Source organism: Schistocerca nitens, chromosome 3, assembly GCF_023898315.1.
Source record: "Schistocerca nitens isolate TAMUIC-IGC-003100 chromosome 3, iqSchNite1.1, whole genome shotgun sequence".
Taxonomy (NCBI): Eukaryota; Metazoa; Arthropoda; class Insecta; order Orthoptera; family Acrididae; genus Schistocerca; species Schistocerca nitens.
This window is the reverse complement of record NC_064616.1, coordinates 46,890,336-47,467,051: the sequence shown is the minus strand read 5'-3', so window position 1 is coordinate 47,467,051 and position 576,716 is coordinate 46,890,336. Positions and strand designations below refer to the sequence as shown.

At 44.2% G+C, this 576,716-nt stretch overlaps 1 non-coding gene across 1 annotated transcript; it reads left to right on the top strand.

Moving 5' to 3' along the window:
• Positions 1-3,062: 3,062 nt before the first annotated feature.
• Trnas-cga (transfer RNA serine (anticodon CGA)) lies at positions 3,063-3,137 on the top strand. Its single transcript has one exon. It is a non-coding gene; the product is annotated as a tRNA-Ser (tRNA).
• The last annotated feature ends 573,579 nt before the right edge of the window (positions 3,138-576,716 follow it).

The window sequence follows — 576,716 nt, the reverse complement described above, 5'->3', positions numbered from 1 at the left end:
AACTAACTTAAACTAACTCATGTTAAGAACAACACGCATACCCATGCCCGAGGGAGGACTCGAACCTCCGGCGGGAAGGGCCGCTCAGTCAGTGACATGGCGCCTCTAACCGCGCGGCCACTCCGCGCGGATGTGCACCAAGACGTACGCAAAAACAAAAACTTAGAGTAATTTGCTAACCACTATTCTACACAGTAAAATAAACAGGTATAGTTCACTTCTTTGCAGAAGCACGTGAAAAAAAAATCGCCCAAGTGATGTAGGGATACCACATGAGAGCTCCGTTAGGAAGAACGAATGGGTATTTGTAGTCAGCTCTCTCAGGTAGGTATTTCAGTATTCTGACTCACTGCATCGGAGAACTTCTATTTTGTAGACGTATAAATTCTTCTTATATCTCATTGTTATTAATGTGACAAGTATTGTCGTAATTATCATTACCGCCATTAGTGGCAGCAGCTGCAGCAGTACAAGTACTGCCAGTATGGACTTTGTTAATTCTTAGCCAGTAATTCACTCACACTGCCTCTTCAGACACTCATATCATTTTAATACTTGTTGTCATATTAAAATTGTTATTTCTTAGGTATCTATGATGTAATAGATACTGTTTGTGTGAACTCTGGTCCGACGGAAGAGAAAGTCTGAAGGCCCTAATCAGATCAGGTTAAATAAATAAATAACTACTCCGCAGCCTCCCTGGATGCACAGTGAGCCATGAAATGAAGATCCGTTGACCCCGCTGTTACAAGGGAGGTTCAAATGGTTCAAATGGCTCTGAGCACTATGGGACTCAACTGCTTTGGTCATAAGTCCCCTAGAACTTAGAACTACTTAAACCTAACTAACCTAAGGACATCACACACATCCATGCCCGAGGCAGGATTCGAACCTGCGACCGTAGTGGTCGTGCGGTTCCAGACTGTAGCGCCTTTAACCGCTCGGCCACTCCGGCCGGCTGTTACAAGGGAGCATTGTTCAAGTCGTGAAGGCGCTAAAAGAGAACTGCAAGATGATTAATTTGTCAAAGGCCAGATTCGAATTCTTTCATCTTTCTGTTTGAATATAAGTAGTGCCAGTTGTCAACTGATAGCACTGTTGACGGTAGGTGAAAGGATTTGTTAAATTTTGCATAGGTCTGACGCTGGTCTTGCGACCCATAATGCTATTGAAACCCTATAGTATAGCCATTACGGATAAGGCGCAACCAGCTGAAAAGTTAGTATTACGTATTTATAATTTCTGGTAAAAATGCCGACGCAGTGGCACACGTGTCACTTACGAGCCTGCTACGTCTGACCGCCACAAGGGAGGTCTGCCGTATTGTGCTGAAGCACATCGTACCCCTTCAAATATGCACCTGCCATCCGAGAACAAGTAATGGAATCCTCGAAACAATCTGTCATCCTGCACCATTGGTCGTGGGCCAGCAGCAGTTGGACTAGGGAATTATCGTCCCACGCGTAGGCTGCCTGTAGCACCGCAACATAAGCGGCTGCGTTTGGGGTGGTGCTGTCATCGCAAAGCACGAATGGCGTCGCATTGTGTTCAGCGGTTCTGCTCTACACCAGAAGAGCGAATATAGCAGTGACCTGGGGAGAGATTGCTTCCTTCCAGTGCTATGGAGAAGCACAGCGGTGTACTTTCCGTGTCATGGTGCGGGTTGCCATCGATAACGATTGATAGTGACTGAGGCAACTATGACAGCAAAACGGAACGTCACGAACATCCTGAATCCTCATAAAACACTGAAGCACCAAAGAAATTGGTGTAGGCATACGTATTCAAACGCAGAGATATGTAATCAAGCAAAATACGGCATTGCGGTCGGCGACGCCTATAAAAGACAAGTGTCGGGCGCAGTTGTTAGATCGGTTACTGCTGCTACAGTAGCATGTTATCGAGATTTAAATGAGTTGGAACATGATGTTACAGTCGCCGCGTAAGCGATAGTACACAGAATCTCCGAGGTAGCGATGTTGAGGGGATTTTGCCGTACGACCATTTCACGAGTTTATCATTAATATCAGGCATCCGGTAAAACATAAAATCTCCGACATTGCTGCGACCGGAAGAAGATCCTGCAAGAACGGGACCAACGACGACTGAAGAAAATCGTTCAAAGTGACAGAAGTGCCACCCTTGCGCAAATTTCTGCAGATTTCAATGCTGGGCCATCAACAAGAGTCAGCGTGCGAACCATTCAACGAAACATCATCGATATGGGCTTTCGGTGCCGAAGACCTACTGGTGTACCCTTGATGACTGCACGACACAAAGCTCTATGCCACGCCTGGGCCTGTCAAGACCAACATTGGACTGTTGATGACTGGAAACATGTTGCCTGGTCGAACGAGTCTCGTTTCAAATTGTACCGAGCGGATGCATGTGTACGAGTATGGAGACAGCCTCGTGAATCCATGGACCCTGCATGTTAGCAGGGGACTGTTCAAGTTGGCGGAGGCTCTGTAATGGTGTGGGGCGTGTGCAGTTGATGTGTTATGGGACCCCTGATATGTCTAGATACGACTCTGACAGGTGACATACGTAAACATCCTGTCTGATCACCTGCGTCCATTCATGTCCATTGTGCATCGGGCAATTCCAGTTGGACAATACGACACCCCAGAGGTCCGGAATTGCTACAGAGTGGTTCCAGGAACACTACTCTCTGTTTAAACACTTCCGCTGGCCACAAAACTCCCAGACATGAACATTATTGAGCATGAATGAGATTTTCACTCTGCAGCGGAGTGTGCGCTGATATGAAACTTCCTGGCAGGTTAAAACTGTGTGCCCGACCGAGACTCGAGCCTTTCGCGGGCTCTCGGTCGGGCACACAGTTTTAATCTGCCAGGAAGTATCATATCAGCTCACACTCCGCTGCAGAGTGAAAATCTCATTCTGGAAACATCCCCCAGGCTGTGGCTAAGCCATGTCTCCGCAATATCCTTTCTTTCAGGAGTGCTAGTTCTGCAAGGTTCGCAGGAGAGCTGTAAAGTTTGGAAGGTAGGAGACGAGGTACTGGCAGAAGTAAAGCTGTGGGTACCGGGCGTGAGTCGTGCTTCGGTAGCTCAGTTGGTAGAGCAGTTGCCCGCGAAAGGCAAAGGTCCCGAGTTCGAGTCTCGGTCGGGCACACAGTTTTAATCTGCCAGGAAGTTTCATTATTGAACATATCTGGAATGCCTTGTAACGTGCTATTTCTAAGAGATCTCCACCCCCTCGTACTCTTACGGATTTATGGACAGCCCTTCAGGATTCATGGTATGAGTTCCCTCCAGCACTGCTTCGGACATTAGTCGAGTGCATGCCACGTCGTGTTGCTGCACTTCCGTGTGCTCGCGGGGGCACAACACGATTTAGGCAGGTGTACCAGTTTCTTTGGCTCTTCATTGTATGATTCCTGTCTTTCCACAGTATCGTGGTGAATTTTTTAAACAGGACAATGCTCGTCCACACATGGAACGTTTCTCTATGAACTGTCTATGTGATGTCGAGGCACTCCTGTTGCCACCTAGGTATTCAAATGTGTTCCCGACAGTAAGTGTGGGTTCATCTCAGACATCAACTCCGTGCCACTGCTACTATCGTGAATATCAAAGAGCAGTTACACCAGTTGTGGACCAGTCTGCCTCAAGAGAGGATAAAAAGGCTTTACGACAGCCTTCTCAACGAAATTTGGGCCAGGTCAGAAGGAGTGCAACATCATACTGATTAGCAGGCTAGTACTGCAAAGATTTTTGTAAAGTTGGGACGATTTTATAAGCACTGAAATAATATTACGTATCCTATCAACTCGTTAAGTTTCATTTCGTTTCCTCCTTCCTTCCTGAGTGCTTCACACGTTTGGTCAGGCAGTGTATGTAGGCCGTTAAGGCCATGGGGAGTGGAAGTCGGCCACCCTGCACCGTTTTCGCACTGTGTTGTCCAGTGGTCACTGTGGCCACAGTGTATATGCCATCTCTCTGGAACCTTAATCGCTTATTGCTGGCGTGCTGTTCTCCATATAACTTGAGTTTGAATTCACTTCTGTCGACCATCCCGTATGTTGCAATTTTCGCAAATGTTAGTATAGTATACACAATTATTCTTAATATGCTGATTTTGCATCACTAATAGAAAATACACAAGAAACTTTGTACGAGTAAGTGTTCCATTTTCTCAGATTCCCAAGTACCTTAATTCGGCATACGTAAACTGAAACACGCCCCTGAAAGCAGTAAGTTCGAGACCTCATTCTAGTTCACATCTATTTGTTTTGCCACCCGCATGAATAAAAATGTACATCGTATTCTTTGCTACAACGATTTATAATCTACATGTGGCTGGGAGAAATAAGCAACAGTTAACTAGGCAATACTGACCCTACGACTTATCTTAGAAGCTAGATTAAGGAAAGGCAAACCTACGTTTCTAGCATTTGTAGACTTAGAGAAAGCTTTTGACAATGTTGAATGGAATACTCTCTTTCAAATTCTGAAGGTGGCAGGGGTAAAACACAGGGAGCGAAAGGCTATTTACAATTTTTACAGAAACCAGATGGCAGTTATAAGAGTCGAGGGGCATGAAAGGGAAGCAGTGGTTGGGAAAGGAGTGAGACAGGGTTGTAGCCTGTCCCTGATGGTATTCAATCTGTATATTGAGCAAGCAGTGAAGGAAACAAAAGAAAAATTCGGAGTAGGAATTAAAATCCATGGAGAAGAAATAAAAACTTTGAGGTTTGCCGATGACATTGTAATTCTGTCAGAGACAGCAAAGGACTTGGAAGAGCAGTTGAATGGAATGGACAGTGTCTTGAAAGGAGGATATAAGATGAACATCAACAAAAGGAAAACGAGGATAATGGAATGTAGTCGAATTTAAGTCGGGTGATGCTGAGGGAATTAGATTAGGAAATGAGACACTTAAAGTAGTAAAGGAGTTTTGCTATTTGGGGAGCAAAATAACTGATGATGGTCGAAGTAGAGAGGATATAAAATGTAGACTGGCAATGGCAAGGAAAGCGTTTCTGAAGAAGAGAAATTTGTTAACATCGAGTATAGATTTGTCAGGAAGTCATTTCTGAAAGTATTTGTATGGAGTGTAGCCATGTATGGAAGTGAAACATGGACGATAAATAGTTTAGACAAGAAGAGAATAGAAGCTTTCGAAATGTGGTGCTACAGAAGAATGCTGAAGATTAGATGGGTAGATCACATAACTAATGAGGAGGTATTGAATAGGCTTGGTGAGAAGAGAAGTTTGTGGCACAACTTGACTAGAAGAAGGGATCGGTTAGTAGGACATGTTCTGAGGCATCAAGGGATCACCAATTTAGAATTGGAGGGCAGCGTGGAGGGTAAAAATCGTAGAGGGAGACCAAGAGAGGAATACACCAAGCAGATTCAGAACGATGTAGGTTGCAGTAGGTACTGGGAGATGAAGAAGCTTGCACAAGATAGAGTAGCATGGAGAGCTGCATCAAACCAGTCTCTGGACTGAAGACCACAACAACAACAACAACAACTCAAACTCATTTTCCCTAGAGAAATCTTAACACACCAGCTGTACACTGCGCAACAATATTAAAGGGTCAGTTTTATGAAGCCTATAATTGTCTCCCACTGCGATGCACAAGTTTGAAGTTTGACTCAAAGGTGCTCTGTAATGGTGCAAAACCATACCTGCCTGTGACGTCACCCTCAGGCTCAGCGACATTTCAACCAGCAAGGTGTTCACACATGCAAAAGAAGGTTGAATTCAAAAGTTCCTGCATGAGTTCGGTTACCGATGTCACATTGGCACCAAATTTCACCACAATTCTGCCCATGCACAGTGGACGTGTTTCACAAAGGGAAAGATTGTCACAATCCCTCTTACCCACATTGCACACCTACTTTAGACGATTCTGCAGTGAAGGTAATGCTCGCAGGCTTGCAGAATGGAAGGGGTGTCGAAGGGGTTGTCTGTACTCTGGCGCTGCAGCTGTAGCTGAACACTCCTCAGCTGAATGGGTGTTAAAGTGTCTGTACAGGTACATTTTTACGGTGCTCATCAAAGCAGCACAAGTGGCATAATGAAGAACGTTGTCAGACTGGGGGCTCTTCAAGGGACCCTAGCCATTTTATTCTCATACATGTCAATGTTCCCCCCTCCCATGATTATGCCTCAGGAGGGTGTGGAACAGGAGGGCTGTAAAAGTATAACACATTTTACTGATTCGCATCACGTTCAAATTTCATCGAATAGTTTCGAATCGTCACTCGTGGTTCCATCCTGTGTACTTGAGCAATAACTGATGTCGCAGTACAGTCCAACTGGTAAGGGCATTTTCAATGGGCCTGCAGCTCCACGATGCCCTTAGAGAAGGCGTGAATCGTTCGGGTGGGGGGGGGGGGGCAGGAGGGGGTGTCAGAAGTGTCTAACATTCTCAAGAGCATCATTCTGTTGCTCACCGCACTGCGAACTGTCGTTTTCCATCGCGAAATGTGTGGCAATCAACGCCTCAAGGGAAGGGATAGTTTCATCGACGACCTTTACGCTAACTCCTGAGACCTTTCGTTCGATTCTGTGAGGCGGTGTGTCCGAAATTTTCCTCGGCCACCCATAAGAAAACCGCGTGGTTTCAGCGCAGGGCGTCGCGGTTTTGACCTTGGTTAGAGGCGTCAAGAGAAGGAATGAAATGTGCGCAAGAGGGGTGATATCGCAGAGCGCCGTGATTTTTCTCCGTTACAGAGGAAGGTTGTAGGCACCTTTGAACCAAATTTCAAACTTTCTCGTTGCAAAGGGGGACAGTTATGGGGTTTCAAAGAAGTGACGCTGTAATTGTGATCCACAATGTATTTGACTGTAAAAAGAAAAGAAAAATGTAAGAAGATTTTGTACTTAATGTTATAGGGTGTGAGATATATATATATATATATATATATATATATATATATATATATATATATAAGACCAGACAACTTCTGAACAGAAAAGGAAATAGAAATCCCTTACAGGAGTGATTAGAACTTCTTTTTCTTGTTTCGATGAGTACTACCACCTCTCAAAGAATTCGACACCTGTATAATATGTCCTAGCCACACATGTGTTACTAACTGTTTAATGTAACCTTTATCATATCTCTGTCCGCGGGTCGTGGTCTCGCGATAGCGTTCTCGCTTCCCGAGCACGGGATCTCGGGTTCGATTCCCGGCGGGGTCAGGGGTTTTCAACTGCCTCGAGATGACTGGGTGTTGTTGTGTCGTCCACATTACGGTCGGAGGAAGGCAATGGCAAACCACCTCAGGACTAGTACAGCGGTGCGGGTCTCGCGCATAGTCCCCTACGCTCTGTCGAGGAATGTGGGCTTCATCATCATTATCATTTCTATACAGAGTGATTTTTTCCACCGTACAAACTCTAGAGATAGATCGACGAGAGGATACGGAACAAAAAAGGTCTAATGAACTTATGTCCGGAAACGCATGGTTTCCATGCTGCAGACCATTTATTCAATCACACTTTGTTACGAGACTGCTGCCTAGTACATACTGTACCATGCAGTCACGGTTACAACAAGCATGGTTTCCTCCTAGAATGTGGTACTGTTCCTCGTACCGCGTGTCCTAGTGCCCTCTCCTGCCATAATAATTGGTAATGTTGTGTCCCGACTCACCGAAACACTTCCTTGCTGACTCACCTTGTAGTGGGTGTGATAAAGCATTTTACACAATAGTTCCGTATTCCAATCAAGAGCTCACCGACATGGAGTTTACTTACGGAAAGGGAAATGGTAACGGGCGGTAGGCAGCAAGGTTCTATAAAGAGATTTATCCCCGCCGACAACGACCACAGCATTCAATGTTTGCAACAGTGTTTCTCCGTTTGTCTCAGACACGGTCGTCTCAGGGCGAAGGAAACTATGAAGGACGTACCCGAAGTGTTCGGACACCAGACTTGGAGGAAAATGTGATGAACACTGTGGAAAGCGACTGCCGTGTCAGTACCGGGCAGTTGGCCCGCCAGTACAGGTTAAGCCGGATGACCGTGTGGAACATTCTCCAAGACAATTGATACTACCCTTATTACTTAGAGCGTGTGCGGGGCTCACTAGTGACAGACGTTTCACATCGGGAGCAGTTTTATCACTGGTTTCTTCACAAGGCAACCACGATTTGTGTCATCCATCCTATTCACAGATGAGCTCACCTTTACGCGGAGTGGTATCTTCAACTTTCCTAACAGTCACCTGTGGGATAGGATGCAGAACACACATGGTATGATGACAGCGAATTATTATCATCGGTGCAGCCGGAATGTGTGGGCCGGGATGATTGGCGACCACAGGCCGGAACTATCGGCGTTTCTTGCGGCTGGCTTGGCATCCCCTGCTGGAAGAAGTGCCTGATGATTCGAAGGGCTACGTGGGTGCTACATGATGGTGCTCCAGCCCATTTCGCTGTTAACGTCCGGAAGCATCTCAATCTTGTCTCTCCTGGTCAATGAATCGGACGACGGGGTCTAGTTGCATGGCCTGCTCGTTCACCGGATCCCTACCAGTGCGATTTCCGGTTATGAGGTCGTCTCAAAAGTATCGTGTATGCAGAGCCCATGCCAGCTGTGGAGACACTGGAGTAGCATATTCGTGCTGCTCTTGACACAGTTCGGATGCAGCCTGGCCGATGTGAACGTGTGAGATAGAACATGCTACGGCGCTTACACGCCCATGGCAACCATTTTCATCACATACTGTAACTGTGGCTGCAGGGTGCAACGCGTATTAGACTGCAACCTCTGTAACATTGTATAATTGAATATACGGTCTGTAGCATAAAATCCATGTATTCCTGGCCATAAGTTCATTAAAACTTTTTTGTTCCATATCCTCTCATTGATCAATTCCAAGAGTTTGTACACGGTGGAAAAAATCACCCTATATGTGCTGTGCAGTTGGCTAATCTGTCTGAAGAACTGTCAGAATATATTCAAATTATTTCAGAACCTGTAAAACGTTATTCTAAAACTCGCCCAGCTGCTTATGTAGGTAGCACTTTCAGCTATGATCTGCTGCAGTGCGGACAGTGATGGGAGCATGTCAACCATCGAAAAGTGAGTCAAGGATATAAATCTCTTGTCGTGTTACGGTTAGGCACCAACGAACATTTAATCACACCACACAACTTTTAATTTACAGTACGTCATGTATCAATACAGGCTACACTATTGAATATTCTAACAAAACGGCACTCATATCACCATACAGACATTGTTATGGGGTTTAAGAATGTGCTTTTGGAAAATGTCAGTCCACATGCAGCAAGTGGACGTTAGTCTGAATTACTTACATAGAGGCGTAACAGCTTGCATTAAGCCAACACTTCTCGAAGTCTTGTATAAAGCAGGTTGCTCAGTGCCCACGGGGAGACGGAAGTAAGCTGAAGAAATGAAAACGTCCTTTCACGAGAGTCACTCATGTTTTGGAGCTGAGTAACCCATGGGAACCATTGGCATTAGGAATAGTTTTCTCTAAGATGTCAAAATTAAATATTCATAATAATATCCACATAACCAAAGCTGACCTAAGAGAACTGTAGAGCTCGACTTACATAGTGAAAAAACTGTTGTTAACCTGATCTCTAGATGCCGCTTTCACTGCATGAATTTTGAAAAAAAAAGAAGAAAAAACCTCACTTCCGTAAACTGTCGCATTTGATTCGTGACTGATTCACGACTGTTCTACCACAGCCCTTTATTCAAAAAAATGGTTCAAATGCCTCTGAGCACTATGGGACTTAACATCTGAGGTCATCAGTCCCCTAGAACTTAGAACTACTTAAACCTAACTAACCTAAGGACATCACAAACATCCATGCCCGAGGCAGGATTCGAACCTGCGACCGTAGCGGTCACGCGGTTCCTGACTGAAGCGCCTAGAACCGCTCGGCCACATCGGCTGGCGCCCTTCATTCACCATCACTTTTGTGCTGCTGCCTTCACAGCATACTTCAGCAGACACCTCGGACAAGTCGCCAGTCAAACGGCATTGGGTTACATTCACAAAAAATGATTCAAATAGCTCTGAGCACTATGGGACTTATCATCTGAGGTCATCAGTCCCCTCGACTTAAAACTACATAAACATAACTAACCTAAGGACAACACAGACATCCATGCCCGATACAGGATTCGAACCAGCGACCGTAGCAGTCGCGCGGTTCCGGACTGAAGCACCTAGAACCGCTCGGCCATCGCGGCCGACTTTACATTCATAGATCCTATTACTTCAACAGAACACATGTAGCTGAGATGGCGACACATGTTCGCTGTGGCTTAGCCTTGCCGTTTGGTTAACCATACTACTCGTCAGACAGCAGAAATTCTCATCTATAAGCATAATACAAATAACGGATAACGTCATGTTTCATTTTAGTTGCATCATAAGGCATTTTTTTGTCATATGGTGTCTACTGCACACAAAATTGACTTCATTATTCAAAGGCTCTCCAGTTTGCCAGTATGTACAGCGCTTTACAGGAAATAAAATTGTTGATATCATGCATTAAACGAGAAGATAACTTTCTGAAGTTAAGTGAATGGTGGGTAACATACCAGGCATTGTGAATCTTTATTACTTTCACGCGTAGCTTCAAAACAAAGATATCAGATTTTAGGTAACAAATATAGATGGCACGTAGCTGAACTCAGTACACATCATGGTGAACGCACTTAGCTCATTTCTATTTTTCGAAAGGATTTTAATAGCCTTCTCCAGTTTGTTTAGTAATATTTATGAATTTAAAATAGATTAAATACGAATAGCAGAAACATTTTCAGCTTCATAACTGAATAAGAATTTTCGTGTTTTGCTGCAAACACAGAAACATTTTGTCTTTCTTTGATGATAAAACAGGAAAGGGGCTTTTGCATGTTTATTTTCTTACCGTCTAAACTTTGAACATAACGTATTTCTCGAGTTGTTCCATAAAATAAATCATCAACAATATGAATGGTAATATTGATTGTGGTTATTAACAAAGCCAGTGCCATCCACCTCTCAATATGTCCTCAACAAGCCACTATACGGTGTGTTGTGTGGTGGAAACGACCTTTGCTGCTGAGTAGTAGATATAAAAATAATGGAAATGCCTTATAAAACGTAATTAACGCCGCGTTTTAATATGTCAAAAGAGACAAGCAATGTGGCTCCTGCGTATACCTACATGGAGTTTACACCTGCTGCCTGGTCTAAACCCAATTCACAATCAGTACTGCCGGAGGAGGAGCACAGAGTGAAGACGAGAAAACAGAGGAAGAGAGAAGATTCCTAAAATTACAGTAATCGATAGGAGAGTTTACGTGCGTTGAGTATAGCAAACAAAACAAGGACAGTGTTAATTGATAGGCTGATAAAAGGATAACAGGAGTTTCGTCGAATATTGTCTATCGTTATAGCTCTTGGAAAGTAATGAAGTACGCGCTGTTCAGCTCGCGGCTTTTGTGGATGCTGCAGAAGAGGAACAAATAACAGTTAATGAGAGAGCGCTTCCAGGAATTTTTCGAAAGACACAGGTTCCTTTGTGTATTATTTCAGTATAGGATCATTAGTGTGTCAGCTTTTCCTAGCTCGTCTACATTGCCCTTTACGAAAACAGTATCTCATTATATTTTCATTGTTTTTTCGTTTCTGAAAACAACTGATTGGGGAGTCACTCTAGTAGACGCCGTTCTTCAAGCTATTATGTGGAAGAAGAAATCTGAAGAAACTAAATTTAAACACCACAGGCTGAAATACATATTAGAGCCCCTGTTTTTTATGCCGAAGGAACAGTTGTACTGTGACGTTCAATGGAAGGTGATGATTCCTGTATCTGCTTCCCTTTTTAGGGTTCCGTAACTCAGTCAGTAAATCGGAGTCGTGCCGGCCGCGGTGGTCTCGCGGTTCTAGGCGCGCAGTCAGGAACCGTGCGACTGCTACGGTCGCAGGTTCGAATCCTGCCTCGGGCATGGCTGTGTGTGATGTCCTTAGGTTAGTTAGGTTTAAGTAGTTCTAAGTTCTAGGGGACTGATGACCACAGCAGTTGAGTCCCATAGTGCTCAGAGCCATTTGAACCATTTGAATCGGAGTCGTTATAGAATCACGTTGCTGTCCGACTGTGAAGACACCATTTTCTCAGGAATGGGTACAGGTATCAAATTTACATTTATATCAAATACTAAGGTCCACGGTCCAATGGCGATGTGAAAAGTTGAGCCTCTAAATCAATGCACTAAAAAGATACTGAGATACGGCCATTGATGTCATATGTTTCGACACTCGCAAACTCACACATCAAAAATTAAAGCGTACTTCTCGTTGTCCTAAAATCATGAGATGTGGCAAGAATCAGGGTTTCGCAGTGCAAGTACAGCAAAAAATCCTAAAATTGTCAATTTGTAATTACCACATAAAAATAGATTTTTGCTATTTGTTGTCCGCCTGTCAGTATGTACGTCTGCTAAGACCAGTTTTTCATCGGAACAGGTAGAGGAATCAGGTTGATATTTAGGCCAAATACTGAGGTCTAAGGTTCCTCGGTAGCGTAAAAAATTGAAGCTTCTCAGTCAATGCAATCAGAAGATCCGGCCATTTATCTCCCATATATTTAAACTCGCAAACTTACTCCTCAAAACCTATAGATGAAGTACCTGTATACAATTAAGTTTGTCTGGACCTTCATAGCGCGAGTCCTACTCGAACTTTTCTGGTTTTTCATTGTCATCTGAAACAGTTTCAAATCCTGAAACTGACAGCGTTATTCCACCTTATATCTGAAGTATGACACGCAAAGCTAAATGCTTCTTTGGTATGAGCGGTAGATAGAAATTTTCGTCTCTTTCGCTGTAGAAAGTGCATTATTAGACAGTGAATGACTGAAAAAAAAAATGATTTCAATATCGAAAACAAGTAAACAAGATGGGCAGCTACGGCAACGTGAACATAGACTCTTCTTTGGTCTAATATATTCAAGGTTTTAAATGTCTGTGAGGAGACTGAGGAACAATGAAGACTCCAGCTTCGATTAGGAGCACGCCATCTGTCTATATATGCCGCAAAATGCACTGAAATTCGAGGTGGTGTTTTTGAACATGAAGCGTGAAGAGAAATTATCGTGAAGTTATAAAAGCCATCACTGTGTCAACGTACTGCCAAGTTCACCGTCTTCATTTCTGATTGTTTCTCTCAGTTGTCTGGGAAAGAGTTAATAACAGATAATGTGATCTTATAACATCTCGTCTCAGGAAGATTACCACACGTCTGTTCCAGTCGCGAAAGGCATTCACACAGTTATTTCAGAGGCAGTGGGTAGAATCGCCTGTACCATAGCTGAAGGAAACGCCAGCGAATTTTAGACTGACTAGACAGCATTATACCTGTCTTCGAAAAACAGCCATAATAAAATCATTGTCTGCAAATAATCCTTCTTCGTTACCAGTCCTTCCCCATGTTTTCTAGAGCTGACGACATTGTGCTCCATGTCTTGTACTTTTACTACTTGATTTAAGGAGCAACTATCAGGACCTCCAACACTGAGAGAGATTACCACTGTGAATAAAATAATGTATCCTGGGAGCGTCAGCAAATACGAGATTGCTGTTACTATTCTCACTATTCTAGATTGGGTCGTTATGTAAGAATTTCCTGTTTGTAATAATTTCTATGATTTTGGCATGGGTGACAATACGAAATATATGTACTTAGCAGTCACGTTATACACCTAATGGTCACTTTAATTTCTTTGGCTCATTCTTTAACGACTTATTTAATTTACTGGCTCACATAAGACCTGACTATGGTGATGGTTCTCATAAAATGCAACATATAACATTATTTCGTTTGACTCATATGTACAATCAAAGATTAGAATATCACACCAAATTTTACTTGTATAAATTATTACTTCATGAATACATTAAGCTCTTTTAAACATTCTATCTCAATGACTTATTGATGAAACAAGTTAGATACGGACCAAATATGCACAATGAGAGTGCGCTCATAAACACACTATACAAGCATGATCCTACTTCACAGTAAACTTGAATTAAATTTATCAGCATACTGTCACTGAGTAGTGATAGGCGATAGCCGATATATGTTCATAAAAGGACACAAGATTTAGGATGGAATCTCATTATCACACACTCATTCATGTATCGAGAAATGGAGATGAAAGTATTTTACCACTCCCAATAGCCACTAAAAAACCTACGGAGTAATGAACAGAGGAGTCTAAGCTCAACCCCGAGCACGTACCAAACAATGGAGTATCTATTAAATTGAACACTCCAAAAACAGCGAAAAAAAAATCCCTGGATGTAGATATTCATTCTAAACCGTGAAATTAGATCTATCCAATGATTAGAAAGAAATGAATTTGGATGTTCCCTGAGGGTGGAACTCACTGGTATACATACAAAGGGACATCGTGTCTTCCACAAGAAAATTCAACTTCAGATTAGAAAACCGCACACATATCATATGACCACTGAAGGTGCATGCACTTTACCAAAGAACTAGTGGAGGATTGCACATAAGCTGAACAAGTCCACAAACCACAAAAATAATGAAAAATAATCCACAAATGTAGGTATTTACTCTACTCTGTTAATTTATATCTACACAATGATCAACCAAGAATTGAGTTTTGTTGTACTTTGAGTAACTCGTGATTGAGCACATCATGGTTCATACAAAGAAAACTGATCTATGTCCAGAGAAAATCAGCTTAAATTTGGAAAAGGTCACACACACACACACACACTAAGAACTCAATACCAAAACCACAAAAATTATGATAAATCCACATCCAAAATTCTTCTACCATAACGAACATAATTCTCCCTAATATTCAAAATGCTGGAATAAAGATTGTTAAGTGAAACTAGTCCCAGTGGCAGAGTACTATACCAGCGAACAGTAACCTCTTTCCGCTTTCCAGTTTCTACACGGTAGCCAGAGATGACCATGGTCCTCATTAAGAACTCATATATGTATCTGCTCAGGTACCTGACCTATAGTAAAGCTAAACCTCTATGGCTATCCGCTGAAGCTACCACTATTGGCACAGCTGCACCACAAACTCTTAGAAAAATGCACATTCACTCACTCCAGTCATGCACGGTGGACTAAATAATTGGACAAGAATATGGGTAAGACACATGTGTGCAAATACCGAAGTTAATATTTAGATAAAATTGACTGACTTCGTTCTTCATAAACAAATAGCGAGTGGCAATAAAAGTCGGAAATGATTTCAAATAGCAGAAAAATACATCAGATAGATCTGACAGATCCGCCTCATCACACCACACTGGAGAAAAGAAAAAAGCTGGAACCAGCTCTGCAGTGGAAGGTTTGTTTCAAACATTTTAGAAAAAAAAATTATGTTTCTTTCACAATGCCTCTAAAATAATGCAAATGTTACGAATCTTAACAGTATATCAAATAGAGCTGTGAATGTAGGCTCCAACCGTTAACTCTTTTACATCAGTCATACATAAAATACATAAAATATAAGACAGATAAAAAGAACATTTCATACATTGAGAATTATCAACAATATAAAAAACACATAATCACACATCATCTCAAACAAATTGTAAATGAAAAATTTCCAAAAAACGACATTCTTTCACCAAGTACAACAAAATGAATTCAAAATTATCGGAACATCACCTTGATGCTGAAGAAAATCGCTATACTTATTCATGAAATGAATTAATGGAATCAAAAACATATAAGTTACTTGATACTATTGTAATGAATTGTAGTGCATTAAGCATATAAGAAAATTTGAACTCATGAAAGCAAAAGTGAACAGAATCCACAACAATACAATGGTACATATAATTCACTAATGTACATGGAAAGCAGTCGAAACCATATATCACAGTGTAACAGTATAAATTTCTTCGAAAGATTAGTGGATGAAATAAAGACTGCATAAAAGAGCAGATGAATTAGTAATCAAAATTCAAAAAAATCTACATGAATAAATAAGTCACTGTATATAAGAAGAAAGAAAAAACCAGATACGTTTCATAGCGTAAATATAACAAGAAATTTCGGTCACGCAAGTGTAGTCAATAACACATACAAAACTAATATATAAAATAACGACTGTTATATATTTATTGTGGGTGTATATTATTTGGTCACCCCACTGGTGGATAACAAGCAGTTGGTGAGTTCCGTGAAAGAGAGAAAAATAATAAGATGCACACGTAGTGTTTAATAAATTTTGTTTGGACCGAATCCACAATAGTAACGGAGGCTGTGTGTCGAGACAAAGTGATTAGACTAGACAGACAGAACTGAACTGACTGAAATGAACTCACAGATACGATGTGCGGTGTCCTTAAATTCAGCTCTGTGGTGGCGCTGGCCACGCAGGCTGAGGAGGGTGTGCCTCACATCCAGCCGCAAATTGACGGTGCAGTTACATGGTGGCTGCCAACTACTAAACATGGACTGGCAGGGCGCAGTGTCGATCACGAACGATCCCACAACCCTCCAGATAAACCTCCTCACCATGAGTGGCGCTGATGGAAACGACAGCAGGGGGAAGGTGGGGGAGGGGGAGGGGAGGGCGTAGAGGTCTGGGTGCAGGTACCGCTGAGGAGGCAGGAGCTCGAACTTCAGTTGATGACAAGCTCCTGCCCACAACCCGACAATCGTCTTGCGAATGACTGCGAACATCAGCTGAAAAACCAGCCATAGTGTGTGCACCCAAGCCTGTGGATGGAGCACGTTTTTCCATTGGCGGTGGCCAAATGGCGACCTGGGGAGGGGGGGATTGTTCTACGACAGGCCACTGGCAGGCAGTATGACGAAAGGGGACCAAGTGCAACGTCAGGGGCTGCTGGTGCTGCAGTGACAGCGATGGTACTACATTGATGTCCATAGGCTCCATGACCAGCTCCATCGGCGTGGGACCTGAGGGAGATGAAGGCAGCTAAGGCTGGGGGTCCTCATGGTCACAACAAAAATGAAGATTTTGATTGCACTTTAGCAGCCCACTGGGGCCCTCTACAACATGTAGTGAACAAACAAAACCCCTGGCGATAACGGTCCATTCCCAGCACCTGTGTCTGCCAAGAACTCTGAAAAATACCAAATCATGCACACTAAACTTAGAGCGCAATGGAGGAAGGGCCGATCACTGTGGAGAATGGACCAGCTGAAGCAGTTCATGTGGCAGTGACTGTGCAAGAGCTCTGGCGGTGATTTGCCGTTACCTAGCTGGCAACGACAGAATGAGATGAACATCAATACGGTTGATCCCAAGGGAGGAACGTAACTTGTTCATCTGTAGCCTGAAAGTTTTGATGAAGTGTTCTGCTTCCTATTGGATGTACGATGGAACAGTGTGGTTGTAACAGGCTTCATGCCATAGGCGTCACAAAACTGCAAAAATTTCACTGATGTGATCTGAGCTGCATTGTCCAAAAGCAGCACTTATGGTAAAACATCTACGCAACGTCAGATTTTGAAAGCAGTGGCGGAGTGCATGGGTACACGAAGAGAAACTTGCTAAAGGCACTGACAACAATGAGCCAACGGAAGTTCCAGCAGGCAACCAGAAAGTCAATATGCAGTATTTGTCAAGAGGCACTGCGCTTGAACCGATCGAAAAATCTTTGTGGTGGAGCAGCCTCACATCCCGGACGTTATGAGGTTAATTGTCCATGCTGACCCAAGCGCAATGACGTACGGCAAGCTGCTTAGCGCATACTGCTCCCCAGTGGGCTTTATTGAAAAGGCAAGGAACTTTCTTCTGAATCAACCGTAGCACGACCACATGGTACTGATTATTGTCTGTATGTAAGAGGATAAAATACTGCTGGACCGATAAGCTGTGCTGAAGCGCCAGTTAATGGCGTACTAATGGATCGCTAATCTGCTTAACTGTATGTGGCCAACTGGTGCGAAGGAACTACAACACGATCTTGAGATTGGGATCCGCAGCTGTCGCCTGAGCAATCCATCGGTGGTTAGTGGGAAAACCATAATGTGTTTCATTATCTTCAACATCAATACGAAAGCAAGAACCTTCTGAGGTGTGAATGCCAAATCAGTTCCGACTGGTAGGCGAGAAAGAGTGTCCATTTTCTAATGCTTAGCCATTGACCTGTACGCAATTTCATACTGATACGTGGAGAGGAGCAGAGACCAAAGCTGCAGCTTTTGCACTGTGCGTGGAGCGATGGCTATCAAGGGGTCAACAGGAGGGTGAGACGCTTGCGGTTTGTCACCAATATGAGGGCTTGTCGAAAAGTAATACACTTTTTAAATACGCAAACAACAATAATTTTTGCATCAACTTGGTTCCGAGAGTTCCGGAATCTGTACAGAAAATTGGAATAGATACCAACATAAACATCATGTACACCCTTTTTATTGCTCATGAAAACCATACAGCGAGACCTTCAGAGATGGTGGTCCAGATTGCTGTACACACCGGTACCTCTAATAGACAGTAGTACGCCCTCTTGCATTGATGCATGCCTGTATTCGTCGTGGCATACTATCCACCAGATCACCAAGGCCCTGTTAGTCCAGATTGTTCCACTACTCAACGGCGATTAAGCGTACATCCCCCAGAGTGGTCCGTGGGTCACGTTGTCCATAAACAGCCCAATTCATTCTATCCCAGGGATGTTCGATAGGGTTAATGTCTGGAGACCATGCTGGCCACTCTAGTCGAGCGATGTCGTTAGCCTGAAGTCATTCACAAGATGTGAACGATGGGGGCGCGAATTTTTGTCCATGAAGACGAATGCCTCGCCAATATGCTGCCGATATGGTTACACTATCGGTCGAAGGACACGTATCGTACAGCTGTTATGACGCCTTCCTTGACCAGCAGCGGCCAATTGCGCACAGTTTGTCGTAACACGATGCCCTGTGGCTGCACGAAAAGCGTTATGCAAGATGGTGGCGTTGCTCTCAGGGTTCCTCCGACCCATAATCCGTAGGGAGCGGTCATCCATTGCAGTAGTAGCCCTTGGGCGGCCTGAGCGAGGCATGTCATCGACAGTTCCTGTCTCTCTGTATCTGCTCCATGTGTGAACAACATCGCTTTGGTCCACTCTGAGATCGCCTGGGCGCTTCCCTTGTTCAGAGCCCTTCCTGGCACCAAGTAACAAGGCGGACGCGATCGAACCGCGGTATTCACCGTCTAGGCATGGTTGAACCACAGACAACACGAGCTGTGTACCTCCTTCCTGGTGGAATGACGGGAACTGATCGGCTGTCGGACCCCCTCCGTGTAATAGGCGCTGCTCATGCATGGGTGTTTACATCTTTGGGCGGGTTTAGTGACATCTCTAAACAGTCAAAAGGATTGTGTGTGTAATACAATATCCACAGTCAACGTCTGTCTTCAGGAGTTCTGGGAACTGGTGTGATGAAAAACTTTTTTTGATGTGTGTAAAAGTCTTTATTCGTGTCCAGATATTTGCAGCCCTCTGCCGCAAGACAGCTCCGAATTGTAGCATGTAGCATGACGATGTGCAACGATGATTCATGAGAAACAGCGTTCTGTAATCAAGCTTTGAATTAGAAGTGTTCGTCCACACATGGAGCACTCTCTCCTTCAGAAATATGATGCCAGACCACGCATAAACGCTGCGACATCAGCAACTGTCTGATGCCTTGACTTCACTGTCATCGATAATCCTCCATACAGTCCCGATCTGGCCCCATCCGACTTCCATCTATTTCTAAAACTTAAATAACGCCTTCGGACATCTCACTTTGATAGAGATGAAGGGGTGAAAGCAGAGGTGAGGTTGTGGCTTCGCCAACAAAGTGTAGTGGCGTTGCAGCAATTCTAGATTTACTTCTGGTGGAGGCCAACCAGATGTTACAACACACACAAAATATTATATCTCTTTATTATAACTTGAACAAGGTAGAGTAATTAACTTCGAAACAACCCAAGTCCACAGGAAACTCGTTAGGTACATGTTACTATAGCTGAGCAGTAAAACTTATCACTTTGTTTGATACAGAATTGTAGTCATATCTCAATGTACAATTGACTATCAACTTTGAGAGACAGTTCTGGCTTCTAACACACCTCACACTGCTGGATTTGAAGTAAAATGATGCTGCCATTGTAAACGATGATTAACGATTGCGGCGAGTGGCACTGTGCTCTGACGCCGGCTGGTGTGGCCTAGCGGTTCTAGGCGCTACAGTCTGGAACCGCGCGACCGCTACGGTCGCAGGTTCGAATCCTGCCTCGGCCATGGATGTGTGTGATATCCTTAGGTTAGTTAGGTGTACTTAGTTCTAAGTTCTAGGGGACTGATGACCTTAGAAGTTAAGTCCCATAGTGCTCAGAGTCATTTTTTGCTCTGTCATTAATAAGAGTGCAGCAGCAGTGGCATTTGGAGCGCGTATATGCTGACGTCCTCCATTCGTTTCTCCGTCAGGCAACGATTGTCCTTAGCTGTGGTTTCGTTGTAAGGTAGCAATTTTGACATGGGACCTCGTTCTGTGGCGACATCACATTTCTCCTCCCCAAACCTGCGCACACTAATCGTGTAGCGCTGTGAAATGTGACATTGGCTGGGGAGCGGGAGGTCTAAATTGGACGTAGATGAGGAAACAGGGACAGTAGCGACAGTAGATGGCATTTCCTTGTCCACACCTCGGTATACACCTTGCGAGTGACTGGTAACACTGGCCAAAAAACCATCCTCAGCGTGCACGCCTGCATCTTGTGATGCAGACACTGTGGTCAGAGTGACTCCTACTGGCACTTCCAGGGTTTCGTGACAGCTGTCCAGGGGCAGCGCCTCCACAGACATCGGCTCTGACAGCCAGACCGACAGCGGTGGCAGCGATGGCCATAGAGCCGCGACGTCTGTCTCCATTCTGAATGGCGCCAACCACGATGGGCGGAGATGTCTGCTGTTGTGGAGCCCAGCATCGTGCTGGGTATGTAGATAAAATTTCTGAAGCAGGATCACTGATATAAGAGGACCACAGCTGGTTCTGGTGACGCCATGCACCCAGAGGAACCTTCATTGACGTCCCAATTCTCGTATGGTGACTCCGTGCTCCCATATCTGTTTCACGCCAAAAAACTTTAAAGGAAACTTAATTCTAAAGCTGAAACTTTGTCTGATAAGGTGGAACGAACTGTTCCTGTGGCACCTGTGGAAAATGTAGTCGGGTACGGTGATTATGGCCATGTAATAATTCTGCTGGTGACATCCCATCACATGGCAAGGACCAGTAGGGTGAAAGAAAAATCTTTAACAATTTCCCCCGCGTGTGAGAGGAACGGAGTTTCTTCATGGCCGTGGTGGCCGAGCTGTTCTAGGCGCTACAGTCTGGAACTGGGTGTGACCGCTACGGTCGCAGGTTCGAATCCTGCCTCGGGCATGGATGTGTGTGATGTCTTTAGGTTGGTTTGGTTTAAGTAGTTCTAAGTTCTAGGGGACTGATGACCTCAGAAGTTAAGTCCCATAGTGCTCAGAGCCATTTGAACCATTTCTTGAAAAGGTGCAGTGGTCACATGTGTATGCCGTTGTTCGCACAAAACTATTGAAAATGGGCTGACATGAAATGCGTTCCACTGTCTGAGATAAGGACCTCAGGAAGACCTTCGAGATAGAAACTAGAAGACAAAGCCAAATGAGTGTGAGCAGTATTTGTGGACGTCATGGGGACTATAAAATTAAACTTACAGTATGTGTCTTCCACCAACAACCATATCATGTCCCAGAACAGACCCACAAAATCAATATCGATTCGTTGCCAAGGTCCAGATGGTTTGACAACTGAAAAAACCGTTGTGGCGGAGTGAACATGATGCTCGGCACACACATTACGATGAGATGTCATTTGCTGAATCTGCGTCCCCGCCAAGTACAATGAAGTCAGGTGAGTTGCTTTGTGCCAACAAAGCCCCAATGACCTTGATGCGACAATGACGATTCTTCACACTGGAGGGAGTGAGGAATCACAACCTGTGCATTGTCATTCTCTGAAAGCAACAGCAGAACACGTGACTGCGAATAGCGAATGACGATGCGAAAAATAGCGATGTGCTACTGGGTGGGGAATTTCTTTCAAAGCATGTCGTCACTCATGGTGCACATATTGCAAAATTAGCCATAGGGCTGGGTCTGAAGCAGTTGTTCCAGCAATACAGCAGAACTTGGGAGGAAAATTTAAAAGAATTTCAAAATCCTGAGTATTATTTTGATAACATGATCTCTCAAACAAAGTAAACACTCTTTTGGTACCGAATGTTGTCCAGTGGGCCTGTACAATCTCTCACATTGATAATTAGACAACAGAAGAGCCCAGCAGAGCATTTTTTGTTCTGCCCTTGATGGGAAAGACTTGGAAATGAGTGCATCCTTTAACCACTGAAATGCATCCAGACCATTCCTGGGGCCACACAAGAGGAACACCTTTCTGGCACAGGTGGTTCAGCGGAGCAACAATTTGCGCAGTGTTGCAATAAACTTAATGTAATCTGTTAATTTCCATGTGACAGCCTGTAACTCCTTGATGTTAAGGGCACCAGAAAATTTTTAGTGGGTAACAAGTGCGAATTAGCATGATGAATACTCTGTGCTTTTACATGTCCTAAATATTCAAGTTCTTTGTGGAAGGACATTTGTTACACTTTAAGCCAAGTTCAGAGAGCACTTTAAAGAACCACTCCATATTTGCCTAACATTCGACATGCTTATGATCAACGACAACAATATCTTTCAGACAGTTTGCATAGGAATGGACTTTGGCTATTAATTGTTCCAAGAAATGTTCAAAATTAACGGGAGTGGGGCACTTCTGAATGGTAGTCTTTGAAGCTGGAACAAACCCTTGAACCCACAATGACAATTTGCACAGCATGTGGGATGAACCAAATGTAATAAGTGAGCTTACCAAACACAGCCTGGAGGTCACTGACATTCTGAGGATCTCGGAGGTCTCAGATGGCAGTGTGACTGCAAAGGGTGGATACCTGGCTGTTCATAACGCTTCTCAAATATTCGTCACAGTCTGGAAGAACGAGCATATGGCATATGCACTCTAACTCTGCATCTGAGAGCACTTCAAACAATTATCTGAGATTAGAAAGACGTTTGTCAGGAGTACGACCCAAAGATACACTGTTGTCCAAGTAGATCGAGCAAGGAAAAACGATGACAGCAAACAGTTCTCAGTAACATTGAAAAGTTTCAGGTGGGGACGCATTACCAAAGGGAAACTGCAAAAACTTAAATAACTGCATGTGAGTGTTAATCACAAAAACTCATTCGGGCTGTTCATCCAAGGAACTCTGCAAATAAGCGTCGCAGACATCAGTCTTGGTATAGAAGCGACGTGCATCAATCTTGTCCATGAATTCCTCAGGCCGTGGCAAAGGAAAAGAGTCAGTTGCAGTCTATGGATTTACCACTGTATTGAAATCTGCAAAGAAACGTAATTTTCGTAAAGGTTTGTTTGTAATATCCGAAGAGGACACCCACTGACTTGCTGCTACCAGGGAAAATACACCATTGTCCTGTGCCATGCGATCTTAGATACAGTGAGGGATGGGCTGTACTTGGGAAAATCCTGGTTGAACATTTCATTTCATGATAATGTGAGTCTCGAAATTATTAGCTTTGCCTACAATATATTAAAAAATGCTACTAAATTCAGCACATAGTTGAGCTACGCTTTCTGTAAGCACAGCAGAGTTCGCAGAGAGGACGTTGCCTTGAATATGTAAACCAAACAGATGAAAAGAGCCAATTCTAAAAACCTTTTCACTTTTACGTGAGCACAAAATCGACAAAGAGACCTTTTTTGTAACGATACGAAATGTGGAAGGTAGACTACAAGTACCCAGAACAGGAATGTTATGTCCACCGTAAACAGAAATCTCAGTATGTCCATCTTTATACAAATCGTTGCGGGACCTCAGCCGTTCGGTACAGAACGTCGAATCAAAACACTTTTCACACGTCTAAACTTCCAAATCGTTATTTTATTGAGCAACCAGTTTCGCCCATATATTACGCCATCTTCAGGCCCCCTGACCGACGTGTAGCAACATTTTCATCTCCGGTCCAGTAAAAATAGGGGCCAGCATTCAATGACTGGTATCCGTAGATTTTTGTCACAACAATCCCTTCAATCATCACTTGCAGCTTGAGTCGGAAAATGATGATCGAAGGGATCGCTGTGTCAAAACTCTACACGACCCAGTAGCCGACGGCCTTCTCTTGGCGACAGAGAGAAGCGGCTTTTGAGTAGAGTTTCCGGTGCTAACAGACAGGCGACAGTGCGTGAAAGAACAGCAGAAATCAATGTGAGACGTACGACGAACGTATCCGTTAGGACAGTGTGTCGAATTTCGCCATTAATGGGTTATGGCACAGACGATCGGCGCGAGTGCCTTTATTAACAGCGTGACATCGCCTGCAGGCCCTCTCCTGGGCTAGTGACATATCGGTTGGACCCTAGACGAATGGAAAACCTTGGCCTGTCAGATGAGTCCCGATTTCAGTTGGTATGAGCTGATGGTCGGGTTGGATTGTGGCGCAGATCCCACGAAGCCATGAAACCAAGTTGTCAACAAGGCACTGTGCAAGATGGTGGTGGCTCCATAATGATATTGACTGTGTTTAAACGGGGTGGACAGAGTACTCCGGTCAAACTGAACCGATCATTGAGTGGAAATGGTTATGTTCGACTACTTGGGGACCATTTGCCGCCATTCACGGACTTCATGTTCTCAAGCTATGATGTAATTTTTATGTATGACAATGCATCATGTCACTGGGCCACAATTGTTTGCAATTTGTTTGAAGAACATCTGGAAAATTCGAGTGAATGGTTTAGCTACCAAGATCGCCCGACATGAATCCCGTCGAAGATTTATGGGACACAATCAAGAGGTCAGTTTGTGCACAAAATACTGAACTGGCAACACTTTCGCAATTATGGACAGCTATAGCGGCAGCATCGCTCAGTATTTCTGCTGGAGACTTCCAACGACTTGTAGAGTCCATGCCACGTCGAACTGCTGCACTATGCCGGGCCAAAGGGGATCTGACACGACATTAGGAGGTATCCCGTGATTTTTGTGAACTCAGTGTACACTTAGCGGGAAGTGAAATACCCGATAAATCGATGTCGCCATTGTTCTATACTGACGAGAAGTTGAACCAAGTACCAACCAAACGAAGTTCAGTTGTGTGGTCATCCCACTCGCGGATCCCAAGGAGTTGGTGTGTTCTATGACAGAGAGCAAAATAATATACTACTGGCCATTAAAATTGCTACACCACGAAGATGACGTGCTACAGACGCGAAATTTATCCGACAGGAAGAAGGTGCTGTGATATGCAAATGATTAGCTTTTCAGAGCATTTACACAAGGTTGGCGCCGGTGGCTACACCTACAACGTGCTGACATCGGGAAAGTTTCCAACCGATTTCTCATACACAAACAGCAGTTGACCGGCGTTACCTGGTGAAACGTTGTTGTGATGCATCGTGTAAGGAGGAGAAATGCGTACCATCAAGTTTCCGACTTTAATAAAGGTCGGATTGTAGCCTATCACGATTGCGGTTTATCGTATCGCGACGTTGCTGCTCGCGTTGGTCGAGATCCAATGACTGTTAGCAGAATATGGAATCGGTGGGTTCAGGAGGGTAATACGGAACGCCGTGCTGCATCCCAACGGCCTCGTACCACTAGCAGTCGAGATGAGAGGCATCTTATCCGCATGGCTGTAACGGATCGTGCAGCCACGTCTCGATCCCTGAGTCAACAGATGGGGACGCTTGCAAGACAACAACCATCTGCACGAACAGTTCGACGACGTTTGCAGCAGCATGGACCGTCAGCTCGGAGACCGTGGCTGCGGTTACCCTTGACGCTGCTTCACAGACAGGAGCGCCTGTGATGGTGTACTCAACGACGAACCTGGGTGCACGAATAGCAAAACGTTATTTTTTTGGGTGAATTCAGGTTCTGTTTACAGCATCGTGATGGCGCATCCGTGTTTGGCGACATCGCGGTGAACGCACATTGGAAGCGTGTATTCGTCATCGCCATACTGGCGTATCACCCGGCGTGATGGTATGCGGTGCCATTTGTTACACGTCTCGGTCACCTCTTGTTCGCACTGACGGCACTTTGAACAGTGGACGTTAAATTTCAGATGTGTTACGACCTGTGGCTCTATCCTTCATTCGGTCCCTGCGGAACCCTACATTTCTGCAGGATAATGCACGACCGCATGTTGCAAGTCCTGTACGGGCCTTTCTGGATACGGAGAATGTTCGACTGCTGCCGTAGCCAGCACGTTCTCCAGATCTCTCACCAATTGAAAACTTCTGGTCAATGGTGGCCGAGTAACTGGCTCGTCACAATACGCCAGTCACTACTCTTGATGATCTGTGGTATCGTGTTGAAGCTGCATGGGCAGCTGTACCTGTACACGCCATCCAAGCTCTGTTTGACTCAATGCACAGGAGTATCAAGGCCGTTATTACGGCCAGAGGTGGTTGTTATGGGTACTTATTTCTCATGATCTATCCACCGAAATTGCGTGAAAATGTAATCACATGTCAGTTCTAGTATAATATATTTATCCACTGAATACCCGTTTATCATCTGCATTTCTTCTTGGTGTAGCAATTTTAATGGCCAGTAGTGTAGGATGCGTACGTAGTGTCTGATAAACTTCTTTTACCTAACTTAAATTCCAGTAGCAAAATATAGATCAATACTCAGTGTAAGAGCACGAAACAGACCGAGTCCATACATCGACAATATTCACAGAGGCTTTGTCGAGGCACAACGATTAGACTAGACGGGCAGAAATGAACTGACTGAATTGAACTGATCTGTGGTGGCGAAGGTCGCGCGGGTTGTGGAGTGTGTTTCTCAGAGCCGGCCACAGATTGGCGGTGCAGTTACGTCGTTGCTGCGAACTTCGAAACGTGGACTGGCTTGGTGTGGTATTGATAGCGTATGATGCCACATAAGCGTCGAAGGCTTGGGATTTTTATTCCAAATTTAGCGCGGCAAGTTACTGAGAACTTTTTAATCGAGGACTCCCTCACGAAAGACTTCTTAGCCTTTTGTGGATGTGACCAACAGTTGCGACGTAGTGAGGTACTAAGGAGGCTTGCGAGAAATGACATTCGTCGGTTGCTTCATCAGTGACAACTGAGAAAAGATTCGCTTTACTTATTTCCATCATGATTTGCTTCATGATCATGATCAAAATAGAAGCAGTAAGGTCATTCTCTAGTAGATTTGACACTCCTGTAAACACAGGAGTATGCTGTAAATGATGTTTCGGATTTTAGTCACTGAGAAGAAGTACAAGTTCAACATAACTCAGTTTAGCTTTTGCATATTAAGTCATAGGAACAGCCACTCGTTGCTATTCTATAGCTACGCATTGAAATGCCGTATGCAAGGATTCAGCTCAGAATGGTGCATGATTCAGTTGTAGTTCTACCCAGTTGTATTATGTTCTTCTCCACTGGAAACTGTGGGTAGTAAAGTTGTGCAGCATGGTCCCGCATTCACAAAATATTTGGCCCTATTTGTGATTTTCGGCCACTCTGTCAACACCAAGCGGCGTTGTTTTGAATGAGAGCCCCCCGCTATTTTGCAAGCATTTCGGAAGCGATGACATACGATTCTACCGAACCGAGACGTTATTGTCAGTTCTCCTCGCACCAACCAATCAAAAGCAATCTGCCGGAGGTCCGCGCATGCGCATTGCAGCGCGCACAGCTGCAAGAACCCGAAGCGTCTAGCAGCCGACACAGGCACACTATTCTTCGCAGCACCAAAACGTGCGTTTAGCGTACGTAGTACTGTTCAAATTTCGCTGATCACATGTTTCCATTCATGCATCATAACGATAGGATATTTGACTGTGTTCTGGAAACTATGATAAATACCATATTATGTCATTCACATCGACGCCTTGTTTTGGATTTTACGTTTCGGAATATGAGTTAGGAATGGTGTGTAGTACCACATGGTACAAATACATCTATAAAAACACCCGAAAAATTCGTCATTTTTTCTGTTTTCTGTCGTTCCTCAGTTGCTTCAGAATTCAAGGAGGTATGTCCCATCTATGCAACTAATTGACGGCTGTTTGTTTATTCAAAATGGTTCAAATGGCTCTGAGCACTGGGACTTAACATCTGAGGTCATCAGTCCCCTAGAACTTAGAACTACTTAAACCTAACTAACCTAAGGACATCACTCACATCCATGCCCGAGGCAGGATTCGAACCTGCGACCATAGCAATCACGCGTTTCCAGAGTGCAGCGCCTAGAACAGCTCGGCCACACCGGCCGGCTGTTTGTTTATTGCCATACGCGTTTCACTTATTTTATTTGTGAAGCATCTTCAGAAATAAAAGAAGGGAAATGTGTATGTCAACAAACAAACTGACTTCAATTAGTTGCATAGACGCAACATACCTCCACAAATCCGAAAAATTGTTTAAGAGAGTGTCAAGGAATAAGATGCTGCATAGAATTTGATTGGAACTCGCTCCTAGAGACCCAAATGATGATATAGCCTACTACCCTACATGATACATCAACGATTTGGCTCTTAAAAACAAAATTTAAGGGGAGATGGAAGGCAAGTGGGCTTCAAAAATTCGATTTTTAGATTTTAGCATAACTGCAATGCCTGGTCTTTTCTGCTTGAAACAGTTTTTGTTTTATATAAATACGGCAATTTTTTCGTAAGATATGATAGTTTTCCTGACGCTCTGTGCAATCTGACATTTAAATGCCACTCCTTCCTTTTTGCGCCGTGCAGCGATAATGCACAGCATTCTTTTACTGCTTGTATATTATTTCATGCTTCTATTGTTTTAACGCTTCAATGTTTCCTACCCTGTATCTACTATCGATACTCGTTTTTCCGATCGTGTTTGTTATTGTTTTCGACTGTTAATGGTTGTGAGTGATGTACGTGTTGATTTGTATTTTCTTTGGTTCCGCGTGTTTTCATAAAAATGCCACGAATAAAGAAATTCTAGCCTAAATTAAAATTCAGAGGAAATAAATACGTAAAGGTAAATGAGGTTAGTTTCTCAAAGGACGCAAGAATGTTAGACATAAAAAAAAATCTGCACATCAAGAAAGAAACTACAGTGTCTTCAAGGCATTTCCTGGCAGTCAGCTTGTGGAGATGAACAATCGTTTGGAAATATTGCGGTGAAACTTAGCATGCTATGTGATTTCATTTTCAAAAATAATGTGTGCAGAATATGTGGTAGTGACGTATCTTTGGGTGAGAATCAGCGTCTTCGTAAAGGGATTGTGTCAAACCTGACATTGAGTTGTACAAAATGTGGTGCAGTTGCTACAACAATGACATAAAATGGCAAATAATAATTTATGTGAGAACAACATAAGGCTAATTTATGGTTTCAGATCTATTGGTAAAGGGATGGAGGCAGGCAAACTCTTATGTGCATTACTTGCATTCCATATCCTCCTGCAAAATTTATGACTTACAATAATGTTATTGGTAATGCTGTTGCTGGAGTTTGTAACATCTCAATGAAGAAAGCAGCTGAAGAAGCACTCAAGGAAAGTAATGACAGTGGAAGTGGTGGTATTTGTGCATGTTTGGATGGCAGCTGGCAGAAACGTGGACACACTTCACTAAATGGTGTCGTATCAGCTACATCATTTGATACCAGCAAGGTAACTGATGTAGAGATTCTGAGCAAGTACTGTAAAACTTGTGGCAGTGGAACTGAGAAAGAGCATGAACATAACTGTCAGAAGAATTATACTGGTCCAAGTGGTGCGATGGAAGAACAAGAGTTCCCAGGATTTTTAATCGTTCAGTGGCAAACAGAGGTGTCAGATACACACAGTATTTAGGGGACAGTGACAGCAAGGCTTATGACTGCGTATGTGCAACAAGCCTATGGTCCTAATGTCACAATTTCTAAATTAGAGTGCATTGGGCATGTCAAGAAGAGAATGGGGTCCAGGTTGAGAAGATTATTGAAAGAAAAGTAAAAAACAGTACTGGCAGATTGTAAGAAGATAGGTGGTAAAGGTCGCCTGACAAATGTTGAAATAGATAGATTACAGAATTATTAGGCCATAAGAAGAAATGTAGGGAATTTAGAAACCAAACATGAAAAAAGCCGTATGGGCTATCTTTTTCCATAAGCTTTCCAAAAATGAAACTCCAGTGCACGGTCTTTGCCTGAATGATCCTGACACTTGGTGCAAGTACAGGAGAAGTGCCAGATATTACCACAAATATTCTGTACCTGCATCATAATGAATGAAATTAAACCCATATTTAGAGACCTTAGTAAAGATACCTTGTTGAAGAAATGTCTTCATGGGGAAACCCAAAATTTAAATGAATGTGTGAATTCTGTCATTTGGAACCTGTTACCAAAAACTGTATTTGTGCAGCTTATAACCCTCAAATTTGGTGTTTATGATGCTATTTTATGCTTCAATGATGGTGTAATTATAAAACTGGATGTTTTGGAATTATTGGGCATAGAAACTAGTGGAAATACTACAAAATCCTTGGTGAAAATAGATAAAGAGAGAATCTGCAAAGCAGATATTGCTAATTTAAAATGCGTAAAAGAAGCCAGATAGAAAAGAAAAGGGACCAAGAGAAGGAAAGAAGATCAGTATGATTCAGATGATGCTCAGTATGGTGCAGGAAAATATTAGTGGTCGTAATTCTTTCAATAACTATACTAGAAATGCAATATTAAACTTTAAATGGATTTTTCTCAAAACTACATTTCTTTACTTTCAGGTTTATTTAATAAACTAATGGGGTTAAAAACATGAAATTTGGTCTATTTGTACTGGAGATGGTAATAAGTTATTACAAGTAAATTCAGAACCACCAAAAAATCTGAAACTGTTTTATAATAATTAATGTACAAAAAATAAGTTAAATTTTACTAGTGAAAGAATAATTTTTTCCTTCAAAACCATAAGAGGTATTATGTTCATTTTACTTGTAAATTGAGGCATATATGTTATATATATGCAGTAAAAATTTCATTGTTTTATCACTTATAGTTCTTTTGAAAAGTGTACCTATGCAAAGGATAAAATAGCATTGGCAGAATAGGAATAAAAATTGCCTTCCGTCTCCCTTTAAAAAACGCCTTTTCGAGAGCGGGTGGGAAGTGTAGCTATTGAAGATCGTCGCAGTTTATACCATGCATATGATAAATCAAAATGTTTCGTATATGGTGGTATAGTCGAAAAATATTTTGGCGAAGATCTTTCAGCTCTCTCTACTGTTGTTAAGGATTCGATTGCAGATAAATACTTGTGACAAACAAAGGTGTAACGATGATTATTGCTAGTTTCATTCCCAGTTATTTAAGTTGTGTTCTTAGATTCCTGTCTGACTACACACTCGGAAATCGCTACGTAATCGGAAAAGAATGTTGAATTATTTGTGAAAAGAAAAAATATAAATGTCACTGCCACTTGTTTCACGCAAAACAATTTCATCTTTAATTTCTTAAACATATGACAGTCACGAAATCGAAGATACTCATTACTGAGAAAGCGCTCTCTTCCATGTAAATAACAACGAATATTTCAGAAAAATACTTAACTTTCTCATATAATGAAGTCTCAGAATGTGTTACAAACACGAAGAGGAAAAAAAATTTTTTTTTCATACTCAGCGGCATCGAACCTACGTCCTTTAGCACTGCTACTACTTGGCCACTACAACTCCAAGGCAGCTAGCGCTTTCTTCCTGCTATTCTAGTCGACAGAGACACAGGCTGACCTCATTGCCGAATGATGCGGGCGTAAGCGGTAAATGCATGAAAATTTGGAAAATTTCCGCTACCAGGCTTCGCAAAATTCCTTTCCATTGTTACTTAAAAGTTTTAAACGCATTTCGATAGTTAATAAGTAAACCATTTGCGGGAAAATGTATGCGAAGTCAGTAGCAATTTCAGCTGAGACCCATGTAATATACGTAATCAGAGCCGACCGTTTGAAATTTACTGATTTTATAAACTCTTAAGTGCGTAAAATAACAGGTATTTTGTGAGAATATTGACCGAAAATGTTTTTTTTTGATGTTATAATCATTCACAGTAACAACAATTCAAGCCATATTTCTATCAATGGGAAACAGTTTATTATGAACTCACTTTCCACTCGGACGCGTCCTGGTTTTCAGTAAAACATAATCGCTAAATCCGAAGCTAAAACCGCTCAATAATTTCAAAATAACAAATTCTAGCTGTAAAGAAATCACACAGAATCCAACGAGTGGCCATACTGAAACCTAGCCACTGCTCGGTACCGTTGTCGGAAAATCGGCGGCAGGATCGTTTGGTACCAGGCTCTAGAAGCTTGAAGAATAGCAACTTTGGAAAACGAACCGAAAATGACGTCACTACCGAGGCTAATCTACCGCACCGATCGATGTAAACGATACAGAATAGGGCCCCTGGTGCTACACACAACAAAACAATGACAATATAGTCATGGGTTCCGAATGTGGTTCGTCAGTATCTGATCCTCAATGAGATGTGCGCCATTGGCGAAAGATATCCATAAAGATTACCTCATGTCTTCAAAAAATTCAAGCCTTTTTGAAAGCAACAAGGAATCAGGATATAATACTTCCGACTGCAAAACAGTACACTAAAGATTTTGTTGCTTTGCAACGATTCAGTGTTAAACAACCTATAAAACCAAAGAAATAGACGAGCGCCGTCACTTATAGCGATTGTTAAGTGCGATTAAAAAAGAAACTGCCGTTAAATAAGATAGGTGTTCGTTACCTCTGTGTTCGGGCAAGAACAATGCAGTAGCGTGGATACGGCCGAAGTAAATAGTACACAACTCAAACAGAACACTGATTAATGGCAACAGCAAATAGAAGCCACTGCATGGGGTAGTCGTGCGGTCTCAGGCGTCTTGTCACGGTTCGCGCGGCTCCCCTCGTCCGAGGTTCGAGTCCTCCGTCGGGCATGGGTGTGTGTGTGTCGTCCTTAGCGTAAATTAGTTTAAGTTAGATTAAGTAGTGTGTAAGTCTTGGGACTGATGACCTTGGCGCTTTGGTCCCATAGAAGATTACAACGAAATTCAAATTTCCAAATACAAGCCAAACAACTTGGTCTCTTCAAATACAAATCAAGTGCAAACTAATCAATTTACAGAGCTACGGACCTGAAACAGCTTATCTAATGCAGGCTAACCTAATTGTGCAGTATTAGATCGAAATTGCTTTCATATGAGAACCATATTGTCATCATCAAAACATAGGTGGAGTCACTACAGGCTACAAAATATTTAGCACAGGTGACATAAGAAAAAGGGCAGCAATACAGATAACCAATAAAGATATTCATTCCGTAGTGATCGACCACTTGTCGAACGAAAATCCTGTATTTGTAGAAATAGTGAAAGAAAATTTGCGATTTTTCTTATCTGGTGTAATTAGATATCACAAAACCCATCAAAGATGACCTGAGAAAAATTGACGAAATGATAACCAACAATAAAAGAGTTGGTTTAGTAATTTCTAGGGATAGTAATGCAAGAACTAGCGTGTGGCATGATATGATAACAAACACCAGAGAAAAGCAAATGGAAGAATTTCTGGCTTCCACTAATCTGTACCTACTGAACGAGGGGAATCATGGTCTACGTAAAGGATAGAGCAATGATGATATAACTATGGCCGCCTCTGATCTACTGCTGATGCTAAGCCAATGGACGTGTGGTGAAGAAGAGAGCTGGTCTGACCACAAGATTATTACTTTTAGCATAGGAGTGCGCCCAACATTATATACTGGAAGTATAATTCAAACTAAAAAATTTATTGTTAGAGATGAGACCTGAGAGACTTTAATGTGTACTCGTTGGAATAACTTAAGCACAAATATTTACCAAACACGGACTTACACAACTTAAAACAAATAGACCAGAATTTCGCTGTAAAAGTTCAAGCAGAAACAAGTACTGAAATTCTTATCACAGAATTTGAAGAAGTTCTAGGTACCTCATGCTATAATATGTTCAAGATACTAAACCTGCTGAAGTACAGAACTGGAAGAAAACCTGTCCGCTGGTGAACATCTGAGTTAAATGCAATGCGGAAAAAAACGCATTAAGGTGAATTTATCATAGGCCAACGGACAGTGAACAACTGAGGGAACTACGAAGGCAACAATATTGTAAAGAGAAGAAGGAATATAGCACAGCAATACACAAAGCAAAAACACAGTCTCGGAAGCAATACTGCGGTTTGACCCAAACAAATAACCCTTGGAATGCAGTCTATCGAAACGCGTCAGCGAAATCAGAAATGACAACTCTAAGGAAAAGTGATAACACAACAATAACGGATTTAACCGAAAGTACCTCCTATATGCTCAAATATTTTATGCCTGAGGACTATCAGACCTAAGACGCGGAATATCATAAACTTATCTCTAACACTACGATCCAACGGCACGTTTGGTGATGTAGCTTTTACACAGACAGAAATAGAGGAAATAATAATGAACATGCCTGCAGACAAGACTCCTGGAGAAAATGGGGTTATTAGTAAGTTACGTCGTGATTCTATAGCGTTTTCCCAACTATCTTACCGCTTTGTACACTGAAGCGCCAAAGAAACTGGTACAGGCACTCGTATTCAAATGCAGAGATATGTAAACAGGCAGACTACAGCGCTGCGGTCGGCAACGCCTATAATACGACAAAATGTGTCTGCCACGGGTGTTAGATAGATTACTGCTGCTACAATGGCATGTTATCAAGATTTAACTGAGTTTGAACATGGCGTTAAAGTCGGCGCACGAGCGATGGGACACAGCATTTCCGAGGTTTCGATGAAGTGGGGTCGTATGGGAAAATCCCCACTGTTTCCTATATTGAAATATTTACAGCGTTGCATTCCATGAACTAATACAGGTCGGAAGCTAAAGCGATCTAACATTATAGCCTGCTTTAAGTCCAGAAACGTGTAGCCTTAGCGGTGCATGTGTTTACGTTCTCTCCAAGCAATACTCTCCTGGTACTGATCCCAGAAACTAGAAGAATACTTTAAAAACTGATAGCGTGGTGAATTTACGTAAAATGCCTCGATCTCCATCCATCTGGAGCTCCATCATGCATGAAAACCACCCGCTTCTTATTCTTCCTAACTGTCTGCTATTACATCACAACACTTTCAAATCTACATCTACATCTACATCTATACTCCGCGAGCCACCTTACGGTGTGTGGCGGAGGGTACTTATTGTACCACTATCTGATCCCCCCTTCCCTGTTCCATTCACGAATTGTGCGTGGGAAGAACGACTGCTTGTAAGTCTCCGTATTTGCTCTAATTTCTCGGATCTTTTCGTTGTGATCATTACGCGAGATATATGTGGGCGGTAGTAATATGTTGCCCATCTCTTCCCGGAATGTGCTCTCTCGTAATTTCGATAATAAACCTCTCCGTATTGCGTAACGCCTTTCTTGAAGTGTCTGCCACTGGAGCTTGTTCAGCATCTCCGTAACGCTCTCGCGCTGACTAAATGTCCCCATGACGAATCGCGCTGCTTTTCGCTGGATCATGTCTATCTCTTCTATTAATCCAACCTGGTAAGGGTCCCATACTGATGAGCAATACTCAAGAATCGGACGAACAAGCGTTTTGTAAGCTACTTCTTTCGTCGATGAGTCACATTTTCTTAGAATTCTTCCTATGAATCTCAACCTGGCGCCTGCTTTTCCCACTATTTGTTTTATGTGATCATTCCACTTCAGATCGCTCCGGATAGTAACTCCTAAGTATTTTACGGTCGTTACCGCTTCCAATGATTTACCACCTATGGCATAATCGTACTGGAATGGATTTCTGCCCCTATGTATGCGCATTATATTACATTTATCTACATTTAGGGAAAGCTGCCAGCTGTCGCACCATTCATTAATCCTCTGCAGGTCTTCCTGGAGTACGTACGAGTCTTCTGATGTTGCTACTTTCTTGTAGACAACCGTGTCATCTGCAAATAGCCTCACGGAGCTACCGATGTTGTCAACTAAGTCATTTATGTATATTGTAAACAATAAAGGTCCTATCACGCTTCCTTGCGGTACTCCCGAAATTACCTCTACATCTGCAGATTTTGAACCGTTAAGAATGACATGTTGTGTTCTTTCTTCTAGGAAATCCTGAATCCAATCACAAACCTGGTCCGATATTCCGTAAGCACGTATTTTTTTTCACTAAACGTAAGTGCGGAACCGTATCAAATGCCTTCCTGAAGTCCAGGAATACGGCATCAATCTGCTCGCCAGTGTCTACGGCACTGTGAATTTCTTGGGCAAATAGGGCGAGCTGGGTTTCACATGATCTCTGTTTGCGGAATCCATGTTGGTTATGATGAAGGAGATTTGTATTATCTAAGAACGTCATAATACGAGAACACAAAACATGTTCCATTATTCTACAACAGATTGACGTAAGTGAAATAGGCCTATAATTATTCGCATCTGATTTATGACCCTTCTTGAAAATGGGAACGACCTGTGCTTTCTTCCAGTCGCTAGGTACTTTACGTTCTTCCAGAGATCTACGATAAATTGCTGATAGAAAGGGGGCAAGTTCTTTAGCATAATCACTGTAGAATCTTAAGGGTATCTCGTCTGGTCCGGATGCTTTTCCGCTACTAAGTGATAGCAGTTGTTTTTCAATTCCGATATCGTTTATTTCAATATTTTCCATTTTGGCGTCCGTGCGACGGCTGAAGTCAGGGACCGTGTTACGATTTTCCGCAGTGAAACAGTTTCGGAACACTGAATTCAGTATTTCTGCCTTTCTTCGGTCGTCCTCTGTTTCGGTGCCATCGTGGTCAACGAGTGACTGAATAGGGGATTTAGATCCGCTTACCGATTTTACATATGACCAAAACTTTTTAGGGTTCTTGTTTAGATTGTTTGCCAATGTTTTATGTTCGAATTCGTTGAATGCTTCTCTCATTGCCCTCTTTACGCTCTTTTTCGCTTCGTTCAGCTTTTCCTTATCAGCTATGATTCGACTACTCTTAAACCTATGGTGAAACTTTCTTTGTTTCCGTAGTACCTTTCGTACATGATTGTTATACCACGGTGGATCTTTCCCCTCGCTTTGGACCTTAGTCGGTACGAACTTATCTAAGGCGTACTGGACGATGTTTCTGAATTTTTTCCATTTTTGTTCCACATCCTCTTCCTCAGAAATGAACGTTTGATGGTGGTCACTCAGATATTCTGCGATTTGTGCCCTATCACTCTTGTTAAGCAAATAGATTTTCCTTCCTTTCTTGGCATTTCTTATTACACTTGTAGTCATTGATGCAACCACTGACTTATGATCACTGATACCCTCTTCTACATTCACGGAGTCGAAAAGTTCCGGTCTATTTGTTGCTATGAGGTCTAAAACGTTAGCTTCACGAGTTGGTTCTCTAACTATCTGCTCGAAGTAATTCTCGGACAAGGCAGTCAGGATAATGTCACAAGAGTCTCTGTCCCTGGCTCCAGTTCTGATTGTGTGACTATCCCATTCTATAGCTGGTAGATTGAAGTCTCCCCCTATTACAATAGTATGATCACGAAACTTCTTCACGACGTTCTGCAGGTTCTCTCTGAGGCGCTCAACTACTACGGTTGCTGATGCAGGTGGCCTATAGAAGCATCCGACTATCATATCTGACCCACCTTTGATACTTAACTTAACCCAGATTATTTCACATTCGCATTCGCTAATAACTTCACTGGATATTATTGAATTCTTTACTGCTATAAATACTCCTCCACCATTGGCGTTTATCCTATCCTTGCGGTATATATTCCATTCTGTGTCTAGGATTTCGTTACTGTTCACTTCCGGTTTTAACCAACTTTCCGTTCCTAATACTATATGCGCACTATTTCCTTCAATAAGAGATACTAATTCAGGAACCTTGCCCTGGATACTCCTGCAGTTTACCAATATTACGTTAACTTTTCCTGTTTTTGGTCTCTGAGGACGGACGTTCTTTATCAACGATGATAATGTTCTCTCTGGTAAGCCGTCAGGTATTTTATCGTTTCGCCCAAGGGGGGGTCCCTCTAACCTAAAAAACCCCCGTGTGCACGCCACACGTACTCTGCTACCCTAGTAGCTGCTTCCGGTGTGTAGTGCACGCCTGACCTGTCTAGGGGGGCCCTACAGTTCTCCACCCAATAACGGAGGTCGATGAATTTGCAACCATTATAGTCGCAGAGTCGTCTGAGCCTCTGGTTTAGACCCTCCACACGGCTCCAAACCAGAGGACCGCGATCGACTCTGGGCACTATGCTGCAGATATTAAGCTCAGCTTGCACTCCGCGTGCGATGCTGGTTGTCTTCACCAAATCAGCCAGCCGCCGGAAGGAACCAAGGATGGCCTCAGAACCCAAGCGGCAGGCGTCATTCGTTCCGACATGTGCTACTATCTGCAGCCGGTCACACCCAGTGCGTTCAATAGCTGCCGGAAGGGCCTCCTCCACATTACGGACGAGACCCCCCGGCAAGCACACCGAGTGCACACTGGCATTCTTCCCCGACCTACCCGCTATTTTCCTGAGGGGCTCCATAACCCGCCTAACGTTGGAGCTCCCTATAACTAATAGGCCCGCCCTCTGTGACTGTCGGGACCTTGCCGGAGAATCGGCCACTGGCCCAACAGGCGAGGCATCCTGTGGTGGCTCGGAAACGATGTCATCACCACTAGGAAGCACCCCGTACCTGTTGGAAAGGGGTAAGGCAGCCGCCACGCGGCCAGATCCCACCTTCGCCTTTCGGCCAGGCACGCGCGAGCCCACCACTGTCCGCCATTCACCCTGGAGTGATGGCTGACCGGTAAGATGCTCACTGCCGGAAGACGCAGCGACATCAGGGGTTCCATGTGATTCCAAGGCCACCGAAGTAGGCATAGGTCTCACCACAGTTGCCCCAACGCCACTACGAGCCGACGCCTGCGCCTCGAGCTCGATGAGCCTAACAGACAAAGCCTCCACCTGTCCCCGAAGAGTGGCCAATTCTCCTTGCGTCCGCTCACAACAACCACAGTCCCTACACATGACTATGTTTACCCTACTCTATACGGTGACAAATTCCCAAGATAATCTTCTGATGAGCTACTCTGATAATCAAGAAACACTCACTGAAATACGAGACGCGAAAACTACGCTAGGTTTTCCCAGAAAAACTATTTAAAAGCTAAGCGCAGCAAATAAGTACAAAAACACTGTTATTGAAATAAAAGGTTCTACCTAGTAAGCACTCGAACACGCAAGAAATTACAAAAATAAACTAGTAATTACACAGATAACTGAAAATAAGTCGCTGCTGTTTGTAAAATATGTAAGAAGCAAACGGTGTACTCGCCTTAGTAGTAGCAGGAGCTAGCGATGCGCTCTCGCTGACGGTCTAACTGACTATACAGCGATAAGGGGTACTAACCTCCTCGACATGGACGCATCTGGAGAAATATTGTGCACTTGGATGGGCGCGGACTCGGCAAGCTCCATTCATTCACGAGACGCGGAATCTAGCGGTCTACTTCTGGTCAGCTGCAGGTTAAAACGGCAACAGTGATGCAGGACAGGTTGGTCAAAGACATTGCGAGGGAATCTTTCAGTCTCTAACTTTATCGTAAGACTGCGAGAATGCCCTGTGACTCCCACCTGCATAGGGACAGATAATAAATTATGAACTATGCATGAGGTGCTAGAAATATGTGGCCGTGCGGTTAAAGGCGCTGCAGTCTGGAACCGCAAGACCGCTACGGTCGCAGGTTCGAATCCTGCCTCGGGCATGGATGTTTGTGATGTCCTTAGGTTAGTTAGGTTTAACTAGTTCTAAGTTCTAGGGGACTAATGACCTCAGCAGTTGAGTCCCATAGTGCTCAGAGCCATTTGAACCATTTTGCTAGAAATATGTAGATCGCTGTCTGGCATACTTTGATGATGTATATGTATGACAATTAACAATGAATGGACATCCTGCGCAGTCATCCATCTACATTCGCAATCATATTCGCAAAGTAAAGAAGGAGCAGTTGAGCGATGATACTGAAATTGGGAAGCATGCTCTCTTGTCATTGGTCGGTGTTCAAGTTACTGTAAAATTGGTAAAATTGTTCGCACTATCAACTGTGATGTTTATTATTACAGTACATTGATGATGTCTTTTCCATCCCAACCGTCCACTGGTACAATGTTGGTTACCACATAATGACTGACTGACATAGCTTGTTCGAGATGGAGAAGGAGTTTTGGTGGAGGGGCAACACCTTGTGGGGATGGCTAGCAGAGAAACAGTGATCGTGTACATGACTGCAATATGAGGAATCACTCGAAATGGAACCCAGAGCCATCAGCTATTCCATCCTTGTGACAGATGAGTTTAAATGTACAGGTTGTCAATCAGCTTCGGACAGCAGTTTGGAAACGCTCCACAACGCGGCCAAACTCATCCATTTTCTTTATGTTGTAAATGTCTTTTACTTAAAATCATCCAGTGTGTGTGGTGTGTTATGGTAGCAGCAGCAACAACATGATTTACACTGTATGATGTCTAGTTTTCTGTGAGAGGCAATGGATTAGAATATATTAATGTCAGTTTAGAACTTGACACAGACCTCGAAGTCGTGGTGGAAGAAACAAAATGTACGGCAGTGTACAAAGCGTGTTACAGCAGAAAAAAGTCAATGTTTCAAACAATGACAAAGGGTTACAAGGAGCGTCTCTTGCGACTTATAGCATAGTTTGTGGGATACGGTCATCCTCCTAGAGCGCAGGCGACGCAACTTTACACTGGTCTGCGCAATGGGTCAATATCTGTATATTTAATAGGATCGTCACATGTGCTTGATGCCGGTATGCAGACGGTATTTGTTTCTGATATACGAGAGGAGAGAGATGCAGTAAAAATCTTATCGAGTTCTCTTTCGGATGAAGTTAGTGCAGCTTTTATAGTTCGTAATTTTTCTCTGTTGGTTGGTACAGAGTAAAAATGATAGCATGTCTGGATGAGAGACGTGAATGGGCCATGAGGGATGCGGATCCGCTTTGGACAGCAGTACCTATATGTACACTCCTGGAAATGGAAAAAAGAACACATTGACACCGGTGTGTCAGACCCACCATACTTGCTCCGGACACTGCGAGAGGGCTGTACAAGCAATGATCACACGCACGGCACAGCGGACACACCAGGAACCGCGGTGTTGGCCGTCGAATGGCGCTAGCTGCGCAGCATTTGTGCACCGCCGCCGTCAGTGTCAGCCAGTTTGCCGTGGCATACGGAGCTCCATCGCAGTCTTTAACACTGGTAGCATGCCGCGACAGCGTGGACGTCAACCGTATGTGCAGTTGACGGACTTTGAGCGAGGGCGTATAGTGGGCATGCGGGAGGCCGGGTGGACGTACCGCCGAATTGCTCAACACGTGGGGCGTGAGGTCTCCACAGTACATCGATGTTGTCGCCAGTGGTCGGCGGAAGGTGCACGTGCCCGTCGACCTGGGACCGGACCGCAGCGACGCGCGGATGCACGCCAAGACCGTAGGATCCTACGCAGTGCCGTAGGGGACCGCACCGCCACTTCCCAGCAAATTAGGGACACTGTTGCTCCTGGGGTATCGGCGAGGACCATTCGCAACCGTCTCCATGAAGCTGGGCTACGGTCCCGCACACCGTTAGGCCGTCTTCCGCTCACGCCCCAACATCGTGCAGCCCGCCTCCAGTGGTGTCGCGACAGGCGCGAATGGAGGGACGAATGGAGACGTGTCGTCTTCAGCGATGAGAGTCGCTTCTGCCTTGGTGCCAATGATGGTCGTATGCGTGTTTGGCGCCGTGCAGGTGAGCGCCACAATCAGGACTGCATACGACCGAGGCACACAGGGCCAACACCCGGCATCATGGTGTGGGGAGCGATCTCCTACACTGGCCGTACACCACTGGTGATCGTCGAGGGGACACTGAATAGTGCACGGTACATCCAAACCGTCATCGAACCCATCGTTCTACCATTCCTAGACCGGCAAGGGAACTTGCTGTTCCAACAGGACAATGCACGTCCGCATGTATCCCGTGCCACCCAACGTGCTCTAGAAGGTGTAAGTCAACTACCCTGGCCAGCAAGATCTCCGGATCTGTCCCCCATTGAGCATGTTTGGGACTGGATGAAGCGTCGTCTCACGCGCTCTGCACGTCCAGCACGAACGCTGGTCCAACTGAGGCGCCAGGTGGAAATGGCATGGCAAGCCGTTCCACAGGACTACATCCAGCATCTCTACGATCGTCGCCATGGGAGAATAGCAGCCTGCATTGCTGCGAAAGGTGGATATACACTGTACTAGTGCCGACATTGTGCATGCTCTGTTGCCTGTGTCTATGTGCCTGTGGTTCTGTCAGTGTGTTCATGTGATGTATCTGACCCCAGGAATGTGTCAATAAAGTTTCCCCTTCCTGGGACAATGAATTCACGGTGTTCTTATTTCAATTTCCAGGAGTGTAGTTTGGGGACACACCACAATGCAGTAGCAAAATCCTCGTCCTTCTCCCAGTTCCCGTACTGTCTTTTATACTACCTCATGTTGCAGTAGCAGGCTTCGTTTGCCACTGACCTTACACATCGTACAACTTGTTGCCATTTCCACCGAATGGTCAAAACACAGTCCCGTCGCACTAAATCAGGTCACTCTGTATCTGCACAGGTTGCAGAAGGTGACAGATATACACTCCTGGAAATGGAAAAAAGAACACATTGACACCGGTGTGTCAGACCCACCATACTTGCTACGGACACTGCGAGAGGGCTGTACAAGCAATGATCACACGCACGGCACAGCGGACACACCAGGAACCGCGGTGTTGGCAGTCGAATGGCGCTAGCTGCGCAGCATTTGTGCACCGCCGCCGTCAGTGTCAGCCAGTTTGCCGTGGCATACGGAGCTCCATCGCAGTCTTTAACACTGGTAGCATGCCGCGACAGCGTGGACGTGAACCGTATGTGCAGTTGACGGACTTTGAGCGAGGGCGTATAGTGGGCATGCGGGAGGCCGGGTGGACGTACCGCCGAATTGCTCAACACGTGGGGCGTGAGGTCTCCACAGTACATCGATGTTGTCGCCAGTGGTCGGCGGAAGGTGCACGTGCCCGTCGACCTGGGACCGGACCGCAGCGACGCACGGATGCACGCCAAGACCGTAGGATCCTACGCAGTGCCGTAGGGGACCGCACCGCCACTTCCCAGCAAATTAGGGACACTGTTGCCCCTGGGGTATCGGCGAGGACCATTCGCAACCGTCTCCATGAAGCTGGGCTACGGTCCCGCACACCGTTAGGCCGTCTTCCGCCCACGCCCCAACATCGTGCAGCCCGCCTCCAGTGGTGTCGCGACAGGCGTGAATGGAGGGACGAATGGAGACGTGTCGTCTTCAGCGATGAGAGTCGCTTCTGCCTTGGTGCCAATGATGGTGGTATGCGTGTTTGGCGCCGTGCAGGTGAGCGCCACATTCAGGACTGCATACGACCGAGGCACACAGGGCCAACACCCGGCATCATGGTGTGGGGAGCGATCTCCTACACTGGCCGTACACCACTGGTGATCGTCGAGGGGACACTGAATAGTGCACGGTACATCCAAACCGTCATCGAACCCATCGTTCTACCATTCCTAGACCGGCAAGGGAACTTGCTGTTGCAACAGGACAATGCACGTCCGCATGTATCCCGTGCCACCCAACGTGCTCTAGAAGGTGTAAGTCAACTACCCTGGCCAGCAAGATCTCCGGATCTGTCCCCCATTGAGCATGTTTGGGACTGGATGAAGCGTCGTCTCACGCGGTCTGCACGTCCAGCACGAACGCTGGTCCAACTGAGGCGCCAGGTGGAAATGGCATGGCAAGCCGTTCCACAGGACTACATCCAGCATCTCTACGATCGTCTCCATGGGAGAATAGCAGCCTGCATTGCTGCGAAAGGTGGATATACACTGTACTAGTGCCGACATTGTGCATGCTCTGTTGCCTGTGTCTATGTGCCTGTGGTTCTGTCAGTGTGATCATGTGATGTATCTGACCCCAGGAATGTGTCAGTAAAGTTTCCCCTACCTGGGACAATGAATTCACGGTGTTCTTATTTCAATTTCCAGGAGTGTAGCTCTCTCCGACTTCTACTCAGTTTCGACTTAAACTGGAACGATCACATGCCCAAATCGGCAGAAATAGCAGCAGTTGCAAGAGGCATAGGGACTGCCTAAAATTTTACTGTAGCAGGTAAGCCCGGAAAGGGTGACTCGTTTCGAGATATGAGAGTGCCAGAAATATGATTCACTAGTGGTTGTAATCATTAAAAGACTTCTTCATAGGCCCCAACGCAGGTATGTAGTTGAATGGAAAGACTAGATTCTAAACTGCAAACAGCATTTCTACTGGAAAGCGCAACACTAGCGAACTGAAAAGCCTGTATACATTTCTTACGACCTCAATTAGCACACCGTCTGCTGTTTATGACCATTCTCAATGAACCACTGCCCATAACCGTCGATATATCGCAGAAAGCTCTGATATGGCATCGAGGCAGAATACGTTACAAATACTAGAGGAATATCTAGCGGCGGCATGAGGGAGCTGCAAATACTGGCATCATACCGCGTTCCTTAGCCGAATCACTTTCAAAATTCGGTGACTTTATTACGCGCTTACACCGTCGGCAACGTGTAACTGCACTTTGGGTCTGTTAATATACACTCTGGCGATCACCGTCTATATTCAGTGTCGAGGTATTTGTCTGGGAAAACCACTTCATTCGGAGGTAATGCAATACCTCGATTTATAAAGCTTTTTAACATGGATACTTGTGAGCACCTGTAGAATCAAGACCGCTTGTGACAGTAACATGGCCGTTGCTATCGTGTTTTTTTTTTTAACATCTGGCGGCTTGTAAGAGGATTACGCTACTCTTTTTAAGACACAGTGGTGCCACTCGTAGGAAAAACTTATGAGACATGTCCACCCATCGCTGATTTTCGCTCGGTATTGTTTCGTAATGCCAGCAATCAGTTATTGGGGAAGTATTATACTCAGTGGTAGGGGATGCGTGGTAGGTTCGCCTTGAACATCAGGCTTATGAAGTACGTATGTGTGTGTGTGTTCCGACATGTGCAAAGGAGATGATTATGTCCAATCGTAAGGAAGGTATGGATCTGACACGGAGTACTGTGATAGGAAAGGGAAAAGTACGACAAGTCACAAAAATAGCGCAGATATTTGGCCGGCCGGTGTGGCCGTGTGGTTCTAGGCGCTTCAGTCTGGAACCGCGAGACCGCCACGGTCGCAGGTTCGAATCCTACCTCGGGCATGGATGTGTGTGATGTCCTTAGGTTAGTTCTAGGGGACTTATGACCTCAGATGTTAAGTCCCATAGTGCTCAGAGCTATTTGAACCATTTGGCGCAGATATTTCTTTTTCCACAGCCACAGCAGTCAGCAAGGTGTATTAACGATACTTCACTCACTGTCGAATGTTGTCCAATTGAGACCGTCATCGTAATATTTAATTGTAAGTACAGTGATAAAATATATATGTAGCCAGTTTCCTAGGACGATTCTGTCTAGGGGTGCGTGGCGCGCGGCGGCGGTGGCCTGTGGGGGGGATGATTCACGTTTCCCGCTAACGGCAGGAGCCGTCCTAGTGGAAACATTGGTTGGGGTACAGGAACGTAGCCGACCTAACCGTGTCGTCCTGTAGCCGGCTGAATACTGAACTAATAGTCAGTATGTATTACACCGCCTTCGTGATGCGTGTGTTCTCGGTGGAAATTTGAAAAATTCAATTATAGACATGTGACTGCATTGGACATTTATTACCCTGAAAATTGTCCGGTTGGCAGCTTCTGCACATTGCCCGTCTTTATTTCGTTGAGAGAACACCGATTGTGATGTGTGTTGTGTGCTTGTAGCAGGTGAAGGACGGGTGGAAGACACGTTCGCTGATTCTCTAGACATGAGACACACCTTAGCCGGTTTTTTTAAATTTATAAGGATGATTTGGAATCTGTTATATCACCGACGTCGGTACTCGAGAGGGAAAATATTAGTTTCCTCTATTTATTTGAGGTTTCATGTAAAGGTCTTTGCAGACGATATCAGTTTCTAGTTACTCAGTGGTTTACAGCACGCTCCACCTCACTAAACTTTCGAGTTTCTAGAGAAATAATATCCGGTCTGTATCTTCAAAATTATACTGCGCAAGCGATACTGCTATGCAAGCGATATTGCTATGTGCTTCATATCAAGAAGTATCGCGAAAATGGTATGATATTCTCGCAAACCATGTGAAATTACATATGTTCTTGTTATCCCAAAGTCTGCAGATGGGTGCAGAAAGCAAGAAAGGAAGCAGGCCGGGACCGGAAACCGTAACACGTTTGTGCCGAGGGGAACAGACCCCGACTATGTACAACAGTTGGAAGAGTGACTTCGGTCCGCTGAGGGCGCTCTGGGCACGTATTGCGCGCGGATGACTTGTAACCGTCGGTTGCGCTGGATGACTGCCCGACCTCACAGTAAATATGTAGTGCTGCGAGGAATATATACGGTGCATGTGCTTATGCTGTCTGTCTTCGCGGTATATGTACGAGTGTCCGGCAGTCGATAGCTATATGCATGATGCAAAATGGGCGATTTACTATGCCGCAGGATACGAATTGAATGTTTACTACATCGACACGGTATGTGGTGATATATTGCTGGGTTGGAGATCAGTTTCAAGCTGTAATATTGAAGCTTCCGTCCTCAGTGGCAGAGCAATGTAACTGAGCAAGGGTCTTTCCATATTTGACGATCTGTAGACCACTTTTGTAGGGTTCAACTGTCAGTGCAATATGGCGATGTGTACAAAATAGTTTTGTTGCTGAAAGTCTCGCCTGCAGAAAAAAATGGCGGACAGTGTTCCTGCACTGGCAGCAGCCGGCAAGAGCCAATTAGTGTGCTTCATTCGTTCACAAGATATCCTTTGTGCTGGGATGTAGGAGCCTCTATATAGCGGCGAGAACGTTAACCGTTTCTGAGACGTATGTTGAAAGCAGGACACTACGATTTCCTGGAAGCGTAGCCCGGAATATCTCGTTAGCACCATTAGGAAACCATTCGGCGTTATTCTGAGCTATTTTCATAAAAAGCTCATGTTAGAGCAAGAATTTCCATGCACAGAAGCTGAGACATCACGGAAGCTCCTACAACAATAACAAAAGCGACCGTTAACTGTTTCCGCGAAATTTACGATTTCTGTGAGGGGCTGATATGTGATGGACAGGCTCTGCCGTTGGGAGCATCTGAGACGTATGTTGAATGTAGGACATTGCGATTTCCTGGAAGGGTAGCCCGGAATGTCTCGTTAGCACCATTAGGAAAACATTCGGTGTTATTCTGAGCTATTTTCGTAAACAGCTCCTGTTAGGGCAAGAAATTCCATACAGACAAATTGGGACATCACGAAAGCTCTTACATAAACAACAAAAGCGACCGTTAACCATTTCTGCAACACTTAACGATTTCTGTGAGGGTCTGATATATAGTGTTACTTAAACACCGATAAACTATCGATTAATCGATAGTATCTTCACTGTTGTCACTATCGGTAGTCTGGTTTACCTATCGATAGTCCTATCGTTTATAATGTAATTCTTTTTGAATTGGCGCCTGAAAAATTGTCAGTTCCTATTACCTCCATAGAGTTTGGAGTGCAGAGGGAAAGTAGATGGTGTGGAGGTAAGTATCTAATCAACAACAAATATGGTGGAGCCTTAACCAGTCTAAGTTACTTATAACCTATGTTGTTAATAGATTAGTGTGGGAGGACTCATGAAAGAGGGCATTTTCTTGTTTGTCTTCCAGTGATGACAACTCACGGTCGTGCTCATCTCGTACCGATCAGATGCTTATGGTAAAAACTACACGCATAAATAACATAGATTTGTGAATGTGCATTATACTAATTTTAATTTTCAAATATGTGAGCTTACTTAGTTGTAGCAAAGAATAGAAATGTAAATAAGGCTGTTGTAATACAACATGACATTTAAAAAATTTGTTAAGTGTTTCTGATTGAACGGTATAATGCATTTTAAAATAAATACAATTATTGTCATTATTAATTAAACACACCTGCTACTATCCTCTTTTGTTTCCGAGTCCTTATTGTATGAGGGTTGGAACTTTAATAGTGGCAACTATTTATATACAGCTCGTACAAAATAGATATGTGTTTCAAAGTCTTACTGACCTTCAAAGTAGTCACCAGCATTGTGTATAACCAGTTGCCAGCGATGTGGAAGTCGTAGGATGCTCTGAGCAGTGACAGTTGTGTTGACAGTTCGAGCGGCGCGGTCTAGTGCCCGACGAATTTGAAGCGGTTCTGAAGCGAATGCCGTGAAGTGTTTCCTTCAGTTTAGAAATCGAGTTGAACTTAAGAGGGCTTAAGTCAGGGGAGTACAGTGCGTGGAACAGCACTTAGCAGCTCCATCAGTCAAATACATGAGTAACAGCTTGCATTGTAGGTGCTTCAGCATTGTCCTGCAAAATGATGGTCAGGTCCTGCAGAAAGTGTCATCACTTCTGTCTCTTAGCTGGTCGTATATTTTGTTACTGATCTGTTTGACTGATGGGGCTGCTAAGTGCTGTACCACGTACTGCACTCCCCTGACTTAAGCCCTCGTGAGTTCAACTCGATTTCTAAACTGAAGCAAACACTTCACGGCATTCGCTTCAGAACTGATACAGATTCGTCGGGCAATAGACCTCGCCGCTCGAACTGTCAACACAACTGGCACTGCTAAGAGTATCTTACGACTTCCACATCGCTGCCAACGCTTTATACACAATTCTGGTGACTACTTTGAAGGTCAGTAAAACTTTGAAACACGAATTATTTTGTACTAGCTGTAAATAAATAGTTGCCACTACTACAGTTGCAACCCTGGTACTTACAGGTGTTTTCAGTTGTACATATTAATGTGTAAAGTGATTCGAAACCACAAACCACTGACGCAATCGTAATGCCCCTGCGACACTTCTGCTTTTGCAGAAGCACAAATATCACTCATATGTTGGTTGCCCATGTTGCAGTCAATTAGTGGAGCTTTTTCCTTCAAGGACACACCAGCTCCTGCAAAACTGAATATAGTAAAAGCAAAGCACAACCCGTCGAGTGTCAATTTTTTTTATTTGTATGGTGGATGGACAAAATCTTCAAAATATACAGCTGTATTTACATGCTATCTGCTTTCACAGAATTGCAGTGCATACTCATAAGTAAGTCGAGCGAGATGTGAACGATTCAATAGATGTGAAACAAAACTAATGTCTTCTTGCCAAGAGTTGACTATGAATGTCCAGGAGTGTTTCTGCAAAACTCCAAATCCTGTAGATATTTTTTAAGCTCTTGCCCATTAATGCTGAAACTCCTCGTTTGAAACTTGTGCAGCGAGTGAATAAGCTTACCAGTTTCATTTTCTTTCATTTTTTCGCGTTTACGTCATTCTGCAACCTGATTAATAATTTTTGGAACGTCACGAGGAAGAATCCTGCCTCTACAGCTTCTGGCACTATGGGGTATCGTAGAATGTAACCCCAATGAGAAAACAATGGCTTCTTCGTCACTAATTTGTTTATTTAAACGCCACATAACAGCAGGATCATTCTTCATCACGCAACTGTAGTGCAACAACTGTTGAATCGCTGTCGTTGGCAACAGTGAGACAAAGAGCAGTGTAGTGAAGAAGTGTTCCGAGTGCTGCCGACATGAAACTATCAGTACTTTCCGCACGCCACCAATAGTCTCTGTTGGCTGAGGAAATTCCGCGCTTCCAAGATTTGTTTATTTATGCAAGAGGTGCGTAAATAGAGTTTTTTTGGTATTGTTTTAAAAATGAACCGTAAAAATCAATCATCTGTGTGAATTTTTTTCAAGAAAGTCAATCTGTAAAGTGTACCATCGACATTAAAGATTATAAGCATGAATAGGGTACAGGACTAATTTAAGAGACCACTAAAGGAAACCATGGTGAAAAACTAGGAACCACGAATTAGCAATAGAATTGAAATGTGAGGGATCAACTTGTGAGTTACATCAAGTGCAAGAGGTGCAACCAAAAGAACTGAGAAGCTCTATAAAAATTATTTTAGGAGAAGTCAGTTGTACGCTTCCATTTCAAAAGTAAAAAAAGTGCTTGATTCTCTTCATGCACAAATAATTGCTTATCGATATGCTGCGGTTCAGAACTTCCGACCATCAAGGTTTGAAAAACTTGTTTATGCCTTAGACAGCAGATATGAGTTGCCAGATAAACCACACTTAAACGTTTACTGATCTGAAAACTATAGGAAGACACAAAAAATAAATCAGGGGAAGCTCTTACAAAATGTATTTTTTTTAGTGTTACAAACGTCATATGCAAGAGCAACGTGAATGAAGGTATACTGCCATTGACTTGCCACTTTATTATACACGACGAATTAGTTTCATCCATATTAAAAGTTTCTTTCTTTAACTCGTCAATGTCATGCTGAGTTTCGTTTCATTCTTGTGATCGGTACATGTCAGTGTAAATCAAGTGGCGTAACCTGTAAGGTGTTTCTTGGCAGTTTCACTCCTTCCCTCCCCGCCCCCACTCCCCTTCACTCCTCTTGTCGATAGAAATCTGAAGCCGTCGAGTCATTTGTGTTCTGTTTACAGACACCGCCAGCCGTAACAAATCATTGAATAATTGCGTTACACCAGGCTTAAAACATTTTCTTATTCATTACTATAAATTAGCTACACATTTGAACATAGATGTCTCTATAACGCTCTTTCTCAAAACATTGTTACTTCCGCACCCATAGTTTTCACTTAAGAGTTTTACGATACCAGACTAACATATAAGAAACGAACGCGAACCCCAACACCTTCTGAACCAAAATAAATACAGCATAGCAAAATCAGCTGGCATTGGCGTTACAATTACTGTGTTGCTGCCTACCGAGAATATAAAGAACTTTCTTTTGTGGCGATTTATGAGGAAGTGCTTCCATTGTGTTCGTGAATCAGAAGAGAATTAAAACTTTCGGTGCTTATTAAAGAGCTTCAATATAAATGCATATATTTGCCAAAAAAGACTAACGATAGCAAGTTGTAAATACAAGGTGTTACAAAAATGTACAGCCAAACTTTCAGGAAACATTCCTCACACACAAAGAAAGAAAATATGTTATGTGGACATGTGTCCGGAAACGCTTACTTTCCATCTTAGAGCTCATTTTATTACTTCTTTTCAAAAAATGGTTCAAATGGCTCTGAGCACTATGGGACTTAACATCTATGGTCATCAGTCCTATAGAACTTAGAACTACTTAAACCTAACTAACCTAAGGACATCACACAACACCCAGTCATCACGAGGCAGAGAAAATCCCTGACCCCGCCGGGAATCGAACCAGGGAACCCGGGCGCGGGAAGCGAGAACGCTACCGCACGACCACGAGCTGCGGACGTTGCTTCTCTTCAAATCACATTAATCATGGATTGGAAACACACAGCAACAGAACGTACCAGCGTTACATCAAACACTTTGTTACAGGAAATGCTCAAAATGCCCTCCGTTAGCGAGGATACATGCATCCACCCTCCGTCGCATGGAATCCCTGATGCGCTGATGCAGCCCTGGAGAATGGCATTTTGTATCACAGCCGTCCACAATACGAGCACGAAGAGTCTCTACATTTGGTACCGGGGTTGCGTAGACAAGAGCTTTCAAATGCTCTCATAAATGAAAGTCGAGAGGGTTGAGGTCAGGAGAGGGTGGAGGCCATGGAATTGGTCCACCTCTACCAATCCATCGGTCACCGAATCTGTTGTTGAGAAGTGTACGAACACTTCGACTGAAATGTGCAGGAGCTCCATCGTGCACGAACCACATGTTGTGTCGTACTTGTAAAGGCACATGTTCTAGCAGCACAGATAGAGTATCCCGTATGAAATCATGATAACGTACTCCATTGAGCGTAGGTGGAAGAATGAAACTAAAATGAGCTCTAACATGGAAATTAAGCGTTTCCGGACACATGTCCACATAACATATTTTCTTTATTTGTGTGTGAGGAATGTTTGCTGAATGTTTGGCCGTACCTTTTTGTAACACCCTGTATAGGCCTTGCTAACCGAATCTGAACTTCCCAGTGGTAATGGAAAACTCTCAGCTACTGTATTATGGAACCTGTCATATCGCCAACGAAAAGCTATCTATCAGGTTCTGTCAAGTGCAAACTTTGAGCGGGGCGGATATTTTATAGGAATACATCGGCATGATGGGTGAAGATGTCAGCACTGCTGTCTCTCACCGCAGCTTTCCTTATCCTTCATTAATACCGTACTGCGGTCTTTACACCGCTCCGTGCGCTTCCTCTGACGAAAGGCGAAACACCCAACAAAACTTCTACAAGTTACACACTTTATGTCGACTGCACTCACAAGTGCAGCCGATCTCATTGATGTAGCAGCTGTAGCACTACTGTAGTGTGATGGCCCATTTGTTTTGTACTGCGTGTCAACTGATCTCAAAAAAGCCATAATGAATGAAAAAGCCACCCTTGATCTCTTCAACGCAGTTTCAATGTTCTTATTTCCATGTACAGTTTATACGGTATCTACTGTAGTTCATCAGCAAGCAGTGCGTGGCAGACCAATAACACTTCCCTTCTCACATCCCTATCCCTTATGGTGACTTCCTCTTCTTCTTCCTCTTATATATTGGCCCAGTTTTTACGAGATTTTTTAATATATATATATATATATATATATATATATATATATATATATATATATATATATATATATATATATAGGAAAGTATTTTCAGATAATAAGACATTGAAATACAGAAATTATTTGACAATATTATGCAAAATTTCGGGGGAGACTTGGCTGTTATTTACATAGACATGTGATGTCAGTATAACTTTGAGGACTTTCTAGCTACGTCTGCGATGGTGAGCTATTATGCAAACATTTCTCTCGGTGCTGGACCTGCAGCTGTGCATCAGCCATGGTGGCTAGGTGAACACGTGCGCACCCAGGGGGAGACTTGGCTCTTATTTACATAGACATGTGACGTCAGTATAACACTTGAAGAATTCTAACTGTATACCTGAAAACAGAGGCGACTTTCACCTGCTTGCTGCAGGCAGTATCCGCATCCTAGCGATAGCTTGCGCCCCAGCGTTCGTCTTGCCGGCGCTGGCTCTTGTCCAGCTGGTTCTGCAAAGCTTGTGTGCGGGGTCGGCGTGAGCGCGCGTTGGAGCCTCTGTAGGGAACAGTCGCGGTCGAATTTCTTAACGATAGTTCGAAACCGATTTTACGTGCAATAAGTGTTTGTTCACTGCATTATTTTCAGCTGTTTAAGCATTGGGGGTGTGTTGTCAGATTGTTATAATGGGTTCAAATGGCTCTGAGCACTATGGGACTTAACTGCTGAGGTCATCAGTCCCCTAGAACTTAGAACTACTTAAACCTAACTAACCTAAGGACATCACACACATCCATGCTCGAGGCAGGATTCGAACCTGCGACCGTAGCGGTCGCTCGGCTCCAGACTGTAGCGCCTAGAACCGCTCCGGCCGACTCAGATTGTTATATACGCATTATTTTGACAATTTGTGTCTGTTGCATTATTTTGTGAACAGGTCTATAGGCTGTGCTATGCATTATTTCGGTAATTTGCGAGTTGTTTGCGTGTCTGTACATCAGTGTACCGCATTATTTCGGTAAGTTAAGAGTAGTTTGCAGGTCTGTAGGCTGTGCATTGTGACCCCAAGCACGTAAAAGCGAGTGTTTTCTATCAGTGTAATAAATAAACTGCATGAAATCCGTCCCTAAATAAACTGTTCCAAAATGAATGAAGTACACCCCTTCCTCTCTCCAGCAGCCCAGTATAGGCTGAGTCCTTTTCTTGCCATTTTCCCCAGACTGTCATGGGATGATAGCGCCCTCTGATGGCAGTACTGTGTATTAGGTGAGTTGGACTCCAGACCTGATTGTGAACACACTGGATGGAGCTACTGCCTATGACAGTTCAAATTGTTTAAAGAAACACTGCATGCAAAATAAAGACTTCCGTCGATCCTATCCAGCAGCAAGCACAGGTCGAGTCCTTTCCCCGCCAATTCCAAGGAAGAGGTGATGGTCAGACCACTTAGGTTAGTGGAGGTGGCCCAAGCGCCCTTTTTTCCCTGCCAAAATTTCAACTTCCCACCATTTTCAGGGGGAGAGGAATTTTAGGGGGGGAAGGGAAGGAGATTATGTTAGTGGAGGTAGGCCAATTGACCTATTTTCCTGCCAAAATTTGAGCTTCTCACCATGACGCCATTGCGACATTGCCACATCTATCGCTGCCATCTTGGATGCCCCATTTTAATAAATTTGGCAACAATGCAGAGTGGGGCCATAACCCTGTTGTCCCACTACTAGCACTGTGAATTCTGCCAGGCCCTACGCCAATAAAATCACAGAATCACAAAATTTTAACACGTGGCCTATTCTATAGATACTCCATTAGATTACAAACAGCAGCCCCATCCAGCAAGTGCTGTAATTGTAGAAGAAGACTACAAATTTAAGGAATATCCTATAGAGGTTAATACCGATGGGAGTTATTCAGAGAATGAAACAGGTTCAGGAGTGGTAATAATCATTAATGGCACACATGCCTATCATTTAAAGCAAGAATGGCACCATTAACCAAGCAGAACAATTAGTAGTCTTGTGAGCCTTAGAGAAACTAGAGAACTTACAAGAAAAAAATGTTAGAATGGCAGCTGTAATATGCACAATAGTCGAATTACGCTAGATTCATTAAAAAGTGCATGAATCATAAATATTAAGCAGAAGACATCAGAGAAAAAGATTAGGGAATTGCATCAGAGGAAATGCCGTATTATTTCGAATGGACGAAAGCACATGCAGGAACTGCTGCGCGTGAACTAAAAAATACATGAACGAATTTCACAAATTTTGCAGTTTAATAGCGTTTCCCAGCATATGAATATTTATGTTACTGAAAGTTTAAAAAAATCATGTTCTACCTGAAAACCTTATATCGATCATATAGAAGTTTGCTGTTGTGAATATAATTATTAGTATACATTTTATCATGTTCTAATTGGAAACCTATCGATCATACTGTGAATACTGTTCATCCATACTGTTGTCACTCTTTATAATTAAACTTCTTCTTTATGTACCTAAACATGTAGTGTTACACACATTGTAATGGGGCATATTGAATAAATAAAATGAATGAAAAATATAAAAAATACACTATTTGTGAGTAAACAAATATGGATACACGGAAATAATGAGAAGAATTGAAAACCTGATGAAATTTGCGTTCAAGTGCGTGTGTAACATATACAGGGTGTCCGGGTGTCCCACGAAGGGGCCCCCGGGTCGTGCAGCGCGCTTGCTGGATGTTGCCGCTGCGTCTGCGGCTTGTCGCTCTGCGTACTTCTGAAACACCAACATTTTGTGCGTGCCCACTACATTCTGCGACTGGGTGTACTGTTTTTTTCTTCTGAGTTTTTTGCCAAGTTTAATCGCTACAAATATTGTTGCTAGGCATCATTATTGCAACTGCGCTAAGTCCGGGACTTTACCTGCCCGCACGTTGCTGGGCCTGGTTCTCAGACAGAAACACAGTGAGCGTGTCTTCTATACTGTGCGACGGAGTGTTCGGTTGTTTTGTTTTGAGTTTCCTGTTCAGTTTCTATTCGATATGGTATACACGAAGGATCAGTGAGTGTTTCTTGTGCTGAACTGCGCAAAAAAAAGCTTGAATTCGTACGAAAATTTACCGGTGTGTATATTCCCAATGATTCGACAATACGCAGATTATTGAAGAAATTTCAAGAGATAGGATCTGTGTTACACAAACGAAGTCCGAGAGAACCTAGTGTTTTAACCGAAAATAAATTAGGCGAGACAGGGGAAGTCTTGGAAAGAAGTCCGCGGAAATGCCTGTGCCATTTGGCACTTCAGACTATTGTGTTAAGAGTATGTACTCACAGATCTGTGAACAAACTGAAATTGAAACCATACAAAATAAAGGTAGAGCTTCAACTGAGGAACTCAAATCCTACTGCTCGACGTCGCTATTGGAACTGGCTGTTACATTCTGTGCACGATGGAGAAGTAGATCCTGAGATGCTTTTTTTTTCTGATGAAGCATGGCTGCATTTGTCAGAGTACATAAATTTTCAGAACAATCGACGATGGAACTCCGAAAATCCTCATTAATTACATCAACAACCTCAGCATGATTTGAAAACAGCAGTGTGGTGTGCAATTCCTGCAAGACGAATTATTGGATCAATCTTTTTCCACGAGGCAATACGTTCTGACAAGTATGTGAACAATATACTGCGTCCTTTTGTTTCGAGAGCTAACACTTAGGGAAAAGATGTACAGTTACTTTATGCAGGACAATGCAAGACCACACATCGCCAATGCTTCTACACCGTAGAGCCAAAGAAACTGGTGCACCCGCCTAATATCGTTTAGTCCCCTCGAGCACGCAGAAGTGCCGCAACACGACGTGGTAGGGACTCGACTAATGTCTGAAGTAGTGCTGGACGGAATTGAAGCCATGAATCTTGCAAAAAAAAATGGTTCAAATGGCTCTGAGCACTATGGGACTTAAACCTAACTAACCTAAGGACATCACACACATCCATGCCCGAGGCAGGATTCCAACCTGCGACCGTAGCAGTCGCGCGGTTCCGAACTGAAGCGCCCAGAACCGCTCGGCCACCCCGGCCGGCTGAATCTTGCAGGGCTGTTCATTAGTCCGTAAGAAAACGGGGGCGTGGAGACCTCTTCTAAACAGCACTCTGCAAAGCATCCCAGATGTGCTCAATAACGTTTATGTCTGGTGGCCAGCGGAAGTGTTTAAATTCAGGAGAGCCGCGCGGAGTGGCCGCGCGGTTTGAGGCGTCATGTCACGGACTGTACGGCCCCTCCCGCCGGAGGTTCGAGTCCTCCCTCGGGCATGGGTGTGTGCGTTGTCCTTAGCATAAGTGAATTTAAGTTAGTTTAAGCAGTGCGTAAGTCTAGGGACCGATGACCTCAGCAGTTTGGTCCCTTGAAAAAAAAAAAACCCTCAGAAGAGTATCCCCGGAGCCGATCTGTAGCAATTCTGGACGTGTGGGGTATCACATTGTCCTGTTGGAATTGTCCAAGTCCGTCGGAATTCACAATGGACACGAATGGATGCACGTGATCAGACAGGATGCTTACGTTCCTATCACCTGTCAGAGTCGTATGTAGACGTATTAGGGGTCTCATATCACTCCAACCGCACGCGCCCCACACCATTACAGAGCCTCCACCAGCTTGTACAGTTCTCTGCTGACTTGCAGAGTCAATGGATTCATGAGGTTGTCTCGATTAACGTACACGTCCATCCGCTCGATACACTTTGAAACTAGACTCGTCCGACCAGGCAAAATGTTTCCAGTCATCAACAGTCCAATGTCGTCGTTGACGAGCCCAGGCGAGGCGTAAGGCTTTGTGTCGAGCAGTCATCAAAAGTACACGAGTGGGCCTTCGGCTCCGGAAGCCCATATCGATAATGTTTTGAAGAATGGTTCAAATGGCTCTGAGCACTATGGGACTCAACTTCTGAGGTCATTAGTCCCCTAGAACTTAGAACTAGTTAAACCTAACCAACCTAAGGACATCACAAACATCCATGCCCGAGGCAGGATTCGAACCTGCGACCGTAGCGGTCTTGCGGTTCCAGACTGCAGCGCCTTTAACCGCACGGCCACTTCGGCTGGCTCTGTTGTATGGTTCGCACGCAGACACTCGTTGATGGCCCAGCATTGAAATTTGCAGCAATTTGCAGAAGTGTTGCACTTCTGTCACGTTGAAAGAGTCTCTTCAGTAGTCGTTGGTCCCGTTCTTGCAGGATCTTTTTCCGGGCGCACCGATGTCGGAGATTTGATGTTTTACCGGAATCTTGATATTCACGGTACTCTCGTGAAATGGTCGTACGGGAAAATCCCCACTTCATCGCTACCTCGGAAATGCTATGTCCCATTGTTCGGGCGCCGACTATAACACCATGTTCAAACTCACTTAAATCTTGATAACCTGCCATTGTAGCAGCAGTAACCGATCTAACAACTGCGCCCGACACATGTTGTCTTACATAGGCGTTGCCGACCACAGCTCCGTATTCTGCCTGTTTACGTATCTCTGTATTTTAATACGCATGCCTATACCAGTTTCTTTGGCGTTTCAGTGTATGACAGCAGTACGAAGTATTTTTGATGAGAGAACAGTTGACTGGCCTCCTCGTTTTCAAGATCTAAATCCGTGTAATTTTTATCTTAGGGGAATATTAAAAGACGAGGTGTATGCAACCAATCCCTACACGCTCGAGGAGTTGGAAGACATGGTTCGGCTAGTCATTTCCCACATTTCGGCAGTAAACGAAATTCGTCGAGTGTTTGCTAATGTTTTAAGGAGTTGTGAGGCTGCTCTTACCACAGAGGGACTTCATTCTGAGCTCCTACTACAAATAAAGGTAAGCTTAAGTTAATCAGATGACAACGTTGTTTATGCGCGCGCCCAGCCGACCACCGGCAGACTAATGTCCGACAGTAGGGAGCGGCGGCGGCCGACTGAAGCGGTCGGTGGCCGTGGGCGTCTTTCGTGAGATAGCCTTCAGTTAAATTTTTTGCTGGGATACGTTTTCACTGGAGGCGACGATTTTCGAATTACTCAAGAAAAAAACGTATGAAGTGACCTTCAAACGCATCACCACCTCCACATTCATCCTTCACCAGTCAGGATTTCTAGTATGTTGAACTTGGCACTCTTTCCTACTACTGAACAAAAATTTCCGACCACACGAACTATTCCCTATATTCGAACTTTTTGTATCCCTATTGATTTGCACAACAGCATAGTTGGCTGTTTCGTAAAAATTATTAATTTGAACGTGCACATGAGGGTAATGAAAGAAAAACGACTTTCCTAAATGTTACGCTAAAACTAATTAGTTGACAGTTCGATAAGAATTTAATCCTTACAAGCACGGAAGTATCCTAGTCAGATGGCTATACGAATGCTACGATACAATTACTTTTTTTTTGTTGCTAAAATTCACGGAATTGTTAGATGAAAGTTACACAAACGTCAGTTTGACTTGACTAAGCCGGTAGTGTAATAAGTCCAGTCAATGAAGACCAAAAAAAGTCGAATGGGCGAAATAATTCGTGCAATAGCAAATATTTGTACAGTAGTAGGAAGGAGTGCCACGAGGAACATACTAGAAAAGCTGACAGGTGGTGGCTGAGAGTGGCAGTGGGGATACGTTTGAAAGTCGCTTTTCTTGAATAACTCTGAAACTATGGCCTCCAGCGAAAACGTATCCCAATACAAAATTTAATTACATTACATTTCCTGCAAATAATGTCCAGCTTATTTTTGTCTGTGGGCTAATTGTTCGTGTGTAGCGAGCAAGAGAATATGAAAATCTCATGCGTAGTTTTTGAAAGCGGTAAGTAACATTGAGGCCTTCTTAAAACGACATCGATGGAAGCAGCTGAATCCGTTATGGATGCCTTTAGAAGTCAGAAATACGTAAGCTTGATCACGTCAGGGTGAGGGTATAAATAACGGCAGCCATTTTCACTCGGGAACTTGAATTTCGGCAGCTGTTGGAGCGGAATTCGCAGACCGATAGGATGCCTGAGTGGTTGGACATCACCTCGTGTCTGCACCAGAAATATTTGTCGTAAACTTGTAAAAATTTTGCATGTGATAATGCAGAGGAACTCTTAAATGATTTTTGCTTGTATGTACTTAAAAAATTCGCGTCACGTGAGCTGGTTGATTGGAACTTGTAAATATTTCGCATGTGTCAGACACAAAGACTCTGTAACATTTTTCAACGTGAGGACTCTGAACAGTTTCAGGCTAGGCGAAATAGTCTAAACATCTATGAACTGTTCTGCAGTTAACTTCTGTCGTGATCTCCAGTCAAAATATTGTTAGTTCGCGATCACAGAAAGTCAATTTAGAAGTGCACTGAAACACTGTAAATAATTTTCGTGCATTTTCAGAAAGCTTCTTACACTGACAAATATTATGTTAATGATAACCTATTGTGAAAAGTGTGAAAGGATGTTTTATTGTTTTTTCTGCAATAAACTCAGTTTGTGTAGAGAGTAAATCAATGTGAGAAGTGAGCATTATTTCAGAACAAATTCCTGCGTGCGCATATATTAAATAATGGATGCGTTGGTTGTCCCACGATCAGTGTCGTAGCCAATATTATGAAATTCAATCACGCATTAGGAGACCCTACGAACAGTGTTTTTCTTGCTTTATTTAAGTTTTATTCGTGCTGATGCATGTGGGGGCTTACGAGTAGACCTCTGGTGGAAGCAACAGTGGTTCAAAAATGGTTCAAATGGCTCTGAGCACTATGGGACTCAACATCTTAGGTCATAAGTCCCCTAGAACTTAGAACTACTTAAACCTAACTAACCTAAGGACATCACACACACACCCATGCCCGAGGCAGGATTGGAACCTGCGACCGTAGCAGTCCCGCAGTTCCGGACTGCAGCGCCAGAACAACAGTGGTTAACGTTACCAGTAGTTGTGTATGTTTCCGATAGCAAGCAGCAGGAAGAGCAGTGTGAATATTATAATTTAACATTCACAAATATTTCCCTACTACATCGTACACTGTTAGAGGTATCAGAACGTTTTTCGCATGTAACTTTCCTCTCGGTCGTTTTTTACCAGGGTCCCCTACCTTAAATTTACGTGTTTGCCTTACTTCATCGTGCCTGAAAGTTTGTAAAATCATCATGAAATCACCCTGTATCTTTCAAATATCAACTATTAAGGCTGTTTACGACGTTAAACATGAAGCTATAATTAACATGTGCCTTAATTACTTGCTTCAACCATGACTACATTTTACATAGCAGCAAATAGAAATTTCAGCTTGTAGTTCTTCTAACTTGGCACCGTGACCCACAGTCGTGTTACTGCGTGACATGACGGTGGAGGGTAGCAGGTAGCCATGCTTCCCAGAGCTCCAGCCGGCACTATACACGCCTTTCGGAGAACGTCGATCTTTGCCTGCAATGTAAAACATAGTGAACGTGAACTTACTAAATTGGCTGACAGTCATGAGAAATATTGTATAATATCATATTCGTCAACCCATGTAAGGAATGGTTTTTAAACCTAAATGTTTTCATTAGTTTAGCACTTGTTTCTAGCTTATGTTGAGTGAGCAGTGCTTATCTTGCGTCCATTTAATACATGTCACTGTAATATCCTATCTATATGAGCATGTCAGGTACACTACCTGCAGAAAAGAATCCAAACAGCCCTATGCAATGCAAAAATGATCATTAGATGTCAGGAAAGGCGGAACCACTAGTGTAAGAGGAGGTGGATAGTATTACGCTGTCAGCAGAGAAGCAGTATGGGTCAGTCAGGAGCGCTCACTGACTTCGGACGTGGACTAGTCATTGTATGTCACCTGAGAAACAAATCCATCAGGGACATCTCCAACATTCTAAAGCTGGCCAAGTCGACTGGTGGTTATGTCACAGTGAAACTAAACGCGACGGAACAACCACAGCTACACCCAGACCAGACAGACCTCATGTAGCCTACTGAAGGACATATACCGTCATGGACAGCGGAGAGTGCTTTATAAAGAGTCGTATGAAATCAGCGGAAGGACTCTCTCGTGCGTTCCAAAGTGCTACTGTGGTGTCGTCCGTGGAGTGAGTCCCACGTTACAGTGGGTACCTCACTACAACGCCACAAGCTAAAGACGGTCGCTGCCAGACGCAGTCACTGGTAAGAGACATCGGTGAAGACACGACCTCAAGACGTTCCACACGCCGCAGATGCTGGATATCTACAGGGTGTCCGAAAAGTCTTTCCCTGATTACATAAATAGATAACTCAGGCTAGAAGTAAGATACAAATATGAAACTAGTGTCTAATTGTTTACAAACTATCAAAGTTTTTTTCACACATCAGTTAACTTCCACATGAGCACCCTTGGTAGCACGTAGCACATCTAGGCGATGTTCAATTTCCGTCCACACATTAGCCAACATCACTGGAGGTATCGATTCAACGACTGTGGTTATCCGTTGCTGCAGGGTTTCAAGATCTGGTACACGTGTTCGGTAGACCTCGTCCTTGACATAACCCCATAAAAAGAAGTCTAATGGGGTTATTTCAGGAGAGCGTGGAGGACAAACTGTTGGCCCATCACGACCAGTCTATCGCCCAGGAAAGGTCATATCGAGATAGGCACGGAAGTCCAAACCCTAATGAGGCGGTGCACCGTCTTGCAGAAACAAGACATCGGGGTGATACTGAAGCAGCTGAGGAACAGCATACAGTTTCAACATGTCCAGATACACTGCAGATGTGATGGTAGCCTCAGCGAAGAAGAACGGCCCGATAATTCGATCGTGCAATAGCGCGCACCAAACATTCACCTCTGAACTGCCTCTGGTGCACTCCATGACCTCGCCAGGGGGTTGTGAACCCCAAATGCGCACATTATGTCGATTCACTACTCCACTAACAAAAAAGGTCGCTTCGTCGGAAAAGGCAATTCGTCTGAGATAACCATCATCGTCCTCAATACGTGATAGCGTTTCGACCGCAAAGTCATATCCACGTGTACTGTCATTGGGTAACAAGGCCTCAACGATTTGCACTTTGTATGCACGAAACAATAAACGTTTGTGTAAAATGTCATTCAGAGAGCTTTTTGGCATCTGTAATTCACGTGAGGCCCTGCACACCGATTTCTTCAGACTTCGCAGAAAAGACTGCCCTGTCTGCTGAGGTTCCTGGTCGACCAGACCTCGGAAGGTCAGCAACCGATCCTGTGTTCTTGAACTTCTCATACCAGGCTTTAATGCTCTTGACATCAGGCGGATTCCTTCCAAATGTTGTCTGGGAGTGTCTCTGCACTGTGGTTGGTGATCGTGTCTCATGGTGCCACAGGACACACTGTGCCTTCTCCTGATTGGTTAACATGGCTTCTTGGGCACTGCACCTCATCCACTACTTACGTACTGCGAAACTAAAACAGAAAAAACTTTGATAGTTGTAAACAACTCAACACAAGTCTCATATTTGTATCTTACTTCTAGCCTGAGTTATCAATTTATGTAATCAGGAAAAGTCTTTTCGGACAACCTGTACTTACGTCAGAGTGCAGCGCCGATAGCCCCACCATGTGATCGCCGATTAGGAGAGCAGTATCAGATCCAGCAGCGCTAGTATTATTTGTCAGAACTGTGTACCAGAGTACGAGTACATTGATACGCGATTGTCTTTCACTACTATGCAAGTATAAACAGTATTTCTGTACTCAGCGACAGCAATAAATGATATATACTATCATTCAAGTGGACATGGAATGCATCTAAGTTACATGTCCTATATTAAAGACTTATAGTAAAATGAACTAATATTTCATGTGGGTTGTAGTAACCGCTAGACCTCCTCCTGAAGTAAATCTAGGCTTGCTGCGACACCCAACAATTGCCAATGAGGCTGCCTCAAGTGAGTTTTTCGTCAACCACAACAGCTGCCTGCACTCTAGCTACATCAATGACTCGAGTTAACAAGAAGGGGTTACGATGGTCGAGTAGTTCCTCATAAGCCACACATTTCTGTAGACAGTCCTAAACGATGCTTGCGGTGACGCAAGAAGCGACGCTGTTGGATAGAGATGAATGTAAGCAAGTGTTTTTGGGGTGATGAGTCACGCTGTACCCTGTGGCAAACCCATGGAATGTTTGGGTTTGGCGAATGCCTGGCGAAGGTTACCTGCCATCACGTGTAGTGCCAAACGCGACGTTCGGCAGAGAAGCAGTGTGGGTCAGTCAGGAGCGCTCACTGACTTCGGACGTGGACTAGTCATTGGATGTCACCTGAGAAGCAAATCCATCAGGGACATTTCAAACATTCTAAAGCTGGCCAAGTCGACTGGTGGTTATGACACAGTGAAACTAAACACGATGGAACAAGAGGGTGTGACCCTCTTACTGCGCTTAAGGAAGCGCTAAATGCGGGACACCGAGCGAGGTGGCGCAGTGGTTAGCACACTGGACTCACATTCGGGAGGACAACGGTTCAAACCCCACGTCCGGCCATGCTGATTTACGTTTTCCATGATTTCCCTAAAACGCTTCAGCCAAATGGCAGAACGGTTCCTTTGAAAGGGCACAGCCGACTTCCTCCCCCAACCTTCCCTAATGAACCGATGACCTCGATATTTGGTCCCCTCCCCCAAATCAACCAACCAAGGAAGGCTAAAAACATTTCGCTGTCTTGCGTGCTGCGTACAATAGAGGAACAGCTCTGAGGCGATGATTATTCGTATCTACATGAAGTGCACCCTGCATGAAGCAGCATCTGTGGGCAGTAACATTCCTGAAACGGACTAGCCTGCCCGGAGTCCAGACCTGACACAAACGAAACACTTCTGGAATGAATTCGAACGTTGACTTTATCCACACCGCAACGTCCAACATTACTTCCTTCTCTGCTTTCAGCTCTTCAGGAAAAATAGGGTTCCATTCCTCAACAGACAAGTATCACAATGAAAGTGTCCATAGCTGAGTTCAAGTTGTCATAGCGACGAAAGGTGGACACACCCCATATTAACGTCCACTAATAGATGTCCGGATACTTTTGATGAAATAATGGACGATGTATGGTTGAAAAGTAACGGGAAAATTATTTTTTTCTTAAAGAATTTTTATTTGTTCATCAACATCAACTTTGTTCCCTTCAAAGTAATCTCCCTCACAAGGGAAACTCCCCATCACACCACCCTCAGATTTAGTGGTCAGATGGCTCATTGGATAGCTCGTCAAAACCTCAACACAGGTAAAGTACGAAAACAGGAAGAAGGTGTTCTGAACTGTGAAAAGCAGAAGCAAAATGAAACCATTGAACGGTCCAACATCAACATGTACAGCACTTAGCGACTTTGAATCACGGTGGCGTCATGGTGTTGGCATACGAAGGGGGAGATCCTGATTCAAATTTTTTCGTGTCCCACATTTTGTTACAAAGTTCTGAGTTTTCCGTCCTGTCATAGACGTGTCTGTCCGCTGTATTCAAATTTGTCTGTATCGTGGTGTAACGTCCGTTTGCAACAGCGACGTGTAACGAAGGGAACTCCAAACGTACGTACCTTCTATTTTGTTCTACCCGGATACCACATGTTATGACTCTTCCGTTTCGTTTTGAAAGTTTCGAGTCTTGAATTCCTTTGTTGTAACATAGTTCACACCTGTTTATTTGTTGTTTTTATTTCTTTGAGAGGTCTATGTAGTATATCGCCTGCTCCGACTACTCATCACGTTTACTTGTCACGGTAATATATTCTTACCACATGACTCATATTCTATAACCAATGTATAGTATAACAACAGCCAAGGCAGCAGAAGGAGAACAGACGGAAGGAAATTCATCAATTAGTGAGAGAAAAAAAGGGGGCACGAGGGAGGTTTGAACAAGGATCTTCCTCTTTGCAGTCCATCACCGTCAGCGAAGAACCACGACGCCGTGGTTCTTGCGAGTTGCTCGACGTTGCACATCTTGAACTTGGACCGTTCACTGTTTATATTTTGCTTCTTTTTTCACAGTTTATTACACATTCTTCTTTTTTCCATGCTCGACTGTGTTCAGTTTCTGACGAGCTATCCACTGAGCTACTTTACCACTAAATCTGAGGGTGGGTGCGATGGGGAGTTTCCACTGTCAGATATAATACACTTGCGCCATGGCTTTTTCTAATCTTGCAAGCACTTCTGGAACTCACTTTTCGTTATGGTGTTCAGCTCCTTCAACGATTTTCCTTTTATCTCACCAATGGTGGCAAAACGATGGCCTTTCATGGTTGTCTTCAGCCTCGGGAATAGAAAGAAGTCACAGGGGAATACGGTGGTTGTGGCAACATAATGTATGTGTTTTGTTTTTTTTCAAAAAATCACGAACAAGCATTGAGGTGTGAGTTGGAGCATTATGTTGAAATAATTGTTGTGTTTTTTGCCAGCGAACAAGCATTGAGGTGTGAGCGGGAGCATTATCTTGACGGAAATTCCCCAGTGGTTCTGCCACAATTCGGGTCGTTTTCTTCGGACTGCTTCACGCAAAAAGCGCCTAATTTCCAGATAGTATTCCTTATTAACCGTACGATCATAAGGCAGCAACTAATGACATAGTATCCGATTATAATGGTAGAAAACAGTGAGAAAAACATACACATGTGACCGAACTAGTCGAAATTTTTTGGTCTAGGCTCTTGAGGCAGTTTCCATTGGGACGACTGGGTCTTGGTTTCGACCTCATACCCGTATACCCATGTTTCGTCATCTGTATACCTTCTTTAAAAGTGGTAGATCCCTGTCGAATGACGTGACGTCATTTTGGCCGAAATTAACAATTTGGGAACGAACTTTGCTGCTACAGTTTTATACCCAAAACAATCGAAAAACTTGCTTGTCATGAGCCAAAGTATATGCCAACATCATCAGCAATCTCTCTGATGATGATTTGATGATTTTCGCCGGCCGCGGTGGTCTCGCGGTTCTAGGCGCTTCAGTCCGGAACCGTGCGACTGCTACGGTCGCAGGTTCGAATCCTGCCTCGGGCATGGATGTGTGTGATGTCCTTAGGTTAGTTAGGTTTAAGTAGTTCTAGGGGACTAATGACCATAGCAGTTGAGTCCCATAGTGCTCAGAGCCATTTGAATCATTTTTTGACGATTTTCCAGAACCATTTTGTTTACGTCTTCTACATCGTCGTCAGTAATTGGTGTCGTCGTCTTCAACACATTCTCGACCCTCTTTGAAACGTTTATATCACTCCTACATAAACGCTTGTCTTATTCATAGGAGGTTCGCCAAAAGCCCCAGTTTCGAATGCGGTGTTGCACTTTATTTTATTTTTTAAGCAAAATTTAATGCAGTTTCTTTGATCCATCTTTTTCGAAAGTAGTAACTCGCCGAGTACTCGAAAACATCTATAATCTTTCCGACTGTCAACAATAAACTCTATATTCAAAACTGCTGAAAACGCCAACATGTGTATCAACAAGGTAATTTTTTTTTTAAAATCGGATGTATAATACCCGTGAAATAAAAAAAAATCCGTTACTTTTTTACCACATTTCGTATATGAAAAGAACTGAGACGATTGGAAAGTAATGAGAATACACACTGACATAACCGACAAAAGGGAGATATGTCACGGTGCCTGGAAATGAGCATCTCAGAAACGTCGAGGCTGATCAGCTGCTCGGGTTCTATTGTCGTTAGTATCTATGGAATGCGGGTGAAAGTCGGTGAACCCATGAATAGGAGACATTGTGCTGAATCTCCAGCCTTATCACAAAACTTGGTTTTCGGAGGAGTTCCCATTCTGCAAAGCATGATAAGACAAGATCTGTGACAGATATGACGGCATGGCTGAATGCTGGTGCAAGTACAAGTACTTCGAGGCACACCGTTCAGCGCACGAAGGGCTCCGCACCAGACGACACCTACGTGTTCCCGTGTTGATCGAACGCCATCAACAGTCGCACTTGCTGTGGGCACTGGATCATCGAGACTGGGACAGTAGATCAATTGCCTGGTCGGATAAATCACGTTTCTTATTACACTAGGTCAATGGTCGTGTCAAGCACGTCCTCGTGTAAGCGAATGGCTGATTGAAAAATGCACTGCGCCACGGACAGAGGTCGTTCCATGGGACCTGTGGTAGTAATCGAAAGCACCATGACAGTTGCGGGCATTGTGAGCTTTATTGTGTACCATCTCCATCCCCCCATAATTGAAATCCACCACAGCGGCGATGACATCTTCCTATAGAACAGCTGTGTCACAAGACCAGAACCGTGCTACAAGGCTATGAGAAACATGATAATGAATTCACGTTGATGACTTGTCCAACAAATTCGCCTAATCTGAACCAGATAGAACACATCTGGGACGCTATCGAACATACCATCGGTCTGTACTACACGGGAACTGGGTGATCTGTATATAGGCATTTCGTGCTATGTGCCCCTGGAAACCTACGAAGGAACTGTCGTATTCATGCAATGGAGAACCACGGCTATATTGCGTTCTAAGGTGGATAAATACCATATTAAGCATGTGGTCGTAATATTTTGCCTCATCAATATACACTACTGGCCATTAAAATTGCTACACCACGAAGATGACGTGCTACAGACGCGAAATTTAACCGATAGGAAGTACATGCTGTGATATGCAAATGATTAACTTTCAGATGTGTTACGACCCGTGGCTCCACCCTTCATTCGATCCCTGCGAAACCCTACATTTCAGCAGGATAATGCACGACCGCATGTTGCAGGTCCTGTGGGGGCCTTTCTGGATACAGAAAATTTTCGAGTGCTGCCCTGGCCAGCACATTCTCCAGATCTCTCACCAATTGAAAACGTCTGGTCAATGGTGGCCGAGCAAGTGGCTCGTCACAACACGCCAGTCACTACTCTTGATGAACTGTGGTACCGTGTTGAAGCTGCATGGGCAGCTGCAGCTGTACACGCCATCCAAGCTCTGTTTGACTCAATGCCCAGGCGTATCAAGGCCGTTATTACGACCAGAGGTGGTTGTTCTGGGTATTGATTTCTCAGGATCTTTGCACCCAAATTGCGTGAAAATATAATTACATGTCAGTTCTAGTATAACATATTTGTCCAATGAATACCCTTTTATCATCTGCATTACTTCTTGGTGTAGCAATTTTAATGGCCAGTAGTGTACATATATCCGCCAGATGGCCCATTTTACTATCGCGTTCTATGCGTCCCCTGCACCACACATGCCACCACAACGTCTTCCGGTGGCGGGTGACCGTTTCTATACAAATACTTCTACATTTCACTAGGGGGTGTCCATTAATTGAGCTCAAATGTTGGGAAGGGAGAGGGGTCTGACAAAATCTCACCAAATCTCATTTAAGAGGAGAGGGAGCGGGGCAACGAAAATATCACGTCAACGTTTTTGTTCAGAGAATATAAATTATTATAATTAAAAAGATATTCTGTGACAAAGTGACCACCTAGCTTGATGGTCTCTCTAAACTGTGTGCTTCACTAGTGTGTATGCCCGGGATGCCTCCGATTTGAAAGAAGTGTTGTACAGTTCATACGGGTAGTTCTCTGCCGCGCTGATCCAAATCACTCCGTATCAGTGTCCGCCTGCTTATCTGAGTGGTAACGTGTTTGCCCACCGTGCAGCGAGCCCAGGTTTAATTCTCCGCTCGTGAACTGGGTGTTGTCCTCATCATCACCATTTCATCATCACCGACGCCCAAGTCGCCCAGTGTGGCGTCACCTGCAATTAGAGTTGCAACCCGGCGGCCGAATTTCGCCGGATGGGGCCTTCCGGCCAACAATACCCCACGATCATTTCATTTTCTTTTCACTGCATATCAGTCAGTGAATCAGTTGTGACATTCTGCGGAGCTTGTAAATCCGATGTTATTGTGTTCAAAATCAATTTGTAGCAGAACTTTTACAGTGCGTATGTTAAGCAGCATGCCGATAAATCGAAAGAAACGCACCAGCAAGAGGTTACTCGCTTGTCGAAGGTAGCTAAGATGAAGTTCACAGACAAGAATTCTCTTATGGCTGAGTGCACCAGCATCCATTGGAAGTTAATCGCGAAGAAGTCGGCATTTAAGCCTGTTGAACGCAAAATTCTGGTGCAACTAACTCGATCGAAGTTAAACCAGGGAGTTGACTGCGGTTAAATTTGGCTGTGGCTCACGCACAGTTTGCACGAGGTGACCAGGGTACAATGTTCAGTAGATGGCTTCACATTTCGATCTACTGAGGCAAACTCAAGCCATCATACGTTTTTTTCGAGTAACAGTCTGGCTCTGTGGTAACATGCTTGCTCGCTGCATGGGGACCTGGTTTCAATTCCTGGTGGATTGAAATTTTTAAACAAAGGTAAATGTTCTGTGAATATTTACGTGAAAAGTGAAATACAAAATAAAAAAAATAGAAAAAATAAATTTGTAGTTTTTAATTATACAATCCTGACTAAGAATTTTTTATAAAAGATGTGAAAACTGGATTTTTTGTGCACTAGAAACAAGGAAACGTGCATTTTCATGAAAATTACTATTAGATGTTAACATTAGCACATATTAGATTAATTTTATGTTTAAATGATACACTCATTCGAATTGAATGAAGAAAACGGAAACAAACAATGAGCCTGTATAGAGTTTTTATTTTATACTACAGTTCTTTTATTTTCAAAAGCTGGTCCCGCTATGTCTATCCCGTACGACGAAAAATTTGGTGTTCTTGTTTTGTTTCTCATTTCGCCAACCACACACGAATGGACTAGTAGTGATATTTATAAATGCAGAAACTTCAACAGTATTGTTATTTAACCGCAATATTGTAAACTTTTCTTTTATCTAGTAAATGAGGACGACATAATCCCAGAACACCACATTTTATAAGAATGCTTTAAATTCTCTTTTATTTTTTTTACCTTTGTAACTGAAAAGATGTTTTCGTTGAGGTTTCTTAGTCACCGGTACACTTTGCTGTGTGTAAAATGTGTGATATTTCTGGATAGCTGGGTCAAGTGTCAACAGGTCTTGGTTACCATTATTTACAGTACAGACTCGCAAAGTTGTTTTTCCTGTTTTCTGTATGTAAAATTCTCCTTACCTTATGTCTAGCAGTGGAAACTATTCCTGTAGACAAGAGGGGCTGTTAATTGAAAGTATTCAAAAGTCAAGTCATCGTCGAAATAGGGTTATTCCGATCAGTAGGAAATTCTAGCCTATCGTTAATTTGGTTTAACAACCACCACACTGTTTCTTTCTCTTCACACTTTCCGTCGCCATAATCTTCAAAAGCGATCTCCCTTTCCGCAATCGCTCTAGTATGTTTTCTTTCACAATTTAAATGGTGAAGTTATAACAGTTCTTTCTCAGTGTCATCTATAACATCAGACGCACTTCCTTCTTAATACCGCACACTTGTAAAACTGTGGTCATCTCGATAAAAACCGGGCGTGAGCCACAGTCAAACTCAACTGCGTTCAGTTCCCTCATCTGACTCTGATCGAGGTCAGTGCACCATAATTTTGCGTTGAGCAGCGTTAAATGCCGGCCTAACCGCAGTTAACTTTTAATCGAAGTTGGTACACTTTGCCTTTAATGTACTAGGGACTTCCAAAAAGTAATGCAACACATTCTTTTTCCAACAGCTGGTTGGTTTTATTCAGGATTCCAGTGCAGCGCATTATTTCCCACTCTTTTGGCTGCAGAACCCTATTTTGTCTCCGTTCAACGCAACGAGCTCACACCACCAGGCTGGGAGGGCCCGTATGCCCGCATTGTTACACTCTGCTGGTCGACGTCGGAGCCCACGTCTTGCTGCATCAACAACCTCCCCGTCATCCTCGTACTGCTTCCAGTGGAGTGCATCCTTCATTTGGTCGAGCAAATGGACTTCGAAAGGTGAGAGATCCGGGCTGTAGGGTGGATGAGGAAGAACAGTCCAATGAAGTCCTCTCTGGTGCGCAGACTTGTGTGTCAGCATTAGCAATAGATACATCCAGTTGAGCAACGAGATGTTTGACTGTGATCCGTCGATAATCTCAAATGAGAGTGTCTGCACTTTCCAGCATTGCAGGAGTCACAGCTGTGAAAAATCAGATTGGTTTGCGCGACCTTTTTGCGGCGATGACAAGACGCCTCACCCGACTCGCTGTGCTTTTGTTCACTGGCAGGTCTCCGTAGACATTCTGTAAACGCCTACGAATATCTGCTATGCTCTAGTTTTCCACCAAAAGAAACTCAATGACAGATCTCTGCTTGGAACGCACCTTCGTTGCAGACGCCCTTTTCAAGTGTATGTATAGGGCCGCCACGTATCGGAATTTTATGAAACTACAAGAGTTGAAGGGGGAATACTGCATGATATCCCACCATTTATTCAGATTTTCTCAAACGAAATTGGCCTAGGAAAAAAGTGTTGCATTACTTATTGAACGCTCCTCGCATGTAATATATCCATATAAGCTCAATTTCTTAGGAACCCGTAGAAAAGGCTCGTATTATTTTCGCGAAGCCTTTTTGTCTGCCTGGCTGCCTGTGTCTCTGTCTGTCCGAATGCTACTTAGGATTGGCATGTAAAACACTGTTTTTAATCACGAATGTAAAAGCACTGTTTAATTCACTTTCTACATCTAGGTGCATTTCTTCTGTAAAACTGTAAGTGAAATGACAACCACTTTAAGGTGTACTATAATGAATTTAATCAAATTAATTGGCTCGATTGCTGCCAAATGGCAGCGAATATTGAGAGAATATCCATTAGTAGAACGCATAACGTTTTGTTTTATAAAATTAATTCCGAGTAACCAAATAGGATTTTTGAGTGGAACGGAGCAAAATCACGAACGTATCGAATATGTGCAATTATTTAGAAATTGTAGGGTTCAAATGGCTCTGAGCACTATGGGACTCAACTGCTGAGGTCATTAGTCCCCTAGAACTTAGAACTAGTTAAACCTAACTAACCTAAGGACATCACAAACATCCATGCCCGAGGCAGGATTCGAACCTGCGACCGTAGCGGTCTTGCGGTTCCAGACTGCAGCGCCTTTAACCGCACGGCCACTTCGGCCGGCAGAAATTGTAGGGAGAGGTCCCACAACATCTCACCAAATCTCAGTAAGGGGAGACGCAGGGATCAAATTTAAAAAAAGGCCTCACGTAATTAATGGACGTTCCGTGAATCCTCTAGAGGCGCAGCAGTTGAGTGCGGCAGGGCTGTGTGGAGTGATGCGCCGGGATTTGGTGCGTCCCAGACGGGCGCGGGCCGGCCCGTGCGGGTCGATCGCTGCGCCTCTGCCGTGTTGGCAGCTGGCCGCCGCTCACACGGCCACAGGGCCACGCGTTCCTCCACTGGCGCAACGCATTGTCGTCCCAGTCGCTTGCGAGTAGCTTATCGAGATATCTGATGGAAATGTACGACATAATGGTGAAAAGTGGAGGACATTTGACAAAAATGTAGGACATTACCGGTCAGTGCAGAAATAATGTAAATTTATACATTGAAGAGCCAAAGAAACGGATACAGCTGCCTCATATCGTGTAGGGCCCATCGCAACACGACGTGGTATGGACTCGACTAATGTCTGAAGGGAACTGACATCATGAATCCTACAGGGCTGTCCGCAAATCCGTAAGAGTACGAGGGGGTGGAGATCTCTTCTGAACAGCAAGGCACCCCAGATATGCTCAATGATTTTCGTGTTTGTGGAGTTAGGTGGCCAGCGGAAGTGTTTAATCTCAGAAGAGTGTTCCTGGAACTACTCTGTAGCAATTCTGGATGTGTGGGATGTCGCATTGTCCTGCTGGAATTGCCCAATGCACAATGGACATGGCCGGCCGTGGTGGCCGAGCGATTCTAGTTGCTTCAGTCCGGAACCGCGCGACTGCTACGGTCGCAGGTTCGAATCCTGCCTCGGGCATGGAGGTGTAAGATGTCCTCACGTTAGTTAGGTTTAAGTAGTTCTAAGTTCTAGGGAAATGATAACCTCAGATGTTAAGTCCTATAGTACTCACAAGGGAACCTTCCCATCGCACCCCCCTCAGATGTAGTTATAAGTTGGCACACTTGATAGGCCTTGAAAAACTGAACACAGATCAATCGAGAAAACAGGAAGAAGTTGTGTGGAACTATGAAAAAAAATAAGCAAAATATATGAACTGAGAAGTTCATGCACATCAAGGAGAAAGTGATCTCACGAGTGCCGTGGTCCCGTGGTTGGCGTGAGCAGCTGCGGTATGAGAGGTCTTTGGTTCAAGTCTCCCTCAAGTGAAAATTTTAATTTTTTATTTTCAGACAATTATTATCTGTCCGTCCGATGCGAGGTAAGTGCGCCGTAGTATGGGGACGCTATACCTAAACAAACTTCGAAACACACGACGTCAGTCGACTACAACGCACGGAAGAGAGAGTATTCCTCCTGACGAGGCTCCCTGGCTGGCAGTTGACTGTTCGCTACTTTGGACGAGAGTGCATTAAATACGTGAGATGTATTCCGTGGGCAATATGAATCCAGCAAATATAGCGGACGGACGGACAGATAATAATTGTCTGAAAATAAAAAATTAAAATTTTCATCTGAGGGAAGGCTTGAACCACGGACCTATTGCTCCGCAGCTGCTCACGCTAACCACGGGACCACGGGGATCTTGAGCACATGTTATCCTTGATGTTGATATGCTGCGCATGGACTACTCAGTTTGTATATTTTGCTTATTTTTTTCATAGTTCCACATAACTTCTTCCTGTTTTCTTGACTGATCTGTGTTCAGTTTTTCAAGGCCTATCCACTTTGCTAACTTATAACTAAATCTGAGGGGGGTGCGACGGGGAGGTTCCCTTGTTAGAGCCATCTGAACAATGGACATCAGTGAATGCAGGTGATCAGACAGATGCTTACGTACGTGTCAGCTCTCAGAGTCGTATGTAGACGTGTGAGGGGTCCCATATCACTCCAGCTGTACGAGACCCACACCATAACAGAGCCTCTACCAGCTTGAACAGTTCCCCCGCTGACGTGCGCCGGCCGCGGTGGTCTTGCGGTTCTAGGCGCTGCAGTCCGGAACCGCGGGACTGCTACGGTCGCAGGTTCGAATCCTCCCTCGGGAATGGATGTGTGTGATGTCCTTAGGTTAGTTAGGTTTAAGTAGTTCTAAGTTCAAGGGGACTGATGACCTAAGATGTTAAGTCCCATAGTTCTCAGAGCCATTTGAACCATTTTTAGCCCGCTGACGTGCAGAGTCCATGGATTCACGAGGTTGTCTCCATACTCGTAAACGTCCATCCGTTCGATACAATTTGAAACGAGATTTTCCGATCACGCAACATGTTTCCAGTCGTCAACAGTCCAATGTCGACGTTGCGTAAAGCTTTGAGTCGTGCAGTCATCAAGGGTACACGAGTGTCCTCGGCTCCGAAAGCCCATATCGATGATGTTTCGTTGAATGGTTCGCACGCTGACACTTGTTGATGGGCCAGAATTGAAATCTGCAGCATTTTGCAGAAGGGTTACACTTCTGTCACGTTGAACAATTCTCTTCAATCGTCGTTGGTCCCGTTCTTGCAGGATCTCTTTCCAGCCGCAGCGATGTCGAGGATCTGATGTTTTACCGGATTACTGATATTCATGGTATATTCGTGAAATGGTCGTACGGGAAAATCCCCATTTCATCGCTACCTCACATATCCTGTGTCCCATTCTCGTGCTCCGACTATAAACTTACCTAAATCTTGATAACCTGCGATTGTAGCAGCAGTAACCGATCTAACAACCGCGCCAGACTCTTGTTGTCTTGCAGGCAGGGGTGGCCGAGACGTTCTAGGCGCTACAGTCTGGAACCGCGAGACCGCTACGGTCGCAGATTCGAATCCTGCTTAGTCCCCCTTAAACATCCCAACACCCACCACCACCTCGAATCCTGCCTAGAGCATGGATGTGTGCGATGTCCTTAGGTTAGTTAGGTTTAGGTAGTTCTAAGTTCTAGGGGACTGATGAAGTCAGAAGTTAAGTCTCATAGTGCTCATAGACATTTGAACCATTTGAATTCTTGTTGTCTTACAAAGGCGTTGCCAACTGCAGCGCCGTATTCTGCCTGTTTACATATATCTGTATTTAAAAACCCATGCCTATACGTTTCTTTGGCGTTTCAGTGTAATTTAAATGCTGCTTATAGGGTAAATGTACCAAAGGTTTGCGCAGTCCCAAAGAGAGCGGAGCTTGTGTCCCCGACAGGTGACTACATTGATCTGCTCGCCAGTGACGTAGCTGTGTTCAGAGTGATATCAGAAATACCTCGCAGAAGTTGTGTGAAGAAATCCTGTGTTTCCGAAGTGAAACAGGTAATAATCCTTTTCAGCTTTCTTGGTGTAGTTCTGCTACTCTCTTGCCTAAGTTATGCCCAGAATACACGAGCAATAGCCTTTAATTCTTCATTGGATTTATAAAGGCTGACTTGCAATGTATCAGACAGCATCCAGATATTTTGCGAATGTGATGTGCGCTGTCATCTGTTGACTTCGCTTGGAATCATAGTTTCTGTACGCAAGAACCTGCATATAACGCCCCAAAGAGTACGTGCGGTCTCCTTAGGGTTGCTGCGTTGATTTGGGGGAGGGGACCAAACAGTGAGGTTATCAGTCACATCGGATTAGGGATGAATGGGGAAGGAAGTTGACCGTGCCCTTGCAAAAGAACCATCCCGGCATTTGCCTGAAACGGGAAATCGAAATGAGATGGCCTGACGTGGGTTTGAACTGTTGTGCTACCAAATGCGAGTCCAGTGTGCTAACCACTGCGCCACCTCGCTCGGTCTCTCTTTAAGGCACAGCTGAAAATTTGTACTTCTTGAGTGCGTTGTGGAGTCCGAAAGACAGGTTTTGTTACTGAATGACTTCAAACTAAATACGAAAATCGTACAGGACGCTCACCTAAACTTAGGAGCTGTTCAATGGGGCAGACAACGAACTGAAAATGGATAAAGCAAGCAAAAGTTGCCGCTGCTCTGGATTCGAAGGAGTCTGCTTTAAGGAAAAGACTGAAAGCTGTGAGCAGAAAACATAGATTTTGGCGTTTCCAGAGGACTGGATCCAGTGCGTTAAGTGTGAGAGACGGTGGCACGAATTGTGTTCTTCTTTTGAGGGTGATACTGCGTTAATTTGTGATATTTGCTAAATACGTACTCTTTGGGCATGTTTTGCATACTGTTAACCGCAGAAAGAGTATGCATTTCCCTTTTATTTTCTATTTCTGAGTTCGATAAAAGTGTTAGCTTTCTGCTGCTGTAGGTTTCTGAGCATGTAGATTTTGCGTTAATAATTATAAACGTACAATGATTTTGTTTTCCTATTGATAATAACACAGATATTTACGGTTATTCCTAACTGCGCACTCTTAGGTATGGTTTCGTTATATTCCCACAGACGTATACATTTATATTTTCTTGAAATCGTGACACACACAATGTTAAGTGTGATCATCAACAGTAGTCAGTATTATTTCTCTGAAGAACTAACCTTCCACAAAACATTTAATTTGTCTGAAATATAATCAAGAAATTCCACACAGCTCAAGTTTTTGAAATGTTTCTATACAAAAACAACATCTTTGACTGAATCAATAAATAATCTGTTCCTTTCATCTGTCCACTGCACTCTTATTAGTGAAAATACTCTTTCTTATTAGTATTGTATCCAGGAACAGGAAAAAAAATATTGAACTAGTTTCAGAAGTTCAGAATGGCAGTCCCCTTACTTTCTACCACTAAAATATTTGACCCACCTATCATTACAGGGCACTTTCTCTGGTTCAGAGCTATGCTTCTGCAAAAACTAGTTCACATTTACATACTTCGTCATAGCACTTAACATAACCTATTAGAATTCCTTTATCGCTCAAGAACTGTACTCAATTTTGCACATCATCCATGTATACTTTATTATTTAAGTTTAACTAGCTAAGACATTTGAGTTCTGAAAATGGAACACACCATTTATCTAAATAATCCAGATATTCACCATGCAACGATACAACCTCTTGCGTAAAACTGAACTTCTGTACCAAGGCCCTCCTCCCCAGAATTTTTCAATGTTTTTTCATCTTTAGTGACAGGAATTTAATCTCCAATCCGTTCTTAAGAAAAGAACACACATCAGTTAATATTGCAGTCATCTCTACAATGGATATTTGTTCACTTTCAAGCTGTTTTATGCCATGATCAAACACAGACGTCAATGAATGTTCATGATATAAATAAGCCCTACTCAAACGTTTTCAAATAACATCTTTAGAAAATTAGGAGCATTGGATATTGTCAAAAAGCTAGACTGCATTGTACACTTCATTTATTCCGTCAAGTACAGGGAGCAGATGTAACCATCGGGGTTTGTTGTGCTTAAGAAGGTGTCTGTCAATAATTTCTACAAATTCACACTAATGCTTGACTTCTTCAGTCCTTACTGTATATGTAGAAAAGTGATTGTACATCCCTAAAACAACACACTATAAATTCGAAATTTAACTATCTGCCCGCGCTTAATGGCATTGTTAAGAATGTGAACTGGGCAACCCACTCCAACTAAAATTTCATTAATATACAACTTCAATTTGATGAATACATTTTTAGCCTCTGGTCGACTTATGCTACCAAAATTTGTGTTCGTATTCCTAACCCTACTAAAGTACGTATCTCGAACATGATATGATACTGTTTCATCACTTCCTTCTGAAATAGTTTCAATTTCGACTGCCTTTGTCTGCATACTGCCACCTCTAAGGTCAAAATATTGTATTAAAATAGGTATTACTTTCTGGTAACCATGATTATTGCTGTCCGTACTAGCCTCAAAACTAGAAATTTCTTCAAGACATTGTATCGTCACGTCAGCAGGATGTAGTTGAAGCACATTGTTAACGATGACTTCGATCTTTGTTATCCAGCACAAAACTTTCTTCGCAATATCAAAATCGTTGTATACTTTTCTATTTTGTTTAGACATACAGTCCATGGATTTCTATGATGCGTGGAGAGAACTTAAAATGAAGCGATGATTCTGCAGCGCCAACTCGATATTCTGACTGTGTGGATTGAGCAAAGGAATCTTTAATATGTGAAGCATCGGCAGAATTTTGGGAAGTTTTATGTTTCTTAGAAGACAGGTGTACTTCCAAATCTTGCGCACCACAAGAGAAACGTTCCTCTTATGAACATAATGCCAATGAACCAAAAACATCCAGTATAAACTGAAACTCTTTAAATAATAAACGTAGCAATATGCCGGTCCAAATCAAACACACGAATGATGAAAAAGAAAAATAACCTATTATACAGGGTGTCCCAGCTATCTTGCCCACCCAAAATATCTCTGGAACAATAACAGCTGTTGGAAAACGACTTTCACCGGTATCAATGTAGAACTAGGGCCCATGAATGTACATATTTGGAAACATTCTAAAACGAAAGCTTATGTGTTTTTTAACACAAACTTATGATTTTTTAAATGGACCTCCTATATTTTTTCTTCAGCAATCCATAGCATGATACAGCACATACACAATGGCGTTGATTGCATCGCAATATTCCCATTACATCCCGAGATATTGAGACGCGAAGTTGACGCTTGAAACACCCGACATGCGCTGCTAGCGCACGTACTGAGGCTCAGGAGTGAACCCCATGCTGCCCGTAATCGCGATGTGATTGACATGTGTAATCACACCTCCATGCTTATCAAGAGGTCCGATGGAAGTGTGGGACATGAAAGGGAAGCAGTTGTTGGGAAGGGAGTAAGACAGGGTTGTAGCCTCTCCCCGATGTTATTCAGTCTGTATATTGAGCAAGCAGTAAAGGAAACAAAATAAAAATTCGGAGTAGGTATTAAAATCCATGGAGAAGAAATAAAAACTTTGAGGTTCGCCGATGACATTGTAATTCTGTCAGAGACAGCAAAGGACTTGGAAGAGCAGTTGAATGGAATGGATAGCGTCTTGAAAGGAGGATATAAGATGAACATCAACAAAAGCAAAACGAGGATAATGGAATGTAGTCGAATTAAGTCGGGTGATGCTGAGGGAATTAGATTAGGAAATGAGACACTTAAAGTAGTAAAGGAGTTCAGCTATTTGGGGAGCAAAATAACTGATGATGGTCGAAGTAGAGAGGATATAAAATGTAGACTGGCAATGGCAAGGAAAGCGTTTCTGAAGAAGAGAAATTTGTTAACATCGAGTATAGATTTAAGTGTCAGGAAGTCATTTCTGAAAGTATTTGTATGGAGTGTAGCCATGTATGGAAGTGAAACATGGACGATCAATAGTTCGGACAAGAAGAGAATAGAAGCTTTCGAAATGTGGTGCTGCAGAAGAATGCTGAAGATTAGATGGGTAGATCACATAACTAATGAGGAGATATTGAATAGGATTGGGGAGAAGAGAAGTTTGTGGCACAACTTGATCAGAAGAAGGGATCGTTTGGTAGGACATGTTCTGAGGCATCAAGGGATCACCAATTTAGTACTGGAGGGCAGCGTGAAGGGTAAAAATCGTAGAGGGAGACAAGGAGATGAATACACTAAGCAGATTCAGAAGGATGTAGGTTGCAGTAAGTACTGGGAGATGAAGAAGCTTGCACAGGATAGTGTAGCATGGAGAGCTGCATCAAACCAGTATCTGGACTGAAGACCACAACAACAAGATAGCTGGGACACCCTGTGGGTGTTACAAAAAGGTTCAGCCAAACTTTCAGGAAACATTCCTCGCACACAAATAAAGAAAAGATGTTATGTGAACATATGTCCGGAAACGCTTAATTTCCATGTTAGAGCTCATTTTAGTTTCGTTGTCCACCTGCGCTCAATGGAGCACGTTATCATGATTTCATATGGGATACTCTACCTGTGCTGCTAGAACATGTGCCTTTACAAGTACGACATAGCATGTGGTTCATGCACGATGGAGCTCCTGCACATTTCAGTCGAAGTGCTCATACGCTTCTCAACAACAGATTCGGTGACCGATGGATTGGTAGAGGTGGACCAATTCCACGGCCTCCACGCTCTCCTGACCTCAGCCCTCTTGACTTTCATTTATGAGAGCATTTGAAAGCTCTTGTCTACGCAACCCCGGTACCAAATGTAGAAACTCTTCGTGCTCGTATTGTGGACGGCTGTGATACAATACGCCATTCTCCAGGGCTGCATCAGCGCATCAGGGATTCCATGCGACGGAGGGTGGATGCATGTATCCTCGCTAAGTGAGGACATTTTAAACATTTCCTGTAATCAAGTGTTTGAAGTCACGCTGGTACGTTCTGTTGCTGTGTGTTTCCATTCCATGATTAATGTGATTTGAAGAGAAGTAATAAAATGAGCTCTAGATGGAAAGTAAGCGTTTCCGGGCACATGTCCACATAACATATTTTTGTGTGTGAGGAACGTTTCCTGAAAGTTTGGCCGTACCTTTTTGTAACACCCTATATATATATATATATATATATATATATATATATATATATATATATATATATATATATAAGAAGTCAAGTCACTGTGTGTAAGAAGTCACTGTGTGTTGGGGAGGCAGAGCGGCCTGAGCTGGCGCCGCGAGCGCATCGCTGCCGTTGCGCGCTTCGCTTACTCGGCCGTTGAGAGCTCGTAAAGAGGTTTTCTGTGCTGTGGGCGCTGCGGAGAGCAAATTGTCGTGCGTTGTTGTCACAACGCGTGCAAATTGTCGTGTTCCGCGCCTCGCAGCATGGGAAAGAAGGGTGCGCAGAGGAAACCTGCCGCTACGAAGGGTCCTTCGGTTGTGCGACTCACTGAGTCTGCCGACCGTGCAAGGAACTCCCGAGAGGACGAGTCGCGGCCTGTCCCCCCTTTGTACGTCAAGTGCAAAGGCGGGTGGACAGCGCTGTTCGACACCGTGACGAATTGCGCTCGGAACGAGGTGGTCTACGAGTCTGTCGATACAGACTCGCTGATCTGCGTTCGAGCCGCAAACGCGGCCGACCACAGGGCGATCGATGTCGCAGTGGCCGACCACATCGTCGACGCGCCGCCGCCGCGTGAGAAGGCACCTTCCTTAGGAAGGATGAAGACGACCGAGGCACTCCTCAGGGGGTTACCTCGGTGCTGTGATGAGGCAGCGGTCCGGGAAGGGCTGCTGCGAGCCGGGTTTGGTAGTGCAGCCGCTAGGTTGCACAACCGGACCGACAGGAAGAGGGCGCCGCTCTATGCCGTGACCGTGCAAAGGGTCGACGGCGGGAGCGACATCTTCGACTTGCGGAAGTTGCTGGGCTTCCCGGTTACGACAGAGGCTCTCCCGACCGCCATGGACCCTCAGCCCCAGTGCTTCAGGTGCCAGGGCGAGGGCCATGTTACGAAGTATTGCCGCAACGCGGCGCGGTGCGTCGAGTGCTCAGGTGAGCACGACAGCCGCGCCTGCGACCGCGGCAGCAACGCTCTGCCGACTTGTGTCCGGTGTGGCGGCCCGCACGTCGCCCGTTGGCGCGGTTGCGCAGCTTTCTCGAGCCGCAACCGTGCCGGGGGCGGCGAAGCGGCCGCGGCCGCACCGACGCAGCAGCAGAAGAGAAGACGACGTCGGAAACGGCGTAGGGCGCAGAACAGCCCGGCGCAGCTGAGGGACGGCGCAGCAGCAGATCCACCTGCCAGGGGCGGGGACGGCCGCTCGGAAACGGGCAGCCAGGACGCAGCTCGCTCTCCCGTGAAGAGATGTGACCTCGAACTCGGCACCGCCGTGAAGGAGGCCACAGCAGCCCTCAAAGCCGTCATGGCGGCGGAGAGGGCTGCCTTCGCAGCCGCCGTGGCTGCAGAGAAGGAAGAGGCCTCGAGGCAACTGCGTGCAGTCTTCGCCCGAGGCCTCAGCGCAGTCGTACCTGCGAACACTCCTGCGACCTCGCAGAAGGACGTTCGCGCGCCTATCCCAGCGGTTGTCCCAGCAGCACCGCAGGTGAGAGGCGCAAAGAAGACAACCGCCGCCCCAGCGGAACCGGTGGCGACGCCGACGACTGCGGGAGCGACCCTCATCGCGACAGCGAGAGCGAACGGCCTGCATTTCTCCGACGCTGAAGCGGCGCAGCTCACTGAACAAGCGGAGGTGCTCGAAGCTGCAGTGCAGAAGTCCTGCGCCGTGCAGTAGAGGAGGACGCTGAACGGTAGCCGATCGCCGCCGTTCTGCACCAGCCTGATGAAGCTGCACCAAGTCACCGACGACAAGGCGCAGCAGAGGGCCTAACAGCAACGCATGCGTTGCCGCGCCGGACTCTTATGTTACAGGGAAGAAGCCACTGCGGCCGGCCCAGGAGACAAGCGAGCCCAGCCGCAGCACCCGGACAGACCCAGCTAACGACCACGCAGCACATAGGTAACGATGCACGATACCTCACGCTAACCTTCCCTCACCTTGCATGCTCTGTCGCAGCTAGCAAGCCGCTACTGCCCTTACTACCCGTCCTACTGTCGCAGAGGTTTTTTTTTCCCTTGGCGCTGGCCTTGGCACTTTTTTTTCCTCTGCCCTTACAACCGCTACCCTTCAATCGTTTTCGACCACTTCTATCTCCTGATGGACCATGTTAATGAGTAATCTTACCCAGACGCATGGATAACATCACAGCCCGCATCCCGTGACGCCTGATTGAGAAACTAACATGTTTACGGAGGTGACAGTAGAACTTTTGGTTTGGTCACCACGTTGGTGTGGGTGTGGAGGGGCCCCATCCTTTGTGTGACTGTGTGTTGGCTGGAGCCGGCCGCTGTGGCCGAGCGGTTCTAGGCGCTTCAGTCCGGAAGTGCGCTGCTGCTACAGTTGCAGGTTTGAATCCTGCCTCGGGCATGGATGTGTATGATGGCTTTAGGATAGTTAGGTTTAAGTAGTTCTAAGTCTAGGGGACTGATGACCTCAGATGTTAAGTCCCAAAGTGCTTAGAGCCATAGTGCTAGGAGCCTGTCCTTAATAACACTTGTTTGAGAGAATCTTGGCAGGATGCAGCAACTTCCAGAAACACTGATTCGAAGACATTGTAGACAATATCCTAGGACTAAGTAGAATGGAGTCATATAGCCAGTGTGAGTGTAGGCATACCATAATTTATTTATGTACTGTACATATATAAAAGATAACTGCACTATTTGTGTAAAATGTGCATATATTGCAGTGTAACATTACTGTGGCTTATGTTGTGGCATGACCAGAGAAAATGACTGTGTGTCCTATCGTGGGGGATGTATAGATTCAGCACATCGATAACAGTGAGGATATGAGAGAGATCTTTGCATGGAAAATTATGTGCACTATAGATACTGAGATTCGTACCAGAACCACGGCGATCAAGAGGAGACATTACCTGTACATCGATTGGTGTCAGACTGCAGCAGCAATCGTAATATTTAATTGCAGTTACACTGGTAAATATGTTCCTCGTTCCCAATATTCTTGTGAGTTTTGTATGTATTTGATGATCTGTATACAACTTTTGTGGGGTTTAACTGTCAGTGCAATGTGGCGATCTGTACAAAATAGTTTTGCTGTGGAAAGTCTCATCTGCGGAAAACAATGGCGCATGGTGCCCCCATACCAGCAGCAGCAGCAGTTTCACGGGTAAATTCAGTGACGAACGGGCTGTCCCATTAGGATAGCTAGGAACAGTGCACCCTATGCTATTCTGGGAAGCACTGGAACAGATTTCTACAGTGCAACCTATGACATCAGAATCCACAGGTAGAGAGGTATCGCACCAGCAATAGTGCCTAGGTGAACATATATTTGGACAGGAATTTCTCAGGAGTCAAGTATGAAAGGGATACTGCCGCCTCATGCTTGCGGGACCCGAATGGACAACTGTGCGTGGTTCAGCAGCTGACAGCCGAAACGTCACTTCGCGGGCGTCGACGGTGCACCCCGACTTCTGGGTGTGTGTGCGGAGTCGGCGGCGTTGGCGTTGGGCGCCCATTGGCGAGATGTGTTTTTTATTAACAATATTTAGTTTAAACTATATTCTGTCGATTTCACCTACCAATACGGTGCTGTGAATTAAAGAAGACTACCCCATACATTTGAAGAATATCGATTTCATTAATTTGCATGAATTTTTTATATCAATGTGGTGTTAGTGGTACAATAGTTAAGGGGAGGGTGTGCATGAGTGGGTGATATGGAGCAGAACATGAGGTTAAATGCAGAACAGTACGTTACTTTCCATAATTTTTATGTAAAATACAGCACCATGTTTTAAGGGGATAAGTGACAAAGAGAAATGTGCCGGAAATGGCGTTCAAAAGCATGTTACATTCGAAAAATGTACGGGAAAATGGTGGGAGGACTTAACTAATTACCTAATTTGGTATCAAAGGCGGTACAATAGTTTAAGGAAATGGGGTGACATGGGAAACCAATTAACAGAACAATAGGTTGAGTGCCACCAAAGGGGCGAACATTAGGTTAAGGTACCCCGAGTACAGTGCCAAACATTAGGCTATGCTACATGTTTGCCCCATGTAATTACTTCTTACAAGACCTATATGTTTCCAAACAGCAGAGAATGATGAGCAAGAGAAATCCAATCCACACAAACAGATATTTTTTTATAAATAAACAATATACCCCTGAATTTCTTGTTATGAGTGCCTTCCTCTCCACCAAAGAGCGACCAGTTTCTATATATGCCATACACTGCCTTGAATCTCCTAAACTGTTTAAATAAACAATATTCCAAACATTGTCTAAATTGTTTAAGCAATATTCCATACACAAAAATCGATTTCTGGACAAATTCTTTACCTAAATAAATAACTATAGTCCATACACTGCCATAAATAATTAAATAATATTCTATACATCGTCTAAAGTGTTTAAACAATATTCCACACACAGCAACCGAATTCCCTCCAAATGACTGCCCCACTGACCCTTTTTCCTGCCAATTTCAGGGAGGGAGGTTGGGAGGCTAGTGAGTTTACCAGAGAGGAGAGGTTAATTAATTGATCAATTTAGTTAATGAATCAAACTGATAAGAGTGAGAGCGGTTATTCTAAAAACTCAGACCTGAAAGTCTACCTGTTGCAGCGAGGGGGCAGGTTTCCAGTGGAGTGGGGGGTGGGGGTGGGGGAGCAATAGGTTAAGTGCCTGTCAATCAAAAGGAAGGATCCTTTTAGCAAAACAATAGATTACATACCTGTCAATCAAAGGAGAACAGTAAGTTAAGTACCTGTCAATCAAAGGAGAACTATAGGTTTGCTCCTGAGTGCATCCCTTGCCCTGATGTAGCAACCTGCACTTACAAATTGCACCACAAGCGGCTCTGGTCCACTATTAAAGTGTTGTACCTTGTAGGTTTTGGCACTGTTTATTTCAAATTGAGTGGCTTCGTGGAAGGGCCGATAGGTATAGCTCTTGCACACAGCCAACCAATTTGAAATAAATGGTGCCAAATCAGAATGAAGAACGCCATGCTGATAAGGAATCAATAGCCTCAGACATCTGTCACCACCACATACAGCTGTGTAATTTAAAAAAAAATAGTGTAACTAAGAACACGTGATGTTTCCTGGTCGGCGTTTCAATCCATTGCCTGATTTTAGAATCACGAGAAGTACTGCGCCGTAGATACAGCCATAAGCAGTTTCCGACATTTTCTACTGTTTTTGATGTTGTGAGATATGATGATGTGTTTTGTCCAGCGTTCGAATATGTTACGAGTTCTACATATTAAAGTGCTGGATAAAACATTAAAGCAAGATATTGATAATTCTTCTGTTAAAGAGTTTTCTCGTGAGTAAAATTCTATATATTTTAACAGTAGTTACATGGCGGGTGGAAGGTTGTTAAAGCTGTACTTCATCAGTCTTGCATCGTCTTGTACCTTGAAACAGAAAGATTTTTTCTAACATGGAACAGATTATGTCTACAAATGAACTGAGTTTCTTTAATGTCCAAACAATTTTCCCTGTCTTAAAAATGTAAATTTGTGTTAGTTGTCAATAGTTTCTATTTCAAAATATTTGTAAATTGTAACAGGTTTTTGACAATACTCCTTCTTAATTATATTTCACATACTTATTCTGGTGTGTAGTAGAGTAATAATAGACTATTAGATACAGTACTGACAAGATTTTTCTCGATTGCAACCATTTTAAATTTGAATAAACAAAGTCCCATCCTATATCCTCATAGTGTCTCTTGAAACAGTATTTGACTAGTTTTTATTGTTATTGGCGCATCTGTGTGTTTTGTCTTTCTTAACAACGAGATATCTTCTGTATACACTATAAAGTAAATGCGGGAGGTGGCTCAGTGGTAAAACACTGTTTTGGCATTGAAAATGATGGCGGTTGAACTCCCTGTCTTTCTGTCTGTTTTCACTTACGTTTAGTTTTTCTTCGATGTCACTAAACTGCTGATTCCCGTCCCTGTTCTTCCCCAACATGTGCTTGTTTTCCGTCTCCAACGACCTCGAGATCGACGATACAAACTCTAATCTTCATTCCTTCCTTCGATAACGAAATTGTCCATATCTCTAAAAATACGTTTGTTCGTGTTTCTTACGTTTTTATGCATTAATTGGTATACAATTTTGAGTTCCCAATTCCTCTGATGTCCTGACTCTAAATATAAACTGTTTGTTAAAAGCAGGTACGTGGAATGTACAATAACAGCAAAACAATAACAACGATTACTAATGCTGAAACTGCTCTAATAATTTCTCCGCAGTATCCTTTCTACTAGGAGGTACGAGAGAGTTACTGTCACAGTTGCTGTCCTTGAAAGCGCCTGGATATAAGGCAGTAAAAGCACTGCCTGTGAAAGCCAAGCTCCCGGAATCGATTCCCAGTCCGCCACATAGTTTCAATTCGCCATGTTTTAATAATAACAGTAATGAATACTAGAGCAAGGAAATAATAGTTTTGTAACATCTGCTTCACCCAGTTCATATACAACGGAACTAGTGTCAGATGTGAGGTCATCCATAACGTCGTGTCGAGAAACTGTAGTTCCCTTTGTGAAACAGGATGCTTGTTAGTGGCGCCCACGTTGTGCTGCAGTTTTCCAGACAGTCGCGCTACGCGGTTTCCTGCCGTGTTCGCTCGGCCCGAGCGAAGCTACCGCGTTAACGACTTCGTGGGAAGCAACTGGGGATGAGCCTTCGTACTGACCTTCTACGTCCGCTTGCGTTTCAATTCTTTTGTTTTCGCTACCGCTGCGGTTCAACACCGTGTCTATAACTGAAGGGTTATCATTCTAATGGGGTTAAGCGCCAGTTTTGCGTAAACTGTATTTTCCACTTCGTTAGGTGGTATGTGAACAGGGCTTTCACATACTGAAAGGACTATCCCCAAGGAAGGCTGATGTGGGTGCTACGAATGCCAGTAGATAGTGTGAGAGATAACTCTTGTATGCTGTTTTGTCGAAAACTGATATTCTGAGCCAGTGACTGTGTACAAAATATCGGTTGACTCTTACAGAGAAGATAACACCAACCAGCCACATTTTATAATGCTATTTACTTATATAAATAGCACCGTTACCGGTTTCGAACCGATAGGTTCATTGTGAGACGGATAGTTCACGTTAAGATATATTTTACATTAGCTTTCACTTGTTGTTCCTCCAAATGATGAAATTTCCTTGGGGTGGTGGCGCCGTACAACCAGTTGGTTGTGGAGCACCACTTTCCCAAGGAAACTTCATCATTTGGGAAAACAAAAAGTGAAAGCTAATGTAAAATGTTTCTTATCGTCAACAAGCCGTCTGATGATGAACCTGTCGGTTCGAAACCGGTAACGGCGCTATTTAAATAAATAAATAGCATTATAAAACGTGGCTGGTTGCTGTTATCTTCTCCGTAATAATCATCCTACAACTTGTTCAAGCTAAATGGGGTCAGTACAGAATATGTTACACGAGCTGACTGTAATGGAAATAGAGATGACGCACTTTCGCTTGCTCTTGCCTTTTTGTAGACTGTCTCTTGTGGGCTTCATTGGCGGCACAATGGACAGTGAAAAAAACTGGTAACTCTAAAACGTCGTGTGAGCAAAGGCGAGGAGGCATTTTGTTCCTGATTGTGTTGCAAGGTTTTTAACTTATTTTTGGTGTTCGATGAGAGTGATGTGAGTTCTCTTTTCATACGATAAGTCATACTTCACTCTTGTTCACTAGGTATTTTTTCAGATAGATGTCTTGAACAGTCGATATGTTACGAGAGTGTCTTGCTCCAGTAAAACGCCTAGCTGCTCTGGCGTTTTGGACTGGAAATTGAATTCATGTGACCATACCCACCTGGCTTCAGAGACAATCTGACTGCGCGTGTTCTACCATTCTGAAAGTAGCTGTAGCTACTAAGACGAGTATTACGAATACTTACTTCCATATCGATTGCTTATACTCACTTTGCTTGCCTTCTTTGATATTTATTTGTTGTTTTAAATTTGCTGCTGGGATTTACTTATTTTTTGTATAGTTTATGCTATTGAAGAGATGAATACAGTAAGAGGGTTAAAGTGATACAGGTTGCAGAAGTTATTCGGAGACAAAGAGGCTCGCACCGGATAGAATAGTGTGGAAACTATTCTTCGGACTGAAGATCACGTGAACAATAACAACAACGACAACAACACCGGAATGGTCATTATTCTGCCGCGCGGGTTAGCCGTGCGGTCTAATGCGCCTTGCCACGGTTCTCGCGGCTCACTCCCCCAGTCGGAGGTTCGAGTCCTCCCTCGTGCATGGCTGTGTGTGTTGTCCTTAGCGTAAGTTCGTTTAAGTTAGCTTAAGTAGCATGTAAGCCTGGGGAACGAGGACCTCAGCAGTTTGTTCCCATAGGAATTCACCACAAATTTTCAAAATTTCCAAATTGCCATGATTTTCACTGTTAAATTCTATACTGTTCCTAGCCCACTACGTTAGTTTTAAGAAACGAGAGTTTCCGTAAGGCAAATACGCGGTAAAATGTAGAATACCTAAACAGGGGTAACTGCTGCCCAATCACCCCTGAATATGAGCCCATATTTAAGGTGCGAAAGAAAGTAGGCATAATAAGACTCTTAATTGTTTTCTCACGTGGCATCCATATTTTAACTAACATAGAAGCTGGCGCTATTTACATTTTCCATAACAAACTCAGTGACAGAGTTAATAAGGAAGCTCAGTCAGACGTCTAGTCATGCAACTAGATCTCAGATTGGCGTTATATAGCAAGCTACTAAAAGTGAATTCATCCTTTGTAAATTAGGAACCACTGTAAATGGAAAACAGTAGTTTACATGCTACACTTTCTTCTGTTAAATTTTTTTTATTTGTATTACTCTCTGTGGACACTATAGTGTACTGTGGCAAAAGGAAACAACCAGTATTATCAAAGGAATACTGAATACGTGACTAAGTCATACAGGCCATTCTTTTAATTGTATTATCGTTGTACGCTAAAAAGATGCCTTATTCCAACAGAAAACAAAAGTTAGGTGACTCACTATCGCAAAGACGTGATCAATATAGACATGTGCCACATACGATAGACTTCGCTTTTAGCCTGAATAACTCATAATAGCTCTTGTTATGGCGTAAAGTGAAGCGCCGGCACGCCAGTCGGGAACGTTAGGGCAGAGAGAGCCGAGAAGTCGTCTGCCAATTGCACTCTGACCGATCTCTCTCCAGGACAACGCGACAGCAGCGGCCTCTACGCGAAGAGACTGATCACATCCCAGTCGAACAGCAGCCTGAAGACTAGCGAGTTGAAGAGCAACTTCAGGATCAGGCACTTGTATAGCAGCGACTCAGGAATCGTTTATACTGAAGAAGCTTCATTATTTTGTATGTCGCCCTTTGCTTGCGACACTTCTGTGTACTAGTCAAAGTTAAGTATTGTCGTTCAGTTTTTTGTAATAAAACTCATTAATAGGATTTGTCTGAATTTTGTCGAGAAAGCAGATTTCCTAGACATCCCACATTCGACGACTAGGCAGGATTTAACAGTTTTAACTTAGTTGGGACGAAGATGTCAATTAACTACCTTTACCACTGATACAGACACATTGAAAAATATGGGAGTTTCGTTCACACACCAAGCGCTGACAGAAAAGGGTTTATGAAGTGTGAAGAATGTTTACTTGGTTAAGGTAAACAATTATGTGGTGTAACCGCCAGACACCACACTTGCTAGGTGGTAGCTTTAAATCGGCCGCGGTCCATTAGTACATGTCGGACCCGCGTGTCGCCACTGTCAGTGATCGCAGACCGAGCGCCACCACACGGCAGGTCTCGAGAGACGGACTAGCACTCGCCCCAGTTGTACGGACGACGTAGCTAGCGATGCACACTGACGAAGCCTCGCTCATTTGCAGAGCAGATAGTTAGAATAGCCTTCAGCTAAGTCAATGGCTACGACCTAGCAAGGCGCCATTAGCATTACATAGCTTGTATCTAAAGAGTCTCACTTGTATCGTCAAGAGCGATGTACCACAATGATGGATTAAAGTTAAGTATTCCAGGAGCTACGTACATTTCTTTATAGCATTCATTACGTATCCTGTTTCAGACCTATCTACTAGCCTGCGTGAGTTAACGCGTGCCTTTCGGCTACTTCCAAGTGGCGTGGTTGTCTTACTACGCCACAACAAATTATACAACATTAACGTAATTTATCAGCATAGAGTAATAATTACACTTAAAATATTAAAAACGGTGGCTCCTTTTTTTGCAGGTTACTATCCCTTGCTGTAGGGGCTGTAATTTTGATATTTTTTCTAAACCAGCAAGGTAAAACAGAGGCCACTACTCCCGCCACATCAAGTGGATTCAGTGCTTACGTACTCACACTGAACCGTGAACACTTCCCAGTTTATCAATGGGGGATAATTGAAAATTATTATTACTATTATCGGTACCATGCGTGCAATGGTCGTGCCAGGCGCGATATTGAATCTTCATCCTATCATTGAAGGCGAGATATCTGCACGACCTTATAGCAACCGTTATCGTGAGAATACTTCTGCATTATTCTACTGTGACACTAAGGGTGGTTTCACGTAATGAAAGGGAGAATGTAAAGATTAAAGATTTATTTAACAGTTGAATATTGATCAATTATACAATCCAATGGGGGTGGGGGAAGAAAGAATTGAGTTCAGCAGCCTGCCCCAACGTGCGTTCATAATAAGCCACGATGGCAGTAGAAAAGGAATTTTAGGAACCATCACCGTATTATCAAATGGAGTTCAATTTACTAAAGGAAGGGTTGCCGGCATGCAACGACCACCACCATGAATCAGCAAAAGACTAAGAAAGTTGCTACTGGGGCTGAATCGCTAGGTAGCCTCCTGTACTAAAGGAATAAAACCAGCAAGACACGAAACTATTCGTACAGGCGATACTAGATAACTTTGGCTCGCGGTCCGACAACGTTAACGAAACATGAAGGGGCGCCAGACACTCACCACGTGGCATAGGGCACAAGTTTTCAAACTAGACCTAAATTCTGAGTCATATTTTGCACAGGAGAACTGAAAGAGCTACTGCCAGACGAAGCGGAAAAGTGAGCATGAAAGTATACACTTTAGTGCCGAACTGCAAGCTACTGTGACTAACCAGCACATCGCGCACATTATGCCCAACTGTAAACGGAAAATCTACAGTCTTATAATCCGGAAAAATAGCGTAAACCATAATTTAAGGAACGCACATGAGTAAAATGACCTACAAGGTTCCCTCTAGGCCGCAGCTACAGTGCACGTCGGCACTCATGCTTGCCGAAACTTCATCTTCTGGAAGCAGCACCTCCAGCCTCAGGCACGGTCACACTAGAACTGACCACTGCCCTTTTGTCCACTATCCACCTGCGGTGGGCGCGCACCTCAACTGGCCAATCAGAGGGCCGGAATCTCACAGGGAGGCGACCTCGCGACGTTAAAATCGAGCAGAAATAGCAGTTACAAGGTTGCTAAGCCAAGTTGGAGAACTGAGAACAGGAGAAACTTTGGCCACTACTGAACGTTCAAACGACACCACGTGCTATATTGGCGATCGGAAAAAGGATGGGAAACTGGAAGCCATCAAGGCTGCTAGGAAGACTGCTGCCCTCGCCCATAAATAAAGAAAATTCCTAGCGCCAAGCTCCTCTCACAGATCAGTGTGAGACAAACTGTAAACATCGTCAAATAAATTAGGCAACCCATAGAAATTATTAACAGGGCCTGAATTGTTATATTACCGAATACCAGAATGATGGGATTAGAAAAATGAAATACGAGCACTGAATGGTGAATGAAGTGCACGTCCTCAGTATCTCTAATAAAGTAATTAAAGTAATCCCCTGGAGTGCCAGCAGCGTTCTTATGGTCTTGAATTAATTTTGCGAGAAGTTTCAGTAACGTAATACATTTCTCAGTATTCAGTGCACAGTAACCAATAACGATAACTTGGCCACATACGTTACAGCAAATGTTGACAACGGTTTAAACTTGCATCTGCTTCTACGATGGGGTCGAAAAGTTCTGCTACAAGACTGGCAATCACACTCTTTCTTTCTACCAGGTGAAAGTTCTTAAACACAACTGAACTGTAATTAGCACCATATTTTTCGCTTTAATAGCAGCCAGCCATCTTCCACGGGAAACTCCCCGTTGCAAAATAGCTCTGAGCTCTATGGGACTCAACTTCTGAGGTCATCAATCCCCTAGAACTTAGAAATACTTAAACCTAACTAACCTAAGGACACCACACACATCCACTCCCGAGGCAGGATTAGAACCTGCGACCGTAGCGGTTACGCGGTTCCAGACTGTAGCGCCTAGAACCGCTCGGCCACCACGGCCGGCACCCCCCGTTGCACCCCTCTCATATTTAGTGGTAAAATGGTCCAGTATAGCCCGTCAAAAACTCAACACAAATCAAACATGAAAACAGGAAGAAGGTGTAATAAACTGTTAAAAAATGAGCAAAAGAGAAACTGTGGTATTTTTTTCAGAAAATTATGAAATTTCCTTCCGGTCATTGACGTGTCTGTCCTCATACTCCAGTCTTGTCAATTTGTCATACCCTGCGCTGATTATAGAATGAATCTACATCTACATCTACGTCTACATGAATACTCTGCAAATCACATTTAAGTGCCTGACAGAGCGTTCATCGAAACACCTCTCAGATTTACTGGTAAAATGGTCCAGTATAGACCGTCAAAAACTCAACACAAATCAAACATGAAAACAGGAAGAAGGTGTAATAAACTGCCTAAAAATAAGCAAAAGAAAAAATGTGTTTTTTTTTCAGAAAATTATGAAATTTCCGTCCGGTCATTAACGTGTCTGTCCTCATTCTCTAATCTTGTCCATTGTCATACTCTGCACTGATTATAGACTGAATCTACATTTACATCTACATGGATACTCTGCAAATCACATTTAAGTGCCTGACAGAGCATTCATCGAACTACCTTTACAATTCTCAATTATTCCAATCTCGTATAGCGCGCGGAAAGAATGAACACCTATATCTTTCCGTGCGAGCTTTGATTTCCGTTATTTTATCGTGGTGATCGTTCCTTCCTATGTAGGTCGGTGTCAACAAAATATTTTCGCATTCGGAGGAGAAAGTTGGTGATTGGAATTCCGTCGCAACGAAAAACGCCTTTCTTTTAACGATTTCCAGGCCAAATCCTATATCATTTCTGTGACACCCTCTCCCATATTTCGCAATAATACAAAACGAGCTGCCTTTCTTTGAACTTTTTCGATGTACTCCGTCAGTCCTATCTGGTAAGGATCCCACAACGCGCAGCAGTATTCTAAAATAGGACGGACAAGCGTAGTGTAGGCAGTCTCCTTAGTAGGTCTGTTACATTTTCTAAGTGTCCTGCCAATAAAACTCAGTCTTTGGTTAGCCTTCTCCACAACATTTTCTATGTGTTACTTCCAATGCAAGTTGTTCGTAATTGTAATACTAAGGTATTTAGTTGAATTTACGGCGTTTAGATTAGACTGATTTATCGTGTAACCGAAGTTTAACGAGTTCCTTTTAGCACTCATGTGGATAACCTCACACTTTTCGTTATTTAGGGTCAACTGCCACTTTTCGCACCATTCAAATATTTTTTCTAAATCGTTTTGCAGTTTGTTTTGATCTTCTGACGACTTTATAAGTCGATAAACGACAGCGTCATCTGCAAACAACCGAAGACGGCTGCTCAGATTGTCTCCCAAATCGTTTATATAGATAAGGAACAGCAAAGGGCCTATAACACTACCTTGGGGAACGCCAGAAATCACTTCTGTTTTACTCGATGACTTTCTGTCAGTTACTACGAACTGTGACCTCTCTGACAGGAAATCACAAATCCAGTCACATAACTGAGATGATATTCCATAAGCACGCAATTTAACTTCGAGTCGCTTGTGTGGTACAGTGTCAAAAGCCTTCCGGGAATCCAGAAATACGATGGTTCAAATGGCTCTGAGCACTATGGGACTCAATATCTTAGGTCATAAGTCCCCTAGAACTTAGAACTACTTAAACCTAACTAAGGACATCACACACACCCATGCCCGAGGCAGGATTCGAACCTGCGACCGTAGCAGTCCCGCGGTTCCGGACTGCAGCGCCAGAACCGCTAGACCACCGTCCAGAAATACGGAATCGATCTGAAATCCCTTGTCAATAGCACTCAACACTTCATGTGAATAAAGAGCTAGTTGTGTTTCACAGGAACGACGTTTTCTAAACCCATGTTGACTGTGTGTCAATAGACAGTTTTGTTCGAGGTAATTCATTGTGTTCGAACACAATATATGTTCTAAAATCCTGCTACGTTAACGATATGGGTCTGTAATTTAGTGGATTACTCATAGTACCTTTCTTGAATATTGGTGTGACGATGCGGCGTGATGACGCGATATGAATATATTACCGTCGCAAGTAAGTGTGGTGAATAGTGAGAGCAGGCGAGATGCCGCATAGACCTCTCACAGAAATGAAAACAACAAATAATCGGGCGTGAACTACGTTACAACAAAGGAATTCAAGAATTAAAACTTAAAAGACGGAGCAGAAGAGTCTTAAGATGTAATACTTGTGTAGAAGAAATAGAAGGTACGTACGTCTGGAGGTCTCTTCGTTATACCTCGCTGTTTCAAACGGACGTTACACTATCACCACACAGACACAAATTTGAATACAGCGAACGGCCACGTCAGTGCCCGGAAAGAAAGTTCATAATTTTGTGAATATATGTGGGGCACGAAGAAAGTTTGAACAGGGATCCCCTTTCTCGCAGTCCAACAACGTGACCACATAACCACGAAGCCACGGCTACAGTGGATCGCTCGATGTTGCACTTCTCGAGCTTGGACCGTTCACTGTTTTTATTTTGCTTCTTATTTTCACAGTTCAGCTCACCTTCTTGTTTTCATGCTTGATCTGTGTACAGTTGCGGACTATCCACTGGGCTGTCATACCACTAAACCGGAGGGACGGGGGTGCGATGAGGAGTTTCCCTCGTTAGTATACTCACTAATTTGTTTAGTGCATGTGGATACCTGAGAGACGAAAATAAAGAAAAAAACGCATTTTATAGCTACCAATATACAGCCGCATTCCGCTCGAGCATGGGGTTCGACGTCAGCTGTTCACCTGTCGTTGCAACCAGGCTTTTACAGCAGCTAGTCACGCGATGCCAGTCTCTGGTCCGAAACGTCAACGCATCCAGGCGTTTTACTGGCGCGAGACACCTCCGATCTGTTACACCATGGAGGTTCTGAGTCCAAGCAGTGCGATCTTTGGTTGTCGGTAGTACTGTCGTTGCCTGTGTAGCATTAGAGGGCTTAGCATTTAAGAGGGCTTGGAGATGGTCACACTGCTGAGCGGTCTGGGGATACTTAGCAGGACACAGAGATGCAAACGCGGAAGATGTTTATTTTTGGAAATATGGTGTTATAAGACTGATTTTAGAAGTGTTCAGATATTCAAGTAGTGTTGTCGCTGCACTGCTTGCTCGCACGTAACTTGTGACGAGTTTGAGAAATGTAAATGTTCAGTGTGACTTTTTCCTTTATTGATTCCGGTCGGTTAGTTTGATTGTTGAGACGAGATCAGACAAAATTATCTGCTAACATGGCTTGGACGCAGAGTTGTAGATCCACCTCGCCTTTACCATTTCGTTAGCGAATTGCATGAAAGAATTATATTTTTTTATATATGAAGTGAATTTTGTAAAGACTGTTGTAATTGATAAAAGTCAGTTTCATGAAACAGTTTTTAACGGTTAGTCTCTTCTATATCATTCATTAAGTTCAGTTTCTCCCACGGTTTAGATACTAAAATTTTATTTTCTAATCGTGTGTTACTGCGTTGCACATAGTGGAACATAGTTGTTCGAAGCATAAAGTATGATGTGCTTAAATTAGCTGCTATTCCTTGCGTTGCCGTTGGGCGAAGTTTCCTGCTGTGCAGCATTTTAACATTCACCACTTTCGAGCGGTACCGAGTTTTCGTTGCCACAAGGTAAATCACGAAAGTTTGTTTGAGTCAGTTTAAAATCACTGTTAGGACATAAGATCATTTACAGTCAAGTACTGGATTTCAAAATTATCGCGTCGATCAATACAGTTAAAGTTCAGTTCACATCTCATTTCTTTTGTCCATCATTCTTACTGTTACAGTGCAGTGTTACATTTGGAGCGTGGATCATTCAAAGCTTGGAGTTTTACTTAGTCAGTTTGGATACTAGTCAGTTTGGATGTGTAAATTTTGCATGCCGTTTTAACATAAGTATTTTGGTCATTTATTCTTTCGAAATTCGGTTTTTAATTTTATGGAGGATTTTTATTCTGGCATTTTTGTGTGTCGGAAGTGCAAGACAGGTACTGTGAGTTAACACATTGTAGCACTGGTACTGCACTGCACAGTACAGACCTTCACGTGAGATCTCCTTTAGTATGTAGTTTCAAGTTTTATAATTAATTTTGGTAAGACTTAATTGGGATACAGCTACAATGTTATCGATGGATTTGGCGACTCATTTCATCAGATAGCGTTTATGTAAGCATACGACTTGCATTCTGCAGTTAATACGACGTTGTCAGTGCAATACATACACACACGAAAGTAAAGAATGGAGACCAGTATACAAAACAAAACAAGCAAAACAGTTACATTGTAATGAACACTTGCCGCGCGCGATTAGCCGAGCTGTCTAAGGCGCTGCAATCATGGACTGTGCGGCTGGTCCCGGCGGAGGTTCGAGTCCTCCCTCGACCATGGGTGTGTGTGTGTTTGTTCTAAGGATAATTTACGTTGAGTAGTGTGTAAGATTAGGGACTGATGACCTTAGCAGTTAAGTTCCATAGGATTTCACACACACTTTTAATGAACACTATAGCAACAGCTCGCAGTAAGCAACCATTTAAAGTTGTTCAGATAAGAGACAGTTATTTTATACACCTTCGGCAAGCAGCTGATATGATCATTAACACAACTAAGGTTAATATAAGGTCTGCCTCATGGATTAAAACTACCGAGTCTGGGGTGATTCAGGTAAAAAGGACATTTGGTGAAGTAGAAGGATGGGAAATGATGAATTGATAATAGTTTTGAAAAAGTGTGGTGATGTGACGATATCAGAACGATAGCAGTCGGTAAAATGGAAATGGGCGTTTGGCGTCATTGGCCGGGAGGCCCCTTGCGGGGCAGGTCCGGCCGCCTTGGTGCAGGTCTTATTACATTCGACGCCACATTGGGCGACCTGCGCGCCGGATGGGAATGAAATGATGATGAAGAATATAAGGTAGCAGATTTTGCACCTTACATGATGCTAAATCAGTACTAATTCACCGAATACACAGAGATAGCCATTTAACAAAACAAGATGATTGGCCCACCTGTAGGAGAGAATGGACACGGAAAAGGAAGTTGTGTGTGTCATGTCAAACTAACGAGATGGCCGCAGAGGCTGGAACACGGCCGGACCCCTTTGTCGGCTGGCACTTCAGGTCACCAAAGACGTTGGGAGCGGCTGGGCCATCACAACAAGAAGTGAGAAGGAGGTGTATGCGAAAGAGAGAAAGACGATTTCGTGCCACTGTGGAAAATTTTGCGGAAGACTGACTGGATTGGCGCAGAGCGCGTAGAGTTTGGCGGCAACAGTAACCACGGCAGAATTCTGTGTCGTGGTTGGGTACAAACGCGCACTGATACATGGAAGTCTGTGTCGTGATTGGCTACCAACGCGCACGGATCCATGAGGCGAAGAACGGCCAGGTTTGCAAAAATCTGATTGAGGACTCTGGGATCGGCACTGGACCGGAACAGTCGCGGTGTCTGCCTGCCCTGCTTGGAGAGCGTGCAGAGAAGTAGGTTGGAGAAATTACCGGCACTGAGTCCAGTGGTTACTCTCCAAGTCAGAATAGTGTAGGGCATATGACTCCACACTGTTCCTCTGAGAAGAGAAACAGGTTTGTACTAACTTGTGGTGTTCATATGCAATTTGAAGTGTACCTTTGCTGCCGCGCACTTGAGTCGACCAACTACTGTTGGCATATGTGCAAGTAGCTTGAGTATTGACTCGTGACGGACTCCGCAATTGAACACTTACGTACAGGAGTTTACGGACGCAAATCACGTCTACCTTTGAGATTAAAGCCAAGTTCGCTCACGGGAAAGGCGGCATCACGATTCTGGCTGGGCCGACCGTCGTAATCATCACGGAGAATTACAGTGATATTAGCAGCCAAAGTAGGGCACTGTAATTCTAAATGAGTTCGTATTCCACTAGCTCTTTGACTGGCGCTCTCTGATTCTGCGTCCGTTCATGCAGAACTTCACTAGAGTCACTTGCGGGTTCAGTGTTGACTTAAGGAGTTAGGAAAAGGGCATACATTGTGCCAATGATAGGCTAGTTAGGTTAGCGAGGGTATTGAATTGTCATGTTAGGCTAGAAATATTGCTCAACCTGTTTTACGAATAAATCTTAATTTGGTATCATATGCTAATCACCGTGTTATTGATTTCGTAGCTAGCAATCACCATAGTTTTGTTTAATAATTAGAGTGTAATGATAATTTCGATGCAAACAATACTGGGGCATAACCGCGCGTTTAAACAGAGCCAAGTTAAGTCAGCTAGCAGCTCAAGGTCGACTACCAGTAGATATTTTTCAATATATCGATAACTGTACGTTGCAAGGCAGCACAACACCCAGTCCCTGAGCCGAGAAAATCCCCGACCCAGTCGGGAAGCGAACCCGGGCCCTTAGGATGGCAATCCGTCACGCTAACCACTCAGCTATCGGGGCGGACATAGCATTCGGTGAGGTCGCTGGAGCACAAGGATTGTGTTCATAGCAGAAAGAGAGCTCAAAAGTTTGATGGACTACCTACCTGGGTTGCAAAAACAGTCTTACTATGAAGCGTGCCAAGACTGAACAGTACAAATATTACTAGATGTAGAAATATTACAAATCTTCAGTGGTGGACTTAGTCTATTCATCATTTCAGTGTGAATTTATTTTGAAAACTCAGTATTTCTTTTTTCCTTTGGGATCATGCCAAGTGATAACTTGTTTTCCTAAAGTCAATAACCAAATGTTAATGTGGAGTCAGTGAATATTTATGTTCTTGTTATTAAAGTTTACTCTGAACAACCTATGAAGTAAGGTGTGTTGCTTAGCCCCTTTAGCATGATAATCCTTCAGTTAGGTAGCCACAAGAGGATAATTCTGACACTCCTTCTGGATGGAATAGTTCGTTCTATACTCTCCCCAAAACGATGATTTCAGTGACAATAAATCACATGACGACCTGTTGTCTTTTATTCTGGTGTTTCTCCTATTCGGTATGATATCTATCCTCTTTCCCTCGGCATGTTTCTGGAAACTAGTTATCCTTTCCGTATTTCTAAATACTTTGTCTTATTGAAACTTCACAGATCTCACAGTGAACAGCTGACATATACGAAGAGATATTGTGCCTAGCTAATTACGCAGCCAGTCCCGCTGCTACATGCCTTTATTTCATTCGAAATACCACTGCGCCGACGCTTCTATTGGGCTTTATCACAGAGCCATATGTAGCTCTGTAGCTGGTAGTATTTGGTTTTTATTTGAAATTCACTCTGTTCGAATTCTTTCCTTTTTAATGCTTTACTTTTTCACAATACATTGAAAGATAAAACTGACCTCAACTCGGAGATTAGTTCAAAGCCCACATTGCTTAAAAACTCTAATGCTATGGGAAGTGGTATAGTATACCCTCGCCCTGTTCTGACCTGTCGACTGACTTACACAAGCCAGTTACAAGGTATCCAACAGTGACATCCTTGGCAAAATGATTCAAATGGCTCTCAGGACTATGGGACTTAACATCTGAGGTCTCAGTCCCGTAGACCTAGAACTACTTAAACCTAACTAACCTAAGGACAACACATACATCCATGCCCGAGGCAGGATTCGAACCTGCGACCGCAGCAGCAGCGCGGTTCCGGACTGAAGCGCCTAGAACCGCTCGGCCACAGCGGCCGGCCTTCCTTGGCACTTTTGACATGTTACACTCACTTCTAAAGCGATAAATAAACGTAGGATTAATGTAGAAATACTAAATAAATGTAGAATATTTCAAAGTCAATATTATCTATATTTAAAGTTCTTCTATCGATGCATTTATGTACTTGTACTGACACCAATTTGTCTTATGAATATCATAAATCTAGGTTTAATGTTCATAAAAACACGTGCTGAAATACACATACAGTACAGAGCTAAAAATATGATATCATAAAAAACCAAACACCGTCATGATTACAACTTGGTATTACCGACTACCGGTTTCAGTCTGATTAAGATTTGAACAGAAAAAAATGCAACAAAAATTTAAAAAAAATTACAAAAGAGTGGCATTACATACACTACACTGAAAGGCTGTACAAATAACAAAACATGTCATCTTCAACTTTTGTTAGACGTCCCAAAGTAATAATTATCAACAAAAAGTGTTGTAGACCCACACATATCTGGCACCGCAAAGTGCAGTTCGTGCATAGTTGTGTAAAAATAACGTAAAGTTCATGAATGTGATGAGGAAAAAATTTCGTATAGTCACTTGAAATGGGCATAAGTCACAGATAAGTACATTAAAACTGTATAAAAGAGAATCCTCCATCATAAAAAAAATCAAATAATTAACAAAAATTAAAAATTGGAAGACACGTTAATGTAATACATTTTAGAGTGTATTATGCGTCAAACAATATAAAAAAAGAAAAAAATGTTATAAGCAGTCTCACAGTAAATTGTGAATCATAGTTTTTCGTTCTTGATTATGTATTTTAAAAGACAATGAAAAATTAATAGACACGTCTCATTTGCATAGCTTGGGTCCTCCATCTGTTAAACTAAAACTTTAAGAGTTTGATTGAATTTCAATAAGTGAAAATAAAAGTACACTTAGAATTCTTACAGTCGCGTAAACAATGGGAGAAAAAGGAAGAAAAGAAAAAGGAATATAGCTACAAAAACAGCAATACGTATTAACGACGATATTAGGTGACAGAAGTTAGAAAAATAGAGTGGCCACTTGAGTGAGTGAAGAGGGATGCATTAGTGGGTTCAGGCAAGTCACAGGCTGCAGTCTGAGCCAACCAGCTTCCACCACGGCCAACGAACATGATATACACATTCATGTTCGCGGAACGAGGAGGGACATCAACCATTGTACTCCAGAGGAACACGTCATCGTAAACATTAAAGTAAGCGTTACAGAAAAATTCATTCTGTTCGTTAAAATTGTCGACAGGTTCCTTCCTTTGGCAGTATAAATTTCAAATTCTTCAAGCACGTCAAGATACAGACCGCTATTTGCTTTATGCAGTGTCCATGCTATTGTCAGCACTAGAGATTTGATGGTTATGTGTTGTTAAATGTGCACATAGTGCAGTTTTACTTTGGGTAAGCGTGTGTTCATTGAAGCAAATTACAAATGTTCGGCCCTTACGTCCAATATAGTTCTTTTGGCAGTCACCACATGTTATATTATAGGCCGGCCGCGGTGGTCTCGCGGTTCTAGGCGCGCAGTCAGGAACCGTGCGACTGCTACGGTCGCAGGTTCGAATCCTGCCTCGGGCATGGATGTGTGTGATGTCCTTAGGTTAGTTAGGTTTAAATAGTTCTAAGTTCTAGGGGACTGATGACCACAGCAGTTGAGTCCCATAGTGCTCAGAGCCATTTGAACCATGTTATATTATAAACACCAGTGTTATGACGAGCCCTGTGTCCCAACGTATTTCGGTTCTTAAGGCAACTTTTAGGTTACGTTTACACAGGGAATTTCCTGTTTATAAGAGGTTCGCCACGGTACGTCATGCTGAGAACAACACATTTCTTTCTTAATTAAGGTCCGTGTTGTTTGCGCTTTAATGCGTACACGTGCAACGGTAGAGCAGCGATAGCCAATTTGCTTCTGAAGTTTGCTTAAAGCTTTCAATTTAGTTATCTATTTCGTCTCGTAATAAATGCAGTCGCGTCACTTCTACACGATAGTGAGTGAAAACATACTTTCTTGTATCGTTTAGGAGGCCATCATTTCGCATGGTTAATAGTATCAGTGCACGACTGCTACCATTAGCTTCTGAAATGGTTAAGTAAAGGAATAGAGGATACTATGTTTCGCTGTTTCTATAGTAAATTGAATTTATGATGCATGGTACACCTTTCCTTAGCTAGCTGCTTGATGTTTTCCTCACTCCCATGAATTAAAATTATTGCGTCATCGACATATCTCTTACAGTAAAGCACGTGATTTTCAACCAACGGTTGTTTTCGGAAACAAACCAAATCCTCAACAGGCAGGTGTATCGTGCAATTAAACACTAAAAAAATGAAAGGAAAGTGTCAGCTCCAGAAATTCTTCATTTTTACTTTCTGTACATACTGTAGCATTTGTACGCGTGGTCCAAGTTTCATAGAGCCATGTTACTTGACAGTGACACATCATGCAAAAGATACATTCGCCCTAACGTTTTGCACACCAGTGAAGAGCAATGAGATCTGAAACCTGACTGAGTGAAAATATACATCAAGGGGTCAACCGTTACAATTTTATTAGATAAAATAGCGGAGATGGGTACGAAGGAATCACAGTAGTCGTAGGTAAAAAGTTAGTATACAGGGTGACAGTTACTGAACTATATGAAATAAAATCGCCGTAACGTCTGTACAGTTTGCGTTAGGACTTTCAAACTGCTCGGTTGGCCGCGAGGCATAATGGGAATTGTATGGTTTGAGCGATGAAGCCCACTTTCATTCGTATGGGTTCGACAATAAGCAAAATTGGGCATTTGGGGGACTGAGAATCCGCGTTTCGCGATTGAGAAGTATCTTCACCCTCGACGGGTGACTTCGCAGCGTTCAGTCACGGAATAATCAGTGCGATATTCCTTTATGGCACAGTGACTACTGAATGGTACGTGAAGGTTTTGGAAGATGATTTCATCCCCATTATCCAAACTGACTCTGATTTCTACAAGATTTGGTACATGCAAGACGGAGCTCGACCCAGTCCTTGCAGAAGAGTGTTTGATGTTCAGGAGGAGCACTTTGGGGACCCCATTCTGGCTCTTGGGTACCAAGAGGCCAGTGGCATAGGCCTCGATTGGCCGCCACATTCTCCGGATCTGAACACATGTGACTCCTATATTAAAGACAAGGTGTACAGCAATAACCGCAAAACCATTGCTGAGGTGAAAACAGCCCTTCAGGAGGTCATCGACAGCTTCGATGTTCCGGCGCTTCAGCAGGTCGTGAAGAATTTCGATACTCGCCTGCGCCACAAGCACACCGAACATGTCATAACCTAAATCTGAACTATCTGCATTTCTGTAGTGACGTTTACATGTTGAATAAATTGTGTCCACTCCGTTGTTTGCAACTAATTTACGTTTTTTCATACAGTTTAATAATTGTCACCCTATACATTCCTCATAATGTACAGGGAAATAATAAATGCATAAACACTGGGATGCCTACCTTCTATAAGGCTCTCTCAAATACTTGGTGGTCCCGTGTGAGTATCCCTCCCATCGGTACGTACAGATTCACGTAACTGTCTGTAGCCAGGAATAGTCGTTACATTCGCTACAATTATTGCCCCGATAAAATTGCTTATTGGTTCTAACGTGAAACTTTCTTTCAAGGCTCTGGCAGAATCAGGAGCAAACCTGTTACTCTACTTAACTGGTGAATTATCCTTGGATTCTTGGATTATACAATTTGGTGTGTCCATCCGAGTAACCAAATTTGATTAAATCAGTTTTAAATTAAAGTTTTCTTTAGTATTCCCTTTTTGAAACTAGACCCAGCAGTGTGAAGCTGGAGCGCCTCATCAGCCCTGTCAGCCCAGTTTCTCGTAACAGCACAAACTTCTGCATAAGATAGCAATCGGTTTCATTTTCAGAACAGATAAATCATAAGTTCTAAATACTGTAATTACTCCTAAATTACTTGCCAGATCTTGAAGAGTGAAACGGTATTGTATTCGAATTTATCAGAACTACGGTAGCAACAGTGCAAATTACTATACTCCTATTTGAAAAACCGATATTTCAGTAATTACTGTAGTTATGAGAAAAGATTATACGTCATTTACTGGTGACTTTTTCACAATTAATTTGAGTCGAAACAGATTTACGATATCTTAAAAGTCTAGGAAACAATTAAGGTGAACTGTGTAGCTGAATCAGCCTGTTTGTAGGAGTAGAATGTAGATGGGAGGCACCGGTTATTATACACTGACGATACAACTCCTGCGAGGACAGTGTAAGAACGCGCGTTTCAGTGGTGACATACTCTATGCTAGTGTTTTCGTGTGTTCATTTCAATTAACTGACAAACAGTTTACGCATTAAGAGCTTTATTTTTACCTTTTGTGTAGTTATAATCTGTACATAATTTGGTAGTGTCATTTTACTTCGTTAATCTAACACTTCATCTCTGAAGGTTTCGATGCCGACGATACATTTACGTTTCACATCCGACTCACAAAGATACAATATTTATGCTTTGGGAAATAAAATTTTCGCCTCCCTAGATTGAAACGCAAGTTTCGTTTGAAGATTAATTTGTCTCGGATTATTGTGGTTTCCAAACAACAGCCAACCACAGATTAGTAAGCGCTACACACAAATTCCGAAATTCCTTCGGAGATACGAATTGTATTTGTTAAAAGCACGACTCGAATTAGGGAGTTCATTTGTGAGGATGCTTCTGAGAGCTTTGTGAACTTTCTGATCCTTCAGTGGTCACCTCTTTCTACTTCATTGGAAGTATATTCAGAGACATTCTTAAAATTAATGTCTTAGGTGATTTTAATTTTAACACCATCACTGTGATGCAATAATTTAGAGTAATATGTTTAACGAAAATTTTCGTCTCGATTACATTCCACTTCCTGGAGACCCATGTGATAGGGGGAAAGTATTTAACGATCCGTAATTGCCCGCTACGCTGAATTGTTGCTCGGCGTTTGAGTTACGCGTCCATTGCGAGACCGTGGCGGAGCAGCGATCCACGTGTAGCCTCGCTATTGTGGGATCACGCCTACAGCCCGCGGCGGATGCCAAGAGCAGCGTGGCCGCGGCCAATTACTCAGCAGCAGGCGCCGTCGTCGTAGAATAGCCGTAGCCGCCCTGTCTGAACCTAGTCGAACTAGACAACTAGCCGTGAAAAGAATTTTACTAACTACGACGTGAAATGCATCTTTGCAATACGAAAAAGCATACTTGATTCCAAAAAAAAAAATTAATTAATTAAGTGGCTCTGAGCACTATGGGACTTAACATCTATGGTCATCAGTCCCCTAGAACTTAGAACTACTTAAACCTAACTAACCTAAGGACATCACACGACACCCAGTTATCACGAGGCAGAGAAAATCCATGACCCCGCCGGGAATCGAACCCGGGAACCCGGGCGCGGGATGCGAGAACGCTACCGCACGACCACGAGCTGCGGACACTTGATTCCATTTCATAAGAAAGGCTAAAAAGCGATTGCAACAGATATAAGGCCGTTAGCATTACTACATCAGTGGGAAGGTTGTACGGTCGAATGTCTAGAGAATGAAACTGACAGGCGAAGACGAGAATGGCTGCACCGCAGGCCCTTCCTCTGTAGATAACATATTTACTATAAAAGAGGCGATTGAGAAAAGAAGAACCAGGGAGGAAACAGACATATGATTACCATAGATTTACAAAAAGCATATGACACCGTATCGATAAATGATATACACCGCTCTGCAAAACGTTGTAAGAGATACACAAAGTAACGAACATGTTAACTGCTAGCTGCAGATGAATGATAGTGTGGAAGCGTGTTGTCGAAAATCTACCAGTTGTCCACGGCAAGATAGACGTCACACGGCATGTGGACAAGGAGAGTTGGCTGCTTTCCGTAAACAGCTGGAAGCTGCTTTGGCTACCGTCGACAAGCTTCTAGCTAATGCTCAAAGTTGCGGCGCCAGCGACGAGAACTGCGACACGTTTGGTGACACTAGAATCCCCTGGTGACCCGGACATCGCTGCGACTTCTGATACGCAATATCTGACCGGTCCAACCTCACTCCAGAGTGGGTGGCAGACAATGGTGGGTTCACGTGTCACTCGGCGGAAGGCGAAAGAGGGAGCAGGCCGGGAGGCTTCCTCCCTACATCTTACCAACAAGTACAAGGTGTTACACAGTGTTGATGGTAAATCTGGGCCAGCACGGGATGTCTCTCCTATTAGGCCAGCGGTCGATTTTCCTGCCCAGTCCGGACAAGTAGAGAGGGTGAGTATGCTTGTAATTGGGAGGTCCAATGTTAGGCGGGTGATGGAGCCCCTCACGGAGACAGCAGGCAAGGCGGTAAAGAATTCCAGTGTGCATTCAATATGTTTGCCGGGAGTCCTCATCCTTGATGTGGAGGAGGCCCTGCCGGCGGCTATCGACCGCACTAGGTGCAGCCGGTTGAATGTAGTGGCACATGTCGGCACGAATGACGCCTGTCACTTGGGTTCTGAGGCCATCCTCGGCTCCTTTCGGTGACTGACTGATTTGATGAAGGCAACTACCAACACACGCGGGGTGCAGGCTAAGCTGTCTATTTGTAGCATAGTACCCAGGGTTGATCGCGGTCCTTTGGTTTGGAGCAGAGAGGAAGGTCTAAACCAGAGGCCCAGACGACTCTGCGACGGTATCGGATGCGAATTTCTCGTCCTCCGCTATCAGGTGCAGAATTATAGGGTTCCCCTTAATAGGTCAGGCGTGCACTACCCGCATGAAGCGGCTACTAGGGTAGCGGAGTACGTGTGGCGTGTACGTGGGGCATTTTTAGGTTAGAGAACCCCTCCCTTGGGATCAAAGACGATTTGCCTGTTAAATCAGCCACAGTGACCTCAGAGAATCTTGGTGCTCGCAGATCAGAGATAGAAAAGATTAATATGATTTTAGTAAACTGGAGGAGCATCCAAGGAAAAGTCCCAGAATTAGAATCGCTTGCTGAAGTTTATAATGCACCGATAATATTGGGAACAGAAAGCTGGTTGAAACCAGACGTCAATGAAAACGAAATCCTAAGTTCAGATTGGGATGTTTATCGTGAGGATAGGTTAGCCACCAATGGTGGTGGTGTGTTTATTGCAGTAAAAATTCGATAAAATCTAGCGAGGTTATAAAGGATTCCGAAATTGAATTAATCTGGGTGAAACTGAGTATCAAAGAACGGTAAAAAATGGTGATCGGATGCTTTTATAGACCACTGGAGTCAGGCTCTGTAGTTGTAGAGCGCTTCAGACAGAACTTGTAGAATATCATTAGTAATTTTCCTTATCATTCTGGAGTAATAGGGGGTGACTTCAACTTGCCAGATATAGATTGTGAGTGTTATGCCATCAAAACTGGTGCCAGCAACAGGGATTCGTGTGGCATTGTTCTGGATATCTTGTCCGAAAAGTACGTTGAGCAGATAGTTAGAGAACAAACTCTTGAGGGTAACGTCTTAGACCTCCTGGCAACAAACAGACCTGAACTTATCGAATCAGTTAACATAGAGGAAGGTATCAGTGATCATAAGGCTATCACAGCATCTATGACGACGGGTCCTACAAGGAACGTTAAGAAAGGCAGGAAGATATATTTGTTCAGCAAGCGTGACAGGATACAAATTTCACAATATCTCAGCAGTCAGCATCAAATATTCGGTAATGAAGACGAAGATGTGGAGAACAAACGGAAAAAATTCAAAGGCATCGTTCAATATGCCCTAGATAAGTATGTTCCGAGTAAGGTTTTAAGCGATGTGAAAGATCCACCGTGGTTTAATAGCCGTGCTAGAAAAGCGCTACGTAAACACAGAGCTCTTCATCCCAGATTCAAGACAAGTAAAAACCTAGCTTACCAACAAAAGCTGAACAGGCGTAGGGAGAGCAATGAGAGAAGCATTCAATGATTTTGAAAGTAAGACGCTGTCAACCGACCTGAGTAAAAACCCTAAGAGAGTTTGGTCGTACGTAAAATCAATAAGTGGTTCAAAATCATCTATTCATTCTCTCAGCGATCACAACGGCACCGAAACAGAAGATAACAGAGGGAAGGCCGAAATTCTGAATTCGGTCTTCCGCAGTTGTATCACCGCGGAAGGTCGTAACACTGACTCTCCTTTCAATCATAGCACGAACGTCGAAATGGCAGATATTGAGATCACCGATTGCGGAACTGAAAAGCAGCTACAGTCGCTTAGTAGTGAAAAGGCGTCAGAACCAAATGAGATACATATAAGATTCTATAAAGATTGTAAGAAAGAACTTGCTCTTCTTCCAGCAGTAATCTGTCGTAGACCGCTTGAGCAACGAAAGGTACCTAATGACTGGAAAAAAGAGCAGGTCATTCCCGTTTGTAAGAAAGGCTGTAAGACAGATTCACGCAGTTATAGACCTATATCATTGACGTCAATCTGTTGTAGAATTATGAAACATGTTTCATGCTCAAGAATTATGACGATTTTGGAAAATTAACATCTCCTCTAGAAAAATCGACATAGATTTCGCAAACAGAGATCCTGCGAAACTCAGCTCGCTCTGTTCCTCCATGAGATCCACAGCGCAGTGGACAACAGCGCTCAGGTTGATGCTGTGTTCCTTGATTTCATAAAGGCATTTGCTATCGTTCCGCATTGCCGTTTAATGAAAAAAATACGAGCTTACGGAATATCGGAGCAGACTTGCGATTGGATTCAAGACTTTCTTGCAGATAGAACTCAACACGTCGCTCTTAACGCAACAAAATCGACAAATGTAAAGGTAATGTCCGGAGCACCACAGGGAAGTATGATAGGACCGTTCCTGTTTACAATATACGAGAGTTGGAACTTAAACAGTGGCAACTATTTATGCACAACCGACACAAAAGAGTTACATGTTTGCACCTGTTACTGTACTTCAAAGTAGTCACCAGCGTTGTGTAGAACCCGTTGCCAGCGATGTGGAAGGCGTAGTATGCCGTTAGCAGAGCCTGTTCTGTTAATGGTTCGCATGGAGCGGTCTACTGCCTATCGAATCTCTGGAACAGTTCAGAAGAGAATGCCACGAAGTGATTCCTTCATCTCCGGAATCAAATCAAAGTCACAAGGGCTTAAGTCCGGGGAGTACTGTGGATGGTACAGTACTTCCCAGTCCCATCGACCGTACAGAGCAGCCACAGCTTGCGCTGTATGCGCCCGCGCATTGTCGTGCGGAATGATGGGTGGGTGGCACAGAATGTGTCAGGCTTCTTTCGCAAAGCTGGTGGCACGTGATGCTCCAAAAACAACAGTAATACTGTGCATTGACGATCTGCCGTGGAGGAACGTAATGCGTTAGGATAACACCATCACAGTCGTACACAATCACCATAACTTTAGACCACTGATTCGCACTGTCAACAGAACAGGCGCTGCTAACGGTATACTACAGCTTCCACATCGCTGGCAACGGGTTCTACACAGCGCTGGTACTTTGAAGGACAGTAATAGGTGCAAACATGTAACTCTTTTGTATCGTCAGGTTGCCCTCCATTCAGAGGCTGTTGCACGCAGCGACTGTTATTGACTTGTAAATAATAGATTTCAGCTATCAGTCGTCCTTTCGAAATTTTATTGGTAGATCTAGATTTCAGGTAGAAACTAGCCATTCTCAATGCACTATCATTCTTTATCAATGCATGTAATGCCTGTTGGTCGGGCTTCATTCACAGTTCTTTGATTACTCAGTTCAATTCAGTATTCAATTCAATTCAGTATTCAATGAACTGTGAATGAAGCCCGACCAACAAGCATTACATGCATTGATAAAAAATGATAGTGCATTGAGAATGGCTAGTTTCTAGCTGAAATCTAGATTTGCCAATAAAATTTCAAATGGACGACTGATAGCTGAAATCTATTATTTACAAGTCTTTTGTATCGGTTGTGAATAAATAGTTGCCACTATTTAAGTTCCAACACTCGTATATAAATGATCTAGTAGAAATCGACGGATGCTCTTTAAGGCTATTCGCAGATGATGCAGTTGTCTATACCAATGTAGCAACGCCCGAAGATTGTAAGAATTTACAGAACGACCTGCAGAGAATTGATGAATGGTGCAGGCTCTGGCAGTTGATCCCGAACGTAAATAAATGTAACATACTGCGCATACATAGGAAAAGAAATCCACTTCTGTAAATGGCTACATAAATCAGATAGTGGGATAAGCAGATACCAGACTCAGATTCATCGAAAGAATCTTAAGGAAATGTAACTCATCAACGAAAGAAGTGGCTTATAAGGCGCTTGTTTGCCAGATTCTTGAGTATTGTTCATCTATCTGTGATCCCTACTAGGTAGGACTGATAGAGGAGATAGAGAAGATCCAACGAAGAGGGGCTCGTTTCGTCATGCTTTCGTTTAGCTGGCGAGAGAGCGTCACAGAGATGCTAAACAAACTCCAGTGGCAGACGTTACAAGGGAGGCGTTGTGCATCACGGAGAGATTTACTATTGAAATTTCGGGACAGCACTTTTCAGGAGGAGTCGGACAACATATTACTTCCCCCACATACATCTCGCGTATTGACAAGGAGGTGAAAATTCGAGAAATTAGAGCCAACACAGAGGCTTACCGACAATCATTCTTCCCACGCACTATTCTCGAGTGGAACAGGGTTGGAGGGGATCAGATAGTGGTACCGAAAGAACCCTCCGCCAAACACCATTAGGTGGCTTGCGGAGTATGATGTAGATGGACAGCGTGACCGAAGCGCCAAATGTGGCTTATACCTCAACACGAGGCAGTTGAAGGAACGGGTTCAAAAATGGCTCTGAGCACTATGGGACTTGATATCTGAGATCATCAGTCCCCTAGGACTTAGAACTACTTAAACCTAACTAACCTAAGGACATCACACACATCCATGCCCGAGGCAGGATTCGAACCTGCGACCGTAGCGGTCGCGCGGTTCCAGACTGAAGCGCCTAGAGCCGCTCGGTCACAGCGGCCGTCCGAAAGAACGAAAAAGAAAACTGTTTATGCCAATCAGCGAGCAGATACGATGCACGGTGGCGGTGATCTGTATTACAATATGACGCGGAGACAACATATGGATGACTTCAAACGGGGAAGAACCGTGGGAAAAGTGGAAGAAGGAAGAAGTGTGACGAGTGTAGACCAGGCGTTTAGAATTGCTCACAGCATTATCTTACGTGGAGGGAAGTGTTCCGAATGGCAGGCACTGCAGCCCGAAGGACAGGAGATGGTCGACCACAGCCAGTTACAAAAGCAGATTAGTTGCTTCGGGGGAGGGGACCAAACAGCGAGGTAATCAGTCACATTACATTTGGGAAGGAAGTCGGCCGTACCCTTTCAAAGAAAACATCCCGGCATTTGCCTGAAGCGATTTAGGGAAATCACGGAAAACCTAAATCAGGATGGCCGGACGTGGGTTTGAACCGTCGTCCTCCCGAATGCGAGTCCAGTGTGCTAACCACTGTCGCATCTCGGCAAAAGCAGATGATCGCTACAGTATGCAACAGGCAAGAAGGGACCCATGTCAAACGACGGATGCTGTTGCAACCACATTTAACAGAAGTGCAACACACGCAATTCTCACGATCCACAATGACACGGCGTCTGCTTGGGGTTGTCTCTTTGACCGACGGCTAATGCGGTGTTGTGTTCCGTTGACACCTGCAGATCGGCGGCACCATTTGTGATGGTGCCAGGAGGATAGGATCTGGACCAGCGAAGTGTTCTTCTCGGATTAGGGCAGATTAGGTCTGAATAAACGGGTGGGAACACTTAATGCACCAGGAAAGTTGTCGAATATGATCGGCTGGTGGTCCAGCTCCTATGCTGTGGAGATCCATACTGTTGCATGGGCGTACTGACCTACAAATCTTTGGACACTGCGGCGCTATCGTGGTAAAAATTAATTACGTTAATTTAATTTAAACCTCGGCTCTTTTTCTTTTCGTCTATAGGCAGTATTTATTACCTAAAATGCGTAACTTCAATTTAAAATAAAACTGTCGAATGGATACTGACAGGTAGTCAGAATTCCAGTAACTGCTAGACCGAAACATAGGCGCGGGTTTTAAGCTACTAACGCCACTACAAGTGATTTAAGTTTTCCCAGATCAAATTTATTGTCCACTCAACACACGTTATAGTTTTTTGATGATCAACGGAAAGTACTGTGCACCGGTAAATGATATGACTCGAGCGCTCTGTGGTGGATAACAACGCAACATAATTTTAATAAATTAATAAACTAGCTGGAGAACACCAGACTGTGCTCACATATACAAATTACAAAGAAATGTCCTGTCTCAAAGCTATCTAACAGACACAACGATCTATTGTCCTGTGGGTCTATTAGATATGGAGTTCAAATAACGTTTTCTAGAAACTGCTGTGGCCCACAGCAAAATTATCAGAGTCCAAACTGAGCCCAAATACTTCTAAGTACTGGGATTGTGCCAGAAATTAAGTCGAGATATTGCGCAAAATTTGTCGGAGTCGACACGGAAATCGAAATATTTTCAAACACGTATCACCCCCTCCAAAAACGAATTGCTTCTCTAACTCTCGGCGTCTCCCACCCACAAAAAATGCACCCAGTGATGTCAAAAAAGTTCCTCGTGTGATCACCAGTATGAATTCCAATTTTATACGTACGTTTAACTAAATTTCATATTGCGCCATTAGATGCGCTCTAAAGCTCTGCTTCAGGAAATATATCATAGTAATTTCTAATTACGATAGTTTGTCCATAAATTAGAGTTTAATTATTCACAATTTGAGCTTTCATGCCCCTGGTGTCTTTGTTATTCCGTTTACAATTACAAATGGCATATCATTTGCATCAGATTTTGTCCCCTTTTTCCATTTCTGTACTCAGAATTTATATATCTTTGATGAAATTCAAACTATGGGCAAAACTAGATAAATTTAACTTTAAACAGTCAAAATGGTTAATAAAATAATAATATTTTAATCTAAATGGTGTATGTAGTTAATAGTATTCGTTGCCAACACATACTGCCATGTTATCAGTGTATCTGCCCTCGCATATAAGTTATGTTGAATTTAATTGACTTCCAATTAAACTGATTCTCTAATGTTGTTAGAGTTACGGATCATATTAATATCACAATTAATGCAGCTCATCAAAAGCAGTACTTTGACTGCCCAACCTTTTTAGTGGCTTGATTACATTAAAAGTTATAAGTTATCAAGTGCATACGTTATAAGTAAACCAATTTGTCTCTGTAACCTCTTTGATATAAAACACTCGTATGACGTCTTTATAACATTAGAGGTGTATTTAAACCCTCTATCACATGACACCTCTTTAGTCTCTGTACATAGTACGGTTTGCAAACGCGAACAATATGTTTATACTACGTAACCGTGGCTTCCATGCGGCCTCGCATTCATAGCGGCTTCCGGCAGAGCAGAAAACGCCCTCTGCCAGCGGCCAGAGGCAGCGTACGTGGCCCCTTCCCTCGCATGCCACGTGAGTGTGTGATTCGAACGCCGCGCCCGACCAAATTGCATTCCAATAGGTCTACACAGAGGTGCCTTGTTTTCTTACAACACGGTACACTCACCGGTCAATGTAAATGTAACACTCTACTCCTTCTCCATGTGAGTCTTTTCAGTGGTGCATTCGGCCCTGATTACATTTTTATCCTTTTTTGAAAGAATAAACCGCCATTTGACTGTGAATTACTGTATTTATCTTATGTACTATCTAGATTTCGGCTTTTATGCCATTATCGAGTACAATGCTAAACGCTGGAATATACAAATAGTAAGGCACGTAGGAAAAAGAAAACAGTAGATTTTAAAATAGTATTGGATGCTCACTGACATAAAATTACAAGATATTCACTCACTTACTTTTCGCACTGCACTCGATAACGGTATAAAAGCGGAAATCTAGATAGTACAGAAGATAAATACAGTAATACACAATCAAATGGCGGTTTATTCTTTAAAAAATACTGCGTGACTGCACTTTTATCGCCAACAGTGTGCGACCACATTCAACAGTAGAGGCGGAGGAGCTTTTGGAACGAGAGGATATTCGGCCAATGGACTGACCTACTCGTTCCCTCGACTTAAATCCAATGGAACACGTGTGGGGTGCGGTGGGGAGCTGTATCGCAGCACGTCCACACGCACCAACGCCCATGCACCAGTTGTCAACTGCGCTGTTGGAGGAATGGGAGACTCCTTACCAATCTCGTGACCAGCATGAGAGCACGTCCTACCTTTTGTAATGTCTAGGGGACCGTTGTGACTTGAGTGTAATTCTTGTATTAGAATAAAAGTGTCATTTCTGTTCGTCTCACTGCATATTTCTTTCAGTTGCTTTGTGTACTTTATGTAGCAGTTCTTTCTGTGTATGGTTCAAGTTTCATTGAGCTGCGTTACTTGGCTGTGACACATCACGTGAAATTTACTTTCATCCTTACGTTCTGCACACCAGTGCACATCAATATCATTATAAATCAGATATATGTTACTGGAAGTAAAAAAAAAAAGAAAGATACGAGGGATTAGACAAGAAAATCAAAGTAGTAAAAGAAACCTTCCGAGTGAGACGAACAATCAAAGGCATTAAATACCGGTGATGTATAGCACCTACTATGTTTAAATATTATCTGAACGAAGTTCTTGAAGAATGGTTAAAACGTGTGGGTATTATCTGTCTGGTTTACTATTCGCCGATGATCAAATAATATTACATATAGATAACTATGATATATAGTACGTGATGAAGAAAAATTTGAGACATTATACAAGGCCGAAGTAGGAATAATTTTTCTGAAACAAAATATCTCTATAGGAAGCAAACATGACATTATCGTGGAAGGAAAAACTATCGAGGCATGTCAAAAGTATACATATCTGGGAGTTACAATCTCATATCAGTGTTCCAGTAAACAAGAAATAACGCAACATGAGCTAAACGAGCAATCAATAAGCTGAATTCCTTGCTTTGGGCATATAAAATTATGAAAAAGACAAAAAGGCTATACAAATCAATAATAGAAAGAATTTATTTATGCACAGCGGAATCGTGGGAAATGAAAAAATAAAATGTAAGAAGATTTGTGTCTTTGGTAATGGATTTTATGATAAAAAGCCGTAGAGTTACAAGACGAGAGAACATACTACATGAAAAAATCAGGAAGCGAATCAAAACTCCCATGTATATAACCGAAGAAATGAGAAAACGGCGTTTCAGATGGAATGGGCATGTGATGACGTTAGGGGATGAACGATGGCTCAGAAAAATACAACGTTGGCCACCTCAATACAAGAGGAAAAAGAGGATAACCCTGTCCAGGATGGAAAAATCGAGTGGACGAGAATATGCCACGAAGAAATTTGAAAGACGTTTTCTAGAAGAATCGAGAATCTTGGATACAAGGTTGCGAGAAACGGTCTAAAGAGCCAGAAACAACATAAAAAACGAAAATTATTTGGATCAAAAAGGAATGGGACGCCTTTTGATACGAAAATATTGTAGTTTTTTAAGTGATACACATGTTATTGTAAATGCGTAAATATTGTAAATACCTACTCTATAATGCCTCAACACAAAAGGTTTCCAAACTTCTCTTTCTCGTACATCAGGTGCCATTTTTTTCAGTTTTGGATAGATCATTTTCCTTTCATATATCGACGTTATACAAATTCATTAACTTCAAATGTATTTTTGATAGCTGATATACTGCCACACACATTGATACGTTTAACTTTAAGCGTAGAGTGAAAAATTTAGAAAAAAAATCATTTTAAGCTTTCAATTATTTATTATTATCAACGACACAAAATGCAAATCTAGTAAAACAAATACACAATGTGAGAGATGAACCAGAAGCTTTATTAGCAGTTTTTAAATAGCTGGGTTCAGTTTTTTTTTAAGAAGTCTGGCAACGGCAGTGGACGAAGAATGGAGGTGGAAAAGGTATCAAAAACTCTCCCACAATAGTCCATAATACAAAACAATTAACAGGTCTGTCTCTCTGAACATCTTCGTTACTGTTTATTCCGAGCAGTTCTTCTTGTAATATGACATCCCTTTCTTCAATATCGCCATACTCGATGATAAACCACTGTGGTATTTCCATAGTCAAAACATCCCCAAACCTAGTTTCAAAGTCTGTGTGACAGACATTTAGATGTTGGACGTAGGTAGAAACGTAATCATCCTGGCAGTTTGTCTGTGACAAACGGAGAAACTGGGAAAATTCACACAATCCAGTGTTTTGCCTCACTGGTTTAATTCTGGCAAGAAAAGCTGAAGCAATGGTGTTTGTTTTTATCAAATTTAGACTGTTACCTTGTAACTGAAAACTAATGTAATTAAATCTAATATACAAATCTGTTAAATGAGCAACATCTGGTTTTCAGTTGATTAAATTTTCTTTTGAAATTGAATCTTTAGAATCCAAAAACTCCAAACCAGTCATAAAAAGCGAAAAACGTCTTTTCAGACATGAGCATTTTGACAACCGGCGTACTTCAGTGTGAAGAAGAAATCGATCATGCATTGTTGTTGTGGTCTTCAGTCCAGAGACTGGTTTGATGCAGTACCTACTGCAACCTACATCCTTCTGAATCTGCTTAGTGGCTCAGTGTATTCATTTCTTGGTCTCCCTCTACGATTTTTACCCTCCGCGCTGCACTCCAATACTAAGCTGGTGATCCCTTGATGCCTCAGAACATGTCCTACCGACCGATCTCTTCTTCTAGTAACGTTGTGCCACATATTCTTCTTCTCCCCAGTCCTATTCAGTACCTCCTCATTAGTTACGTGATCTATCCATCTAATCTTCAGCACTCTTCTGTAGCACCACATTTCGAAAGCCTCTATTCTCTCCGTTTCTAAATTATTTATCGTCCATGTTTCACTTCTATACAATCAATAGAAATATTTTCAGAAAAAACTTCCTGACACACAAATCTATACTCGATGTTAAAAAATTTCTCTTCTTCAGGAACGCTTTCTTTGCCATTGCCAGTCTATATGTTATATCCTCTCTACTTCGACCATCATCAGTTATTTTGCTCCCCAAACAGCAAAACTCATCGACTACTTTAAGCGTCTCATTTCCTAATCTAATTCCCTCTGCGTCACTAGATTTAATCCGACTACATTCCATTATCCTCGTTTTGCTTTTTTTGATGTTCATCTTATATTCTCCTTTCAATACACTGTCAATTCCGTTCAACTGCTCTTCCAGGTCCTTTACTGTCTCTAACAGAATTACAATGTCAACGGCAAACCTCAAAGTTTTTATTTCTTCTCCATGGATTTTAATTCCTACTCCAAATTTTCTTTTGTTTCCTTTACTGCTTGCTCAATATACAGATCGAATAACATCGGGGATTGGCTACAGCCCTGCCTCATTCCCTTCTCAACCACTGCTTCCCTTTCATGCCGCCGGCCGCGGTGGCCGTGCGGTTCTAGGCGCTTCAGTCCGGAACCGCGAGACTGCTACGGTTGCAGGTTCGAATCCTGCCTCGGGCATGGATGTGTGTGATGTCCTTAGGTTAGTTAGGTTTCAGTAGTTCTAAGTTCTAGGGGACTAATGACCTCAGATGTTAAGTCCCATAGTGCTCAGAGCCATTTGAACCATTATAACTGCCATCTGGTTTCTGTACAAGTTGTAAATAGCCTTTCGTTCCCCGTATTAGACCCGTACCACCTTCAGAATTTGAAAGAGAATATTCCAGTCAACATATTCAAAAGCTTTCTCTATGTCTACAAATGCTAGAAACTGGGGTTTGCCTTTCTTTAATCTGTCTTCTAAGACATGTTGTAGGGTCAGTATTGCCTCACGTGTCCTATCTTCTCTACGGAATCCAAACTGATCTTCCCCAAGATCGGCTTCTACCAGTTTTTCCATTCGTCTGTAAAGAATTCATGCCAGTATTTTGCAGCCGTGACTTATTAAACTGATAGTTCGGTAATTTTCACACCTGTAACACATGCTTTATTTGGGATTGGAATTACTATGTTCTTCTTGAAGTCTGAGGGTATTTCGCCTGTCTCATACTGTAGTGTCGGCAGACTTGCCAACACTACGCACACTAATTGAAAGAGGCGGCCAAGATGTACGTGCTAACTCACGAAGGATGGAGTGAGGTCTGAAACAGGATACGTAATGAATGCTATAAAGAAAAGTAAGTAGCTTCGGGAATACTTAACTTTAATCCATCCTTTGTATACATCGTTCTTGATGAGACATCTGGAGATTGTGGCGATACAAGTGAGACTCTTTAGATACAAGCTATCTAAGGCTAATGGCGCCTTGCTAGGTCGTAGCCATGGACTTAGCTGAAGGCTATTCTAACTGTCTCTCGGCAAATGAGAGAAAGGCTTCGTCAGTGTAGTCGCTATCAAAGTCGTCGTACAACTGGGGCGAGTGCTAGTACGTCTCTCGAGACCTGCCGTGTGGTGGCGCTCGGTCTGCGATCCTGACAGTGGCGACACGCGGGTCCGACATGTACTAATGGACCGCGGCCGATTTAAGCTACCACCTAGCAAGTGTGGTGTCTGGCGTTGACACCACACATACATCTTGCTTACCAGATGGTAGAGGTTTTTCAGGGCTGGCTTTCCCAAGGCCATCAGTAGTTCTAGTGGAATGTTGTCTACTCGCGGGGCCTTGTTTCGACTCAGGTCTTTCAGTGCTCTGTCTCGCAGTATCATATCTCCCATTTCATCTTCATCTATGTCCTCTTACATTTCCATACTATTGTCCTCCGGTACATCGCCCTTGTATAGACCCTCTATGTACTCCTTCCACCTTTCTGCTTTGCCTTCTTTGCTTGGAACTGGTTTTCCACCTGAGCTCTTGATATTCATGCAAGTGGATCTCTTTTCCTCAAAGGTCTCTTTAATTTTCCTGTAGGCAGTATCTATTTTACCCCTAATTATATATGCCCCTACATCCATACATTACTCCTCTAGCCATCCCTGCTCAGCCGTTTTGCGCTTCCAGTCGATCTTATGTTCGAGACGTTTGTATTCCTTTGCGCCCGCTTCATTTACTGCATTTTTATATTTCCTCTGGCAGTCGTGTGGTCTGGGGCGCCTTGCCACGGTTCGAGCGGCTCCCCCCGTCGGACGTTCGGGCCCTCCCTTGGGCATGTGTGTGTGTGTGTGTGTGTGTGTGTGTGTGTGTGTGTGTGTGTGTGTGTGTGTGTTTGTTTGTTTGTTTTGACTTTCTACCAACTTGATCCTCTGCTGCCTTCACTATTTCATCTCTCAAAGCTACCCATTCTTCTTCTACTGTATTTCTTTCCTCCGTTCTTGTCAATCGTTCCCTAATGCACTCTCTGAAACTCTCTACAACCTCTTTCAGTTTATCCAGGTTCCATCTTGTTAAATTCCTACCTGTTTGCAGTTTCTTCAGTTTTAGTCTACAGTTCATAACCAATAAATTGCTGTCAGAGTCCACATCTGCCCGTAGAAATGTCTTACAATTTAAAACCTGGTTCCTAAATCTCTGTCTTACCATTATATAATCTACCTGAAACCTTCCAGTGTCTCCAGGCCCCTTCCACGTATACAATCTTCTTTCATGATTCTTAAACCAAGTGTTAGCTATGATTAAGTTATACTCAGTGCAAAATTCTAGCAGTCGGCTTCCTCTTTCATTCCTTACCCCCATTCTATATTCACCTGATACTTTTCCTTCTCTTCCTTTTCGTACTATCGAATTCCAGTCCCCCGTGACTATTAAATTTTCGTCTCCCCTCACTATCTGAATGATTTCTTTTACCTCATCATACATTTCTTCAATCTCTTAATCTCTTAGACATCTCCGGAGCCAGTTGGCATATAAACTTGTACTACTGTGGTAGGCTGGGCTTCGTGTCTATCTTAGCTACAATACTGCGTTCACTATGCTGTTCGTAGTAGCTTACCCTCGCTCCTATTTTTTAATTCATTTTAAATCTACTCCTGCAGTACCCCTATTTGATTTTGTATTTATAGCCCTGTATTCACCTGACGAAAAGTCTTGTTCCACCTGCCACCGAACTTCACTAATTTCCACTATATCTAACTTTAAATTTTTTAAATTTTCTAACCTCTCTGCCCGATTAAGGGATGTGACATTCCACGCTCCGATCCGTAGAACGCCAGTTTTCTTTCTCCTGATAACGACGTCCTGCTGAGTAGACTCCGCCCGGATATCCGAATGGGCGACTATTTTACCTCCCTTATATTTTACCAAAGAGTCATTTAACCATACAGCAAAGCTGTATGCCCTCGGGAAAAATTACGGCTGTAGTTTCCCCTTGCTTTCAGCCGTCCGCAGCACCAGCACAGCAAGGCTGTTTTGGTTAATGTTACAAGGCCAGATGAGTCAGTCATTCAGACTGTTGCCCCTGCAACTACTGAAAAGGCTCCTGCCCCTCTTCAGGAACCACACGTTTGTCTGGCCTCTCTAGATACCCCTCCGTTGTGGTTGCACCTACGGTACGGCTATCTGTATCAGTGAGGCACGCAAGCTTCCCCACCAAGGGCAAGGTCCATGGTTCATAAGGGAGGGGGGGGGGAGGATCGATCACAGTTCTCTAGGTTATCTGCGCAGTTATGTGGAAGAATCACGAAATCGATCATAGTTCTTGTGATTTTTCACATAACTGCGCAAATAACCTAAAATTCAATGCGTTACTCAGGTTTTTGGCAAGTTCATGTTGTCGATGGGTGACGCAGTGTATTGTAAATCCCCTCACCCCTCCGCTTCGCACCCCCCCACCCCCCTCGCTGGAGGACTTTTCTTTTAAATAACTTATAAATCCACGATAGCCACTGATATTGTATTTGATAGAGGGATCGTTTTTCCACGAAATAGTGTTTGATTCATGTTAGTGTCTGTTACAGTTCTCGCAAAGAGTGGTCCTTCATGGACTACTTGGCCCGTACTAAAACGAACATATGGCAATAATAAAGCTTTACTGCCACGTAAAGTTGACTCATCCAGTTGTATGGAGAAGTTGGTCGTTTGCAGATAATTACACAACATGCTTTCAGTATCTTTACTCATTTTAGCAACATGTCTTTTAACTCCGTTATTTCTCAAAGTAATTCTTTTGCGTACATCATAAACAGGTTTATGTAGAACCATTTTTAAAACCCCTTCAGTGGCTGCCAAAATTTACTGCTGCCCGGTAGTACGCAGTTTTCTAGATTTTGATTGCAACAAGCCCACAAACCATCATCATCTCTTTGTGACGTAGAAGCGAACATACTGTCAGTGGTGGGTATATCTAGAAGTTTTCTTGAAGTGTTCGAAAGTATTTCAAATCTGTGCTTGTTTTGTCAGGATGATACCTTCTCAGATGATCCTCCGGCTAGGATGGTTTCATAGCGTCATTGCTTAAGACTGTGTTGCATAAAATGGCACACAGGTAATCGTTTGTCCGACAATGATCGAATGAAGCCAGACTTCAAATAATCACCACTGTACTTCCTACATTTCTATTTAAAGTCGGTCATGCTTAGTATCATTTATCCGTGGACAAAAGGTATTTAGGTAAATATGAGAAGACATCGCAGTCAGAATTAAGCCTCTCAACCTCATATCATGAGGACAGAACTTTACACAATGAAAGGAACTACAAAAAGAAAATTTGATAAAAAATAATACAATTACCTACTTTTCTCTGGGACTCCCAAATAATATGAGACTGATTCACTTTAACTTGTATAGTTCCTAACTATAGACGTCAACAGAAGTGTTGCATCACCATGATATGTCGTACAGGTGTGTTGCTACTGTGAGTGTTCCTGTACTGTTCGTAAACGAACGCCCAATTACCATGAGCGCTACGTGTGGATAGAACGCCACACCAAAATGGCTTGCAGCATTCCAGTTGGCAGTAAAGCACAAGCAGAGACGCATTCGAGACGTCTGTGGAACAGTAGAATGAACATCCGTTACGTCACGAAGGACAATCGCGACCATCTATTGGGTGCGCGTCATCACGTTATGCGCAGACGGCTTGTCGTCCAGCAAAGTTGCTAGACGTGTGCACTAGAGTCAAAGAATGTGGTGTACACGAAGATCGATCCAGACGATTCTTGAGTCAAAGGAACCGTGGACTGAGTGCTGCTGAAGTGAATTTGGCGTTCGAAGAGGCTACAGGACGTCATGTGTCGGATCAGACTGTCAGTGACGACTGCATGGTACGAATCTCCATTTCCGACGATCATGGCGAACACCACGTCATATACCACAACGCCACAGACTCTGTTACAGATGGGCAAGGAATCAAGCAGAATGGACGTCTCAGGATGGCAGCTAGGTGTTGTTTATAGTTTGAACTCTGATGTGTTTGTATTCTGATAATCACAGGCAATGAGTCTGGAGACAACCCGATAATATCCAACGCCTCCAACACATTGTCCCACATGTGCAAAACGCTGGTCGTGCTGCCTTATTTGTAATGAGTCTTCATACAGCCGGAAAAATAAAAGTTAAGTACATCTTCGGTTTATTGCATTAACTTCTTCGCTAATCATTTCTGCTCCTGTCCACATTTCGTACAACGACAGTTGCTGCACCACTATGTAGCCCATCTCTCCTTACTATTGTGTACGAAATCATACACAACAATTTCCACTTGCAATGAGAGACAGATTTGCAAAGTATTATGTTAAACACGATCCCCTTAAGTGGCACAGTCCTTATGTTCACTAAATTGTGGCGAAGAACAGTAAAATGTTTGTCAAACAATTACACAGGTATTCCTCGACTTCCAGAGTTGATGCTTTCTCTACAAAAATTTCGACAAAGCTTTGTATTTAAACAACCCATAGCCCACATAAAAACTAGAAGAAACTGCACATGGGTGAGCAACACACAGTGTGTGGCAGCTCTGGCACTAGTGTGGGAATGGCCATAATATGCCGTGTTTCCAACTGTGAGAGATGCTAGTTTGGCAGGGCTGCCAGGAGAACATTGTGGCGGCAGGCCTACTGCCAGCACTGAAAAACTCAGGTTGATGCCAGGTGCGGAGGCTCCATTGTATCCTACGCATTGTGTCTGGTGGCTCCGCCAGCAAACCTGCCGTAGCATCCCAGTGCGGCATGGCCCATAGCCAGCCTTTGGGTACACCTGCAGGTATGCAGTATGTATACATATTCGAACCCCTACCGTTAAAGATCCGCCAGCAGCTGCTCAAGGTCACTCCCACTCCTCCCCTCCCTCTCTCCCCCTTCTATCCCTTCCCCCTCTCCACCTCCCTCTCCTCCCCATCACCCTAGATCAATAAGGTTCAACCACATCTCACTTTCCTGCTTTTACAACTGGAGCACTTTAGTGGGTGGCTTCTCTCTTGACTTGTGTACCATAGGGAGAGATCAGAGTGTATCTATTTGTCACTAAGAAATTAGTTTTATTGTAAACACATAGAGTCATATCACTTGACATGTAGAGTGGGGATATCTATTAATAACGGATTAAATTAAATATTATGCGATTTTCGTCATTCTGGGCACCAATAGAGGCCACACCAGGGATGAAGTACTCTCATCTTCCAACATTTTTCATATTTTTCCTTATTTTCCCTAATTTCGGTGAGACAGAACTCCCAGGCAGAATAAAAACGCATGTCACCTACCACAAAATGATATAAAATATGAGCAGTAAGAGTGGCACATTTCTGGAAGACTAGTAAATATCTGGTTGGTGAATACATTCGCAGTGTTTTTGTTTTGCATGTTGGTACTCCAATTGCTATGGCTTTATTTATCGACTGTCATTTTTTATTTGTAGATCACTGTTGCTATTGGAGTTTACATATTATCATTTTGTCATTTGGAGATAGTGAGTGGATCTGTGGACCCCAGAGGGTGGAGTGCCATGTGGAGAAATCGGAACATTTCCAACACATTCTTCCGTTTCAGTTCAATAGAGATGTGGCAGCCGCTGATTCTGCTACAAAAATCTACGCCATGTATGGGGATAATGCCACTGGACACATCACAGCAGCAAAATTTTATGGAGGATCGCTTTGACATTAGTGATTGTCCACATTCAGGAAGACCTTTGAGGTTTGATGAAGATCGTGTAAATGCATTAATCAACAATGATCCACATCAGTGTACTCGAAAATAGGCAGTTGTTATGAACTGTGATCATTTCACCATAGCGCTACATTTGCATGCAATGGGGAAGGTTAAAAATATCAGATATAACGGTGCTGCATGCTCTAACACAAAATCACAGAAATCAGCGGGTGGCCAGACCTGCATTTCTGATTGCCATCACCAATTGTCTCATGAAAACACCGAACATTCCTATCCTGTCTTGTTACTGGTTATGACAAATGGTGTCTTTATGGTAACGCAAGGAATAGCAAGGAATGGTTGAGCCAAAACAAAGCAACAACTTCCCATCTGTGTGCATCTACAAAAGATAATGTTAAGTATGTGGTGGAACAGCGACAGCGTGGTATACAACTAATTGTTTCCCTGAGGTGTAGCCATCACTGCACATTTATTGTCAACAACTCAAACCAGATGCAACCAAGAACAACAACCAGGAAGACTGTATGAAGTGATGCTACTCCACGATAACGCCCTCTCGCATTCTGATAGACTGACAAAAAACATTACACAGGAACCGAGTTGGGAAGTCATTCCGCACCCAACTTATTCATTTTATCTGGCGCCCACAGATTTTCACCTTTTCGACTCTCTATCGAACAGCTTTCAAGGAACTTCCTTTCTGGATGAAAATGCGCTCTCAACATGGCTCGACAAGTTCTTCACCTCAAAACCACATTATTTCTTCTGTAGCGAAATAGGCAAGTTAACCCAGTATTGGCAGAAATTTGTAAATAGTGAAGGAGAATATACCATTAACGACTAAAGTCTCTATTATGTGTATCTGTTGTGTTTATTAACTTAAGGAAAAATGCTACAAACTTATGCACCAAGACAATAAAAATGTTCAAATGGGGCTTAACTGCTAAGGTCATCAGTCCCTAAGCCTACACACTACTTAACCCAAACTTAGGACAAACACACACACCCATGCACTAGGGAGGACGCGAACCTCCGCCGGGACCAGCCGCACAGTCCATGACTGCAGCGCCTCAGACCGCTCGGCTAATCACGTGCGGCTACCAAGACAATACCTTTAGTTTATTAATGAGATGGGCATTAAGTCGCAAGAGATTGCATCGCCAGACGAAATTTCAAGTGGGTCACCATCTTGAATGAAGCACTAATTACTGTAGAGACGGTCAAGGTTTCAGTGCAGTTCACGAAGCATGTCTGTATAGGTATATGTCTTCTGGAGCTCTCCACACTCTTCATGTACCGATGCCAAACTTCATCGATCCCAAGTCACGTATTATGGATATAGACAGTTTCATTTGCTGCGTAAAGACTCCATTCCACACGAAGTAATATGGAAAAATCACAAAGAGTTCGACGTGTCTAAACATGATGCCGATAATCCTTTAGTAATAACACCACAAAGTAAGATGGTTATTGGCCTGACAAAAGTCTAGGCGAATGGTTTGCAGATTGTTGAGTTTGTGGAGCTCAGATCAAAAATGTATACATACTGCAGAGATGCAAGTGCCACCCACAGGCAAGCAAAGGATATGCATCATGCGGGAGAGGCTGCCAGGTACATATTGCATTACAGCTCGAAGTAGAGCTATCACGTCATGATGAGAAACGGTTCATCTGTGGGGATGGGATCGACACCCTCCCCTACTCACATTATTCACAGAGTGATTGAGTGTGTGGCTGTGTATTAATATACTTGTAAATTGTTGATGTCTGTGCAGAATAGTGGGTTGAAATGCTTGTCATAGTTGTGTGTGTGTGAGAATGCATGTCTGATTCCACACTGGTACGTGTATATACCGTGTGCACACTATGTGTGTATGTAAATGTTGTATACAGTTGTGTGTATGATTTTTCTTCACCTGCTACTGTTAATCCTCGTTTCCCATATATATTTTCCACAAATAAACGATCAGAAAGAAATGATTGAATGTAAATATTGTACATTGAATGATCAGAAAGGAAACGTAAATATTGTATATAGAAAGAAAATGGGAAACACAGTACTTAACAGGGTCTTCTCTATACTAGTTTTAGTGTAAATAAATGTACCTGATAATGTTAGTAATGTATATAAGAATTCAGAAAAAATAATAACTTCATAAATAAAATCACCCTATTTATGAATAAAAAAAATAGCTGTGTAAATACACCAGGAACAAAATTGTACAAAAATTAGCATTACAAATTATTGTATATAAGAAAAAGAATTACTACTTGTACATAATCAGAAACAAGTACCTTTGTAAATAAAAGAAATAAACTGTTGATAAACAAGAAAACATTATTCTACAAAATTCATTGGAAGAATAAAGAAATGTTAATAATAAAGCATTAAATAAATTATTATATCATCATTGTTACCTCCAAATCCCTCCACTATAGAATAACTGTTAATAATAATTTTGTATTACGAATCTGAACGTGTTACCATGATGCACAGACCTCGAATAAAGAGGCCTATGTAATTGAGCTAGTTATATAGGATGATAAAGGAGTGGAGAGGGAGCTTGGCTCAAATGTTATTGGTCAATGGGGGAGGGGGGGTTGCGCCAATTTAATGTGCTCCCATTCGTCCAAGGAGTTTCTCTCTATTTTTATATCATGTGATCAGTATCGAATTATATCATGACCTAGTCCACTTGTTTAAGAAGCATATTTAGTGTGGGGGCTATCCTTCGTGACCTTCAATATAACTCGCACACTTGTGTAAGATGTGTGGGTAGGACAGGCGTTCCCTTGGATGACAATGATCAATTCCCTGGGGGGGGGGGAGGGGGAAGGAGAGGAGTGGGGTTGATCTTGAATGTACGTCGCCCAGGTGGGTAACCTGACACTGTAAGTCCTTATGAATGACCTTGAGATACGATCGTCCTCGTAGCCGCAAAGTAAAATTACTACTTATCAGTTACAGTGTTATCTTACCTCTGGACATGCTGGTTACCTGTCCCTCTTGCCCCTGATCTCGTATGAACTTTCTATTCCACTACGCTCAATGTTGCTCGAAGGAGAGCAAAAATTAGTAGTTGCTCCATCCTTTCCGTTAGCCGATGAGATGAACAGTGACGTACAAAGAGGAAGCTTCAGATCTGTGAGAATTCAGAATTTTTGTTGGGACCTGACTAAATGGGATCCACTCTCGTGCTATTTACATCTAATGCACCTTCAATTGCTTTTTTTTGTGGTGGAAAATTGGAGTCGACCTCTGGGGGCGATATAAACTACTTCGTGAACCTTTGCTTTCCACTGAGGAGCCTGGGAGGGAGATAGGCAGTCAGTTTCTATGTATGCGTGTATCAGAAACATTTGTAAACGATGTTCAGTGAAACAGAATGCCTCTGACACATTTAAAGGACCATGATAAGCAAATTTTTAGAATATGTAATGGAAACGAGAGTTTCTGGTACGTGGACAATTTGAAATCAAAGAAATCATATCTGGGAGTATGCGTGCGGAACGATTTGAAGTGGAATGATCATATAAAATTAATTGTTGGTAAGGCGGGTACCAGGTTGAGATTCATTGGGAGAGTGCTTAGAAAATGTAGTCCATCAACAAAGGAGGTGGCTTACAAAACACTCGTTCGACCTATACTTGAGTATTGCTCATCAGTGTGGGATCAGTACCAGATCGGGTTGACGGAGGAGATAGAGGAGATCCAAAGAAGAGCGGCGCGTTTCGTCACAGGGTTATTTGGTAACCGTGATAGCGTTACGGAGGTGTTTAATAAACTCAAGTGGCAGACTCTGCAAGAGAGGCGCTCTGCATCGCGGTGTAGCTTGCTCGCCAGGTTTCGAGAGGGTGCGTTTCTGGATGAGGTATCGATTATATTGCTTCCCCCTACTTATACCTCCCGAGGAGATCACGAATGTAAAATTAGAGAGATTAGAGCGCGCACGGAGGCTTTCAGACAGTCGTTCTTCCCGCGAACCATACGCGACTGGAACAGGAAAGGAAGGTAATGACAGTGGCACGTAAAGTGCCCTCCGCCACACACCGTTGGGTGGTTTGCGGAGTATAAATGTAGATGTAGATGTAGATGTAGATGAAATCAATGAAATGAGTTCACAATTGGAGTTACCTGGACTCTCTTCATCCACCATGACAATTTACAGTTTGTGTCATACCACGATACAAAAATTTTGGTTGGAATTCGAATATGCTGCGTATCCGAAAAAGTCTTCTAAGTCAGGCAAGCTATTCGAGCATGCTTCCAGAATCTTACGAATACGGCTATCTCCAAACGAAATGTAACTAAGACTCAAAGAGTCAGTGAAACGGAGCACCCCTGCACCCCTCCTCCCTCCTCCCCACTCACACACCTTCTAATGAGGAGGAGTTTTCATAATTTTACCTTTAAGAAAGAATTAAATTTTGGTTTCATTTTCAGAAAGCGTAGTCAGCAAATTCTTGCTGTTACACAAAATCTGTCGGATCTGTCGGTTTCTGCTCTACAAGTTGAATTTTGTAGGGATACCTGTGAGAATCGTCTGTTGTGTATGAGTCTAGTGTTCGAACTAACAGGGGGGACCCCATCTGCATGGGGAGAAATTACATGTACACTCCAGAAGGATAGATCATGTGTCTTTTCTTGTTCTTGCGTTATGTATTTTGTCTACCATTATATCTGAATTAGGTAACAGAATCACTAACTTCTGCAGATATTAAAAGTATTTTTGTGAAATCGAGGAAAGAAGCATTCGCGAAGAAAATAATAAAATCAGTGTTTAAGAAATTTATTAACTGGTTTTGTAGAAATTGGTTGGCTTTCAACTCCAAGAAAACACGAGTCTTGCAGTTTTGTTCTATCAGAAATATAGCGCATTCGATTAGGAAGTGACAGCAGGGTAGAATGTTCTAAGGTGTATAAAGAGATGAAAATATAAACTGAAAATATCATAGAGTAAGCTTGCTTAAATGTTTCGTGCCGAAATAATTGATCTGGCTGACAGACTAAATGAAAATTTCTTTCTACGTCGTAACAGCTTCTATTCGACAAAGAAATTCTTGTACAGGAGTAAGTCTGCTTTTCCCTAGTCTTTAACCCGTCTCGTATGGCGTGCGCTGTTTAGTATTTGAAACATTTTATTTCATTATTTAATTTCGTAGTCGGATGCGCATCCAGACGCCACAGTCGTCAGGGAAACCTAAGAGAAGCGTGAGAAATTGTCTGAAACCACATTTAGGCTGGGCGTTCTACCAGCGCACTTTCATTAATCTGCCGTGAGGATTTAATCGGGGTCTCGCTACACTATACGAACAGGCCCGTGGGCAGAAATAACCATTCTTCCCCAGATCTAACCAGCTGGATGGACTAGGGTACTTTCTGACATAAGTTCGCTTATGGCTACTCTCTTTAGCGTGTAGCCTGGTAGAGGCACTCCCCTATGCTTTGCGTTCGTACTTGTTCGTCTATATAGTTTGTGCCGTCGAGACTTTCTTCAGCGTGGTATCTGCGTTCGTGCGTGTGTGTGTGCGTTCGTCACGTTATTTTGTGCATCATCGTCACTGACGCCGTCTCCATCTCGCCGCCACTGCAGCCCCCGCCGCCGCCGACGACGACGACGTCAACCATCCATCACGCATTAACTAGCGCAGCCGCCGTCCATGGCGCCACCACCTTCATCTGTTTATCGCTGCCACCCCTGACATAGCTGCTTCCATCACTGTCACATCAGAGACATTCTCATCGTCCCCAACTCCGCCATAGTTCGTCAACGCAGTCCCACCAGTGCTTCGGCAGTCTCTCACACCTATCAATGCCGCTCGTCACTGTCCACCATCACGGTTCATTTCACAACCTCTATCATCTATACTTCCCCTTTCCCTGCTCCCACTGTCACACATAGAGCGTGATCTCTAGTCCACCCTCCTACATCTATCCTCTATTACCTACAGGATCCTCTTCCACCATGACAGAAACACATGCATCTCTTTTCAACCACAGCTCCCCCCACCATTTCTCTTTCAGCCAGAACTCACCACCCGCAACATCCACCACTGCTGCACCCATAACAGCCCGCCAAGCAACAGTTGCCACACACGATATCTAAAGCATCACTTCCTCAAGCCTCACCGCGCCAACCAACAGATCGGTAACCTCAACAAAGTCAAATCACCCCACCCACAACCATCCTTTCTTCTAACAGCCATCAAAAATCAATAAAACATTGACATCTCTACCATCCCCACACAAAAAACTGCAAACTGAAACTGACGTCACTCAGGATATGGAAACAACTCCTCCCCTTCCTACATCTTCCCCTATCATCCGCACCATCATCCTCTCCTACTCAGACACAAAATTCCTCAAACCCAAATCCCTCACTCCACAAATCAAAACCCCTATCTAACCTCCACACTTAACAAACCATCCCATGAAAAGACTCTGTATTACTACTGACCCCGCACTTCAACTGCCACACTGATCTCCTATCCAAAATTACTCATGATACCTTTGATACCAAAGCCTCTTACCACAATACCCTGCACCAAACAACCTCACTCTCCTTGCCATCCTCCTACACTCACCGGAGTGATCAGCAAAGTCGACCTGGAGATCATGGGTGAGGAAGTGCAATCTGAGCTGAAGAACCGCCTGAATTTAGAAGTTCAAAGAGCCATTCGGATCAACAGTGATCGTGGTCCCACTCGCCTCGTCTGTGGTTTTACTGAATCTGCCTGCACCATAGACCTTCTCCCTGAAGAGGAAGCCCTGATATACCACCACTGCCACAAGGTCAAACCTTCCAAATCCCATGCTTCGTGCTAATGCTGTCGAAAGTGTCTTCGCTACAAAGATCACCTAACTGCAGATCGTTAAATCTCACTTACTTTTCCACACGGAAAAGGCTCCCATTTTCTTAAACAGTGCCCTAACTTTGCTTCCCCTCCTACCTGCAACACCTGCACCCCACCTATTCTGTGAAATACAAAGCCAAGCCGCAGCAAACAAATCATGAACTCACTGCTCCAATCCGCCGCACTCATACCCTCCCTCATTCGTCCCAAAAATTCCCTCCACCCAGCCCCCACTGCTGAAAACAGCCTGAAATTCATGAAAGTCGCCTTGCAAACCATTCATCCATTCCAGCATCACATACTCTCCATCAAATCTCCCTCACTGCCCACTCTATCTTCTGTCTCAACAACCAAGCCACCTACTCTCACAACTAGGTCCACTTGCTCTTCACCTACCAAGACACCCCAGTCTAAACCACCTTCTGTCCTAACAAACACACACACTACGCCTATCCCTTACCTGTACCACAACATCTACTCTCTAGCCACCAACAAACATCTTTTAATTCGTACCCTGTCCTAAGGCAATATCTATAACGTTATCCTTAATCAAATATTCCTCCAAGTCAGTCACACCATCCTACCTCTTCCTGGATCCTCCATCGTACAGATTAACCCATTCCACTGGACAGAGGTAGAGTTGCAGCTAGCCACCACAAGAAAAAAATGGCTCTGAGCACTATGGGACTTAACATCTATGGTCATCAGTCCCCTAGAACTTAGAACTACTTAAACCTAACTAACCTAAGGACATCACACACAACACCCAGCCATCACGAGGCAGAGAAAATCCCTGACCCCGCCGGGAATCGAACCCGGGAACCCGGGCGTGGGAAGCGAGAACACTACCGCACGACCACGAGATGCGGGCGCCACCACAAGAACATCCGTGTTCAGCCACTGAATACCTTGTCCTTATCCTGTTCTTCAACACCGTAAATATTACTGTACCTGTGCCACTATTTACATCTGACCTAATCACCCTGTCGCCTATGACTTCTCACCCATACATATCATACCTTTTCCACCTATACTATTGCCGCTGATCTCAACATCTATAGTAGATGCCCTGCAGAACTTCAGTGGTGGTGTCAGTTTACATGGTGACACAGTCTCCGTCCCATACCACACATGTCTTGATGGAAACACCACTCCAGATGTCATCCTATAATCTCCCAATCTCCTTGTACACTTCACTGCAAAAAGCCTTGATCCAATTAGAAGTGACCACATACCTGTTTTCCTCACCATCTCTTCCATACTACCTCATCCTCATCCACCCCATCCCAGTCTTTGTCCAAGAGTTATCCAAGACCACCCCCATACTAAATGGAATGTCTACTAGAAATCTACAGAAACACAGACTAAAAACCAGCCCCTGACCTTACAGAAACCTGACGATTTCCCTCATGCCACATCATTCCTGCAGCAGACCCTGTCAGCCGCTATATCCACCCACATTCCTACCAAGACCATATATCCTCATCACCCCACCCTCCTTCCACAAGCCCTACTCCTTCTGCAATAATATCATCACTTGTAGTGCTCCTTCTTGTGGATTCGTGACCGGGATGCACACAAACGCCACCGACAAACACAAACAGGTATCAGGAATTTATTAAATGCAAAAAACGTCGGGACTGGCAACAGACATGCTAGAGACTCAATGCTACACTCACCATTAACTGTTCCAAGTATTGGAAAGTTTTCCATCGACTTACTGGCAATTACCCCATCCCTGACTACCTGATCCTCCACAACCATCTGACAACCAGAAATAAGCTGACCACTTTGTATCCTATTTCTACAACATCTCCTCAATCCCCGAAAACCCCCATTTTGATTACTTCCTCTTCCTTGCCATCCATGAATACGCAAAAACCGCTGTCTCACCCTGGCTCCGAGCTTCGAGCTTCCAGAACGTGGACAACATGTCACAAACAGTATTAAATACCCGAATCACAGCATACGACGTAAACAAGTACCCCACAAACAACACAAAATCCCCCCAGTCACGTCTGTATTACCTACTAACATCTCAAAGAATGCCCCCACTCCTTTCTAACCACTCTTGCAACCCTTCACCCCACTATCTCCTTTGATCACAAACCATAGCATACTGCTGCACCTTTACAAAAATGTCCCACTATCCCTTCACCACCACACACTGCGTACCCTTCCCGAATGTAACCTCAACCAACTCTGTCTGCGAGATAATGAGATCTGCCCCGATATTTATCCCTCCCATCAACCTTAACTCTTCCTCACCTATCCACCTACAGATCTGGGCTCCTCTCCCTCTTTCCCTCTGCAGCCATCCCTGTCCCTTTCCTATTGTTACCACTGCCCTATCCACACACCTAACTCCTCCTCAACCTATGTCTTTTCCACCTTCTGTCTTCGTACTATCCACTTCAACACCCACCTTCGTCTCCATAATTATCCTACCCAGCAGACCCCTCCTCTTCCTACCCACAACCCTCAACCCTACGGAACAAATTCTGTCCTCCTGGAACACTTCTCTCCCAGCGCAGGTCCATCAGATTTTATGTGAAAGCGCAGTGCTTCAATGCTTTTTCTTAGCAGAATTCTCCCATTCTGTAACGTGTCTTTAAAATATATATTTTTTTCTTTTTTAGCTGCCCATCTCTGATTTTTAATTTAAGAAAGAAAACAGTACCAATGTATTTTTTTCCTCGTCTTTGTTATATTTCTAAAAATGTTCTTGGCCGAAGAGCGGAATATTGTTCCGCCCCCCCCCCCCCACCCCCGCCTCTATGGGCCTAGGGGGATGAAACAATAGCAAAGGAAAAAAAGACAGAAATAAATAGTCAATAAAATCCTGTAAACCACCCCCAAATAGTCACGTCGGCCTAAATATGTATTATTTAAGGGATTCGTAAACCTTTTATTCAGTTCACACGTTTCGGTTTATTAGTCTTATCCATAGAACACGCTACCATCTCATGTAGAACTCGTATATTACGAGGAACAACGGCTGGAAAACTAGGGTTTCCTAGCGAAGCAGCTTAGTGGTTAGCCCACTGAACACGCTTTCCTTGGATAAAGCACCCTAGTTTAAGTTTTCGCTAAATCGATTAAGTCGAATGCTTGGATGATTCATTTGTTATAGATTTCGGCGATTTCCTTTCGCATCCTCGTCCTGTTTGAGGTTGTGCTCCATGTCTCACTACCACATTACCGAAAGCACGCTAAACCCTAACAATCCCTTTCCTTTCAGAGAATAATTTTAAATAACAGGCCAGAGACAGCTACAGTCCCACCAGCAGCATATGTGTATTAAACAGATTTTTCACGAGTTGTGACAGTTTGTACCTTTCAGTTCAGAGGTATTTTACTGCATTTTTGTATAGTGACAAAGTACAATCAAGATTTATGGTAAGAAAGTTTGAAAATGTTCGCTAAACAACTTTCGGTGGGATATGCCCCCAGGATTTCCGCGGATCATGATACTGAATATGCCTGGTCGACTTTCTGTTTGGAATACTTGTTTCTAGTTTAAATGTATTCGCAATTGCAAATATGGACAACCATCAGCTGTAGAATGGAATGACGAGAGTGAAAATTCGTGCCGGACCGGAACTCAGACCCGGATTTCCCGGTTATCGCCAGCGGTCGCCATACCATTTGGCTATCCGTGCACGACTCACGGCCAGACTCAAACTTCCTCATGTCATCAACTATGCGCCTGCAACCTGTATTTGTACGTCCATTATGTATATTTCCTTACAGATGAGACATTTTACTTGAAAGTAGCTTGCCCGATGTCGGCGAAAAGTATTCCAGTGTCTGTGTTATTCTGAATTACAATCCATAGTTCCTTCGAACACCCATGTATTATGAATTACGATGCAAAGTTCCTTTGGACGTGCACGCATCGTAAGTCAAAATTACACAGGCACTTCAATATCATGCTCATTTCTAGGTTTGGTCAGTAGTATTTAGTGAAAGAAACATTTTGTCTCTCCCAACGGTGTTTCTTTTAAATTTCCACAGCATATATGTACCTACAGAATAGCTCTAACTACGCGTCTCTGAACCTCTTCGGGCTTTTAGCCTAATGTCGTATGATTCCCAAATGTGTCGTCAAACTGTTCAGCTCTGTCTACAATTGTTCTGGAATATTTGGCAACATAAATTAAACTAGACTAGAAACGGTACTTCTTGCAATAGACAATAAATGTGTTCAAGCAATATTATTGATAACCTGCTTTTACTCTGAGGTAAGACTAAAGTAATGGCTTCATTTGTGTTTCGTTTCTGATAGGAATTGGTGGACCCATGTCTCAGTCAGATTAAGGAATCGGTGTTAAAAATGAGTTGTATTCTTTTCAAAAGGGCCCAAACTTTACTGAACAGTTCACATTTGCACCAAACGTCGCTAAGCACCCAACCGTGTTGTATTAATTTTATACATAGCTTTTCATTGTTAATTCTTTGTATAAAATGAACTAATGTCTTTCTCACATCCATATGACATTAGCAAAAATGGTTTAAATGGCTCTGAGCACTATGCGACTTAACTTCTGAGGTCATCAGTCGCCTAGAACTTAGAACTAATTAAACCTAACCAACCTAAGGACATCACACACATCCATCCCCGAGGCAGGATTCGAACCTGCGACCGCAGCGGTCGCTCGGCTCCAGATTGTAGCGCCTAGAACCGCACGGCCACTCCGGCCGGCTGACATTAGCAAGATCGGACCTCTACAATTGTCAGTTGTCCAATACCGTAGTGTAAAGATTCTAGACATTTTCATCTGTGTTTGCATTGAGAATTGCTTAATGTGGATTACATTCAAGAGAAGCATTCCATAAAGGAAATCAGACGTCCGTCTTTTAACTGGGTGCAAATGAAGAAAGTAAACACATAAACCTTCACCCACTATGGATAAATCACCATTGGCAGTGTATCTTCCACAACAAATTATTTCGTATGACGTGATATTCCACTTAACAGATTTGATTGAAAAATATAAACCACTACTACTTTAAAAAGCCAAATGCTGAAAATATTTCACCAATTGAGTTGACAGCCCGCTTTGTTATTACGAAACAAGTACCGGGACGCGGAAAACATTCTGTCACTGGCTTCAACGCCACATTTATAATGCCGAGAACTTTTCATTTTCACGTTGTGTTACTGGAAGAAGAACAATCTCGTCCAAGGACAATCTGTTGACGAAGAGTGTGAACGCATTTGAATTTTCAGAATATCGTAGCCATACAAAAGCTTCTGTGTGGTTAAGTTTTTAAGCAGTACAAGTAGTTTAAAACACGCTTGTATCATTTGGAAAGAAACTGGTGAGTCAGGAGACTGCTGAGACTTCGGAGGCGAGGGCAGCCGCAGGCGGCAACGTGGCGCCGCAGTAGCCTCGTTTTCTCGTCACGTACGCAGCGGAAGCGGAGTAATTCGTCGGCTTTACGGGCTCCGATAATGGAATCGGCAGTGCTTTTGTTAGAGGCTAAGCCAGTCTGCGACACTAGACGGAAACTTTTCCGACATAACAGAAAAATTCTGCTCGTCGCTACTCGTTTCTCAAAGGATACTCTAATTCCCAGTCTAACGACATTCCTGCAGGGAGATAAACTTTTGTGGGTGAATTATCATACGTCAGGAAAAAAAAGGCCTCTCGTTTGGAATACAGCTTGCTTTTCCCACACAAGACATCTTGCACATTGTAGACGCAGGAAAGTTCCCATGTTTCTAGACATCTGTACGGTAGTCGACACTGTGCGATACTATTGTCTGATAACCAAAAGACGGTGATGAGAAGTGTCTTGTTAGAAACTTAATCAGTTAAAGAATTTTTGGCTTGTGACAAATGCTCAGCGGAAGTGAAAGTAATACACTCCTGGAAATGGAAAAAAGAACACATTGACACCGGTGTGTCAGACCCACCATACTTGCTCCGGACACTGCGAGAGGGCTGTACAAGCAATGATCACACGCACGGCACAGCGGAAACACCAGGAACCGCGGTGTTGGCCGTCGAATGGCGCTAGCTGCGCAGCATTTGTGCACCGCCGCCGTCAGTGTCGGCCAGTTTGCCGTGGCATACGGAGCTCCATCGCAGTCTTTAACACTGGTAGCATGCCGCGACAGCGTGGACGTGAACCGTATGTGCAGTTGACGGACTTTGAGCGAGGGCGTATAGTGGGCATGCGGGAGGCCGGGTGGATGTACCGCCGAATTGCTCAACACGTGGGGCGTGAGGTCTCCACAGTACATCGATGTTGTCGCCAGTGGTCGGCGGAAGGTGCACGTGCCCGTCGACCTGGGACCGGACCGCAGCGACGCACGGGTGCACGCCAAGACCGTAGGATCCTACGCAGTGCCGTAGGGGACCGCACCGCCACTTCCCAGCAAATTAGGGACACTGTTGCTCCTGGGGTATCGGCGAGGACCATTCGCAACCGTCTCCATGAAGCTGGGCTACGGTCCCGCACACCGTTAGGCCGTCTTCCGCTCACGCCCCAACATCGTGCAGCCCGCCTCCAGTGGTGTCGCGACAGGCGTGAATGGAGGGACGAATGGAGACGTGTCGTATTCAGCGATGAGAGTCGCTTCTGCCTTGGTGCCAATGATGGTCGTATGCGTGTTTGGCGCCGTGCAGGTGAGCGCCACAATCAGGACTGCATACGACCGAGGCACACAGGGCCAACACCCGGCATCATGGTGTGGGGAGCGATCTCCTACACTGGCCGTACACCACTGGTGATCGTCGAGGGGACACTGAATAGCGCACGGTACATCCAAACCGTCATCGAACCCATCGTTCTACCATTCCTAGACCGGCAAGGGAACTTGCTGTTCCAACAGGACAATGCACGTCCGCATGTATCCCGTGCCACCCAACGTGCTCTAGAAGGTGTAAGTCAACTACCCTGGCCAGCAAGATCTCCGGATCTGTCCCCCATTGAGCATGTTTGGGACTGGATGAAGCGTCGTCTCACGCGGTCTGCACGTCCAGCACGAACGCTGGTCCAACTGAGGCGCCAGGTGGAAATGGCATGGCAAGCCGTTCCACAGGACTACATCCAGCATCTCTACGATCGTCTCCATGGGAGAATAGCAGCCTGCATTGCTGCGAAAGGTGGATATACACTGTACTAGTGCCGACATTGTGCATGCTCTGTTGCCTGTGTCTATGTGCCTGTGGTTCCTATCAGTGTGATCATGTGATGTATCAGACCCCAGGAATGTGTCAATAAAGTTTCCCCTTCCTGGGACAATGAATTCACGGTGTTCTTATTTCAATTTCCAGGAGTGTATATAAATGACCTTGTGGATGACATCGGAAGTTCACTGAGGCTTTTTGCAGATGATGCTGTGGCATATCGAGAGGTTGTAACAATGGAAAATTGTACTGAAATGCAGGAGGATCTGCAGCGAATTGACGCATGGTGCAGGGAATGGCAATTGAATCTCAATGTAGACAAGTGTAATGTGCTGCGAATACATAAAAAGAAAGATCCCTTATCATTTAGCTACAATATAGCAGGTCAGCAACTGGAACCAGTTAATTCAATAAATTATCTGGGAGTACGCATTAAGAGTGATTTAAAATGGAATGATAGTATAAAGTTGATCGTCGGTAAAGCAGATGCCAGACAGATTCATTGGAAGAATCCTAAGGAAATGCAATCCGAAAACAAAGGAATTAGGTTACAGTACGCTTGTTCGCCCACTGCTTGAATACTGCTCAGCAGTGTGGGATCCGTACCAGATCGGGTTGATAGAAGAGTTAGAGAAGATCCAACGGAGAGCAGCGCGCTTCGTTACAGGATCATTTAGTAATCGCGAAAGTGTTACGGAGATGATAGATAATCTCCAGTGGAAGACTCTGTAGGAGAGACGCTCAGTAGCTCGGTACGGGCTTTTGTTGAAGTTTGGAGAACAGACCTTCACCGAGGAGTCAAGCAGTATATTGCACCCTCCTACGTATATCTCGCGAAGAGACCATGAGGATAAAATCAGAGAGATTAGAGCCCACACAGAGGCATACCGACAATCCATCTTTCCACGAACACTACGAGACTGGAATAGAAGAGAGAACCGATAGAGGTACTCAAGGTACCCTCTGCCACACACCGTCAGGTGGCTTGCGGAGTATGGATGTAGATGTAGATGTAGAAATAACTTAGCAGTGTCCGTTTGTACTTTTGGAGCATGTCCCGTCGTTTAAACACCAGTGAATAAGACCGTGGAGCGATATGTAATGGAAAGAACACATGAAATTATAAGTTGGGAAGGTAAATAGGAAACAGATTTATTATATCAGTTCTGGGTATGTGTTGAAAATCTGATGAGGGATCTGCATTTGAGACATAGATGTAACCAGTTATAGAGAACTGCTCCGATTTGGGGATTTTATAAAGTAAGCCTGACAGCAGACAATGAAAGAATTCAGAAACGAATTGGTATTACCTTAACAGGGCTGCGTAACACACACGAAAATTAATCACAGCTTCGCGGTGAACTTAAATGGGTATCTGTGGGATAAAAGCAATTTTCTCCTCGCGAAACGTTGCAGAACAAATTTAGGAAACCGCAATTTGAGAGGACAATCATACTGGGTCGATCGTATATTTGTAAGTACAATTTTTTATTCGCTCCCTACTCAACTGGAGTGTAACAAACAGTTTTTAACACTGGTATGAAGTATACTTACCGATATTATACAGTGATAAGCCAAAACATTCTGACCACTGCCACCGCGAAGTTGTATGCAGCCTGGTGGCGCTGAGGGCACGTGAAGCGGTAAGAGAATAATGTGAGCGGAGTAGAGACGAATGGGGTATCATTCTTGCGACAGTAAGTGGCGCAAGTGCGGAAATCTGTCGACTTTAGTGACTTTGACAAAAGCCAGATTGTTGTGGCCTAGTGCCTGGGAGCGAGCATCTCGGAAACGGCGAAGCTGGTCGGCTATTCGCGTGCTACCGTCGTGAGCATCTGTGGAACGTGGTTGAAGAATGCTGCAACCACATGTAGGAGAAAAGAAGTTGGACGACCGTACCTCATCACAGAACATAGGGATCGGAAGCTTGCTCGCCCTCTAAAGCGTGATAGGCGGCGATCTGTGGCAGATCTGACGACAGAGCACAGTGCTGGCGTAAGCACAAGTGTTCTGGAGAACACCGTTCAGTGCACAGTGTTGAACGTGGTGTTCCGACCTGTACGTTTCCCATGTTGACCCGACAACACCTTCAATCATGGTTCTAACGGGCTGGGGATAATAGAGATTGAACCACGGATCAATGGAATCGTGTCGCCTGGTCGGATGAATCCCGTTTATTGTTAAACCAGGACGACGGTCGTGTCCCGATACGCCGTCATCCAGGCGAAAGGCTGCTGGAAACACGCAGCGCGCCAGGGAGGTAGGTCGGTGCGAGCAGTATTATGTTATGGGGAACATTCATCTCGGCTTCCATGGGACCTGCGGTAGTAATGTAAGCCATAATAACAGCTGTTGACCACGTCACGTTATTAGTCACCACTTGAAACCCCTTTTGCTTGATGTATTCCACAGCGATGACATCTTCCAGCAAAACAACTGTCCGTGTCACAAAGCAGGAAACGTGCTGCAATGGTATGAGGAGCATGATAGTGAACTCACATTGATGTCTTGGCCATCAAATTTGGTGCCACAAACCTCTGGAAACCTATCAAGTACTTGCCGAATCCATGGGATGCAGAATCACTGCATGACTGCGTTCCAGAGTGCACCAACACACTTTTAAATAGGTAGAAATAATGGTTTGGCTCATCAGATATAACAAATTATTTGTGTAACTAACTGGATTTCAAGGAAAACTGTGACATACACTGAGGTGACAAAAGTCTTACGATGGCGATATGCACATATTCAGATGACGGTGGTATGGCGTACACAAGGTATCAAATGCCAATGCCTTTTCGGAGCTGTCATTTGTACTGAGGTTATTCATGTGAAAAGGTTTCCGATGTAATTATAGCTACACGACGGTAATTTAAGAGAAAGTATTTCGAGTTAGATACAAGGAACGTTTCATTTCGAAAATTGTTAGGAAATTCAGTATTCCGAGATCCGTAGTCTCAAGAGTGTGCAGAGGATACCAAATTTCAGGCATTACCTCTCATTTTGGTCCATGTAGTGGCCGATGGCCTTCAATTAACGAGCGAAAGCAGCGACGTTTGCATAGAGTTGTCAGCATAACAGACATACAGCATCACATGAAATAACCGCAGAAATCAATGTGGGACGTATGCCGAACGTCTGCGTTAGGGCAGCAGGGCGAAATATGGACTTAATGGGCTATGCTAGCAGACTACCGATGCGAGTCCCTTTGCTAAGAGCACGACATCGATTGCAGCGCCTCTCCTGTGCTCATGAAAATACCGGTTGGACCCTAGGCGACTGGGGTCCTCTGGTCAAACTGAATCGGTGATTGACTGGCAGTGGTTATGTTCGGCTTCTTCGAGACCATTTTCAGCCACTCAACGATGGAATTCTTGTGGATGACAATCCGCCAAGTCACAGGGCCACAACTGCGTTCGCGATTGGTTTGAAGAATATTGTGGATAATTCGAGGGAATGATTTGGCCACCCAGATCGCCCGACATGAATCCCGTCGCTCATCGTACACAAAATCCTGCACCGGCATCACTTTCGCAGCTGTGGTTGGCTACAGAGTCAGGATGGCTCACTAATTCTGCAGGGGACTTTCAACGACTTCAGTCCATGCCACGTCGAGCTGCTGCGCTGCTCCGGGCAACAGGAGGTCTGACACGACATGAGGAAGTATACCATGACTTTTGTCACCCCAGTGTATTTTATGCTCTTAAAGATACTGGACACAAGAATGGCTCTGAGCACTATGGGACTCAACTGCTGAGGTCATTAGTCCCCTAGAACTTAGAACTAGTTAAACCGAACTAACCTAAGGACATCACAAACATCCATGCCCGAGGCAGGATTCGAACCTGCGACCGTAGCGGTCTTGCGGTTCCAGACTGCAGCGCCTTTAACCACACGGCCACTTCGGCCGGCCTGGACACAAGAATAACATATAACTCTAATAAAGTTCAGTCCACCTTTAGCCTGGATAATGGTCTCAATTCGACAAGGAAGACAGTCCACAAGTTTATTCAGGTGTGCCATATCCACTCAAGGCACTCGCTGATGACTGGTTCACGTAGAGCTACCAAATTTCTCGGGCGTTCATTGCTACGTTGTTTCAAATAGCCCCAGAAAATTATTATGGAGGTCCGTTGATTTAGCGGGCCAGTTGAGGTGGTGTATGCCTCGAAACACAACTATTTTAATCTGGGAAAAAAGGTGTCTTCAGAGCATACTCGTCGTAAAACTCTAGAAGAAAGGGCAACACTTGGTCACCAAGAATGCTGAAATGAATATCGTTTCCACACAACCTGTCACACATATCCCAACTACCCCACGATTCCTCATTGGCCAGAACGAGTACGTTTGTCAACTGTTCGGGTGCCGCCATGATTATGTAAGATAGCAAGAACTATGCCCCTTACATGAAGTCATTAAAGATCACCTAACTCACGTTGAGCGAAAAGTAGGGCTGAACAAAAATGACTGACAAGGCACAATGAATGGACGTATTGGAATAATTAATGTCGGGTGATGGTTTTAAAGTAATTCACACGACATGAAAACTTTGTGGAAACGCATCGATTTACTGGAGGCTAGTTTATCCCAGGGAACTGTTCAAGAGTTGACCGAGGCCAGCTGGGAGCGGTGAAGGGAAGCGACAATAGGCAGCTTAGGGCGGCTCAAGCTCTGAGAAATCGGTAATGGGGCGCGGCCTCCAGCTGCCTTAAGATGAGTGACAGTGAGTCGGTGGGTGACCCCATGCTGGTGTACTGGGAAGCAGACGGAGAACTTGTATGCCTGTTGATAAATGTCCGTCATCCTGTTTTCAGTGAAACATGCGAGAAAGCCGTGCAAAGCTACGGTGGAGCGGTCAACAGAGGTTAAAATATGCGTGTTCATGACTATAGCAACTTCACGCTGAATTCACGGTCTGCAGAGCCTGAAGTAAATCAGGTGAAGAGCGACAGAATGAAATATGCCAGCCTCCGGTGGGAATGTAGGACCAAGCAATTTGAAGTAGTCTCCTGGGAGTCAGAATTCCGGAAAAATTGATGTTTGTGCAGACGCTAACCTTGATGGGTGGCCTGGGAGGAGCTAAATAGCAGAAGTTGAGAGGAAGGGAAATTTTGTGGGAATTTGTTCACTTCCCAGCTCAGGCATTGTTCAGCGCTGGGAAGTGACACATAATTAACGTGACTTGCGCTGCAATTGGCGTAAGTGATTTTGCTGGAGGGGAAACCGAGGCGAAGAGCGAACTGTGAGAAGTCTCCGTAGTGGTCTTGCGTTCCCAGCTTGCCTAGAGTGCGGACGTGGCGTTCTTTACTCAGCTTGCCTGAGAAAGAGTGAGCATCTCTGCAGTTTAGGACGTAGCAAATGGAACGATTGAGCTTAGAGATAGGAAGTTTTGGTCCAGCTATGTACTGAGCAAGGTAGCTAGGAGTGAATAGACAAGCACAGCCTTGCAGCACCATGAGGTAGGCCAACGTCCGCACAACGACACCTTCCAGCACGCTGAATTCGGTGATATTGCGCCCGCTCCAGCCAGTGATTAATTTGTTGAATCACGTCAGCAAAGTTTCCACGAGGGTTTCATAGGCCATGTATTGTAGAATTCTTCTTGCACTTCGCATTACGCCTGGTTCAGTCGATAGGAATTACTTTTGATTTATCGAGCTTTACTCCACGCAAATGCAATTTATTACCACTGTCTGTTATGAGAGACATGTAATGTGATGATTGAAGGTCGTGAGTTAAAATAAATGTGTGCTAATCGATTGCATCTGTTTTCAAACAAGTAGTTGAAGTCACTTTCTTAATTAATTTTATGTTCAACATTTGCATCTGGTGTTCAATAGCTGAATATAACATCAATGTGCACCCCTTTTTAATTAAAAGGGATCAATTGTGAACCAATTAATGTCAACACTGCCACTGCCATTCAATCTGGAGTCACAAGCCTTATTACTTTCTTTGCGTTATCTGACACTGTGGCAGTTTTGCACTCTCTGTTGATCTGTTAGTCAGTTACCTGGGGTGAACACACACCAAAACCAGATAAGTGACAGGTGGGGTGTTACAATTAAATTATACCCTGCATGGCAAAATGACGCTATCCAAAACAGGCGACGAGGCAACTGTGCTGCGCCAGAGGCCATAGATGACAGGAGTGAATGACAGCTGGAGAGTTGTGCACGGGAGAATAAAAGTGCATCTGCTGAGTAACTGCTGCCCGAATGAATCGAAGGTCAACGGATGGTGTCTCTCCAATGACAGTTCAGCAAACGTTCCTGTGCTCTCGCATGAGTCTGTTTCGTACACCCGTGCTGACTGCTGTTCATTGGCGAATAAGCCTGGAATTTACACGCCTGTACCGTAACTCGACGTCCACTGAATGGCAACAGGTGGAATTTTTTAGATGCTCCATCAGACAGATGGCCGTTGGTGTGTACGGCGTGAACCGCCTGAAAGCAAAGACAAAAAATGGTTCAAAATGGCTCTAAGCACTATGGGACTTAACATCTGTGGTCATCAGTCCCCTAGAACTTAGAACTACTTAAACCTAACTAACCTAAGGACATCACACAACACACAGTCATCACGAGGCAGAGAAAATTCCTGACCCCACCGGGAATCGAACCCGGGAACCCGGGCGCGGGAAGCGAGAACGCTACCGCACGACCACGAGCTGCGGACAAAGCAAACACTCTGTGAAATGTACAAAAAAATCAACACAAGTACGGATCAATCCTTGTGTACCTTGTCCACCCCTATGTGCATTTTGTTTTTCCTCGGCAGGATGGCATCCATCAGCGGGCCAATGCAACGTCTCGCACAGGTCACAGTGTACTACATGTGTGGTTCGAAGACTACCAGCATGAGTTTTCGTACTCCCCTGGACATAAACTCCCCGGAATAAAACCCAATTGGGCTGTTTTCGCCGTGGATCCTCGTCCGAGAAACGTAGGGTATCTGGCCATGGCACTCGAGTAGGCATGACCTCACATCCCTGTCGGTACCGTTCAGAACTTCACTGATTCTCTTCCTGCATGTTTCGCAGCGGTTATCTCTACGGTGGCTGTTAAGGCTACTGACTGGTGATCATATTAATGCGACTGGACATCGTATTTGCACTAGTATCATCATCATGTCCTGCCGACCTCGGATTGAAACGTTGGGCTGAATCGATATTGTCCACTAAATTCAGAAATTCTTCTACTGAATTAAAATTTCTGGGTTCTGGCGCTAGACGGGCAACGGGCGCGTCAGACCGCTTTGTCATCCTCAGCCAGTGACGACATCGGATGTAGTATGGAGGGGCATATAGTCAGCACACCATTCTCCCGGTCTTTTTCGGACCTCTTGACTTTGAAAACATCACTAAAGGATCGAGTAGGTCCTCAATTGGCTTCATGAGGCCGAATGCGCCCTATACTAGTTCCCCCACCATGGAGAAATCCCTGGTAGTACCGGGAATCGAACGCGGGTTGCTTGCACGTCAGTCACCTATGGCTGTGGACTACTCAGACTTTGGGACAGTTAATACGATCCAACTATGATGACTTTGGAAGTTTTCTTTTCAGACTGGAATTCCCGTCAACATTCCCAACTCTCTAAGTAGCCTATCCTAATGAAAAATTACGACATACTCTTTTTTTCCCATACCTACACCCTCGAACATTCAAAAACTTGTTGTGGGGGCAGATTTCTTTTCTTTACTCAGGAACATGGCTTGAACACTGCTAAAATTTATAAACTACTCAGTATGCTGATTAATTCAGGTCTGAGCTCCTCCTACCAACTACTTCTTAATAAAATTATTTTTGCAGGATCACTTATGCCACCAATGTAATTATTTTTGCATACCTAAATATAGTCCAGAGCATGATATCTGCGTTCCCAGTTAAATAGTTTCATCGTCCCCCTCCCCTTCCCCTCTCCTCTCTCTCCCCTCGGTTTCTCACTCTCTTCCTCATGCAGCGTTGCCGAGAAAAATCTAAGATGGTTATTTTTTTAAAAAAACTGAAGGTGGTGGAAACAGGTCAGTTAAAATGGCAGAATTGGGGTTTTATTATTTATATATGAACAACTAAGACAGAGTAGGTCGTGCGAAGTACAGGGACCAAGACGTACCCGCAGAGAGCAGGGGTATTGGTGGCCGAAGACAGGGACAATTTTATGGATGAGCTACGATAGTCATGAACGAAACATACCTGCATGAGCTGAAAAGGTTAAGAACCACTCACCTGCATTTCTTCCCAGTTTCACAGTTGCATTTTTCCCCATACAACCACCTGAGATGCAAGAAGGATGATGAACTGGGGAGGGAGGAAGAGGGAGGAGGTAGCTATGTGTGTCAGCATAATAATGAGGCGAGTGCACTCTGAGATGCCGGCCGCGGTGGTCTAGCGGCTCTAGGCGCTCAGTCCGGAACCGCGCGACTGCTACGGTCGCAGGTTCGAATCCGGCCTCGGGCATGGATGTGTGTGATGTCCTTAGGTTAGTTAGGTTTAAGTAGTTCTAAGTTCTAGGGGACTGATGACCACAGATGTTAAGTCCCATAGTGCTCAGAGCCATTTGAACCATTTGAACCACTCTGAGATGTCTTGATCGTTCTGTGAGTGGGATACATAGTAATGACATGTCCCGGTTCCCTATGATTATGATAGATCGCGAACATTGAACTTTTTCGTTTTGCCTGTGTTAATCAACCCAGGTGTTAATGTTTCAGTATTTTAGTTTTACAAATATTGTACTTCACCATCAAGCGATGTAATATATCAGGAATAAGGTAACTTCGAAATGGCAGAAGAAGACAAAATCTCCAGTCAGGTATGGATATCGGCGACACAGTTACATCAAAAGCAATAACGCTGAAATTTGCAAAGGTTCATGGAGATGGCCGAATACGCAGTCACAAAATCATAAAAGCGTCAAATGGTCCTGAGGGAGTTTCATAACAAGCAGCGATCACAGCGACGGCGACATCCCTCACAGAAAATCAAAAACACCCCCCGTAAAAGCTAGGAAGCACTGCTGACGATCTGTGTGAACGGTTTGCCGACCGTTTTAAAACCGAATTGAAGACAGCAGCAGCAAATAATTATATGGTTCAAAGTACTGGTTCCACTCATGAGGGTCTTGAATTATAGAGGGGGATTATTATTAACATTTAAAAATCCCCGAAGCGACGTAGATGACGCTGAGACAAATCATTTAATGTAAGACACATGGGCCGCAAATGTCGGGAAATACCCCAAAATCTCGCTCTGCTGGTTAACTGAAAAGTACAGTACAACAAAAACCTCAGAAACCTACGGTATTGCGTCACGAGTAAATAAGTATAACTATCCGAATTGCATCGTTAGCAATAAATGACCTACGAGTTCTTTACTAAATAAAGTCTGTAAAAAAAGAGGAAAGAAACACAAAATCAGAAAATTATAATAGATGAAAAGCACTAGTCTGCTTTTGCTCTACAGTATTACTTTTATTGTGTTAACCGGTTTTCGGCTTACAAGGCCATCTTCAGACATTTACTGACTATTGCCGCGAAAGAGGTTACAATGTTTGTAAACGACACTGGAAAAGAAGTTACACATCTAGACTGAAGCAGAAGCATACAGTAAAGAGCATCTTTGACAGTGTGGTGGTAATGCAATGTAAAAAGTAAAAAGTTGGACAATAAATAAATATAAACAGAGTAAACAGGAAAAAACAAGAACAATAAGCCTACATAATAGTTTATATTAATAAACAAAATCAGTAAATAAAATAAAATCAGTGCTTGACAAGGCTACTTCAGGAGATATAAGACATTGAGAGTGATACACAAGCCAAATAAGTTCCTTATATAGTCTGTAGTTACATTGATAATTCTTTCTTCAGTTAGTTGATTGGTTTGTGTATCGCTCTCCACCTTTTATACCTTCTGAAGTAGCCTCGTCAAGTACTAATTTCATTTTGATTATCGGTTTTGTTGATTAACATGAACTGCTATGTAGGATTGCTGTTCCAGTTTTCTTCTGTTTACTCCGTTTTTATTTATTTACTGTCCAACTTTTTACATTGCATTACCACCAGACTGTAAAAGATGTTCTTTTCTCTACGTTTCTGCTTCAATCTAGATGTGTTACTTCCTTTGCGCCGGCCGGAGTGGCCGTGCGGTTCTGGGCGCTGCAGTCTGGAGCCGAGCGACCGCTACGGTCGCAGGTTCGGATCATGCCTCGGGCATGGATGTGTGTGATGTCCTTAGGTTAGTTAGGTTTAATTAGTTCTAAGTTCTAGGCGACTGATGACCACAGAAGTTAAGTCGCATAGTGCTCAGAGCCATTTGCACCATTTTTGAACTTCTTTTGCAGTGTTGTTTACAAACGTTCTAACTTGTTTGGCGACTATAGTCAGTAAATGTTTGAAGATGGCCTTGTAAGCTGAAAACCGGTTGACACGATAAAAGTAATATCGTAGAACAAAAGCAAACTAGCGCTTTTCGCGTATTATAATGTTGTTCTATCAAGAACCGACTGAAGATTCAGTGAATTAGAGTAGATTTTGCTATGTTACAACCAAGACAATAATTTAGTAACTTCTACGTTTACAACAGATCAGATTTACAAAAGTGTTGGAAAACAGCCCAGCCCAGCAGAGTGATGTGTAGCACTGCCTCACTAGCGCGGGGGGGGCGCGATCGAAAAGCCCGATCGCTGCACGTGAGGTGATGTTCGTCATCTGGTGACGTCACATGTTCGACATTTTTCATCCACTTATCCACTTTTGGGGTATTTTCCGACGCTTGCGACTCCATGTATCGTATATTAAATTACTTGCCTCAGAGTCATCTACTTCGCTTCTGGGTTTTTAAACGTTGATAAGAATCACCCTGTATATCAGCTTTCTACACCAGACAACAGGGAATAATAAAAGATGTAATGACTGAGTTATCGGAAGAAGAAATAATGGCTGTCACTGACTCTCAATATCCCGTACTCCAACTCAAACCGTATGCTAAGAAAGTCTAGGGAAATTGACGAATTAGGGAAACACCGTGGTCTATATACCTTGTAACATTTAAAGTGCAGAAACGGCCTGACTTTTTATGTATACAGGATGTGTGTCGTTCTGTTGAACCGTACGTGAGACTTGTTACGCAATGCTTTAATTGTCGACAGTACCGTCGCCCCAGTAAACAATGTCGTAGTCTGAAATGCTGCCCACACTGCTCTAGGCCAACAAAATTAACAAATGTGAGAAACACACAGTTCCTTTTTGTGTTCACTGCTCAGGAGGGCATCCGACTAATTGTAGAGAGTACCGGAAGTACGTTCGACAGATGAAAATTAACCAGTTCATGATATTAGCTGATTTTGAGCGAGCACTTGCGTCTGCTCAAGCGCTTGCTCGCGTGGTGGGGAGTGAGGGAAATGAGCGCGCACTATGTGATAGCGACAACACCGGAGGAGCGTCAACAACTTATTCCTTGACACTGAAAGATTTAACCGCAAAATATACTGAAGCGCCAAAGAAACTGGTAGAGTCATGCGTATTGAAATGCAGAGATACAGAAACAGGCAGAAAATGGTACCTCGGTCGGCAACGCCTATATAAGACAACAAGTGCCTGGCGCAGTTGTTGGATCGGTTACTGCTTCTAAAATGGCAGGTCATCAAGATTAAGTGAGTTTGAACATGGTGTTATAGTCGGCGCACGATCGATGGGACATAGCATCCCCGAGGTAACGATGAAATGGGCATTTTCCCGTACGACCATTTCACGAGCGCACCGTGAATATCAAGAACCCAGTAAAACATCAAATCTCCGACATCGCTGCGGCCGGAAACAGATCCTGCAAGAACAGAACCAGCGACCACTGAAGAGAAACGTTCAACATGACATAAATGCAGCCATTTGGAAAACTGCAGCAGATATCAAAGCTGGGCCACCTCTGTCACTCCACTTCTTTTCACATTCGTCAGACATCAACACAAACAGCCTGTGAGTGTGTTAGCGTCACTAGAATACATTACTGGGGTCAGGAGTGGACCCTCATTCTATGACAGAGCACCTCGGTGTTTAGCTGCACAAAATTTGTTTAATTTCTGTATTGTTGTCAAAGAAGCACACGGGCTTACATAGATTGTAACATGACAATTTTAGGACAGTTGTCAAGATAACGTATTACATCCTGATTAGCAGAAACAACACTGAACAGAACAATATCAAATTTAAATAGCAAGTTCTTTACAAGATTTTTCTTACATCTAGACAGTGAAGCACCGTCTGAGTTGGTCAATATTACGACAAATCATCCAATTCCTGTTCTAAGTTCAGTACTATTTAGGATGACAATCAAGTCTACAGAGGATGGTTAGCTTTAGTGGCAAGATGAGCAAAAGATTACTCAAGGTTGTTCATGTTCACAGTGGACGCAAGCTGGTGATACAACAACTTTACACCTCTGCCAGCAGTATTTATCTTTAGCTGCGACGTGTTGTCGGCTGCATGGCTACTCTCGCCCTCTGAAAATTCTATAAAAAACTAATCAAAATCTTTACTGAGTTTTTCAGCTTGTTAGGTGAGAAAACATGCACTCATCCCTAGTCTGGAAAATATGGCGACATAGACGTGCATAGATGGAGCAGTGTGTGAACTTCAACGCCCTCTCAGTTCCCACAAGAACCAATAACTACATGGATGTTTCGTTTCTGCGCTATCGGAGTTCAACGAAATTCAAATGGCTCTGAGCACTATGGGACTTAACAGCTATGGTCATCAGTCCCCTAGAACTTAGAACTACTTAAACCTAACTAACCTAAGGACAGCACACAACACCCAGCCATCACGAGGCAGAGAAAATCCCTGACCCCGCCGGGAATCGAACCCGGGAACCCGGGGGAGTTCAACGACTCTTCAGCTAATTTCCAGCTGAAAGTCAGCCAAAGTGAACGCAGTGTTCATACAAAAATACCTCTTTTGGCGTCGTACAGAGCATTATGCGCCCTGTTCTACACTTGACGCTGGTTCAGAGGAGAGACCCCGAAGTTTTCGGTATTGTGCCTTTCGTAGCAAACTTTATCCTTTCGTGCTTCACGTTACAGCATTTTAAGACCAATGGTAGCGTTCCTTTCATATTGTGGCAACTATCCTGCCAATCGCAAAGGGCCTACCTTTAAACTGCGTCAAAATATCGTCACTTCTACTTCTTCCGAGTTTATTTCAGGCAATCGGACGTTCTGTGCCCGCTCCTGACGCCTAAAAGCTACACGCGTACATCAGGAGAGCACCACGGCTTTTCACGTAATCAACTACTCTCTGGCCGGTTTGTATCCAACTGGAAATTCCTCAACACGGTTTTCTAAAGAATTTCTCCATCGCAAGCAGCACTGGGCCGCAACCTGCTCCCCTCGATGTATCACCCAGCATGTTCATTGTCTCTCTCGTCACAGATCGCCAACACCTGTTAGAAGCCTTTTGTTGTATGTGGGGCGTAACTGCGTAACTCGCAGCTGTCCCCAAACTAAAACGTTTCTTCCAGCAGTTTTTTTCACCTTTTGCTCATTGACATGCACGATTTGGGTTTGGTGTTTTAATACCGTCGAATAGAGTGTCATCCCTTTTGGTATTACATGGAATGAAAATGAGGTCCCATGCTTAAGGACAGAGTGTAGAGGAACGATGCAGGAGACCCGCACTGCTATACTAGGCAAGGTCCTAATGGAGGTGCTTTGCCGTTGCCTTCCTCCGACCATAATGGGGATGAATTATGATGATGAAGACCACACAACAATACACAGTCATCTTGGGGCTGGTGAAAACCCCTGACCCCGCCAGGAATCGAACCCGGGACCACCTGCTCGGGAAGCGAAAACGCTACCACGAAAGCACGAGTGGCGGACTGGCATTACATACTGTACATTTTGATAGGCAAATCTGCTCACTGCCACTGAAGTATATCAGGCAGCATATCCATCTACTTGTTACGACATATAAAACCTCATGTAAGGTGAGAAATTAACATTCATTCAAGCTGCAACCTTACACATCAACAAGTTATTGTTATTGTGATCATTTCATAGCTTCTGCTACTGATAATAACTAGACACCAGTGCCTATGAGCTTTAATTTGTAAGCTAAAGCACTGAAGATGATCATTATGTGATCGAAAATCGATTTTGATGTTAATAAATCATCAAAATTACCGCCACCGCTGACCTTCCTTATAATTCTAACATCAACAAGTGTCAGCATGTAAACTATTCAACGAAACATCATCAATATGGGCTTTTGGAGCCGAAGGCCTACTTGTGTACCCTTGATGACTACACGGCACACAGCTTTACACCTCGCCTGGGCCTGTCAAAATCGACATTGGGCTGTTGATGACTGGAAACACGTAGCCTGGTCGGACGAGTCTCGTTTCAAATTGTATTGCGTCGATGGACTTGTACGATTGTGGAGACAGCCTCATGAATCCATGGACCATTCATGTCAGCAGGGTCTGTTGAAGCTGGTGGAAGCTTTGTAATGGTGCGTCGCGTGTGCAGTTGGAGTGATATGGAAGCCCAGATACGTCTAGATACGACTCTGACAGGTGACACGTACGTAAGCATCCTGTCTGGTCAGCTGCATCCATTCATGTTCATTGAGCATTTCTATTGAGTTGAGAAATTCTAGCAAGACAATGTGACACCCCACACGTCCAGAATTGCTACAGAGTGGCTCCAGGCGCACTCTTCTGAGTTTAAACACTTCTGCTGTCCACCAAACTCCCCAGGCATGAACATTATTGAGCATACGGTTCAAATGGCTCTGAGCACTATGGGACTTAACTTCTAAGGTCATCAGTCCCCTAGAACTTAGAACTTAAACCTAACTAACCTAAGGACATCACACACATCCATGCCCGAGGCAGTATTCGAACCTGCGACCGTCGCGGTTCCAGACTGTAGCGCCTAGAACCGCTCGACCACCCCGGCCGGCTATTGAGCATATCTGGGATGCCTTGCAACGTGATGTTCAGGAGATATCTCCACCCTCTCGTACTCTGATGGATTTATGAGCAGCCCCGCAGAAAAAAAATGGTTCAAATGGCTCTAAGCACTATGGGACTTAACAATTTTAGGTCATCAGTCCCTTAGACTTAGAACTACTTTAACCTAACTTAACCTAAGGATATCACACACGTCCATTCCCGAGGCAGGATTCGAACCTGCGACCGTAGTAGCAGCGCGGTTCCGGACCGAGGCGCCAAGAACCGCTCGGTCACAGTAGCCGGCCAACCCTACAGGATCTATGGTGTCAACTCCCTGCAGCACTACTTTAGATATTAGTGGAGTCCATTCCATGTTATGTTGCGGCCCCTCTGTGTGCTCGCGGGGGCCCTACACAATATAAGGCAGGTGTACCAGTTTCTTGGTTCTTCGGTGTATTTGGTGTATTTCTAAGCAGTGAATACTTTCAAGAAGTTTGAAAAGATATTACATGTGTTACCTCGTCAAGGAACACGGAAACGGAAAATGTGAAGGATCTGAACGTCTGCAAGAGGTTTTCAACCTTAAAAGGAATTTTCTGAAGAGGAGGAAGAAGATGAGAAAAAAATCAAGTGAGTGTGCCATTTGGATCAGCCACAAATTCCACCACTTTTAGCGCAGTCCCAGCTTCATTTCACGGATGGTGGTTTAATAAAATAATACCTGATAGTTGCATTTGAGCATTTGTCTATTTCTGGTAGCACAATTTCGCGTGGTGCCGTTATGAAACATGACAGTCATGTGACCCACGTAAGTTGTGGCAGACGACGTTCAGTGCTAGCTATCAAAATCTTTCTAAAGAACTTTTCGCATATTCTTTATCGCTCTGTAAAAGTTTAGATATTACAAGGACTCAGTTAGGCGTGACATTCTTAGCAAGCATTGAAAAAATTGTATACAAGTTGTACAACTTTACTTACGCAGTTTGCCGATAGTTGGCGACAACGGTAAGTAGCGGTCGAAAGAAACAGATCGCAGACGTCGGGCAGTTATCTTGGACCTCGGTCAACATAACCTCATTCAAACATTAGTCGATTTGTGTCTGCATCGTAACGTTATTCGTGATTGAAAAGTCAGTTTACGAGCCTAATTCTCGTCATTTGCCGGAGGTGTTACTGTTTTGTTTCAATATGAAGAAAAAAGCGGCTGAGTCTCATCGAATGCTCACAAGTACGTATGGTAAGGAAGCTATTAGTGGAAGAACGTGTCGTGAGTGGTTTCAACGCTTCAAGAACGGTGATTTTAACGTCGTAGACAGGCATATTGGTGGAAGAGAGAATGTTTTAGAAGATGCAGAATTGGAGACATTGCTGACACAGCAAGCCATTTCAAATCGTCTCAAGGCTATGGGCATGATTCAGAAAGAAGGAACTTGGGTCCCGTGTGAGCTGAAACCGAGAGACGTTGAACTGCGTTTCTGCATCGCATTGTGACCGGGGACGAAAAATGGGTTCATTACGATAACCGTAAACGCAAAAAATCATGGAGGTATCCCGGTCATGCTTCCATGTCGACGGCCAAACCGAATATTCACGTCTCCAAGATCATGCTCTGCATTTGGTGGGACCAGCTCGGCGTCGTGTACTATGAAGCGTTAAAACCAAGTGAAACAATCACAGGTGCTCGTTATCGAATGCGTTTCAGCAGAGCATTAAAAAGACAAACGGCTGCAATACAGCGAGAGGAACGATAAAGTGATTTTGCAGCACGACAACGATCGACCCCTCGTTGCAAAAGAGGTCAAAACGTACTTGGAAACGTTAAAATGGGAAGTCCTAGCCAACCCGTCGTATTCTCCAGACATTGCTCCCTTTGACTATAACCTGTTTAGATCAATGGTGCATGGCCTGGCTGACCAACACTTCCGATCTCATGAAGAAGTCACAAATTCGATCGATATGTGGATCGCTTCAAATTTTTTCTACGAGGGATTCGTACACTGCCCGAAAGATGAGAGAAAGTAGTGGCCAGCGATGGAAAATACTTTGAATGATACATGTGTAACCAATTTGTTTAATTAAAGCCTCAAATTCTGGGGGAAAAACGGCGGAAGCAAAGTTGTACACTTTGTAGTAAATGTAGGTTTATCGTGGAATTTATTAGTTTGTGTGTTTGTAGGCGGAGCGCCATTCATTTTGGGAAATAAATCAGGATTCGTAGTAAAACTGAATGGGGAAATTAAAAACCTTCCAGTACCCAATACGTGATGATCTGCAGCGTGAATTAATTGATCTGCAATGCAACAGGGAATATAAAGACATTCTAACTTTATACGGAATTTCCCTCAGGTTCGATCTCGTCGTTTAGGCAAGTTTCCACACGTCTCCCCACCCTACTCCCTGTCGCAATGGAAGGGATACAGTACTCGCTGCTCAGATCTGCTCGCGCAGCACATTTGCTGTGAAGCTCTTTATTAGATGGCATAACACACTGGCGAGGATCTTCACAAGTAAATTTCATGACGTACGTAGACGTAGTCAGATGGAACTTGGCGCCTTCCCAGAAAAATGTACGCTCTCAGTCTAGTACAGACAGTCGCCTAATACATCCGGACAACACGAAACTACAGAATGGAAGACAGAGTTCTTCCGCAAGTCAGTCGCTTCAACAGACATCACGTGATTTACCAATACCGCCTTCATATTTCAGTCAACGACATCACATTTCTAACAATGGAGACCAAACAGCGAGGTCATCGGTCTCATTGGATTAGGGAAGGACGGGGAAGGAAGTCGGCCGTGCCCTTTCAAAGGAACCGTCCCGGCATTTGCCTGGAGCGATTTAGGGAAATCACGGACAATCTAAATAAGGATCGCTGGATGCGGGATTGAACCGTCGTCCTACAGAATGAGAGTCCAATGTGCTAACCATTGCGCCACCTCGCTCGATCTAACAATTAAAGAGACAGTTATGAAAAATAGGGCTCAGGCGGAGACGGTAGTACGTAAATTGAAGGGGACCACTGCTGTCAGCTGCAGCGGGACATTACTCGGAATCAGCGGTGACGAGGGAATATGTGTAGCGGACCGGGATTCGAAACTGAGACCTCCTGCTTACTAGGCAGGTGCGTTAACCACTGTGCCATCCGGGACACTTCGTTATCGCAACTGCGAGGACTATCTCGGCACCCCTCACAGACGACCCACATTCCCACCGATAGCCACCTATCCGCAGTCCCTGCCCACTGACTCCGCGTTCGCTACTCTCAGATTCCGACAGGAGATCGGACGTATTTGTGCATCCGCGCTGAAGAAGGTGGAGCCATTGCCCAGCTAGAGGTATCAATTACATGAATTCATGGTAAGAACAAACACCGCGCATTCATATAACGGAGATAGTAGTAGTACAACAGGGAATGGTACAAGAAAGAGCACATTCGGTGCCAGATAATACTTACAAAAGCTTATGGATGATAAAGACTGTTCACACAGCTGCGGTACGAAACGACTCGTATCCACTGCAGCCCTACAGGGTTCAGGAGGGCCAAATTGTTCAGGACGTTTTAATCGAGGCAATTTATAATGTAGTAATGAATGTCCGTTACGAAGACAGCTGACGTGTAGCCCATATGCAAGGTCGAACAACAGTAACGTAAAAGTATTGGTTAAAAACAGTCTTGGTTGCAATTTTAGTTTTTTATTTTTCAACGACGCGTTTCGCTTTATTTAGGCATCTTCAGGTTATCTTTTCTAGATGGACGCGAGAGGCACCAAGATCTGCGTAACGCGTTCCCGTTTACAGGAGCGAGTAACAGAGTAAGATGGGGGCTCAGGTAGTAAGCATAATTATTATATTATATAAGATTATGCTTACTACCTGAGCCCCACCTTACTCTGTTACTCGCTCCTGTGAACGGTAACGCGTTATGCAGATCTTGGTGCCTCTCGCGTCCATCTAGAAAAGATAACCTGAAGATGCCTAAATAAGGCGAAACGCATCGTTCAAAAATAAAAAAACTAAAATTGCAACGAAGACTGTTTTTTTAAACATTACTGTTAAGCACTGATTTGCTGTATGCCACATATGGATTGGAAGAATTTCTATAGTAACGTAAAAGAATGCATAGTACAATTGCAACTGAGTGTGGATCTCAACAATGGGGGGATATGTTAAGAACTGCACTGGGAAGCTAGTTCCATTAAAAGTAATAAACAGAGCATGCTAAATTTTTTATTTTCCAACCAAACATCAGTATATGTGATATTCTTGTTTGCTGGGTTTAATGCAATTTGAGCCGACAGAGACGATCGTAGCGCACTTCTCATAAGAAAAGGACTTACATATAAAATTGAAAGAGGCGAAACATGAAAGATATCACTTCAGGCTTCTACAGCTACGTTGTTTATGAACAAGAATGATATAAAAAGGGAGACTATAATGAAAAAACCACTTAATATGTTGGTTAATTTGGTAGTGCATCCGTAGATAATATTAGATAATTTCATTGTTCATCACCCTGCTTGGGACTCAGATCAAGAAACAGTGTCGGGGAATTACTAGAGGAAAAGTGTCGATGATGATAACGGAACAGTTTTAAATTATGGTTCCCCGACGAGGATAAATGCATCACACCAGCGACTGAGCGCTGTAGATAGGTGCTTGGCGTCATCTAGTTTAACATTTGACTTAACATGGAAGGTAGAGCTCATCATGCATCCACCGTTCTCAAACGTGACGCAGGAGCTATACGTGGACTCATATGGCAAGCCTACAAGTGGAACATACAGAAAGAAGACTGGAATAAGTACACAACTACGCTTTCAGAAAAGATTCAGAAGTTTGTAAAATGCAGGGCGACAAGAACAGGCTAAGAAAACTTCATTGCTATTGTAAGGTGGCAAGAACTATGCCCCTTACATGAAGTCAAGATCAACTAACTCACGTTGAGCGAACAGTAGGGCTGAACAAAAAATGACTTACAAGGCACAATGCATCTTGTAGAGGGTATAGTATGGACGTATTGAAATAATTAATGTCAGGTGATGGTTTTAAAGTAATTAACACAATATGAAAAACTTTGTGGAAACACGTCGATTTACTGGAGGCTAGTTTATCCCAGCGAAGTATACAGAGCGACCGTGGCCAGCCGGCGGGGGAGCGGTGAAGGGAAGCAACAATAGGCAGCTTAGGGTGGCTCAAGCCCTGAGAAAGTGGTAACGGGGTGCGGCCTCCAGCTGCCTTAAGATGAGTGACAGTGAGTCGGTGGTTGACCCCATGCTGGTGTACTGGGAAGCAGACAGAGAACTTGTACGCCTGTTGATAAATGTCCGTCATCCCGTTTTCAGTAAAACTGCGAGAAAGCCGCGCAAAGCTATGGTGGAGTGGTCAACAGAGGTCAAAAATGCGTGTTCGTGACTATAGCAACTTCACGCTGAATTCACGGTCTGCAGAGCCTGAAGTAAATCAGGTGAAGAGCGACAGAATGAAATACGCCGGCCTCTGATGGGAACGTAGGACCAAGGAATTTGAAGTACTCTCCTGGGATACAGAATTCCGGAAAAATTTGTGTTTGTGCTGATGCTAACCTTGATGGGTGGCCTGGGAGGAGCTAAATAGCAGAAGTTGAGAGGAAGGGAAATTTTGTGGTAATTTGTTCACTTCCCAGAGCAGGCATTGGTCGGCGCTGGGAAGCGACACATAATTAACGCGACTTGCGCTGCAATTGGCGTAAGTGATTTTGCTGGAGGGGAAATGGAGGCGAAGAGCAGACTGTGAGAAGTCTCCATAGTGGTCTTCGTTCCCAGCTTGCCTAGAGTGCGGACGTGGCGTTCTTTACTCAGCTTGCCTGAGAAAGAGTGAGCATCTCTGCAGTTTAGGACTTAGCAAATGGAACGTTTGAGCTTGGATATAGGAAGTTTTGGTTCAGCTATGTACTGAGCAAGATAGCTAGGAGTGAATAGATGAGCACAGCCTTGCACCACCACGAGATCGGCCGACGTCCGCACAACGACGACGCTCTGCCACACTGTATTCGGTGATATTGCGCCTGCTCTGGCCACTGATTAATTTGTTGGATCACATCGGCAAAGTTTCCACAGTTCAATCAGGAGTCACAGGGCCATATTACTTTTTTGTGTTATCTGATATTGCGGCAGTTTTGCACTCTCTGTTGATCTGTTAGTGAATTAGTTGGGGTGAACACACGCCAAAACCAGCTAAATGACGGGTGGGGTGTTGCACTATTATAGAAGAAACTGCTACGGCATCTATCCCACAAAATAAAATCTATGTTCCGGAAACTAAGTCATTATCAGTGTGAAGGGACGGGAAGTGCAATGATACGAAACTGTAGCGAAGAAATGCTCTAAAACTGTACAGAAAGCACGCTTCGGAAGAAAATCACATAATTTCAGTAGAATAAAGGCGAAAGTAAAGTAACTATTCAAAAACAAGGAAAGAACTACATGGATTAACTTCTGTAACAACCTTAAAAAAGGTGTACCCAGCCCAACCATCTGTCAATGAGCTAAGTGTATACGTAGAGCTTGGAACAATGCTTCCTAAGTAATCAGCGATAACTTCTTGAAACTCTTGGCACCATACTCAGTTGAATAACTCATTGATGAGGAAGAAAAGGAAGGAGACAGTCTCCTGAACGTATGCGTTACTATTGCAGAATGAAACAGAGCGATGTTATTTGTGAGACGTAGTGACCCAGGAACTGACAATATACACGAAAGGAGGTCTGTTACTTTTCGTAGGCTATGTCATTGATGACTGCGACGGAGAAAAAGTTTCCCATTTACTAGTACTTGCTTAAACATACCTTGAGAGCCGCAAACATTGGCTTCTACTCTTTGTAACATTCAACTAGCACCGTTACACTCTGTGATCTTTAAATGTAAAACGTACATTCGAAAACATGTGGTGGATGGTGCTACACAAAGAATGGATTCAAACTACCAGGTGTATAATATATAAACAAGAAACCAAAAGACCAAGCTAGAATATTGTGGGAGAAGATCATTGAAGGCGATTAGACGAAAGAATAACAAAAGGAAATTTGGACTTCAAGAGAACAGTATGGCGAACCATCACTCATCACTCATGATGCTCAAAAAAAAAAAATGCCCCTTCATCGGAATAAATTCATTCATATTGCACACCACAACAAATTAACTCTTCGCAAAGACCCTGGCATTGAAAAATTATATCGTAACATTTACATCTACATCTACATGGATACTCTGCAAATCACACATAAGTGCCTGGCACAGGGTTCATCGAAGCACCTTCACATTATTCCCGAACAGCGCGCGGAAAGAACGAACACCTATGTGATTCTTCAGTTTCTCCCGGCGTATTTCTTGCTCGAACAGTCCACGGGTGGACTGCCGGTCCATAGTGTCCAACGGGCACAATATTTCGGCGATCAGACATGTCGCCATCGTCAGGTGCATCGTCAGCGCACCTGACGATGGCGACATGTCTGATCGCCGAAATATTGTGCCCGTTGGACGTTATGGACCGGCAGTACACCCGTGGACTATTCGAACGAAAACCTACATTTTTCTGTGCGAGCTCTGATTTCCCTTATTTTATTATGATGATCGTTCCTCCCTGTGTAGGTCGGCGTCAACAAAATATTTTCGCATTCGGAGGAGAATGTTGGTGATTGAAATTTCGTGAGAAGATTCTGATGCAGCGAAATACGTCTTTGTTTCAGTGGTGTCCACCCCGAATCCTGTATCATGTCAGTGACACTCTCTCCCCTATTTCGCGATAGTACAAAACGTGCTGCCCTTCTTTGAACGTTCTCGGTGTTCTCCGTTAATCCTATCTGGTGAGGATCCTAGACGCGCAGCAGTACTCCAAAAGAGGACGGACAAGCGTAGTGTAGGGAGTCTCTTTAATAGATCTGTTACATTTTCTAAGTGTATTGCCAATAAAACGCAGTCCTTGGATAGCCTTTCCCACAATATTTTCTACGTGTTCTTTATAATTTAAATTGTTCCTAACTGTTATTCGTAGGTATTTAGTTGAATTTACGGTCTTTAGATTCAACTGATTCATCGTGTAAAAGAAGTTTAACGGATTCCTTTTAGCAGGGTCAGTTGCTAAATTTACGCTGTAGACAGATATCTTTTTTAGATCGTTTTGCAATTTGTTTTGATCTTCTGATGAGCTTACTTGACGATAAGGGACAGCATCATCTGCAAACAACCTAAGACGGCTGCTCAGATTATCCTAAGTCGTTTATATAGGTAAGGAACATGAAATATTAGTTCTTAGCTACGATGAACATACGAAGCCCATGTGGTCGGTAACGGACAAGGGACAAAGCATATACGCAAAATCGCACTAATACACGAATTTAATTAGAATGAAAGCGGGAGCCTCACAAAAAGCATTAATGATTACTAGCTCGAAATGAAAACATTGATTTACTCACATCTACCTACATCCTAGCCTGCACAAAGCAACATGCAACAGGCATACTTACACACCGGGAAGACGGCCACAAGAGTGATTCAAAAAAACAATCTTCCGGCATCCGTTGACGACGAGCCTCGCTTTTTGCAAGGATGGGACGGCAGAATTTGGCTAGCCAATAGAATGGACACGAAAAAGCGTGAAGACTCCAGATTTGCAGCAAGCATCTATGGAACGGAAATGTTCGGGTTGGTATTACTACACTTCGAACCAAGGAAACTTCTGCGATCTACCTTGCTATACGTATCTGATAAACACTCACCCATGCATCCATATTTTACCGACAGACATTCCAGGTGTGGTAAGCGACAAAGTAAGGGGTTGCTGATCTCAAACGAAATAAAGCAGAACCGCTCCATTGTTTCCTTTTCTCAAGTATCTGTACAACTTCAGCTACGAAGTAGAGGCAAGAACAACTGACGACATTCGCAACCTTAAACTTGACGAAAAGATGTGTCCCTTTCATTACACTATTTCCTGGGAGGAATTGACACAGGAACTGATTTTCTTAAGTTTTTCATAAATAATTAGGAAGAAGGAAATTTTTCTTTTAATAAAACCAATAAAAAACATCGCTAATATAGTCTGTGTATATCAGTAGGATTAAATAGTTGGTTGCATGTTAAATGTGTAAGAACAAAATATTAAAACATTATAAAAATGATGACCATGTAATGAATACTACACGCGCAAACAAAGTTTACACTCGGCGTGGTGGCTGATCGGAGCGACCGTAGAGGTATTTCCTATTTACAGTCGCTCTCATCAGCCACCGCGCCGAATGTCAACTTTGTTTGCGCGAATATTAAATCATCCTCATCAGGTCTACAACTACGTTGGCGGAAAAGGAAACAAAACACTAAAAGCAAGAGTGTGCAACCAATAATTGACCATTATTAATCAAATATGCAAGCACATTACAATAATAAACAATAATTTTCCTGTTCCGCTTCTGCGTTAAACTAAAAATGTGCCAATACAGCACGCAATGATTGTGAAAGCACCAAAAAATGGTTAAAATGGTTCTGAGCACTATGGGACTTAACATCGGAGGTCATCAGTCCCCTAGAACTGAGAACTACTTAAACCTAACTAACCTAAAGACATCACACACATCCATGCCCGAGGCAGGATTTGAACCTGCGACCGTAGCAGTCACACGATTCCGGACTGAAGCGCCTAGAACCGCTCGGCCACCGCGGCCGGCGAAAGTACCATAAAATATTGTTATTAGTTATTGACTCGTTAGTTAATTCTCATTCTGTTAGCTTTCCTGTGCTAGACGCTGGTGTTACTACCTCTTATCTTCCATACCTTCAGAAAAATCACTCATAATCATCAGTCCGCTTTAGTTAGATCCCACACACTGACAGAACAAACCATGCAAACTGTGACAACGGACATGTTCCCACTGTGTTCTGAACAAAAGACTGCTTCCCTCCATGCTCAACAGTGTTGACAATCCTACTCCTACAGCGGTTATATATCATATCTGGACATGAAACTTTTATGCCGTGAGAAAGCTAGAATAACAGCACTTACAAGTGGAATTAGTGCAGAATGACCAAACTTGCACTTGAATTTCGTGAGCTCTGAACGTCACATATATCTCACGTAATGACCACGACGATAGAATTGAAAGTAGTCGTGGTAATATGAGGTGCACCAATAGTCGTGTACATTCTGAGAATGCAATAGAGAAGGCGGAAAGTACTTTTGCGGAACTGAAATGTAAATGTGAAGTCAACGGAAGTGAGAAAAGCGTGACGCTGCGAGGTGGCGAGGACAAAGAAGCGAGGAGACGCAGGAACTGCTTTTGTGGAAACGTGGAACTGCTCCAGTGAGATTGAGAGGAGATAGCTCTCGCTTCTGGCAGTAAACTGGGAGTGCTCTTTCAGCGCCGCCTCAACGAATCGAGCGTTGGCTGTCGGGGCGATAGGCCGGAGGGTATACTGGCGACATTCTTCCCCGAGGTCTGGCGAAATCGAGGTCACGGTCCCAAGTTTACGACGGGCACGAGAGATAAGGCCTCAGACAAAGAAATCTGGGTGACGCGTGCCCACGCTTTTCCTGCCTGTGGTAGGTCTGAAGTGCACTGCGTAGGGAAAATGGAGCACAAACAAAGTTACGATGAAACAATTAAGTGGATAGCTTTATACAGCACAATACTGTAATTTATGACTTGTGTAACAATGACGTTCCAAAACAGCGTAGAGACTTTAATTCAATTAACAAAAGTAATTAGAAATCAGAAGTACCTATCAGAGTACATACTGAGCTTGTTGAACGTACGTTTAAGACGTGAAATTAGCAGAAACAGTAACAAATACTTGGCGTGCCGTGATACCCGAGCAGGCTAAAAACAAGCTGCACATTCATCAACAATGAGCTGTTAGTTGTTGGTGAGTTAAATGCTAACAAACATTGAATACATCTGATGTCATAAGGGTTGAAGATAATATATTTAAAATGATTTATCATAACACTCCACCTTGCATAACTGTGCTACCCGTACTGTTGTAAAACCGGCTGAGAAAACGACTATAGTTCGATTTGTTTGATAGTTTCTTTGTTATAAACACAATGAACCTGTCCATATTGGCGTGATCCAAACAATCGCCCGTAAGCACAGTTAAAGGGAAAGGATTAATTTCAGCGTTACTTTTTTTGCTGGAAACATTTAAAGTGAAACAATTGTATGAAAACTTGAAACTTACTTCTGAAACGTTACGTGGGACGCATGTATCACTGAAAATTAAAAGCAGGATTGAGGATAATAGACTGTCAAGGACGTTTAGCAAGCGATGGATTCAACAAAGCAGGTGATCGGGTCCTGCTTACCAGGTAACTTGTGTTGTGAAATGTCCAGCCAGTGCACAGCCAAAATTTCAGTTTCTTTATGGAACATTAGGTTAGGCTTCCTTTTTGGCCTATGTTTACCAGACTTGTCGTGAAAGGGAATAAGCACACAGCAATCCTTCTGATGCATGGATAGCCTTACAGACAATGAGGCGTACTATATGCCGCTTTATATGTACTATATGCCCTATACTGCTTTTGAGAATCTTTTTTACCGAGTTTTTGAAAAAGTCTTCACTTTTGAATACTGCACGGTATGTTAAACCTTCGTAGTAAATAAAAACACAGCTGTGGTAAGTTAGTACACTCTCAGCTGTAGGCAGACTTTCGTCAAGGCGAAATAGAGAAGCTTGGGCAGAATTAAACTTCCCGTCTACGGCGGGGTCGTTAACTGCTGTGCATGAAGGCATAGGGAGCGGGTACTGACAGGAAGACTTGGGGTTTGAAATTCATTTCTTCCGTCATGCACTGACGGCTACGGGGTGAACAGATATCTATACTACTTACAGCAGAAGACTCAGTATGAGAAGTGGAACTAGACACGACTGATTTACTTAAGAAGACAGATAGACAGGATTACAATTATAGAACTACATGAAAAAATGCAAATTAGTTACAAACTACGGAGGGCACACACTGTATCCAACACGTAAACGTCACTGCAGATATTCAGATTTAGGTTATGACATGTTCAATATGCCTGCTATCATTGGTGCTGATGTGGCACAGACGAATAGCAAAATTCTGCATGACCCGATGAAGTGTCGGAACATCGATGCTGTCGATGACCTCCTGAATGGCTGTTTTCAGCTCACCAATTGTCTTTAATATAGCCCCACAAAAAGGAGTCCCATGTGTTCAGATCCGGAGAATACGGTGGCCAGTCGAGGCCCATGACAGTGACCTCTGGGTACCCCAGAGTCAGAATGCGGTCCCCAAAGTGTTCCTCCAAGACATCAAACACTCTTCTGCTTCGATGGGGTTCGAACTCCGTCTTGTACGATCCACATCTTGTGAAAATCATTGTCACTTTGGATAATGGGGATGAAACATCTTCCAAAACTTTCACGTACCGTTCGGTAGTCACGGAATAATGGAATATCGCACCGATTATTCTGTGACTGGACATTGCACACAACGCAGTAACCTGTTGAGGGTGAAGAGACTTCTCGGTCGCGAAATGCGGATTGTCAGTCCCCCAAATGCCGCAGTTTTGCTTATTGACGAACGCATGCAAATGAAAATGGGCTTCTTCGCTAAACCAAAGCATATTCACATTCCTATTCCCATAATGCACGGCAACCAACGTCCTAACGCAAAATGTTCAGAAGTCATGACGATTTTATTTCATACAGTTCAATAATTGTCACCCTGTAACAGCGAATCTAAGGACAGAAAACAACGTTATCATCCTAGAATGAAATTTTCACTCTACAGCGGAGTGTGCGCTGATATGAAACTTCCTGGCAGATTAAAATTGTGTGCCGGAAACGAGACTCGAACTAGGGACCTTTGGATTTCGCGGGAAAGTGCTCTACCAACTGAGCTACCCAAGCACGACTCACGGCCCCTCCTCACAGCTTTAATTCCGCCAGTCCCTCGTCTCCGTCGTTCCAAACTTCACAGAAGTTCTCCTGCAGGAGAAAGGCAAAGGTCTCGAGTTCGAGTCTCGGTCCGGCACACAGTTTTAATCTGCCAGGAAGTTTCAACGTTATCTTCATTTTTTTCTTGGTGGGCATCGCAGCCTCGATGTATCCGAGGTCATTGAGCTGTATCCATAACAGATGTGGATGCATCGTCCTCGTCGCATCATACAAAAATCGTATGCCATGCGTAATAGTGCGTAGCACGTAGTCAAAAAGCGTGATCTCGTGATGCGTAGATGAAAAAAAAAAAAACACCTGCACACAGTTGTTCACGGAAACTGGTAATGCTGAATAAAGTACCTTTTCAAAATGCAGATCGGTGAAGTGATGTCTTTCCTTGACGTTATCTGCCCTGGAGGGAGAAAATCGAAAATGTACTACCCAATGGAGCCAGAAAGCTTGTAAGTCTGTTCGGTGGTTGTACTGCTGCAGTCTGAAGGTGTGTCTAATTTTGGTACTGTGTGTTAGTCTCCTCGTCATCGGTGTTCCGCTGCTCGTCGCCAGTGAGCATTGTTCGAAGGAAACGGATTAGTCTTTTCCAAGTCTCACCTGCCCCAATGAGTTTCTTCTTGGCACCGATATCGGGGCTAGAACACTTTCACGGAGTGACACTTGCACGGAGTCTGGGGCTGTTGCCGGACTAACCGGCTTTTCGCAGGTACAGGCACACTAAGAATTCTAGCAGTTGAGCACAGCTGCCAGTGTGAGCTGGCTCGCGCTCACACCACAGCAGTGAGCAACCATGTTTCACTTCAGAGTGGTTTCATTAACTCGTTTCGTAGCAAATTTATTTTTGAGACGGTTGTATTAATGAGCGAGGACAATTAAATTCTGCATGAAGAGAACTGCCAGCGAAATTCAACATCTCTTTTAATATTTTAATGATGCCATGAAGAGAGGCACCGACACAATATTTCTTACAACTGTTGCAGCCTTATGCTGACTGTCGTTATCGGACGAAATTTAAATTGACCAATTTATATTTGGTTACCCTTTTATTAAAACATTAAACATAAAAACACAGAATGTCGATGAATATTATTTATTTTGCTTTTCAATTTTCGAGTAACGCTAATTGGAAGGCAAGCTTCTAAGTTGAAGTCTGCCAGGGAGCTTCTGAGGGTGTATTTCGTGCTCTTCATTGCGTAAAAACGCAGCATGCACATATTTGTTTAAACATCGACATAATCGTAGCTGCACACTTGTAAAGCCGTGAAAATTTACAGTGAGGAAACAAAAGTCCACGTGACTAATTTTGCTATGAAACTAACCATGCAAAGGTCGCACTGTAGGTGTATAAGTTTCAGTTGTAGCCGAGTTCCAGATTGTCAACATAACTCGAAAATCAGCGATACTGCTCAACCCTTTGCAAGCTGAAAAGCAGCATGGTAATTTGATCTAACTGCAGATTCATTCCTTGAGTGTTCCTCCTGAAAACAAAAATATATTTTCATAAGGAACATGTTGGGCAAATTATTGCGACGTTTATTTCTCTGCTTCCATGTAATAATACTTTCTTCAGTCATATCGCTTAAAAACTTTTTTTTCACATCGGCTTCTCGCTGTTCGCCTTCCAAGTGTCCATAATCTTTTGTGTGCAATCTATTGTAATGTTGTTGTAACCTGAATTTTTTCGTTGTATTCAAAGTGTCGAAGCACATTAACAGAATACTTAGCGTATCAAGACACCATCACATACAATAGACATATAGACTAGGCATCCTGCACTCATACGTAGATGCTGATGTGTCTGACTGATTTGGAGTTCCTAACCCGACCATCATGCTACTTTTCATCCCTTTAGAAACAGCTACTCTCTATTTTTACAGGGAAACTGTGGTGTCACCGCCAGACACCACACTTGCTAGGTGGTAGCCTTTAAATCGGCCGCGGTCCGTTAGTATACGTCGGACCCGCGTGTCGCCGCTATCAGTGATTGTAGACCGAGCGCCGCCACATGGCAGGTCTAGAGAGACTTCCTAGCACTCGCCCCAGTTGTACAACCGACTATGCTAGCGATGGTTCACTGACAAAATACGCTCTCATTTGCCGAGACGATAGTTAGCATAGCCTTCAGCTACATCATTTGCTACGACCTAGCAAGCCGCCATTATCAGTTGCTATTGATATTGTAAAGAATGTACAGACAAGAGTTACGTTCAACATTAATGGATTAAAGTTAAGTATTCCACCAGTTACCTCCTTTTTTTCTGAAGTCTAAATTCCTTGTCCTGTTCCAGACTTCACGCCAGCCTGCGTGAGCTTAAACGCGTGCCTTTCGGCTTCCTCTATTAAGTCTGGGTTGCCTCTCATGCCAATCCACAACAGAAACTCCACCCTAAAACTTCAATATTTTTAAAGAAAAGTTAATGGCTATTTCACATCTTTGGAGCGGTTACTCTCAGATCTCAAAAAATGTTTGAAATACGGACTGCGTAAGGTGCCGTGGCACTCCGAAAGATGCTAAAGATAGTTTATGATTTCTGTCACCATCAAACAGAACCATCTTTACCCCGAATTTGGTACAAACTCAAACTGGGAAAAACCAGTTGCAAGATTTCCAGGAAAACTGAAGGTAGCCAAACGTTGGAAATCAATTATTATTCCCGCAAACTAAGTTGACACCCGACGCGGTGGATAATGGGAGCGACTGTAAATGGGAAATGTCTTTACGGTCGCTTCCATCAGCTACCGCGCCGTCTGTCAATTTAGTCTGCGCGAATAGCTGACTGTGTAAATATAAATTTAGGGAATGCACTGAAGTCATATTCAGTACAATCAACAAGGTCCAAGGAAATACGCATTTGCTTACAATAAGATATCCCTATCATTGCAACTCCTCAAGAATACCATGAGTAAATATTCAAGAAAAAGGCTACCCTAATGCTGAAATTACAAGAAGAAACCTCATATCAGCTGAAAGGGTAAACGTTATGGTGCTGGTGAATTTTAATGGCTATTTGTCTTGTAGTGACATAAATTTTTTGATAAAATGTTGAAACCCATTTACCATATATTTGTTTTTCTAAGCTCAGTGCCAACTGTTTTACCATAAATATTAACCAATTTCAATGAAATTTTTGAGGGAAGTAATATTGATGTATTTGCATACTTCCGTGCAATAATGTTATCGAAAATGTAATTTTATGTTGTCATTACATTTGTCTATTGGCAATTAAAGACAATTTAATGTTGAAATTTAAAATAAACACTGAGAACAAATTTTTAATATTTCTCACAAAACGAATACACAGAACCGTTGAGCTATGACTTGTGAATGTACCTACAAAACCTGGCATGTCAAAATTGTGGTGTGAGTGCCAAAAGCTGGTTTTCAAGAGTAGCATTAAAATCATATTAAAAATTCAAAACTCGAAAAACAATGAACTTACGGAGCTGAAAACTTGCGTATTGTTATATCTTAATATAATAGGCTCAATTTTAAATTTTCGTTGCTATTAGCGAAGTAGAAGAAAACTTAAATTTTGGATGGAGTCTTCCCTTGAGCATTGTGCCATATACAGGGTGGTCCATTGACAGTGACTGGGCCAAAACTCTCACGAAATAAGCATCAAACGAGAAAATTACAAAGGACGAAACTCGTCTAGCTTGAAGGGGGAAACCAGATGGCGCTATGGTTGGCCCACTAGATGGCGCTGCCATAGGTCAAATGGATATCAACTGCGTTTTTTAAAAGGGGAACCCCCATTTTTCATTACATATTCGTGTAGTACGTAAAGAAATATGAATGTTTTAGTTGGGCAACTTTTTTCGCTTTGTGATAGATGGCGCTGTAATAGTCACAAACGTATAAGTACGTGGTATCACGTAACATTCCGCCAGTGCGGACGGTATTTGCTTCGTGATACATTACCCCTGTTAAAATGGACCGTTTACCAATTGCGGAAAAGTTCGTTATCGTGTTGATGTATGGCTATTGTGATCAAAATGCACAACGTGCGTGTGCTATGTATGCTACTCGGTATCCTGGACGACATCATCCAAGTGCCCGAACCGTTCGCCGGATAGTAACTTCATTTAAGGAAACAGGAAGTGTTCAGCCACATGTGAAACGTCAACCTCGACTTGCAACAAATGATGATGCCCAAGTAGGTGTTTTAGCTGCTGTCGCGGCTAATTCGCACATCAGTAGTAGACAAATTGCGCGAGAATCGGGAATCTCAAAAACGTCGGTGTTGAGAATGCTACATCGACATAGATTGTACCCGTACCATATATCTATGCACCAGGAATTGCATGGCGACGACTTTGAACGTCGTGTACAGTTCTGCCACTGGGCACAAGAGAAATTACGGGACGATGACAGATTTTTTGCATGAGTTCTATTTAGCGACGAAGCGTCATTCACCAACAGCGGTAACGTAAAACCGGCATAATATGCACTATTGGACAATGGAAAATCCACGATGGCTGCGACAAGTGGAACATCGGCGACCTTGGCGGGTTAATGTATGGTGCGGCATTATGGGAGGAAGGATAATTGGCCCCCATTTTATCGATGGCAATCTAAATGGTGCAATGTATGCTGATTTCCTACGTAATGTTGTACCGATGTTACTACAAGATGTTTCACTGCATGACAAAATGGCGATGTACTTCCAGCATGATGGATGTCCGGCACATAGCTCGCGTGCGGTTGAAGCGGTATTGAATAGCATATTTCATGACAGATGGATTGGTCGTCGAAGCACCATACCGTGGCCAGCACGTACACTGGATCTGACGTCCCCGGATTTATTTCTGTCGGGAAAGTTGAAGGATATTTGCTATCGTCATTCACCGACAACGCCTGACAACATGCGTCAGCGCATTGTCAATGCATGTGCAAACATTACGGAAGGCGAACTACTCGCTGTTGAGAGGAATGTCGTTACACGTATTGCCAAATACACTGAGGTTGACGGACATCATTTTGAACATTTATAGCATTAATGTGGTATTTACAAGTAATCACGCTGTAACAGCATGCGTTCTCAGAAATGATAAGTTCACAAAGGTACATGTATCACATTGGAACAACAGAAATAAAATGTTCAAACGTACCTACGTTCTGTATTTTAATTTAAAAAACTTACCTATTACCAACTGTTCGTCTAAAATTGTGAGCCGTGTGTTTGTGACTATTACAGCGCCATCTATCACAAAGCGAAAAAAGTGGTCCAACTAAAGCATTAATATTTCTTTACGGACTACACGAATATGTAACAAAAAATGGGGATTCCTATCTTTAAAAAAACGCAGTTTATATCCGTTTGAGCTATGGCAGCGCCATCTAGCGGGCCAACCATAGCGCCATCTATTTTCCCCCTTCAAGCTAAACAAGTTTCGTTCTTTGTAATTTTTTCGTTTGACGCTTATTTCGTGAGATATTTGGCCCGGTCACGATCGATGCACCACCCTGTACACTGAATGTTCGTACGTGAGGCCACGCCGAATCTAATCGTGGTCATTCCTCTGAAGGCAGCACATTTTTTGCACTTCTCCTGCGCTACCAGTCTGCGTGCTGCGGTAAGTAACGACGACTGATCGTCACATTTTACCGCAAGCCCTCACAACCCAGGCAGCGAGCGAGCTTGAACGTTCTTCCTCGCCTAGCAGCATCCTCACCAGGCCTGCTGTAGTCTACGACGTGTGTTACTAAAAATTTGTTTTAACATATGTTGAAAGGTTGCAAAACTACGACCAGTCACTTTTTTATGACAATTTATTTTGCGTATACCAGTTTTATGATGGTTTGCTCATGTTCTAACAGAGAGAGATTCAAATGTTCAAATGTGTGTGAAATCTTGTGGGACTTAACTGCTAAGGTTATCAGTCCCTAAGCTTACACACTTCTTAACCTAAATTATCCTAAGGACAAACTCACACATCAATGCCCGAGGGAGGACTCGAACCTCCGCCGGGATCAGCCGCACAGTCCATGACTGCAGCGCCTTAGAACAGAGGGAGAAAGTATTGATTTAATTGCATTTCATTTGCCTGAGTTTTCGGTGCAAAGATTTCGTATTCGGTGTCCACCCATACACATTTTGATTCTAAGAACCTCTCAAGGCGTATGCTGCGATTAGACCCTAGAAAAATCTTGTCCTTTGAGATAATCTTCAGTACGGGATATTTTACACAGTTCAAGAGACATTTAGTCAATTTCCTGTAGTTTCCAGAGAACACCACGAGAAGGTGGTTTCTTTTCGTCTAACATTTAATTTATTTACAATATTTATATGATTGCCAATGATTACATTAAATTACTTTTCGTAGTTTACAAATTTTTCAATGATTCTGATCTTTTCTTCGTCGTTATAGCTTCTCGGTGTAAGCCACAAAAGTCAGAAATGATTTTAAGTTCCCATCAGTTTGTAGTTACTTTAATGTCTTTGCAATCGTTTCGTCAGTCTTCAGTGTTGACTTTTTCTTCTTTTTCCATCAAAGTTTAAAATTAGTAGGTCAAACTGGCTGCCATGGTACTCTGTTTCTTCTCGAAGATTTTTCACTAATAAGTAAACATTCGGATGAACTTTTTATATTAATGCATTTATTCTTCGGTTCCATCCTTCTAAGACGAGTAAGTGCGATGGCGCCTTCCACTGCAGTTCCACATTCCTCTTGGAATATGTTCGTTATGAATCTACTGAACTACAAAATAGTCATAAAAGCCCTAAAGCTTTTAGTTTTCAAGCACGCTGTCCTGAATACACAGCCAACCATCATCCGACATGTCCAGGGGAAGATGTGCTGAAGCAGAACACATTTTTATCTGACAGCGTATTTACTTGTTTTTCTTATGGGCTGGAACGAGGTCGCAACACTGAACGAGTTTCTACAGTCATTGAATAAAATGATAGTTGCAACCAGTAATCTCTATTCCATGGAACAAACAGTTAGCTGCTTGGACGATGGCAATTTTGAGGTTCATCATCAGAGATGCAAGGTTAGATGCAGAACGTTCGAAAAATGGCTCTGAGTACTATGGGACTTAACATCTGAGGTCATTAGTCCCCTCGAACTTAGAACTACTTAAACCTAACTAACCTAAGGACATAACACACATCCATGCCCGAGGCAGGATTCGAATCTGCGATCGTAGCGGTCGCGCAGTTCCAGACTGAAGCGCCTAGAACCGCTCAGCCACGCCGGCCGGCGCAGAACGTTCGCTTTAATAACTTTAAAAAACGTTAATATGTTTCTCGCTTTTTATTTGGTATCAAAGCGTAAATATCTGGAGTGGTGTTTATTTGCTCCCGAACCCTATTAAGGTCGGCGTGGAGTATAAACAACCTCCAAACTGCTTGCTCGAACTCTTGAACGTTCCATGCACAAAGAATGATTCGCAGTCTGTTATACACGCTTTTCCCTTTTCGCTGGCAAATAGCAGTATTCTGTCATTCGGTCCCCTGTTATCATATACAAGTAAAAGATTACTACTGTCATTAATCAGTAAATTATTTTCTATAAAAATATTCCCCCAGAATCGGTGGGATCTTGTGTAGTTCCCATATATTTTTTCTTAATGCGATGTAGCGATTGTTTCGCTCTTCTGTGTGGTGGTAACTACGTTACTAATTCATAGCTTCGATTAAAGATCTACCCTGCTTCCTCAAAGAAAACTGCTGAAACTGTAGCGTCTGTTTCGTTTGCCCGCCTCTTTGCTGCATGTAGCAGCAGACAGGTAGCTGTATCCTACTTCTGGAACACCCTTACGCTACCTACAGCGTCCTGAGCGCCGTACAAATATCAACACATTCCCTCTTCTTACAAATGTTACTCCGTGCAAGTGTCACGAACTTTCCATTTCTTCATCATCTCTATTGCTCCCTGCCCGTGAGCATTCATGAACCATACCGCATGTTTTGCATAAATCTCCTAATCCCTCCTTTCGAATGCCGACTCTCAGAAGTGATTGTCTCAGGTTATGGCAAAGTAAGAGTACGGAAGCGGCGGTTGCTGTGCGGCTCGCGCTAGCAAGACATTAATGGTACACTGTTACCAGCCGAAACATTTGCCTCGGCGGTTGCGACTTCCTCACATGACTCAATTGTGTATCGATCTTGTAACTAGCGAGATACGAGACAATCTGTTCTGTGGACAGAAATGAGGTTCCATGGGGTAACAGACTCTTTAACGTGTGGGGTAACACTTCCACTGCATACTGAGTGGACTGAAGACATGGGCTAGCGATATGCAAATATACAGATGGCGGTAGTACCGCGTACGGAAGGAGCGAAAGGGCATTGCATTGACAGAGCTATCGTATGTACTCAGCAGATTCGTGGGAAAAGCTTTCTGACATGATTATGGCCGCAAAATAGGAATTAACAGATTCTGAACTCGGGATGGTGTTGGAGCTAGAAGCATGGGAATTCTGTTTCGGAAATCATTAAGGAAGTCAATATTCCGGCATCCACAGTGTCAGGAGTGTGCCGAGAATGCCACATTTCAGGCATTACCTCTCACCATGGACAACACAATGGCCGACGACCATCACTTAATGACTGAGAACAGTGGCGTTTGCGTACAGTTTTCAGTGGTAACAGACAAGCAACACTGCATGAAATAACCGCAGAAATCAATGTCGGACGTCCGACAAACGTATCCGTCAGGATAGTGCAGCGAAATTTGGCACTAATGCGCTATGGCAGCGAAAGACCGACACCAGTGCCTTACCTAACAGCACGATGTCGCCTGCAGTGACTCTCCTGGGATTGTGGCTATGCCGATTGGACCCTGGACAACTGGAAAACCGCGGCCTGGCCAAATGAGACCCGATTTCCCTAGGTAAGAGCTGATGGTGGTGTTCGAGTGTGGCTCAGACTCCACAAGCCATGGACCCAAGTTGTCAGCAAGGCACTGTGCAAGCTGGTAGTGGCTCCGTAATGGTGTGGGTTGTGTTTAGATAGAATGGACTGGGTCCTCTGGTCCAACTGAATCGATAATTGAATGGAAATAGCTATTTTAGGCTTCTTGGAGACCATGTTCCCAAATAAATACGAAATTTGACATGCGTCATGTCACCGTGCCACAACTGTACGTGATTGGTTTCTGGACAGTTAGAGCAAATGATTTGGCCACCCAGTTGGCCAACATGAATCCCTTCGAAGATTTATGGGGCCTGATCGAGAGGATAGTTCATGCATAAAATCCTACACCGCACACTTTCGCAATTGTGGGCGGTTATAGAGGCAGCGCTTCTCAGTATTTCTTCCAGCGTCTTGTTGATCCATGCCACAACTGCTGTACTACGCTCGGCCAAACAAGGTCCGACAGTATAATAGGAGCTATCCCATGACCTTTGTTACCTCGGTGTATACTTGAGGCCAACGGCCTTGCTGCAGTGGTAACACTGGTTCCCGTCGGTTCACTGTGGACCGGACACTATCGATGGAACCATCAGGAGGTGCCGTCCCTGTGCCTGCCAAGTGTTTTGGAAAGCCTCAGGCCTGCAGAAGTATTTTAGAATGGGATGCGACATCTGTGGCAGCTCTGAAATGGTCTATGTTGGGACACAAAAGAACTTCTCTTATTTTAGCCGAGGCCCGTCGACATAATGATCTCTGTGATAAATGTGTTGTTCACTTTAGAACTAAATGGAAAAAAAAGGAGCCTAAGGTGGCTGTGGGGAAAATAGTTCCAGAGCGTAACATCTTTGCCTCCATGCACGGGAAATTACGAGTCACGGATTGGCTATATCTCCAGCAAGGGAAACCATATTATTCGCTTTGCTTAGCATGGGCCAACGGGAAGAGCAGACGAGTTAGAGTGGAGACTTGGAGCGTGTGAAATCTTGTGATTGGCACGAAAACCTTGTGGACGTGGTTACGTGAGTGCTTTTTTCGAATTTACCGAGGTTTTATGGAAAGGGTGGAGAAGTCTTAGCTGCACCAGAAGTTTAACCCAGTGCTGATGGCAAACTTATACGTATCAGGTCTGTCGCCTTGATATTTGATCTCCTTGTATGCATTGCCTTATAAGTGAGTCAAATTGGTTCATGTTGCGACTGGTGAATTGGAGTATCACACGCTGGAATCTGCCGAGATTTCAGGGCACAATCAGAGAGTAACTGCAATCCATCTAACAGATTGCCAGCCCTCGGCTTTGCTTATTTCGTGCCCATGATAATGAATTACATGCGCCGCACGTCACTGCATTGCAGATACTTGCACTATGACCATCACCTGAGACGGCGCTATGCATCGAGAAAGGAGTATAGTACTGCTGCTCTGGCATGTTAGGGCAAACAAAATTACAGTCTTGCCACTTGTTCTCAGCTGCAACGACGTTGTATAACTTCTGTGTAGAATAAATCCATCAAAGTGTATTGAGCGTCAGATAATTTCAGATTTCTTTATTCTAGTTTTGAGAGAGAGTAAACAGATTAAACAGATAAACCTTTGTCTCTGCCAACCAGTCACCACCCAGTGGAATGATGATTATTTGTTGCATCTGTTTGTCTTGCTGACAGTTCATGATATATTTGTCATGTCGCTTAACTTGTGTTGTTTATCCTATTTTATGATCATTATACTTTTGCCATAATTTTGTATGAAAGATTAATCCTGTGTTGATATATTAATCAACCATCAATAATTGACTACAATAATGACAGGGCCACCATTTAATTATCATTTCAGAATACAAGTTTTATTTAAGATTCTGATAAATGTGATGACCTCCAATGCAGGCTAGCAACAACAACCACTGATAGAGTAAAAAATCAGTTTATCAGATGCATGGCCAGGTAGACAAGTGGAATGCTAACAAGTTAAAGTGATTGCTGTCAGCGGATAAACTAACAGTCACCTGTAGCCAATCAAGTCAAACCGCAAGACCAGTGTCGTCTTGCAGTTGATTCCAAGGATAGCATTTATATTCAAAGTAAACGCAGCTGAACTGAATTGTTTGGGCAGCTAAGCAATACGCTTCTACCAATTCAGCTTTTCACTGATATACGCACCCAAAAACTTGGAGCATTGTACCTTACTTACTGACTTCTGTTTATGTGCCACATCAATTGTTGGTGTGACTGCTTGTTCTACAGACTGAACATCGTGCACTATCCCAAAATTTAGAGCGAGTCCATTTTCAGAAAACCAGTTAATAATTTGTTGTAAGAGATTGTAAAATTTGTTCTATTGTTTTCTCTCCAATGGGATTTATTGCAATACTACTATCGTCTGCAAAAGTACCAATTCTTCACTGTGCAGCCCGTCTCTGACAGAGCAAAGAAAGATGTAACCTCGGGTATAAATGACACAAAATTAAGTGGAAGGGCATTGACATGTTAAGGAATAAGAGTGGGCCTGAAACTGAGGCCTGTGGGACTCCCTTTGTTATTTCTACACAGGCACTAAAATTTCCTCCCCTTCTAACAGCACTTGAATTATTCTACACAAAGTTTTGCATTCGGTTTGTAAAGCATGATTCAGACGAGCTGTGTATAAAGGCAGAAGTTCCATAAAATTTAAGTTTTTCTAAGAGAGTAGAATGATCCACGCAATGAGACGCCTTGCAGTGATCATTAAAAATACCAAGTGGGACTGTTTCATTAAGCCCGTGTAATATTTGACAAGTGAACGTACAAATAGCGTTCTCAGTAGGTCAACTCTACTGGTCTCCAAACTCTAATGTGCTAAGTAAATTGTTTCTGCTTGAACGAGAGACTGCTCTTGAATGGATTAGTGTGGTGAACATTCTAGACCTACAAGGAAGGTACTGACGGTCGAATTTCGTGCAATTACGTGTTTCAGAGAAGAGTTTTGGTGAGGGCCTTCTGGATAGTGAACGATTCTTCTAAGGACTGTACCACAAGTTCTAAGTGACGCGGCAGCTGTGTGCCAGTATCGATGCAAGAAACGTGCAGATTATTGTCGACTTGACATGGACGTACACCTGAGTCGTCAACAATTTCTGATCTCTCGGCAACTAAGCACACGGTAGGATCATTGCCGCCATTTACTGTGATCAATATCGCAACACGACAGGCTTCCTCTCATACCACGTCACCGTGCGGCCCGTCTCTGACGGAGCAGAGGGAGACGTAGCCTAGAGCATGAACGACACAAAGTGAAAAAAATGAAATGACCATGTGGCACTGTTGGCCGAGAGGCCCCATTCGGGGAAGTTCGGCCGCCAAGTGCGAGTCTTAAATCAGTAGACGCCACATTGAGCGAAGTGCGTGCCGGTGATGAAGATGCAATGATGATGAAGACAAGATAACACCCAGTCCACGAGCGGAGGAAATCTCCAACCCAGCCGGGAATCGAACCCGGGACAGCTGCACGGGAGGTAAGCACGTTGCCATTCAGCTAAGCAGGCAAATAACACAAAGTAATTATTGTAGAGTAGATTTTATAATGGCATTAGTGGTGGCCATTTATGACTGCGACGTAGACCAGTTGCGTCTAACTTGTGGAGTGCATCATACAGTGCCATACAGGACCAGCTCTGGAAATCACGACGAGAGCAGTCGTTGGAACAGTAAACGTACACGTCTGGTGGTTTCTTGAGTGGACACTGAATAGCGTAAGATAGATCCAGAACATTACATACCCCTATCAGCTACTGATACTGGAACATCAGTGAGAGCTGCTCTTACAGCAACATCGCTTGTGCACACATTTCTCTTGTTACCAAACTGCCGGCATTATCTTCAGCCCTGTCTCTACCCAGCAGTTCTCCAGCACGCTCAGGTTGTAAGTAGGCTGTTTAGGTTGTTGTGTGCAGTCTGTGGCTGGTTGGCCTTGTTGGAATATTCCCTATTGTAGTGTTGGACAGTTGGATGTGAACAGCGCGTAGCGTTGTGCAGTTGGAGGTGAGCCGCCAGCATTGGTGGATGTGGGGAGAGAGATGGCGGAGTTTTGAGAGCGGATGATCTGGACGTGTGTCCATCAGAGACAGTAAATTTGTAAGACTGGATGTCATGAACTGATATATATATATATATATATATATATATATATATATATATATATATATATATATATATATATATATATATATATATATATAATGACTTTTGAACACTATTAAGGTAAATACATTGTTTGTTCTCTATCAAAATCTTTCATTTGCTAAGTATGCCTATCAGTAGTTACTGCCTTCAGTAGTTAGAATCTTTTATTTAGCTGGCAGTATTGGCGCTCGCTGTATTGCAGTAGTTCGAGTAACAAAGATTTTTGTGAGGTAAGTGATTCATGAAAGGTATAGGTTATCGTTAGTCAGGGCCATTCTTTTGTAGAGATTATTGAAAGTCAGATTGCGTTGCGCTAAAAATATTGTGTGTCAGTTTAGTGTTGATCAGGATAAGTAAAGAGCGAAATGTCTGAGTACGTTCGGTTTTGCTCAGCTGTTTGAAACTCAAATAACGTAAGGGGTATCCAGGCACCGTAATTGTTAAATTCTTCTAAGGGGAGGTTTCAAGGTCTGCGTTATAGACGATGCTTCTTGACCCACTGAGAGAACAGATGGTGGTCGCGTGGAGCAGTATCTCCAAATTTGACCTCTATGATCATCGGTACGAGCTACTCAGGACCTGTACATTAACCAAAGTAGGTTACACATGATATTGACATTTTTGTCCGAGATATCTTGAGCGTAGTTGATATCTTGTACGATATACAATCTTTAATATATGTGAATTAAAGTGCATTAATTTGGGAAATCTGCTTCAACCTATTAATCTTTCATTTTATACAGACTGGCAACTAAATGAATTACTAACAACTTCAAACAAACAAATAAAGTAGACATAGAATGTGAGATGGGCAACAGCAGAAACGTCTAACATAAACCCAGGAGAGGACATCAGTTGAATGACTTACTAAGACAGCAGGATGTTCGATGGAGTAATAAAAGACGGTGAGGTATTCTTCTAACTCTCGTGAAGAAATAGCAAGTATGCGTGTAATATATTTTAGCACGTTCCTGAAGATACTGAACGAAATGTCTTGTCATAAATATTTACGAGTATTGAAACTTTTTACGGTTTTGAATGAAAACTGTAAGTATCTTCTATTGCAGAGTATTTCTGTCTGTATTCCTGTGTTATAATTACCGTCGGCAGTGTGGCATAAAACAAGAAACACTATTAAATGTTTCCGCAAGAAAATGGAGAGCCATGTTTCTTTTTAGGTTCACCAACATCGAGATCATTGCAGAAAGAACGAACGAAATGATCGTCAGCGACCTTTCTTAATAACCGGCTTTTTCTCAGATTTATTTAAGAACCCTAACGCTGATTTGACATAAAAGTTTTCTGATTACGGCACCGCTTCATAATATAAAAAAATCTGTACTGAAGAGACCAACATTTCGGTAATAGTTACTAGGCCTTCAGTTGGATCTACTGGGCTGCTTACTGGACATATCAGGATGTCACTATTTAAAAGATCGCTGACCCTAACACCATGAACAGAGATGATGGACACAGTCGTGTCCATCTTGGCTACCGGCCACAACAGTAGGCGCGCACACCGCCACACGGTCTGCGGCCAGCAGAGGGAAAACAGGAGCACACGTCTCATTCAACGATGACCACCAATCATGATACACAATGCAAGAAGCAATAAACATAGCAGATCTCCAGTCCTTCCACCGTAGTAACCAGTTACAATAAAGTTCACGCTCCTTCCGCCTCAAGAGACCAGTCGTGACGTATTGTCATGCTCAATGACTAGTAATAACAATATATAAGTGACTATGCACAGCAAAAACACACCAGTTGACCCAGAACAAGGCCACTCTAACCGTAGCTGAAACATTGGTTTCTACAGTACAGCTTTTTCTACATTGAGACGCGGTATCATATTTTCAAAACTTTTATGTCTACTGACGACGGCCGTGGAAGCCTACGAGACTATAAAGGTGACTTCTTCACACTCAGTACTGAGCCTGATGACAATCAGGGGCGGATTAATGAAGTTTTGCGGCTGGGAGCGGTTGCCTAGAAGAGGAATAAGATCTAGGAGTACTCTCTTTGAAAGTTAAGGAAAAAACCTTCAAAAACTAATGTTTTATGCTGTTTCGATGCTTCAAAATATCAAACAATAGCAAAAATGTGTTTTATTTTAGACAAAAAAAGTTTTTAATTTCTTGAAATGTGTAGCATTCATAAACTTTTTCTGTGTAACTTTTCTTATGTAATTGCTAACACACAGCTACAAGCTCACAAGCCTTGAGCTTGATTATCAAATTGAAACAAAAACACTGAAATTAGAATAAAATACTTTCAATATGTTGACAGTTGTATTTTTGCCAGTTTATTTATATAAATATACACTCCTGGAAATGGAAAAAAGAACACATTGACACCGGTGTGTCAGACCCACCATACTTGCTCCGGACACTGCGAGAGGGCTGTACAAGCAATGATCACACGCACGGCACAGCGGACACTAGGAACCGCGGTGTTGGCCGTCGAATGGCGCTAGCTGCGCAGCATTTGTGCACCGCCGCCGTCAGTGTCAGCCAGTTTGCCGTGGCATACGGAGCTCCATCGCAGTCTTTAACACTGGTAGCATGCCGCGACAGCGTGGACGTGAACCGTATGTGCAGTTGACGGACTTTGAGCGAGGGCGTATAGTGGGCATGCGGGAGGCCGGGTGGACGTACCGCCGAATTACTCAACACGTGGGGCGTGAGGTCTCCACAGTACATCGATTTTGTCGCCAGTGGTCGGCGGAAGGTGCACGTGCCCGTCGACCTGGGACCGGACCGCAGCGACGCACGGATGCACGCCAAGACCGTAGGATCCTACGCAGTGCCGTAGGGGACCGCACCGCCACTTCCCAGCAAATTAGGGACACTGTTGCTCCTGGGGTATCGGCGAGGACCATTCGCAACCGTCTCCATGAAGCTGGGCTACGGTCCCGCACACCGTTAGGCCGTCTTCCGCTCACGCCCCAACATCGTGCAGCCCGCTTCCAGTGGTGTCGCAACAGGCGTGAATGGAGGGACGAATGGAGACGTGTCATCTTCAGCGATGAGAGTCGCTTCTGCCTTGGTGCCAATGATGGTCGTATGCGTGTTTGGCGCCGTGCAGGTGAGCGCCACAATCAGGACTGCATACGACCGAGGCACACAGGGCCAACGCCCGGCATCATGGTGTGGGGAGCGATCTCCTACTCTGGCCGTACACCACTGGTGATCGTCGAGGGGACACTGAATAGTGCACGGTACATCCAAACCGTCATCGAACCCATCGTTCTACCATTCCTAGACTGGCAAGGGAACTTGCTGTTCCAACAGGACAATGCACGTCCGCATGTATCCCGTGCCACCCAACGTGCTCTAGAAGGTGTAAGTCAACTACCCTGGCCAGCAAGATCTCCGGATCTGTCCCCCATTGAGCATGTTTGGGACTGGATGAAGTGTCGTCTCACGCGGTCTGCACGTCCAGCACGAACGCTGGTCCAACTGAGGCGCCAGGTGGAAATGGCATGGCAAGCCGTTCCACAGGACTACATCCAGCATCTCTACGATCGTCTCCATGGGAGAATAGCAGCCTGCATTGCTGCGAAAGGTGGATATACACTGTACTAGTGCCGACATTGTGCATGCTCTGTTGCCTGTGTCTATGTGCCTGTGGTTCTGTCAGTGTGATCATGTGATGTATCTGACCCCAGGAATGTGTCAATAAAGTTTCCCCTTCCTGGGACAATGAATTCACGGTGTTCTTATTTCAATTTCCAGGAGTGTTTATCGAAAATTATAATTGTAAAGTGGGCTGCGGGAATCCCTGCTAATATCTGGCGTCCACAATTCGAACAGGAGAGGGAGCACAAGTCGCTAGTACAGGTAGTACATTCTCTTGGGCACACAAAGTGAGGTAGCTTGGGCAATACTGAATTAAATAACTAAATCCCCTGACCAAGACTAAATTCGCGAACTAAATTTTTGTGCAGATTACAAAAATTACCATTTGATAATAATACAGTTTCTACTTGAGAGAGGACACGTTACTCTCTCACCTATTTTTCACATAAGGAAAATTATGAAACATTTCATTACAACCTGATGCACCTTGAGCGAAACTCTAGAAAGTTAATGGCTTAAGCACCTGGTAGGTCGCTGAAAGTATGAGGTATTTTTGTGATTCTTTGCTCATAGAAATGGCATGTTGGGAGCTGAAAGCAATTGGCGGTGAGCCCATCCCTTAGTAAATCTTGCCGGACGGGTCCACAGCCATACAGAGCAGACAGGGCAGCCCCTCGTCGAGACAGGTCTCCAGCAGAACAATGCTGCGATACCTGCTGATAGTGCAAATAGGCGAGTGAAGCACTTCCCAGCCACCTCGGTTGTATAACAAAAAAACCGGCATCTGAGAAACGTTTGGAGATAGAATCTTTATTACATCTCATAGCTAGGAGTAACAAGGTCCAAGGCATAGGCGATTTAGATAAAGATCTTTAAGATTGTATCTGCTCACTTGTTGCCGTAGGAAGCAACACAACTTCGGAGAAAATCGTCTCTTCCCCCTCTGCGAAAGCCTATAAAAAGCGAGTAACTAGCAGTTCCATTTTTTTGCAGAGACACAGGTTTCTTAACTCTTGTCCTGGTTTGACATGAGTTTGTCCTGTCATGTGGGGGGGGGGGGGAGGTTTAGCGCCTCTAGAGCCCTGTGATTGGCTCAAGATGGGGTGAAGGCGGTGTCGTTTGTGCACTTTGCGGGAAAACGGATTTTTTTTCTGGGAATGGTGTGAGACACTCGGGTGCGGGACTTTGGTCTGGTAAGCTTTGCTGGCCGAAGCTCTGGCATGTGTGGTTGGTACTTGGGACCTGTCCTGGGACTGACTTCATTTGCGAGTAGTTTAGACTGGGGAGCCTGTGGTGAACTGTACTGTACTGTACCGACAGTGTGACTTAAAACGTCTCGGACTACTCGTTTTCCAAGGGCACACTTATTCGTTTTTAGTTTACCGGTCTTGACACTTGGTATCCTTGTGCGCTCTGTCGTATAAGAGTGCCAAATTGGTCCTTGGTACAACCAGCGAACGGGTGTGTCACATCTACTGTGATTTCAGGGCTCTGGTAGAGAGTAAACTGCGATCCGTGTGCCTGAACGCTAGACCGTGAGATTTTTGCATTTTTTTCGTGGCGATTCACAGGTTCCGCCTCCACGCCTAACCTCCGCCGCATGTATCTCGCCAGCTGCAAGTTACATCGCCGCATGAAGCAAACAGAGTAATAAGGCCGGCTCCCACTAGGGCTGCCGCGCGGCAGCGGCGTGGTTGCCATGGAAACGCCGTCAGCTGCGCGGCGCGGCGGGGTCTGCGTCGCGGTTTGCCGACGACGAACCGCTGCCGCTGCCGCTGCCGCTGCCGCGTGCCGCGCTCCAGGTCCGCGCCGGCAATCACAGAACGCGCTGAGCGTGACGTCAGGTACTGATCCCCGGGCCACACGAACTTTCGCCGAACCGTTGGCGCGGACGCGGCGGCATCTATGAAATACTTATCGTCCGATTCCAAGGAAACTATTCGGTAGAAAAATTTGATTCTTGTGCATGTTACAGCCTGGTATCTTCTCTCGATAAAGGACCGAATTTCTTTTCGTTATTCGTCGTGGTTACTTGCTTTATCGCGTTTACGTAAACCTTTACACGAAATTTTAAGGAGTGTGCAGAGGTAAAAACGCATTGCGTGGACTTTGCGTACAGTTCATTTTAGGTAATACATTATTGCGTATGAAATTCAGTCAACGTATCGAAATTGTTTTTAAAGCTGAGAGCAGAACGATAGCTATCACCGTTCTTGAGATATTGAATGATGTGTCGGCGCACGGGCTGTGCGGTGACCGCGCGCGGGTCGCTCGCGATGCGACCGATACTTTGTCCTGCTCGACGTAAGCCATGTGGTTGTATCAACCGCAAATTTCGTAAACGGTTCAAGAAATGGAAACCTGTTTTTTTGCAAACGATAACTTGTAAAAAATCATGTATTTTGTCACATGCTAAATATCCAAAATCTATTTATCTACCGAGATATGAAAGTAACTACAGTTTTTCAGAAGGGATAGATGAGTTTTTTTAAACGGAATTTAATAGCAAGTGAAATGAGAAGTTAAACCGAAACTAATTTGCTGGTATGTCATAAGACGTAATCTGCTAAGTACCTACAGCTATTGATTATTTCCTTTGGTAAGTAACAAACGTTTTTTTCTTGATACAGTGTACTTTATTGGCTCAAGACACGTTACGTCTTTTTCTTTAAGGCATCTTCGGTGGAATCTAGAATGATTCAGTTTTGTTTTGATATGTGATACTTGCAGATTATAAAAGAGTTCACACCTTTTTTTTTACATGAATAACTGATTACTTACAGTGAATCGAGTTTTTGGCGGACATTTGCGTTTCCCCTCACATGGTCACATGCTGGAGGTTGAACTAAAACTTAGATTATGGAACATAAGCACATTTTCATGTTCGCTCTTTTTTCTTCTGTCACTACCTGTAGACATTTTACCGAAAACTCTGACTTGAAGTCGTAACTACAGTGTGTTTGCCTCATGTCCCTTCCTGTTTGGTTTGTTTCTGTACATGTTGCCAGCCTAAAGAATTATATGCTGAAAACTAATGTTTGTTTATTTCTGTTCTCCTTATATCTGTATGTGTGTGTGGCAAGCCAGTGATAGTTATAGAAAGTTGAAAGTGAATGCAGTACTTGTCAGACAGTGGTTGAAAAATTTGGTGTTCAGCTGATTTCAGTTTTGGTTTAAATGTTTTGTGGAGGAGTGCAAGGAAGAATAAATTCACTGCTTACATTAATAGATAAAATAGTAGAATAGCATTTCAACAGATGATTATTATCAGAATACTATCACCCAGCCCCTTTGTCCTCACTCTTTGACGCCTCATAATATGTCCTGTCAACTAACCCCTCTTGTAGTCTAAGTTGTGTCGTAATTTCCTCTTCCTCCTGTATTTCATTCCGTACCACTTCTTTAGTTACACGACCCTCGTATCTAAACTTCAGCATTCTTTTTGATCACCACGTTTTGAAAGCGTCCATTGTCTTCTTGACAGAAGTGTTCATGGTCCACGTTTCATTTACATACAAGGCTGCACTCCACACAAATACCTTTGTAAAATAGTACTCAACCATTAGAATTTATATTCGATGTGAACAAATTTTCTTTTTCAGAACGCTTTTTTGCTATTGACAGTCTTCATTTTATATCCTCTCTACTTCTGCCTTCTCAATTACTGCTTCCCTTTCGAGTCATTGAAGTCTTAGAAATGCAGTTTGGTTTCTGTATAAGTTGAAGATAATCTTGTGTCCTTGTGTTTTATCGATGACATCTCCAGAGCTTCAAAGAATGTTTTAATTAAGATTGTCAAAACCTTTCCCTAAACATGCAAATGTCATAAACACAGTTTTGCAGTTCTTCGGTCTGTCTGCTTAGCTAAGTGGTAGGATCAGTGTTGCCTTCTGTGTTCAGACATTTCACAGGAATTTAACATTGTGCTTATGTTAGTTTGTACAGCCCCTCCCCCTCTCCTATCTACATATTCCTTCCAGTTTCTAGACTTCACTTATTTGCTTGGTTCTGGTTTGCCAAATGAGTTCTTGACAGTTGCTTCTTCTTCGTGCAAAGTTTTCTTTCTTCTTTCTCATTTTCATTCTCCTATGTTTTCCAAGTGCAAAATCACGTTGCGATTTGGGACTGTCTGTCAACGTCATGTTTAGACATTTCTATTTCCCATGGCCTACTTTATTTGCTGCATTTTTATATTTTTCCCTCTTGTCAAATTTAATATATCATGTTTTATCTAACGATTTCTACTGTGCCTTTTTCCCGTTCACATACTCTGCTGCATTCACCACTTCTTCTCTCAAAGATATCAATTTGTATTCTAGCGGGTTCCTTCCTCTGTTTCAGTCAGTCGTTGCATTATGGTAACTTTAAGATTACCATAAAACTGTGGGTCTTGACTTATTCAAGTTCCATCTCTTTAATTTACTACCGTTTACTGTCTCTTTAGTTGTAAACTGCAGCTCGTAACAAATAAATTATTGTCGGTTTGCATCTGCACTGGGAAATGTCTTACAGTTTAAAATCTGGTTTCGAAAACTTTGTTGCAAATATGTATTATTTTTTCATGATTCTTAAGCAAGGTGCTGGAGATGATTACATTATGCTCTGTGGCATATATCAGGTATTATATCAGGTGGCTTCCACTTTCATCCCTTCCCCCAAGCCTTTGTGTTCTTACTGTTTTCCTGTACCTGCTACCATATCACATTTTAAATTTTTGTCTCGCTTAACTATTTGAATATTCTCTTTTGTCGTACATTGTTTCAATGTGTTAGGAGATAGTGAACAATCATGAACGGTAGTCATGAAATCTGTTTATGGTGAAATGAGAAAACATGAATAATGAAGTATGTGAAAGAGTACATTGTACAGAAAATGAAAAACTGGTATGTCTTCACCCAACTTCGTCTTTCCTTCGTGTAGGTGTAAGATACAGTTAATCAAACGCACCGGGCGTTTCAGTGGTTCGCGCTCCGCGCTCCGTACCTCGGTAGCTATCTGTCATTGGCTACCGCTAGCGTCTGCCGTTTCCAGATGGCAACGCCAATTCCGCGAGGTGCCACGTCAAAGCGGAAAACGCTTGCCGTTGCCATTGCCGCGCTGTCGCGGGAATCGGCCTTAACGTACTGACGCTCCAGCATTGTCAGGGCGTACAGATCTCAATCGCCACTTGCTCTCAGCTGCACCTATGTAGAGAAACTACAGTAAATTTGATCATTTAAAGTCTGTGCCACCTAGGATCCTTGTCCAGTGTTGTCTTGAATTACCTGTTAGTAAATAAATGTCATGTGACTAGGGCCTCCCATTGGGGAGACCGTTCGCCGGGTGTAAGTCTTTCGATTTGACGCCACTTCGGCGACTTGCGCGTCGATGGGGATGAAATGATAATGATGACAACACAACACCCAGTCCCTGAACGTAGAAAATCTGCGACCCAGCCAGGAACCGAACGGGTGCCCTTAGGATTGACATTCTGTTGGGCTGTCCCCTCAGCTACCGGAGGCGGACACCTTTTAGTTGTTTACAGTATTCAATAAATAACTTGTTTAGCCTAATTTATGCCTGTTTTAAAGAAATAATAAATGTTGTTAAAACACTGAAATAATGCCAAGATTCTCAATCAGTTTGTATAGTCCCACTAGGGTTACCCTTTCAAACCTTAGGGGGGGACTATCACCCCCTCCGCTCCCCCCCCCCCCCCCGCCCCCCCTCCCCCGTTTAATCCGTCCTTGATGACAATGAGGGATTGTCTGGTATATAAGTTTCTACATAATATATCTTACTGTTTCTTTTTTCTCATATATTCTTCTATCTCTACGTCTGCACATAATATAAACTAAAGTCGTCGTCGTCGTACCCCCCCCCCCCCCCCCCCACAGTGTGGTTTTTGTCTGCATGTTCAGCCTAATATTAGAAACTGCTTTAGGCTTTGTTCAGTCTTCACTAACTCAGAGACTGATTCACGAGGAAGGGTTGTGTTTCTAATATACTACTAGTAAGTTCAAATGGTTCAAATGGCTCTGAGCACTATGGGACTCAACGTCTGAGGTCATCAGTCCCCTAGAACTTAGAACTACTTAAACCTAACTAACCTAAGGACATCACACACATCCATGCCCGAGGCAGGATTCGAACCTGCGACCGTAGCGGTCTCGCGGTTACAGACTGTAGCGCCTAGAACCGCACGGCTACTCTGGCTGGCTACTACTAAGTAATGATGAGTGTGTAACATACGTATTGTTGTTATTTGTTACATACTTAATTGGCATTTGGGGTGACATCTCATGGCGATAATGGGAGCTACAAGTTGCTCAACCGCAGAACACACGGTTTCTGGAAAGAGAAACAGTAATGTAAAAAAGCTGCCTCAAACTCCTGAGACCAACATGCTTGCCTAGATTCTACATCTCACATGGAAGTTGTAGTAACCAAAACCAACCGCGGCAACGCCTTGGGCTGCGGATCGGAGCCGCCAGGCGGGGAAGCCGCCGACGGTGGAGCACGCACCACCGGGTAAACACAAGGACGAGTCGGACGACTGACCAACGACAACGACCGACTATGACCGACACAACAAGGAAGAGTTAAACAACGGAGGCTTGTAGAAACCACAACACCAAACACCAACAGTAAATCCACTCGCAACCAGAGCCAGGCAAAGGCCAACAACGAGCAACGATCAGAACGCAGTACCGCCGAGATAGAGTCGAAATCCAGAGCGAGTACCAGACTGACTCGACTAGCTGCTGCTGCTGCTCCTTTTATGACTTCCTCACTGTGAGGAGGTTCGGGTGGAAGTTTGTGGCCTGTTAGCCTTTACTCCCCTGGGAATCTTGTAGAGTCTTCTGTCTGTACTGGTTGTTGGATCTGTACTGGCAAGGAGTGCCGATGACCTATTTCTTGAATCTGACGATATGTCGAATTTTCTTCTTATTCTTGCTTGTTGCTGAGGGCTCTCCCTCGGTTGGGATACTGTGCATAGTGTGGTGTCACCGCCAGACACCACACTTGCTAGGTGGTAGCTTAAATCGGCCGCGGTCCATTAGTACATGTCGGACCCGCGTGTCGCCACTGCCAGGATCGCAGACCGAGCGCCACCACAAGGCAGGTCTCGAGAGACTGACTAGCACTCGCCCCAGTTGTACGGACGACATTGCTAGCGACTACACGTACGAAGCCTTTCTCTCATTTGCCGAGAGACAGTTAGAATAGCCTTCAGCTAAGTCCATGGCTACGACCTAGCAAGGCGCCATTAACCATATCTGGAGAGAGTCGCACTTGTATTATCAAGAGATATGTACCACAAGGAAATTAAAGTTAAGTAAACCTAAGCTCCGTTCTTTTCTTTATAGCATTCATAAGTATCCTGTTTCAGACCTCACGCAAGACGGCGTGAGTTGACGCGTGCCCTTTCGGCTACTTCTCAGTGTGGCGTAGCTAGCTTGTTACGCCACAACACATAGTGTATCCTGCTTTATCATATTCTCCGTTGATCAGAGCGAAGATGATGTAGCGCATTTGCCACTCTGTGAAGATAGGGTGGGAATCAATCAGATTGAAATCCTCCCTAGAAAGACCGACAAGGCCTTCTGGATACCCAATTGGGTGATGTGGGGGTGGAGGTTTAGGATGGTTAGGTGGATCGAAAGGATAAGTGTTGTCGTGGTGGGGGTAAGTACCATCGCGAAGCGAGTCAGCGATCTTCTTCGTTACAGCGCTTGCGCTGTACATGTCTGGAAGCGGGAGGAATGGGACTTCTTCCCACTGTTCTTCTTGCGCTGCTGCTTCGGCGTCCTCCTTGTGCTGTGTCGCCTCCCCTTCGGCAGGCTCGTCTCTCTGCGTGGCCACCGTCGCGAACTCGTCACGTGGAGGAGTCGCCTGGGTGGCGGTGTCGACTGTTGTGGCGGAAGCTGCTTTGGCTGAGCGAAGCTCTTGCGTCAGCACAGCAATCTGACGCCGAGCCTCGCCCAGTTCCGCCATCGTGTCCGCCCTCTCTTCCGCCATGGCGGATTTGAAGGCGGACATGGCTTTTTGTACGGCGTCGTTAAGGCGCCTGGTGACGACGTCTTCTGTGCAAGTGACCACCTCTTCGTGTGTGGTGGTCACTTGCTTCTGCGTCTTCTTCTCCGGTCCGCGCCAATTTCTTCTGTAGGCGCAGGAACGGGCGTTGGCCGCATGTGCGCCACCGCAGTTGGCGCAGGTGCAGGGGGCGTCCTTCCGCTTCTTGCAGTCACGTGTGTCGTGTGCTTGCGCACACTTCAAGCACGCAACTGCTCCGCTGCAGTGCTTGGCGACATGGCCAAGCTTTTGGCAGCGAAAGCACTGCGCTGCAGTCTTCCTCTTCTTCTTGCCTGATGTTTCTGCTAGAGTGAGCAGCAACTCCGCCAAGGCAGCAGCTTTACGTCCCCTTCCTCGTCCCGACATCTCGAGTAGCAACAGCGACAGTCAGCTATGCGTAACTCACCGCGGCGTGAGCGGGAATGACTCGACTAGGGCAGAGCGGGTCCTTATATACGAAACCGGAGGGAGCGGCTATTGGCCGCAGTGTGCACGTGGTGTAGCGGTGGTGCCCTCGCTGCGCGAGAGCCGCTGCGTGGAAGAACCGCCGCGGACGCGGAGCCCTCTATGGGCTGGCCACGTCCATTTGTTCTGGCGCGTGTTCGACTTCCGCGGCGGGAGGTGCTAGAGAAGTGGCATAGTCACAGTTGAGTGGTGCAGCGGTCGATCACTCAGGGCACTACGGCCAGAGTTTACAAGTTAAGCGCTATTCGTACCGTCTGGGGTACCGTCTGTTACACAGCATCGTTACGCAATAAGTGATAATCTTTACATCTACTCAAATATGTGAACAGTATAAACAATAATGGAAACCTAACCCCGGAAGAACACTGTTCCAAACCTTCGCCCTTCCCGTTAACTACGTCCGTCTGATCGGCTCCTTTCTCTCCCGCCGTCCTTCCTATGTCACCGTCCATAACACAGATTCCTACACCTTTTTCCCCTCTGCCGGTGTGCCCCAAGGCTCCGTCCTCTCCCCCCTTCTGTACCTTTTGTACACGGCGGACATGCCGCCGCCGTCAGCCCCCGTCCATCTTCTCCAGTTTGCCGATGACACCGCCTTCCTTGCCCTTGCCCCCACCCTACAGCGCTCCCAACACCTTCTCCAATCCCATCTTGACCGGTTCACCGCTTGGTGCAACCAGTGGTTGCTCAAGGTCAATCCCTCCAAAACCCAGGCGATCATTGTAGGCAAAACCACCCCTTCCTTCCGCCTCCTTGATTTCTACATCACCATTTATGGCCGTCCTATCGCCCTCACTCCCACCCTCAAGTACCTTGGCGTCACCCTCGACCGTCGCCTCTCCTGGACTCCCCACCTCCGGACAATCCAAGCCAAGGCACGCTCCCGACTCAGTCTCCTCAAGCTCCTCTCCGGCCGCACGTGGGGTCTGGACCCCTCCACCATCCTCCACACTTATAAATCCCTCATCCGCCCTATCCTTTGTTATGCCCATCCGGCTTGGATCTCCGCCCCCCCCCCTTCCTTTTATAAGTCCCTCCAAATCCTTGAACGCCATGCTCTCCGTCTCGCCTGTCGCATCTGTCTCCCCTCCCCTATGCGGATCCTGTACGATCTCATCCCCTTCCCCCACCTCCTCCTTTTCCTTGAAAGGATACGGATCCTGTACACCTCCCGCAAACTCGATCCTCCTCACCCGCTCGTCTCCCCAATCCTCTCCCACCCCCACCTGCTGCCGCACCTGTATGCCCACGTCCCACCTGGTCTCCATCTCTCCACCCTCCTTACCCTCTCCCAAGGTGGCTTCCGCCAGCTCCCCCTCCCTGATGATGTCCTCCTCCCCTCCATCTACCCCTCCTATCAACTTTGACCCTGCCCCCCCCCCCTTCCGGTGTCCTTTCCTTTAGGCACCCTCCCTCCCTCCCTTCTCTTCCCTTCCCTTCCCTTCTCTTTCCTTTTCCCCCGTCCCCTCCCTCCACCCCTCTTCCCCCCGGGCTTCCCCTCCCACTTCCTCCCTCCCCCCTTTCTCCCCTGCCCCTGGCATCTCTGCTCTCCCCCCTCTCCCACTCCCCTTCCTCCTCCTCCTCTCTTGGCAGGTCCCCGGACTCGCACACGCATAGTGAACATTCGCGCGCCGGAGATCATCGCCATCAGTGTCTAGTGTGTGTGCTTCGTTTTGTGTTTCGTGCAGTTACAACTCAACTGTTCACATGTGCTGTCGCCGTTCTCCGTGTTTTGTGCGCCGTGTCAACAAGTGTTAGTGTTTTTATCGTCCAACGTGAACGGCTTCTTGTTTTTTGTTTTTTGTAACTACTTTCTTTGCCCGCCATTTTTTGTATTGTCTGTGTCACCTATATCATATTATTGTACCCCATAAGGCTGAAGAGCAGCGTTTTAAGCTGCTGCCAGTCCGCCTTGTATGAGGTGATTAAAATTACAATAAAGGAAAAAAAAAGAACACTGTGAAACTGTAATTCGGCAAGGAAGGACAACGAGCTCTCGAAATTCAGAATTGGGTAACTGTCTACCTACTAAAAACAGGTAACTAACCAGTCAGTTTACTTTTTCAGCTTTGCTCTGATTTAGCGTTCGAGCGAATAATTCGCGAGTTAACATTAGCTACAAGTTCTGTCTGTAAGTTTATCGTTAGTCCAGTGGAAGGTAGCTTAAAAATGTGCGTGTCTTTAACATCCCGGTGGAAGATCCCAACGAAAAAATAAAGTTGAAATCACGGACTTACGGAAACATTCGTGAAATTCGGAACGACGTCTGCGTAGATTTTTATCTGTTCCCCGTCCCAAATGGAATAACACCTATCAAGATGGAAGTTGGCTTCTGTCCGTAATGATTATTGGAGCCTATGAAGCATACATCACATACATAGGACAACCACCAGCATTCTTCATGCGCAATGAAACAGACCACTTTAAACAGGACTGTCCCAGACGAAAATTCCTTCTTGAGCTCAACCTAACTAAACGCAAACCTTTGTTTTCTGACCTCGTAGCACGAATAAGTAGAGAACTGGTAATAAACATCATCTGAAACTAATTCAGTTCCAGTTAATGATAGATTGTAAACAATGAGCCTGAACACAGTAGCGATGTTGCAAACGTTTTAAACGAACGTGCATTTCTGTCTTTGGACGTATGTGGAGAGAATAAGAACGATCTGGAACGGAGAATACTGTTCCATTTCCTAACAGTCAATCCGAGGCTAATAGTTACGTTGAAGATTTTACCACGGCTGCCTCAGTCAACGCTGAGGCAACAAACAAAAAACGTCGAGACTGTTAAATAGACACTAAGACCCCTTCGAGACATGACTTTTCTGGAGCAGACAAGACATGAAATATAGACCTGTCGGCTTCCTCTCCACTATGTGCGAGACACTCATTAAAAGTATCATTTCGGGAAAAAAAATCATATTTTTACCAGACAAAGGGACAGGCTTCTTCTAGACATGGATTAGCATGATAGATGACTTGCAGGTCGTCAACTTAAAGTGCAACGATACAATGAGTATGATATACCATTCTGTCATAAATCTTGATAAAACATTTGATTCAACTTCAACAATATCTATAGTTACAATACTTGAACACAAGACATTGATTCAACCTATATTATTACACTTTGTAATATGTACACTGCTTTTTCTGCTTCGTGTAAGGCATTAGATGTCAACCCACAGGTCATGTAATTCACAAAATAATGGGCCGCTGATTTGCGACGTGAACATTCGACCAGATTCGCCGTTTCCGAAATCCTCTTTCACAGGCTCTACGTGATAATAATCTGCCCTTGGTCGAAATCGCTTATCTCAGTGGATCTCCCCATTTGCAGCCCATATCTTCGCTAGGGTGGTCCCCCGTCTTTCCTTCTCTTCATACAGGGTGTTTCAAAAATGACCGGTATATTTGAAATGGCATTAAAAACTAAACGAGCAGCGATAGAAATACACCGTTTGTTGCAATATGCTTGGGACAACAGTACATTTTCAGGCGGACAAACTTTCGAAATTACAGTAGTTACAATTTTCAACAACAGATGGCGCTGCAAGTGACGTGAAAGATATAGAAGACAACGCAGTCTGTGGGTGCGCCATTCTGTACGTTGTCTTTCTGCTGTAAGCGTGTGCTGTTCACAACGTGCAAGTGTCCTGTGGACAACATGGTTTATTCCTTAGAACAGAGGATTTTTCTGGTGTTGGAATTCCACCGCCTAGAACACAGTGTTGTTGCAACAAGACGAAGTTTTCAACGGAGGTTTAATGTAACCAAAGGACCGAAAAGCGATACAATAAAGGATCTGTTTGAAAAATTTCAACGGACTGGGAACGTGACGGATGAACGTGCTGGAAAGGTAGGGCGACCACGTACGGCAACCACAGAGGGCAACGCGCAGCTAGTGCAGCAGGTGATCCAACAGCGGCCTCGGGTTTCCGTTCGCCGTGTTGCAGCTGCGGTCCAAATGACGCCAACGTCCACGTATCGTCTCATGCGCCAGAGTTTACACCTCTATCCATACAAAATTCAAACGCGGCAACCCCTCAGCGCCGCTACCATTGCTGCACGAGAGACATTCGCTAACGATATAGTGCACAGGATTGATGACGGCGATATGCATGTGGGCAGCATTTGGTTTACTGGGAAGCTTATTTTTACCTGGACGGCTTCGTCAATAAACAGAACTGGCGCATATGGGGAACCGAAAAGCCCCATGTTGCAGTCCCATCGTCCCTGCATCCTCAAAAAGTACTGGTCTGGGCCGCCATTTCTTCCAAAGGAATCATTGGCCCATTTTTCAGATCCGAAACGATTACTGCATCACGCTATCTGGACATTCTTCGTGAATTTGTGGCGGTACAAACTGCCTTAGACGACACTGCGAACACCTAGTGGTTTATGCAAGATGGTGCCCGGCCACATCGCACGGCCGACGTCTTTAATTTCCTGAATGAATATTTCGATGATCGTGTGATTGCTTTGGGCTATCCGAAACATACAGGAGGCGGCGTAGATTGGCCTCCCTATTCGCCAGACATGAACCCCTGTGACTTCTTTCTGTGGGGACACTTAAAAGACCAGGTGTACCGCCAGAATCCAGAAACAATTGAACAGCTGAAGCAGTACATCTCATCTGCATGTGAAGCCATTCCTGTCAAAGGTTTCGGGTAATTTCATTCAGAGACTACGCCATATTATTGCTACGCATGGTGGATATGTGGAAAATGTCGTACTATAGTGTTTCCCAGACCGCAGCGCCATCTGTTGTTGACAATTGTAACTACTGTAATTTCGAAAGTTTGTGTGCCTGAAAATGTACTGTTGTCCCAAGCATATTGCAACAAACGGTGTACTTCTGTCGGTGCTCGTTTAGTTTTTATTACCGTTTCAAATATACCGGTCATTTTTGAAACACCCTGTACACACTTCTGTTACCGCATCACATGCCCGCAACGCCACCAGGTGGCAGCCATTGTCACGGTGGGTAGTAGTCATAATGTTTTGGATCATCAGTGTAGATGATATTGCTAGCGGGAGCGTACCCATTGCTAAAAGGAGCAACGCTCGAAAATGCGAAATAATAAAAAAGTAACAGAAAATATCGAAAACTTAGTAACTAAAACTCTATCACAAGCAAAAATTGGAGTCGAAATTTAATAACGAAAAGTTACATTTAGCACAGCCAAGAGGCATCTCAGATACGTCTGTAATTTATGTGGAGATACAGAAAAAAACCAGAGTTCACTTCCATGAAGATTAAGGTTGTTGTTGTCGTTTCCATAGCCAGTCCGTTTAATATCTACATGAAAACAAAACCTAACTGGGAACGCTTATTGCCAGTATTAAAAAAGTTATCACATCTTCTGTTAGACTGTGTGAAAATCGCGCTGAAAGAAATATCTTCCGTGCTAATTCCCTCTTGTTCGGTCGGTTTTGGATCTCTCAGTAAAGGGAGTCACGTATGCGAAACGGAAGTGTGAAAAAAACTCCCACATTCACAAGAACGTCTATGAAAACTCACTAGGAACGGTGTGAGTGGCTACCGGCGCGGCTGCGCCTTTCCGATGGCTTTCGCGTCACTTTGAGGGGTTTGGCTCCGTCACATGGAACACGCGGCAGCCGGGGCAGGTGAGCGTGCCAGCCACAAAGGACACCTAAACGTCCCGTTCTGAGCCGCTTGTTTTTTGACGGTAGCGACGTACTTTCCTCAAGCCGGGGATCAAGGCTCCCTTTTTATCGGGCTAGCACTGCACATGGGACTTGGCCAGTCGGCTTACGATGACAAAGGCCGGCCACGTGAGGACTTTTTTAACGTTTTCATACACGTGAAAACGTGATGCCTTTAAATTTTATCTCTGCATCTACTTTCCGGTATGTATAAATGGAGTTACGTGCATCAATGACTCTTTTCTACTTTACGAGCAGTTTACGATGCAGAATCGAAGTTCTCACGTATGGCAGTACACAATGTGGGGATTATTTATCTATATGAATCACAACCGCTACTCTTTTATCCACTGACCAACAGAAGCAACTATGGCTCTTTTAGAAGCAAAACCTAGTACAAATTATAGAATTTTTTAAATCTTTAAAACGTATTATAAGATTCGATATCCTTTGAAACAAGAAGAACAGTGTTATAAACCGGGTACATGATCGGAAGAAACAAAAAATATGAGGATAATATTCAAAATGTGAAGACGCAGGCGGCCAGGATAGAAAGTCTCATCTCAACTATCTGGTACACCTAGGTTACAAAAGTCATGGGATAACGATACGCACATAAATACATGGCGGAAGTATCGCATATACATGGTATAAAAGGGCAGTGCATTGACTTGGCTGTCATTCATACTCGGGTGATTCATGTGAAAAGTTTGCCGACGTGATTGTGGCTACACGCGGGAATTAACAGACTCTTAACGTGGGATGGTGGTTGGAGCTACAGGCATGGGACATTCCATTGAGGAAATGGTTAGGGAATTCAATATTAAGAGGTCCACAGTGTCAAGAGTGTTTCGATAATACCAAATTTCAGGCACTACCTCTTCCTACGGGCCTACGCAATGGCCGATTGACTTTTTTTTAACGACTGAGATCAGCGGCATTTGCATAAAGTTGTCAATGCTAAGAGACACCAAAGTGGGACGCATGACAAACGTATCCGTGAGGACAGTGCGGCTAAATTTTTCCTTGACGGGCTATTGCAGCAGACAACCGACGCAGTGGCCTTGCGAACAGCATGACATCGCCTGCAGCGCCTCTCCTGGCTCGTGACCATATCGGTTGGATCCTAGATGACTGGGAAACCCTGACCTGCTCAGATGAGTAACGATTTCAGTTAGTAAGAGGTGATGGTAGGGTTCAAATGGCTCTGAGCACTATTGGAATTAACATCTATGGTCATCAGTCCCCTAGAACTTAGAACTACTTAAACCTAACTAACCTAAGGACAATACACAACACCCAGTCATCACGAGGCAGAGAAAATCCCTGACCCGGGCGCGGGAAGCGAGAACGCTACCGCACGACCACGAGCCGGCCGGAGTGGCCGAGCGGTTCTAGGTGCTACAGTCTGGAGCTGCGCGACCGCTACAGTCGCAGGTTCGAATCCTGCCTCGGGCATGGATGTGTGTGATGTCCTTAAGTTAGTTAGGTTTAAGTAGTTCTAAGTTCTATGGGGCTGATGACCTCAGATGTTAAGTCCCATAGTGCTCAGAGCCGTTTTTTTCGACCACGAGCTGCGGACTGATGGTAGGGTTCGAGTGTGGCGCAGACGCCATGTAGCCATGGATCAAAGGTGTCAACAAAGCACTGCGCAAGCTGGTGGTGGCCCCAAAATGGGGTGGTGTTTACAGTGAATAGACTTCATCCTCTGGCCCAGCTGAACCGATCATTCACTGGAGATGGTTAAGTTCGGCTATCCAGAGACCATTTGCAGCCTTCATGGACTTCATGTTTCCAAACCACGATGTGCCATGTTACTGTGCCACAATTGCTCATGATTCGTTTGAAGAACATTCTGGGTAATTTGAGCAAATGATTTCGCCACCCAGATAGCCCGAATTGAATCCCATTGAATATTTATGGGACATAATCAAATGGCTCTGTGCGCTATACGACTTAACTTCTGAGGTCATCAGTCGCGTAGAACTTAGAACTAATTAAACCTAGCTAACCTAAGGACATCACACACATCCATGCCCGAGGCAGGATTCGAACCTGCGACCGTAGCGGTCGCTCGGTTCCAGACTGTAGCGCCTAGAACCGCACGGCCATTCCGGCCGGCGGGACATAATCGACAGGTCAGTTCGTGCACAGTGACAACACTTTTGCAATGAAAAAATGAAATGGTAGTCTGGCATTGATGGCCGGGAGACCCCATCTGGAGGAGTTTGGCCGCCAGGTGCAAGTCTTGTTTCAGGTGACGTCACAATTGGCGGCTTGCGCGTCGGTGATTATGAGATGATGATGAGGACAGCACAACATCCAATCCACGAGTGGAGAAAACTCTCCAACCTGGACGGGATTCGAACCCGGATCTGCAGTGTGGTTAGCAAACGTTATTGTGAAATTATGTGGAACACACATCAGCGACAGATAAAAAAATATAAATGCTGGGTAAAGAAAAAAGGAAAAGAAACATGAAATAAAATACTTGCAATCCACGACGCGCTCTCTCATCTGTGGAGGTCAGAGGTAGAATCGATCACAGGCGGCTTGTACTCAGACTCGCCGGGGTGTGGGCGAGGGGGGAGGGGTAAGTGCCCTCAGCTCCAGGCACCCCCCCTCCCATTTAGTGGAGGCCTAACAAAGACCCCTCGAAGATAGTTGGGTTGGGGTTGTTTGGGGAAGGAGACCAGACAGCGAGGTCATCGGTCTCATCAGATCGGGGAAGGAAGTCGGCCGTGCCCTTTCAAAGGAACCATCCTGGCATTTGCCTGGAGCGATTTAGGGAAATCACGGAAAACCTAAATCAGGATGGCCGGACGCCGGATTGAACCGTCGTCCTCCCGAATGCGAGTCTAGTGTCTAACCACTGCGCCACCTCGCTCGGTCGCAGATAGTTCAAAATGGTTCAAATGGCTCTGAGCACTATGGGACTTAATTAACTTCTGAGGTCATCAGTCCTCTAGAACTTAGAACTACTTAAACATAACTAACCTAAGGACATCACACACATCCATGCCCGAGGCAGGATTCGAACCTGCGACCGTAGCGGTCGCGCGGTTCCAGACTGTAGCGCCTAGAACCGCTTGAAGATAGTTAGCAAATAATTTTCGGTACCGTGGCGTGTTTTCGAGAGATGCATGGGCTGTTAGTAAATAGGTCCAGAAGTCGAGGTGGGATTTAGGTCCCTCATGAAAGAGATAAGCGACCGCTCACCCCTTGTCCCATGTAACTGAATGACATTTGGCGACGGGAAAATGTTTGTCCTCCGGGTATAGAAACATTGGCGTTCGATTGTGTCTGGTGGCACTCGGAGATAGCAGGCAATGATTTGCTGCACGAAGCGCCAGACATCTTGTGAAGAAGCGCATGTCAGACAGTAGTCATCAGCGTCCAGTTGCTGGTAAAAGAGACAAAGAGGGGAATCTGACAAGCCAATGTTGTGCAGTCGCTGTTTCGTGGCAAATTTCCTGTTGACTATATGATACCACAGTGCCAGGACATCAGTAGGGAGGGAGGGCTAGTGGATCGTAGTCCACACTATGGGCCATTGGATGGACGTATGTTTGGTCTCCATCACATGCTTGGGAACACGGCGCAATAATAGGCTGTAAAAATCCTTAGTCCAGGGTGGGTGCATATCTGGGAGACTGGTATGTGTGTAACTGTAGTCGATGAAAAAGGTCCAAATGTGCGACAAATGATGCACGATGTGGCCGACAGACACTGGTGGTGAGGTGGAAGCAGGCAGGAGGCCCTCAGGCAAGCTGCATGTTAGAGATGTGCCTCGTCTGGTCCTCTGTCTTCTCATGGTACTCATATACAAGGCCGCAGCTCGCATACGGACGTTGACGAGCCCGGGGTCACCATCCCTTGGGGGCAGGGTAAGTGTCTTATAACGGACTTTAGACATGGAACCAGCCGTGAGATAACAGCCAAAGGCCGCCTTAAGGTTGCGCCCAATCGCCGTCGGCAGAGGGAGAATCTTTTTTTGTTAAAAAAAATTCTTTATTCACAAATCTTTATAATTATACATATGCAACCCAAAACCTTACATGATTAGTGGGTCCTTAAATGTAACATATCATTATAATTGCAGCTAATTTACAGTTGTTACAAGTGAATTACAGCCAGTACAGAATTACAATGGGCTGCTTTATTACTATTAATACTCTACTTTGTAATGGCTACTTATGTCTAATCTCTATTGCCTGCAGCGTCACAGGTGTGTCAGCAAGCATATAAACCTACTATGTAGCCTTGCTCACCGAGCTGACCCCGATGAGCGTGCCCCCGACACTAGGAAGGCCAAGGATGTCTATCGTAGCAGGTTCCTATTTTAATTTCCTATTTCTAAGTCCTACTAACTGAAGTTCTATTCTATGTCAAGTTCGGTGCATATCCTGATTTGTTGTTATTGCCCCCCTAGTGCTGCATGCGGCGGATTCCAACCATAACTGTCGGACTGTCCATGCACAGGCGGTATAGGATTAGGGTACTGGGCACGTTTGGTGTTTGTTATTAATCACAGGGTAATAATTAATTAATGTCCCTCAGTTAATCTGTGAACACTTTCCATGATACCTCGTTTGCCAAACTGTTCAGAGTTTTAAAAATATCTTCACGTCTCAGTAAGTGGTAAGTGTCATTGTTAGGTAACTGGTCTCGCAGTGTGGTTGCTACATCACTGAAAAGGGAGCGCTTGTAAACCACTTGGTCAGGAGTACCCTCCGTGCTCCACAGTCACACGTGGGTGTAGCCCTCTTCCCAAACTGACACAGATATGTTGGGTAGGGCCCATGACCAGTGAGAAAATGGGACAATCCCCAGGTTTCTTCACATCTGTTAAAAATTCAAATGTTCTTTGGCAAGTTTCATCCGCTTCCCACGATTCCTGCCACAACTCTTCACCTCTTCTCCTTATTGCACCCTTGTCCTCAACCATAACGCCCAGTATGTCCCCTGTTTTCATGATATCCCATTTTTTGGCCCAGTACCATGCTACTTGTTCTCTAATTTTAATGTTCAGAGGACAGAGCCCCATTATAACTAATAGGGCCCCACTGGAGATGTCCTGTAGGCCCCAACCCACTATTGATGTTAAGATGCTGTTATGATATAGCTTTATGAGATGAGCTGGAAGATGAAATCTTTTATGACCTATGGAGATAAAATTGTTAAGCACTTGCAGGGCTCTCTGGGTTACGATTTCAGTGTGTTTTCCAAAATTCCACCTTTCGCCAATGATGATTCCCAGGTAGCGTGTCTCGTGTCACCAAAGAACTGGTGAGCCCTCAATTCTCACAGTGGTATTCTTTATCAGCTGTCCTTTCAGCAAAAGATTTGTAGACTTGCCCAGTGAAATTGTCACCTTTGTATTTTGGCATCTTAGTTGTAATGTTCCTATAGCCCTTTCTATTTTTGGCTCTATGTCTTCTCGGCTTCGACCGCCAACCAACAGGAGGAACTCATCCGCATATGCTATACCCTCTAGCACTTCTTCACTTTGTTGTAGGTTGTACAACAGTGTCTCCGTGTGGATGTGCAAGAATAGGGGGCCTAATACGGAACCATGAGGGCATCCCTTTGTTATTGTTTTTCCCACACTTCCACTAGGGGATGATAGCCGGACTCCAGATCCTCGCAATAGCTCCTCAGACAACCGTATAGTGGCTGTGGACACTCTTTCTCCCGCAAACAGGAGAAGAGCGATGACCACCACAGGTGGTCGAAGGCGCCACTGATGTCCACCATGATGTCAACTATGTATTTGTATGGGATTGAGCCACAGACCTCAGCCGCCAGGGCGATTGCATCAGATGCCGACCACCCAGGCCTGAAGCCGCTGCCTGCTACTCATCCCACACAGCACTCGGTGTGCTGCCAGTCTGTCAGCCAGCAGTTTCTCTAGTATCTTCCCAAATAAGTCCAATAAGCAGATGGGCCTGTAAGATTTTGTTTCAGCTCGGCCTTTGTTGGGTCCCTTCTTAATGATCACGACATTTGCAATTTCCCAGATCTTTGGAAATTTTTTCTGTCTGAGGCACTCATTGAACAGATGAGTGAGTGGTGCTATTAGCCAGGGGGCCAAGAATTGCACCATTTCCGCCACAATTTCCGTCTGGCCCAAGCGCTTTCCCTCACTTCAACGATTTTATATGGGCAATCACCTCCTCTTCAGAAAAGGGGTAGACTGCCGTATCATTGATGTATCTACCAAGGTCTTCATTTCTTAATTGGCGCTGTCCTTCAGTCTCCCCATCCGCACTGTCATCAGGCAGCAGGGACTGGAGGAGGACCTTAGCAGTCTCCTGCCAAGATTCTGTCATCTTGTCCCCATGCCTGACTGTTGACAGCTCGATAGGAGAGCGGATTTTTTCCCTAACTAACTTATGAGGTACTCCCCATGGGTCTATAGCTTGCTGATTCAAAACATAGCTTTCCCAGCTCCATACCCTTACCGCCTGTAGTTCCTTTTGGAACCTCTGCTTTGCCTCCCGATATTGCACCAACCATCTTTGCCGTTCCCACCAGACGACACTGCGCTGGTTGTGCATCCTTAGCCTTCTAACAGTCTGACGCATATCCTCCAGTTCGGCTGACCATGGTGACAGAGAGGCCGCTATGGCCTTCGTCCTAGTTGGTATGGCTGCCTTCACCGCTCTGGTTATCGCACTCACCAGTTCATCGGCTCTCTCGTCCACATCTATGTCCTGGTGTGTGTCACCTTCTGGCAATGCAGGAATGTCGCACTCCCTCGCTAGGCGCACGCAACCTGCTCTTTTATAATTCATCTGTACCTCCCACCCCATTGCCAGTGGCACTCCTTATCACCTAATGTGAAAGTTATGAGATTATGATCACTTGTGGTGGAATTATCTTTAACATTCCAATTTTGTATGATGATGACGGCGTTTGGTGTGACTAAGGTCACGTCTATATTTATGCCTTGTCCCCCTCCCGCTGTATAGGTAGGAGGGTTGCCAGGCTTGTTGGCCACCACAAGTTGGTTAGTCATAATTGACACTTCTATTTTTTCTCCATTTGCATATCTTGTGCCACTGTATCGTAGTGGGGATTTTGCATTAATGTCGGCAGTTATGATCACTTTTCGCCTCCGCATCGCCGTTATTACTCTTGTCAGATGGTCTAGATGTTGCTCGATGTTATCTCCATATTAAAAGTACATATTTACGAGAGTAATTACTCCAACGGGAGATAGCAATTCCACGAAGTTGCAGTGACTGTTAGTGTACTGCGAGAGAATTGTTACCCGCAATTTTCGTCATCCCCTGTGCTGACAATCTGCCATGTTGCGGCTGCAAAAGCTATTTTCCCAGCTTGAGAGTACGGCTCCTGCAGGCAGAGCACGTCCATTTTCTTCTCCTCCACCTCCTTACGCAGCTCCTGCATAACTAGTCTATTGTTATGAGTGTTAAGTTGACCAATGGTTATTTTAGTCATTACGGAAAATACACTCCTGGAAATTGAAATAAGAACACCGTGAATTCATTGTCCCAGGAACGGGAAACTTTATTGACACATTCCTGGGGTCAGATACATCACATGATCACACTGACAGAACCACAGGCACATAGACACAGGCAACAGAGCATGCACAATGTCGGCACTAGTACAGTGTATATCCACCTTTCACAGCAATGCAGGCTGCTATTCTCCCATGGAGACGATCGTAGAGAAGCTGGATGTAGTCCTGTGGAACGGCTTGCCATGCCATTTCCACCTGGCGCCTCAGTTGGACCAGCGTTCGTGCTGGACGTGCAGACCGCGTGAGACGACGCTTCATCCAGTCCCAAACATGCTGAATGGGGGACAGATCCGGAGATCTTGCTGGCCAGGGTAGTTGACTTACACCTTCTAGAGCACGTTGGGTGGCACGGGATACATGCGGACGTGCATTGTCCTGTTGGAACAGCAAGTTCCCTTGCCGGTCTAGGAATGGTAGAACGATGGGTACGATGACGGTTTGGATGTACCGTGCACTATTCAGTGTCCCCTCGACGATCACCAGTGGTGTACGGCCAGTGTAGGAGATCGCTCGCCACACCATGATGCCGGGTGTTGGCCCTGTGTGCCTCGGTCGTATGCAGTCCTGGTTGTGGCGCTCACCTGCAGGGCGCCAAACACGCATACGACCATCATTGGCACCAAGGCAGAAGCGACTCTCATCGCTGAAGACGACACGTCTCCATTCGTCCCTCCATTCACGCCTGTCGCGACACCACTGGAGGCGGGCTGCACGATGTTGGGGCGTGAGCGGAAGACGGCCTAACGGTGTGCGGGACCGTAGCCCAGCTTCATGGAGACGGTTGCGAATGGTCCTCGCCGATAGCCCAGGAGCAACAGTGTCCCTAATTTGCTGGGAAGTGGCGGTGCGGTCCCCTACGGCACTGCGTAGGATCCTACGGTCTTGGCGTGCATCCGTGCGTCGCTGCGGTCCGGTCCCAGGTCGACGGGCAGGTGCACCTTCCGCCGACCACTGGCGACAACATCGATGTACTGTGGAGACCTCACGCCCCACGTGTTGAGCAATTCGGCGGTACGTCCACCCGGCCTCCCGCATGCCCACTATATGCCCTCGCTCAAAGTCCGTCAACTGCACATACGGTTCACGTCCACGCTGTCGCGGCATGCTACCAGTGTTAAAGACTGCGATGGAGCTCCGTATGCCACGGCAAACTGGCTGACACTGACGGCGGCGGTGCACAAATGCTGCGCAGCTAGCGCCATTCGACGGCCAACACCGCGGTTCCTGGTGTGTCCGCTGTGCCGTGCGTGTGATCATTGCTTGTACAGCCCTCTCGCAGTGTCCGGAGCAAGTATGGTGGGTCTGACACACCGGTGTCAATGTGTTCTTTTTTCCATTTCCAGGAGTGTATGTGTGAATATGATCGTCTGGCTAGTTTTCTTCAGTCGAACGCGATACGTCCATTTGCCAAGACTGATTGATTGTAAATGTCATCAAGGTCGAATTTTTCGCCTCATCTTTCGAAAACTTTCTTTAGAAAGTCCCGCAGGGCTCCGAAGTTGGTGGGGCGAATCATTGTCTTTAGCTGTATTCTGTCTAAACTGTGTGGGAGTGGTTGTTGTTCTGCTCTGTGCAGTTCGTTTTTCTGAACTGCCACCGGTGGGGCCACTATCACAGTATGCCCTTGCCGCTATTGGTCTCTTGTCGACCTCATTCCCCGACCTTGGGAGCTGTGATCATCATGGGAAGCTCTGTTTATATCACTATATCAACCATTTCAATTTTGAGGGTGCCCGAGAGCGACCTCAAAATTCTTTAACTTTACTTGCCCTTACAGCATCCCTCCTCCTTTTACTCGGGGATTTTTGCTTTGGCATCCCGTTTCCTTTACCGTATTCAGCCATAATCTATTCTTGAGATAAGTCTTTGCTCGAGCATTCTGTAGGTAGGGCAGTTCCGTCCAGTAGCTCTGCATGATCTTTTGCCTCGTCTTTTACATGGGATACAAACGCTCGCTGCCCTGCAATCTTTCCGGGTATGACCATCCTCACCATACTTGTAGTACGCCGACCCCCTGGTGCACTGCCCAGGTCACCACAATTGTGGCAACGAGGTACCACGTGGTAATCTTTTATACTGACCGCATGAAATTCTATATATATAGTTTGCCCATTGTCATGATTTTCTTCCACATTGAAGCGGGTTCAGCAACATGATGGACGATATCACGCTCCCGAGTCCACGTTATAAATCTTCACTTGAAACTCTTTTTGAATTCTTCATCACTCATCTCTTCAAATTTTGTCCTCTTATTGTCTCATACAGTTGTTGGTTTGTCATTATAGTAGGTACATCGTATAAAATGACTAAGGTTTCTCTTTTTGGGTGGCTCATACTTGACCACCTTATTCAGCTTTTGATTATTTAACAGTTTTTCTTTATCTTCTTCAGTAGCTACATCTACAATTACCACATTTTTGCCTGGTTTCACCTTATTTATCTTAATTTTATCTTTAACAGGATTGAAAGTTGTTGTAAAAAGTTCTTGGACCTTTTTGATGTCTTGGCCAGGCAGGGGCCTAAGGAAGACCGCCGTGTCCGGCCGCTTCGTTACTCTTGCTATTTTGTCTTTGGTAGTCTGCAGCTTAGGTAGCACTTGCTCGACCACTCCCGCCCAGGTCCTAGTTGGTTGCTTTTTAAATTTCTCGTTTTCTTTTTCCAACTCCTCAATGCGGCCTTTGAGTTTAGCATTGGCAATAGCCCATGCAGCCAACTCGTTTTTGATACTCGACAAGGTGCATGACTAATCTTACCATTCTTAATATTCTGCTCCAATAGCAGCGTAATTCTAGCATGCTTCTGTGTAACTTTTTCATCATTTTCCTGTCCCAGCTCATCGTGTGGAGAGGGATCAGACATCATAGATGACCGTGTACGCGCACTCACATTACTCGTTTCAGTTTCAAAAAAATTGGTTCAAATGGCTCTGAGCACTATGGGACTTAACAGATTAGGGCATCAGTCCCCTAGAACTTAGAACTACTCAAACCTAACTAACCTAAGGACATCACACACATCCATGCCCGAGGCAGGATTCGAACCTGCGACCGTAGCAGTCCCGCGGTGCCGGACTGTAGTGCCTAGAACCGCACGGCCACCGCGGCCGGCGTTTCAGTTTCAGCCACCTTGATTATGAGTGATAAAAAGGATGGGAGCCTGTCTCTTACCCCGGATCAGCTCCTCTGGCATGAGGGGGGGGGGGGGTGACAGATGCAGCTCGCCCACCGACTTCGTCCCCCTAGGCTAAGGGCACTCCTGAGCTGCTGGGTTCAACGCGCCATCGCCAACGCACTAGTCCCCTCGGTGGCCCCATCATTGGTGCTTTCACCTGGCGCTCCTCGGCAGGTACACCCCGCACTCTGGAGAAGCGGATGCACTCCTCGTCCTTCGCCGCCTAATGGCCCGAGCTTCCATCTCTCAGCCAGGGACCCACTCCTACTCAGGTGGTGGGTGGGCCGGTCACCCAGTCACTCGGCGGTGTGGACCCAGTAAACCTGGCCCGGGCGATGCCACCACCTCCTGGGTTTTGCAGAACACAACCCAGTTACCCACGGGCGCGGCGAAGCGTCCTTGCCGACTCGCGCCAAGGTCCCACGCCGACAAACGAGGTCGCCGGCATGCAGAGCACCTGATGTTCTGTGCTCTGCACAAAGAGAAGGAGAGGAGCAACAGCCACCCAGTGCAGACAGGTCGCACACAGAGTGAGCAACACCTCCCGCAGCCTATCAGCCCCCCTAAACCCTCCCCACCAAGGGACTGATCTTCCGTCTCTTGACGCAGCTCCCTCTGTGCCATGTACCCTTCTCTTTCGCATCCGGTTGGGTCCCAGCTCTCCCTTTTGACGCAAGGCAATATCCGGGCGGGCCCAAGAAATGCCGAGCTTGACGTCTGGCACCACGGGAAGGCGGAAAGAGGGGTTATGTATGGCGCATCACTTCCACATGTGAGGCCTGTCGCGGGCATGCCCGACCAGAAGCGATACGCCATGGTGGGAGATTCCGTGCGTTACAGCGCGCCGGCGGCGGGCTGGCCCACACCAAGCGCACCGTCAAGTGACCGAGGAACTGCAGGCTTGCACCCGTGCTCAGCTCATTCGACCCTACGCCAGACAGAGGGAGAACTTGCGCTATGTGGCCTAATTTTGATGCTACATAACGATTAAGAAACTGAACGCATTGAAGTGTGTCCTGGCGGCGCAAGAGGTTCTGGGGGACATCGTTGAAGATGACATGTAAAATGCGACGGAAATTCGTTGCCGCTGTGCGTGATACCATGGGGATAAAGGTAATACCCAGGTACCAGAAAGTCTGCACAAGTGGTAGGGATGCCACTTCACCTTCCTGTAGGCCTCGTCCAATGTACATTGCAGATGATTTCGCGACATTTGTGACACTGCCGGGGGCAGACCCCTAATGTGTGATCAATTCGAAGACTGCTCGAATCTCAGAGCCGAAGCGAGTGAAGAGGAGGAGGTCATGAGCATATGACCCATGGCGAAAAGCGTGTTTGCGAAAGGTGAGTTCAGAGAGCGTGGTTGTCAAACTCCCAATGAGGGGCTCAAGGGCAATGGTATATTGGAGGGTAGAGAGGGGCACCCTTGCCATATGGAACGGCAGAAGGGTACCGGTCCTTCTAAATGCCCATTGACTTGGACACGTGAACTGGCACTGTTGTAAGGACGCCGGAGGACGTCGAGGAACAGGGGGGATGCCCATTCGGATCACCACCGAAAACAGGAAACGATGGTGCACTTTATCGAAGACGCTATCAAAGTCTGTAGCAATGACCGCTTCACGGAGTCTGCAGGCTGCCGCCATCGCAATTAAGTCGTGGCAATCCCCTGTGGCTGTCTGTATGCTAACCTGCTCCTCAGGCATCGTTTGCTCTGCGGAGAGGATATGAGGGAGTATTGTTCGGAGATGCATTGCAAGTATGTGAGCGAAAATCCTGTAATACACATTGAGTAGGGGGAGCGGTCTGTAACTCGTGACCGTCAAACCACGGGCTGGTTTGTGGACCAGAACGATGATGCCGTCAACAAATGCGGGTCGGATTGCTTGGTCAGATATCATTAGTTCTTGATACATAGTCGTCCACCATGGTGCCATGAGCTCCCAGAAGGCACGGTAGAAGTCAATCGGTAAGCCGTCAATGTCAGGCGATCCGTTGACTGCACCCCTGTCGATTGCGTTGTCGACTTCGTCTCGTGTGACCACCACTGTCAACGCATCCCGCTCCGTGTGGGGGAGGGTGCGCGTGCCGTAATGCAAAATGGAGTCGTCTGCTTCAGTATCAGCATCTCCTTCCCTATAAGTATGACGGTAGTGTTCGACGATTGATTGGTCATCTGCATCCCATGAGGCGTGGTCAGAGTGTTAATTATCCGCCGACGACGCCGTCGTTCGTCGGACACTGTATGATACATAGATGGAATTTCTTAACCAGCAAGGTCGTGGCGCCGCGTCCGTATCACCACCCCTTGCAGCTTTCGGCATGTCAGCGCAATTATCCTGGCGTCATTTCTTTTCCATTACAACTGCATGTCTGGGGTTGGCAGCTGAATGTCCAGATCTCAGAGAATCGCATAATAGAAGTCAACAGTGTTGCAATGCCAGTCGGCCAAGTACTTCCCATAGCTCATCAGTGTGCCACGTATCGCTGGTTTGGTGTAGTCCATTCACCATGTCGGTAGCAGGGAAGGCGTCATTTGCAGGTTGTCCATGTCTCAGTAACTTGTTGGCGACAAGTCAGGTTATGCAGATGAGAAGTATTTAGTTTCCATGGCGCACAGCTGCGCCATAGAGATTGTGGTGGAAGGAGGACCGTACAGTGCAGTGGTCGGAAAAGGCCAGTGGCCAGCGTTTGGCGTCCCATATCTCAGATCTAAGAGTTTGGGAGGCATATGTCCTGTCCAGACTGCTTGCGGAATGAGGGGTAAGAAAGGTATGGCCAGAACAGTCGCCTTGTTGAACTTCGAAGGTATCGTGAAGCAGGAGGTTCCGCACCGCTATACGTAGTTCCTGGCATGTAGTCTAGCGTGAAACCTGATCTTTGGGGTGCAGAACGCAGTTAAAATCACCTCCTAGTAGGCAGTGGTCATATCGCCCCAAAAACAGGTGGGCGATTTCCTCTGAATGAAACTGGGCCCATTCATGTCGTTGGTTGTTGCCTGAAGGAGTGTAGACGTTAATGATGCGTGTCCCTATGGCGGTGAGTGCCATGCCCAGAACTGATGGAAGGAAGGCGACGTCGGTGGAAGAAATCCCGTGACGAACGTAGGTGGCCACTCCACGGCCCGCAGGATTACTCGCAGAGGCGTGGGCGGTGTAGCCATTGATATGCAGGAGACTGGCCAAGTGAACTTCCCGCAGAAAGGCGAAATCAATATCAGAAGCCCGGAACATCTCTTGCGTATGGCGGATTTTCACCCTAGAACGGGGTGTTCTGGTTGCCATCCGGTAGGCCTGATGGCTGACTGCTGGAGGCTGGTCCACTCTGGCGTCAGCGCAAGGGCGTGGGGGTCGCAGTAGAGCGTTATTCCGCTCGCCTGCAGGGGATTCTGAGGAGAGTATGATTAATTTATCGGCCCCGACGGCACAGGGTCCTGTTACGGGTCCTGCTCCTCGGCCTCCTCCTCATGCCATGCCATGGAGGCGGGTACCGGTGTCTCGTCCATTTGGTCTGCAAAAGATGATGTAATGGTTCGTGGTGTGGTGTCGGCTGTGATATGTCCATTAAATAGTTCAGCGTCCCCACGGGATGTCGGGGGGACGGGCGCAGACACACCGGTGGATGTCTCCGCGCTCATGACGTCTTCGTCGGCAGTAGCGGATTCTGGGGCGTCGTGCTGGTCGACGGTTGCGTCGTCTTCGACTTGCGACGTCTCCTCTTGACCAGAAACGACGCGGCGCCTTCTCTTGCGACGTTTCGGAGAACGTTGTTTCCTTATGCGACCCTTCGTGTCCGACGACGGTAGGGAGTCGCGTCGCTCAGGCAAGAAGGATGCTGTAGGGACGATGAGCGAGTCGATCTCCATCGTGTTGCGGCGGGTTGGGTCAGCGGCCGGTCGCGGCGGCATCGTCGGAGCGGCGTCGATGGCCGGACGAGGCGGCGCCGTCCGAGGCGCTCTCCGTCGGGGTCTGGTCGAGCTCGTTTGCGGCGTCTTTTGTGACGTCTGGCCGGCGCTGCGAAGCGATAGGAGAAGCAAGAGCAGCGGCGTAGGTCACCGGTAGAACCGTAGGTTACGACGTGCGTGGTCCTTCGGCAATGGAAGCTGCGTAATACGCCGTTGTAGGTATTCCGATCTAAGGTGGCCTTCTTTGCCTTACCCGTAACAGGTCCGAGGCTGGCCGTCGTATATAATTATTGCTCGGCATCCGCCGATCTGTAAGTAGGACGGGACAGATCAATTGTGACCCTCGGACGCCGCTTAGGACAGGATATGTCCGAAACTGCGCACACTTCTCCGCAGTATGGTCGTGGACTGTGCCGTATGGTCGGAGTGCCGCGACAACTTCCTCTGTAGGAATTCCGAATGGCAGTTCGAAAATGCGTATCGTACGCATGCCTAAGCCCACGTGGTCGACGGTTACCGCCCCCACATTGCCGTCAGCATGACAGATGCGGAGCCCTGTTAGGTCTCACGTAGGATGCGTTCGCCTGCCGCGTCGTTAATGATTTTAACATAGACCGTGCTGCTCACGATCGACAAATGTATGACGATAATATCGGTCACCGGGATCTTCACTTCCTCTCGCAGGAAACGCTCCACCCCTAGTGCTTTGGGTCGGGAATAATCGTCGCAGGAAGTAAATCGCAGTGTAGATTTATGATAACGGTTCGCCATGTATTGTACGAGTATACGGTAAACCGGCACTGAAGCAACGGCCGTCATAATGTAAGGAAGGCGAGCTCGCGATCCGCACACGGAAAACACGGACGCGTCTAAACTGTTGCCCTGCCAAAGGCAGACTGGAACTCAGCTAAGCAGACAGAGACTTTCGCACTTATGGACGGCTAAAGAGACAGCATGGCTCAGTATTTATGCAGGGGCCTTCCAACGACTTGTTGAGTCTATGTCATGTTTAACTGCTGCACTACGCCGGACAAAAGGGGGCCCGAACGGTATTATGCGGTATCCCATGGGTTTTGTCACCTCAGAGTAAATGTCACATAGAGGAGCGGCTTCGCCCTCAGGTTTAGTACTTTTCCCATAATACGCGAAATTAGCATGACATGTACTATGTGCTTGGATATGTAAATGATAAGCATTTCGACGTTACCTCATAAATGAAGCACGAATAACGCCATCTACTTTATGTATGTAAAAAATGTCGCGTAACGGGTGTATCATTCAGAAATTGCATTCGGATACTAGTTGCTTTTGAGAAGAGCATAAATAAGAGAATCAAAATCGAAAATGGGCTATTTTAGGAACAGGTTAATTTGAGCGGTGTTAACACTCAGGTCTAACTGGCGCTGAAGGAAAACCGGTTGTTTCAGCGATAACCGGCACCCCTAGACCATAATAACGCCATGCAGTAAATGAGCTTGTTTGCAGCAATGCGTCGACGTCTGCCGCTCACGTCGTCTTATCAGGCCGGTTCCCATTATGCACACAGCCTTATGATGGCCATATCCGTGCTCCGAGGAGATGTGTAACACGAGCCTTTGAGTTCTGAAGGAAATTTAAACTTCATGTTTCAGCAGGAAACCAAATGTTACACGCTTTCTTGAAATCATAATGTATTTATTTTTAATTTAGTTTTATCTATATAAACGGTATTGAATTTTAAACGACATTTAAACTTCCTGGTGTCGTGTTACGGTTTTGCACTCGGGTGATCTACCTACACTAACGTGAATACTACATACGCGCCGGCCGGAGTAACCGAGCGGTTCTAGGCGCTTCAGTCTGGAACCGATAAACTGCTACGGTCGCAGATTCGAATCCTGCCTCGGGCGTGGATGTGTGTGATGTGCTTAGGTTAGTTAGGTTTAAGAAGTTCTAAGTTCTAGGGGACTGATGACCTCAGATGTTAAGTCCCATAGTGCTCAGAGGCATTTGAACCATTTGAACTACTTACGCGTTATCTCTGCATTAGGAATAGGTTAATAACGCTACAACTACACCCTGCAGCGGTCAGTCTAAACCAAAGATTTTAATGTCTTTGAATTTAAAAATTGTTTAACCATGACCTACAATTAACTACACTGTTATTATTAAGGCAGTCGTACTATTCTGAACAAAATGGTTCAAATGGCTCTGAGCACTATGGGACTTAGCATCGGAAGTCATCAGTCCCCTAGAACTTAGAACTACTTAAACCTGACTAACCTAAGGATTTCACACACATCAATGCCCGAGGCAGGATTCTAACCTGCGACCGTAGCGATCGCGCTTCCAGACTGAAGCGCCTAGATCCGCTCGGCCACACTGACCGGCTATTCTGAACAATTTAGAAGATGTTTGGTTGGGTCGTCCTATAAAACTCTATAGTAACACGCACTGCTCCACTTATCTTAGTCATTATTAAAAGGACTTTGAGACATCCACTAAACTACAGTGCCTGTATTTCATAGTGGGATGAGAATCATAAAAATATTAACTTGTGTCTTTTCCATATAAAAAAAAGTTTTATTTCCCGAACAATTCGGTCGCCAGCCTGCAATGAGCAAAACTGAAAATTGTTTCTCTATCTGCACTCAAAAATCATTAACATAATTTTCTTGGAATTTTGCCTGAGTTTAGTGAATAAAGCACAAATTTACTTCGCTAGTTTTTCCACGAATATTACTAACCTTATTTGAACAGAAATTATGTCAGTTGATTTTGTTGTTTCACGTTAATCTTTCAAGTTTTCAATTGTCAGATTAACCATCCAGTTTGGCATCTCGAGTAAACCAGTACGTAAGTAAAACTTTGGTTTATCTTCAAACTGTGACTATTTCTGTTTCAATTCAAAATTTAAAAAAATTAGCAATTTGCAATAAGAAATTAACAAACCATTTTTCCTGTATCTTGAAGGCATTTCACTAATATTTCTGCTAAGTCACATTAGCATTACTGCCCAAACAATTGTACTGCATGTAAATACTTTCTAATTAATAATCTGAGTTTTGATAATGACATTGGAGAACGGAAATAATAAGCTTTCAAGTAATACTAACGTACGTTATAGGTGATCATGTTAATATGAGCGATTTTCAATAGGTAATGCAACACATTTTTCTTTCTCGGCCAGTTTCGGCTGAAAAAATGCGGAATTTTTTGAGTGACATCGTGGAATGTTCCCGCTCCAGCCCCTATAGTTTCATGAAGTTTAGATATGTGGCGTCGCCATACAGAGACTTCAGAATAGCATCTGTAACGGTGGTGCGTTCCAAGAAGAGAACAAGGTCACGTAAATCTGTCTCATCTTCCGCTTGCCGACCTAACACACAGAGCTGTGGCTCCTGCAATATTGGACTTCAGCTTGCTCAAAAATGCAAACGAACTTCTCCGTGACAACGCAAGCCCTCACACAGTCCTGCGCACCCGAGAAGAGCTCAGTAAACTTCAATGGACTGTTCTTCCTAATGCAGCTTACAGCCCGGATCTCCTACCTTCCGAATTCCACTTGTTTGGCCCAATGAATGGTGCGGTCTGAGGGTAGCAGTACGTGGATGACTGGAAGGTTACTGATGCAGGAAGACGTTGGCTCCGACGTCGACCAGTGGAGTGGTACCACATGGGTATACAGGCCCTCCCAGTAAAGTTGCCCAAGGCCGTCACGTTGCACGGAGATTATGTTGAAACATAGTTTTGTAGCGCAAAGAGTAGGGAATAATATGATGTACTGGAATTCTGAATAAAATCAACCTGTTTATTAAAAAACAAATAATGTGTTGCAACACTTACTGAACGTCCATCGTACAATCTATATTCAATTATGATGGCAAAAATCTTGATAATAGTAAAAAAAATGTAGTTACGTTGCGAGACTGCATTCGTCATTGTCATACGGGTCCAGCACTTGGCGTCATGGTACTATTCACAACACCGTCACCTCTGGTACGCATAGCTGGTAATTTGAACAGCAGCTGTTGGATTTCCAACTTGTTCACGCTGGTGACTGTGTCCTGTCGTCGGTGTGCCACTAACGTTGTCTTCCAACAAGATAACGCAATACCTATGTTGCCTACGCTGTCATCCCAGCCTCTACACCGAGGCTATTCGGCTGTTGCCCTGGCAAGCACGCTCTCAACCGCTGAAAACAATTTGCCATGGGTTGCCGAGAAACTAGCAGGCTACCCTTATGAGCCAGTACTATTCGTGAACTCTGCTGGCCAGTTTAAGCAGCATTTAATGCTGTCCTCATATGTACACGAAATGTATACGCAGTTGCGAGTACCATCAACTATCAGCTGTACAAGGGAATAACGACAATGAAAATTTGTGCCGGACTGGGACTCTTCCTGCTTTACAGGGGCGGTTCCCTTAAAAGCTTTGGCTATCCGTGCAAAACTCACGACCAGAACCAAACTATCATATGTAGTTATACATACGTTATGTAGTTCCCTTACACGGGACGTCATTTTAACTGAAAATCGCTGCCTGGTATCGGCGGTAAATACGATATTTCATGCTCGTGTCGTTATGTTAATAAGAACGAAGCAATGTTCCTTCGGACATGCATGCAAGTCCAAAGAAACAGGTGGATCCACTCGTAATGAAGTACATGAAATGTATCCGCACTCGTGAATTCGAGAAACCATCAGCTGTATCAGTGAATGACGATAATGAAAATTCCTTCCGGGCCAGGACTCGAAACCGGATTTTTCATAGTTCTTGTTAACAACACAGGCAATACAATGTCGTATATGTCCGCCTATTCCAGGCAGTGACACTCAATTAAAATGTTCTCCCTTGTATTAGAATTACATAATATGTGTACGAGTGCAGGTTGTGTCGTAGGAACAACAGGATATGGAAGACTGGGGGGGGGGGGGGGGGGCGTGAATCGTGAGCAGATAGTCAAAGCGGTTAAGGCGACCGCTAGCGTCAAACCGAGAATTCCGTGTTTGAGTCCCGATCCGGCACAATCTTTCATTGTTGTCGTTCTCTTTTACAGCTGATGATTGATCGTATTCGCAACTGGGTTCAAATGGTTCAAATGGCTCTGAGCACTATGGGACTTAACATCTGTGGTCATCAGTCCCCTAGAACTTAGAACTACTTAAACCGAACTAACCTAAGGACATCACACACATCCATGCCCGAGGCAGGATTCGAACCCGCGACCGTAGCAGTCGCGCGGCTCCGGACTGAGCGCCTAGAACCGCTGGACCATCGCGGCCGACCGCAACTGGGAATGCGTTTCATGTATTTCATAACGGCTATAGACGCTGCAGTGATTATTCCTTCGAACGTGCGTGCGTGTCTTGAGAAATATTGCATCGGTTTTCTTAACAACATAGGCACTGGAGTATCGTATTTATCTGCCGATATCGGGCGTCGATTTTCATTTAAAATGTTCTCGCCTGTACAGGAACTACGTAATGTGTGTAAAAGGGCAAGTTGTGACGTAGGAACGACGAGACATGGAAGTTACTCATCTGCGGATACTCAAAGCTGTTAAGGCGACTGCTAGCGTAAAGCGACAAATCCGGGTTCGAGTCCACAGATTTTTACTGTCGTCATTCCCTTATACAACTCACGTTTTTTCGTATCCGCAACTGCGAATACATTTCATGTGTTTCATAACGCAGTGCCTGATCTTATGGACATGCATGCATGTCCGAAGAAACATTACATCATTCTTCATAACAAAACAGGCACCACAGTATCGTATCGTTCTCATATGTGTCATCCGAGCTCAGTTCGACTCGAGGCCCAGCCTGGTTTGACGCATTGTAGCTGCTAGAGGAGGCAGCTCAATCTACTAAATTTTGCCCTCTGTATACCCTCAAATCACCTATTAATTTAATCATATATTCGTCTTACTTTACTGTGCACTTCAAAAAGGAAAATTTTATTCTTTTCTCTTGGCGTTATTTTAATGACCAGAAGTGTACTCACTTGTGGCAACTTAGCAGTTTCTTATGTACATATCATTGTACAGCAGCTGTTGGGTTTCTAACTTGTTCATTTCTAAATTCCTAAATTTGCTTATTATTTTTCATTTGTGTACTTATCGCTTAACATTGCTATTGACATATTGTCAAGGATACGTGGAGTAATGACGCGTTGGAAGCCTACACTCATGCCTGAGGTGATAGTGGAATCCCTGGGGCCAACGAGGTATACTGCCCCCGTAACGAAATTATGACGTCACGCTAGTCACCTTTTCCGCCACACTTCGCGAAAGGTCGGCTCCTTGGAGGGCCCACGGAAAATCAATAGTTAATTGAAAAGGTACCCACTAAAGGTCTCAATTTTGCACCATTTAAACACGCACTCCAGAATTAATAAAATCGTCAGAAACAGTTACTCACACCCCGTCGGGGACGGCCGCTGGCATTCGTAAGACCTGTAGTGTCACATGCTGTGACGCACGCGCCACGGCCTGTCTTTCTCGTGGGTGTCCGGAATCTCCGAGGTACGTCATAAGAGACAACGACGCTACCTTGAGACAGTGGAAGCTAGTTAGGGTTATTATCCTCCTCTACTCATTTCAAAATCTATATAAGTACACCAAGTTTTTCAGTATCTTGAACCATTTATGAAATATTATGCATACAAATACAACACTTTTGTAAGCCATTACCTCTATCGCTCAGTCACTTAAATTAGTGTTGGGAGCCTTGGCGCAATGGTTACGACACTGGCACTCGTGTTCGGAAGGATCAGGGTAGAAGTGAACGTCTGGGCACCCTGAATTATATTTTCCATGGTTGTCATAAATCAGTACGTCTGAATTGTCAGATGGTTCCTCGAAAGGAAAAAATGGCTCTGAGCACTATGGGACTCAACTGCTGAGGTCAGTAGTCCCCTAGAACTTAGAACTAGTTAAACCTAACTAACCTAAGGACATCACAAACATCCATGCCCGAGGCAGGATTCGAACCTGCGACCGCAGCGGTCTTGCGGTTCCAGACTGCAGCGCCTTTAACCGCACGGCCACTTCGGCCGGCTCCTCGAAAGGACCACAGGCGCATTCTTCGTCCACCCTTCTGAAATTTAGGTAGTGCTTCATTTCTAAAGAAGTCTTTGTCGACGGGAGATCATACTTTATTATCTTTTAACATTACACTTCATGTTCTTCTGCTGACTTAACTGCATCTGCAAGAAATAGTGTAGCAGTTTTAAGTTTGCCTTGGTAAAATAAAGGAAAAGAGAGTTATCGCCTTTTCTTCCTCTCCGCTGATCAGAGTCACGCAAGAATGCCGCCTTGTTTTTCGTATTTTACGATTAATATCCCAGAAGAAAATGGTATAACAGTTGGAGATCGATAACTTACGTCTGTGAATGTGTCAGCCAAAACAAGCATTGTGTGTCCGCGTATTCACTAGCGAAAGACAAGACAGATACGTTTTAATACCTTTAACAGTTTTAATAAATTTCATACAGATAGCACGTCGCTGTAAGTTTCTAACTGGCAATTGCTAATCCACAGTTGTTCAAAACACACAGCCGAATTTGGGGTTAAGTCTTTCGTATTTGTCAAAGAAACAAAAAATAAAAAAAATTGCGAGAGTAATCATTCGTATTTTTCAGTAATGTTACTCTAAACATCCTACTACATTTTTTTTTACTTTGAAGGTAATTTAATTAGATCAGTATATATCAGTCACTAGAAGCGCCCGTGTTACAGATGGTATGCTGTGATGCCAGTCGTATCCCGTAGAAGTTTGCAAAGAAATGTGATACGTAGCAAAAGGAGAAGATGTCCAATTCTTTCAGTATGGAGAATGAACTAGCAATGATCAAAAAATTAACATTTCACTGGTATATTCGCTATTGTTTTCATAGCGATTTGAGCATTCATTAAATAAATACTTAACGCATGATTATACGTTAAACGAGCAAGTAATTCGCGTTGGAACATTTTGAATATGGAGTAACTAATCTCTCTGGAGTGGCAGATTTACGCCATAATACCTGCAAAGGTAACTAAATACAAAACACTTCTCTGACAAATAGCAGTTATTTAATATTTGATAGCGACTCGTGAGAGTTTTAATAGGATTCTTCGAATAACCCCACATATCTGGTTCCCCGTAAAGCTCAGCACACATATTGCGCCGGAGCTATAATTTCACAGCAAATCCATATAAAACGATAAAACAGTATTTACATATACATCTACAAAAATACTCGGCAAGCCACCATACTGTGCGTAGCGGAGGGTATCCTGTACCACTACTAGTCATTTCCTTTCCTGTCGCACTCGTAAATAGAGCGAGGAAAAAACGATTGACTATATGCCTCCATAAGAGCCCATATTTCTCGTGTCTTCGCAGTCTTTACGCGAAATATATGTTGGCGGCATTAGAAACTTTCTGTAGTCAGCTTAAAGTGCCTGTTCATGTTCCACGGGAAGAACGTCGCCTTCCCTCCAGGGATTCCCATTTCAGTTCCCGAAGCATCTCCGTAATTCTTGCATGTTGTTCTAAACTATCAGTAACAAATATAGTAGACCGGATCTGAACTGCTTTGACGACTTCCTTCAAGCCGACGCGGTGCGGATCCCAAACAGGTGAGCAATACTCGAGAATAGGTCGCAGCAGCTTCCTACATGCGTCTCTTTCACAGACGAGCCACACTTTCCCTAAATTCTCCAAATAATCCGACGTCGACCACTCACCTTCCCTACCACAGTCCTCACATGCTCGTTCCATTTCATATCGCTTTGGAACGTTATGTCCAGACATTTAAACGACGTGGCTGTGTCAAGCAGGACACTATTCATACTGTATCCGAACGTTACGAGTTTGTTTTTCCTACTCATCCGCATTAACTTACATTTTTCTACATTGCCATTCATAACACCAAATAGAAACTTTGTCTACATCATCTTGTATTCTCCTACAGTCACTTAACCTCGATAGCTCTTCGTAAACCACAGCATTGGCAACCAACAGCAGATTGCTGCTTATCTTGTCCGCCAGATCATTTATGTGTATAGAGAATAATAGTTGTCCCATCACACTTCTCTGGGACACTTCTGACGATACTCTTGTCTCTGACGAACACTTGTCATCGAAGACAACATACTGGTTTCTGTTACTTAAGAAGCCTTCGAACCGCTGACATATCTGAGAACCTAATCCATATGCTCTACCTTTGTTAACAGTCTGCAGTGGGGCACCGTGTCAACCGTTTTTCGGAAATCTAGAAGTATGAAATATGCCTATTTGCTATTGATCCATAGTTTCCAGTATCATGTGAGAAAAGGACAAGCCAAGTTTCGCCCGAGTTAGGCTTTCTAAAACCGTGCTGATTCGTGGAAATAAGCTTTTCGGTCTCTAGAAAATATATTCTATTCGTACTGAAAATATGTTCAATCATACAGTATCAAACCGATGCTAAGGATATTGGTCTGTAATTCTGTGGGTCCGTTCTTTTACCATTCATTACAGGAGTCACCTGCGCTTTTTTCCAGTCCCTTGGGACTTTGCACTGGGCAAAAGATTGACGATAAATGCAAGTTGAGTAAGTAGCCATTGCCGTAAAGTACATTTTGCAACATCGAAAAGGGATTCCATCCGGACCTTGCGACTGCTTTGTTTTCAGCTCTTGCAGTTTGTTCAAATACCTCGAAGCACTATGGGACAACATTTGAGGTCATCAGTCCCCTAGAAGTTAGAACTACTTAAACCTAACTAACCTAAGGACATCACACACATCCATGCCCGAGGCAGGATTCGAGCCTGCGACCGCAGCAGCAGCGCGGTTCCGGACTGAAGCGCCTAGAGCGGCTCGGCCACAACGGCCGGTTCTTGCAGTTGTTTCTTCGACAAGCCAAAGGTCATATTTTTATGGACCGTCGCCTGGGGAAGAGCATCTCGGAAGCGATGAAGCTGGTCGGCACTTCGCGTGCTCCTGTCATGAGTGTCTACGGAATGTGGTTGGAGGACGGTGCTCCTCTGTAGACGAGGAAAGGCGGTGATCTGTAGCAAATCTGACTACAGAGTAGCGTCTTGGAGCACTCCATTTAGCGGAGCTTGGAGAACATGGGGCTCCACAGAAGACGGCCACCGAGCGAGGTGGCGCAGTGGCTAACACACTGGACTCGCTTTCTGGAGGACGACGGTTCAATCCCGCGCCAACCCAACCTGATTTATATTTTCCTTGATTTCCCTAAATAGCTTCAGACAAATGCAGGGATTGTTGCTTTAAAAGAGTGCGGCCGACTTCCTTCGCCATCCTTCCCTAATCCGATGGGACCGATGAGCTCGCTGTTTGGTCCCCTCCCCCCAAATAAAGCAACCAACCAACTTCAGAGGATGACCCCTATGTATTCCAACGTCGATCCAGCGACATAGTCAATTACATTTCAGTGGGCACGGGATCCTCAATGTTAGACCTCGGATCAGTGGAAACGTGTCGCTTGTTGAGATGAATCACGTTTCTTGATACAATGGTTTGATGGTCACTGTCAACATCACAAAGGTAGAACCGTACTACTGTCGTTTGAGGAGCATGGCAGTGAACGAATGTTGATGTGTTGGTCACCAAATTCGTCCGATCCGAATCTGGTACGCTACCGGGTGCTAGTTCTGTGCCCACAAACTAGCGGCCTGTACTTAGATATCTGGTGCCACATGCTTCTGGAAACCTATCAAAGACTTACCAAATCCATGTCACTTAGAAAATGTTGCTGTATTGCGTTCCAAAGGTGGAGCAAAACGCTATTAACCCTTAACTGGCGTTGCAGAGTCTCTCTGACTCCAGGGAAGTATGAAGTGTAGTAACTTTCGTATCTGCTGATTAGGGAGCATACCATTTTCTGTACCTGCCTATGTTTTTATTTATTTACACGTCAAGTTCCGTAGGACCAAATTGAGGAGAAAATCTCCAAGTTCATGGAACGTGTCGGTACATGAAATTACAATACAAAAGTAATAACAGGCAAAAATAAAATATTTATAAACCCGAAAAATGTCAAGCCATAAGTTTAAGTAAACGCAATCAACAATACAACAAGAATCAGCTTAATTTTTCAAGGAACTCCTCGACAGAATAGAGGGAGTGACCCATGAGGAAACTCTTCAGTTTACATTTGAAAGCGCGTGCATTACTGCTAATATTTTTGAATTCTAGTGGTAACTTATTGAAAATGGATGCAGCAGTATACCGCACACCTTTCTGCACAAGAGTTAAGGAAGTCCGATCCAAATGCTTGTTTGAGTTCTGCTGAGTATTAACTGAGTGAAAGCTGTTTATTCTTGGGAATAAGCTAATATTGTTAACAAGAAATGACAGTAAGGCATATATATATTTAGAGGCCAATGTCAAAATATCAAGACTCGTGAACAGGGGTCGACAAGAGGTTCGCAAACTTACACTACTTATTGCCCGACCCGCTCGTTTCTGAGCCAAAAATATCCTTTTAGAATGGGAAGAGTTACCCCAAAAAATATATAATATCATGCGACACAAGCGAATGAAAATAAGCAAAGTAGACTAATTTTCGTGTCGCACGATCACTCACTTCAGATACCGTTCGATTAGTAAAAATGGCAGCTTTAAGTGTTTGAACAAGATCCTGGAAGTGGGCTTTCCACGACAGTTTACTATCTATCTGAACACCTAGAAATTTGAACTGTTCAGTTTCACTAATCTTATGCCCATTCCGTGAAATTAAAACGTCAGTTTTTGTTGAATTGTGTGTTAGACACTGTAAAAACTGAGTCTTACTGTGATTTAGCGTTAGTTTACTTTCTACAAGCCATGAACTTATGTCATGAACTGCACTATTTGAAACCGAGCGAATGTTGCACACGACGTCATTTACTAATATAGAAATAGAAACATTTTAGAGCTACTCGTAATACTAGAGGGCACATCATTTATATTAATGTTGGGGAGACACGTCGCGTGCTCAGCGGACTGAAGTTTGTTATCAAGACAAGACTGGTAAGCAATGAACACAGAGTCCCAGGACCTCCGCGATGGAGTTAGAGTAATATTTTGATTTAGGGAATATGTCAGCGAATTAAAAAAAAAAGTTAAAGCTGTGCCGAGGCGGCATTATGCTATCTTTGGATCCTCTGATTGGCTGGTGTCCCGGTAGGAGGCGCGAATGTCGCTTTGATTCGCACGGTTTATCACTGTTTGTGAGTGAGGAAAGGGTGGGACCCGTGCCGCGGCTGGCGAGTTGGTGTTGGTTCGCGGTGGCAGTAGTTACGGACTGAGGGGCCAGTCTGTTGGCACTGTGGCTGTTGGGACCTTTGGTGTGTTCGAAGTCGTATGCACGATAGCAACAACCATGGCTGATATCTGGGTTATGGAGAGAGCGTGCATCAGCAATTTGCATTCTGGGATGTTCTTACTGTGTGCAGTTTGAATGTTACCGGCCGGAATAGTGCATTGAATGATGGCATATGGAGTACTAAAGAAGATACGGTGCGTATTGTGTTTATTTCCTCAGTGAACGTCGCCTGTGATGTTTGAAATATGAGGTTTCCTTGCAATTGCTGTAACCTACATGAAGCCACGAGTGTAACCTAGCTGATTTGCTTAGTGATTTCTATTTATGTGTGTATAAGAAGTGTTGTACACTCAGCTGGTCTGTTAGAATCTCCAAGTTGGTCTCGAGTTACATGAATGTTTACTTAGATAGGTCACTGACTGAAAAGGTAAAATTATCTTTGTACTGTTCTGCTCCGATTTTGCCGGCGGTACTTACTGTGAACTGGTGTTTCCATTTGTTGTTCCGCAGCTTTAAGTTATTCCTTATTTGTTGTAAGTTTTGATCAATGTTGAGACCGATGACCTCGCTCTTTGGTCCCCTGCCCCAAAAGCAACCAATCAATCTTGAATTAACTTTTGATGTTTTAAACTAATGTTCTTTTAAATTTCCTTAAAATGGGCTTAAATCTTGAGATTGTGCAACCTCAATCTTATCTGTAAATGTTAAGCCGAAAGTTCGTACCACGCGGGTAATCTTGTATCTACTATTCTGTAGTTTCAAAAGAACATTAGATGTCTGTTGGTAAATCCGCTATTGGTTATCACAAGTCTCTTATCCTTTTATCATGGCAGTTTTGGTACAGTAATTGAAATTTATGCTTATAATTAAAAGGTTTAAGTCTTAGCGTTACTACGGTCGCAGGTTCGAATCCTGCCTCGGGCATGGATGTGTGTGATGTCCTTAGGTTACAAAATTGTTGAGGCTTTCGTGGCCACTTGTTGACAAACTGCCTATTGGCTTCTGTCTCGGGTTCTTCGGCCGACGTTCATCTAATGATTTTTCTGACGTTTCGCCAGCACGAGTGGCTGGCATTGTCAAAGCTTCACCCTCCATTGCCCCAGTTCACCACCGGCAATGGAGGGTGAAGCTTTGACAATGCCAGCCACTCGTGCTGGCGAAACGTCAGAAAAATCATTAGATGAACGTCGGCCGAAGAACCCGAGACAGAAGCCAATAGGCAGTTTGTCCTTAGGTTAGTTAGGTTTAAGTGGTGCTAAGTTCTAGGGGACTGATGACCACAGATGTTAAGTCCCATAGTGCTCAGAGCCATTTGAACCATCTTAGCGTTACTTTAAGGGATTTATTAAGACTTAAAAGACCTGAAGACCTTATTGTGGGAGCTTTTGACTTTAGTAGCGTAATGTGTATACTGTTTGTTGACAGGCTTGGCTTCTGAGTCGTGACATTGTAATTGATGCGGCGCTTGCCCGCGCCTACGTACTCCTGCATTTCGGCCTGTGCATGTACCCGAACGGCTTCTCCGAAGGCAGTTAGCTCTCCCTGGAGTTTTGATTCCAGCTGCAGCTGCTAAACAAGTTAAGTTTTCCGGATATTCTATTTGATGGGTGGTTTTAAGTAACTACCTTTTCGAACTTGCCCTGTCTTGTTATCTGACATAACGAACCTAAGAATCTATTTTCTGTACTTGAGTTTACGGACATTTACTGTACTTAAGTTTTGAACGTTTAAATTATATCTGTAATTAATTGCTTGACCTAACTTGGTTGCATACTTCTTGTAACTCATTTGAAGATTACCCTCTTTCTGGGAGGACTGATTCTTGTATCCGGGATGGGATGATTTGGGGGTGAGGAGACCAAACTGCGAGGTCATCGGTCTCATCGGATTAGGGAAGGATGGGGAAGGAAGTCGACCGTGCCCTTCCAAATGAACGATCCCGGCATTTGCCTGAAGCGATTTAGGGAAATCACGCAAAGCCTAAATCAGGATGGCAGGATGCGGCATTGAACTGTCGTCCTCCCGAATGCTTGTCCAGTGTGCTAACCACTGCGCCACCTCGCTCGGTGATTGATTCTTGTTCTTGGTTGTTGTGTAATTTAATTTAGGAATACTGTTATACTTGCGTTGGTTTTACTTAAGGCTCTTACGGCCGTTTAAAATTTTGGGTTAGTTTAATTTCTCTACAAAGTTTTAAGAGCGGACCCTCTTCGAGTAAGGGTGGCTTCGCGTTACTTATTGTGGTAAACAGTAGTTACTTTAATTATTGTTTTTCCGTTTTAAATTTGTTTGTGTAAGTGTAGCTTGCTGTATTTCTCTCATCTTTAAGATTGATTATGTAAGAGAAACTTCCTGTTCATTGTCATATGTTAGGTGCAAGTGAAGATTGTGGTTTTAATTATCATTCTGATTGTCGGCATATTTTGAAATAAATTTGTAATTACGTAGGGAAAAATGATGTGCTCAGCCTGGGTTGGCCCTTCCACATCTTTCTTTTGTCGATCCTATGTTCAGACGTTTCAAGCGCTACAGATCCTAACTTTGAGGAATGTCTACTGAGATGGAGATGGATTGGAGACTATGGTGCTGACAGTTCAGAACAAGCTGGTTGACCCAAGGGCAACATTACCATCGGAAATGTTATTCCAATTTATCGCGAATCAGCAACTGAACTTTGTGGCGATGAATCTGTTGACGAACATGAGTTCAAAATGGTTCAAATGGCTCTGAGCACTATGGGACTCAACTGCTGAGGTCATTAGTCCCCTAGAACTTAGAACTAGTTAAACCTAACTAACCTAAGGACATCACAAACATCCATGCCCGAGGCAGGATTCGAACCTGCGACCGTAGCTGTCTTACAGTTCCAGACTGCAGCGCCTTTAACCGCACGGCCACTTCGGCCGGCGAACATGAGTTGCAGGTTACTGTAAGAGAAGACGGAAATTGTGCGTTCAGTGCAATGCACATCTACAAGACTCCTGGGTTGGCCCTTCCACATCTTTCTTTTGTCGATCCTATGTTCAGACGTTTCAAGCGCTACAGATCCTAACTTTGAGGAATGTCTACTGAGATGGAGATGGATTGGAGACTATGGTGCTGACAGTTCAGAACAAGCTGGTTGACCCAAGGGCAACATTACCATCGGAAATGTTATTCCAATTTATTGCGAATCAGCAACTGAACTTTGTGGCGATGAATCTGTTGACGAACATGAGTTGCAGGTTACTGTAAGAGAAGACGGAAATTGTGCGTTCAGTGCAATGCACATCTACAAGACTCCTGATTATTATCTCTCTTTATATGCGTGTTTGCACTGTCGTCAAGATTTTACAGTTTTCGTGTAGAAGTAAATGTGTGCTCTTTTTCTGTAGTTTAGACTTTACCAAATGCGTGTTGAATAAAAATGTTTTTTATTTGTCAGTTTTTTCTTGGAAAATATATATATAACAGGATGACTATGTTTATTTTTGTAATACCTTTAGCTTCAGATCTTTTCACTTCAGTTTGTTTTTAAATTTGTTATAAATAAAAAAGTTCATTCGCTCCTGAAGTGTCGTAGGGGTTCGAACAGGTGCAGCGATACGTCGACCGAGAGCATCCCAGAAGTGCTCGATGGGGTTTAGGTCTGGAGAACAGGCAGACCACGCCATTCGCCTGATATCTTCTGTTTCAAGGTACTCCTCCACGATGGCAGCTCGGTGGGGCCGTGCGTTATCGTCCATCAGGAGGAAGGTGGGACCCACTGCATCCTTGAAAAGGCCGACATACTGGTGCAAAATGACGTCCCGATACACCTGACCTGTTACAGTTCCTGTGTCAAAGACCTCCATACAGGTCCCTTCCGAGGACATTAATGGGTTGGCATCTGGTTCCTGGTTCACGCCAGATGAAAACCCGGAGAGATTCACTGTTCAGACTATACCTGGACTCGTCCGTGAACATAACCTGGGACCACTGTTCCAATGACCATGTACTGTGCTCTTGACACGAGGCTTTACGGGATCTCCTGTGACCAGGGGTCAGTGGAATGCACCTTGCAGGTCTCCGGGAGAATAAACCATGTCTGTTCAGTCGTCTGTGGACTGTGTGTCTGGAAACAACTGTTCCAGTAGCTGTGGTATGGTCCCGAGCAAGGCTACCTGCAGTACCCCGTGGCCGTCTGCGGGCACTGATGGTGAGATATCGGTCTTCTTATGGAGTTGTACACTGTGGACGTCCTGTACTGTAGCGCCTGGACACGTTTCCTGTCTGCTGGAATCGTTGCCATAACCTTGAGATCACACTCTGTGGCACACGGTGGGCCCGTGCTACGACCTGCTGTGTTTGACCGGCTTCCAATCGCCCTAGTCTTCTACCCCTCATAACGACATCAATATGTTTTCTTTGAGCCAATTTCAACACACGGTCACCATTAGCACGTCTGGAAACGTCTGCACACTTACTCGTTGCACCGTAGTCTGATATGCACCAACACACCCACGACCGCAGGTCAAATGCACCGAATGATCATACCCCGAGGTGATTTAAACCCGCAAACCGCCCACCAGAGCGTTGTTTCACCATGTATCAACATTATCCTTAATTTTTGAGCATGAGTGTACATAGATACTGTGCTAATTACAATGAAGTCCCTGGCAGAGGGTTCATCGAACCACCTTCACAATAATTCTCTATAATTCCATTTTAAACATTGTGAGGAAAAAACGAACAGCTATATCTTTCCGCGCGAACTCTGATTTCCTTATTTTATTATGATGATCATATCTCCCTATGTAAGTCGGTATCAACAAAATATTTTCTCATTCGACGGATAAAATAGGTGACTGAAATTTCGTGAAATGTTCCCGCTGCAACGAGAAACGTCTTGTTTCTTGCTCGGATTGCTGTGTTTGTGAGAGGTGTTGAGTTCAGCTCGATGGAGAAACTCCGTGATTAAGTGCCAACGTACTATACAGCTGCGGTCAGCTTAGGAAATATTGTTGACAAAATGTCATCTGTTGGGAAAAACTTTCGCTGATTGCAACTGATGGAGCTACTACAATGATTGATCAAATGTCTTGTGTCGTTGCTTTGATAAGGCACAAGCTGGAAATAGAACTAAACACTTCCAATTAAAATTAAATGTATTAAGTCAGTAGTTGTTTCATAAAAAAGCACGTGCTGTTTGCTTATTACTTTATGTCTGTGTTGTATTTGCTACTAGAAAATTTCATATTGTATTCTCTTTTCTTCATCACTGTACCTCCCCACCCCCTCCCCCCGCCGGTCCATTGTCGCGTTCTCTGCTGAACTTGACAGAATTTGGAAGGCTTAACACTGTTTGTAATTGCTGTCAAACTATCCAATGTATGCGGCGCCGCAGTACTCATGACAACATTATGCACTAAAGAGATTATTCTTCATTTTTTTCTATGTCGATGAGTTGTGCCTCTATCGAACTGCAGACGGTCAACCGCTTTTTTATCGTCTGCTGGTGTAATCTGAACGTGTGTACCTGCTTTTAGTTTTTCGAACGAAAGTAGAACGATACACTCACGCTCGAAAGAAAGTGGAACAGGAAGTACGAGCTGGTCGCACAGGGAAAACAATCAAAACTTTGCTGTTTTACAACGTAATAATTGACATGCAAAGCCTTTTGTGATGAGATGGCTCATGTAAGCACGCACACTGGCGTAAATTCATTTACTGTTCTTCACAACAGAACTGTCTGAAATCTAACTACAATTACTTCATCATTCGATGGTATTTTTATTTAATGCAAGTTTGGCCTTTAAGGACAAAATATGGTTCAAATGGCTCTGAGCACTATGGGACTTAACTTCTGAGGTCATCAGTCCCCTAGAACTTAGAACTACTTAAACCTAACTAATCAAAGCACGTCACACACATCCATGCCCGAGGCAGGATTCGAACCTGCGACCGTAGCGGTCGCGTGGTTCCAGACTGTAGCGCCTCGAACCGCTCGGCCACTCCGGCCGGCTTTAAGGACACTTTCGTTGACTGCAAGAGATGAAATCCTGCTGTATTCGTTAAATACACTGACAAAAACCATGGGATACCTCCTAAATTCGTGTCTGACCTCCTTTTTCCTAGTGTAGTGCAGCAGCACGACCTTGCATGGACTCAAGTCGCTTGAAGTCCCCTGCGGAAATATTGAGCCGTGCTGCCTCTATAGCCGTCCATAATTGCGAAAGCGTTTCCGGTGCACGATTTTGTGAACGACCTGACCTCTCGATTATGTCCCATAATGCTCGATGGGAATCACATCGGACGATCACGGTGGCCAAACCATTCTCTGGAATTGTCCAGAATGTTCTTCAAACAAGTCGCGACATGGCACATTGTCATCAATAACAACTCGATCGCTTTTTGGGAACATGAAGCCTATGAATGGCTGCAAGTCGTCTCCAAGTAGCCAAATATAACGATTTCCAGTAAATGATCGTTTCATTACATGTAAACTCAGCACATACCAGCTTGCACAGTGCCTTGTTGACAACTTGGCTCCATGCCCTCGTCCGGTCTGCAATACCAATACACTCGAAACCTATCAGCTCTTACCAACTGAAATCGGGACTCGTCGGATCAGCCACGGTTTTCCATTCGTCTAGGGTCCAACCGATATGATCACGAGACCAGGAGAGGCGCTGGAGGCAGTGTCGTGCTCTTAGCAAAGGCACTCGCGGTCATCTGCTGCCATAGCCCATTGACGTCAAATTTCGCCGCAATGTCCTGCTGCGTTGTCCGTGGTGAGAGGTAATATCTGATATGTGGTAATCTCGGCACACACTTAACACTGTGGACCACGGAATATTTCGCGTCAATGTCTGTTAATTCCCGTCGTGCAGCCATAATCACGTCGGAAACCTTTTCACATGAATCACCAGAGTACAAGTGAAAGCTCCGTCAATGCACTGCCCTTTTATACCTTTCTTATATGTGCATTTCGCTATCCGATGACTTTTGTAACCTCAATTTACTATGCGCACCTTAGTTTGGGTCGTAGGTATTCATTTCATTGGCGTACTGTAGTAATTACGCCAATGTAAGGAATATGAACATAATTAAAAACACTAGCGTCAGCTGCCGATCGTGCCTTATCGGCAGTCTTCAGTTCTGTTCGCGAGAAAATGCGCGCACATCATGCCCGTACGGAGATACAAATGTCCTCAGCGCCTGCGGGCAGCTCCCGCGCCCAGCCTTGCAATAGGTGTAGTCTCAATACTGAAAGATTGTCTTCACCAGGCACCACCAAGTTAGTCTCTGCAACTGACATAATCGCATCAGTCGCCTCAGTACGTTTGTTATCTAAATCCACTTCATCTCGTCAGATGGACTACACTTCAGATAAGGCATCTAGTCGTCAGAAGTCCCAGTCCACTATTCAATAAACTTTCCAAAGCTTCCTCGCTGGCACAATCTGACAAAACGCTTAGAAATTTAGGCCATATGTTTTAAAATAAATATAAAATATCTCCCTAACCGCAACATTACGCAACTCATGCCACATATTAACGTCGTCAGTTCATTGCTTCCATTCCATCCTACTGCGTAAACTCTCCTCCAAAAATTTCAACAACCTTGCTTTCACTTGGCCTCTTACATTCCAGACATCCTCATCTCTCACAACACCAAACATTCTCACTGGAGTGATCAAGGGGCGATCATAGCTGAGGAGAATGAGAGGTGCTGTAACTTTAGCCCTAAACCCTGGACCTGAAAGGGACCCCTCGTTCACAACAACTCTGGTTCTACATTCTTTGTACATGAATTTTCAGAATCTACGCGAATGATAGACAACCTCAATACTCATGGCGTCCTCGTTAAACAACACAGATGCCACGTAGAACTTTCCTGAGTCTAAACCCAAGTGTAACGTTGTCAACAGTGTCTTTCATACAATCATCACTTTAGCCAAGAATCCATAAACTCACGCTTGCTACCCTTACAATTATAAGGAGAAATTTATTCCGACGGATCCAACATCGACGGTCCCTATCGGCTCCATCAACACACCATTATGCCCATACAATATCACCGGACAAAATTTTATACACTAATTAAAAAAAAACACTGATGACTTTTGGGCGCTCTTGATGGTGTAGAACAGGTACCAGGTGATTAAGTGATCCTCGACCACTGACGTTAGTCATGGCAATGAAGCAGATGATTTGGGTTCTGAACAAGTGATAAATGGCATGATTATTGCACATGTAAAATGTAAGAAATGAAATATATATACACTCAAACACCAAACCTTTGTTAAATGACTTCTTCTTTGCTGTGACTGTGCGTCAGAGTATACATGAACATGTATATACACTCCTGGAAATGGAAAAAAGAACACATTGACACCGGTGTGTCAGACCCACCATACTTGCTCCGGACACTGCGAGAGGGCTGTACAAGCAATGATCACACGCACGGCACAGCGGACACACCAGGAACCGCGGTGTTGGCCGTCGAATGGCGCTAGCTGCGCAGTATTTGTGCACCGCCGCCGTCAGTGTCAGCCAGTTTGCCGTGGCATACGGAGCTCCATCGCAGTCTTTAACACTGGTAGCATGCCGCGACAGCGTGGACGTGAACCGTATGTGCAGTTGACGGACTTTGAGCGAGGGCGTATAGTGGGCATGCGGGAGGCCGGGTGGACGTACCGCCGAATTGCTCAACACGTGGGGCGTGAGGTCTCCACAGTACATCGATGTTGTCGCCAGTGGTCGGCGGAAGGTGCACGTGCCCGTCGACCTGGGACCGGACCGCAGCGACGCACGGATGCACGCCAAGACCGTAGGATCCTACGCAGTGCCGTAGGGGACCGCACCGCCACTTCCCAGCAAATTAGGGACACTGTTGCTCCTGGGGTATCGGCGAGGACCATTCGCAACCGTCTCCATGAAGCTGGGCTACGGTCCCGCACACCGTTAGGCCGTCTTCCGCTCACGCCCCAACATCGTGCAGCCCGCCTCCAGTGGTGTCGCGACAGGCGTGAATGGAGGGACGAATGGAGACGTGTCGTCTTCAGCGATGAGAGTCGCTTCTGCCTTGGTGCCAATGATGGTCGTATGCGTGTTTGGCGCCGTGCAGGTGAGCGCCACAATCAGGACTGCATACGACCGAGGCACACAGGGCCAACACCCGGCATCATGGTGTGGGGAGCGATCTCCTACACTGGCCGTACACCACTGGTGATCGTCGAGGGGACACTGAATAGTGCACGGTACATCCAAACCGTCATCGAACCCATCGTTCTACCATTCCTAGACCGGCAAGGGAACTTGCTGTTCCAACAGGACAATGCACGTCCGCATGTATCCCGTGCCACCCAACGTGCTCTAGAAGGTGTAAGTCAACTACCCTGGCCACCAAGATCTCCGGATCTGTCCCCCATTGAGCATGTTTGGGACTGGATGAAGCGTCGTCTCACGCGGTCTGCACGTCCAGCACGAACGCTGGTCCAACTGAGGCGCCAGGTGGAAATGGCATGGCAAGCCGTTCCACAGGACTACATCCAGCATCTCTACGATCGTCTCCATGGGAGAATAGCAGCCTGCATTGCTGCGAAAGGTGGATATACACTCTACTAGTGCCGGCATTGTGCATGCTCTGTTGCCTGTGTCTATGTGCCTGTGGTTCTGTCAGTGTGATCATGTGATGTATCTGACCCCAGGAATGTGTCAATAAAGTTTCCCCTTCCTGGGACAATGAATTCACGGTGTTCCTATTTCAATTTCCAGGAGTGTACATACACTTTGACAATTATTGACCTATATGGAAAAAACCTAAATCAGTTACAAACTACAGATGGCGTGCACACACTTTATTCAACATGTAAACGTCACTAGAAATATTCTGAATTTGGTTATGACATGTACGCCGGCCGGTGTGGCCGAGCGGTTCTAGGCGCTTGAGTCCGGACCCGCGCTGCTGCTACAGTCGCAGGTTCGCAGGTCGCAGGTTCGAAGTCCCATAGTGTTTAGAGCCATTTGAACCGTTTATGACATGTACGATATGCCTGCCATCATTGGAAATGATGTGGCCCAGACGAATAGCGGAATTCTGCATGACCCATTGAAGTTTCGGAACATCGATGCTGTCGATGACCTCCTGAATGGCTGTTTTCAGCTCAGCAATGGTTCTGGGGTTATTGCAGTACAGCTGGTCTTTAATATAGCCCCACATAAAGGAGTCGTATGTGTTCAGATCCGGAGAATATGGCGGCCAATCTAGGTCCATGCCAGTGGTCTCTTGCTACCCCAGAACCAGAATGTGGTCCCCAAAGTGCTCCTCCAGAACATCACGTTCTCAACTGCTTCGATGGGGTCGAGCTCCATCTTGCTTGAACAGCATCTTGTCGAAATCAGTGTCACGATGGATAACAGGGATCAAATTATCTTCCAAAACCTTCACGTACAGTTCGGTAGTCACCGTGCCATCAAGGGTATGGCACCGATTATTCCGTGACTGGACACTGCACGCCACACAGTAACCTGTCGAGGGTGAAGGGAATTCTCTATCGGGAAATGCGGATTCTCAGTTCCCCAAATGCGCCAATTTTGCTTATTGAACCAATCCAAATAAAAGTGGGCTTCATCGTTAAACCAAACAACATCCGCATAATAATTTCAATGATGCCCTGCGGTGAACCGTGCAGATTGAACGCCCTAACGCCCTAACGCAAGGCCCCGGGAGTAGACAACATTCCATTAGAACTATTGATGGCCTTGGGAGAGCCAGTCATGACAAAACTCTACCATCTGGTGAGCAAGATGTATGAGACAGGCGAAATACCCTCAGACTTCAAGAAGAATATAATAATTCCAATCCCAAAGAAAGCAGGTGTTGACAGTTGTGAAAATTACCGAACTATCAGTTTAATAAGTCACAGCTGCAAAATACTAACGCGAATTCTTTACAGACGAATGGAAAAACTGGTAGAAGCGGACCTCGGGGAAGATCAGTTTGGATTCCGGAGAAATGTTGGAACACGTGAGGCAATACTAACCTTACGACTTGTCACAGAAGAAAGATTAAGAAAAGGCAAACCTACGTTTCTAGCATTTGTAGACTTAGAGAAAGCTTTTGACAATGTTAACTGGAATACTCTCTTTCAAATTCTGAAGGTGGCAGGGGTAAAATACAGGGAGCGAAAGGCTATTTACAATTTGTACAGAAACCAGATGGCAGTTATAAGAGTCGAGGGGCATGAAAGGGAAGCAGTGGTTGGGAAAGGAGTGAGACAGGGTTGTAGCCTCTCCCCGATGTTATTCAATCTGTATATTGAGCAAGCAGTAAAGGAAACAAAAGAAAAATTCGGAGTAGGTATTAAAATTCATGGAGAAGAAGTAAAAACTTTGAGGTTCGCCGATGACATTGTAATTCTGTCAGAGACAGCAAAGGACTTGGAAGAGCAGTTGAACGGAATGGACAGTGTCTTGAAATGAGGATATAAGATGAACATCAACAAAAGCAAAACGAGGATAATGGAATGTAGTCAAATTAAATCGGGTGATGCTGAGGGGATTAGATTAGGAAATGAGACACTTAAAGTAGTAAAGGAGTTTTGCTATTTAGGGAGTAAAATAACTGATGATGGTCGAAGTAGAGAGGAATAAAATGTAGGCTGGCAATGGCAAGGAAATCGTTTCTGAAGAAGAGAAATTTGTTAACATGCAGTATAGATTTAAGTGTCAGGAAGTCGTTTCTGAAAGTATTTGTATGAAGTGTAGCCATGTATGGAAGTGAAACATGGACGATAACTAGTTTGGACAAGAAGAGAATAGAAGCTTTCGAAATGTGGTGCTACAGAAGAATGCTGAAGATAAGGTGGGTAGATCACGTAACTAATGAGGAGGTATTGAATAGGATTGGGGAGAAGAGACGTTTGTGGCACAACTTGACTAGAAGAAGGGATCGGTTGGTAGGACATGTTTTGAGGCATCAAGGAATCACAAATTTAGCACTGGAGGGCAGCGTGGAGGGTAAAAATCGTAGAGGGAGACCAAGAGATGAATACACTAAGCAGATTCAGAAGGATGTAGGTTGCAGTAAGTACTGGGAGATGAAGAAGCTTGCACAGGATAGAGTAGCATGGAGAGCTGCATCAAACCAGTCTCAGGACTGAAGACCACAACAACAACAACAACGCAAACCGTTCAGAAGTTGTGCCGATTTCATTTCATATATTTCAATAATTGTCACACTGTAGATAGGACCAGTCTAACACGTGCCGGCCGGTGTGGCCCAGCGGTTCTAAGCGCTTCAGTCTGGAACCGCGCGATCGCTACGGTCGCAGGCTCGAATCCTGCCTCCGGCATGGATGTGTATGATGTCCTTAGGTTAGTTAGGTTTAAGTAGTTCTAAGTCTAGGGGACTGATGACCTCAGAAGTTAAGTCCCATTGTGCTTAGAGCCATTTGAATCATTTTTTCATAGCAGTGTTCAAAGACAAAGTTCACTATCATCTGCAAGGACTTGCAGATTAATTCGAAAGGTCTAACTGATTGTCTCTAACTCTGTTGTCGCTGGACACGGTACTCTTTTCCCTACTATGCGTTGACTGGAACGTAGCCTGGCATAGAACTGACCTCGTGTCGGCGTGTAGGACAGGTTGCCGATGGGGGCGCGGAGAACGTCTATGGGCGTGTTTTGCTACTTCCGTCCCACTGGTGTGGCCAGCGATGTTCCATTAGCAAGGAGCATCTTTGAGGTGTCGATAGCAGGTGCCAGCAATACACCTATCGATTACATCACATGGTGGCGAAAGTCATGAGATAGGAATATGTAAATTTACAGAGGGCGGTAATATATCGTGCACAAGGTATAAGGGCAGTGCATTGGCGGAACTGTTATTTGGTGATTCATGTAAAAAGTTTTCCGGCGTAGTTATGGGCGCACGACGAGAATTAACACTCTTTGAACGAGGAATGGTGTTTCGAGCTAGGAACATGGTACATTCGATTTCAGGCATTACCTCTCATCACGGATAACGTAGTGACCGACGGCCTTCACTTAACGACCGAGAGCAGCGGCTTTTGTGTACAGTTGTCAATGCCAACAGACAAGCAATGCTGTGTGAAGTAACCACAGAGATAAATGTGGGAGGTACGACGAACGTATTTGTTAGGACAGTGCGGTGAAAATTGGCGTTAATGGGCTATGACAACAGACGACCGACGCGAGTGCCTTTGCTAAACAGCACGACATCAATTGCAGCGCCCCCTCCAGGGTTCGTAACCATATCGGATGGACTCTAGACAATTGGAAAACCCCCGCCTGATCAAATGAGTCCCGATTCCAGCTGTTAAGAGCTGATGCTTGGGCACAAGTGTGGCGCAGAACCTACGGAGCCATGGACCTAAGTTGTCAAATACGTACTGTGCAAGCAGGTAGTGTCTCCTTACTGCTGTGGGCTGTGTTTACACGGAATGGACTGGGTCCTCTGGTACAACTGAACTGGTCATGGAGAGGAAATAGTTATGTATGGCTGCAAGGAGATCATTTTCAGCCATTCATGGACTTCATGTTCCCAACAACGATGCGACATGTCATCGTGCCACAAATGTTCACAATTCGTTTGAAGAATATTCTGGACAATTCGAGCGAATGGTTTGCCACCCAGACCGCCCGACATGAATCCCATCGAACATTATGGGAAAGAATTTAGAAATGAGTGTGGCCAAAATCGATCACCGGCAACACTATCGCTATTATGGACGGCTATAGAGACAATATGGCTCAATATTTCTGCACGGTACTTCCAACGACTTCTTGTGTCCATGTCACGTCCAATTGCTGCCCTATGCCGGGCAGAAGGAGGGCTGACACGGTAATAGGAAGTGTCCCATGCTTTTTGCCACCTCAGTGTAATTTGATCCTCCTTGGTTGACTGGTTTGGTCTGGTACCCAACAACCATTAAAACGGAGGAAAGGTCAGGAGACTCACTAGCGAATGACCCAGACAAACATCACTGCATAGCTTTGTGACCAGAAAAATCTATCCACTGAAAAGAAGCTGTAGTTGAGTGTGATCCTTGTAAGTGCTCCATAGATAATGAATAGCACTAATATTCTAGAACAGACTCCCCACTGCACGTGGGATACTGTTCAAAATTTATTTACAACTTTCTCGCAGAGTTGAATCACTTATGTTAGAAGTCCATGATAAAAGGGGATCCATCAATTGTTCTGAAAAATTTTTTTATTACTTAATGTCGCTAAGCAGAGAATCTAAATCATGTTTTGCTGTTCTGTAATTAATGTGTCACCTTGTGGACACCACTACTATCGACTTTGACACGATGTCCGCAACTCATTGCGAGAGAATAATCCTATCGAGGTCCTCGCACGTGTGACATTCTGTATCCTACAGGAATACTCCCGGACCAACGATTCTGTATTTTAATCTGACTAATCTCATTCTCTCTGCTAAGAAACTGCAGATTCCTTGCAAGAAATTTATTGCCATACCAAGCCGATCCAGTGTCTGAGATGACAAGTTTATTCTAGTGTGTCATATGCTTTATATAAAAGAAGTTCTATTAGTATTTTCGCCGTTAAGATATTGTTGTTGTGGTTTCAGTTTGAAGATTGCTTTGAAGCAGCTCTCCATACTAGTCTACCCTGTGGAAGCCTGTTGACCTCTGCATAACTAACTCAAACTACGTCATTGTAACCTGCTAACTGTATTCATCTCTTGGTCTCCCTCAACAAATTTTACTTCCCACAATTCCCTCCATTACCAAACTGAGAATGCCTTGATGCCCTAAGATGTGCCTTTCTTTAGTCAAGTTGTACCAAAAATTTATTTTTTTCCAATTTAGTTCAGTACCTCCAAATTTGTTGTTTAGTCTTCGCGTTTAATCTTCAGCATTATTCAATAGCACCACATCTATTCTCTTCTTGTCTGAACTGATTATCGACCATGTTTCACTTTCGTATTAGCTCACACTCCGAACAAATACTTTCAGAAAAGACTTCCTGACACTTAAATTTATATTTGATGTTAACAAATTCCTCTTTTTCAAAAATGATTTTTTTTCGTTATTGTCAATGTGCATTTTAAATCTTCCCTACTTCGGCCATCATCAGTTATTTAGTTTCCCAAGTAATCTGCTACTTTTAGCGTCTTACTTCCTAATTTAATTCCATCAGAATCGCCTGATTTAAGACGACTACACCCATCACCCTTGTTTAACTTCTATCGATGTTCCTTTTATAATCTCTTTTCAGGAAATTATCTATTCCATTCAGCTGATCCTTGAAGTCCTTAGCTGTTCCTGACAGTGTTACAGTGTCATAGACAAACCACAAAGTTTTTATTTCTCCTTCCTGAACTTCAACGTTTCAGAATTTCTCCTCGGTTTTCTTGTTGTATAAAAGCTTTGAGTAGATCAGCACACAATAGAGTTAAGATACCTGTTCTTAGTTTCACTTTCTTAAAGTGATACGAAACTCTGAGAGAGCATTTATTGACTTCAGTGACCATTCCGATCTCGACTTTATCGATCTGTCTAGATGTCTTCCTATTCTAGATGGCAGTGCTACGGCCTACAAGATTCGGGTAATGAGGGATTATTATTTGTCTGGAGTACGGGACTAACAATCTGTGGTGGCCATTCTTAATTCAACTTCTTCTGGCATCATATCTGAATTAATAAGAATAGACTAGTTTCCTGGGGAAGATGGCTATAGCGTTTATCATCTCCTCGCTGTGAATAGTATGACGAGAAACTTAAATCTGTCTACATCATCGTGTAGCACTGAGCTCAAATTACGTGGTACTGTCGTTCACAACATTTTACCTACGTTAAGTTTACAGCCATGAAAGAGCATTTGTTTCATTGCTACACTTCAATTTTTAAACCCAAATTTTTTTAGTTTCGTCTACACTTCCTGAAATATAGATTTCGTTGTCACGATGTGAAAAATGAACTATACCACGTACCTTCCTTCCCTTAACGAAAACCATTTCAACTTTGGCATTTAAGCATCGTATTTCAAGTAATTTTCGAATGTTGTCGTGCCACAGCTCTGGAAAATCCCTCGTTGCGCCGCGTAGTTGGGAAATGTCGTTAATTTTCTATGATCTATGAAAATGAAAATGTTGTAGAGATACTTCTTATATTCAGTAACGGCTAACAGTGTTATGGGACGACATAAATTATATTTGGTTAAATAATTTTCTCATGGCTGACGCATACTAAACCTAAAATGTTTCCCCGATACTTTTTCCCATTTGTCACTGCACCGATGTTGTCTCATATTTTCCCTCTAAAAGTTGAGTTTTATATCAGCTATAAAATGATCTGAGCCGAGCGTATCCGTTAAGCCGGCAAAATGGAAGCGCAGAGTAATATCAATGGCTGTTCTCTTTAGTGGCGTGGCCGATACTGTGGGCGATCCGCTATTCAGTATTTTTTTCACTGTTATCAACTACAGATTCTAACAGTTGCGTTTTATTACGTATCATTCACATCATACTCCGACGCATGTAGACGAGAGAACAAATCTCCACTCAGTAATTATGGAAGTGACAACTGCTTTAAAACATTTACCCATAACCATATGCTTATTTTTGTTCGAGAAGATCAGCAGAATGAAAAATTCTGGCGTCCCTCTCTCTGCTACACCAGTAACAACGTAGATCTCGGTCGCCAGGAGATGCAGAAGGACTGTACGAAATAAAAGTCGTCAACCTGTCAAAAGACTGACACCATTTCTTCCATCATTCCGAACTTTTCTTATGAGATTTCACCTTCGAGAAGAAACATTTAATTCAGGCTCAGCCAAGTTTTTTAGCGTTATTGTTAATTCTGAAGCAATTCTGTTTCTTCCGTGGAGTACATCCATCTGTCATTCCACTTAATATTACTACCGACAACTTCTGAAATTCATTACAACTTTTAACACGCATTATATTGGGTGAATCACCTAAAACTTGCACCGCAATTATTGCGGAAATGGAAAATGCTATTGACGTGCGGTTTTAACAGAATGGGTTGGTAGTAAAGGGCTCGTATTGTTAGCCAATAAACAGATTGTAATAATGCTTACAAAGTGCATTTCTTGTGCAAACATACATTTTTTGAATGGAACAGTGTCTATTGACATTAATAAACTAAAAGTACAGTGGTGTTTGTTGTAGGATTCTAGTGCGAGTCTACAGTCTGGAACCGCGCGACCGCTACGATCGCAGGTTCGAATCCTGCCTCGGGCATGGATGTGTGTGTTGTCCTTTGATTAGTTAGGTTTAAGTAGTTCTAAGTTCTAGGGGACTTATGACCTCAGCAGTTGAGTCCCATAGTGCTCAGAGCCATTTGAACCATTTCTAGTGCGAGTCGTTTACGAGATATCGTATTTTGAAAAGCTTCCACACTGACGCTTGTTTGTGCCATTTAACCTGCGCAGTTGCTAGGTACGATACTATGTTTGCTCACATTGTGTTTGTGTGTTCGCGACTTGCTAGTCAGTTAGTGTGTGACAGTAAAAGAAGTAGGTCTTGATTGGACGGTGGGATTTACCTATGGAGAAAAATCCGACATGCTCATCGTATATGGAGACTGTAGGAAGAATGCAGTTCGTTCTTCTACAGTGTATGCAGCAAGATATCCCAATAGACAAGAACCATCTCGGCAATTATATATCATTCTCTTCAATGAGATATACGAAAGCGGTAGTGGAAGACCTAGACAAAATAACAGTAGTAAACAAGTGACGAAAGAGGATGGGAAAATTAATGTTCTTGCTGCTGTTGCGGTAGATCCGCACATTAGCTCCCGCGCAATCGCGCGAGGAAGTTGCATGAGTTAGGCAAATGTCCTACGCATTCTCCATCGACATATATTCCTTCCCTATCACATCTCTCTCCATCATGAGCTGCGTGGAACCGATAATGAGAATCGTGTTAACTCTGTGCATGGGCACTAAGACAGGATGCTCCAGACTTATCATGTATCTATGTATCTTGCTTAGTGATGAATACACATTTACCACTCATGGCCTGGTAAACCGCCGAAACATACACTGTTGGTCTATTGACAATCCCTGTTGGCTTCCTCAGGTGGAGCGTCAGCATCCATGGGGCGTAAACGTGTGGCGTGGCATAGTGAACCATCGGCGCATAGGCTCCATTTTTGTATATGGAACACTGAACGCGCGCAAGTATAGCAGCCTTCAAGCAGACCATCTTCCACGGAAACTACAACACATTCCTGTGAAGACTAGGGGAATCTGTAGTACCTTCATAATGGCTGTCTATCCCATGACGCACTAAGTACTACAGCATGTCTTCACTCATGTTTTCAAATCTTCGGATTGGACACAGAAGACCTGTACGTTGGCTGGCCGATTCCCCGGATTTGACGCCTGTAGCCTTTTTTCTGTGGGAAAGCTGGAAGACGATGTCTACAACCACGTACCAGCAACACTCGATGATATGCAACGACGTATTACTGCAGCCTGATCGGACATCTCCGCTGAAATGCTAGCACGTGTGCAGCAGCCGTTCCTTACCAGACTGGAAGCATTTATTGTCGCTGCTGGTGGTAATTTTGAACGCACTCTGTGATGGTCAATTGTCTCTTTACTTTTCAGAACCCACATAGCTAATGTAAGCGGCCGGCCGGTGTGGCCGAGCGGTTCTAGGCGCTCCAGTCTGGAACCGCGCGACCGCTATGGTCGCAGGTTCGAATCCTGCCTCGGGCATGGATTTGTGTGATGTCCGTAGGTTAGTTGGGTTTAAGTAGTTCTAAGTTCTAGGGGACTGATTACCTCAGATGTTAAGTCCCATAGTGCTCAGAGCCATTTGAACCATTTTTTAATGTATGCACTTGTGTTATTCCTATACGAGTGTCAGTATGGGAACTTTTCAAAATGCAGTATTTCGTAAATGACTCGCACTAGCCTCCTGCAACAAACACAACGTACATCCTAATTTACCCTACATTTAGTTAGTTTATGTGAACAGACGTTGTTTCTTTTAAAAATGGTTTGTTTGCACAAAATATATATTGTCTAAGTATTATTATACATTGTTGGTTGGCTAACAAAATGGTTCAAATGGATCTGAGCACTATGGGATTTAACTTCTAAGGTCATCAGTCCCCTAGAACTTAGAACTACTTAAACCTAACTAACCCAACGACATCACACACATCCATGCCCGAGGCAGGATTCGAAGCTGCGAACGTAGCGGCCGCGCGGTTCCAGACTGTAGCGCCTAGAATCGTTCGGCCACCGCGACCGGCGATTGGCTAACAATATGAGCCTCTGACTACCAGTCCATTCTGTGAAAACCGCACATCAAAAGCACTTTTCCACTTCGCAACATCTGCGGTGCAAGTTTTAGGTAATTCACCTGATATACTCGACAAATGTATATCAACCTATTTTTGTTTCACAGTTTATAGTATTATGTTTACAAACTGATCAATGATTATTTCGTGGTTCATATTAGTGTGTATTTCTGGATTTGTGGTAGTGTTTGGTAATGACAAGCAGTCACTGCTATGGGGTTCGTGTTGCACCAATCGGATCCAAGTTTTGCTGATATTGCCACAGTTAGCACCCGTAAGCTAGTTCGACTGCACTGTGGCTAAACTACCCAACAGCTTCACAAATTCGTACTTTCTGTTTATTGTTCTACAGTTTGTGCTACATCGATGCGATGCTGAGATTATCCTTTTTGTAATACTTTGATATCATGTTCGGTTTTGGTCCACCGATATGTCTAAATTTCAAGCTCAAAACTTGTCTGTGCGATTTACATTGTAAGTCTACTACTGTTTTTCAAAACATAAACTGTTCCATGTAGAAAGTTTTAGCAATTTGTAATGACAAATGTACTGGGTGTAACAGGTACAAGTGTAAATATTTCTATTGGTGACAGAGGACGATGTACTGGAAAACATTACATCAGCATTTACTTCAATTACAGACTAATAATTAAAGCTGTTAGGAGTAGTATGTTTTTAGGTTGGTTAGTGGTAAAGGAACGCCATTAATGCTTATTTTCCCCTGGGCAGCAGTCAGGTGTTAAAGTGTGGACACAAGGACGCAAAGCAGTAAGCCTGTACTGACAGGAGTTGTCCATGTTCTGGTACAATTACAGCCATGAAGCAAACATCAGGTCGTAAGGTCTGTGACGTTTTTGCGGGAAGACTGTTCGAAGCAGGGAAAAATCAGCCAACACACTGATGTATGTACATTTTTGGGTAACACACATATAAAAATATCTGCTCTTATCTCCGTTACACCCTGTATTTTTCTCGTGGAGTGTCTGTAGCACTGAAGCATTATGAGCTTCACTGGCATGTGTTCAGTAACGGATAACGCTCTGCATTGTGTTGACGAGTGAATTCTGTGATATCAGCTGCATTACAGCTAGCTCCAAAACTGTTTGCATATCTAACTACTTCTAATTCTATTATGTAAGTATAACACATTTTCAATTGCAGAATAAAAGAATCTTCCATATCCCGTGAATCTGGAGATGCTGTGCAAGAGAATGAATTTTGAAAGATTTAACACACGTTTGTGCGTTAACTAATATTCCTTTGATTACTTTGAACCGGCGTTTTGTTCAGTTTTCTCTCACTTTTCATAAGTGATGGTGATACTGCTAACACTTCCTTCTCTATGTCATTAGACATTAATGGAAGTTCAGCTGTGTAGGGATGAAGTCAAGAATTAACTGCAGCCTTGTATAAAAAACCATCCAGATGGTCACCTTTGGTTTTTGGATGCCACAGAAAACCTAAAATAAGAATGCTGGGCAGATCCATTGGTGTAATCTCTCTCTGTGTCACTTGGCTTGTTTAACACTTTCAACACTGCCACATTTACACCCGGTACTTGGCTGTGAACTGGCGTATTTAATGGATGTTTGAAATTAGATTGCAAAGAACAGAAAAATGATAGGAATGTGGCTCTTGCATCATTTAAAAGGAAAAAGTAAGAGCTTTACATGAATGTGAGTTTATTTTACAATATAAAATACAAATGGGTGTTATAATTAAAAAAAACACAAAAATATCGTGGATAAAAATGTTTTACATGATCTCTCTCTTGCGTAATGCCATTATTAGTGGATCTAAATTTAAAACAAAATATCACTGGACTACAAAATTGTTGAGGCTTTCGTGGCCACTTGTTGACAAACTGCCTATTGGCTTCTGTCTCGGGTTCTTCGGCCGACGTTCATCTAATGATTTTTCTGACGTTTCGCCAGCACGAGTGGCTGGCATTGTCAAAGCTTCACCCTCCATTGCCGGTGGTGAACTGGAGCCGAGCTCGCGGGCGCAGACTATATGTACCTGGCGCGCCAACGTCCGAGGGCTTCTCCGCGGTCATTTCCGGTGCGGTTCTCCTCTTGCTACCTGCGACGGTCGTTTGCTGCAGTACGGGAAGCCAGGATCCGTTGACCTTAAGGCTTTCCTCTTTCTTGTTCAAACTGTTCGCGTGTTTTTGTATTTCTACAGCTTCTCTGAACAAGCGCGTGTGATAGTGGTTCTCTACAGCCAGAACTTCCGTGTCGGCGAATTTTATTACGTGGTCGGTCTCATTCAGTGCGTGTTCTGCCACGGCCGATTTCTCCACCTGCCCCAACCTGCAATGTCGCTTATGCTCCTTGATCCTGGTGTTAATGGATCGTCCAGTCATCCCGACATAAACTTTTCCGCATGTGCATGGTATGCGGTATATTCCCGACATTGAAAGTGGGTCTCTTTTCTCCTTCGCCGATCTAAGACACTCTTTGATCTTCCTTGTCGGTTTGAAGATCGTCTTTACGCCATGTTTGCGCAATATACGGCCGATTCTGTCCGTCACTCTGGGAATGTATGGCAGAAAGGCCGTACCCGACATTTCTTTTTCTGGTTCCTTACTTCGCCGAGTGTTTGGCTCAGTCACACTTCTAATATAATTTGTGGAGTACCCATTGCTCATCAGGACTGTTTCCAGGTGTTGCATTTCTCGTTTGAGGTGTTGCGGCTCACATATTCGTCCTGCTCTCGTTACGAGCGTACTAATCATGCCCCTTTTCTGGCTCGGGTGGTGGTTTGACAGTTTGTGCAGGTATCGGTCCGTGTGAGTCGGTTTTCGATACACGCTGTGTCCCAGGTTTTCGCCGTCCCTTGTGACCAGCACATCTAGAAATGGCAGTTTCTTGTCCTTTTCTACTTCCATGGTAAATGTTATGTTGGCATGGAGGCTGTTCAAGTGTCTTAGGAAGTCACCGAGCTGTTCTTCACCATGGCTCCACACCACGAAAGTATCATCGACGTACCTGTACCACACCTTAGGTTTGCAAGTGGCCGAGTCCAGTGCCTGTGCTTCGAATTGTTCCATGAAGAAGTTGGCCACCACTGGACTGAGAGGACTACCCATGGCGACGCCTTCCAGCTGTTCGTAGAAGTCGCCATTCCACGTGAAATAGCTCGTGGTGAGACATGCATGGAAGAGCTTTCTGATGTCTAGCGGGAAAATGGAACCGATGTGCTCCAGAGCGTCACTGAGTGGCACTTTCGTAAATAACGAAACAACATCAAAGCTGACCAGGATGTCGTTTGGTGCAAGTTTCAGTTTCTTCAGCTTCTCAATGAAATGTCCTGAGTCCTTAATGTATGTGTCGGTCTTCCCCACGTGTGGTTGGAGCAGAGAGGCCAAGTATTTTGCCAGCTTATATGTCGGTGATCCAGGAGCGCTAACGATCGGTCTCAGTGGAACGTTGTTCTTATGGATCTTGGGTAATCCATACAGCCGAGGTGGTAGGGCTTCTGTGTTGCGCAGGTTTCTCTGTATGTCCGCCGGCAGAGAAGACGCCTTGATCAATCGATTCGTATTCCGTGTGATACGTTGCGTCGGATCTGCGCTTAGTTTTCGGTACGTCGTCGGATCTAATAGGTCTCGGATCTTTTGCTCATAATCTTCGGTCTTCATTACGACGGTCGCATCCCCCTTATCGGCAGGCAGTACCAATATACTCTTGTCGGCGTTGAGATTCTTAATGGCTTGTACCTCTTCTTTCTTCAGGTTGCAAGCTGGCGGTTTTGCTCGGCGCAGTATCCTGGCTGTTTCCGTGCGTATTTCCTCTGCCCTTTCACAAGGAAGGGCACGAATGGCTGCTTCGGTGTTGGCAATGATGTCCTCCATAGGTATGGTTCTCGGGATGATAGCGAAATTCCCTCCTTTTTGAAGAACAGACACTTCCGCTTCGGTCAATTGTCGTTCAGTGAGGTTGACCACTGTGTGTGACATGTCGGGAGTCGCCTTGTCGGTCCGCTTCCGGCATCTTTCAAACTTTTTCTTCTGTCGCTCGGTGCAGCGCTCGAGTTCGTTCTGCATGCTCCTGTGAGTGATGCTGTCGATCTTGTCCCAGTCGTCTCGATGCATTCTGCTACTTAGTTGATAGAAAATGTCCAGAAGTTCCTGATCCGTTCTTGCCAAGTCTCTCCGTGTTGTATGTATTCGCTCACGAAGAAAAGCTCGTTCCATTCTGTCGTAGATACGATGTGCTTGGGCGGTGGTGAATAGCCGCTTGCATCTCAAGAACTTCGGTGTAGCACATTCATCTCGGCACCGTGACAGAAAGGCGAGAGAGGACATCAGTCGCGCTTTCTTCTTCCGTCGTTGGTCAAGGCGTCGGTACAATCTGCAAATCTCCTCCCCGTAGACGCGTAATACAAAATTGTTGAGGCTTTCGTGGCCACTTGTTGACAAACTGCCTATTGGCTTCTGTCTCGGGTTCTTCGGCCGACGTTCATCTAATGATTTTTCTGACGTTTCGCCAGCACGAGTGGCTGGCATTGTCAAAGCTTCACCCTCCATTGCCGGTGGTGAACTGGAGCCGAGCTCGCGGGCGCAGACTATATGTACCTGGCGCGCCAACGTCCGAGGGCTTCTCCGCGGTCATTTCCGGTGCGGTTCTCCTCTTGCTACCTGCGACGGTCGTTTGCTGCAGTACGGGAAGCCAGGATCCGTTGACCTTAAGGCTTTCCTCTTTCTTGTTCAAACTGTTCGCGTGTTTTTGTATTTCTACAGCTTCTCTGAACAAGCGCGTGTGATAGTGGTTCTCTACAGCCAGAACTTCCGTGTCGGCGAATTTTATTACGTGGTCGGTCTCATTCAGTACGTGTTCTGCCACGGCCGATTTCTCCACCTGCCCCAACCTGCAATGTCGCTTATGCTCCTTGATCCTGGTGTTAATGGATCGTCCAGTCATCCCGACATAACCTTTTCCGCATGTGCATGGTATGCGGTATATTCCCGACATTGAAAGTGGGTCTCTTTTCTCCTTCGCCGATCTAAGACACTCTTTGATCTTCCTTGTCGGTTTGAAGATCGTCTTTACGCCATGTTTGCGCAATATACGGCCGATTCTGTCCGTCACTCTGGGAATGTATGGCAGAAAGGCCGTACCCGACATTTCTTTTTCTGGTTCCTTACTTCGCCGAGTGTTTGGCTCAGTCACACTTCTAATATAATTTGTGGAGTACCCATTGCTCATCAGGACTGTTTCCAGGTGTTGCATTTCTCGTTTGAGGTGTTGCGGCTCACATATTCGTCCTGCTCTCGTTACGAGCGTACTAATCATGCCCCTTTTCTGGCTCGGGTGGTGGTTTGACAGTTTGTGCAGGTATCGGTCCGTGTGAGTCGGTTTTCGATACACGCTGTGTCCCAGGTTTTCGCCGTCCCTTGTGACCAGCACATCTAGAAATGGCAGTTTCTTGTCCTTTTCTACTTCCATGGTAAATGTTATGTTGGCATGGAGGCTGTTCAAGTGTCTTAGGAAGTCACCGAGCTGTTCTTCACCATGGCTCCACACCACGAAAGTATCATCGACGTACCTGTACCACACCTTAGGTTTGCAAGTGGCCGAGTCCAGTGCCTGTGCTTCGAATTGTTCCATGAAGAAGTTGGCCACCACTGGACTGAGAGGACTACCCATGGCGACGCCTTCCAGCTGTTCGTAGAAGTCGCCATTCCACGTGAAATAGCTCGTGGTGAGACATGCATGGAAGAGCTTTCTGATGTCTAGCGGGAAAATGGAACCGATGTGCTCCAGAGCGTCACTGAGTGGCACTTTCGTAAATAACGAACAACATCAAAGCTGACCAGGATGTCGTTTGGTGCAAGTTTCAGTTTCTTCAGCTTCTCAATGAAATGTCCTGAGTCCTTAATGTATGTGTCGGTCTTCCCCACGTGTGGTTGGAGCAGAGAGGCCAAGTATTTTGCCAGCTTATATGTCGGTGATCCAGGAGCGCTAACGATCGGTCTCAGTGGAACGTTGTTCTTATGGATCTTGGGTAATCCATACAGCCGAGGTGGTAGGGCTTCTGTGTTGCGCAGGTTTCTCTGTATGTCCGCCGGCAGAGAAGACGCCTTGATCAATCGATTCGTATTCCGTGTGATACGTTGCGTCGGATCTGCGCTTAGTTTTCGGTACGTCGTCGGATCTAATAGGTCTCGGATCTTTTGCTCATAATCTTCGGTCTTCATTACGACGGTCGCATTCCCCTTATCGGCAGGCAGTACCAATATACTCTTGTCGGCGTTGAGATTCTTAATGGCTTGTACCTCTTCTTTCTTCAGGTTGCAAGCTGGCGGTTTTGCTCGGCGCAGTATCCTGGCTGTTTCCGTGCGTATTTCCTCTGCCCTTTCACAAGGAAGGGCACGAATGGCTGCTTCGGTGTTGGCAATGATGTCCTCCATAGGTATGGTTCTCGGGATGATAGCGAAATTCCCTCCTTTTTGAAGAACAGACACTTCCGCTTCGGTCAATTGTCGTTCAGTGAGGTTGACCACTGTGTGTGACATGTCGGGAGTCGCCTTGTCGGTCTGCTTCCGGCATCTTTCAAACTTTTTCTTCTGTCGCTCGGTGCAGCGCTCGAGTTCGTTCTGCATGCTCCTGTGAGTGATGCTGTCGATCTTGTCCCAGTCGTCTCGATGCATTCTGCTACTTAGTTGATAGAAAATGTCCAGAAGTTCCTGATCCGTTCTTGCCAAGTCTCTCCGTGTTGTATGTATTCGCTCACGAAGAAAAGCTCGTTCCATTCTGTCGTAGATACGATGTGCTTGGGCGGTGGTGAATAGCCGCTTGCATCTCAAGAACTTCGGTGTAGCACATTCATCTCGGCACCGTGACAGAAAGGCGAGAGAGGACATCAGTCGCGCTTTCTTCTTCCGTCGTTGGTCAAGGCGTCGGTACAATCTGCAACATTCCCAGAGTGACGGACAGAATCGGCCGTATATTGCGCAAACATGGCGTAAAGACGATCTTCAAACCGACAAGGAAGATCAAAGAGTGTCTTAGATCGGCGAAGGAGAAAAGAGACCCACTTTCAATGTCGGGAATATACCGCATACCATGCACATGCGGAAAAGTTTATGTCGGGATGACTGGACGATCCATTAACACCAGGATCAAGGAGCATAAGCGACATTGCAGGTTGGGGCAGGTGGAGAAATCGGCCGTGGCAGAACACGCACTGAATGAGACCGACCACGTAATAAAATTCGCCGACACGGAAGTTCTGGCTGTAGAGAACCACTATCACACGCGCTTGTTCAGAGAAGCTGTAGAAATACAAAAACACGCGAACAGTTTGAACAAGAAAGAGGAAAGCCTTAAGGTCAACGGATCCTGGCTTCCCGTACTGCAGCAAACGACCGTCGCAGGTAGCAAGAGGAGAACCGCACCGGAAATGACCGCGGAGAAGCCCTCGGACGTTGGCGCGCCAGGTACATATAGTCTGCGCCCGCGAGCTCGGCTCCAGTTCGCCACCGGCAATGGAGGGTGAAGCTTTGACAATGCCAGCCACTCGTGCTGGCGAAACGTCAGAAAAATCATTAGATGAACGTCGGCCGAAGAACCCGAGACAGAAGCCAATAGGCAGTTTATCACTGGACTGTCTAACTGCAGCTACCTGTAAACTTGAGTATTTTGATAGTTCAGATGTAATTATCCTTTGTGTGAAAAACCTGGAAACACTGTGGGACGCAAAGGCCAACGCCGCAGTCCTTGCACCACCATCTACTTTCCTTCCTGATGCGCTTACCCGTCTCTTTCTTCCCCCTGTCTGAACATACTTTGCAATACCTAGTAGTATTCACCTTGTTTGCAGTGGGTGGGACCTTCTCGGTAAAGTGCCTTGCAAATGTCCTCTCGATTTGTGAGGATAGAGCGGCTTGTTGCTGAAAAATATTTCCGCCCTTCTCAGCCAATTTCTTCCCCAGTCTGTGAATAAAGTCTACTAGGAATACATTCTTCCTAATGTTCTCTTTATATAAAATAAAACTGTTGACAGTTGACACGATAAACAAGTGGAAAAACAGCTTTTTCCACCACTTCAAAGTTTTTCGGGCAAACGGATAATAGCTGGAGAACTGATCTGCTCTGTCAGCCCCAGCTTTATTCTTATTGTAATCAATAACAACGTCTGGCTTTACAATTTCTGCTATTCCACTTTCGGCCCTCACTTGAATACTAGTGCTGGTGGAAAAAAAAACCATGTTTTACTTCCACTTCACTGCCAAGAGATGGTGTTTCCTTTGAAAAACTATCTTTTTTTTTAGTTTTATTGTTCTGAATATTCATCGCAAACCTTTCCTGTTTTTCATTACAGTTCCCACTCCAAGAGCTTTATTATCCCACAACATGTCCAAAAGAGATGGACTGGTGTAGTACCTATCCATATAAATGCCATGTCCTTTGCCAAAGTACTGTGAACACAAACTTTTTACAAGGCCCTGGATACTATTGTCAACACTGCCTGCAGAACCTGTATATACATTACAGTATAGCATATAACAGGGTTGATGAATCGCAGAGATCATACAATTTTATTCCATATTTATTGGGTTTGTTTTTCATGTATAGTCTGAAGCTTGTTCTACCACGAAAGGGACACATTGCCTCATCTATTGTCAGATTCGTGCCTGGACGAAAACTAATTTTGCTTTTATTCGCAAAAAAATCAAACAACGGCCTCACTTTGTGAAGTGGGTCGTGCTTTTCTTCGCCTCTACTAATGAACGTAGCATTTTCATTCAAGTGTAACATCGACAATGCAGCGCAAAATCGATCGCGACTCAACAATTTATTCGCAAATCCTGTCTGCGGAAACGGGTCTGTTGACCAATAATCACTGATTTTCGGCAATTTGACGACGCACATATGCAAAATAATACTGAGAGACCAGTAAATCTCTTGAAATTTTACTGCAGATCACTTATGCCAAACAGTTTATTTTCAGGCTACCTTTGCGTTTCATTGTCGTAATAACTTTACCAGCGTACAGATTCGTTTCACTTTTGATGAGCTGAATATGGTCGTCATCAAAGAAATAACTAAAATATCGAAGCTCCTCAGTGGCATCTGAAAAACTCGATGCTACACCGACTACTTCCTGGAAATCCGGCAGTGCTGGCCTATCGTCTAGTTCCGAACAATCTTGCTCTTTGTGCTTAGTGAGGCACACACGACCAGGTACCACAGATGGTGACTGAAGGTCTGTACCACTGTCGTCATAGAAAAAAAGTAATGCTAAGATTGGTACTAAAAGGTACTAAATGCAAGTGAAGTAATGAACATTACTCACAATACAAAATGCGGTAATGAACTCTTCACTTTATGAACAATAGAGATATATACATACCTGAATCATCATTTGTACTTTCGTCTGGAGAGTACGAATCCTCTTTGTCAGAATGGTCAATTTCAGATCCTGCATCTCCAGAAAGAATATCTAAGATCTCTGCCTCCGTCAACTCGCTGCGCGATATTTTCACGATTGTAAACACCTGTGAATGAACTGCAGGTAACTTCGTCTTTGCAGTGCTCACAACCGCTCCCAGAATGAGATAGCCGATAAGTGCTTGCCTCTTGCGGAAGGAGAATGAAATACCTCCACATTAGTTAACGAAACTGCTTCGGAGACCCGCTAAACGCGCTTACGGAGCCAAATCAAGGCTCGCCCGTACCGTATACTGGCGCCGTCGCCAGGGTGGCCGCGCCCGTATGGCGTACGGGCACCGTGCTGTAAGTGTTAAAGAGGGTAGCTGCATTGTAGGTATGTTTGTACGAAGGAGAGAGAGTGAGAGAGAGAGAGAGAGAAAGAGATGGGGCGGGAGGGGGTAAGGGAGGAAATGGGGATGTGTGACGGAAAATCTGTAAAAGAAAATTGTTGTAAGCTAATGTGTTCCAAGATCTCCGAAACCAAAATCGTGTGTATCTATGTCGTTCTGTGAGAAAAGATGTAATACTCAACATACACTTGGACTGTTCTGAAATGTTTTATATGTGATTTGTAGCTCTATGTATTTTACAGAGATATTATTCAGAAATGGGTACAAAGAGCAAAAGAAGTAACTCTCGTTAATATTACCTAGTCTATTGCTTGACAAATGTAAAACCTGCAGCTGAATGTGGTAGCAATTTCAGGACAATATCCTGAGAATAGAAGGTGAGAAAGATATATGTAGCAGCTGTTACTAATTCCACCCTTACTGAAAAACCTTTAGCTTGAAAAGGGAACTATCGAACCAACACTTGATCACTCATCTCAACGGAGGTTACGGAAATGATTTGTTACCAGTGATGTACATTATTAAACAAACCGTATTGCACAATAAAACGCAAATACTGCACGCGTTGCAGTGTTCCTTTCCGAGGCTGAGCAGTAAATGGGGCTGTTAATTACAGCTATTAAAAAATTCCTGGCGCATGAGCAACGTCGCCGTGCAACATATTGCAGTTTAACACCCCATCGAAGCGTTCTCTCACCGGCGCATTAGATATTAAATAGTCGCGTAGGAGACACTGTATTAAAAGCGCACGAAATTTGCAGAGTATGAAACCAGCACTCGACAGTTACCGTTCACGAAGGTATTCTCATTATGATCACGAATATTTTGAAACGTAAAATGTCTTTCAGAGAACCTTAAAGGAATGTATGGTCTGCTTGAGGTCCATTAACGTCCATTAAAAGTCTGTCTTTCGTACTTCACTAATGGCTTCTACAAAAAGCTGCGCTCCGCGCTGAGAATAATTAATGAGAAATAGAAATCTCTAGTTGAATGTCTTTGTCAGCTATGAAAGAAGATCGAAACTAAAATTTTCTGCAATTTCGTAACTGGTATTTAACGGCTGGCTTAGTTTTCAGAAACTAAGGACATGGGCGTTTATGACACATTGATTGGACTACAAAATAGAAACGAAACTCAAAACAGAAGTACATTTCAGTCTGTTTCTTCTATCTACTGTTATTGTTACTTTCAGGAAACGAACGGTAACATCACAATTACGATGTTTCGTTGTACCGGAAACGACGACAAGAAACTCCTCAGTGATATTCGAAATAAGAAAAACACTTGAGACAGTTCATCTAAACTGCTGCGCTGTTTATAAACGATCATCATCTTCATAAATAGCACCTTGAACAGTTTCCAGATCCAGACTGGCTCTGTTTGGAATAGAAGTCTCACCATCTACACCTGTTTTTCCATCACCTTTCTGTGTTGCCTCTGGTCTAGTCCTCGTCTCTTGTTTCAACACACACCTGCGCGCCTTTCAGCCATCTAACCCTCGGCCTTCCTCTTGGTCGTTTCTTTCGCATCTCCATTTAGTGTATCTTCTCGGGAATCCTCTTGTGTTCCATTATTTTTAAGTGCCCACAACATCTTAGTCTTAATGTTTCCATCCTTCTCTGCAAGGCTCCCTCTTTCACCATTTCCCTCATCCTGTTTCTTCTTGTTCAAATGGTTCTGAGCACTATGGGACTAAACTGCTGTGGTCATAAGTCCCCTAGAACTTAGAACTACTTAAACCTAACTAACCTAAGGACAGCACACAACACCCAGCCATCACGAGGCAGAGAAAATCCCTGACCCCGCCGGGAATCGAACCCGGGAACCCGGGCGTGGGAAGCGAGAACGCTACCGCATGACCACGAGATGCAGGCTTTCTTCTTGTTACTCCTGTCCTACGTCTGATGAACTTCATTTCCCATGCCTGCGACCTACTTACATCTCTTTTCTTCATTACCCAAGTTTCAGATGCATAGGTCAGAATTGGGATGTTTTAACTTGTATATATTACACATTTGCTTATTTCGGTAAGAAGTCTTCGTTCCAAACCGGGCTCCTAACACTTCACAGGACTGCCTCTGCCCATCTGCCACGTTCACTGATCTCTTTCTCATTTCTTCCTTTTTCCTCGGCCGGCCGCGGTGGCCGTGCGGTTCTAGGCGCTACAGTCCGGAACCGCGGGACTACTACGGTCACAGGTTCGAATCCTTCCTCGGGCATGGATGTGTGTGATGTCCTTAGGTTAGTTAGGTTTAAGTAGTTCTAAGTTCTAGGGGACTGATGACCTAAGATGTTAAGTCCCATAGTGCTCAGAGCCATTTGAACCATTTGAACCTTTTTCCTCTATCACATATTCCAAGTACTTGACACTTTTCATCTTCTTCAATTTTTCACCTGCAGTCCTTATTCCGGTAGTTGGTCGAGCAGTCTCCTTAGTTGTAACCGGGAGCTCACATTTGTTTGCATATGAACGTATAATTAATTTCAGTTTAACACACTGTGCGAAAAAGGGAAATGGAACATTTCTGATTTTATCATAATGATACTCTACCTATTAAAAACAGCAAGCAGAGAGTGTTGGGTAAGTGACCTACACACTACACGAAGCAGCGACCAAGCTTTCTCGCAGCTGAAAGAGCGAATGTGTTATTTGCCGGCCGCGGTGGTCTAGCGGTTCTAGGCGCTCAGTCCGGAACCGCGCGACTGCTACGGTCGCAGGTTCCAATCCTGCCTCGGGCATGGATGTGTGTGGGGGACTGATGACCACAGATGTTAAGTCCCATAGTGCTCAGAGCAATTTGATTGTGTTATTTACGCAGTGAAGCTTTAGATACGGTAAATGTCACTGTGAGATATCGTTTATTACATGGAAGGCGGTTGGGCAATTTCGTAGGACCCGATTCTCAGTTTATCCTCTCATTTTACTCTTCTTCTCCTAACTTATATTTCTTGTGTTTCAGTTTCTTCTTTTTTTCTAGACAGTTTATCTTTCATCACACATCTTTCGTGCTGTCATATGTATATTTTCGTCACTGTTTTAACTTGCTATTCCTTTCGCTACTGATATTACATTTGTTTAGGTTATACTTTCGCAAATTAACGTTATTACTATCAGCCTTACATTTTGTAAAAAGTTGTTATAACATAAGTCAATGAATTATTTGTGATATTTCACAGAATAAAATTACAAAGTGTCTGTATGTTTATATATACAAGGTGGACCATTGATAGTGACCGGGCCAAATATCTCACGAAATAAGCGTCAAACGAAAAAACTACAACGAACGAAACTTGTCTAGCTTGAAGGGGGAAACCAGAAGGCGCTATGGTTGGCCCGCTAGATGGCGCTCCCATTGGTCAAACGGATATTAGCACAGTTTCTTTAAATAGGAACCCCCATTTTTTATTACATATTCGTGTAGTACGTACAGAAATATGAATGTTTTAGTTGGACCACTTTTTCCGCTTTGTGATAGATGGCGCTGTAATAGTCACAAACGTATAAGTACGTGGTATCACGTAACATTCCGCCAGTGCGGACGGTATTTGCTTCGTGATGCATTACCCGTGTTAAAATGGACCGTTTACCAGTTGCGGAAAAGGTCGATATCGTGTTGATGTATGGCTATTGTGATCAAAATGCCCAACGGGCGTGTGCTATGTATGCTGCTCGGTATCCTGGACGACATCAGCCAAGTGTCCGGACCGTTCGCCGGATAGTTAGGTTATTTAAAGAAACAGGAAATGTTCAGCCACATGTGAAACGTCAACCACGACCTGCAACAAATGATGATGCCCAAGTAGGTGTTTTAGTGGCTGTCGCGGCTAATCCGCACATTAATTGCAGACAAATTGCGCGATAATCGGGAATTCCAAAAACGTCGGTGTTGAGAATGCTACATCAACATCGATTGCACCCGTACCATATTTCTATGCACCAGGAATTGCATGGCGACGACTTTGAACGTCGTGCACAGTTCTGCCACTGGGCACAAGAGAAATTACGGGACGATGACAGATTTTTTGCACGAGTTCTATTTAGCGACGAAGCGTCATTCACCAACAGCGGTAACGTAAACCGGCATAATACGCACAATGGGCAACGGGCAACGGAAAATCCACGATGGCTGCAACAAGTGGAACATCAGCGACCTTAGCGGGTTAATGTATGGTGCGGCATTACGGGAGGAAGGATAATTGGTCTCCATTTTATCGATTGCAATCTAAATAGTGCATTGTATGCTGATTTCCTACGTAATGTTCTACCGTTGTTACTACAATACGTTTCACTGCATGACAGAATGACGATGTACTTCCATCATGATGGATGTACGGCACATAACTCGCGTGCGGTTGAAGCGGTATTGACTAGCATATTGCATGACAGGTGCATTGGTCGTCAAAGCACCATACCATGACGTTCACCAGATCTGACGTCCCCGGATTTCTTTCTGTGGGGAAAGTTGAAGGATATTTGCTATCGTGATCGACCGACAACGCCTGACAACATCCGTCAGCGCATTGTCAGTGCATGTACGAAAATTACGGAAGGCGTACCACTCGCTGTTGAGAGGAATGTCGTTAAACGTATTGCCAAATGCATTTAGGTTGACGGATATCATTTTGAGCATTTATTACATTAATGTGGTATTTACAGGTAATCGCGCTGTAATAGCATGCGTTCTCAGAAATGGTAAGTTCACCAAGATACATGTATCACATTGGAACAACCGAAATAAAATGTTCAAACGTACATACGTTCTGTATTTTAATTTAAAAAACCTACCTGTTACTAACTGTTCGTCTAAAATTGTGAGTCACATGTTTGTGACTATTACAGCACCATCTATCACAAAGCGAAAAAAGTGGTCCAACTAAAACATTCATATTTCTTTAAGTACTACACGAATTTGTAATAAAAATGGGGGTGTCTATTTAAAAGAACGCAGTTGATATCCGTTTGACCTAAGGCAGCGCCATCTAGCGGGCCAACCATAGCGCCATCTGGGTTCCCCCTTCAAGCTACACAAGTTTCGTTCTTTGTAGTTTTTTCGTTTGATACTTATTTCGTGAGATATTTGGCCCGGTCACGATCAATGGACCACCCTGTAATGATCTTTATTGTAAGGTATGAACAGAACAAATGGTTCAAATGGCTCTGAGCACTATGGGACTCAACTGCTTTGGTCATCAGTCCCCTAGAACTTAGAACTACTTAAACCTAACTAACCTAAGGACATCACACACATCCATGCCCGAGGCAGGATTCGAACCTGCGACCGTAGCAGTCGCACGGTTCCGGACTGCGCGCCTAGAACCGCGAGACCACCGCGGCCGGCAACAGAGGTTTTACCTGATATGTTACAACAATAACATTACCAACAATGGAATGCTAAGAGGTAGGCCAGGTGGTTATGGAGGCCATTCTGTTAGATCATAGAGCACCCCGCCTCCCTCCGCTGCAAAATCTGTACAAGCAAGTCTCGAAAATGTTGTACTTTCCGACATGGAACAGAAGTTTACACTCTTGCAATACTGTAATCGTGGAAAAAAAATGAAGGCGAAGAGATTAAGAGGGGTGTTCAGCAGACCCTTTAACGAAACATTACCGAAAATGTGCTTCATTGGCATTGACGTCATCCAGGAGAATTCTGGGACGTTACCATCCTTTTTGTAGTTTTGACCTACTGTACTCCTTAACAGTAGAAATATTTCATCATGTCCTCCATCTCATTGCGCGTCTCCATTTAAAGGGGATGACGTAGACTGTTTTGTTGGCCAACTAATAACACACGACGAAAAATCAACAGATAAAAAAGCGAGGCGGCGCAAGACGAAGTTCATGTCCCTTCATGATTTCTAGGATTTAGGTATTCTGTGATTTTCCTGAATCACTTAAGAAGAATGTTACGATGGCGCCCTTGAGGAAGAAACAATGCGAGCGTATGCTCTATTTCTAATGCCATTGTTGCCGACAGTACGTTAAACTTTAAGTCTTCTTTTCGGCCTTCCTTCTAGAATTAGCCTGATTACGGGTAGTCCAGCCCTTTGGAAAGATTTGGCGTTTATGTAGTGTAAGAAATCGACCATGTACGAATGCCTCAGGAACTCACTTGGAAATGAAGGAAAGTTAGAATTTTTTATCTAGTCAACGATAGATTAATATGAACATAGCGCAAATTCAGGAAAGATATGTATGGGGTAGAAATCTACCATGGCCATGCATGAGTAACCGTAGTGGTATTTGGCTCAAGAGCCTTAACTACGGAAATCCGAACGGAGATGTCTCCCAAACAGAAATCCGACGAGCTAATTTATTTTACAGGTCCGTCCTGCTGACACAAACTTTTACGCTTCACTATTACCGATTTCGGCTACTGCCATCTCCAGATGGCTACTCGGGGAAATAGAGATTTATGTACACAGAAAACGGCAACCAGAATTACTGCTGAATGAACACAATGAGTTTAACCTGAACGCTTATTTTGATGCATTCAGAAATCTACAAGTTTGAGCGCCGCTGGAGCTTGGCGTGCGGTCTGCGCGCCAGCTGCCAGCGACGAGGTGGCAGGGCCTTCCTCCGCACGAAAACAAGGACGTCATACAGAGAAGCCACTCCGGGTGTATTATCGACTGTCGACTTTTTAATTAATAGTCACTCTTTCGTTTATTAGCTTACACTTACGGTTGCGGTTTAATTGTTTTGTCATGCTCGAAGATTTCGTTTTATAGATTTACGGTAGTAATAATGGGGAGCTCCTAGTCTGGCAAAGTAAAACACACAATTGTGTAAAAGACAGCGTAAAAAGTTTAAATATAAAATTCCACTACCGGTCATTAAAACTGCTACACCACGAATATGATGTGCTACGGACGCGAAAATTAACCGACAGGAAGAAGATCCTGTGATATGCAAATGATTAGCTTTTCACAGCATTCACACAAGGTTGGCGCCTGTGGCGACACCTACAACGTGCTGACATCAGGAAAGTTTCCAACCGATTTCTCATACACAAACGGCAGTTCATCAGCGTTGCCTGGTGAAACGTTGTTGTGATGCCTCGTGTTTGACAAAGGTCGGATTGTAGCCTATCGCGATTGCGGTTTATCGTATCGCGACATTGCTGCTCGCGTTGGTAGAGATCCAATGACTGTTAGCAGAATATAGAATCGGTGGGTCCAAGAGGGTAATAAGGAACGCCGTGCTGGATCCCAACGGCCTCGTATCACTAGCTGTCGACATGACAGGCATTTTATCCACATGGCTGTAACGGATCGTGCAGCCACGTCTCGATCCCTGAGTCAACAAATGGGGACGTTTGCAAGACAACCATCTGCACGAACAGTTCGACGACGTTTGCAGGAGCTTGGACTATCAGCTCGGAGACCATGGCTGCGGTTACCCTTGACGCTGCATCACAGACAGGAGCGCCTGCGATGGCGTACTCAACGACGAACCTGGGTGCACGAATGGCAAAACGTCATTTTTTCGGATGAATCCAGGTTCTGTTTACAGCATCATGATGGTCCCATCCGTGTTTGGCGACATCGCGGTGAACGCACATTGGAAGCATGTATTCGTATTCGCCATACTGGCGTATCACCCGGCGTAATGGTATGGGGTGTCATTGGTTACACGTCTCGGTCACCTCTTGTTCGCACTGACGGCACTTTGAACAGTGGACGTTACATTTCAGATGTGTTACGACCCGTGGTTCTACACTTCATTCGATCCCTGCGATCCCTACATTTCAGCAGGATAATGCACGACCGCATGTTGCAGGTCCTGTACGGGCCTTTCTGGATACAGAAAATTTTCGACTGCTGCCCTGGCCAGCACATTCTCCAGATCTCTCACCAATTGAAAACGTCCGGTAAATGGTGGCCGAGCAACTGGCTCGTCACAATACGCCAGTCACTACTCTTGACGAACTGTGGTATCGTGTTAAAGTTGCATGGGCAGCTGTACCCGTACACGACATCCAAGCTCTATTTGTCTCAATGCCCAGGCGTATCAAGGCCGTTATTACGGCCAGAGGTGGTTGTTATGGGTGCTGATTTCTCAGGATCTATGCATTCAAAATGCGTGAAAAGATAATCACATATCAGTTCTAGTATAATATATTTGTCCAATGAATACCCATTTATCATCTGGTTTTCTACTTGGTGTAGCAATTTTAATGGCCTGTAATGTATATTTGTACAATGAATGCCCATTTCTCATCTGCATTTCTTCTTGGTGTAACAATTTTAATGGCCAGTAGTGTATTTCCACTTTTTATGTGGATTTTAAGTATGGATCTAATTCCAGGTATTGCATGTCAGTACATGTTTTATTGTCAGACGCTCATTTTGCCACGTGAAGCAATTTTAATTAATGACTACGCTTACTGCATTTTATCTATTAAATTTGCAGTACTGGTTCCTCATCTGCCCTAGCTGTAGTGCCTTCTGCTGGCCTCAGTTATTTGTATAAACACCAGACGCATCCTTATCGTCATCAGCACTTACTCTGTAAAAATGGTTCAAATGGCTCTGAGCACTATGGGACTTAACTGCTGCAGTCATCAGTCCCCTAGAACTTAGAACTACTTAAACCTAACTAACCTAAGGACATCACACACACCGATGCCCGAGGCAGGATTCGAACCTGCGACCGTAGCAGCAGCGCGGCTCCGGACTGGAGCGCCTAGAACCGCACAGCCACCGCGGCCGGCCACTTACTCTGTACCTACATGTATAATTTGACGATGATACCTACATCGGAATATTTCATGGTACGTATGTCTGGTATACATGGCTGTTAATCGTGTAAATACTTTTTATTTTCCTTATGTAGCACCAGTCTCTTATAGATTTAGCGTCAGCAAATTAAACTTAGTTGGTTACACCCTGTTTTCGTTTTTTAACAGATCTGAAAATGGCAGTAGCCGAAATCGGCAATAGTGAAGCGTAAAAGCATCTTTGATTAAGACGGAGCTGTGAAATAAGATGCCACAATATGATCACGGACTCATTTTCAGACTTTATATATTGAATTGATAAACGACGAGCTAATCATTATGTGGTGACATTTGAAGCTTCAGAACAATTTTAAAAGACTATTTTATTAGACAAGTACTTAGAAAGATATTTCACACCATAATTAGTCGTCTAGCGTCTGTCCAATATTGCTTCCGAATTTGATGACTCTGAGCGGCCGCAGTAACGGTGAAAGCGCAAGTGGGCTCTCCCCATTTCTCGGTTGAATCATCATAATAAAATCTAAGCTGCAGGTGACTATAGATTTGATTAGGGAATAAGACCGATGATTGGTCGTGGAGAGTATCTGGGAATAAGAGGGCTTTAAGAACAAGACCAGATGAAACCAACGAGAGCCTAATGACTCAGTCACGAGCCAATCTGCTATAAGTACTGAGTGTTGTTATTGTTTCTAGGAACGATCCTGCACTAACACACTAGAACCAAGACTTGGTCGTAGAGGGCCAACATTTGGTATCAAAAATCGTTTTGGTAATTTTCGTCGAACAAAATTATTCAACTTGTAGTGTAGGATCTGGAATGCACAGGAACATGGTTGAATAATTTTATTTCATGTAATTCTAGCACCTCTATTCAGTTACCATCGAGTTTGTGTTTCCGTAAAAATAACGCTTAGTCCTGTCCCGCGGCCTGTCTCTTGTTGATGGTTGTGCCACGTTCGAAGCTAAATATTATTTTGTATTGTTACTGGGCTTTCCCATAATATTTATCGTGATAAACATCATTAAGTTAAGCAAGGATGACTGGATGAATAAATTTCATTTTAGACTCAGTCAGGTCATCAGAGCCAATTTAGTTTTGAAAGTGGATACCATTAAAATGTAACACACTCATTTACTCTCTTACGATGTTCGTTGTCAGCAATTAATCGTAGTTTGAAAACAACAGTTATAGTAATAGAAGGAGGAATCATTTACACTGTGCTTCACTCAGCTAGTGTGTGTAAGGAATTTAATAGATCTACATCTACTCCGTACTCCGCAAGCCACCTGACGATGGCACAAACTTAAATTTTTACGAAGTCTCAGACGGTGTTCAGGCAAGATAGATTAGGCAGAATTGGTGGTGGAGTGTTTGTGTCTGTCAGTAGTGGTTTATCTTGTAGTGAAGTCGAAGTAGATACTCCGTGAGAATTGGTATGGGTGGAGGTTATACATAACAGCCGAACTAAGTTAATAATTTGCTCCTTCTACAGACCCCCAGACTCCGATGATATAGTTGCTGAACAGTTCAGCCGGCCGCGGTGGTCTAGCGGTTCTGGCGCTGCAGTCCGAAACCGCGGGACTGCTACGGTCGCAGGTTCGAATCCTGCCTCGGGCATGGGTGTGTGTGATGTCCTTAGGTTGGTTAGGTTTAAGTAGTTCTAAGTTCTAGGGGACTTATGACCTAAGATGTTGAGTCCCATAGTGCTCAGAGCCATTTTTTTGAACAGTTCAGAGAAAATTTGAGTCTCGTAACACATAAATACCTTACTCATACGGTTATAGTTGGTGGGGACTTCAACCTTCCCTCGATATGTTGGCAAAAATACTTGTTCAAAACCGGTGGTAGGCAGAAAACATCTTCCGAGATTGTCCTAAATCGTTTCTCCGAAATTTATTTCGAGCAGTTAGTCCACGAACCCGCGCGAATTGTAAATGGTTGCGAAAACACACTTGACCTCTTAGCCACAAACAATCCAGAGCTAATAGAGAGCATCATGACTGATACAGGGATTAGTGATCACAAGGTCGTTGTAGCTAGGCTCAATACCGTTTCTTCCAAATCCACCAGAAACAAACGCAAAATAATTTTATTTAAAAAAGCGGATAAAGTGTCACTAGAAGCCTTCCTAAGAGACAATCTCCATTCCTTCCGATCTGACTATGCAAATGTAGACGAGATGTGGCTCAAATTCAAAGATATAGTAGCAACAGCAATTGAGAGATTCATACCTCATAAATTGGTAAGAGATGGAACTGATCCACCATGGTACACAAAGCAGATCCGAACGCTGTTGCAGAGGCAACGGAAAAAGCATGCGAAGTTCAGAAGAACGCGAAATCCCGAAGATTGGCTAAAATTTACAGACGCGCGAAATTTGGAACGGACTTCAATGCGAGATGCCTTTAATAGGTTCCACAACGAAACATTGTCTCGAAATTTGGTAGAAAATCCGAAGAAATTCTGGTCATATGTAAAGTACACAAGCGGCAAGACGCAGTCAATACCTTCGCTGCGCAGTGCCGATGGTACTGCTACCGACGACTGTGCCGCTAAAGCGGAGTTATTGAACGCAGTTTTCCGAAATTCCTTCACCAGGGAAGACGAATGGAATATTCCACAATTTGAAACACGAACAGCTGCTAGCATGAGTTTCTTAGAAGTAGATACCTTGGGGGTTGCGAAGCAACTCAAATCGCTTGATACGGGGAAGTCTTCAGGTCCAGACTGTATACCGATTAGCGTCTTTTCAGATTACGCTGATACAATAGCTCCCTACTTAGCAATCATATACAACCGCTCGCTCATCGATAGATCTGTACCTACAGATTGGAAAATTGCGCAGCTCGCACCAGTGTTTAAGAAAGGTAGTAGGAGTAATCCATCGAACTACAGACCTATATCATTGACGTCGGTTTGCAGTAGGGTTTTGGAGCATATACTGTATTCAAACATTATGAATCACCTCGAAGGGAACGATCTATTGATACGTAATCAGCATGGTTTCAGAAAACTTCGTTCTTTTGCAACGCAGCTAGCTCTTTATCCGCACGAAGTAATGGCCGCTATCGACAGGGGATCTCAAGTTGATTCCGTATTTCTATATTTTCGGAAAGCTTTTGACACCGTTCCTCACAAGCGACGTCTAATCAAGCTGCGGGCCTATGGGGTATCGTCTCAGTTGTGCGACTGGATTCGTGATTTCCTGTCAGGAAAATCGCAGTTCGTAGTAATAGACGGCAAATCATCGAGTGAAACTGAAGTGATATCAGGTGTTCCCCAGGAAAGCGTCCTGGGACCTCTGCTGTTCCTGACCTATATAAATGACCTGGGTGACAATCTGAGCAGTTCTCTTAGGTTGTTCGCAGATGATGCTGTAATTTACCGTCTAGTATGGTCATCCGAAGACCAGTATCAGTTGCAAAACGATTTAGAAAATATTGCTGTATGGTGTGGAGGGTGGCAGTTGACGCTAAATAACGAAAAGTGTGAGGTGATCCACATGAGTTCCAAAAGAAATCCGTTGTAATTCGATTACTCGATAAATAGTACAATTCTCAAGGCTGTCAATTCAACTAAGTACCTGGGTGTTAAAATTACGAACAACTTCAGTTGGAAAGGCCACATAGATAAAATTGTGGGGAAGGCGAGCCAAAGGTTGCGTTTCATTGGCAGGACACTTAGAAGGAGCAACAAGTCTACTAAAGAGACAGCTTACACTACACTCGCTCGACCTCTGTTAGAATATTGCTGCGCGGTGTGGGATCCTTACCAGGTGGGATTGACGGAGGACATCGAAAGGGTGCAAAATAGGGCAGCTCGTTTTGTATTATCACGTAATAGGGGAGAGAGTGTGGCAGATATGATACGCGAGTTGGGATGGAAGTCATTAAAGCAAAGACGTTTTTCGTCGCGGTGAGATCTATTTACGAAATTTGAGTCACCAGCTTTCTCTTCCGAATAAGAAAAAAATTTGTTGAGCCCAACCTACATAGGTAGGAATGATCATCAAAATAAAATAAGAGAAATCAGAGCTCGAACAGAAAGGTTTAGGTGTACGTTTTTCCCTCGCGCTGTTCGGGAGTGGTATGGTAGAGAGATAGTATGATTGTGGTTCGATGAACCCTCTGCCAAGCACTTAAATGTGAATTGCAGAGTAATCATGTAGATGTAGATTTAGATGTAGAAATCATAACTGCTTGACAACTCCTACTACTTTGCAAGAGAATTTCGGCACGTGTAGCTGTGTGGTGTGAGTGTGTGTGTGTGTGTGTGTGTGTGTGTGTGTGTGTGTGTGTCCTTTTCTTTTAAGAGAGGGAGGCAAATAAGTAGGGTGAGATAGATAGATAGATCGAGAGAGACACACAGACAGAGGCTGGAAATAGTTAAGTGTAAAATACTGAACGTAAAAAAGAAAAATAACTTACAAAAATATGAAAATGATCGGCATGTCGACATATTTTTCACTGAGGAAGTGGACTGAAATAATTTTAAAACTGACTCGTTTACCGTCATAGCGAGAGGATACAATTATGATCCGCGTAACATCCAAGTAACTTAGTAAATATATAGCTACTAATCTTTCGAATCGTATTATCAGTATGGACACGACCATATAAAAATTCTCAAAAACTGCTTTTGCAGATATACTTGGCTGGTTGATCATGCAATTTGTGGAACGACGCAGCCACTCTGAATATCGTTGAAATCTGTACCAAGTGATGTTAAAGTGGAGCTCCGATGCTACATAAAAATTTAACAGTCATCTTTCTTGTCCCATTACCGTTTTAAATTAATGCCAAACTCCCTTTATAGGCCAAAGGCTTCTCGCTCTGCAGCGTATAAAATATATGGAGTTCAAAGGTAGTCCATTATGAGCGCTACGCCACAAATATTCCATCCTGTGGGCCTTCATTTCTGAGAAGGTGGAGCGTGTCACAGGGTGTTCTGAAACACTAAGGCGAGTGAGGACTGCTTCGCCCTTTCTATGAAATTGAACTGAGATGTGCCACAGTCGCACTATAGACTACAGTGAGTGGAACGTGTTTGTCATTTCCTGCCTCTTTTGCCCGACTTATGAGAAGAACACGGCAAGTACCATAACACGATCTCCCAGAAATTTTTGGAAATTTGTGGTAAGTTCCTAAGGGACCAAACTGCTGAGGTCATCGGTCCCTAGGCTTATACATTACTTAATCTAACTTAATGCCAAGGACAACTCACACACCCATCCCCGAGAGAGGATTGGAACTTCCGACGGGGGTAGCCGCGAGAACCATGGCAAGGCGCCCCAGATACCTCGTATACCCCAAGCGGCTTTCCCAGAAACTTCGCTTAGTGGAAGACGGGTCAGAATACGCGAACACGTGTTTTAGCTTATCCCTAGACACTCGACCGTTTCTGAGAAAACAATGTACTTTATGTGGCTTTTAGCGAGGATACTGATCAGCCGAAGCGTTGGCACTGTGACTAGCGTTGCGGCTTCACAATCTTGCATTCCATTTTCTAAACCCGATAACTACTATTATTTTTATTCTTTATTTCTCTACCCATCACCGTAGAAGATTAGTGTAACACAGTTGTCAGTTGTATACTGAAATAACGTTGTCATTATTCGTCTATTAACCGTATGTCTGGTGAATGAGTTAAAAAAAACAATAAATAAATGTTAAAATTATTTGAAGCTGTTTTCGTGAAATTCTTACCATGTATGTTGATTCATAATCAACTGCAGTCATCAGTTTTCAGTAAAGTGACCCGTCATGCATAATTTGCCGCGGAATTATTGTGAATGCTTGAAGTCATCAACAACGTTAATGACGTTTCTTTCCCGAGTGAGGTTCATACGAAGAAATGTCACTGTTCCAAACCTTCCTTCACACAGTGCTCACGGTGTTCCGAATTACTATGTTTCGAATATTTCTACGATCGGTATCATCCAAGGGAGTACACCGAACGGTGAACGGTGGGAACTGGCGCGTGGCAATTACTTTGTCGCGCCCCGACTGGGAACTGGCGCGTGGCAATTACTTTGTCGCGCCCCGACTGTTTAAAAAAATAAAGAAACTTATCACCTGAACATGCATCTCCACTGATGCCAAAGCGCTCGTGACTTTTTAATAGCAGTATTTTAACAGCCACTGCGGAACATTTTATTCGCCATGTGCAACTTTGGCTGCGAATTACCGAAGTCTAAAACGAAGAGGGCGTTTTGTTGCCATCCTTGGCGTAAAAACTATGTACACCACATTTTTATCATTGGATCAGCATGTGAACGATGTAGTAGGTTAACCTACCACATGACCAACAAATGTGCGGCTCCTTACTGCTGCAACTGCTGGGATTTTGGAGACCTAGGAATGAAATGCCAGGGAATCGTAATTGATCGACCCATGGTCGTTGTGGTCCTCTTTAATCGGGGAAACAATAGGGGGTGCAGTCCCAGCCAACTAACTCAGCCCCCCAGTAAAGCCATTCAACCCTGCAAACCACGAAAGTTTGAAGGAAGTGGCTAACGTAATGTTGAGTCATTTGAGTTGTAAATGTACGAATTTTTTGGTTAATAGCTCAGCGTCTTTAAAAGCATAATCCACATGTGTTCGTGGACAAGAGCAGTAGTAGAGGTGCAAGAGAGATTGTGGCACATTTTGTTGGTGTGCATTGCCTACATTAGGGGCAGGTATGCACTCAGGGGCAAACCTATTGTTCGCCTTTGATTGACAGGTATTTAATCTATTGTTCTCCTTTGATTGACAGGTCCTTAGCATATTGTTCTCGTAAGTGGCTTTCCATGTCGCTGCACTTAACCTGTTGTCCCCGCACCCCTTCCCACTCCCCTCCCCCCTCAGGAAACCACCATTCCTCGCTGCTACAGCTGTACTTTCAGGTCTGAATTAACCTATTGTTCTGTTAAGTGCTTTTCCATATCACCCCCATTTCCATTTGATTGACAGATACTTAACCTATTGTTCTGTTAAGTGTTTTTCCATGTCACCCCCATTTCCTTTTGATTGACAGACACTTAACCTACTTAATTAAATTGATCAATTAGTTAACCTCTCTGGTGGGTAAGTACCATTCCCCTGTTGTGCCCCCCTTGCGGGAAGTTCAAATTCCATCAGGACACTGCAACCTCTACTAACCTAAGAAACTGGTGGGAAGATAAGTTAGGTCACATTGCCTACTTAATTAAATTGATCAATTGATTGACCTCTCTGGTGGGAAAGTACCACACCCTCCTGGTGGGAAGTTCAAATTCCATCAGGACAATGCAACCTCTACTAACCTAAGAAAATGGCGGGGAATAAAGCGCACCTCCACTAACCTAAATCATTGGACCGCCACCTCTTCCTAGGAATTGGTGGAAAAAAAGACTCAGTTGGTCAATCATTGGAGGCTAATCGATTGTAGTGTATGGAATATTGTTTAAACAATTTAGACACTGTATGGAATATTGTTCATTTAAACAATTTAGGGGATTCAAGGCATTGTATGGAATATATGGAAATTGGTGGAGAGGAAGGATCTCATAACAGGAAATTCAAGGGTATATTGTTTATTTATATAAAAAAATCTGTTTGTGGCGGTTGGATTTCTCTTGCTCATCATTCCCTGCTGTCTGGAAACACGTAGGTCTTGTAAGAAGTAATTACATGGAGAAAACATGATGCATAACCTAATGTTTGGCACTGTAGTCTGGGTGTCTTAACCTAATGTTTGGGTCTTTGTCGGCACTTAACCTGTTGTTCTGTTAAGTGGTTTTCCATGTCACCACCATTTCCTTAAAATATTCTACCGCCATTGATACCAAATTACGTAATTAGGTATGTCCTCCCACCATTTTCTGGTACGCTTTTCGAATTTCACATCCTTTTGAACGCCATTTCTGATGCATTCTTCTTTGTACTGCATTTTGCATAAAATTATGCAAATTAACTTAGTGTTATCCACTTAACCTGCTGTTCTGCTCCGTCTCACCCACTCACGCACTCCCTCCCATTAACTACTGTACTGCTAACACCACATTGATATAAAAATTTATGCAAATTAATTAAACTGGTATTCTTCACTTGTATAGGTTGTTTTTCTTAATTTGTAGCATTCTATTGGTTGGTGAAATCGATAGAATAAAGTTTAAACAAAAGATTGCTAGTAAAAAAAAAACAGATCCCACCACGACTGCCGCCCCTACCGCAGCCGCCGCCGCCGCCAGCCACCACCAGACGCAAGCCAGAGCGAGCAGTCGCTCTCACATGGCTGCATGTGAAAGTTCGGTCTATTTTCATATATACAGTTAGAATTCTTCAAGTGTTATGCTGACATCACAGAACTCCAAGGCACACTCACTCTGGTCCCATACGTGATGACAAATAGCTGTGGTATGGTCCAGCAACGAGAGACATGTTCCAATGCTTCCCAGAGTAGCACAGGGTGCATTGTTCCTAGTGCGACATGAGACACACGTCTAACCCTGCTTAACTGCCCAGCATGACTGACGCAAAGCCGCGAAGTGCACATGCTCAGCTACAAACCTTCGCAAGCGCATCTAACAAGGTTCTCAAGCTTATACTGATGTCACGTGACTATGTAAAAAAATAAGAACCCAGTCGACCTCGCAGACATTGTACAGTGTCCCAGAAATAGTTAACGCTCACTTTCATGATGTCTCAGCTTGTATGCACGAAAATTATTCCCCTAACAGAACATGTTTACGAAAATAAGGCAGAATAACGTCCGATGGAGTTTTCCTCACGGACCTAACATGGTACGCAGTCCATTACGTGTTACCCTTCCTGCTTTCAACACACACAAACGTTCCCTTCGCTATGTAGAGGCTCCTATATATCAGCACAAAGGTGGTGAATGAATCGAGCATTATGATTGGCTCTTATCGAATATACCAGCCGAATTATTGGCGCCGCCAATATCGAAGCAACGTCCGCCTTGTTTCCTTCTGCAGACGAGACTTTCAGCGGCTATTTTACACAGATCGCCATATTGCACTGGTAATTAAATCTTACAAACTACCGTACATATCGTCAAATACAGAAAGACTCTTACTCATTTACATTCCTCACCCACTGAGGACAGGAGCCTGAATATTAATGTGCAAAACCGATCTCCAACCTAGCAATATATCACCGTGTACAGTGTCGATGTAGTAAACATACAATTCGTATCCTGCACCAAACAAAATCATCCCTTTTACATCATTCGTACATATACTGCGAAGATGGACAGTAGCGTATATACTCCTCACAGCACTACATATTTTCCCACAGCCGACGTTCACAAGTCATCCACCCCCCAACACGCGACCAGAGCACCCTCAGCGGAGTGAAGTCGCTCTCAGAACTGTTCTACAAATTCGGGCTCCTTTCCCCTCGGCACAAACACATTAGTGTTTCTGCTCCGAACCAGCTTCCTTGTTTGCTCGCTTTTCTACGCACATCTCCAGACTCGGGGATTACAAGAACACGTATTTTCGCATGGTTTGCTATAATATTAGACCATTTTTGCGGTGCTTCTCGACATCAGCAACTAGGCAGCATCCTGCCAATCGCTCACACAATACAATCCCGAAGATATAGACTGGGAGTTATTTCTATAGAAACCCGACACTTTAGCTAGGTTGAGCGTGCTCTAGACTGCTGAGTAACTAGAAACAAACAGACGAAAAATTATATTTCCACCCGCGAATACCGATCTCAGTGATGTATCAGATTCGAAATCATCCCCATAATTTACAAGATCAGCTAAGGTGTTTCTCATGTCTATAGAACTGGAAACGTGTCTTCCACATGCTAGATGCACACCCCACAGTCGATCTTCTCTCAATTAAATAAAGGCGCGAAATGTGCAGAAGCAGTCAACCGAACATGGGAGGGAATAACGGTCCAGCGCAAACGCACCTCCATACACAATCTTCTCAAATTTTCACTTGATCACGAAAGCCGCCCAACACATACTAAGTATTAGTTCGCTATTCGGTCGTCTAGAGGACGGAAAAGTTAACTCAAATACATTCCTAGATTCCAACAGGCCTCTGCATTCGGGCGGCTGCTGCCGTTAACGGGAAGTGTGAATCATTCCCGCACAGGTCACCGGCGCTGCAGGCCCAGCACGCACAGGTACAATCAATCATCCTAAGAAATTGGTCACATTTATGTTTTATCATTATAATTACAACGGAATATTACGATCACGGTCTCAATTGAGCGGCAATCGACAATGAACGAAGTATCGGAAATATACCCTGCTGAAGGCTGTGGCTTTGGAAACGGTAATATCTGTACCTTCCTTATGACTTTACATAGTCATTTCCTTTGCACATGGTCGTGCGGTAGCGTTCTCGCTTCCCGCGCCCGGGTTCCCGGGTTCGATTCCCGGTGGGGTCAGGGATTTTCTCTGCCTCGTGATGACTGGGTGTTGTGTGATGTCCTTAGGTTAGTTAGGTTTAAGTAGTTCTAAGTTCTAGGGGACTGATGACCATAGATGTTAAGTCCCATAGTGCTCAGAGCCATTTGAACCATTTGAACCTTTACACATGTCAGATGGTTCAAATGGCTCTCAGCACTGTGGGACTTAACGTCTGAGGTCAGCAGTCCCCTAGAACTTAGAACTACTTAAACTTAACTAACCTAAGGACATCACACACATCCATGCCCGAGGCAGGATTCGAACCTGCAACCGTAGCGGTCGCGCGGCTCCAGACTGTAGCGCCTAGAACCGCTCTGCCACTTTACACATGTCAAAACACAAAAACATACATTATAAGCCTGATGTTCAAATGTGAACATATCACACGCCTCCCACTACTACTAAGTATAATACTTGACCAATAAATGATTCCACGTGATCCAAAATAATACTGATCGAAAATCAACGATGGGTGGTTTTTCTTGCGAGTACTACCACTGTGTCTTAGAAGGAGAGATGTAATCAGCCAGATGTTAAAAAAACCAGATCGCAACAACTACTGTGTGTTACTGTCACAAGCGGTCTTAGTTCTATAGGTGCACACAAGTATCCATCTTAAAAGCTATACCCATTTTACAAATCGAGGTACAACATTACCTCTGAATGAGGTAGTTTTTTTTCGGACAAATACTGTGACGGTGATCATAGGAATGTGTATTATCAGACCAACACGTAGCTCACGATGCAACCTCGTGATAAAATTACCGCATTTTGAAAGTGATTGGGCTAAGGAACGTGGTATGTAAGCGGTATGTGCGACTCCCTCACACCGCCCCAGCTAGATAATTCTATAGTATTTGTAGTGCATTCTGTCTCGATACCATATCAGAGGTTCCGCGATATATCCACCGAGCTATAGGCGATGACTGATTGAGAAGGATCACAAACAGTAGCAGTAGATGATGTGCTGAGTTGAGGTTGTAAGAAAATGTACACTAGCTTCTCAGATCTCTAGTGTTACGGTATCCGCTAGAAATGATGTCCGGGATTTGGGAACAGGTCTTTCCATTCAAACACATACCTGCGTTGGACCCTATTGACAGTTCCTTTAACGATTACAACCGCTACTCAATCATATTTCTGGCTCTCCCATATCTCGAAACGAGTCACCTTTCCCAAGAGATACATTGAACTCAACAGTTTTCATGCAAGATTGGGCCCCACCGCATATCGCTCGTGAGGCTCACCTGCTTCTCCAAAACACTTTTGGAAACAATCGTATTATCAGCCGAGCGTTTCCAAATGCTTGGTCGGTATGGTAACCTGATCTCACTCCCTGTGATTTCTGGTTGTGGTGCTACCTGAAGGATAGGGTTTACCAGGGGAACATTCACACATATGCTGGTCTGAAGTGCAGCATGTCTAGAGAGGTTGCCAGATTACCCACGGACACGCTTCGTTCTGCTGCGGAGAATACAATCCTGCACTTACAGACTCTTCTGGCCACTGATGGGGGCCATATTGAGCACCTTTTGTAGCAGTAATGGTACCGGTATGTAATGGTATGATGTACTGTAGCAGCACATTAAAAGTTTTTCAATTGAATTGATTCTGCATTATTTCTCTTTCCCACGTCTTTACATTAATGCTACCAAGTTTGGTCCTCGTATGGTAATTAGTTTCCGTGTTATAACGTGTTAAATAGGGAGAGTTTAATTATAACCACCCGGTAGATATCATTGTAAGCCTGCTGCCATGCCGCTCTCTAGCCCGACTGCAGCGGGACGCCTAGCAGCATTGCAGCTGGGCCCCACGCGCAGCTCAGCTCGGCTCCGTTGTGCTGCTGCACTATAATCCGGGACTAACTGTTCACAGCCATTATTAATCACTTCGATTACATCTCGAAAAGAACGGAGGCCTTCAGGTTTTTTCGGGTTTACTAAAGTGTGCCCACACTCTGTCACCTTTTCATTTACGCGTTGCAATCTTGCTTCTTCACAGTGGAAAAGTGACAGTTGGATTTCAGCGAGGGTCATTGCCTGGTACGGTGTATGCAGAAGGCTGTTCACACGTTCAAAGAGCACATTCGATCGAGAGGATGGATGTGGAACAGCGGCAGCCCAGCGACGATCGTTAGAAAAGTTTATATGTTACCAGACCTCGTGTGATGCACTGTGTAGAATGCAGAGATTCACGCAACAGATAGCGGTAATGTATCAGTCGACTCGGCACGTAATAACACCTGCAGATCGTGCAGTCACGACGTTAACGGTAGAGACAGCTAAATAGAGGACCCAAATTTACAATTCCAAAACGGAGTTGAAAATGCAAATCATTTTGTCTAATCACGAGAACGCTCTAAGTAGTTCCTTCTCTCTGGTATTAGAGGTGTAGACAACTCGTATCTTGCAGAATGAAAGTGGCATCGACATGCAGGCGATGACCCTTCACTGGTACCGGGCCCTCGAAAGTTAACAACGAAGTTTTCAACTCGCAGGAATTGTTAGTTAGGTATTGCTCACGAGTGTTGCGTCATGGGTTTTTCTGTGGACTGAGGACTGTAAGAACGCACTTGTCCTCCAGAAGGCCAAACTAAGGCACCGGCAATAAATTCAGGACCTCGCATGAAACCAGAATCACCATTATCATCCTTGATGCTTACGGGGTGGAGTTCAATTCGCAATGTTACTGGCTGGATTGAAAGACAGTAATTACAAAGTGACAATTACCATATATCTGAGGGGACGTTAAGCTAACCTGTTCGTCGCTGGGCTTACGACTAGGCCAGACTAGGAATTTTGTCCGTGGAGAGAAGGTACAGGTACGACTTAAGCGTATGAAGTGAAACAAGAGCCCGTATATTTTATTAATTTATTTATTGCTTATTTAGCCTGTCCAGATAAGCGCCTTAAGGCCCTCTCTTATGCCTGTCCAGGAACAAATGGTTCAAATGGCTCTAAGCGCTATGGGACTTAACATCTGAGGTCATCAGACCCCTAGACTTAGAACTACTTAAACCTAACTAACCTAAGGGCATCACACACATCCATGAGCGAGGCAGGATTCGAACCTGCGACCGTAGCAGCAGCGCCGTTCAGGACTGAAGCGGCTAGTACTGCTCGGCCACAGCGGCCGGCTTGACCAGGAACAACACATACCAAAGATATTACGAAGACTTTCACAGGAGTATAACGATAATAATAATAATTGACACTAATAGTGATAATAATGATTAACAATAATAATAATAATAATGGTAATGACAGTTGACACAAATAATAATCATGAAGAAAGCACATAAATATTTAGTATTATAGAAGCGGACGAAACAGGAGATGTTTGAAATGACTGAGTAAACGGATGTTAGGAAAGAACAGAATTGAAATGCTCTGACAACATGCGTGAGGGAATGTTTGTGGGGGAGCGGGACTGACGAGAGTGAGCTACACATTATTTTGGAGAGATGGCTATTGTGATAGGATGTTGGCAATTAACTGCTTTTTGAAGTTTCGAAGGAATTTAATTTATCTGATTTTTAGGAAAATTGTTACAAAGTCAGGTTCGCGATACAGGAAATGATTTACAGAACGTGACAGTGTTATGAGATAGTACTAAGAGGATTTTACTTTGTAAAACGTTTATTTCTTGTATGCTGCTCATACAGTTGTGTAAGACTTGGAGATAAATAAGAGGGAATGCAATGATTAAGAAGATGATTCTAGCTTTTACGGAGGTCTGCAAGTGTTTAATAATAAGGCAGCAACATGAATGCGAGTTGGAAGCGACATAACTTTAGTCGTTATGAAGATTCAGTGGAGGTTTCTCCTACCTCCGAAATAGCTATCTGATCGGACATCTGCAGGTGTTCAGTAGTTACCTACGTGATCATCTTGGCAAAGATGTTCTTGTGTGCCACTGAACGGGAACACGGAGGAGCTTTACTTTGAGGTCAACTTGGGAAAAGTTGGCAACATAGTCAATAGCATTATCTGCATACCGGGTAGGAGAATTCGGAAAAGTTTATCCCTCACGACCGAATTTGGAAGAGAGAAGCTAATCGATGCGGTAGGGAGGGAGACTCTAAGCTTCAATGTTCTTGGCTGGGGAAGGCGAGATAGTAAACCGGTACTGCTGGGAGAGTGTAGCCAGAGACTACTCTGTGGTGTCACCGCTAGACACCACACTTACTAGGTGGTAACTTAAATCGGCCGCGGTCCTGTAGTACATGTCGGACCCGCGTGTCGCCACTGTGTGATCGCAAACCTAGCGCCACCACATGGCAGGTCTCGAGAGACTGAGGAGACCTCGCCCCAGTTGTACGGACAACATAGCTAGCGATTGGACGTGCTAAGCCTTGCTCTCAATTGCCGAGAGATAGACAGTAGAATAGCCCTCTGCTAAGTTAAATGGCGACCACCTAGCAAGGCGCCATTTGTATCAGTGCCTATAGCTTACTAATATTCAAGAGAGATGTATTCCAAGGACTAATTAAAAGTTAAGTAACAAGCATCTACGTACTTTTCTTCTTATTCATTTATAAGTCTCATGTTCCAGACTTCACGCCCGTCTGCGTTAGCATTGCGTGCCCTATCGGCTACAGCATTGTGTCTAGGCTGTATGGTCTAGACACAACATTATTGGCGACGAGGATGGGATGTTAAACAACTACAGAGTGTGCTGGGTAAAATTAATTATTATGCAAAGTTTGTGCGCAATGCTTCTTCCATTTCAGCTCCGCTTCATCGCTTACGCCGTAAAGGTGTTCCGGTCGTCTGGACGACGGAATGCGACCGCGCCTTTCGCCAGTTGAAATCGGCGTTACTTTCAAATACGTGCCTTACGCCATTCGATCCCCGAAAACCTCTTTTGTTGATGGTAGATGCCTCGGATTTCGGGATCGGTGCTGTGCTTGCGCACAAAGATGGTTCGCATGATCGCCCTATTGCCTTTGCGTCCAAATTGCTCTCATCTGCGCAAAGAAATTATTCCCAGATAGAGAAAGAAGCTTTAGCTCTCGTGTTTGGTGTTACAAAGTTTCATGATTTCTTGTATGGTCGTCACTTTACAATCATCACGGACCACAAACCTTTGACATCGCTTTTTCATCCGAACAAGCCTGTACCTCCACGTACGGCGCAGAAATTCATTCGCTGGTCTCTTTTTCTCTCGCAGTACCGCTACGATATCTTGTATCGGTCCACTGCTCAGCACGGAAACGCTGATGCGTTGTCCCGTTTGCCTGTTGCTGAGGATAAAGCATTCGATTCTTCCGAACTTGCTTGCATGTTCATTGATTCGGAAACCGATGACGTGGTCGAATCGTTTCCGATTGATTTTCGTCGTGTCGCTACAGCCACAGCTGCTGACCCTGTCCTTGCTACTGTTTTGCGTTTTGTTGCTACGCAATGGCCCTTGTCCAAGTCACGGATCGAGGATCCTTTGGTTCGCCGTTTTTTTGCTCACAAGGAGAGACTTTTTGTACGACGTGGTGTTTTGTTGTTGCGTTCCAATAATGATCAGTCCAGAGTCGTGGTCCCACGTTCGTTACAGTCCTCTGTCTTAAAGCTTCTTCACCAAGGACATTGGGGTCTAGTGCGTACGAAACAACTTGCTCGTCAGCACTGTACTTGGTTCGGAATCGATGCGGCGATTACGAATATGTGCTCTTCTTGCGTGGCGTGTGCCGAACAACAATCCGCACCGCCGCGGAAATTCTTTGCATGGCCGAAAGCCAATTCCCCTTGGCAACGCTTGCACATCGATTTTGCTGGTCCATTCTGGAATGCTCGATGGTTGGTTGTGGTCGATGCTTTCAGTAATTTTCCTCTTGTTGTCCGGATGTCTTCCACGACGTCTTCTGCCACAATCCAAGCCTTGTCTGCTATCTTTTGCATTGAAGGTCTTCCGCAGACTATTGTTTCCGACAATGGCCCACAATTCATGTCCGCAGAATTTCAGTCCTTCTGCGAGGCCAATGGTATTCAACATCTGACATCCGCGCCGTTTTCGCCTCAGTCAAACGGTGCCGCTGAACGATTGGTCCGGACTTTCAAGTCACAGATGTTGAAACTGAAAGAATCGCATTCTCGGGAGGACGCTTTGTTGCTCTTTTTGTCTTCGTATCGCTCTCAGCCCCGCGATGGTCGCTCGCCGGCTGAATTGCTCCATGGTCGTTCTCATCGCACCTTGCTGTCTTTGCTGCATCCGCCACATCAGGTTCCTGTGCAGCGGCAGACTCCTGCTTTTGCTCCTGGCGACGTTGTCTATTATCGCACCTATCGCGGTTCACGGCGTTGGCTCGCAGGGCGCATTCTTCTCTGCCTCGGCCGCGCGATGTATTTGATTTTGGGGGCCTCTGGTGAGGTGCGTCGGCATCTCAATCAGCTGCGCCTCTGTCGTCGCCTGGGTTCTGCCGCTCCCCGTCTGCTTTCAGCGACGGTGCCGTCAGGTCAGCGCCCTGGGGACCCATCTACTGGCTCGCCTCATCCCCAGGTGTTACCGACGCTGCCTTCCATTTTGCCCCATGGCGACGCGCCGCCGCCGGTCCTCCCGCCGGCGACGCCCGCAGTGGACGCGTCGCTGCAACCGCCACGCGCCTCCCTGGGTCACGCGCCGCCGCTCGCTTCCCGTGCCCAGCCGTCCTCCGCCATGGACCTCTTGCCAGCTCCGGACCAGATGTCGTCATCGCGCGTCGGATTCCCCGACGCAATGGAGGTTGACCCTTCGGCCCCTCCTGTCTCATTACGGGCGCATACACCGCATGTTGACGTGCACCCTGGACTAGGTTTTCAGGCGTTTCCTAGCTCCCCTCGGACCGAATGGCCGGGTGCGGGTGGCACAGCCTCGCCTGTTGTTAGGCTCCCCACCTCATCGCATACGTCAACATGCGGTCCTCCCCACGGCGGGCGGAAGCCTTATCTCACGACCGTTCGCCGATTTGCGGGGGAGGAATGTGGTGTCACCGCTAGACACCACACTTACTAGGTGGTAACTTAAATCGGCCGCGGTCCTGTAGTACATGTCGGACCCGCGTGTCGCCACTGTGTGATCGCAAACCTAGCGCCACCACATGGCAGGTCTCGAGAGACTGAGGAGACCTCGCCCCAGTTGTACGGACAACATAGCTAGCGATTGGACGTGCTAAGCCTTGCTCTCAATTGCCGAGAGATAGACAGTAGAATAGCCCTCTGCTAAGTTAAATGGCGACCACCTAGCAAGGCGCCATTTGTATCAGTGCCTATAGCTTACTAATATTCAAGAGAGATGTATTCCAAGGACTAATTAAAAGTTAAGTAACAAGCATCTACGTACTTTTCTTCTTATTCATTTATAAGTCTCATGTTCCAGACTTCACGCCCGTCTGCGTTAGCATTGCGTGCCCTATCGGCTACAGCATTGTGTCTAGGCTGTATGGTCTAGACACAACATACTCTCCGTCAACAAAAGAATAAACAAAGAATAGCGAGGGCCACTCAGCAGAAGAGTAAGAATTAAACAGGGTGAACAAAGCAAATAGCTACCGATGGCAGGCGCCCACCAATATTAATTCAGGACGCAGATCGGCAGACTGGACGGCTGCTATCATGCCCCTTTGGCAGCATAAGGAACTGAGTAAACCAAAACACGTTGGAACTAGTGTCTACCTTTCATGGGTATGATAGTACCTCTCTGTCTACCCATTCCCAAAACAGGTAATATAATATCCGGCGTACTAGTTCCGCAGCTTCTTTCTGTGGACTTCTTTACGATATACATGAAATGTCTTCACAGTTGTGAATATGGACTACTATCAACTGTGTAATGGAACGGCGACAGTGAAAACTTGTGCCGGACCGGGACTCAAACCCGGATTTCACACTTATCGCGATCAGTCGCCTTACCATTACGCTACCCGAGCACCACTCAAGGACAGATGCAGACTTCCATATGTCGTCAACCATGTGTCTACATCCAGCATTCGTACATACATTACGCATGTTCCCTTACAGCTGAGGCATTTTATTTGAAACTCATTTGTCCGGTTTCGGCGGATAGATGCGATAATGCAGGCCTGAGTTGTTCAAAAGTACGACGCATAGTTCCTTCGTACAGACATGTATTTCCGAAGACACAGGCACTGCGGCGACTACAGCCGTTATGAAAAGCATGAAATGAATTCGCGGTTGCGAATACGGACAACCATCAGTTGTATAACGGTATGACGACAATGATAATTTGTGCCAGACTGGGACTCGAACCTGGATTTCTCACTTATCGGTAGTAGTCGCCTTACTATTAGGCTATCCGTGCACGACTCACGTCACACCTGAGCTGCCAGTTATCTTAGTTGACCTCCTAAACCCGCATTACTGATGTCCTACTGTTGGCCCGAACAGCCACGTATTATGTCGGCAGGAATGTTTAATTAAACTCGACGAGGTGTTAAGACTTAATGTACACTGAGGTCATGGAATAGCGACATACACAAATACATACGGCGGTAGTATCGCGTACGCTTTCATTTATACTCAGGTGATTCATATGGAAAGGTATCCAACGTGATTACGGCCGCACGACTTTAATTAGACCGTGAACGTGTGATTTCCAATTCGTAAATCGTTAGGGAATTCAGTACTCCGAGATTCACAGAGCCAAGAGCGGCCGAGAATACCATATTTCAGACATTCCTTCTCACCACAGACAACGCTGTGGCCGGCGGTCTATGCTTAACGACACAGAACACCGCCAATACATAGAGTTATCAGTGCTAACAGACTAGCAACTCTGAGTGAAATAACCGCAGAAATCAATGTGGAACGTGCGACGAAAATATCCGTTAGGACAGTGTGGCGAAATTTGGCGTTAATGGACCATGGTAGCAGACGAACGACATGAGTGCCTTTGCTATCAGTACGGCAAGCCTGCAGAGCGTCTTCTGGGCCAGTGACCACATCGATTGTGCCCTAGACAACTGAAAAACCGTGCCCGGGGCAGATGAGTCCTAATTTCTGTTGGTAAATGATGATGGTGGCCTTCGAGTCTGGCACAGACCCCACGAAGCCATGGGGCCCAAGTTGTCAAGGCAATGTGCAAGTTGGTGGTGGCTCCATAACGGTGTGGGCTGTGGTTACATGGAATGGATTAGGTCCTCTGATCCAACTGAACCAGCTGAGACAGTTTGCAGTCACTCATGGGCTTCATGTTAACAAACAATGATGGAAATTTTATAGATGACAATGTACCACCAGGAGCTGTTATTCGCGATTGGTTTGAAGAACATTCTGGACAATTCGAGATAATGATTTCGCCACCCAGATCGCCCGACATGGAATCCCATCGACCATTAGTCGTATATAATGGTGAGGTCAGCCATGCACAAAATCCTGCACCGCCAACACTTTCGCAATTATGGACGGATATAGAGGCAGCGTGGCTCTATATTTCTTCAGTGGACTTATAACGCCTTGCTGTATCGATGCCACGTCGACTTGCTGCACAACTCCGGGAGAAAGGAGGTCCGGCACAGTATTAGGAGATATCCCATGACTTTTGTCTCCTCAGTGTGTAACTGCCACTCCGAGGCTCCACTGGTTGTGGGACCCTCGCTCTAGTTTGTGGGACACGTACACTTCATATTTTTTTCCACTGAACCAAATATCTTGGCGTAAAAACTTCGCACGCCTAACATACACCTCCCACTACATACACTATGCTCACTTCCATTTCCGAAGTGTGAACAGAGTGTTTTTTAATGTACTTCCGATGGGTCTTCAGAGTTGTTTTGCGTCGTACACGATTAACATTCAACCCGTTCAGCATTGTGGATTCTCTACGCAATACAGTGCTGTCACATTACGTTACCACTCCCTGTAAGAATACCATGGAGAAATCTTCCTTCGTTATTCACTATGGCTTACATCACTTTGCTTGGGCCCTGTACTGAAGGACATACCGTAAAGACGATACGATGTTGCAGCTCCTGTGTCCTTCAGAAATACAATACAAAGTCCTATCGCACATAGTTGCATGTTCGAAGGAACATTGCATCATACTTCTCAATAACACAGGCACTACAATATCGTATTTATCCGCCGACACCGGGCTAGAAACTTTCAATTAAGATGGTTTCAATGCACGGGAATATACGTAATGGATGTACGAGTGCAGGTTGTAGACACTTGGTTCACAACGTCTATGGTACCACAGGTAGTTTTATCGACGGTTTTTCTCATTTCACTGTGTATGGGAAAACCAAGTGAAATTCTCAACAAACTTTTGGAAACTATTTGCAACCTAAGTCATCACTGGATAGTTATGGAATAACTAATCTGTTACATGATGGAAAGTTGTCCGACTACGACTGCGTAAATGCAGAAGTCTGCAGAGTGCTTCCATCGTAATTTTGTCTCCGTGCGTCAGCTGCACAGGGCAGTATGAGGCGGAACGAGCCCAGACGGGCTCAGAAACTTCCACACTCGGCTCAAAGTTCGCCTGGTGTGGCTGTCTTAGCTTATTGCGCTGCCCGCGTCTTGGCTTCCCAGGCCAGACGCCGCACTTTTTTTCTTTCTTGCAGAAATGGGTCAGTGTGATGCCATTAAATATTTTATATTGGGGGCTCAAGGTCTGAAGAGTAATTCGCCATAGGATAAAAAGACGGGATTCACTTAACGATCGAGAGAAGTGGTATTTGCGTAGTGCTAACAGACAAGTAACACAGCGTGAAATAACTACAGAAGTCAATGTGGGACGTACGACGAACATATCCTTTAGGACAGTACTGTGAAATTTGGCGTTAATGGGCTATGGAAGCAGACTACCGACGAGAGAGTCCGCCTGCTTAGCTGGGTGGTGACGTGCAAGCCTCCCACGCAAGCGGGCCCGGGTTCGATTCCCGGTCGGCTTGGAGATTTTCTCCGCTCGGGGACTGGGTGTTGTGTTGGCCTCATCATCATTTCATCCTCACCACTGGCGCGCAAGTCACCCGATGTGGCGTCGACTGAAATAAGACTTGCACTTGGCGGCCGAACCCCAGATGGAGCCTCCAGGCCAGCGATGTCATACGCTCATTTCGATATTTTTGATGAGTGTGCCTTGCTAACAGCACGACATCGCCTGCAGCGAGTCTCCTGTGCTCGTGACGATGTCGGTTGGTCCCTAGACGACTGGAAAACCACGCCATGGTCAGATGAGTCCCGCTTTCAGTTCGTAATAGCTGATGGTACTGTGCTACGGTGGCGCAGGTCCCATGAAGTCACGGTCCCAAGTTGTCAACAAGACACTCTATAAGCTGGTGGTGGGTCCGCACTGGAGTGAGCTACGTTTACATGGAATAGAGTGGGTCCTCTGGTTCAACTGCTACTTGGAGACCATTTGCAGCCCTTCATGGACTTCATGTTCTCAAACAACGATGGAATTTTTATCGATAACAATGCGCCATTTCACCGGGCCACAGTTGCTCGCGACTGGTTTAAAGAACTTTCTGGAAAATTCTGGAGAATGATTTGGCCATACAGATCGCCGGACGTGAGTGAATACAATCGAACATTTATGGGACATGATCGAGAGGTCAGTTCGTGCACCACACCCTGCACCGGGAACACTTCGCAATTATGGGCGGCTATAGAGGCATCATGGTTCAATTTTTCTGCAGAGGACTTCCACTGACTTGTTGGGGCCATGCCAAGCTGTGTTGTTTGCACATTGCAGGGCAAAAGGTGGTTCGATACGATATTAGGAGACATCCCGTGACATTTGTCACCTCAGAGTATGTTTATTCTACATTGACATTCCATCTTGGACACACCTGCAGTGTATAAAGCGTCTATCTTGTCCTTGGTGGAGCCAAGCACATCCTGTTTACCAGTATGGTCAGTAACATTCTTCAAATGGGGTAAGCGTGCTGCTGGCTGCAGTTTGTCAATTTCATGTCTGTCTTGCATTCTTTTGATCGAAGTCATGACTGTGTGGAGTTGTAAGTAGCAATAGATAACAGTATATCCCCACTCCGTCGACGGTAGTAACCTACTGCAATAAACTTCCCAGTCTTTCCATCTTAAGAGACAAATTATAAATAATGATGACGTGGTACCGCTCACTGACATTGAAGAGCATCTTTCTCGAGATGATCGCGTAGGTAACTATTGAACATCCCCAGATTTCCGACAAAATAGCTGTTTCGGAATTAGCAAAGACATCCACTGAATCTTCGTAATGACCAAATTCATCTCGCTTCCAGCGTTTCATACAGGTTGCTGCCTTGTTATTAAACACTTGCACAACTCCCGAACAGCTATAATCATCTTCTCAGTCATTGTACTTCCTCTTATTTATCTTCAGTTCTTACGCTACTCTCTGAACAGCAGCTCAGAAATACTCGTTCAGAACAAAGCAAAAATCCTTTCCGTGCAAGTGCATAAAACTGCCACGTTCTGTAAACCTAAAACCTATAGAAGTTTATCGTGAACTGTGCGAAGTGTACGGAAACAACGTAATGAGTGATTGTTCCGTCCGGAAATGGTGCATTCGGTTTAAAAATGGCCGAACCAACGTTCATGACGAAGAGGAGAGTGGACGCCCGAGCACTGTGACTGACGATCTTGTCGCTAAAGTTGATGAAACGATTCGTGAAAACCGTCGCTTCACAATAACGGAGCCTTAGCTTTCTTTTCCACAAGTTTCTCGGACTTTGTTGTTTGAAATAGTCACTCAAAAGCTGGGCTACCATAGATTTTGTGCACGATGGGTGCCCAAAATGCTTACTGAACGCCATAAAGAACGGCGAATGGGGGCAACGTTGACATTTCTGGGGGCCTACCACAAACATGGTGATTCATTACTGGATCGAATCGTAACCGGTGACGAGACTTGGGTGAAACACGTCAATTGCGAGACAAAATTACAGTACATGGAGTGGGGGCACACAAGGTCCCCCCAAAAATCAAGAAAATGTTTACAAACCTTGTCAATGAGGAAGTTGATGGCGACAGTGTTTTGGGATAGGCAAGGTGTGCTTCTTATTGATTTTCTCGAACGTGGAGCAACCATGAATCCTGCCCGGTACTGTCAAACTTTGCATAGCCTTAGAACAGCAGGTTAAAACAAACACCGAGGAAAGCTGACGTCCAAAAGTTTGTTTCTGCACGACAGTGCCCGACCTCACACTGCAAACCGCACTAAAGAGCTCCTTAATTCATTCAAATGGAAATTTTCCCTCATCCACCCCACAGCCCCAGTCTTGCGCCAAGCGACTTGCACTTGTTTCCCAAGATGAAGAACTAGCTTGCAGCACTTTGATGATGACGCGGAACTCCAGGCGGGCGTGACTCACTGGATGAAGTCTCAGGCGGTAGAATTTTACGACGAAGGTCTTTCAAAGCTTGTCCACAGCTATGATAGACGCCTCAATGTGTTTAGTGACTAAGTGGAAAACTAGTTAGTCAGTCGCTCTTTCAGAAGTATGTAATAAAATGTATTTCTTGTACTTAGTATTTCTTAATGCCAAAACGTTCCCTGTTTTCTGAATAACCCTCGTAAGTTTATGTACTTTTTTTAAGACTACGTTTTCAGCTGCCTATCTATGCACCTGTCCCTGTAATAATTTTAAGGATTGTCGATGTTGATTCTGAATTATGGTGCGTACGCTTTGTTAGGTTACCAAGTGTTAAACTATCGGGTCACAGATCGGCCCGTAAAGAAACAATCAACACCCCGATCTAACAGCTATCCAGCGAACACCTATCTTCAATCCAGAGCCGATGCGGCAATCTCACTTGGTATACAATACTTAGACTGACTGTAAAGCTATGCCTTATTACAGCTCTACTCAAAGAATGTTCCCTGTGGTGTCACCGCCAGACACCACACTTGCTAGGTGGTAGCCTTTAAATCGGCCGCGGTCCATTAGTATACGTCGGACCCGCGTGTCGCCACTGTCAGTGATCGCAGACCGAGCGCCGCCACACGGCAGGTCTAGAGAGACTTACTAGCACTCGCCCAGTTGTACAGCCGACGTTCATAGCAGTGGTTCACTGACAAATTACGCTCTCATTTGCCGAGACGATAGTTAGCATAGCCTTCAGTTACGTCATTTGCTACGACCTAAAAAAATGGTTCAAATGGCTCTGAGCACTATGGGACTCAACTGCTGTGGTTATCATTCCCCTAGAACTTAGAACTACTTAAACCTAACTAACCTAAGGACAACACACACATCCATGCCCGAGGCAGGATTCGAACCTGCGACAGTAGCATTCGCACAGTTGCGGACTGCGCGCCTAGAACCGCGAGACCACCGCGGCGCTACGACCTAGCAAGGCACCGTATTCAATTAATATTGAAATTATAAAACATGTACCGTCAAGAGCGATGTACACCAATTATGGATTAAAGTTAAGTATTACATCATCTACGTATTTTATTTGCAATTCTCAAGACATTGTCCTGTTTCAGACCTCACGCCAGTCTGCGTGTAATTAAACGCGTGCATTTCGGCCTCCTCTAGCAACACGGTGTTGGCACTTACGCCAACACTTCATATGGCGACGAAGATTTAACGGTCGTATTGCTCTAATTTACATGTGTCATGGCTTCGCCACAATCTCCAGATGTACTGTCCGAATTTTATTGCTTGCAGAATCAGCAGACGCAGGCGTTATTGGATGCCCTTGGACAGCCGTCTGGGGTCAACGTGCAATGCAAAACGATGCGGCCGCCGCCGCTCCACCGCTACCGGAGCCACAACATGCAGTTGCACCACCTTTTCGTCCTTTTGATGTGGCACTGGAAAGCTGGACGGAGTGGTCACGCTAATTTGGATTCCATCTCGCCGCCTACAGAATTGAAGGTAATGAGCGGCAGCCTTTTTTGTTAGCATCCGTCGAGGTGCACACGTACCGTGTGATAGTGAAATTGTTTCCCTGACAGGACATCGCAACTCTGTCCTACGACGAAATTTTGTCTGCATTAGATGCCTATTTCAAAGAATCAGTCAATGTAGTTGCAAAAAGGTATACTTTCTTTCGTACCAAACGTACGGCCGGTCAAAATAATCGGGAGTGGGTTGCAACTTTGCAAGGCCTTACTAGGGATTGTGCTTTTGAGTGTGAATGTGGACTCCCTTATTCAGATACTATGGTACGTGATGCAATTGCACAGAACTTTTCTGATGTTCGTATACGGGAACAGATTTTGAAACTAGTCAATCCCTCCCTTCAACAAGTGATAGACATGTTGGATCGGCAGGACACACTTGACTTTGCTCAGGAATCAGTTGCAACTTCGCCAGCTGTGTGTCACGTTAACCGGCCCGCCGGGCGCGCTGCACGGAACAGTCAACAGCTCTCGCGCCCGTCCGTGCAGCTGCCGCCAAGCTCTCCGCTACGTTTGCCGCGGCAGCCAGCAAATGCAGTGAAGTCATGCCCGCGGTGCGCTACTAGACATTCGTGTGAGAATTGCCCGTCACGCCAAGCTATTTGCTTTTTCTGTAATAAAAAAGGACATGTTCACAGCGTTTGCCAGAAAAAGCTTAGATCGGACGCTACCAACCATTCCAGACCCTTTGCTTTGCGCCGGAATCGAACCAAGAATACTCAGGCTCGTGAACCTTCGCCCATGGACATTCATGCAGTTCATTCCACTCCGCCCAGTGCCGCTCTCTCTAACAGTGACTGTGTTCGTCCCACACAATGTGTGCGTCGACATCGACTGAAATCGCGTCAAGTCGCAAGTCATTCTGCACCAGTGTCAGTTCACATTGCACGAGACAGTCGCTCTTGTCGTCAGCAGGACAACAAACTATTTGTAGAATTGGTCATTAATGGCAACATGATCCCATTCCAGCTCGATATCGGAGCTGCAGATTCACTGATCAATAAAAACACGTACAAACAACTGGGCACACCTCCGTTGCGTGCCGCAAATGTTAAGTTAACTAGTTATTCAGGACAAGCTATCCCTGTGTTAGGACTGTGCAGCCTTCTTGCAACATACAAGGGACAAACAAACCTTGTGTCATTTTATGTCCTTCGTTCTTCTTCTGCAGTGAACTTGTTTGGTTTAGATTTATTTCAGTTGTTTAACTTGTCTACAGTCAATCAGGTCCTATCAGTAAACCAGACTGTGCCTTCAGCCAGTGTTTCTCGTCTATCTGAAGAATTTGCTGACATTTTTGCACCGGTCCCAGGTTGCGCTAAGAACTATAAAGCATATTTGGAACTGAAAGTAAGCGCGCAACCACAATTTTTCCGAGCGCGCAATGTTCCCCACGCATTGCGTGATGAGGTCGCACGAACCTTATACGATTTGGAATCGCAAGGTGTGATTGAAAGTGTGCAGGCTTCTCTCTGGGCATCACCCTTAGTAATTTTTCCAAAACCTTCCGGAAAATTGAGACTTTGTGTGGACTTCAAGGCAACGGTGAATCCACAACTAGTGATTGCAACTTTTCCTTTACCCCGCCCGGAAGATCTTTTTGACAAACTGTGCCCGGGTAAATATTTTTCGAAGTTGGACCTAGCAGATGCGTATTTGCAAATACCGGTGGACGAAGAATCCCAGCGAGTTTTGGTGGTTAACACGCATCTTGGTTTGTATCGATTCAAACGACTGCCATTCGGGTGTGCATCTGCCCCTGCATTGTTTCAGCAATATCTACAAACTGTTTGTGCGTCGGTCCCTACTGCAGCAAACTATCAGGACGATATTGTGATCTCCAGAAAGACGGAAGAAGAACATTTAGCCAATCTCAGAACATTATTTCAGGTCTTGCGACAAAATGGTCTTCGCTTGCGGAAGGACAAATGTGTGTTTTTTGCTCGTGACTTACCCTATCTGGGACATGTAATCAAAGCCCAAGGCATACATCCCAGTCCAGAGCACCTTCGTGCCATACAGGACTTGCCTTCGCCGCAGAATTTGAAGCAGCTACAGAGTGTGCTGGGTGCTTTAAATTACTATAACAAATTTGTGCGCCAGGCCTCTTCCGTTTCAGCTTCGCTTCATCGCTTATGCCGTAACGGTGTTCCGTTTGTCTGGACGACGGAATGCCAACGCGCCTTTCGCCAGTTGAAATCGGCGTTGCTTTCCAATACTTGCCTTACGCCATTCGATCCCCAGAAACCCCTTTTGTTGATGGTAGATGCATTAGATTTCGGGATCGGTGCTGTGCTTGCGCACAAAGATGGTTTGCAGGATCGCCCTATTGCCTTTGCGTCCAAATTGCTCTCGTCTGCGCAAAGAAATTATTCACAGATAGAGAAAGAAGCTTTGGCTCTCGTCTTTGGTGTTACCAAGTTTCATGATTTCTTGTATGGTCGTCACTTTACCATCACCACAGACCACAAACCTTTGACGTCGCTTTTTCATCCGAACAAGCCCGTACCTCCACGTACAGTGCAGAAATTCATTCCCTGGTCTATTTTCCTCTCGCAGTACTGCTACGATATCTTGTATCGGTCCACTGCTAAGCACGGAAACGCCGATGTGTTGTTCCGTTTGCCTGTTGCTGAGGATAGAGCATTCGATTCTTCCGAACTTGCTTGCATGTTCATTGATGCGGAAACCGATGATGTGGTCGAATCGTTTCCGATTGATTTTCGTCGTGTAGCTACTGCCACAGCTGCTGACCCTGTCCTTGCTACCGTTTTGCGTTTTGTTGCTACGCAATGGCCGTTGTCAAAGTCACGGGTCGAGGATCCGTTAGTTCGCCGATTTTTTGCTCACAAGGAGAGATTTTTTGTACGACGTGGTGTTTTGCTGTTGCGTTCTGATAATGATCAGTCCCGGGTCGTGGTCCCACTTTCGTTACAGTCCTCTGTCTTACAGCTTCTCCACCAAGGACATTGGGGTATAGTGCGAACGAAACAACTTGCTCGTCAGCACTGTGCTTGGTTCGGAATCGATGCTGCGATTACGAATATGTGCTCTTCTTGCATGGCGTGTGCCGAACAACAATCCGCACCACCGCGGACATTCTTTGCATGGCCGCAAGCCACTTCCCCTTGGCAACGCTTACACATTGATTTTGCTGGTCCATTCTGGAATGCTCGATGGTTGGTTGTGGTCGATTCTTTCAGTAATTTTCCTTTTGTTGTCCGGATGTCTTCCACGACGTCATCTGCCACCATCCAAGCGTTATCCGCTATCTTTTGAATTGAAGGTCTTCCACAGGTTGAAGTCGAAAGAGTCACACTCTCGGGAGGACTTGTTATTGCTCTTTTTGTCTTCGTATCGCTCTGAGCCCCGAGATGGTAGCTCGCCGGCTGAGTTGCTCCACGGTTGTCCGCTTCGAACCTTGATGTCTTTGCTGCATCCGCCGCATCAGGTTCCTGTGCAGCGGCAGCCACCTGTTTTTGTTCCAGGCGACGTTGTATACTATCGCAACTATCGAGGTTCACGGCGTTGACTCGCAGGGCGCATTCTTCGCTGCCTCGGCCGCGCTATGTATCTGGTTTTGGCGGCCTCTGGTGAGGTGCGTCGGCTACTCAATCAGCTGCGCCTCTCTCGTCGCACGGGTTCAGCCGCTCCCCGTCTGCTTTCAGCGACGGTGCCGTCCGGTCAGCGCCCTGGGGACCCATCTACTGGCTCGCCTCATCCCCAGGTGTTACCGACGCTGCCTTCCATTTTGCCCCATGGCGACGCGCCGCCGCCGCCGCCGGTCCTCCCGCCGGCGCCGTCCGCAGTGGACGCGTCTCTGCAACCGCCAAGCGCCTCCCTGGGTCACACGCCGCCGATCGCTTCCCGTGACCAGCTGTCCTCTGTCATGGAACTCTTGCCCGCTCCGGACCAGATGGCGTCTTCGCCCGTCGGGTACCCCGACGCGATGGAGGTCGACCCTTCGGCCCCTCCTGTCTCATTACGGGCGCATACACCGCATGTTGGCGTGCACGCTGGACTGGGTTTTCAGGCGTTTCCTAGCTCCCCTCGGACCGAGTGGCCGAGTGCGGGTGGCACAGCCTCGCCTGTTGTTAGGCTCCCCACCTCGTCGCATACGTCAACATGGGGTCCTCCCCACGGCGGGCGGAAGCCTTATACCACCACCGTTCGCCGATTTGCGGGGGAGGAATGTGGTGTCACCGCCAGACACCACACTTGCTAGGTGGTAGCCTTTAAATCGGCCGCGGTCCATTAGTATACGTCGGACCCGCGTGTCGCCACTGTCAGTGATCGCAGACCGAGCGCCGCCACACGGCAGGTCTAGAGAGACTTACTAGCACTCGCCCAGTTGTACAGCCGACGTTCATAGCAATGGTTCACCGACAAATTACGCTCTCATTTGCCGAGACGATAGTTAGCATAGCCTTCAGCTACGTCATTTGCTACGACCTAGCAAGGCGCCGTATTCAATTAATATTGAAATTAGAAAACATGTACCGTCAAGAGCGATGTACACCAATTATGGATTAAAGTTAAGTATTACATCATCTACGTACTTTATTTGCAATTCTCAAGACATTGTCCTGTTCCAGACTTCACGCCAGTCTGCGTGTAATTAAACGCGTGCATTTCGGCCTCCTCTAGCAACACGGTGTTGGCACTTATGCCAACACTTCATTCCCTTTCCATTACCTGTATGTTCTCTTCACGAACAAAATTCCTAGTCTGGCCTTGCCCTATGCCGAGTGAGAAATAGGTTAGCTTAACGCCCAGTGAGATATGTGGTAATTATAATTTTGTCTTCCATGTCAGCCAGTAACATCACGAATTCAAATCCACCCCGTAAGTATCAAGGATTATAATGGGGATTCTGGTTTCATGCGAGAGCCGGAATTTGTTGCCAGTGCCTTAGTTTGGCCTTGTGGGCGACAAGAGTCTTCTTACAGCCCCCAGTTCACAGAAATACCCATGAGGCAACACTCGTGAGCAATACCTAACTAACAATATCTGTGAGGTGAAAATTTCGTTGTTAAACTTTCGAGGGCCCAGTGCCAGAAAAGGGTCATCGCCGGCATGTCGATGACACTTTCTTTCTACAAGACACGAACTGTCATCACCTCTGGTACCAAACATAGGTACTTACTCAGAGCGTTCTTGTGATCAGACTAAATTATGTGCATTTTCAACTCCGTCCTAGAATTGGAAATTTGGGTCCTCTAGGGAGTTGTCTCATCTGTCATCGTCGTGACAGCACAATATGTCACTCAGGTGACGAAAATTATAGGATACCTCCTAATGTCGTATCGGACCTCCTTTTCCTGGCATAGTGCAGGAACTCGTCGTGGCATGGACTCAAGAAGTCGTTTGAAATCGCCCACAGTAATACTGAGCAATGCCTGCCTCTTTAGGTGTCGTAATTGCGAAAGTGTTGCTGGTGCAGAATTTTGTTTACTATCTGACGTCCCCATTATGTCTCATAAATGTTGGATGAGATTCATGCCAGGCGATCTGGGTGGCTAAATCATTCACTCGAATTCTCCAGAATGTTCTTCAAACCAATCGCGAACAATTACAGTCCGGTGGTAGGACGCTTTGTCATTCATAGGAATGAAGTCAATGAATTGCTGCAAATGGTCTACAAGTAGCTGAACATGATCATTTCCAGTCAGTGATCGGTTCAGTTGTACCAGTGAATCCATTCCATTCCGCGCAGACAGAGCCCACAGCATTATGCAGCCACCACCAGCTTGTTCAGCGCCTTGTTGACAACTTGGTTCCATGGATTCGTGGGGTCTGCGCCACACTCGAACCCTAATATCAGCTTTTACAACTGAAAACGGGTCTCATGTAACCAGGCGTTGGTGTTCGAGTCGTCTAGGATCCAACCGATATGGTCGTGAGCCCAGGAAGGGGTCTGTAGGTGATGTCGTGCTGTTAGCAAAGACACTCTCGTCGGTCGTCTGCTGCCATAGCTTACTAACGCCAAATTACGCCGCACTGTCCAAACTGATAGTCCGTCTTCCGTCCCACATTGATTTCAGCGGTTCTATCTAGCAGTATTGCTTTTGTGTTATCACTGACATTTCAACGCAAGTACCGGTGCTTTCCGTCGTTAAGTAAAGGCCCTCGCCACTACTTCGACTGTGGTAAGAAGTAATGCCCGAAATGTGATATTCTCGGCACACTCTTTCCGCTGTGGATCTCAGAATACTGAATTTCCTAACAATTCCCGAAATCGAATGTCCCAAGCGTCTAGCTCCAACAGCCATTCCGCCTTCAAAGAAAGTTAATTCCGGTCGTGCGGCCATAATCACGTCAGAAATCCTTTAACGTGAATCACCTGAAAACAAAAAACAGGTCCACCAATGTTCTGCCCTTTTATTCCTTGTGTACGCGATACTACCGCCGTCTCTATACATACTGAAAGGGTACAGTACCGCCCGACACGGAAAATGGTACAACATATTTCATTATTTTTGTCAGAACAACACATTTTTTTTTTTTTTGTAAAATAACTCAATTTCAATTAATACAGCGAGGCCAGATACCAGTGTGGGAAAGAATGAAAATTTATTTACACTCCTGGAAATGGAAAAAAGAACACATTGACACCGGTGTGTCAGACCCACCATACTTGCTCCGGACACTGCGAGAGGGCTGTACAAGCAATGATCACACGCACGGCACAGCGGACACACCAGGAACCGCGGTGTTGGCCGTCGAATGGCGCTAGCTGCGCAGCATTTGTGCACCGCCGCCGTCAGTGTCAGCCAGTTTGCCGTGGCATACGGAGCTCCATCGCAGTCTGGTAGCATGCCGCGACAGCGTGGACGTGAACCGTATGTGCAGTTGACGGACTTTGAGCGAGGGCGTATAGTGGGCATGCGGGAGGCCGGGTGGACGTACCGCCGAATTGCTCAACACGTGGGGCGTGAGGTCTCCACAGTACATCGATGTTGTCGCCAGTGGTCGGCGGAAGGTGCACGTGCCCGTCGACCTGGGACCGGACCGCAGCGACGCACGGATGCACGCCAAGACCGTAGGATCCTACGCAGTGCCGTAGGGGACCGCACCTCCACTTCCCAGCAAATTAGGGACACTGTTGCTCCTGGGGTATCGGCGAGGACCATTCGCAACCGTCTCCATGAAGCTGGGCTACGGTCCCGCACACCGTTAGGCCGTCTTCCGCTCACGCCCCAACATCGTGCAGCCCGCCTCCAGTGGTGTCGCGACAGGCGTGAATGGAGGGACGAATGGAGACGTGTCGTCTTCAGCGATGAGAGTCGCTTCTGCCTTGGTGCCAATGATGGTCGTATGCGTGTTTGGCGCCGTGCAGGTGAGCGCCACAATCAGGACTGCATACGACCGAGGCACACAGGGCCAACACCCGGCATCATGGTGTGGGGAGCGATCTCCTACACTGGCCGTACACCACTGGTGATCGTCGAGGGGACACTGAATAGTGCACGGTACATCCAAACCGTCATCGAACCCATCGTTCTACCATTCCTAGACCGGCAAGGGAACTTGCTGTTCCAACAGGACAATGCACGTCCGCATGTATCCCGTGCCACCCAACGTGGTTTAGAAGGTGTAAGTCAACTACCCTGGCCAGCAAGATCTCCGGATCTGTCCCCCATTGAGCATGTTTGGGACTGGATGAAGCGTCGTCTCACGCGGTCTGCACGTCCAGCACGAACGCTGGTCCAACTGAGGCGCCAGGTGGAAATGGCATGGCAAGCCGTTCCACAGGACTACATCCAGCATCTCTACGATCGTCTCCATGGGAGAATAGCAGCCTGCATTGCTGCGAAAGGTGGATATACACTGTACTAGTGCCGACATTGTGCATGCTCTGTTGCCTGTGTCTATGTGCCTGTGGTTCTGTCAGTGTGATCATGTGATGTATCTGATCCCAGGAATGTGTCAATAAAGTTTCCCCTTCCTGGGACAATGAATTCACGGTGTTCTTATTTCAATTTCCAGGAGTGTATTTAATTGATCACATGTGCACTCCCACAAAATAAATCCCTACATCCAGTTTGCTGAGATCTGTGAAATGAATGAATGTATGGTCGTCTGCTAACCGCAGATAGTGAATGTGAATATATGATCATCTTTGAGACGATCCTTTGGCCACCTTTGGTGGGACCAAAGAGATGAAATTTACCAGAGCTTTGAGCGCCTGAAATGTGGCTGACCAATACGATAGCAAGGTGCTTCCCCCACCTCGACAGAGATGGGAGATGACCTAGAGAACGGCCATATTTCAGCACTCTGCCGCTGGATCTTGTGCTGTTGAGACCTGTTTGAGTTGTGCTCGGTAATGACGAAAGAGTAGAGACATGGTATGCATGTGGAATATTTAAGAGTAGTTTCAAATAATAATTTCTCTATCTCAAGAACTTTTATGGGGAGAATTAAATGTCAGGCAGGTAATATTAATGGGATTGTAGTAATCATCGGAAGTGACCAACAGTCACAATGAAACCACGTGTAGCAATAAGATGAAATACTTCCGTGTGCTTAAGTTAAGCTGAATTACTAGCGTGTGTACAATAAGTTGAAATATTTAAGAAATAGCGTGTGTACCATAAGCTGAAATATTTAAGAAATGGCGTGTGCAGGACTTGAAATTAGAGACGAGTACTTCCACGTGGTGAGTACTGTGTGAGTCTCAATCTGTGTATGAGACAAAGGATAAAGAGAAGTACTCGTCCATGGTATCAGTTGAGGACTCGCGTGTGTGATGAATATGTTCTTAACGTTAAATTGCGTGATATGATTCCGTGTGACGCTAGATTTAAACTCTGAGAGAGAATCAAGGTGAGTCGGCCGTCTATCCAGCAACGCCACTTGGCTTGCATTGCACAGGAAGACGTGCATATATCTCCAGAGTTCACAGTAGGAAAGTAGAATTACAAAGTGGGGCAGTGTCGTGTGAAACTGGGATAAATATTAATTGAAGTGGGAAAGCTGAAAGTGATAATGTTGTAACCATTCTCTGTGTAGTATTTCATATTGTTGTGTGGTGTATGTCATGTAATTTGGGTATGTGTGGTTTGCATGGGAGAGTAGCAAGGTAGTTTCAAAAGATTAGCGGGTTATGCATGTTCCTTCGGTACCGCTCGGTCTGGAGGAAAGTTTCGTGATGACGATTGTGAGAGTCGAAGTGTGAGGTACAATAAAAGATCCACCATCCTATCCAGAAAGTGCACTGTAGCGTTAAATAATTACGAGACCATAATATAGAGATTCACCAATGTAAAGCTATGCCCACTGGGCGGAATTTCTCATGTGTTATTGTTGTAGGTTATAGAATTTGTGTGTTTAGGTTAGAGAATTTATCGGAATAAATAAGATAGTGAAAAGAAAAAGATTGGTGGACTTTTCCTTCGAATTGTATGTTGTCATAATGTCCCGAATTAATAATGTGTGCGCCATTCATATTCAGTGCGGTGGCCATGTGTTGACAAAAGCCGTTAAATAAAAGACAAAAAGTAAAGGTGGTATTGCCAGTGCGTAGTGTACAGTCAGAGTTCTGTAAATTACTGATAGTCAGATGCGTGTTTCCGTTGCGTATTATTCATACAGGAGGATAATTAGTAACTAAATAGTAAGATACGAGAGTTCATGTTACTCGATAAATTAAGAATGAATCCACTCACTTGGCAGACCACTCATCTTGCAGGCCTGACTGCTTGATGCCACAGCATGAGCAAGGCATGTGGGTGCCTCTCATAATTTCGACCCTGCCAGGATTCCTTTGTCAGGATATTTTTTGCCAGGATATTTTTTTGCCAGGATATTTTGCTGTTAGGGTTTGCTGTTAAGATTTTTTTATTTTTTGATGGAATATATTGTGCTAACGCTAAGAAGTAAAATTTTTTTCTGTTTGCAATTTCTTCCTGGATTGGTGAGGATCTTTTATTTTTTTATGTAATTAATTGTTATATCGTCCAAGGTTGGAGTATCGTTGTATAATTTTTTTTTTTTTGCGTAATGTCTGTAGTAACTAGGTCACAGTCGAAAAGTGTAGTCACCATGGAGAATAGCGATTCTGGGGTGAACGTAGCAGTACAGCAGGAAGTAGCTGTTGACGATGGGTGAATGAGCGGGAACGGCAAACACTCCGAAGGGGGTGGATTGTTCAGTGGACCGCTGCTGGGTGATCCTTTATGCGGCGGGCTTTGTCCACAAACGCGGGCTTTTCCCGACGACGCGGGCGAGCCGGGACTAGGTCAGGTATGCAGTGAAAGTGCAGCTACCCTTAGCGAAGCTACGGTTTCTCAGGCGAACGAGGTGAGCGCGTCGAAAGTAGCAAATGACAATGTGATACTGCAGTTTTTACAGAGGATGGATAGAGACAATAAGGAGAGAGATAGGGAGAATAAGAAGAGAGATAGGGAGAATAAGGAGAGAGATAGGGAGAATAAGGAAAGATTTGAAGCAACTAAGGAAAGATTGGAAATGATGGATAGGGAGTTTAAGGAAATAGTGGACGCGATGCGTAGAGGTAATAAGGAAAGATGGGAAGCGATGGATAAAGGTAGTAAGGAAAGTATGGAGGCATTGGATAAGGGAAATAAAGAGGCAATGAGGAAGCTACACACAGTCTTCGATGAGCGTCTGCCTGCAGTTAATAATCGGTTAGATGAGGGGGAGAAGAATCTGGGTGCGTTGAAGCAAGTGTGTGACGCCGTGAAAGAAAAAGCTAATAAATTGGAGGTACAAGTATTTGCAATAGAGAGTGATACTACTGAGCGTAGGGACGTGTTGCCGGATGAACGAATCAAAGAGGTAGTGGTCAGAATGAATACGATTAGTGCAGATGTAGAAAAGATCAGTATAAGAGGCGAGACAGGCTCTGACAGTACGCAGCGAGAGGTTTATGCCGACCAGGAGGAGGTACAATCACTATTACAACTTAAAGACGCACAATTAGAAACAAATAGGAAACATAGGTAAGAACTAGCACAGTAGCAATTAGCGTGCAGAAGCGAAGGTGAAACACCACCAGGTAGACTGCAGAGGGAGAGTGAGATAAATTCAAAAAACGAAAATAGGCAGAAAGAGGAAGACGAATTCACAGAGTCAGAAGAACGGTTGTGTCGGATAAAACAGGTGGCAGACCCAACTGGGTATAGTCCAAGGCTGTCTCAATTTCAACATTCATCACCTTCATCGTGGGGACTGCTCCTCAAAACGAAGTTTGTGTATAACCATTTGAGGGACGAGGCTAGAGCGAAAATGCAGGAAGACATTAAAGACTGTAGTAGCTATTTAAATGAATTCTGGTCGAAAAGTAAGCAGGACCAGGTTACGCAAAGCATATTGATGATGTCAAATTTTAACGAAGGTGGTATAAGAGATCCAGTGTCGTGCTATCAGGAAATGCTGAGACGAAATAGGTATTTGGAAGTGACATACGAACCTGGGGAGTGCATTAGGATCTGTATAACGAAGTTTCCAGTGAAATTGCGCAGAGGTATAGTGATAGCAGGCAGAGGCTTAGACGATTCTGCGTCATTTCAGCACTTCTTACAGGAAGTGGGTAATGAAAGCAATATTGTGAACGGAAACGCGACTCATAGGTCAGTTAGTGTTGAGGATAGGAACGGCAGAAGCTATCAGAATGACAGGAGAGCATGGAATCCTGGCATTTCTTTCTTGTCGTAATAGATTGATGGATAGGAGAAACTAATCCAACATATCAGTCCTTAGCATCTTGCCTTAAAACACATGCAGCTGGCACTGAAAATTGTCTATGTAGCAGACAAACTCTACTAATATGTAGAATGCAGATACCATACTTCTGATCAGAGAATAAAACACCAGTAATGGAATCTGTTAGGCTGGTCTCTCAGAGCAAAATTTGCAAAGTTTTATTTGGAACACTAAAGTAAAAAAGGACTGTTTCCTCAAAGAAGCCAGTTGCTAAAATGTTATGTAATAATTCCAATGAGTCCAGTTTAATTAGTGTGATTTGACTATTGCAGGTACTTAACACGTAATGTAAAAAGTAAACATTGTGATCTGTATGGAAGAGGGTACGTTTATACTGCTGTTACAGGTAACATCAGTAATGTGATCGAAGTATTTAAATCAGACGCTATCTGATATATAGTATGTCATTGTCGTGGTGACAGTTGTAATGAGGTGCTGTGTATGGTTGTTCGGAATCTGGTGTTAGTGAAAGAGGCCGCTAGCACCTAAGTTTCTAACACTTGGGCTGCCCATTTCTCCCAGCGTGTATATTCTCTGCACACATTTAATTTTCATGTAAGCACAGATTCCTAACTAACAAATCCTTTACTGTGTACAGTGGACCATTCAGAGTGAGGCGGATTGTCCGTGAAAATGCTGTACTGATTGAGACGATCAAAGGGAAAACAATCTCGTGGGCTTCATCACATTTCTAACATCAAATTATGGAAAAGTTAAGGATAGATCTAAAGTAGGCGGTTTATGGTAGATAGTCAGTGTATTTATTTGTGGTGTGTAACGTTGTGCAGGGTCAAATCGAACATAAGAATTTTCAGGCGGGATGTCAGGAAGTATGACGGAATAGACTGGTGGAATGAGTCACGAACAGGAGTCGACAGAGTGGTGTATGTATGTATTTTTTGTCATATGAATAAGGATCAAGCAGAAACGACGTGATGATTAATGAGTGGATAAAGATGGTAGATAGAGAAGCGACGTGATAAATAGTAGCGGATAAAGGTGATATTTAGGGAGAGAAGCGACGTGAAGCAGTGTGATTAATAAAGAGAGATTCGACGTGATGAAACAGTGGTAAATAAAGGTGAGTAGAATTAATAATGTGGAGATGTCTTAGATGTATGTTACAGAGAGGCCTGTGTATGCTGCAATAGAGATTGATGCCAATGGCGAAGGAAGACCAGGAATTGATGGAGTAATGGACGGACGGAGAGCCGAAATACGAATGAAGAGATGAGGACAACTGCACAATGTGAAAGGACATAAAGGGAGTATGAGATCCAGATGGTGAACGTTGTGGAATATTGACGTAGGATGTAATATACGTGTAAATCTAATTCTTACCACAAGATTTGCGATTTGGCAAAAATAATTTTGTTCTTGAAGCCTGGTACCAGGATAACTAATCAAAACGGTACCAAGAATGTGTACAGTTATTTTGCAGGTTGAATAATTTGTGTATTTTTTGTTCTTAGATGAAATGTCGCAATTCTAAAGTGATATTTAGCAGGAGGAATAATCGGTAAAGTGAATACAGAGGTAAGCCGATGTAGAGAGGTGCCAGAGTGAAAGGACGAATTCGGAGACTGGAATGCTATCTCCGAAACAGCTTCATGTGTTATGTGGTTGAGTATAAGGGAGCAAAGGTATGGTATGTTGTGAGTGTGGTGGTGTTATGAGTATAAGGGAGCAAAGGTATGGTATGTTGTCGTGAGTGTGGTGGTGTTAAGGTTAGCTGACTTCTAGACCTATTCTGTTAGTGTATTAATGGATTGAATGAGAAGGAAAATGTGATGTCTGGTGAGTGAGAGTCGTAGAGTAGTGTGATCAATGCGCACACTCCTGTAAAGGGGATGCTACCGATCTGTAACTAAAACATTATTATGTATTGTTTGATTTGGATGAACCTCGATGGCAGGTCAGGATCTGACATCATGTGGATGGTTCATACGTGTCCTAGAAATGTTGTTATATATAATAAAATGTAAAATATGTAAAGAGATACTGATTTCAGTCTGTCACAAGCACAAAGGTGCATTGTATGTTGTAGATTTAGAGTCATCAGTTTCTAAAATGTTTTTTGTGTTAGGATGTTAAAGTAGTTTACTATTTAATAACATGTGGTAGGCAATTGAGAGCTGTGTAGATTATTTCTTATTTTTTTTGTTAGAACACTTTCAAGAGGTATTAATTTCAGTCTGTCACAAACACAAAGGTTCATTGTATACTGTAGCTTTAGAATCAACAGTTTCTAATATTTTCAATGTGATAGGATGTTAGAGTAGTCTACTATTTTATATTGTAATTATGAGTTGTATAGATTGTTTCTTATTCCTTTTGTTTTTTTATTTTACACCTTCATGTTTTGTATGAGGGACGACAGGTACAATGAATAGCACAAGTGTGGGCTGTATATAGAAAAGGGATAAATGTTGATGTTGTATGTCTAGAAAACTAGGGGGTATGATTTTATGTTTTTGAACAAAGATTCTTTTATTACCAATGTATCTAATATATCATGCGTGTAATCAATGAGTATTTAAATACTGTAAGAATATCCTTTTCTCTGTAATGTTGCGAGATGCACCGAAGGGTCTGACTGGTTTGGTGTAACGCCCATACCGCTAGCGGGCTGAGCTGACATCGCCATGGCGACGGGCAACAGAGCCGGTGAGCTCCCCACTCCACTGTCGGACGGGGTACACTCCACGCGCGCGTTACAGCAGGTCAACGGCCTGGGGCGACACGCACGTACCACTGGCCATTCATAAGTTCCGCCACCCTTACGACTGGGGAAAGTATCCCGCGGAGGCAACAGCGGGTGGTTTCTTCCGCTCAACGGCGCGCGCAGCGGCTCCACGGCAGAATGGACGACGCGCGGCAGAGCCCGTCGGGCATTTTTTACCAGCAGCTATTAACTAGCACTGGACTGTGGAGCCGTGAAACAAGATGACTGCTCGTATGTCTCCATAAGGTGGAAAGTGAAGGACTGGTGTTTCCACGTTGTGAGTGGTGGAAAAGATTTTGTCTTTAGCAGACAGGACGATCGTTTTGTTTTGTCTTGACCACTGAACGGTGGGATCCATAAACTTTTGGCAGTGACTTGTTAAGTGTGCTTTGTGAATTGCATGTGGGACGCTTGGTATTCTTGAAGAGGACAGTTGTCGTTTGGTGACTAATTATTGTATGAACGCAAGAAACTAGAGTGGGACATTGACATTTGCGTCTGTAGTAGGAGACATTTCTTGAATTGGTGCGGGAATAAGTGCTGTTTCATGGAACTTACGACTTTTAATTACACCATGAACTGAAAGGACAGAACCGTGGGTAATAGTAGTTGTAGGGCCATTTCTGGACGACCAGATTCGTGTGGATGGTACTCTGAGAGTGACTATGACATTTGTGTTTAATGTGGGATACAGTTCACTGTTCAGTGCGTGTTCTAAATGCCGATTTGAGTGACTTAAAGACTTTTGTCCGGGAAACCATGGGAGAGCTTTGACACCGAGACAGTGTTTCTAGGAAAACTATCAGCAACTTTTTGACCCCAAGAAAATCACAGAATGAAATGTTTCCGTGTGACTCGCAAGATAGGGAATAACGTACTTGTAATTGTGTAAATGTTTTTTTTATATGTTTCATTCCTGAAGGGACAGCAAGTGTAATTGTATTTCATTAACATTTGTGTTTAGAATAGTTACTGTTTGTTTTTTGTTTGTTCTGGGTTATCAAGTTCACGTAGCATGTTTATTAGAAATGCTTTAATTATTAGCCAGTGGCGTAATACTAACGTAGCGGCTCTTGTTGCATTGATCAGTAAGGTTGTCACAGGGGACAAGAGTTTGCATTGCACAACAAATATCGGAATTAATTAATGCATTTTGATGTCGTGGACAGTAATGATCTTGTTGGTGTGTTGACTGAAGCCACTTATTTGCATTATCACAGTGGTGATATTTCACATTAAAGTGTAACGAAGGCTAGTTGAAATGCAAGTTCTTGTCGTCTAAATCTGTGACAACAGAGAAATGAGCAGAGGAGTAAGATACGAGAGCTACTGGTGGATTCAAGTACTTATTGCTAACTATTTATTGCGTGTATTGATATGGAGCCTGACTTCTACGTGCAACTAGTGTACGAAATTTTTTTCTTTTGTTGATTTTGTTTTGTATTTAGACATTGCCGTGTAAAGATTATTACAACGCAATTTATGAAAGTCAGATTACTTGTTCTGTGTTTGGACGGTGAGCTATTTAAAATTTCACGAGTACAGTTAGTATTTTCTTTTATTTGTCATAGAATTAGTTAAGTTTGGATTACTCATAAAAATAACGAAGATCCCAGTAACTAAGCAAATTTTTATCTCAACATTATTTTTTATTTTTTGTATGATGTAATGTTTTATTTGTCATTTGGATTGATGTAAATTTGTATGTGTACGTTACTCCGGATTGTGGAGAGTACAATAATGCAACAACTGTGTCAGTAATTTGGTAGAGTAACAGCATTTGGTCGTCTATTTGAGGTCACCAGGGGCTAAGGTCTCCTCCTGGTTGTTTTGATGACTTGCTATGTTTGTTCTAATACAGCTTTCTTAAAAAAATGTTCGGAACTACCCTCACATTGCAAGGATAGTACCGTGCCATTTTTTTCTGCATGGGTAGCCGGTGGTGAAAGGGTACAGTACCGCCCGACACTGAAAATGGTACAACATATTTCATTATTTTTGTCAGAACAACACATTTTTTTTTGTAAAATAACTCAATTTCAATTAACACAGTGAGGCTGGATACCAGTGTGGGAAAGAATGACAATTTATTTATTTAATTGATCACATGTGCACTCCCACAAAATAAATCCCTACATCCAGTTTGCTGAGATCTGTGAAATGAATGAATGTATGGTCGTCTGCTAACCGCAGATAGTGAATGTGAATATATGATCATCTTTGAGACGATCCTTTGGCCACCTTTGGTGGGACCAAAGAGATGAAATTTACCAGAGCTCTTAGCGCCTGAAATGTGGCTGACCAATACGATAGCAAGGTGCTTCCCCCACCTCGACAGAGATGGGAGATGACCTAGAGAACGGCCATATTTCAGCACTCTGCCGCTGGATCTTGTGCTGTTAAGACCTGTTTGAGTTGTGCTCCGTAATGACGAAAGAGTGGAGACATGGTATGCATGTGGAATATTTAAGAGTAGTTTCAAATAATAATTTCTCTATCTCAGGAACTTTTGTGGGGAGAATTAAATGTCAGGCAGGTAGTATTAATGGGATTGTAGTAATCATCGGAAGTGACCAACGGTCACAATGAAACCACGTGTAGCAATAAGTTGAAATACTTCCGTGTGCTTAAGTTAAGCTGAATTACTAGCGTGTGTACAATAAGTTGAAATATTTAAGAAATAGCGTGTGTACCATAAGCTGAAATATTTAAGAAATGGCGTGTGCAGGACTTGAAATTAGAGACGAGTACTTCCACGTGGTGAGTACTGTGTGAGTCTCAATCTGTGTATGAGACAAAGGATAAAGAGAAGTACTCGTCCATGGTATCAGTTGAGGACTCGCGTGTGTGATGAATATGTTCTTAACGTTAAATTGCGTGATATGATTCCGTGTGACGCTAGATTTAAACTCTGAGAGAGAATCAAGGTGAGTCGGCCGTCTATCCAGCAACGCCACTTGGCTTGCATTGCACAGGAAGACGTGCATATATCTCCAGAGTTCACAGTAGGAAAGTAGAATTACAAAGTGGGGCAGTGTCGTGTGAAACTGGGATAAATATTAATTGAAGTGGGAAAGCTGAAAGTGATAATGTTGTAACCATTCTCTGTGTAGTATTTCATATTGTTGTGTGGTGTATGTCATGTAATTTGGGTATGTGTGGTTTGCATGAGAGAGTAGCAAGGTAGTTTCAAAAGATTAGCGGGTTATGCATGTTCCTTCGGTACCGCTCGGTCTGGAGGAAAGTTTCGTGATGACGATTGTGAGAGTCGAAGTGTGAGGTATAATAAAAGATCCACCATCCTATCCAGAAAGTGCACTGTAGCGTTAAATAATTACGAGACCATAATATAGGGATTCACCAATGTAAAGCCATGCCCACTGGGCGGAATTTCTCATGTGTTATTGTTGTAGGTTATAGAATTTGTGTGTTTAGGTTAGAGAATTTATCGGAATAAATAAGATAGTGAAAAGAAAAAGATTGGTGGACTTTTCCTTCGAATTGTATGTTGTCATAATGTCCCGAATTTATAATGTGTGCGCCATTCATATTCAGTGTGGTGGCCACGTGTTGACAAAAGCCGTTAAATAAAAGACAAAAAGTAAAGGTGGTATTGCCAGTGCGTAGTGTACAGTCAGAGTTCTGTAAATTACTGATAGTCAGATGCGTGTTTCCGTTGCGTATTATTCATACAGGAGGATAATTAGTAACTAAATAGTAAGATACGAGAGTTCATGTTACTCGATAAATTAAGAATGAACCCACTCACTTGGCAGACCACTCATCTTGCAGGCCTGACTGCTTGATGCCACAGTATGAGCAAGGCATGTGGGTGCCTCTCAATACATATCACTCTCCCACGGTTTGTCGCAGCAGTGTGCGTGCCGAATCGCCTGCTACATTACCACTGTCTGTTGCTCACGCAAAGTGAAGTGTGGTATAATATCCATTTTATAACCATCGTCGCAGGACTCCCTTTGTACCACAATCAGCCCTTGCAATCGAGAGTGCTATTTGAACTTGTCAACAAATTACTGCATACACAGCACAAGGCCGTGACCCCTGCAGAAATCAAACTGTCGCTCTTCCACCGTGAAGAAGCTAGACTGTAACGCGTAACTGCAAAGCAAATAGAGTGTGGGCATGCGTTAGTGGACTGAAAGCACCCTGTACGCCTCCGTTCTTGCGTCAATGGAATTCGAGCGGGAGGTGTCAAAGGGCACGGCAGGCGTATGTAAAGGCCAATTTTCCCTGCAAAATGCCCAACGTGGGGTCTGGACGCCTGGGGGCATCAGGGAAGTGATAGGATCACTGGAAAGTGGTTACTGCCACAAAGATCATCGTGGGTTGACCAACGTAGGGAAGACACTAGAGCAGGGGAGGAGATAGGGAGATCCAGAGTAGTAAAGGTGCCATGAGCGACACTGAAGTGGGTAGGTGAGACACAAATCGAAGTCTCTAATACGTTGGTCAATTAGGAGACCCGTACCCATTGAAGTGGCACTGCCCCACAGTGCGTGGTGGGCACCGAATTCCCAGAGGAGGAGAAACGAAGGCGGGATTTGCTGTATTAGGGTAGAGAGTTCAACACAAGGAAGGGGGATACCTGGAAGGAGGTAGACATTGCAAACGGTGATTACCTGAGTCGTTAGCGCCCTAACCACTATTGCTTCCAGGATGGTACGAATGGAGATTCAGTCACTAACGAAATCGGAGCAAACCAAAGTGCAGACCGCAACAAATGCTATGCCGGCATAACCACGTAACGTTGGAGAATGGTCACCACGGAAGTGAGTTTCTTGGAGAACAAAGCAGAATGCAGATTATGAGCGGCCTGTAAGTTGTATTTCCGGTAGGTGACGATAGTATCCGTTGCAATTCGACTGGATGATCGTGTTGTGAGAGTCAAGGTTAGACATACAGAAGCCGAGAGGAAGTCATGTCTCAAATGGTTCAAATGGCTCTGAGCACTATGGGACTCAACTTCTGAGGTTATCAGTCCCCTAGAACTTAGAACTACTTAAACCTAACTAACCTAAGGACACCACACACATCCATGCCCGAGGCAGGATTCGAACCTGCGACCTTAGCGGTCGCGCGGTTCCAGACTGAAGCGCCTAGAACCGCACGGCCACTCCGACCGGCGAAGTCGTGTCTCTGTATACATGTCAACTACCTGTTGCAGATCTCTACAAGGTAGAGAGGAAGTCAGATGAAGATGTAGAACTACGACAGGCTTTGAGTTCGAATCAAGTGAATTGCTACACGAGTCTGCAGACAAGCTCTCTGATGTGCCGCATAGTACATGGATTTGTTTCCAGAATACGACTTTCCATCTGCACCACTCGTTGAGTCTCATCTTGGTACGAGACGAGTGTTACTGAACTTTTCATGATCTCCCTATCCGAAATGCGTGCATGTAGATCATCGAGAAGTGGGGAATTCTTAGGATTTTTTAGTAGGCTGGTGTACAGGACACGCAAGTATCCACGTATAAAATCGAACTATGCGTGTGTACGCCAGCAATATGACCATGTACATAAGGCAAAATACCCAAAAAATTTGAAAAATGACATATAATTGATAAAAATAGAGGAAAACCTGGTACAGTTACGATTGGGGGAATTGGGGGAAATTCGTGAAATTAAGGAAAATACGATGAAATGCGTAAAACCGCAAAAAATGTTGCAAATTTAAGTAAATTGACTGAGAATAATTAAATTAGAGGAAACGTACCACTAAATCCGGGAAATTGATGCGGATTGGAGGTTCCCGGACACTCAAGACCGAGAAAAGGTTAAAAACTATACTCTGGCTGCATTCAGTTTTAACCCTCCCACTTCCCCTGTAAACTACGTGGGTTTTCATAACATATGCTTTAACAAAAGCGACATAAGTATTACGCAGAGGCCCTATATTAAAGCTTGCAAAACCTATATATCCCAATCCATAACTTTATTCACACACATGCAGCCGAATATATATGTTACTAAATTACGGCTGTTTCTCACAAACAACGTTATTCCTTAAGTATTAAGGAGAAGAATCAATGCATTTATCGGACATAAGCCTTTCCCTAAACTGTTCTGTGGGGGAGTGGACCGATATCGCATGTATCACCTTAAATAATGTGAGGGGTGGGGGGGGGGGGGAGGCGGGGGATGTATTCGAGAGATGTGGTGTTAGGACGAAATTGCCACATTATCCTACACATGAGGAAAACTATCTAACATCATACCAGGACTTCTTTGCGCAAGAGGAATGCTACCAGAGCTGTGGTGGTGCTACTGAAAACAGCAATAAGACTGTTACATCTCCTTTGGCTACTGATCTTGGTGCTTACTCCCTCTTAAGAAGTTGCTGCTTCTTCGTGTGCAATTTGTGCAGCAGGTTGTGGGTGGTACCTCTATGTATCAGATATCACAAATATTCATGTTGGGTATTCCTCACTCTATTTCCCAGTGAGACGTAGCTGTATCCGTCAACACCGATACTCCTACTAATTATAAGCACAACTGACGTGGGAGTGTCATTGAGGGTACATACGTTTCCGACTTAAAAGATATATAAAATCCATTAATTTCGTAATAGTCAGAACAGCAGTCTCCTGACTTCATTCTAGTTGGTTTATAAGCAGCTCGAGTGATGGCTATGCACCGACGATGCCACCGCAGGACACTATAACAGTGTAAACTGAAGTGGTTTTATCATTTTAAAGTTTGTCACCATAGTGATTGGGGTAGGAAACCAGCGGGATTGTTGTATGTATGATGTTGAGCAAATATATCCTGCATTAGAGTATTACAAGTGTCGCATTCGGCACGACTAATACTTCGGAAACGGTATGACATTAACAATATATAATGTTTAGGTACACAACCATGTAACCATAGGAGTGTGCACATATGTTCTATGATCATTTCTCTCGTGCTGAAATCTTCCTGGTACTGACTCCAGACAGTGGCATAATGTTTCAGAATTGATAACACAGTTGATTTACGTGAAATGTTTCGAACTCCATATGACAGGAGATCCATCATGTATGAACCATACGTTTCTTCTTAACTGTCTGTTGTATCACCACAATACTCTCACATCTGCTGTACACAGATAAGAGGCGCTACCCTCCTCGACATGCACGCATCTGGAGAGATCTTGTGCTTTTGGATGGGTACCATTGGTAATACTGGTGCTGCAGGGAGGATTGGTCAAGGACAATGTGGGAGGAAACTGACAATCTCAGACTTAATTCTATGAATTCGAGAATGGTCTGTTGTGCCCATCCACACAGGAAAAGATGGCCCGCCGTAATCGTCAATTCTGCACTATGATCGATGCGCTGGAAATATGTAGAAAACCCGATTGCACAGGTATAGGAGGCTGCATTCGCAGTCTAGTATATTGTAGGGGCAAAGGAATGGATAGGTGATTTAGCGATAATGCTGAAATTGGGAAGCATTCTGAGTGTCACTGGCTGGCGTTGAAATTGCGGAAAAACTGATAAAACTGCTAAAATGAATTGCGCTGTCAGATGCGGCGCATGCTACAGTATATCGTCCAATATCAACAGTGTCTTTCCCATCCCATCCGTCCACTGGTATGCTGCTGATTACTGCATAATGACTGACTGACACCACCTGATTGAGATGAAGAGATATCTGCTATTTGCCACTGTGGTGCATGAGATTAAATGTAATGGTCATCACCTTCAGACTGTCATTTTGAAGCATTCCTCAATGCTGCAGACTCGTCCCATTTCCATTTGCTGCGATGCCATTCAGATGTTTTTATTTTATTTTTTTCACCAATAACATAACCGCACCTCTTTTTATTTCTACTACCTCGAGCATGTTGTGAACGGCATCGTCCGGCGATGGTCAACAACGGAACAGTAATCATGTACATGTTTGCAAAATGAGGAAAGAATGCTCGTCGAAACGGAACACTGAGACATCCACTACCCCTTCGATGCGGAAGGTGAGATTAACTATATAGGTCATCACCTTCGGATAGCTTTGGAAACGCTCTATAATGCCGCAAATTCTCCCAGTTTCCACATGTTGCGACGTCTTCCCCATTTTTGTCAATGAGAAACATCGTATTTGTGCTTCATTTCCACCGACCTGTGTGTTGTGGGAGCTGCATAGTGTACACCATGCGATATTCAGCTTTCTGTGAGAGCCAATGGATCGAAACGTGTTAATATCGGTTTAGCACCTGACGTAGTCCTCGAAGTCATGGTAGAAAAAGAAAGTATTTGGCGGTGCACAAAACTGTAGTAGTGCCCTGCTTTATGTTTTACAGCCGAGAAAACAATGTATAAGCCTGGATATGAAGAACGAATACGGGAACCCTCTCTTGTAATTGATAGTCTGCTGGATACGGTCTTCCTCTCGTACAGCCGACAAAACTTGATGCAGATCTGTGCAAGCGACTTTGAGCAGTGACCATGTGGTCCATTAGGGCCATACATTTGTGTGTAATACGCTCGATGTCAACACGCGGACGGTAATTGTTTTTTCGATATATCAGAAGAGAGAGACGAGGTAAAATCTTGTAGGGGGTTCTACTCGAAGGAGTGGTACAACTTGTTAAAGTCTGGATGCAGATAATTCTCTCAAAACTTCACCGATTTTGCTCATAAAACCAATAGAAAGCGGATGTATCTATTCTCGTGGAATCATTTCTTATTATTATCATGACGATTGCGTGTTTAATAAGTAGATGTTACGGCAAGTCCTGTGCTATTTCATACTTCATAACCTCTAATTATAAAGTAGACAGCTCTTGAGTTGTAGCTCGTTGTGGAACCTAGAATAGATAGTGTTTTTTTTTCTCGACATGTGAGTAGACTGCGTGAATCAGGCTGTGACGATCTAATTGCTTGCTAAACTAGAACACAAGACTCTACTATGCGATAGAAAGTTTACAGACATGTCGGTAGAGGGGAATTATGGATCAAAAATGTCAAATGTAGCCGACCGTGGTGGCCACGCGGTTCTAGGCTCTGCAGTCCGGAACCGCGCGACTGCTACGGTCGCAGGTTCGAATCCTGCCTCGGGCATGGATGTGTGTGATGTCCTTAGGTTAGTTACGTTTAAGCAGTTCTAAGTTCTAGGGGTCTGATGACCTCAGATGTTAAGTCCCATAGTGCTCAGAGCCATTTGAACCATTTGTCAAATGTAAGCACGCCGACGGTAATGTGTTTCGATGTAACGGAAGAGAGAGAGAAAGAGAGAGAGAGAGAGAGAGAGAAGGAGAGAGAGAGATGCGGTAAATCTTGTAGGGTGTTCTATTTCAAGACAATATTTCACGATTTGTTCTATAAATGTATTGGTAAAACTGGAATTGACATATTGTACAAAACAGCAACGTCGTCTTGAATTATAGCATGTTATTGGCGAACATAAAAATGGTTGTGGTTTTTTCCCGACGTTTGAGCTAATGGTGTGAAAGACTGTATTCTCTAATGTTATTTCACGTGTCTGAAATGTTTGTAATACACACATGCATGACAGTTTATTTACAGACATTTATTTGAACGCGAGAGACTCTCTGAGGTCATTCAATTTGTCCATCAAGCTGAAAGAAATTGCTTAACATAGATGGCTTTTTTCTTCGTGTTTAAATTCTCGCTTTTTTTAAATCTAATGACAGTTTAGAAATTATGAGGGCATTCTATGGTTACCGGTGATTTTCTCAGCAAATTTTTTCCTCATATTTACGCAGGGTGGACATTTATGGAGGGTATACAGCCCGACATCTGAATATAACAGGCAGTGGTGCACTTCGTTGGATGTCGCAAAATAATGAAATGCGAATTTTGTCCTGTAGATGAATGTAAAAAGTATACCGACATTTATCATAAAACTAAAAGAAAATGGATTGCGTCTATTTTCAAGGAAAGGGGACATTTATTATCGTCGCGATTGTGTTTTCCTTTTTAAAATATGCTTGATGATAACATTATTGTTCCATGTGGAAATTTCCGAGAAATACGTTCAACAGATTGCAAGAAGTGTCTTGTTCTTGTCTTTTGTCTATCTGTGACTGATTTCCAGAGACTGGAGATAGTATACAATGCCACAAAAAGGATCTCTTTGTGGGCCACCAGTGGCCAGATAGAACAGGCCTCTATCTTTCCTACGGTGAAAAGAGGGAGGGAAGGGGAGGGTTAAGACTTCCTCCAATCTGGTTAGTTTGTGGGCGCCCATCGAGGAGGACACAGCTACAACTGCTGTCCCTCCGCAATATCCTGGTATCGGTTTTTGCGGTAGTTGTGTTATTACGATGATTTTTTCCCAATCCCCAGGACAAGTGTTGCATTATAACCCGTTCATTACGAGTGCTGGTTTTTCACAACGATTTCGAAGTGTAATTAGAACAGTGATGCACATTTTCCATCAGTTGTGGTACCGTGTATTGGCTTTGATTACTTGTGCAGCAGGGTGATTGTCAAGCAGTCGTCTGTAGCGAACTCCGACATCAAATAGCGGTAGATACAGTCCTCAGCTGTATGCTTACAGAAAAAAAAAAATGTTCAAATGTGTGTGAAATCTTATGGGACTTGACTGGTAAGGTCATCAGTCCCTTACACACTACTTAACCTAAATTATCCTAAGGACAAACACACATACCCATGCCCGAGGAAGGACTCGAACCTCCGCCGGGACCAGCCGCACAGTCCATGACTGCAGCGCGTGAGACCGCTCGGCTAATCCCGCGCGGCTGTATGCTTATAGATAATACACTTATTCAGCTCCTCTCTGTCCAACACCAGCATCTCATCAGTTGAATATATTTCCAGCCCAAAAACAAATGGTAGTAACTTACAAAAAAAAAAAAAAAAATGGCTCTGAGCACTATGGGACTTAACAGCTATGGCCATCAGTCCCCTAGAACTTAGAACTACTTAAACTTAACTAACCTAAGGACATCACACAGCACCCAGTCATCACGAGGCAGAGAAAATCCCTGACACCGCCGGGAATCGAACCCGGGAACCCGGGCGCGGGAAGCGAGAACGCTACCGCACGACCAGTAACTTACACCCCAGCCCTTTTCCCGACAGCTTGTAGGTGAAGGGTAGAGTTTGAGAGTGTCTGCCACTAGCTTCGAGTGGTACTGTGAAATTTTTTTCCCAGCAGGATAACACCCGTTGTATGGCATCGTCAATTTTTGATTTGTATTGCGATTTTAGGCAGTCCTTGTGTAGCGCTATGCTTATAGTTGTGTAATTAGGACCGATCTGTATGATTAATCACGTAATTGGGACCGATCTTTACTTCAATTTCCCAACAAAAATAAAAAAATACACTAACTTAACGTGCCTCTCCTGCAACTTGGCAGTTTGCATGTGTTGAGAGGTGCACTTGGACTTTCTGTCCAGAAGGACTAGTGTTTCATTCCCAGAAATGGAACCGCCATTTTCAATTTCCCGCCAGTTGGAAGCTCCTCTGGTGGTATAAATGTGTTAGGGGGGTGCATTTGGGCTTTTCGTCGAGGAGGTGTAGTGCTTGAGTCCTATAAAGAGTACTGCCATTTTTAATTACCGGAAATTGACGGGTATGTAGTGGGGTGAGACGTCAGTAAAGTCCTGGGACAAAGAAATTACCATCAAATTCGAAATTCCCGCCAAAATGCGGAATTCCTGTCAATAGGGTAGGTGGACGAGGAGGGCTGAGAAAAAAACATGACTTCATCTGGGCGTGCGGTGTGGGTGTGGTTTGAGGTAGTTAATTGTTGAATTTAATTAATTTGCAAATCAATTTGATATCAAAAGTAGGCTCAGAGGCCCAGTACCCTACTACTACAGTGTACCACTACTAGAAACTCCGTTTCCTGTTTGACTCGCAAATGAAGTGCGGTACAAACGACTATCCATATGCTTATGTAAGACGTCTAAATTGTCTTAGTCTGTCTTGTTTTCGGGCTCCTCACACGCAATGTACTATGGTGGCAGTAGAATCGTTCTGCAGTCATCCACAAATGCCGGTTCTCTAAATTTCCGGAATAATGTTTCGCAAAAGGAACCTTATCTTCCATTCAGGGATTTTCATTTGAGTTTACGGAGCATTTCCCGTAACACTCGCATGTTGATCGAGCGTACGTCGGAATTGCTCTGATATCTCTCATTAATCCGACTTAGTAGGAATCCGAAACACTACCCAGGAATGGGTCGCACTTGTGTTCTGCACACTGTTTCCCTAATGCATGTGCTTTGTTTCTCCAAATATACCGAGGTCGACCATTTGCCTTCCCTACCACCGACGTTGCAACCTTCACGAATTGACATTTAAACGGTGTGGCTGTCCGAAGATGCACACCACTAATACAGTAATCAAACATTAAAGTGTTGTTTTTCCCACTCATTTGCTTTAACTTTTCCTACATTCAGAGCAAGCTGCCAATTATTATATCGGATAAGAATCCTGCCTGGTCGTCCTACATCCTCCTACAGTCACTCAACGACTATACATTCCCACATACTACAGTCTCATCAGGAATTAGTCACAGACTGCCGTACACCCTATCCGTAATATTCTTTATGTATGCAGAGAACAAGAGCGGTTCTGTCACACTTCCCTGGGGCACTTCTGACGATATCCTAGTCTCTGATGAACACTCACAACCCCGGGTAACGTACCGTGTTCTATTACTTAAGAAGCCTTCGAGTCACATACAAGAGAAACTATTATGTAAGCTCGGATCTTCGCTAACAGTCTGCACTATGTCAAGCCTTTCCGAAAATCTAGCAGCATGGAACCTTCCTGCTGTCCATCATCACAGGATATCGCGCGAGGAAAGGGTACGCTGAGTCTTGCACGAGAGGTGGTACCTAAATCAGTGCAGATTTGTGAACAGAAGCTTTTCCATCTCACGGAAATTTACTATATTCGCACTCAGAATATGCTCAAGAGTTTTGCACCGAATGGACATTAAGGATATTGGTACTTAACATTGCTGAACCATTCTGTTATACATCTTATATGAGAGCGGGGTTCACTAAGTGCCGCAACACTTTTTCCGGAAAGCAATTTACTTTTATTCAGGATTTCAGTACACCATATGATTCCCCAATCTTTTGGCTAGGAAACCCCATTTTTCAACGTAATCTCCGTTCAATGCGACGGCCTTACGTCACCTTAATGGGAGGACCTGTATGCCCGCATGGTACCACTCTGCTGGTCGACGTCGGATCCAACGTCCTGCTGCATCAATAAGCTCCCTATCATCCACACATTGCCTCGTGTGGAGTGCACGCCAAACTGATGGAAGTCGCAGGGTGCGAGATCAGGGCTGTAGGGTGGATGAGGAACAACAATCCAATGAAGTTTGTGAGCTGCTGTCGGGTGCACAGACTTGAGTGAGGCATTGCGTTGCCATTAAAAAGGAGAAGCTCGTTTGATTTATTGTGGCGACGAAGACTGAGAAGTCGTTTCTTCAGTTTCCTGTGGGTAGCACAATACACTTCAGAACTGACTGTTGCGCCAAGATGGAGGACATAAAACAGAGTAATCCCTTCAGAGTCCCAGAAGACCGTCGCTATGACCTTACCGACTGACGTTGCAGCTTTGAAATTTTTTTCACAGGATAGGTGGTGTGGCGCAACTCCATGATCTGCCGTGGATTGCCATTTTGTTTCTGGTTCGAAGCGATATGTTTCATCGCCTGTAATGCTGTTCGACAAAAATACTGTCAGCCCCGTAACACGCAAGTAATTCTTCACAGATGGCCCTTCGTTGTTCTTCATGGTCTTCGGACAGGCGTCGAGAAATCCAGTGAGCACACACCTCCGAGTACCCCAGCTGCTGGACAGGTGTGTTAGGACTACCAGCAAAGACGTCCGGTTGTGCAGCGAGGCGTTTGATTCGTGATCCGTCGAACATGTCGACCGAGTGAGGTGGCGCAGCTGTTAGCACACTGGACTCGCATTCGGGAGGACGACGGTTCAATCCCGTGTCCGGCAATCCTGATTTATGTTTTCCGTGATTTCCCTAAATCGCTTCAGACAACTACTGGAATGGTTCCTTTGAAAGGACTAGGCCGACTTCCTTCCCCATCCTTGCCTAATCCGATGGGGCCGATGTCTTCGCTGTTTGATCCCCTCCCACAGATCAACCAACCAACCTATCACGTCGAACGAGAGTGTCCGCACGTTCTAACATTGCAGGAATCACAGCTGAGTGCGGGCGGCCGGCACGCGGTTGATCGTGCAGGTGAGCGCAGCCTTGTTGCAGTGATGACAAACGCCTCCCGCAACGACTCACCGTGGTTTTGTTCACTGCCAGGTCTCCGCAAACATTCCCCAAGTGTCTGTGAATATCTGCGGTGCTCTGGTTTTCCGCCAGAAGAAACTCGACGACAGGTCCCTGCTTATAAAGCACCTCCGATGCAGACGCCATTTTGGAGGCTACGGGTAGCGCCGCCACCTATCGAAACTTCATGAAGCTATAGGTGCTTAAGCGACACTATTCAGCAGTGTCCCACAACAAATTTGGCAATTTTTTTACTCGACAAAAGAAAGTGTTGCATTACTTCCTGAACGACCCTCGTACAAGAGTCAACTGCGCTCCCTTCATTTTCTGTGATCTTCAATGTCGTTAAAAATAACCCTTTGTCAGCAACGCAAAGTCCTTCTTAGGACTTACTGGTGCATCTTGACTGCTCCTATAACTGTTTTCCCAGTGTCTATGCAGATGCCACAAACATGACTATCTGTGCACTTAGTATCTCATTTTTTGTTTTCTCTCAATTTTTTCCTCCACGGGTAAGTCACGTATTTTACCTATTTATCTTTCACACGAGAAATGAAAAGAACGAATGATAATCAGTTTATATTTTAATTGTGCAAAACACGTCGTTTACTCAATTCCTGTCTCTCGTTTACAGACCCTTGTCGATTCGGTTGCTGGCGGACGTGGAATGAGCTGTCAGCCACAGACAGAGATGGCTGTAATTGGTGTGGGTGGCGCATGACGACAGTAGGTTGGTGCTGGCTGCTGGCTATCGAGCGGCAGCACGTGCTATCAACAAAGCCGACCTTGACCGACGAGGCTGCAGCGTCTGAGCATCGATCTGGCGGGCCCGCGAGACGCCGCTGCCGCTGCCGCTGCCGCTGCCGCTGCCGCTGCCGCTGCCGCTGCCGCAGTCGCAGCGCCGCGGTCACCAACCCCGAGCCTATGCCTGCATCCCTCCGTCATCGTGGACTCTGCGGCTGTAGTCGACGTCAGTAAAGCACTTCTGGACTGCTGCGCACATCGCAGTGGAATCCCGGACCCAGTGTTCCTATCCCCGTTGCAGGTGACCTTGAATGCTAGGAAAATTCAAAGGGATTACAAAGGATACTGTTTCCTAAATATTCGTGCTATCCATCCTAGAATATTTTCCAAGTGTGTGTAACACTTGTGCCAAATAGGAATAACAAGGGATACTGGACGCGTACAAAGATTGGCAGCACGAGTGGTAACAGGTTTCTTAGACTGATGGGAGAACATCGTGGAGACGCTGAAAAAAACTCAATTGGCAGACACTTGCAAACGGACGTAAACTATCCCTTGAAAATCAACTAACAGACTTCTGGGGACCAGCTTTAAGTGAGGAATCGAGGAATACACTATAGGCCACTATGCACCGCTCCCATAAAGATCGCGAAGACAAAATTATACTAATTACAGTGTGCACAGAGTCTTTTAAGAAATCGTTCATCCCTCGCTGCGAATGCGATTCGATTGGGAAGAAGCGCTAATAACTGTTACACTGGGAAGTACCCTCCACCACGCACTTCACTGTGGTCTACACAGAGGTGATGCAGAATATACCCTGTTCAAAAGAATTCGAGTAATATTGGTTGCACAGTATGCCGTATTGCAAAGAATAATAGTTTACAACTAAGTACGCTACCCAATATACATTTGCTACTGATAGTTAAAGTACACAAATTATCTTTGTAACGTCGTCCATGTTCTCAACAGAAAAAGTCTCAATCCATATCGGAATAGTCGTTTAACTAGTCATCCAAGGTGGCCTTCATCAGAGTTCGGGAGATTATATACTGTATGTACCCTCCTTGAGTGTTTTTCTGAGAATGATGCCTACCTGAAAGACTCCAGATAGCCAACGAAGGTCATTCCGGAGCATCCTTTACCAATCTTCAATGAGAGCCTATGTAATTTCGCAAAGCAGCAGGGCGGCGATAAAGACATCTCTCAAATTTTTCGCTGTTTATTTCGTTTAAGGCACGCAGACACTAGATCAACGAAGGAACGACACACAATCGCTTCATCGGACGATCTTTGCTTAGCGTGTGCGGGCGGCAAATCGGAGGCGACGAAGCGGTTGCCCTCGGTTGCTGCTCCGCTGTCGGCTGTAACATCAAAGCGTTGGCGGCGGGTTGAGCTTGGGACCCCTCTCGTACTGTGGACGCCGGGTCGAATGTTCGTTGGCTCAGTAGCGATTTGCAGTGTCAGGCCAACGAGTGTCTTCTTATTCTATTTATGTTGGAATACTGAGTGGAATACGGAGATGACATTAAAGCTGACAGTTTGTTGTTGAACAGGATTGTTTATGGGACACTTGTACTGCAATTTTTAAAGCAAATTGAAAAGATTAGGCCCTTCGAGGGAAACAAGTGAACGGTTAGAAAATAATGGCACTATGTGGAAAAGATAACTGAGTTTTTATTGACATCGTTTTGCAGCAGATACAGCAGCGTCATCGCGGGACACAACTCAATAATAACTCGAAATCTATAGTTTTTGTTGGGAAAATATATGGAATAGTTGAACTTATAGGTGACACATTAATTTTGTTCCATCACACTGCTCCCTACTTTTTGAACGAGAGGCCGTCCACCAGCGTTATTTCTTCTTCTTCTTGTCCTGATTATCAGCTTCTTGCAATAAAACAAATGCTACGACCACTGGCCATTCAAGTAAAGGGCATGCACGCTAGGCCAATGAAGGCTAAAGAACGACAGTCAGTGGACTGCACAGAACGTTCGTTTGGTCTCTCCTCCTCACCAAGAGAAGGGGTTGGGACGAACAGATTCAGCCACTTGGAGTCACAGTTGGCCCTGACAACTTGTCGAGGTTGCTCCCATTTTCTTATTGTTACAATGTAACGCTTAAATGACAATTTCATCTGACGATATTATCAGGGAAGAAGAGAATTGAGCAGTCGTCACATTTGCAGCTTTATTTTACTGTAAGAAGCTGATTATCAGAAAAAGAAAAAGAAGAAGCGAGACTGGTGGGCGACCCCTCTTTTAAAAAGTAGGGAACAGTGTCGTGGGACAAAATTAATGTCTAACCTTAAAGCTGAATTGGAATGTTGGCTATTTCTTAACTTTTTTCCCAGTGAAAGCTATAGATTACAGGTTGTTATTGAATAGTGTGGGCCCTAAAATTTGCAGAGATGACAGTTCTTTTAAGAGAGCTGTGGCCGCCGAAAAATGATGTCAATGAAGGCTCAGTTTTCTTTTTCACATCTTGCCCATTTTTTTTAACAGTACACTTATTTCCCTCCAAGAGCCTAATATTTCCGATTTCCTTTTACAGTTGCGGTTCGTAGGGACCCGGGAGCATCACGTTCACGATAAAACAATCAGCTTTAATGTCGTCTCCGTATTCCACTCAATACTCCAATACCTTTGAACACAATAAATAGATACCCGTTCAACAGACACTACAAACAGCTACTGAACCAACGAACATTCGACCCTGCGTCCGCACTAGGAGAGTGGTTCCAACCCCAGCCTACAGCCAAAAGGTTTGTTGTTACCGCCGGCAGTCGGAACCGCAACCGAGGCCAACCGCTTCGTTGCCTCCGATTCGCCGACCGTACAAACTTTCAGCAACTGGCATTGTCACAATGAATGATTTGTTACGGAAACTTTAGCCTACTCTCTGTCGTAAAGTTGATCACACAAATGTGTAATATTTTGTTGCTATGCTACTAGTGCTAATATTTAAAACTTGAAATGGCTGAAACACAAAGTTTTTGCAACCAGTGATGAGCTGTAAATTATTTTCACTGAAATAAAACAATGTTTTATCCCCTTTATTCAATTCCAAATAGCTTTAAATGGAGTGGCACCGTTCATCAGGACTCAGTGATGCAAGAGCAGCTCAGTTAAATACAATTCAGTTTAATCTTTGATTGAAAAATTAATAAAGTATTAACTTTGAAATAACTGATGCACGTTCACAATTATCTGTACACTATCTTATCAAAACTGTCGGAAGACTCAAATGTAATGCGGAACTGGCCAGTATAGAAGGAGGTGGGGACTATTGTGTTGTCAGTAGAGAAGCAGTAACAGCAGAATCGATGACCTGGAATGCTGAGTGGTACTTGGGTGTCACTTGAGTAGCAAATCCATCAAGGACATTTCAACCCTTCTATAGCTACCCAAGTCGACTGTTGGTAATGAGATTGTGAATTGGAAACGCGAATGAACAACTATAAGTAACCGAAGACCGGCAGACCTCATGTACCAAGTGAAAGGGAGAGTACAGCATTGCAGAGGATGGTTCTAAAATATCGCGTGAAATAGTGAAAGGAATCACTCGTGAGTTCCAGAGTGCTACTAACAGTTGAGTTAGCGTAATGACTGTGCATAGGGAGTAAAAAAAGAATTGGGTACAATGGTCGAGAAGCTCGTTATAAACCACACATTTCGGTAGTCAATTCTGAGTGACACTTCAGGTGGTGTAAACGTAAAGAGCTCCACTGGGCAGTGGATGACTGGTACTATAGATTTGGAGTTACTAGTCATGCCCTGTGGCATTGAGATGGAAGTGTTTGAGTTAGCCGAATGCCTGGAGAACGGTACCTACTGTCACATGTGGTGAAAACAGTGCATTGCAGAGGAAATGGTGTTATAGTAGTAGTAGGGAAACAAGGACGCCACCCCACGTTGCATTGTTGCAAAATTTGTTCAAGATGGTGGCCATAGATGTGGCAACATCGCAGTGACGTCATGGTGGGAATCTCAAATTTTTGTGGGGAAATAGATCAATTGGGCTACCTCGAATAACATAACCCCCATCCCCTTCCCCCTCTCTCTGCCCCCTCCCCCATCTGGAAATTGGCGGGAAAAGGAATCAGTCTGGGCTGGGCTGCCAGTTAGGACAGGTATAAGTCTTTACTTTCTAGGCATTGTTTCTTTAAACAATTTGAGTTGTCACAGGCAGCAGCTCCATCCTGTGTGTTCACCATGAGGACCGGAGTCAAACTGACCTATTTCACAACACCACCACAAAAGAGCACTGTCGGCCCTCCCCGTCGCCCCTCCTGTGATGTAATCCAAGATGGCGGTCTACAGAAAAAATGGCGGAAAAAGAACTCAGTCTGTGTCTAGCTGCTGGCCTGGGAGGATGGACATAATTGTTTACCGTGTTCAGTGGATCAGATGTCTGTGTTGGAGGAGGAGGAGGAGGAGGAGGAGGAGGAGTGTATTAGCTGTAACCATCCATCTGAAGACTGTGTCGATAGCAATGATATTTGGTGAAGATGAATATGCTTTATGAAATAATGAAGACACAGCAGCATGGGGCTATGTTACACTTTGCAGCTCATGGTGATAAATACTAGTGCTGTAACTATAGATCATTCGACAAAAGTCCAGTAAGTCTTCTGAAGCGCAAGAGGCAAGACATTCACTCCGGTTCGTGCGCTCCGCTGGAATAAAAGACCACGCGCCGGCTTACGGCAGGGCTACGCGGTAGCTGCAGGAGTGGCCACGTACTTTCTGTGGCGTTGGAAATATCCACGGCCTTCCTCCTTCTTCCCAACCCCCGTGCACGGATACTCTTTGTCGTTGAACATGAACTGCTTCGGGAGTTACTACATATGATGCTGCAGAATATTGACACATACATAACCTGAAGATGTCAGAGGAACTAAATGTGCTACTGTGCAAACAGAGAGAGAGAGAGAGAGAGAGAGAGAGAGAGAGAGAGAGAGAGAGAGAGGCAAGAGAGAGAGAGAGCTTTGTAGATGACGCGAGAATATTTAGACAGTTACACGTTTTATTCCGAGGAATACCAGCACCGCCACACTTGAACACGGACTCTAAAAAGATCGCGGGACACTTGTGAAACCATCCCACAAACATTTCGCCCGTTGTTGCAGGTAATACCCTTGTCTTAGCACGAGCTGCTTCAGGAATTACTAAATCCAATTGAATATGTCTCTAAATGCACTTTCAAAAACGATCGCTGCACAGTACTTTGCGCCAATTTTGTGATGTATACCGCCACACTCGAAGATGGACTCTAAAAAATGATCGCTGCACACTTGTGAAACCTCCCCGAGACACTTGACACGCTTTTGTGGGAAATAGATCCCGAAACCGATATGAGCTGCAGTATCTGATTTTACACGCCAAAACAACGACATTTGGAAGTCGAAGTAAATATCTCTGTAGCTCTATACAGGACACTCACCTCTTTTCGGGCTTTAACTGCTTGTTTGAAGGCACTGCCAAAGAGAGAGAAAAATTTCTAAGTCCTACAGTTGCTGTGGTGTTGATCAGTTTTCTGCAACAGTAAGCTGGCTTAGTTTTATACTTGCTGCTGCTGGAGTGAGGGACGTTATTTTCCTCACTTCTTGAAGTACACACTGGTGTCCAAGCACAGACCAGAAAATCAAAACAATTACACAAACAGAATACGAAGCACTGTCTTGAGATGAGAAAAATGGCTGGAATTTTAGGTGAATTTTCGGTGGCCTACAGCTGCTGTCTAAATCCACAGTGGGGTATTAGGAAGAGCGTTCTGCCAGAGGTGGATGGTCTTCTTGGACGTGTATCTGAAAACTCGAACAAAGAAGACATCACGTTACTCTAAGACATCACAGAACTTTCTGCAGATACCTTTCCCCAGTCTTGTTCGAACCAGTTGGTAGAGGTTCCTATGGCCCGCAGAAGAGGTGTCGTGCAAATGGAGAATTCGGATTGGTTGTTACTGAATTTACCCGCCAAACTGTTGCTGCTGCCAGAGTGGGACCACTGCCCACCATTTTTTTTCTGCAGTCGGACAAATTATGAGACTTTCAGGGTCAAAACTATTTTGTAAAGATAAAAAAAACTACAACAGACATATTGCACTGATGGTTAAACCCTGCAAAACTAGTGTATAGAGCATGAAAACGGAAACTATCGCCAAAGACACTTCCTCATTTACACTGCTCTGCTACTGTCGAGGAAGGCTTGAATATTTCAGTGTGAAACCGATCTCCAACTTGGCTGTATCACTACATACCAAATCGATGCAGTAAACAAATTCGTATCCTGCAACATGCAAAATCGTCACTTATGCGTCCTGCATATACTTGTCGACCACCAGACACTCGTACATACACCACGAAGACAAACAGATCCCAAAAAAAACAAAAGCACATGGCCCGTATATAGTCCTCGCATCACTAGGTATTTCCCGCGAAGTCGACCGACGGTATACATTATAATAATGGCGTGTGACGAGGGCCTCCCGTCAGGTAGTCCGCTCGCCTGGTGCAAGTCTTTCGATTTGACGCCACTTCGGCGACTTGCGCGTCGATGGGGATGAAATGATGATGATGATTAGGACAACACAACACCCAGTCCCTAAGCGGAGAAAAATTTCCGACCCAGCCGGAAATCGAACCCTGGCCCTTAGGATTGACAGCCTGTCGCGCTGACCACTCTCATTTTGTTCGCTTTTGTTCGTTGCATCTGATCAGGGCGGACGTCGTAAGACATCCTTTTTTTAAGTTCGTTGTTGATCGATTAACTCAGTTTTTTTATTACAGAGGGCAGCTAACCCTCTGACCGAACAAGCTGAGCTACCGAGCCGGCACCACTCAGCTACCGGGGGCGGACTGGTCGTGAGTCCACTGACACAGTCACGCTGGCTCGACGAGCGATTAGTGAGCCCTCCACAGACAGCGGTCACTCTCCGAACTGTTGTACAAAGGTTGGGCTCATTGCCCTCAGCAGAAAGACTTCACTGTTTCCGACCCGTAAATGAAGTTTTAGTTTTTCCAAAATATCGCCACTTAGCGCAAATTTGTTTGTTGATATCTTTGCTGCAAAGTTTTAACATAGAACGGCATATAGCACCGTTTTTAGACGTAATCTATAGCGATATACACATTGCGCAGCTCAAAATCTTCATATCTATAATAATTAATTAATTATGGGCGATAAATGTTAATAATGATTTGTAAACAATGAAAACTATTGCAAGTTAAGTGTATAGTATAACTTAACTAGTTTAAAATATGTTTGATACCACCCAAAATATTATATAGTGGTGTTCTTTACGTCATGAATTTTCTATTGAATTTTATAAGAAATTTTCCCTAAAACTTTGTTTATTGCTCTTTAGGGGTTTAATTATTTATGAATCTTGACATATGACTACGGCACTCGATCCGCTATGACGGGATGTTTTTAATGAGTGCTCGCTCATCGCTGTAAGTTGTTATTTACTATTTTTATTAATCTTTCAGTATTCGTCATATTAACCGATTATGAAGTTACTATAACTTTTGCGTCTCGTGACTTGAAATAAAGATCGATCTTTCAGAAGGTGCATATTGCTGAGCAAAATCCACTGCCGCATCGCTCTTCACCATAAGTTACATAGTTTTCGCGTAATGCGCGAAAAACCAAACAATGCCCCAAGTTGCTGGCCACCTGGCCGACCGGCGGCAGAGACATCACACCGACCGTTGCAAATCTCGCGCGGGCGCGCCACGCGCTTCCGTGAATCGCGCACCACGTCACGCACTCGCTCTCCACAAAGCATTCCTTGCATACTAGAGCTATTCATCTAGTAACGGGGTTTGTACCGTCACAATCTACAGACAACACGAGCCGTGTACCTCCTTCCTGGTGGAATGACTTGAGCCGCTCGGCTGTCGGACCCCCTCCGAAATACGTGCTACTCATGCACGGTTGCTTTCATCTTTGGGCGGGTTTAGTGACATCTCTGAACAGTCAGAGGGACTGTGTCTGTGGTACAATATCCACAGACAACGTCTGTCTTCAGGAGTTCTGGGAACCGAGGTTATGATAAACGTTTTTTGAAATGTGTAGTTTTGCCGCTGAAAGTCTCATAATTTGCACGACTGCAGAAAAAATTGCGGACTTTCCCCCCACACCGGAAGTTGTAGGAGTTTCGCGGCTAAGTTCAGTAAGAGCCAATCAGAATGTTCCATTTACAAGACATCCTTTGTGCGTGGCATAAGAGCCTCTACAGACTGGTTCAAACAAGACGAGGGAAAGGTATCTACAGAAAGTTCCGTGACGTCTGAGAGTAACGTGGTGTCTCCTTTGTTCGATTGTTCAGATACACGCCCAAGAAGACCATCCACCTGTGGTGATATACTGTCTCTCATCCCCCGTTGTGGCATCTCCAGACCAGCAGCTGTGGGACAACGAAAATTCACCGAAAATTCCAGCCATTTCCTCGTGTACAGGACAGTGCTTCGTATTCTGTTTGTGTAATTGTTCTGATTTTTCCGTCTGTACCTAGACACAGTGTGTACTTCAAGAAGTCAGGAAATTAGCGTCCCTGACTCCAGCAGCAGCAAATATATAACTAAGCCAGCTCACCGTTTCAGAAAAGTGATGAACACCACAGGAGCTGTAGGGCTCAGAAATTATTCTCTCTCTCTGGCAGTGCCTTCAAACAAGCAGCTAAAACTCGAGAAGTTGTGAGCGTACTGTATAGAGTTACAGAGATATTTATTTCCCTTGCCTAAATTGGTTTACAAATGTCGCAGGTAATTATAATAGAGTCTTTGGATTTTTATCTGTCAGATTCTTTCACCTTTGCCTATGTTTGACGTGAAAAACGTCGATCTGCGCAATGGTTCGGAGTAGAGGATGAACTGTAGTTGCCTGTATAACTCACTGGATAAGTCAGTTCAAAGGTCGGAGGAAATACACGGTACTACCTACAATAGCACTACGTCTAGTAAAATACTATACTCTTCAAACCAACCTTTGAGCTGATAACAACTTTTGCTTTTTTAATGAAAGCATAGAAAATTGTTCAGTAATAACACCAAGAGCGAGTGTGCCACATTGCTCTATACTATTTTTTCCTGTTGACCTCACATGTTTAGTTAGTTTTTGTGTATCAGGTACCATTTTTAAACCATGGGTAATTATTTAACCAGTACATTTACAACGGTGAGAAATGAAATGAAGAACTACTGAAAAATAATGAATATCTCTAACCTTATTCTAAACCAATCCTAAACCTGTTCCATGATCTTCATGAAGTCATGTGCTAAATTGTTCATGACGAAAAATGTAATAATCGGCGCCAAAAGGCTATGTGTGGATTTACATTGTATTTGTGCTAAAGTAATATGAAAGCACTCCTAAATTTCTTTCATTTTTACTCTCGTGTTTTTGCTGTAGCACTGTTTTATAATTTTTTATTTATTTTCAAAGTTTTGCAAACTTAGCAAAACTTTGCGTGCGTGTAATATCCAAAATACAAGCAGTACAGATAAGTTGTTTATAGCAATAGTCTTTAAAAGAGCTTCGAAATGGTATATCTGCTTCCTGAATCCGACGATTCCTTCTCGCAAAGGTGTGGCATCTCTATTTACAGGTTGGTCAGAAACAGTCTGAAAAGCTTGTAAGGGTGTTGCAGGGTAGGCTGTGCTGAGAAACAGTTGTTAAGAAAAAAATTCCATACGTTGTGCCGTTTGCCATGTATTTAGCATTGAAGTTATCCAGTTATGTCGTTGAGCGCAAATTCAAGCTCTTGCAGGCGGTAAAATGCGGTAATGCACAATCATCTGTGGGTCCCTGACTACTTGTTCATATGCTCATTACCAGTTAAAAATATACCTTTTTCGGGAGTGATAAATTTAAGATAGGTGAGGAAAAGCTACGTTTGTTTCGTTTGAGGAAAGAAAACGAAGAAAAAGTGTGGCTACACTGCCTCTGGCAGGCAGCTTGAATTTGCGTGCGCGACGGCCTGATTATCTAATTTCATTGCTAGACACCTCGGAAACGGCGCAACGTATCAAATTATTTTCTTAACAGTTATTTCTCATCACAGGCTCCCCTGAAACACCCTTACAAGCTTTTCAGACTACTTGTGACTATCTAGTATACTGTGGGAATAAATGGTCTTACTGCAAGTCCGGCTGACAGTTGAAGGCTGGGATTTTCATCTCGTAGCGTTTCCGTCGCCCCGCACTACGTAGGGACCTGGAAAACGCTACGGGGCTTCGTACTACCCCGTGACGGAATTCCGCAGCTTCGCGCTCACTTTCTCTTCTCGGATCCTACGGCCATGTAATTTTACAAGCGCCCTGGCGTTATCGTGCGCGAAACGAATTTAAGAGCCAACACTGTATGTAGCAATGGGTGCATGGAGTAAGTACATAATAGATTAGGTGTATTTCCTGGTAGTACGATACCCACATACAACAACTAGGTCGATAAAGTTGTTAATGCACATGCCACATGCAAACATTGCTAGAGTCTGTGGACTTGCTTGACAACATTCGGCATGTACCGCCCACCCTGACATCTCTGTACAAGCACAAGCACATTACCTCGCATAAGGAACAACCATAAGAGTTTGCTTATCGAGTAAGGAATGGTGTAAGTTCCCTGTACTAAACAGCATTTGACATCTGGAATGAAGCCGGAGGTTGTGCTGCAGAGTAGCGAAGCAGCTGCTTGAGTTCGGTATCGGCTGTGCCTAGGTCCCATAAGAATTTCATATCAACTACCGAGGTTGACCCACAGTAAGGCCATGTATCCATTAACTGATTGGTGTTGGTTGCTGGACAGGGCACATAGCTGCTGAACGGCAGTATACCTCACCCATGGGCTTGCAATGACAAGGGGAGGCCACAACGTTTGGAACGCGGATTTACTGCAAACTTTGTATGCTCCTCAAGCGTTATTGAGAAAATCGCAAGATAATTTCGGTCAGCCGGCACAGTAGCTCACTGTCTTCGGTTAGAGGGTAAGCTACCCTCGATAATAAAAAAACTGAGTGAACGGATCAAAGAACACCCTAAACGACAATCATCGGACGTCCACAACGAACGAATCAACGAACAATGTAGAACAAATTGAGATAAAAAAAATGGTTAGCGTTCAAGCCCCGTTATCGATGGATCGCTGGATCGACCCCCGTTCGTCATTTTTTTTTCAACACAGCCATTTTCTTTACTATTTATACTACAATTGATATAATGGGAAAAATACGTGTAATCGGATGAAGTTTTATTAAATTTACAATGTTATTTGGTAATCTACAAATTTTTATTATCACAAATAATATAATATTCATAACTATCGACTAGTAAACGACCAAACGCATAAAGTGATACTGAAAATGTATGCTTGTCAGTGTCTTCAAAATTGTTCGTATATAATCGAAAGAGAACGAGAAATTTCTTCTCGTGAAGACGCTATTAAAATACACTCGATACTGCATGACCAATCATCAGCGCCGATATTTAAGGAAATACTTCTTTATGGTTTGTTTCCAAATTATCGAAAGAGAGGTTTTTGAAAATGTTAACGAGGTTTGTTTCTCCACGGAAAATCTCAAAAGACCTAGCGTATGCGGAAACATAGCATTTATTCAATGCATCTGGTGCCGTTTAACTTCATGTTTTCCATGTTTTTACGGAAAATACCATCCTGCAACCTGTACTCCTAATGTCGAAAGCGACGATTAAATGTACATCTTTCGAAAGCCGTCTGTGCCGGTCAAAACTTGGAGGTAACAAGTCGTTTCGGGCTCCTTCCAAGTATAAGGGATTTTTCAAATCACAGGCGCTGCAGTCTGGAACCGCAAGACCGCTACGGTCGCAGGTTCGAATCCTGCCTCGGGCATGGATGTTTGTGATGTCCTTAGGTTAGTTAGGTTTAACTAGTTCTAAGTTCTAGGGGACTAATAACCATTTTTTTTCAAATCACGGACAAGCATACACTTTCAGTATCACTTTATGCGTTTGGTCGTTTACTAGTCGATAGTTATGAATATTATATAATTTGCGATAGTAAAAAATTTTAGACTGCCAAATAACATTGTAAATTTAATATACGTTCATCCGATTACACGTATTTTTTCATTATATCAATTGTAATATAAATAGTAAAGGAAATGACTGTGTCGAAAATAAAAAAAAAAGCTTTACGAACGGGTCTCGATCCAGCGATTACGGGGCTTGAACGCTAACCACTTTTTTTTAAAATTGTTATCATTTTGTTCGATTTTGTTCGTTGCGGATATCCCATGACACTCGTTGAAATTCAGTGTTGAGCCGTTGACTCAGTTTTTTATTAAAGAGGGCAGTTAACCCTCCTACCGAACACTCTGGGCTACCGTGCCGGCTTCACTCGGCTGCTGCCGCTTCAAGGTAAAAGTGGCCACGCACAGGTATATATTTGACGACCGTAATTATCTTGTGATTTCCTCAATAACGCTTGAGAAGTGCGTGTTACTGCTTACACATTTTGTTGTCCTCATGGAGTACTACGAGTATACGAAGTTTGCAGTAAATCCGCGTTCCAAACGCCGTGGCCTCCTCTTGTGAGTGATGCCGTTGATATAGCAGCTCCCGACTACGGCACCTTTTTGTCTTTTTAGCTTACTGAAAAACAGCAAGCTCCATATAGAAAACAAAATTTGTTTTACTTTAGTGAGGCTGGGCACATGGATTTTGCATCTCTTCAGGAAAGTCTAAATGCCCAAAGAACATCCTCTAACGTAGCCCGCCAGACTACTGCTACTTCCTACTATCGAATTCGGGAGTGTTGCGGAGCTTACTAGCATATCCCACTTTATCGAGGTCACAGTACATTCAGTTATGATGGATAATTGTGTTCTTACATTTGTCATGTAGAGCGCTGTACCATAGTGAACTGCAAAGTTTTTCTGGAGCAGTGCTGCATCTAAAATTCCATTTTCTTAAGCTCTTGTTTTTATTCTCTCCTTGGTTGTATGAGCCGTGCGTTCTAGTTTTCCGAGCTTCTCCATAACTGTTTATTGCTCTTTTTACGGCACTTATATACTGCAGCCGTTACCTCGGTTTTATCGCCGATGCTATTGTCTGACTGGGGCACTCGTCTGTTGAGGAAATCAGTCTGTTCGATCAAAGCTCAGTCCCTCAGTGCGGGTTTGCAGATATTTTTTAAGACTGCAAAACTGATGACGTCATCATTACAGACGCCAGGTCGCTTAGATGACACAGAGTGATTCGAATTCGCAGTCACAAACCGGCATAGGTTATTACGTCAATTGCTTTCGTCCAGGCTTTATAATAAGATCATAGGCTCATACTGGTTTCTTTTAACTTGTAAATATGTTACTGGCCATTAAAAATGCCACAAACATTAAATTGGTATGAAGTGTACTCCATGCTTTGATGCAGAATTATTTTCAGGGACATTATACGAAGTAGGTTAAAGGTGGTCTACAGTCTGAAAAGAAATAAAGATTACGCAGTTGGTTTTTCACTCAGATATCACATCTGCATGTTGATCGTTTACGAAAAGATTGTGTCGTGCCTCGTGTAACAAGGAGAAACGTTTATCAGTACATATCGTTCACCGATACCGTTCCTCATGTTCTTCGTAATCTCACGTCTACGATGCGAATATAGAATCTATGGGTTCAGGAGAGCCATACTCAACGCTATGCAGGATCTCAGCCGTTCCACACTACTAGCGCCCGACAGGATAAACGATCGAGCTGGATCGTTATAGCCACTTCAAGCACAGGAAGTCAGAAACGGGCTTGTTAGTACGAGGGTCGTTCCATAAGTAATGCCTCACATTTTTTAAAAGGCCATTAATATACATAGACAGACGTCCTTTTTGGTGCTTCACATTTTATGTTTGTTCTGTGAAGTTTCGAAGCGTTCTGGTAGATGGCAGAGCCGTAGTACAGCGTGAAAATGGCGTCTACATACGACTCACCTTATGAGCAGCGTGCTGTTATTGAATTCTTGTATGTAGAGAAAGAAACCGTGGTGAACACACATAAACGTTTGTGTGCAGTGTGTAGCGGTGCTGCAGTTGACGGGAGAACAGTTGAGCGATAGATAAAGAAAATTACAGTCTCAGGAAATGCAGAAACAGAGCTCCATGTTCAGCCACGCTAGGGACGTCCTGTCACAGCCACTGCTTCAGACATGATGAATCGTGCGGATGCCATTATTCGTGCCGACCGGCGCATCAAAACTCAACATTTGACTCTACCGTTGTCGGTCAGCATTGGAAGTTCGTATGCAATGATCGATACTCTCGGATATCCAAAAAGGTGCTCACGATTGGTTACACGAATGCTCACAGCGGACCACAAGATTCACAGAAAGGCCATTTCATCAGAATTGTTGGAGCGTTTTGAGCCCGATGGAGAGGCCTTTCTGTCACGGATCGTTACGGGGGACGAAAGCTGGTTGCACCTCTCCAGTGCATGGAGTGGCTTCATCCTCATTCACCACAAAAGAAGACAATCAAGACAATCCCCTCTGCCGGAAAAGTCATGGTGACAGTCTTCTGGATTGTGATGGCGCCATTCTCGTGGATTTGCTACCAGAAGGGTCAACCATCAATTCAAAGGCATACGTGAATACTATGAATAAACTCAAGAACCGTTTTCGACATGTTCGATCGGACAAGAATCCAGCACAAATCTTAGTCCAGCACGATAATGCACACCCACACACAAGTCTGAGAAACCGAGACCACATCGCCAGATTGGGTTGGACATCATTGCTTCATCCACCTTACATTACAGTCCAGACCTGGCACCCTCGGACTTCCATCTGTTTGGGCAGGTTAAAGATTCTCTACGGGGAACACACTTTGAAGATAACGAGAGTGTCAGTAATGGAGCGCAAACATGGTTACGCCTACAGAACAACGGCGTTTACCAGCAAGGAATACATGCTCTTTCACAACGTTGGCGTACGGCCATAGAACGTGATAGAGACTACGTAGAAAAATAGGACATAGGGAAGACATGTTGATGTATATTGTCACCAAATTCTGACTCTTAACAATAAATATGTTCTGAGAAAAAAAAGTGGGGCATTACTTATTAAACGGCTCTCGAAGCAAGGTAATTAGCCACATCTATATTTACTTATTTTTACCAGAACGGATTGTCAGCACGGCGATCATTAAAACAACCAAATGAAACTAGTCTGCGGCCATGTCACTCTCAAGGTTCGAGTGGTTTCACTCATTGTGAGACAGCCGACTGGTACTATCCGTCGGTAACGTCAGTTATATAAATATTTTCACCCAGTCTCTGCGTTTGAGTGATCTCACAAACTTTTTTAACCCTTTTCCGGGGGGAAGGGGGGGGGGGGCGGGGGGCGACGCTCGTCGTTGGAAGCGGGCAAGTGGGACCGTCACCGTAGCCTCCTCCTACTGCTGCCAAGGCCAGGGTGACAGCCGGCGCGAGGAGGTGACGCGGTGGCCGGCGCCAGCGCAGCTCCGCCCGGGCCAGCGGCGTGCAAATTCTCCTTGCAGCCTGCCTGCCACAAAGAGACACAAGAGTACATATTGTGTACTGAAGCGCAGTGGTTAAAGCAGGCCAGCTTGGGTTTCCGCAAGCCTGGCAAGCCACACGGTACCCGTTCAGCCTGCTGCACCTGACAACGTCACTAGCTACGTATATATTTGTGAAGATAGTTTCACTGGAGCTCCTTTATCGTAACGGTGGAAGCAGTAAAATGAATAAACCAAACTTGAAGGAGAGTGAGGATGAATCAAAAATTAGGGAAAAAGGTAAGGGGCATAAATTTGTCGCCTTGGTAAGTTAGGACCTCTATAAGTCCTGAAAGATTACGAAGACACCTACAAACTTTTGTATACGTGGGTCGTCCACAAAGTATGTTCCGTTTGGTTATGTAAAACAAACGTGTACAGATATAGAAAAATATTTATCGTACAAAAATCTACATATGTTGAACTACTTTTCTTCATATCTTCCGAAATTTTGTAGGCACTTGTCATAGCGTGGCACAAGTTTTTGTATGCCTTGTTCATAGAAGGTTGCCGCCTGTGTGTTCAACCATGTGGTAACATGTTCTTTCAGCTCGTCATCATCGTTGAAGTGTTGACCACCAAGTACATACTTTATGTGTAAGAAGAGGTGAAAGTCGCTAGGAGCGAGGTTGTGCCTAATTTTCTGTTCAATTGTGTGAACTAGTTCATCAGTACCACAGACGGGCGTCCACTTCGTTCTTCATCGTGCTCTTGATCACGTCCTTCATTGAACAGTCTGACCCACCTTCTAACCACTGAATCACTCATAGCGTTTTGTCCGTGAGCCTCACAGATTTGCCGATTAATTTCCTTTGGTTTAACTTTCTCTGCATTTAGAAAACGAATCACAGATCTGATTTCACCCGCGGCGGCATCTTCAATTACTGCTGACATTATAAAGAAGCACTACAAAGCACACGTCGGCATCAGCGACGTGTCTTCTCCTTGAGTCAGAGTAACTGCCGCGCATGCTCAGAACTGCCGCGAATAGAAATAGAAACGGAACTTACTTTATGGACGACCCTCGTATATTCCCGAATTTATGCTCCACTTGATGGCGAGTTACAAGTAAATTGCTGTAGCGTACTAAAGCCAGTATTTTACATGAAGTTTAACACCACGAAAATAAAAAAGTATTTGTAACTCCCCCCCCCACCCCACAAAAATTCTCTAAAGTACAATTAATTTAAATGTATTTTTCGTTTCTAACATTGCCAGGCAGTTTCACTACTATGAGTCACTGGAATGTCACGAATGAACAATTTTCAGCCCTCCACAGGACGAATTAGGAGACTGGAATGCTATCTCCGAAACAGCTTCATGTGTTATGTGGTTGAGTATAAGGGAGCAAAGGTATGGTATGTTGTCGTGAGTGTGGTGGTGTTAAGGTTAGCTGACTTCTAGACCTATTCTGTTAGTGTATTAATGGATTGAATGAGAAGGAAAATGTGATGTCTGGTGAGTGAGAGTCGTAGAGTAGTGTGATCAATGCGCACACTCCTGTAAAGGGGATGCTACCGATTCATAACTAAAACATTATTGTGCTTTATTGTTTGATTTGGATGAACCTCGATGGCAGGTCAGGATCTGACATCATGTGGATGGTTCATACATGTCCTAGAAATGTTTTATATATATATAATAAAGGTAAAATATATTAAGAGATACGAATTTCAGTCTGTCACAAGCACAAAGGTGCATTGTATGTTGTAGATTTAGAGTCATCAGTTTCTAAAATGTTTATTGTGTTAGGATGTTAAAGTAGTTTACTATTTAATAACATGTGAGCTGTGTAGATTATTTCTCATTTTTTTGTTAGAACACTTTCAAGGGGTATTAATTTCAGTCTGTCACAATCACAAAGGTTCACTGTATATTGTAGTTTTAGAATCAACAGTTTCTAATATTTTCACTGTGATAGGATGTTAGAGTAGTCTACTATTTGATATTGTAATTATGAGCTGTATAGATTGTTTCTTATTCCTTTTTTTTTTTTTTTTTTTTTTTTTACACTTTCATGTTTTGTATGAGGGATGACAGGTACAATCAATAGCACAAGTGTGGGCCGTATATAGAAAAGGGATAAATGTTGATGTTGTATGTGTAGAAAACTAGGGTGTATGATTTTACGTTTTTTGGAACAAAGATTCTTTAATTACCAATGTATCTAATAGATCATACATGTAATCAATGAGTATTTAAATACTGTGTGAATATCCTTTTGTCTGTAATGTTGCGAGATGTACGGAAGGGTCTGACTGATTGGGTGTCGTAGCGCCCGTACCACATAAGGCAAGCAGACGTCGGCATGGGAGAGGCAACAGAGCCGGTGCGCTCCCCACTCCATTGCCAGTCGACGTACACTCCACGCGCCCGCTACAGCAGGTCAACGGCCTGGGACGACACGCACGTACCACTGGCCATTCATAAGTTCCGCCACCCTTACGACTGGGGAAAGTATCACGCGGAGGCAACAGCGGGTGGTTTCTTCTGCTCAACGGCTCGCGCGGCGGCGCCACGACAGAATGAACGACGCGCGGCAGAGTCCGGCGGGCATTTTTTACCAGCAACTATTAACTAGTACTGGATTGTGGAGCCGTGAAACAAGATGACTGCTCGTATGTCTCCATAAGGTGGAAAGTGAAGGACTGGTGTTCCCACGTTGTGAGTGGTGGAAAAGATTTTGTCTTTAGCAGACAGGACGATTGTTTTGTTTTGTCTTGACCACTGATCGGTGGGATCCTTAAACTTTTGGCAGTGACTTGTTAAGTGTGCTTTGTGAATTGCATGTGGGACGCTTGGTATACTTAAAGAGGACAGTTGTCGTTTGGTGACTAATTATTGTATGAATGCAATAAACTAAAGTGGGACATTGACATTTGCATTTGTAGTAGGAGACATTTCTTTAATTGGTGCGGGAATAAGTGCTGTTTGTTGTAACTTACGACTTTTAATTACACCATGAACTGAAAGGACAGAACTGTGGGTAATAGTAGTTGTAGGGCCATTTCTGGATGACCAGATTAGTGTGGATGGTACTCTGAGAGTGACTATGACATTTGTGTTTAATGTGAGATACAGTTTACTGTTCAGTGCGTGATCAAAATGCCGATTTGAGTGACCTAAGAACTTTCGTCCAGGTAACCATGGGAGAGCTTTGACACCGAGACAGTGTTTCTAGGGAACCTGTCAGCAACTTTTTTGACCCCAAGAAAATCACAGAATGAAATGATTCCGTGTGACTCGCGAGATAGGGAATAATGTATTTGTACTTGTAATTGTGTAAATTTTTTATATGTTTCATTCCAGAAGGGACAGCAAATTTAATTGTATTTCATTAACATTTGTGTTTAGAATAGTTAGTGTTTTTTTGTTTGTTCTGGGTTACCACTTCACGTAGCATGTTTATTAGAATATTTGGTACAATGATGCTTTAATTATTAGCCAGTGGCATAATACTAACGTAGCGGCTCTTGTTGCATTGGTCAGTAAGGTTGCCACAGGGGACAAGAGTTTGCATTGCACAACAAATATCGGAATTAACTGATGCACTTTGATGTCGTGGACAGGAATAATCTTCTTGATGTGTTGACTGAAGCCACTTATTTGCATTATCACGGTGGTGATATTTCACATTAAAGTGTAACGAAGGCTAGTTCTTGTCGTCTAAATGTATAACAAGAGAGAAATGAGCAGTAGAGTAAGATACGAGAGCTACTGGTGGATTCAAGCACTTATTGCTAACTATTTATTGCGTATATTGATCAAAGTTGATGGACTGACTAGCTCAGCAGCAGGTATTTGTACTGGTGGACAAGGATAAGGTTAAACTCACAGTCGAGTAGTGGTGGCAATTGCTTAAATGATGATAGTTAATGAGGTATGACATGATGTCTTAGATGAACTATATTACGTAACGAGTATGTAACTTGAGGTATATATCATTGTTTTTTCTTCTCAGTTTAATTTCTCTGTAGGTTTGATGTACATTTTAGAGTAATGGTATGGAGCCTGATATTCTACATGTAACTAGTGTACGCAATTTTTTTCCTTTTGTTGATTTTGTTTTGTATTTAGACATTGCCGTGTAAAGAGTATTACAACGCAATTTATGAATGTCAGATTACTTGTTCTGTGTTTGGATGGTGAGCTATTTAAAATTTTATGAGTACAATTAGTATTTTTTTATTTGTTTTAGAATTATTGAGATCCCGGTAACTAAGAAAATTTTTATCTCAACATTATTTTTTATTTGTATGGTGTAATGTTTTATTTGTCATGTGGATTGTTGAAAATTTGTATGTGTACGTTACTCCAGATTGTGGAGAGTACAATAATGCAACAACTGTGTCAATAATTTGGTAAAGTAACAGCAATTGGTTGTCTATTTGAGGTCACCAGGGGCTAAGGTCTCCTCCTGGTTATTTTGATGACTGGCTACGTTTGTTCTAATACAGCTTTCTTAAAAAAAAAGTTCGGAACTACCCTCGCGTTGCAAGGATAGTACCGCGCCATTTTTTTCTGCATGGGTAGCCGGTGGTGAAAGGGTACAGTACCGCCCGACATTGAAAATAGGTACAACATACTTCATTATTTTTGTCAGAACAACACATTTTTTTGTAAAATAACTCAATTTCAATTAATACAGCGAAGCCGGATACCAGTGTGGGAAAGAATGACAATTTATTTATTTAATTGATCACATGTGCACTCCCACAAAATAAATCCCTACATCCAGTTTGGTGAGATCTGTGAAATGAATGAATGTATGGTCGTCTGCTAACCGCAGATAGTGAATGTGAATATATGATCATCTTTGAGACGATCGTTTGGCCACCTTTGGTGGGACCAAAGAGATGAAATTTACCTGAGCTTTGAGCACCTGAAATGTGGCTGACCAATACAGTAGCAAGGTGCTCCCCCACTTCGGCAGAGGTGCGAGAGGACCTGAAGAACGGCCATGTTTCAGCACTCTGCCGCTGGATCTTGTGCTGTTAAGACCTGTCTTAGTTGTGCTCCGTAAAGACAAAAGAGTGGAGACATGGTATGCATGTGGAATATTTAAGAGTAGTTTGAAATAATAATTTCTCTATTTCAGGAACTTTTGTGGGAAGAATTAAATGTCAGGCAGGTAATATTAATGGCATCGTAGTAATCTTTGGAAGTGACCAGTGGTCACAATGAAACCACGTGTAGCAATAAGTTGAAATTTTTCCGTGTGCTTAAGTTAAGCTGAATTACTAGCGTGTGTACTATAAGTTGAAATATTTAAGAAATAGCATGTGCAGAACTTGAAATTAGAGGCGAGTACTTCCACGTGGTGAGTACTGTGTGAGTCTCAATGTGTGTATGAGACAAAGGATAAAGAGAAGTACTCATCCATGGTATCACTTGAGGACTTGTGTGTGTGATGAGTATGTTCTTAATATTACTTTGCGAGATATGTTTCCGTGTGATGCTTGATTCAAACTATAACACTCTGAGAGAGAAACAAGGTGAGTCAGCCGTCTATCCAGCAACTCCACTTGGCTTGCATTGCACAGGAAGACGTGCATATATCTCCAGAGTTCATAGTAGGAAAGTAGAATTACGAAGTGGGGCAGTGTCGTGTGAAACTGGGATAAATATTAATTGAAGTGGGAAAGCTGAAAGTGATAATGTTGTGACTATCCCCTGTGTAGTATTTCATGTTGTAGTGTGGTGTATGTCATGTAATTTAAGTATGTGTGGTTTGCATGGGAGAGTAGCAAGGTAGTTTCAGAGGTAGTGGGTATGCATGTTCCTTTTGTACCGCTCGGTCTGGAGGAAAGTTTCATGATGATGATTGTGAGAGTCGAAGTGTGAGAAATAATAAAAGATCCAACATCCTATCCAGAAAGTGCACTGTAGCGTTAAATAATTACGAGACCATAAGATAGAGATTCACCAATGTAAAGCCTTGCCCACTGGGCGGAATTTCTCATGTGTTATTGTTGTAGGTTATAGAATTTGTGTGTTTAGGTTATAGAATTTATCGGAATAAATAAGATAGTGAAAAGAAAAAGATTGGTGGCCTTTTCCTTCGAATTTTATGTTGTCATGATATCCAGAATTTATAATGTGTGCGCCACTCATATTCAGTGCGATGGCCACGTGTTGATAAAACCCGTTAAATAAAAAAGAAAGAAAATGTGGTATTGCCAGTGTGTGGTGAACAGTCAGAGTTCTGTAAATTACTGATAGTCAGATGTGCGTTTCCGTTGCGTATTAATCATACAGGAGGATAATTTGTAACTTAATTGTGAGTACGAGAGTTCATGTTACTCGATAAATAAGAATGAATCCACTCGCTTGCCAGACCACTCTTCTTGCAGGCCTGACTGCTTGATGCCACAGTATGAGCAAGGCATGTGGATGCCTCTCAGTGTACCATATGAATTTATGTACTGCATGAATAAACAGCATGTTTCGTGATAATAACAAATTAAGGATTTCGTGCAACGAATCCATTTCTCTTCCATTGTCTTTTCCTATCTCATAAAAGTAATGTAATTCTTATGTATAGCAAGTAAAATTAATAATAACAGTTCCAAATATCGTCCCCGGAACGAGAATAGGAACGGCACGGGGGACGAAATTACGAAAATTTCCAGCTTTATCATTTTATCCACTACAGCAACATGGGCCAGACGCTAGATTATATCGATTACACACCAGAAACTAAAACACATAACTGAAATACAGCCCAATACTTGAACACAAATCAGTGCTCAAACTAGGAATTGCAGGCTGTTAATTTGACTGCTACATTAACTCACCTCAGCATAGAAATACAATTCCTTCGCACCCGCAAGCTACACGTGCTCCACACAACAAACTGTCTCAACAATACAACGAACAGAGGTCACCAATGTACATGCAACTAAACATTTGTTATCAACTGTGGAAACCGAAAATTCCTAGCAGGGCGAAATTAGGAGCGGTGACGATATTAGGGATCCTTCCGTTCTATACCAGTCACAAAACAGAGCCCAAGTCCACCAGGGAAATACTTTTCGTGTGTTTAGTGGCACCTTCTAATAAATCGATAGGTGTCTCGCAGTACAAATTGTGTAAAAATTACTAAACATTCATTCGGAATCGTAAGTACGTTAAGACATGATGGAAATTCGACCAGCAGTTTCCTCACTCCATAAATGTTTAGAACAAGGACAAAGACTTAGTGGATGAGACGTGTATGGAAATGTGTGCTAAGGGCTTGAGGTCACTTCGCAGTATGCAGAGTGAGCATTAATAAAACAGACAAGCTGGAAATGGACGAAAAAGGTCCTATGAATATGTGTCCGAAAATACATCGTTGCCACGGTAGAAAGTGCTGACGAATGGCTGTGGCTGTTCCTCTGACCAGCCGGCCGCTGGTGGCCGAGCGGTTCTGGGCACGTCAGTCTGGAACCGCGCGACCGCTACAGTCGCAGGTTCGAATCCTTCCTCGGGCATGGATGTGTGTGATGTCCTTAGGTTAATTAGGTTTAAGTAGTTCTAAGTTCTAGGGGACTGATGACATGAGATGTTAAGTCCCATAGTGCTCAGAGCCATTTGAACCATTTTTTGTTCCTCTGACCAAGTGCCGTGTGTTTCTTGCGTGTTGCAGGCTGTGTGATTAACGCAACGTACTGTAAGCAGCAGAATGGGCCGGAATTCATGTCGAAAACAAGCCGAGATGGTGTTTGTGTACGGCCAAGCAGATGGAAACGGTCGAAAGACAGCACGGCTATACCAAAACAAGTACACTCACAGACATCAATCACACTACACATCATTTCAAGCTCTTTTTGGGCGTTTGTGTAATCATGGGTCCTTTCAGACAGGCGAACGTGCAAGGAGGCGGCGGACTTTGCGTACACCAGATTTGGAGGACCGGGTTCTACAGGATATTGAGACGAACCCTAGTACAAGCTCCAGACAAGTGACCTGCCAGCATGGCGTGTGCCTAAGTAGGATTATGTGTATCCCGCATGACAACCGTTACTATCCCTATCGCCTGCAATCCCATGGAGGCCACTTTGAACAGCTGTTGTGACGTGGATGAAATGCAGCTTTGTACTGTGTTCCAGGGCGATTTGTTGTCATTTCATGCACACTGTCCATTTTTGGACAAATGTTCATAGGACATTTTCTCTTCCATTTCCAGTCAGGAATCCGTCCCTGCAGGTTGTCGGTTTTATTAATGTTCACCCTGTATAGTCTTTCCAAATTTAAGGCAAACACTGATCGAAACAGGAAGAAAATATGGGTCAGTGGATGTTAAAAACCACATTCTGATGGCATGTAACGTAGTGCGAAGAAGGCTCGATAAGAAAGAAAATCTTCTTAAATCAGATACATACGCTATATGAGCAAAAGTATCCGGACGCCTGGCTGAAAATGACTTACAAGTTCTTGGCGCCCTCCATCGGTAATGCAGGAATTCAGTATGGTGTTGGCCCACCCTTAGCCTTGATGACAGCTTCCAATCTCGCAGGCATCCGTTCAATCAGGTGCTGGAAGGTTTCTTGGAAAATGGCAGACCATTCTTCACGGAGTGCTGTACTGAAGAGAAGTGAGGCTTGGCACGAAGTCGGCTTTCCAAAACATCCCACAGGGCGTGCACTATGAACAGATGCTCGATTGTGTTGAAGATGCAGTCGCCATCCCCGAATTGCTCTTCAACAGTGGGAAGCAAGGAGATGCTTCAAACATCAATGTATGCCTGTGCTGTGACAGTGCCACGCAAAACAACAAGGGATGCAAGCCCCCTCCATGAAAACCACGACCACACCATAACATCACCGCTTCCGAATTTTACTGTTGGCACTACACACGATGGCACATGACGTTCACCGGGCATATCCATACCCACACCCTGCCATCGGATTGTCACATTGTGTATCGTGATTCGTCACTCCACAAAACGTTTTTCCACTGTTCAGTCGTCCAATGTTTACGCTCCTTACACCAAGCGAGGCGTCGTTTCACATTTACCGGCGTGATGTGTGGCTTATGAGCAGCCGCTCGACCATGAAATGCAAGTATTCTCACAACCAGCCTAACTCTCACAGTACTTGCAGTGGATCCTGATGCAGTTTGGAATTCATGTGTAACGGTCTGGATAATGTATGCCTATTACAAATTCAACTGTCGGCGGTCCCTGTCAGTTAACAGACGAGGTCGGCCTGTACGCTTTTGTGCTGTACGTGTCCCTTTACGTTTCCACTTCACTATCACATCGTAAACAATGGACCTAGCGATGTTTAGGAGTGTGGAAATCTCCCGTATAGACGTGTGACACAAGTGACAACCAATCACCTGACCACCTTCGAAGTACCTTAGTTCCGCGGAGCGCCCCATTCTGCTCTCTCACGATGTCTAATGACTAGTAAGGTATCTGATATGGTGTACCTGGCAGTAGGTTGCAGCACAGTGCAACTAATATGAAAAACGTATGTTTATGGGGGTGTGGGGATACTTTTGATCACATAGTGTACTTTTTTAAGTTAACGTAATATGAAAAACCATCTTTGTGTTTACTGCGGTGCATCTGGGGAATTTTGGCCACTAAGAATTAATTCAGCGAGCCTGGAACAAACCAGATAACCTTCTTCTCGGTAGCTGCACTGGCTCCAAGACTGGCTGAAAGATTTCAGTTCTACTAATAGCCTATAATGCAATATTGTGGCTGACACCAGAAGTCGATTTAAAGCACTTTAATTACACTGTTGGTGTAAAGTATTCACTGATATGGCCAGTTTCGGCTCTCACATATAGTTCGAATTAAAGGAAGGCAGATTGTTACCTACTACACTAGTTCATAGACTTTTAAATTGCCCTGGTGCTGTAATCGTACAGCACAGTCCAGTGGTTCAAAACGATTCACATGTGGCAAAAATTTTACTTATGAGTTCACCATATCACTGACCTGTAAGGAACTCGAACCAATTAACATAATTATCAAAACTAATCATTAAGACAGTCAACGCGGCCCTGCTAACCAGTCATTGTTTGTAGGAGTCAATAATCTACACGTCTGGAAATTGAAATAAGAACACCGTGAATTCATTGACCCAGGAAGGGGAAACTTTATTGACACATTCCTGGGGTCAGATACATCACATGATCACACTGACAGAACCACAGGGACATAGACACAGGCAACAGCCGGCCGAAGTGGCCGTGCGGTTAAAGGCGCTGCAGTCTGGAACCGCAAGACCGCTACGGTCGCAGGTTCGAATCCTGCCTCGGGCATGGTTGTTTGTGATGTCCTTAGGTTAGTTAGGTTTAACTAGTTCTAAGTTCTAGGGGACTAATGACCTCAGCAGTTGAGTCCCATAGTGCTCAGAGCCATTTGAACCATTTGAACAGGCAACAGAGCATGCACAATGTCGGCACTAGTACAGTGTATATCCACCTTTCGCAGCAATGCAGGCTGCTATTCTCCCATGGAGACGATCGTAGAGATGCTGGATGTAGTCCTGTGGAACGGCTTGCCATGCCATTTCCACCTGGCGCCTCAGTTGGACCAGCGTTCGTGCTGGACGTGCAGACCGCGTGAGACGACGCTTCATCCAGTCCCAAACATGCTCAATGGGGGACAGATCCGGAGATCTTGCTGGCCAGGGTAGTTGACTTACACCTTCTAGAGCACGTTGGGTGGCACGGGATACATGCGGACGTGCATTGTCCTGTTGGAACAGCAAGTTCCCTTGCCGGTCTAGGAATGGTAGAACGATGGGTTCGATGACGGTTTGGATGTACCGTGCACTATTCAGTGTCCCCTCGACGATCACCAGTGGTGTACGGCCAGTGTAGGAGATCGCTCCCCACACCATGATGCCGGGTTTTGGCCCTGTGTGCCTCGGTCGTATGCAGTCCTGATTGTGGCGCTCACCTGCACGGCGCCAAACACGCATACGACCATCATTGGCACCAAGGCAGAAGCGACTCTCATCGCTGAAGACGACACGTCTCCATTCGTCCCTCCATTCACGCCTGTCGCGACACCACTGGAGGCGGGCTGCACGATGTTGGGGCGTGAGCGGAAGACGGCCTAACGGTGTGCGGGACCGTAGCCCAGCTTCATGGAGACGGTTGCGAATGGTCCTCGCCGATACCCCAGGAGCAACAGTGTCCCTAATTTGCTGGGAAGTGGCGGTGCGGTCCCCTACGGCACTGCGTAGGATCCTACGGTCTTGGCGTGCATCCGTGCGTCGCTGCGGTCCGGTCCCAGGTCGACGGGCACGTGCACCTTCCGCCGACCACTGGCGACAACATCGATGTACTGTGGAGACCTCACGCCCCACGTGTTGAGCAATTCGGCGGTACGTCCACCCGGCCTCCCGCATGCCCACTATACGCCCTCGCTCAAAGTCCGTCAACTGCGCATACGGTTCACGTCCACGCTGTCGCGGCATGCTACCAGTGTTAAAGACTGCGATGGAGCTCCGTATGCCACGGCAAACAGGCTGACACTGACAGCGGCGGTGCACAAATGCTGCGCAGCTAGCGCCATTCGACGGCCAACACCGCGGTTCCTGGTGTGTCCGCTGTGCCGTGCGTGTGATCATTGCTTGTACAGCCCTCTCGCAGTGTCCGGAGCAAGTATGGTGGGTCTGACACACCGGTGTCAATGTGTTCTTTTTTCCATTTCCAGGAGTGTATATGTTCCTCTAACCAGTTCTCACTCGAATTAGGCCCCAGAGAGAAGAAAACAAAATGTACGCAATACATGCGAATATTTCAGAATGTTACTACCGCACATTGCTCACGACAAGAGATATCAGTGTTGCTCCCTTTACTCTCAGCCGCAGACTGCCTGACTTCAGATGTGCTAGGTCTGTACATAGTTTCGCTTACGAACAATATGTTTCACACTACTCGTTACTGACGGCAGCCATGTTAAATAAAATACACTTTTCAGCTAGAACATATGACCACCGACCTGCTATAGATATAAACCCGTCCAGGTGATAGCATCGTCACCCGGCGAGGACTGAATGCCAGTCAGTTACACGCACATTGCGTGTAGTACCAGTGAGCGTGCTGTCTGCGGAATGGGGAAAGGGGGGGGGGGGGCGGGGGGAGCGATCTCTTTGAGTTTGACCGAGTGGAGTTCGTGATGGACCGGAGGCTCGGCACGAGCATTTCGGAAAATTCACTTGTCGGGTGTTCGAGGAGTGCCGTGGTGAGTGTCTTCAACACGTAGCGAAATCAAAGTGCAACTACATGTAGATGTCGTGGGGTCGGGTGGCCACCTTTCATTACACATCTCGGATGTCGTAGGCTAGGCAGACTGGTAAAAAAGGACAGGTGGCGAACGGTGGCGGAACTAACATCAGACTTTAATGCTGGACAGAGTACAAATGCGTCTGAACACACAGTGCACTGAACATTCATGTGGCTATCCATGGGCCCAGTGGAGCTCCTTCAAGGCACCATGACAACGAAGGAATATCGTGCACTGCTTGCAGACTACGTCAGCGACATTTTTCAACAAGATAATGCGCCGTGCCCCTATTCCAGGAGTCTGAGGAACACAGCGGCGAGTTCCAATTGACGTGGTGGCCCCCGACTATCCCGATCTGAACCCGATCGAACAAAAAAAAAAAAAATGGTTCAAATGGCTCTGAGCACCATGGGACTCAACTGCTGTGGTTATCAGTCCCCTAGAACTTAGAACTACTTAAACCTAACTAACCTAAGGACATCACACACATCCATGCCCGAGGCAGGATTCGAACCTGCGACCGTAGCAGTCCCACGGTTCCGGACTGCGCGCCTAGAACCGCGAGACCACCGCGGCCGGCCCGATCGAACACATCTGGAATGTGATTGAACGTGGCGTCAAAGCTCTTCGCCCAGCGCCCCGGAATTTACGAGAGTTAGGTGACCTGTGTGCTCGCTCCAGTGACCTACCAACGCCTCCGTGCTTCCATGCCACGACGCGTCGCCGCGTTTATCTGTACCAAAGGTGGACATACCGGCTATCACGTAGGTGGTCATAATGTTCTGGCTGATGATCGTAGATGGTAGTTTTAGGGGTGATAATCTTTTTAAGTTCTGATAATCTTATATTCTATTTTTATATCAGTTCTTAAATTTTACTGCTATATTTATTCTCAGAAAGGTTTGTTACATTCCCTTTCGTGGTACCGGTCGTAGAGAGATTGGAAACACGGAAATTCCGAACGCTATGAGCATGGCACGAAGGCAGGTTTGCTACAGTGACATTTCTTCGTATGAATCTCACTCGGGATACAAACGTCGTTAACATTGCTGAAGATTTCACACGTTGGCGATAATTTCACATAACGGATTATTTTTCCGAAAACTGGAACTTGCAGCTGATTATGACTCACGGTACAGAACAGGAATTAGACCGAAAATAATTTGAAGTAATTTTCTCGTTCGTTTACTTTTAATTCATTTACCAGACAGACAATTAGTAGACGGATAAGGACAACGTCGTTTCGACACGCCAAGGAAAACATTCGTGCAGTAATCTTCAAGAGACGTGGATATCCAAATGAAAATAAAAAAGCAACAATAAGAGGGAGTCTAACACAGGGCGCAGAAGTGTACAGCCGCGACGTTACCCACTGTGCCACAGCATTGGTTAAACGTGTTACGCGCTAAAAGGCATATAAACTACTTGAAAACATTGAGCGTTGTTTTCCCAGAAATGGCCGATTGTTTACGCATAAACAGAGACAAGTGTTCGCATATTTGGACCCCTCTTTCACCGAGCGAACTTTCTGGGAAATCGGCTCATGGCACATTCCGTGTTCTCCTCGTCAGTTCAGCCCACTCTGTAAGTGCTGTGTTGGCAGAAGAGCCAACACCGTATTGCTAGAGGAGGCCGAAATGCACGCGTTTAATTACACGCAGACTGGCGTGAGGTCTGGAGCAGGACAATGTCTTGAGAATTGCAATAAAGTACGAAGATCTTGGAATACTTAACTTTAATCCATAATTGGTGTACATCGCACTTGACGGTACATGCTTCACATAATAAATATCAATTGAATACGGCGCCTTGCTAGGTCGTAGCAAATGACGTAGCTGAAGGCTATGCTATCTATCGTCTCGGCAAATGAGAGCGTGTTTGTCAGTGTAGCATCGCTAGCAAAGTCGGCTGTACAACTGGGGCGAGTGCTAGGAAGTCTCTCTAGACCTGCCGTGTGGTGGCGCTCGGTCTGCAATCACTGACAGTGGCGACACGCGGGTCCGACGTATACTAACGGACCGCGGCCGATTTAAAGGCTACCACCTAGCAAGTGTGGTGTCTGGCGGTGACACCACATTCCTCCCCCGCAAATCGGCTAACGGTTGTGTTATAAGGCTTCCGCCCGCCGTGGGGAGGACCCCATGTTGACGTATACGACGAGGTGGGGAGCCTAACAACAGGCGAGGCTGTGCCACCCGCACCCGGCCATTCGGTGCAAGGGGAGCTACGAAACGCCTGAAAACCTAGTCCAGGGTGCACGCCAACATGCGGTGTATGCGCCCGTAGCGAGACAGGAGGGGCCGAAGGGTCGACCTCCATCGCGTCGGGGTACCCGACGGGCGAAGACGACAGCTGGTCCGGAGCGGGCAAGAGTTCCATGTCGGAACACAGCTGGTCACGGGAAGCGATCGGCGGCGCGTGACCCAGAGAGGCACTTGGCGGCTGCAGCGAAGCGTCCACTGCGGGCGTCGCCAGCGGGAGAATTGGCGGCGGCGGCGGCGGCGGCGGCGCGTCGCCACGGGGCAAAATGGAAGGCAGCGTCGGTAACACCTGGGGATGAGGCGGGCCAGTAGATGGGTCCCCAGGGCGCTGACCGGACGGCACCGCCGCTGTAAGCAGATGGGGAGCGGCAGAACCCGTACGACGACAGAGGCGCAGCTGATTGAGATGCCGACGCACCTCACCAGAGGCCCGCAAAACCAGATACATAGCGCGGCCGAGGCAGCGAAGAATGCGCCCTGCGAGCCAACGCCGTGAACCTCGATAGTTGCGATAATATACAACGTCGCCTGGAGCAAAAGCAGGTGGCTGCCGCTGCACAGGAACCTGATGCGGCGGATGTAGCAAAGACATCAAGGTTCGATGAGGACGACCGTGGAGCAACACAGCCGGCGAACGACGATCTCGGGGCTGAGAGCGATACGAGGACAAAAAGAGCAATAACACGTCCTCCCGAGAATGCGACTCTTTCAACTTCAACATCTCGGACTTGAAAGTCCGGACCAATCGTTCAGAGACACCGTTTGACTGAGGCGAAAACGGCGCGGATGTCAGATGTTGAATACCATTGGCCTTGCAGAATGTCTGAAAGCCTGCTGACATGAATTGTGGGCCATTGTCGGAAACAATAGTCTGTGGAAGACCTTCAATGCAAAAGATAGCGGATAACGCTTGGATGGTGGCAGCTGACGTCGTGGAAGACATCCGTACAACAAAAGGAAAATTACTGAATGAATCTATCACAACCAACCATCGAGCACTCCAGAATGGACCAGCAAAATCGATGTGCAAGCGTTGCCAAGGGAAAGTGGCTTTCGGCCATGCAAAGAATTTCCGCGGTGGTGCGAATTGTTGTTCGGCACACGCCATGCAAGAAGAGCACATATTCGTAATCGCAGCATCGATTCCGAACCAAGTACAGTGCTGACGAACAAGTTGTTTCGTTCTCACTATACCCCAATGTCCTTGGTGGAGAAGCCGTAAGACAGAGGACTGTAACGAACGTGGGACCACGACCCTGGACTGAGCATTATCAGAACGCAACAGCAAAACACCACGTCGTACAAAAAGTCGCTCCTTGTGAGCAAAAAATCGGCGAACTAACGGATCCTCGATCCATGACTTTGACAACGGCCATTGCGTAGCAACAAAACGGAAAACGTTGGCAAGGGCAGGGTCAGCAGCTGTGGCTGTAGCCACACGACGAAAATCAATCGGAAACGATTCGACCACGTCATTGATTTCCGAATCAATGAAGATGCAAGCGAGTTCGGAGGAATCAAATGCTCTATCCTCAGCAACAGGCAAACGGGACAACGCATCGGCGTTTCCGTGCTTAGAAGTGGACCGATACAAGATATCGTAGCGGTACTGCGAGAGGGAAATAGACCAGAGAAAGAATTTCTGCGCTGTACGTGGAGGTACAGGCTTGTTCGGATGAAAAAGCGATAGCAAAGGTTTGTGGTCTGTGATGATGGTAAAGTGACGACCATACAAGAAATCATGAAACTTTGTAACACTAAATACGAGAGCCAACGCTTCTTTCGCGATCAGTGAATAATTTCTTTGCGCAGACGAGAGCAATTTGGACGCAAAGGCAATAGGGCGATTATGCGATCCATCTTTGTGCGCAAGCACAGCACCGATCCCGAAATCCGATGCATCTACTATCAACAAAAGGGGTTTCCGGGGATCGAATGGCGTAAGGCAAGTATTTGAAAGCAACGCCGATTTCAACTGGCGAAAGGCGCGTTCGCATTCCGTCGTCCAGACGAACGGAACACCTTTACGGCGTAAGCGATGAAGCGCAGCTGAAATGGAAGAGGCATGCGGTACATATCTGTGGTAATAATTAATTTTTCCCAGCACACTCTGTAGATGCTTCAAATTCTGCGGCGAAGGCAAGTCTTGTGTGGCACGGAGGTGCTCTGGACTGGGATGTATGCCTTGGGCATTGATTACATGTCCCAGATAGGGTAAGTCACGAGCAAAAAACACACATTTGTCCTTCCTCAAGCGAAGACCATTTTGTCGCAAGACCTGTAATAATGTTCTGAGATTGGCTAAATGTTCTTCTTCTGTCTTTCCGGAGATCACAATATCGTCCAGATAGTTTTCTGCAGCAGGGACCGACGCACAAACAGTTTGCAGATATTGTTGAAGCAATGCAGGGGCGGATGCACACCCGAATGGCAGTCTTTTGAATCGGTACAAACCAAGATGCGTGTTAACCACCAAGACGCGCTGGGATTCGTCGTCCACTGGTATTTGCAAGTACGCATCTGCTAGGTCCAACTACGAAAAATATTTACCCGGGCACAGTTTGTCAAAAAGATCTTCCGGGCGGGGTAAAGAAAAAGTTGCAATCACTAGTTGTGGATTCACTGTTGCCTTTAAGTCCACACAAAGTCTCAATTTTCCGGAAGGTTTTGGCAAAATTACTAAGGGTGAGGCCCAGAGAGAAGCCTGCACACGTTCAATTACATCTTGTGATTCCAATTCGTGTAATGTTCTTGCGACCTCATCACGCAATGCGTGGGGAACAGTGTGCGCTCTGAAAATTTTCGGTTGCGCGTTTACTTTCAGTTCCAAATGTGCTTTATAGTTCTTAGCGCAACCAAGGCCCGGTGCAAAAATGTCTGCAAATTCTTCACATAGACGAGAAACACTGGCTGAACGCACAATCTGGTTCACTGATAGGACCTGATTGACTATAGACAAGTTAAACAACTGAAATAAATCTAAACCAAACAAGTTCACTGCAGAAGAAGAACGAAGGACGTAAAATGACACAAGTTTTGTTTGTCCCTTGTATGTTGCAAGAGGGCTGCACTGTCCTAACATAGGGATCGTGTGACCTGAATATGTAGTTAGCTTAACATTTGCGGCACGCAATGGAGGTGTGCCCAGTTGTTTGTACGTGTCTTTATTGATCAATGAAAATGCAGCTCCGGTATCGAGCTGGAATGGTATCACGCGGCCATGAATGTCCAAGTCTACAAGAAGTTTATTGTCCTGCTGACGACAAGAGCGACTGTCCCGTGCAACGTGAACAGACACTGGTACCGAAGCACTTGCGACTTGACAGGATTTCCGTCGACGTCGACGCACACTTTTTGTGGGACGAACACAGTCACTGTTAGAGAGAGTGGCACTGGGCGGAGTGGAATGAACTGCATGAATGTCCATGGGCGAAGGTTCACGAGCCTGAGTATTATTGGTTCGATTCCGATTCTGGCGCGAAGCAAAGGGCCTGGAATGGGTGTTAGTGTCCCATCTTAGCTTTTTCTGGCAAATACTTTGAACATGTCCTTTTTTATTACAGAAAAAGCTAATAGCTTGGCGTGACGGGCAATTCTCACGCGAATGTCTAGTAGCACACCGCGGCATGACTTTAGCACTCTATTTGCTTGCTTGTGCGGCAAACGTAGCGGAGAGCTTGGCGGCAGCTGCGCGGATGCGTGCGAGGACTGTTTACTGTTCCGTGCAGCTCGCCCGGCGGGCCGGTTAATGTGACACACAGCTGGCGAAGTTTCAAATGATTCCTGAGCAAAGTCAGGTGTGTCTTGCCGATCCAATATGTCAATCACTTGTTGAAGGGAGGGATTGACTAGTTTCAAAATCTGTTCCCTGATACGAACATCAGAAACGTTCTGTGCAATGGCATCACGCACTATAGTATCTGAATACAGGAGTCCACATTCACACTCAAAAGCACAATCCCTAGTAAGGCCTTGCAAAGTTGCAACCCACTCCCGATTAGTTTGACCGGCCGTACGTTTTGTACGAAAGAACGTATACCGTTTGGCAACTATATTGACTGATTCCTTGAAATATGCATCTAATGCAGACAAAATTTCGTCGTAGGACAGAGTTGCTACGTCACGTCGGGGAAATAATTTCACTGTCACTCGGTACGTTGATGCGCCGACGCAAGAAAGCAAAAAAGGCTACCGCTCATTACCTTGAATACTGTAGGCGGCGAGATGGAATCCAAATTGGCGTGACCACTCCGTCCAGCTTTCCAGTGCCGCATCAAAAGGACGAAAAGGTGGTGCAACTGCGTTTTGTGGCTGCGGTAGCGGTGAAGCGGCGGCTGCCGCATCGTTTTGCATTGCACGTTGACCCTGGACGAGTTGTCCAAGGGCATCCAATAAGGCCTGCGTCTGCTGATTCTGCAAGCGATAAAATTCGGACAGTACATCTGGAGTTTGTGACGAAGCCATGACAAGTAAATTAGGGCAATACGAACGCTAAATCCTCGTTGCCATGTGCGGTGTTAGCAGAAGAGCCAATACCGTATTGCTAGAGGAGGCCGAAATGCACGCGTTTAATTACACGCAGATTGGCGTGAGGTCTGGAACAGGACAATGTCTTAAGAATTGCAATAAAGTTCGAAGATCTTGGAATACTTAACTTTAATCCATAATTGGTGTACATCGCTCTTGACGGTACATGCTTCACATCATAAATATCAATATAATACGGCGCCTTGCTAGGTCGTAGCAAATGACGTAGCTGAAGGCTATGCTATCTATCGTCTCGGCAAATGAGAGCGTGTTTGTCAGTGTAGCATCGCTAGCAAAGTCGGCTGTACAACTGGGGCGAGTGCTAGGAAGTCTCTCTAGACCTGCCGTGTGGTGGCGCTCGGTCCGCAATCACTGACAGTGGCGACACGCGGGTCCGACGTATACTAACGGACCGCGGCCGATTTAAAGGCTACCACCTAGCAAGTGTGGTGTCTGGCGGTGACACCACAGTAAGTGCCAGCAATTCCTGAATTGGTGAGATCTATGCATTGCACCCGTAATTCAATTAATGGTTAAAGAAGTCTCCTTCTGGTCATTCATTAATTAACCACCAAATGAGTACAACATGATTATACGGGTTACAGTATAGTGCCAGCAACAGTCAGCAGCGACTTCCCATATTTACCAAGCCAATCCCCTTGAAGAAATACTCAACTTGAATGATGCTTCTTCATGTAAAAAGTCCAGTGATGTGTCGGCAGCTGGGACAACACCTTGTAAATAGAGGTGGCTTGAAAAGGCACGCCAGACTAACGCAGACGGGCGTGAAGTACTGGAACAGGATACGTAATTAATGCTATGAAGAAAAGAACGGAGCTTCTCATATACTTATCTTTAATTTCTTCTTGTACATCTCTATGGTGAACACAAGTGAGACTCTAATTACAATCACTGTAAGGCTAATGGCGCCTTGCTAGTTCGTAGCCATTAACTTAGCTGAAGGCTATTCTGTCTCTCGGCTAATGAGAGAGAAAGGCTTCGTACGTCTAGTCGCTAGCTCTGTCATCCATAGAACTGGGGCTGAGTTCAAATCAGTCTCTCGAGACCTGCCTTGTGGTGGCGCTAGGTTTGCGATCACACAGTGGCGACACGCGGGTCCGACATGTACTACAGGACCGCGGCCGATTTAAGCTACCACCTAGCACGTGTGGTGTCTGGCTGTGACACCACATTCCTCCCCCGCAAATCGGCGAACGGTCGTGAGATAAGGCTTCCGCCCGCCGGGGGGAGGACCCCATGTTGACGTATGCGATGAGGTGGGGAGCCTAACAACAGGCGAGGCTGTGCCACCCGCACCCGGCCATTCGGTCCGAGGGGAGCCAGGAAACGCCTGAAAACCTAGTCCAGGGTGCACGTCAACATGCGGTGTATGCGCTCGTAAAGAGACAGGAGGGGCCGATGGGTCGACCTCCATGTGGTCGGAGAATCCGACGCGCGATGACGACATCTGGTCCGGAGCGGGAAAGAGTTCCATGGCGGAGGACAGCTGGTCACGGGAAGCGATCGGCGGCGCGTGACCCAGGGACGCGCGTGGCGGCTGCAGCCAAGCGTCCACTGCGGGCGGCGCCGGAGGCGGCTGCGGCGCCAGCGGCGGCTGCGGCGGCTGCGGCGGCGGCGGTGGCGGCTGCGGCGGCGGCGGCGGCGGCGGCGGCGGCGGCGGCGGCGCGACGCCATGAGGCAAAATGGAAGGCAGCGTCGGTAACACCTGGGGATGAGGCGAGCCAGTAGATGGGTCCCCAGGGGGCTGACCTGACGGCTCCGTCGCTGAAAGCAGACGGGGAGCGGCAGAACCCGGGCGACGACAGAGGCACAGCTGATTGAGATGCCGACGCACCTCACCAGAGGCCCCCAAAACCAAATACATCGCGCGGCCGAGGCAGCGAAGAATGCGCCCTGCGAGCCAACGCCGTGAACCGCGATAGGTGCGATAGAAGACAACGTCGCCAGGAGCAAAAGCAGGATTCTGCCGCTGCACAGGAACCTGATGCGGCGGATGCAGCAAAGACATCAAGGTTCGATGAGAACGACCATGGAGCAACTCAGCCGGCGAGCGACCATCGCGGGGCTGAGAGCGATACGAGGACAAAAAGAGCAATAATGCGTCCTCCCGAGAATGCGACTCTTTCAATTTCAACATCTGTGACTTGAAAGTCCGGACCAATCGTTCCGCGGCACCGTTTGACTGAGGCGAAAACGGCGCGGACGTCAGATGTTGAATACCATTGGCCTTGCAGAAAGACTGAAATTCTGCAGACATGAATTGTGGGCCATTGTCGGAAAAAATAGTCTGCGGAAGACCTTCAATGCAAAAGATAGCACACAAGGCTTGGATTGTGGCAGAAGACGTCGTGGAAGACATCCGGACAACAAAAGGAAAATTATTGAAAGCATCGACCACAACCAACCAACGAGCATTCCAGAATAGACCAGCAAAATCAATGTGTAATCGTTGCCAAGGCGAAGTGGCTTTCGGCCATGCAAAGAATTTCCGCGGTGGTGCGAATTGTTCTTCGGCACACGCCATGCAAGAAGAGCACATATTCGGAATCGCAGCATCGATTCCGAACCAAGTACAGTGCTGACGAGCAAGTTGTGTCGTACGCACTATACCCCAATGTCCGTGGTGAAGAAGCCGTAAGACAGAGGACTGTAACGAACGTGGGACCACGACTCGGGACTGATCATTATCAGAACGCAACAACAAAACACCACGCCGTACAAAAAGTCTCTCTTTGTGAGCAAAAAAATCGGCGAACCAGCGGATCGTCGATCCGTGACTTGGACAAGGGCCATTGCGTAGCAACAAAACGCAAAACGGGAGCAAGGACAGGGTCAGCAGCTGTGGCTGTAGCGACACGACGAAAATCAATCGGAAACGATGCGACCACGTCATCGGTTTCCGCATCAATGAACATGCAAGCAAGTTCGGAAGAATCGAATGCTTTATCCTCAGCAACAGGCAAACGGGACAACGCATCAGCGTTTCCGTGCTTAGCAGTGAACCAATACAAGATATCGTAGCGGTACTGCGAGAGGAAAAGAGACCAGCGAATGAATTTCTGCGCCGTACGCGGATGTACCGGCTTGTTCGGATGAAAAAGCGTTGTCAAAGGTTTGTGGTCCGTGATGATGGTAAAGTGACGACCATACAAGAAATCGTGAATCATAGTAACACCAAACACGAGAGCTAAAGCCTCTTTCTCTATCTGTGAATAATTTCTTTGCGCAGACGAGAGCAATTGGGGCGGAAAGGCAATAGGGCGATCATGCGATCCATCTTTGTGCGCAAGCACAGCACTGATCCCGAAATCCGATGCATCTACCATCAACAAAAGGGGTTTCTGGGGATCGAATGGCGTAAGGGAAGTATGTGAAAGCAACGCCGATTGCAACTGGCGAAAGGCGCGTTCGCATTCCGTCGTCCAGACGAACGGAACACCTTTACGGCGTAAGCGATGAAGCGGAGCTGAAATGGAAGAAGCATTGCGCAGAAATTTATGATAATAATTTATTTTACCCAGCACACTCTGTAGTTGCGTCAAGGTCTGTGGCGACGGCAAGGCCTGTGTGGCACGGAGGTGCTCCGGACTCGGATGGATGCCCTGGCCATTTATTACATGTCCCAGGTACGGCAAGTCACGAGCAAAAAACACACATTTGCCCTTCCTCAAGCGAAGACCATTTTGTCGCAAGACCTGAAATAATGTTCGGAGATTTTGCAAATGTTCGGCTTCTGTCTTTCCGGAGATCACAATATCGTCCAGATAGTTCGCAGCAGTAGGGACCGACGCACAAACAGTTTGTAAATATTGCTGAAACAATGCAGGTGCGGACGCACACCCGAATGGCAGTCTTTTGAAGCGATACAAACCAAGATGCGTGTTTACCACCAAGACGCGCTGGGATTCTTCGTCCACCGGTATTTGCAAGTACGCATCTGCTAGGTCCAACTTCGAAAAATATTTACCCGGGCACAGTTTGTCAAAAAGATCTTCCGGGCGGGGCAAAGGAGAAGTTGCAGTCACAAGTTGTGGATTCACAGTTGCCTTTAAGTCCACACAAAGTCTCAATTTTCCGGAAGGTTTTGGCAAAATTACTAAGGGTGAGGCCCAGAGAGAAGCCTGCACACGTTCAATTACACCTTGAGATTCTAAATCGTGTAATGTTCTTGCGACCTCATCACGCAATGCGTGGGGAACATTGCGCGCTCTGAAAAACTTCGGTTGCGCGTTTGCTTTCAGTTCCAAATGTGCTTCATAGTTCTTAGCGCAACCAAGGCCCGGTGCAAAAATGTCTGCAAATTCTTCACATAGACTACAAACACTGGCGGAAGGCACAGTCTGAATCACTTGAGAGGACCTGATTTACTATAGACAAATTAAACAACTGAAATAAATCTAAACCAAACAAGTTCACTGCAGTAGAAGAACGAAGAACGTAAAATGACACAAGTTTTGTTTGTCCCTTGTATGTTGCAAGAAGGCTGCACTGTCCTAACACTGGTATTTTCTGGCCTGAGTAACTATTGAGCTGAACATTTGCGGCACGCAACGGAGGTTTGCCCAGTTGATTGTACGTGTCGTGATTGAGCAATGAAACTGCAGCTCCGGTATCGAGCTGGAATGGTATCACTTTGCCTGCAAAGTCTAAGTCTACAAAAAGTTTATTGTCCTGCTGACGACAAAAGCGACTGGGTTGTGCAAATGGAACAGACACTGGGACAGAATCACGTGCGACGTGACGGGACTTCCGTCGACGGCGACGCACACTTTTGGTGGAAGGAACACTGTCACCGGATGGGGTGGAATGAACTACATGAATATCCATGGACGAAGGTTCACGAGCCTGAGTTTCCTTGGTTCGATTCCGGCGCGAAGCAAAGGGCCTGGAATTGGTGTTAGTGTCTGATCTGAGCTTTTTCTGGCAAATACTTTGGACATGTCCTTTCTTATGACAGTAAAAGCAAATAGCTTGGCGGGACGGGCAATTTTCACGCGAATGTCTAGTTGCACACCGCGGGCATGATTTCACTGCATTAGCGTGCTTACGCGGCGCACGTGTTTGCGAGCTAGGCTGCCGCTGCGCAGACGGGCGCGAGGGCCGCTGAGCGTCCCGTGCAGCGGGCCCGGCGGGCCGGTTAATGTGACACACTGCTGGCGAAGTTTCAAACGAGTCCTGAGCAAAGTCAAGTGTGTCTTGCCTGTCCAATATGTCTATCACTTGTTGAAGGGAGGGATTAACTAGTTTCAAAATCTGTTCCCGTATGCGAACATCAGAAACGTTCTGTGCTATTGCATCACGCACCATAGTATCTGAATAAGGAAGTCCACATTCGCATTCAAACGCACACTCCCTAGTAAGTCCTTGCAATGTCGCAACCCACTCCCTATTAGTCTGACCGGCCGTACGTTTTGTACGAAAGAACGTATACCTTTTTGCAACGACATTTACTGTTTCCTTGAAATAGGCATCTAAAGCAGACAAAAGTTCGTCGTAGGACAGAGTTGCTACGTCGCGCCGGGGAAACAACTTCACTATCACTCGGTAGGTGGACACACCGACACAAGAAAGCAAAAACGGCTGCCGCTCATTACCTTGAATTCTGTAGGCTGCTAGGTGTAAGTCGAACTGACGGGACCACTCTTGCCATGACTCGTGGGTTGCATCAAAGGGTCTGAATTGAGGTGCAACAGCATGTTGTGGCGGCGGTAGCGATGAAGCGGCGGCGGCCGCATCGGTGTGCAGCGCACGTTGACCCTGGACGAGCTGTCCAAGAGCATCCAATAACGCCTGCGTCTGCTGATTCTGCAAGCGATAAAATTCGGACAGTACATCTGGAGATTGTGGCGAAGCCATGACACAAAGAAATTAGGGCAAAGTAAAACACAAGATCCTTTGTAGACTCGTCGCCATGTGATGTGTCGGCAGCTGGGCCAACACCTTGTAAATAGAGGTGGCTTAAAAAGGCACGCGAGACTAACGCAGACGGGCGTGAAGTACTCGAACAGGATACGTAATTAATGGTATGTAGAAAAGAACGGAGCTTCTCATATACTTATCTTTAATTTCTTCTTGTACATCTCTATGGTGAACACAAGTGAGACTCTAATTACAATCACTGTAAGGCTAATTTCGCCTTGCTAGTTCGTAGCCATTAACTTAGCTGAAGGCTATTCTGTCTCTCGGCTAATGAGAGAGAAAGGCTTCGTACGTCTAGTCGCTAGCTCTGTCGTCCGTACAACTGGGGCTGAGTTCGAGTCAGTCTCTCGAGACCTGCCTTGTGGTGGCGCTGGGTTTGCGATCACACAGTGGCGACACGCGGGTCCGACATGTACTACAGGACCGCGGCCGATTTAAGCTACCACCTAGCACGTGTGGTGTCTGGCTGTGACACCACATCCAGCACAATATTATTAGAGGTTTGAAAATATTACAAGTCCTCTAAAATGTTAAAGTCCTGTCACTGTGCCTCTGAGTGATGCCTACATAGAGTCCAGAGCTGGCTTACGATGCCTACGGAGACAAAGGCTCTGAGACGACGGACGAACACCAGCTTGTAGACTCGGCGGTAACTGGAGACTGTACACGACTCGGTGCAATGAAGAGAACTGTCCGCCGTAGCTGAGTGCTTCGGTATTTAACGAGGCGTCGTCCAATCGCTGTCCACTCACATGGTGCTCATGGGGTGGCAGATGCGGCCTCTGGCGGACGTCGGTATAGTTCGTATTGCCAAACCATACCGCTGCTGCTCTACGAGTGTTTCGAGCGCGGCTTATCGATTGTGGAGCGGTGCTCTCTAGAATCGTGAGTACCGTCGACACGTGACGCATGAGTTACGTGCAATAGGCTTATGTGGCTCAGATTGTTAACATAACACTTTCTACATGGAAGTCACGTCGAACACACTATGACATAGCACCTCCACACCATCACTCACCTTCTGATCCTTACGAATGCGAAGAATGTTCTGTTGATTGTGGTAGTTGACACGTGGGGGGAGGACGTTACAAATGTAAATCGGCCCTGTTTCTCTCATGCATTAATTAATTATCCTCCAAGTTAATGAATTAGGAATCCAGTGACTAGTAAATGAAACAAGAATCACAATTAGTTCGGTATATTCCGTTAACGTTATTATTAAAACAACTGACAAACAATAGCAACATTGTTATAACAACAACTTCGCTCATCTGAGAAAGGGTCTGGGGGAGGATTCTAATAATCAGGCAAGCGAAATAATTGCAATTGCCTAGATGCACAGTTATTTTCGTGATGTTAATTGAGAAGACAGGTAGTACTATAGAAGGGAATGCGTTGCACCTGTAGTCGGAGTTGAAAGCAGACTGCTCATTAAACCTAAGAGCAGAGCTTGAAGTTGCTGAAATGCTATAAAGTGACTTTAATGCCCCTACGCATCTTGTCGCGGTTGCGGCTCGATCTGACCATAGTAAACTATAGGTGGAGGCTGAACTAACTGCAGAATCAGTCATTGTAGGCAGCAACGGCCCTCAAAAACTCTAAAATACAGTTCAACCTGAAATTTCTCTAACTCTGTCGATATAGCAGCTAATGGCTGCACGGCACGCCAGTGGAGGTTATGTCTGCCGATAGGGGTTACCGAAGATCAAGACTTTCGTAGATCAAATCTCTCGAAGAAACCTGACGATCAAGTAAGATGTGATCGAATGTCTACTAAAAGCAAACCTCCCACTGCCCTACTCTATTCAGTTTGGCTGGGATTTGAAACTTTTGAATGCCGACCAGTAAAAACCCGCCTTAGGACATGCGAGTCCTCTTCCCTGGGCTATCCTCTAGTCAGTTAACCAGTAAGCTGCCTTCTACCATTCAAGACAGAAAAAAAGTCGTCTCACTCTCTCTCTCCATCTCTTTCTGTGACCAATTAGGCATCTCATGTTTTGAAAAGCGTAAACCTGTGAGTCCACAATCCATTTTCAAGATGTTTATCTGTGGTAGTGGTTTCTGCGAAAAAGCATTCCTCCTCCTTCCACTTCCGGGTTATAAAACGGTCGCGTTTGGGGTGCTTGCCCCACAGGAGATCCTAGCTGCGTTAGTCTACAATGCTCCAGGAACCCCAGAGCAACGTTACAAAATGCTGACCGCGAGTGTGAGAATCTCCCGGCTAGTCCTGTGAAAACAGATCTGATGATGGAGGCCTGCTTGAGTCCCCTGGCAGCCCGAGTGCTTCTGCACCATCCCAAATCTGCTTTCGGCGTTCTCTCATTTCTACAGGACATGAAAATCCGAATAAATGAGTAAATGAAGAATAATATAACATTAGTTAGCTATTGACAATCACTAGTTCTGTTATGTATCACGTTCCTTGATTTTGATTAATGATTCTGATCTACTGGGTCTTTCATTACGATTTTTCATATGTTATGGGACTGTTTCCGAAGAAACGGTCGAGTAACAACTTGAGATTTTAAAACGTGCATACTGACTGTAGTAGTAGTAGCAGTATTAGTAATCCATAGATCTCTACCCCATCTTTTTGTTACCAATATAACATGACGTACGAATACTGCGAAACACTGTTTTTATGTACGGTGTTTTGGAACATATTAGGTATGCAAGATATCTCACGTATACTGATTCAAAACAACGTTCAGTGAAACTGATAGCAACGACGTCATCACTAAGAGTGCAACGGGAATTCCACTGTTAAGTGTAGAGGAGAGGGCAGATAGGTGGAAAGAGTGCACTGAAGGCCTCCAAAAGAGGGAGGATTCGTCTCATGATGTGACTCAGAAGGAAATGGAAGTCGGTATGGAAGACACTGGGGATCCAGTATTAGAGTTAGAGTTTAACAGAACCTTGGAAGACTTGCAATCAAATAAGGCAGAAGTAGATAACATTCCTTCGGTATTTCTGAAATCGTTGGAGGAAGTGGTAACCAAGTGACTAAACAAGTTTTTGTGTAGAGTAAATGAGTCTGGAGACATACCATCACACTTCGGGAAAGATATCATCCACACAGTCCCGAATATAGCGAGGTCAGATGAGTGCTGGAACTGTCGCACCATCAGTGTAGCGACTTATGCATCTAAGTTGATGATAAGACTAATATGCAAAAGAATAGAAAAGAAAACTGAGGACCTGTTACATGACGATCAGTTTGACTTTCGGAAAGGTAAGGGCACTAGAGAGTATTCCTGACGTTGTGATTGATAACGGAAGCAAGGCTTGATGGATTTGGGGGGAGGGGACCAAACAGCGAAATCATCGGTCCATCGGATTAGGGAAGGATGGGAAAGGAAGTGGGCCTTGCCCTTCCAAAGGAACTGTCCCGGTATTTGCCTGTAGCGATTTAGGGAAGTCACGGAAGACCTAAATCAGGATGGCAGGGCGTGGCTTTGAACCGTCGTCCTCTCGAATGATAGTCCAGTGTGCTAACCACTGCGCCACCTCGCTCGGTGGTAGCAAGGCTTAAGAAAAATCAAAGCACGTTAATAGGAGTTTTCGACCTCGAAAAGGCGTTCGACAATGTGAAATGGCGCAAGATGTTCGTCATTTTGAGAAAAATAGGAATAAGCTATAGTGAAAGACGAATAATATCCAATATGTACAAAAACTAAGAAGGAAGACCAAGGACGAAGTGCTCGTGATAAAAAGAGTGTAAGAAAAGGATGTTGTCTTTCGCCCCTACTGTTTAGCCTACATATAGAAGAAGCAACGACGAAAATAAAAGAAAGGTTCAAAAGTGGGATTAAAATCCAGGGTGAAAGGATACTAATGTTAAGTTTCGCTGATGACATTGCCATCCTCAGTGAAACTGAAGAAAAATTACAGGACGGGTTGAATGAAATGAACAGTATAATGAATGTAGAATATAGACTGAGAGTAAACCGAAAATAGATGAAAATAATGAGGAGCAGCAGAAATGAGATAAGTAATAAATTTAACATCAAAATTTGAGACCACGAAGTAGAGGAAAGTATGAAATTCTGCCACCTTAGAAGCAAAGTAACACATGAGCGACGAAGCAAGGAGGACATAAAAAGTAGATTCGCTAAGGGAAAGAGGACATTTCCGGTCAAAAGAGTACATAAGTATCAACCATCGGCAATAATTTGACAAGATGTACGTTTGGAGCGCAGCATTGTATGGTACTGAAACATGGCCTGTGGAAAACTGAAAAATAAGAAAGAAAGAACCACATGGAAAACATTGACATGAAGAAGGGAAGGATGGTAAGACAATTCTTAAGATATCAGTGAGTAACTTTCGTGGTACTATAGGAAGCTGTAGAGACTAAAAACTGTAGGGGAAAACAGACAGTAGAATACAACAAATAGTTGAGGTAGAGTGCCAGTGCTACTCTGGGATGAAGAGATTGGCACAAGAGAGGACATGACGTTACGCAATCCACTGCATGTGCCGGCCTCGTTGTTTCGATTTATTTATTTTTGTGGCTAAAGTCCAGCCCACACGAATCTGAAGTGCAGAATATTTGGTGTCCTACGCTGAGTTTATCGGAGTGTTCATGAAAAATAGCGTGGGGTGGTTAACACGGGCGCAGTATTGATGTGGATGGACGCGTGCGACGCACGATTCCGCGCGGCTGTCTGCGTGGTGGGTAGAGGCATTTGGCGGCGTGAGATGTCAGCGCAGGCGGGCTCATTAGCCGCTTCCTGCCGCCGCTGCCTGCTCTCATCTCTGTCCCTGCCTCAACATGTGGCCCGGTCCCCTGTACACCAGCTTACGCAGAAGGCATGTACCCCTACATATATCACTCTTTTTTAATAGAAACAAAGAATGTTTTAGGTTATTTTGTCTAGCGTCAATCATTTGCCTTCAAACCATTAATCTATATCCATAATGTAAGTAGTATTATTGTGGATAGTTTGTGGTGTCACCGCCAGACATCACACTTGCTAGGTGGTAGCCTTTAAATCGGCCGCGGTCCATTAGTATACGTCGGACCCGTGTGTCGCCACTGTCAGTTATTGCAGACCGAGCGCCACCACACGACAGGTCTAGAGAGACGTCCTGGCACTCGCCCCAGTTGTACAGCCGACTTTGCTAGCGAAGCTACACTGACCAATACGCTCTCATTTGCCGAGACGATAGTTAGCTTAGCCTTCAGCTACGTCATTTGCTACGACCTAGCAAGGCGCCATTACCAGTTTATATTCAGAGTAATAATGTCTAAACAAGAGCGATGTTCTCCAATTGTGGATTAAAGTTAAGTATTCCAAGAACTACGTTCTTTTCTTTATAGGATAATTACTTTACCTTGTTCCAGACCTCACGCCAATCTGCGCGAGCTTAATGCGTGCCTTTCGGCTACCTCCGAGTGGCTTGGCTGTCTTGCTACGCCACTACAGTTGGCGACGAGCTAAATCGCGTTTGTACCAATTGATCTTGCCTTAATTTACTTGTGTCTTTGCTTCGCCACAATCTCCAGATGTACTGTCCGAATTTTATCGCTTGCAGAATCAGCAGACGCAGGCCTTATTGGATGCCCTTGGACAGCTCGTCCAGGGTCAACGTGCAATGCAAAACGATGCGGCCGCCGCCGCTCCACCGCTACCGCAGCCACAACATGCAGTTGCACCACCTTTTCGTCCTTTTGATGCGGCACTGGAAAGCTGGACGGAGTGGTCACGCCAATTTGGATTCCATCTCGCCGCCTACAGAATTCAAGGTAATGAGCGGCAGCCTTTTTTGTTAGCATCCGTCGGGGTGCACACGTACCGAGTGATAGTGAAATTATTTCCCCAACGCGACATAGCAACTCTGTCCTACGACGAAATTTTGTCTGCATTAGATGCATATTTCAAAGAATCAGTCAATGTAGTTGCCAAAAGGTATACGTTCTTTCGTACAAAACGTACGGCCGGTCAGACTAATAGGGAGTGGGTTGCAACTTTGCAAGGCCTTACTAGGGATTGTGCTTTTGAGTGTGAATGTGGACTCCCTTATTCAGATACTATGGTGTGTGATGCAATTGCACAGAACGTTTCTGATGTTCGTATAAGGGAACAGATTTTGAAACTAGTCAATCCCTCCCTTCAACAAGTGATGGACATACTGGATAGGCAAGACACACTTGACTTTGCTCAGGAATCGTTTGAAACTTCGCCAGCCGTGTGTCACATTAACCGGCCCGCCGGGCGAGCTGCACGGAACAATAAACAGCCCTCGCGCCCGTCCGCACAGCTGCCGCCAAGCTCTCCGCTAAGTGTGCCACGCAAGCAGGCCAATGCAGTGCTAAAATCATGCCCGCGGTGTGCTACTAGATATTCGCGTGAGAATTGCCCGTCACGCCAAGCTATTTGCTTTTTCTGTAATAGAAAAGGACATGTTCAAAGTGTTTGCCAGAAAAAGCTCAGAACGGACACTCACAACCATTCCAGGCCCTTTGCATCGCGCCGGAATCGAACCAATAATACTCAGGCTCGTGAACCTTCGCCCATGGACATTCATGTAGTTAATTCCACTCCGTCTAGTGCCACTCTCGCTAACAGTGACTGTGTTCGTACCACAAATAGTGTGCGTCGACGTCGACGTCGACGGAAATCCCGTCCAGTCGCAAGTGCTTCTGTACCAGTGTCTATTCACGTTGCACAAAACAGTCGCTCTTGTCGTCAGCAGAACAATAAACTTTTTGTAGATTTGGACTTTCATGGCAAGGTCATACCATTCCAGCTCGATACCGGAGCTGCAGTTTCATTGATCAATAAAGACTCCTACACACAACTGGGCACACCTCCGTTGCGTGCCGCAAATGTTTAATTAACGAGCTATTCCGGTCAGAATATCCCTGTGTTAGGACAGTGCAGCCTTATTGCAACATACAAGGGACAAACAAAACTTGTGTCGTTTTACGTCCTTCGTTCTTCTTCTGCAGTGAACTTGTTTGGTTTAGATTTATTTCAGTTGTTTAACTTGTCTATAGTCAATCAGGTCCTATCAGTGAACCAGACTGTGCCTTCAGCCAGTGATTCTCGTCTATGTGAAGAATTTGCAGACATTTTTGCACCGGGCCTTGGTTGCGCTAAGGACTATGAAGCACATTTGGAACTGAAAGTAAACGTGCAACCGAAATTTTTCAGAGCGCGCACTGTTCCCCACGCATTGCGTGATGAGGTCGCAAGAACATTAAACGATTTGGAATCACAAGGTGTAATTGAACGTGTGCAGGCTTCTCTCTGGGCCTCACCCTTAGTAATTTTGCCAAAACCTTCCGGAAAATTGAGACTTTGTGTGGACTTAAAGGCAACAGTGAATCCACAACTAGTGATTGCAACTTTTCATTTCCCCGCCTGGAAGATATTTTTGACAAACTGTGCCCGGGTAAATATTTTTCGAAGTTGGACCTAGCAGATGCGTACTTGCAAATACCGGTGGACGCAGAATCCCAGCGCGTTTTGGTGGTTAACACGCATCTTGGTTTGTATCGATTCAAAAGACTGCCATTCCGGTGTGCATCCGCCTCTGCATTGTTCAGCAATATTTACAAACTGTTTGTGCGTCGGTCCCTACTGCAGCAAACTATCTGGACGATATTGTGATCTCCAGAAAGACAGAAGAAGAACATTTAGCCAATCTCAGAACATTATTTCCAGTCTTGCGACAAAATGGTCTTCGCTTGCGGAAGGACAAATGTGTGTTTTTTGCTCGTGATTTACCATATCTGGGACATATACTCAGTGCCCAAGGCATACATCCCAGTCCAGAGCACCTCCGTGCCATACAAGACTTGCCATCGCCGCAGAATTTGAAGCAGCTACAGAGTGTGCTGGGAAAAAAAATCAACTATTATCATAAATATGTTCCCCATGCCTCTTCCATTTCAGCTCCGCTTCATCGCTTACGCCGTAAAGGTGTTCCGTTCGTCTGGACGACGGAATGCGAACGCGCCTTTCGCCAGTTGAAATCGGCGTTGCTTTCAAATACTTGCCTTACGCCATTCGATCCCCAGAAACCCCTTTTGTTGATGGTAGATGCATCGGATTTCGGGATCGGTGCTGTGCTTGCGCACGAAGATGGATCGCATAGTTGATTATGATAAATGATGTGCCGTTAGTAAAGCAGCCAACACCAATGATCACAATTGTCCAAAATGCCATTTAGTCCTTATAACACAGAATGTCTACAAAAATGTTCTCGATAGATGAGCAGATGGTCGTTTCGAGGGGAAGGCTGAAGTTTCACCAAAACGTATAGGAGAAGCACCACAAATCTGGGATGAAATTGTACGTGTTAGCTGATCCTAAAGGGAGTGTTAATAAACTCCACTTATACAGCGGTACTGAAAGCCCTGTAGTAGGAGGGAAGGATCATATTTCAAAAGTGGTTAGGAAAATGACGGAGGGGAAAACGGATGTTAGCCACAGTTTCTTTATGGACAGTTATTATAATTGTGTCTCCCTCAGCAATGATTTACTTACAAAAGAAATGCTTTGGCACTGATTCTCTTCGCTCCAATCTGAAGCATAAGCCCCAAGAAATTGTTATGCTGAAATTGAAAAAAGTACAGTCAGTTTCTCGTTTCAACGAATATGGGGCATGTGTTTGCAGATGTATGGACAAACGGGAAGAGCTGGCCATATCCACTGAATTCGGAGGCGAAATGTTGAATACTAGAACGCGCCGTGGAATCTCCATCAAGAAACCAAACATGATTGTACAATGCCATAAATACATTAAAGGCTTTGACAGTAGCAATCAAACGCTCACCTGTTATGCCATTTCCCACAATACATTTTGATGGTATAACAAGGCTAGATCTCATGCATTCCTCCTCGTGTTGCTAAATGCACATTATTCATACCCGAAGCGAGCGACAGAAGACATCGATCTTCACGATTTACTCTTGGTCATAGTTTAAAATTTGCTCCTCGAACAAGAAGATCCTGCAGTAAACAGACCAACCACTGTAATTCACTTGCCAGAACGAATGAAAAATACTCCAAGTGAAAGAACGCGTCGCAAGAGGTGTAAAAATTGTATGGACAGGAGAAAAGAGAGTGGACTCAATTTGGTTTTGCCCATACTGTCCACAAGAAGGAGGGTTTTGTCTTTCCCCTGGTTTTGGGAGCACTATAAGTACTAGTTGCCTTTCGTTCCTGTTATTACATATGCGTTATTTTTTTTAGTACCGAAACTTCAGAGTAACTGATGTGCCATTTTATAATTCTGCTTCTTTATCCTTATGCATTTGTATAAATTACGTATGTGTTGTCAATACTTTATAATTATTGTGTATATTCATTCAAGTTTTCAAATCTAGGTTTGTTTTGAATATAGATGTATACATGGAAGTGGAGATGAGTTTATTTCAATTAATGTTCCATTTATGCAGTTGCAATTTTTTACATATAATTATTCCTCGGTATAGTAAAGTGATTCTTTTTGAATATTATTAAATGTCTGCAGTTTTCTAAAATTCCTATCTCTCAACTGGAATGGAGCAGTATCCCATCAAAAACGGGAATAAAAAGATTTGTTTTTGAAATTTTTATAAAACATACAGAAACGTCAATACAAATTAGGAAAGTTATACACTTGATGAAAATATGAAATATGCCGTTCAAAATATGAATGAAAACGGGAAAACAACAATTTTGCATGCAGAACACAACAATAGGAATGGCCCACTGCGATGAAATGTGTGCATTTGCAGTTTTAGGACTGCTTCAAGACACTGAAGAAAAAAATGGTTCAAATGGCTCTGAGCACTATGGGACTTAACATCTGTGGTCATCAGTCCCCTAGAACTTAGAACTACTTAAACCTAACTAACCTAAGGACGTCACACACATCCATGCCCGAGGCAGGACATGAAACTGCGACCGTAGCAGTCGCGCGGTTCCGGACTGAGCGCCTAGAACCACGAGACCACCGCGGCAGGCAAGACACTGAAGAAGTGACCATTAACAGATCTACACTGTAGTGGATGTGTGTGCCACAGTGTCTGATAGACGTATTCAAGTAGAACATTTTTGTAGATATTCTGTGTTTTAAAGACTAAATGGCATTTTGGACAGTTGTGATCATTGGTGTTGGCTGTTTTAGTAACGGCACATCATTTATCGTAATCAACTATCCACAATCAGGAAGGAAGTGTGTGAAATCTTATGGGACTTAACTGCGAAGGTCATCAGTCCCTAAGCTTACACACTACTTAACCTAAATTGTCGTAAGGACAAACACACACACCCTTGCCCGAGGGAGGATTCGAACCTCCGCCGGGACCAGCCGCACAGTCCACGACTGCAACGCCTTAGACCGCTCGGCTAATCTCTCGTGGCATATCCACAATAATACTACTTACATTATGGGTATAGATTAATGGTTTGAAATCAAATGATTGACGTTAGAGAAAACAGCCTAAAAATTCTTTATGTTTCTATTAAAAAAGAGTGATTTATCTAGGGGTACATGCCTTCTTCGTAAGCTGCTGTAGAGGCTGAGTGAAATTTCTGGAATACGTCTGTCTAGGTAACATACTTTAGTGATTAACACTGCAAGATCATAGGTTAAAGTAAGTACGAGATAAGCCGTTGCAAATAAATGCTGATACGTTAATAACCGGTGTCACCGACAGACTGTTGAATGCAAGCGCAAACGTGCAGGCGTTGCGTTGTAAAGGTGCTGGATGTCAGTTTGTGGGATGGAATTCCATGCCTGTTACACTTGGTTGGTCAACACAGGGATGGTTAATGCTGTATGTGGAAGACGCTGGAGTTTTCGTCCGACGATGTCCCATGTCCCATATGTGGTCGATGGGAGACAAATATGGTGATCTAGCAGGTCAAGTCAACATGTCGACATCCAGAGGAACACTTTGGGTTACGAAAGTGGTCTGTGGGCGAGTATTATTCTGTTGGAATGGTTCAAATGGCTCTGAGCACTATGGGACTTAACATCTATGGTCATCAGTCCCCTAGAACTTAGAACTACTTAAACCTAACTAACCTAAGGACATCACACAACACCCAGCCATCACGAGGCAGAGAAAATCCCTGACCCCGCCGGGAATCGAACCCGGGAACCCGGGCGCGGGAAGCGAGAACGCTACCGCACGACCACGAGATGCGGGCTATTCTGTTGGAAAACACCGCCTAAGATACTATTCGCGAATGGCAGCACAACAGGTTGAATCTCCAAATTGACTTACAAATTTGCAGTCATGGTCCTTCTGCTGTCATATGCTATTGCAGTCCAGACCGTAGCTCCAGGTGTGTGGCGAGCACGCAAACGGGTTGCTTGCAGGGCCTCACCTGGCGTCCTTGTAATTAACATGTGGCCATCACTGACACCGAGATAGAATCATCTTTCATTAGAAAACACAACAGACCTCTGCCTTTCCCTCCAATGAGCTCTCGCTTGACACCATGGACGTCTCATCTGGAGTGCTTTGGGGTCCGTGGAACGCACGCTACAGAGCGTCTTTCTCGGAGCTCCCCTTGGAGTAACCAGTTTGTAACAGCGCCTTGTATCACAGTGGTGTCAAGTGATTCTGAGATTGCTGCTGCAGATGCAGTACGATGCGCCAGAGTCATAGCAGGACACGATGCTGTTCCCTCTCGGTAATGCCACGTGTCCGTCGGGAGCCCGGTCTTGTTGCGACCGTACATTCTAGTGAGCACCGCTGTTAGCAGTCATGCACAGTGGCTAAATTGCCACCAAGTCCTTCTACAATACTCAAACTGCTTCGTAATTATTTTTTTTAAAACTCGTGTATATTTGTAATTACTCTTTGTTCTGCTGAAAGACGTATGGAAATATTTATTTATTTAACCTGATCAGATTAGGGCCATCAGGCCCTCTCTTACATCGGACCAGTGTTCCACACATGCAGCATTTCACACATCAGAGTTACATCATGAACATAGTTTAAATGAGAAAATTAGCTTACTCTAGTGACAATATGAATAAAGAGTAGTGACTAAGACCTAATAAAGTAAATGCGGAAGTATTTTTACAACAGTTGCTATACATACAGATTATGATAAAAGCAATAATAATAACAGTAAAACAAAAAATCAAATAATAATGGTAAACATGACTAAGACATAATAAAGTAAATGCTGGCAGTATTTTTACATCACGTGCTATACATACAGATTATGGTGAAAGCAATAATAATAACAGTAAAAAAAATCAAATAATAATGACAAACATGGGAAAGATTGGCAATAGTAATGAAGGTTTGTGCAGATGTACATTAATATCTTGGTGTGTAAAGTAGATGTTTACTAGTATAGCGAGTTTTAGGTAAGGGAGGTTTAAGGAGGGGGAAAGAGGGAACTAATGAGGTGAAGTGCACTCATGTACAGAGGAAGGCATTACTGTTGCTTAAGTAGATACGTCATTAACTGTTTTTTGAAGCCGGTCATGTTTTTAAGTTCTCTAACATAACGAGGGAGGTTATTCCAGAGTCGGGTTCCCGCTACTGTAAAGGACTTGGAGAAGGTGACTGAGCGATGCAGTGGAACGGAGAGGATTTTATTATGATGGGAACGTGTGTTTCTGTCATGTTGTTCCGACATGAGTGTTAGGGACGAGGAGAGATATGAGGGACAGTATACATTTATAAGGCAGTAGATGAGACAGAGTGTATGGAAATCTCTGCGTTTGTCTGCACGCAGCCAGGACAATTTTGCATATGCTGGTGAAATGTGATCAAAAAGTCGAACGTCACAGATATATCGGACGCAGGCATTCGTGACCAGTTCTAGACGTCGGGAATTTTCCTGAGAGAGGCCTTGTAGGATAATATCGCTGTAGTCAATGATTGGGAGTATAAGCGTTTGTACTAATTTCTTTTTCAGATCGAAAGGGAAGAGTTTTTTATATTTTTGTAGGACATGAAGGGATGCTGATGCTTTTTTGCACACTGCAGTTACGTGCTCTGTCCAATTTAGATTTTCATCTATTATTACTCCCAAACTCTTTGCTGAGGGAGAGAATCTAATATTTGTTCCATTTAGGATAAGAGGTGGTACGGATTCCCGATGTTTTGGGCTAATGAGCTTAGAGTGACCAACAAGTACCGCTTGGGTTTTAGATGGGTTTAGTTTTAGACCTATGTCCTGTGCCCATTTTGACAGTGCATCGAGGTCAGTATTGAAATTTTCAATAGCTTTCTTGAGATTGCTTGGTTTCGCACTTAGATACAACTGAAGGTCATCAGCATACATATGGTATTTGCAATATGTCAGGACCGATGACACATCATTGACATAAAGAGAGAAGAGTATAGGACCTAATACTGAGCCTTGGGGAACGCCTGACACTACCTGCCGCCATTGTGATTTTATATTCCCAGACAGGACGCGTTGCTGACGAGACGTCATGTATGAGCGAAACCATTGCACTGCGCTTGGTGAGAAATTTAGACCGCTAAGTTTGGCTAGTAAGATGTCGAAGTCGACAGTATCAAATGCTTTGCTGAAATCTAAGAAGCAAATGATAGTCGTTTCTTGTCTGTCCATGGCAAGTTTCAGGTCATCTGTCACCTTTATCAGAGCGGATGTTGTGCTTCGATGTTTACGGAAACCTGATTGGTATTCGTCTAGTAGGTTGTTAGTAGTTAGGTAGTTGGTGAGCTGGTCATGAACTATATACTCTAAGGCCTTTGATAGTGTAGGAAGAAGGCAGATGGGGCGGTAGTCAGAGGGTGCTGTGGCGATGTCCTTTTTAGGCAGTGGCTTAATTTGTCCCAGTTTCCAGGCCTCAGGGAAAACACTTGTGATTAATGAATCGTTGAAAATGTCTGTTATAGAGGGCAGTAGTTGGTCAATAATAAGTTTTACCATCTGGATAGTCATACCATCATGTCCAGTAGATGCTGATCTAATCCGCATTATGGCTTTCTTGACAGTACTGCAAGTGACGTGCTGCAGATAGAATTTTTCTTTGCTACAGTCGTTCATCCCCATGAAGTAATCAATGATTTTCTGTTTTTTTTGCGGATCAATTTTGGTTGCAGGTAATGTGAAGAATCGGTTTAGTTCTTCAGCTGGGACGATGGGATTTTCTGCAACTTTTATTTTGCCTAAACCGAGACTACGGAGATTTTTCCACAGGATAGCTGGTCTACATCTATTGTCAGCTAATGTACGGGCATGTCTGAGCTTAGCGTTTCTCACCGCTTGACTGACTTTGTTTCGTTTCTGCTTGTATACAGCGTGATTTTCAGGTGTAGGGTGCATCTTGTATGCTCGATGTGCAGCATCTCTGAGATTCATGAGCTGTTTTAGTTCATCAGTCAGCCAAGGTGCAGGTTGCCTTTTTTACTTTTCTGGTCTTTATTGGAGCATATTTGTCATATAGTTGAGTAATTTTGTTAGTGAAATCGTGGAGTTTGTCGTTTATGTCCATGAGAGGAGTAGAGGTCATCCCCCAAACTATTTCTTGTGCCTCAGTTTCCAGTTCAGGCAAATTTATGCGTTTGAGGTCTCGGTATGTAGACAGTTTTTGTTTCTTTCTAGGGCATTCTAGTGAATACGTCATGGAAATGATGTCATGGGCAGACATGCCAGGCGCAGATATTTGAGAGGTGCGGATTATTCTGTTCGGAGATTTCGTTGCGAATATATCTATGAAAGTGTGACTGGTAGTCGTGTGATGAGTAGGTGCCAGCTGAAGTAGCGTCATATTTGAGGAAGAAAGCATCCTCTTAAATTTCCCAGTGGAAGGACTATTGCACAGAAAATTAATGTTAGTGTCACCAGCTATAATTACATGTTCATATGACGATTCGAGACTAGAGAGGGCAGTTTCGAAGCAGGCGAACCCACCTACTTTAGGAGGTTTGTAAAGGACACGTTGCATCGTTTACAATAATAGAATTTTGATTGAGGACAAAAAGAAACAGAAATTAATCATAGCTGCGAGAAGATATTCAGAGTAACAGTCATCAACTATGTGAAGGACCGTAATGTATACCGAATTTTTCGCTGAAGAGCAATTTGTGTTTCTGAAATCTGGAAAAGTCCTCATGAGATGTCGCTGCAGGCTGAAGAATGTTGACATTGTTGGCTTTCAAATTCTTTCATAAATACTAACCTAGCAACATTTATACTTGCGATAGCTAAACGAAATAGCATTAACAATTTCACTGAATTTGTATTAGTATTCTGAATAAAAGTGAGTTGCAAAAATAGTGAAAGAGTGTTGCAAAACATTTTGAGTGGACGAGTGGGTTTAACACAGAGGAAGTTCAATAATCTGGATTTATCTTTGAACACTACATTCTTATTGACAGTTTGACTTTTTGAACCTCTCGTTTGCAATAATGGGCGATTCGCCTCAAAATTGCGTTAAATGAAGTCTAACCAATTATCTGGAATGGGTGTATTTGCATTTAACAGTCGAATATGTGCAGGTGTGATAGATAATCAGGTTGGGTGTAAGAATCCTAGATACTTCTTGAGTATCTATGTTTATGTCTTTGACAACAAAATGCATAAAACTAACCAACCTACTAAAATCAGTTTTTCAGTAGTCTGCCACTTTCTCCTGCCCAAGTCAGGTGCAGTAAAGGAAATGTTTCTAAAGACAATAAGTTTTACGCCAGGCACACGTGGTGGTTAGTGGTAATCAACTAATGTTAGTGATTCGAGACTCCAAGACAGAGGTTCCGTTTGGGTTTTAAAAGTAGCAGTTCGACTCTGTTAATGAAAATAAAGAGTTTTATGCAGGGCTATACAGACAACCGCCATAAGTGATAAATAAACATGCAGTAATAAAATATCACTGAAATGGTAATGTTTGTTTGACGTGGTCAATTCCAGCCAAACTGTAACCTGAAAATAAAGATGTACAAAGTGTGTATAGATATTGGCCATACGGGCTCTCATCTCCAATTTTGGAAAAGAGCTGCAAAAAGCTGTACAACAATGTAAGTATAACCAGGCAGCTGACTTGGACAACATACGAAACGGGCGGATAAAGAATTTCGCGCCAACACTGAAATGGTTCGTAGAATTCTAAAATAACTGCTTAAAACGGAACAATATTCCAAAAATATGAAGAGAAACTAAGATAATTGCTGTCCTGAAACCGGGAAAAGAGCCTTCTGATCCTCAGAGCTACCCGCCTATCTCATTATTATTCATCTTCATAAGATATTTGAAGGGATGCTTTTGATCCGTCAGTCACCAAAGACTGATAGCTTACTTATACCCGAACAGCCCTGCTGCAGACCGCAAAGAATCCGTACAGCATGAAGATCTCATATAACGCAGCAAACAGAGGACGAAGATCACTGGAGCGGTATTTATCGACCTTTCATCAGCATATGATACAGTCTAACATCGCATAATGCCTCACAAGATCTATGCACTGACCCATGACCATTATTTCAGTAGCCACTTTAGTGCATAACCGAATACTTTGTGATGAATTCCAAGAAAGACGCAGCCGTTACAGGAACCAAGAAATGGTCTACTTCAACGGAATTTAATGTCACTTTTGCTCTTCAACATTTACACAAGTAATCAGCTAAGACCTAGTCTATGCAAAAGTTTCAAATGTGCTAACGACCTTGCTTTGACAGTCGTTTCGAAGTAGCAGAACAGGTGCTGAGAAGAGCTCTGGCTAAGTATTGCTCTACACCCAAATACCTTGGAGTTACCTTAGACACATCACTTACCGGTGGCATTGGGTTGCTACCACACATAAGGTGTCAGCCCGAAACATCATCACCTGGAAACCTGTTCGTAGTAATGGTCCGTACTGGTGCTATGGCACTGTGTTTCTCGGCTGGTGAATATGTCTGCCCAGGGTGGTATAAATTCGTCCACGCTAAAGAAGTAGACGTAACTATTAATGAAGCTACAAGGCTAATTACTGGATCCCTGAAACAAACTCTTGTTTATAAATCGTACTGCATGGCAGGCGTTGCTCCTCCCGATGTACACAGGAAAGTAGCAGCAAATGGCAAAAGGAAGAAAGTAGAAAATGAGTTACAATCTAAACTGAAGTGTAAGAAGAGCTTTTTAGGGTGAAGATCTGCAGTATATACATCAGCCAAGAAAGCCAGAGAAAACTGTGGGCAGCCAAAAAGTCATCTAAAAATAGTGATTAAGCCATTAGAATGCTTACCAGCCGGACCCGAGTTGGACTGGTCCACATGGAAATCACTCAACAGGTTGCTAACGGGGGTTGCCAAACCTAAGGAAAACCTAATGAACTGAGGGATCTTAGAGGGGGCAACACTGTGTAAATGTGGAGAAGTTCAATACAATGAAAAATAGGTATCAGTGTCTATGTTGCCTTGATTCTTGCAAAATGGAGGAGTTGTTCAAGGCACAAAAAATGCTGTAGCAGTTGCTCGTTTATGGGCAAAGACAGTTTGATTTAAATTATATATACAGGATGTCTCTCCTAAGAATCGTCAGACGCATTTTCTCGTTTTTTTTTAGTAGATATTTTCAGCTTCGTTTTCCTTCATTCGACGCCCAGTGTCAACGGAAACGTTACAAACAAAGATTTTTAAAGCGGAAATGAACGTTCCCATTCGACAGAGCAGTACCACGTTACTCTAGTATGATATTCGTTTTATCAATATGTATTAACATGGGCCATAAATTTCGACGAATAATAATCAGCACATGAGCAGCGACAGCATCTCGCTGGCCTGCGCTGACTGCTACCGCCAAGCATGCAGCGATACTCAGTCGCAAAAAGACTACTGGTTGTCCTTAGTGTTTCACTGTACCTGCTAATACATATCCATAATAAAATATCGCACTAGACTAATCTGCGATCGCTCTGTGCAATGGATGCCTAAATTCCCGCTTTAAAAATCATTTTGTTTGTAACGGGAAATGAATAGACGCTTTCCGTTTACATTGGACGTAATGAGCACTACCTCTTTGGGCTGACTCCAGCCACATAACGCAGAAACGAAATCGTAAATATCTACCGAAACAACAGAGAAAATGCATCTGACGACTATTTAGAGAGAGACCGTGTATGTGCACGTATGTATGCATGAAGTTGTTAAATTTCCTTACCTGAAGTTGTAAATTTATAGAATCCTATTCGTACGTTTGTGACTAGAATAAACAATTATTCGAATCTCATTATGAACATTTTCTTCGGTGCTACCATCTGCCCTGGACGCGGATCATTTTCAAGAGCAGTACATCCACATTTGAATTCAGCTACCCAGATTTTAAATGATTCGAATAAAACAGCAGATAGATCATAAATCACATTGGGGTGAATTTTCATTACGATGAATTGTTCAAAACAAAAAAAACAAAAATGTCAGTGTGGTATTCCAGGTGATCCATTTGAGTTAAACGCACACAACAAGACTACTTTAGAAAGCAATATAAGCAAAGCTGTCCTCTGAGGTAAAGTTGACCTTCATTTACGTACACCAGCATAACCTGGCAGTATGAACTCACTTATCAGGGTGACATCGCATCCCCTCTGGCGTGGATTCATGCACTGATTTGGTTGGGAAGGGCGTCGACAGGCCGTCATACCCTCTTCTGAGGCAAGGTGGCCCACAATAATTGTAACTGGTTCTGGACATCCCGGATGCTGGTACTGGAATCTTGCTGGCCGCGAAAGTACTTGAAAATCACCCAGGCAGTTCATAGAAAGACGTGCCATTTTTTGACAAGCATTGCCCTGTTGGAAAATGGCACCAAGATACTGTCACATAAGAAGTAACAGATGAGGACGCAGGATATCTCTGAAGTGGCGCTGTGCCATCCGAGTTCCCTCAATCACTACCAAGCGCGACCCGAAGTCATACTCGATGCCTCTGTACACCATAACGACGAGAGTAACACCGCTGGACCTCTCCAAAACGTAAGAAAAATGGGACTTCTTTCCATGTCGCCGCCATTCTCACCGAAGATGCTCATCAGGATAGTGCACAGCTGTGATTCATAGTTGAACACAGTGCGATGCCATTCGTCGGCAGTCTATGCTTTCTGGTCACAGTATAACACTACCGGCTACTATTAAATTAGTAATATGCTGATAATGTTATTCGTGTGAAAGGGTATTTTCCTATGCTGTGACCGTGACAGTGTGTAATGGTAATTTTGTTCCCTATAGATTTCTATTGAAAGGAAACAGTAGCAAGACAAGCGGGAATCGAACCAAGGTTCTTTTAGTAATCACGTAAACTGTAATTAGGTAAAACAAACGGTCGCCAGCCTAATTAGGCGAAGCTGTACCCAGTACTAATTCATAAAGAAAGTTAACTGCTGAGATTGACTTTGTCCGCAGCTCGTGGTCGTGCGGTAGCGTTCTCGCTTCCCGCGCCCGGGTTCCCGGGTTCGATTCCCGGCGGGGTCAGGGATTTTCTCTACCTCGTGATGACTGGGTGTTGTGTGATGTCCTTAGGTTAGTTAGGTTTAAGTAGTTCTAAGTTCTAGGGGACTGATGACCATAGATGTTAAGTCCCATAGTACTCAGAGCCATTTTTTTGAGATTGACTTTATTTGATACTGAACTTCTGTTTTGCTGATAAGATACAAGACATTAGCATAATTTAGCTAGTGGTGTACCAGTGATTTGACTTGAACTACACAAGAGGAGTACTAATACGTTTAGGTAACAACTCGCACACAATAACACTATCTGTTCATTACAGTAGGAATATGATGTTAATTTCAGTTAAATGATTATTAATGGTGGAGGACTACTGTCTTCGATAAAAGGTTCTTTTATCAGTTTAATTATAGGAAGTTACTTCTATAAAAATAAAAAAAGGAGTAACTGTATCTTTTCTACCGATTACTAGTTGCATTCTCAAGGAACATTCACTTTTTTTATATTATTTAGCTCAAGTGGAGCATGTGATACCTGCATCTCGAAACGTTTGAATATTTGCAGCCAGTTGCTTATTTTTGATTGCTGTTATAGTAATATAACAGTTAAATCTGGCTCAACCTCTAGCATGGGAATCCAGAAACTAATCTATCGGTAGACTCAGATCGAGGCTGAACACTTTAGTCACAACACAATATGGGAAACACTGTTAACTACATAAGACATGAAACTAAACACTATTATTTCAATAAGAAGGCCGGCCGCGGTGGTCTCGCGGGTCTAGGCGCGCAGTCCGGAACCGCGCGACTGCTACGGTCGCAGGTTCGAATCCTGCCTCGGGCATGGATGTGTGTGGTGCCCTTAGGTTAGTTAGGTTTAAGTAGTTCTAAGTTCTAGGGGACTCATGACCACAGCTGTTAAGTCCCATAGTGCTCAGAGCCATTTGAACCATTTCAATAAGAAGAATTTTTGAACTGAATACTTAAAAATTTCTCTTAGCATTGTACTTTGATGAAACTTTAACTGTCAATTTATGAAAATTAGAGAAGTAATTCAAAACTTGTCCTCACTAAATAATTATGTACTTTACAGCTCTACAAACTGCTAATTCGAGATGAAGGTTGTGGCAGCGTCGATCTCCTGCGATGTTCAAATAAGGCAGCTAAGGTATTCGTGGCTCTTCTTGTGTAACAAGCACTCAGTGTAGTCTTCTTAGCGTCAGGTTTTTATAGTACAGAGTTAACCAGAGTATACCATGAACAGTAACCCGAATTACTTCCGCATCCGAGGCTACATTATATAATCTTGCAGTTCTTCTCGCCTCTTTCAGTTTAGAAGATGCGCACCCTTTGCCTGCTAGAAACCGACTGTCTCATGCCACACAGTAGCCTTGCAATTCGACCGACAGATCCATATTTCCTATTCTTGCTTAGTAAGTTCCGTTGCGGAGCGCCTCCCCTTCAAGTTTTACGTGACTGCAAACTACTTTCCCTATGCATGGAGCAATATTACAACTATAGTTTTAACTTTTACATCCATTTACAGCGGATTACTTCTGAAATTACATACGTAGGTTAATTACAATTACATAAATTATCATAAGTAATGAACAAAACATTACATCGATGTCACATCAAAGAAAAATGTTATACAGAAGTCAGATAAGACCATTATTAGTAATATCTATAATAGTGTTACAACGGCAGCAGTGCGTAATATCTCAAGAAAATGTCTTGTAGCAGTCCAGAAATTGCTTCATTGCTCGCTTAGAAAGAGATAAATGAATTAATTGACAGCACAACACAGCAGTTACTATATAAGGGCTCCTATAGTGCTGTAGACGTTATTATTATTATTATTATTATTATTATTATTATTATTATTACTGTTACTATTAATGGTTGTGATCAGACACAGAGCATTAACAGTCTGAAATCTTCCTATTTCTGCCAGTTTAGAAGTAAGGGTTTCAGCAATCAAGTGATTTACAGAAAGTAAGTATAGTGCCCACATTTTAACTTAGTGCGTTGTAAAATGGGGTTGCAATGTGCAGGTCAAACAAGTACCGCAGCGGTGAGGAATAATGCAGGGGAGGTATGTTTTGTAACAAGTGTCTACCCTCACTGTGGATAGTTAGCTTTCTTGTTTGAGAAGGAGTTGTTAGTAACACTAGCGAAGCACCACGAATTCCTTCATCGTTCATTCTAACACATACACACACATACACAAATTAAATATCGTTCATCTTTCATCATTTTAAAAATAAAAGTGTTCCAAGATAAGTCTTTCTGACTACAACTTAGTTGGTTGCTTAAGTTGTTGATAATGTGGGGGAGGTGTCGGGACAACAGATCGGGGGGGGGGGGGGGGGGGGGGAAGGAGGGAGGGCAGGGTACTAGCTGATGTCTAATTGCACTCATGGGTAATGGTCTACGAAAGGTTGGGGACCACTGCTCTAGAACATTCTACAGAAACCCTATAAACAACTTGGCATTCCGACCACTATTTCACAAGTTGAATGCATGAAGAGCATCGTAGTACCAAAACATCTTCTGCAGAGACTTAATTTAGTTCAACTATCGAAGAGAGTTTGGTCATGGGAACATACGTATTCATAAACATGACATAGCATATTAAATGTCTTGTGGATACTGTAATGAAGTTTGAGGTGACTAACAAACTCTCTATCGAACAGTTCCTTCTGCCACATTGAAGAGTAACTTCATAGAATCTCTGTAAAGTAACGCATTTTGCTGTAATAAAGTAGTGTTAGCACTATAATACTACAACCTTTCATAAAGATGAGTCTTTTCGTTGTATCCCATTCGAGTAGATTTCTTGCCACATACCAGAGAATCTTCACCTCGGGATTCGCTGGAAACGATTCATGTAATTTAACGAATTGTAAAATTGTTATTGATACCAACGTCGTCTCTGTGAAAAGGTGAAAAATAGTTAATATAATATTTTAGGAAATAGTTTAAGACCTAGGTTTTTCCTGGTTAACATAAAACCGCGTCTTTAAGAGTTCGTAGGCACAGTATTGCGATTCTTGACCAGGGGCAGAGGAGCGCTCCATGTTCCCGGCAGGCCTGCAGCGGGGGTCTGGTAATTGGCGCTGCTTGTTAGCGGGAGCAGGAACAGGCCACTGCTGCCGACCTGGGGTGCTCCGCCATCAAATGGCCTTCTAATCGCTAGCAGGTCAGGCACCAGTTTCCAGAACGGCCATGCAATTTATATTTTACTATTTTTCTCTCCGCTTGTACTAATACTTTATATGATTCATTGTGAACTACGTTGAACTTGGTATTATATTGGGAAACATCATAGTTCAGAAAAAAATTTAGCGTCCGGCTTCCGATAAGGTCATTACAGGCGGAGAACCGTATTGAGCTGGACAGTATTTGAATCCTGCCCTCGCCATTGTGATTTAGTCATTCATTTACTTTCTTAAACCGTTCCAGACAAAGTGAATGGAAGTCCACGGATGAAATACACTGAGGCGACAAAAATCATGAGATAAGGATATGCACATATACAAATAGCAGTAGTATCGCGTACGCGAGGTATAAAAGGATAGTGAATTAGCGGATCTGTTATTTGTACTCAGGTGATTCATGTGAAGAAGTGTCCGACGTGATCATGGCCGCGCGACAGGAATTAACAGACTTTGAACTCAGAATTGTAGCTGGAGTTAGACGTATGGAACATTCCATTTCGGAAATCCTTAGGGAATTCAGTATTCCGAGATCCACAGTGAAAAGAACGTGCTGCGAATATCAAATTTCAGGCATTACCTCTCACCACGGACAGTGCAGTGGACGATAGCCTTCGCTTAACGGCGGAGAGAATAGGCATTTGCGTAGAGTTGCAGTGCTAGCAGACAAGCAACATACGTGAAATGACGACAAAAATCAATGTGGGACGTACGATGAACGTAGCCGTTAGGACAGCGTGGCGTTAACGAACTACAGCAGCCTTTGCTAACAGCATGACATCGCCTACAACGCCTCTCCTAGGCTCGTGGCCATATCGGTTCGACGCTAGACGTGTGAAAAACCGTGGGGTCGTCAGATGAGCCCCGACTTCAGTTGGTATGAGTTGATGCGTCGAATGTGGCGTAGATCTCACGAAGCCGTGGACCCAAATTGATAACTAGGCTCTGTGCAAATTGTTGGTGGTTCCATAATGGTGTGGGTTGTGTTCACATGGAATGGACTGGGTCGTCTGGTCTAGTTTAACAAGTCATTGACTGTAAATGATAATCATTCCATATAGGCTTTCACGGCCGGCGTCTTCATCAATAAACACTTCCGGGCTAAGTTGCCGTGGTCGATCTGTAAAACTTCTTCTCCCTGACGTTTCGTTCTCAACTACGGAGAACATCTTCGGAGGTGAGTCAACGACTCACGTTGACTCACCTCCGAAGATGTTCTCCGTAGTTGAGAACGAAACGTCAGGGAGAAGAAGTTTTACAGATCGACCACGGCAACTTAGCCCGAAAGTGTTTATTGTAAATGATAATGTTCGGATAGTTGGAGACCATTTGCAGGCATTCACGGACTTCATGTTCCCAACATCGATGCGCCATGTCACCGGGCCACAGTTGTTCATGATTTGTTCGAAGAACATGCTGGGCAGTTTGAGCAAATGGTTGGCTACCCAGATAGCCTGACATGAATCCCATCGAAAATTTATGGTACATAGCTGAAAAGTCAGTTTGTGCACAAAATCGTACACTGGCAACACCTTCGCAATTATCGATGGCTCTAGAGACAGCATGGCTCAATATTTCTGGAGGGGCCTTCCAACGACTTTTAGAGTCCGTGAAACGTCGAATTGCTCCACTACGCCGGGCAAAATGAGGTCCGACAGGAAGATCTGCAGCGGATAGGCACTTGGTGCAAGGAGTGGCAACTGACCCTTAACATAGACAAATGTAATGTATTGCGAATACATAGAAAGAAGTATCATTTATTGTACGATTATATGATAGCGGAGCAAACACTGGTAACAGTTACTTCTGTAAAATATCTGGGAGTATGCTTGCGGAACGATTTGAAGTGGAATTATCATATAAAATTAATTGTTGGCAAGGCGGGTACCAGGTTGAGATTCACTGGGAAAGTCCTTAGAAAATGTAGTCCATCAACAAAGGAGGTGGCTTACAAAACACTCGTTCTTGAGTATTGCTCATCAGTGTGGGATCCGTACCAGATCGGGTTGACGGAGGAGATAGAGAAGATCCAAAGAAGAGCGGCGCGTTTCGTCACAGGGTTATTTGGTAACCGTGATAGCGTTACGGAGATGTTTAGCAAACTCAAGTGGCAGACTCTGCAAGAGAGGCGCTCTGCACCGCGGTGTAGCTTGCTGTCCAGGTTTCGAGAGGGTGCGTTTCTGGATGAGGTATCGAATATATTGCTTCCCCCTACTTATACCTCCCGAGGAAATCACGAATGTAAAATTATTTCGAGCGCGCACGGAAGCTTTCAGACAGTCGTTCTTCCCGCGAACCATACGCGACTGGAACAGAAAAGGGGGGTAATGACAGTGGCACGTAAAGTGCCCTCCGCCACACACCGTTGAGTGGCTTGCGGAGTATAAATGTAGATGCAGATGCAGATTAAGAGGTATCCCATGATTTTTGTCACCTCACTGTATTAGTGACACCCTTGAAAGATCATCGTTAACGCCCTGGAGCGCCATGGAAAGAGGTGTACTGATACCAGGCGGTCACGAGACCCTCAACATTGACGTAAGTCATGGCTGTGTAGGAGGAAGGAAAAAACCGCTCAGAGGAAGGGAAAAGGAGGAGAGAGGGAGCCCTGAGGAGGGGGGAAGGTGCGGTTAGAGTTGGTAGGAGGGGTATATATCACGGCGAAACTCATCATCTGGGAGGAGTAGGTGCTGGAAGGTATGTTGGTAAAGGAGGTGGAGGGTGTGGAGAACAGTAAAGGCATGGCAACAGGCGGAGGACAGAGAATATAGGAGACACCAGGATGGGATAGATCAAGAACTTGTAAGTGTAAAGGATGGTGGAAGGATTCAGTCCTCATGTCCAGCTGGACAGGAGTTTCAGGAGACAGAGCCTATTGTGGGATTTGTGTTGGATCGTAAGGAGATGGGGAGTCTAGGTGAGGTGATGGGTGAGGGTGACGCCAAGGTATTTCAAGGTAGGAGTGAAGTGGATAGGATGACCATAAATAGTAAGGTAAAAGTCGTGGAGCCAGGAGGGGGAGGTAGTATGATCTATGATGATTGCCTGGATCTTGGAAGGGTTGCTCCAAAGAAGCCACTGGTTGTACCAAGAGGTGAAATGGTCGAGGTGGGTTTGAAGGGTACATTGGGACCATTGAAGGGTAGGAGAGAGGGCCAGAAAGGCGGTGTCATCAGCATATTGGAGGTGGTCAACAGTCAGGGCAGATTTGAGCATATCTGCAGTATACAGGAGATAGAGGAGAGGCAAAAGGACGGAGCCTTGGGGAACACCCTTAGTGGGATATACTTACGAGAGTTTGTATTGTGGATAGTGTCATAGGAGGGACGAAAGGAGAGTAAGGAAGCAACGAGATGGACGAATTTGATAGGAAGAAAGGAAACAAAGATGGCAGAATGATGGGAGCTAAATTAGAGAGAAAGAAGATTGGTAAGGTTAGGGAGCTGGTCGTTGGCGGAGAAGGAGGACCGGAAGCCACAATGGGTAAGGGGAAGGAGGTGGTGCTGGTTGAGTTGATAAATGTAAATGTCGTGTGACTAGCGCCTCCCATCGGGTATATCGTTCACTAGGGGCAAGTCTTTCGATTTGACGCCACTTCGGTGACTTGCGCGTCGATGGGGATGAAATGATGATGATTAGGACAACACAACACCCAGTCCCTGAGGGATGAAATAACAATAAAAAAACCGCAACGATCGGCAATGTCCGTATAGACTGACCCACATAACTCTTGGCGCACTAGCAGTTTCAATACAGAGACCGGCTATGCACTTAGCAATGCGTGCAAGCGGGCACTTGACGAGGAAAATACACAGAGGAACACTTCTCGCAGTTCACCGCCTGATGGGATGAAGGGTGTTGCAAGCAACGCTAGATAAAAAGCGCAAGTAAACCTACGGACGTAGAGCGCGCCACCTCTGTACGGACCATCATGACTTAATGCAGCCAATCGGATACCGTTCTGTTGATATAAAAGAGGGAAACTTGCCAGTTCGTGACAGTCAGGTTTAGTCCCTGACGAAGCTGTTGGGGAATATAATCGAAAGCTTGGAATTTTATCCGAATTTGAGCCAGAAAGTGAACCGAGAAATTTTTATGTGTAGTTCAAGATGCTTGACGCACAGTGCGAGACGACGCAGGAGTTCATGAGGAGCGGTCTCCCAACCGTCGTCCAGTTATTCAAAATTATATTTGCTGCTGTTTCTCTTCACCTGTTGAGATGAATGCTTGATAGCTTCTTAAAAAAAGGTCACAAACGGTTTTATTTTTCAGCTGGTGCTCCAACTCTAATTAAGGCGTTATTTTAAGCTTGTTTCCGACTAATTAATTTCATTGCACCAACTGGAAAATAATTTAGACAAGATATATGTATGGTGCGAAAAGTGGCTGTTAATTCTGAATAATGAAAAGTGTGAAGTCAACCAAGTGAGTAGTAGAAGGAATCCACTACATTTCGGTTACATGATAAATCACAGAACTCCAAAGGCTTTAAACTGGACTAAATACTCAGGAATTACAATTACGAATAATTTAAATTGGAACGATCACATAGATAATGTGGTGGCGAAAACGAACTAAAGACAGCACTTTACGCTACGGTACGTGGTATGCGATCCATATGAGATAGGACTAAAGGAGGACACAGAGAAAGTAGTACAAAGAAGGGCAACTCGTTTTGTATTATCGTGAAATAGAGGAGAATGTGCCGCTGATATGATACGAGAATTGGAGCGGCAGTCACTAAAACCAAGGCGGTTTTCGCTGTGGAAGGATCTTCACATGAAATTACAGTCGCCAGCTTTCTTCACTGGGCCAACGGCCTTGCCATAGCTGTAACACCGATTCTCGTCAGATCATCGAAATTAAGCGCTATCGGGCTGGACTAACACTTGGATGGGTGACCATCCGGTCTGCCGAGCGCCGTTAGCAAGTGGGATGCACTCAGCTCTTGTGGGGTAAACTGAGGAGCTATTTGATCGAGAAGTAGCGGCTCCGGTCTCGTAAACTAACATACGGCTGGGAGATAGTTGTGCTGATCACATGCCCCTCCATATCCGCATCCACTGACGCCTGTGGGCTGAGGATGACAAAGCGGCACGTCAGTACTTTTGGGCCTTCATGGCCTGTTCGGGCGGAGTTCAGTTTAGCTTTCTTTAGTTTTAACTTTTTCCTCAGAGCATGAAAATGCTTTGTTGGCACTCATCCACATAGGGAGAAATGATCATCATACTAAAATAAGAGAAATCAGAGCTCTCACCGAAAGACTGAAGTGTTCGTTTTCCCCATGCGCTGTTCGACAGTAGAAAGTAGAGAAAGAGCTAGAAGCTGATTCGATGAGCCCTCTGCCAGACACTCAATTGTGGACTGCAGGATAATCATGTAGATATAGATGTAGATTCTCCTGTAAGGTACTATCCGTATTTTTAGTGCCATAATGTCAGAGACGGAAATTTGGGACGCAGTGATAATTCAGTGGTTCAACGATATGAGGTAAATAGGTCTTGGCCATGTTGAAGTACTGTAGGGTAATAATGCAAAATACATATGAAATTGATAGCACGGGTGGTTAGTCGTAATCGCACTTCGAATTCAAAGTGTATGTGTTAATTACTATGCCATCATCATCGGTGCAGACCTCAAGCGGACCATATGCAACGCACAGAACGAGCCTCATTCGCACCTTTACATCATATAATCCACAAAACGCTTATACAAATCGCAGACCTGAAATGTTGTTTTCACAATAATTTTAGTACGTTCCTGTATAACGTAAAGTGCTATGAACGATCAATTCAAACAATCAAGGTGTACCTGCAAGTAAATAAGAATAAGAAGTTAAGAAACACAGTGATGCAGGTCATTTCCTTTAGCTTTTGCTGGTATTGAAATATGCTTTACTGAAGATAGATTGTGCTACAGTGCCATCTTTTTGAATTCTTTAGCGTAGTAACAGCGTCAGTACTGTCTCACAGCAAACATTTCTTTTAAGTCTAACGATTTTATGCGCAAAAAGAGTTTTGCAACTTTGTATAGTTCAAAGATCGAGTATACGCTTTGCGTCTCTTCTGGGAAACGTTTCTTACTTTTTTCAGAGAAAAGCGGCCGAAATTTAGGGGGGTGCGGTATCAACCTGCTACAAAAGCAACAGGAAAAATGTATAAACTGTGCACTTTTACTTCTTAATTTCCGATAAGACCTTAGAAATACATACATCGGTGAATTTTCGTAATTGAGAACGTAAGTTACTGCTGCAGACAGAACAATAGTGTTCCGTTTAGTATTACAGTTTTCAAATGTTTATCTCTATGGTTTGCGGAAGCAAATCGGTCATAGTTGTATGAGCCCCTTATAACAATTTGTATAGGTTGAAGAAAGATTCGCGATATCTTTAATGTTTCTAAACATTGAGGTGGAACGGCTAGATACCTCATTCTGTCTAAAGAATTGCTTTCCCTTCACTGCTTGGAATAAACGGTTAATACATCTTAAATAACTCAATGAAAATCTGAATATATCTCCAGAGAGACACTTTAGAATAATCTGTCTTGTTGCACTGAACATCAGTGTCTCTAGAATAGGGGTAAAGGTGTGGCCTTAGAACTCTAGGCATCAGGAAGGGATACGGAAAGTTACTCGTAGTTACTGAGTCAACTTTGACCTCAAGGATCTAAGAATCCCGAAATTTCTTTAGTGATATGAAAAAAATTCAAATGAATTGAATTAAATTGGTGACTGGAAAAGTTAGACTATGATAGCTGGAACATAGTTACAGTTGCACGCCTATGCAAAGCTTGTGAGACACCATACTCATCACTAGCGGCAATTTCATGCAGTTCACGTTCCTCTAAAGTTTTTTACTTCAGAGTAAGACACAAACAAGCTTTGTATGTATGTGAATTGGATGTTGCTGGTTTCTTCTTTGCGTTGTTTGCCCAACTTTTCTGGTTACAGCGAATGGAACGCGTTGCTAAGCGCCATTCCAAAATCAATACGAGTTTCAGTTTGTACATTATTTTACAAGACAATGCTTACGGCCGCCGATTGACAGCAGAAGTAAAAAGCTTCCAATTATTTGCTAATTGGTTCTCCGATGGAAAGAACTGGAAATTACACCGACGTTATCGTAACCCATATCTTGAGGTGACAAACTTTACAAATCCTATCTTTGTCACTAATGATAAACAGTGGGCGATAGGTACGGGAGACCTTGGATTAAAGAACTTTAGGATTTTATCAAGATAAGTTGTGAGGAGAATGGCATTCGACTCTGTTCGACATTGTACGCACTGATCGACCTTGAGTGCACAACGTCACAAGTCAGGCCCTTGTTATCTATGAGAGCATCATCATGAAGTCCGAAGACGTGCCCTTTTTCCAAGATGTAATAACGATGACATCAGAAGCCACGACCCTTTTCTATAAGGTCACATTGGCGGGAAATTAAAAAATACCGACGAAACAGGCAATGAGTATGTACACCGCATGTAAAACAATATATCCAAACGACATGAACTTTTTTTTTTCAAAAGTATGCAAACGACCTGCTTCGTTTATCAGAAATACGTAAACACGTACACACACACACACCTTATTATTACTTATCAAAAGTATTTACTTCAACCACTGTATGCCTCACCAGTAAACCTCTCCCTGTTTTACACTTCACTAAAAAAAAGTCTATGTCAAGTAATGTATTCTCTTGTCAGTAAATTTCACCTCAGGTGTATACATACAGCATAAAAAATTACGTAGTGGGTGTAACTTACAATAGTTCACCAGTTTTGAGGGTCAGCTAAAAGATCTTTGTGTCAAATACCATAATGCCTCATCAGTAATTTCATCTATCTCTGAAATGGTTACTTTATGTAACTGTACAAAACATATGTGGCTAAAAATAATTTGCAAAATAGGCAACAGACTCTACATTTTAGACCTAAATGAAGCTATGTGCAGAAATGAACGTCACCAAGGCTATAACTGTCAAAATACTGGAAGAGTGTAATAATTAATATGTAAGAATTTTTAACATTGTGCAGTCCTGTCAGCAACAGTGATAATTGAACGTATAACACGTCAGTCTCAGTTGCAAATAGAAACCAAACCTTACCCAGGTTTCAGCCAAAATAATTTGGCCTTCTTCAGAAGAGAGTGACACTAAACTACTGCATGCCAAAGTTTGGCCACGGCAAGTACAAAACTGTAGCACCGTAGTAACTAGTCATAATCTACGTTACTTGGGCTGGAGAGAAACAGCAGGCCCCACTGCGCGGTAGAGGTCGGTAGGCCGCGAGAGCTGCATCGGTGCATATTTATCAAAATAAATCAGATGTCGGGTAAAAAACACACGTGGAACTACTGTCATAAGTCAGTTCTATAACAGTAAAAAACTTACACATGGCTAGTATATTGGCACTAATCATATAGCTTACAGGTTAAGCAGCACGTGTTGACAAGAGTGTCTGACATTAGTTAACTGGAAGTCCCCAGACACTCCCTACAAGCTTTTAAGCCATTGATGACTCATACTGAATGAAGGCTAAAGCCTCACGTCGCATTAATGATGAAGTCCTTAGAGACGGAGAACAAGCGAGGTTTCGGGGAAACATTATTTTGTGGGCCACATGTGGATAGTCGCTGACACTGTTGTGTTGCTAAAAATATGGTGTTAGATGGAGTGTATGTCAAATAAATATATAAATATTAATGCTAATTCCCTCGATGACAAGTGCTACAAACCAACAGTATTATTTTGTTTTCTACTGTTTTCATCTGATAATGAATCTTCAGTAGATCGAAAGCTGGCTAATGAGATTAAAAATCTTTTCTAAAGCTTTTAATGTGACTGGGAATTTCTACCTGTACCTACTGCTCTAATCCAACAGACACAGTGTGGAACGTGTAGAAGGGTAGAAAAACAGGAAATAAGCGATACTTAAGGACATCAAATAGGAAAAAGGGGCATAGGCCTATATCAATTGTCGTAAGTGTAAACAATAACATTCTTTTCCTAATTACGAGTAATTTAAATTGGCAAGAACACACAGAAAATGTTGTGAGGAAGGCAAACCAAAGACTGCGTTTTATTGGCAGAACACTTAGAAAAAACAGATCTACTAAAGAGACTGCCTACAATACGCTTGTCCGTCCTCTTTTGGAGTACTACTGCACGGTCTGGGATTCTTACCAGAGAGGATTAACGGAGTACATGGAGAAGGTTCAAAGGAGAGCTGCACGTTCTTTATTATCGTGAAATAGGGGATAGAGTGTCACGGACATGATACAGGATTTCAATCACTAACTTTCTCCTCCGAGCCGGCCGCTATTCCGAGCGGTTCTAGCCGCTTCAGTCCGGAACCGCGCTGCTGCTACGGTCGCAGGTTCGAATCCTGCCTCGGGCATGGCTGTGTGTGATGTCCGTAGGTTAGTTAGGTTTAAGTTGTTCTAAGTCTAGGGGACTGATGACCCTAGATGTTAAGTCCTATAGTGCTTAAAGCCATTTAAACCATTTCTCCTCCGAATGCGAAAGTATTTTTTTGACGCCGACCTACATAGGGAGAAACCATTATCATACTAAAATAAGGAAAATCATAGCTGGCACGGAAAGATATAGGTGTTCGTTTGTTTTCTGCGTGCTGTTCGAGAGTGGAATAATAGAGAATTATTGTGAAGGTGGTTCGATGAACCCTCTACAAGCCACTTAAGTGCGATTTGCAGAGTATCCATGTGGATGTAATAATATGGTTGAATTAATAGTGTTGCTGAAGCAATCCTATTACCACAATAGCTGAGACAGATCACTGGTTATAGCTAATTCGTGTATACCGCAGACCACCCTGTGGCCCCCTTCATACACTGATGGCCTTTCTGTTTTCATTGCCAAAGTCTTATTGATTGCCATCGTTATCTTGCTTGCATAACATGCTACGCGATGTAGGATAAAATGTGTGCCGTTATCTTAGTCAGACGCTCTGTTATCGTTGCCTGGTGATCTGCTAAGCAGCTTACTTGACTTTTGCCGACAGTCAGCTACATTACGCCGTTTATAAATGCAATAAGAATGCACACACAGTTCTAGGGAAATTTTGCAACCAATTCTCAAGCTCGTTTCAACAAATTTGGCAGAGGGCTATGATATGATAATGCATGGTCTTCAGGGCTTTACTATAGAATAATTTGATGCTGATTAGTTAGATGTATATTATCTTTGTAGGAACCGAAGTATCGTGCTTCTACCTTTGCAAGCGCTCAGTATGAAGAGAGGTAAATTTTATCTTTGAAGGCAAACGCCTTGATCATAATAACTACCCCAAATATCTAGGATGTACACTTTACAGGACGCCCTCTTACAAGGAGCACCTGACAAAGACTGCAGGCAAAATGAGGACTAGAAACAACATCATCTATAAATTTTGCGGCAGTACTTGAGGCTCCACAGCAGATATGCTCTGCACATCAGCAACCGAGCTTCTCTACTTAGTGGCAGAATACTGCGGTCCAGTATGGATTAACAGCCCGTACGCAAGCAGAATTGATGCGGTGTTAAACGACGCCATGCGCATCATCATCAGCACAATAAAATCTACCCCTACCGTATGGCTGCGAACGCTGAGCCATGTACCACAACCAGAGATACGGCGAAATAATGCTCTCCTCAGAGAATACAAGGTAATTAATAAACCTCAGCTTCCCATGCATAATGATACAACTGACCTGGAGCGCAGAAGACAAATACGAGAACGCCACGACTACTCACTGCTAAAGACACGACGACCTCCGAATATGACATCCACAGTCTCCGGAAACAAAAATCGCGAGAACACTACCCATCATAATGCCAAAGGTTCATGATAAATGAGAAGCAACCCGGCTTGAATCAGTTACCCAAAGTGTGGACAAGTTCAAACAGCACACGCACTGGCCACGGAAGAAGTGCTGATGCCCTCTACAAATGGTGAAAGATAACAACACAAAATTGTGACTGCGGTGCTGAAAACCAAACAATCCAGCACATAGCAGAAGAATTCCCAGTCTGAGCTCACAAGGGAACCTTCATCAGCTTTCTAGCTGCAACACAGAAAGCTATCGATCATATCCGATGTCTGGATGTCATTTTGTAATTTAATTGTATGGAAAGTGTATAAGAATAGCTATGAATGCCATGCGATAAGTAAATAAAATAAATGTCCTTGTAAGAACAAGAAATGTGGTTCTGATGGTTTACAGTGAGGAATTAGTCAACAGGCACCGCTGTCTGTAATATGCATTATACTATCACGAATAACAAAATAACGGTTTAGATCAAATGGAAAATGGTTAAGGTATTGAATTCCTATTTGGGTACGAACTTGATGACTCAGTGGTAACCATCATTACCCTTTTGGTCATCGTAATGTAGGTTCCTGTGGTTTCCCAGAATTGTCGAGGCGAGTTCCAGGACAGTTCCTATGGGAAGCACTTGGTCGATTTCCTCCCTCATCTTAGCCCTTTCCGAGCTTATCGTTTCTACGTCCTCGATGAGATCAGACGATAATCTTCCCATTGTTCTTCCATCCTCAGTATATATTCAGGACGACTGCGTTTCATTTTCATCCTTATTTACATTTTCCGTGGTTTCCCTAACTCGTCTAACAGGACTGCCAGAATGACTCGTTTAAAAAGGCCGATTTACTTTCTCATCCTCCTCTTATTCAATATCAACACCGTATCAAATGAGCTCGTTGTCCATGAGACATTAAAATGTGTTCATCCTACCCATTCAGTAGTAATGAGCAGTTTTTTTTAGGGGTAGGATTAAAATCCATGAGCCGCTGTCCTGCCTAAGGAATATCGTGGTGTCCCAAAATAACTACAGGTGAATCAGTGGTGATTTTTCAAACAAGGTGAATTCCAACTTATTCCCCTATTCTTCTCTGAGTCGGTGCTCAGGCTCTGATGACCTCAAAGTCACAGGAGATCAAACTATAGCCGTCGTTCATTACAGCACATTTAAACATAACGCACAATAGAACATGCACGCGTAATTAAACCGCTTAAAGATAAAAGTCGTACTAATTTGCATAGTTATTGTATTTTAAGGTGTTGTTAAAAATATCCACCACAAAAAACTGTACTACTATGTGCTTAGCAGTCTTCTAGCAGCCCACTACTTCACGTGCCGTAGATATCCCGTGACTCATGTCCGTACAGCTTGTCTTGTGTCTCTGGTACGGCTCTTCGAAGGATCCTACAACAGAAATTTCATCTCATTCATTTGTATAATCCGGGTTGACGAAGCTCTGCCACCATGAGCAATTTATCTTTGGATTAATTGTTCACTGAAGTGGACTAACATATGTTATTGTACGACTTCAAATCGATAATAACTGGAAATGTTATTACGTCGCAGTAAGAAAGATATCAAGCTGCAAACCCGAGAAATTACATTTTCCTTGTGTAACTATGTAACACACGTCAAATAAGAAGATACTGTAAGAATCCGTCTACTTAGCAACGAGTTACTAGAGACAATATGTTGCTTATATGAAAACAAGTAGTCACCACTTGTGATTGCCTCTGGAAATTTACTCCCATCCTTTAAAAAAATATAATTGGTTTTTCGGCAGTTCACGTAAGAGTGTCGTGTGTGTTGCTTAGGAGGGTGAAGGAGGCGGCAGCATTAAAAACCTGCAGCCATGACCGAGACTGGATTCGAAACCATGATGCTCCGTTTTGCGGGACAGCACTATCACAGTCAGCGTGTTTTTCAGTAGTAACACGGTGCATGGTAACCGGGCAACCGATTACTTCAAACGATGAAGCCGATATTGAGAATGCAAATATTTTTGATAAGCGCTGTTAGTCATAAAATGAGAGATATGATGACAAACGAATTTGGCAGCGGAAGACCTAATGTAAATCATCGGTATTATCAGTTCAATGCAATCGAAGATCCAACGTTTTTCATCAGCGATAACAATACAGAAAGTTGGATTTCTATCTTTTCTTCATCTCTATAGAAGAATCTATGTAATGCTTTTTATCTCTTGATTATTTCATTTCAAGAAGGAACAGGGAACGATAGCCTAATGTTGCCACGCGAACACCCATTGTCCTCTGGTGAAGTATTGATTCGCGTGATTAGACGTACGTCTAAACTGCCATTTACAAGTACGAGAGGAACGGCTTCTTTTATTTTCCTGTATTTTAGCGACGCCGCTGCAGAATCATCCAGCCGTGAAAAGTTATCAACGAGTTGGCGTCAGAGGCTAGAATGAGAAGGAAGCAATCGTTTCCGCCGCCACGAGCAGAACAATGGAAGCCTAGATGGGCTGCGCTGCAGCTGCACATTCATCCCGAGCCATCCGCACGCAAAACTCCAGCTGAGGTCGAACCGCGGCACGTGTCGCCTCCCAGCAACCAGAAACCTCACCATACTCTCTCTTACTCTTAAAATAAGCAAGGTACCTCTGTTATACTGTACGCGCATGTAGTAAAATTTTAAGTGACCTCTTATGAAGCGATTTTAGCTCAAGATGGGCAAGATAATGCTTTCTGAGACACTCTTTATACGCTGTGTCTCTCTGCAGTTCTCTCTGTGCATAGCACACATGTCAGCATTACTCGGCGTTCAAGTGCTTGGGGTTCCACAACATTTGGATATTGTCGCATGTTGTTATCTTATTCTCTCCATTAGAAGTCGGTTCTTGAAAACAATGAGTACATTGAAAAGAATAGGTTTGTTCTTAGATAAATTTTCTGCCACCTGTCACTATTTCCTTTTACTCATATTTTACACGACACATTTCGGGAAATGATACCCATATTCAAGTGTGTTTTTTCTTTGTACTATGCCATTTTTGCGTAATGTTTTCGATGTGTGCGTGTTTTTTTTTATATAGGGTGTTTCCGTAAGAGCGTGGAAAAATTTAACAGGATAAAGAGGATGATCCACCGAACAATTTGGGGTAGGGGTCGGAGAAGCCAGCTTAAGGAGCTGATGGGGATAAAATCACATTACTCTGTACTTTTTTATTTATATTAGTTACAGTTAACCGCAAATACCATTACTGACACAATGAACATACCATTTGTACTGTATCTTAGAAATTGTGCTCAAACTGACGGTCATCAACCTCAATGCGAGCATGGCGTCGGCGAACAAGATTCTGGCGCTCCCTGACAAATATCCCTTGTGGGTTTCGAATCACATCGCAGGCAGCTACAATTATGGCAACTAATTCCATCTCCGAATCCACACATACACAAGCGACTTTGGATATCCTCATAGGAAATAATGAAGTGGATTCAGGTCAGGTGACATCGCAGGCGAGGGAATAGGACCCCCTTGCAATCCAGCATTGAGATGGCTGCGGAGATCCACACTGAAGTGAGGCTGTGCACCACATCTCGCGAGTAGCCAAGGGTACGTTCTCCAACAACTCAGGTAGAACTATCCGCACGAACCTCAAGTACAGGTGGCCATACAGATGGCCAGGTAGAAGATATGGCCGAAAGAGGTAGTCGCCTACAATGCCGGTCCAGATATTCACAGCGAAACGTATTTGATGGTGTGACTCTACTACAGCTTGAGGGCTACTCCTGCTGATCATAACACCATCACGATCAAATGAGGCCTCGTCAGTAAGCAGCACGATTTGGAGGAAATCTGGTCGATCAATTCATTGTTGAAGCAACCAATGACACAACGCGATCATTAGTGCAAAGTCAGTCACAAGCATTGCATGGACTCGTTGTGGGTGATATGTGTGTAATTACTGTTGGTGCAGTACTGGCCACACGCTAGTGTGTGCAGCGCCCACTTCACGTGCAGTACGACGAGTACTTGTAGTGGGGTCCGCTGAAACACGTTCCAGCACCTCCTCTTCAATATCGGGTGTGCAAGTGGTCCTTACGTTGCGAGGTGCCTCGTTTCTTCTTTCCAATGAACTTACCTCTCGCATTCGTCGATCGAGAGAAATAAACTCTCGTCGTGACGGATTCCGCCTATTAGGAAATCGTTCCCTGTATAGCCTTTCAGCACCGAGACCATTATAACGTACTTCCCCATACACAAGGTGCATGTCAGTGAATTCTCCGAAACTGTACCAGTACTGCTCCATCGTATTGTACTGTACGTCTCTTATTACGTCTGAGTAATGAATGGGTCTGTCGTTGATTCATAGCACGTTCTAGCACGGGACGATGTAAATACGATACAACAGAGCCACACTGTGAACAAATAAATTAAACAAACTCTGCATCATGATTTCGTAGGCTCGTTCTAGTTGTTTCCTTGCAGGAAATAAATAATGTACGTGTAAAGAAACAGCACAGTACTTGTAAATTTGTACGCGTGTTAGTTGGAAATAAGCTGGAAAACAATAATGTTGGACAAAGCGGTACGCAAGTTTACTTCCGTAGCTCCTTAAGCTGAGTTTTCCAGTCCCAGGTTCCTTATCCCAAATTGTTCAGGGCAGCATTTTTTACACGCTCTTGTGGAAACACCCTGTATATTGCAGTAAAGTCGACAAAATGAAGCAGAACCTCACACATAGAAAACATTAAGTTAAACTGGCATAGTAAAAAGAGAAAACACACTTGAAAATGGGAATTATTTCCCAAAACGTGTTGTGTAGAACACGAATAAAATAAAATACGGAGTGGTAGCAAAAAAGGTAGCTAAAAACGAACCCATTGCATACTGCAGTTGGCGGATAGAAAGATCACCATGTCGTCGACGACAGAGCTGTATTCTCATCTAGCTGCCAACCTCATCTTGTAGCTATGAACAGGAATTTTTACAAGCGTTCACCAGTCGGTGTAAGGCCTGGAAGATCAAAAATAACCACGGTGAAAGTGTAGGTGTCGTGGTCACCTCCGGACTGGGACACCTCGAGAATAAAACCCGAATGGTGATCCCCAAATTTGTTTACATCTTCAGTTAGACAGAAGATTATTTTTTTTGCAAGCACAGTAAACGAGTTTGCAATAGACGTTACACTGCCATCTGTACCATTTACAGGGTGAACCAAAACTACCCCGATAAACTTTCAGCGGTTGTTGCGGAACACATTCTCAGTATTTGGTGTAAGGGACCCAGGGCCTCAGGCGGCTCGCTACAGAGTAATAATGTAATTACGATTTATTCGACGTCTTACCCAGTCACCCTTGTTTCTGACCGAGCGAGGTGGCGCAGTGGTTAGCACAATGGACTCGCAATTGGGAGCACGACGGTTGAAACCCACATGCAGCCATCCTGATTTAGGTTTTCCGTGATTTCCCTAAATCGCTTCAGGTAAATGCCTGGATGATTTCTTTGAAAGGGCACAGCCGATATCCTTTCCCCATCCTTCCCTCATCCGATAGGACCGCTGTTTGGTACCCTCCCCCCCCCCCCCCCCTAGATCAACTAACCAAACAACCGACGTTGTTTAATATCTTCACAACAGCGAAGTATCCGTCATTTTCCCGTCACCAACACATATAAACACTAAACACAATGTAATGCTACAACACTCAGACAGGTGCAAAAGTACTGTGATGTGGTTGCCATCAGTGCATACCGTCGTTCCGCCGCTTTTCCATTGTATGCAGTGAACCCACGCACGAGGTGCATATCGGCCAGTTAGTAAGCCTACCTACAGTACTGCTGTGTGTCACTATTACGGCACAACTAAGACTGTCGCAAAACAAAACCCAAGGTACAAGCGAGAAGTACTTGCGCTACCACACCTAAACTGACTGCCCCAGTTTTCGTATCCCAGGCAGCCTGAGTGAAAAGAGCTTGCCCCAGTTGGTGGGCGAGATAAATGTTGATAGGACAACGGGATCCCATGTTATTGTTCTACCCGGTATCAGGCCGTGGGAACTCACGGACTACGACCCTACTTGCAGGTAAACCACTGATTTTAATGGATACTGGGGGAAGGCGATTGAAATCGCAACACAAGTAAAAGATTTACAACGTAGCACAAAGAGATATGTAATGAAATAAGCCCAGAACAACGTACTCTTCACCGAAGGCAGCCTCCGCAGCCATAGACCTATTCACAGAATGACATATAGAAATAGCATTCATTTTTAGCTACCAACGTTTATCCGAGAACACTTCGGAAAGGAGGATACTGAACCACGAGAACTAGGTTTCGGAAACAAAAGCGGGGTTAATGGAATTCGGTGAACCTCACCGCATGGTTGGCGCTGCTGCTGTCCCGAAGTATCGTGAAATACTCGCGATCGCCAAACGACCGAAACGGCGATCGAATCCGAGCATCATTGCACAAAGTGCCCGAAGTCATGAACCATTAAGCTTTACCGTCGCATGGCGGAGCGCACCTAAGGACAATAGGCGGTCGCGGGCAGGACGGCAACTGGTGGACATTCCAAGAAGATGTTCCACATTCGAACGAAGCGGCGATGGTGAGGGGTTTTGTTAGCTGCTCGGGACCTCACACTAATATGCCTACAGCAAAAAAAAGCAGTTCCAGCGTCAATTTGTTGAGTGATCAAGCGGCTAGCTGGCGCCTGCTGGGCCATGGAACTAGCCGCTTCCTTTTTGCTCCAGAGGTTTCCTAACCTGGCGCAGCCTCGGCCGTTGGGACGGACGGACTTTCTATACTCGTTCACGCTTCAAGACCGAGAACATCCTCGGCTTGAACTTGAATGATTTTAAGGGCTGCCACTACAATGGAAAATTTATTAATTTCTCTCAAAACGACGGCAGCCGAAATCTGTTTACGGATTTCAGTCATGCTGATTTTTGTAGGGGATTGTTATTACAAGGTTTCTTTCGCTTATGTAATTATTTAGATGCTTTAATTCGCAGTTGAATGTCTAGATGCTTCGAAATAACAGACAAATAAAACCAGCTCGTCCTCCTGTCCCCCCCCCCCCTGGCCCGTCGCATATACATACAAAAGAAAGCTGCACTCTGTACTCACAAAAATAAATTTTCCGTAGAATACCATTTGCCATCAGTAAACGATTCATCCGCATTTTGGAGCTATTTAGGAGACGCGTCAATCTATTAGGTCATAAAGAAAGTAAAAAAGCCTGTGTGAGAAGGCAATTACTTCCTATATTTATCAGATACACAGTACTCTGACATTTAGAATAAAACACCTATCTGACTTTCCTGAGTCCTGGTTAAAATTTTGACGACTTTTAGTGCTTCGTACTATACAGAATTCCGTAAAGAAGTAGCAGTGTGTGTATTTTATGTTTTGTTGAACTGTTGTAAATATAAGGGGCAATCAAAAGGTTTACGTTAGAGGACGTTACTGTAGCGCATATGCAACGTAGCGCGACTCCGATGTGGATACGTGAGCAGCGACATGCAGGCAAGGAATTAGTGTGGCATTCGTGTCTATCGGACGTGCGTGCGGTAAATGAGGAAACGTGAACTATGGCGACGTTATTACCAATTAAGTCCAAACAGTACAAACGTGCTGTTATTCTTTTATTGGCTGCCGAAGCACAGACACCGGTATACATCCATCGGTGAATGAATAATGTGTATGGGACAGCATACTTGGTGTGTAACAAAGAGTGCTACTGCTTCATGATAACGTACGTCTTCATTTCGTAGCAAATATCGTGACGGAGAAGTTACCAACTCAAGCGGGAGACACTCGAGCACCCGCCCTATAGTCCTGATATCTCCTGATGTAGTTATCAAGCCTTCGGTCCCTTAAAAAAGGCCTTGAAGAGTCGACGGTTCCTGTCGGACGAGGATGTACAGCAGGTAGTTACGGACTTCTTCCGGCAGCAGGACACGGTGCGTCGCTGAAGTGATTGCCTCAATGCTCACAGCATTTTACCTGATGATCATAACGATTTTTGGTGGTACGGCCTTCGAACGAAAACTTTTTGATCACCCCTTATACACTGCTGCCCATTAGAATTGCAGCACCATGAAGACGAAACGCAACAAATGTCAAATTGGCCTGAAGTGGTCTACATTCATTGATTTCCAAATTATTAGCATTTCATCACAAGCGCGCAATGTAGACAGGAGGAACGCCGTCTAGATTCTGTATATCAGGAAAAATCACACGGCGGGTTTCTAACTCAGAAAACTGAACTCAGAAACTGTGCATGCTTGTTTGTGAGAAGGTCGAGTTCTGCCTCGTGTAAGACGGAGAATCGTCTATCAGCACGCGTTGTTAGTCGACAACAACAAGATCGTGACCAGCCGAGACTGCCGTTTATGGTTCTGTGTAATTGCCTCTCGCGTAAGTCAAGACCACATGACTGTCACGCAGTATGGAATCAAGGGGCCTAGGACGGCCATACACATAGCTATGCAGGATCTCAACGGCCCAACGTGAATAGCGCCGTAGAGGATAGATATACGCTGCAGAAAATAAATCGCAACACGAAGAAGGAGTTGTGCGACATAAAGGAAAGTTGGGTGGGTTGTTTCTAGATCTGAAAGATGATGTCTGATCAGATTTCATGCTAGGCGCATAAGAGTGGCGCTAATAGCGCCACTGTGAGTTTGCAAATCATGTTTGCTTTAAATACACGCTGTGACAGTCGTGAGCGTTAGTTACCTTAGAGACTGGACATGGTGAGTTGGTGTTAGTCAAGAACGCCTTAAAGGCGACATAGACGCCATAATAAACGTCTCAGTGAGTTTCAACGAGGTTGTGTAATAGGGCTGCGAGAAACTAGATCTTCCTTATGCGATACTGGAGAAAGACTTGGCAGGAATGTAGCCACTGTACATGATTGCTGGCAGCGGTGTCACGAGAATGTACGGTCGCAAGACGACCGGGCTTTCGACGGCTTCGTTGTACTACCGAGAGGGAAGTCTATTGTGTTCGGCGTATGGCTCTGCCGCATCGTACTCCATCTGCAGCACCAATATGAGCAGCAGTTGTACGACAGTGATACAAAAAATTGTTACAAATCGGTTGCTTCGAGGACAGCTCCAAACCAGACGCCCTGTAGCGTGCATTCCACTGACATAAACCACAGCCATTTGCGACTTCACTGGGGTCAAGCGAGAGCTGATTGGAGGGCAGAGTGGAGGTCTGTTGTTTCTGATGAAAGCTTGTTCTGCTTTGATACCAATGATGGCTGTGTGTTGGTAAGAAGGAGGCTAGATGAGGGCCTGCACCTAACCTGACTGCGTGCTAGACACGCTGGAACTACACCTGGAGTTATGGTCTGGGGTCCGATTTCGTACTTCAGCGGGACCACTCTCGTGGCTACCCATGCACTCTGGCTGCAAAATTCTACGTCGGTCTGCTGATTCGATCTGTTGTGCACCCAATCATGAACAGCATACCAGGTAATGTTTTCCTACAGCATAACGCTTGCCCACATACCGCTACTGTAACGCACCAGGCTCTACACAGTGTCGAAATGTTGCCTTGGTGTGGTCTAGCACTAGACCTGTCTCCGATGGAGCTCATTTGGAACATTATCGGACGACAACTCCAGCGTTATCCACAAACAGCATTACCCGTCCCTGTACTGACTGATCAGGTGCAACAAGCATGGAACTCCATCCCACAAACTGATATCCTGCACCTCTACAACGCAATGGTTCAAATGGCTCTGAGCACTATGGGACTCAACTGCTGAGGTCATTAGTCCCCTAGAACTTAGAACTAGTTAAACCTAACTAACCTAAGGACATCACACACATCCATGCCCGAGGCAGGATTCGAACCTGCGACCGTAGCGGTCTCGCAGTTCCAGACTGCAGCGCCAGAACCGCGCGGCCACTTCGGCCGGCTACAACGCAATGAATCTAAGTTTGCTTGCTTCCATACAATATTCTGGGTGTTACACTGGTGATTAATGTACCAGCATTTCACATTTGCAATGGCTTATCTCGTGCTTACATTAACCTGTGACCTTGCCATGTTAATCACTTAAATATGTTACTTAGACAAATGTAGTCCCGAAATTTCATTACTTTACATGATTTTTTTTTCTCTTTGGTATAACGATTTTTTCCCGTCAGTGTATTTTTCGCTTGGCAACGCAACATTGTACAACAATGTCACGTTGCTTGATCCAGGACAATGAGCTTCTTTGCAACAAGTGTCCACACCGTCAGTGTGACGACGTCCAGAGAACGCCGACTGTCAACGTGGCGACTATTCTTGTGGCTTCCCTTGATGCGGCGGTAGAGAGAAGCTCGCCGACAATTGTACGTCCAACAACAGTGGGTACTGGAGATTCACCATATTAGTTTTCAGACGAATCTTGAATCTGTGTACGGCTTCACGAAACACGTGTCCGTTTGTGGATGGTCCGACGAGGACAAACGTTGTGAGGTAGCATTCGTCGACAATATACAGGCCCAGTACCCCACATGATGGGACTGGGGTGCCATTGTCCTCGCATTGGTTGGGATCCCATGACACGATAAGGTTTCCCAGCTAGCCACTGATTCACGTTCTGTCCATTGTCATCTAGAGTGTCTTCAGTGCACTGGCTGTTGTCACCATTGCCACAGCATGGTTTTAGCCACTGAGTCACAGCCTATTCGACCGAACTCCCACCAAGTACAACGATGGGACTCGAAACACTTCCAGTTCCTACGGATGCTTTTCTATCGGGCAGCCGTGATTCCCTACACTCTGAGGACACGAAAGGAAGATCACGCAAACAACGTTCCCCGAAAAGGAGGAAACGGCGGCGTCGCACGACATCTCCTCGGGATGACTCCCCTTGCCCCGACGACGATGTGCCTGTCGACCAAGACGGCACAACAGCCTCTACGAAACAGGATGAGGCAATGGGAACTGTTCGATCAGACCCACAGCGGTCTGTCACTTTGACGGCACCGGGACGTGGTGATGCTGAAGAGGAATCACAGCCGTTTGTCTCTCCAGACGCAGATGCTGTGGCTATGGACACGAATATATCACTGCCTGAAAAGATGTGGTATGACGATATTGAGGAGGCGTCGGACGTCATAAAGAGGCAGCCGGAACTCACGAAGACGGCCTAATAATTGCTGAAGGTGAAGGGAGAGGGGCGAGAGAACGTCTTCTAATTCTGCCCCCAGCGTCGATGCAGGGAGATGATGTTGCGCCTCGACAGAGTGGGATTCAACGCCATGCGAACCGTATTGCGACATTAAATATAAATGACCTGCGTTCACCGGCCAAAATACACCTTCTGAAGGAAACGATTTGGGCATCTGACGTGGATATTGATTTGCTGCAGGAAGTCCACATAGCTGCACTCCCATACATCGCAGGCTACCAATCCTATTCGTCACAATGGGAGTGGGGTGGCAGTTTACGTGCGAGATGGCTTCCCAGTGGAAAACGTGCGTTATCTTCCGTCGGCTAGGGGAATGGCTTTCACGACGTTAGGGACACGCATCATCAATCTTTATGCACCGTCGGGAAATAATCGGCGGCGGGAAAGGGCGCGATTTTATGCAGAAGATATTGCCCCACTATTCCATGGACGTTATGAATGTGTAATAATTGGTGGAGATTTCAACTGTATTCTCAGCCAGAAAGACCAATGGCCGCAAGCAAACATCAGCCAGGAGTTCCGAATCGTTGTCAACGACCTTGTACTCAGTGACACGTGGCGATGCACCGGGATACACCTATGTGACAAGTTATTCGGCGAGCAGATTAGATCGCATTTATATCTCACGGGCTCATGCAAATGATGTCCAGGACGCGGAACGCTGGCCATTGGCATTTTCCGATCACAGCGCTTACATCTGTACGGTGCTTCTTCCCCGTAGAGAGGTGTGGAACAGTAAGGCCCCGTGGAAACTAAACATTCAACATCTACATGATCCTGAATGCCGTCAACGAATCCTTGAGACATGGACGATGTGCGAGCGAAGGGTTGGAAGGTAAACGACAATGCTTGATTGGTGGATGACTTGTGCTAAACCGGCGCTTCGCCGTACGTTCATCTCATATAGCAGGGAGATGGCAGAATGGCGCCGCCGTACGACCGACTTTTATTTTGCAGCACTGCGTGACCTGGATGATAGTCTGCCGGGACAGGACATCTCGATCGAACGCAAAAGGATAAAAGCTAAACTAGTGGCTTTAGCTCGGAAACATCTTCAGGGAACCATGGTGAGTGCCACGAGATTCCATCCATGCACCACGTCGTGAATGAACGAAAGCACCGACGACGCGTTTTAGTACGGGAATTAATTACCCGCGAAGACCGAAGAGTGACGCGTCAAGCGGACATCGTCTCTGCATTCGTCGACCATTACCAACACATTTATCGGGAAGAAGCAGCCCCTGTCGATGACCTCGACCGTATAGCCACGTACGTCACCCGTACACTGACGGTGGAAGCCGCGGGAACCTTACTGGAAGCCATTAGCTGTGAGGAAGTACATGATGCGATCGCACAAGGTGCGTCGAATCGGTCCCCAGGCATTGATGACCTTCCTGCTTAATTTTATCGAGAATTTCGCAACGAAATGGCAGCGCGATGGACGGGAATGTACAACGAGTCGTTAAATTCCGATACGCCTATTCCACCGGCTTTTATGGAAGGCCTCTTGGTGCCAGTACATAAACCGAAGCCAGGAATTACGGTCACACATTATCGCCCCATCACCCTGCTTACTGCCGACTATAAGATCTTTGCACGGTTGCTAGCGTCCCGATGTCGTATGTTAATTCGTAGCGTTCTCTCTCCAGAACAGAAAACACCGGGTGGATCGGTGAATGTGCAAACAGCTACTGGCGAATGCCGTGATGTGATAGCGCTGGCGGAGGAGTGCCGACTTAAAGCGGCGATGGTGGCGGTTGATTTTGACAGTGCTTTTGATAAGGTGTGCCACAACTATCTGTACGCTGTACTGGAACAAATGGGATTTCCAGACCGTTTTAATGGTCTCATTAGAAGGATTTATGGGGGCGCACAATCCTTGGTACAGGTTAATGGGCGTATAGCAGGGCCCATTCAAATTCGACGATCCATTCGCCAGGGCTGCCCTCTTTCGATGCTGCTGTTCGCGATAGCGTTGGAACCATTAATGGGAGGCTAACCAATTCTCTTTCTGGGATGGAACTACGGGGCTACACCTTCAAATGTCGTGCCTATGCGGACGACCTCCTGCTGCTCGTTCGTTCTGGGGAAGAGGTGAAGACGGTCCTTGAACTGTTGTTGGACCACAGTGTGACGGCGGGTAGTGCAGTGAACATGAACAAATCGTCGGCAATGCCGGTTGGAAGGGGCCTTATGCCGGAAGAAATCAGTCCGTTTCCTTATGTGCAACGATTCCGCTATCTCGGCATAGACTTTACCTCATCTGTAAAACATACTGCAGCAGTCAACTATCGACGTGTTTTACAGACAACACGTACCATGGTCCGACAACATCTCCTACGGCGCCTTGATCCTTTGCAGCGAGTCGAGTATCTGAACACTTATGTGGTTTCTCGAATGGTGCATATTTCGCAGATCTTGCCCCTACCACTCACGGACGGACGTCGACTTCAATCAGCACTAGGCTATTTTGTGATGATTGGATCGCCCCTCAAGGTGCGATACGAAACGAACACGCTCCCTACGGACAAGGGGGGACTCGGACTTACGAATGTTCATTGCCGAGCGACGGCGCTCCTTTTAGCCACGATGTACAAGCAATGACGTAGCGGGCGTGATCCCTTACATCCCGCCTACTGGATCTCCTGGTTCCAGCGTCCCTCACACCTCCGGTGGCGGTGGGCAACATTACGCCACATTTTGCGCATGTATCAACATTTATCGTGGAACTTAGTTATATCAGAGACGAGCTTCCGCCCACGAGACCGCCATGCGCGAAGGATTTTTGTTTGGCTGCTACGACGGATAAGTCGTAATGTCATTGAACTCAAACATCCCAGGTTGCATTGGCCGAAGATTTGGAGACATGTGCACCAAAAATTCCTTCCTACCTTCGTTCGGGGACTGTGGTTCTCTGTCGCCTGTGGCAAGTTCAACACCAGCCAACGGCTCCATGCAATTGGACTAGTGGACACTCCACTATGCCCTAAATCCTGCCAAGTGGATGACGACCATCACCGCTTAACTTGTATCGCGGTGGAGGACGTCTGGCTCCTAGGAAGACAGATGGTGGCTTGCTACCTCCGTGTGACCCCGCAACATATTACACCTGCATCCTTCTTACATCCGGAGAGTGACTACTTTCCGGCGACTAAATCACAGTCGATCATCTGGGTCAAGGGTGATGGTGATAGCCGCGGTCCCATTGATAGTGGTATGCCGTGAACTACCATCGTGGAACTGAATCGTTAACTGTGCCTAAACCGCCGTATGGCATCACTCGCAGTTACACTGCCTTAGAAGCACCAAGAAGATAGTCCGCAGCTCGTGGTCGTGCGGTAGCGTTCTCGCTTCCCACGCTCGGGCTCCCGGGTTCGATTCCCGGCGGAGTCAGGGATTTTCTCTGCCTCGTGATGACTGGGTGTTGTGTGCTGTCCTTAGGGTAGTTAGGTTTAAGTAGTACTAAGTTCTAGCGGACTGATGACCATAGATGTTAAGTCCCATAGTGCTCAGAGCCAAGCCAACCAAGAAGATATGGTCGGATGTGAATCGAGCTTCGTACACGTACACACTATCTGTGGGGAATGTAAACGATTGCCGGCCGGAGTGACCGAGCGGTTCTAGGCACTACAGTCTGGAACCGCACGACCGCTACGGTCGTAGGTTCGAGTCCTGCCTCGGGCGTGGATGTGTGTGTTGTCCTTAGGTTAGCTAGGTTTAAGTAGGTCTAAGTTCTAGGGGACTGATGACCTCAGATGTTAAGTTCCATAGTGCTCAGAGCCATTTGAACCATTTTTTGTAAACGATTTGGTCTGCGGGTCTAGCTGACCAGTGTCTAGATTTGTGGGCAATTCGGTTGTGACAATGGCCCGATGTTGGACTACATCGAGATGTAAGGGAAGGCAGATTGCGGTCGACCATGTCTGATCACCACGAGGAGCGGATTGCCGCACTGTGCTGCAAGCACATCATATCCCCTTCACAGGTGCGCCTGACATCCGAGAACAAGTAATGGACTCCCTGTGATATTCTGTGTTGCTGCGCATTGCTGGTCGGAGACAAGCAGCAGCTGGTTTAGGGAATTATCGTCCCATGTGGTGGCTGCCCTTGCCACAACGAAAATCGTTAAATATGGAGTGGTGTCGTGACCGGGAAACATGGACTGCTAATGAATTGCGTTGCACTGTGTTCAGCGATGAATGGCAGTTCTGCATTACTCCAGATTAACACCATTGGTGAGTGAGACTGCGACCTGGAGAGAGGTCCTATTCATCCAGTCTTTTGGAGTGACGCAGCGAAGTGACTCCTGGGTATGAATTCAGGTTGCGGCTGTGTAGTGATTGAGGAAACGCTGGTGGCGCAGTAGTACGTCACAGACATCCTGTGTGACCATGTGTTACCTCTCATGTGACATTTTTCAGCAAGACAATGCTCGGCCCCACACCACGTGCCTCTGTCAACTGCCTGCGTGATGTTACCTACGACCAATGGCAACTGTCTCTCCTGTCACATAGGATATTCATGTACAAGTTTTTACAAGTCTTTTACCATGCAAAGTCAACGAAATGTAGAGAAATTAATATCTTAGAACTGCAACGATCATTTGTAAAGAAGAAAAAAATGTTCTTTGCTGTTTATACCCAATGACAACTGTCTCTCCTGTCAAACTGAATGTTGATGTACAAGTCTTTACAAGATTTTCACAACCCGAAGTCAAGAGGCTGGAGCGAAATTAATCTCTTAGACCTGCAACGTTAGTTTACTAAGAAAAAAAGGTCATTTGTTGTCTATATCTAATGACAACTGCCTCTCCTGCCACACTGAATGTTCGTGTACAAGTCTTTACAAGTCTTTCACAATTCAAAGTCAACAAGATTCAGAGAAATTATTCTCTTAGAACTGAAACGTTCGTTTCCAAAGAAAAAAAAAGTCATTTGTATATATCTAATTGCAACTGTCTCTCCCGTCACAGTGAATGTTCATGTACAAATCTTTACAAGACTTTCACAACATGAAGTTAGTAAAAGGCACAGAAATTAATCTCTGAGAACTTCAACCTTCATTTCTAAAGAAAAAAAAGTTGCTTGTTGTCTATGTCCAATGGTTACTGTCTCTCATGTCAGACCGAATGTTCGTGTACGAGCAGGGTTACCCCACATCTGCTTTTATGCGGACACGTCCGCATTTTAGATGGTTAATGTAGCGTCCGCATACATCTTTACGATTTCTGCTGATATCCGCAATTAGTTTTGGGAGTTAAGATGTTTTGCTTTTTGTTTTCGTCTAGTATCGTCAACCATTCATGTACCAGTGCTTTTCGCTTCGGTTATTTAATTACATCATGTGTTATTTGCTCACAATCGACGTGCTATGCTAGGTAAAACCGAAAATATTGATTTAAGTATATTTTTTATAATCGATATTTCGATCTTTATTATTCAGAGATAGTTGTATTGTCTATGTTCCTTGCCTGTGATGACGAAAAGTATTTGCATCAATTTTCAAATGAAAAATAATTCATAACCACATGTAGTGGAAAGTCTGAACCAAACCAGAAGAAATGGTGCAACACAATGAGTAGCGAGGAAATGTTCAGTGGATTAATTAAAACTGCGCAGTTCTTTGCAGAGCCAGTCTATAACGATTGCGTTGAGATGTTGTTCTTAATGCAGGCACAGTGGACAAAGGAGAGGAACAGACTGACAGTTGAATACGTAAAAGGGATTGTGGTGATGAAATTTAATCTTAGACATTTGAATTGCAAAATTTTTAAAACATTTCTGTCAACAAAAGGAACTTTGAAAAGGATTAGTTCCGATGAAAAATACGCATAGGACATGTACTCTTAAAGTTATGTAGATATGTGGGACGTTTGCAATATTTTTATTTTTATTTTTCGTTTCTTACGTAATAGGTTTAAAATATGGAAAGTGTCCTCTTTTTCCATCGTAAAATATATAGAGAGTTTCCTCATTTTAGCATTCCAAAATATGGTAATGCTATGTAGAAGTCTTTACAAGTATATCACAACCAGCTGTCAACAAGACGCATAAAAAGTGATACCGACAGCTCTCCACTGCGACACGGTACACGTTTCTCCCAGCCACCGCAGCAAGGTACAGCCAGACGCTCCGGTGCGTTACGCTTCCATTCGATTGGGCAACGCATGTTTCATTCAGTAGCTCGGCCGGTTCAGGAATCCCCCCTCAGCTTTAGGGGTCACGGTCCTCAGCGGTGACAGGTGTGGTGGAGTGGGCGGACGTGGTCGCTCTCCGCGTGTGCTGGGCTCTGCTCACCCCTTGCCATCGGCAGAGGGGAAGCGACCTTGGTCGCGCCTCTCGCCGCATCCTGTTAACCGCTCCGTCCAGGCGGGCGCTGCTCTCTGCGACTTCCGTATGGAACTTGCAACATGCCGTAGAAACCCTTACCGTACATTACTATTCGAACATAAATTACACTGAGAAGAGAAATACTGTCCTCTCAGCAGCACGTCAACATAAAAATAATAACCTAACATAAACTGAAAATCGTCTGTTGAGAATTTACCGCAACTCATGAACAAAAAATCATAGAGCCTCACTCATCTAAAAATTTTCGCTCTGATTAAATCCTTAATCATGAAACTCTCTAGTGCAGCACATTTACTAAGAGACTCTTGATTAAGATTAATACCTGACTAAATTAATTCAGACACAAAGGAATTACAGACACTGGCTGCGAGTGGGCATTGATTTAAACCAGTGGAGAAAGTTGAAAATTTTGACGGATCGGGATTTGAACACTGGTTTCCTGCTTACAAGGCGGATGCACTGACCACTGCGCCATCTTTTTTTATTATCAGAGTGAATTGTTACTATCATGAAACTTCACTATAGTCAAATCATCATGTAATACAAGCTGCAAATGCGAGAAGAAGTTAATTATCATAACAAAACAATAATAAAAGGAGAAAGAAAAACGAGAACATGACCGAAAAACAACCACCAAGGTCTCATGATATGCATAAACAATTTTTCTAGTTATTTAGTTTTTTTAACTTTATATATGTATCTACACATTTTGCGATAGATCTGGAGTGATACTGAGTCAAACACTAAACAAAACGAGCAGGTAAACTAGAGAGAACAAACCGAAGCGAATCGTATGGGAAACATACTTATCAAGGAAAACATCTATCATCAGAAAAGTGAAGTTCACGTGATATTCCCCCTCGCCTTCTACAACATAATGAACGACGCGTCCCAGTAACCGCATAACAGTATGGGTTTTCGACCGAGGAAAGAAGGAAGGATCTGGTCGCAATACGATGTCCGTAGTGTACAACGACTCAGAAGATCGAGTAAGGAAGGCCAATTGCGTCTTAATCCAAGACCAGTTTGCCATATTACCTCCAAAAGTAAAGTGACGTCGTATCGTATCTGTAGACGTACAACGACTACATAAATCCGTGTTGCTAAGCCCACTACGGAAAAGTCGCTCGTTCGTCGGAATCAAGTTATTTACTACGTTATACTAAGAGGACGCCACGCGCATCGGCAATATCGGAAGACTGATATTGTACCAAACTATTGCCCAGTTTGTTTGCGGCGATCCTCTTTGAACGAGGTTCGGGCAAGGTTCAAAAATGGTTCAAATGGTTCTGAGTACTATAGGACTTGATATCTGAGGTCATCAGTGCCCTAGAACTTAGAACTACTTAAACCTAACTAACCTAAGGACATCACACACACCCATGCCCGAGGCAGGATTCGAACCTGCGACCGTAGCGGTCGCGCGGTTCCAGACTGAAGTGCCTAGAACCGCTCGGCCACTCCGGCCGGCTTCGGGCAAGGGACTGCATTCCAACGAGTCTGTAGAAATTTAATGGTGAGGACAGATCTCGATAAAATGTCAGCCCCTAAATAGCTCACCGCAAGACAGAACAAGATAGAATTCACGAATGTGTTATAACTTGTAATTTACGCGATCAACATCAATAGGGTGTTCAAGAGAAGCAGGACGGACACAGAGAAATAAACGAGAAGTGAATGTGCGAGTTTCTTGAGTAATCATCAAACCAGTACGTCGCACATATAGCATCTGCGTCTTCCTTCGTATGTTAGCCAGGCCCTCAGGAAAGCGTCCAACCTTTCATCTGGGATGCTAGCATCCGAAGTAGGGACCCCAGAGACCACACAAACAAAGTCTTTGAGAGCGGGCTTCCTTGAGACACTTCCCTACGGATATTTATCAGAGGCGTCAATTGGCTATTAACAATCACCGAAGCTGAAATATCCGAATTACAGATTTGAGAGCACTCGCCGTGTGTCAACAATAAAACCAACTACCTCCAGAACCCCAAGCAAAAAGACGTGATTAGCACGATCCAATGTCTTATCAAAATCTAGGAAAGCAAGGGTACAAGGGACGGAAGTTATAGCAGCAACAGAAACCACATGACGACACTAGACTATAGGAGCAAGAATGGTACGACCAGGTAGGCAACTTTCATGTTTGGCAACAATCATCTCCATCAGAGCCGACATTCTACTATTAGCTGCCCTCGCCATAGTTTTATAATCAAAGTTTAACAAAGTAATTGGGCGAAAACTATCAGGGGAAACCGAACCATGGCGTTTTGGGATTAAAACAGTTTTTCCCACTTTGAACTAGGTCGGCACTACTCTACCCTACCCTGTAACACTTCATTCAAAAGAGACGTAAAGGTAGCACCCAACAGCGGCCAAAAGCGCACGTAAAATTCCTTTGGAAGTCCATCCAGACCCAGAGACTTTTGAGAAGGCGATCCCACAATCAGTTTTTAAACTTCCTCAGGGTGCGTTTCATTATGTTCAGGTGTAATTGTCGTATCGAAGATGCTGACCAGTGCGTCGTAAGGCGTTGCACTGGACTCATCGATGTCATAGATGTCTACATAGTATTGGTGTAAGACACGCACTATAGGATACGTCCATTATTTGTCGTGAGAGAATGAATACAAGCGTGTCGGCGACGGGCCTGATGCCGAAGTAAATGATATAAGTAAGTCAGTTCTTCCGTCACCAATTATCGTGGCCTGGATCGCATTTTCAACCCCTCCATTTATATTCATTTCAAGGTGAACAATTTTGCCTTTACACGCTTAACATACCCTATTCGCAGAGAGGTGTGAACCGCAGCAACATAAAGTTCACGCAGGATGGAATAGTAATACTCGTAAGTTCTCAGAAAGTCTCGCACTTTGGCAGCGCAGGATAGTATCAAAGTTTGCCTGAGCCTCGGTTTTACCAGCTGTGTCCACCAGTTAAGAATGGAAGAGTACTTCCCAGTGGGCCGTAGAGTACGCCCCCACACGGCTTGCATCACGTCATCGAGAGAGGGGTCACTCATTATGAAGTACTAATTCTTTGTACATTGACGCTATTCACCCTCCGACTTCCTCATACAACCAAATTGTGGCTCGAAAACTTTATTGTGCCCAATGAAGAAGAATATATATTTTCCAGGTCTTCCAGAATCGAACTTCAGGGTCGGAACCTACACTTCAAAGCTGGATAGAGTACGTTAGTGCAGTTCTGAACACCCTCTACAGTAAAGTCTATACCAGAACATAAACGTAGGAATGAATCGATTTACCTGCCTGACAAAAAAGTGAAGTGCGCAGAAGAGAGGAAAGAAACGAAATGAAACTTCACGGGTTGTGAGTGTTAAAGCTCCGTAAAATACAGAAGGCTGAATACAAAATGTTAAAAAAAAAAGACATAAAATCAAAAAAATGGTGCATTCAGCTATCTGTATATAACGCAGAGTGAGAATATAAGAAAGCTTACATTACGCGTGAACACACATGATTTCACTGTCCATCATGCAAGTCTCACGAAACTTTCTTAATTTGGTGTAGTCTGAGGCCGAATGTTACGAATGGGTTTCTTCCAAAGTGACTTGAAGGGGAAGCTCTATCACGGTTAAATCGTACAATTGTCTTAGGCTAACGAGTATCCAAAGCGCCACCCACGCACACACCAGCAAATAAGTCTCCCATAGCCGGCCGGAGTGGCCGTGCGGTTCTAGGCGCTACAGTCCGGAGCCGAGCGACCGCTACGGTCGCAGGTTCGAATCCTGCCTCGGGCATGGATGTGTGTGATATCCTTAGGTTAGTTAGGTTTAATTAGTTCTAAGTTATAGGCGACTGATGACCTCAGAAGTTAAGTCGCATAGTGCTCAGAGCCATTTGAACCATCTGAAGTCTCCCATACAACAACTGTTTACTCGAAAGTCATCTGCAGATTACTCCGCAAGAATTCTTCCATTCAATAAATGTTTCATTCGCAGATTATCCCGCTTGACTTCTCTCACATTCCAAGGCACTGTGACCCAGAGTTCATGATCTATTTGTGTCTTCATTGATTATCTGCCCAATTACTGGTTCTGCTGTCACACATGCCCAAATCTTTCAACAAGTTACAGAGAAAAATAATCCCTTGGTACTGTAATGTTCAATAATAAGTACGAAGCAGCTCCAATCTCCCTACGTCGGACAGTTCATGTGTGTCGCCAGCGGTCAGCGAGCACTGGCTGTCGGCGCCTCACCGGCGCTCCGTCCCCAACTTCACTTCTGCTGCGTCCCGACTGCACTACCACCTACTGCACTCCCCTGACTTACGCCCTCGTGAGTTCAACTCGATTTCTAAACTATTGGATGATGTGTGTGTGTGTGTGTGTGTGCGTGTGTGTGCGTGTGTGTGTGTGTGTGTGTGTGTGTGTGTCGTCTGTATGGAGACAGGTGCAGGAGACCATACGTAGCACATATGTAGTCACTGGCAATCTTTGACTAGTCTCTTGTTCACCTAAAGTAAACCAAAGTAGACTGGTATTCCAAAGTAGTGGAGAGTCTGGACTGTGGTTGGCCAATGTAACAAGGGGAGGATGCCCGTACCACTTAAAAGACGGGAGTCTCCTCCGTGGGCAGCCATATTCCGGCACTGCTTCCTGATCTGAACAGTTGACTCTTTTGTGTGCTCCGAATATTTTTCTGCAAATTGGTATGAATGTGAAGTGCTTAAGGCTGTAGCTAGAAATCACGTTTCTTATTTGCAGGATAACAACTACGACAAAGAGATCGGAGGAGGTTTTCGTAATTTTAATGCATTTTGAGACAGGTAACTCTGGGAATGTTAGAATTCTTTGTTTCAGATCAACGATCCTTAATCGTTGGACGTGATTAGAAAATAATGTAGCTGCATATGTTGGATGTAAATTGAAATATTATCATGTGTTAGTTTGTGAGCTGAGATTATTTAAGGAGGCCGTATGAAGATTTTTGATTAAGTCAAGCACATCGTCAACGGCGAGTAAATTTACGTACAGTCTTTGTCACACTGAGCTGTATAGACAAAGCAGACCAGAACTGCTTGAACCATTGTTAATTTCAGGATTACTTATGCGCTACACATATATGCGTGTGAAATTCATTTTCATATTATTTTCAGTAAATTAAATTTTTTGATAGAATAAGATTATAGATGGGGTTGGTTCCGTGAGCAAAATTTGGGTGTGTACATTAGCCATTTTCCCAGAGGCTCCACGAGGGTCGTACTGCTGTGGACAAGTTAACTTTGTCAGAAAAATATCGTATGTGGAATACTCAGCGTGTGGAGCAAGTCTGATCGTAGTACATAATGGTGAGTACAAAGAAATGCATAGAGCAATAGCACTAGGGGATATGATGGATAAATAAGTCACCATGATCACTACCTAGTTAGGCAAATGACGTGTGTAATGAGATTAAAATTAATCGAGGGGAAACAGTGCAGACAGATAATTCAATATTTTGCTGATTTTCGTAGCAGTAAAATAAATAATTCCAGATTAATTTCTGTTGATTTAATATGTCTTCACACGAGCTTTGCATCTGAGATACAGAAGTATAGTTTTCTTGTTAGGTAGTCGATGAGAATGAGATTGTTTTGGTGCACGAGCATGAACGTTGAGAGAGTGTGTGCTTGAATTAGTAGGTTATAGAGCACTATGATATGTAGGACATCCCAAACAAACCCTCAGTTGTGAACTGTAGGGTTTGATTTTATAAGATCATGGTTTATGAGTATAGTTATAGTTGAACTGTAATGTTAACGGACAATTATGCTCGATGGGTACCACTAAATAATATACGAAATAGATTGTTTTAGGCGCCTGCGAACTCAGGGAATAATCAATGTAAATCAGTGAGCTAAGACGGTAGTCCTTGTCAATTCTAGTCAGTAGCCATTTTATTCCCGCCATCAGTCACCGGTTCATTTTTCATCCATAAGCTAATTATATGCAATATCGACGTGAAAATTGTAGTATGAAGAAATCCGGGGGTTAAAATTTTGCACTGTGATTTGACTAGAGCTTAATCAGTACGGCAGTGATGTCATGTCTCTGAGATAGTTGATCACAGTATTGATTCCGTTGCGCCAATTAAAAATAAAATTACAGGCTAGCATTTACAGGTCTCTCGTATGGAGCATTATTAACAGAAAATCTATTGCTCTCATTGATACTTTGAGCAAGACATCGGTGTGATGCATGACCGCTGGTATCACTGGTACAAATATTACTCGCCCGTGAAGTCACATGTCTAGTGGTTGTGCGTTAGATACGCGGGGGATTCATGGAAATCATCCATTTGATCGTTTTGCAAGATAGGCAATGCGAATATTTTATTTTGAATCACAGAAAATATTAATCTTAACTTTTCTGACTAGTGAAATCGGTTCACTACTTAATGGCAGAGCCACAGCTTCTAGCCACTACAGAAAAAAGTCGGCGTAGAAAGTCAGTTTAATTCTGCTCACAACCACCAAAATACTGCTCAGAACTTTGTTTTCCTGTCTATTTTTGGTCAGTATTCAACTAGTGTTGCATACAATTAGCTCACAGCTTACTTATAGTTAGTTCTTCATGTAAAACGTAACAGCCGGCCGAAGTGGCCGTGCGGTTAAAGGCGCTGCAGTCTGGAACCGCAAGACCGCTACGGTCGCAGGTTCGAATCCTGCCTCGGGCATGGATGTTTGTGATGTCCTTAGGTTAGTTAGGTTTAACTAGTTCTAAGTTCTAGGGGACTAATAACCTCAGCAGTTGAGTCCCATAGTGCTCAGAGCCATTTGAACCATTTTTTTGTAAAACGTAACGTACTTTTCCCTTTACTATATCTTTTGTGGCACCAATTTTATACGTTATTAATAGTTATTTATTCATTCCCATACTACGCATTTTATTCATCTTTTCGTCTGTGGCTGCAATTTTGGAACGTTCTTACTGTCTATCAGATTCGAGAAAAGAATGTCTAAGTTTAAATTCAGCGGATCATTTCCGAACTGTACTAAATGAGAGAGGAGGTTCTGTACAAACCATCAACAGCTTTAGATGATTCCCCTTGAAGACAAACCTTCATATGCAGGCCAGAGCAAAAAGAAGTCACGACGAGTAATCGATATGAACGAAATTCTCACAGTAATGTTACAATTCTACGCACTATTAATACACTGCATAGCTGTAAAAGATACACTACTGGTCATTAAAATTGCTACACCACGAAGATGATGTGCTACAGACACGAAATTGAACCGACAGGAAGAAGATGCTGTGATATGCAAATGATTAGCTTTTCAGACCATTCACACACGGTTGGCGCCGGTGGCGACACCTACAACGTGCTGACATGAGGAAAGTTTCCAACCGATATCACATACACAAACAGCAGTTGACCGGCGTTGCCTGGTGAGACGTTGTTGTGATGCCTCGTGTAAGGAGGAGAAATGCGTACTATCACGTTTCCGACTTTGATGAAGGTCGGATTGTAGCCTATCGCGATTGCGGTTTATCGTACCGCGACATTGCTGCTCGCGTTGGTCGAGATCCAATGACTGTTAGCAGAATATGGAATCGGTCGGTTCAGGAGGGTAATATGGAACGCCGTTCTGGATCCCAACGGCCTCGAATCACTAGCAGTCGAGATGACAGGCATCTTATCCACATGGCTGTAACGGATCGTGCAGCCACGTCTCGATCCCTGAGCCAACAGATGGGAACGTTTGCAAGACAACAAAAATCTGCACGAACAGTTCGACGACGTTTGCAGCAATATGGACTATCAGCTCGGAGACCATGGCTGCGGTTACCTTTGATGCTGCATCACAGACAGGAGCGCCTGAGATGGTATTCTCAACGACGAACCTGGGTGCACGAATGGCAAAACGTCATTTTTTTCGGATGAATCCAGGTTCTGTTTACAGCATCATGATGGTCGCATCCGTGTTTGGCGACATCGCAGTGAACGCACATTGGAAGGTGTATTCGTCATCGCCACGTCTCGGTCACCTCTCGTTCGCATTGACGGCACTTTGAACAGTGGACGTTACATTTCAGATGTGTTACGACCCATGGATCTACCCTTCATTCAATCCCAGCGAAACCGTGCATTTCAGCAGGATAATGCACGACCGTATGTTACAATTTCTGTACGGGCCTCTCTGGATACAGAAAATGGTCGAGTGCTGCCCTGGCCAGCACATTCTCCAGATCTATCACCAACTGAAAACGTCTGGTCAATGGTGGCCGAGCAACTGGCTCGTCACAATACACCAGTCACTACTCTTGATGAACTGTGGTATCGTGTTGAAGCCGCATGGGCAGCTGTACCTGTATACGCCATCCAAGCTCTTTTTGACTTAATGCCCAGGCGTATCAAGACCGTTATTACGGCCAGAGGTGATTGTTCTGGGTACTGCTTTCTCAGGATCTATGCACCCAAATTGCGTGAAAATGTAATCATATGTCATTTCTAGTTGTAGTATAATATATTTGTCCAATGAATATCCGTTTATCATCTGCATTTCTTCTTGCTGTAGCAATTTTAATGGCCAGTAGTGTAGGATTACTATTCTCGAATCCAAAACCACCAAGAACTACCGCAGGAAATTAACAGGAAATAGTTCTGTGTTATTTGGTCCCAGAAATCCCGTTATGACCAGTAGCTTCATGCCGAGGATCCTGCCCTACCGTACTTTCTAGAGACAAATATTAATATTAATATTATTCATGTGGAGGATTTGCTAACAAGCGTAATAGCAAATGCGAAATTAATACTGGCCCAGGCGATTTTTTTCCTAAAAACAAAAATAAGATAAGAGTCACGAAACGTTTGATTCGGTACTAATCACGTTTACAGGAATATATATTGAAAGCGCTGCTGTTTATTTTGCAACTTTTCTTTGTGTTTGTGTTTGAAAAAATACGTTTTCTTAACAGTTAATATACGTTTATATGGTAAGACTACACACAACTTTTTAAGAGATGTACGGCGCACGTCTTTGCTATAACAAGACCGAGATCTCGTTGGTAATGAGCCTGATGATTCATCGACTCAAGTATTTTTTTTAACGTGAATTATACGAAATCAAAAAATGAAAAGAAAATTAGAATAATAAGTTTCATCTCGTGACGTGGTTGGCTGGGTTTAGTTTGAGTGAGCGTTGCATTTATTACATACCATTACTTTTAAAATTTACGTACACTCCTGGAAATGGAAAAAAGAACACATTGACACCGGTGTGTCAGACCCACCATACTTGCTCCGGACACTGCGAGAGGGCTGTACAAGCAATGATCACACGCACGGCACAGCGGACACACCAGGAACCGCGGTGTTGGCCGTCGAATGGCGCTAGCTGCGCAGCATTTGTGCACCGCCGCCGTCAGTGTCAGCCAGTTTGCCGTGGCATACGGAGCTCCATCGCAGTCTTTAACACTGGTAGCATGCCGCGACAACGTGGACGTGAACCGTATGTGCAGTTGACGGACTTTGAGCGAGGGCGTATAGTGGGCATGCGGGAGGCCGGAAGGACGTACCGCCGAATTGCTCAACACGTGGGGCGTGAGGTCTCCACAGTACATCGATGTTGTCGCCAGTGGTCGGCGGAAGGTGCACGTGCCCGTCGACCTGGGACCGGACCGCAGCGACGCACGGATGCACGCCAAGACCGTAGGAGCCTACGCAGTGCCGTAGGGGACCGCACCGCCACTTCCCAGCAAATTAGGGACACTGTTGCTCCTGGGGTATCGGCGAGGACCATTCGCAACCGTCTCCATGAAGCTGGGCTACGGTCCCGCACACCGTTAGGCCGTCTTTCGCTCACGCCCCAACATCGTGCAGCCCGCCTCCAGTGGTGTCGCGACAGGCGTGAATGGAGGGACGAATGGAGACGTGTCGTCTTCAGCGATGAGAGTCGCTTCTGCCTTGGTGCCAATGATGGTCGTATGCGTGTTTGGCGCCGTGCAGGTGAGCGCCACAATCAGGACTGCATACGACCGAGGCACACAGGGCCAACACCCGGCATCATGGTGTGGGGAGCGATCTCCTACACCGGCCGTACACCACTGGTGATCGTCGAGGGGACACTGAATAGTGCACGGTACATCCAAACCGTCATCGAACCCATCGTTCTACCATTCCTAGACCGGCAAGGGAACTTGCTGTTCCAACAGGACAATGCACGTCCGCATGTATCCCGTGCCACCCAACGTGCTCTAGAAGGTGTAAGTCAACTACCCTGGCCAGCAAGATCTCCGGATCTGTCCCCCATTGAGCATGTTTGGGACTGGATGAAGCGTCGTCTCACGCGGTCTGCACGTCCAGCACGAACGCTGGTCCAACTGAGGCGCCAGGTGGAAATGGCATGGCAAGCCGTTCCACAGGACTACATCCAGCATCTCTACGATCGTCTCCATGGGAGAATAGCAGCCTGCATTGCTGCGAAAGGTGGATACACACTGTACTAGTGCCGACATTGTGCATGCTCTGTTGCCTGTGTCTATGTGCCTGTGGTTTTGTCAGTGTGATCATGTGATGTATCTGACCCCAGGAATGTGTCAATAAAGTTTCCCCTTCCTGGGACAATGAATTCACGGTGTTCTTATTTCAATTTCCAGGAGTGTATTTACTTCGAAATCATGTGCGCTACGTAGACCCATAATAATGCATTAAAAAGGGATTAATTAATTTGTGACACTTACTGTTCTAATTTCGTCCCTGGCGGCGAGAGAATAAAATGTTTCAACAACAGTGTGTATGCAGGACAGTAGACCGCATATTCGCTGACAACCTCATATCGCCAACGCTATTGAAAGAAAGGTGGGCCGCCATAACGGTCCTCGGCTTCAGGGGGAACAAAGAATTCAAGGAAGCCGCTACTCTCTTCATGCAGCCAGGAACTGCTATGTCATTAACCAAGTCGAAAAACGCACCAGCAGCCCTTTTAATGAGTAAGTTCTTTCTCAATGCAAACCAAAAATCACTGTCCATTCGTGCAGTTCATTTTACTTCTTTGTATTTAGTCTCCATAGTCTTTCCCATTCGAATTTCCCCAAGCTGAAAGGTTCCTCTAATGAACGCTACACGGTTGCGTCGACGCGAATATCCCCACTGTAATGTAAGCTTCGCTTGAGATTACATGCAACGATCCATAACAGTCCTTCGTTTCTCTTGTAAACGTTTTTGACCTTTTTAGAATAAAGGGGAAAAGCACTGATAACATCATGGAGGTATGAGAATCATCCAAATAGACTAATCACTGCGAAATGCACTAACCAATGTTCAGTGAGAAGCTTTGAAGTCGTATGTAAGGGGTAATGATGTGTGCAGTTTGTATCTCACTGTCCCAAAAAGTGGGATCCGCATTCGACCACATGTGCAATGTGGGAATGGAGTCTACACCCAACCAGATCTCCAAGTAAGAACCACATCCCACAGTGGGGCGAATAATACTTACATCATCACAGTTGAGTTTAAGGACTACACACTAGGACTGCTGATATTTTTAAAAATATTGGGAATCCGATATATTGATATTTAAATAAACATCACAGCGGCCCTCAATATATAGAATAAATATCGATATATCGACATTTCGACGAGACAGATATCGACAAACCGGCCTATAACAAAATTGGCTGCACATTGTAAATATACTGCCGGTTTTAGAGCTGAATATTAAAGTATTGATTTAGTATTAGAAATTCTGTGCATCAACAACCTAACAGACTGCTTATCCCCCTTAGAGCAAGAATTTAAAGAAAAAGAATGCACGTAAACTCATGGCAATACCCACTTTGCTAACAATTGTAAATATATGTTAAGTCGCTCAATAGAAGGTTCCTCATGGGTCCTTCGGTTTCGTCACATATCTGATTTTTACGGAACACTTCATATCGACTTCCCTGATTTTTCATTTCTGCAAACGTCAGCGACATTGCAGACGTAGTGTCAAAATTGTGTGGCAAAGTTAAACGTTGCAGTTTCTGTTACTACCGCCGAGCGCCGATTACGTAAGCATTTCCCCTCACACGTCTCCGCCCACCGCAAAACCCAATCTTGTAATTCGGATTTTCGTTCATTATTTTCAGCAGTGTCTTAGAAGAACACGTCCTCGTTTCGCGATGGAGGAAGGCCATAGAACGGGATGGAGATTACGTGGAGAAATAGGGTGTGTAGGTAAAACACAATTCTTTCGTGTGTATAATTCTCATTATGCTCAAAAACGAATTGTTGAAGAAAAAGAATGTGGTGCATCACTTTCTGGGCAACCCTCGTACTTGCTGCATACAGTCAAAGAGAAGGACTGGATGTGATGAAAGCTCAAAAAGTAGTAAGACTTGTTGATAGAGTGAAAGTAAAACTACGTTCTACTAAAATTTCAAAAGAACAGTTTCAAATATTTTCCAAAATTGCGAAAAAATATAATATAAAATAAAAATATCGGTACTCGGATTCCCACTTCGATACCGATGTATCGGGAGGAGTTAAATCGCCGGCATTTATCGACTTCTTGGAAGAAGTATCGATACATCGATATATCTACTGTATATTTTAACAGCAGCCCTACTACACACTGACGTCAGCATGTATGCCTCCAAATTATAATTTTGGCTTCAGATAACCTCGATAAACAAAAAACATTGTTCATCATCAGTGATATTAATAGTCACAGCCACATCTGTGGTTGTGCAAAAGATGACAACAATGGTGGAGTTGTTCTGATGTGGGCAGAATCCAGTTGATTGTCACATATTTGAGATAACAAACTACTTCCGACTATTATCTACGTCTCAGCTGTAGATGGCACTGTAGATACAACCCTTACCTCCTCCTCTTGGCAGCCCTGTGTGGCCGAGCGGTTCTAGGCGCTAGAGTATGGAGCCGCGCGACCGCTACGGTCGCAGGTTCGAATCCTGCCTCTGGCATGGATGTGTGTGATGTCCTTACGTTAGTTAGGTTTATGTAGTTCTAAGTTCTAGGGGACTGAAGACCTCAGAAGTAAGTCCCATAGTGTACATAGCCATTTGAACCATTTTTTCCTCATCTTGAGCGAGAAAGCAGCCCAGAAGTGTTTCAAATCGGTCTGTGTTCCTACCCCCAACACACAGCACCGAACAATAATGTGCCAAATTCTACAAGCTATCAGATGACAAAATATACAGTTTAGGAGGAAATACAATTTTAGAAGGTGATGATGATGATGCTAGATTTGTGGGGCCAAAAGAACATTCAGCTGTTCGCGAACTGTGGCCAGCTCCTCCTGCATCTGCACACGGCATGCACACATCCTAGCAAGACTAACTGAAGAAGTGAACTATAAAAGCAGAAAATCCTTGATATGCAACTTGATACTCTCCTGATGTGTCACCAATGGACGCTGATGCGTTAATGAGCTACGTAGCCGGCTGTTCAGTTAGCAACTATTGCGCTACAGACTGAATGAATTTACACATACAAAAACTCGAGATTAAACCTTTTAAACAGAGCACTATGGGACATAACATCTGTGGTCATCAGTCCCCTAGAACTTAGAACTACTTAAACCTAACTAACCTAAGGACATCACACACATCCATGCCCGAGGCAGGATTCGAACCTGCGACCGTAGCAGTCGCGCGGTTCCGGACTGCGCGCCTAGAACCGCTAGACCACCGCGGCCGGCCGCCACTTGTGCACGTCACTTACACCGCTTGTGTGTAGCCTCGTTCTGTTCTGCTATTTTTGATGTTCGTGTTGAGTTTATGCAGGGGCAATCCAGTTTGAGCAGCTGATATGCAATCTGATATAATTTGTTATTTGAGTACGTGGTCGTTATTGTGGTGTCGCTGGCTACGCGGTTAAGAAGTCTTCGTACTATCCAAACCGAGGTTTGACACTGTGGATCTCGGAATATTGAATACTCTAACGATTGCGCGAGAGGTTCTTCTCCAAAGGGTCACTTTAGAAAAGCGTGTTATACTGGCCTAGGAGCGTGGCTGTCTCTGGAGCCAGTCCTTTTATGTAATTAGATCCGCATGGACGCTCTAGAGCAAGTTTGATCAGAATGGACGCTCTAGAGAAAGTTTTATCCGTATCCGTAAGTATTGTATTCTTGTGAGACTGGACTATTCTTCTCCGCGGGATCAACGCCAAACTCGAACCCTACCATCAGCTCTTACCAACTGAAATCTGACGAGCCCACGGTTTTCCTCTCGTCTAGGGTCCAACCGATGGTCACCATCCCAGGTCAGGCGCGGCAGACGATTTAGTCTGCATCGGTCGTCTGCTACTATAGCTCATTAACTCCATATTTCGGCGCGCACTACTAACGGATACGTTTGTTTTGCGCCGCACATTGATTTCTGCGGTTTCTCACGCAGTGTTGCTTTGCTATTAGCACTGACGAATATACACAAACACCGCAGAAATGAGTTGTTCGTGGTGAGAGGTAACGCCTGTAATTCGGTATTCTCGGCACATTCTTGACACTATGGATCTCGGAATATTGAATCCCCTAACGATTTCCGATATGGAATGTCCCATGCGTCTAGCTCCCACTACCATTCCGCGTTCTAAGTCTGTTAAGTCCCGTCATAAGGCGATAACCACGTCGGAAACATTTTCACAGGAATCACATAAGTACAAATGACAGCCGCGCCAATGCATTGCCCTTTTATACCTCGCGTATGTGATTCTACGGCCATCTGTATATGTGCATATCTCTATCCCATGACTTTCGTCATCTCAGCTATCGAGCTTGTACAGAGGAAGTGTTGGCGCTCTTTATTTTATCTAGCGCTATGGCTCACAACTTGTTTAATTTCAACACTTCATACTTCCTGCTGAAACTGCTTTTGTGCTTTAGAATTTGTGAGGCCTCTCCGTAAAGTCTAGCGCAGTAATTATTAGATCTTGCTAAAACTACGATTTCAGAGAAACTCGCTCTGTTTGCGAGTGGAACAGTAAAGGAAATGACTGGTAGTGGTGCAGGGTACCCTCCGCCACGCACCGTACGGTGGCTTGCGGAGTACCTATGGAGATGTAGATGGTGCTTCTAGGGTCCCAGTTCGTGATCCGCTACTACGCTAGTATGTACAGAGAGGCTATGGGAATTCAAAAGCAGAAAAATAACTTCAGCAGAAAAGAAAAAGGATTTAAATTAGACAATTTGTGGACACTAGTGCTAAATGAAATAATCAGCGCCAGCTCTTCCCCTCTACAAGCTCCACGGGATATGTCGGGGTGACTCCCCGATTTTAGTCAGCGATCCGATGAAGTCATGAACAGACTTTTGCGTGGATACATATAAACAGTTCAGCTTGCTGAGCTTGTTTTAAGTCTTTAACAGCTTACTGAGTCGTTAAAGCCTGTGATGAAATCTGCAGGAGTGGGATACGAAACGTTAGGCAGAGAATTATGCCATGGACGACGGCCGTTTGCCCATAAATCAAATATTAGCAATATTGTCCCAGTCAACACTTCTAAAATTCGGTGTCCCGGGTTCAATTCCCGGCGGGGTCAGGTATTTCCACCTGCCTCGAGATGACTGGATGTTTGTGTTGTCCTCATCATTTCATCATCATTCATGAAAGTGGCGAGTTTGAACTGAGCAAAGGTTGGGAATTTGTACGGGTGCTGATAACCGCGCAGTTGAGCGCTCCACAAATCTAGCATCATCATCATCATCACCTTGTAAAATTGTATTTCCTCCTAAACTGTATATTTTGTCGTCTGATAGCTTGTAGAATTTGGCACATTGTTGTTCGGTGCTGTGTGTTGGGGGTAGGAACACAGACTGATTTGAAATACTGCTGGGCTGTAAGGGTTATATCTACAGTGCCATCTACAGCTGAGACGTAGATAGTCGGCGGAGGTAGTTTGTTATCGCAAATGTGTGTCACAGTCAGTCACTTTTAGGCTGCTGCCTCGGGGTGTAGTGGTGGCGGAGTCGGAGGCGTGTCGCATGGGACACCTCAGGTGTTGCTTGTTTTGGCCACGACCTCTGCTTCCGAGGCACCTGCTAGCGCACCGGACGTGGTGGATCCTCCCTCACAGCAGCGTGAATGGCGGGTGATAAAGCGCTCGCGGCGCTCGAGGCGGACGGCCATTGTGGAGACTGGCTGCCTGGCCTCGACGATTCAACCTGTGAGTGGGCAGGTGGCCGCTCCTCCAGCAGAGTCCGAGCAGGCACGCGGGGGGAGGAGTTTACTAGTTATTGGGAGCTCCAATGTTAGGCGCGTTATGGAGCCCCAGGCAGATAGCGTTCAGTCCTGGAAAGAAAGCCAACGTGCACTTGGTATGTCTGCCGGGGGCCTCATCCGAGATGTGGAGGCAGCCTTGCCGGCGGCTATGTGCACGTTGCAGTCGACTGCAAGTTGTGGCTTACGTCGGCACCAGCGACGCCCGTCGCATGGGTTCTGAGGCGATCCTCACTCAGTTCGTACAGGCGGCTGGCGGAGGTGGTGAAGACTGTAGTGGACTGTTAAGGCAGCCAGTCCACAGTGAAGTAGCCGAAAGGGCACGCGTAAACTCACGCCGTCTTGCGTTAAGTCTGGAACAGGATACGTGATTAATGTGATAACGAAAAGAACGTAGCTACTAGAACACTTAACTTTTATATCGTCCTTTGGTATACAGCATTCTTGATGATACAAGTGAGTCTATCTTGAGATACATGCAATGGTACAAATGGCGCCTTGCTAGGTCGTAGCCATTAACTTAGCTGAAGGCTATTCTAACTGTCTCTCGGCAAATGAGAGAAAGGCTTCGTCAGTGTAGTCGCTAGCAACGTCGTCGTACAACTGGGGCGAGTGCTAGTCAGTCTCTCGAGACCTGCCTTGTGGTGGCGCTCGATCTGCGATCCTGACAGTGGCGACACGCGGGTCCGACATGTACTAATGGACCGCGGCCGATTTAAGCTACCACCTAGCAAGTGTGGTGTCTGGCGGTGACACCACAAAGACTGCTGACCTCGAGCATGGAGTGCAAGCAGAGCTCGCAATTTGCAGTATCGTTCCCAGAGTTGATCGGGGTCCTTTGATATGGAGCCTAGTGGAGGGTCTCAATCAAAGGCTTCGTCGACTCTGTGACGGTCTTGACTGCAGATTTCTAAACCTGCGTTATCGTGTGGTAGGTCAGAGGTGCGCCACACGAAGGAAGCAGCTACTGGGATAGCGGAGTATTTGTGGGGTGGACATGGGGTTATTTTACGCTAGGCAGTAGTTTGAGTTGCTCTGATGAACACTCACCAAGCGATATGCTACAAGGGACGTCAAACGGCGTTCAGTATAAAGCGACTGTCACAATTTTATCAGTAAACTGTAGAAGAATTTGTAATAAATTTCCCGAATTTACTGTTCTCCAGGAAAGTTCTCGCGCTCAAATTATTCTTGGGACCGAGAGGTGGCTGAAACCCGAAGTGGAACGTATATCGGAAAGACAGATTAGAGGCCATAGGAGGGGGAGTGTTCATTCCAGCTGAGAAAAATATTGTCTCTATTGAGGTCGAAGTTCAGTGTGACAGTGAAGTCATTTGGTCGCGTATAACAGGTGTGGGTGAAACCAGGTTAATTGTTGGATGTTTTTACCGACCACCCGATTCTACTGTGACAGTTCTAGAGCCATTCAAGGAAAATCTACAGTCTATAGCGCGTAGATATCCAGATCATGCAATACTAGTTGAAGGCGACTTTAAACTGCCGAGTATAGACTGGGATGTTTATGGATTCATTGCGGGGGGGGGGGGGGGGGTACAAACAGGCAGACATGTGAAATACACATTTTCTGAAAAATGTCTTGAGCAGCTAGCTCGGCAGCCCACACGCGATGGAAATACCTTAGACCTTGTAACTAAAAATAGGCCGGACCTTGGAGGCAATGTCAGTATAGAAACGGGGATTAGCGATCATGATGTCATTGTAGTAACTATGATTACGAAAATTAATAAATCAGTCAAGAACGCTAGGAGAGTTTTTCTGCTAGATAGGGCAGATAAGCAGTTATTAACATCTTACTTAGACAGTGAACTGGCATCACTATTTTCCAGTAAGATGGATGTAGCGGAATTATGGGGAAACTTTAAGCAGACTGTAAATCGTGGTCTGGAGTGTTATGTGCCTAGAAAGTGGATAAAGGATGGAAAACACTCGCCATGGTTTAATAAAGAAATTCAGTGGATGCTGAGGAAGCAGAGGCTGTTCCACTCTCGGTTCAAAAGGGAACGCATAAATGATGACAAGCGAAGGCTGGTAGAAATTTATGCGTCTGCGAAAAGATCTATGCGCGAAGCATACAACTACCACCGTTACACCTCATAGAAAGATTTGGCAGAGAACCCGAGAATATTATGGTTGTATGTAAAATAGCTGAGTGGGTCTAAGGCTTCCCTTCAGTCACTTGTTGACCAGTCTGGTATGGCAGTTGAAGATAGCAAAAGAAAGCCGAAATATTTAATTTCGCGTTCAAGAAATCGCTCACACAGGAGAATCATAATAAAAATACCGTCGTTTGACCATCGAACAAACTCCCTAATGGACGACATAGTAATAAGCATCCCTGACGAAGAGAAATAAATGAAGGAGTTGAAGCAAATAAGTCACCAGGTCCGGATGGAGTTCCAATTCGGTTTTTCAAAGAGTACTCTGTGGTATTGTCCACTTATTTAGCTCGCATTTATAGCGAATTTCTCGCCCTGTGTAAAGTCCCAAACGATTGGAGAAAACAAAAGTGACTCCTACATATAAGAAGGGCAAAAGAACGGACCAGCCAAATTACAGGCCTAAATCCTTAATATCGATCTGATGCTGAGTCCTGGAACAAATTTTCAATTTGAATATAGTAAATTGTCTTGAGACTGAGGAGATTATGTGCACGATTCAGCATGGTTTTAGAATGCTCCGCTTGTGCGGAACTCAGCTTTTGCTGGTATGCTTTTGCTGATATGCCGAGAACTATGGATGAAGGGCAACAGGCAAATTCCATATTTCTAGATTTCCGGAAAGCATTTGACCTGGTGCCCCATTGTAGACTGTTAACGAAGGTAAAAGCATATAGAATAAGTTCACAGATGAGTGAGTGGCTCGGAGACTTCTTGAGTAATAGAACCCAGTATGTTGTCCTTAACGGTGAGTGTTCATTAGAGACAATGGTATCGTCAGGAGTGCCCCAGGGAAGTATGATGGGACCGCTGTTGTTCTGTATATAAATTGATGATTTGGCGGCCAGGGTGGGCAGCAATCTGCGGTTGTTTGCTGATGGTGCCGTGATGTACGGTATGGTGTCGAAGTTGAGTGACTGTAGGAAGATACAAGACAACTTAGGCGAAATTTCCAGTTGGTGTGATGAATGGCAGCTAACCCTAAATGTGGAAAAAGGTAAGTTAATGCTGATTAGTTGGAAGATGAAACCTCTAATGTTCGGATACAATATTACTAGTGCCCTGTTTGACACAGTCAGCCGGCCGTGGTGGCCGTGCGGTTACAGGCGCTACAGCCTGGAACCGCTCTGCTGCTACGGTCGCAGGTTCGAATCCTGCCTCGGGCATGGATGTGTGTGATGTCCTTGGGTTAGTTAGGTTTAAGTAGTTCTAAGTCTAGGGGACTGATGACCTCAGATGTTAAGTCCCATAGTGCTCAGAGCCAGCCATTTGACACAGTCAAATCGTTTAAATATCTGGGCATAACGCTACAAAGCGATATGAGGTGGAAAGAGCATGTGAGAACTGTGGTCGGGAAAGCGAATGGTCAACTTCGGTTTACTGGCAGAATTTTAGGGAAGAGTGGTTCACCTGTTAAGGAGACCGCGTATAGGATGCTAGTGCGACCTATTCTTGAGTACTGCTCGAGTGTTTGGGATCCGTACCACGTCGGATTGAAGGAAGACATCGCTGTAATTCAGAAGCGAGCTGCTAGATTTGTTACCGGTGGATTCCAATAACACGTAAGTGTTGCGGAGATGTTTCGGGAATTGAAATGGAAATCCCTGCAGGGAAGGCGACACTCTTTTCGAGAAACACTATTGAAAAAATTTAGAGAAACGGCATTTGAAGCCGACCGCCGAACGATTCTACTGCCGCCAACATACATTGCACGTGAGGATCACGGCGATAAGACAGGAGAAATTAGGGCTTATACGGAAGCATACAGACAGCCGCTTTTCCCTGTCTGTATTTGAGAGTGGAACAGGCAAGGGAATGACAAGTAGTAGTACAGGGTACCCTCCATCACGCACTGTACGGTGTCTTGCGGAGTATCTATGTAGATGTAATGTAGACGTAGGAAGTGTCAAACAAATACTGAAATAAACCAAAGTAGAAACGTGGCAAGGATGAAAACGTCCATCTCTGAGATTAGTATACACCAAGGGAAGAACTTAGCCCTGGACACACAGAGGAGTTGTATATATGGAGATCTTTGGAAAGACTACGTTACGGAGTTGCATCATCAGAAACAAAATGAGTAGATAGGTTACTGTGTAGACTATGTCCAAGCATCTGCATTGTTCAGAAGCTTATGAAGGATATCTCAAATGCACTAGACGTGTCAGCTTTTAGCACAAAATTTCTTTGTTCGTAGTATTGTATGTTAAATGTTCCTTTATATACAGATTTTAGTTTTAATAGTCCGCCCCCGGTAGCTGAGTGGTCAGCGTGACAGACTGCCAATCCTATGGGCCCGGGTTCGATTCCCGGCTGGGCCGGAGACTTTCTCCGCTCAGGGACTTGGTGTTGTGTTGTCCTAATCATCATCATTTCATCCCCATCGACGCGCAGGTCGCCGAAGTGGCGTCAAATCGAAAGACCAGCACCAGGCGAACCGTCTACCCCACGGCAGGCTCTAGCCACACGACATTTCCATTAGTTTTAATAATTTTACCTTTATAAATTTCATCCATTATTTGTTGTTATATATAGTGTTTGATGCTTCTGACACTATTCAAAAATTAAAAATATTCATCTTTGCTTATATTTTTAAATGCGTGTACGACCTTTACAACAACTGGAAGAGTTTCAAAAAAGCTCGCATTCTCATAGACCGGGATGTTGGCTGGTGATATAGGCATGCAGGTTGTTTTGGCTATATGATGTGATGGCACTGGTCTCATTTTTAAGGTGACGGAACGAATAATCGTCAGAGTAACGTCTCATTACACTGTCAGTGAAACATCGTCTGAAATTACACTAAATGCTTTCTCCGAAAAAGCAATTATGAGCTCACTCGAAGTGTAAATGTTTCTACATCTACAACATATTCTGCAAGCCACCTAGTGGAATGTGGCGGAGGGTACTTTTTGTACCACTGACTGAGCCCCCCAACCCTATTCCATCCGCGTATAGCGCGTTGGAAGAATGATTGTGGGTAAGCTTCTGTAGTGGCTCTAGTTTCTCGAATTTTCTCCTCATGGTCATTCCGCAAGACTTATGTGGGGGGAAGTAATATGTTGTCTGACTCTTCCAGGAGAGTGCTCTCGAAATTCAATAGTAAAGCTCTGCGCGACGTCAGCCCCTCTCCTGTAATGTCTGTCAATGGAGTTTGTTGAGCTTCTCCGTAACGCTCTCGTGTGGAGCAAACGATCGCGTGACGAAATGTGCCGCTCTTCGTTGGAACTTCTCTAACTCACCTATCAGTCCTACCTGGTAGGGACCACAGACACATGAACAATACTCAAGAATATGTCGAACAAGCGCATTGTAAGCCACTGCCTTCGCGGATGAGTTAATTTCTTTAAGATTCTTCCTATGAATCTGAGTCTGGTATATGCTTTTCCCTCTGTTTGTTTTATGTGGTCATTCCATTCTGGCGTTGGTACTTTGTTCTAGACAAATCATCTGTGAACGGCCTTAAAGAGCATGTGGCGCTTTCTACCAGATCATTTGTATATATTGTAAACAGTAACTGTCCTATCACACTTGCTTGCGGTACCCTGGAAATTATATTTTCATCTATCGACTTTGTTCCGTTAAGAGCGACGTGTTGAGTTCTGTCTGCAAGGAATTCATGAATCCAGTTGCATATCTGCTCTGAAACTCGCTAAGCTCGTACTATTTTCACTAAACAGTAGTGCGGGACGGTGTAAAATGCCTTCCTGAAGTCCAGGAACATTGCATCAACCTGAGCACCGTTGTCTGCTACGTTGTGGATCTCATGGAGGAAAAGAGCGAGCTGAGTTTCGCAGGATCTCTATTTACGGAATCCGTGTTGATGTTTATAGTGGAGATTTTCCTACTCCAAGAGCGTCATAATTCTCGATCATCACTGAGGCCTTCCTCTGGGTTAACTGATTCGATAAGTTCAGGTCCGTTTGTTGCCAGGAGGTCTAAGACGTTGCCCTCACGAATTGGTTCTCTAGCTACCGGTCAAAGTAATTTTTGGACGAGACATCCAGAACAGTATCACACGAATCCCTGTCTCTGGCGCCAGTTGTGATAGCATGATACTCCCAATCTATACCTGGCAAGTTGAAGCCATCCCCTATTACAACGGCATAATCAGAAAAATTACTAACGATTTATGCAAGTTCTGTCTGAAGCGCTCTACCACTAGAGCTTCTGGCCCAGGCTGTCTATAAAAGCATCGATTTCAGTTTTTTGCCGATATTTGACATATAACTTCACCCAGATTAATTCACAATCGGAATCCGTGATTACCTCGCTAGTTTTTATCGAATTCTTTCCTGCAATAAACACTTTGCCACCATTGACGACTAACCTATCCTTACGATAAATATTCCAATCTGATTCTAGGATTTCGCTGTCATTAACGCCTGGTTTCAATCAATATTCCGTTCCTAATACTATCTGTGCATTATAATCTTCAGTAAGCGATACTAATTCTGGGACCTTTCCTTGATTGTTCATGCAGTTTACGGAAATCAAATTACCCTTTTCCACCTGTGATCTGCGACGACGAGAACATTGTGGCAAATTAATCAGGCAAGTCGTTTTTGATCTCAAGGGAGGGTTTCTCTAACCTAAAAACCTCCATGTGCGCGCAACACGTACTCGGCAACCCTAGTAGCTGCTTCCTACATGTAGTGCACGACTGACCTATTAAGGGGAACCCTACCATTCTGTAGCGGAGGTCGAGAAATTCGCATCCGATACCGCCGCAAAGTCTTTGGTTTAGACATTCCACCCTGCTCGAAACCTCCATGTGCGCGCAACACGTACTCGGCAACCCTAGTAGCTGCTTCCTACATGTAGTGCACGACTGACCTATTAAGGGGAACCCTACCATTCTGTAGCGGAGGTCGAGAAATTCGCATCCGATACCGCCGCAAAGTCTTTGGTTTAGACATTCCACCCTGCTCGAAACCTCCATGTGCGCGCAACACGTACTCGGCAACCCTAGTAGCTGCTTCCTACATGTAGTGCACGACTGACCTATTAAGGGGAACCCTACCATTCTGTAGCGGAGGTCGAGAAATTCGCATCCGATACCGCCGCAAAGTCTTTGGTTTAGACATTCCACCCTGCTCGAAACCTCCATGTGCGCGCAACACGTACTCGGCAACCCTAGTAGCTGCTTCCTACATGTAGTGCACGACTGACCTATTAAGGGGAACCCTACCATTCTGTAGCGGAGGTCGAGAAATTCGCATCCGATACCGCCGCAAAGTCTTTGGTTTAGACATTCCACCCTGCTCGAAACCTCCATGTGCGCGCAACACGTACTCGGCAACCCTAGTAGCTGCTTCCTACATGTAGTGCACGACTGACCTATTAAGGGGAACCCTACCATTCTGTAGCGGAGGTCGAGAAATTCGCATCCGATACCGCCGCAAAGTCTTTGGTTTAGACATTCCACCCTGCTCGAAACCAGAGGACCGCGATCAAGCAATGCTAGTTGCCTTCAAGAAATCAGCCATCCGCTGAAAGAAGCCGAGGGTGCCCTCAGAACACAAGCGACAGGCGTCATTCGTGTCGATATGTGTCTCTGCATGCAGCCGGTTGCACCCAGTGCGCTCGGTAGCCGCCGGAAATGCCTCTGCCACATCACGAACGAGACACGCCGGCAAACATACCGAGTGCGCACTGGTTTTAAGCCTTACGTGCAATTTCCCTGACGGGCTCCATCTCCCGCCTAACTCTGCGGCTCCCAATGACAAATGTACCCATCCTCTGCATTTGTCCGGACTGGGCAGGAAAAATGGCAGCTGGCCCAACAGCAGAGGCATTCTGTGCTGGCTCGGAGTTATCATCAACACTGGGCAGCACCTCGTACCTGTTGCTGCAGGTAGCGACTATTTGGAGGCGTGGCAGATGGTTGGTGTGTCAGGAGGCACTTTCCCAGTTCGCCACTTGCCAGTTATTCAGGGAAGAGGAGGTGGTTGTGACCTGTGTACACTGGTGGGCGCAGGACCCTTTACTTCGGCCAATACATCTCTCCTTTAGCAATGTTACGGCGGTCCTCTGCCGCTGATTGTCCGGGTGCGCCGCGAGCGCTCGGCAGTCACTCAGGAAGTGGATCTGCACCCTCCGCACTCGAAGAAGGTGGCGTGTGCGTATGTGGCTTACACAGGCCGACCTACGAGATCCTCGATCCCCTCCCGCAACTGTGGCTCATCTCTGTTCTCTAATCAGCGATGACGGTTGTCGTGTGGTCGAGCAGTGCGCTGACCTGGCCTGCCTCTCAGGTAGGCCCCGTGGCTCCACTGAAGAGTCAGGAACGCTGGTGTCCAAGTCGACTCGGAAGACCCCCGGGCCTTCTCATCTGTGCTGGAAGCTATCAGCAGCGCCTAACACGTGGCTGGTGCTTACGGAGAGGAAGACATCTCTCTGGCCGCTGTTGGCGGTGTTGAGTACGAGCAGGAACTCTACAACAGACTTATACCCAGCGTTAACACCGTGTCATTGAATCGAGTACGCGCGTCCTGTACGCCATCGATCCTTCTGACCAACACCTCTCTGAACTCAAATGCTAGAGTATTTATAGTATATATTTATTTGTCTATCCCTAAACAGGGATAGATGATCATTGTGATAAAACAAGAAAAATAAGAATTCGCGCGGAATGATCGAAGTGTTTGGTTCAAAAGGCTCTGAGCACTATGGGACTTAACTTCTGTGCTCATCAGTCCCCTAGAACGTAGAACTACTTAAACCTAACTAACCTAAAGACATCACACACATCCATGCCCGAGGCAGGATTCGAACCTGCGACCGTAGCGGTCACGCGGTTCCAGACTGAAGCGCCTAGAACCGCACGGCCACACCGGCCGGCTCGAAGTGTTTATTTATTCTGTGAGCTGTTTGTGAGTGGAACGGTAGAGAAATAGTCTCAATGTGGTGCTATGAACCTTCTGCCAAGTGCGTAAGTATGAAATGCGAGTAGTCATGTAGATGCACTGGAGGTGGACAAACGTCTGCAAACACCAGAAGCACAACACATTACCGTGCCTAATACGGTGTATAAAAATCGTTAGTACTCCGAAAAACTTCCAGTCGTCCCGGAATGGATAAATACAGGTCCTGTATGGGTTTCAGCGGGATCTTATGTTCCAGCGTAACATAAGCGCCGGCACGTCGGCTGGAATGTTACAGCTGAGAGAGCTGTGAGATGACGTCAGCCAATACTACGCAAACTAAGACGACGCCGCGACAGGAGCCGCCCCTCTACGAAGAGAATATAAACGCCGCTCCGCGTAGCCAAGGCCGCGCTAGAAGACGAGCCGACATCCAAACACTTTAGCAGTGACTTACGAACTGATGCGTTTTGCTTGCATTGAAATTGTATATACCAAAGTACATTGATTATTTGTGTGGTGTCACAGCCAGACACCACACGTCCTAGGTGGTAGCTTAAATCGGCCGCGGTCCTGTAGTACACGTCGGACCCGCGTGTCGCCACTGTGTGATCGCAACCCTAGCGCCACCACAAGGCAGGTCTCGAGAGACTGACTCGAACTCAGCCCAGTTGTACGGACGACAGAGCTAGCGACTAGACGTACTAAGCCTTTCTCTCTCATTAGCCGAGAGACAGAATAGCCTTCAGCTAAGTTAATGGCTACGAACTAGCAAGGCGCCATTAGCCTTACAGTGATTGTAATTAGAGTCTCACTTGTGTTCACCATAGAGATGTACAAGAAGACATTAAAGATAAGTATATGAGAAGCTCCGTTCTTTTCTTCATAGCATTAATTACGTATCCTGTTCCAGTACTTCACGCCCGTCTGCGTTAGTCTAGCGTGCTTTAAGCCACCTCTATCTACAAGGTGTTGGCCCAGCTGCCGACACATCAATTTGCATGTCACCAGTTGTTTGCGACACCTTTATATGAAAACGCAAAGTCAAGTATTGTCAATTTAACATACTTTAATAAACTCCATTAATAAGATTTGCTTGAATTGTTGTCTAGTTATCTGAGAAAACAGCTTCATAGGCACCCCATACTGGACGAGTGGGCGGGATACGAGATTTTGGCGACGAGTTATAAGAAGAACCCAGTGCCTGGGGGCCATGGAATTTACTTCTGTGTTTTGCTGGCACCTTAGTTCTCTCTTGTATTTACTCTGCAGGGGTCTTTGCTTGCTTTGACAGTCTCTTATCGTGTTTTTACTAAGCAGTGTTTTCAGGTGGGCATTGCAGGAATTGTCTTTGCTTTTGTACTTATTTTCTTGCTTGCCTTGTCTGTTTCTTACATTTGTCTCTTCCAACGTGCCCACCCCAGTTATCCTACACCCTGCTCAGCCGCCACAGCTACCAGAGTTAGATGCAACACAAATAATGCAGATGTTTCAGTTCCAGACCCAGCAAATATCTACACTGCTCAACACCGTGTAACAGCTACTGGCCAATGCTGCATGCCCAACTGAGTCAGAAACACCTACAGCGGCTATACTGCCTTTTCGCCAGTTTCATGAACAAGAAGAGAAATGGCTCGAGTAGTTGAAAGAGTTTGAAGCCCATGTAATTGCTCACAGTGTACCAGGTACTGTGAAATTACCCTATTTCTTGTCGACGGTAGAAAAAGCAGTGTTCAGACTTACCCTGAAGTTATATCCTAACGCCACTCTGAGTGAACTTTCGTATGATCACGTTGTAGATCCGCTAACTAACTATTATGACCTACTAGTGAATGTGGTAGCAGCTAGGTATCAAGACTTTAATTTCAAAATACGATCAAAACAAACTTATCGTGAGTGGGTAAGAGATTTGCAGGGTATGACGAGGAAATCGAAATCCGAATTTGCTTTTGGTGCTTTATATTCAGATATTATGTTGCGTGATGAAATTGTGTACAAAATGTACCTGATGTCAAACTGCGAGAACGGATTTTGAAACAGTCCAATCCATCATTTCAGCAGGTAATGCAAATACTAGATCAGTATGATACAGGTGCCCTGACAACTGATAAATTTGAGCAGCCAGCAATTTGTTGAGTTGAGTCCTTTGTTTGCAACTGGCCCATTCCGCAGCAGCAGCATGCACTCACCACAATGAGTAAACAATGCTCCACACCGCGTGAGCAGCTCGCTAAACAGGTAGCTACACAGGCGAACAGAATTAAGTCTTGCCCTCAGTGTTATTCACGACACAAACGCCAAGACTGCTTCTCCCGACAAGCTCAGTTTTATCCTTCTGGCGAGGAAGGACATGTACAGTCTGTGTGATTGCAAAGGGACAAAGAATTCGGCCCACTCACAAAAATCTAGCCACAAGGCCTATTTCATTAATGCAGTATATTCAAAGTCTCCAACAGGCCTTCACAAAACTGCCATGCGAGCAGTTTCTTCAGTGATACATCAGTCCAAAAAACTTTTTCTTCAATTGCTTCTTTGTGGGAAACGAGTGAAATTTCAGTTGGATACTGGTGACTCAGTGACATTGCTGAATCGTCACACATATGAAATGTTAGCGTCTCCATGCCTGTCTCAAACTAGCACCCTCCTGACAGCTTATAATGGGCAAGGCATACCCGTTCTCGGAAAATGTACTTTGCCTGCCATGTATCACTCGTATACACGAACAGTGACTTTTATGGTGCTACAGTCATGCGATTGTGAGAACATATTTGGTCTTGATTCATTTGATTTGTTTGGCTTTAACATTCAGGACAATGTATTGTCAGTGTCTGCATTCCATTTACAAGACAGTGTAGCTAGCTTGCTAAAAGAATTCCCAGAACTATTTTCCGAAGGTTTAGGCAAGACTGAGAATATTGTTGCAGACATTCATATGAAAGACAATGCTCAGCCGAAATTTTGCCGGGCCAGAACTGCTCCCATTGCATTATGGGACAAGGTCGCTGCTGAACTAAAAGAATTGCTAGATAGCAAAGCTATTGCGTCCATACGAGCTAGTCAATGGGCAGGTCCGCTGGTTTTGCTTCCCTCTGTGTTGACTTTAAGTCTACAGTCAACCCACAAACTGTGATTGATACTTATCCATTGCCATGCCCAGGGGATCTCATGGACAGATTGGGCACTGGTCGCTACTTTTCAGAAATTGATTTGCGCGACGCGTATCTTCAAATACCGCTCGATGCAGAATCTCAAAAGCTGTGTGTAGCAAATACTCATTTGGGCTTGTTTAAATATTGGCGTTTGCCTTTTGGCAGTGCTTCCACACCCGCCATTTTCCAACTTTATTTGGAACAGCTGACTGCTCAACTGCCAAACTCTCAAACTATTCGCACGATATTATCGTAGCAGGTTCAAAAACGGTTCAAATGGCTCTGAGCACTATGGGACTTAACATCTATGGTCATCAGTCCCCTAGAACTTAGAACTACTTAAACCTAACTAACCTAAGGACATCACACAACACCCAGTCATGACGAGGCAGAGAAATATCGTAGCAGGTCATTCACCTGAAGATCATATTGCGAATGTGCGTGCTTTGTTTCGTGTGTTATCTGATGCAGTACTCAAGTGTAGACTGGACAAGTGTGATTTTTTTAAAATATGAGTTGCAGTATATTGGTGATGTACTAAACAGTCAAGGTGTACATCCTCTTCAGTCCCTTTTTTTAGCCATAAGGGATTTGCCAGTTCCTCGCAATGTCACAGGATTGCAGTCAGTGTTAGGGAAAATGGACTATTATATTCGCTTCATACCGAATGCTGCACAAATCGCAGCGCCATTGCATCGATTGCGTCGCAAGAATGTCCCCTTTTTTTCGGACAGATGAGTGCCAAGTAGCTGTTCAAAAACTTAAAAATGCATTGTTTACTCCACTTTGATCCTGACAAACCAGTTGTCTTGCTAGTCGACGCTTCCTCTTACGGAATCGGTGCACAGTGCACAATGCAAAGAATTGGTGATAAAGACAGGCCTATTGCTTTCGCATCAAAAGTGTTGTCCAAAGATCAGAGCAACTATTCACGAATTGAGAAAGAGGCTTTGGCTATTGTGTATTGTGTCACCAAATTCGACCACTATTTGTATGAACTGCCCAAAAATTGCAAAGATGGGCTTTTTTTATGTCTCAAAATCAGTACATGATTCTGTATCGTCCGATAGCTCAACATGGTAATGCTGACGCACTTTCACGTCTTCTGATTGGCCTGATACACACTTTGACGCTTCTGCTGCATCTTGTTGTCACAGTGATGTTCAGGATTCTGAATTGCTTCAATCTTTTCCGCTGAACTCTAGGAGAATTGCACGGGCCACGGAAACTGATTCATATTTGAACATTTTGCTAACATACATTCGCTCATCTTTGCCTCGTTCCTTGCATAGCGTAAACCACTCTCTAGTGCCTCGAGACTTTGAACGTCGGCGTAGCCTCGCTATACAGAAAGGTGTGATTCTAGTTCGAAATGACACAGGACAGTCACGTGTGTTGATCTCTAAAGCTTTGCAAAAAGAAGTGCTGCAATTACTTCACCAAGATCACTGGGGGATTGTTCCTACGAAACAGTTAGTGCTTCGACACTGTACTTGGCAGAGTATGGAAATCCAAATAGAACAGATGATGTCACAGTATCACGCACGTGCGCAAAATCAGTCCGCTCCGCCACAAAAATTCTCTGCTTGGTATACGTGTCCACGTAGACTTTGCGGGACCTTTCTGGAATACTCGGTTGATGGTGGTTTCCTTTTGCTGTGCCAATGAACTCGGCAACGTCACGTAGTAAAATTTAGATGCTGTCCTCTATTTTTTGACTCGAAGGTTTACCTGAAATCGTAGTGTCAGACAACGGCCCTCAGTTCACGTCAAATGAATTGGAAACATTCCGTGAACGCAGTGGCATGCAGCATCTAATTAGTGTACCGTTCCATCCACATTCTAACGGTGAAGCGAACGTTTTGTCAGAACATTCAAGCAGCAGATGGCCAAACTTCGCCCCGCACACACCAGGGATCAAGAAGCACAGCAACTGTTTCTCGCCTCCTATCGTTCCCACCCACGAGATGGACCGTCGCCGGCGGAATTGCTTCACGGCCGCCGCCATCGGACACTGCTCCACCTGCTCCACCCTCCTCAGCATCCGCCGCCGAAGGAAGGCCGCAAGTATCGCTTCGCGCCGCATGATAATGTGTTTTACAGCGTTTTTAGCGGCAGCAGATGGTGGGCGCCAGGCGAGATCGTCCGTCGACCTGGCGCTTGCATGTATCTCATTTCAGGTCCAGACGGATTGCAGCGCCGACATCACAATCAACTTCGCCACTATCATGTGCACGGTGATCGTTCTGTGTCTCTTCGCCCCCGATTCACGGATCCCGAGGACAGTGCGGCCACTACAGCAACCGGAGGGTGTCATCAGGACACCGTGGGACGACTTCACGGAGACGGAGCCTTCGCCTCCTCCGCCTCCTCTCGTCCTGCCGATGGAGCTGGACCCGCCACACTGCAGCAGCCGACGCCTTCCACATCTGTGCTTAATGGCTTCCGGAGGTCGTTTTCCGGGGGACTTTTCCGCCAGAGCGAAGACCGGATGGCGGGGTACGACCAGAAGCTTGATGTACTCTGCAGCCACAGTTTCCGATCCGGCGTAGTAATCTGCTATGAGGCACAGGAAGAGTGGATATGCCGGTAAACAACTAAATGTTGATCATGGAGAAATAGCTCTGATTTCCTTAGTTTACAATGGGGTCAGATATTAACTGCAGGAAGTGATGCGTGGTTTGGACTTGTTAAGGATATGACACCTATGATAGAATGTTGCTGGTAGTCAAATGAAATAACAGGAATAACTGTAATTGGTCGCTTTTATTCCATTTTCCACTACATGATTCGAAGAATTACATTCATCGCCATCAATGGATGTAGTTAACTTAAGATTGATGGTTTGAATAAACATTTTCTGGTTAACATCTTACGCTGTCTAACAGTAGAAGGCGAGAAAAAGCTATCTTAGTGCCTGGTACTGAAACAGTCTTTCCTTTCAGTACCGATAAAATTACCATTCAGTGCCGCTGTCTGGTTTTCCGAATGGTACTTACATTACCAAGCTGACTTCTTATGAACTGACTTAACCATAGAGCGTATAACTGGAGGTAACAACTGTAAAGTGATTATTTTAATCTTTCCAACAGAGGTGAGTCGCACATAACATTATTTGTAGTTTGATACTCTTAGTGTATCTCGGTGTTTGTGTGGGTGTGTGACGGCGGGCAGCTGGACAGAGAGAAAGAGAGAGAGAGAGAGAGAGAGAGATGCATTGCTGAGCTTTAAGTTAGAATCAGTTTTCTAAAAGCCTCTTACACAATAGCCGCAAACAACTTCAACGGTCATGTCACTTTATTTAAACAACTCGAAAGAGAAAGCAAATCAGGATATGAAAACTGTTACCTTACTTTTAGAAACAGAAGCCTACTAAGAGCACGCAGACTGAGATTCACGCAATGTGCTTTTTCGCTCGATATAAGTGTAAATAGAAATAAAGCAGACAAGTGAATTTGTTATTTAACTTTAGGAATTAAAGTTATTACCCGAGGGGCATCACGTGATGGTCGCTCTCACACAATGCTTTAAATAATATTGAAACGGACGAAATGGCAAGCTACTGAAGCTGTTACCTAAGCTTTAAAAATTGAAGCTATCATTTGAAGCAGATACATCGCTATTTCGCTCCCGTACAACAGAGAGAATATTCATTTTAACGAAAAATATATTTAATTTTAACTAGTTACTGAAAGAGTAAAAATAGGCTTCTAGCTTTTTACCGTATTTATTGAAAAACAAAAATGTGTTCAATGATATGAAACAGTCCATTCTATGAATGAATAAGTATTTGCTGTTGCGCACAGAAAAAGAAGCAACGAGAGACCAAAGGGAATTTTTATTAATCCAGCGCTCCCAGCCGTGCAGTTACAGGCTTTGCGACGGATAAGGTAACATAGAATAATAAATGCGATTAAAGTGAAACAGAGAATGAGGCGCAGGTGTATTAAAGCCTTTTTATCTCTAGATTTAATTTAAACGCGCGCTCGTGCACACACACACACGCGCGCACACACATGCGAATAGATTCTCTCACTATGAGATGAGCGGGAGGTCGTCACAGTACAACAGCAGTTTACTTGAAGCCGTTATCCTTTTTTTGGTGTCCGTGTCCCATTTATTCCCAGTGTTCCGAAAACGCAACATGAAGTTTAACTTCACAAAATGCAGTCAAAGTGAACTTATTACACCAATGGCCATTAAAATTGCTACACCACGAAGATGACGTGCTACAGACGCGAAATTTAACCGACAGGAAGAAGATGCTGTGATATGCAAATGATTAGCTTTTCAGAGCATTCACACACGGTTGGCGCCGGTGGCGACACCTACAACGTGCTGACATGAGGAAAGTTTCCAACCGATTTCTCATACACAAACAGCACTTGACCGGCGTTACCTGGTGAAACGTTGTTGTGATGCCTCGTGTAAGGAGAAGAAATGCGTACCATCACGTTTCCGACTTTGATAAAGGTCAGATTGTAGCCTATCGCGATTGCGGTTTATCGTATAGCGTCATAGCTGCTTGCGTTGGTCGAGATCCAATGATTGTTAGTAGAATATGGAATCGGTGGGTTCAGGAGGGTAATAAGGAACGCCGTGCTGGATCCCAACAGCCTCGTATCACTAGCAGTCGAGATGACAGCTATCTTATCCGCATGGCTGTAACGGATCGTGCAGCCACGTCTCGATCCATGAGTCAACAGATGGGGACGTTTGCAAGACAACAACCATCTGCACCAACAGTTCGACGACGTTTGCAGCCGCATGGCTGGCTCTGAGCACTATGCGACTTAACTTCTGAGGTCATCAGTCGCCTAGAACTTAGAACTAATTAAACCTAATTAACCTAAGGACATCACACACATCCATGCCCGAGGCAGGATTCGAACCTGCGACCGTAGCGGTCGCTCGGTTTCAGACTGCAGCGCCTAGAACCGCACGGCCACTCCGGCCGGCGCAGCCGCATGGACTATCAGCTCGGAGACCATGGCTGCGGTTACCCTTGACGCTGCTTCACAGACAGGAGCGCCTGCGATGGCGTACTCGACGACGAACCTGGGTGCACGAATGGCAAAACGTAATTTTTTCAGATGAATCCAGGTTCTGTTTACAGCATCATGATGGTTGCATCCGTGTTTGGCGACATCGCGGTGAAGGCACATTGGATGCGTGTATTCGTCATCGCCATACTGGGGTATCACCCGGCGTGATGGTATGGGGTGTCATTGGTTACACTTCTCGATCACCTCTTGTTCACACTGACGACACTTGGAACAGTGGACGTTACATTTCAGATGTGTTACGACCCGTGGCTCTACCCTTCATTCGATCCCTGTGAAACCCTACATTTCAGCAGGATAATGCACGACCGCATGTTGCAGGTCCTGTATGGGCCTTTCTGGATACAGAAAATGTTCGACTGCTACTCTGGCCAGCACATTCTCGAGATCTCTCACCAACTGAAAACGTCTAGTCAATGGTGGCCGAGCAACCTGGGTCGTCACAATATGCCAGTCACTACTCTTGATGAACTGTGGTATTGTGTTGAAGCTGCATGGGCTGCTGTACCTGTACACGCCATCCAGGCTCTGTTTGACTCAATGCCCAGGCATATCAAGGCCGTTATTACGGCCAGAGGTGGTTGTTCTGGGTACTGATTTCTCAGGATCTATGCACCCAAATTGCGTGAAAATGTAATCACATGTCAATTCTAGTATAGTATATTTGTCCAATGAATACCCGTTTATCATCTGCATTTCTTCTTGGTGTAGCAATTTTAATGGCCAGAATATAAAACTCATCCTGCATGTCTTAAAGGCATGCACAAGTTCTTTGGCCATGTTTTCTTTATATTTCACAGTTGATCAAACACTTTGTGAAAAAAAATAAATTACTGGAAACTTCTTGTTGCCTGTACCCAACACTGGAAAGAAACAGGTTAGCCAGAGACTCTTGGAAATTGGAAATTTGTGGTAAGATCTTATGGGACCAAACTACTGAGGTCATCGGTCCCTAAGCTTACACACTACTTCAACTTAAACTAACTTACTCTATGGAGAACACACACACTCATGCCCGAGGGAGGACTCAAACCTCCGACGAGGGGAGCCGAGTGGACCGTGACTAGGCACCTCACACTGCATGACTACCCCGCGCAGCCAGATACTCTCAGAATGGAAAGAGGGAGAGTCAACTGATGTACTATGACATTTGGCCTAATAAGCTGTAATAAATAAGAAATATATTGACTTCACAGGGCACTTGATGACGAAATACGCTGTCTATTCAGAAGCATCCAAACTCCTATTAGCTAACATCAATAACAGGGTGTGTCCCCCCCCCCCCCCTTCGCCATTGTGACGTCTTGAACTCTGCTGGGGACGCTGTCAATGAGCAATGAGGTGTCTGAATGACTCTGAAGGAATGGCTGCCCATTCTTTCTGAAGAGAATGTATTGATGTTCGACACTGGGAACTAGTGTGAAGTCCACATTCTAAACCATCTCAAAAGTGTTCCATTGGGTTCAGGCTGGAATTCTGGGCAAGCCACTAAATTTTAGAAATGTTGCTGTCCACAATCCATTGCCTCACACATGCTCCTAGGTGTACTGTCATGCTGACACAAACAATCATGATCTCTGATCTGTACCTCCACAGTACGCAGTACACTATGCTGTAAACCAGGGGTGGCCAACATTTCGGTTCGCAGGCCATCCCTGGGCACTACGACCGAAGCGCTCAGCCTCGCTTCACGTTTCCCCCACCGCTACGCCACACTGTCTGAGTGCGATGGAGTGGGGCGGGGGCGGGGGGAGAGGAAAACGACGAACGCGCTGCATTTAAACTGCAGTGCAGTCGCACTGCACTGCATACGATCTGATTTTATGGTTTACATTTCTCAATAACGTAGGTCACAAATTTTCAGTATTATTTAATTATTTTTAGCATATTGAAGACATAATAAAATTTTTATCTGGTACAAAATATTGGCATACGGACAGACATAGACAATTTCAAAGAGTTTTGCGCTCAAATTGGCATGTATTCGTGACCTATTTAGTTTGATAATCGAAAAAACTTCTTTCACACAAATACTTTGAAATCCTCATTATGGAGACTTGAAAAGTCTACCTGAAGACAGCAATGTAGACGTCCTGAACTGTTTAAACATAAAAATATTTGTCATTAAAACTGGAATCACCTTGCAGGTGAATCAGTCATACCGACATGTGAACAGGGCGCTGTCAACAGAAATGATAAACAGTCTCAAAAACAGCACAGGAACAGATGTAAGATTGACACTGTCTTCAAAATCTTTATGAGACTATCCTTATAATTCTTTCACAGGCCCAGTGAATTCTTCAAAATTCGAGTTTTCTTTAATGGCAGTGCGCTTAGAGAAGTGAACTGTTTTTGCCAGAATGTGTCCCTCCTATGACGCGATTTTTATTTTAATTGCATCCTCATCAAATCATAAAGAAGTTACTTTGCACTGTCTTACTATGGGCAATGTCCAGTCAAGTCGACTTAAAATTGGAAGACTGTGATCCATTCCGGATGTTCTACTTTTGTCCCTGCTCATCTTTTTCCTTCTGAAATTCAACAATACCGAGTTTCAAATCGAAAAATTGTTCCAGGCGTGCCCCTTGACTTATGAACGTACTTTGCAGTAATATATGAAGTCTCCATACTCTTCGTCCGGTTCCACTGGAAACGGTTGCGAGTGACGATAGAACAATGTGTGCGACTCCAGAAATTTTACTATTCGTACGACCACTTTTTTCACGTGATCCAGGTCTAAAAATTTAGCACAAAGCGCTTTTCAATGTACAGAACAATGAACCCCACTTGGCGATTGTTGTAATTTTTTCTCTTTCATTGTCAACTAAATCCTTAAATTCTTCGTCCGCAGCTCGTGGTCGTGCGGTAGCGTTCTCGCTTCCCACGCCCGGGTTCCCGGGTTCGATTCCCGGCGGGGTCGGGGATTTTCTCTGCCTCGTGATGACTGGGTGTTGTGTGCTGTCCTTAGGTTAGTTGGGTTTAAGTAGTTCTAAGTTCTAGGGGACTGATGACCATGGATGTTAAGTCCCATAGTGCTCAGAGCCATTTGAACCATTTGAACCTTAAATTCTTCCTGCGTGGTGTTGCAATAACGTTTCATAGCAAACATACGGGCGGGCGTGTCGTTATGCAAATTGAGAATTTCATCCTTCTCTCCTGTCATTCCCATTCATTTTAAAGGATTGTGACGATAGATCGCTAGATTGCCTATTTTTGTGCAAACAGCCATTGTACGTGTTACTTTCCTTCATACCACAAGCAAATAGCTAAGATGAAACAATGCTGACACTACGATTCTGCCGAACTGAAAGAGTTGTGATGACCGAGAAATGTCGCACCGCAGTGCTAAATGAAATGTTGCGCTTTTCTGGGTACGAAAAGGACTGAGCAAAGCCTAGTGACACGCTGGGGCATGGCCCGCCTGCGGCCCGCATACTTTGAAGTCTGGCACTCCGTGGCCGGTCCTGCTGTAAAATGTGTTCATGCCCTTCCCCATTTAGCGTTCTCTTTGGCGCAATAATGGGGCTACATCCTAACCACGGAAAACCCTCATACGGTAACACCGAGTTCGAGTCTCGGTCCGGCACACAGTTTTAATGCCGGGAAATTTCATTCAGGGAACTTCGCCTCCTCATTACTTCACTTGTGTCACTGCTCGTAATGGCAGGTAACGTTCTCCAGGTATTCGCCAAACACAACCCCTTCCATCGGACTGCCATAGAGTATAGCATGATTCATCGCTCCAAATGAAAATGACTCGTTTCCACTGATCCGCAGTCCCCTGGCGTCGCTCTTTACTAGAGGTCTGCATTGTCTCCGATTTTTATCGGCGAGTCCCGCTCGCCCCTCTGGCTTTCGGGAGTATGCGACCGAGCGTCCTCGCCAGCGCTCGGCCAAGTGCGCCAAACGCTCAGCCGGTCGCCAGTAACCGGTGGACCCAGTGCCAGCGAGCGGCGCTTCGTCACACTCCTTGAGATCAGAGGCCACCGCTTCACATTAACCACTCACTTATTTCTTTCACAAATGTCTTTCGTTGTTTACTACCAGTTCTGTGACCTAAATAATACACTTGTATATGTTACATTTGATGTTTGTTAATATGTTGCAGACTACTGGAGTTTCGCCTTTGAGGTTATCATGTATTCCAGTAATTGTAACGTTAAAAACTGTAATGTCTGTATTTAGTATTTTGTTCCGTTCGGTAGACAAACGGGAACACAGTAGTCTAATCGTGGGCTATGTGTAGCCTATCTCCAAACTCGGCCACGTATCCGTTGTACTAATATTGAATGCAGGATCGGGAAGGAATGACGGAGTTAAAAGTAATACGAAATTTTGTTGCACAAACGTTAATTTCTGAACAGATTATGACCTGTAAATAACGTTACAAGTGAATCATCACTATACAATTCGTTTTTCGTCATTGGTGCTCCGTGATACACAGGCATCATTTGTGTTCCTGGACCTATTATTACAGCTGGCGGTTTGAACTTCTTCCTGTGAAGTCAATGAAAGTGGAATCATGCATTTATAGAGTTTGAGGAATGTTATTTTCTTATGATTACGTGGTATGTTGTGAATACTTACGTAATTGTGACGGATCAATAAGAGATCATCCACCTTGTCTGTTACTAGGCACGATCTTTTGCTGGACAGCAGGTGACCGGCCTGGATAAAATTTTTATCGGTGGCAGCACTAGTGGCAGGAATACAGAGAACTCTTCTGGCTACTACCGACAGCCGTGGAAATAACCCCGCGTGCGTTTTCCACCACGGCAAAAATGTGCTTCGGCACAGCTACAGTCGGATTTGGAGAGCGAAAGGTACCTGTCGAGTTCATTGGTAGTAGCTGTGTGTCCATCTTCGTCGTCCTCATCCGAACTCCAGTCCATCCTGGACTTTTTCATGGGAAGAACTTGGTCACTGTTTGCTTGAATGGACTCTAAACATGAATGAAAACATCCATAAGATATTCCTGTCACCTTCAAATATGTATACACCGTAGTTAGAATTACTGGTTACTAAACGACTATATTTACGGTGACATTTTATATATATCGCACACATTACATCGAAAGGCATTGTGGAATGTTTAAGCTGCGGAACCTTTCCCAAATATCACATTGTAGACGTAATAAATGTTGATCTAACGAAAGATGGCAGATTAGACAAACAAACATTCGTTTACAAATTGGGTTCAGTGAATGAACCTTACCATTTACGGGCAGTTCCGAGTACAATCGTCCAACTTCAGCACACGCGGCTTGCTTTTCGCCTGCTGTGAGTTTCTTCAAATGACGCCGTGATGGCCATAGAACCGTGGCAACGTAATGGATAGCCTCAATTTTGCACTTCTCTGTGATGAAGTGTGCTGCCCTCCTTTTTATTTTCGCCATGAGCTGAAAAGGAAACCCAATAAACATAACTGCACTCTGATAATTCAACAGTTGTATAAAGGATCGTAACCTATAGTAAGTGTTCTTACCTAGTTGTCACTGTCTGTTGGTTCACAATGATGTAACAGACTCTTGTACCACGGCAGCACACGTTCTAGCGTTGTTATCTTTGCAGTTTCCAAATCCAAACTCGCTTCTTTAAAGGGGGTTAGAAAAGCGACAACGTCTCGTACTCACCCTTCTTGGAAGGTTTCTAAGAGTGTCGATTGCCCCCGGGATTCTAGTAGATCACGAATATCGTCGATTTGACTTATGACGGAATTGGGCATTAACAGTATACTGTTCCATCGAGTTACTGCTTCTTGCTACACAAAGTGCCGCAGACGCCCCGAGTGACCCGATCTCTTCAAATAGCCTACTATAGCTCTTGCTGGTAGTAGACACGACAGGATTTCAGGGGCTTCGTCTTCTAAAAACGTCTCTTGAAATGTGTGACGAAGCGCAGTCATCAAGCAGTGATCAAAGCAAGGCGAACGGTCGTAAGATTCAAGTGCCTTCTTCATATTAGCTCCTTGGTCGGTGACAAAGTAACATTTCGTAAGATCATTCTTGTTAATTCCTAACTCAAGCATCCGCTCTTCGATTTCGTGCCACATGTTCTCTCCTGTCTTAGGTACGTCCGGAAACTCGGTTGTTATCAAAACAAACGTTTCTAGGTGCCACTCATCATTCACATAATGCGACGTCACAGTCAAAAAATTTCTCTTCTTGTAGTTATCAGACCACAGATCAGCGTCTAAAGCGCACATTTTGTTCTTTAAGGCACATATTAGCTTGGGCACCATTGTCACCCGCATTTTGTCTGCCTTTTCTCTAATATGCCGCGATACAGTGGTAGGGTGCGGAAGAACATCTTTTATACTGACTTTGCCGTAAGTGGCGCCAACATTGATGAGCTCCTGCGAATAATTCTTGAAGCCAATCTTACTACAAGTATTTAACGGTAGCAAATCTATTCCACTCATATCAACCAACCTATCAACAACAACTTTCTTTATGCTACTTGGTACTGCAAGTGGCTGGTGGACTTCTGCTCCGCATTTACTTTTGCAGTGCCGAATCATACCTGTTGTGCTTGACTGGTACGAAAGTATGGTATCACATGTGGTACATTGCACGAAACCAGCAGAAGGCTGCGTGACAGGATACACTACAAGTGCAAACGATTTCCAAGCTTCACTTTTCGCCTCCTCTTCTGACATGTCTTTTTTCTTCAGGATTAATGAGCCGCTTCTAATTCCCTCCATAATACTTCTCTTCGTTGCATGAATGGAACGTTTACGACCTATACTTGGTTTATCCATAACGCTGTCTGCGCTGCTCAAAGCCAGGTCGCCAACTGCGTTTACACACGGTTTCTAATGCGATTCGGCACTGCAGAGCGCGCGGCGGTTGTCCTGTCACCGGCCGAGATTGTGAGTACGCTCGAGCGCCCGGCAGTGCTCGACAGCCCAACCGATAACCGAAAGGTGGAGGACAACCGGCCACATGGAGCATTAGACGGCCACAGCCGTATCGCAGCGTGGGCCTTTCCCAGTCGTCGAGCAGCGGCACGAAACGGGAAATGCTCGAGCGGATGTTTTCGTCGAAATGCAGAGCTCTACTCTTTACCCCACCTCAAACGTCCCTTATACACAAACCTCCGGATGACGGACATTCAGATCGGTACCGAACGTAGTATGTCGATAGAGTATCAACAAAACACCGATTTATCTCGTTCTACGTGCTGTCATCCAGTAGAAAATGCGTAAACGGTAACTTAACAGAACTACAGCGTACAGGAAAAGCTATCTAGGAGAAATTGGTTTGAAAATCTCGCATGGATGAGTTGGGACAGCTTGCGGTCCACGTAGCAAATGGCCCGCTTTCAAACCCATTGACGACAAATCTTTTAACTGTTTGCGAGTGAAACTGTTATATGGGAGAACATATTCTTGAAATGTTAAAGGGACTTTTCGGAGATTGTAGATATGTTCTTTTGGCAGTCTGCTTTCGTCTCGTTAGTTGAACGTTATGCACTTATTATTGATATTATTTTTGTTTATGATTACTAATATTAGTTTCATTATTATTATTATTATTATTACCTCCGCACGTATGATGCAACAGCTTATTTTTCTGTTCTGATTGTATGTTCTGTTTAACTACAAATGTACTCTATGGGTTTAGTATTTCCAAAGAAACGAAGCGAAAGCAGACTGCCAGGAGAACTTTGTTGTAAACCCCAAACTACCCTTTTACATGTCATAAACACGTTGTTCCGGATAACACTTTCACGCATAATACGGTAAAAAAATTGTCGTTATTAAGATTTGAACCCATAAAAATTGGTACCAGAATCTAATACACCACCAAATCCCTAGACGCTATATACCTTAGACTGATGTGTTAGTAGCATGTCCTCACACAACAGTACGGTGATAAGAACTACGATACAGAATAATACATGTGGTGGGACTTTCCTGTCATCAGAAGCGACTCATAAAACTGCCATAGACGCATAGGCAGTATGAGCTCTTGCATTATCAGGCGTTAGAAATCCACAGCTCCTTTCGTTAGAAGTGAGTTTGAAAGCCGTCCATTAAACAAATCTTTTTTTGTTTGGTTGCTTGATTTGGGGGAGGGGTCGAAATAGCGAGGTAATCGGTCCCATCGGATTGGGGAAGGATGAGGAAGGAAGGCGGCTGTGCCCTTTCGTAGGAACTATCTCGACATTTGTTCCAAGCGACTTAGGGAAATAGCGGAAAATCTAAATCAGGATGGCCGGACGCGGGTCTCAACCGTCCTCTTCCCGATTGTGAGTCCAAAAGTCTAAAAGTCTTTGACATCAGTTATCTTTAAGTTCGTTATTACTCGCTGTAGAGGTGCAAAGACACACTGTGCACGCGTTTCGTCTGTAATGAATTCCGCCGGACGGGGTGGCCGAGCAGTTCTAGGCGCTTCAGTCTGGAACCGCACGACCGGTACGGTCGCAGGTTCGAATCCTGCCTCGGGAATGGATGTATGCGATATCCTTAGGTTAGTTAGGTTTAAGTAGTTCTAAGTTCTATGGGACTGATGACCTCAAATGTTAAGTCCCATAGTGCTCAGAGCCATTTGAACGATTTTTTTTTTTTTTGTAATGAATTCCACAGTCTTTGGCTGCATTGATAAGGTGCAACTATGCGCTACACCTAGCAGGGATAGCTGTCTGATCAATCGGTACCAGTGCAGCGTGCTTCGAGAGGCATTTCCGTGGAGACTACGAGACAAAGTACACTCGTATTCCTTGGATCGTTAGGACTATGTGCATCACCAGAACGCTGCTCTCTCTAAGTTGGTGACTTTGTCTGTTATTTCAGGTCGATTACCATTTTTAAGCTACAAAATACCAGAAATGTGCAAATTCTTCTTCCAACCTGCCTGCCGCCTCAAACATTAAAGCAGCTCAACCTGCCACAACGGAGACACAACATTACACGTGTACTGAAGCGCAGTGGTTAAAGCAGGCCACCTAGGGTTTCCGCAAGCTTGACAAGCTTCACGGGATCTGTTTAGCCTGTGTAGCTATTAATCCAACGTCACTAGCCAGGAGTATGTTTGCGTAGGTGGTTTCACTGCAGCTCATTTGTCATAACGGCGGGACCAGCTAAATGAAGAAACCAAACTTAAAGGAGATTAATGAGAAATTAAGAATTGAGGAATATATAACAGTCGTGAAATAGAGTGCGAATCCAGCAGTGAAAAAGTTAACATGTGTTTATGAGGCAGCTTCACATAAATCGGTAGATGTGTCTCGCGAAGCAGAGTGTATAAAAAGTTACTAAACACTCATCCTGGAACCTCGAGTACGTTACAACATGTTTCTAAATGTGATCAGTAGTTTGCTCCCTCCATAAATATTTTGAAAGAGAACAAAGTTGCCGCGAGGGGTGCTGCGTAGTCTATGGCGCCTTGCCATGGTTCGCGCGGTTCCCCAGTCGGACGTTCGATTCCTCCCTCGGGCATGGGTGCGTGTTTTGTCCCTAGCTTAAGTTAATTTAAGTTAGATTAAGAAGTGTGTAAGCGTAGGGACCAATGAACTCAGCAGTTTGGTCCCACAGGAACTTACCACCACAAAAACAAAGTCTTAATGGAAATGTGAGATAAGGACTTGAGACCATTTAGCAGAATATAAGCTTTCTAAATTTAAGGTAAACTTTGATCGAAATAGGAAAAAAAATGGCTCAGTGAATATCGAAAACCACATTCTGGTGGTATGCAACGTAGCGCAAAGAAAAACTTCTGCTTTCAGACGTGTACACTGGTATCCAAAATTAAAGCAACAAACCACTATTTTCCTGTACTGTGTCTAATTCACGATATAACCATACAAACTGTCAACAGATGTCCGTACGGCCTTGTTCTGCACGGATGATAACGTCAGGGCACCTATTAGAGAAGGTAGTGTTTGCAGGGTAGTCCCACATCCACAGTCGCTGTGTACACAGTCACAGACGGTGCAGTATGGCACAGAGAAGACGCCTACCAGACTCTCTGTCGGGGAGGACCGTAAGAAGAATGAAAGCAGGACAGTTGCACACTGATGTGGCTTGATGGCTTAATGTGAATCATTCTGTTATTTCTCGGATGTGCCATGGAGCATGTCTGGGATGCACTTGGGAGACGTGTCTCCCCGAGACTTGCGATCAGTTCTGCAGGAAGAATGGCGTTGTTACCTCAACTTGAGACTGATGACATCATTCACAGCTAGCCCGTCGTTGTCAGGTCTGTATTGCTCCCAGAGGTGGTTGTGGTGTCACCGCCAGACACCACGCTTGCTAGGTGGTAGCTTGAATCGGCCGCGGTCCATTAGTACATGTCGGACCCGCGTGTCGCCACTGTCAGGATCGCAGATCGAGCGCCACCACACGGCAGGTCTCGAGAGACGGACTAGCACTCGCCCCAGTTGTACGACGACGTTGCTAGCGACTACACTGACGAAGCCTTTCTCTCATTTGCCGAGAGACAGTTAGAATAGCCTTCAGCTAAGTTAATGGCTACGACCTAGCAAGGCGCCATTAGTTACTTCATGAATCTAAAGAGTCTCACTTGTATCATCAAGAATGCTGTATACCAAAGGACGATATAAAAGTTAAGTGTTCTAGTAGCTACGTTCTTTTCTTTATCACATTCATCACGTATCCTGTTCCAGACTTCGCGCCAGTCGGCGTGTGTGTACGTGTGCCCTTTCGGCTACCCGTCACTGTGGACTGGCTGCCTTGTCAGTCCACTACAGTGGTCACACGCCATACTGAGCAAATGGTTCAAATGGCTCTGAGCACTATGGGACTTCACTTCTGAGGTCATCAGTCCCCTAGAACTTAGAACTACTAAAACCTAACTAACCTAAGGACATCGCACACATCCATGCTCGAGGCAGGATTCAAACCTGCGACCGTAGTGGTCGCGCGGCTCCAGACTGCAGCGCCTAGAACCGCTCGGTCACCCCGGCTGGCTCCATACTGAGCACATTAACCGGTTGTCGGAATGTGTGTGCAAATACGTTAACTTAAAAAAAAATCGCAGAACAATTTTGTCTACCGTTACGCATGTTGAATTTATTTGCATTCTGTATTCTTTACAATTTTTCTACTTTACTATCACTTCTTTATAGTGACGCAACCTTGCAAAATTTCCGCTTATTGCTTTAATTTTGGACACGAGTGTACCTTCTAGATAAACGTAATATGAAAAACGAACTTCGTGTGCTGTAAAACGCATTTGGGGAATTTAGAATGGACTATTTTGGCCACTTAGAATGAATTCAGCGGACCCGCAATACACATCCTGGAAAAAGTAATTAAAATTTGTATAGCTGGGGTCATATTTGGCTGGATCACACTAAGGTTACAGAAATTAGACTTGCAAAACCTTACTTTAGTTGACGTCGCAGTGTAATAGACTTTTTCAGGTTCCTAAGTGCAAAGGACCTCGACTGTCAGAGATGGTTCTCATTACTATAGGAAACATATATTAGAGATGGTCTGATGATGGTTCGAATTGAGAATAGCCAGTATTAGTCGAAAGAGGGTGCAGTTGCTGTGAAAACCTTTGATATTGAAATAAATAAATAAGTAAGCCAGAAATACGCCGAAAAGGAAAAAAAAAGACAAACAAAATCGTCCATTTTCTGGCCTAAAATGAACCAAAATGAATATATGTTTCATTGAATCTCGTCTTGTGATACTCGGATATTTTCATCAACTTTCGAATCCTACACATAACACTACCATGAAAGCGTACAGAATAAATTACTGCGTAGCGTTGCGCAGCGGGAAGACAGGCAATCAAGTAGGCAAGACTCCCTTAGGCAGCTAGGATTGGGCATAGCTTTAGTTGGATGGGGTAAAGTAGCTTGCCAGTTCTGCTGATAACTTGGGGCAGCTTGCCTGTCTGTCTAGGAGTCCAGCATGGGCAGCTTAACCCTTTCACTGTTCCAGACGTATGCATACGCTAATCGTTGCAATGCTCCAGGCGAATATATACGACTGGCTATGAAAAATATTTACGGCGGTTCCTGCTACAATGTATAGATCTGCATTACGTTTCTAGCTCGCCAGCGAGTCGGAGATGCGGTCTAATTCTTGGATTACTGGTAGTTACCCGAACGACTTACTGAATGCTGAATTTTCTTTAGAGGTCACTGATATCGTAACATTACGTAGATTTTGTGCTGCGCTTTTCATGCTATCGAATAAAATTACAGGACGTTACCATCCGTTTACAGACGATGAGCTGCTGAGTATTCTAAATCAAAGTGACGACGAGGACTTCATCATAACCAGTCCAGCCGATTATGACTGACAGATAGTAATGTCGATGAGCCTGTAGGTGAATCCTTCAGCACAAATACTCAGAATATCTGTGAACCAGCAAACGCTGAACTAGTGAGTGCAGGCCCAGATTTTGAAGTTACCATAGTCTCTTCCTCCGACTCCGAAGCAGAGACCGAGCTTATGCTTCACAAACCTGCTAAAAGATACAAAATAGGTTATTTCAGATGGAAAGACTTTGATTTGGACCACCAAGTGTGTAATTTCAATAGCAGCCATTCCGGTTGCAAAATCGTCGATTTCGATGATTCATCTACTGTACATGACTGCTTCCAAGCAAGGTTTCTTTTTTAATAATAAATTGTAGACTGCATAGCTGAGCAACGTAATTTTTGTTACGAGCACCTTTGCAACGATGCGAGTGGAAAATCAAGACTGAAATGTTCGAAAAACACATACAGTGATGAAATTTTCTGTTTCCTTGCCGTAAATTTTCTGATGGCTTAAGCGACATAAATATGAAATAAACAGATATTGCACCAACTATCCTTACTGTCTAGTGGAATGTTTGACCAAATCGTGCCAAGAGATAGGCACCTTCTGTTATTAAAAATGCTGCCCTTTCTTGATAACAATGGGGTCCTGGAGATAACAGAACCTGGAAAATTAGGTGATGTGTGGATCATCTAAGAAAAACATTTCGAGATGCTTTTCGTTCTTTTAAAAATTTGTGCATTAACGAAAGTTTAGTTCTCTACAGAGGTCGTGTAGATTCTATCCAAATGTCATAAACCTGGAGTACAGGTTTTTGTGTTGTGTAATTATGAAACTAGATGTATTATTGACATCATTATTTATGTGGGTGCTGCAACGAACGTAAAAAAAAAAGAAACTGATTTTGCTGGAAATGTCTGAATATCTGGAATCATGGTTCTTACTTTACCTTGGTAAAGGTCATTCACTGTTTGTTGACAATTGGTACACTACTACCGAGGGAGGTGGCTCAGTGGTTAGTGTGGTGTCACCGCCAGACACCACACTTGCTAGGTGGTAGCCTTTAAATCGGCCGCGGTCCATTAGTACATGTCGGACCCGCGTGTCGCCACTGTCAGTGATTGCAGACCGAGCGCCGCCACACGGCAGGTCTAGAGAGACTTCCTAGCACTCGTCCCAGTTGAACAGCCGACGTTGATAGGAATGGTTCACTGACAAATACGCTCTCATTTGCCGAGACGATAGTTAGCATAGCCTTCAGCTACGTCATTTGCTACGACCTAGCAAGGCGCCATTACCAGTTTATATTGAGATTATAATTCATGTATCAACAAGAGCGATGTTCTCCAATTATGGATTAAAGTTAAGTATTCAATCAACTACGTTCTTTTCTTCATAGGATAATTACTTTACCTTGTTCCAGACCTCACGCCAGTCTGCGTGAGTTTAAACGCGTGCATTTCGGCCTCCTCTAGCAACACGGTGTTGGCTCTTCTGCCAACACATCAGTTAGCACACTGGACTCGCATTCGGGAGGACGACGGTTCACACCCGCGTCCGGCCATCCTGATTTAGGTTTTCCGTGATTTCCCTAAAATCACTCTAGGCAAATGCCGGGATTGTTCCTCTGAAAGGGCACGGCCGACTTCCTTCCCCATCCTTCCCTAATCCGATGAGACCGATGACCACGCTGTCTGGTCTCCTTCCCCAAAAACCAACCAACCAACCCGCCCTGTGGTGCAACAGATGTCCCGTTCTCCAAAAATGTACTCAATGTACTAAAAGCGCTCCAGCCACACACCAGGATGGTTCCTTTGATAGGGCACCGCCGACTTACTTCCTAATCTTTCCCTAACCCTATCCGACCGACGGCCTCGCTGTTTGGTCCCCTCCACCAAATCAACCAGGAACAGTAGGTACACTAGCCTGGCGTTATTTTCTTATCTGGGTGAGAGAATGACTGGTCCTTGTGGAATTGTAAGGAAAAACCGTAAAGGCACACCTGCTTCGTCAGTAAAACTTGAAACACGTGAGGTCGAGTTTATGTCAACAGATAAACTTTCTGCTCTCAAGTGGCAGGTGAAGCGGGAAGGGGGGCCCTTTCAAATCTTCATAAAAGCGAGATTATAGCGATAGACAAAATTCACAGAAGCACAAATGACACAAAAAGAAATCCAACTAGCATCGTAAGCTACACTGAAAATGTGGGGACCGTCGACAGGAGCGAAGTTCAGTAGAATGTGGACCAAAGACTGTAAAATCGTATAAAAAGTATTTTTTTCATTTGGCGGATCTGTCTCTGCTTAACAGACATGCGTTGTATAAAACTGACGCGGGAAGAACTATTTCAGTATCTGATTTTCAGCAGAAACTCATCAAGCAAATACTATAGATTCACTAGAGACCGCAAACGGAGTACCGTCGCGCAAGGAGACCGGCTGGTGCTGATAATCCTTTACACTTAACCGAGCGCCGCCACTTCATCTCGCCAGTCCTAGGAACATCAAAGAAGAACACCGCCCACAGAAGGTGTATTGTATGTGCAAAACTTGACGAACGAATTGTATAAAATGTAATGCTCCTTGTGTGACTGTGTGAATTCCTAAGGGACCAAACTGCTGAGGTCATCTGTCCCTTGACTTACGCACTACTTTAACTTATGCTAAGAACGACACACACACCCATGCCCGAGGGAGGAATCGAACCTCCGGCGGAAGGGGACTCCTCCTTTATGTTTGAATTTTTGTTTCGAAAGATACCGCACTTTAAGTTCTACTAACTTAATAATTTAGGTTTTTCCTTCTAATAAAGTATCTTTTTGCTAAAAATAAGTATTTCTTAACAGATATTAAAAAAAGGAAATATTAAACACGATAATACTGCATGTTGCGTCTTAATTTTTACTCGATAATAATGACAGATTTCTACAGTTACCACTTAAAAATTACGGGCACATAGCAGGCGTCCGATGAGACTAAATACGTCATGCAGGATTTATTGTGAAATCGTTGCCCACAAGCGCGTATTGGCGTAATAGCTCGTTCGCAGAGTTTTCAGCTATGTGATCGAGGTTAAAACCGTTGTTCAAAGCGGAGAGGTTTTGTTCTGTGTTCGTAGGTCAATATTGGTATCTCATTTATTCATCCGTGAATTATAGGTTGTGGCAGGCGTTACTATCCCACTTATTGAATATTGCTATGGGATTTTAATGTTATATGTTCTGTTTCGATTAAAACAGATGCGTGTGGTCAGCACACCTCTCTCCCGGTCGTTATGATAGTTTCTTTGACCGGAGGGGCTAGTATTCGGTCGAGTAGCTCATCTATTGGCATCACGAGGCTGAGTGCACCACAGAAAATGGCAACAGCGCATGGCGGCCCGGATGGTCACCCATCCAAGTGCCGACCACGCCTGACAGTGTTTAACTTCGGTGATCTGACGGGAATCGGTGTATCCACTGCGGCAAGGCCGTTTCCGAATAATAATATAAAGCTATTCTAAATTTCTCTTTAGCTATTTGGACTCCACAACAATTTCTGAAAATCGTTACGTTTACCTGGCCTGTTACCTTGTGCTTATCTATTCGTACTTAAAACGGTAGATGATCGCAGGACAATGTGCTAGACACGTTCTGCCTTCAACAGAATCTTTTCTCAGACTAGATACCATGAGCAGAAATATTTTCAGTTCTTTACATGGATTTTACAGAAAGTGTGATGTAGGATTTTGTTCCTAAGAACTTCGAGAGTTCCTGATGATCCTCAGTATGTTTGGTGAGATTGTTGTGATTCATGTTCATTGCGAATAGGTGTTAGACCATACAAGGTAATGTTTCACACCCTCATTGCACATATCATATCTTTAAGGAAAATGCAGATCCATTTCAACATTGCATCTGGTGGTACGAGTGTGTTGATCGTGATGCTGCATTCACCTAAAGACTCGTACATGTTCAAGCTCCCCTTAAATTAATAGTTGTGCTATGAAAGTCTTCTCTGTTACTGAGTATATCAACCAAATAGCTGACATATCACGTTAATTTCCATTTATAGTTCGAAATTTTGTATAATATGGGGAATAGTTTCAGGGAATTTTCACTGATATGTTTCTCTTGACAAGATCAGGGTCAGGGGAACTGTCTTACGTCTAATCAGGTAACTTCATATTTTACACTGCGTTCATTACGACGTGTTTAAGAAGTCTTAACAGGTAGTACGAAACACCACGTTTAGAGGTAGTGAAAATAGTGACATCTATAGAAAAAAAATAGTGAAAAGTTGAATACGAACAACAAATTGCTAGATTTGTACTGTGGTCTTAGGCACCAATGGACGCCGGAGAAGATATAACAGGGAATAATGATGATGTTTGGATTTTGGGAAGCTCAACTGCGCGGTCATTAGCACCCGTACAAAGTCCCAATTTTTTTCACAGCCCAGTTTTTTACACAGTCCAGTCTAGCCACTGTCATAACAGTAAATAAAAACGTGGTAGAATACAAATAATGAACACAGAAGGATGTACTGAGAAACGAATCGAGAAAGAAACGTGGCTCTGAGAAGAAGTGAGCATTTACTTCATTGTATGACAGATATAAGTTGCCATAGATATTAACTTTTAAAGCAAAAGTTATGAAGATAGCAAAAGCAACTTCTCCAACACTTTCCAAAATGCAACTGAATATCGCATTACGCACTGCGTTTTTCAAACCAGTTATCTATACGCGAGTTATTACTCGCTCTTCAGGTGCAAACAGACGCTGCAACGAATTCTACAGGTCAAAATTCTGTATTAAAAGGGGAATACTCCAAGGGCATTTTCTCCTATTTATCGTGGAAAAATTAGGGTCGGAGGCAGGAGGATTTCTTTAAAATCCTTCTGCATGTAAAGTCGCTTCATCATATAACACACTTAAAATATTATAATACTAAAATGATCGATTTTTCGGTCGTATCTCAGTAGCTCCCCTGCCGAAGTAGACATCATATACTTCAGTATTCCAGTATTTTAAGTATTTTAATATGATGACGTGGCAGAAGGATTTTAATTCAACTGATGACGGCTGTAGAAGGAAGAAGGAATGAAGATTAGGTTTTAACGTCCATTCGACGACGAAGTTATTAGAGACTGAGGACATTCCGATTTCGGAGAGCCTGGGGAGAAACCTGCAGTACCGTTTCAAAGCAACCATCCTAGCATTTGATGATCTAGGGAAACCACGGAAAACCTAAATCAGGAAGATCGGGGGGGAATTGAACCACCGCTCTCCCGAATACATTGTGCGAGGTAGGGGCCACGGAAATCTACGTGGAGACTGGAATATGACAGTGTTTTGACCTTATGGACGGGCGCAGCTAGGATTGTGGTAAGCGAGACCTTGTGTAGCGAAACTGCTGAGACGATAGGTATTTGATCTATAATGAAGTACTAGCATGCATCTAAGGTAGCGGTAGAAATAACCTACGACTGTCAAGCAACTCGTCTCGGCGCCATCATCCTAACTGCTCGTGTGAACCACTGACCTGATCAAACAAGCGGATGTTGCAGACGTAACGCCACAGGCATACTTAGTTAGTTCTAATAGTCTGGAGTTTACACCAATGTACCGTGGTAGGTTACGCTGCAGGGCCAGTGGTTTAGGAGAATTCGTGGTTGCACAAGTTTCCGCTTCACATCCCACGGAAATACACTCCTGGAAATGGAAAAAAGAACACATTCACACCGGTGTGTCAGACCCACCATACTTGCTCCGGACACTGCGAGAGGGCTGTACAAGCAATGATCACACGCACGGCACAGCGGACACACCAGGAACCGCGGTGTTGGCCGTCGAATGGCGCTAGCTGCGCAGCATTTGTGCACCGCCGCCGTCAGTGTCAGCCAGTTTGCCGTGGCATACGGAGCTCCACCGCAGTCTTTAACACTGGTAGCATGCCGCGACAGCGTGGACGTGAACCGTATGTGCAGTTGACGGACTTTGAGCGAGGGCGTATAGTGGGCATGCGGGAGGCCGGGTGGACGTACCGCCGAATTGCTCAACACGTGGGGCGTGAGGTCTCCACAGTACATCGATGTTGTCGCCAGTGGTCGGCGGAAGGTGCACGTGCCCGTCGACCTGGGACCGGACCGCAGCGACTCACGGATGCACGCCAAGACCGTAGGATCCTACGCAGTGCCGTAGGGGACCGCACCGCCACTTCCCAGGAAATTAGGGACACTGTTGCTCCTGGGGTATCGGCGAGGACCATTCGCAACCGTCTCCATGAAGCTGGGCTACGGTCCCGCACACCGTTAGGCCGTCTTCCGCTCACGCCCCAACATCGTGCAGCCCGCCTCCAGTGGTGTCGCGACAGGCGTGAATGGAGGGACGAATGGAGACGTGTCGTCTTCAGCGATGAGAGTCGCTTCTGCCTTGGTGCCAATGATGGTCGTATGCGTGTTTGGCGCCGTGCAGGTGAGCGCCACAATCAGGACTGCATACGACCGAGGCACACAGGGCCAACACCCGGCATCATGGTGTGGGGAGCGACCTCCTACACTGGCCGTACACCACTGGTGATCGTCGAGGGGACACTGAATAGTGCACGGTACATCCAAACCGTCATCGAACCCATCGTTCTACCATTCCTAGACCGGCAAGGGAACTTGCTGTTCCAACAGGACAATGCACGTCCGCATGTATCCCGTGCCACCCAACGTGCTCTAGAAGGTGTAAGTCAACTACCCTGGCCAGCAAGATCTCCGGATCTGTCCCCCATTGAGCATGTTTGGGACTGGATGAAGCGTCGTCTCACGCGGTCTGCACGTCCACCACGAACGCTGGTCCAACTGAGGCGCCAGGTGGAAATGGCATGGCAAGCCGTTCCACAGGACTACATCCAGCATCTCTACGATCGTCTCCATGGGAGAATAGCAGCCTGCATTGCTGCGAAAGGTGGATATACACTGTACTAGTGCCGACATTGTGCATGCTCTGTTGCCTGTGTCTATGTGCCTGTGGTTCTGTCAGTGTGATCATGTGATGTATCTGACCCCAGGAATGTGTCAATAAAGTTTCCCCTTCCTGGGACAATGAATTCACGGTGTTCTTATTTCAATTTCCAGGAGTGTATATTTAGAAACTTCTAGAGGGCCTATTGCCTAGCGGAAATCTTATTTTACATGATGACTAAATTTTACGTTCATTTGTCATGGGCGTAGAAAGTTATACCCACGTTTTTAATATTTACTGGCAGGGGATTGGTATACCATCGAGAAGAAAAGGGTGAAATTGTCCGCAGAATTCAGGATTAATTAACTTATGACGAAATCTTGAAACTGCTTTGGACTTCTTCGAAATAAGTTTAACTCCCAGGTTCTGCGCCCATTTCAACACTGGAGACAGGTATTCATTCGTTTGGACGATTACATAATGATTTCCTCATGTTTGCATTTACGTAAAGTTGGAGATCATTGTCTTAGTGTCTGTATTTACCAAAAGGACAAAACCGACGAGATGTATTGACATACAAGAAGAATAATGATGAGTTTAAGACTCTGTGGCTTTTCGAAGAGAACTTGCTACCCAGTTGCTGTATGATTCCCACAGTTGTCTGTTTCTCAAGTAGCTTCCAACGAATTTCATTGGGCTATCTCTATGTCATAGGTGTCGCCTTATAGTGAGCAGTAGGTGAAAGTTGATGGTATTAAAATAATGTAGATGCAAACGTTCTGCTGAGTAGTGGAACAAGGTTCGTATGGCCCCACTCTGACATCATCCAAGTTGGCGGCCGTGACGTCAGCTGATGATGCGAGTAACGCTATCCAAGATGGCGGCTTTTGGCGGAAAAGTGCCACGACCCCCTACCACGCTCCCCTAGCTGGAAGTGTGAATTTTGGCGGGAAATTGAATTATGTGCTTCTACAGGTCCCCTGCCCCCTTTTCGACATTTTTGCATGATGGTACATCATCCCCTCGGAAAATGGGCGGGAATTTCGAATTTTGCAGGGAATTTTGCTCTAAGAGCTTACTCCTGCAGCTGAGGGGAGCTAGTATGGTGTTGCTCCCACAATAGACTGCTCATGATGTCATTCAGTTCAAATACAATTTGTTTAAATTTCTTTAAAATTGTATAATTTTGTTAAAATTTGTTAAAGTTTGTTGAAATTTATTATCTATCTACAGCATTAGTGGCCTAGTGTGGTGGTACCACCACAAGACGCTGAGATATCAGTGCTTGTTCAGTTGTCAATGTGGAAGGAGCATTAAGAAATGTTGGTGCCAGATATGGGGAATTATAATACCTGTATTACATGCATTCATTCAGTCGAGAAGTGCACCCGCAGCCTCCTACATGAAGAACGGAAGTGAGCATTAATGCTTTAACATATGAAGAGTACAGTCGTGCAAATAAATTCTTTGCATAACACAAAGCATGGAAACATCTGTCTCAGTTTCCACCCTACAGGAGACAACTGCCTCCAACCCTACAGACTGAGGAACTGAGCTAGTTCGAGACTTCACCACTAGAGGGCGCCGCAATAGGTCACGTGATCATGAAATTCAGTTGCACTGCATGGCGTATGTTTGGAGCATGTGTCGCTGTCTCCCCACCACCTCTCACTCACCCAGGCATCCAACCGTGCTGATAATTCTAAGGACAAAAGACTCGCCTGCTCTCAGCTCTGCGGGTGCCAGCAGACGTCCGACTGGCTTGCGCTACTTCTAAGAACAAAGGACCATTGTCGCGAATGGGATGCGAATGTGAGTAGAAATGCATAAGATGAATATGTAGGAAAGCAACCTAACGTCAGCCAGGGAGCTGGGAAGCAGGAGGCGTTGCGTTTTTGTGGCAAGGGACGCTGGAGCTACATGACCAGCTACGACAGAATGTTCTGGAAGGACGACATGACATGGGAGACGCGTGTGATCACGGGAGATTGCATCAGACAAGCCTATACAAGCAGGGCCGCTGCTGCTGCTAGGGAGATTCCTTCGACAGTTGCCTCAGACACTGGACCTGAGTTTCTCTGCCCTCAGGACGGGACTTAGTTTCCCATGACACTTAGCTTCACAGGGTACTTGCAGGATTGCCCTTACCCAACTTACATTCAATGTGTTGGTGCCTCTTATGGTTCGACACTGGTCTTCTCCTACCTCGTGTTTCATCTCGGTTATTTCATCAGAAGTATACGTCCTTTATCCCACCGAGTTCCCTTATATGCAAAGAATTTCCAGTTTGTTTTCCAGCACCAGGACTTGGAGCTCGAAGAGCCACCTAATTACTGGATTTAGCGTCTAGCTCCCATCCTGATCTGCTCGCAGGAAACTACAGACGCAACAGACGACGATCCGCTTTTTAGTGCCAGGTGTGTGGTTGTCACAAATCAGGAATCCCTTCTGACAGGTGTTGGCTTTTTGTGGAGGCCTTAGGCTTACTGTTTTTCCACACAGTACCGGGATTAGCCAGGACGCAGATTTGAGGAATAGGTGTAAGACGACTTTAACTTTTGACAGTACTCAGCCCAAAGGCAGGGAAAGACTGACGGCTTTGAGCAATCAAACTGAGACAAGGTGCATCCTGAGGCGAAGAAAGAAGAAGACCACTCTGATGGTCTCGGAAGGTCCATCACGGCGTGGGTTCGACATGCGGGGAGTGGTCGACAGTGAGGTGTAAACAGCACGCCGCTGTGCGTACTGAGGTGAAGAAAGGAGAAGACGACTTTGGTGGGCTGGAAAGGTCCATCACGGTGTGAATCGACACGCGGGAAGCGGTCGACGGCGAGGTGTAAACAGCATGCCGTTCCAGAGAGGAAGTTGGCATTATCTGTCTTCGGGAGTGTCGCAGAGGTCCGTCAGCTGCTAGAAGCAGATAACATGGTGCGTGGCTCCCGAGTGACGCAGGCGGCAAAGCAGGCGTGGCTGCGAGCCGACGTGAGCATCAACAACTGGCGCACGAATCAGCCAAGACCACAAAGACACTTAATGAGGTAACACAAATCTTGTTGGTACAAAATGCCGCAGTCAGGGCAGGCAGAATCAACCAGTAATAATGTTGCTCAATCATTACCAATCAGGTAACACATTAGTTTGAGTGATGCATTAAAGTTCTTGACTCAGCCTTTTGTTTTTAAGAAATTTCTGAACGAGTTTCTAGACAACTGTGATAGTGCGTTTGAGTTAGTGTCCTCTGAACAGCACTGAGTGTTACTGAAGTTTGTCAAGGTGCACATAGTGGGTGCGGCTAGACGTAAGTTATTAGTTAGAGACCTGACAACCACTTGGTCCAATGTACGTTCTATACTTGTTGAAAATTACGCTTGTAAATGCACGTTGGATTACTATGCGTGTAAAATGTTTGCAAGTCGTCAGGAAAGACGTGAAAGCATTGCATAGTGGGGTTCACGTATTGACATGTTATAACATCATTTTAGAGAAGCCATCTGAGGTGTGTTGACAGAAGTTGAATTGGCTGGGGGTATTGCTCTAGTGCTGAAATTAGGAAGAGCAGTGTTCATACAGGGACTCTATGATGACAGAATCAAAACAATAGTGAGGGCTAGAGGAGAGTCCGTGACACTCTCTGAAGTCATTGACATTGTTGCTACGGAGGAAAGTTCGATAGCATCGGCTAAAGAGAAGACGACCGTGAGAAATATGGTTAGAACACCTAGGATAGACAAGGCTAAAAGTCCATCGTGTTATAACTGTGAGACTGTCATGCACACATACGTGTACAAGCTTTCGAAAAAGACGTGGAGAGAAAGCGTCGGGAGGAGAAAGAAATACAGACAGGCTAGTGAACTTGGAACAGGAAAGGGCGGACAGTCTAGCGGCGATAAATAGAGAACTTAAGGGGCATTGTAGGAAATAGAGTGTTCGACACTGGTTAAGTGTACTCATTGTAATTTGCCAGGGCAAAAAGCACCGTGTACACATTTAAGTGAGGTAATATATTTTAAATGCAACCACAGAGGTCATTACGCAAGACAGTGTAACGAATGCCCATAGTTGGCGAAACGAAAGAATAGGAGGCCGGTAAATTAAGAGGAGGCGCAATGAGGCAGTCGCATTGCGCCACATCCAGTAAGGTGTTTACAGTACTCTGCACAAATAGAAACGATGTTATAGAGTTAGGGTGCACCAAAGGAAAAAGAAATGCAATGAAGTTTTTAATAGATAGTGGGGCACAAATAAGTTTTTTAAAAAAGGGAAGTTTATGGAACATTGGGAAATGTAAACCAAGAGACGGTATTAGGATAAGGGGGATCGCTAATACCGTAGCAAAGACTGACGGTTCAATAGAGTTGGAATTGCAGATTGCAAGGGATCTGCTTGTAAAACATACAGTTCATGTTATAGGGACAGAGGTAGATCTGCCGTTTGCCGGTCTGCTAGGGAGAGATTTCCTAAGAAGACAGAATTCTGTGATAGATTATGGAGCAAAATGTGTATGGATTCGTGGGAGGCGAATTGAGTTAAGAACAGCATGGGAACGTCAGTCTACAGGGAGGGAATCCTGTAGAAACAGGTATAATGTTAACGCGGTAGGAGCCATGGAAAAGAGATGTGCTTGTTCGGTTGGTCGGAGCCGCGAAACCGAGAAGAGACAGATCGAACACGGTCAGAGCCAGTTCGATGGCGGTGGTAGCTGCGAGAGATAGCTATTGCAGTGAGAAGGCGGGTGGAGCCACCAAGCAAAAGTGTAAATGTTCGTTTGCGGTCGGAACCATGAATCGAAGTAAACAGGTAACGAACACAATTGGAGCTACAATAGAAATAAAAGATAGGCTGAACGTGGGTGGTGCCGGTTCGATGGCAGCAGGGACTGCAAAACAGTGCGAAAATACGGTTAAGGTTGGTGCCGTGACACAGAGATTAAGTCAGTGCGGACGGGAAACCGCAAGAGTAAAACAATAGGGGCAAAGAATAGTAATGAGCCCTATATAAGAGAGAATTCTTAGAATCGAAGTCATTGCAAGGAATGAATCAGGTGTGATTATTCCTAAACAGGAAATCAATCCTGGAGTTTGTGTACCAGAAGTGCTGGTACGAGTTAAGGAGGGCACTTGTGTAACAAGTCAACTAAACACAACGGATGAAAGAATATCTATGAAGTGTCCGGTATTGGTGACAGAGAAAGTGCCATCTGAGGAGGTGTATAAGGTAGGGCAAGTGAAGAGAGAAAAAAGCCTGAAGTGAAGTCACGGGCTAGTAAGTTAAAGGAAAACCTGAAGGTTCAACATTTAAATAGTGAAAAAAGGAATGCCATATTAGAAATATGCATGGCATATAATGATATCTCCCACTTGCCAGGAGATAAATTAACGTATACAGGCGTTATGAAACATGAAATTAAATTAATACTGGGAGCAGAAGGGCGAATAATATGTTCAAGGCCCTACAGAATACCAGAGGCGCAAAAAGAGGTCTTGCAAGGGGAAACTGATAAAGTGTTGCAAGACAATATCATAGTTCCAAGCAAGAGTGCATGGAATTTCCTAAGAAAATGGTTGGTAGTGGGAAACAGAAACGGCGAATTGTAGCTGATTATAGGCGTCTGAATGAGATCTCAATTAATAATGTGTATCGTCTTCCATGAATAGACGAGATCTTAGATGGACTAGGAAAGGCAAAGTACTTCTTGACACTTGATTTAGGTAAAGGATACTATCAAGTGCTATTAGATGAGCGAGATCAAGAGAAAATGGCGTTTAGTACGCCCTATGGGCATTATGAGTGAAAGAGGATGCCAATGGGTCTAAAGACAGCCCCAAGTACGTTTCAAATGGGACTGCAGGGAGAAAAGGTATATATATACCTAGATGATGTAGTAATATTTGGGTCTACATCTACATCTACATACATACTCCGCAATCCACCATACGGTGCGTGGCGGAGAGTACCTCGTACCACAGCTAGCATCTTCTCTCCCTGTTCCACTCCCAAACAGAACGAAGGAAAAACGAATGCCTATATGCCTCTGTATGAGCCCTAATCTCTCTTATCTTATCTTTGTGGTCTTTCCGCGAAATGTAAGTTGGCGGCAGTAAAATTGTACCGCATTCAGCCTCAAATGCTGGTTCTCTAAATGTCCTCAGTAGCGATTCACGAAAAGAACGCCTCCTTTCCACCAGAGACTCCCTCCCGAGTTCTTGAAGCATTTCCGTAACACTCGCGTGATGATCAAACCTACCAGTAACAAATCTAGCAGCCCGCCTCTGAATTGCTTCTATATCCTCCCTCAATCCGACCTGATAGGGATCCCAAACGCTCAAGCAGTACTCAAGAATAGGTCGTATTAGTGTTTTATAAGCGGTCTCCTTTACAGATGAACCACATCTTCCCAAAATTCTACCAATGAACCGAAGACGACTATCCGCCTTCCCCACAACTGCCATTACATGCTTGTCCCACTTCATATCGCTCTGCAATGTTACGCCCAAATATTTAATCGACGTGACTGTGTCAAGCGCTACACTACTAATGGAGTATTCAAATATTAAGGGATTCTTTTTCCTATTCATCTGCATTAATTTACATTTATCTATATTTAGAGTTAGCTGCCATTCTTTACACCAATTACAAATCCTGTCCAAGTCATCTTCTATCCTACAGTCACTGAACGACGACACCTTCCCGTACACCACAGCATCAACCGCAAATAGCCGCACATTGCTATCCACCCTATCCAAAAGATCATTTATGTAGATAGAAAACAACAGCGGCCCTACCACACTTCCCTGGGGCACTCCAGATGATACCCTCACCTCTGACGAACACTCACCATCGAGGACAACGTACTGGGTTCTATTACTTAAGAAGTCTTCGAACCGCTGACATATTTGGGAACTAATCCCATATGCTCATACCTTAGTTAGGAGTCTGCAGTGGGCCACTGAGTCAAATGCTTTCCGGAAGAAAAGGAATATGGCGTCCGTTTTATAACCTTCATCCATGGTTCGCAAGATATCATGTGAAAAAAGGGCAAGTTGGTTTTGCAGGAGCGATGCTTTCTAAAGCCGTGCTGATGCATGGACAGCAGCTTCTCTGTCTCAAGGAAAATCCTCACTGGAAGAACACAATAGCCGACTTGAAGAAACATTTGAAAGATTCAGGAAATGTAATTTAAAATTACAAGTCGAAAAGTGTGAGTTCTTACGTAAGGAAGTGACATTTTTGGGGCATATTCTTACAGCAGAACGATTAAGGCCAGATCCAAAAAAGCTCGGAGCAGTGAGACAATATCCGTAGCCAAAGATTTCTTCACAATTATAAGGTTTTCTCGGTCGAAGCAGTGAGACAATATCCGTAGCCAAAGATTTCTTCACAGTTAAAAGTTTTTCTCGGACTCAGCGGGTATTATAGGCGTTTTATAAGCAATTATAGTAAAATTGCGAAACACCTTTACGAACTGCTGAAGAAAGTAGTAGTATATAAATAGGGACTGCAACAGGAGGAAGCATTTCATCAGTTGAAGGAAAAACTGATAAATCCCCCAATATTGCAGTATCCAGATTTTGGGCAGAAATTTACAGTAACCACAGATGCTATCCAAAGTTCCATTTGAACCGTTTTGAGTCAAGGCAAAATGGGTAATGATTTACCTGTGGCACATATTACAAGAACATTGAATAAGGTTCAAATGGTTCAAATGGCTCTGAGCACTATGGGACTTAACTTCTCAGGTCATCAGTCCCATAGAACTTAGAACTACTTAAACCTAACTAACCTAAGGACATCACACACATCCATGCCCGAGGCAGGATTCGAACCTGTGACCGTAGTGGTCGCGCGGTTCCAGACTGTATCGCCTAGAACCGCTCGGCCACTTCGGCCGGCCCATGAATAAGGCTGAGCGATCATATAGCACCATAGAGTGAGAAGTGTTAGCTATATGTTGGGCAGTGAAATATTTTCGACCGTACTTGTTTGATCGGAAGTTCACAATTTAACGTGGGTAAGCAGCGATACCGATCCGTCGTCAAGGTTAATGAAATTCAGACTGAAACTAGAAGAATATGACTACCAAATTCTGTATAAAAGTGGTAAACGAAACCAGGTAGCAGATGCCCTATCCAGAATACGAAATCTGATGGCAACGACCGTGGTAGATAACACGACAGAGACGCGACGGAAAGGAGTCAGGAACAAATAATCGGAACAGCTCAAACAGCTGGGATGAGCAGTAACTTAAAAGCGGTCTCTGAGGTCGCAAGTGGTGACGTGAAAGAGCCAGCTGCAGGAGGGGAGATAAGCAACGCTAACCACTCAGGCCATGTGGAAGGCAAAGATACACAGGCCGTCACGAAAAAGGCAGCCATGCAGGAATCGGCCGATAATTTGAGTTTTGAGGAGAAGAATACAATTCTCAAACAGCTTCATGATTCACCAATTGGTGGTCATCAGGGGATAGGAAGAACTTATGAAAGAACAAAAAAAGTATTTTACATGGCAAAGCATGAAAGCCGATAAAGAGTAGTATATTTGCAAATGCGACAGCTGCCAAAGGAATAAAATTACACAGAACAAAACTAAAATGCCCATGGAAATTACGACTACCCCTGAGCATGTATTTGAAATGTGTGACATTGATATTGTTGGCCCAATGTCCGCAGCTCGTGGTCTTGCGGTAACGTTCTAGCTTCCTGCGCACGGGGTCCCGGGTTCGATTCCCGGCGGGGTCAGAGATTTTCTCTACCTCGTGATGACTGGGTGTTGTGTGTTCATCATCATCATTTCATCATCATTGACGTGCAAGTCGCCGAAGTGGCGTCAACTAAAAAGGACTTGCGATACGGCGGCCGAACTTCCCCGCAAGGGGCCTCCCGACCAACAATGCCATACGATCATTTCATTTCATTTCATTTGTTGGCCCAATGACCCCCACAGACAAGGGTAATAAGTTCATCCTTACTTTTGAAGATGTACTAACAAAATTTCTATTCCTGGAAGCTATTGAGAAACAAGATTCCGAAACGGTAGCAAGAGTGCTAGTAGAAAAGATCATTTTGAAGTTTGGCATACCATCCATATTACTAAGTGATATGGGCAGCAACTTTGTTAGTGAAACAATGCGAAGAGTATGTAAAATTGTTGCTCATACATAAAATTCAAACCACTTGATACCATCCGCAGACTAATGGAGCGCTAGAAAGAACACATAGAACTTTAACTGAAACTCTCCGCCACTACATAGATTGAGCACAAACTGATTGGGATACATGGATTCCATATGCGGTCTTTGTATTGAACACAACACCGCATAGTACAACTGGGTATACACCTCACGAGTTGTTCTTCGGGGGGCTGTGTAATGTACAAGGAGTACTATAAAAGAACCCAGCAGAAGTAACATATAATTATGACGATTACGTGCTCGAACTAAAAGAGCGAATGCAAGTTATGCACCAGTGTGCTCGAAGCTATAATGCCCAAACTACATTAAAGAACAAGGAATATTATGACAAAACCCAGCATCCGAAAGAGTTCTAATTCGGAGACAAAGTCCTCCTGTATGATGAAAGTGTTAGAAGAGGGAGTTCAAAGAAATCAGTCAATGGTGAGGCCCGTACATAGTCAAAGAAACTAAAGGACCAAATGTGGTCATCCAGATAAGAAAGAATAAGTACGTGACGGTACACGCCAATCGCCTGAAAGAATTTTTCTAATTACAGGATGGCGATGACTCAGCTGATAATTGGCTCAAAAATGGTTCAAATGGCTCTGAGCACTATGGGACTTAACATCTATTGTCATCAGTCCCCTAGAACTTAGAACTACTTAAACCTAACTAACCTAAGGACATCACACACATCCATGCCCGAGGCAGGATTCGAACCTGCGACCGTAGCAGTCGCGCGGCTCCGGACTGAGCGCCTAGCTGATAACTGGGATGGTCATATTAGCCTTCGGGATTACTTCGGTCCAAACACTGGCACTTCATCCGGATCTTCACCTTACAAAATTCCAATCATCCCCAGCACTGTATTATGACAACAAGGGTAAGGTCAGTCTCTATAGTGTGACATGGAGAATTGTAAGTTATTTTAACTTGCTAGAGTTAGAAAAGAAATTTGAAGACACCGAAGTATTAGCTACCAGACCTGTGGCATTCTGTCAGAGAAGACTCGCTTTACTTAACATGAGTGCATCAGAATGTGCCAGTGCGAAACATGCATTAGAATAGCACATCGGAAAAATAGAAAAATCTCAAAGTCTAATTGGACAGTTAGCTCGCCATGAAGTGAGAATACGAAAACGGGGAATACTAAATTTTGTTGGAGAAATTAGTAAAGTTTTATTTGGAACTCTAGATGAAAATGACGCATCATATTTCAAGCCAAAAATTGATGTGTTAGAGGGAGAACAGAAACAGCTGTTAAGATTAAGCCGAGAACAAGTCACAATAGTAAAGGCCACGTTAACGAGTTTTAATCAAACTGTCAGCGCAATAGCCAGAAATGAACAGGTAATTACTCAAGGAATGAAAAGGCTCAGTCAGAACATTATACAGTTCGAAAATAGCGGTGATAAGCGGCTACAGAGAGCAGTTATTTTGATAACCATTAAAGAGCAGCTGATTCAGCTATTGTCTATTTTCAGTGAGCTAGAACGGGAAAATGATTTGTTAATCACAGCAATTGTAAACGCACAGAAAGGTATTTTAGAACTGCATTTGATTAATCCTGTACAAGTAGTTAGATATTCGGAATTAATAAACGATTATATAAAAGACAAAAGATTCCCAATACCACTTACAGGGAACAATGGTTATCAGTTACTTAAGGCAATTGACCTTGATGTTTTTATAGCTGATAACATATTAAGTTATGTATTAAACATTCCCCTGGTAGATAGCAGTGTACTTGATATGTATAAAATGTGGCCCCTACCGGTTGAAGTAGACGCCAAGAAACAGTTGTTTACATATATATCTCCAGAGAAGGAGATATTATTAATAGATGATGCGAAAAGACAATATGTGAAGTTAAACTATGAGCAATTGTTATGTAAAAAAGTAGAGCAAAGTCACAGAATATGTAAGCAAACATTTGTTCTTATGTCTGCTTATGATCATGAGATATGTGGGGCTAGAATGCTACAACCAGTTACCAACATACCAAAAGATTGTAACCAAAGGTATACAGGGTGAGTCACCTAACGTTACCGCTGGATATATTGCGTAAACCACATCAAATATTGACGAACCGATTCCACAGACCGAACGTGAGGAGAGGGGCTAGTGTAATTGTTTAATACAAACCATACAAAAATGCACGGAAGTATGTCTTTTAACACAAACCTACGTTTTTTTAAAATGGAACCACGTTAGTTTTGTTAGCACATCTGAACATATAAGCAAATACGTAATTAGTGCCGTTTGTTGCATTGTAAAATGTTAATTACATCCGGAGATATTGTAACCTAAAGTTGACGCTTGAAGCCTCCGACGTTCAGTTGCGTGTTGTAACAAACACGGGCCACAGAATGATCTGTCAACGTTGCTCGAAAATGTCCCACTGGAAACGCGTCGACGTATGTGGTATCAGCATGATGGTGTACCTGCACATTCCGCAATTAACACTAGGCTGACCCTTGACAGGATGTTCGACGGGCGTTTCATAGGACGTGGAGGACGCATAAATTGGCCAGCCCGTTCTCCTGATCTTACACCTCTGGACTTCTTTCTGTAGGGTACGTTACAGGAGAATGTGTACCGTGATGTGCCTACAACCCCAGAGGATATGAAACAACGTATTGTGGCAGCCTGCGGCGACATTACACCAGATGTACTGCGGCGTGTACGACATTCATTACTCCAGAGATTGCAATTGTGTGCAGCAAATGATGCCCACCACATTGAACATCTATTGGCCTGACATGTCGGGACACACTGTATTCCACTCCGTAACTGAAAACGGAAGCCACGGGTGTACGTGTACCTCACCCCTCATGGTAATGTACATGTGCGTCAGTGAAAAAGACCAATAAAAAGGTGTTAGCATGTGGACGTAATGTGCTGTTCCAGTCTCTTCTGTACCTAAGGTCCATCATCGTTCCCTTTGGATCCCTACGTAATTCGGTGCTCTCCGATACACACGCTCGAACAGCGGAGGAATGGTACTCAAGCGTCAACTTTAGGTTACAATATCTCCGGATGTAATTAACATTTTACAATGCAACAAACGGCACTGATTACGTATTTGTTTATATGTTCAGATGTGCTAACAAAACTAACCGGTTTCCATTTAAAAAATGTAGGTTTGTGTTAAAAAATATACTTCCGGGCATTTTTGTATGGTTTGTATTAACCAATTACACTAGCCCCTCTCCTCACGTTCGCTCTGTGGAATCGGTTCGTCAGTATTTGATGTGGTTTACGCAATATATCCAGCGGTAACGTTAGGTGACTCACCCTGTATAGTATTAAATGAAAGCGTATGGAAGCAAATCAGAGGTAGCGAATAGTTATTTGTAGCACCTAAAGATCAAGGTCTTACAGTGTTATGTAGTGATGATGAGCCCAGGGATGTAGTTGTTCATGGTACAGGCAAGTTAAAATTTCTTGGAAAATGTAAAGGTTGTAGTGCTCAAATATTAACACAATCTGAGCACAATAACAAGTGTAACAAATGATGACATTGTTCCAAATTTGAATATGGACATAGATTGTTGCACTGTTAACGAAGGAAGGCAAAATATAACAAAGCTTATCTTAAATTTGGCAGTCGAACATGTTGTAGACAGATGACGTAAATGCAGCTGGACGTAAGTTAGATGAATTGGAGAATGAAATTTTATATCAGCAAAGGAGCGCCTTTAGAGGATTTTCACTAAGCAGTATGTACATCTGGCGTTATATGGGCTCAAGTATTGTAATTGTAATAATCCTTTTACGTATTTGCAGATACTGTAAATGTTGAAGAGAATGCTACAAATTTATGTTTAAGAGTATGAGAGACGATTGTTGTAAAAAGATCTGTGTAAGAAATGAAATTATAAATCAGTATTCAAGTAGAGAAATGGTTAGGTACCAACCTACTCGTAGGGAAGTTGGAGAAAATGAAAAAAATATTTTAGAAAGAATGCCTATCACATAGAAGGCAAGAGATAGCGGCCATGTGAGTTATGAAAGAACGATAGTACCAACAAAATATTCGGAAGAGATCGAAAGACGATCACCATTAATGATAATGTCAAGATCAGACAACAGATAAAAGAATGAGATTGTATTAATGTAATAATGGAGATGATATTATGTGTGTGCCTCAAGATGTAATTATTCGCGTGCCCTTGAAAAGAGAGAAATTATGATGTGCCCATGATTTGTATAGATACAAATGTATACAGAAAGTAAAATTTTATGTTGTATTAAGAATAGATATTGTGTATGCCCTTGAGAAAACATTGTTTGTGTGCCCCTTGAAAACAAAGAAACTATGATTTGCTCATGCTGTACAGAAAGTAGAAATTTCTAGCGTATTAAGATTAGATAATGTGTATGTCCTTGTGATAGTAATGTTCAAGTGTTCCTTGAAAAGGAAAAAAACGTGTCTATGAATTGTATACAAAGAGAGTAAGTAATTGTGATGTGGAACATGAATAACTATTTGTAGACTTTAAGATGATTTTTAAATGCTATTAAAAAGAAAGGAATTATTGTATTAATAAATTTTGTATATTCATAATAGGATTTTGTAAAATACTCTTGAACGGTAAAAGTATCAGGTGCCTTTTGCTAAACAAGTGGTTTTAAAAGGAATGAATGTACTTTAAAGAAAAAGAAGTAAATATATAAAGAAAATGTAAATTTACAATTTAATAAAAAAACTCGAATGCTAGAGGCATAAGCTAAGACATTGATAGCAAAATTTTGCAGTCTCTGAGGACAGAGACTATAAATTTTTCCCTCGGGGAGGGAGGTGTCGCGAATGGGTCACTGATGTGAGTAGAAATGCATAAGATGGCATAAGATAAACATGTAGGAAAGCAACCTACCGTCAGCCAGGGTGCTGGGAAGCAGGAGAGGTTGCGTTTTTATGGCAAGGGACGCTGGAGCTACGTGACCAGCTACGACAGAATGTTCTGGAAGGACGACAAGACACGGGAGACGCGCGTGATCGCGGAGGATTGCATCAGACGAGCCTATATAAGCAGGGCCGCTGGTGCTGCTAGGGAGATTCCTTCGACAGTAGCCTCAGACGCTGGAATGAGTTACTCTGCCCTCAGGACGGGACATAGTTTCTCGTGACACTTAGCTGCACAGGGTACATGCACGATTGTCCAATTTACATTCAATGTATTGGTGTCTCTTAGGGTTTGACACTGGTCTTATCCTGCCTCGTGTTTTATCTCAGTTATTTCATCAGAAGTATACGTCCTTTATCCCGCCGAGTTCCCTTATATGCAAAGAATTTCCAGCTTGTTTTCCAGCACCGGGACTTCGAGTTGGACGAGGCACCTCATTACTGGATTTAGCGTCTAGCTCCCATCCTGATTCGCTCGCAGGAAACTACAGACGCGACATCCTCCCGCTTTCAGTCCCTCTGGCGCCGCGACACAAACACCCGGGCGCGCTGCTACCTTCGGGAGTCTGAGAATGTTTTCATAAGATCAGCAACAAAGGCATCGCGAGCTTCTTAAAAGGGTTGAGATGTTTATCTTTCCAAAACAGGAACGGCGTCAACAAAGGCGATGCGCTGCTAGGGAACACACACAGAAGAACAAAGAGCTTCTTCAAAGCTCTTCATTCATTACGCTTCATAACATCGAGAAAACATTTCCAGACTAATCGAAGCATGGAAAGACTATGAAAAGCGTCTATTAAAAACGTTAGATACTTAACTCCAGCTCAAAAGAGTTCGAAACTTATAACACTTCAGTACAAAAGTTATAACTATGCATCTCGAGAAAATTTCTTTCATCGTCCTGTTAGATGCGAGACAGAACGAGGGAATAATAATTTACAGTGAGCTATATCTTTCCCTCTAGCGTTCATCGCTTTATTATTCTCTTGCACGTATCGTTCTTCCTCTCAGTTAAGATGATATTCACCTTTGAGAAACATTTCCAAACTTAAAAAGACAATGAAATGCGTCTATTAAACATGCTAGATATTTAACTCCAACTCTAAAGAGTTCAAAACATATAGCACTTCACAAGCATGTTCACGTTTAGTTATAACTATACATTTTGAGAAATTCGATGTAAAAATTTTCATCATGGTAGAATAATTTACTAAACCTTCAGCGGTCATATAAGCCGTCGATTCCACCAATGGCGCTACTTGAAATTTTATCTTTTCCAGTGTACACCTTTCCTAAATAGTAAAATTCTCCGTTCTATCATCTGAAGACTTTGTACATCATTTGCTTCAGCGTTTACAAAGCTCAGCTAAATGTTAGAAACACTGCTGTTAATACCAGCAACGTAGAATTTCTCGTATATCACATTCACTGTGGAAAATCACGAAGCTTGCAGACTTCGAGGGAGATGCAATATCATCAACCGCACGATAACTGTTGAAAACATTCTCGCATCCAGTAAGGTTGTAATAAATACTCCCTTCCTTCTTCAAGCTATTTGCCAGAATATTTATTAAGTGTTCCGAGTTCCAATTACATTCCCCGCAGCTGAAACTTCTGACGGAAATATCTGCTGAATGCACTGAGCTCGTAATACATGTGGTTAATTAATCGAATACACATAATGACTCCTGATACAGAGGCTGAATTCAGTATCATCCAGCGTGTATTTGAAATAGTATCGTTATTCGTAGTATGAATTCTATCGTTGTAAATCCATAAATTATCAGAGACATGTCTCTTCGTGGTTTTGGATGCAACTGGCCAGTTCAGGTTCCAGTCGCCAGGGATGCTAGTGGGCTCACCCCAAGAAACTCAAAACCTATTGATTAGCTTTGTTAGCATCTTGGCGACGTGGGAGGCGGCTGAGCATCCTATTTAAACCCCAGCATCCTTGTGTTCCCCCTCATTTCGATACAGTCAGCCAGTCCGTCTATCTGCGTTTCGTTTTCTTATTCGCAATTATCATGAAGAGGTCTTCAGCCAACTGCAGCGGTGAGCGGAAGCGTCCTCGCCTGAACGAGTCCCACCTCCCACGTAAGTTATTATTTTTGTATGAATGCTATTTAGTATGTGAAACCCCATTTAGAATACAGAACTGCTCAGTGCATGCGTGAAATTGAATTTCTTTTCCCCTCATTTCAGCATTCGTCGCTGAGGTGCTGTACGCGCTGGATGATGCGCTGGGAAGGGGGAATCCGAACCCGTCAGCTCAAAAACGTGAGTGCGAAATTTGTTTTGTGTTTTCGTAATACCTCGAGTGTGCGATAATACCATAATATAACGTATACTTCATTGTTGGTGTTGTAGATGAATCGGGAGAGGGGACAGTGCAGCCCTTTAATTTAGAAGTGGGGTTCTTTGCCATGGGGAGGAGCCATCTCTCCTGTGTAAGATTCCAGTCCATCGACTTGTAGCCGGCCGAAGTGGCCGTGCGGTTAAAGGCGCTGCAGTCTGGAACCGCAAGACCGCTACGGTCGCAGGTTCGAATCCTGCCTCGGGCATGGGTGTTTGTGATGTCCTTAGGTTAGTTAGGTTTAACTAGTTCTAAGTTCTAGGGGACTAATGACCTCAGCAGTTGAGTCCCATAGTGCTCAGAGCCATTTGAACCATCGACTTGTAAATATATTTTTGCGAGCATACATTTTCTCTTTTCAATTTTTTTTTTTGCTACAGGTGAAATGGAAGCGTTTATCGATGCACAGTTTTTGGCAGATTGGGACTATCCCGAAATTAATGACAAAGGGCTGGCTGCTGTGACTGAGCCATGGTCTGGGAACAAACAAGGTGACTATTGTTATAGCTTTGATATTCTTATTCTCATTCTTCTTATTGTTCTTATCATTCATACTTCCATATCATTCTATTTAAACATGCTCTATAACGTGATGCTTAATATCTTTTTTTCACAGAGGTGAAGCTTCAGATGGCTGTAGCTTGTGTGGCAGGTGTCGGGGAACAGCGCGTTGTCATTAGACCTCAGTATGATGAGCAGAGCCTTGCGTGGCATCCATCAGCATGAAGCTATCGGTCCAGGTTCGACCTGCCCAGACCTACATGCCTCGGAGTCAGCCATCGCTGGGTCCCCATCCCCATTCCACCCCACCCTTGTTCGCCTATGGAGGTGACTAGTGGCAACAGATAACTTCCAACGCCTCAGCAATTAGTGTTGGACTGAAAAATTCAGGGGTGAGCCCAAGGCCTTGGCCCAGTGTTATTCGCTACACCCCACACCCAGTTAGGTCCGCCTGTTCCAACTGCCTGGACAACAGCGCCTCACCCTTGACTCCACCCACCCACCACCAACAGGTACAATGAAACCGCAAACATGTCACACCAGCTCAGTCATTCACTGGGTGGACAAGTCAACTTAGTGTTAGTAGTAGTAGTAGTAGTAATGATAGTGAACCCATGGCTAGTGGCGGTTTCCTCTCCCGTCCTCTTAGTGAAGGACATCGGGTCAGGTATACCATTCTACAGTTAGAGTACTTGGTGATTTCAGACGCTTTTGAGGAGCGAATCTCGTTCACTAGGATCGAGAACACGGCAGGAGGGTACCGCAGCCCTGTTGGTTTTCTAAGGGCATGTCTTCCTGTCGTGGAAATGGAGCTCCTCAAGGTAGTCAATGATCTGCCGTATCCTGCCATTAAATGCAGTGCGGTGCTTTGCATCGAACTATCGCACCGCCCCAAAGTTGAGTCTGCTGTTGAAGACACAACTCTTGATTAACTTTGGGGGTGGAAAATGGCGTGATAAGGTGGAGCACATCAATCGCCGAGTGGTTTCGTAAATGCACCCGGTTTTACGAGATGGAAGTCAGAGGGTCAGCTAAAGAACTCAGCTTGAATACTACACCTGGACATCCATACAAATGTGTATGATCTGGTAAATGGAGGGTCAAGCTGTATCAGGATCCCTAAAGATACAGCTAACAAGAAGGCATGCATTAATGACGAAAATACAAACAATCAGGCTTGTTTTGCTTGGTCACTGCTGGCTTGTGAAAGAAAGTAGGTTCGAAGAGATCATCCTGAGCAGCCGAGTACATACCATGTAGGTGATAATATACGTCCGCATCAAGATACAGGACATACCTAAATTTGAGGTGCATAATACCAGCACATCGGTTCATATTTATGGCCTGGAGAAGAAGAGCAAGTCAGATGAGCCAGACAAGCATATTGTCATCGGCCCCCTCCATTTTTCAAAGTTTGTCGGTGAGCGTAAGCTGCATGTAAACATGCTGCTCTTCTCCAAAGGTGATAATTATCAGTATGTTTTGATCAAAGACATGTCCCCACTCCTTTCCTCCCAGCTATCAACTAATCATCATGTAAAACGTATTTACTTAAGGTGTCTCAATTATTTCTCCTCAGACAAGTTGTTAGCGGCGCATCTAGTAGACTGCACTTCCAACGAACCAGTTCGTCTTATTATGCCTACTGAGAAAAACAAATTCATAAAGTTCCAGAATGCTCACCACCAGGAGCGATGCCCGTTTGTAGTGTATGACGACTTTGAATGTCTCCTCACCTCCGTGACCCACTTTGGAGGTGACCCTACAGCCTCACACACCACATTTACAAAAGAACACGTACCATTCGCGGCTGCATACCAAATTGTATCGTCATATGATTCCAGTCTTAACCGCTACAAATCTTTTGGCGGGGATAATCCCACAGTTTGGTTGTTCACTGACCTCGAAAAATTTTCATGCGAGGTTGATAAGCTTTATAGTGGCAACGTTCCTGTGACCAAATCGCAGGAGAATGAAGATTTGTATAATAACGCAACTGATTGTCATATTTGTGGGCTGCCGTTAAACAGAAAAGCGGAAACTTCTCATAGGCACGACTGTCATCTTACGGGGAAGTTCCGTGGTGCAGCTAACAATGCATGCAATTTGAAGTACCAGCTACGAAGACACATGCCCATTTTCTTCCACAATTTAAGTGGTTATGACGTTCAGTTTCTTGTTGAACACTTGGCTGATTTTGGCTTGGAGAACAGTCAGGTCAGTGTCTTACCTGAGAGCGTCGAGAAATACATTTCATTCTCGAAACGAATAACGCTAAGAATTACGCTCCGCTTCCTTGATACGCTACGTTTCATGCAGGCGCCACTCCAGAAACTCGTTCAAACTCTACCTCGGGAAAATATTCATATCACTCGAGCTGCATACCCTGATGAGTAAAAGTTTCAACTTGTGACTAGGAAGGGGGTTTTCCCATATGAGTATGCGGATAGTATGGCGAAACTCGATGAAACCAGGGTACCCGACATAACTGCCTTCTTCAGCAACCTTACAGGCGATGTCACAAGGGATGCAGAATATAAGCATGCCGTGAAAAATGTGTGGCGTGAATTCAACATTTCCACTTTAGGACAGTACGCACGGCTTTACATGGACACATATGTGCGCTTGATTGCGGACGTTGTCGAGACATTCTGGAGTCTATTCATGACCACATATTCTCTGGACCCTGCCTTTTATTACACTGCACCTGGGTTGTCTTGGGACGCATTGCTCAAGAAAACAAAGTGCAGCATTGAATTATTGACCAACGCTGACATGCTTCTTTTCATTGAGTGAGGGATCCGTGGGGGACTTGGCCAGTGTGTCCATGGGCACGAGAAGCCAAATAACCCACGGATGGGTGACAACTTCAACGCATCCCTTAATTCGAGTTACATAATGTACCTGGACGTGAATGACTTATACGGGCACGCCATGCAGCAATCACCGCTGATGGTGACTTTCGATTTGTGCCCTAAGACGAATGCAAGGGATTAGGTGGAAAAATCATGGGAGGTATGGCAGCTGATTCTGATGTACAGTACGTGGTGGAGGCAGAACTCACATACCCTCTTAGTTTGCATGATGCACACGCGAATTTTCCGCTGTGTCAAGAGTAACCAGTTCTGCGAGGACGCTCCAAACCAAAACTGATCACAACACTGGGGGATAAGTGGAGCTACATAATTCATTATCGTAATCTCCAGCAGTGTCTCAGCTTGGGTATGGAGCTAGTTAGAATCACACGGGCTATCTCCTTCAAGCAGTCCCCCAGGTTGAAGGAGTATATTGATATGAATACGAGACAGAGGGGTTCCGCGACGTGTGACTTTGAGAAAGATTTTTATAAATTAATGAATAACTCAATTTTCGGTAAAAAATGGATAATTTGAGGGAGCGACGTGAAATATTTATTAGAACCGAATGGGATGGGCGTTATGGAGCAAGAAAATGCATTAGCAGACCCAGTTTTAGGCGGGTCACCATATTCAATAAGAACGTTGTTGCTGTGGAGATGGCGAAGATTGCAGCAGAGTTTACGAAACCTGTTTATGTGGGGATGTGCATACTAGACTTATACAAACTTCACATGCAGCGCTTTCATTATGAGTTTGCGAAAACTCATTTCGCAGTTTCTAAATTACTTTATATGGATACAGATAGCTTCATCTATTGGGTGAAGAACTGCGATCCATATGAAGTAATGAGGTGCCACGGTAATGAATTCGCCATGTCCCCATACATGGCCGAAAATCGTTATGGTATTATTCCACAGAACAAGAAGGTTATCGGTCTAATGAAAGATGAGGCGAATGGATTGCCGATTGTGGATTTTGTAGGTGTCCGCTCAAAAATGTAAGGCTGTCGCACATTGGACGGTGCCACCCAGAGGCGGGCTAAGGGTGTGTGTCGTATGGCATCGAGAGCCCTCTCTATCGAAGACTATTTGCGGTGCCTGTGCAGTGGTGCTGCACTACAACCACTACGTATGGTGCGGCAGATCAGTAATCGATCGAGAGGACACGAGGTGTACACTGTGCTGCAGTCTAAAAACGGTGTGTCGCCCGCCTCATGACGATAAAAGGGTTCTTTGTGATGTTAGGATTGAAACTCTCCCATACTCACACTACTCACTTGTAGCGAGAGAAAGAGTGGGGGACTCTCATTGAGTGATAGTGAGAGAGAATCAGAGAGAGAGAGAGAGAGAGAGAGAGAGTATGCGGAGTAGTAGTATGACCCTTTTATCATAGTGTATGTAATGGCTCTGAGCACTATGGGACTTAACAACTGAGGTCATCAGTCCCCTAGAACTTAGAACTACTTAAACCTAACTAACCTAAGGACATTACACACATCCATGCCCACGGCAGGATTCGAACCTGCGACCGTAGCGGTCGCGCGGTTCCAGACTGAAGCGCCCAGAACCGCTCGGAACTGTACAGAGAGAGATATCCTGACAAGAACCCACCTTCCCGACGGATGTTTTCTCGTCTTGAGACGCTTCAGGAATTGGGAAGTTGCAACCCATGACAACGCAATCGTCGTAGCACTCGCACAGACGAAGCTGCCGAAGCTGCCGAAGCTGCCGAAGTTACTGTTTACGCTTCCGTTGCTATGAATCCACATGTGAGCACACGACAGCTTCAACACGAGATTGTCTTTCCTAAGACCAGTGTACGTCGTATTCTTACACGTCAGCGGTTCCATCCTTACCATGTACATCTACATCAAGAATCGCATGGGAATGATTCCCAGAATCTTGTATATTTTTGTCAGTGGGCACAGCAGCAAATCCTCGCCAACCCAAACTTCTTCGCCAATCTTCTATTTACCGGTGAATGTTCCTTCTCAAACAAAGGATAGGTAAATACAAGGAACATGCATTATTGGTCCAGCGACAACCCACGATGGCTTAGACATGTGGAACATCAGCGTCAATGGAGAGTTAACGTCTGGTGTGGGATGCTTGGTGCTACAGTTATTGGCCTTTATTTCATCAATGGTAGTCTACACGGCACAGCGTACGCCAACTTCCTCAGACGAATTCTTCCTCGTCTTCTGGATGAAGTGCCGCTAAGAAACAGAATGCTTATGTGGTATCAACACGATGGATGGCGGCACATAATGCCCTGCGTGCACGTCGTGTTCTGAACCGAAGGTATCCTGCCAGATGGATTGGTCGAAAAGAAACAGTTACTCGGCCTGCTATGTCTCCTGATTTAAATCCTCTAGACGTTTTTCTTTGGGGATGCATTAAAGACGTTGTCTGTCGCGATATTCCAACAACTCCAGAAGACATGCAGGAACGTATCGTTCATGCTTGTAATTCTCTTCAGCAGGCAACACTGGAAGCAGTAAATAATTCTTTCATCCAACGAGTGCACCTGTGTATTGGTGTCCAGGGTCACCACTTTGAGCACCTTCGAATGTTCTACTCCTGGGATATGGTACAGGAGAGTCAAATTCAATTTTGTGTTATGTTTTTACTTAGTTTTCATTTGTTTTCCGACAACCCCAGCAAGTGGACAATTTTGTCATCCCGGGCCAAAGTCAATGTTGTATTATGTAATTAATAACGTTGTGTTTCAGTGAATACATTTTTGAATAGGTGTTTAGGAGAGAAAATGAGTTATCGAATAAAAAATACAGGGTGCCATTTAAAAAAGTCATACTGCTGTTCAAATCTTTGTAAAAAAAACAAAGCTACAACGATGGCAATCATGTTGACTGATGTCCCCCTGACGGCTAAAGAACATTTACTTGAAACATTTTGTAATTTGCATCTGGACAAACAGTTATTTATGGTGGTGAAGATAAATGGGATAAAGATATATATATATATATATATATATATATATATATATATATATATATACGCACCAAGTTCGTGTTGTAAATAGAATAGCTTTTAAGTTTTTCACCTGCTGCTAGCCATCCAAGTCAGAATAGTTTTTAAGTGTATATAGCTCACAGTCCATCAGAATTGTTATTCTAAAAACCTCAGCTATTGTGTACTGTTGAAATTAGATTCTAAGCGTGCACAGTCCATAAGGATTATTGTAAAAGCTAAGCTACTGGGGCTGTGAAATTTAGTTGTAGTAAAGAAAGTATCTCTGCATTAGTTTTTAGCGTAGATTTATAAAAAAAAATTCCTACCAGTGTTACTGTTGTAGCGTGTAAGTTAAAAGTATTTTTGCATTTGAAAAGCAGAGCCAATTTGTACCTCAAGAATACTATATTATACCTCAAAACTACATTTTACCTAAAGAACCATATTGTATTTGTGTGAACTGAATAAACCAGGAAAAAAAATTAGTCACAATACGTCTTTGTTGTTGTTGTTATTTACAAAAAACCCTATCCCCTATTGCATTAAGTATGTATATGTACATAAGGGAAGTGCGTGTCTCAAATGGCATTAGTTTTTCTGAAGATGAGTGCTATTAAGGAGGTGGAGTTTAAGATGGAGGATAACAAAATATATGTAATGATTGTATGGAATTTCACCTATTGTGCTGCATGTATAGTTTTTTTCCGCTTCTAAAGACATGTAGCAAACATGGCTGAAATTGAACAAAGCACAGTAAAGGATCTGGGCAAAGCTACGTGCTATCTAAGTAGGGGCTAGATAGAAAGAAAGGAAAACACACAATGTGAGGTAGAAAATTCATTTATTTTCATTAATCCAACTTAAAAGTAATTTTACATTTTCATAAGCAAACACAACACTATCTTCATACTTCTTCTTCTTCTTCTTGAGCCTGTGGATAGAAGGTCACCCGGAGAATTCCAGGTCTTGCATAGATGCAAATTTGAAGATTCGCTTCATCCATGAGATCTTCTCCTTGCCTTTGACGTCATCATATCTTTATAAGGTTTACCAGGATCGTCCCAGTGGAGTCCATGAAAGAAACGTGTTAGCCATTTTGCACTTCTCCTTCTTTTAACGCACTTCACATCCTTGGAAGCTTTCGACGATGCACCGCTTGCTGCGAATGTTTCTATTATTCCATCACTTTGTGGAAAGGCTATTATTGCACAGTCTTTAATTATGAATCGCTTGCGTTCGTTGCAATAGAATCCTTGAACGTCAGCTACGATCCTTACACTCTGGGGTAACATCGTGAACTGTGCTGGAGCTAGCAGAGCACCTATTAATTTATACAACTCCCTGTGCAACACCTGTGAGTGGAAAGTAGTTAACAACACGATCATGCAGAACTAGAGCATACGCTGCCGCGTGATCTGGGAAGTTTGTTGAAGATTCAAATTCAATCCGTACATCTACCAGTCCTGATTTAATTATCTCATTCTGTTTTGAGCAGTCAATCACGAGTATTAGTGCCATCTTCTTGAAATTCTGTGGATTGAGTATTCATCCCTAATTTTCAACTCCTTCATAGTAAGATGCACGGAATCTCGCATACATGGCAAATGCTAGACTGTATAAATTGCTGTCCCACTTTAGATGTAAATTCTCGTATAGAAGGTATTCCGAATTCAAGTAGACCCTGGCGTTAGTTAACTTGCAGTGGTCAAATTCACTTGGTTCTTTTGATACCTTCCCTAGCCTTTGAGTTTGAAATGCAAGTATGATGAATTGAGGCGCCTCCGATTGAATTGATGTTTTAACAGCCCACGTATGTGTTGATGCTGTAGGTAAGACAAGGTATTCAAAAAGCTCCCATGGTCGGAAAGTTAGCGGCAGATAAGTGCCGGGATCCGGAACTTTTAGAAATTTCAAGCATTCCTCGCTAGCAACACTAATGTGGGGCATTTCCCATATTACACTATTAATCTTAATTTCGACGTCCTCTGCCTCTGTTTGAGGGTATGATTGGCATCACTTGCACTCCTAAACAAAATAAGTTCCTGTTTGTCGTTTATAATATTTCGTTGCATGTCCTCAGAGTAACCCACAAGCATTTTTAGAGGCACGCAAGCAGTAAATCGAGTGTATCCGACAACTGACGCGTCTATGAAACAGCCCGCATTTTCCAAGCTGTTCGAATCGGAGGTTGAGGCTGAAACGTACGTCTTAAGGGTTGATGCTAGCCCGACATGACGTGTGCGGTCGATTTCTATTCCATTAAGTTCATAATGGATGGAGCATTACGTGTCAGCTTCGAGAGTGTTACCACAGCGCCATAAGTTTTCTTAAATGTGCAGCCCAGATGTAAGAAGCTCTTGCAAGGTAGTGTTAAAGCGTCCTGTTGTTGAATAACAATCCTAATTTCATCATTTTTGTTAAATGTGGTTGAAGCGTAGGGCTTATGTGAGTGGAATTCATGACGTATAATTCGATCATCATACTCCACTGACTGCCAGCCGGTGTGGCCGTGCGGTTCTAGGCGCTTCAGTCTAGAACCGCGTGACCGCTACGGTCGCAGGTTCGAATCCTGCCTCGGGCGTGGATGTGTGTGATGTCATTAGGTTAGTTAGGTTTAAGTAGTTCTAAGTTCTAGAGGACTGATGACCACAGATGTTAAGTCCCATAGTGCTCAGAGCCATTTGAACCATTTTACTCCACTGACTGCATCACGCTGAGTGACGTCATCGCACGGCTAGAGACCAACTGAAATAAAGGATTCTTGACATATGAGACCCAGTGGGTTCCTGGACCTGCTGCAACATCTAAATTCAGAATTCCATATTAATTAGTTCGCCACATTGCCTTCGGGAATAAATCTCGCAGAAAGACACCACGGAATCCTGGAAAGTGGAGTTTTTCTTTAACAACATTAAGGAGATCTTTATTTGTGAGCGCTCGATCAGGTAGAATAGCTAAACGGACCTTAGTTTTTATTTATGAAGCTGCCCAGTCCTTTCTTGTACGGTTTCAAGTATAGACCCTTTCCAATGGCTGCAGCTTCCATGACACGATTATGCCTGCTTGCCACCTCTAGCTGTGCTTGGGCGTTTTGAGCATTCTGGACTGTTTTGGCAACAGCTGCAGCCCCTCCTGTGAGTGAGCCTACTGCTGATAGAACCACAGTGGCTGGAATGAGGAATGGGATGATTGCACATGATGTCTTGGGTAAAGGTAGAATGCGAGGTGGTTTAATTGAACCCTCCTTCTTGTTGTTATTCTTCTTCTTACTCAACATTGCATGCGTCGCTGCACACTTAGAGGTGAGAATGCAGCTTTTCGGGCAGCCCGACTTCTTCTTCACCCCTCCCCCCCTAAAATTCATCACTCCTAAGCCTAACTTAATTTTACCACGCATAGTTTTATCAACAAAGAATGCAGCCACACCTTGACCTATACCAGTATCTTTTCGTCTTCTTATTTCCATGTCTCTGTCAGCTATAATTCTGTCTGCGATGTGGCGTGCTGGGAGATCTTTATTTGTGACGTAAGCTACGTCGTACTCCAGGCAGGCTTCGTCGAGTGGGTTAGTACCTCTCTCGGCACGTGCCAAGCGTTTCTGAAGCTTTGTTCCTGGTCCACAGAAGTTATAACCCGGAATGTGTAGCTCAACTGGTAATTTGTCGAGAATACCAGCTCTGCCTCTTATTATGGTGTGTCTCCTATCATGCATTGTGCGCTACTGAGGCGACTGAGGTCTACGCATTCTATGATATACTAATTCGTCAGCATCAATCAGCTGTTTTCTGATGAAGGAAATCCCAACCATTTAACTAGCGCTCAATTCCCACGACGTCTTATTACACATTCGATGAGGAATACATCTGGTACAGAGCTCTTCTGCAATTTCTCTGTGTAAAAGCATTCTGCAATTTCTTCACCCTTGAAATCCTTTGAGATATATGTTCGGGGGTTCGTTCTCTGCACTTTGGATACTGTGAATATTTCAGCTGACCAGTTTGGTAAGTACGATTTCTCAAATGCAGTCTTATGTTTTGAAATACGTACTAAGTCATCTACATTAAACCTTTGCGTGGATCCAGCATTTTAATGCGGAAATATACCGACTCCATGAGTTTATTGTCACGAACATCAATAGGTCTCATTTTTATTGTACTATATTTGGTTCGATTATACTGTACTATTATCCGCGGTAGGATATCCGTCCACTTGTACGACTCACGAAGATTAAATCGCTTCCACATATGAGCTTTCACTGTTGTGTTCAGACGCCTCACAGTACTCGCTTTCAGGTGGGTAAACGTTGAGTATTGGTGTATTCCGTACCGCTCCATCTCAGTCTTGAAATGTTCATTGTAAAACTGTCCACCATGATCGGTTTGAAGGTTGTCTGGACATCGATTCGTTCCTGTTTGCAGCAAATGCTTCAACACCGCACCAACATCTCTCCCTGTCTTTGTTTTCACAGGTAATGCTCATGCGAATTTAGAGTATTAAAATTAAATTAAAATATTATTGAAACATTTATTCTCACGGTTGTACAGACTCATAGCTACAAGATACGTCTGCCATAAGTCATCCAGTCCTTTAATCATCACATGTCTGCGAGGGTATGTTCTGCATGCTGATTTGTTCAGTTCCTGAACTACTGTTTCCATACTTGCTATTATTATTCGACTGTCCACAGTGTAGAGTATACTGATGCATGCACCTATTTTGTATGATTATATATGGGTGAACTACTGGGAGTTCCGACTGTACCTACCATTATTCAGTTTTCGAATTTTATCAATAACGAGAAATCCGTACTGTGAGTGATTCTTTAAAAATTCATTGTACGACATGTCAGTCCGTACATGAGACTGGTAAATGTGTTTTAAATTGAGATTGCCTAGTTTGGATGTTATAATGAGGTTGGCATTGTCCCTGACCAACTGTTTTGGGATCCTGGAATATGTTTGACTCGGATAAAATACGTCAACACCCATATGACGACCAAAGCAGAAACATCTACAGATCTGGTCCTGATTTTCAACAGTTATATCGTGAAATATGAATACCGTGTTTGGCTTTACTTCTTCAGGTGGAGGGATATTTCCGCTTTCACTGAATGCCCTGTACGTTACACCATCTATGCCATCTAATATTCTCTGCAGTAACTGATAGTTGGGTTGAGATAGTGTTTTGGAGAATATGTATACATGCTCGAAGCGAAATCCATCAATGTCTGTTAGCAGAGCTATGAGAAGATTTGTCTTGCCACAGTTGGAGGGACCTACAATTATAGCTCATATGCTATCGGGAAGGGGCACTCCATTCTTCTTAGTCTGGTTCTCTGGATTTTCATCGTCTTAGGGCCAGTCACCTACAAAAAAGTCCTCGTGGTGACGGTGCTACACGCAGTTTGCCATGATACCTACTGTGTTAGTTCCTGGCGTGCAATACGCTTTTATATAAAAAAAAATATATATTTGTAGTCACATGTGGCATTATGTGCAGGGTCATTTTGTCTAGAGAAATAACACAAACACAAATTTGAGACGATAAATATATTTGTTTACTCACCATTGACAATTATACATAGCTTTATCACCATCAAAAAAATCACTTGCTTCTTTTTTCTTTTCAATCAGTGCAGCAGCAGTGAGGTATTTGGAAAATAGCTGCTTCTTATATCCCTCAGATTCAGCACGTATATCCCACAATGTGCATTGCAGTAGTCTGGTATTCCATCAATAAATTTAATTTCAACATTTTCCACACCTATTCAACGAATAGCGCGAGACTTCGGTACTGCACTTGTACAGGTACTAAAACAGTGATCTATATTTCTATGTGAATGCTACATGTGCGAAGACAGTTCATGATATCATTGTATACAGCTTCAACATAAGGGAGCCATCTATTTAGACTTTCCATCGCAGTAGTTATCACTGAGTGCATATTGAACAAGTTATCAACTGTTGAGTGCTGCATGTAAATACTCTGTCCATTGGCACTTTTAACTCTTTGTGTAGCATCATCATACATCCATAATATACTCACAGTTAGACCTCCACAGTAGATGTCCTGGTAGGATTAGGCAGGAACATAGTCCGTGGTCATATGCCTCTTGATGTAAGCTTTTGTGCAACAGAGTTTATCCCACTCATAGTCTGAAAAACGCACTTTCATACTTTTTGACACATTTTCGAGCACTAACACAGTTGACAAGCTACCATCTTGTGAAACTTCAATTCCTAGATGAAGACATTTTGAACCACTACTTGTTAAGTTATAGCATGAGGCGAATAGTAAAGGTGGTGGTGCACTGGAGGTGGGTAGCTTTTCTTCCACAATATCCACACCAGTGCGGTTACCCATCTGTTCTTGCACTGATGCTGGAATGTCTCTTGTGCTTGACTCAATGGACGGTGCATACAATGGAGCCCAGTACGATGTTACATCCTCTACAATATCGAGTGGCACAGGCAATAGAGAATCATTATCCTGATCTAGCATCCAGAGAAGCTGCGTTAGAGGAACCGCCAATGCCCAGGGTGCAGACCACTGTGGGTTGGAACCTGCTGACCTTGACAGGCTGGAGCTTACCACTGTGTGTGCAGGACACGATGGGATGGAACTTGCTGGTCCCGGCTGGTTGGATCTTGCTGGCGCCATGGGTGTGGTCCTCGACGGGGTGGAACTTGCCAGTGCTGACAGGTGGGATCTTGCCGACACGTATGCTGATCCCGACAAGCTGGAGGGGGACTCTATGGATACATCTGGTGGAAAGAGAAGAATAATCATCAGCATCATATGTTGCTTCTACAGAAATAATCATAATAATAATAGAGCAAAGTAGATACTTACTTTTCTGCTGCTTCCTCCTTCTGTTCTGCTGGGCTAACTGGCACTTCATCGCCTTGGCTGAGTGACTGACTGACTTCTACAGATTTTGAGCAGCTGCTGGGCTCTCCTTATATACACCATGCATACGTTATCATGATGGCGTGTTACTATTGGCTGAACTGCACAATCATGTGACCTATCGCAACGCCCTCTAGTGTTGAAGTCGCGAACTAGCTCAGTTCTTTGGTCTGCTGGATCGGCGGCAGTTGTCTGTTGTGGGGTGGGATATTACATGTAATTTTTAGAAATGACAGGCAGTTCCAACAGAGACAGAAGAGACAGATGTTTCTGTGTGTTGTGTAATGCATCTTTATTGCATATTGATGCAAATCATTTATTCGTAGGACCGTATTCTTCCTCTTCATATGTTCAAGCATTAATGTTCACCTCCATTCTACATCTAGGAGGCTATGGGTGCAGTCCTCAGCTGTATGGTTACAGGCAACATGGCTGTTAAACTCCTCATAGTCAGACACCAATAGCTCTTCGACAGAACACATTCCACACAGCCATGAGGATGGGGATGAGCAGTTACTCTTCAGTGGTATATATCGTGTATATGACTATGCTTCCACTGAAGCGAATTGACATCAACTGCCTGCCACTTCCATTTTTGGAGAGTAAATGCTTCATGTTGAATATCTGGACAGTTTGCGTATTTCCATGAGCAAGTGTTGGTTACAACATGCATCTTTACTCCATCCCTCTGCATTGTCGCAATCTGCTGAACTGAATTCTTTTGCTCCTTTCTCCTTCACTCTTCCAGTATCATACTCTTCCATACCTCATGTAGTGAACTGTGGCTACAGTCCTCGTTCAAATGTGTACATCTAATGCAGCTATTGAAAGCTGCTCTATCCTTCACATTTGTCTCGATGCTCGAACACATCACGATGGTTCCACAACAACAGCTCAGCAAAGACTGAACGTGTGCCACCAATTCTGGTTACGTGAGTGAGGGAAAAAAAACTCCCTCCAAAATTCGAAATTCTCGCCCATTTTTCAAGAGGATGACGCACCATCATGCAAAAAGTCGGAAAGGGGAATCCGTAGAAGCACATAATTCAATATCCCGCCAAAATTCAAACTTCCCGCTAGGGGGGCGTGGCACTTTCCCGCCAAAGGCCGCCATCTTGGATAACGGTACTTGCGTCATCAGTTGACGTCACAGTCGCCATCTCGGATGATGTCAGAGTGGGTCCAGAAGAACCTTGTTCCACTACTCTGGTGTGGTCTAGTAAGGTCAGCATCACGGCATACCGATTGTTTATGGCATATCTCAAGTCACCCGTTAGCTTAATTAGGTCCGTGCAAGTACTACTGTGTTTATGGAAACAGATAGTTGTCAGAAAAAACTGAGTGTAAATAATTATTCAGTCAATTTATTGTGATTATTATATTCCTGGACTATGAACACTGTGGGTAAAATTCTGACTTGCCAGTGATCACAAGGCGCCTGTGGGTTTTCCTTCCTAATGACGTGTGGGACTGTTCTTCGTTTCTATTGGGTGGGATATGTCAAATTTACAAGGGAAAAATTAACTATGTGTCTAAAAAATTCTCGCTACAACATTCTTCATATGGTTACACAGGTACCATCGTTAACTATAAGTTCATACACTAAGATAATGATGGAAGCTGAAGAAATGAATTAAAATTTGTGCTATGGTTGGGACTCAAACTGAGTCTCATTAATTCCAAGGAAGGTATGCTAGCTAGCCATTACATTACCACATCATTATAGCTTCTGTAGCTGAACAGATTACCATAGTCAATGCACTCCCTAACACAAACTTCAGTTCATATCTGCAACTCATTTTCCCCTTCTTAGATCGTCTCTATTGCTGCGGTCATCCGGTATTGGAATAGCACCCCAGCATTGGATGTAATCGGGAAATCCTGCCTGTAGGCAGCGTAGGTGATCTGTAGATCTGTTCTCATTATTTATTTTCCTGTTTTGTTTATTTTAATGTGTATTTGATGAAAATTATCTGTGTTAAATGTGTGGATTAAGGGCTACGATTGGCGATAGCTCATTTCGCATCCCTTTTATAAATAATAGAGAAATGGCGTGAAATATGAAAAAATCTATTGATTTTAAAAATATGCTAAAAAACCAACCCCATGTCAAGCTACCGTCTTGCCAGGTAAACGCTTGATCTTGGTTACAGGTGTCGACGCCATGTCGTCGCACAAAACAGCTGAGGACACCAAACAACCATCGTGTTTATTTCAAAGATTCTTGCCTCCTTAGCTTATTCGAAAAAAAATTGGTCTGCGCGTTTGACTGCTATGCAGCAGGCGCGGGTTCGATTCCCAGCCTGGTTGGAGATTTTTCTCCGCTCGGCCACTGGATGTTGTGTTGTCCTCATCATAATTTCATCAATCATCGACTCGCAAGTCGTCCAGTGCGTCAACTGAAAGGACCGGTAACTCGGATCCCAACTTTCCCCAGTGGGGACTCCTAGCCATCAATGCCATACGATCACTTCATTTCATTAGTTACTTTTTAATGTTCTCCATTATTTTTCTGTTGAGCTAATTTTGTTGTAATTAAAGAACAACTAAATGCTGATGTCGGTTGATGATTTGGTTGCTGTAATCTTTTTCGGCAGCCTAAATAATCATCACATATGACACAGACTGACTTTTCTTACATTTTACACGTAATGTATAGAATTTAAGAAACTCCTGTCAAGATCCGCAATCACGTTCTGGTCATGATTCACACAGCCACTGAAGATACACTCCAGTCTCATGCGATGTTATTAACATATAACATACGTGGACAAGTTGCTTTTCTGTCTGTCATTGTCGTGGCAGTCATTAGTTGTGAACATTGCTTCAAGGTTGCAGTGTCGCACATGAGTGGCCAAACCAGTGTTTGTTTCAGCCAACGGTTATTGTAACGTGATTTCCTTGTCACTAATTCCTGGTAGTGTTTCTATTTATGGTTTTACACCAGAGATGCTAGGAAGAAATAATGGAAATGCCTTACTATGGACCAAGAAACCTCAAGCGTGCCTTACACAATTTTGTTTAAAGTGCTGTAGGTTATGGGATCGTTATGTATAAACAGTTTAAAGATATCCGAAATCTTGTTTAGAGAACTCACTTTTTACGCAATACGTTAACATCTCAGAAGTTCATTAGGGACAGCCAAGTCCACGCAGTTGGAATTATGTTGCAGATACTCATTCACGTCTTAAAAACCTTCAAACGAATGTTCACCAACAGACCTCCTAAACAGTCAGTTTAAAGAAACATAAATATTCAGTTGCTGGAGAAGTGACGGACCTTTATCAACTCTGAGTTCAAAGCGCATGATTAAAGAAATAGCAAAGCTATACAGATAAGTAACGGTAACGTCTGCATGAGAAAACGCTTCCCTGAGGCAACGCTACTGCACGTAGGAGACGTTGCGATGCGAGGGTAGTCGGCTAAGCGGAACAAATCGATAGAGAAATCTGGCAATGGAGTAAAAAATGTGACGACGACACAGGATGACACACCCCTCGTAGTCGCGCCTCGGAAGGCGCCTGCAGCTCCTTCTCGCTTGTTAGCGACACACTGGGACCCGGTGCTACATTTTTCACTGTCCGCTTACACGATTCGGCGACGTCTGCTACGCAGGTGACAGGGTGCAAGAACTTACTCTGCCCCGAAATTTCTCCTTCCTGAATTACCAACGACTCACACAATGCCACACGTAGAAAAAAGAACACTGCATGTTCGACATAAAACTTCAATCCATCAGAAATTTTGGAAAGTATGTCTGTGTCAGTTCTACGTGACTGTAATGTGTTTCAGTGTTTTTGTACATGGTACAAACAAACAACTAAAGACCCTATATTTAAAGTACTTTACAGACTATGTGGCGTGAATTTATCCTTTTGTTGATAATCCTTGATGTTAACACATCACAACGTTTCTTGATATGGTAATTAACAGCTCTCCCAAACCTGTTGTTTCACCAGTACTCTCGCTGTACATTCCATCTATTGTTTTCTTACTTACGACATCTAATACTGCATACTACCACACCCTCTAAACGTTTATTGACTAAACTCTCCGTCCGACCGACCGCCGTTGCATCCTCAGCCAATAGACGTCACTGGATGTGAAGAGGGCCGGCCGAAGTGGCCGTGCGGTTAAAGGCGCTGCAGTCTGGAACCGCAAGACCGCTACGGTCGCAGGTTCGAATCCTGCCTCGGGCATGGATGTTTGTGATGTTCTTAGGTTAGTTAGGTTTAACTAGTTCTAAGTTCTAGGGGACTAATAACCTCAGCAGTTGAGTCCCATAGTGCTCAGAGCCATTTGAACCATTTGATGTGAAGAGGGAGGGACATGCGGGCAGCAGGCCCCTCTCCTGGCCGTTGTCAGTTTTCGTGATCGGAGCCGCTACTTCTCAATCGTGCAGCTCCTCAATTGGCCTCACAAGCGCTGAGTGCACCCCACTTACCAATAGCACTCGGCAGGGCCGAATGGTGACCCATCCAAGTGTTAGAGAAGTCCGACAACGCTTAACTTCGGTGATCTGACGGGAACAGGTGTTACCACTGCGGAAAGGTCGTTGGCAAACCTTTATTAACTGAATACGTAAATTTTGTTACTTATTACAAAGCAGATTTATACATGCAGTAGGCCTGAGGATTGTACTGTTACGATGAAGTGAAATCTTCTTGTACAAAATATGCAAAAAGACTGGAATGTGTTCGAATTATCACCTTGTACGTAGATAACGTATATGTTAAAGTTCTACAAAAAGAGTAATGTCTATATTTTGTTTATCACTGAAGTTCTGAAGCACCATGCAGTTGAGACGCAAGAGCAGAGACGTAGATGTAGAGAAAGAGAGAAAAGAGAGAGAGAGAGACAATCAAATAGTTTTAACTCTGTTGCCGGTTTCATTCAGATGCCAATGAGCATCGTGTTAGACGTGAGGATGTTTCTTATGTCAGTAACGAAAGAAAGTGTAGTACATAAAAGTGGATCACAATTTGACATTCTCTTACGAGATTGGTACACGCAATGGTTGCATGCTGCTTACATCGTTTTCCTATTCAGGTATTTTGATATCCGTGCTTATCAGTGGGATTCAGTTTTCCCCTCCACAAATCTCTTTGTACAGTACTCAAACCAAGTAAATTCACTCACGTCGGGTTTCACACTGTTTGTTTTACACCACACACATTTCCGAATACAAATATTACTTTCTTCTCGGTTGCTCGGTGGTTAAGTGCCAGGTTAGAAATCCAAACATTTGGCGTTCGAGTCCTGGTCAGCAATACGGTTTTTTCCTAGCACTTAGCACGTCTTTGAACTCTGGCAGTGTCTGTTACTGTGAATAATGCCTCAGTCATTTAATCTTGAAACTCTTCCATTGGTCTGTGTTTGCATAAAAACAACAACATGGGATTGTAGGTCCGCCTTGGTGCAAACACTTTTGTTTTTTAATTATATATTCCCAATCTAGTTTCTGCAACAATATCGCCACCATCAGTGGGTTCTTTAATTCTAAAACATGCAAAAAATAGTATTCTCATAAACATTGTAAAAGGTTATTACATATGTACTGTTTGCGTCCTGATATTGTATTCTGTGAACAGTTTCATAATACCTTATTTGCTTTACGTCACAGCGTGGTTTTTATGTTTGTTGTCCTTGTTTTTGTCATATTTTTTGTGTTCTTGTTGCCTTTTTTCGGCACATAGCATGTCATTTGCAGCTGTATGAGTGACTGTAAACAAATACGAAAAAGTGAACTGATGTATGTCAGCGTTATACTATTGGGATTGCGGCAGCCTTGTGGATACAGTTTTGGTGAGTACTACGCTGCTACGTAGTTTGTCATGTGCTCACATTTGTGGGACGTCTTGCAGCTGCTTTTGAATACAGAAAAATATAAATTTTGCACCGTGTACTTAATCCGAAACATTGCGCCATCTCGCTGTGCACATGTCACGCGAGAAAGTGTCGCATTACCTAAGAGGGGTAGCGCAGCAGTAAGCACAATAGACACGCATTCGGTAGGACGGCTGTTCAAACCCGCATCCGTCCATCGTAATTTAGGTTTTCCGTGATTTTCCTAAATCACTGAAGGCAGATGCAGGGCTGATTCTTTTGAAAGAGCATGGCCGCCTTCCTTACCTAAGCCGAGTTGTGCTCCTTCTCTCACGACCTCGTTGTCGACGGGACGTTAAACACTAATGTCCACCTCCTCCTCCGTGTCGCATAGTGTGGGAAGGTTTTGAAAATTTTTGCGCAAGTTCTGATGACTTCTGTTCATTACCTGTGTCTCTGTGAGTGATGGCGGAGTAGTTTTGTGTGTGTGTGTGTGAGAGAGAGAGAGAGAGAGAGAGAGAGAGGGAGGGAGACAAAGGGAGAGAGAGATAGATAAAGAGAGAGAGAGAGAGAGAGTTTTCTTACAGCGATAAAGAGTGCTTTGTTGCAAAGTATTATGTTTTCTTGTTTTCCGTATTTCCCTTGCACTATCACCTTTTGTATGTAACAATTTTCTTCTACTGCTAGTTTTCGATATACACTGTTGCTGTGTTTCCTGATGTGTAGATAAGTTTCTATATCAGTGGGGTTGTGGTTTTTATTCATTAGGTGTTCTGCAAAAGTGGAATGTGTGATGTCACATTGCACCTATAATTGGAAATATATTGAAAAGGCAAAGGATCCCAGTAACATTCAGAACAAACAACACAGTTCAACAATAGCCAACATCAGAGAGCAGAATCTCAGACAAATTCGGCAGTGCTGGAATATACCGACTCCCATGTACGAGTAACGCTTGTCAGGCCCAAAACATAGGAAAACAAGCAGAAACTTCCGAACAAGGTACACATAGCACATGAAAACTCTGGAGAATAACAACATACATTCCACTTTGGAAGAATAAAAGCCATAACCCCACTAATATCGAAACTGATATCAGTGGCGGCTGGTGAGTAAACGTTCTGGGTCCAGAATGAGATTTTCACTCTGCAGCGGAGTGTGCGCTGATATGAAACTTCCTGGCAGATTAAAAACTGTGTGCCGGACCGAGACTCAAACGCGGGAACTTTGCCTTTCGCGGGCAAGTGCTCTACCAACTGAGCTACCCGAGCACGACTCAGGCCCCGTCCTCACAGTTGGTAGAGGACTTGCCCGCGAAAGGCAAAGTTCCGGAGTTCGAGTCTCGGTCCGGCATACAGTTTCAATCTGCCAGGAAGTTTCAAACGTTCTGGGTGTTCACAATTTCAAATAAACTTGAGAATGTGATATTAATAGCAACTGCTGCATAACAGTTACGTTTATCAAAAAGTTTATGCAACTGCAGCCACTGCCAATAATAATAATAATAATAATAATAATACGCATAACTTATCTGACAAAAGAAAGAATTTTTTGTGGAATTTTGTCGTTTTGTACATAATTAAGTAAACTTGAAGGCAAGATCGATGTAATGTGCAAGATTTTGCAACTCTCCGTTTCGCATTTTTGTGGAAGTGGGAGTTTTCATGCTTTTCCATGTTTTCGGGCAAATGTACAAGGTCTATAACAGATGCATTAGTCCACGAATTTACTTTCGGGCTGAAAATCAGATATTCTTACGTTGCACCCAGACAACAAGTTATGCTATTTGACCAATTCCCTTAAGTGCCGCATCTTTCGGATTGCAGCATCTATGTTACGTAGTAACGCTTATTTGATTTCGTCACTCTCTCAATCAATGGATATGGTCTCGGTTCTTGTAATGAGATTTTCACTCTGCAGTGGAGTGTGCGCTGATATGAAACTTCCTGGCAGATTAAAACTGTGTGCCTGACCTAGACCTGAACTCGGGCCATATGTCTTTCGCGGGTAAGTGCTCTACCGACTTTTTTGTTTTTCGTTTTTTTGTTGTTATGTTTTAATTTATAATTTCCTTTGGTATTTTTTTTAACTTCTTTCCGGAGTGTCCACAGCAGTCAGACGGTGAGATGTCCAGGTCGTCTTCTCGTTCAGCGAGGGTGAAACACCCTATAATTACCGTTGACGGCTCTCATTAGTCCATCACGTGCTATATCTCAATCTCTTCTCACACCCGGTACACCCCAATGGTCTGGAGGGCGCGTAGACAACGACCCCAGGGAATCCACAAGGAACGAAGCTTATGACGCTTTGCGCCGTAAAACTGTGTAGTTGCTCGTTGAATATTGCCACAAATCTAACAACCCTGCAACGCTCTCACTAAAAAGGTATGGCGCTGACACCCTTAACCCACACCGTGGCGTTACGACGAGTAGCAGGGTAGTGGCGTCGGGACGGATCAGTTCGGTGGGTTCTATGGACTGAGGCGTCCGTCGCAGCAACAATGTCAACATGCGCCGTGTGAGGAGCCAGCAGTCGGCAGCTGTACCATAAACGAAACGGTGCGTGTCGGTGTCGAAAGCGCCGCATCTAGGCAGAGAGGATCCTTGGCAAGATATATAATATATAAACGTTGTCGGGTGGGGAATTTTTCAGTCGTTATCACATACCACAGCGCCCTGACCCAGGTGGGAAGGAAAGGCGAGTGTATGTTACCCCACACTCGCCTCCAGATAACCGCCGGATGTCGACGTTCAACCACATTGGCAGTCAGTGTCCGTTGTAGCGGTAGAAGTCCTTGGTTCTAGGATCCCGCGTGGTCGGTAAGACATCCAACAGATAACTCATGTCGACCAGAAAGGTGCGAATGTGACACAGAGCTGGCGTCATATGTCCAGCAGGAATCGGCGGCTGGAGGGACTGATGCACCACCTCCTGAATCCAGCGAGGCTGTCCTTGTCCGATGTACGTAGGCGATGCGTCGCCCGCATAAAGAGAGCGCGCGCCCTGTTGTGAACGTTTGTCATGTGTGGGCAACGCTAGCGGCTCGTAACGGTTCTTGAACACCTCACACTAGCTGACGACATGACCTAAGGCTTCCTGGAACTTGGCAGCTACCGTAGCGGCCATTGGGAGAACGTGAGCAATGATTAAGTTTCGGAACGAGGTGGACGTTGACAAAATGTACCTGCATGAGGCCGGCCGGAGTGGCCGTGCGGTTCTAGGCGCTAAAGTCTGGAGCCGAGCGACCGCTACAGTCTCAGGTTCGAATCCTGCCTCGGGCATGGATGTGTGTGATGTCCTTAGGTTAGTTAGGTTTAAGTAGTTCTAAGTTCTAGGCGACTGATGACCTCAGAATTTAAGTCGCATAGTGCTCACAGCCATTTGAAGCATTTTTTATCTGCATGATCAAGTCAAGTGTTCGAAAGTTATGGAGACGAACTTGCTTACGGATCACATCAAGTAGCCCGCTATAAGTATCTGCTGCTGTACGCTGCACGTTCCCATGGGAGGTCACTCCCATACATTTCATCGCCGGGACCTTGGTAATGGGCACTGGCGTACTCATATTCAGTCCTCTCCCGACATCCATGTGGTGCGGCTTTCGCAGGCTGATACGGCTCCCAGCCACCTCGCCGTATCGCTGAAGCCATGCGATCACTGTACATATATCTCCTGCCGACCTTGCCAAGAAAACCATGTCGTCCACATACGCACAACATTTAAAATGCACATTGTGGAGACGAATGCCCTCCAAACGCTGTCTTAAACCATGAAGTGAGGCGTGTAACGCCCCAACGACCACCTTAAAGTCAATTAAGAAAGAACATGAAGTAGGGAAAGTTATCTTGGCAGTTACGACATCTTGGCCGATGAGCTAACACGAAAGAGTTTTGTCAACAACTACATTGTACACCACTGAGCATATTTGTTAGCGAAAGAGAAAGAAGAAACATCGTATTTCAGCAATGGACAAATATCCATGTGACAAATGTGAAATTAAAATCTCAAAAGTTAAGTCCAAGGTAATGTCATCAGAGAGAACTTTTATATGGAAGAGAGTTGTAAGCGCAACGAAGAAATTCAATGCGCCTACAATGCTCTTACGCAGAAGAAGTCGCTTGCTAGAACTCATCCAGTGCAGACGTATGAGAGCAGTTCTGATCTGAATTATTGAGATTGCGAATCGTGACGAGATTATTTTCGAGTTTAGAAGTGTTCGTTGCGTGACGAATTCACGGCTTAAGAAACTGATTTTATGAACTGAGACAAGAACAGACAGACTCATTTAACCGTGCACTACGGGTTAATTGAAATCTAATAACGGAATTAGTGAACATTGGACTTGCCCGCATCTCGTGGTCGTGCGGTAGCGTTCTCGCTTCCCACGCTCGGGTTCCCGGGTCCGATTCCCGGCGGGGTCAGGGATTTTCTCTGCCTCGTGATGGCTGGGTGTTGTGTGATGTCCTTAGGTTAGTTAGGTTTAAGTAGTTCTAAGTTCTAGGGGACTGATGACCATAGATGTTTAGTCCCATAGTGCTCAGAGCCATTTGAACCATTTGAACATTGGACTTGACTTTAAATTAGTTGTACCTTAAGGAGAAGTGAACATTCTGTGAAAGAATACACGCATTTTGTCTTGAGTAGGACCCAAGTACACGACATCATGAAGATAAAACAATTACGCTAAAGTGTTGAGTTGTGGTAATTGCCAAGAAACTATAACTCAATCGGGCTGACTTAACTAAACTATTCCATGTGCGTGTGGTGCGGGAGTTATAAGTATTTAGTGACAAAATAACAATAAACTGTTCGTTACCAGTTAAATACCCGGTGTGGACTACATCATTAAATAGTCTGATAAATGACTAAATCAACGACTACTCATGAAAGACTATTTCATTGAAGTGCAAATATTCACGTCATTAGTTGAGAAGTGAACTTTAAAATATTTTCGTATTACGGCGCAATCTTACAAAGACTGAATCAAAGAGTATCTCTGGATCTCGCTGCATACCAGCACAACAACTCCATATCAACAAGACAACAGCGTAAGAGAAAACTGTTAACTAAAATATTTCCTCGCAATCAGTGGTGTGTGCTATGCGAACGAGAGAAGAATTAATAACTACTGCAAATTCTGGCAATTAACAATACAACATTAATAACAAAAAGCATTAATTATACGAGTTCGCATAAGTGGAAACGCTACGGACTTGTAATTGAGATACAACACTACGCGAGGAACGCCTTTTCGGAAGTTTTCAGGTTTTTTTCTCCCGTTAATCTACGCGGACTGACGCTATATCGCATCGTGTCTCTACTCTGCTGCGAGAGCTGCGTCAGTAGTAGCTCTACGGCGTCGACCATCAGCACGCGGTTGAGTCCGGGGGCACGCGCCACACAGGCGTCAAGGGCGACGGCGAAGAGAAAGTCTGACAGACGGCATCCCTGTCGCACTGAGCACTCAATACTGATCGGTGGATGAGACAGAGAACCACACTTGCCGATATTGGGGACAGTCCTATCTTCTATGAGACAGGCCTGAAAGAAATGGTGCTCAACTCGGTCAAATGCGTGCTCTAGGTCAACTGCCAGGAGGACCCCTTCTAAGCTGCATGCCGACGTGAGCTTCATGACATCTCTATAAGAGCTTAACGCCGTGTGTACATTATTGCCACCTCCCAGATATGTTTGGTTGGTATGAATGGCATCTTTGACAACAGCGAGGAGGCGAGCACGAAGAATGCGGGCGAAGAGCTTGCAATCCGAATTCACTAACGTCAACTGCCGGAAGTCTAGCGGTCTGCACCCCCCGTGTGGTTTTGGCACAGAGATTATCATGCCCTCCAAAAATTCGAGGGGGATGCGAAAGTCTGGATCCGGGAGTTCGCAGCACATCTGCCGCCAAACTTTATCTATCAGGTCTGAAAAGGTGCTATAAAATCCAGCCGGAAGACCATCAGGTCCATGGGATTTGTTTCTCCCGCTCCGCGAGAGGCCCATGCACATTTTTACCACGTGACGGCCTCCAAGAATATGGCGCCCTACCCGACGGTGTGCAGGACGTCCTCAATCTCACTGTCACGCCGTTGATCTGCTATATAGAGAGTGCGGTAATAATCTTTGAGGGAACGGGAGATGACGCTGTGTGTCTCTGCACGTTGCCCATCCGCCGAAATAGCTGCCGTGATGAGTCATCTCTTGCGATGTCTCCGTTCTCTGACAATGTGATAAAGAGAAGCACGTTCCTCTGGGATGGAATCTTCCAGTCTCGCGCGAACCCGCCTGTCGTCCACTCTGTCAGCCGTGATCTGCAGAAGCAGTGCTTGTGTCCGGTGGACGACCGTTTGGCGCTGTGGCGAAGGTTGTTGTGACGCTAGTTCTCGCAGGACCGTGTAGTAAAACTCAGAGGTCGATAGCAGCCAAAGCGCCCTGTCTCGTCCGTAAGCCATGAGCGTGCGGCGAAGAGCTGGTTTGGCGTAGTATGTCCACCATCGTGTCGTGGAATCATAGGTATGACGCCGTAGCTCACATTTGTGCCAGGTAGCAGTGACGACAACACGGGAAGCCTCTTCCCGGAGAATGTTGACGTCAAGAATCCAAGGTCCTCTACTACGGTTCGTCTGTTGTCGCGGCAGAGTCACGGCGCAGATGAAGGGCTGATGGTCTGTGAATGCAATGGGCCACTGCTCGGCACCTACAGGCGCTGCCCGAAGACCACGGGAGACGTAAATCCTGTCCAATCTGCTGGCTGAGTGGCTCGTGAGGTGTGTATATCCGCGTCGGTCACCGTGGATTAGTTTCCATGTATTATGCAAAGCGAGATACCTGACCATAGCATGAACGGCTGGACATGGGACATGGTGAGGGATTGATCCTCAGGGCGTAAGACGCTGTTCAAGTCCCCGCCCACCACGAAGTGCTCTATAGCGCCTTGAAACAATGGAGCTACCTCTGAGGAGTAATGGAGTCTTCGCTCTCGACGCTTCGCAGTACCAGACGGGACATACAGATTCACAAGGCGGACTACGCCGATGGTGAGCGCAATGCCTCTCGCTGATGGCAAATACTGAATATCCGTTGGTTTGAAGCCATCGCGTAGTAGTATGGCGTACCACCACCACCTTTGGAAGTTGGGTTGAAGTAAGACACGTATCCATAAACATCCAGGCGCAGATCAGGACATACCTCTTGAAGAAACACGATATCAATTTCCACTGCCCGAATCCTGCCCTTTAACAGCTGGGTTTTGATCGTGGAACTAATGCCGTTGACATTGACTGCACCTATCCGATACACCTGGGTAACTGGATAGTGCGATGATGTATCTTGCAGTCGTTTAAGCCAGTAAGAGCCACGTCACCCGTCCGACCGTCCCTGTCAGCTGCACGGTATATACACTCCTGGAAACTGAAATAAGAACACCGTGAATTCATTGTCCCAGGAAGGGGAAACTTTATTGACACATTCCTGGGGTCAGATACATCACATGATCACACTGACAGAACCACAGGCACATAGACACAGGCAACAGAGCATGCACAATGTCGGCACTAGTACAGTGTATATCCACCTTTCGCAGCAATGCAGGCTGCTATTCTCCCATGGAGACGATCGTAGAGATGCTGGATGTAGTCCTGTGGAACGGCTTGCCATGCCATTTCCACCTGGCGCCTCAGTTGAACCAGCGTTCGTGCTGGACGTGCAGACCGCGTGAGACGACGCTTCATCCAGTCCCAAACATGCTCAATGGGGGACAGATCTGGAGATCTTGCTGGCCAGGGTAGTTGACTTACACCTTCTAGAGCACGTTGGGTGGCACGGGATACATGCGGACGTGCATTGTCCTGTTGGAACAGCAAGTTCCCTTGCCGGTCTAGGAATGGTAGAACGATGGGTTCGATGACGGTTTGGATGTACCGTGCACTATTCAGTGTCCCCTCGACGATCACCAGTGGTGTACGGCCAGTGTAGGAGATTGCTCCCCACACCATGATGCCGGGTGTTGGCCCTGTGTGCCTCGGTCGTATGCAGTCCTGATTGTGGCGCTCACCTGCACGGCGCCAAACACGCATACGACCATCATTGGCACCAAGGCAGAAGCGACTCTCATCGCTGAAGACGACGCGTCTCCATTCGTCCCTCCATTCACGCCTGTCGCGACACCACTGGAGGCGGGCTGCACGATGTTGGGGCGTGAGCGGAAGACGGCCTAACGGTGTGCGGGACTGTAGCCCAGCTTCATGGAGGCGGTTGCGAATGGTCCTCGCCGATACCCCAGGAGCAACAGTGTCCGTAATTTGCTGGGAAGTGGCGGTGCGGTCCCCTACGGCACTGCGTAGGATCCTACGGTCTTGGCGTGCATCCGTGCGTCGCTGCGGTCCGGTCCCATGTCGACGGGCACGTGCACCTTCCGCCGACCACTGGCGACAACATCGATGTACTGTGGAGACCTCACGCCCCACGTGTTGAGCAATTCGGCGGTACGTCCACCCGGCCTCCTGCATGCCCACTATACGCCCTCGCTCAAAGTCCGTCAACTGCACATACGGTTCACGTCCACGCTGTCGCGGCATGCTACCAGTGTTAAAGACTGCGATGGAGCTCCGTATGCCACGGCAAACCGGCTGACACTGACGGCGGCGGTGCACAAATGCTGCGCAGCTAGCGCCATTCGACGGCCAACACCGCAGTTCCTGGTGTGTCCGCTGTGCCGTGCGTGTGATCATTGCTTGTACAGCCCTCTCGCAGTGTCCGGAGCAAGTATGGTGGGTCTGACACACCGGTGTCAATGTGTTCTTTTTTCCATTTCCAGGAGTGTATTACTGATCGGCAGAGACAAGATGTCCTTCCGACGATCCGCCGTCCGCCGACGAGTCTGATATCATTCTTTCCATCATCATCTCGGACGCCCAATCACCAAGCTGGAGGTGTGGTACGTTAGGCGACACATGGCGTTCATCTGGTGTCTTAGCCGCAAAATCGCCAGGGCGCTCGTCGGTGAGTTGAGGATCGTCAACTTATCTTTGTCCTTGGGCGGACGTTGCCAGCAGTGAACCAGGAACCGTTGGAATGACCTCCATAGCCCGGGCTGCAATGGGTTTTCCTCATCCTCCTGCAACGTGTCACTATGTCGCGAAGCATTTCTTGCAGACAGCCTCCTCTTCTTTCGTCGCTTGGGCGACTCCTGCTTGCGGGAACGCGTGTCTGCGACCTCTGTATCACGATAAACAGTGGTCACCTCCCGCATCTCCGTGCCCGAGCTCGAATCGATCTTCTGTGCTATCCTTCCTCACACGGCTGGAGTGCAGACGTGGTGGCTACTGTCGAGTACGGGAACGGTTCCGATGGAGGCTACATTGTCGTGGGCTCGGAGACCGGTTCTTCAGGGATCGATAACCAACGTTCACGTAAGATGAGATGTGTTTGCGCAGTTCGATTCGCACCTGACGCACTCCATCCGAACGTATGCCACTTTTCTTCCACGTGACTTAGTACTTCCCCGTAAGGCCGCAGCGCCATCATAACAAGTGTGGCCGGCATTTCAAACGGCAACTCGACGATTCGTATGTTCCGAACGCCGAGTCCTGAATGGTCGATAGTCACTACACCCACGTTTCCGTCCGACTGGTGGAAACGATATCCATCGGTGGGACGGCGAATAAGCCGTTCCTACCCTGCTTCGTCGACAAATTTCAGGTAAACTGTGCTGGAGATGATCGAAAGATGTACACCGAGAAGTTCCTGTGGATTGACGTGCATTACTTCATGCAGGAAATGCTCTACTTCGTATGCCTTAGGTCTTCCGTACTGGGCATCTAACGTTAATTTAATCGTGGCCTTTCTATTATAAAGCGCCATCGTCGATCGATGTGATTTGTTTACACTGCAATACCACTACCAGCGCTAGAAAACAATGGCCAGCTTGCGGAGCGCCGCACAGAGATGCGGGCACGTCCGCTTCGCAACACGGCTGTGAGTCGACTGATCATTGGTCCCATCGAATTTGGGAGAGAAGTCAGCCGTGCCCTTTCAGAGGAACCATCCCGGCATTTGCCAGTAGTGATTTAGGAAAATCACGGAAAACCTAAATCAGGATGGCCGGACGCGGGTTTGAACATCATCCTCCCTAAACTAACTTAAACTAACTTATGCTAACAACAACACACACACCTATGTCTGAGGGAGGACTTGTCCGACTGAGGTGGACAAGCACGACTTAGGAACCGTCCTAACAGCTTCACTTTTCTGTTAGCATTTAAAATAGATTCAACATATTTCAAGTTTACACGAAAGCCGATCCCCACACACTAAACAACCAACTCCAAACACAAACAGCCGTTTATGGAAATGATTTAACTCGAATAGTAACGTCTACCAACATTGTCACATGGCTAGAATACAAATGAGGTGCTGAGAGCCCTAAGGGCCTAAAGCACACCGTCGTCGATCTCACATTTAAGTGAATAGCAGAGAAACTGGTGATGAGCTTTTCGTGAATGTTCACATATACAATGTGGGCCTGCAGTACATATAAACCAGACTCACCATAAGATCAACAGACTTCAGAAGCACCAATAAATGCTACGGCCTCACAATCGGCTGTGATGTGCATTAGGCGTTTATGATTCTCAGCACCTCAAATAGATTACTGTATGTTAAATTCAAAACTTAATATGCTGTAACTCATTCAGAAACCCGTTAAATAGGTTCAAATGGCTCTGAGCGCTATGGGACTTAACTTCTCAGGTCATCAGTCGCCTAGAACGTAGAACTAATTAAACCTAACTAACCTAAGGACATCACACACATCCATGCCCGAGGCAGGATTCGAACCTGCGACCGTAGCAGTCGCTCTGTTCCAGACTGTAGCGCCTAGAACCGCTCGGCCACTACGGCCGCCTCGTAATGTAATTACGTCACCCAGCTGCACATGCGCAAAATCTCCTGAAAACGAGCACAACTAAAGTTGTGCTCGCGACCCTGATGCCAAGTTTCACAGAGTCTAGTTGAGAAGTAGCGCCGTGCATTTAAGGGCCGTACAGTTGCAAGCCGTCCAATGAACGTAAGTACTTGAGAAACTACGTAGCAACCTAATACACACCAAAACTGTATCCGCAAAAGTACAGCAATCCCCGTACTATAAATTGACGTACATAACTTCACTTTTTCATATTTGTTAACTAACAAAAAAAAATGGCTCTGAGCACTATGGGACTTAACATCATAGGTCATCAGTCCCCTAGAACTTAGAACTACTTAAACCTAACTAACCTAAGGACATCACACACATCCATGCCCGAGGCAGGATTCGAACCTGCGACCGTAGCAGTCCCACGGTTCCAGACTGCAGCGCCTATAACCGCACGGCTACCGCGGCCGGCTGTTAACTAACAGTCACTCGTGCAGTTGCAGATGGCATGCTGTATGCCGAAGAAATGGCCACAAAAGCACAGAAAATATGCTGGAAACAGCGGCAACAAACGCAAAAACCATGCTGTGACGTGAAGTAAATAAGGTATTATTAAACTGTTCACGGAACACAATATCAGGAACCAAACAGCGCACACACAATAATGTTTATGTTCAAATGTTCAAATGTATGTGAAATACTATGGGACTTAACTGCTAAGGTTATCAGTCCCTAAGCTTACACACTACTTAATCTAAATTATCCTAAGGACAAACACACCCACCCATGCCCGAGGGAGGACTTGAACCTCCGCCGGGACCAGCCGCACAGTCCATGACTGCAGCGCCTTAGACCAAGCGGCTAATCCCATGCGGCAATAATGTTTATAATTATTCTATTTTTTGCATGTTTTAGAACTGAAGAGCCCACTGATGATGGCGATATTGTTGCTGAAACTAGTCTGAGAATAAATAAATAAGAAAAAAATGCGATTTGCATCAAGGCAAACCCGCAGTCCGATATTGCTCAAAAATGCCTACTTGCGGCGTGATTCGGAATCCACGTTAAACCTTAGGTTACCTTGTTACTGGCTGAGTATGCCAGTTCAAAGGCAAGAGAATACCACACCCAACAGGATAGTGCATAACAAACCGCTGTGCTGTTGAAACCAAACTGTGGTCTGATGTAAGGTTTACCTTTATTTCGTATCTGAGCATGACACCTGTGATATGTAATGCACTGTGTGTAGGTGTAGGTTGGACACATACTAAAAGAGGGCGGCCCAGATGAAAAACTCACGTAATAAGTAATGGTCATTTAAACCAAAAGAAGGAAGATAGGCTTTCGCGGCTCGTCAACTACGGGTTCATTAGGGATGAAACACATACACGAGTCGGGAAAAGCTGAAGAGATCCGTCGTGTCCTTTCCAAGGGAGCCATCTAGGCAAGAACATTTCTATACTAATCGCATCTTCCTATTAAGCTGAAATATTTTATTCTGATTAAACATTTCACAGCGTAAGGTCGAAATACAAAGTCGGAAAAATAGTCGCAAACTAATAAATACCAAATAGTTCTCTAGTAAGTAGATATATTTTTCTGTCGAGAAAAATTTGTGTGTTAATGTGTGGGCTACATGTTCTTGAAATGAACTTTATACCCCAGATTAGGTATATGAAGGTACACGAATACAGAACAACACGCAGTCTTTGCTTTGAGAATTTAATGTAATGTGGTACGCACACCTCTGCAACCTGAGGTCCTTAACGTTGTAGCACGGAAGGTCTGTGTAGCATCTCACAAATACGATTTGTGTACTGATCTATAAAGCGTCAATATTTTTTGCCTACCAATCACATCTCAGACACGCCAGGTGAAAGTGCGTGGTTAGTAGCCCTCGGTTCTCGAAGATGGTTTACATGTTCTCACCACATACTACCAGACTTTGTCCCGCTAAAAGTGTAGTATGCGGAGTTGCCGCAAGAAGGGCAGTATTTCGTCTTGTAAAACTTCTCTGATGAAGCAGTTACTGAACACATTGCCCTCAACATGTATAAGTCATCTGGCGTTTTTACCCTATATCACTCAACAGCGCAAGCTGCTGCAGTAGCTATTAATACGTATATAGCAGAATAACATACACTATGGTGCTGTGTCTGTTTTTTTCGGTGTAATAGGCAATGTTCTTCAGACACGCACGCATGTGACAGTGTTACGATATACAGTAGTATGAAACATAAGAAGTGAATTAGCAATTGCGAATACGATTATACTTCAGCTGCACAGTTTATTCGTGACATATGAAAATGTTTGCCGGACTGGGACTAGAATCCGGACTTCAGGAGAGTGCGAGTACAGGACGTGAACAACTAGTGACATATGGAGGTTTGGGCAAGTCCGAGAAGCGTGGCCTAGTTGCCGAAGTTGAGCCGGCACAGTAACTCAGCGTTTTCGGTTGGAGTGCTGGCTGCCTTCTGTATTACAAAAAATCTGAAAGAAGTAGTCAGCGATGGACTTGAAGCGTGGCCTAGTTGCCGAAGTTGAGCCGGCACAGTAACTCAGCGTTTTCGGTTGGAGTGCTGGCTGCCTTCTGTATTACAAAAAATCTGAAAGAAGTAGTCAGCGATGGACTTGAAGGGATGTCATGTGACGTCCGCCGAGACCAAATGCCGAGAACAACGTAAAAAATTGGTTAAGGCGAACTCTCGTGTAAAGCGGGAAGTCCGGGTTCGGGTCCCGGCCCGGAGCAAGTTTTCACATGTCACCAATAAATTGGGCAGCTGAAGTCTAATGGTATCCGCAGATGCGTATACATTTCTTCTATTTCATGCAGCCGTAGATCGTAGCAGCGTCTGTTTCTTCAGATATGTATACATGTCTGAAGGATATTGCATAGCACGCCTTAAAGCACAGGCGCTGCAAAATAGTTTATATGCGGACAGGCTGCGACATTGATTAATGTCTCCCTGTGCGGGAATCACAGCAATTGTGCGACTGCAGGATATGGACACACGGTGACATATGGAAGCGTGCTCAGATAGCCGAAGTTTTTGTTCGGTCAGGGGTCTGGCTGCCCTCTGTAGTAAGAAGAAACTGAGTGAAATATTCAACGATCAACTACAACAGGTGTCATACGACTTCCGCCTGCCGACCAATTGCATAAAAAAGTGGTTAAGACAACCACTCGAGTAAAGCAGGAAATCCGGGTTCGAGTCCCGGCCTGGCACAAATTTTCATACGTCACCAATAAATTGTGGAGCTGAAATCTAATCGTATTCGCAGTTGCGAATACATTCCTTTTCCCCTTCGAAAATATATGTTGGCACTCGCCACTGATAGTGACACCGTTCACATTTCCTTTACAGGCAAAAGGTTTAAGGTTTCTGTATCACGGAAGACGATGTATTGGCTCCTTCACACCACAGCAGATGAACTCGAAAAATGGACGCAGACAGATGCACAATCATTTCAGTAACCATTGCCGACCAGCACTGTGGACGAAGCTGCACGAGGTTTTACATCCATGTGAGGAAGATGGCGGTAGTTCACGATGTGGTCATCTTTAGCCGTCCACTATCAGATCAGATTGTCGAAGTCTTCTGCCCATTCTGCCGACTGCTTCTTCACACACAAATGTGGCACCAAGATGCCCTGTCGATTTAAAATGTCTGTAAAACAAACGCTTTTACTGGAGACCTTTCTTCCTGTCCCACTCGATCTCACTCACAGGGCTATATTTCCACTAATATATTACATTTATCACACTGTGACTCATTTGTGTGAGTATGAAATTTAAAGTAGTTAATTTAGAAGATGAAATATGAACAAAAATAGACACAATTACATCTTTAATAATGTTTGATGTTGATGTGTAGGCAGAAGAGCCAACACCGTGTTGGTAGAGGAGGCCGAAATGCACGCGTTTAAACTCACGCAGACTGGTGTGAGGTCTGGAACAAGGTAAAGTAATTATCCTATGAAGAAAAGAACGTAGTTGATTGAATACTTAACTTCAATCCATAATTGGAGAACATCGCTCTTGATGATACATTAATTATAATCTCAATATAAACTGGTAATGGCGCCTTGCTAGGTCGTAGCAAATGACATAGCTGAAGGCTATGCTAACTATCGTCTCGGCAAATGAGAGCGTATTTGTCAGTGAACCATTCCTATCAACGTCGGCTGTTCAACTGGGACGAGTGCTAGGAAGTCTCTCTAGACCTGCCGTGTGGCGGCGCTCGGTCTGCAATCACTGACAGTGGCGACACGCGGGTCCGACGTATACTACCGGACAGCGGCTGATTTAAAGGCTACCACCTAGCAAGTGTGGTGTCTGGCGGTGACACCACAGATGTCATAGAACGACAGAAATCTTATGTAACAGTGTAATAGAAAGAGTCAGTCCATACTACACAGTTAATAATTAATTGGTTCAAATGGCTCTGACCACTATGCGACTTAACATCTATGGTCATTAGTCCCCTAGAACTTAGAACTACTTAAACCTAACTAACCTAAGGACATCACACAACACCCAGTCATCACGAGGCAGAGAAAATCCCTGACCCCGCCAGGAATCGAACCCGTGAACCCGGGCGTGGGAAGCAAGAACGCTACCGCACGACCACGAGCTGCGGACCCCAATAATTAATTAATTAATTACTAACAAATATATAATTGTTGCGATACGGACTTACTCTTTCTGTTATACAATTACATTCCCCCGTAACTTCAAACAATATGATTCCAATGCACAAAAGAAGAACTCCAACACATTTCAGTCATATCTCTATGTTTTGTACAAGAATAAAATAATTCATTGTAACAATACAATTTCCACGTATCTTACATGTATCGTATTCTTTGTTACGTATTGAAAGAACATCGCAAACTGATTTCAGGCGCGTCGAATTAAGACAAAGGTTCAAAGGGCTCTAAGCACTATGGGACTTAACATCCAAGGTCATCAGTCCCCTAGACTTAGAGCTACTTAAACCTAACTAATCTAAGGGCATCACACACATCCTTGCATCCATGCACGAGGCAGGATTCGAACCTGCGACTTTATCAAGCGCGCGGTTCCGGACTGAAGCGCCTAGAACTGCTCGGTCATAGCGGCCAGCAATTAAGACAAACTTATCACTGAAATTTTATAATACATTGAGATTTTGTTTCGATAACACAGTGTATACTCCATGGTAAAGTGAATGTTTCGTACCGGAAGACTGGTTTTGTTCGTATATCCTTTTCTTCTGATGCTGTAGCTTGAATCATTAGCAGTTCAGGGCGATGACATCTCTCTGTTAAGGGAAATGTTCCACGTTGTTCTCCGAGTATCAGACGCCGTCGAATCATCAAAGGAGTCAGTGCTAATGCTGTTGACGAATCAAAGTGACGCCCGAGTTCGCGTTACCACTTCGTCTGGTGGCTCCTGCCGTCCACTGAACTTAGCGTAACCCTAGAGTCTCCAGTCATATATGCCGTTTTCACCAGCGTTGGTGTGTGTTGTCTTTTCTAAACAGTTTAAGACATTTCACTGTTCTCCCGTGTTACATAACTGAAATTAGTAGACAAGGCTTATATCATCAATCCCAGGCTGCCAAGCTGGTAATTCAGTAACGATAGCAGTTAAATTATACATTATGAATAGGAAGAATTCCACTACTGTTTCTACAAACTTACAATTCTACGCAGATGACAGCATGTGTGTTTGTGCACTGCGTCCCAGATCTCTCAGCACACATGCCGCAGTGCGGATTGCGCATTGCTGCGTCCCTGTAATAGCCGTGTTTGGCTCCAGCCGCGGACAACAGCAAAACGCGTAAGATTAACAAAATAAATAAGGCCTGCAGAGAAGACTACGTCAGAAGCTTCGTAAATGTACAGAATCTCTCGTTCAGTTCTTTATAATGATGCTGATGCACAACGTTACACGCAGGGACTTCAGAAATTCAGGAATTTATTCATGTTTTCCCACGCTAAAAGCATTGCACAACAAGAGTGGCACGTTGTCAGGTTTCTTGGTTTCCAGATACTGCTGAGATTATGGTAATTGGTTTGTAGGGCGCTCAACTGCGCGGTTTTTAGCGCCCGTACGAATTCCCAATCTTTTCGCTGTACAGTCTCTCCATTTTCCCAAATGATGATGAAATGGTGAGGACCACACAAACACCCAGTCCCCGGGGATAGAAAATCCGTGCCCCACCAAGAATCGAACCCGGGATCTCGTGATTCCGAGGCAGCAACGCTAGCCCATAGACCACCCCATAGACCACGAGCTGCAGACGACACAGTTCAGCTGCGGCGCGGATAACGGCAGGTGTATCACACAGTGGGCGTGAAATGGCGCACCAACTGGAGACGTACTTCAAAGTTGAAGTGCACGGGACGGTGCGGCTCTTGTGGGAAAAACATATTAATTGTACACAGAATCACGGTGAAATTCTGGCGGTGTAGAGACCAAATGTAACGTCGCGTCCAGCAGCAGTGAAACGAGGCCAACAGTTTGCCTAAGGTCTCACAGACACGGACTGATGCTGATCTGAAGGAAGATCGCAGTCAGATCTTATACCACGCGATTTCCATCATTTGACAAGTTGGGTGAACATCTTGGACGGTGGTGTGGAGAGGAGGCCGCGGGGGTGAGGATTTTTCATTGATAAGGACGTACGCTCAACGGTTTGCGAATTTCTCCGTGACCGAGGAGCGGATTTTTGTCGTCGAGGAACTGACCGATCGGTGGAACGTTCCGACCATTGTTTAAAGTTACTTGATGATTATGTTGAAAAATAGTATCCGTAGGCTATCACTTTGAACTGTATTGCAGAATTCAATAAAAGTTACTTGGCCTAACTTAATAGCATGTGACGTGTTTTTGAAGTCCCCTCGTATGATAACACGACATTCCAGAATGGTTAAACATTGTTATATGGTGATGTTCCATCCGCATTCCGGGAAGAACAAGACGGGGATGTCTATAACGTATATTTTCCTCCTAAGGTCTCGTATCGTAGTGCTTAGCTCTCTTCTGGTTGTTATGCTCGTTTGGCTGCTTCAGTTCGATTGCACAGGCAACAGAAAACTGAAAGTGGGTAGACAAGCTCAGTTATTGACGTCATGCTTTTTCGATTTTCTGTATTATACGTGATTCGATTTCTGTAACGATGCAATCAATCTACGACCACTTTCTGTCCGATTCAAAAACGGAAATCGAACAGTAAATGCGAAATCAGTGCACCACGTTATTATTTGCACCGAAAAAGATTTTCTTCGTAAACCGGTGAAATATACCGAGATAATTCAAGACGATCGTAAATCACTCAAAAAAAAATTGTTCCACCCTCAAGACTTATATAGTTTCAATTTCTTTATCATAAATCTTTAAGGCAATATTGTCTTGACCACAGGAAATGGCTACGTACAGTCACCTGTGTAATAGAGGCAGGAATTGTTCGAGAACAATTTTCAGTTTTCTCTACTAATTGTGATATGCACTGTATACAAATGTTGCATTCTGAGCCTGGTGCTCGAAACGGCCGATGCTAATTGTGATCCATCCTGTAGAGTAGTCTTATAGTTGTGGCGCCCCAAGCGGTGGCTTGTGTTGCTTGAGCCCTGTCGAGTAGAGCACGCTGTGTCTCAATCGTCTCTGCGATAAAGTGACCTGTGAGCAATGTTGAGTCTGTCAAAATACCTGAAAGAACAATTTCAAGCTTCGCTCTTTGACACTTTACGGCACGAAGTGTTGTCAGCACGTGAAATCACCTCCCGATGTCCTTTAAGAACAACAGTACAAAACTTTAGGCACCGTGGTGCGCGAAAACAGTGGATAAGGAAACACATGGATGGAATCTGGATATCTGTTGTCGACTTCTCTTCACCGACGAGTATTGGAGTTGTCTGACACCTAGTGGTCATCGTCGAAGAATGTTTAGGTGGCTTACCACTGCTCGTCTCAGGCATAGAGTTCAAATTGTTCAAATGTGTGTGAAATCTTACGGGACTTAACTGCTAAGGTCATCAGTCCCTAGGCTTACACACTACTTAACCTAAATTACCCTAAGGACAAACACACACACCCATGCCCAAGGGAGGATTCGAACCTCCGCCGGGACCAGCCGCACAGCCCATGACTGCAGCGCCCCAAACCGCTCGGCTAATCCCGCGCGGCCGGCATACAGTTCTACAGGTTCAACACGAAGAGGGCTTCAAAAATGGTTCAAATGGCTCTGAACACTATGCGACTTAACTTCTGAGGACATCAGTCCCCTAGAACTTAGAACTTAGAACCTAACTAACCTAAGTACATCACACACATCCATGCCCGGAGCAGGATTCGAACCTGCGGCCGTAGCGGTCTCTCGGTTCCAGACTGTAGCACCTAGAACCGCTCGGCCACTCCGGCCGGAACGAAGAGGGAATGAGTCACGTATTAAATATGCGTGTCGAACGCCTCTAGTGCCTATCGAGGTAATTTGAGGGCTGCATACATTCGCGATAGTGCCCTCCAACCTATCATTCAGCCACGTAGTCAACATTTTTGCTATGAGTTTGTGTTTCGAGCGATGATCCATGAGCGCATCGCGCCCTCCTCGTGAACACTTGTCAGGTGTCAACGTAATCGGAAAGCCTGCGTTATTTGCTTACATGAAGTGATTTCGGAAATCTTGGGACCATTTAACTACTGAAAATAGTAATTCATTGCAGAAGACCTCCTAACTCATTGGACTGTTTCAGTAGGGCCGCCATAGAAGTTTCGGTCAGACTTGAGTAATATAGTCTCGACCACCTTCTGGGTAGCGGGGTAAGGTGGATCCAAGCATGTTCCAATGCACAAGATGAAACAAAACGGTATTATCTAGGATCAGATTTTATTTTCTCAGATGTACACTTTCCATCACATTGTCTCTATTAAACTTGGACTCCCCTCAAGGAATAGGCTAAAGGACTGTTCCGATTGGCCGACAGCTGCCTTCAGGGCAGTGCTAGGAACGATTTATGATAGTGGAACATGTGATGGCCATGCCGCCAATGCCTTCAACCTTTATTGCCGGTAGGTTAATTGCGTTATTTTTTTAGTTAGATTTATTCCATCATTTCAGCTCCATAAATCTACTTCCACACAGATATGAAAATGGCACAATTTTTTTTGATGAGTTTATATGCAGTCCTTTCGTAGTACTTGTCCTCTGCAATAAAATGAATATTTATTTCCCGTGTTATGGCAGAAACATCTAAACTCTCTTCTTACAAAGCTCTGCAGCTATAATAGCCTTGTCACAGATCTTCCGCTGTGCAAGTAAACTCCATCTTTGGCCACATGAGAAAATGTTCAAACGTCTGTCTTTCTTCGCATTCAAGCACGTCATCTTCATAGTAGCCCCAGTCTTGATCGCATAAATTTTATAATGCGGTGACCTGTTCCGATCTTTTATAAGATCATCTTTAGACCATAGATGTCTGCCAGAGGCGGTAGCGCATGGCAACCCTCTTGTTTGTGGCTGATGGTGTGGCAGTACACACAGCAGGATGGTTGCCATGCGCCACCGCCTTCGGCAAACAGCTGTGGCCTGAAGATAATCTTATAATAAGATCAAAACGGGTCACCACATTATAACATTTATGCGAACAAGACTGCTTCCAGTTTATTTATAATAATTATAGATAACAGTTTCCTATAATAAGAACTATGTTCTTTAAAATGTTATCCGTGTTTACTTAACATTTTGTTACTACTGTCCCTAGTCTGTTCAACGATATCCATGTATTATACTTTAGTTGTTGCCACAGTGCGATTTTTCTCTCTGGATTGCAAGTTTTTTTTTTTTTTACAGAGACTCAAACGATAAAGATATACGGCGGTCTCAGATCAGCTATCTAGCTGTACTGTCCATCGGATAAAACTCTTCCTTGATTTAAGACAAGTTGGAAAAATTTGGTGGTGATGCATTAAGTGCCGTGGCTCAGTTTACTGTTTTCTTTCCTCTCTGTTCCGCTGGATACTTTGTGTTTCATATCAGGCTGAGTTATGGCCATAAACGGGTAAATTTTGTGGGCAACTGTAGACCTCAGACTTCCGCTTACAATCGTGACACTCCCATCCAAAGCGAAGTATACTGAATTTGTTTCCTGGCTTGGATCACAGATGATTTTCCTCGAAGTGGTTCCCCAAGTTTTCCGAAGCCTTTGCCAGTTTTCTTTCAACATCCTTAAATGTTCTTCCTTGAGCAGTGATGGTGCTGTTATCTGAATGTATGAACCTTTTTGTGTCGTCTGGTGTGGTTGGCCATTTGTGAAGGAATTTGTAAGTAGGCTGTTTAGGTTTTTATGTTGGTAACGCCACGTGGCGCTTTGTATGAAAATCACTGACTGTGCTGTGTGCAGTCTGTGGCTGGTTGGCATTGTTGGAATATTTACAATTGTAGTGTTGGGCAGTTGGATGTGAATAGCGCGTAGCTTTGTGCAGTTGGAGGTGAGCCGCGACCAGTGGTGGATGTGGAGAGAGAAATGCCAGAGTTTTGAGAGGCCACTGTAAGCGGACGATCTGGACGTGTGTCCTCCATAAAAAGGAAATTTGTAAAGATGGATGTCATGAATCGATAGGTATATATACACTCCTGGAAATGAAAGAAAGAACACATTGACACCGGTGTGTCAGACCCACCATACTTGCTCCGGACACTGCGAGAGGGCTGTACAAGCAATGATCACACGCACGGCACAGCGGACACACCAGGAACTGCGGTGTTGGCCGTCGAATGGCGCTAGCTGCGCAGCATTTGTGCACCGCCGCCGTCAGTGTCAGCCAGTTTGCCGTGGCATACGGAGCTCCATCGCAGTCTTTAACACTGGTAGCATGCCGCGACAGCGTGGACGTGAACCGTATGTGCAGTTGACGGACTTTAAGCGAGGGCGTATAGTGGGCATGCGGGAGGCCGGGTGGACGTACCGCCGAATTGCTCAACACGTGGGGCGTGAGGTCTCCACAGTACATCGATGTTGTCGCCAGTGGTTGGCGGAAGGTGCACGTGCCCGTCGACCTGGGACCGGACCGCAGCGACGCACGGATGCACGCCAAGACCGTAGGATCCTACGCAGTGCCGTAGGGGACCGCACCGCCATTTCCCAGCAAATTAGGGACACTGTTGCTCCTGGGGTATCGGCGAGGACCATTCGCAACCATCTCCATGAAGCTGGGCTACAGTCCCGCACACCGTTAGGCCGTCTTCCGCTCACGCCCCAACATCGTGCAGCCCGCCTCCAGTGGTGTCGCGACAGGCGTGAATGGAGGGACGAATGGAGACGTGTCGTCTTCAGCGATGAGAGTCGCTTCTGCCTTGGTGCCAATGATGGTCGTATGCGTGTTTGGCGCCGTGCAGGTGAGCGCCACAATCAGGACTGCATACGACCGAGGCACACAGGGCCAACACCCGGCATCATGGTGTGGGGAGCAATCTCCTACACTGGCCGTACACCACTGGTGATCGTCGAGGGGACACTGAATAGTGCACGGTACATCCAAACCGTCATCGAACCCATCGTTCTACCATTCCTAGACCGGCAAGGGAACTTGCTGTTCCAACAGGACAATGCACGTCCGCATGTATCCCGTGCCACCCAACGTGCTCTAGAAGGTGTAAGTCAACTACCCTGGCCAGCAAGATCTCCGGATCTGTCCCCCATTGAGCATGTTTGGGACTGGATGAAGCGTCGTCTCACGCGGTCTGCACGTCCAGCACGAACGCTGGTCCAACTGAGGCGCCAGGTGGAAATGGCATGGCAAGCCATTCCACAGGACTACATCCAGCATCTCTACGATCGTCTCCATGGGAGAATAGCAGCCTGCATTGCTGCGAAAGGTGGATATACACTGTACTAGTGCCGACATTGTGCATGCTCTGTTGCCTGTGTCTATGTGCCTGTGGTTCTGTCAGTGTGATCATGTGATGTATCTGACCCCAGGAATGTGTCAATAAAGTTTCCCCTTCCTGGGACAATGAATTCACGGTGTTCTTATTTCAATTTCCAGGAGTATATATATATATATATATATATATATATATATATATATATATATATATATATATATATATAAATTACGAACATTACTGAGGTAAATATGTTGTTTGTTCTCTATCAAATTTTTTCATTTGCTAACTATGCCTATCATTAGTTAGTGCCTTCAGTAGTTAGAATCTTTTATTTAGCCGGCAGTATTGGCGCTCGCTGTGTTGCAGTAATTCGAGTAACGAAGATTGTTATGAGGTAAGTGATTCATGAAAGGTATATGTTTTTGTTAATCAGGGCCATTCTTTTGTAGGGATTATTGAAAGTCAGACTGCGTTGCGCTAAAATTATTGTGTGTCAGTTTAGTGTTGATCAGAATGAGTAAAGAGAGAAATGTCTGAGTAAGTTCAGTTTTGCTCAACTGTTTGAAAATCAAATAACGTAAGAGGTTTTCCAGCACTGTCATTTTTAATAATTTCTACGGGGACGTTAGATATGTCGACCGTTAGCCGAGGATACCTCACTTGAATCTTCTGATTTTTTCTTGTAGTTTGAGTAATTAGTGTAGTTATAACGCGTAATTGTGGAGAGAATTTCCTTTGTAGTTGTAGTTTTTCATTGTTGTACAGTAATACTAACAGTTGAGGCATGCGTGTAGATTTGCACCAAGTATTTCGCAGTCGCACTTCCAATTATGTGGATATTATTTTCAGTGCTGTGTTAATGTGTTTTCTCATTTTACTCTTCAAATTGTGCTTTTCTGTGTTATCGTGTGAAATATCGTGACAATTATGGCGTGTGAAAAACGTAATACTAGGCTCCAAAGTAAACTGAGAAATGACAGTGAAGACGAGACTAGAGTGTTAGCACCACCATGTAATGAATAAACTAATGTTCAACATAGTAATTTAGTATTTGTGCATAGGGGAATGGACCACGCAATTAATAATCGTGTATACAGTGAAACAGCCAGTGAACAGGGTAGTATTGTAGATCGATCGGTCGGCAATAGCTTGCCTTAGGAACCTGAAATAACAGGACACAATCTTGCAAATATCGTAGATTCAGGTTTTGCGTCCTCACCTTTTTCTCAATTAAGTCAAGACACATTTTCAGCTTTTCAAAATGCGAATGTTGCCGGTGCAAATGCACTGCCGAAAAGCATAGAGGAACAGATTTCAAACACTAATACGTTATGATTTCAATTAATGCAACAAATAAAACAAAATCAAAAACAAACAGAACAAAATCAGAGACAAACACAGCAACAGCTTCAAAAGTTAGACACCACGCTTGAACAAACACGTGAAGGTTTAACTGCTGAGTTACTGAAAATCGAATCGCAATGTCAAAAAGTTTGTAATGACATAAAAACACAAATTTGTGAGCATTTTCAACCTATTTTTTCGTGCCATGAAAATGCATTACAGAATCACGAAGCAGCTATAAAAGAACTGCAAACTATTATTCATGAAAATCACGACACTTTGCAAGCTCAGTTGCAGCTACCGATTCGGTTACGCAACTTGCAAAAGCTCAGGAAAACTTAAAGGACACAATAGATGCTCCAAAACTTGGTTCACAGAAACACACGGAGGAAATCAGTTCATTATCGGAGAAAGTAGCCGAACTTTCGGATCAGTTCACTAATTTATCTACAAAGGTAATGATGATCTGAATGACACAAGACCAGTAGCTTTCACTGAACTAGAAGGGTATGAACAAATTAAGAATTTTAAACAAAATCAGAATCAAATTAATACACAGTACAAAAGAGAAATCCGGGAAGTACAAGATCAGTTGACAGAGGTAATACAAGAGGGGGTTGGGTTGTTTGGGGAAGGAGACCAGACAGCGAGGTCAACGGTCTCATCGGATTAGGGAAGGATGGGGAAGGAAGTCGGCCGTCCCCTTTCAAAGGAACCATCCCGGCATTTGCCTGGAGCGATTTAGGGAAATCACGGAAAACCTAAATCAGGATGACCGGACGCGGGATTGAACCGTCGTCCTCCCGAATGGGAGTCCAGTGTCTAACCACTGCGCCACCTCGCTCGGTCGGTAATACAAGAATTACATATTTCAGAGGAGACTCGCGCTCCAACACGGGAAGAGGAACTTAGAAATACGGAAAAACCACAAAATAATAACACAGGGCATTTCGGAAATTATGAAACAAATTGGCAAGGTGCACCGAATTTTGAGATGGAACCGCCGACACTACGTAACAATGACCGATATGCGACTCGACGTCATGGTGACTTTGACTGTAAGCTGTTTATAACTAGCCGGCCGGTGTGGCCGTGCGGTTAAAGGCGCTTCAGTCTGGAACGGCGTGACCGCTACGGTCGCAGGTTCGAATCCTGCCTCGGGCATGGATATGTGTGATGACCTTAGGTTAGTTAGGTTTAATTAGTTCTAAGTTCTAGGCGACTGATGACCTCAGAAGTTAAGTCGCATAATGCTCAGAGCCATTTGAACTGTTTATAACTACACATAAATTCAAAACATTTAAGAATTCCGGCAACGACATTCTTCCACAAGTATGGCTTCATCAATTCTCTCATTGTTTTCCTCCCAACTGGTCATTGGAGCACAGATTAGAATTTATGTGTGGCTACTTAGAGAATGAACCAGCTGTAAGAATGCGATCGATCATTCACGATTGTCACAGTGAAGGAGAATTTTTTCATACCTTCCTCTCAGCATTTTGGCCTCAAGCTACTCAAGATCGCGTAAAACATAGCATCATAATGATGAAACATTTCGAACAACCTGAATTTTCCAGTCTTGTCAAATATTTTCAAGACATGTTGCATAAGAATCAGCATCTGTCAAACCCATACAGCCCCTCAGAACTTATTCCGCATTTGCTTAATCAAACTGCCTGAACATTTACGTCATATTATTTTGGCAGACGTTGCAAAGATGACATCGAAGCTTTTCAGGGACTGTTACAAGAATTGGAAATTGACACTGACAATCGTGGGACGCGAAAACAGCCACGATGACAGAAATAATAACTGAACACGACAAGGCTATTCTTACAACGCAAATCGTGACCAAAACAGACACCACCCGTATGACAACCGTTGGCAGAGTAGTAATAATTACAGGGAAAGATCACCTCTCCGCGGTAATGACTATGACAGAGACAATCATAGAAACAGACAATATGGTAACCAGAACTATTATTATCAAGGAAGACAGAATAACCCAGCCCAGCACGCAGTTACGACTCAGGGAGAAGTTCTCCACCACGTGACCGACACGAAAGAAATTACAGAAACTACCGACATGACAACAGACGATATAATCTTAACAACAGACCAGAATTTAATCAGAACTGGCGGGATTCAAACAGGGCAGGGCCCTCTCGACAAGCTGAAGTTGTAGAGGTTAGATCTCCAAATCCCAATAACAAGGTGAGACAACATATAGACAGTAGACAATGACTCACACCGCTGGCAGCCACAAAACGTACTTATGAAGCTGACGACGCAGCTCCAGTGGCTATTAATTACGCAAAACTGGAAGACATTAGGGACATCTTACTCCAGGAACACGATGTAAAACAGAACAACATTGCATATCCCGTAATTCACATTACAGTAAATGATGTAAAATTTACGGCAGTACTTGACTCTGGCAGTCCCATTTCAGTAATTAGTGAAACAGCCTTTAGCAAATGCAACAAATCGAACGATTGCCCCACACTTACGTTGCGTAAGATTAAATTACAAGGTGCAATCTTTGGAAAAAGTGTAGGTGTACGCCAACAAACCAACTTAGAATTCTTTTGTCAAAGCAACAGTTTCTCTATGAAGTTTATTCCATTATTGTCAACAGAAATTATATTGGGAGTAAACTTTTTGAATGAATACAAAGCAGTCTTAAACTTTCACGATGCTGAAATAAGTTTAGAGAAAGAAGGTAAGTCAATAGCTTTGAAATTTGAAGATTGGCTCTCAAACCATGACGATGAAATTAATCGGCTTTACCTCCTGTTAGACAACAGTTCGGAATTTTCGACGGAACTTGACACTAACAGTCACTCTGCAGGTATTGACAGGTGTTGTGTCTAGACAAGACAGCCTAGACACAATGAGAGGAAGCCGAAAGGCACGCGCTTAAACTCACGCAGGCTGGCGTGAGGTCTGAAACAGGATACGTAATGAATGCTATAAAGAAAAGTACGTAGCTTCTGGAATACTTAACGTTAATCCACATTTGTAGAACATCGCTCTTGATGATACATTAATAGAATCTCAATATCAATTGAATACGGCGCCTTGCTAGGTCGTAGCAAATGTAGATGAAGGCTATGCTAACTATCGTCTCGGCAAATGAGAGTGTATTTGTCAGTGAACCGTTCCTTGCAAAGTCGGCTGTACAACTGGGGCGAGTGCCAGTACGTCTCTCTAGACCTGCCGTGTGGTGGCGCTCGGTCTGCGATCACTGACAGTGGCGACACGCGGGTCCGACGTATACTAATGGACCGCGGCCGATTTAAAGGCTACCACCTAGCAAGTGTGGTGTCTGGCGGTGACACCACAACAGGGATGATATCGACGGCGTATTTGATACTAATGAGTTAATTCAGAATAAAATACAAACAACTGAGAACTGTAATGACACTGATAGGTAGGACCTTTTTGAGATTTTACAAGCACATTCAACAGTTTTTACTCACAAAACAGGAACAATCAAGGGATTTCAATATCAATTTCGTGTTCGTGAGCATACTAAATTTTGTGTTAGACGACACGTAATTCCGGCACATTGTAGGGACCGTGTTAGAACAGAAATACAATCTATGCTTGACGAGAGCATTATTGAGCCTACAGTAAGCTCATACAACAATCCATTACATGTTGGTGAGAAGAAAAATGGATCGATCAGGCTTGTCTTAGATTCGAGACCAATCAATACTGTCATCATTACTGAAACCGACAGGCCGCAAACGTTGGAAGAACTTCTTCAAAATTTTAATGGGCTAAAAGTGTTGTCTTCTATTGATCCCAGATCCAGCTTTTATCAGATCGAACTTCATCCAGAATGTAGTAAATACACAGCTTTTCTTTGTTTCGGCGTTTGTTACCAGTTTCGGAAACTTTCTTTTGGTTTGAACATTTCTTCGGCAGCATTCATTCGTGGGCTAAATTCCATATTACCTGAGTTCTTAAAACGTCACATCACCTTATATGTGGACGATATTCTAATAGCAGAAGCCTCATGGGAACAACATAATCGCATCCCCAACAGTGTGTTACGTATTTTTGCAGACTCTGGAATTACAGTTAACTTGGAAAAGTCTGAATTCGGTAGGCCAAAGGTGAAGTTTTTTGGGACATATTATTTCTTCTGAAGGCGTTCAGCCGGATCCTGATAAGTTAGAAGCAATCAGAGCCATTCCAGTTCCATCCACAAAAAAAAAGAAAAAAAAACAAGTCCGCAGTTTTCTAGGTCTCGTAAATTTTTACCGTCGTTTTCTGAATATGCAAATTCTAGTTTCATCAAAACTTTGTCCTCTCACTGGCAAAAATACTATTTGGAATTGGGACAAACAGGCACAGTTGGACTACAATTCTTTGAAAGAAGCACCACTTAATGCGCCAATACTAGCTCATTCAGATCTGTCACAAGATTTCTGTCTTTGCACGGATTCTTCTAAAGTCGGTCTTGGTACCCATTTATTTCAAGAAGCCATATAAAATGACACTACTGTTCACAAAACCATTGCTTTTGCTATCCGAGTGCTAACAAAATCTGAAAAAAAATTATTCCGTTACTGAATTAGAAGCTTTAGCTATCGTTTGGGCATTTAACAAATTCCGTTTCTTTCTTTCTGGTAAGCACGTAAAAGTATACAGTGATCATCGGGCATTACAATTTCTTATGTCTTCAAAATTAAATCATGACAGGTTAAAACGTTGGGCATTGTTTCTGCAAGAATTCCACTTCACAATAGCCTACATTCCCGGCAAGGAGAACATTGTTGCGGACGCGCTATCACATGCACCGGCTGGGCTTGAGAAAAGTAACACAGAAGGCAACCTCGAAAAAAATTTCAATTTTCTTTACATGCAGAAAGTCGCCTTTAAAAACTTCATCAGAACATCTTTAAAGGACATTGCTCATGAACAAAATAAGGATCCAATTTGAAAAGACATCAAAAGTAAATGGCATGAAAGGACAAACACGCAGATTCGGCATTATTATCTGGTTAGAAACAACACACTCTTTAAACGTTGCAATGTTGATGACAATCTTTGGGTACTTTGCATTCCTGACGATTTGGTTTATAAGCTCATTTGGTTCATTCATTTCAGCTACGCACATTTTGGTCCACGAAAATGTTATCATATTCTTTATTGTCACACAAAGTATCAGTATTGGGACAGATATTTACACTTATTTCAAAACGTGCTGAATGAAATGCCTCATGACTCCACCGCTTTATCACCTATTCTTGTACTGAAGAATGAAGAACCACCAAACAGAATCAGAGAGCTTGTACCTTTTCCGAATACACATAAACTTCGTCACAATGACATAATTGATTTGGCTATTAAAAATATAAATTCTGCTGCAGATAACAGGAGAAAACTACACAGTAAAGCAAATGCAAAGAAACTATATATTGGTCAAAAAGGTCTCATTAAAACTCATTCTTTGTCACATAAGAAGAAACACTTGAGTCACAAATTTTTTCGGATTTACAATGGACCTTACAGAATCCGATGTATACCTCATGAGAATAGCGTTGAATTTGAAACTCTGCGTGCTAGGAAGAGTAAAGGATTGCATCACATTTTACACGTAAGACCGTTTATTGAGAGACAATCTGCTTTTTTAACTTAGTCTTTGCCATAAAATTTTTCACTGCACATTACTGGTACGCTTTGTCACACTTAGAAACTGTTAATATGCTACAATGTTTTAAAGTTGACTATCCAGTCAAGAACCTAGGGAATTTATTTAGACAGTAATTACGAATTCATTTTTGTAGTGAACAGACGACACAGTGTTATTGTGTGTACATTCTTGCTTGTTTGTTGCACGATTATGTAACGACTATAAGGCTTACATACTTAGAACATATACCAGTACTGATAATGAGATTTTAATGCAACATTTTGGTTTACTTGAAAATACATTCTGGATTTAAAGTACTTTCTGAGAGATACCAGGTGACACAGTGGTTAGTTTATTTGACAGCTACATGATTATACCACAATGCTACTATTGAGAGACAATTTACAATGTTGCTTTTGCGGTGTTTCTGTTTTATATCTGCACAGTTTTTCTGTATTATTCTGGAAAGTAAAACATGTTTAAGTAGTAACTTTTGTGGTATAGCTGCAATGAGACAGCCTTTTCTGTAGCACAACAATGCGTTACAGTACAGTACTTTCTTGATCAGGGTAATGTACGTAATAACTACGATATCTATATGCACAGCATTTCACTTTTGTTTATTACGAGGTAAGTACATTGACTTCTACAGAAATTGGCTTATGGACTACGATAATTACGACACTTGGCACATTTTCACCGTTAAGTAGTGACAGAGATTATCTTACAACAAGAGGCACAGTTTAGTGCTACAGTACACGTATTTGAGTGATTAATTTTCTACTTAAAACATTTATTTTTAAAGATTTTTGAATTATAAAGATACAAAGAAGGTTTCCGGTGCTAAATTTCATTCCATTGCTGTAATCTTTAACACCTCAGTGTATAATTACATTAATCCTCAGGGGGTACTCGCCTAAGTTGTGTACTAGGCGTGTAGCAAACGCTAGGAGCCCTAGTTAACATGGTATTGGCTTATACAACTTTACACATTGGTACCATATTTCTCTAACAGAGAATTACACAGCTATCTGACCATTTAAGAGAGACAAACATTTTTTTTTACTATGTCAGTGAATTTACACTTACGAAATTGTATTTTGTCTGTACTTTGTGAACTGTTCATATTTTTGTGGAACCATTGTGATACTATGAGAGATTTGAATGAGGTATTTGGTATGGGATCATAATTTTTGAAGTACGTTCGAGGTGGATGACTTTCTTGAAACTAGCAGAGAGCATTTTTTTTTTTAGGTTTTGAAATTAATGGAGGAAGCTACGACAATTTTGAGATTTGATTGATGTGCTATGATGATATCATTACGACAACGATGTGTATTATGCTGTTGAGGTATCTTTATGATCAATGAGATGATGATATATGAGGAATTTGATTATGCTATGTATTTATTATGATGAAATATTGAAGAAGTGTCGACGAATATGTGTATGTGTAATAACGTAAGGAATAATGAGTAGTGGTTAGGGACTCTGATTTGTGAAAAGGATGTTGGAAACCAAGAATCGTACTTTAAGAGTTATGAAATGCGTGTACATGCGTGAATGTATCACACCACTGCTATTCATGAGATTCCGTTTCTACACATTTCTACTGTAATTTTTCAACCTGTGAATTTTTTTATTTTATATGAGACTGTCACTGTAGCAGAAAGTGCTGTCATAATTATTTCGGTAAGCAAGGTAAGTGCCCTTGACATAATGCATTTGGGCGCCCAGCTGCATGACAGTCGCCTGAAAAAAAGCCATTAGGGGGAGAAAAAAGAGGCCATTAACCTCGCTATTGACATTTATTTGTAGAAAGCATCGCAAATACGACACACTCATACTTGAAGACATATGATTACACTTTGGAGCTCGTAATTTATGATATTTACTGAAATGCGATACAGCTAGTGAATGTTTCATGCTTTGGTTTATATATATATTTGCTCATTTTGTTTAATATCTAGTTCCTAGTTGCACTGCAGCACTGGTTAAAATAAAATTTAATAGATGTACTAATATCATTATTTTATGCCTACAGATCCATTAAATAATAATTTCATGATCTACTGTCTTAAAAAAAAGGGAGCACAAATAGATACTTCCTGTTACAGGAATTGCATACATAATTTTTCAACGATTTGGTAACTTTTTTGGTAGAGTAAGTTATTGTGATGCATCACTCTAGTGTTAAGATCTGATATAGGTATTAAACATTTCCTATTTTACTGTAATATTCTTTCTGCTTGAGCTTTATCATGTTTAGGTATAAGTTATTGCATTTGTTGCTGCTGTTTGCCAGGCTTAGTTCTACTGAATTTTACATAGCTTTAAGCTAGTTTTACTACATGTTTATTTTTCTTTTTGCTTCACAAGGGCTCATATTAGTTGTAATTTTGCATTTGCTTTGCTAATTTATATTTATTGCTGCTTTCTTTGCCAATTTGCTTTTTTTTGTCATTGCTGTTTGTGTTAATTGTTTTGTGCTGCTGTATTGCCTCGTTCTCTAGTATATATATCTGAGCTCAGTAGATTTAAGTTAGCTTAAGAGGGGGTAGGCTATATAAGAGAATGAATTGGAAGAAATGCATTGAGAAGCTATAAGAAAAAGGTTTGGCCAAACAAGTAGTGTAAAATGAAGAATAATTATTTTGAAAGAGGATATGAACGAAACAGTAGGGTTTAGGGACAACAGGTATAGATAGAACTTTTTGGGAATATTGATGAACTAAGGGTGATCTCCAAGAAGTAAAGAAAGTTTTGTTTGCAAATCAAATACGATAAATACTGCAGTACCAAATGTCATACTGATAACAAACCCTGTCCTTTCCTTTTGTGTTATTCCGCTATGTGTTTATGTACCTTTGTGTATTTGTCTTCTTCCTGTCTTTATGTGTTTATCTGATAAGATTTATGTTGTAGAATTTTTTTAGTACTAAGCTACATTCACTATGCATGGAATACTGTCATCCTCAAATATAATTTGCATTAATAATATGTTATTTACTTTGTAAAGATATTTAGACATTAGTCATTCTGTTCTGTTTTAATGGTCATGTGTGAAGTTAATGTTTCGAAAGCTCTTCTCATTTTTTTAAATTTTTTATTTACTTATGTCATAATTCCTGTAAAACTGATATATATGTTTATTTCCATTCTTTTGTAAAGCCTGTATTACCACAAATGTTATCTGTATTATTATGTTCTTTATTGATGTATTTTGTACCTTTGTAATTGGATTCTCATGTCGTAAATTTGTGATTGTATAGACAACAGTACTTCAAATTAAATATCATTTCACTGCACACGTATTCGTTGATCATACCACATGCACAATATGTGAGAAAAAAAGGGGGACTGTTAGCGTTTGCACGTGTGTTGATAATTCAGCAAGGGACTGGTTAACAGCACTGCTGGTTCTAAGGACATTCCAAAATGTTTGTGAGTGCATAAGTGGTGGTTTGCGGACTTGCTATATTGTCCGCAAGACTCTGCAATGGTGATTATGCACCCGCACAGTCGCAACAGATGGTTGCTGGCCATCTCTACGAGGACTACAGTGGGTCTACAACTTTGATGGCCCACCAATACCATTATTTCTACAAGGACGGCAGTGGGTCTGCGCCTTTGGTGGCCCACCAATACCACAATCTCTAGTAGGATACAGTTGGTCTGTGCGTTTGGTGGCCCACTAATACCATTATCTCTACAAGAAATACTGTGAGTCTGCTCTGTGATGAGCTACCTACCAATTTCTATCAAAACTTCGACTGACCCTGCTGTGGGTTTGCTCTGTTGTCGCCCATTACCTGTCTGCATGTCAAGAGTCAGCACTGTCTTTCCGTTGGAAGGACAACACTACTTCTTATAGACTGCATGGAAATCCATTACTTCCATGTGCATTTTCTTTTACTACTCAGACTTTGAAAAGAAAAAAACTGCAATTACTAATGTGATGAATGGTCAGTACTGTCTTTATGAGAACAATTTTTTGCTTTTGACCAACATTGTATCAATAAATGTGTGCATTTGATATATGTGTCATCATTAATATAAAAAAAATTAGCAAATGTGTATTGACAACTGCTCTAAACAATTTTTAATTTTTTTTTCGGGGAGCATGGGGGCTACGTTAGTAGGCTGTTTAGGTTTTTATGTTGGTAACACCACGTAGCGCTCTGTATGAAAATCACTGACTGTGCTGTGTGCAGTCAGTGGCTGGTTGGCATTGTTGGAATATTCACTATTGTAGTGTTGGGCAGTTGGATGTGAACAGCGCGTGGCATTGTGCAGTTGGAGGTGAGCGTCCAGCAGTGGTGGATGTGGAGAGAGAAATTCCAGAGTTTTGAGAGGCCACTATAAGCGGACGATCTGGACGTGTGTCCGCCAGAAAAAGGAAATTTGTAAAGACGGATGTCATGAATTGATATACATGATGACTTTTGAACATTTCTAAGGTAAATACATTGTTTGTTCTCTATCAAAATTTTTCATTTGCTAACTATGCCCATCAGTAGTTAGTGCCTTCAGTAGTTAGAATCTTTTATTTAGCTGGCAGTATTGGCGCTCACTGTATTTCAGTAGTTCGAGTAACGAAGAGTGTTGTGAGGTAAGTGATTCATGAAAGGTAAAGGTTATTGTTAGTCAGGGCAATTCTTTTGTAGGGATTATTGAAAGTCACATTGCGTTGCGCTAAAAATATTGTGTGTCAGTTTAGTGATGATCAGAATAAGTAAAGAGAGAAATGTCTGACTACGTCCAGTATTGCTCAGCTGTTTGAAAATCAAATAACGTAAGAGGTTTTCCAGAACTGTCATTTTTAATCATTTCTAAGGGGACGTTTCAAATTGTACAGAAATGTGGAAAGAAGTCTCCCTCTTGGTAATCCATTCTTTCGGTTTCTCCATAACTCTTCTTCCCTTTGAGGGCTACGTAGAATCTTCGGTTCTGCAGCACTCATCATAACATGTACGTTAGTTGGATGTCCTTTGTTATTTATTGTGGAACATGGAAGGATCCTCGACGTATGATCGCTGTGTAATGGACACAGTCGAGTGTGTCGTGGAAACGTTGAACTAATGTGTAATACTAACACACTGGTAAACATCTGAGTACCTTCTACGCATTATACACTGTGACTGAGGCTTCTCTGATCACAACTGCAGAAGCTTATTCGGTGAAAGTGTATCGTTGCGAACCCGTTGGCAATACTAATCAATCGCAGTTTAGCAGATTCCACCGTGCTCCTGCTAAGAAGAAAATGGAGTGATGCAACTGTTTGACAATATATTCCTTTCCGTAAATGAGGCACTCGATACACGAAGTGGACGGTATGAGAAATATTCGCCTGAACGAATGTGAAAAACCGCCTGAAACCAATTACCACGCCAGGTGGCCGAAGGAATCTCTACTCTGTAACATCTACAGAGCGTGACATTTAGACTACATTTCTTAAAGCTAATTCTGTCTGACTTCAGACGTTTGGCGTCATACCTAAATGCAGATTATTCTATTTTTTTAGATTTTAGGTGATCAGTGATGTACTGCATCGGAAGCAGTCTCCCATCTCTTCACCCACCAGTAGATTAATTTAGGTAAAGTAACAATAACCTAGTATAAATAACTTACTTCATATCGACGTATACTGACCCCTAAGGAAAGACATAAACAAAGAAACCAAATGTAAGAGAAAAGTAAAAGGTAAAGTACGAATCATATGGAAATATTGCGTTGCCATTACATAAGCTGGATCTAGTTTGGCAGTTACGATGTTGTAATTTCTGGAATGCAAAAGGCATGTATAAGTTTCCAAGTATGATCGACAGCGAAGTGCTAAAAAAGAACGTAATGCGAGAAAATATACGAATGGGTCTCGTAGCAGAGGTGTATTTTGTTTTTCGAATTGGGAACGTGTAACAACCGAAGCAGAAAATTGAAATCAATTTTAGGTTAAATACCACATAATTGCCTGTTAGTCTCCGACACCAGAACGGCACATTAGCTTCCTGCCCTTTGTCATTCTATTCCCTTCACTCTCTTTGCATCCCTCCTTCCTTCCCTCCTTCCTTTCGTCTCTCTCTCTTTCTCCCCCCTCCCCCCTCTCTCTCTCACTCACCCTCTTTGTGCGTTTGTGTGTGTGTGTGTGTGTGTGCACTCGCCGCCCACTTCTCCACTCTCGCACGCGCGTGCGAGCGCACACACGCGCAACTGGGCCAGTTGATTCAATTACCTTCGGTAGCGTTAACCTAATTTTATTCACGCTTTGTCCCACGTTCTCTAATTTTAACTCAATTTTAGAAATGTAGGTCATAAAGGACGGAAATTTTGGATTTAATGTCCTGTCGACGGAGACCTTATGAGCTGGAAGTCGGACTGGAGCAGGATGGGAAAGGAAATGAGCGGTGTACTTTCCGTTGGACCCATCCTAGCAATTTATCTTATGCTAGTTAGGGAAAGCACGGACAGTTTAAATAATATTGGCCGGTCGAGAATTTCAGCCGCAGTCCTCCCAAACACGAGTCCCGTACTGATCAAACAATACCACTCGGTACAGCCGCAAAAGTAACTGTTTATACGCAACGTGTATTTGAAAAGGCATTGGTCTTTGACAGAAGGCATGCTTGTGTTGCAGATGACGTATTGTGACGATACTCTTGTAAGATATAATTCCACAGTACGCCTACCACATTACCGGATGACGTAAAGTGTAAGGACATTCTGAGTAATACGTGAATGAAAAAATTTAATTTGTGATGTAATAGTTCTAGTATTAACAGTAATAGTGTACCCACTGGCGATGCCAAAGCAATGAAAAAATATAATTGAACCTTTTTTTGGTTTAAATAGGACTCGAATTCAAAAATTTCGATTGTTTATCCGCATTTATAACAAAAAAAAAAAAAACTCTCTTGCGATAGGAAAGAGGAACATACCCACTAAGACAAGGTGTAGTTAACAAAACTTGGACGATGCTTCAAATAATTAAAAACATTTGAATTTACCAGGATTCCCTTCTTCCTTGTCACGTTATTGTACACAAGGCGCAAACTCAGCAGTCAAACATCGAAATGCGGTCGGTTTGTAGCGAGTTCCTCTCCTACTTCACGCAAACGCAGTCTGCGTAAATGGCTTGTTGGTTCATAGACAGTCGATCCTTGTCGGGTCATCTTTCCCAAAACCGGCAAGTGCAGGGATATGTTGCTGCAAGCCTAAAGCTTTGACCAGAGATGGCCAATCAGAGCGCTAGGAACACATCGTTTGGTTGGGTTGTAACCTCCCCGGAGAATTTTGAAAGGACAGTATCTAAATGTGAATAGACATCGTGCTAAGTGTAACCTCCAGTAATTATTTTTAAATGATATGAATTGAATGAAATTACAAATAGACCCAAATGTTAGCTTCCCACAGTAGTAAAACTCAATGATAACAAAAATGTGCAAAAATACCAAGTCTCCACAAAATTAACGTTATGATCAACCTGATAAATTTTATAAGGTCATCTGCGCTGACCTTAGGCCCTGTGCAAATCTGATAAATTGATTGTGGCAGGAAAAGCGGTGTTTTAATTGTAATGATTATTTTCTTAAAAAATTGCTTTCAGAACAAAATTATTCTTGGGGAGATTCTTGAACAAATTAATTACTGTTAAGATACATTACATTATCAGATGAGCGCAATGCTGCTTCATTACCTTATTTAAAAATACACCTCGTCCTGAACCTTGACCAGAGCCCCATGTCGACGCCCGCCGACTCCTCACACACAACTGCGGTTGTCTCTCGCGCGCTACTACATGCTCTCGCGACTCGCTACGTACAACAACTGCCTCGCAACTGCACTGAACTCTCGCGCGGTCAAGCGCAGACTAGCAACGATAAATAACTCTCTGGTCAGAGATTCTGTCATGCCTCGCCATCGCTGTTAATGAATACACTGAATACATACGCGTTTCATAACCCTCCACTGGGGGGGGGGGGGGGGGGGGGGGCAAAAATTTGGCAGCGATGGTGAGTCATTTGGACTTGCCATGAGAAACAAATTTTTTTTTAACTAATTAACTTTACAAACATGAAGTAAATATAGTGCACATGCACTGAGTACAGAACATATCAGGCAAAGACAAAATATATACAATGAGTACAAAACATATTCACAATTGGCAAAAGTGCACACGCACAGTAGTACAGAACATATCAGGTATGACAAAATATATATACAATGAGTAGAAATCATGTTAACAAAATGACAAAAATGCACATGCACTGTAGTTCAGAATATATCATCAAATCACAAAATGTAAATTTAATGAGTACAAATGGCATAAAGTGCACACACACTGAAGTTAAGTACAAAACATATTAACAAATGGCAAAACCGCACACACTGTAATATTCTCTAGTATTTTTCTACAACAAACAAACAAATCAAGGAGTGTAATAAAGTGCACATTCACTATAGAAGTCTTTAGTAATTTCAGGACAACTGATCTTATTAACAAATGAAAGGAAATGCACACGCACTGTATATGACTTTTCATTTTACAAGAATTAGGAAAGGAATAGGAAGGATTGCGTCATGGTTGTAGCACTTTAGGTTGCACGCAGCTGCACTGAAAGTCCATATCTTTCCACAGAAGTACAACACCAAGTGAGACAATCGGAAGTTCTTTTCCCAGAAGTGTTTATCAGCGTAGCCAAGACACTGAAATGTCGTAGTAATATTCCATGTTATCATTTTGGCAGTACATCAGGTACACCAAACAGTGGGACCATAATAACGTCTCCATCGCTCACGGTGGTGGACAGCATGTCGTGTCAACACCACGCTCTTACAAGGCACACCAACGTGGAATTAGTGCAAAAACCAAATATAGTGCTCCATGATCATGAGGATATATTGCAGTAATTCAGGGAAGTTAGGCCAGAAGGTGAATGACATTAAGTCACATACTGGTCTTCACTGAAAATTACATTAGTAGTTTGCGGCATTCATTGCCCAGTTATTGAACATTTCTGTACCATGTATGTAGTATTACAGAATAATGTTCATTGCTTGGCGTTTTACTGACAACATTGGCACTCATTGCCTAATTATAAATCATAGAAATCATTCGTTTTACAGATAACATGGAAATTGATTGCTTAATTACAAATCATCAGAAGTCATTCGTTTTACAGATAACATTGAAATTCGTTGCTTAATTACAAATCATCAGAAGTCATTCGTTTTACATTGAAATTCGTTGCCTAATTACAAATCATCAGAAGTCATTCGTTTTACAGATAACATTGACATTCGTTGCTTAATTACAAATAATCAGAAGTCATTCGTTTTACAGAGAACATTGAAATTGATTGCCTATTTGCAAATCATCAGAAGTCATTCGCTTTACAGAGAACATTTTACAGAGAACAGTACAATAAAAGTATTATTCACTGAAATTATGCGCATAGTATTTATGTATTCAATTGACATACTATTCAGAGCTGATCATTATTATTAAGAACTCTCTTAAACGGGTAGCATTATTTGGGACTGGTAATACATTTCTTTTTGTTAGCATTACATTGCTTTGGGTAATTAGAGGGGAAAGCAAGAAAAAGAAAAAAAGAAATTGCTTCTGGGTTTTTCCTGTAAATGAAAATGTGTAACGTCATTTGTCATGAGTCAGCTGTAGCAACGTTATGAAACAAGTAGAGTATATGTAATCACATTCATAAATGACATAGATTTAATGAACAACTGCTTATAGCACATTAATTTCATAAATAATTTCTCCTGCAAAAATATATAAGAAAAATGGATTATTAAGCTGAAAGAAGAAACGCATTTTATGCTGAAAAGTAGTGAACTTCGAATTAACAGGTAGTGAAATGTGTATAAAAATATTTGTTCTCTCGCTGTCCTTCCCAAAACCTTCAGTCATCATACCATACGATATAAAACATACTGTCAAAACAAACTACAACACATACTTAAATAACTACATAGCATAAATACATAAACTTCAACATCATCCTCATCTGTAAAGAAAAAAAAATTCATTATCCATCACTTCATTATCCATATTATCATAACTCCATTATTATCATCACCTGTAAAGAAAAACTTCATTATTCATAGTAGCATATTCTTCATCATTATTCATCAGCATTCATTATCATCTGCAAAAAAGTCACTTCATTACTCATTACAAAACTATTCCTTATCTCTAGCATATTTCATCACTAAAACTAAGATGTGTAGTTCTGTCTGACAGCCTGCATCAATCGCTTCGTATTCTGAAAGAAAAAATTAGTTAAGACTGCTATTCTGCGATGTGTATAGTATATTCTTGTTAATGCTTGTTAATTCTGATCCATTTACTCTTCCTCATAAGGTTTTTGTATCTTCTTTCGTCTATTCCGTAAGTGAAATTCCCATTTCTGTTTAATTTATTTCCTTTACACGTTATTTCTTTCTGAAAATGATGAACAAAGATTAATGTCTTGCATTTACATCATATACTCACTAAATAATGACTGGTTTATGGTAACATAATTAAGCATACAGCATAACATGACAGAAAACGTAATACGTCAAAAGCATAGACAGCGTTCAAAGGCAAAAATGTACACAGAATATCACAATGCAGCAGCAGCAAAAAAAAAAAAAAAAAAAAAAAAAAAAAAAAAAAAAATGTAAAACAGTCACGATGTTGAGATATCATAGGCCAAAAAAATGTCAAAGTTAACTGGTGTTTGCTATATCTTAACCATTTCATAGTGCATACCAACAAACATGAAACAATCGTACATACATAAAAAAAATGATGACAAGAAATATGACCTTCTTTGTGCTCAGCTTGTATGTTGTGTAGTTAATAGAGGCGAGAATTAAAGACTTTAATGGAGAGAGAATTTAATAAAATTAATATGTCACTGGGCAAAATTGCATAATTATTCATAAGATACGTAAGTTTATGTGAAAAAATATGCACGGTCTGATGTGTAACGACAAGAAGAGCGACCTGCTAACCTTACCTTGCCGGGCACTTGCCAAGAAAAATACGATAATCGTCAGTAAGTGGTCACATAAATATAATTGCATAAGTGGTCATAAAATGTGTAAGTTCATCTGGAAAATATGCACGGTCTGATGTGTAACGACAAGAAGAGCGACCTGCTAACCTTACCTTGCCGGGCACTTGCCAAGAAAAAATACGATAATCATCAGTAGATAGTCATGTGAATATAATTGCAGAAATAGTCATAAAATGTGTAAATGGCATCATAGCATGCTAAATCATAAAGTGTCTTCACTCAATAAAGGGTTTAATGTTAGAGACATGGTGGTTGCCTTTACTTTTTTTGCTTCTCAGAGTTTCGACGTGTACAACATTGGGGTGAGGAATGCTGCGAATCCGATATGGACCTGCGTATAGAAGTTCAAATTTACTGCACTTACCTTTTATTCTGCTGGATAAATAGTGTGTACGTACTAATATCTTCTGTCTAATGTGAAAGTCTCGGCGTGTACAAACCTGTTTTTGCTGTCTTCTCCGGCGCTCTGCGGCACGTTTGATGTTGTTCAGTGCAATTTCAATTATTTCATGGTGTCGTAGTCGACGAGATGTAGGAAAGTTTACTAATTCTGTAATTTTGTTAGGTGGTTCAACGTTTTCCAGTATAACAGACGGAGATAGCATAGTGGATTCATTTGGTATGGAATTAATTACATCTTGGAATGAGAATATGTGTGTGTCCCAATCAATATGTCTTTTGTGGCATTATATTCTACACAGTTTACCAATTTCTTTCATTAATCAGTCACAGGGGTTCGAAGAAGCATGGTACTTGGATACATAGATCGGAGAAATGTTTCTAACTCGTAACATGCGTGTCCATATAGCAGAACGAAATTGTGATCCATTATCGGAAATTACTCTCATTACATGCCCTACATGAAATACAAAATGTTTTACAAATGCTTTCGAAACAGTTTTAGCAGTAGCTTTGCGTAACGGAGTGAAAGTAACAAATTTTGAAGTGAGTTCAACAGCGACAAAGGTGTAGCAAAAACCTCTGTTAGTTCTCGGAATCGGACCAAAAATGTCTACAGCGGCCATATGTCTTAATTTAACAGGTACAATGGGATATAATGGAGGAATGTGTGAAGTGGTGTCTGACTTAGCTTTCTGGCAAATTTTACATGACGCTAAAACTCGTCGTATACGTTTCTCCATGCTGGTAAAATAACAGTTCTGTCTCAGTATAAGAAAACATTTTCTGGCTCCGTAATGTGCGTAACTTAAATGAGTGTACCAGATTAATTTGTTAACCAGTTCGTCAGGAATGCATAATAACCAATTGTTGCTGTCAGGATGAGAGCGGCCAAATAGAATGTCATTGCGTACAGTGTAATGGTTTCTAATCGTAACATTATTCTTATTTTGCCGCAGGTGTTTAATTTCTTTCCACACGTTGTCTTTATTTTGCTCTTTTGCTATGTCCTGTAATGACGATGAAATAAAATTTTCAAATGCAACTTGCTGAATGTACATGACGCTGAAATTTGCTTTGCAGAAGTTGGTTGCGATGTCTTGCTGATTATTGCTGAGAGAACGAGATAGTGCGTCTGCTACAACATTTTGTGTGCCGGGAACGTGAACTATTGTAAAATTAAATTCTTGTAAATAAAGCTTCCATCTGCTTAATCTGTCGTGAGTGAATTTAACCGAAAGTAAAAATTGTATAGCTCTATGGTCTGTGTAAACGGTGGTGTGTCTTCCATAAAGAAAATGCCTAAATCTTGTGAAAGCCCATACAACACATAATGTTCCCAGTTCTGTAACAGAATAATTTCGTTCAGCAGGTGACAGAATGCGACTTGCAAATGCGATGTTTTTAATTACTGTACAACCATCTTCTTCAATTTCCTGAAAAATATGTACGCCTAAAGCTGTGTTGGAACTGTCGGTGGCAATGGAAAAATTTCTGGTAAGATCTGGGTGCGATAAAAGTGGAGCATTCAACAAGGCTTCTTTCAGGTTCACAAATTCAGAGTGTGCTTGCTTATCCCAAGACCAAATAGTGTTTTTACCTGTCAATTGGCATAATCTAGGTGTGTCTAAAGCAGGATGATGAATAAATTTACGAAAAAAGTTAATTAAGCCCAAAAAACTGCGTAGTTGCTTCTTCGTCGTAGGAACAGTAATGTCACGTAGAGCTTGAAGTTTTTCCAGATCAGGCGCAATGCCTTCTGCTGAAATTACGTGTCCAAGAAATTTTATAGAAGTTTTACCAAAATGCGATTTACTGAGATTAACTGTGAGTCCTTGTGCATGAAAAGTTTGCAACAGTTGTTCTAGAATCATATTGTGTTCAGACCAGTTAGCTTCTGCGATAAGAATGTCGTCTACGTACGTCGTGATTCTGTCTTTAAGTTCTGTCGGAAGTATAGTGTTCAAACCGCGAATAAAAGCTGCAGAAGAAATAGTTAAACCGAAAGGTAATTTACAAAATTGATAACAGTCGCCAAAACAGAGAAATGCTGTGTACTTTCTGCAATTTGGATGAAGTTGAATTTGCCAAAATCCTGATTTCAAATCTAGTGTGGAATAAATAGCCGTACCATGAAATTTCTGTAGAAGTTCCTCTAATGTCTGTGGTCGATCTGTTTCATTGATAATAATGTCATTGATGTGACGCGAATCAAGTACAAGGCGAAGTGAGCCATCTTTTTTCTTAACAATATGCAGCGGGTTTATGTACGGACTAACTGCCGGTTCAATAATTCCTTGGTCGAGCATATCTTGCAATTCTTTCTTAACTTGTTCTCTATGGATATATGGAATGGGATAATGCTTTGCTTTAAATGTATCGTGCTGTTTAACTTGAAATTCATACATAAAACCGGACATAGTACCAGGAATGTTGTCGAAAACTGGAGCTTGCTGTAAAATAATTTTGTGTAGTTGCGTGCGTTCGTCGTCTGTATTTGCACTACTTTGTTTAACTTTATCAGAAATCATCTGCATTAAGTCGTAGTCAGCTTCGTCTGGAGTATTATAGTTATGTACGAACGTATCAGTGAACAATGTCGGATTACAGTCTATGTTACGTGATACGGAAATGACCTCTGTGCGGTTAATTGTTTGTTCTTCCGCAGATAGTGAGTGCTGAAATTCTAAAGCAAGTTGTACATTTTCATCCTTTAACATTAAATAAGAATTCTGAAAATCAATAACTGCGTCGTGTTGTACCAGAAAATTCGTACCTAAAATAACGTCTGTTGTCAATAAAGGAACAATCCAAAAATTTGAGTGAAAAGTATGACCTGCAGTACAAAATGATAAATGCGTCTGTAATTTAACGTCTACACCATTACTCGATACTGCTCCTTTCACTTTCGTTTTGCCTAATGGTAATGTAGGATATGTATTCTCTTTGTTACACTCGTTGAAAGTCTCCTCATTTATAACTGACATAGGTGATCCAGAATCTATTACTGCTGAAAATTTCGATGAACCTATTTTAATTTCGATCACAGGTTGTGAAATGGTTTTCTGAACAACTGGTCTTTCCTGTAAAAGAGTGTCTCTGATGTCGTCAAAAGTAATAACATTTTCGTGAACAACATTCTGCGTGTCTAAACTAGTGCTTGTGTTATTGGAAGATGCGACCTGTACAGTATCTAGTCAGATTCTATCTGACGTGTTATTATTATCAGGAGGATGTTGCGGCATTTCTACTATTAGAACTGTTCTATTACTTCTTCCAGACGTATTACGCTCTGGATGATACCTACTGTCGGGTTCATTCATGAGAATAGGTTCTTGTGGATAATTTTGCTGTTGGTATGATCGACTGTTGTTAGATGTACGCTGAGAATTGTCCTCATTATTTTTACGTCTGTCGTAATAGTCATTCCTATACGGTGCATTGCGATAGGAATTGAAATACTGTGTTTTCTGTACATAGTTGTTCCTTTGCTGCCGTGCGTTACTATTTGTTGTACCAGGGACTATACGTCCACGCGGCGAAACATTAAAGCTTGGCTGACCTTGTGCATTACATTGTTGGTTACGTATGCTAACCGGTTGACTTTCATACTGTTGTGGTGGAAAACGTCTATTGTTACTAAAATGTGGTTCCTGTTAATTTTACACATACTGATGATTAAATCTTTGTCTGTTATTAAAGTTCTCGTGGTTGTCATTTCTGGAGCGTCTAATGAAAAATTGTCACTTTCGGTAAAACTTGTCGTATCAGGTTTTCTTGATTTATTTCTTAATACTAGATAGAGCAATAGTTAAAGAGCTGTTTTAATAGATATAAAGGATAGTAGAAGAGAAGGCAGCAGTGCAGAAAACTAAAGATGAAACAGCACTACTACAGCTCGGGGCCCTATGCACGCTACGGCACATATTCATTAAAGCGTAATGAATCCCCTGAGGTTTATTACGCGCTGCAAATACTTTTCAGCTTTCGTTTTATAGGCAATGGCGGTAAAATTTCAGAAATAAATTGCTGTATCCATGCTAATTGTTGTTTCTTCATTACAGGCAATGCTATCGAAAATACAAAAATAAATCGACGTATCCAGTTCAAATCGTGTATCTGTGCTCTGTCATTATTAAATTCCTTAGATTTTTTTACAAATGCAAATTGCTTATAATCAATGTTCTCGTCACTGAATTTGAGAACACGTTCAGGTTTGTGTGAGAATCTGTTTGTCTGTGTCATTTCTGAATCTAAGTCCCGTACTCTCTGTAAATTACTCAAATTATACGCGCTGCGTGAGTCTGACAAATGTTCGCCAAATGGCGTCTGCTGTGATGTGTTAAACCCAGAAACATTTTTTATCTCTGTCACCTCTTGCTGTAAACATGACAATTTTCTACGCAACGTGTTATTAGACGAATCGATCTCATTAATTGTCTGCTGTAAATTTTGGAATTCAAGTGTTCGGTTAAACAAAATCGGTGCAGTATCGTCTGATTTGCTCTCATTATTACTTTCAATAACATCAATACGACTGGCCAATTCATCACATTTTTCAGTCAGTATTTTTACCTGATCATCGGTTTTAGGCATTAATCTGTTTTTGCAATTTACGTGTAGTTTCGTTCAGTTTTTTAACGCCAGCTTTGACGACATCGGAATCCTGTGTTAGTTCTAATTGTTCGAGTCTGTCGGTCACTGTTTGAAAATCGGTTGTGTATGTGTCTGTTTTCGATTTAAGATCGGAAATTTCGTCACGTAATTCGGTGTTCAACTGTTCGATGGTATTAATTTCGTCGGACACTGTGGCAATATTGTTGGCTACGTATGTCTTTGCTTTCGCGAACAATTTACGTTTGTCTTCTTGTCTCTGTGCTGTGATTGTTTCCATTACTTGACGTTTTACTTTATTTTGATCCTGTATGAATTTGCGGAAACGCGTATCACTGTTTTGTATGTGGTGATTAAAACGTTCGTCAATCTGAGTGTTCTGTTGGTCGAATTTCGCGTCTATCTTTGCATCCATTGTCCGCGAAAGTTCTGCTGTCATTGCTTTAAACTCGTCGCGTAATTGTGTAGCTTTTTCAGAGCATTGTTTAGCGACTGCGCTAATTTCCTCTCTAAGTGTTTCTGTTGTAACTGTTTGCATATCCCTTAATTCTTGAGCAACAGATCTAATTTCTTCGCTACTTTTCTTTGAACAAGCCACAATTTCCTCGCGTAACTGTTCCTTAGTGTCATGGCACTGCGCGGCAACGGCTCTAATTTGTTCACTAAGCTGCCTGGAATTGTTGTCTAATTTTTCATTTAAGTGTTGTTTGAGATTTTCGTTATCTTGTTTGTTCTGTTCTCTAAGTTGTTTGAGATCTTCATTATTATTGTCTAGTTTTTTATTAAAGTGTTGTTTGAGATCTTCACTCTGTTGTTTGTTTGATTCAAGAATTTGTAGCAATAATGCCCTAATTGGATCCGACACAAAATTAGCATTTCTATTCTCTGTGCTGTTTAATGGTGGATCTGGAATTGTCTCGCTTTGTGTAACCATTTGGTTATTCTGAGATTTACAAAAAGGTTTATCATTCGGATGTACACTGTCAGACACTATTTCGGAATTAAATAAATCCGTCGTACTTTCAGTACACTGTCCATTTTCATTAGAAAAATTCGTCAGTCCGTTACGTGAATTTTCAAAACCGGGTGTGTTAAGCTGGGCAGCACTCATTACAATAGGGCGCCCCGCGTCATCAATTGTCGTCAAATTAACAGAGTAGACAATTGAGTTCGTTAGTTCATCATTAAGATAAAAATCATCATTAGTGGTTGGAACGCACTGATTGTCAGTGAACGCAGGATTGTCATCATTACACTGCGTGTCACAAGTACTATGGGTGAAGTTGTTTAAGTCGGTAATTTCATTCATAATACCTCGCGATACACTATTCACAGTCTTTCGCGGCATTTTTACAGTAGTCAAAATTATTCACAAAAGAAATAAGCACAAATGCAAAAAGCAACAAACACAAATACAACAGAGCAACGAATTGCCGATGATCTGAGGAAAGAAAGTTACAAAATTAGTAAAAGCGTTGCGCCAAATGCTAATTATATTAAGAGCAAATATCTAACTACTTCTCAGAAGATTCTCAAAGAAATACAATCCTGGACCGGATGTCGCCAAGTGTAACCTCCCCGGAGAATTTTGAAAGGACAATATTTAAATGTGAATAGACATCGTGCTAAGTGTAACCTCCCGTAATTATTTTTAAATGATATGAATTGAATGAAATTACAAATAGACCCAAATGTTAGCTTCCCACAGTAGTAAAACTCAATGATAACAAAAATGTGCAAAAATGCTAAGTTTCCACAAAATTAACGTTATGATCAACCTGATTAATTTTATAAGGTCATCTGCGCTGACCTTAGGCCCTGTGCAAATCTGATACATTGAATCTGGCAGGAAAAGCATAGGAAGTATTGTTTCAATTGTAATGATTATTTTCTTAAACAATTGCTTTCAGAACAAAATTATTCTTGGGGAGATTCTTGAACAAATTAATTACTGTTAAGATACATTACATTATCAGATGAGCGCAATGCTGCTTCATTACCTTATTTAAAAATACACCTCGTCCTGAACCTTGACCAGAGCCCCATGTCGACGCCCGCCGACTCCTCACACACAACGGCGGCTGTCTCTCGCGCTCTACTACATGCTCTCGCGACTCGCTACGTACAACAACTGCCTCGCAACTGCACTGAACTCTCGCGCGGTCAAGCGCAGACTAGCAACGATAAATAACTCTCTGGTCAGAGATTCTGTCATGCCTCGCCATCGCTGTTAATGAATACACTGAATACATACGCGTTTCAGGGTTCACTATGCTGTTTGAAACACAAATGCACTCTGTTGTCTCGTCTTTCAACCTGGTCATGCCGGAGCAGAAATATTGCATTCATAAGACTGGGAGCAGTGGTACATTGAAGTTAGGTACGATCGTGTCCTTTTCGCATTGTCTTTTGCATATCGGCGTGCCGTGAAAAGTGCTGAGTCTTTGTTGCCGTTTTCGTTTACGGCAGAACACGTGGTTACTGATATCCATCTGTGAGTTAACCATCATGTAAGTCAAGTGATTCACAACTCAACGTGGTAACATGATGTTCGAAAGCCATGTCAAATGTTCTGACTTGATTATTGATCCTAACAGGAGGAGGATATTAGTGTTTAACGTCCCGTCGACAACGAGGTCATTAGAGACGGAGCGCAAGCTCGGGTGAGGGAATGATGGGGGAAGGAAATCGGCCGTGCCCTTTCAAAGGAACCATCCCGGCATTTGCCTGAAGCGATTTAGGGAAATCACGGAAAACCTAAATCAGGATGGCCGGAGACGGGATTGAACCGTCGTCCTCCCGAATGCGAGTCCAGTGTGCTAACCACTGCGCCACCTCGCTCGGTGATCCTAACAACAAAGGCTAGTTTGTATATAATATCTCTTAATGGATTATATCAGATTTTTCGTACAGCTGGGCGTGGGAGATTTATTATCTCACACTTGTCCTTTATTCACTAATTATACCACGTGTACCTTGCCTCCATGTTTGAGTATTTAATACTGTTTTATACAAAACGTGCTCCATTCACTTATGCTGCAATTTGCTCAGGGACCAAGCTGCACATGTTGACGTTGATTCAGTTTCTTCGAGATATCTGGTAGCGGAAGCGACTTCATTGCAATCATAGCGCGCAGTATTCACTTTTTATTTTCGGGTTATTCGGTAATGTACGTAACGGACGACAAAAAATTTGTCCTTGCACAAATCATGCCTATAAGGCACTATTTCTTACACTGAGGCTCTTTTGTATTAGGTTTGCAGTTCACGTTCAATTCAATATTCAACTGAATTACTTCTAAGTAACTTCCCCCCCTCCCCTATCCTCATACTTGGCTTATGGCAAGCTTTGCCACCTCCTGTTGCTATTCCAAATTCAAAACGCGTTATTAATGGGTCGTATTCGATGTCTGTAGGAATATTTCGGGGCACAAACAGGGTATCATACTTCGCACGATCACTCGTGTCTAGTTTTGAAAGGAGTGGCAGTTCATAACTTTCAGAGGGTGATATGAGTTTGTGACGCATCGGTCGAACTTTCTTGTGTGACAAAAGACGGTCAGATTTGAATCGCTAACAGTTGCGGTGCTTCAGCCCACAACGGAAAGACCGTCCGTGTCTGAACGTGTTTGTAGCGCCTTTTTTCTTTCTTTTTTTCCTGGGAGTTGATCGTACCAGGATAGGTGCATGCGCGTCATTGCTACGAATTACGTTCGTATTATGAACTAGTGTGGCGTGGAAACACGTTTAGGTAGGATAATGATTCGTGTGTCATTCTCAAAAACTTGCTGGGCACTACTAGGAACCAAAGTGAGACAATAAAAATAATCATCATTATATAAGTGAAAATCGGTATTAAACTGAAAATTAGAAAGTAATGAAAGATATCGTTTCATACGATTCATAAATATGTTTGCAGTTATAGATAAGTCAGAGGAAAGCTCGTGTTGAAAGGAATCCACAAATGGCGAAAAAGTCTAGTGTTAAGCGAATGCAAGAGCTACGGCAGCGTCGAAAAGGAAACGACAAAACGGCGCAAAGCGATTACGTGGCTGGCCCACTGTGCAAACTGTGGTTATCGATAGTCCGACCTTCTAATTTATGTATTCTGTACCAATTATACTACCCTGTGTAACCACTGTATTAAAGAGATTGATAACTAATTTACATACTAATAAGAAACCCTTTTTATGATTTCATCCTTTCGTTTCCGGGAAAACTCTACAGAGTGACGCGAACTACTCACACAGAATTACTTTTTTTACTTAGTGTTATTATTAGGAACTACTGGTATCCAGTTCTCATTATAATGTAATTTGTTGGGTCCATTATCCACATTGCTGTTTGATCCCCTCCCCCAAATCAACCGTCCCACCACATTACTATGTGATTCTATGCACATTTTGCACATAAGTGAAAATGCATGTAATAAGGTACTGAAATGTGGCCAGCCACTCTCTCACTTTAACTACTCTGTTGATCACGTTGATATCCATGTTCCCCAATACTACATTTGTATAATTGCATGTATAGCTTGTAGAGAAATTGTACCTGAGGGGCCATAGTGGAGGTGACAAAGAACAGGGAGAGAGATGGATTGCGGGCCATAAATGTTGTGTCCAGCGACCTGGCTGTGCGAGTGATTCGGGGACGCTGCACTCTGTGAACTATACCTGCTGAGGGACCTCAGGCCATGGTACTACACTCTTTCCATTTAGGGTCGGAGCAGGAGGGCGCCGACTCGCAAAACATTTTACCTGTGCCAGGTGACAGTCTGTAGCGAAGGCGGCCATATGGCGGAACGTGGGTAGAGGAAGGCTATAATCTGAGCTTTTGTCAAAACGGCCGGCCGGTCATTAAATTAGAAGCATTCTCAAGTTAGAAGCTGGGACATTACGATCAGACTCCCCTGAGGCCAGGAAGTCGCCAGGTTCTTTCAGCGAGCAGAAAAAACATATATTTCATAGGCATGACTGTCTGGGAAGCTTAACAGCCTTCTTTCAGAAACTGGGAGTGGTTGGCCTGGAAAGATTAGATATCTTCGTAAATGAGGGACTATGGTCGCATCTAGGTAGACGTTTTGCCAAAACGTGGCCATGCTTACCATGACAACGACACCTTCCTAGTCTAAAATCTTATTTTTTTAGACGAGAGAGATTTTGAGTCGCTGATTGGCTCCCCTCAGGATATGCAAAGCAGAGGTTTGTTCCCCCGGCGTGGGAACCCTGGTGCTGTGTCTGGATTTGTTACCAGACCAGCAGAGCAGTCAAGAGAGGAGATTCAGTGAGTGGAAGGTAGTTCGATTGTTTTGTACAACGTGGAGGCGGTTTTTTCTGGTAATTCGTCTCCTGTACGAGGCTTGGTGGAAAGTTATTGTGATTATTTTGCCTTTCTTCGTCTTCTGGTCCTCCCCTGGTGGAGAGTTTCAGGTTTTTCCTTAGTGGGTAACCCTTGTGGTATGCAACTTATCGTGCACTAAGAGCCAGTGGCAAATTCCAGCTGTACCGATAGTGGGACTGCATATCATCTCAGACATACGATGAGTCACGAGGATGAACTTATTCCTTCTGAGTCCGCCGTCTGACGTTTGACAATTCCATCACTCGCTGTTGTGCCTGGGAGTCAAACTGGTTGGCCACACCAGCGAACCGGTACGCCTCACTCTGAAATCTACTGGGATTTCAGGGCTCTGATAGGGAAGTTTCCCGAGTTCTGATGACCAGAACGTCAGTCCATGTAGTTTGCAAGTTTTCGTGGACGCGTTAGAACATTACAGCTGCCGCTGCGCTCGTCCACATGGCCCACAGCGTGCTATTTTCTGCTGCCACTTGAATCAAGGTGAAAGGGTAAAATATTGCTGCACCAGCGTATAGCTGTTAAATGATAATCACAGCTCCCTGTTCTTTGTGGTGTACCTGGTCGTAGTTGATTCCATTTGAAGAGATTTTGGCCTCCCAGTGAATTCATGTAAACGAAGTCTGATTCCATTGTAAAAGGAACTAATTCAGGGAAGAACCTGTACAGTTTCCATCCCAATGAATGCTTTGACAATCAAGAACCATTCTTTCCTGATTTATGTTTGTTATTTTATTTGTAGGGTTTATCAGCTCGATTGTAGTTACAAAAGTGCGAATAAAAACTTGTCATTATTTTTGTAAACATAGATACGTCACTGTTCTCATTCACACTCCCCAGCCAGTCACTGTTTTTATTTTATTGTAGTGATACATGGATGTTGTTGTTGTGGTCTTATAACGCAGAGTGCCGCGTGGTTAGAGGCGCCATGTCACGGACTGCGCGGCCTCTCCCACTGCAGGTTCGAGTCCTCCCTCGGGCATGGGTGTATATGTTGCTCTTAGCATAATTTACTTTAAGTTAGTGTAAGTAGTGTGTAAGTCTAGGGACCGATGACCTCAGCAGTTTGGTCCCTCGGGACCTCACACACATGTGAACATTTTTGTTGTGGTCTCCAGTCCAGAGACCGGTTCGATGCAGTTTTCCATAATACTCTATCCTGTGCCAGCTTCTTCGTCTCCGAGACACGTGGATACACCAGCCTGTCAGAATGCAATCGTACTAAATTAGTTAGTTTGATGATTAATTTGAGTTCTGAAAGTGACTACAGACTAAGGTAACAAAAGTGCTATGAGTAAATTCACTAATTTCATATATAAAAATTAAGGGCGTTGCTCACGATTTCAAGATGGTTGAGAAGAAACTACTTTTCTATCTGTAAAGATAATGACATTTAGGATCACCTGGACATATATTTATGATAAATCACGCGACCTCTTGCAATACGTGTTCCTTTTCTGTAAAAGAAATGTCTGCATTGACTCATACTAATAGTTATCAGGGCAGTAAGTCTTTGAATACAAGGTGTCTCATGTACCAGGAAAGTGCTCTTTCCGACATAAGCGGCAACCAAACTGATTCACGGGGCTTTCCTTGGACACGTCACGATGAGTATTGGTCTTATTCGATCTACACTGCGGAACAGATTTAAGGAGTCACTCTTTGAAACCCTATGATTGTCTCTCACTGCGAATCAGAAGCCATAAATTTGCCTGAGAGGAGCCTTCCTCTCCAATGGTGTAAATGCGTGGTGCCCTGCGACTTCACCCTCAGGCTTTGGCGATGCTTCAGACAGCAAGGTGTCGACACATGCGAAAGAAAGAGCAGAGCTCAGACATTCATGTGAGGTGTCTTGTAAGGTGGATAAATGATGTCACATTGGCACAAAAGTTCACCATAATTCTGCAGAGCACCACCGCAGACGTGTCGTCACACGCTCTCTTACCCACATTTCACTCCTTTATTTGACGCCTCTGCGATAGAGGCCAGACCCGCGATGTCCGGCGTCTAAATCACACGATTTTCATATGGTCTCCCAAGCAAATCGTTTCGGACACACTGCCACTCAGAATTGTTGTAACGGCGGCCGGAAGTTGAAGTGACGGAAAGCGCGGCGGGACCCGCGGAGCGGCCCGCGACAACAACACAACGGGAGAGGACGGACATGACCAACGAAGGACAGAACGAACAAAAACAAGATCGAAACAACGGAGTCACGAGAAAACTTAACAACCACGTCCACTAGTACACAGAACAAGAAAGTAAATACGCTGTCTAAGGCGAGGCGATGTGTCCAGAGACGTACGGAAGGTTAGACTGGCTGAGTTAGCGAGAGGCAGGCGCTGAAGTACTCTATCGGGGGCGCCGCTATTGGCAGCTGGAACCACGTGTTCGACTGTGGCGCCCTCACACTAAATACGGGCCAGGAGGCGCGCGCCGCCACAGCTTACGGCGCGGTGGTGCAGAGACATACCTCTAGGGGTCTTCGACGTCCATGACACCTGGCGGGGATTCAAATTCCGCGGCACGCGGTACCAGAAGAATCAACACTAAAAGAGCTCAGAAAGCCATTTACTGGTTCCTAGGTGCCAGTTTGACGCAAGTCAGCTGAGTGGCGCTACGTCGTTGAACTAGCGCCTGCTGGCCGCATGCGAAATCTGACAAGGGAACCTCCCCATCGCACCCCCCCCCCCCTCAGATTTAGTTATAAGTTGGCACAGTGGATAGGCCTTGAAAAACTGAACACAGATCAATCGAGAAAACAGGAAGAAGTTGTGTTGAACTATGAAAAAAATAAAGCAAAATATACAAACTGAGTAGTCCATGCGCAAGATGGACAACATCAAGGATAATGTGAGCTCAGGAGCGGCGTGGTCCCGTGGTTAGCGTGAGCAGCTGCGGAACGAGAGGCCCTTGGTTCAAGACATCCCTCGAATGAGGGATCTGTCCGTGAGTGATCTGTCCGTTCATTCATTTACGTCTCTGTTCACTGTAATAAGTTTTGTGTCTGTGTTTATTGAAGTCGCGAGCTATACTTGCTGGATTCATATTGCCCACGGAATACATCTCACGTATTTAATGCACTCTCGTCCAAAGTAGCGAACAGTCAACTGCCAGCCAGGGAACCTCGTTAGCAGGAATACTCTCTCTTCCGTGCGCTGTAGTCGACTGACGTCGTGTGTTTCGATGTTTGTTTAGGTGTAGCGTCCCCATACTACGGCGCAGTTACCTCGCATTGGACGGACGGACGGACAGATAATAATTGTCTGAAAATAAAAAAAAAATTAACTTTTTCACTCGAGGGAAGACTTGAACCAAGGACCTTTTGATGATTAACCTCGCGCTAACCACGGGACCACGGCGCTCCTGAGTTCAAATCACCCTTGACATTGCCTATCATGCGCATTGAACTACTCAGTTTGTATATTTTGCTTATTTTTTTCGTACTTCCACACAACTTCTTCCAGTTTTCTCGATTGATCTGTGTTCAGTTTTTCAAGGCCTATCCACTGTGCCAACTTATAACAAAATCTGAGGGGGGTGCGATGGGGAGGTTCCCTTGCGAGAGGTGTCGAAATAGATGCCTGTCAGCCCGGTGTTTAGGAATCAGTGAGTGTCTATTTTTGTACAGTAAAATGTCCAACAGAAGCGTGCTGTGGAACCGAGGGTCTTCTCAAACTGAGAAGGAGGAGGGGGGGGGGGGGTCTTGGGGGGATCATTTTGTATACACATGTGTAATAAATATCGCACTCTCGTGATCACGCGACAGGATGGAATGGGACAGGAGGGCTGAAAAAGCATAGGTATTCTTTGTTCCTTCGAAGAAGGTTCAGATTTCGCTGAGTTGTTTTGAACAGACGCTAGTGCTTCCAACCTGTACACGAGAGCAAAAATCATGGTTACGCTACACTCCAAAGGGTGCGGTCACGTTCAGTGCTGTTGCAAGCCGACTATGTTTTTAGAGAATGGTTGAGTCGTCCGGGAGGGGAGGGATGCAGCGTCAGAGGGAATGAAGAGCGTCGTCCTGTTGCTCATCGCACTACGATCTGTCCCTTTTGGCCGCGAAATGTGTGGGAATGAGCGCCCCTAGGGATGAGGTAGCTTCGTTGACGCCCTTCGTGCCCCTCCTGCCGTCTTTTCGTGTCGGTTCTCAGCGGTGGTGTGACTTTTGTCGGACACCCATAGGAAAACTGCGTGATTTTGATTCTGACACTGGACGTCACGGTTCTGACCTCTATCGCAGAGGTGTCAAAAGAAGGGGTGAAATGTGGATAAGTGGGAGTGTAACGACATTCCAACCGTGTGACACGTCCACAGTGGCGTTGGACAGGTCTGTGATGAAATTTGGTGCCAAGTGAAATCATTAACCCACCTTACACATCACATGAACTTCGGGGCTCTGGCCTCTTTTCGCATGTATCGACACCTTTGCTGTTTAAAGTGTGTGTCGCCGAGCACGAGGGTGACGTCGTAGGGCACCACGCTTTTGGCTATAGGCAACTTTGAGCCAAATTTCAAACTTTTTTGCGTCACAGTGCCATAAAACTACGGGGTTTCGAAAAAGTGACCCTTTAATTCTTTTCCGGCATGTTGGTGAGTTTGGAGCGGCCCGGGGAGAAGTCCGTGAAATCGCTGAGGCATTTAAAATAAAGTGATGATCGAATGGATGTTTTTTTTTTAACTGACTGTATACTGGCCACTATATCGACTGTACAAGACGTGGGATTATTCCTACACGTAGGTCAGGGCGCCTGACTATGGCGTAGTGTAGCGCTGAAACTGATAGCAAATAAATAAAATAAAACTGGAAATTTAGATGGCTGAAGATGTTTTGATTTGACATACTGAACAGCCGTGGTTCCTCAAGCAACTGTATGAAGATGGACGTACAGAGACTTAATCGCTTCGGTCTGGTGTACCAGTAACATCTGCTCCAAGAACACAGAGTTGTGCAGAAACTCAGACTGAAAACTTGCCAAGTAGCAGTTGGGCACCGATTGACTAATTCAGATGATGTTCCTCGGAGTCAGTATTGCAGATAACTATTGTGGCCTCTCCACGAAAGAGAGCTTCATCCTTAAATGCCTTTTTTCCTGAAGAATCGTAGCTGCGTTTATTTAGGTACGCGAATTCACAAAACAATTGAGAATTCTCACTAGCTGCTTCAAGAATATTTGGGAGTTGTGTAAATTGGAGCGTGGTGTGGAATTAGTGCTACGTGAATTATCAGACCGAATGTTTCAGCCAAACCATAACTTTTCATGAATATGTGAACAATATATTGGAACCTTCTTACTCCGACATGAACATCTACATACACACTCAGCGAGCCACCGTATGGTGTATGGCAGAGGGTACCATGTACCACTACTAGACATTCCCTTTCCTGTTCCACTGGAAAATGGAGCGAGGGGAAAATGATTGCCTATATTCCATCGTACGAGCCCTAATCTCTTTATATTATCTTCCCAGTCCTTACGCGAATGTAATTTGGTGGCAGTAGAATCGATCTGCAGCCAGCTGCAAATGCCTGTTCTCTAAATTTTCTCAACAGTGTTTCATGAAAAGGACGTTGTCTTTCCTCCACGGATTCCCATTTGAGTTAGCAAAGCATCTCCGTACTACATGCATGCTGATCGAACATAACGGTCACAAATCTAGGAGCAAGCTTCTGAATTACTTCATTGTCTGCCTTTAACCTAAGCTGGTGGGTATTCGAAACATTCGAACAGCACTCAAGTAAGGTGCGCACAAGTGTTCGGTCGGCGGTACTAGTCTCTAACGGAAAGATCTACGGTTATTTTACGCAACGCATTGCAAGAGCACGCACTACTAATGGATCACTCTTAGTATTATGTGGACTGTGCGGCTGATCAAGGCGGAGGTTCGAGTCCTCCCTCGGGCATTGGTGTGTGTGTTTGTCCTTAGGATAATTTAGGTTAAGTAGTGTGTAAGCTTAGGGACTGATGATCTTAGCAGTTAAGTCCCATAAGATTTCACACACATTTGAACATTTCAATATTATGAAATGTTTTGTTGATGGGAGCTATCCTACAAACAATGTGAACTGAAACAACGTAATGAACAGTCCCTCACCCATCACGCCGGTTAATTAAATATCCTGGAAAGATATCAGGTCTGCTCACTTTCCGGCAGGGGCTTTGTCTGTAGGGTTACTGACCGTTCTACCTCTTACGTTCCATCTCTTACTACCACAAATATATTCCGTAGTAATCGGTGACTCTCCATTTGTTATCTAATGCTACAGTAACATTAAAAAAATATTTAAACCTAGACGCTGACTGAAAACTACTAACATAAAACCTAGTTCCTAAATGGTTTATAAGATCGCTCCTAGCGAACGTCACTATCACCACAGAAGTCATACTAAGCTGCACCTGTAGTCGTGACAGACGAGGATGTCGAAGTAGATAGTGCCGTTTAGCCTTCTTCAACTGGTGAAACACACTTCGAATAAACATCACAAATACTATTGCTAAAAACATTACTTGCACTGTTGCTGTTACTATATTCACTACCATTGGGTCTAGCCCCATGTATCCTGAATGGTGGCTCGACTCAGAGACAAAAGATGAGGAGCGTTCAATAAGTAATGAAACACATTTCGTTTTTTTCTGAAAGTAGTTTTTTTATCGAGTATTCCAATACACTATATTATTCCCCACTGTTTTGGCTACAAACCCCTGTTTATCAACACAATCTCCGTTCAATGCAACGGCCTTACGCCGCCTTACTAGGAGTGCCCGTATGACCGAATGATATCACTCTACTGGTCGACGTCGGAGTCAGCGTCTTGCTGCATCAATAACCTCCCCATCATCAACGTTTTGCTTCCCGCGGAGTGCATCCTTCATTGAGCCAAGTGGAAGTCGGAAGGTGCGAGATCCGGGTTGTAGTGTGGATGAGGAAGAACAGTCCAATGAAGTTATGAGAGCTCCTCACGGGTGCGCAGGCTTCTGTGAGGCCTTGCGTTGTCATGGAAAAGATGAACGTCATTTGCTCTTTTGTGGCAACGAAGACTCTGAATTCGTTTCTTAAATCTCCTGAGGGTAACCAGTACACTTCAAAGTTAATCGATGCACCGTGAGGGAGGACATAAAACGGAATAACCTCTCCAGAGTTCCTGAAGAACGTCACCATGACTTTACAGGCTGAGGGAGGAGGAGAGATGGTGTGGCGTCACTCCATGGATTGCTGTTTCGTCTCCGGATCGAAGTGATGAACCCATGTTTCATAGCCTGTGACGATGTTAGACAAAAAGTTGTCTCGATAAGCTTCGTAATTCACATAGACTTTGTCTTTCTGGTCTTCTGTTAGGAGGCTGAAAAATGGCTCTAAGCACTATGGGACTTAACATCTGAGGTCATCAGTCTCCTAGACTTAGAACTACTTAAACCTAACTAACCTAAGGACATCACACACATCCATGCCCGAGGCAGGATCGAACCTGCGACCGCACCAGCAGCGCGGTTCCGGTCTGAAGCGCCTAGAGCCGCTCGGTCACAACGGCCGGCTTGTTAGGAGGTGATAAACCCACTGGGCATACACCTTCGTGTACCTCAGCTTGTCGACGAGTGTGTCAGAACTAACATCAGGGACGTCCAGTTTACCAGCGACGTGTTTGATTGTGATCCGACGATCACCTCGATTGAGAGTGTCCGCACCTTCCAATATTGCAGGTGTCACAGCTGTGTGTGGCCGGCAGGCACACGGGTGATCGGACAGATTTGCGCGAACTTGTTTCGATGGTGACAACGCCTCGCTCATTATTCACCGCGCTTTTGTTCACTGCCAGGTCTCCGTAGACGTTTTGCAAGCGCCTATGAATATCTGCGATGCTATTGTTTTCCGCCAAAAGAAACTCAGTAACAGCTCTTTATTTGGAGCACACCTCCGTTACAGACGCCATTTTGAATTAACGCATAACGCCGCCACCTATCGGGACTTCAAGAAAATGTAGGGGCTGAAGCGGGAGTATTGCACAATGTCCCTCAACAAAGTCCGCATTTTTCAACCAAAACTGGACGAGAAAGAGGTGTCGTATTATTTATTGAATGCTCCTCTTATAATCGGGAGTACTTTTTACACTACCGTCACGTGGTGCCGACAGTAATCCTATGGGGGTACTCGGGGTAAGGGTCGAACACGGTTACCAGGTGAATGAGCTCTCTATTAGATGAGACATAACCGAGCTCAAGATTTTTGTTAATATTCGGGAAGATATCATGGACTCGAAATGTTTTGTCAGATGTAGCCCAGCCCAACTGTCTAGAATCACGTGATATAGCTGAACTTAGATGGTAATTACAACATACATTAAGCTTTCTACGTGACAAATCCCCAATTGAGACGTAACGAATTCATTGGAGTAGTACCAGTCATTCGCAGCATCACGTGCCTCCCCGCGCTGTTCAAAGCGTTCTTATATCGAGCGCAGCAACTCCGGCGCGCCCACGCATTGGTAATGGCATTGAATATAGCCTTATGATAATATCTGATCGCGTGCCGCGTCAGCTGTAATGCTACTGCCACTGCCGTAAATGTAAAACTTTACGAGAGGCCGTCCACGCACTTACCTTGAAGCGTATGATGGCAACACTTGTACTAGCGACCGTCGGAAGTTAAGATTACGAAGCAGCCGATTAGTGTAGCACTCGGACTACGCTGCATATCAGTCTGTCACCAGAACTGTGATCTCATACTCACATTTTTTGACTGACTCAGCCATCTCTCAACCAGACTATCTCTTTCCAACATAGCTTAGACCTCGAGTTACGCTAATAATCAATCTGTAGCCACAACCGAGTTTCCGCACTTTAGACGAATTCATTAGTTACCGGTACTGTTTCAGCATCATAAGTGAAACGTCGCAGCGTACTTCTACGACAGAAAAGTCATTATTCAACAAAAGCAGAATGTGAAGGAGTCAACCACACATTGCTAGGAATCCGTATTTTTCGGCAAAGAAACATTATTCGGTTACTAGTTGAGTATTTGCTACCGGCGGTAGTAACTTACTATTGGCTGCCGCCATCATGATACCGAGAGGCTTTGGCAACATCTACCCTATACTGCCAACAAGCACAACCTATGGACGAGTATTAGTAAATATTAGCCACGGTAATTTATTTGTGCGTTGTTTTACGAGCTTTTTCTGCTGTTGACCTAATATGTTTTAGAAAACTAAGCTTCTGCTCCAACTACACCCACGCACCTACTCCGCAAGCCACTACACGGTGCATGGCGGAAGGTGCCTTGTACCACTGCTAATCGTTTCCTTTCAGGTTCCACTAGTAAATGAAGTGAAGGAGAAAGACACTGTCTGTACGCTTTTCCGCGAGCGCCGATTTTTCCTATCTTGTCTTCGCTGTTCTAACGTCAGACGTTGGACAAAATATGTAAACACTACGATAAGCGCATACTTGCATAAATGCAGATGCTAGCTAAGTCTGTAGGGTGCATTATTGTATTTGGCCACGAACAGCACCTTTGCAATGTCCTCAATACTTTGTAAGTGTGACTCGTGAACAGAACAGTGCTCTGTGTAGCTGCGAGTGCATTGTGTTGGATCTAACAAGGAAGAAATGGTCCAGTCCGACATTTCGTAACCTGCCCTTAAATTTTTTATGCGGGAAGAGTACAGCCAAAGCAATACCGTCAAAACAGTATCTGCTAAGACGACGCACTGTATTTTTTTTTAACATTGAAACTAGCCAAATTCGTACCACGTCAGGTGGCTGGAGGAATGTACATCCCTACCGGAGCTGTAGCGTACTACGCATGCACAACACAGCACGCGCCTGTACCTGACTGACAGCCCACCGGTAAACAAATAACACAACGCGATCTTAATTCTAAAGCGAATTTCGGTGACGGCGCATCGGTAAACTGATAACACACCGCAAGCCCAGTTGTCAAGTGAATTTCCGTAAGTGTTAACAGTGGAAATAAAACTGAATTAATATTTATTGTGTTTTTTCACTTATGCCTGCTTACAGCATCTGTCTGTTTCTTGGACATTGATTTGAATGATATCGACCTTTCGTTAGAAACTGTGGAATCCTTAGAAGAAATAGGTGATAACTGACGATTCAGTGAATTGTGGGTAGAACGATGATTGTTGCTTCAATAAGACACCTAGCCCAAAGAAAAGATGTACAGTAGTATTTATCAGTGACAAAGAATAGACTGTGAATTACTGTTAAACGAAGGAGGGAGAAAACATCTAAAACTAAGTAGTGAGCAAAAACGGTTTCGTTTCATAACACCTCCTGGAAAAAAGGCTGACACGAAATAAGAAATATGCACCAAAGTGAAATTCGCGGAAGTGCGAAAGAAGACCTATTCGAGAGATTTAGAATTGCTCGTGAGGGATACTGCACCATTACCGAGACCGCGCCCTCCGAATTGCAAGTGAGAGGAAAATTTATGGTTTTCAAGCTTCTGCGACATTATTAAGCAGATTCAAGAAATCATTTAGAATAGGAAGTCGTAACATTACGAAGTTTACTGCAGATCAACGTGTAGAGGAGATGCCTTTAATACGCTATACTGTGGAGAAAGACGTAACTGACGTGAAGACGGCGCCAAATCTTATTCCAACATTTGCTGGATATGAAGCCGATCAGACAAATTTCGTGAAAGAACTGCATGCAGATCGCACTGTATCATTTTGGAGAGAAAGAAGACAGAATCGGCTGTGCAGTCTATGAATTCTATGGGACATTCGTATACAATAATGTACAGGGTGACAATTACTGAAGTATATGAAAAAAACGTAACTTAGTTACAAACTACGGCGTGCACACACTTTATTCACCATGTAAACGACACTACAGAAATTCGGATTTATGTTATCTCATGTTCGGTGTGTTTGCCATCATTGGCGATGATGTGGCGCAGGCAAATAGCGAAATTATGCACGACCCGCTGTAGTGTCGGAACATCGATAATATCGATGACCTCCTGAATGGCTGTTTTCAGCTCAGTAATGGTTTTGATGTTATTGCTGCAGACCTTGTCTTTAAATATAACCCCACAAAAAGGAGTCGTGTGTGTTCAGATCCGGAGAATATGGTGGCCAATGCCAATGGCCTCTGGATACCCCAGAGCCACAATGCGGTCCGCAAAGTGCTCCTCCAGGACATCAAACACCCTCCTCCTTGGATGGGGTCAAGCTCCGTCTCGCATGAACCACATCTTGTCGAAATCAGGGTCACACCCATGCCCGAGGGAGGACTCGAACCTCCGCCGGGGGGGAGGCGCGGATCGTGACAAGACGCCCTGGACCACGCGGCTACCGCGCACGGCAACAATTTGTCGCAGTGTCACCTGGTTGATTCCTCCCACCTGTTGTACAGCGCATCTTATCGATTTCCTGAGGCTGGTTTGAAACATAGAGGGTGTCTTCTCGCTGTTTTCAATTGTTTTCACTCTCTCTTTGGACGACCGACATTGCCAACACGGTCATCACGAACGCTACCCCTGCGGTCTAGTGGCTAGCGTTGTTACCCCTGGATCACGGAGTCCCGGGTTCGATTCCCGGCCGAGTTGGGGATTTTCTCTGCCTGGGGACTGGGTGTTTGTGTTGTCCTCATCATTCCATCATCATTCATGAAAGTGGCCAGATTGGACTTTGTACATATTGGGAATGTGACCCCACAGTTGAGCGCCCTACAAACCAATCATCAAACATCAGGAACACTACCCGTTCTCTCAAACTTGCGAATGAAATTCTTAATTGTTAGCGCACTTTGACCGGTTGCCTTCAGCTTGAACTCGGTCGCAAACTTCCTTTGAGCCGCAGTTGGGCTGTTATTGCTCCCATAGTAGACCTTCAGAAGCGTCTATATATGGCCGACAACAAGAAGCCGCGTGCGCATGCGCGTACTAATACCCATCGTGCCCCATGACCAGTTTGAATGTCCGAACTCAAGCCTTTCAGCAGTTATGATGATTTTATTTCATATAATTCAGTAATTGTCACCCTGCATGAGTGGATTACTGTTTTTGCAGCTTTATATCTATCGTTAGGAACCTCAGGGCAAATTACGACCCTAAATGAAAAGAGAGGAGTGTTGGCATGCAAAATTCTTCTAATATACGTACCAATATCAGGAAAATTGGAAATAATAATTTAAATAATTTTTCGAACGTTTTGAAACTTCCTGGCAGATTAAAACTGTGTGCCCGACCGAGACTCGAACTCCCGAGTTCGAGTCTCGGTCGGGCACACAGTTTTAATCTGCCAGGAAGTTTCATATCAGCGCACACTCCGCTGCAGAGTGAAAATCTCATTTTCGAACGTTTTATTACCAACTCCAGAAAATAATTCGTCACTTTGGTTACATGTTTGGCCTGGGCATAACAGCACCTCTGTCTTTGAGGTGGACGATGAAAAGACTGTTAATAGAATTCGGAGTCCAACTGGAACAAGTAATGTGGCTGAACCTGTCGATAAATAATTTTTACGGCAATGAAAAACATTTTTAAGGAAACTTTCGGGCAATAATATATCTGATAGCTTTTTGTCATTCCAGATTCATCATTGAAACAGTATTCTTAAACTTCAGTGAATTGCGCATTACCAGTTTACATCACCACGTTTCACGAATTTGATGAGCTATGCCTGGTACACAGCGCACTATGCAGAACAACGACAGCCATCCACAACCTGTCTCATATACTGTCTCGGTGACGGATGTCGTCTGTCATGTAACATCAAACACGGGCTTGATTTTGGTTCCTCTGCTAGACTACCTTGTAAGCATTATATCTGAAATAGTTTAGCTGTCGATATGCCCAGAAGTTATTCAAGAAATTTGTGGTACACGATATCTGTGGTGTGGTTTAGGTGTTTAAAATTCACAAAAGTGCAGCCAGGACTTTCGCGCTACGCTCTCTTGCCAAGGTTGCCTCTGTTCTTTGTCGAGTTGCACGCTAAGCAAAATATCTGAACAAACCGCTCTTATGAGTGGTCATTCAACGGCAAAAATGAGTAGCCTACCTTCAACATATTTTAAAAATACTTGCAGTGGGTCTTTCCAGCTAAAATTTTGACGTTGTATTTCTTTCGGTGGTAGTCTTCCTGTGTTCAAAATTCAAAATGTTCAAATGAGTGTGAAATCTTACGGGATTTAACTGCTAAGGTCATCAGTCCCTAAGCTTACACACTACTTAACCTAAATTATCCTTAAGACAAACACACACATCCATGCCCGAGGGAGGACTCGAACCTCCTCCGGGACCAGCCGCGCAGTCTATGGCTGCAGCGCCCAAGACCGCTCGGCTAATTCCGCGCGGCTGTTCAAAATTCCAGGACGTGTCGGATTGGATAAGTGAAGTCGAACGTGGGCGAATTGTTGATGCTGGTATGGTGGGTGCCTTCGTAAACAAGATGGCCGAAGTGTCTGGTATTTCAAGAAGCAACATATCGAAGATTTAGGCTACACCGTGTAAAGGGGAAGCGAAAAAACATCATCCGCTAAGTCACAAAGCAGGCGAAACTGTGTGTTGAGTAATCGTAACGGATGACCATTGAAAAGGATTGTGACGGAATAAGAAGAAGATAGTTGCAAAGTCACTGCAAAACTGAATATAGCACTCGCGAACCCTGTCAGCAATAAAACAATACGAAGGACGCTCCAGAAGCAGGGAACTGCAGTGCGACCTGGAATTCGAAAACCACTCATCGGTGATGTAATGTCCGTAAGAGAAAAGCATGGTGCCGAAGCCATATGAGCTAGACTATGGAGCAAGTGAAGAAAGTCGTTTGGACGGATGACTCTTGTTGTAACCGTCTGTAACTCCTGGCCGACTTTATGTCTCCAGAGTGAAACGTGGCGGGAGTTCAGTGATGATCTGGATAACCATAATGTGGTGCTCTATGGGCCCTACGTCTAATTTGCAAGGTCGCATACTGCCAAGGATTATGTGAACATATTTGGCCATCTGGTCCATCATATGGCACGTTGTTTGTTCTCCAATGGTGATGCTGTGTTCCTACACGACAGGGCCTCTGTACACATAGATCGCATCGTTCAGGACTGGTTTTGTGACGACGAGGATTAATTTTCGCTATTCCCCTGGACAACAGAGTCACGAAGACTCGATATTATTGAGCCTTTGTTCCCTACTTTGGAGAGAACGGTGCGTGATTGCTATCCACATCCAGCATCGTAACCCGAAATTGCCGCTATTTTGCAGGAAGTATGGTATAAGACTCCCTTAAAAGCCGTACCGAACCTACGTTTATCCCTTCCGAGTCGGCCGTAAGCTGTTGTCAATGCCAAAGATTTTTCTATTGCGTATTAGGCACGGATTTCGGTTCTGGTAACTTTCTCAATAGCGTATCACATAAAGAACATCTTCTCCTTGGCAGAGGAGTTCACAGAGCATTTCGATAATATTCAAGTCTTGATAGAATCTACCGGTAACAAAACTGGCAGCATGCCACTTAAATGCTAGGATAGTGAGGATTGTAAACTATCGAGTAGTGACCAAGAACGGATTGCACAAATGTTCTATACCCTATCTCCTTTATGGATGAGCTACACTTTCCTATGATGCTCCCAATAAACCAAAGTCGACAGTTTGCCTTCCCTTCAACTAACCTTAGTGCTAGTTGCACTTCATACCATTTAGCATCGTTTTTCCTAGAAATTTAATCAACGTGACAGTGCGAAGAAGTAAACTTCTAATAGTGTAATTGAACGTGATAGTGTTAGTTTTCCTACTGATCTGCATTAACTTACAATTGTGCATACTTAGAGCAACGTGCCTTTCTTCGAACCAAATAGAAATTATATCCTCGTCGTCCTGTATCTTTCTATAGTCATTCAAAGACGATGCCTTCCCGTGTACTACAGCGTCATCAGCTAACAATCCTAGATTGCTGATCGTTTATGTTAATATGTTATACAGATCCTATCAGACTTCACTGGGGTGCCCCTCACAATATCGTTGTCTCCGATGAACTGTCGCCGTGAAGGAGAACATATTGGATTATAAGGGGTTCTGTTACTTGAAAAATCTCCGGGCCACTCAATGGACACTACGCCTGTTCGTCCAACGCAGCACTAAAAAGAAGGAACGAAGATTAGGGTTTTACGTCCCGTCGGAGACGAAGCCACTTGAAATGATTCACAAGCTCTGATTCGGGAAGGATGGGGAAGTAATACAGCGGTGCCCTTTCAACGGAACCACCCTACAATTTGCCTCAAGCGATTTGGTAAAAATACTAGCAAACTAAATGTGATTCACTAGACTGAGATTTGAACCGCTGTCCTTCAGAATACGCGTCCACTGGTTCACCACTGTGCCGTCGCGCCCAGCCGTAACATCTTCGCCAGCAGAAACTGTGGTGTCTTCCCAATAGGAAGGTCCCAGGTTGAACTGTGTACCCCATTACGGAACCACAAGCTAAGGACAGTCGCTGCCAGACGCAGCCACGAATGAGAGACGTCGGTGAAGACGCGCCATCAAGATGTTCAAAGATGTTCAGAACGGCACCGCTGCTGGAAGCCTACTTAAGTCAGAGAGCAGTGCCGCTAGCCACTGTCTGTGACAGCAGCAGCATCGTAGCTTAGAGCCGACAGCGAGCTAGTGTTACTAGTCACAACTGTGTGGTTGGTTCAAATGGCTATGAGCACTGAGGGACTTAGCATCTCTGGTCATCAGTCACCTAGAACTCAGAACTATTTAAACCTAACTAACCTAAGGACATCACAGACATCCATGCCCGAGGCAGGATTCGAACCTGCGACCGTAGCAGTCATGCGGTTCCGGACTGAGCGCCTAGAACCGCTAGACCACCGCGGCCGGCCACAACTGTGTGCCAAAGTTATAATTAAACGTACATTGGTCTGTGACTGTTACTAAATAGTATTCAAACTGATAAACAGTTACTGTGTTATATTACAGTGCCACATATGCACTTATCAACCGTCCGCCCCCGGTAGCTGAGTGGTCAGCTCAGGGACTGGTGTTGTCCTAATCATCATCATTTCATTCCCATCGACGCGCAAATCGCCGAAGTGGCGTCAAATCGAAAGGCTTGCACTCGGCGAACGGTCTACCCGACGGGAGGCCCTAGTCACACAACATTTACCTTTACATTTACTTATCTACCAGAACATTATGATCACTGCGTAATATACGATGTGTCCAGCTTTGACATGGATAACAGCGGCGACGCGTCGTGGAAACAATGAGGGAGGTCGCTGGAGGGTGTTGGTACCACATCTGCACAGAGAAGTCACCTAATTCCTGTAAATTCCAGGGAGGGGGCTATGAACTCTGATGCCACGTTCAATCACATCCCAGATATATTCGATCGGGCTCAGATCTGGCAAGTTAGTGGTCCACCATGTCGTTTGAAACTCGCCACTGTGTTCCTCGAACCACATCACAGTCCTGGCCTTGTCACACGGGGAAGACGACCTATGACATACAGAAAAATGGAGAGGCTGATGTTTGTCTTTGTAAAGCTGCTTTCATCCATCATCCGCCATACACAAAATAGTGACGATGATGTTCGCACTTTTGTTCAAGTTCGAATAGACCTCTACCTCTCCTTCCTAGACTGAAGAGCAAAAGAAACGTACGCCTGCCTAGTATCGTGTAGGGCCCCCGCGAGCACCGTAGAAGCGCCAAAACAGGGCGTGGCATTTTCAAATGTGTGTGAAATCTTATGGGAATTAACTGCTAAGGTCATCAGTCCCTAAGCTTACACACTACTTAATTTAAATCATCCTAAGGACAAACACACACACCCTTGCCCGAGGGAGGACTCGAACCTCCGCCGGGACCAGCCGCACAGTCCATGACTGCAGCGCCCTAGACCGCTCGGCTAATCCCGCGCCGCGACGTGGCATGGACTCGACTAATGTTTGACGTATTGCTGGAGGGTACTGACACCATGAATCCTGCAGGGCTGTCTACAAATCAGTAGGAGTATGAGAGAGTGGAGACCTCTTCTGAACAACAAGTTGCAATGCGTCCCAGACATGCTCAATAATATTCATGTCTGGGGAGTTTGGTGGCTAGCGGAAGAGTTTAAACTCAGAAGAGTGTTCCTGGATCCCCTCTGTAGCAATTCTGGACGTCTGGGGTGTCGCATTGTCCTGCTGGAATTGCCCAAGCCTGTCGGAATGCGCAAGGGACAGGAATGGATGCAGGTGATCAGACAGGGTGGTTACGTACGTGTTACCTGTCAGAGTCGTATCTAGACGTATCAGGTGTCCCATATCACTCCAGCTGCACACTCACCACACCATTACATCGCCTCCACCAGCCTGAACAATCCCCTGCTGATATGCAGGTTCCATGGACGGGAGCCCACATCGATGATGTTTCTTTGAATGGTTCTCACGCTGACACTTGTTGATGGCCCAGCATCGAAATCTGCAGCAATTCGCGGAGGCTTTGTACTTCTGTACCGGATTCCTGATATTCACGGTACACTAGTGAAATGGTCGTACGGGAAAATCCCCACTTCATCGCTATCTCGGAGATGCTGTGTCCTATCGCTAGTCCGCCGGCTATAACACCACGTTCAAACTCACTTAAATTTTGATAACGTACCATTGTAGCAGCAGTAACCGATCTAACAACTGCACCAGCCACTTGTTGTCTTATGTAGGCTTTGCCGACCGCAGTGCCGTACTCTGCCTGTTTACATATCTCTGTATTTGGATACGCATGCCTATACCAGTTTCTTTGCCGCTTCAGTGTATTTTGAGGCGAACTTTACAGTGAAAGAAGATGCTCAACCACGGTTTTTTCGTGCGAGACCTGTCTCCCATGGTACATGTGAGCAAGTTGATCAGGAACTACAACGATGGAAAGACAAATGGGTGATTCAAGCAACTCCTGCAAGACAGTGGGCGTCTCCTTTGGTCTTACTTATAAAGCAGTCAGGAGGGTTATGTCCGTGTGCTGTGAATGCATTTCCTCGCTCATGACCAGAGGAATTAATGGACGGATTGGAACAGGGCATATCCTTTTCCGACACTGATTTACACGAAGCACAATTACAGTTACTGCTGGATGAGCAGTCCAAGCAGTATTTTGTGATCAAAACTCACCCAGGATTGTTCGAATTTCAAAGACCGCCGTTCGGAAGTGATTCAGCTCCTGCTATTTTTAGTGTTTCCTGGAACAATTAACAGCTGAAGTCTTTTCATGTACAAACTACCTGGATGATATTGCCGTCGCGAGTAGTACACCTGCTGAGCGTTTGGCAAAATTGGAGTTTTTGTTTAAAGTGCTCGCTGAGCTTGCCTTAAGCTGTAACAAGGAAAGGTGCTCCTTCTTCGACGAAGGACTTGAATATTTAGCAAATGTCATAAACGCACAGGGGATTCATCTTGCTCAATCGAAATTGTGTGAGATTAAATGTTTCCTGCTGCCCCGTAACATGAAGGAGTATCAGTCAGTCAGAGGGAAATTAACCTATTTCCTTAAGTTTATTGCAAACACTGCTGAAATAGCTGCTTCGATGAAATGGCTGCGACGGAAAGGTGTTCCCTCTGTGTGGTCCAAGAATGTCAGGATGCATTTCATCAGTTAAAGGATGCGGTGTTAAGTCTTTGCTGTCTGATTCATTTTTATACAGCTAAGCTTGTTGTTGTAGCTGGCGCTCCATCTTCTTACAGATTGGAACTGCCCTCTACAATAAAATTGGTTCGTCTGATAGTCGTATTGCATTCGCCTGGAAAACTCTCAACAAAATACAGTTATAGTCAACCTGAAAAAGAGGTGCCCGCCATTGTCATTGGTGTTACCAAGCTCCACCAATACTTGTACGATTGAAAGTTCTATTTGACTACACATTATTGACCTTTAACGGCTTTGTTAAATCCTTCCAAATCCGTCCCACCACGGACAGTGCAAAAATTGCATCATTGACACTGTTATCGTCTAATTTTCAGTGTGAGTTGTCGTATAGAGCCACTGCCCAACTTCGTTGAATGCTGACTTGTTGTCTAGGTTACCGGTCCGTACCGACACAGCGTTTGATTCATCTGAGGAATCATGGTATCAATCTGATACTCGAGACTTTGAATCCTTCAGAATTTTCCTCTTGACTTTCAGCGAACTGCTGGAGCAACTTCTTCCGAACCAGCTCTTTTGTTAGTTTTACAGTACGTACACAATGGAGGTCCCCGTATGTTAAAATAAATTCTGCACCCAGTGCCTCCTTACTTCCTGCGTCGTCAGGCGCTACCTTCGCTATCATGTGTTGTGTTGCTCCGTACAGAGAATGAAAATGCACGGGTTCTGATTATTCACTTCCTCCAGCGGGAAATTTTGCCATTGTTGCACCAAAGTCAGTGGAGCGTAGTTTATAAGAAACCAATTCGCCCGATGTCATATTTCTTGGCAGGGCATGGACGCCAAAATTCAGCAAACAACCTGTCACTGCAATGTTTGTGTGAGCTTCAGTCCATTCCCGCGAACTCTTCTTTCCGTGGCCACGTCCCTCTGGACCGTGGATTTCCATACACATTAATTTCGCGGGTCCATTCTGCAACACGTGATGGTTGTTGTCGGTCCACGCCTGCAGTATATTTCCATAGGTCATTCCAATGACATTCACTACTACTGCTAATACTGTATCGGTTTTGTCCACCTTTTTTTCTCTAGAAGATCTGCCTGATGTCCTTGTCTTGCACAGTGGACCACAATTCACATCAGCCAATTTTCAGCAGTTTTGTACCGACAGCGGTATACACAAAGTAACTACCACCGCTTTTTACCCTCAGTCTAACGGTGAAGCTGAAAGGTTCGCTTGAACTTTCAAAAGTCACGTGTGGAAACTCCATTCCTCCCACACACGGGAGCAAGCCTTAAAGACTTATCTTTCCTCCTACCACTCCTTGGCACGTGAGGGGAAGTCGCTGATAGAATTATTACACGGTCGTCTTCACTGTACCCTTTTGCATCTTCTGAAGACGCCACGGGAACAGTTCATAATGGCTCGTGAGACCAAGTTCCAGCAGCAGGACAAAGTTTTCTTTATAGTTTATGGCAATCAATAGCGTCGGGAGCACGATATCACAAAGACTTATGTTCGTTCGTTCCAAGGTTTCCCTGGGCTGCACCGGCATTACTAGAGTCAGCTCCGGCCCTCTTATGTCAATGGTTCTGCCGCAGAACTTTTGCCCGTAGGCCCAGCACGCCGCATGGGTCCGCAACAGCAGTCATTTCTCTGCTCGTCCGCGGCCGGCGCCGTACAGAGCAGTGCAGTCGGGTATCGACGTCGCAGCGCCGGCGCTCCCGCCTCCACTACCGCCGCCGCCGCCGCCGACGTCGCCGCCGGTGGTGCCAGTGTCCGTGGAGATACCGGCCCCGGACAGCCGTCACGTCTCCCGTCGAGTTCCGCCGGTTGTTAACACTACCTGCTTCCCTGGAGGCAAGCGTTCAGCCCTGCGGCCGGTCTTCCGGAAGGTGTGCCCGGTCACTCGCAGGGTGTGGACTGGGAGTTGCCATCTGCCGTCGCTACAGTCCCTGTCCCCTCATCTACGTCCGCTCCCTCAGCCGTCACGTAACACAGCACTATACAGGGCGTATCTTACTAAGTGTGCTGAAACTGACGGCCACCAACCTCAAAGCAAGAATGACATTGGCGAACAAGATTCTGACGCACCATGATAAATATCCCTGGTGTGTTTCGAATCACATCATAGGCAGCTACAATTCTGGCAACTAACTCCATCTCGCTCTACACTAGGGTTTCATACTCAAGTGACTTTAGATATCCTCATAGGAAATAATCAAGGGGATTCAGGTAAGGTGACCTCCAAAGCCATGGATTGGGAACACCCCCCTTCCAATCCAACGACCAGGAAATACAGCATTGAGATGGTTGCAGACATCCACTCTGAAGTGAGATGGTGCACCGTCATGTTGTATCAAATGGTTCAAATGGCTCTGAGCACTATGGGACTTAACATCTATGGTCATCAGTCCCCTAGAACTTAGAACTACTTAAACCTAACTAACCTGAGGACATCACACAACACCCAGTCATCACCATGTTGTATCCACATCCTCTCACGAGCTGCCAAGCGTACGTTCTCCAACAACTCGGGTAGAACTCTTTGCACGAACCTCAAGTACAGGTGGTCATTCAGACGGCCAGCTGGAAGATATGGCTCAATGACATTGTCGGCTACAATCCCGGCACAGATGTATTTGATGGTGTGACTCTCCTACACCGTGAGGGTTTTCCTCATCCCACACATGACTATTCCTGCTATTCGAAATAAAAAATAAGCAGCTAGTGAAAAAAAAGTTAGTGAAAAGTGTTCGAAATACCATCACGAGCAAATGAGGCCTTGCCAGTAAACACAACTATCTGGAGGAAATCTGGTCAATCAATCCGTTGTTTGAGCAACCACTGAAACAATGTGACCTTTGGTGCAAAGTCAGTCACAAGCATTGCATGGACTCGTTCTGGGCGATATTGGTGTAATTGTTGTTAGTGGAGTACTCACCACACGCTAGTAGATGCAGCGCCCATTTCACGTGCAATACGACGACTACTTGCAGTGGGATCCGCTGCAACACGTTCGAGCACATACTCTTCCAAATCGGGTGTGCGAGAGGTCCTCATGTTGTCAGGTCCCTCGTTTCTTCTTTCCAATGAACCAGTCTCCCGCATTCGCCGATCCAGGGAAATAAATACACTATGTGATCAAAAGTATCCGAACACCACCAAAAACATACGTTTTTAATATTAGGTGCATTGTGCTGCCACCTACTGCCAGGTACTCCATATCAGCGACATCAGTAGTCATTAGACATCATGAGATGGGGCTTTCTGTGCAAATCACGAACTTCGAACGTGGTCAGGTGACTGGGTGTCACTTATGTCATGGGTCTTTACGCGATATTTCCACACTCCTAAACATCCTTAGGTCCACTGTTTCCGATGCGATAGTGAAGTGTAAACGTGAAGGGACACTTACAGCACAAAAGCGTACAGGCTGGCCTCGTCTGTTGACTGACAGAGACCGCCGGCAGTTAAAGAGGGTCGTAATGTGTAATACGCAGACATCTATCCAGATATTCACACAGGAATTCCAAACTGCATCAGTATCCACTGCAAGTACTATGATAGTTAGTCGGGAGGTGAGAAAACTTGCATTTCATGGTCGAGCGACTGCCCATAATCACACTTCACGCCGGCAAATGCCAAACGACCCCTCGCTTGGTGTAAGGAGAGTAAACACTGGACGACTGAACAGGGGAAAAACGTTGTGTGGAGTGACGAATCACGGTGCACAATGTGGTGATCCGATGGCAGAGTGAGCGTATGGCGAATGTCCGTTGAACATCATCTGCCAGCGTGTGTAGTGCCAACAGTAAAATTCAGAGGCTGTGGTGTCATGGTGTGGTCATGTTTTTCATGGAGTGGGCTTGCACCCCTTGTTGTTTCGCGTGGCACTATCACAGCACAGGCCTACATTGATGTTTTAAGCATCTTCTTGCGCCGCGCGGGGTTAGCCGAGCGGTCTGAGGCGCTGCAGTCATGGACTGTGCGGCTGGTCCCGGCGGAGGTTCGCGTCCTCCCTCGGGCATGGGTGTGTGTGTTTGTCCTTAGGATAATTTAGGTTAAGTAGTGTGTAAGTTTAGGGACTGATGATCTTAGCAGAAAGTAATCAGAAACTGCCAGTTCATCTTCACCAAAGCAGTTATAATCCCATTAGTATGCAGTATCAGTTATCTTTATTAAACTAGAACATTCCGGGACTCAGAAATAAAGTTGATGAACTACTCATTTGTATCGATGAAATGAATTCATCTAAACAAATTGACATAATCTGCCTCTCCGAACATCAAGTGACCACTGGTATAGATATGTTAGACATTTCAGGATTTAAGCTAGCTTCCTACTTCTGCAGAGTAGATATGGATGGAGGGGGATTTGCCACATTTATTAAAAACTGCCATAAATTCAAGAACATTGACATTAATAAATTCTGTTTATAGCAACATCTAGAAGCATCTGCAACAGAAGTAGAGTTCCGTAACAGATCCTATATATTAGTAACTATTTACTGAGCACCTGCAAGAAATTATAATCTATTCATAAATCATCTAGAAGCTCTTTTGGGTTATTTAACAGGAAGAAACAAAGAAATTTTGATTGCTGGTGACTTTAATACAGATTTTCTAATGCAATGTTCCAGTAAACATTTACTGCAGTTAGTAATGTTGTCTTTCAATCTAACTCACACTGTAAACTTTCCAACTAGGATCACTAAATCCTCAAGGACAGCCATTGATAACATTTTTATAGACAAATCAAAGGAACAAAATCATATCATAAAACCTGTAATAAATGGACTATCAAATCATGACATGTAGCTTCTTGTTTTATATGTAAATTTAAGCAGATTATCAAGACTGCTAAATTTGAGTACAGGAGAGTATTCAATCAACCAAAAGGTGTTTTAGAAAACTGCTCAAAGATATGAACTGGAAAGATGTTTATAGTGCTCATGACATGAATGAAAAATATAACACACTCATGAACAATGTCAGTACCATGTTTGAAAACTGTTTTCCTCTAAAAGTTACTCAAATTAAACAGAAGTCTATAATAAAACCATGGATCACACAAGGAATAAAGATTTCCTGGAAGACAAAAAGGAAAATGTATCTGTCGACCAAGAACAGCTACAATGCTGATGATTTAGCTAAATACAAGGAATGCTGTAAAATATTAAACAAAGTAATTCAGACATCTAAACAAATGCACTACTAGAAGAAGATAGCAATGTCAGGGAACAAAATAAAAACAATATGGGATATAGTGAAAGAGGAGACTGGTAGAATCAGAAAGGAACAGGAGCAAATAGCACTAAGGGTAGATGACACATTAGTAACCGATGGGCTTAGTGTGGCAAATCTATTTAACAAGTACTTTATATCCGTTACTGATAGAATGGGATTGTCAGGATCAGTAAATAATGCCCTTGAATATCTGAAACTAGCCTTTACAAATAGCTTGAGGTACATGAATATGTCACTCACTTCACCAAAAGAAATAACTTCCATAATAAAATCTTTAAAAACAAAGCATTCTAGTGGTTACAATGAAATATCAACAAAGTTAATTAAGGCATGTTCTTGTGAGTTTAGTACAATTCTAAGTTACTTGTGTAACCAGTCAATTATAACTGGGACATTTCCTGACTGGCTGAAATATGCAGATATTAAGCCTCTATTCAAGAAAGGGGAGAAAGAGATGCCATCAAACTACAGACCGATTTCACATTTGCCAGCATTCTCAAAAATTTTAGAAAAAGTAATGTACAGGCAGCTTCTCAACCATCTGACCACAAATAACATATTATCAAGAACACAGTTTGGATTTCTGAAGGGTTCTGATATCGAAAAGGCTATTTACACCTACAGTGAAAACGTACTTAATTAATTAAATAACAAGTTACAAGCAGCAGGTATTTTAAATAAATTAGAATTCTATGGTGTCACAGGCAGTGCTGCAAAATGGTTCCAGTCATACCTCGCTAACAGGCAACAAAGGGTGTCAGTGCAAGGGACTAGTGAATTAAGTCATCAGTCATCATCAGAATGAGAAGAAATAACATGTGGTGTCCCACAAGGATCCATCTTAGGGCCATTGCTTTTTCTTGTGTACATTAATGATCTCTCATCAGTTACACTGCCAGAAGCAGAGTTCGTTTTGTTTGGAGAAGACACAAGTAATGCAATAAATAGTATGTCGAGTGTAGTTCTAGAAAGATCTGCTAATGATATTTTCATGGATATTAATAAATGGTTTAAAGCCAACTCACTGACATTAAACTTCGAAAACACTCACTATATGCAATTCAGAACCTGTAAGAGGTTTCCACCCAGCATATGCATAAAGTACGAAAAAGAGCAGATAGAAGAGGTCGACAGTCTTAAATTCCTGGGATTACAACTTGATAATAAATTAAGTTGGGACGAGCACACCACAGAACTGCAGAAACGCCTTAACAAGTCTGTATTTGCAGTTCGTGTGTTAGCAGACATAGGCGACATAAAAGTGAAAAAGCTTGCATACTTTGCCTACTTTCATTCCATAATGTCATATGGTATAATATTTTGGGGTAACTCTTCAAGTCAAACAAAAGTTTTCAGAGTCCAAAAGCGTGTAATACGTATTATTTGTGGAGTATATCCTGCTTAGTGTTAGCATATAACAAAACGAACTACATGTCATGGTCTGAGAGGCCATTGACTATCGGTTTTGTAATATAATTTGTTCATTAACTCTTTCTGTAAAGTTATTATCTATGGGTGTTTGTGAGCAACTAGCTATCCCAGTTGCGAAGTTTACGATAGGAATGAAGATGCATGATAGTATTACTGTCTCTAACAAATTCTTACTGGGAGAGCCTGCAAAAAAATTAACGTTTAAGTCACCAGCAACCACAATTTCTTTGTTTTACGTTGTTAATTATGCCAGTAGAGCTTAGAGATGGTTCATGAATAGACCAAATTTACTGCAGGAGCTCGGTATACATTTATTATTATGAAGGATTTATTATTTATTATGAATTTATATTTCTGTCGGATATCCTTCGATATGATGCTGTAGGCAAAATTTCTGAATGTCTGCGTTCTTAAACTTATGAAAGTTCCTGATGAATGTGGTAACTCCTCCTCTCTCCATTTCTGCTCTACAAAAGTGAGATGCTTACCTAAATCCCGTAACACATCTGTAACAGTGGTCACATGTTGTGCAGAGGGAAAGATAAAGCCAACTGGGTTTGACGACTATAATGAATGAATGCATAAAAGTAATTTATTAATTTTACTTCTTAGTCTTCGAATATTCTAATGTATTTCACCTTGACTCTGCTAAAATTGGGTGGAAATAAAATTGCTGCCGATTGCTAAAAAATTTTAACCAACACAACTTTTGTGCTGATGCAATATGCCAGACTTACGTTGTTTGGTTTCTTTCTCAATCTGAATATTTGTTTCGGTATTAAACTTTCTCAAAACTTTGTTTCTTTCAGACGTCTCTACCCTAAAAATGTGCTTTTCTGAATCCTGTAACCAGGTATTTTATCACTCATGGCAGCACCTCTCCCTTAAATTTTCTGCTGTTATTCTTGGCCGTTTACCATCCACTTTCTTGGTGAGATGTAGGCCATGCGTAACATAATACTGTCCTCTGAGGGAATCGACAGGAACAGTAGTGACGCTGCACCCGTCATAATTCAAACTTAACTCCCCTGACAGAAAGGCTGAAATGAGTTCGGTCATTGCGTCTGAGAGCAGATGGAAACTCAACACATGTATGTCTTTTTGCTGATGCAATCACTGTCAGATTACACTCTATACTGCCCCCAGAATCTCTGTCAGTACTATTACGTGAAACCTCCTACTATAACCATTGTGTCTGTCTTGGTGATGTCCTTGCAAAGTGATCCTAAATCCTTTGTCACCTGCTCCAGACCATCACCAAGTTTAAAGAAAGTTGGTGACCTGGCATTCTGGTCCTAGTTCATCCTACAACAATCGCCAACACTTCTTGCATGAGAAATACCTTACAAAAAAACTTGCTTTCTCGTTACCCTACATTTTACTGCTAAAATTTTGTTGTGCCGTGTTTACACTTGCACCTGCTTGAGACTCTTCAGACTCTGAAGCAAGAAACTTATTTTTCACATTCACCAGAAATCCGCCGGATGAAATTCTAAGCCCGTTCCTTGTGTTGCCTGTTGCTGCTCCCCACCTGTCTTTGCCCTTCTCCCTCCTTAGCCTGTCCAGATCTTTCTTAGCCTTGTCTAATTGAGCCTCAAGGCGCAGCAATTTTCTCCTCCTTTTTAGCTATCTTTCTATCTCTACTACATATCCTACAAAACCACTGAAGATCTAATTTACCTACCCAATTCCCATAGCACTTTAGTAACCCACATGGAAAAAACTACAGCACACATTACACGAAAGCCAAATTCTGAAAGCTCTACGCCAAATCAGGCACTTTTCGCTCCGCTCATGATAAATGTAATAATTCAGTAAGAATATGTGAGCTAAATTACCTATAAACAAGAAAAACGTTTACAAAAATTTGACCTACACCCAATGTGTATCAACAAGCTACTAGTGCAAAATTTCTGAATCAACGACTCTAAATTTACCCTGCTTTCCGGAAATGTGCGCTAAATAATGAAGAGGTCCGCTCTACTTAAACTACTGAAAAGAAAAAAAAGAACAATTAAACGAGATTCTCTAGGATTACTGTACCTAAAGATAAACAAAAATACGCAGCAACCCGACTGTACGATCTTTTCAAGTTTTTTGGTATATTACGTAAATAAGAGTGAAACCTTTTGTACAAAAACACACTAATGCATCTATTTACCGAGACATCTGTACTAAACTAACTACTATTACAGTCTAAGCGCCTTGTCTTTAGGAGAACACAAGAACTTGCGTTTGTCGCCTGGCGCAGGGCTGCAGAAGCAACTGAGAATAGCTTCTTTGTGCTACTCTTCGATTGCATTCAGTGGAACCATATGAGAGGTGCATACTAGTCAGCCCCTCATCATTATACCGATCCATACGGCTGTGTAGCACTTTTAACGTGTAAGCAGTACTGCCGAAAAACGACCTGAGACGGTACTGAGCAGTACTGACTGCAACCTTGAGGGCAGAGGGTGAAATTGTTAAAGTTGTCAACAGAAAATATCGTGAGTGGCCGGCTGGCTGAATCGTCCAGTACCTGCATTTGAGTGGCATTCGAATGTGACAGTGGCCGGATGTTGGGCTGCATAAGAACGTGAGCGAGGTTCAAATGGCTCTGAGCACTATGTGACTTAACTTCTGAGGTTATCAGTCCCCTAGAACTTAGAACTACTTAAACCTAACTAACCTAAGGACATCACACACATCCATGCCCGAGGCAGGATTCGAACCTGCGACCGTAGCGGTCACGCGGTTCCAAACTGAAGCGCTTAGAACCGCACGGCCACACAGGCCGGCCGTGAGGGAGGGCATAGTCGTCAAAGTTCCGGTGGACCACGTCTTACCACCACAAGACAGGATCCCCGTGTAGTGCACCAAGCACATCATAACCGTATCACGTATGCGCCTGCCATCCGAGAACAACCAATTGACTCCTCACAATATTTTGTGTCATCTCGCACATTAGCCGGAGACTAGCACCAGCCGGACTAGGAACGAGAGTGATCCGTCGACAGTGCGGTCACTAGAGATGGACCACAAGCTCAGAATGCGAAAGGGTAGGGCAGGAAATCTGCCTTGCTCTTTCCAAAGGAGCCATGTGGGCATTTGCATGGAGCTATTTAGGCAAATCACGAAGAAACTAGATCTGGATAACCAGTCAGGCATTTGAACC